Raw genomic sequence first — 484,556 nt, forward strand, 5'->3', positions numbered from 1 at the left:
AGCGAAAGCAGCCTGTATCATTAGAATGAGCTACAGTTTCCAAATATATGGCTTGAGTCTTTGTAGGCTTAAGAAGGCTTCCAGTTTGATTCATAAAATCTTAGAGCTAGAGGGAATCTTAGAGATCATCTCAGCAGAAAGGCAGACAAATGGTCCCAAGATAAAACTGACTGAAGCAAGCAGAACTTTATTGGGTTTGGTTTACTTCCCTTGTTCCTTTAGCAGACTGGGCCTCATGCTCCACTCAGGGCAGCACAGCACAGATTTGAATGAGAACGAGAATACAAACAGCTAGGACTTGTGTAGAACCTTATAGTTCTACAAGAGCCCTCTTGATTCTTTGAGATCCAAATCCTGTGTTGTTTCTAAACCAGATGTTAAAAAAGGGCCATAACCACCCCTCTGCCCCCTGACTCATGCCAGTCAGCTCTATACAAAGTCTTTGCCATCTCTTTTCACAGCAAATGCTGTCTTACCAGCTACTCAAGTCAAACACTTTGGACTTGTCCTTGATTCTACTCCTTTTCTTATGTTCCACACATAATTTTATTAGAAAATTCTGTTGGTTCTACCTTCAAAATATATCCAGAGTCCACATTGGGTGATATTTAGGAATTACTGGTCATTTTTTACATGATAATCATAATGAGTCCTTATCTTTCTGTGACACATAATGAAGGGTTTGCAGAAGAAATGACAAGCAATCTGGAATTTGCTTTAAAATAATCTGGTGGGTGAGGAATATCAAACAGGATTGACCATGTACTGATAATGTTGAAGCTGGGTGATGAGTACATGGGGTTCATTACACCAGTCACAACACTTCTGTATATGTTTCTTTTTTTCTTTTTCTTTTTCTTTTTTTTTTTGACTGCATTGGATCTTCATTGCTGTGCACGGGGTTTCTCTGGTTGCGGCAAGCAGGGGCTACTCTTCATTGCAGAGCACGGGCTTCTCATTGTGGTGGCTTCTCTTGTTGCGGAGCACGGGGTTTCTCTGGTTGCGGCAAGCAGGGGCTACTCTTCATTGCGGAGCACGGGCTTCTCATTGTGGTGGCTTCTCTTGTTGCAGAGCACGGGCTTCAGTAGTTGCAGCACATGGGCTCAGTAGTTGTGGGGCATGGGCTTAGTTGCTCCGCAGCATGTGGGATCTTCCCAGACCAGGGATTTATCTTTGGCTGTGTTGGGTCTTTGGTGCTGCGTGCGGGCTTTCTCTAGTTGCAGTGAGTGGGGGCTACTCTTTGTTGTGGTGCACGGGCTTCTCATTGCGGTGGCTTCTCTTGTAGCAGAGCACGGGCTCTAGGCGTGCAGACTTCAGTAGTTGTGGCTCACAGGCTCAGTAGTTGTGGCACACGCGTTTAGTTGCTCCACAGCATGTGGGATCTTCCCGGACCAGGGCTCAAACCCACGTCCCCTGCATTGGCAGGCATATTCTTAACCACTGCGCCACCAGGGCAGTCCCCTCTGTATCCCCTCTGTATATGTTTGACATTTTTCACAATAAACTTACAAAGGGACAAAAAAATGGTAAGGTGTCTGCCCTCCCCCAGCCCCCAAACAATATCAGACCACTTCTCATCACCTGCATTGCTACTACCCTGGTCTGAGCCACCAACAACTCTGGCCTACATTATAGATTATAGCATTAACCCCTGACTGGCTTCCTGGCTTCCATCCTTACCTCCTTACAGTCTCAACCCAGCAGCCAGAGGAACCCTGTTTAAAGTGTGTAAGTTAGGTCACTCCTCTGCTCAGAGGCCCCAGTGGCTCCCATCTCACTGAGACTAAAGTCCACTGTCATCACAAGGCCCCATGAGGCCCCTACAATCTGGCCTCTGACTTCTTCTCCTACTACTCTCCCCCTGGATCAATCTGTGCCAGCCACTCTGGCCTCCTGCTGTTTATTTTTTGTTTGTTTCATTTTTGTTTTGTTTTGTTTAGTGTTTTGTTTCTCCTGCTGTTTCTTGAACAAGAGAGGTACTCTCCTGTCTTAGCACCTTGCATGGACTCTATACAGCTAGCTTATATTATGAACTTTCAAATATATAGGAAAAGCCAAAAGAGTAGTACAGTGATCACCTGTATAGACGCTAGCTAGATTCAATAATAGTTAACGTTTTGTCACATTTGCTTTATTTCTCTGTGTAGACATGTACACACACATACACACACACCTATTTTTCGAACCCTTCGAAAGCCAGTTGAAGACATCATGACCTTGAGTTCCTGGTGCCAAGAAATGTCAAGTGCTGGCTCTCAGGGGCTCCACTCAAGGAGTTAATTTCCACGTTACCTTGGGTAACTGGACACCCAAGAGAGATGCTGTCTTTTCAGGGAGGACTTATCCATCCTAAATCAGGGAAATCCGCTCATCTGCCCCAGGTTGTTGGGCCTGGAAAATTCCCCAAACCCAAAGATCAATCCTAAAGGCCAAAGAGAGAATGAAAAATGAAAAGGTTTGATTTGCTCAGGCAGGAGTTTGTGGGCCAATTTTTTTTCTCTACCATTTTGATTTCTGAGGATGTGGTACTGTTTGGACAATAAATAACAATAATAAAGAATATTCCCAAGAGACAACAAATAGCCCTTATTAATAATAATAACAACAACAGAAAGAAGAAACTTCTCAAGAGCCAACAGCTTTTCAGCTTATTCCAGGGACTTTCGTAGGGATATGCTCATGTGTTTTTCTTAGCTTTTCTAGCAATGGTGAACATGTATAATTAGTGGTGTGCTGGTAAATCTTAAACATCTAGCTCTCTGGAAAAAATGTGTGTGTGTGTGTGTGTGTGCGTATCTACATAGGTTTATTGTACATTTTACTGATATAAAGGATGTATAGGGCTTCCCTGGTGGTGCAGTGGTTAAGAATCCGCCTGCCAATGCAGGGGACACAGGTTCGAGCCCTGGTCCGGGAAGATCCCACATGCCGCAGAGCAACTAAGCCCGTGCGCCACAACTACCGAGCCTGTGCTCTAGAGCCCGTGAGCCACAACTACTAAGCCTGCATGCCACAACTACTGAAGCCTGCATGCCTAGAGCCCATGCTCAGCAACAAGAGAAGCCACCGCAATGAGAAGCCTGCGCACCGCAGTGAAGAGTAGCCCCTGCTCACCACAACTAGAGAAATGCTGCGCGCAGCAACGAAGACCCAACGCAGCCAAAAATAAATAAATAATAAATAAATAAAAGGAAGTATAACACAATTTGCAAGTAAGAAAGTAGGCAAGACTCTTTACTGTGAATTCCATATAGCCAGTTGATTCTCACAGAATGTTTCCATTGATTTTTGCCAAACTCTTGTATCCATATCAACCTATCATCATGGTTGCAATTGACAAAGAAATGTAGTTCTGACAAGTGTTGATATTTTTGTTTGCATTAACAAATAAGACAAAAGTGAAACAACCAAGACATATGTTAGAACTTCACTCATTTGTCAATGACATGAACAACTTATTTGCTGAATCAAATAATACTTTTCAAATACTGAGAGAATGTTTCCGTATTTTTTTGTACAATTTACAGTGTAATGGCTACAAGACACAGCACGTTTCTAAGTTTTATCAGCATTTTAACATTTTTCTCCATTAGTTCCTTAACTCTAGACAATCAACAAAACAGTAATCAAGTCCTGATTTGTAGTGTTTACCAATTTCCATAGCCGATTTCAAGCTACCACCATGAACAGGCAGCTGGGAAGAAGTTAGCAGTAGCACACCATTATATAGCATTCTCACCATGAGGATACAGCAGGCGCAAATAACCTCAAGATTATAGATAATAGTAAAATGTAGTAAAATAATTAGGAAGTGATGAGTTTTTAGTATTTATTTATTACCTCTATTGAATATAAGTTACTTGTCAGTTTATATATTAACATTTAGAATTTTTTCTAATTGATATTTTTTTATTGGAGTATAATTGATTTAAAATGTTGTGTTTGGGCTTCCCTGGTGGCGCAGTGGTTGAGAGTCTGCCTGCCGATGCAGGGGACGCGGGTTCGTGCCCTGGTCTGGGAAGATCCCACATGCCGCGGAGCGGCTGGGCCCGTGAGCCATGGCCGCTGAGCCTGCGCGTCCGGAGCCTGTGCTCCACAACGGGAGAGGCCCCAACGGTGAGAGGCTCGCGTATCACACACACAAAAAATAATAAATAATAAATAAATAAATAAATAAAATGTTGTGTTTGGGCTTCCCTGGTGGCGCAGCGGTTGAGAGTCCGCCTGCCGGTGCAGGGGACACGGGTTCGTGCCCCGGTCCGGGAAGATCCCACATGCCGCGGAGCGGCTGGGCCCGTGAGCCATGGCCGCTGAGCCTGAGCATCCGGAGCCTGTGCTCCGCAACGGGAGAGGCCACAACAGTGAGAGGCCCAGGTACCACAAAAATAAATAAATAAATAAATAAATAAAATAAAATGTTGTGTTAGTTTCTGCTGTACAACGAAGTGAATCAGCTATATGTATACATATATCCCCTCCCTCTTGGACCTCCCTACACCGCCCCCATCCCACCCATCTAGGTCACCACAGAGCACCGAGCTGAGATCCCTGTGCTATTCAGCAGGTTCCCACTAGCTACCTATGTTACACATGGTAGTGTATACTTCCGTCAAACCTGATCTCCCAATTCATCCCACCCTCCCCTTCACCCCCTGTGTCCACATGTCTGTTTTCTATGTCTGCATCTCTATTCCTGCCCTGCAAATACGTTCATCTGTACCATTTTTCTAGATTCCACATACATGCGTTAATATGCGATATTCCTCTCTTTCTGACTTCATTCTGTATGACAGACTCTAGGTCCATCCATCCACATCTCTACAAATGACCCAATTTCCTTCCTTTTTATGGCCGAGTAATATTCCATTATATATATGTACCACATCTTCTTTATCCATTCATCAGTTGATGGACATTTAGGTTGCTTCCATGTCCTGGCTATTGTAAATAGTGCTGCAATGAACATTGGGGTACATGTGACTTTTTTTTTTAATTTATTTTTGGCTGCATTGGGTCTTTGTTGCTGCGCATGGACTTTCTCTAGTTGTGGCGAGCAGGGGCTACTCTTCGTTGTGGTGTACAGGCTTCTCATTGCGTGGCTTCTCTTGTTGCGGAGCACAGGCTCTAGGTGTGCAGGCTTCAGTAGTTGTGGCTTGCGGGCTCTAGAGCGCAGGCTCAGTAGTTGTGGCACACGGGCTTAGTTGCTCCGTGGCATGTGGGATCTTCCCAGACCAGGGCTCAAACCCATGTCCCCTGCATTGGCAGGCGGATTCTTAACCACTGTGCCACCAGGGAAGTCCACATGTGACGTTTTGAATTATGGTTTTCTCAGGGTATATGCCCAGTAGTGGGATTGCTGGGTCATATGGTAATTCTATTTTTAGTTTATTAAGGAACCTCCATACTGTTCTCCATAGTGGCTGTATCAATTTACATTTCCACCAGCAGTGCGAGAGGGTTCCCTTTTCTCCACACCCTCTCCAGCATTTATTGTTTGTAGATTTTTTAAATTGTGTCACTTCCTCTTCAAAGCTTTTTGTTCAAACACACTGCCTGTAGAATCAGGTCCAAATGCCTGGGCTACCCTTGCAAGCCCTCCCCAATGTGGTCCTAAGCTATTTTCTCAATAGGGGAAAACACGCTAGCTCCCGATTCCCAGGTTTCTATTCCCTGCAACTTCTTTGTTGGAGTCAGACTCACATAGTCACCTGCCACCCGGAGTCTCCTCTTGGACATCTCCTCAGCATGTCCCAAGTAGAATGCATCCTTTTCCTCTCCCTCCTGCCCCCACAGTGCTTCTATTCCTATAGTCAATGATTTTCTTTTTGGCCCTCAAATTTACCCTGTTCTTGTCTCTCTTCATATTATTTGGACACTTTTTTCTTACAGGAACATTTTTTTTTCATTCCATTCTCCTGCACTCCTCTCCCCTATCTGTTTTTTCTGGCGGACTCTCACCCATCCTTCCAGTCTCAGCTGAGATGTTGCTTCCTCTGGGAAACCTCTGGGAAGAGTAGGGGCCCACGGCCCACCATTTCCCTGTTCTTCTCATCATGGAATTTACCACACTGTATTATAATTGTCTATTTAATTGTCTGTCTTTTCCAGGAGACTGTGAGATCCTAAAGGCTAATCTTGCTCACTGCTGTATCCCCAGTATCTAGCCCAGTAACTGGCACATTGTGGGTGCTGAATGAATGAATGAATGAGAGGTATATCCTGCAGTTCCCCTACAAATCCTTCCCTCCATCTGTCTTGTATCCTTACTGCACACCTTGTACTTTTTCATTTTCAAAAAACAAAAGCCACTGTTTTTGCTTGTGCTTAAGGGGACAAGGTCAGAAAATGTCACCTTCTCAAATTGGAACTAATACAATCAACAATAAATAGATGAGATCAGCCATCTGCAAAATAATCCACTTTAAGTGTTGGTTTGTAAATGTGGTACCAATGAGACAAGGGTGCTTCTCAGGTCTCTATGGTGACCAGCATGTTGCCACAGGCTGGGAATCTGCCAAATATAAAGAAAGCAATAATGTCAATCAATTGTAACCTGATTGCTGGAGATAATGCTGTATAAGCAGGAGGGCCCTTGTCTACATGAGGTCTTGAAAAGAGTTGAGCCAAAGAGTGACCCATTTTCTGTGTTTGATTGTCATCAAGTGCTACATGCAGTCCTTTGCAGTTTACAAAGCACCTCTGTGTGTTACCTCAGTGAATCTCCATGATGACCCTGCCAAGTGGGCCTTATTCATCATTTTACAGATGACAAAAATAAAGTTCAGGGAGGTGAGTCAGCTTGCCCTAAATCACTCCCTACCACTAACGTCCACACCTTTACTAAGCCCTCAGGGACTGAGAGGTTTATGAACCCAAGGACAGAAATACCTCTAGGGCAGAGACAGAAAGTTCTTGCCTGACCAGGTGGTCAACCCACCCACTTGGGTTCAGTCTGATTCTGTGCTCAGTTAACAGCTGTTGGCTTTGAAGAGGTTTGGCTCAGGGCCTTGGGAGGTGGGTAGGAGTGGTGTGGGGGAGGATTGCTGCCAGGCCAGTCTTTTGTTCACTCAGCAAACATTTACTGGACAACTACTATGAACACAACAGTGCTAAGAGATTGGAATATAGTGGTGAATGAGACCACAGAACTCCTCCCCAAACTGACGGCCTAATTCCAGGAGCCTGACAAGTAAATGTTTATAAATATGGTGTGATGGACGCTTTGAGAAGGGAAACACAGGGTGCTCTGGGGACCCATAGAAAAGCCATCTACAGTGGTCTGGGGGAGGGTCTAGGAAGGCTTCCCAGGGGAATCGATGCCTGAGCTGACAACAGAAGGGACTTAGCAATAGAAAAAGGGGCTCGAGGAACCAGAGGATGGGAAGAAAAGAACTTTCCAGGGTTAGATAAGCAACAGGGACCTACTGTATACCACAGGGAACTAAACTCGATATTACGTAATAACGTATAATGGAAAAGACTCTGAAAAAGAATATATATATATATATATATTTATATATATAACTGAATCGCTGTGCTGTACACCTGAAACTTATACAATATTGTAAATCAACTATACTTCAATATAATTTTTTTTAAAAGAATAACTTTCCAGGGAGAGAGTGAAAAAGCTGGGGGGCAGGGTGTGGTGAGAGTTTGTGGCAATGAAAAGAAGGGAACAGATGTGGTGGGGGGGATTGTGAGAGGTGAGCCTGGAGAGAGAATCATAAAATCCAAAGTCATATAATAATAACCTCATAATAATAATGTATAATACAATATAAGAAGATCCACGATGTTATTAATTGTAATTATTAATCATTAGTTGATTCAATCAATAATAGTTTATATGACTGATACTGCTAAGTTTATAATCATAAGATCTCACTTGCAGTGCATGATTAAAGCACATCTTCTCAGGGCACGGAGCTCAGTGCGTTCCACACACTACTTTCTGTCAGTCTCACAACAAGCCTACCAGGTAGGTGCTGCTATTGTCCTACTTTACAAATGAGAAAACTGCAGGTCAGAGAGTTTAAGAAGTGTACTGAAAGTCACATTCGCTATTAGGTGGCTGGTCTGACATCAGGATCGAGGTTTAATATCGACTCCAGAAGGCATAAATTATGAATTTGGGATTAACGTATACACACTACTATATATAAAATAGATAAACAACAAGGATCTACTGTATAGCACAGAGAACTATACCCGATATTTTATAATATAACCTATAAGGGAAAAGAATCTGAGAAAGAATATATAATTATATGTGTGTATATATATATATGCATATATATATATACAAATATATATATCACTGTACTGTCTACCTGAAACTAACACAACATTGTAAATCAACTGTACGTCAATTAAAAACATGTATATAGGGGCTTCCCTGGTGGCGCAGTGGTTAAGAATCCGCCTGCCAATGCAGGGGACATGGGTTCGAGCCCTGGTCCGGGAGGATCCCACATGCCGCAGAGCAACTAAGCCCGTGTGCCACAACTACTGAGCCTGCGCTCTAGAGCCTGCGTGCCACAACTACTGAAGCCTGTGCGCCTAGAGCGCGTGCTCCGCAACAAGAGAAGCCACCGCCATGAGAAGCCCGCACACCACAATGAAGAGTAGCCCCCACTCTCTGCAACCAGAGAAAGCCAGTGCGCAGTAATGAAGACCCAATGCAGCCAAAAATAAATAAATAAATTTATAAAAAAGAAAAAAAAAGAAAAAAAAGAAAACATGTATATAGATTCCAGAGCCTATCCTGGAAAATGGCTTGCCTAATAGCACAGTGCCTCATCACACGTGTATAGGAATTTGGACTTAATCTTTTAATTAATTTATTTATTTATTTATTATTTTAGGCTGCATCAGGTCTTCGTTGCTATGCACGGGCTTTCTCTAGTTGCAGCGAGCGGGGGCTCGCCGAGGTGCAGTGGCTTCTCATTGTGGTGGCTTCTTTTGTTGCAGAGTATGGGTTCTAGGTGCGTGGGTTTCAGTAATTGTGACACGTGGGCTTAGAAGTTGTGGCTTGCAGGCTCTGTACTTGTGGCACACGGGCTTAGTTGCTCCGTGGCATGTGGGATCTTCCCGGACCAGGGCTCAAATCCGTGTCCCCTGCATTGGCAGGCGATTCTTAACCACTGCGCCACCAGGGAAGTCCTGGACTTAATCTTAAGAGAAAGTCATAGAAGAGTTTTGGGCAGAGAAGAGACACCCAGATTTTGTTTTCAAAAGCTCACCCTGGCTTCGGGGTGGAAGATGGACTGGAAGGGAGGTAATAGAGGCAGAGAGGGCAGGGGAAGGCTTTGCTTTCTACTTCCTCTCTCAAATGGTGGTGGCTTGGACTGGGGAAGTGGTGGTGGTGATGGAGAAAAGGCAGTGGATTCATGAGATATGTAGGAGGTAACATTGACAGGCCCTGGTGCCTGATGGGATGTGGGGAGTGAGGGCAAGAAAACTTTGAGGATGCCTCCTGGGGCTCTGGCTTAAGCAAATGGATAAATGGAGGAGCCATTCCTCAAGAAGAGGAGCACGAGAGGAGGAAGAGGTTTCAGGGAAGAAGACACCCATGCAGTTCACACTGCAGGGAGAGCACCAAGTGGTCCAAGAGGCAGCTGGAGAGATGGTTCTACAGCCCAGAGAAGAGGTGTGGATCAGGCATCAGGAAAAAGAAGGCATCAGCCATGGAGGGATGAGGTCTTCCAGGTGCACACAGTGAGCAAGGCAAGGGCAGATGTACCCCACCCGTTTGTAGGAGAACCAAGGGTAAAGGGCCTGCAGGGAACAGGGAAGAGTTGGCTTGCTCCTCTGGGAGGAGACAGCGGGCAGACCTGAGGTAGATTAGAGACTTCAACTTCTTGAACTGAAAGGACCTTTGGAAGGTATTTAGTTCAAACCTCTCTCTCAATTATAGATGCCTCCACAAAGAGGGACACTGGGCAGCCCCATTGCCAATTTGAGCACTCATGTATTTTGTAGCAAGGATGAGGGCTGGGGGGGGCTGGGTCTTCAGCCATGGGGAGGGCTACTGAGAGCCAATCCCACTCCCTCAACCCATCCCAGTCCCCCTTGGGATACAAGGCTCTCACCTGTGTGACAAGGGTTTGATCCAACTGTTTGAAGAGATAGTATAGCATAGTGGTTTAGCATACGGCCTTTTTTTAAAAAAATTGCTCAGTCTCTCTCTTTTTTGTTTTTTAAATTAATTAATTAATTTATTTTTGGCTGTGTTGGGTCTTCGTTGCTGCGTGCAGTCTTTTTCTAGTTGTGGCGAGCGGGGGCTACTCTTTGTTGTGGTGTGCGGGCTTCTCGTTGCGGTGACTTCTCTTATTGCGGAGCACGGGCTCTAGGTGTGCAGGCTTCAGTAGTTGTGGCACGTGGGCTCTGTAGTTGTGGCTTGCAGGCTCTAGAGCACAGGCTCAGTAGTTGTGGCACACGGGCTTAGTTGCTCCACGGCATGTGGGATCTTCCTGGACCAGAGCTTGAACCCGTGTCACCTGCACTGGCAGGCGGATTCTTAACCACTGTGCCACCAGGGAAGTCCCAGTCTCTTTTTTTAAAAATTTATTTTTATTATTTTTTAAATCTTTAATTCAAGTATAGTTGATTTACAGCATTGTGTTAGTTTCTGGTGTACAGCAAAGTGATTCAGTTATACATATATACATATTTTTTCATATTCTTTTCCATTATGGTTTATTACAGGATACTGAATATAATTCCCTGTGCTATACAGTAGGACCTTGTTGTTAAGCATATGGCCTTTACAGCAAGACTGCCTGCGTTCAAAACCTCCACCAACATTCACTAGTTGTGTGACGTTGGGCAAGTCAGTTTACCTTCTAACGCGATTCTCAGCTTTCCCATCTGTAAAAGGGGATAATAATTGTACCAACCTCATAGCGTTTGTTGTGAGGATAAAATGAACTAGAACAGGGACTTCCCTGGTGGCACAGTGGTTAAGAATCTGCCTGCCAATGCAGGGGACATGGGTTCAAGCCCTGGCCCAGGAAGATCCCACATGCCGTGGAACAACTAAGCCCATGAGCCACAACTACTGAGGCTGTGCACCACAACTACTGAAGCCCATGTGCCTAGAGCCTGTGCTCCACAACAAGAGAAGCCACTGCAATGAGAAGCCTGCTCACCACAACGAAGAGTAGCGCCCACTCACCACAGCTAGAGAAAGCCCATGCACAGTAACGAAGACCCAACACAGCCATAAATAAATAAATAAATTTATTTATTTTTTAAAAACTGAACTAGAACATTCCCTGGCAGGTAGTAAACTCTATTGAATGTTAGCTGATCCTGGCCAACAAGGATGTATCTGACCCATTACAGTTTCCAAATCCAAATTCTCCAGGGCCCAATTGCTCAATAAAAATGCTTAGGGCAGGACTTCCCTGGTGGTGCAGTGGTTAAGAATCTGCCTGCCAGTGCAAGGGACATGGGTTCGAACCCTGGTCCAGGAAGATCCCACATGCCGCAGAGCAACTAAACCCGTGTGCCACAACTACTGAGCCTGCGCTCTAGAGCCTGCAAGCCACAACTACTGAAGCCCATGTGCCTAGATCCCGTGCTCTGCAACAAGAGAAGCCACCGCAATGAAGCCCGCGCACCGCAATGAAGAGGGTAGCCCCCCGCTCCTCGCAACTAGAGAAAGCCCGCACACAGCAACGAAGACCCAACGCAGCCAAAAATAAATTAATTTTTTAAAATGTTTAAAAAAATGCTTAGGGCATTCGTATAGCAGGAACAACAACAAAAGTGTTTGAGGAAACAATATGATAGCTGATATTTCAAGAGACTCCATCAAAGGAGTCATCACAGGAAAAATCCGAACTTGATTGGACTTTCCCTTTTTACATTCTGTAATAAGTTCTACTCTGAATCACCTACTGATAGCAGTAGTATTGAGTGTAGATTTGGTGGGGGGGTGGTTTACAGGTAGAATCTACATCTTTTCAGTAGTTAGAGCCTCTGGATCATAGTCTCATATAATCCCATTTGAGCCTCTCCTCAAGCCTGCGAGGGAGGTGTCATTTATATCTTTCCTTGTAGAGCTAGAAAATAAGGCTCAGAGAGGTCAAGAACCTTGGCCCAAGTTCACACAATGAATAGGGATGGGGCTGGATGGAAACCCAGGCAGTCTGTTGCCTGAGCCTCCCATGAAGTGGAGGGTTGGTGTTTGTGGTTCTGGAGGGGGGTTCCTTGGCATGGGCCTATTGGTCCCATGTAAGGGGAATTCATGTTTTCATGCAAGGAGTAAGGGAGTAAGGAGGCCCTGGTGGTAGGCCCAAGGCCAGGGTGATTCAGGCAGAAGGCAAAGATGGCTCTTTAGGAAAGCCCCCTCCTTGGGGGCCATATGTTCACAATCAGTATGTGTACCACTGGGGTGGGAGGGGCGGGCTGTCCTGGTCAGTGGCCAAGCCAGATGTTTGTCATGTGACTCCCCACAGCGCGGAGCTCGCTACCCCTCACCATGTGGGAATTTGTGTGCCATAGCTCCAACCAGCTTCATCCCTTAATTCAGAAGGTTTCAAAGATCCTCTGGGCCAAGGCTGGCCCAAGGCAGAGCCAGGGAGGAAGAAGGTTGGCCTCCCATCCTCTCACAACTCCCTGTTGGGGCCCATTTCCTCGCACATGACTTTCTCTTCCTCACACTCTTTCTTTTTTTTTTTTTAACATCTTTATTGGGGTATAATTGCTTTACAATGGTGTGTTAGTTTCTGCTTTATAACAAAGTGAATCAGTTATACATATACATATGTTCCCATATCTCTTCCCTCTTGCATCTCCCTCCCTCCCACCCCTCCAGGTGGTCACAAAGCACTGAGCTGATCTCCCTGTGCTATGCGGCTGCTTCCCACTAGCTATCTACCTTACGTTTGGTAGTGTATATATGTCCATGCCTCTCTCTCGCTTTGTCACAGCTCACCCTTCCCCCTCCCCATATCCTCAAGTCCGTTCTCCAGTAGGTCTGTGTCTTTATTCCTGTCTTACCCCTAGGTTCTTCATGACATTTTTTTTCTTAAATTCCGTATATATGTGTTAGCATACGGTATTTGTCTTTCTCTTTCTGACTTACTTCACTCTGTATGACAGACTCTAGGTCTATCCACCTCATTACAAATAGCTCAATTTCATTTCTTTGTATGGCTGAGTAATATTCCATTGTATATATGTGCCACATCTTCTTTATCCCTTCATCCGATGATGGGCACTTAGGTTGTTTCCATCTCTGGGCTATTGTAAATAGAGCTGCAATGAACATTCCTCACACTCTTTCTATGCCCACATGCTCCCTGTCCTCCTGCAGCTTTCCCCACCATAGGACGTCTACTAAGGCCTGCCTGGCCATTGGCTCCATTTCACCCTGCCTGTTGTGAAGGATGAATCCCTTTGCCCCTCTTTTCCTCCTAACAAAGCCCCACTCATCCTTACAGTCCCATCCAATGTTGGTTGGCCCTCCTATGAAGCTTCTTCAGCTTCCCCAGAAAGGGAAGGGCAGAGGGGCAAGTGCTCAGGGAGCACATACTCTGTGCCAGCTGTAGCCCTGGGGGTTTTACATACCTCACCTCATTCAATCTTCACAGCAGCCCCATGAGGTTCTACAGGTAAAGGAACCCGGGTTTGGAGATGGAAAGCAACCTGCCCAAGGTCCCACAGCCGAGAAGGGCAGGGATCTAGCGCAATTTAACTCCCAAGTCCCTATGAACTTGAACTCTCTCCGGATTATACCGCACTGCCTGTCCCAGGACATGTTCCTCCTTGATCACATTCAACTCCTTTCTTTTTATCCTACCACATGTCCAATCCATCAGCAAATCCCATTGGCTCTACCTTCAAAGTATATCCAGAATCTACCACTTCACCATCTCCACAGGCACCACCCTGGTCTAAGCTCCCATCATCTTTCACCTGGATTACTACAGTGGTACCCTAAGTGCTCCTTTGCCCCCCCCCCCACAGTGCTCCTAACTGCTTCACCCTTGCCCTTCACCACCCTCCACCTCAAAACACACACGGTCTATTTATCACACAGAAGCTAGAGGGAGCCCATTAAAACACAAGTCAAATCATGTGTCTTCAACTCAAAATCCTGCCCTGGCTCTTGTTTCACTTACAGTGTCCGTCCTTATGTTGGCCTACATGGCCTGTGTGCTCTGTTTCTGCCTCTCTCCTAACCCTCTCTCCCTTGCACACTCTGCTCTGCCTATTCTGAACTCACTCCTGCTCCTCCGGATACACCAGACATGCTCTTGTTTCAGGGCCTTTGTATATACTGTTTCTTCTGCCTGGAACATTCTTGGAAATCTGCACAGCTTGCTGCCTCACTTCTTTCAAGTCTTCATTCAAATGATACCTTCTCAGTGAGACTTTCGCCATCACCCTGTTTAAAATTTTCCACCCCAGCCCTACCAATGCTTCCTGGCTTCCTGTTCCTACTTGCCTGTTTCATTTTTCTCCCTTGTTTGCACTTATCGCCAACTGTGATGGCTCATTTTATGTGTCAACTTGACTGGACCATGGGGTGCCCAGATATTTGGCTAAACATTATCTCTGGGTGTGTCTGTGAGGGTGTTTCTGTATGAGATTAACATTTGAAACCGGTAGACCTGAGAAAAGCAGATTGCCCTCTCCAATGTGAATGGGCCTCACCCAATCCATTGAAAGCCGGAATATGATAAAAGGTTGAGGAAGAAAGAAATCCTTTCTCTCTGCGTGAGGGATATCAGTTCCTTCCTGCCTTTGGACTTGGACTGGAACTTATACTATCAGTTCTCCTGGCTCAGGCCTTTGGACTTGGACTGGAACTATCTATACCATTGGCTATCCTGGGGCTCCAGCTTGCCCACTGCACGTCTTGGACTTCTCAAGCCTCCAAAATTGCGTGAGCCAATTCCTTATAGTAAATCTCTTTATGTATATATACACATCCTATTGGTTCTGTTTCTCTAGAGAACCCAGACAAATACACCAACCAACAGTATACTTTCATTATTTGAGAAAAAAATTGTTGGTCTCCCTCCACGCCAACGTAAACTTCATGAAGGCAGGGATTTATGTCCGTTTTGTTCACTGCTGTATCCTCAGCACAATGCCTGCGTACTTAATAAATATATGTTGAATGAATAATGGCCCTTATAATTGTACCTTGTTTGTGTGTCTTGTGTATGTGCCTGGGTGTGTGTGTGTGTGTGTCTCCCAGGAGTCTGTGACGTACTCCACCACAGAATGGCCTTTGCAGCCCTAATGCCAGGCAAAGTGTCCACCACCAAAAGTGCCCAGTACATATTGAATGAAATGCCTTGATATGATCCATCCAGAATGTTGAGCTTCCAGAACTAAACAGGTGCGGACAAAGAATATTGCCTGCCATTCCAGTAAACATCAAATGTTGCCGCCATCAAGCGGTCAGCCACTGCAGCCTCCCCCCACATGCATCCCTTCAAGGTGCACCCTGAGGGGAATTCAAATGGAGAAAAACAGAAAACATTCCTTTGCTTTGGATACTGACTGGCCTTAGTTAAGATGTCATATCTAAGGAAGAATTTCCATGACCCCAGACTCTTGCATCTACTCATACGTAGAAAAAGCACTAAAATAATTGAGATAGCTGATCCTCATGACTAGCAGTAACTTTTCCCAAGATGTATGCTTGACATTATGTATTTCCCAGGTAAAAAAAAAAGAAAATCCTGTGTATCCTGGCTCCTCCCCTACCTTTTTAGGAGTGGCTCCTGAGAGCTGTGTGAGAGGCTGACTCCCGGGCTACAGTCCTCAGTAAGGTCCCCTTCCCCCCCACCCCACGCCCCCAAACTTAACTTGAAACTGTTAGGTTGCGTGTTTTTCTTCGATGGGCACAGGACTGAGCCCTCCTCAGTACCCTCCTCAGTACCGAGTGCAGGAAGACTCCCTCTCTGTTTCCCCCACCCCGCCCCAAACCCCAACCTCGGCTCGGCCACCTCCGCCCGGCCTCCCTCCCTCCCTCCCTTGCCTCTTCCCTCCCTTCCCCCAGCCAAGCCCTCCGCGCCCGCCCGGGTACAGGCGATTATCTGGGGGTGGTAATTATTGCGAGTAAATTGGAAGTTGTTTTGCCCAGGGCTGTGTCTCACGCAGGTCGATTTGTATGCTTCTTGGGCACTTGTGACAATCCAGAAATGCCATAGCAACGGCCCCGGCGCCACCGGGCTCCGGGCGGCCGGCAGGGCCCGGGGTACAGCCGCACTCCCAAGCTGGCCTCCCGGAGCCTCGGTTTCCCCGTTGCTACCACCGGATGTTATACTAACCCGCACGCGGGCTGTCGTGGGGCAGAAACAAGATAATGGCTGGAACAGTTTGTACAACTGTAAATCGAGGGCCGGTTATGAGAACAATGATTATTCTTCTCTGTGGGATTGTCTCCTTTCCCATTTATTTCTCCCCGCCTTTCTGCGGCTCCCCCTGCCGCCTCGACCCCGCCCGGAGCCAGCGCCTGCCAGATTCCCCCGCCGCCGCAGGAGCGAGAGCCCTGCTGGCCCGCCTTTGTTCAGTGCAAAAATCACGGCCCCTGAACACCTTTTGGCGATGAGGCCCACAGAGACACTGCCAGCTCATCCCGCGGGGGCCAAGCCACTGATTAAATTGTATTCACTCTGCCTTTCGGTCATTCAGATGGGCTGGGACGAGGCCAGCTGGAATTAGTGACAAATTTGAAGCAGAGAATATTGACAAAGAAAGGACGTTTTACTGCCTGCAATGACACGCGATAATTCAAAAGAGGCTCCCTGAGTGTTTCCAAGGAGAGATTTAGTTAGGGAATAGATAAGACTTTTGCTAATTATTTGGATAGACGCAGACCTTAAAGTCCTTAAAATCAGTTTTGTTCCTTCCAGGGAGATGGAAAACAACCCTTCCTTCTCCAATCGCCTCCTCTGTATCTAAATCTGAGATCCTGACAAAGAGAAGGCTTTGAAAACAAGAAAGCACTGTTGAACTATTCATTCATTCCAAACATTTTTAAAGCACCTACTATGTGCCAGAACTATTTTGGGTATTGGACATCCAGATATGGAGCTAATGTTCTAGAGGAGGAACAGACAGTATGGAAGTAAGCAGAAAGGAGATAAGTTTAAATAGTAGTAAGGGCTCTAAAGGATATCAACAGGAAGGTCTTGAGGGAGAGGTGGCTGAGATTGAAATGATAAGGAGCCAGCCATACTAAGATTTTAGGGGAAGGTGTTCCTGGCAGAGGGAATAGCAAATGTAAAGACCCTCTGTGGAAATGGGCTTGGTAGTTCCCAGAAAGCCAATGTGGTTGAGGTGAAATGAACAAACAAGATGAGATTCGGACAGGCCAGGTCACTAGGGATTTGCAGGCCACAGTAAGAAGTTTGGATGGTATTTTCAGTGCATTGTGAACTCACTGAAAGGTCTTAAGCGAAGGCGTGATGTGATCTGGTTTATATTTTTAAAAAAGATTATTGGCTGCTGTTTGAAGAACGGATTAGATTTTCCTAATAAGAAAAATGGACTGGGAGACAGGAATAGGAGTACAGGGGCTGGTTAGGAAGCCATTGGTAAATGCCAGGTGGCTTAGGCTTGGGTGCTTGCAGTTGGGTGGGGAGAGGTGGAGAGCTTCAGGACGTATTCTGAAGACAGAGCACACTGGGCTTGGTGATGGATTAGGTGAGGGACAGAGAAGAGACAACGCTTCTAGTTTCTGGGTTTGGGACTTGAGCAAGTGAGTGGATGGTGGTGTCATACATAGAGATGGGGAAGACTGGAGCAGATGAGGTTTGAGGGTTGGGAATCAATACTTCTCTTTTGGATGTTTTCAGTGTGACATTTCAGGGACGCCTTGGTATAGGACTCTGGGGCTCAAGTGAGAGGTTTGGATCTAAGAAAGACATGTGGGAGTCCTTAATATTTAGCTAAGAGTTCTGGGAATTCTTGGTGACTTGTTCAAAGCTAACAATAGGCTAGAACAGAAATGGGAGATGGGGGTGGGGATAAATGCCTCCCTCCCTGCCTCCAAAACAATACCCTTGCCCTCCACTTGAATGCCCTTGACGTGTCTCAGTGAAGACTTACTCTCAGGGGAGATGCAAAATAAAACTATCAGGTATGCCTTTTTAATAGTCAGGAAGGTGAAGATCAGAAGGTTGGAAAACACTGTTAGCAAAGATGTGGGGAAACAGCACCCTCATATGTTGTTCATGCGAATGTAAGTTTGCCCATCCCTTATGGAGGGCAATTTAGCAGGTTCTATCAAAATGAGAAAGACACATACACTCTGACCCAACAATTCCACTTTTAGGAAATTATCCTACAGATATACTCACACATATTCACAGAAATGCATGTACCAGGATATTTATTGCCGCAATGTTTGTGATAGCAAAAGATTGGAAAAAATATCCATCAACGAGACTGGTCAAATAAGTTAAAATGCACTCTTACAATGGCATATACGCAGCCATTAAAACAAAGGAAGCTCTTGAGGTTTTTATTTACTATTTTTTAATTGCGATGAAATTCACATAACATTAACTTCACTCATTTTGAAGTGTAAAATTCAGTGTCTTTATGGTTTTTTTTTTAACGTCTTTATCAGAGTATAATTGCTTTACAATGTTGTGTTAGTTTCTGCTGTATAACAAAGTGAATCAGCTATAAGTATACATATATCCCCATGTCCCCTCCCTCTTGTGTCTCCCTCCCACCCTCCCTATCCCACCCCTCTAGGTGGTCACAAAGCACCAAGCTGATCTCCCTGTGCCATGCAGCTGCTTTCCACTAGCTAGCTATTTTACATTTGGTAGTGTATATATGTCCATGCCACTCTCTCACTTTGTCCCAGCTTCCCCTTCCCCCTCCCTGTGTCCTCAAGTCCATTCTCTATGTCTGTGTCTTTATTCCTGTCCTGCCCCTTGGTTCATCAGAACCTTTTTTTTTTTTTTTTTAGATTCCATATATATGTGTTAGCATACGGTATTTGTTTTTCTCTTTCTGACTTACTTCACTCCATATGACAGACTCTAGGTCCATCCACCTCATTACAAATAACTCAATTTCGTTTCTTTTTATGGCTAATATTCCATTGTATATATGTGCCACATCTTCTTTATCTATTCATCTGTCGATGGACACTTAGGTTGCTTCCATACCCTGGCTATTGTAAATAGTGCTGCAGTGAACATTGTGATACATGCCTCTTTTTGAATTATGGTTTTCTCAGGGTGTCTTTATGTTTTTATGTGAAACACTGTCCAAGATATATTGGTAAGTGCCTACCTCACTTACCTTCAGTTCCCACCTCTGCTGGTGATAGTGGGAGGGACTTTTTCCAATGGGTATCTTTGAAAAGCCTCCATGACCCAGGATGCTGAGAGGGTTTGTTGCTAGGGAAAGGTGGCAGTAATATATTAATCAGTGGTTCTCAGACTGCTGCACATTAGTGTCACCTGGGGAGATTTTTAAAATGCCCTTGCCCAGGCCCCACCTCTAGAGATTTTTTTTTTTTCTTGGTACGCGGGCCTCTCACTGTTGTGGCCTCTCCCGTTGTGGAGCACAGGCTCTGGACATGCAGGCTCAGCGGCCATAGCTCACGGGCCCAGCCGCTCTGCGGCATGTGGGATCTTCCCAGACTGGGGCACGAACCCGTTTCCCCTGCATCAGCAGGCGGACTCTCAACCACTGCGCCACCAGGGAAGCCCAAGATTTTTGATTTAATTAGTCAGGGGTGGGGCCTGGGCATGATTTTTTTAAATTGAGGTGTAATTAACACATGGTAAACTGCATAGGTCTTTTTTTAAAATTTATTTTAATTTATTTATTTTTGGCTGTGTTGGGTCTTCTTTCCTACGTGCGGGCTTTCTCTAGTTGCGGCGAGCGGGGTCTACTCTTCGTTGCGGTGCGCCAGCTTCTCATTGGGGTGGCTTCTCTTGATGTGGAGCACGGGCTCTAGGCGCAAGGGTTTCAGTAGTTGCAGCATGCAGCCTCAGTAGTTGTGGCACACGGGCTCTAGGGCACGTGGGCTTCAGTAGTTGTGACGTGTGGGCTCAGTAGTTGTGGCTCGCAGGTTCTAGAGTGCAGGCTCAGTAGTTGTGGCGCATGGGCTTAGTTGCTCTGTGGCATGTGGGATCTTCCCGGATCAGAGATCGAACCCATGTCCCCTGCATTGGCAGGCGGATTCTTAACCATTGCACCACCAGGGAAGTCCCCAATCATTTTATTGTTGATTTGTAGGAACTCTGTATATATTCTGGATACTAGTCCTTTGTCAGATACATGTATTGCAAATAATATCACTGTTTAAAAGATCCCCAGTGATTCTAACATGAATCTAGGGTTGAGAACTCCTGGTACACTAAAGATCAGCCCCAGAGGCTCCCTACTTTTATGGGTCTACAAATCTGCCCCCTGGCAACTATGCCTGAGGACTGGTTCTTCAATCTATGTGAACGTCCAGGTCTGTGAAGATTTTAGGAGTGAGGGGTGCCTTGTCAGTCTTCCTCCTGTGGATCTGTCTGGCTTCTTGGACAGGTCTATTCATCTGAATTGTTTTCTTATCCTCTGATATGAGACCTTGGGTAAGTGTTTTCTTGTCTCCACCCTAAAATTTTCCTCATGTGAAACTTGACCTTATTGCTTGACCCCTTCTTATCACCTTGAGATGGTGTGTGTCAAAGGGACAAAGATAAGTTTTCTCCTGAATGGAGCAAGCTATATCCCAGGCACAGAAGGAGTGTGAATTTATGTATCTCCTCTCAGCCATCATCCTCAGTCTGCCTACCTGCTCACTGATAGGGAGACTTACTTTCTAGTAGCCTTGGCAACCATTCACCAAGGGGCTGAGAGTTGATAGCCTGGTCCTGGTCTCTTTGAATCTGCTGTGTACTTGCTTCATGACCTTACATAATGCAATTAACCTCCCTGAGTTTTTATATCTGTGGCTGGTCAAGGAGAACTGTCATTTCTTGCTTGTTGTAGGGGAAATGGCTGGCATAAAGTAGGTGCTCACAAAGCCATTAGTTCCCTCAGAAGGGGAGCTGGGAAAGCTTGGCTCTAGGAGCAGTGCAGCTGGACTGTGAGAGGAGCTCTCTGCTTGGGGATTTGCCATGCCCTCAACATGCCCTGGTGTCATGTATCTGCCCCTTCCCTCTACACCTTCAGAGGCCTAGACTGGCCAATGTCCCTCCTGCTGTGTTATCCTCAGCCCTGCCCTTCTTGGCTAATTTGAACAAAGCATCCCACGAGGGCCCCTAGGCTCTTTAAGCTCAGAGCAGATGGCTGGGAAGCCAGTTCTTTGGGACATACAGTTCCTGACTCAGATCTGGGCAGGGGGCCAAGGCCTTCGAAGGGCTGGAGAAAAACGTAACCCTCATCGCCCACACGAGAGCTTGTAGTTTTTACTGTCTGTCTCTTTTAGTGCCAAAGAGGCAAGAAAAAGGATCACAGAGGTTACGATTAGGTCCCCCCCCCAACCCCGCCTGACACCTCCAGGAATCTCTTCTTGCACTTCCAGGGTGGAGCCTTGATTCCATCTTTTGGGAGAGGCGCCCATCCATGTAGGGAGGCTTTCTCTGCTGCTTCAGGGCGGGGTGAGGAAGCTGAAAAGGAACTCACAGGGAGCTCCCAGAAATGCCCTTGACCTGGGGAACAAGTGGGTACAGGACATCCAGAGAATCTACCAACCTGGCTAGAGCCCATCCATCTCACAGCCAAGCATGCATGACTTTGTCCCTGCCCAAGATTTGGGAAAGGAATAGAAAAGGAAAATCTTGTTCCTGGGTGTAACTCAGATTCCTTTACGCTATTTCCAGGCCCCTCTTGAAGCAGGTTCAAGAGGGAAACAGGGCAATGCTGGCAAGAGGAGTGGTTGGGATGGGCATGCTTGGACCTCCCCTCTTCCCTGGTTCCTGGTCCCTATTATTGTTTTGGATATATCAATCCCACCCACAGCCTCATTTGAGCTCACTAACATGGTACCCATTGCTCTCCTTTAGGATTGGTGAATTGACAATTCATCCATCCATCCCTCTAACAAATATTTACTTATCAGCTACTACGTGTAGGTACTTGCTAAGCTCTGTGAAGCTGTAACTGTGCAAAAGACAGATCTGTCCTTCACACAGCTCATGTGAACATGGGGAGCCAGAGAGGTAATCAGGCAGCCACATTCCAAGGACTAAATCTAAAGATAAAGGCAAGGTGTGTCACATTGCATCACAGAGGACCACTGTTGAGAAGGTCTCTGGAAGGAGGGAGACCTGAGAGCCAAGGAGTGGATTAGGGCATAGTGAGACAAAAAGGAAAGTCCAGACAGAGGAAACAGCACGTGAGAGGGCCTAGAGGCAAGATTTGAGTAAGTGGAGGTGGTTCAGTTTGAGACGATCATGGTGTGTGTGTGTGTGTGTGTGTGTGTGTAGGGGCTGTGAAGAAGTGAGACATAAGGCGGGAGAAGCAGTCAGGCGCCAGATCAGGGAGGCTTTGTAAGCCATGGTGAGAAGGCAGGATTTGATTTTGAGGGCAAAGAGGTGGCTTTGAAGGGTTTAGACTGGCCCATGACATGATCAGATTGGTGTTTTTGCAAGATCACTCTGGTTTCTGGGTGCAGAGACAATGAGCAACAGGCACAAATATAAAAGCTGGAAGAAAGTCAGGAGGCTATTGCAGTGAGCCAGGTTAGAGATAATGGTGGCATAGACCAGAATGGTGGCAGTGGAGATTGGCAGTGGCAGTTGGATTTGAGATATATTTTGGAGGTAGAGGCAACAGGACTTATTGGTAGATTGGAAAGAGGCCTCCCCGTTTCTGACTTGAACAATTGGGGGATTGGTAGTGCTGTTCATGGAGACAGGGAATATTGAGGGAACAGGTGTAGGGGAAGGTAGGAAATGAAGTCAGTGTCCTTTTGAGTTCGAGCTTCCAGGAAGACATGTCCTGTAGCCATCTGGCCATATAGGTCTGAAACTCAGGAGAGAGGATGAGGTTACAGACAGAATTGTGATGTGTTGGGAGTGGATGAGGTAGCCCAAAGAGAGTGGAGGATGCAGCACTGTCCTTCCTGTCAAAGGATTCCCTCCCCTTTGGTGCCTGCTTCAGCCCAAACCCTAGGTGACAGTTTAGAAAGCACTCATCAGACTTTGCAATATAGTGCAAAGACCCTGTGGATAATCCTAACTCCTGGCTCCCTCTTTCCTCTCAGTTCCTGTCATTTCCACAGCATCTCAGGCTGACTTGACTAGTTTCCAATAAGAATTTATCCAGCCCCGGGGCTTCCTTGGTGGCACAGTGGTTAAGAATCCACCTGCCAATGCAGGAGGCATGGGTTCAAGCCCTGGTCTGGGAAGATCCCACATGCCGCGGAGCAACTAAGCCTGTGTGCCACAACTACTGAGCCCGTGTGCCACAACTACTGAAGCCTGCGCGCCTAGATCCTGTGCTCCACAGCAAGAGAAGCCACTGCAGTGAGAAGCCCGCGCACCGCAATGAAGAGTAGACCGCGCTTGCCACAGCTAGAGAATGCCCGCGTGCAGCAACGAAGACCCAGTGCAGCCAAAAATGCAATATATAAAGTTAATTTAAAAAAAGAAAATAATTTATCCAGCCCTGGGGCCAGGCCAGCTGCCGTTCTTAGGAAATTTGGTTTCCGTCTCCCCCTGCTGGCAGAGCTGGAGATGACTCACCTCCTCCAAGCACCTTCCCTCCTGCTTTCCCTGGAACAGACGCCTCTCACCCACAAAAGAGGGAATTAAGACCTCAGTCTCAGTCCCCTTCTCCACCCGCCAACAAAACCTCCACCCACTTTAGAACCCTAGCTAGAAATAGGGGAGGAAAGCCTAATTAGGTATCTGGGAATCACAAATTAAATTCTTTCTGTTTCCAAATCACTTTCCTATTTTTTATGCCCCCAACCCACTCTTGATCTCCTTGCCCATGAAGACTTCATTTGGTTATTTTTACCTATCTCTAAAAAATACCCTCTCCCATTCTCAGTCCCCAAGAGCAGCATTTTGCTGACACCAAGTTGGCTTCCCTCCTCCTCATATGCAGGGAAGCCGAGGTCTGTGCTGGAAAGAGCACTTGGCTGGGAGTCAAGGAACTTAGCTTTGAATCCCATTTCTGCCACTGATTCAGGGTGTAACCTCAGACAAGCCACTCCCTTCTTTCCCAGTGGCAGTTCCCTCACCTGTGACATTGCACTGACTCCAGAAAACTGTTCCAACTTTAGCGTTCTAGACTTTGTTCCAATCACCCTATCCTTTTCAATTCTTCCCATGCATCAAGCTTTCTCCTGTCACAGGGTTTTTAGTAATGCTCTTCCCTCTTCCTGAAATGCTCTTGCCTTCCCTTTTTATTATTATTTTTGTTTAATTAACTCCTCTTTATCCTTCAGCTCTCAGCTCAAATACTACTTTCTCAGAGAACCCTTTCCCAGCCCTTCCAGACTGGGTCAGGTACCTCATCAGATGCTCTCAGAACTCCCTGGAGTTTTCCTGCCTACAAACCTCATCATGGTTTGTAATTTTCCATATACTTGCGTGATCATTGTTTCAAGTGTACCCACCCCCCAGCCCCCAATCAAAATTTAAACTCCTTGATAGCAAGAATCTGTCTGTTTTGCTCACCACTGTTCCCCAGCACCCATATCCTTGCCTGGCCATCTTGTAAAGGCGTAACACATATTTATTAAATAAATGAATAATAGAAGAATGAATCCTTTTCACCTATCAGCTGCTTTCTATATCTAACTAGCATTGTATTTAAGAGCAGAGTCAAAAGACAGGCTGCTTGTGTTTGGAACTCAGCTTTACCACTCACAAGCTGTGTAAACTTGTGTAACTTATTCAGTCTTTCTTGTGCCTCAGTTTCCTTATCTATAAAGGGATTTTAATAATGGTATACACTACCTAACAAGGTTGTTGTGAGGATTAAAAGAGTTAATATATGTAAAACGCATACAACAAGGCCTGGCACTCAAGTGCTCTATTAGTAATAGCTATTGTTCTTTTTTATTTTTTTAAATTTATTTATTTAATTAATTTATTTTTTGGCTGCGTTGGGTCTTAGTTGTTGTGTGCAGGCTTTCTCTAGTTGCGGCGAGTGGGGGCTAATCTTCGTTGCAGTGCGTGGGCTTCTCATTGCGGTGGCTTCATGTTGCGGAGCACAGGCTTCAGTAGTTGTGGCACGTGGGTCCAGTAGTTGTGGTGCACGGGCTTAGTTGCTCTGCAGCATGTGGGATCTTCCCAGACAAGGGCTCAAATCCGTGTCCCCTGCATTGGCAGGCAGATTCTTAACCACTGTGCCACCAAGGAAGTCCCAGTAGTAGCTATTGTTCGCATTCTGCCTCATCCATCTCTCCATTTACCTATTCTGAACTCTCCCACAAGCCCTCATTATCTTATTTCCGGTCTGTGAGTGTGGGTGACTCAGTGTAATCTGCAGATTAGAAAGCAAAGGTTTTTTTTAAATTTTTATTATGGAAATTTTCAAACACGCAGAGAAGTAGAGAGAAGAGGATAATGAACCTCTGTAACAAGCTTCAACAATTATCAACATTTTGCCAATCCATGTTTATCTGTCTCTCATTTTTCTCTCTACTGGAGTATTTTAATGTAAATCCCAGGTGTCATATCATTTTATCTGAGAATACTCCATTATGTATTTCTAGCAGATAAGGGCTTTAAAACATGCAACAATACCACCATCACACTTTAAAAATTAACAATAATTAGGGAAGGTTTAAAAAACTCCATTGCCTTGAGAGAAGCAGTGAGAATTCAAGCCCTTGCTTTGGGGGTAGATGTGAAATGAGGAACAGCCAAGAGAGTTAATAAAAGTAAAGTGCTTTGAACAGGGCCTGACACATAAATGGAATATAGTAGTAACTCATTTTTTTTTAAATTAATGCTTATGGAGTACTTATTTGTTTGAAAAGGAATACAAAAGAAAGAAGAGAAATAAGCATATATTTTTCATTCCCTGGTCTCTAAAGCAATTCAGTACACTTAATTTATTTAATCACTTCCCTGATGAATCATAGGAGGATGGCGGTCTGAACACACTATACTGATTTGTAACTGCAGTAACTGGGGCTATTGGCTACACAAGCATATCTCTGAAAAAGATAGCTCCAGGAGATTTGAGATGGGACCCTTGGCACTGGATTTGTTTTTTTTTTTTTTGAATTTTATTTAATTTATTTTCTTATACAGCAGGTTCTTATTAGTTATCTATTTTATACATATTACTGTATATATATGTCAATCCCAATCTCCCAATTCATCCCACCACCAGCCCCCCTGCCACTTTCCCCACTTGGTGTCCATATGTTTGTTCTCTACATCTGTGTCTCTATTTCTGCCCAGCAAACCGGTTCATCTGTACCATATTTCTAGGTTCCACATATATGCGTTAATATATGATATTTGTTTTTCTCTTTCTGACTTACTTAACTCTGTATGACAGTCTCTAGATCCATCCACGTACTACAAATGATCCAATTTCGTTCCTTTTTATGGCTGAGTAATATTCCATTGTATATATGTACCACATCTTTTTTTTTAAAGAATTAATTTTATTTATTTATTTATTATTTTTGATTGCGTTGGGTCTTGGTCGCTGCACATGGGCTTTCTGTAGTTGTGGCGAGCAGGGGCTACTCTTCGTTGCAGTGTGAGGGCTTCTCATTGCAGTGGCTTCTCTTGTTGCGGAGCACAGGCTTTAGGCACACGGGCTTCAGTAGTTGTGGCACACAGGCTCAGCAGTTGTGGCTCACGGGCTCTAGAGCGCTAGCTCAGTAGTTGTGGCACACGGGCTTAGTTGCTCCATGGCATGTGGAATCTTCGCAGACCAAGGTTCGAAGCCATGTCCCCTTCATTGGCAGGCCGATTCTTAACCACTGTGCCACCAGGGAAGTCCCTACCACATCTTCTTTATCCATTCGTCTGTCGATGGGCATTTAGGTTGCTTCCATGACCTGGCTATTGTAAATAGTGCTGCAGTGAACATTGGGGTGCATGTGTCCTTTTTTTTTTTTTTTTGCAGTACGCGGGCCCCTCACAGCTGTGGCCTCTCCCATTGTGGAACACAGCCTCCGGACGCGCAGGCTCAGCTGCCATGGCTCACGGGCCCAGCCGCTCCACGGCATGTGGGATCTTCCCGGACCGGGGCACAAACCCGTGTCCCCTGCATCGGCAGGCAGACTCTCAACCACTGTGCCACCAGGGAAGCCCCGCATGTGTCTTTTTGAGTTATGGTTTTCTCTGGGTATATGCCCAGTAGTGGGACTGCTGGGTCGTATGGTAGTTCTATTTTTAGTTTTTTAAGGAACCTCCATACTGTTCTCCATAGTGGCTGTATCAATTTACATTCCCACGAACAGTGCAAGAGGGTTCCCTTTTCTCTACACCCTCTCCAGCATTTGTTGTTTGTAGATTTTCTGATGATGCTCATTCTAACTGGTGTCAGGTGATACCTCATTGTAGTTTTGATTTGCATTTCTCTAAGAATTAGTGATGTTGAGCAGCTTTTCATGTGCATCTTGGCCATCTGTATGTCTTCTTTGGAGAAATGTCTATTTAGGTCTTCTGCCCATTTTTTTTTTTTTTTTTTTTTGCGGTACACGGACCTCTCACTGCTGTTGCCTCTCCCGTTGTGGAGCACAGGCTCCGGACGCGCAGGCTCAGTGGCCATGGCTCACAGGCCTAGCCGCTCCGCAGCATGCGGGATCTTCCTGGACTGGGGCACGAACCCATGTCCCCTGCATCGGCAGGCGGACTCTCAACCACTGCGCCACCAGGGAAGCCCCCATTCTGCCCATTTTTTGATTGGGTTGTTTGTTTTTTTTTAATATTGAGCTGCATGAGCTGTTTATATATTTTGGAGATTAATCCTTTGTCCATTGATTCATTTGCAAAAATTTTCTTCCATTCTGAGGGTTGTCTTTTCATCTTTTTTGTAGTTTCCTTTGCTTTGCAAAAGCTTTTAAGTTTCATTAGGTCTCATTTGTTTATTTTTGTTTTTATTTCCATTACTCTAGGAGGTGGATCAAAAAAGATTTTGCTGTGATTTATGTCAAAGAGTGTTCTTCCTATGTTTTCCTCTAAGAGTTTTATAGTGTCTGGTCTTACATTTATGTCTCTAATCCATTTTGAGTTTATTTTTGTGTATGGTGTTAGGGAGTGTTCTAATTTCATTCTTTTACATGTACCTGTCCAGTGTTCCCAGCACCACTTATTGAAGAGACTGTTTTTTCTCCACTGGTTTGTCATAGATTAGTTGACCATGTGTGCGTGGGTTTATCTCTGGGCTTTCTATCCTGTTCCATTGATCTATATCTCTGCTTTTGTGCCAGTACCATATTGTCTTTTTTTTCTTTAATTAACTAATTAATTTTATTTATTTATTTTTGGCTGTGTTGGGTCTTCTTCGTTGCTGCACGTGGGCTTTCTCTAGTTGCGGCGAATGGGGGCTACTCTTCATTGTGGTGCGCAGTCTTCTCATTGCGATGGCTTCTCTTGTTGCAGAGCATGGGCTCTAGGCCCGTGGGCTTCTGTAGTTGTGGCTCACGGGCTCAGTAGTTGTGGCTCGCAGGCTCTAGAGCACAGGCTCAGTAGTTGCGGCGCACGCGTTTAGTTGCTCCACAGCATGCAGGATCTTCCTGGACCAGGGCTCAAACCCGTGTCCCCTGCATTGGCCGGCAGATTCTTAACCACTGCGCCACCAGGGAAGCCCTACCATATTGTCTTTTTTTTTTTTTAAATAAATTTATTTATTTATTTGTTCATTTTTGGCTGTGTTGGGTCTTCGTTTCTGTGCGAGGGGCTTTCTCTAGTTGTGGCAAGCAGGGGCCACTCTTCATCACGGTGCGCGGGCCTCTCACTATCGCGGCCTCTCTTGTTGCGGAGCACAGGCTCCAGATGCGCAGGCTCAGTAGTTGTGGCTCACGGGCCTAGTTGCTCCGCGGCATGTGGGATCCTCCCAGACCAGGACACGAACACGTGTCCCCTGCATTGGCAGGCAGATTCTCAACCACTGCGCCACCAGGGAAGCCCCCATATTATATTGATTACTGTAGCTTTGTAGTATAGTCTGAAGTCAGGGAGTCTGATTCCTCCAGCTCCGTTTTGTTCCCTCAAGGCTGCTTTGGCTATTCGGGGTCTTTTGTGTCTCCATATAAATTTTAAGATTTTTTTTGTTCTAGTTCTGTAAAAAATGCCACTGGTAATTTGATAGGGATTGCATTGAATATGTAGATTGCTTTGGGTAGTATAGTCTTTTTCACAGTATTGATTCTTCCAATGCAAGAACATGGTATATCTCTCCATCTGTTTGTGTTATCTTTGATTTCTTTCATCAGTGTCTTATAGTTTTCTGAGTACAGGTCTTTTACCTCCTTAGGTAGGTTTATTCCTAGGTATTTTATCCTTTTTGTTGCAATCGTGAATGGGATTGTTTCCTTAATTTCTCTTTCTGATCTTTCGTTGTTAGTGTATAGGAATGCCAGAGATTTCTGTGCATTAATTTTGTATCCTGAAACTTTACCAAATTCATTGTTTAGCTCTAGTAGTTTTCTGGTGGCATCTTTAGGATTCTCTATGTATAGTGTCATGTCATCTGCAAACAGTGACAGTTTTACTTCTTCTTTTCCAAATTGTATTCCTTTTATTTTTTCTTCTCTGATTGCCATGGCTAGGACTTCCAAAACTATGTTGAATAATAGTGGCGAGAGTGGACATCCTTGTCTTGTTCCTGATCTTAGAGGAATTGCTTTCAGTTTTTCACCATAGAGAATGATGTTTGCTGTGGGTTTGTCGTATATGGCCTTTATTATGTTGAGGTAGGATCCCTCTATGCCCACTTTCCGGAGAGTTTTTATCATAAATAGGTGTTGAATTTTATCAAAAGCTTTTTCTGCATCTATTGAGATGATCATATGGTTTTTATTCTTCAGTATGAGTGGTAACTCTTATTTTGATCTTCTTTTCATTCTCTCCGTTTATCCACTCTAAATCCTCCCCAACCTCTCTGAATGTGTGTGACCATTTACAGAGGAGGACTAGGAGTCATGGGTGGCAAGTTTCCTAGGTCATTGGCACCCTGTGGTGGGAGCTGGCACTCCAGAAGGCACTGAGAAGGGCCCAAAGGAAGCAGCTACTGCAGGACTGAGGGGGAGGGAAGGAGAGCTGGAGGACTTTGTGTTTAAAGAGGGGGAGTCCTGTGGCTGTGTGAAAATGGCACTGAGAAAAATCCAGTAGCCTAAGGGCAGGTAAGCAGGAGGGCTGGTCCTTTTATCTAATGATCAGGGTGTTTGGAGATCACTGTCCCAGGGAAACAGACAGGGAGCAGCATGGCTCCTGAGGGCCTTCCTTTTAGCTTTTCTCCAAAGCCAACATAGGGGCAGTTGCCTAAGGCAGCAATCAGGGTTCTGCTTTGCTTCATCCTGGGTTCTCAACAATTCCAAGGGTATGAGTGATGATGGCAGACACTGAGCCAAAGCACAACTAGAGATGGCCTTCCTCAGACTCAAGATAAAGATTTTTGTGCTCGTATCTCTCTCTTCAATGGAATTCTCTCCACCAGCCCTTCTTCTCACCACCCTCATCCTTTGGGTACCCAGGGCACCTATACACTTGACTCCCCACCCCCCATCCCCAATTCAAACTTGCCTCCAGGAGAAGTGATTCAAACACTTCAGCAGGGTAAACAAGCTCCTTCACAAACTGGCTTCCAACTAACCCTGAAACCTCATTTCCCACCACTCCCCTCTTCTTTGCAGCAATAGGCAGTGTGACACTGTGAATGAGCACAGATTTGTGTTCACATAGACTAGGTATGGAATTCTGGCCCTACCATTTCCCAGCTTTGGAACCTTAGGCCAAGTCAATTTATTTCTCTGAGCCTCAATTTTCACATCTGAAAAATGGGGATAGTAGTGGTATACTAAAAGCCCTCTTAACAGAGGGCCTAAAGTCACATGAACATATGACTTAAAGTCATATAAACCAGGAAAGTAGACCACCTTCTTTAAGTTCCCTTTTTAACTCTGGTTGCTGGTAGCTTGTTAGCTCCGTATTCCTTACCAGGACCTCCTGTTTTAAGATAACTCACGCAAGTGGTTACTATGGTGCCTGGCCAGGGCGGGTGGTTTCAGTCGGTGTTTCCCTTAACACTAACGTTCTATGAAATTTACAAAAAGCTTAAAATCTTCTGGATATGTGATAGGCGTATGACTGGGTCAATAGGTGAGTTTTCAAATACTGAATGTTAATTAGTGCCTCGAGGAATCTTAATGTCCATGTTCTTGCCAGCATGTGAAAAAGGACAATTTTTGTTGGCTCACAAACCTATTTAGCATTGCCCAAGGAAGCCACTTAAACTCAGTCACCACGTTACCTGAAGCCCTGAGCTCTGCCTTTGAAAATACGACTGCATCTCAGTTGGAGCTTCTGAAGAAATGGTGGTGACCATACACAACAGCACTACTTATTTCTCAAATGAGACTTTTGGCTTGGTTCTTGAAGACTCTTCTTTACTGTGAGTTTAAATCACGAGGACTATGCCTCCTAGTGTGTATGAATTCAAAACACGCTCGGTACCAGACGTTGGCGATCAGGGAAGGGAGGATATTTGGGGATCTAGGCTGTGGAGGAGGTTTCTAAGGGCCACTAAAACGACCGAGATCATATCAGGCGGCCTACTCCACTCACAAGGATATCACACGCACACAAGAATTCGCCGCAGCGTGGTTTGGACTAGATTGAAAATGCAAGAGACGACAAGAGGACACAACCCAGCCCCCGCCACGGGCTCAGCTACCTTCTCTACACCCCGCCAAGCGCGCGTAGGCGCATGCGCGCGACCTTCGTGGGCGGGGCTCAGGCGGCGGCGCCGGAGCTCGTGCAGTGGATTGGCCGGCCGCTACACTGTCCGTTGGCCCTGCCCCGCCTCCACGCGCAAGGCTCATGCGCAGGGCGGGAAAGAGGGAAGTTCAATCCGCGGTCGAGATACACGGAGCCTGATCTGAGGGTCATGGAGGCGTCCCGAGGGTTTGCGGAAGCTGGGGCCTTAAGCCCAGAGCAGGCTGCCCGTTACCTGAGGTACATTTGGGTCGCTGGGCGGGTCTAGTTCACAGGCCCTGGCCGGGAGTGGGTGTGGGTGTGGGGTCCCTTGGACCCTCCCAGGGGCCCAAACTGTTGAGGTGGAGCCTTATGAGACGCGCGGCCGTGTTCTCGGAGGAGGCGTGGTTTCTAAAGCCTGGGGAGCCCCCGATGCCCCGGGTCAAGTAACTCCGGTATGAACTCCTTAAGAGCCAGAACTTCAATCGATCCAGGCTTCCTCGGGTCTGCAGCTTTCAAAATCACCATTTTTTTAAACATCTTTATTGGAGTATAATTGCTTTACAATGGAGTGTTACTTTCTGCTTTATAACAAAGTGAATCAGCTATACATATACATATATCCCCATATCTCCTCCCTCTTGCGTCTGCCTCCCACCCTCCCTATCCCACCCCTCTAGGCGGACACAGAGCACCGAGCTAATCTCCCTGTGCTATGCGGCTGCTTCCCACTAGGTATCTGTTTTACATTTGGTAGTGTATATATATCCATGCCACTCTCTCACTTTGTCACAGCTTACCCTTCCCCCTCCCCATGTCCTCAGGTCCATTCTCTACATCTGGGTCTTTATTCCAGCCCTCCCCCTAGGTTCTTCAGAATCTTTTTTTTTTTTAAGATTCCATATATATGTTAGCATACGGAATTTGTTTTTCTTTTTCTGACTTACTTTACTCTGTATGACAGACTCTAGGACCATCCACCTCACTACAAATAACTCAATTTCGTTTCTTTTTATGGCTGAGTAATATTCCATTGTATATATGTGCCACATCTTTATTCATTCATCTGTGGATGGACACTTAGGTTGCTTCCATGTCCTGGCTATTGTAAATAGAGCTGCAATGAACATTTTGGTACATGACTCTTTTTGAATTATGGTTTTCTCAGGGTATATGCCCAGTAGTGGGATTGCTGAGTCGTATGGTAGTTCTATTTTTAGTTTTTTAAGGAACCTCCATACTGTTCTCCATAGTGGCTGTATCACAAAATTACCATTTTGAAATCCATTTTCTTTTAATAAAGATTGGTAATGCCTTATGATATTATTCTTACTAAATTTAAATATTTTCTATTATTCTATTTTATGTTTATAATTTAATGTATACATTTTCAGTCAAGGTTCAACACTCATCTTTCTGTTTGGAACTAGCTTTTTAAAATTATTTAAATATATATTAATATATCAAAGATTTAAAATTCTTGTTATATATGGTAAAATATTTTCCTTTTGTAGTTTTTCAATGATTTTTGTGTATGCTGTGCTTTAATATACAAAAATAAACATTAATTTTAAGATACCCCCCTACAAAAGCCTTTCTTGGGTTTTTCCAGTCTACCAAGCCCCAGGCCTAGGGGATACAGAGAGGAGTAAAACACTGTCCCTGCCCCCAAACTGCTTATAATCTAGTGGTGGAAAGGGATAGGTAGACCATAATTGCTATATTGTTTGATAAGTGCTGTAAGAGGTACAATGTGCAAGGCATACTACAGGAGGGAATGGCCAACTACAAGGATCAGTGAGCTAAGGGAAGGGCTCACAAGAGGAGACATTGGTGTTGAGAAACTAATCATTCACCAGATGGCTAAGGGTGGAGGACATGGTGATGTGGGAATGAGCATTTAAAATTTTCTTTAAATTATTATAAAATCAACATAAAATTTACCATCTTAACCATTATTTTTTTTAAATTTATTTTTTCTGGAAGTGTTTTTATTTACAATGTTGTGTTAGTTTCTGGTATATAGCAAAGTGATTCATTTATACTTATATATAGTCTTTAAAATTAAAAAAAATCTTTTTAAATTGAAGTATAGTTGATTTACAGTATCGTGTTAGTTTCAGGTATACTTTTTCATATTCTTTTTCATTATGGTTTATTACAGGATATTGAATATAGTTCCCTGTGCTATACAGTAGGACCTTGTTGTTTATCCATTCTATATATAATAGTTCGCATCTGCTAATCCCAAACTCCAAAAATGCGGAATGCTTCACGAATTTGCGTGTCATCCTTGCACAGAGGCCATGCTAATCTTCTCTGTATTGTTCCAATTTTAGTATAAGTGCTGCCAAAGTGAGCACCTATTTTAACTCTTCTTAAGTGTACAGTTCAGTGGTATTAAATACATTAACATTGTTGTTCAACCATTACCATCATCCATCTCCAGAACTCTTTTCATCTTGCAAAACTAAAACTCTATACCTATTAGACAAGAATTCCTCATACTTCTCTCCCCCAGCCCCCGGCAACCACCATTCTACTTTCTCTGTCAATTTGACTTCTCTAGGGACCTTATATATAAGTACAATCATACAGTATTTGTCTTTTTGTGACTGGTTTATTTTTTTAATTTTTAAAATAAATTTATTTTTATTTTTGGCTGTGTTGGGTCTTTTTTGCTGTGCGCAGGCTTTCTCTAGTTGTGGCGAGCAGGGGCTACTCTTTCGTTGCGGTGATCTGTCTTCTCATTGTTGTGCCTTCTCTTTGTTGCAGAGCACTGGCTATAGGTGCGTGGGCTTCAGTAGTTGTGGCATGTGGGTCCAGTAGTTGTGGCTCATGGGCTCTAGAGCGCAGGCTCAGTAGTTGTGGCGCACGGGCTTAGTTTCTCCAAGGCATGTGGGATCTTCCCGGGCCAGGGATCGAACCCATATCCCCTGCATTGGCAGGCGGATTCTTAACCACTGCGCCACCAGGGAAGCCCACGACTGGTTTATTTTATGTAGCATAATGTCCTCAAGATTTATCCATGTTGTGCCATGTGACAGGATTTCCTTGCTTTTTAAGACTGAATAATGTTCCATTGTATGCATAAGGTCACATTTTGTTTATTCATTTATCTGTTGATGGATATTTGGGTTGCTTCCATCTCTTGACTATTGTGAATAGTGCTGCTGTGAATGTGGGTGTACAGATATCTCTTTGAGCTCCTGCTTTCAATTCTTTTGGGTATATATCCAGAAGTGGGATTGCTGGATCATATGGTAATTCTACTTTTAATTTTTTGAGGAACTGCCATACTGTCTTCTATGGCAGCAGCACCATTTTACACTCCCACCAACAGTGCCCAAGGGTTCCAATGTCTTCACATTCTCTTCAACACTTATTCTGTTGTTGTTGTTGTTGTTACTAGCCATCCTAACGATATTGAAATGGTATTTCATTGGGGTTTTGATTTGTACTTCTCTAATGGTTAGTGATGTTGAGCATCTTTTCATGTGCTTATTGACTATTTGTATATTTTCTTTGGAGAAATATCTATTCTAGTCCTTTGCCCATTTTTTAATTGGGTTGCTTGTTTCGTTGTTGTTGAGTTGTAATTCCTTATATACTCTGGATATTAACTTCTTACCAGATGTATGATTTGCAAATATTTTCTCCCATTCTGTAAGTTGCCTTTTCACTCTGTTGATTGTGTCCTTTGATGCACAGAAGTTTTAAATTTTGTTGTAGTACAAAGAAATCAATCGGAGCAGTGGAATAGTTCCATCTCCCTTTCCAAAAAAAAGAATGTTTTAAGGCTGTTAGAAGACAAAAGGTCTTACAGAGGAGTGAAACACATCTTTGGACTGAGTGAGTTACATGACTTCCTTAAAGAAGACTTGGGGAAAACAGAGGGAGGAAGTGTGTGGGGGGTAGAGTGCTGGCTTCAGAGTTGGGCCATTTGGGGTTCAAATTATGACTCTGGCACTTGTTAGCTGGGAGGCCTCAAGTAAGTCCCCTGACTTCTGAGCCTCAATTTTCTCATCTGGAAAATGGGGATAAGGCTTAAGACCTTTAGTCCCCCACCCCGTCCTTTCCCTGAGCAAGCAGCTTGTGCTTATTCCCCAGTGTTGCCTAATAGATACGCAGGAGACAGAGCTTTGGAGGAGTAGCTTTATTACTTTGCCAGGCAAAGGGGGACACAGCAGCCTCCTGCCTCGAAAACTATGTGTCCCCATCGCCCCCCCAGGAGGATTTGATGAGTTTTATAACAATGCTTCCCAAGGTGGGGTTGCTGACAAGATTAGGGTGTGTGTAGGGTCTCAGGTGGTTGTCTCCTAATCTTGATGAGCTTCTCTGGTCCTTTTAATCTTGCTTCAGGTGGTTTCTTGGCTGTTCCCCCCCCCCCCCATTGATTAGCAAATGTTTGAATCTGCCCTTTGGAATTCAGGGGAGGTCATGGCCGCTGGAGTCTTGCCTACAAGAAACAGGGGACAAAAAGGTGTCCGTGTCCAGGAGCCGCACGGGCCCTGCTTAGTTTCACGTCCCGCTTTTCTTTGATACTCCTCAGTCTTGAGGAGAACAGATATTGGATGAGAAAAGGGAACGATCGTTTTGGATAAAGATGTTAATTATAAACTCGGCAGGGGACTCAGTTTTAATCCCCACTTTGGTTTTATGTTTCCCCAGATCTTTTAGGGAACGGGTCAACAACCGCTCTGACTACTTCTGCTGAGATGGGGCATAGTCCTGCCTAAATTTTGGGGAATAGATACCAAATTAGAAATATTTGAGTTCCAAGTCCTGGATCTGAGTCTTATATGATTAAGATCTCAATCCCTTGTTCTGCCATTTTGATACAACAGACCAGGTTAGAGGCAAGAGGAGTGACAACTAGAACTTTAGTAGACAGAATAGATCTAATTTCCTTAGGAATTCAGGAGAATATGTCTGAAGCCAGTTGTTTCCAAACCATTCCCTGTAAGGGAGGAAACCCACCAAGGCAATCCCGAAGACCTGGAAGTAGGAAACTGACCACATATCTAGCAGTTAGAATTACTGAAAGAGTCAGCATATGAATCTATAGTTTTGTAGGTAAAAGGTATGAGAAAGGATAAGAAAACAGAACTTTCATTCTGGTTGTTGGAACAAATACTTAAGGTTTCCCAAAGGGTGAGACATCGATTTCCTGCAGGTCTGTTCCTCTGCTGTGGGCAGGCTGGGTTCATCGGTTTCAGATAATCTTTTTACTCTAGTGTGATGTATTCATGGTTTAACTCCATCCAGTTTTAAGGAGGTGTGAAAAGTAAGGAGGACATCTTGTATGGCCCCTTCCATTTTTCCTCCAGCTGTCACTCGGGTCCTTGTTTTTTCCAAACCTTCAGCAGCACCTGGTCTCCCGCTTTGAAGGGATGTAAGGGAACTTCCAGGCAAGGGGGAGACCTGTGGAACATAAACTTATGCATAGCAGTTAACAATTGACCAACCTGTTTTACATACTGTTTAACTTCTTTCTTCCTACATTAGAAATGTTTCTCTTTCTTTTTACTCTTAGGAGCTAAGAATGGTCTCCTGTATATAATTTCATAAAGGCTCAATCCTAGCCAGCTTCTAGGGGCCACCAGTATACAGAGGAGAGCAATTGGCAAGACCTTGTCCCATTTTAGATGGGTTTCCTGTGATTCATCTTCTTAGCTTTTCCTGTAGATTGGGGTCTCCATGCTGAGTGAAGTTTCCATTTTATACCTAAAGCTTTATTTGCTGTTTGTGTTATTTCTGCGACAAAAGCAGATCCATTGCTACTCTGAATAGTAGAGGAAAGGCAGTACCTAGAAATAATGTCCTTAAGAAGTGTTTTTGTCACTTCCAGATGCTTTTCCTATTCTGGCTGGAAAGGCCTCTACTCCACCTTGAACCAGGTGTAATCCTCTTAAATCTTTAACCAAAATCTCGTTGAAGAGGGTGGGGGAATTTTTAAATTCTTGTGGCATCCCAGAGTCTGATATAGCTCAGAAAATTCAAGTTTGCAACAATACAGGAATAAATGCATCTGGAATCACATCCACAGTGGTCACCTAGTTTTACCATAGTTACTCCATTTTGACTTTCAAATGCATTCCCCTCCTCAGCGTTAAAGGAGATGTACAATGCATGTCTGAAAGGCCACAAAATAGGCTGCTTTTTAAAGTTAAACCATGCATAGGCCAGAGTGACTTCCTCATACGTCAATCAGTGCAGATTTTTTTTCTTTCATTTCCCCTTTTGATTGCAAGTCTTTCAATAGAAGACGTTGATGATCAAAATATCTATCCCTCAGTGCCAGGGTGATTCAACTCTTCGCCCCAGGTATAGATCATGTCCTTAGGTGCTAGGCCTTCTTTATATTTGCCTAGTTAATCCTCATTGGGGAAACCTGATCAGAGTAAAACTGAACAAGCTCAGAGGTATGTTAAGGAGAAAACGCTTTATAGGCCATACATTTTATCATTTATGCCCAATTGTCACATAAGCATTGTACATGTGCTTTTAGCAGTAGACCTAAAGCAAACAGTGATACATCATGAATAATTACAGTCTGATAACTTTACTAGGTAATTTTTCTTTTCTCCTAAACATCAGGGCAAAAGTGTGACTAACACAATAACTTCCATAAATACAGACTTTAATTAACAGATCTAGAATTTTATATCTATTGAAACATAATCTTTTTCCCTAAAATTACCCTCATCTCCATTGAACACAGCCAAACCAAGACATTTGCTTTCAAAGTAAGTCTGTAATATTAAGTAACCAGTGATATTCCAGACCAAAGAAAAGAAAAAACAAAAAAACATTATAACCATATTCACTAGTTCACTCAGTAACCAATCCTTTTGTTAACATTTTATGAAGCCATCAGATTCTCCATTAAGATTTTTTTTTTCTTATCCAGCTCAGCAGTATGATGTGAAATTTATCAGAGATCTGTATTTGTCAAAAGGGGTCCTTCACATAAATCTTGATGATGAAGCACTTTGCAAAAGCAGAGTACAATAATAACTGTCTATAAATGACAGAAAGACTTTTAAAAAAAGGGCATAGTTAAACATCTGATTGCAATGTAATCGGTAAAGAAACTTGGTTACAATAACCGGGATTACATTTAATTTAACTGATTACATTTGATTTAACATAACAAATAATCCTAGTTAAATCTTTCTCTCTGAGATGACTCAGGGGCCCTCTGAAGCATCTCAAAGTTAGCTGGAGGTCAAAAGAACTTTTAGAAACTGCCAAACAATACTTATTTACTTAACCAAAGTGAAAAGATTTCAGCGCAAATACAGATCACTTAAAGGCAAAGGAACTCACAAGCTGTTATCAAAAGCAGTATTCCAAGAAAATGTTGAAGGGAGAAACCAAATCTGGTCTTGCCTTAGCCCACTCCCAACAAAATCCATTTATCCAATTAGATTTAATCCAATCTTAGAAAATTCTGATCTTGCACAACTGTAAAAACATGTGCTTTCTTATGGAGAGTATCTCAGGGTGGCACCAAATACCTTTAGTTTCTCTCTCTGCCAAGGTAAGCCAATATTCACTAACTAATGTTTCAGTATCTTATTTTATTTGTAAACGGCCTACTTATTCAATAAACTTCCATCATTTAACTTAACTCTAAATTTTTAAGCTACAAAGCAGCTGAAGAGATTATTCTTAAGTACACATTCCTAAAACAATTATTTCTAAAGAGTTTACCCAAAAGCTGTTATCTCACTTGCATTATTTAACATTGATGACTCTTAAGACATGTCTATATTAATCAAACCAACAAGCTTAAGCCACCTTCAATAGCAGATATCAATTCAGTACTGAATATTTCCCAGATCATGTGGTCCTAAAATTTATCTTGGCCAATTTTCTAGACATTTAGATTTAGTTTGTAAGAGCTTACTTTCTAGTCAATTAAACAGAGCTCATTTACAAGTTAACTTTTACATAAAGACCGAACCAGAGATCTCAGTTTTCCCCCTTCCACAAAAAACGCCTTCTTTCCCTGCCTTTTTCTTCAGTCTCAGGAACTAGAGATGGTCTAGGTAAGTGTTCCGGAGGGCCCTGGGGGAGAGAAATAACAATTCCTTTTCATGGGGGCATAGCTGAAGATCTCCTAATTTTGTAAAAATACCTTGGGGGGGCCGTTACAAGATGGAATAGAACTCTGGTCATCCATAAAAATGAAACAGGAGGGAAGGGGGCAGGGAACAACCTTTGAAAGAATGACATAGTCCAAGGGCATGACATAAACTGATTAGAACCAAATGGGTCCAAGATGGCAGGACAAGTGGACTTCCACTAGACCTTAAGCCTCAGTATACGCTCATTGTAACACATCAGTAAGCTAAATGACACACCCACAGGCGCCATGACAGTTCCAAGGCCAACCATAAGGATCAAAAAGTGGGCTGTGGGGCTTCCCTGGTGGCGCAGTGGTTGAGAGTATGCCTGCCGATGCAGGGGATGTGGGTTCGTGCCCTGGTCCGGGCGGATCCCTCATGCCGCGGAGTGGCTGATCCCGTGAGCCATGGCCGCTGAGCCTGCGCGTCAGGCTCCGCAACGGGAGAGGCCGCAACAGTGAGAGGCCCGCGTACCGCAAAAAAACCAAAAAACAAAAGTGGGCTGTGGCCCAATTCCTGGAAATCCCCACCCTTTCCCCAAAAAGCTGGAATATTCCTCCCACTCATTAGCCTATGAAATTACCCACCCCTATAAAAACTGACAACCCCATACCCTGGTGCCTTTCTCACCTTCTGAGGTGGCCCACACTCTGTGGAGTGTGTTTCTCTAAATAAATCCACTTCTTACCTATCATTTTGTCACTCACTGAATTCTTTCTGCGATGGGACATCAGGAACCTGAGCTTCTAATCAGCTCGGTGCTTTGTGACCACCTAGAGGGGTGGGATAGGGAGGATGGGAGGGAGACACAAGAGGGAGGAGATATGGGGATATATGCATATGTATAGCTGATTCACTTTGTTATACAGCAGAAACTAACACACCATTGTAAAGCAATTATACTCCAATAAAGATGTTAAAAGAATAAAATAAAGTAAAGTAAATCCATTACTTCTAAAAAAAAAAAAAGAGAACCTGAGCTTCATTAAGTCCTGAAGCCAGGTATGTGATCTCAGTTGGAAGACCGTGGGTTTTGGCCAGGTTCGAGTCCCGGCCTTGTGGGTTCGACTCCCAATCTGAGTTTTGGCTGGGTTTGAGTCCCAGCCATGTGAGTTTGAGTCCCAATCTGAGTTTTGGCTGGGTTTGAGTCCCGGCCGCGTGTTTTCAAGTCCCAGTCTGGGTTTTGGCTGGGTTTGAGTCCCGGCACGTGGGTTCAAGTCCCAATCTGAGGTGCACGGTTTCAACAAGGCTAGTCCAAAAGGGAAAATCCCAACCAACAATTTTGCCACAGGCAAAGCCCGACGCGATAGGGTACACTGGTGTTGTCACATGTGAGCCCTGTTATTCGTCTCAACCAGTCAATGCAAGTACTGAGACACATACATACAGACAACAGACATGGTCCCACAAACAAAAGATCAGACAAGATGTAGCCCATTTCCACTCCCAGACAGAGGACTCAAAATGGCTCGCAATGATCTGGTAGAATTTTCCCACCCTACACAAGCGAGAGTGGCTCACCCCAAAACAATACACACAAAAACACAAATGACAGATAGGCTATGGCCACACAGACAGAAACTCAGAGGAGGTATAGTTTAAAAATTCCACTTCCACTCCTGGACAAAGGCTTCCAAACAGATTGGCTCAGTTCTTGAAAGAGAACAAACCCAGAGTTGGCTCTCAGGGGGCCCAGAGTGGCTCAATTGCTGCAAGGGAGTGAGGCCAAAGTGGCTAGCCCAGATGGAGTGGAGAGAATTTCCAGCCTTTCCATTCCTGTGACAAAACAATTCTAGCTGAAGAATAGTATAATAATTTAGGCCACCATACAAAGGCCACCTCTCCTCACTTTTAAGAATATACATTGGCTAAACAGAATTAAAATAGATTCATAGCTATAGGTTGACAAATCTGCCAAAATCTTCCTTAGGGGACTGTCAGATGGAGAGGAAGAGGAAGCGCTTCCCATATTGAGTCGAATTAAACAGCTCTGTGCACAAAACTGAAAGCAAAACCAGAATTCTCGCCAGCCAAACGGAAGCTACACACACACACACACAAAACAAACAACCCGAGGTTCAAACTGGGTTCTAAGTCCCACTAAGCTGGTGGCCTTGGTCCAAGTTGCGCCTTACAAATGGGATCTTCCTAATGGAAAATCCCCAAACGGGAACCAGAGTTCCCCCAAACGGACCAGGTCGAGCGGCCTCGGTGTGCATGCTGGGGGACTTAGCAAAAATGCTGGCAGAGGTGTTGTGACATACCTAATCCTACTTTTCTCCTTCTCCAAAATGCTTTCTCAGAGCAGGAAGTCCGGGCTGATGTGGATAGAAGAGGGGGTGTCCTCAAGGCAAAGGTGGCCTTGGCAGTTGCTAGGGCAACCTCTCTCCCGTTCTCCACCTCCATCTTGGAGTTCCGACTACTGAGATGGCAGTCCGGGTATTATCGGGGCACAGCCCTATGGCAGGGCATCCCTAGTGATCTGGCCTCAGAGAAGTCCTCCAAACCTCTGCTCTCCCGAAGGAGGCTGGCGTGCAGAGAAACCTCCGAGCGTCTGATCAAGCCGAGGGTCCCCACGGGGCTGCCGGCCCACGAGTCAGATACCAGGCGAGACCCCCAAATTTTGTTGCCGAAAACCCGGCCTCTGTTCAGTGCCGAATAGAAATGTGGAGGCAGAGCTTTGGAGGAGTAGAAAGGGAGTAGCTTTATTACCTTGCCAGGCAAAGGGGGCCACAGCGGGCAGCGGGCTCCTGCCTCAAAAAACTATGTGCCCACCCCCCCCCGAGGATTTGATGAGGAGTTTTTTTTTTAATTAACTTATTTTTATTTATTTTATTTTTGGCTGCATTGGGTCTTTGTTGCTGCACGTGGACTTTTCTCTGGTTGTGGTGAGCGGGGGCTACTCTTCGTTGTGGTACACAGGCTTCTCATTGCAGTGGCCTCTCTAGTTGAGGAGCATGGGCTCTAGGCGTGCGGGCTTCAGTAGTAGTGGCACACGGGCTCAGTAGTTGTGGCTCCCGGGCTCTAGAGCGTAGGCTCGGTAGTTGTGGCACATGGGCTTAGCTGCGCCGCGGCATGTGGGATCTTCCCAGCCCAGGGTTCGAACCCATGTCCCCTGCATTGGCAGGTGGATTCCTAACCACTGTACCACCAGGGAAGCCCTGATGAGGAGTTTTATAACAATACTTCCCAAGGTGGGGTTGCTGACAAGATTAGGGTGTGTGTAGGGTCTCAGGTGGTCCTCTCCTAATCTTGATGAGCTTCTCTGGTCCTTTTAATCTTGCCTCAGGTGGTTTCTTGGCTGTTTCCCCCCATTGATTAGCAACTGTTTGAACCTGCCCTTTGGAACTCAGGGAAGGTCATGGTGGCTGGAGCCTTGCCTACAAGAAACAGGGGACAAAAAGGCCTCTGTGTCCAGGAGCCCCACAGGGCCCTGCTTGGTTTCACCAACACTGCCTCTCATGCTGGTACCTGTCTCACTCACTCCACATGCTCTCTTATGAGCATACTCAAATGGTCTCTTTCCCACCCGCCTAACCCGCTTCTCTCGCAATCATCTTCTACTCTCACAATCCCCACCTTTCTCACATTTCTGTCTCTCCTGACATTCCATCTCTCATGAGCCCTCAACTCCCCCAATCCCTATTTTATTTCTCCTAATCTGTCTCAATCTCTCTCATCCTCTTCCAAATCCCCCCAAACCAAAACCGCCTCGCACAAAGCATCGCCTTCTCTACATTCTCTCCCTTCTCTCTTGCTCATAATTCTACTCCTTGGCACAATCCTGCTCTCACAGTTTCTCTGTCTCTCTTTCTTCCTCCCTCTTTCCTCTCACTTTTTTGTCCCTCTCCTTCCCTGTTTCTTTGCCTCTCCTGTCCAAAAGATGAAAGTGAACTGAGACTTGCTGTCATACACTCTCTGCACGTTTCCCTTTTGCCACACCTTTACCTTCTGTCGCATACAGTGACTCTGTCACACACTCTGTGTCAGTCATGCTCTCCCTTGGTGATGCCCGCCCACCAGCTCCTCTCTTGCCTACCGCCCCCTTGTGCTCTCTGTACCCCCTGCTTGCTTCCACTCTGTGTTGTCCCTCTCCCCCTGTTGCCCCCTTTCTCTTCTTCTGGCATTCCCTCCCTCCCTCTCTCCCTCCCCTGCCTCTGTCTCTTTCTGTTGTCCATTATCTCTTTCTCTGTGTCACCCACCTCTGTCACCTGCTCTCCCTCTCTGGCACTCATAGTTCTCTCTTTCTCTCTCATTCTCTCCTTCTCTCCCATTATCTCTCTGTCCCCTACCCCCCCCCCCGTCACCCACCTGTTCACACTCTCAACTACCTGCTCACACTGTCGTCCATTCGTTCTCACCCCAGTTACTCTTTGTCTCTCTGTCAGCCTCCCCACTCTGTACCTCTGTACCCCCTTTCTTGTCACCCACCATCTGTCACCTACACTCTACCTCTATTACCCATTCTCTTTCTGTTACCCACTTTCTTTCTCTGTTACCCACTCCCTTATTCAGTCACCCATCCTCTTTTTTTCTCTGTCACTGTATCATTCTGGGTCCAATCAGGAGGTAGAAACCATGCAGTATATTAAAACAGGAATTTTAAAGTAAGAGTTATTAAATTGATAAATGAGTAACTATAAGAAATAAGGAAACTCCATATGGTGCCCTAGGGCTAAGGGAGAGTACCCAAGGAAGGACAAACTTGGAAGGAGGCCCTCTCCCCAAGGCTGAGGTTCAGACCTCCTTGGAGAAGGTATAGTTCAGCCCACTGGGTAGCAGAGAAGTGTGCTGGCTTGCCCAGGCTGGAGCTGGTCTGCACTCCCTGGGCTCATAGGAAGCAACCTTCTGGAGTGCAGGTGGGGAGCAGGCTAGCAGCAACCAATGGTGTAGGAGTGCAGAAGGAGTGGGACCTGGGGCACAGGCAGCTGCTGGGGAGGCTGGTTCCGATGTAGAGAGGGCTGCAAGAAGGTTATCGCCAGGCCAGGTGGAGACTTCAAGATCGTTGAAAGACTGCGTGTTCTGGGTGGGTGGCTGTGTGTCACTTGGTTGACCCCCTGTGCAGCGGCAGCTGGCAACTTCAGGAGAGCCCCCTCCTCCTGCAGTGTCCCTCAGGCGTCCTCTACTGAGAAAGCTTAACATCATGCTGGCTGTAGAGGAGAGATGCTTAAAGGAATTCTATCATTATCACAGAGCAGGTACTGAGGGATGAATTTGGAACTGAGAGGCAATAAATGATGACTGGCAGAGTTATCTGACCTCTACTTATCTGTCATCCAACCTCTCTCCCATGTCACTCACTGTGTCACCCTCTCTGTTACTCACTTGCTTGTACTCTATGTTGTCAACTCTCTCTTGCTATCACCCATCTGCTTTCTATTCTCTATGTCACCCACTTTCTTCTATCATTCTACTCCAACTGCTTTTGTCAAGGTCGACTTTCATAAATCTAATGGTCAGTTCATAATCTTCCTCTTCCTTGACTCACCAGTAGTACTTGACAGAATTGATCACTTCTCCACAAAATGCTAGACTCATTTGGCCACCAGGACCCCTCACTCTCCTGACTTTCTTCCTACCTCGCTTGTTGCTGCTTCTTAGATTCTGCTGATTTCTTCTCATATCCCCAATTGCTTTTGCTTTTTCTTCTAATGTACTTTATTTAAAAAAATTTTTTGAAAGTTTAGTTTTATTTATTTATTTATTTTAAAATTTATTTATTTATTTATTTTTGGCTGCGTTGGGTCTTCGTTGCCGTGTGTGGGCTTTCTTTAGTTGCGGCAAGCGGGGGCTACTTATTGTTGTGGTGAGCAGGTTTCTCATTGTGGTGCCTTCTCATGTTGCAGAGCACGGGCTCTAGGTGCTCGGGCTTCAGTAGTTGTGGTGCGTGGGCTCAGTAGTTGTGGCACACAGGCTTAGTTGCTCCGCAGCATGTGGGATCTTCCTGGACTAGGGCTCGAAACTGTGTCCCCCGCACTGGCAGGCTGATTCTTTTTTTTTTTTTTTTAAGGCACTGCTTAAACATTTTTTTAAAAAATTTTATTTATTTATTTATTTTTGGCTATGTTGGGTCTTTGTTGCTGCTCATGGGCTTTCACTAGTTGTGGCGAGCGGAGGCTACTCTTCGTTGTGGTGCATGGGCTTCTCATTGTGGTGGCTTCTCTTGTTGTGGAGCACGGGCACTAGGTGCGCAGGCTTTAGTAGTTGTGGCTTGTAGGCTCAGTAGTTGTGGCTTATGGGCTCTAGAGCGCAGGCTCAGTAGTTGTGGTGCACGGGCTTAGTTGCTCTGTGGCATGTGGGATCTTCCCAGACCAGGGCTTGAACCTGTGTCACCTGCATTGGCAGGTGGATTCTTAACCACGGTGCCACCAGGGAAGTCCCTTTTTATTTTTTAAAAAATATTTTTTTTATTTATTTGGCTGTGCCAGGTCTTAGTTGCAGTGTGTGGGATCGTGGGAACTTTGTTGCGGCGTGTGGGATCTTTAGTTGTGGCATGCAGGTCTTAGTTGCGTCATGTGGGATCTAGTTCCCTGACCAGAGATCGAACCCGGGCCCCCTGCATTGGGAGCTCGGAGTCTTAACCACTGGACCACCAGAGAAGTCCCTTATGTACTTTATTTTTATTTATTTATTTTTTAGATTTAATTAATTAATTTATTTGTTTTTGGGTTTTTTTTGGTTTTGGGGTCTTTTTTGGCTGCGTTGGGTCTTTGCTGCTGCGCGCGAGCTCTCCCCAGTTGCGGCAAGTGGGGGCCACTCCTCATTGAGGTGCGCAGACCTCTCCTTGCGGTGGCCTCTCGTTGTGGAGCACGGGCCCCAGGTGTGTGGGCTTCAGTAGTTGGGGCATGCGGGCTCAGTAGCTGTGGCTCACAGTCTCCAGAGTGCAGGCTCAGCAGCTGTGGCGCATGGGCCCAGTTGCTCTGTGGCATGTGAGATTCTCCCAGACCAGGGATCGAACCTGTGTCCCCTGCATTGGCAGGTGGATTCCCAACCACTGCGCCACCAGGGAAGTCCTCTATTTTAATTTTTAATTAATTAATTAATTAATTAATTTTTGGCTGTGTTGGGTCTTCGTTTCCGTGCAAGGGCTTTCTCTAGTTGTGGCGAGCGGGGGCCACTCTTCATCGTGGTGCGCGGACCTCTCGCTGTCGCGGGCTCTCTTGTTGTGGAGCACAAGCTCCAGGCGCGCAGGCTCAGTAGTTGTGGCTCACGGGCCTAGTTGCTTCGCGGCATGTGGGATCTTCCCAGACCAGGGCTTGAACCTGTGTCCCCTGCATTGGCAGGCAGATTCTCAACCACTGTGCCACCAGGGAAGCCCCTATTTTAATTTTTTAAAAAATATTTTTTTATTTTTGGCTGCATTGGGTCTTAGTTGCAGCACGTGGGCTCTCTAGTTGTGGTGCACGGGCTCAGTAGTTGTGGTGTGCGGGCTTAGTTGCCCCATGGCATGTGGGATCTTAGTTCCCTGACCAGGGATCGAACCCATGTCCTCTGCATTGGAAGGTGGATTCTTAACCACTCGACCAGCAGGGAAGTCCCTACTGTACTTTAAAGTAAATTCTCAGGCATCATAGTATTTCATCCTTAAATATTTCAGTGCGCGTCTCTAAAAAAGAACATATTCTTAGAAAACCACTGTACCATATCACGCTTAACAAAATAAATTAATTCTTTGATATCAGCTAATACACAGTTCATATTTGCATTTTTCAAATGGTCTTAAGTCTTTTAATAATTGATTTGTTTGAATCAGGATCCAAAGAAGTTCCACAAGCTGCATTTGGTTATATTTCATAAGTCTCTCTTTTTTATTTTAAGGTAACACTTTATTTTTTAAAAAGTTTTTATTGGCTTATAGTTGATTTACAATGTTGCGTTAGTTTCAGGTGTACAGCAAAGTGAATCAGTTATACATATATCCACTCTCTTTTGTTTTTTACAAATTATTTATTCATTTATTTGGCTGCTCCGGGTCTTAGTTGTGGCACTTGGGATCTTCATTGTGGCATGCGGGATCTTTAGTTGCAGAGTGCAGGATCTAGTTCCCTGACCAAGCATTGAACCGGGCCCCCTGCACTGGGAGTGTGGAATCTATTTTTTTTAATTAATTAATTTATTTGGCTGCATCAGGTCTTAGTTACTGCATGCGGGACCTTCATTGCGGCATGTGGGATCTTTCGTTGCAGCATGCAGGCTTGCTAGTTGTGGCACATGAGCTCTAGAGCACGTGGGCTCAGTAGTTGCAGTGTGCAGGCTTAGTTGCCCTGCGGTATGTGGGATCTTACTTCCCTGACCAGGGATTGAACCCACGTCCCCTGCATTGGAAGGCGGATTCTTAACCACTCAACCACCAGGGAAGTCCCAGGAGCACGGAGTCTTAACCACTGGACCATCAGGGAAGTCCCTCCACTCTTTTTTTTTTTTTTTTTTTTGCGGTACGCGGTCCTCTCACTGTTGTGGCCTCTCCCATTGTGGAGCACAGGCTCCGGACGTGCAGGCTCAGCGGCCATGGCTCATGGGCCCAGCCACTCTGCAGCATGTGGGATCTTCCCGGACCGGGGCACGAACCCGTGTCCCCTGCATCGGCAGGCAGACTCTCAACCACTGTGCCACAAGGGAAGCCCCCTCCACTCTTTTCTAGATTCTTTTCTTAAGCATCTTTTAATCTAGAAAAATCCCTCCCCACTTTTATTTCTATGCCAATGATTTGGATTAGTCTGTAGTGTCATTAGTTTGTTCTTCTATCTCCTGTAATTTAAATTTAAAGGCCTGATAAATGAATGGATAAAGAAAATGTGACACACACACAGACACACACAGACAGGAATATTATTCAGCCATAAAAAAGAGTGAATTTTTGCCATTTGTGACAACATAGATGGACCTTGGAGGCATTATGCTAAGTGAAATAAATCAGACAGAGAAAGACGAATACTGTATGATCTCACTTATATGTGGGGTCTAAAACAAAAACAAAACCAAGTTCATAGATAACAGAGAACAGATTGGTGGTTCCTGGATTTGAGGGGTGGGCAAAATGGATGCAGGGGGTCAAAAGGTACAAACTTCCAGTTATAAAATAAATAAACCCTGGGATGTAATGTACAGTGTGGTGACTATAGTTAATAATACTGTATTGCATATTTGAGAGTTGCTAAGAGAATAAATCTTAAAAATTCTCATCACAAGAAAAAAATCCGTAATTATGTATGGTGACAGATGGTAACTAGACTTATTGTGGTGATCATTTCACAGTATATACAAATATCAAGTCATTATGTTGTACACCTGAAACTAATATAATGCTGTATGTCGATTATACCTCAATAAAATTTTTTTTAAAAAACTATTCTAGAGCCAAACCAAAAAGATTTAAGGTTCAATATTTTTGACATGAATACTTCATAGGTGAGGTCGTGTACTTCCTATTGCATCATATCAGGAAGCATATAATGTCTGATTTTCCTACTTTTAGTAATTTTATGATTGATCAATGGGTTCAGGTAGTCATAGGCTGATTACTCCTTTGCAAAGTTGCATTTCCCCCCTTGTGATGAATAAATAATATGTCGGGGATACTTTAGCATCCTGTGGATACCCAGTTCCCCAGCAACCTTTCATCCATTGATAATCATTGCCCAAATCAGTTATTTCATTAGGGATTACAAGTGATGGTTTTCTAATTTCGCCATTGTTTCTGTATTCATTAGCTGGAATTCATCTGTTAATGTTGGAGTGTTGGAATGCCATGTCTTTTTTTAATTATACTCCTTCCTTTGGTGATCTTACTCAGGTTTTTGGTTTTAAATCCCATCTTTATGTTGAGAATTTTCACATTTTTGTCTTTTGTCCTGACCTCTTCTGAACTCCAGACTCCTGTATCTGGCTGCTTACTTGACATCTCTGCTTGATAATAGACATATCAAACTTAACTCATCCAAAAGCAAAGGGCAAAAACCAGGGGTTCTCAATAGGTACAGAAAAAGCATTTGACTAAATCTAGCATCCTGTAATAATAAAAGCACTCAACAAGCTAGGAATACAACATAACTTCCACAACGTGATCAAGGGTGTCTACAAAAACCTACAGCTAACATTATACTTAATGGTGAAAGACTGAAAGCTTTCCCCCCTTATATCAAGAACAAGATAAGGATGTCTGCTCTCGCCAGTTCTTTTTTTTTTTAATTGAAGTATAGTAAAATTACAATATTGTGTTAGTTTCAGGTGTATAGCATAGTGATTCAATATTTTTGCAGATTATACTCCATTATAGGTTATCACAAGATAATGGGTATAATTCCCTTTGCTATACAGTTTATATCCTTGTTGCTTATCTATTTTATATATAGTAGTTTACATCTGTTAATCCCATACCCCTAATTTGTCCCTCCCCAGTTCCCTCTCCCCTTTGGTAAACACAAATTTGTTTTCTGTATCTGTTTGTTTCTGTTTTGCATATATACTGATTTGTATTTTTTTTTAGATTCCACATATAAGTGATATCATACAGTATTTGTCTTTCTCTGTCTTATTTCACTAAGCATAATATTCTCTATGTCCATCCACATTGCTGCAAATGGCAGTATTTCATGCTTTTCTATGGTTAATAGTCCGGTGTGTATGTGTGTGTGTATACACACACACGAATATATGTGTGTGTGTATATATATATATACACACACACCCACACATACACGCATACATACACACATATATCTTCTTTCTTTTTTTTTTTTTTTTGGCGGTACGCGGGCCTCTCACTGTTGTGGCCTCTCCCGTTGCGGAGCGCAGGCTCCGGATGCGCAGGCTCAGGGGCCATGGCTCACGGGCCCAGCCGCTCTGCGGCATGTGGGATCTTCCCGGACCGGGGCACGAACCCGTGTCCCATGCATTGGCAGGCGGACTCTCAACCACTGCTCCACCAGGGAAGACCATACCATATCTTCTTGATCCAATAGTCTGTTGATGGGCAGTTGGGTTACTTCCGTGTCTTGGCTATTGTAAATAGTGCTGCTATGAGCACTGGGTTGCGTGTATCTTATTTTTTTTAATTTTTAAATGTTATTTTATTTATTTTTTTATACAGCAGGTTCTTATTAGTCATCAATTTTATACACATCACTGTATACATGTCAATCTCAATAGCCCAATTCATCACACCCCCACCCCCCTGCAGCTTTCCCCCCTTGGTGTCCGTACGTTTGTTCTCTACATCTGTGTCTCAATTTTTGCCTGCAAACGGGTTCATCTGTACCATTTTTCTAGGTTCCACATATATGCATTAATATACGATATTTGTTTTTCTCTTTCTAACTTACTTAACTCTGTATGACAGTCTCTAGATCCATCCACGTCTCAACAAATGACCCAATTTCGTTCCTTTTTATGGCCGAGTAATATTGCATTGTATATATGTACCACATCTTCTTTATCCATTCGTCTGTCGATGGGAATTTAGGTTGCTTCCATGACCTGGCTATTGTAAATAGTGCCGCAATGAACATTGGGGTGCATGTGTCTTTTTTAATTATGGTTTTCTCTGGGTATATGCCCAGTAGTGGGATTGCTGGGTCATATGGTAATTCTATTTTTAGTTTTTTAAGGAACCTCCATACTGTTCTCCATAGTGGCTGTATCAATTTACATTCCCACCAACAGTGCAAGAGGGTTCCCTTTTCTCCACACCCTCTCCAGCATTTGTTGTTTGTAGATTTTCTGATGATTCCCATTCTGACTGGTGTGAGGTGATACCTTATTGTAGTTTTGATTTGCATTTCTCTAATAATTAGTGATGCTGAGCAGCTTTTCATGTGCTTCTTGGCCATCTGTATGTCTTCTTTGGAGAAATGTCTATTTAGGTCTTCTGCCCATTTCTTGATTGGGTTGTTTGTTTTTTTAATATTGAGCTGTATGAGCTGTTTATATATTTTGGAGATTAATCCTTTGTCCATTGATTCGTTTGCAAATACTTTCTCCCATCCTGAGGGTTGTCTTTTCGTCTTCTTTATGGTTTCCTTTCCTGTGCAAAATCTTTTAAGTTTCATTAGGTCCCATTTGTTTATTTTTGTTTTTATTTCCATTACTCTAGGAGGTGGATCAAAAAAGGTCTTGCTGTGATTTATGTCAAAGAGTGTTCTTCCTATGTTTTCCTCTAAGAGTTTTATAGTGTCTGGTCTTACATTTAGGTCTCTAGTCCATTTTGAGTTTATTTTTGTGTGTGGTGTTAGGGAGTGTTCTAATTTCATTCTTTTACATGTAGCTGTCCAGTTTTCCCAGCACCACTTATTGAAGAGACTATCTTTTCTCCATTGTATATCCTTGCCTCCTTTATCATAGATTAGTTGACCATAGGTGCCTGGGTTTATCTCTGGGCTTTCTATCTTGTTCCATTGATCTGTGTTTCTGTCTTTGTGCCACTACCATATTGTCTTGATTACTGTAGCTTTGTAGTATAGTCTGAAGTCAGGGAGTCTGATTCCTCCAGCTCCGTTTTTCTTTCTCAAGATTGCTTTGGGTATTTGGTGTCTTTTGTGTCTCCATACAAATTTTAAGATTTTTTTGTTCTAGTTCTGTAAAAAATGCCATTGGTAATTTGATAAGGATTGCATGGAATCTGTAGATTGCTTTGGGTAGTATAGTCATTTTCACAATATTGATTCTTCCAATCCAAGAACATGGTATATCTCTCCATCTGTTGGTATCATCTTTAATTTCTTTCATCAGTGTCTTATAGTTTTCTGCATACAGGTCTTTTGTCTCCCTAGGTAGGTTTATTCCTAGGTATTTTATTCTTTTTGTTGCAGTGGTAAATGGGAGTGTTTCCTTAATTTCTGTTTCAGATTTTTCATCATTAGTGTATAGGAATGCAAGAGATTTCTGTGCATTAATTTTGTATCCTGCAACTTTACCAAATTCATTGATTACCTCTAGTAGTTTTCTGGTGGCATCTTTAGGATTCTCTATGTATAGTATCATGTCATCTGCAAACAGTGACCGTTTTACTTCTTCTTTTCCAATTTGTATTCCTTTTATTTCTTTTTCTTCTCTGATTGCCATGGCTGGGACTTCCGAAACTATGTTGAATAATAGTGGTGAGAGTGGACATCCTTGTCTTGTTCCTGATTGTAGAGGAAATACTTTCAGTTTTTCACCATTGAGAATGATGTTTGCTGTGGGTTTGTTGTATATGGCCTTTATTATGTTGAGGTAGGTTCCCTCTATGCCCACTTTCTGGAGCGTTTTTATCATAAATGGGTGTTGAATTTTGTCAGAAGCTTTTTCTGCATCTATTGAGATGATCATATGGTTTTTATTCTTCAATTTGTTAATATGGTGTATCACACTGATTGATTTGCATATATTGAAGAATCCTTGCATCTGTGGGATAAATCCCACTTGCTCATGGTATATGATCCTTTTAATGTGTTGTTGGATTCTGTTTGCTAGTATTTTGTTGAGGATTTTTGCATCTATATTCATGAGTGATTTTGTAATTTTCTTTTTTTGTAGTATCTTTGTCTGGTTTTGGTATCAGGGTGATGGTGGCCTCATAGAATGAGTTTGGGAGTGTTCCTTCCTCTGCAGTTGTTTGGAAGAGATTGAGAAGGATGGGTTTTAGCTCTTCTCTAAATGTTTGATAGAATTCACCTGTGAAACCATCTGGTCCTGGACTTTTGTTTGCTGGAAGAATTTTAATCGCAGTTTCAATCTCATTACTTGTGATTGGTCTGTTCATATTTTCTATTTCTTCCTGGTTCAGTCTTGGAAGGTTGTACCTTTCTAAGAATTTGTCCATTTCTTCCAGGTTTTCCAATTTTTTGACTTAGAGTTGCTTGTAGTAGTCTCTTAGGATGTAGTCTCTTGTATTTCTGTGGTGTCTGTTGTAACTTCTCCTTTTTCATTTCTAATTTTATTGATCTGAGTCCTCTCCCTCTTTTTCTTGATGAGTCTGGCTAATGGTTTATCAATTTTGTTTATCTTCTCAAAGAACCAGCTTTTAGTTTTATTGATCTTTGCTACTGATTTCTTTGTTTCTATTTCATTTATTTCTGCTCTGATCTTTATGATTTCTTTCCTTTTACTAACTTTGGGTTTTATTTGTTCTTTCTCTAGTTGCTTTAGGTGTAAAGTTAGGCTGTTTATTTGAGATTTTTCTTGTTTCTTGATGTAAGATTGTATTGCTATAAACTTCCCTCTTAGAACTGCTTTTGCTGCATCCCATAGGTTTTGGAGCATCGTGTTTTCATTGTCATTTGTTTCTAGGTATTTTTTGATTTCTTCTTTGATTTCTTCAGTGATCTCTTGGTTATTTAGTAACGTATTGTTTAGCCTCCATGTGTTTGTGTTTTTTACATTTTTTTCCCTGTAATTCATTTCTAATCTCATAGCTTTGTGGTCAGAAAAGATGCTTGATATGATTTCAGTTTTCTTAGATTTACTGAGGCTTGATTTGTGACCCAAGATGTGATCTATCATGGAGAATGTTCCATGCACACTTGAGAAGAAAATGTAATCTGTTTTTGGATGGAATGTCCTATAGATAATCTATCTGGTCTGTTGTGTCATTTAAAGCTTCTGTTTCCTTATTTATTTTCGTTTTGGGCGATCTGTCCATTGGTGTAATTGAGCTGTTAAAGTTCCCCAGTACTATTATGTTACTGTCGATTTCCTCTTTTTTTTTTTTTTTTTGCGGTACGTGGGCCTCTCACTGCTGTGGCCTCTCCTGTTGCGGAGCACAGGCTCTGGACGCGCAGGCTAAGTGGCCATGGCTCACGGGCCCAGCCGCTCTGCGGCATGTGGGATCCTCCTGGACCGGGGCACGAACCTGTGTCCCCTGCATCAGCAGGCGGACTCTCAACCACTGCGCCACCAGGGAAGCCCCGATTTCCTCTTTTATAGCTGTTAGCAGTTGCCTTACGTACTGAGGTTCTCCTATGTTGGGTGCATATATATTTATAATTGTTATATCTTTTTCTTGGATTGATCTCTTGATCATTATGTAGTGTCCTTCCTTGTCTCTTGTAACATTCTTTATTTTAAAGTCTATTTTATCTGATATGAGTATTGATACTCCGGCTTTCTTTTGATTTCCATTTGCATGGAATATCTTTTTCTATCCCCTCCCTTTCAGTCTGTATGTGTCCCTAGGTCTGAAGTGGGTCTCTTGTAGACAGCATATATATGGGTCTTGTTTTTGTATCCATTCAGTGAGCCTGTGTCTTTTGTTTGGAGCATTTAATCCATTTAAAGTAATTATCGATATGTATGTTCCTATGACCATTTTCTTAATTGTTTTGGGTTTGCTTTTTTAGGTCCTTTTCTTGTCTTGTGTTTCCCACTTAGAGAAGTTCCTTTAGCATTTGTTGTAGAGCTGGTTTGGTGGTGCTGAATTCTCTTAGCTTTTGCTTGTCTGTAAAGCTTTTGATTTCTCCATCAAATATGAATGAGATCCTTGCCGGGTAGAGTAACCTTGGTTGTAGGTTCTTCCCTTTCATCACTTTAAGTATATCATGCCACTCCCTTCTGGCTTGTAGAGTTTCTGCTGAGAAAGCAGCTGTTAACCTTATGGGAGTTCCCTTGTATGTTATTTGTGGTTTTTCCCTTGTTGCTTTCAATAATTTTTCTTTGTCTTTAATTTTTGCCAATTTGATTACTGTGTGTCTTGGCGTGTTTCTCCTTGGGTTTATCCTGTATGGGACTCGCTGTGCTTCTTGGACTTGGGTGGCTATTTCCCTTCCCATGTGAGGGAAGTTTTCAACTGTAATCTCTTCAAATATTTTCTCTGGTTCTTTCTCTCTTCTCCTTCTGGGACCACTATAATGCGAATGTTGTTGTGTTTAATGTTGTCCCAGAGGTCTCTTAGGCTGTCTTCATTTCTTTTCATTCTTTTTTCTTTATTCTGTTCCGCAGCAGTGAATTCCACCATTCTGTCTTCCAGGTCACTTATCCGTTCTTCTGCCTCCGTTATTCTGCTATTGATTCCTTCTAGCGTAGTTTTCATTTCAGTTAGTGTATTGTTCATCTCTGTTTGTTTGTTCTTTAATTTTTCAAGGTCTTTATTAAACATTTCTTGCATCTTCTTGATCTTTGCCTCCATTTTTTTTCCAAGGTCCTGGATCATCTTCACTATCATTATTCTGAATTCTTTTTCTGGAAGGTTGCCTATCTCCACTTCATTTAGTTGTGTTTCCGGGGTTTTATCTTGTTCCTTCATCTGGTACAAAGTCCTCTGCCTTTTCATTTTGTCTGTCTTTCTGTGAACGTGGTTTTCGTTCCACAGGCTGCAGGATTGTAGTTTTTCTTGCTTCTGCTGTCTGCCCTCTGGTGGACGAGGCTATCTAAGAGGCTTTTGCAAGTTTCCTGATGGGAGGGACTGTTGGTGGGTAGAGCTGACTGTTGCTCTGGTGGGCAGATCTCTGTAAAACTTTAATCCGCTTGATTGTTGATGGGTGGGGCTGGGTTCCCTCCCTGTTGGTTGGTTGGCCTGAGGCAACCCAACACTTGAGCCTACCTGGGCTCTTTGGTGGGGCTAATGGCAGACTCTGGGAGGGCTCACGCCAAGGAGTACTTCCAGGAACTTTTGCTGCCAGTGTCCTTGTTCCCACAGTCAGCCTCAGCCACCCCTCGCCTCTGCAGGAGACCCTCCAAAACTAGCAGGTAGGTCTGGTTCAGTCTCCCCTGGGGTCACTGCTCCTTCCCCTGGGTCCTGATGCGCACACTACTTTGTGTGTGCCCTCCAGGAGTGGAGTCTCTGTTTCCCCCAGTCCTGTCAAAGTTCTGCAATCAAATCCCGCTAGCCTTCAAAGTCTGATTCTCTAGGAATTCCTCCTCCCGTTGCCGGACCCCCAGGTTGGGAAGCCTGATGTGGGGCTCAGAACCTTCACTCCAGTGGGTGGACTTCTGTGGTGTAAGTGTTCTCCAGTCTGTAAGTCACCCACCCAACAGTTATGGGATTTGATTTTACTGTGATTGCGCCCCTCCTACCATCTCATTGTGGCTTCTCCTTTGTCTTTGGATGTGGGGTATCTTTTTTGGTGAGTTCCAGTGTCTTCCTGGTGATGATTGTCCAGCAGCTAGTTGTGATTCTGGTGTTCTCACAAGATGGAGTGAGAGCACATCCTTCTACTCCGCCATCTTGGTTCAGGGCCCTCGCGTGTATCTTTTGGAATTAGTGTTTTCGTTTTTTCCAGATACCCAGGAGTGGAATTGCTGGATCATATGGTATTTCTATTTTTAGTTTTGTAAGGAGCCTCCATACTGTTTCTCACAGTGGCTGCACCAATTTACATCCCCAGCAACAGTGTACAAGGGTTCCCTTTTCTCCACATTCTCTACAACATTTTTTATTTGTAGACTTTTTGAAGATAGCCATTCTAACAGGTGTGATGTGATACCTCATTGTGGTTTTGCATTTCTCTAATAATTAGTGATGTTGAGCATCTTTTCATATGCCTGTTAGCCATCTCTTTGTCTTCTTTGGAAAAATATCTATTCAGGTCTTCTGCCCATTTTTTGATTGGGTGCTCTCACCACTTCTATTCAACATTATAATTTGTTTTGATTCAACACTATAATAGAGGTTCAAGACAGGGCAATTAGGCAAGAAGAAGAAATAAAAGGTATGCAGATTGGAAAGAATGAAGTCAAACGATCTGTATTTGCAGATGACATGATCTTTTTTTAAATTTTTTTTGACATGATCTTTTATATAGAAAACCCTAATGAATCTACAAAAAAAAAAAAACTGTAGAGCTAATAAATGAGTTCAGTAAATGCCGCGGACCAGCTGGAGAAAGAGGATCTCACTGCCCAGGGTCAGAAGGGAAGGGGTAAGGATAGCACTGACGAATGGGGTCAGAAGGACCAAGACAACTGATGGTTGCAAGGCAAATTTTATTGTGCTACAGTTGTAGATTATATAGACTAGAAAAGGGAAGGTTGCCAGACGGTGGTTTACATTATCTAATGACTGTCTCGGCTCAAGGTTAACTTCGCTGGGAGAAAACCCATAAACCCAGAATCATCAAAAATAACCTGCATGTGCAGGGGGGAGACAGCTTTGCTTATCTCATTTTACATTCTTTCTGATCTCTGTCCCATGGAATGGAACAAGGAGGGTAACAAGTAGGGACAGTCCCTTCGAGCAGCGGCGGCATGCCTGGCACGTCTGCAGCCTGCTCTCATGGCTGACTGCTTCCCACAAGTAAAGTTTTAGGATGCAAAGATTAATATTCAAAATTCAGTTGTATTTATCTACACAGCAATGAAAGAAATTAAGAAAACAATTCCATTTACAATAGTATCACAAAGAATAAAATGTTTAGGAATAAATTTAATCAAGGAAGTGTAAGAGTTGTATACTGAAAACTACATTGTTGAAAGAGGTTCAAGAAAGCCTAATTAAATGGAACTATAGCTAGTGTTCATGGGTTGGAAGAGTTAATATTGTTAAGATGGCAGTACTCCCCAAAGTGATAGACAAATTCGAATGCAATATCAAGCAAAATCCTAGCTGGTTTTTTTTCCCCAGAAACCGACAAGCTAGTATAAAAGCCTTGTGTAAATGCAGAGGACCCAGAATATCCAAAACAATCTTGAAAAATAACAAGTTGGAGGACTCACTGTACCTGATATCAAAGCTTACTACAAAACTACAGTAGTCAGGACACTGTGGTACTTATATAAGTATATAAGTATAGGCATAGAGATCAATGGAATTGAACTGAGAGTCCAGATTCTTCTTTCCTGTAACAACATAAAGCACCCATACTTAAGGCATTTGCTAGGTGTAGGTGATTATGGTTGCTATTGTGTTTTGTTGTCTTGGTTTTTTGTCTGCTCAGCAAGCTTTCACATCCACCTCCTTCTGGTGGTAGAGCTTATCCTTTGGCCACTAGGGTGGGCAAGTAACATTCTTTAACATTTTGTTCTGAAAATAAGACATATATAGGAAAATGTATAAAATGTAAATATTCAATTTAATGAATTATTATTGTAACCACTACCTAGGTCATGGTTTGTTTTTAGATTATATTCTTGTCTTAATGGAAAGTCTTATCTACTTCCCCACTGAGGTGGCCTGAAGGTGAACTGAAGGCAGACTTGAGGGTTCAGGACTTTTTTCCAAACAACCCTAGGTTTATTCAGATTCTGGATTAATTGCTTGCTTGAAGCCCCTGAGTTTTGCACTCCAGTGCATTGGTTAACCAGATAACCTTGGGCTGGAAGATTGGGGGCTGGAGGCACCAAAGTTCATTTCTACCATAAAAGAACTTAAAAAAAATCTATTTATTTATTTATTTGGCTGCGCCAGGTCTTAGTTGCGGCTTGCCGGCTCCTTAGTTGCAGCACGTGGTCTCCTTAGTTGCGGCAGGCAGGCTCCTTAGTTGTGGCATGCAAACTCTTAGTTGTAGCCTGCATGTAGGATCTAGTTCCCTGACCAGGGATCAAACCCAGGCCCCCTGCATTGGGAGTGTGGAGTCTTATCCACTGAGCCACCAGGGAAGTCCCCATAAAAGAACTTAATATTGTTCCTGGAGAATTTTTCATTTTTAGTTAGACTTTATCTCAAAGGGCCAGTCAGGATGTTAGCCACCAAATACTCCCCCAAATAATGAAACTAGTTTTTTTTTTTTTTTTTTTTTTTTGCGGTACATGGGCCTCTCACTGTTGTGGCCTTTCCTGTTGCGGAGCACAGGCTCTGGACGCGCAGGCTCAGCGGCCATGGCTCACGGGCCCAGCTGCTCCGCGGCATGTGGGATCTTCCCGGACTGGGGCACGAACCCGTGTCCCCTGCATCGGCAGGCGGACTCTCAACCACTGCGCCACCAGGGAAGCCCATGAAACTAGTTTTCCTGATGAGGAGCATTAGCTGGTATGATCCATCTGGATGCCAAAGCACATCCTCTGTGCCAGAATAAACGATAATTTTGGTTTTGGCATAATTATTAATTAGCTGCTTTTTCTGGAGTAATTAGAAGCAGGTTCAGCTGCTTTCTAAGGGCATGTAAGATGATACTATCTTCCTATTTATTCTGGTAGGAGAGTATTTGCCCAATTCAACCAAAATTTTCAGGTCTTAAATTACAAAGGAGGTGGACTAGATCCATGTCTGCCTTTACTCACTTTAAAATAGGCCTTGCTCTTCCTGCCTGTTTATATTCTCTTTGTGACAGGATACAAAGGACCTGAAAGAGCACTGGGAACCTTGGATCTCTTTTGGGCCATATGGTTTGGTCCAGATAGTTCTTGTCTGGAATCCCAAGCCAGTGACACAGATAATAAATGCTACAGAAACCCTTACACTGTTTTAAGTGATAGGAGAAACAGAGTACTTATATGGACAGTGTTAAGACCCAAATCAGACCTTGTGGTGGGGTTCTATCCCGAGAGCCCTAGGCTTACCATTTTTGGGGTGGGGGCAGGCGAAAGCATTTGGAGAAGGGATACAACCAAAGTTGATGGTACTTTTTCTTTCTGAGATAAACCAGAAGTCATGAACTGGTAGCCCATGAGCCATGTTCACAGATAAGTTTTATTTGTCCTGCCCAGTGCTTTTAAAATGTATGCACTAGTTACCATTTAAAACTCAGGAGAATTCATGTAAAAATCAGAATTTCCAACTGTTTTTCAACCATCAGAAGATATTGGCAACTCTGGGTTCTTACTTCTGTGCTTCAATTACGATCTGGAGATGAATAGCAGCGTGCCCCCTTTACATGGGGCACTGCCCCAGTGTTGCTTTTCATACAGCAGCTTCACTTGTTTCTTTTACTTGCCTTATCCCTGTAAGTCTTTGCTTTATGACCTCTATACTTTGGGTGTATTTGGCAAGGACCAAACCTGAAGAGTTAAAATAGAATTCTGTAAGATTTGAGGCCCCCTGCTCTTCATCCCTGAGTTCCCCTCTTGAATGCTCTAATAGCCCTCTATACTTTTCCTTCATAGCTACAGTTTGTAGCTAGTTATTTATGTGATTCTTTGGTAAATGTCAGTCTCCTGTACTATGAGCTGCACAAAGGCAGAGACCTGTTTTGCTCTTAGGTATATCTCCAGCATTTAGCACAATGCTTGACATGTGGTAAATGCTTAATACATATTTGATGAACAACTGAATGTTTCTTAGCTTATTTTGGTTGGTCAAATGTCCTCCAACCACAGTGGTTACAGTTTCACCAGTGGAGGACCTATAAACATTGGGTGATTATCACAGGAGAATATTCTGAGCGAGAGCTTACTGGGGCATTACTGGGGATTGGTGCCTTCATGCTACCTGTGATTAGAGCTAATTCAGGACCAATTATGTCTCAGGATTTAAGCTTCTGCTGGGCCTTATGGCTAAGCTCAAGTTCCTCCATTAAGATCTGCTAATGTATGGTTAGTGGAAGAAGGTTTCAGAGAGTTGCAAACTCCTGGAAGGACAAAAGACTGCCCATTGTATATGAAAGATGCTTGCTTTCTCTTAACTTTCCGAGTATCTATCCCGATCTCACCATTCCATGCCTTCAGGGAACATTTACCAAATGCCTCCTGTGGACCAGCGCACACTGCTGGTTGCTAAGGATGCAATGATGAAGAAGACACATGTCCTTATAGTCTAGTGTGGAAGAAAGCAAACAGAAAATTTCATATGATAGATATAAATACAGAGGATGTGTCCCTAATCCAGGCTTTGTGTGTGTGTGGGGGGGGGGGAGAGAAAGAGAGAGAGAGGGAGAGAGGGAGAGAGGGAGAGGGAGGGAGGGGAGGGGGGAGTTGTCACTTCCTTGGTGACACAGTGGTTAAGAATCCACCTGCCAATACAGGGGACACGGGTTCGAGCCCTGGTCCAGGAAGATCCCACATGCCACGGATCAACTAAGCCTGTGTGCCACAACTACTGAGCCTGCACTCTAGAGCCCGCGTGCCACAACTACTGAGCCCATGTGCCACACTACTGAAGCCCGCGCGCCTAGAGCCCGTGCTCCGCAACAAGAGAAGCCACCACAATGAGAAGCCCGTGCACCGCAAAGAAGAGTAGCTCCCGCTCACGGCAACTAGAGAAAGCCTGCGCATAGCAACAAAGACCCAACACAGCCAAAAATAAATAAATAAAATAAATAAATTTACTTTAAAAAGTATATTATTAAAGGATGAGCGGGAATTAACTAAGCAGTGGGGAAGAAGCTGATGTACGTGGCATACTAGATAGTTTTATGTGTAAAGGTTCAGAAGCAAGAGGAAGCATGGCTGGCCCCTTCAGAGCAGTGTAGGAGTTTAGTATTGCTGGAACACAGTGGAGGTTGGGGGAGTGAAAGCAGATCTTTGGACCTTGATGGTAGGCCAGTGAAAAATATAATATGCAGGCAAGGTGGAATGGTGGATAGAGCAGTAGCTTTGGATTTTTCAGGCTTCAGTTAAAATTCTAGCTCTGCCACTTGCTTTGCTAGCTGGTTAACTTCAGACAATTCATTTGACCATGCCATGCTGAGTCTCAGTTTCCTCATATTATAAAATGGGGATATCTGGGCCTGGGTCAGTTGTTCTGTTCCTTTTCTTAGCCAAATTATTATATCTCCTTCAGATTGCTTTACTTCCCACCTACCCACATCCATCTCCTTAAACAAATGGCAGTTCCTCAAAAAGTTAAACACAGAATTTCCATATGAGCCAGCAATTCCACTCTTAGGTATATACCCAATAGAATTGAAAACAGGGACCCAAACAGATACTTGTACACCAGTGTTCGTTGCAGCAGTATTTATAAGAGCCAAAAGGTGGAAACAGCCCAAGTGTCCACCAACAGATGAATGGATAAACAAAATGTTTTTCCATGCAGTGGAGTATTCAGACTTAAAAAGGAGTAAAATTGTGATACATGCTACAATATGGATGAACCCTGAAAACATTATGCTAGGTGAAATAAGCCAGCCACAAAAGGACAAATATTGTATGATTCCACTTGTATAAGATACCTAGAATAGGCAACATAGAGACAGAAAGTATAGAGGTTACCAGGGGCTGGGGGCAGGGAGGGATGGAGAGTTATTGCTTAATCGGTACAGAGTTTATGTTTGGGGTGATGTAAAAGTTTTAGAAATAGATAGTGGTGATGGTTTTACATTATGAATGTAATTAATGCCATTGAAGTACAATTAAAATGGTTAAAATGGCAAATTTTATCTTACATAGATTTTACCACAATAAAAAAATTCCCCAGAAATTTATTCTCTCATAGTTCCTGAGTCCAGAAGTCTGAAATCAAGGTGTCAGCAGGGTTAGTTTCTTTTTGGAGGCTGTGAGAGAGAATCTGTTCCATGCCTCTCTTAGCTTCTGGTGGTGCTGGCGATCCTTGGAGTTCCTTGGCATGTAGATGCATTACTCCAGTCTCTGCCTCTGTCTTCTCATGGCATTCTCCACTCTGTCTGTCTCTCTGTGTGCAAATATACCTCTTATAAGGACACCATGTTGGATTAGGGCCCACCCTTATCCAGTATGACTTCATCTTAACTTGATTACATCTGCAAAATACTCTATTTTCCCAAATAAGGTCACATTCACATGTTCCAGGTCAACATGAAATTTGGGGGGATACTATTCAACCCAGTAGGAAGCCACTGCTGTGAATAAAATCTTCTGGGGTAAAGTACATAGAGTCAGAAGGGCAGAAGGGCAATGACAACAAAAAGATCCTTGGAAATATCAATGTTTATATGGGGACAGGCAGAGGGGGAGGAATCCAAGATGCAGACTGAGAAGGAATGGTTAGAGAGGTAGGAAGAAATCCAGGAGAGAGTGTTGTGTGCCACTGTACCCAAGGAGGAGGGAAAAGTTAACGAGGGGGATGATGGTTAGTGGGTTTTTTTGGCCACGCATTACTGGCATGCAGGATGTTACTTCCCCGACCAGGGATCAAACCCGCACCTCCTGCAGTGGAAGCGTGGAGTCTAAACCACTGGACCACCAGGGAAGTCCCATGGTGGTCAGTGGTTTTATTTATTTTTTATTTTAAAAAACATTTCTTTATTTATTATTTGGCTGTGCCAGGTCTTAGTTGCAGCACGCGGGATCTTCGTTGCGGTGTGCGGATCTTTAGTTGCGGCATGTGGGATCTAGTTCCCTGACCAGGGATTGAACCCGGGCCCCCTGTATTCGGAGCTCGGAATCTTAGCCACTGGACCACCAGGGAAGTCCCTCAGTGCTTTTAACTGCAGCAGAAAGGTCAAGAAAGGCCAAGAAGTGGCCACTGAGTTTGGCAATATGGAGGTCATTGGTGCCTTTGGTGAAAACAGTTGCATTAGGGTGCTTGGGTAAGAAGCCAAATTGCAGTGTGTTGAGTTATGACTCCCAGTTATGTGTGCCTTTGAACTGAGAGGCAGCAGTCTATGGGCAAAGCAGGCCCCGTTTTTTTTTGACCCACCACCCAGATTCTATTATTAACATTTCACTATATTTGTTTTTATCACATATCTACTGTACCAATCCATCTCATTTTTTGGATGCATTTCAAAGTAAGTTGCAGACATCAGGATATTTCCTCCTGCTTCAGCATACTTACCATTAACTAGATTTCAATATTTTAGGTTTTTTTTCTTTTGAAGTAAAGTTTACATACCAAGAAATGGACACACCTTAAGTGTACATTTATTGAGTTTTGACAAATGCATACACCTGTGTAACCCAAACCCCTGTCAAGGTATAGAACATTATCATCACCCCAGAAAGTTCCCTTATGCCCCTTCCCAGGCAATCCCCACTCCCACCTTCTACCTCCAGAGGCAACCACTGCTCTGATGTTTTCTACCACAGATTAGTTTTGCCTATTACAGAACTTCACGTAAGTAAAAAAAATCATACTGCTTCTACTTTTATACCTGGCTTCTTTGGCTCAGAATAATGTTTTTGAGATTCATACATGTATGAACTTATGCATGCTTTCATACATATGGTAGTTCATTCTTTTCTGTTATCGAGTAGTATTCTATTATTTGAATATACCACAGATCGATAATTCAAGCTGATGGACAGTTGGGCTGTTTCCATTTTTTGGCTATTAAGAGTAAAGCAAGGGGACTTCCCTGGCAGTCCAGTGGTTAAGACTTCGCTTTCCAAGGTACGGGGTGTGGGTTCAGTCCCTGGTCGGGGAGCTAAGATCCCACATGCCTTGGGGCCAAAAAAACCAAAACATGAAGCAGAAGCAATATTTTAACAAATGCAATAAAGACTTTAAAAATGGTCCACATCAAAAAAAATTTAAAAAAAAAAGAGGGCTTCCCTGGTGGCGCAGTGGTTAAGAATCTGCCTGCCAATGCAGGGGACATGGGTTCGATCCTTGGTCTGGGAAGATCCCACGTGCTGTGGAGCAACTAAGCCCGTGGGCCACAACTACTGAGCCTGTGCTCTAGAGCCCATGAGCCACAACTACTGGGCCCACGTGACACAACTACTGAAGCCCGTGGTCCTAGAGCCCATATGCTGCAAGAAGAGAAGCCACTGCGGTGAGAAGCCCATGCACTGCAATGAAGAGTTGACGGCAACGAAGACCCAATGCAGCCAAAAATAAATAAATTAAAAAAAATTTTTTTTTTAAAGAATAAAGCAGTGTAGGGGGGTTTTGTTTGTTTGTTTGTTTGTTTGTGGTACGCGGGCCTCTCACCGTTTTGGCCCTGCCCCCCCCCCCCGTGGAGCACAGGCTCCGGACGCGCAGGCTCAGCGGCCATGGCTTACGGGCCCAGCCGCTCCGCGGCATGTGGGATCTTCCCAGACTGGGGCACGAACCCGTGTCCCCTGCATCGGCAGGTGGACTCTCAACCACTGCGCCACCAGGGAAGCTCTGTTCATTTGTTTTTTATTCTTAGATGTCCATCTCACAAATGGGGCTAAGCAGGGGAAAGCTAACTATTAAATAGTTAGTAATACTTGCTATTTGACTGAAATGTGGACCATATTCTCTTCTAATTTATCCCAGAGGTTGCTATTTAATAATAAGTTTGTATTTATAAGTTATTATTATAAATTATTTTCCACTTTGGTTAAAATGATCACCCCTGGAAGTAAGGCCAAAAGGTGGCCATCTTCCCAGTCTAGTTCTGTGATGCAGGGGTGTGTGTGTGTGTGTGTGTGTGTGTGTGTGTGTGTGCGTGTTTTGGTTGCGTTGGGTCTTCATTGCTGCACGCGGGCTTTCTCTAGTTGTGGTGAGCGGGGGCTACTCTTCGTTGCGGTGCACGGGCTTCTCATTGCGGTGGCTTCTCTTGTGGAACATGGGCCTAGGCGTGTGGGCTTCAGTAGTTGCAGCACGCAGGCTCAGTAGTTGCAGCATGCAGGCTCTAGAGCGCAGGCTCAGTAGTTGTAGTGCACAGGCTTAGTTACTCTGTGGCATGTGGGATCTTCCTGGACCAGGGCTCGAACCCGTGTCCCCTGCATTGGCAGGCAGATTCTTTTTTTTTTTTTTTTTTTTGCGGTATGTGGGCCTCTCACTGTTGTGGCCTCTCCCGTTGCGGAGCACAGGCTCCGGACGCGCAGGCTCAGCAGCCATGGCTCACGGGCCCAGCCGCTCCGCGGCATGTGGGATCTTCCCAGACCGGGGCATGAACCCGCGTCCCCTGCATCGGCAGGCGGACTCTCAACCACTGCGCCACCAGGGAAGCCCGGCAGGCAGATTCTTAACCACTCTACCACCAGGGAAGTCCTAGTGATCCAGGTTTTGATGGACCAGTTTCCAATACTGGCATTCAGGTCATCTGCAGTGTTTTTTTTTAATATTTATTTATTTATTTGTTTGTTTGTGCCAGGTCTTAGTTGTGGCAGGTGGGCTCCTTAGTTGTGGCTCGTGGGCTCCTTAGTTGCGGCTAGCCGGCTCCTTAGTTGCAGCATGTGGGCTCCTTAGTGGAGGTAGGTGGGCTCATTAGTTTTGGCTCGCAGGCTCCTTAGCTGTGACTCACTGGCTCCTTAGTCACGGCACGCAGGCTCCTTAGTTGTGGCATGCAAACTCTTAGTTGCGGCATGCATGTGGGATGTAGTTCCCTGACCAGGGAACGAACCCGAGCCCCCTGCATTGGAAGTGTGGAGTCTTAACCACTGCGCTACCAGGGAAGTCCCCATCTGCAGTTTTTATGTCAGCCACACGTGTTTTATTGATTTTGATTGAGAATCAAAAGACTTAACCAATTGTGTATGATGTATCCACATGCGTCTTGAGAAGGGGACTGGATACATAGAGATGTGTCAGTGAGCTCCTTATGAGGGGGCTGGATCAGAATAGGGGAACTGAGTTCTTTTTAAAAAATTTTTATTGGGCTTCCCTGGTGGCGCAGTGGTTGAGAGTCCACCTGCCGATGCAGGGGACACTGGTTCGTGCCCCAGTCCGGTAATATCCTACATGCCGCGGAGCAGCTGGGCTCGTGAGCCATGGCCTCTGAGCCTGTGCGTCTGGAGCCTGTGCTCTGCAATGGGAGAGGTCACAACAGTGAGAGGCCCGCGTACCACACACACACACAAAATTATTGAAATATAGTTGATTTACAATGTTGTGTTAGTTTCAGGTGTACAGCAAGATGATTCAGATATATATATCTGAATTAGATTCTTTTCCATTATAGGTTATGGGAACTGAGTTCTTGTAGGAAGGACAGCGATAACTCTACTCACATGGACTGAGATTAGCAAGACCAGGCTCCTATACCACTACCAGAGGCCCTGTGGCTGGTGGTCAGGTTAGAAAAGAGCAACTTCTGGTTGCTTTGCAAGTGAAGCTGATAAAGTTTTATTGGGTTGGGGTCTTTGCATTTAGTCCCCTGTCTTGTCACATTCCAGAAGAACATCATAGGGAATGTTCCAAAGGGCCCTCCAGATTAGGGAAAACCTAGTGCCTGGCTCTGCAGTTTAAGCTTGTGTCTTTTCAGCTGCTGATTTGCAAACACTGCTTTGTTTAGCAGGGCTTAGCTTTCTGGCATATAGGTATAGCATGGCTAATTGGTTTCTCCTGGTAGGAAAACTTTGCAGCATCTAAGCCTGGCATTCCCTCTGTGGAGAGGAAATGCTTCGCAAGGTATCAGGCAAGGAATGGAAAGGTGGAAGATGGGATGGGATTGTTGAGATGTTAGTTGGCTGTGGTTGAAGATTTTTGCATCCGGGGAAACAAAGTACTTTTGGGCAGAGATGGTTTTAAATGGCCACTTGGGCAGGATTTCTTAAGGCAAAGATCTTTAGGATGGGTTAGGACCCAGGGAATTAGCCGCTGGGCAGTTCTGCCAATGCAAGGGTAGCTTTGCAGGTACAGGACTTGTAGCCTATGTTTAATGGTTGTGTCTTTTTCCTCCAGGAGTTGTTTGTATACAGTCTTTCCATATGTCCTTTAAAGCGTTCCTTAAAGGGAACCATATTCTAGGCATGTAATTTAGGGTACAATCATTAAAATGTAAAGGTTTTTGTTTTGTTGTCCCTTGCTATGGAATTAAAACTCTCTTTTGGGTTGACAGTTTTGCATCTGAATAGTTCTTTAACATGTAAGCATCTTTTTAAAACTATTAAATTTTGGAAAAAGTATTTGAGCCCATGAAGTATTAGCTGAGTTCTCCAGATCACTAGGGATCCTATGCATTATAGATGGACACGTGATTGCAGTGGTAGTAAAAATGACATGTTTTCCTTCCAAGCCCAGGATTGAAGGGTAAGTGGCTAAATCAAACTGTATTACAGAAAGCATTGTAGTCTTGTAAATAACGAGATATCCAGAGCAGTGCTATAAAAAGCAGATTTCATTTTTTTCCTCCGATTCCATTATAGGGAAAGAATACCATCCTAGGTCCAACTTTGTTGTTGGAGAAGACAGGGTGGAGGGGAAGAGCTGAGATGCAGTATTAGATCTGCTAACTAGAGTGTTCCAGGGACTGGGAAGGTAGTTTGGCTGACAGCAGGGGGGTTTGACCCAGCCAGAAAGTGGTGGTGTCCAACGAATACTGAAAATTCCAGTTGTGGTTCAGGCAGAAGGTTGACAAATGTGGGAGTTCCAGAGGATGGGTAGAAAGAACTCAGTAGTATGATTCTTGGGCTGGTGGTAAGAAGTCTAGGCAGGCAGTTGCCATTTTAGAGGTTGGTGCATGATTATGGGGACTCTGGCCAAAAACTAGGGTTCAGGGGCAGCACTTTTCTCTCTGGGGAGGAGGCCTGGCTGGAGTTAGAAGCCTAGGCCTCATAGGGGTTCAGGATACTGGGTAGATGACCGGTTTGGGAACTTGGAGACAATCTAACAGTAATAAAAAATGACATAGACCAAGGCAGAAGACCAGTTATCCAGGTGAAGACACCCTGGGGGTGGGAAGGGCCAGGACGAAAGGGAGAACACTGAATGGGTTCAGGGTCTGGCTCTCAGGTAGAGGAGCCTAGTGGTCACCACTATGGCATCACGTTCGAGATCGAGTAACGGGGAATGTAGCTTAATTCTAAAGCCCACCAGAGTAGGGGAGGTGGGCAGCTAACCTGCCAGGGTAGGAATGGCAGAGTTTTGTAGCCAGTGGGCTCTTTTCTTCGTTTCTTCATCTTTTCATTCACCTGACTTTTTTTTTTTTTTTGCTGTACGTGGGCCTCTCACTATTGTGGTGTCTACTGTTGCGGAGCACAGGCTCCAGACGTGCAGGCTCTGCGGCCATGGCTCACGGGCCTAGCCGCTCCGTGGCATGTGGGATCTTCCCGGACCGGGGCACGAACCCATGTCCCCTGCATTGGCAGGCGGACTCTCAACCACTGCACCACCAGGGAAGCCCTCAGTCACCTGACTTTAATGAGTGTCTGCTCTAAGACCTGATCCCTACCCCTGTTATCAAGGAGTTCACAGGCAGGTACACAAGCAGGCAGATACACAAATGGATAATTTTTTTAAACAAACTTTTAATTTTAGAGTAGTTTTAGATTTACAGGAATATCACAAAAATAGTACAGAGAGTTCCCATATACCCCACACCTAGTTTCCCCTATTGTTAACATCTTACATTCGTTTGGTACATTAATTACAGTTAATAAACCAATACTGATACATTATTATTAACTAAATCCATACTTTATTTGGATTTCCTTAGTTTTTACCTAATGTCCTTTTTCTGTTCCAGCATCCTATCTAAGACACCACATTACATTTAGTCATCTGTCTCTTTAGGTTCTTCTTGCCTGTGACAGTTTCTTAGACTTGCCGTGTTTTTGATGACCTTGACCGTTTTAAAGAGTACTGATCAGGCAGTTTGTAGACTGTTCCCCCAGCTGGGATTTGTCAATGTATTTTCTCATGATTAGACTGGGGTTTTTGGTTTGGGGCAGGGTTGGGGGGAAGACTACAGAGGTAAAGTACCCTTCTCATTAAATCGTACCAAGGGTACGTACTACCCACATGACTTATCACTGTTGATGTTGACTGTAATCACCTGGCTGGGGTACTGTTTGCCAGGTTTCTTCAGTTTATTTTATTTTTTTTGGTTTTTGGTGGGTTTTTTTTTTTTTGGCTGCACTGCATGGCTTGTGGGATCAAACCATGCCCCCTGCAGTGGAAGCTGGAATCCTAACCACTGGACCACCAGGGAATTCCCAGTTTCTTCACTTTAAAGTTACTCTTTCCCCCACTGCACCTTTCCATACTGTACTCTTTGTAAGGATGTTACTACATGCACTCCACAGCTAAGGAGCAGGAATTATGCTCCATCTTCTTGAGGGTGGAGTATCTACATAAATTATTTGAAATTCTTCTGTATGGGAGATTTGTCTTATCTCCTATATGTATTTATTCACTCATTTATATTAGTATGGACTCATGGATATTTATTTTATACTTTGGGTTATAATCCAGTACTACTTTATTTTGTTGCTCAAATTCTTCGAGCTATGACCATTGGGAGCTCTTTCATTTGGCTCCTGTGTCTCTTTGACATACTCCCATCATTGTGGTGTGTTGTTTGTTTTTTTTGTTTGTTTTGAGCACTTCCTTACTTTCTGACAGTACAAGATGCTCCAGGCTCATCTTACAAATTTTTTTTTGAATTTTATTTTACTTTTTATACAGCAGGTTCTTATTAGTTATCTATTTTATACATATTAGTGTATATATGTCAATCCTAATCTCCCAATTCATCCCACCACCACCACACCTGCCCCTGCCACTTCCCCCCACTTTGGTGTCCATACGTTTGTTCTCTACATCTGTCTCTCTTTCTGCCCTGCAAACCGGTTCATCTGTACCGTTTTTCTAGGTTCCACATATATGCGTTAATATACAATATTTGTTTTTCTCTTTCTGGCTTACTTCACTCTGTATGACAGTCTCTAGATCCATCCACGTCTCTACAAATGACCCAGTTTCGTTCTTTTTTATGGCTGAGTAATATTCCACTGTATATATGTACCACATCTTCTTTATCCATTCATCTGTCAGTGGGCATTTAAGTTGCTTCCATGAGCTGGCTATTGTAAATAGTGCTGCAGTGAGCATTGGGGTGCATGTGTCTTTTTGAATTATAGTTTTCTCTGGGTATATGCCCAGTAGTGGGATTGCTGGGTCATATGGTAATTCTATTTTTAGTTTTTTAAGGAACCTCCATACTGTTCTCCATAGTGGCTGTATCAATTTACATTCCCACCAACAGTGCAAGAGGGTTCCCTTTTCTCCACACCCTCTCCAGCATTTGTTGTTTGTAGATTTTCTGATGATGCCCATTCCAACTGGTGTGAGGTGATACCTCATTGTAGTTTTGATTTGCATTTCTCTAATAATTAGTGATGTTGAGCAGCTTTTCATGTGCATCTTGGCCATCTGTATGTCTTCTTTGGAGAAATGTCTATTTAGGTCTTCTGCCCAGTTTTTGATTGGGTTGTTTGTTTTTTTAATATTGAGCTGCGTGAGCTGTTTATATATTTTGGAGATTAATCCTTTGTCCATTGATTCATTTGCAAATATTTTCTCCCATTCTGAGCGTTGTCTTTTCATCTTTTTGTATGTAGTTTCCTTTGCTTTGCAAAAGCCTTTAAGTTTCATTAGGTCCCATTTGTTTATTTTTGTTTTTATTTCCATTACTCTAGGAGGTGGATCAAAAAAGATTTTGCTGTGATTTATGTCAAAGAGTGTTCTTCCTGTGTTTTCCTCTAAGAGTTTTATAGTGTCTGGTCTTACATTTAGGTCTCTAATCCATTTTGAGTTTATTTTTGTGTATGGTGTTAGGGAGTGTTCTAATTTCATTAGTTTACGTGTAGCTGTCCAGTTTTCCCAGCACGACTTATTGAAGAGGCTACCTTTTCTCCACTGTGTATTCTTGCCTCCTTTATCAAAGATATCAAAGATACAATAGCCAGGAGATGGATACAACCTACGTGTCCATCATCGGATGAATGGATAAAGAAGATGTGGCACATGTATATAATGGAATATTAGCCATAAAAAGAAACGAAATTGAGTTATTTGTAGTGAGGTGGATGGACCTAGAGTCTGTCATACAGAGTGAAGTAAGTCAGAAAGAGAAAGACAAATACCATATGCTAACACATATATATATGGAATCTAAGAAAAAAAAATGTCATGAAGAACCCAGGCTAAGACAGGAATAAAAACACAGACCTACTAGAGAATGGAATTGAGGATATGGGCGGGGGAAGGGTAAGCTGTGACAAAGTGAGAGAGTGGCATGGACATATATACACTACCAAATGTAAAATAGATAGCTAGTGGGAAGCAGCCGCATAGCACGGGGAGATCAGCTCGGTGCTTTGTGACCACCTAGAGGGGTGGGATAGGGAGGGTGGGAGGGAGGGAGATGTGAGGGGGAAGGGATATGGGAACATATGTGTGTATGTGACTGATTCACTTTGTTATGAAGCAGAAACTAGCACACCATTGTAAAGCAATTATACTCCAATAAAGATATTAAAAAAACCCCAATGCAGCCATAAATAAATCAATAAATAAATCAATAAATAGATTAATTTAAAAAAAAGAATGAGTTCATTGAGGTAAGCTTGGTGAAAGGAGAGGAGTGTACTCCAGAAAAGATGGGGTGAGCTTACGCTTTAGAGGTCATAACACTGTATAACGGGCATAAGGGGTTAAAATAAAATGTTTGAGGCAGGAGGTGGCAGAAGTTAAGGCAGGGAGGTCAGCAGTTCCTGGCTGTATCAGTCAGGGCTTGGAATGCCAAGCTAAGGAGCTTAAACTTCATTCTGTAGGCCATAGGAAGCCACTGAAGATTTTTTTTTTTTTTGGCTGCTTTGGGTCTTGCTGTGTATGGGCTTTCTCTAGTTGTGGCGAGCGGTGGCTACTTTTCGTTGTGGTGCTCGGGCTTCTCATAGTGGTGGCTTCTCTTGTTGCGGAGCACAGGCCCTAGAGCACACAGGCTTCAGCAGTTGCGGTGCATAGGCTCAGTAGTTGTGGCTCGTGGGTTGTAGAGCGCAGGCTCAGTAGTTGTGGCGCACGGGGTTAGTTGCTCTGTGGCATGTGGGATCTTCCCGGACCAGGGATCGAATCCGTGTCCCCTGCATTGGCAGGCGGATTCTTAACCACTGCGCCACCAGGGAAGTCCCAAGATTTTTTTTGTTGTTGTTAACAGCTTTGTTGAGGTATCATTCTCATACCATACATTTCACTGATTTATAATATACAATTTAATAATTTTTAGTATATTCACAGAGTTGTGCACCCATCACCACAGTTAGTTTTAGAACATTTTTATCACCCTGAAAGAAATTCCTTACCCTGTAGCCATCATACGTACCACCCCCAAGTCCATGAATCCCCCAGCACCCCCAGCCCCTGGCAACTACTAATCTACTTTTTCTGTGAATTTGTGTGTTCTGGACATTTCATATAAATGGAATCATAAAATGTGTGGCCTTTCGTGACTGGCTTTTTCTTTTGGATGTATAGTTGATATACAATATGTAAATTACAGATGTATGATATAGTGATTCACAATTTTCAAAGGTTATACTCCATTTATAGTTATTATAAAATATTGGCTATATTCCCTGTGTTGTACAATATATCATTGTAGCTTATTTTATACCTAATAGTTTGTACCTTTTAATCCCCTACCCCTATATTGTCCCTCCCCCATCCCTCTCCCCACTGGTAACCACTAGTGTGTTCTGCATCTGTGAGTGACTGGCTTATTATTTCATGCAGCTAAATGTTTCCACGACTGATTCATGCTGTAGCGTGAATCAGTATTTCATTCCTTTTTATGGCTGCATAATATTCCATTGTGTGGATATACCACATTTTAATCTATTCATCAGTTGATGGACATTTGTGTTATTTCCCCTTTTGGCTTTGTGAATAATATAATACTGCTATGAACATTCATGTACAAGATTTTCTGTGATCAAATGTTTTCATTTCTCTTGAGTATGTACCTGGGAGTAGAATTCCTAAATCACATGGTAACTCTATGTGTAACTTTTTGAGGAACCGACAGACTAATTTCCAAAGCAGCTGCACCATTTTACCTTCCTACCAATAGTGTTATAGAGTTCCAGTTTTTCCACATTGCTCTCAACACTTGGTATTTTCTCTCTGTTTGATTCTAGCCATCCTAATGGGCATGAAGTGGTATCATTGTGATTTTGGTTTGCATTTTCCCTGATGACTAATGATGTTGAGCATCTTTTCATATGGTTATTGGCTATTTGTATATCTTCTTTGGAGAAATGTCTAGTCAGATCCTTTGACCACCTTAATTGGGTTATTTGTCTCTTTTTTTTTTTGGCCATGCTGCGCAGCTTGTGGGATCCTAGTTCCCTGACCAGGGATCGAACTCGGGGCCACAGCACTGAAAGCACTGAGTCCTGGCCACTGGACCACCAGAGAAGTCCCTATTTGTCTTTTAATTATTGAGTTCTTAGAGTTCTTTATATATTCTAGGTACAAATCCTTTATCCAGGTACAAGATTTGCAAGTATTTTCTCTCATTCCTTGGGTTGTCTTTTCACTTTCTTCATGGTATCCTTTGAAGCACAAAAGCTTTTAGCTGTTTTTTAAAAAATATTTATTTATTTATTTGGCTGTACCAGGTCTTAGTTGTGGCATGCAGGCTCTTCAGTTGTGGCATGCATGTGGGATCTAGTTCCCCGACCAGGGATCAACCCGGGTCCCCTGCATTGGGAGCGTGGAGTCCTATCCACTGGACCACCAGGGAAGTCCCCAAGTTTTTAGCTTTTATGAAGCCTAATTTATTTTTCCCTTTGGTTGCTTGTGTGTTTGGCATCATATCTAAGAAACCATTGCCAAATCCAAGGTCATGGAGATTTATACTTATATTTTCTTCTAAGAGTTTTATAGTTTTAGCGCTTATATTTAGGTCTTTGATTCATTTTGAATTAATTTTTGTGTATGGTGTGAGGTTGGGGACTACTTTCATTCTTTTGCACATGGGTATTTAGTTGAAAAGACTATCCTTTTCTCAGTGAATTGTTATGGCACCCTTTCAAAATCTTATCAACTGTAAACCACTGAAGAATTTTAAGCAGAAGAGTGACGATTTCTTTTATGTTTTAAGACAATATCACTGGCTGCTATGTAGAGAATGTATTGGAGGGGCCAAGAGTGGATGTAGGGAGACCAGTGAGTAGGAAGTTGCAGTTATCCAATCCAGAGATGATGGTGACTTGGACCACAGTAGTAGTAGAGATGGGAGAGAAAGACACAGGTTATATTTGTTTTTGTTTGTTTGTTTTTTAACATCTTTATTGGAGTATAATTGCTTTACACTGGTGTGTTAGTTTCTGCTGTATAACAAAGTGAATCAGCTATACATATACATACATCCCCATATCTACTCCCTCTTGCATCTCCCTCCCACCCCTCTAGGTGGACACAAAGTACCGAGCTGATCTCCCTTTGCGATGCAGCTGCTTCCCACTAGCTATCTGTTTTACATTTGGTAGTATATATATGTCCATGCCACTCTCTCACTTCGTCCCAGCTTACCCTTCCCCCTCCCCGTGTCCTCAAGTCCATTCTCTATGTTTGCATCTTTATTCCTGTCCTGCCCCTAGGTTCTTCAGAACCATTTTTTTTCTTTTTTAGATTCCATATATATGTGTTAGCATATGGTATTTATTTTTCTCTGACTTACTTCACTCTGTATGACAGTCTCTAGGTCCATCCACCTTGCTACACGTAACTCAATCTCATTTCTTTTTATGGCTGAGTAATATTCCATTGTATATATGTGCCACATCTTTTTTTTTTTTTTTTTTTTTTGCGGTACGCGGGCCTCTCACTGTTGTGGCCTCTCCCGTTGCGGAGCACAGGCTCCGGACGCGCAGGCTCAGCAGCCATGGCTCACGGGCCTAGCCGCTCCTCGGCATGTGGGATCTTCCTGGACCGGGGCACGAACCTGTGTCCCCTGCATCGGCAGGTGGACTCTCAACTACTGCGCCACCAGGGAAGCCCTGCCACATCTTCTTTATCCATTCATCTGTCAATGGACACTTAGTTTGCTTCCATGTCCTGGCTATTGTAAATAGAGCTGCAGTGAACATTGTGGTACATGACTCTTTTTGAATTATGGTTTTCTCAGGGTATATGCCCAGTAGCGGGATTGCTGGGTCATATGGTAGTTCTATTTTTAGTTTTTTAAGGAACCTCCATACTGTTCTCCATAGTGGCTGTATCAATTTACATTCCCACCAACAGTACAAGAGGCTTCCCTTTTCTCCACACCCTCTCCAGCATTTATTGTTTGTAGATTTTTTGATGATGGCCATTCTGACTGGTGTGAGGTGATACCTCACTGTAGTTTTGATTTGCATTTCTCTAATGACTAGTGATGTTGAGCATCCTTTCATGTGTTTGTTGGCAATCTGTATATCTTCTTTGGAGAAATGTCTATTTAGGTCTTCGGCCCATTTTTGGATTGGGTTGCTTGTTTTTTTGATATTGAGCTGCATGAGCTGTTTGTATATTTTGGAGATTAATCCTTTGTCAGTTGCTTCATTTGCAAATATTTTCTCCCATTCTGAGGGCTGTCTTTTCATCTTGTTTTTAGTTTCCTTTGCTGTGCAAAAGCTTTTAAGTTTCATCAGGTCCCATTTATTTTTGTTTTTATTTCCATTTCTCTAGGAGAAGTGGGTCAGAAAGGATCTTGCTGTGATTTATGTTATGGAGTGTTCTGCCTATGTTTTCCTCTAAGAGTTTTATAGTGTCTGGCCTTATAGTTAAGTCTTTAATCTATTTTATTTTTGTGTACAGTGTTAGGGAGTGTTCTAATTTCATTATTTTACATGTAGTTGTCCAGTTTTCCCAGCACCACTTACTGAAGAGACTGTCTTTTCTCCATTGTATATTCTTGCCTCCTTTATCAAAGATAAGGTGACCATATGTGTGTGGGTTTATCTCTGAGCTTTCTATCCTGTTCCATTGATCTATATTTCTGTTTTGACACAGGTTATATTTGGAAAATAAAGTTAGTAGGGCTTGGGGGACTGTTGGCTAAGGGGTGAGGTGGTTAAAAAGAGGGAGAAGTCAAGGATGACTCATATCTGGTTTGGAGATCAAGGATGATCTTTCTATTTCTAGCTTATATGGCTAAGTGGATGGTAGTGTCATTTATTACCACACAAATGGGGAAGCATGTTTATTTATTTATGCATTCATGCATGCTGCACCAGGTCCCAGTTGTGGCACACAGGATCTTAGTTGTGGCATGCAGCCTTCTTGGTTGCAGCATGCAGACTCTTAGTTGTGGTATCCATGTGGGATCTAGTTCCCCAACCAGGGATCGAACCCGGACCCCCTGCATTGGGAGCACAAAGTCTTAGCCACTGGACCACCAGGGAAGTCCCGAGAAGCACGTTTTAAGAGGGGAAATAATAAGTTTAATTTGGGATTAATTGAATTGGAGGTGCATGTGAAACTTTCAAGTGGAGATGTCCAGAAGGTAATTGGAATATGGGTCTAGACTAGAGCTTGAGGGCAAGCCCTGGGTTGGAGAAAGTGCTTTAGGAGTTATGAGCACATAGGTGGGAGTGGAACCTCTGGGAGACGATGAGGAAAGAGTAAAAGGAGTGAGAAGAGGGCCCAGGACTGAGCCCTTGCGGAGGAAGAATAGGAGCCTAAGAAGGACACAGAGAAGAAAGGGCCAGCGATGGGGGAGGAAACCAGGTGGAATCTACAGGAATCTGGTGGAAGGAGGGAATTGTAAGGAGAGAGTAATCAATAGTGTGAATAGAGGTCCAGAAAAATAAGGTCCGAGAAGTGCCCATGTATCTTCCTGTTTCGATGCTCCCACAATATAGGTTGGTTGGTTTGTTACTGTATGTGCAATAACCTTTCCACATACATTTCCTACAACTAATGCGTGAAGTTGTTACTGGCAGTGTCTGGTGGATATTTGTGTCTTCTTAAGTGGTGCCAGCTTTCATTGGCATCTTCTGTGCTCATCTTTCCCATCCTGAATTGAGGATATTGAAAGCTCAACTGTGGCTTGGATTCCAAAATGGACTCTAAAGTGTTCTTAGACTAAATGTTCAATCCGTTTCCTTTCTTTCTAATCTTCTACCTATCAATTTCTCTATATATATATCTTTTTTTAAACTTTTTTTTTTTTTTTTTTACAGATACGTGAAAGAGGCCAAAGCAGCAACTAAGAATGGAGATCTGGAAGAAGCACTTAAACTTTTCAATTTGGCAAAGGACATTTTTCCCAATGAAAAGGTGATGAGCAGAATCCAAAAACTACAGGAAGCCTTGGAGGAGTTGGCAGAACATGGAGATGATGAATTCACGGATGTGTGCAACTCTGGCCTGCTGCTCTATCGAGAACTGCACAACCAACTATTTGAGTACCAGAAGGAAGGTGTAGCTTTCCTCTATAGCCTGTATAGGGATGGAAGGAGAGGTGGTATTCTGGCAGATGATATGGGATTAGGAAAGACTGTTCAAATCATCGCTTTCCTTTCTGGTATGTTTGATGCTTCACTTGTGAACCATGTGCTACTGATCATGCCAACCAGTCTCATCAGCACGTGGCTAAAAGAATTTGTCAAGTGGACCCCAGGAATGAGAGTCAAAACCTTTCACGGTCCTAGCAAGGATGAACGTACCAGAAACCTCAGTCGGATTCAGCAAAGGAATGGTGTCATTATCACCACATACCAAATGTTAATCAATAATTGGCAGCAACTTTCCAGCTTGAATGGCCAAGAGTTTGTGTGGGACTATGTCATCCTTGATGAAGCACATAAAATAAAAACCTCATCTACCAAGTCAGCAATATGTGCTCGTGCAATTCCTGCCAGTAATCGCATCCTCCTCACAGGAACCCCGATCCAGAATAATTTACAAGAACTGTGGTCCCTGTTTGATTTTGCTTGTCAAGGGTCCCTGCTAGGAACATTAAAAACTTTTAAAATGGAGTACGAAAATCCTATTACTAGAGCAAGAGAGAAGGATGCTACCCCAGGGGAAAAAGCCTTGGGATTTAAAATATCTGAAAACTTAATGGCAATCATAAAGCCCTATTTTCTTAGGAGGACTAAAGAAGAGGTACAGAAGAAAAAGTCAAGCAACCCAGAGGTCCAGCTTAGTGAAAAGAGTCCAGATGTTGGTGTCATATGTGAAATGCCTTCCCTTTCCAGAAAAAATGATTTAATTATTTGGATACGTCTTGTACCTTTACAGGAAGAAATATACAGGAAATTTGTGTCTCTAGATCATATCAAGGAGTTGTTAATGGAGACACGCTCACCTTTGGCTGAGCTAGGTGTCTTAAAGAAGCTCTGTGATCATCCTAGGCTGCTATCTGCACGGGCTTGTGGTTTGCTGAATCTAGGAGCTGTCAAATTCTCTGTTCAAGATGAAATTGAAGGGGAAGATTCCTCAGATGTGGACCATATTGATCAAATAAGTGATGATGCACTGATGGAAGAATCTGGAAAAATGATATTTCTAATGGACCTGCTTAACAGACTGCGAGACGAAGGGCATCAAACTCTGGTGTTTTGCCAGTCAAGACGAATTCTAAACATCATCGAACGCCTGTTAAAGAATAGGCACTTTAAGATATTGAGAATCGATGGAACAGTTACTCATCTTGTGGAACGAGAAAAAAGAATTAGCTTATTCCAGAAAAATAAAGATTACTCTGTTTTTCTGCTTACCACTCAAGTAGGTGGTGTTGGCTTAACACTAACCGCAGCAAGTAGAGTGGTCATCTTTGACCCTAGCTGGAATCCTGCAACTGATGCTCAAGCTGTGGATAGAGTTTACCGAATTGGACAAAAAGAAAATGTTGTAGTTTATAGGCTAATCACTTGTGGAACTGTAGAGGAAAAAATATACAGAAGACAGGTTTTCAAGGACTCATTAATAAGACAAACTACTGGTGATAAGAAGAACCCTTTCCGATATTTTAGTAAACAAGAATTGAGAGAGCTCTTTACAATTGAGGATTTTCAGAACTCTGCAACCCAGATGCAGCTTCAGTCTTTGCATGCTGCTCAGAGGAGATCTGATAAGAAACTAGATGAACATATTGACTTCCTGCACTCTTTGAGGATAGCTGGAATCTCAGACCATGATTTGATGTACACACATGACCTATCTGTTAAAGAAGAGCTTGATGTGATCGAAGACTCTCACTATATTCAGCAAAGGGTTCAGAAAGCTCAATTCCTTGTTGAATCCGAGTCTCAAAATACAGAGTTCTTAATGGAAAGACAAAAAGCTGGAAATGAGGGGATACGGCTGAGAGAACCTGTATTTCTTTCTCAAACAAAGAAGAAATGCCATGAATTAAATAAACCACAGCCTCGGCCTTCACCTCTTCTACCAACTTACCACACCCAGGAAGAAGAAATCAGTCACCAAATGGCAAGTGTAATCATTGAGGATCTGCCCGAAGAGAGTGAAAAACAAGATCTTGCCAGGAGAAAGATGAACGTTACCATCCCACAAGATGGTAGGCACCCGTGTGCAAGTACATTTGATGCTGATTTTGTAGCTACTTTACCCAAGGGGTGTGAAGATGTAGAAGAGATTTGGACTGACTCTGTATCAGGAATGGCTCTCCAAAAAGAGGCATCGCAAGAGGGGCCTATGCGGGAGGCACAGCAAGAAAGCCCTCAGGGAAGTTTCAATTTTTTACCTAGCAAGTCAGTCAGAGCTGATCTTGGGCCAAATCTAGATCAACTAGAGGAGGATGAGATTTTACATCACTGCAATCCCTGGCCTGCTAATCCCGAAATAAAGGAATATCAAAGGCCAGAATCAAATGTATCTGTTATTAAGATAGCTGATGATGACTTAGCAGCAGCCCACAGTGCACTACAGGATGCTCAAGTGAATGAGGCCAAGTTGGAAGAGGAACCTTTAGCATCTTCAGCACAGTATGCATGTGACTTCAATCTTTTCTTGGAAGATTCTGCAGACAATGGACAAAATTTTTCCAGTCAGTCTTTGGAGCATGTGGAGAAAGAAAATAGCTTGTGTGGCTCTGCAGCTAATTCCAGAGCAGAGTCTGTGCATAGCAAAGCATGTCTCAGTGTGGATCTTTCTGAGAAAGATGATGAGCCAGAAGAAGTAGTAGTTAATGTGAAAGTCAGAAGAAAAGCTAGATGTATCGATTCAGACGATGAAGTTGAACATGATACTTTTATTACAGATACTTCAGGCACAAACCCATTCAACACATCTCCCTTCCCGTTTTTATCTGTAAAACAATTTGATGCCTCAACTCCCAAAAATGACATCAGTCCACCTGGAAGGTTCTTTTCACCTAAAATATCTGATAGTTTAAATAAGTCTATAAACTCTAGAAGATCCCTGGCTTCTAGGAGGTCTCTTATTAATGTGGTTTTAGACCATGTGGAGGATATGGAGGAAAGACTTGACAATAGCAGTGAAGCAAAGGTTGCTGAAGATTACCTGGAGGAAGGAGCGGAGGAAAGCAGTGGTGAAGCCCCAGAGCATACAGAAGAAGATCCTTCCAGAGAAACACTGTCTTCAGAAAATAAGTCTAGCTGGTTAAGTACACCTAAGCCTGGTGCTCTGGCTCAGGAGACCTTTCCTGGTGACCCTGAGCCTTTGTCTGGTGGACAGTTGGTTGACTCTCCCCAGGATGAGGCACTGGAGGCTGCAGACGACTATGAGACTCTTGTCTTGCGTGGAAAAGAACTGAAAGAGTGTGGAAAAATACAGGAAGCCTTAGACTGCTTAGTTAAAGCACTTGACATAAAAAGCTCAGATTCTGAAGTCATGCTCATGACTTTAAGTTTGTATAAGCAACTTAATAAAACTTGAGAATATAACCTGTTTATTGTATTTTAAAGCAAAACTGAGTATAAGGTAATTTGTTCCCATAATTGGATTCTTTGGGAGCATGAAGCATTCAGGCTTAAGGTGAGAGAGGTCAAAAAGGGAGTTTTTGTTTCCAACTTTTTTTTGTAAATTTTGCCTTTACCACCTGCTCCTGCTTTCTCCTATACATATATTCTGGTATTCTGAGCACGAGGTTAATATTTCTTTACTCAAATATTCTTGTATTTTTCTTTTAGGCATACTCTATAAACGTAATAGAACTGTGTTATTTCTAGAGAAATTTTTGTAACATTACTCTGGCCATTTTAAATTTTATTCTGAAAATGATCAATTTTGTATATCACAGTTCAGATAATATTAAAGTTACTTTTCATTTACTTTCTTTCATTGAGATGATTGATATTGGCAAATGCATATAAAAATTCGTTTAGGCAGAAGTTTGTCATTAGTATTCCAGATCTAAGACCCACTTAACATGCTATTGTAGGCTCTCGGTTCACTATAGCCGAAGACTAGGATAAGCTACCTGGTGCTGAGCTTCTTTATCACAGGTACCCTACCCTGGAGTCCCTTTGCCTACCATTTGGCCATCCTTTACTCACCACCAGCTGCATTCTGACACATGCTAGCACATTGTATCTTTGGGTTGTAGACTGAAAAGGAGTTAGTTTGGTTCCCTCCCAGAAACATAAAGTGCAGCACAGCACTCTGTGCTCTGTCACTGGAGAATTTATCAAGTACTGACTATGTATTAGGTACTCTACACAGGTTTCTTGTTTAATCCTTTGAGGTCGAGGGTAGCATTTCCATTTTTTAGTTGAGGAAATGGCTCAGTGAGGCTGTGACCTGCCCAAGATCACGCAGTAAGGGGTGAAATGGATTGTTAACCGTGTGTTACCTAGTGAAAAGCCACTATAATAATTGACCTTTTTTTTTTTTAGCGCTTTAGTTGTTTTTCATTATTTATTTTGGCTGCACTGGATCTGTGTTGCTGTGCACAGGCTCTCTCTAGTTGCGGCGAGCAGTGGCTTCTCTTGTTGCAGAGCACGGGCTCTAGGCATGCGGGCTTCAGTAGTTGTGTGCACGGGCTTAGTTGCTCTGAAGCATGTGGCATCTTCCTGGACCAGGGCTGGAACCCATGTCCCCTGCATTGGCAGGCAGATTCTTAACCACTGCGCCACCAGGGAAGCCCCTAGGTTATTTATTGGTAGTACAAAATTTTGCTCTTACCGAAAGAAATTATTACAGTCGCCCCTCAGTATCCAAGGGGGATTGCTTCCAGGACGCCCTGCGGATACCAAACTCCACAGATGCTCAAGTCCCTTATATAAAATGGTGTAGTATTTACATATAACCTACACACATTCTCACATGTACTTTAAAATCATCTGTAGATTACTTATAATACCTAATACAACATAAATATAAATTGCGAATAGTTTGTAGATACAGTATAAGTGTTATGTGAATAGTTAGGCCTGTGCATGGCAAACTCAAGTTTTGCTTTTTGGAAGTTTCTGGAATTTTTAAATTAATTTTTGGCTGCGTTGGGTCTTCGTTGCTGCCCGTGGGCTTTCTTTAGTTGCAGCAAGTGGGGGCTACTCTTCGTTGCGGTGCATGGGCTTCTCGTTGTGGTGGCTTCTCTTGTTGCGGAGCACGGGCTCTAGGAGCATGGGCTTCAGTAGTTGTGGCTCACGGGCTGTAGAGCACAGGCTCAGTAGTTGTGGTGCACGAGCTTAGTTGCTCCGCGGCATGTGGGGTCCTCCCGGACCAGGGCTCGAACCCGTGTCCCCTGCATTGGCAGGCGGATTCTTAACCACAGCGCCACCAGGGAAGTCCAGCCCTGGAATTTTTAAAAAAATATTTTTGATCTGCAGTTGGTTGAATCTGTGAATGCAGAACTGTGGATACAGACGACTAATATTTTAGGGAGGGTGATATGATTGAATACATGTCATTATTGAAAAAAATCCCGGTGATAACACTGTATGATTCAGCAATTCATAGTCTGCATCTAACTCCAGCTCACTGTTTCCCTACATGGACTGAATGGCTGTGGCGCACGGGCTTAGTTGCTCCGCAGCATGTGGGATCTTCCTGGACCAGGGCTCAAACCTGTGTCCCCTGCATTGGCAGGTGGATTCTTAACCACTGCACCACCACGGAAGCCCCTAGAGATGGTTTCTAAATTAACTTATGGGATATACTGAGAATCAGATAAAGCAGTTCTCAGAGGGAAGGGACTAACAGGTTAAAAGGAGTCTGCTTGACTTATCTTTTTTTTTTTATAAACGTCAAGTTTTTTGTTTGGTAGGAGTTTATTAATTAATTAATTTTTTTTGGCTGTGTTGGGTCTTCATTTCTGTGCGAGGGCTTTCTCTAGTTGTGGCAAGCAGGGGCCACTCTTCATTGCGGTGCGCGGGCCTCTCACTATTGCAGCCTCTCTTGTTGCAGAGCACAGCCTCCAGATGCGCAGGCTCAGTAGTTGTGGCTCACAGGCCTAGTTGCTCCGCGGCATGTGGGATCCTCCCAGACCAGGGCTCGAACCCGTGTCCCCTGCATTAGCAGACAGATTCTCAACCACTGCGCCACCAGGGAAGCCCCTGCTTGACTTATCTAAAAGAACCACTGACTGAATACCTACTGCTGTGCACACCAACATTTACCCACCTGATTCTGCACCCACAAACCCATGATGACAGAGTTCATAAAATACGAGGATTATTCAACACCTTTTAAATAAATAAACAACGTATAAAACACATGTAGTCTTTCATACAATTTTATTTTCTCCCTTCAATCATTATAATATGATACCCGAATTTTGTCTTAACTGGAGGATCTGTAAACACAGGCTTATCCGGCACACTTACAGGCAAGGCGAATGCTGCTTCTTGAAATGGTCCCACCATGGACCCTCTGGTCATCCAACCCAAGTCGCCCTGAAAAACCCAAAAGATTTGTGATGTCAAGTGGCCCTGAAGAGGGCACAGTTCTACTGTAGCTTGAGAATTTCCCAACACAAATGCTAAGGTTCCTAGCTTTATTCATCTGGGCTGGAGAGAAGTAGGCTCGACAAGGACAAACAGGGCTGAACCCTGGGCTGAACATACAAACACTCACAATGTTGCTGGGTGTCTGTTAGTTGTGCAAGTTTGGTTATGCCTAGGTTTAGACAAAGGTGACCCGTATTCAACTGTTCACAAGTTGGACATTTCTGCTTTTTTAAGATCTTTAAACTAAGATACGGCTAAAATTAATGGCGAAACAGAAATAATCCCTGCTGCTGTGTGTCCTCCATGGGGACCGTGTTAAATGATGAGTGCACCATACCCCTTGCCTGGCTTTATCTTCACTATATTGTGTGGCCACTTCATTGAATTTCATTCCAGACTTTAACTTTTCCATGGCTTCCAAGATTTTTCCATGTTTTTCACACAGAATGTGTCTGACCTACAAGGAAAAAATATGTTCACGTAATACATGGAGACCCAAATGATTCCTTTCCTCACAGTACAGCAGTCATGTCAGGACTACCCCCCACTAGTGAAAAAAACACATTCGCTCATGGCAACGGAAAATCCTGGAAGTCTGCCCAGTTGGGCGATGGCCACAAACCCATTTCCCATATCAAGACAATATTTCAGAACCCAGATTTAGATGGAAAATGGGCACCTGGCTGTGGGAAGCTCCCAGCCTTTACCATGTACCTCAATGGTAACAGGAGGAGGAAACATGATAATGCTTGAGAGCTTAGGTCGAGTCAAATCCCCACTCTCCTGTTGATCTTAGGCATTTTTTTTTTAGGCTGTACCTCACAGCATGCAGGATCTTAGTTCCCCAGCCAGGGATTAACCACTGAACCACCAGAGAAGTCCCTTAGGCATGTTTTTAAACCTCTAATGTTTCCCCATTTGTGCACTGAGATAACAGTACCTGTATGTTCTCATAGGGTTGTGAAGATTGAGGTGATGCAGCTAGCACTCAATAAAGGTTAGCTATTATTTCATCAGAGTGGGGATGATATGAAAAAAACCCACCAGGAAATACTTTTCACCAAAAGAGGCCCAATGTATAAAGCCTCCCCACAATTTAACACTTTGAAAACGAATCATATGTTGAAGATTAAGAATACTCAAAAAAAAAAAAGGGCTTCCCTGGTGGCGCAGTGGTTGGGATTCCGCCTGCCGACGCAGGGGACGCGGGTTCGTGCCCCGGTCTGGGAAGATCCCATATGCCGCGGAGCGGCTGGGCCCGTGAGCCATGGCCGCTGAGCCTGCGCGTCTGGATGACTGTGCTCTGCAACTGGAGAGGCTACAACAGTGAAAGGCCCGCATACCGCAAAAAAAAAAAAAAAAAAAAAAGAATACTCAACCCGGGGACTTCCCTGGTGGTGCAATGGTTAAGAATCCGCCTGCCAATGCAGGGGACACTGGTTTGATCCCTGGTCAGGGAACTAAGATCCCGCATGCCGCGGGGTAACTAAGCCTGTGTACCACAACTACTGAGATTGCCCGCCTCAAGCAGAGCCCGTGTGCTGCAAAAACTACAGAGCGCACGCGCTCTGGAACCCCTGCACCACAACTACAGAGCCCACGCAACCTGGAGCTTGCTCGCCACAACTAGAGAAGAGAAAAACCGCACGCCACAACTAGAGAGAAGCCCGCGAGCTGCAACGAAAGATCCCGCGTGTCTCAACTAAGCCCCAACACAGCCAAAAATAAAATAAATAACAAATAACTCTTTTTAAAAAAGAATACTCAACCCTAGGGAAGTATTCAAATGTAACCTATGTTTACATAAAGCCATGTTTTAAAAAAATCACTATATCCTTAAAAATGATTTTGTCAAGATACCTGTTTTGTAGGATTTCCCATTTCTCTGTTCTATTCAAATAGAATCCGTTATTCATTTCTTACTGTCGTGTACTAGGGTGGGGGCTAAAGGTGTCTCCCTGTAGAGACAGACAAACCATGGCTGTCCTCAGGATTCAATTACTGAAACTGGGGGTGAGAGGATCCCTGACTGGAAGAGCGACACAGGAGATAGACACAGCAAAGGAAAGAATGTATCAAAAAGTAGGGCTCAGGGAGGCAAACTTCTATAGAATGTGTCCAGCACTGTCCACGGGAGACAGGGACAAACAGTCTGGACACTAGAGCGATACATGTTGGGGGACGAGGATGGCTTCTCAGACCTCATCTTGGCCTGGCTAAAACACCTTCTCAACTGCCTACGTCTTTCCGCTTCTACACTCACAAAGCAACCTTCTGGTTCAACGATTGGGAAAGTGCACACAGCATTCATGATCATAGAAAGGGGATCCCATCCACCACTTTATAAATGAATAAACAAGTATTCTGCTTTAGACAGTTTGATGGGTTAGACATAATGAGTCTGTAGTACCTGTGGAGTTTGCAAGTGTGACCGACCAACTGGCAACTGTATGAGACTCGTGTCTTAGGAGAGACCAAGTTCCAGAGAATGTGGGAGTGATGAGCATGGAAGTAGCAGCTGACGCTATGGGAGGTGACGGATCACCCTGGGAGGCTACACAGAATGAGAAGAGGAGGAAAGCAGACTCAAGACATCCGTGGAGAATATCAATGTATAAGCAATAAGCAAAGAAAGAAGCTCAACAAGCATGATAAAAACGAAGGGCCAGACAGGTAGAGAGAAAGGTGTGTTAAAAGAAACCAAGGCAAGAGAAAGTTTCAAGGAGGAAATGGTCAACAGGGTTAAATGCTTCAGAGTGATCAGGTTAGAAGTACAATCAATTTAGCAATGATTGACTGAGGACCTTAGCAAAAGCTGTTTCAGAAGAGTAGTAAGTGCAGAAGCCAGGCTTCAGCAACTGACTGAGGAAGTAACAGGAAGCAGGCCGGTAATGTGGGTGGGGTTTCCCCAACTAACTGAGTTAGAAAAGAAGGAGAAAGGGCTCTAGTCAAAGGGAAAGGGTCACAGTCACAGATATATTTTAAAGGTCCCTGGCTATATTTTCAGAATGAAGGGAAAGATGCAGTAAAGAGGGAAAGGTTGAAGACAGAGCAAAGAAAGAGGGTGGAGATAAATGAAGGAGCAAGGCTAGGCATTCAGAGCACTGCTGGAAAAATCAGTTAGCCTTAAAGGAAGAGAGGTAGGAGAGATGAGGGAGGTGTGGGTGAAGATAACTTTGTTGGAAGGGGGCTGGGAAGCCATGAGTTCGTGACTAAAGTTCTAGTTTCCATTTTCTTGTGACAATTATGACAATATTTCAGTTATCGAGTACTTAATACTCGCTAGGCACTGTGCTAAGCGCTTTACATGTGTGATCTCATGAAATCCTCACACCAACCCCACGAGACTGGATCAGATTTGCTCTCCTTTTCTTTGGCTGCATGTGTATGGGTGCATTTATATGATACAACTCCACTACAGCTCTTCTCATATAGCAATGAAATTTCTTTACCTAACTGCTCCCGACTAGACTGTGATAACAGGGACCATCTCTTATCTGCTTTTTTTTAAAATACCCAGAATTTAATACACTGCTTAGCACAGGGCAGATGTCACTAAATCTTTAATGAATGAATGAATCAAAGTATGGAACCCCATAAACTGACTGAAACGTGGTAACTGCCTTGTTACGTAGCACTAAGCTGTATAATTCTGTTTGCAGATTATATTCTCCCAGGGCAGACACCCCTCTGGCACTAGGTCAAGTACTTCAAGTAATTATCTGCAACCATCTCCCCTCATTTTCATGGTCAGGGCTCTGGCTTGTAGCTCACCAGCAGGGGAGCTATCTAATGAGACCCGTGCCTTTGCCTGTTCATCTCAGTTCTTCGTTTTGTCAAATATTATTTCGTCCTGAGAAATAATTCATTCACTTACTTGGGAAGACCTAACAACACATTTTAAGGAAAAATACTAGAGTATGAAGAAATTCTGGATGTCTGAGAAAACATTTGAGAAAATATTTAAAAGGAATTACTTTTCATAAATGAAAGTGATCTATTATTTTCCACTTTTGTGCTATCGTACATCAGTATTAGGTTAGCCTTAGAATGAGTTAAGCATACTGTCTTTTCCTTTTATGTGAACCAAAATAACAAATGTATATTATTTATATTTAACATGAAAAAAAGGAACAAGTAACTCACCTTTACTGCATTGCCACCACCTTTGGGACCCTGCGCCTTCTTGTCAGAACTATCACTCCCAGAGGCTGCTTTTCCTTTAGAGAAGAGATGACAGGTACTCATTTAAACTGCACCTTCACCGTGTTATGTACAGAAAAGTTCAACACAATAGGAGTTGATACTTCCATCATAGCACCAAGCTTCAAAAGGGAACTCTGTAGACACTTTACTACATCAAGCTAAATTAACCTGTGACTCACCTCTTAAAACAGGGAATTTGTGCCCTACATAAACCCTTCAAGGAAAATGGATACACAAGTGAGTGTGCTAATAGTTGAATGGGAGCGCCAAAAGCCTGGCCCAGATTCTCTGGACCCAATATGAAATCCTGCCTTCTAAGGGCAAACCCCTGAGCTCTTGTGAGATTTCTAATAAGCACTGCAACTATGTATCTGAATACTCACAATTCCAGTAAGTAAAATCTCCAAGAATATATTTTAAATAAAGATCAAATTTCCCACCACCCATATTTGGCTAAAGAACACATTGATGTCCAAACTCCTGGAGTCGACTACATTGCCTATTGATACCTTCCTAAGAAAAGATATCGATATTCAGATTAAGAACCACTGGCAGCATTCTACATTTTACTACTGTGTCATTTTGCTACTATGCCAACTTCTGTATTGATGGCAGCATACTTACTGTTAGAGGCTGATATTCCTAAGAACTATTGTTGGATTAAGTGTTCAGTTCAATAAACATTTCCTAAATAACTAAGTTCCAGGCACTGGGGATACAAAGATGAACAAGCCATGGTACCTTCCTTCAGGGAGCTCATATACTACTGGGGAAGATGGTTATGTAAAGTTATATAAAATAGATCTTTTCAGGAGAATGAGCTATGCTCTATAGACAGGGGGCTGTGGAAGCACAAAGGGACATTTTAGCCAGTCAGGGAAGCTTTCCTGGATGAGTAGGAGCTGACCAGGCAAAGAAAGGACATAGGTGAGGAGACATTCCAGGGTGAGGGAACAGTGTAGTATGTGCAGGTAACTATGGGTGAAGCCAAATCTGAGGTGGGAGTGCTGTGAGATGAGCCCAGGGAAGGTGGTTGAGGATTAGGGCATGAGGGCCTGTAGGCCCCATTAAGGAACTTGGAATTTATCCTAGAAGTAATAGGGAGCCATTGAAAAATTTTATTCAGGAGACTCCATCTTACTTGTCTTAGGATCTCCAAAGCCTAGCACACAACAGTTGTTCAATAAATGCTCAACCAAACTGAAAATCCAAAATGCTGACCACCAAATGCCTAAGAAAATGTTACTGCCAAAGGAGTTTTATTACACCAAACTCTTCAAGGGGTTTGCTGTATATTCACTCTAGAACAATGATACCTTCCAATTATTCCATCCTCTCCCCCACTAGATGCTGTCATCTTCTGACTGCCACCTCACTCCCTGATTGACTGACAACTCTGGCAACTTCAGGCTTCCTTTCCACCCTCACCACTGCCATCATCTTGGATGACCTCACCATCTATGCAGAGGAATCATCCAACAGTCTAATCTCACAGTTCTGGACCTCCTTCCCAAATGCCCATGCCTTTTACTCCAGGCCACCTGTTGCCAGGGGCACACGATGGAACTGTGCCACTCAGAACTAGTAGTTCAGTCTCTGGCTACAACTCTGTTCTTCCAGCTTTCTCATGCCTCATTCCCACAACACGGGCTCTTCAATTTCACAGAACCGCCCCCCCCCATTCAGTCCCTTTATCCTGCTATGTCCCCCTAGACTATCAGACTTCTCATTCCCTTCCCAGTCTAGATCCCATGCTTGATCATCTGAACTGCGTCCCCACTGGCACCCTTAATTCCCTTGTGCTGCTTTCCTTCTATTATCATTGTCCAACAAAACCTCAACCTTGGCTCAAGTCTACACCTAACTCTTTTCAGTCCTGTATTGTGCCACTTATATGGTACTAGGTAAATCATGACTAAGCAGATCATGTCCTCTACAAATTCATGGCCTTCAATCTTAGGCTCTCAGCCCTGAGGGAAATCCTTTTGTAAGTGTTTCATCCCCTTTCCCATCACCCCAACGACTATTCCAAACCTTTACCACTCTCAAGACTCCTACCCAGTCCCTGCCCCGCAGTCTTAAAAACTACATCCCCATGCTTTTTAATCAAAACCTTCCAGAGAAGTCCACACTGACTGTCTCCAACTTATCACTTCCTGGTCAGTCTTCTAGTAACTGGCCACCCGCTGCCTCCACCCCGGACCCCGAGGACCGCCGGTCTGCTCCCTCCCCCACGCTCCTCACCCAACCCCATTCTCCTTGGTTGCTCTGGCTGCTCTACCTTTCCCCCGTTTCCCAGATACGCTTTTTCCTTTTGGAGGCATCTCCGAAATTCGCCGTCGAGCTCTCAACTGCTTCGGTTACCGCACAAAGCCCCTTCAGGCCCCACCGGTATGTCCTAAACATATGCCTGAAAGTAACATCGCAATTGGCCATCCTTACTGTGGCTCCGGAAGCAGGCATATCTTGGGACAGGCCCGGTCCTTTGGCTCTAGGGCCAATGGGGGGCTGAAGAGTCTGACCAATAAGGAGCTTGAGCCGGGTAGAGGGGCGGAGTCAAAGGTTGGGGCCGGGGCGGGAAACCCAGCCTCTGCGCTTTTTGAACTTCTTCTACATGCCCTTATTTGCCCCCAGTCTCCCGCTTCCCTATCCACCTCCTCGATGCGTGCGTAGTGAAAGCCGCGGACCTCTGCAGTCTCTCCGCGCTGGCTGTAGCCAATCCCACGGGGCCGCCAGACAAAGGCAAAGCAGGAAGAGCAGTGGCGGCCGCCTCTCCCTCCTGCGCCCTCCTACACACGGGCCTACACTCCCTTACGGGTTTTCGTTTTTAAAGTTTATTTTGCAGCCTGTAGTTGACTGGGTTCAAAAGGTACTTTTTTTTTTTAACATCTTTATTGGAGTATAATTGCTTTACAATGGCGTGTTAGTTTCTGCTGTATAACAAAGTGAATCAGCTATACGTGTACATATATCCCCAAATAACTAGTGTAAAGCTCTCGGTAGAGACACGAGAAATGGCTTTAAGGAAGGTTACAGACCAAGCTATAGAATATGATTCTTTTTTTAAGAAAAGGCATCTCGTGTACTATATAATATTTGCTTATAGAGGACAGGAAGACTATCCAGCAAAACGTGACCAGTGGTGCCAGTGCAGTGTATGTTTCTGCACAGTTTCCAAAATTTCTGTAATGGTACAGCGTAATATAGTTAAAAGCATGGATTCTGGACCGCCTGGCTTCAAATCGCTGCTCCACCATTTGGTTACTAGCTCTGTGACCTTGAGGAAGTTACCTCACCTCTCTTTGGCTCAGTTTCATCTGTAGAATGGAATTGATGATAATAATACCTTCTAATAGGGTGTGAAGAGAATTAAACAAGTTCGTATTTGTAAAGCACATAAAACAACGACTAGCTTGTGGAGTGTTAGCATAAGGTGAATGAGTTTTGAATTTATGCCCTCAAACGTTTTACCCTTATCCACAACCCCTCTCCTCCCAATATAAGGTCAGGGCTTTTCCTCTACTCCATGAGATAGCTGTCCTAGCTTGCCCCTGCCAGCCAGAATGTATAGGTCCTCCGTCTCAGAGTTTAGTTTTTGGATACAGTCTTGTGGGACTTGGCATGCTTCATGCCCAGACTGGGAGATCAAGTATTTCTGAGACTGTGCCACCTCCAACTCATACATTACAAGCAGCCCCCTCATGTTGTACTGCTGTCATTTCTGAACACGTTACAGCTTAGGCACTCCTTGTTTTGGATTGGGAGTGATCAACTGTGGGGAACACATCCAGCGCTGAGGAGATCATTGCTCCCCCACTTCTGAGGTGGATCCCACCTGTGTATTGACTTTCAAAGTTCAGCTGGGAGATGGGGCGGGTTGACAATGACAGTATGGCCTCATGTTCATCAGTTCATCCACAGCCAGGAGGCCGAGGGGGCACCTTTACTTCTGGTTTTTCTTAGGGGACAGCCTTTCCTGCAACCACTGGCTATGGCAGTCTTGGAGTGGGAATGAAGCAAAGTTCAGACCCCAGTGAAGAGCCAGCATTAAATGGCTGACGTACCTGGCAAATGCTTGGTGCCTGGAACGTTGTGAGAGTTCTGTGCATTCCAGCAGATAACAACAACAACAGTAATAAACAAGCCTGTGTAAGTGGCTGAATGTGCCCAAAGCAGTGCCTAAAGGCCAGTAGTTCAAAGGAGAAAACGATGGGCATAGGTCCAGGGGTTTCGAGGTCAAAAGCACTTTAAGACTGATAAAATCATGTACGATCTCAAGTATGCAGTGTGCATCACAAACATCTTAAGTGTTAGCTTTGGGATGTGAGTTTATGGCTAACTTTCATTTTTTTTTTCTGTTTAAATTATATTCTGCTTATATGAATTGGCATATGTATATATATATATATATATATTTTATTCAAGAAAGAAGATAATGCTGTTTGTAAAACAAACAACAAAAAAGCTAGCCTCTATACAGGGTTAAGTCTGCACCAGTCTGTGGAGGCCAGCTGTGGAGGAGTCTGTGGGAGCAGAGTGACGAATGAACAGCAAGGCGGGCAGGGGGGCAGAGAGGAGAAAACTTCAGCCTCGAAACCATGGTAACGACTGCAGGAGTGTGCACAGTGAGTCAGAGCCAGGGATGGCTGCCAGTCGTATTTTCTATTAATTATCTCCTCAGACTGATTCTTCCACACATTTCTTAAATGAGGAAAATCAGGCAGGGAAGCTGGCAGCCCTCTTCCCAGGACACAAGTTCACAAACCTTGACCCAAACTCACTGTCCCGCCCCACCTGCTCCACAACCAAAGGGCTGCAGTTTCTTTCCCGTTTGAGATGCCAGCAGAGCTTATTCTGAAAGGGGGCCTTGATGCAACAAAACACAGAGCTCTAGTTGATTCCATTCAGAGGAGGTCAGTGTATGGGGAGCTCTGGGCCCCAGACTCTAGGGACAAAGGTAGAAAAAGGTCACCTTTGGAAACTGAAACCAGGAAAATTCAGTACATGGTAGATGAGAATAGCCACCTGCAAAAGTAGCCACCCATCAAGGCACATGGATGGAGGGATATTGCTGATGGGATGGATGTGTCTCCTGAGCACAGTCAGTGGGCAGAAAACTTTCTGTCCCTCTTCATGCTGTTGTAACGTGTCTGGCATGAGATAAGCTTTGAACAACTGTTTTTTAAAAAAATTTACTTATTTTGTTATTTATTTGGTTGCACCATGTCTTAGTTGTGGGCTCCTTAGATGCGGCTCACAGGCTCTTTAGTTGCAGCTCGAGGGCTTCTTAGTTGTGGCATGCGAACTCTTAGTTGCAGCATGCATGTGGGATCTAGTTCCCTGACCAGGGATTGAACCTGGGCCCCCTGCATTAGGAGCACAGAGTCTTAACCACTGTGCCACCAGGGAAGTCCCAACAACTGTTTTTTTTGTTGTTTTAATTTATTTATTTTTGGCTGCGTTGGGTCTTCGTTGCTGGGCACAGGCTTTCTCTGGTTGCGGCGAGCGGGGGCTACTCTTCATTGCGGTGCATGGGCTTCTCATTGCGGTGGCTTCTCTTGTTGTGGAGCACGGGCTCTAGGCGCGTGGGCTTCAGTAGTTGTGGCACACGGGCTCAGTAGTTGTGGCACATAGGCTTAGTTGCTCCGTGGCATGTGGGATCTTCCCAGACCAGGGCTCGAACCCATGTCCTCTGCATTGGCAGGCAGATTCTTAACCAGTGCACCACCAGGGAAGTCCAACAACTGTTTTTTTTTAATAAATTTATTTATTTATTTGTTTTTATATTTGGCTGTGTTGGGTCTTTATTGCTGTGCGCGGGCTTTCCCTAGTTGAGGCGAGCGGGGGCTACTCTTCGTTGCCGTGCGCGGGTTTCTCATTGTCCTGGCTTCTCTTGTTGTGGAACATGGGCTCTAGGCGCGCTGGCTGCAGTAGTTGTGGCTCGTGGGCTCAGTAGTTGTGGCTCGCAAGCTCTAGAGCGCAGACTCAGTAGTTGTGGCACCCGGGCTTAGTTGCTCCGGGGCATGTGGAATCTTCCCGGACCAGGGCTTGAACCCATGTCCCCTGCACTGGCAGGCAGATTCCCAACCACTGCGCCACCAGGGAAGCCCAACTGTTTTTTTAAAAAGGGCGTCAGAGAAGAATCCATCTAGGTTTGTCCAGCATTGTCTAAGCAAAAGAGCTGCAGTTTCTGGAGAACATTAATATTCCATTCCATTAATATAGTGAGGAGGATTTTTTTTGGAGGCAGTGTTCATTTGAGGCAATGGTGACACAAATAGCATATGTGGCATGAGATATCTTCATGATCTCTCTTAGTTTTCACAACAGTCTTATTGGCCGAGAATCATCAGTGCCGTTTCAGAGCTGAAGACACAGGCTCAGAGAAGTTAAGTAATGTGTTCAAGTTTTCACAGCTAAGGACTGTGGCACTGTTGGGCTCAGAACTTAGGGCTGTGTGACTTCTAAGCTTGTACCCTCTGCATGATGACACTGCTCCAGGCTTTGCCATCCTGTAAATGAAATTCAAGAACATCCAGTTCCCTTTGTTCTGAGTGCCTGTTCTCCAAGTCAGCTTCCCAGGGACCTCTGTGCCCAAGAGGTGCCAGGGCCAAGTTATGGCCCCACCATGAGACAGAAATAAACTCACCTCTGGTTTATGTGTCAGTGTATTGGTTCGGAGTAATCTAGAAGGTGATTGCCTCTGCCTATAGTGCTGTACCTCCCAAGCCCAGAAGCACAGAGGCGAGGAGAAGGAACACGGTGTGGGTGGGGGCCAGTGGGCAGAGCGAGGTAGCTGAGGCAGAGGTGGGACGGTTAGGAAGAGGTCTTCTGTGCCCTTGGGAACTGGTCTCCATGTCCAGTGGATTCTGCCTTCTAAACAGCTCTTTCTCCACACCCTTCATCATTTTATAGTGAACAATGAACACTTCGCTAGGATTCAGCAGTCATCTCTTGTACTGGCTCCTGCCCTCTTCCCTGCTGCTGCAGCCTTTTGCATGTTCTCCAGACTACTGGAACAGCCTCCACATTGGTGTCTCAGCCACCAGTCTCACCACCCCCTCTAAACTACCCTCCCCAGCAACTGATAGAGAGCTCTCAGAAACACAGATCTGACCCTCCCCCAATGAAGACCCTTCAGTGGCTCCCCACTATTTGAGAGGCTCCTTAGCCTGGAGGGCCAAGGGCCTTTCTGCTGACATCTGCAGTCTCATCTCGTGCTGGTCCCCACTGGGCTCCAGCCATGTCGAGTTACCATCTACAGGCCCTCAAGTATACAGTGCTCTCTTAAGACTCCATGCCTTTGCCCATACTGTTCTCTCTACCTGGAATACTCCTTCCCCATTTTTGATCTAGCTAACCCTTATTTACCTTTTAAGAGCAAGATCAGGTGTTACTTCTTCCTGGAAGCCTTCCCTGACCCTCTTCTCCACCTTCTTCCAGGCTGGGCTAGGCACTCCTCTGTGCTTCCAAAGCACCCTGTGCTTATGTCTGCCATTTGTATAATTTGGAGTAGTAGTCCATGACATAGATGGACCATAGTTTATTTATGCACTCATTGAAAAATATCTGGGTTGTTTTCAGTTTGAGGCTATTACAAATCAAGTGGCTATAAACATTTGTGTACAAGTTTTTGTGTGAATACAAGTTTTCATTTCTCTAGGATGATTTCCAAGAGTATAATTACTGAGTTGTATGGTAATTGCATTTTAGTTTTGTAAGAAACTACCAGAGTGTCTGTACCATTTCACATTCCTACCAGCCATGAATGGGTGATCCAGCTTCTCTACCTACTTGCCAGCATTTTGTATCATTACAATTTTTTATTTTAGTCATTTGGATAGATGTATACTGATATCTCATTGTGGTTATTTTTTTAAATTTTTTAATTTTTGACTGTATTGGGTCCTCACCACTGCGCACAAGATCCCTCCAGCCACGGCGAGCAGGGGCCACTCTTTGCTGCGGTGTGTGGGCCTCTCACTGCGGTGGCCTCTCTTGTTGTGGAGCACAGGCTCTAGGTGCGTGGGCTTCAGTAGTTGTGGCACATGGGCTCAGTAGTTGTGGCTCATGGGCTCTAGAGCACAGGCTCAGTAGTTGTGGCGTATGGGCTTAGTTGCTCCAGCATGTGGGATCCTCCCGGACAAGGACTCGAACCCGTGTCCCCTGCATCAGCAGGCAGACTCCCAACCACTGTGCCACCAGGGAAGTCCCTCATTGTGGTTTTAATGTGCATTTCTCTAGTGGCTAATGATGTTGAACATCTTTTCATGTGTTAATTTGATGTCTGTAATTCCTCTTCAGTGAAATAAATGTCATGTCTTTTACCCAGTTTCTGATTGGATTTTTTTTTGTTATTGAGTGTCAAGAGCTCTTTATATATTCTAAATATGAGTACTTTGTCAGATACGTGGTTTGCAAATATTTTCTCCCAGTCTCTAAGCTTGTCTTTTCATCCTCTTAAGAGGGTTTTTTGCAGGGCAAAAGTCCTTAATTTTTTTTCTTTTATGGATTTTGCTTTTAAAAAAAATAAATTTATTTATTTATTTATTTATTTGGCTGTGTTGGGTCTTTGTTTCTGTGCGAGGGCTTTCTCTAGTTGTGGAGAGCAGGGGCCACTCTTCATCATGGTGTGCGGGCCTCTCACTATCATGGCCTCTCTTGTCGCGGAGCACAGGCTCCAGACGCGCAGGCTCAGTAGTTGTGGCTCACAGGCCCAGTTGCTCCGCGGCATGTGGGATCTTCCCAGACCAGGGCTTGAACCTGTGTCCCCTGCATTGGCAGGCAGATTCTTAACCACTGCGCCACCAGGGAAGCCCTGGATTTTGCTTTTATAGTGTCATGTCTAAGAACTGTTTATGAAGCTGTAGGTCTCAAAGATTTTCTCCTATATTTTCTTCTAAAAGTTTTATAGCTTTATGTTTTATACTTAAATCTGTGATACATTTGAGTTAATTTTTGTGGAAGGTGTGAGGTCTAGATTGAAGTCCTTTTTTTTCTTTTGGCATATAGATGTCCAATTACTCCAGCAACATTTGTTGAAAAAGCTGTTCTTCATTAAATTACTTTTGTACTTTTGTTAAAAATCAGTTGAGTGTACTTGTGTGAATCTGTTCTGGATTCTCTATTCTGTTCCATTGATCTATGTGTCTATCCCTCCATCAGTATCACACAATGTCATGCAGCCTTCATTACTGTTGCTACGTACTAAGTCTTAAAATTGGGTAGAGCATTTTCTCCCACTTTATTCTTCTTTTTCAAAGTTGTTTTAGCTATTCTAGTTCTTTTTACCTTTCCATGTACATTTTAGAATAATTTTGTCTGTATCTACAAAAAATATGCTGAGATTTTGATAGGAATGGTGTTAAACCTGTAAAACATTTTGGGGAGAATTGACATCCTTACTCTGTTGAGTCCTCTAATTCATGAACACAGTATAACTCTCCATGTAGTTAGATCTTCTTTGAGTTCTTTCATCAATGTTTTGTAGTTTCAGCACACAAGTTCTGTACATGTTTTCTTAGATTTATACCTTTGCATTTTCTTTGAGCGATTTGTGCATGATACTGTAATATTAATTTTGACTTTCACATGTTCATTGTTGATATTTAGAGTTACAGTTGAGTTTTGTATGTTGATCTTGTATCCTGTGAACTTGCTAAACTCATTTATTCATTCTAGAAGGTTGGGTATTATGTTTGGTTTTTTGTTTTGTAGATTTCTTGTGATTTTCTATAGAGACCATCATGTCATCTCCAAATAGGGATAGTTTTTTTCTTCCTTTCCAATCTGTACGCCTTTTGTTTCATTTTCTTGTCTGTTGGACTTCCAGTACTATGTTGAATAAGAGTGGTAAGAGTAGACGTCCTTGCCTTGCTCCCAATCTTAGGGGAGAAAAGATTTGATATTTCACCATTAAATATGTATGTTAGTTGCAGGGTTTTTATTTATTTATTATTTATTTTGGCTGCACTGGGTCTTCATCGTGGCATGTGGGGTCTTTGTTGTGGTGCACGCACTTCTCTAGTTGCAGCACACAGGCTCTAGAGCGCGCAGGCTCAGTAGTTGCGGTGCACAGGCTTAGTTGCGGTATGTGGGATCTTAGTTCCCTGACCAGGGATCGAACCCAGGCCCCCTGCACTGGGAACGCTGAGTCTTAACCACTGGACCACCAGGGAAGTCCCCAGTTGTAGGGTTTTTATAGATGTTCTTTACCAACTTGAGGAAGTTCCCCTCTCTTCCTAGTTTTCTAAGGGTTTTAGAAATGAATGTGTGTTTAATTTTGTCAAATGCCTTTTTTGCATAAGTTGATATAATCATGTGATTTTTTTTCTTCTTTAGCCTGTTAACATGGTGGATTACACTGATTGATTTTCAAATATTGAACCAGCCTTGCATCCTTGGAATAAACCCTACTCGATTATGCTGTATAATTCTTTTTATATATTGCTGAATTCTATTTGCTAATATTTTGTTGTGGATTTTTATATCTATGTTCATGGAGGACATTGATCTGTAGTTTAATTTTTGTACTGTCTTTGGTTATCGTATCAGGGCCTGGCCTGACAAAATGAGTTGGGAAGTGCTCCCTCCTATTTTCTGGAAGAGATTATATAGGATTGGTGTTAATTCTTCTTTAGATATTTTGGTAGATCTGTCCAGTGAAACCACCAGACCTGAATATTTCTCTTTTTAAAAATATTTATTTATTTGGCCACGTGGGGTCTTAGTTGCGGCACGCGGGATCTTTGTTGCAGCATGTGGGATCTTTCATTGCGGTGAGCAGGCTCTTTGTTGCAGTGTGCTCTCTAGTTGTGGCGCACAGGCTCAGTAGTTGCTGCACGCGGGCTTAGTTGCCCCATGGCATGTGGGATCTTAGTTCCCTGACTAGGGATTGAACTCATGTCCCCTGCATTGGAAGGCAGATTCTTAACTACTGGACCACCAGGGAAGTCCACAGACCTGAATATTTCTTTTGGAAAAGTTTTTAATTACATACGCAATTTTCTTCAGAGGAATCGGTCCATTTCATCAAAATGTCGAAATTTATCTGTGTAGAGATATCCATAGGATTTGTCCCTGTTTCTTTTCTATTATTGATAATTTGTATCTTCTCTCTTTTTTCTAGTCTTGTTAGAAGTGTGCCAATTTTATTCATCTTTTCAAAGAACAAGATTTTTGTTTCATTGATTTTCTCTATTGTCTTTCTGTTTTCAATTTCACTGATTTTTGTTCCTATTTTTATTATTTCCTTCTTTTTGTTTGCTCTCCTTCTGGGACTCCCATAATATGTCTGTTAGCCTGCTTGCTTACCTTTTTGTTGGGTCCCTGAAGTCTTTGTTCCTTTAGCTTGTGTTCAGCTAGTATTGGACATAAGTTTCCTTGAACATCAGGAACTAGAGCAAGCAAACAAACAGCTTCTCTCCCAGTATTTGTGGTTTGGCTCTGTGCTGGGTCACCCTTTCAACACTTAGCCTGATCATTTACAGCTCTGCCTTAGCCTTCACTTACTGCTTACTATGAGCTTAGAGATCAGCCAGAGGTGAAAGCTTAGGATCTTTTCAGATCTTTTCTGAGCATGCATTCTGTCCTGGGCATACATCTGGCTTTCTAAGCTCTCCAGTATACACAGGTGCTTTCAAATGCCCCAATTTCCCAAAGAAACTCTATCCTAGGCCTTAGGTGGTCTATTGTATGTCTCAACCATAATCTTTTGCCCTGGAAAGATGCAGGTTTTCAAGCAATGCCTGCTACCTTTTCACTCTGAGCAAGTTCCAAGTTCAGTCCTTCAGGTAGCCCCCAGACAGCTTAGAAGAGACAAACAAAATAATTTGCAAGCAAGGTCTTCTCTATTCCCTCTGGAACCAGGGATGAGGTCTGCACGGTGGGAACATAGGTTGACATCTTCAAGACCACTACCCAGTCAGGGAAGAAGTGAGGCGAGGGCAAAGCCATGAAGCTTTCCTACTTACCATTTTAAAGTTACCTTTTTCTTTATTCAGCATTTGCTTGGTTGCTATAAACCTTTGACTATTTTCCAGGGTTCTGACAAAGTCGGTTCTGATCATTTCTGCTTGCTTTTCAAGGTTTCTGTGGAGGGATAGGCATTTGGATTTGCCTGCTCTGCCATTTTGCTCCCATCACTCCTCCAACCCTTTTATCATTATGTAATTTCCCTCTTTGTCCTCGGTAATTTTCTTTGCTCTAAAGTTTACTTATCTGCCCTCAAGTTCATTAATCTTTTCTTCTGCAGTATTTAATTTTCTATTAATTTCATCTAGAATATTTTTCCTCTCAGTTATTTATAAGAATTTTAATCTGGGTCTTTTAAAATATCATTTCTTTCTCTTCTTATTGTGCTTATTCTTTCCTCTGTCTTCTTGAATATATGGAAGATAGTTATAATCACAGTTTTAACATCCTTGTCTACTAAATAGATCATCTGATTCTGTTTCTGTTGATTGATTTTTCTTTTTTTATGGGTTGTATTTTCTTGCATCTTTACATATGGTTTATATTAGTCCTTTTTTTTTCTGGCTGCATTGTGTCTTCGTTGCTGTGTGTGGGCTTTCTCTAGTTGTGGTGAGCAGGGGGTACTCTTTGTTGCGGTGCGTGGGCTTCTCATTGCAGTGGCTTCTCTTGTTGCAGAGCATGGGCTCTAGGCACACGGCCTTCAGTAGTTGTGGCACATGGACCCTAGAGCACACGGGCTTCAGTAGTTGCGGCACACAGGCTCAGTAGTTGTGGCGCATGGGCTCTAGGGCGCACGGGCTTCAGTAGTTGTGGCACGTGGGCTCAGTAGTTATAGTGCACAGGCTTAGTTGCTCCGTGGCACGTGGGATCTTCCCACACCAGGGATCGAACCCATGTCCCCTGCATTGGCAGGCAGATTCTTAACCACCGTACCACCAGGAAAGTCCGTATATTAGTCTTTTTTAAAAAATCACAAATTACTACAAACTTAGTGCTTTACTTTTTTTTTAAAATTTTTATTCTTTGGCTGTGCCACGCGGCATGCAGGATCTTAGTTCCCTGACCAGGGATCAAACTTGTGCCCCCTGCAGTGGAAGCACAGAGTCTTACCCACTGGACCACCAGGGAAATCCCAAACTTAGTGCTTTAAAACAACAATACCTATTTATTATCTGACAGTTATGTAGGTCAGAAGTTGGGTGGTCTTGGCTGGATTCTCTAGTTAGGGTTTCACAAACTGAAAATCAAGATGTCAGCTGATCTGGGCTCTTATCTGGAGCCTCTGGCTAAGAATCTGCTTCCAAACTTATTCAGGTGACTGAAGGTCATTTCCTTGCCCCTGTAGGGCTATGGTCCCTGTTTTCTTGCTGGCTGACAGCCTTGGGCCACTCTCTGTTTCTTGAGCTACTTGTATTCCCTGATACTTGGCCCTCTCCATCTTCAAGTTAATGATGGTGTGTGGAATCCTTCTCACATTTAGAATCTCTCTCAGGTCCTCCTCTACTACCAGCCAGAGAAAACACTGCTTTTAAGATCTCAGTGTGATTAGACTGGGCCAACGAGGATAATCTCCCTTTTGATTAACTCAAAGTCTGCTGATTAGGGACCTTAATTACATCCCCCAAATCACTTTTGCCATGAAGCTTAGCATAATCATGGGTGTATTATCATATTTATAGTTCTTGGGATTAGGGCAGGAAGTCTTGGGGAGCCATTTTGGAATTCTGCTTTACACGATGTTAATATTTGATTGGATGCCAGACATTGAATTTTATGTTGTGTGTGCTAGATTTCTCTATTCCTTTAAAGATTCTTGAGCTAGGTTCTGGGATGCAGTTAAGTTACTTGGAAACAGTTTGATTCCTTTGAGGCTTATTTTTAAGTTTTGTTAAACGGGGCCCAGAATAGGCTTCAGTCTAGATCTAATTTGACCCCACTACTGAGGCAATAGCCTTCTGAGGACTCTAATCAATTCCCCATGAGTCAGGAGTTTTGCAGCTCTTCTTGGTGGGAACATGAACTGTTTATAGTCCTATGTGAGCGCCAGCAATTTCTGCTCCTACTCCTTTCAGGCAGTTTCCTCCAGACTGATCAGTATTCATCTGAATACTTGAGGAATACCTTCTGCAGATCTCTGAGGTTCTTTCTTTCTATGTGGTTTCCTCCTCTTTGGACTACTGTCCTGCGAACTCTAGCTGCCTTGGTCTTCTTGGACTCTCAGCTCCATTTACCCAACTCAGAAAGTCCACTGGATTCTAACTGGGTTCCCCCTCCCTGCACCAGAGCCTGGAAACTCTCACAGAGTAGTAGCTGGGGCAACTGTAGGGCTTACCTACTTTGTTCTCTGTCTCTCAGGGATCACTATCCTTCATTTTCTGATGTTCAGTGTCTTAAAAACCATAATCCATAGTTTCATATATTCTGTCTATTATTTTTTTAATTTTGGACAGGAGGATAAATCTGGTCCCTGTTACTCCATCTTGTCCAGAAAGAGAATTTCTGAACTTCATATAAATGGAAACGTATAGTAGGTATTCCTCTGTATCTGGCTTCTTTTGGTGAGTAGCAGCAGTTCGTTCTTTTTATTTATTTGTTTTAAAATTTATTTTATATTGGAGTCTAGTTGATTTACAATGTTGTGTTAGTTTCAGATGTACAGCAAAGTGATTTAGTTATACATATATCTATTATTTTTCAGATTCTTTTCCCATATAGGTTATTAAAGAGTACTGAGTAGAATTCCCTGTGCTATACAGTAGGTCCGTGTTGATTATCTATTTTATATGTAGTGTGTTTATGTTAATACCAACCTCCTAATTTGTTCCCCCCCCCCCAACATTTCCCCTTTGGTAACCATAAGTTTGTTTTCTAAGTTTGTTGAGTCTGTTTCTGTTTTGTAAAGAAGTTCATTTGTATCATTTTTTAGATTCCACATAGAAGTGATATCATATGGTATTTGTCTGTCTCTGTCTGACTTACTTCACTTGTATGATAATCTCTCAGTCTATCGATGGTGCTGCAAGTGGCATTATTTCATTCTTTTTTATGGCTGAGTAATATTCCATTGTATATATGTACCATGTCTTCTTTATCCATTCCTCTGTCAATGGATATTTAGGTTGCTTCTGTGACTTGGCTCTTGTAAACAGTGCTGAAATGAACATTAGGGTGCATGTATCTTTTCAAATTATGGTTTTCTCCAGATATATGCCCAGTAGTGGGATTGCTGGATCATATAGTAGCTCTATTTTTAGTTTTTTAAGGAACCTCAATACTGTTCTCCCTAGTGGCTGTACCAATTTACATTCCCACCAACAGTGTACGAGGGTTCCCTTTTCTCCACATCCTCTCCAGCATTTGCTGTTTGTAGATTTTTTCAATGATGGCCATTCTGACTGGTGTGAAGTGATACCTTATTGTGGTTTTGAATTGCATTTGTCTAATAATTAGTGATGTTGAGCATCTTTTCATGTGCTTTTTGGCCAACTGTATGTCTTCTTTGGAGAAATGTCTATTTAGATCTTCTGCCCATTTTTTTGATTGTGTTCTTTTTAAAATTACTGGTAATATTCCATCGTATGGACATTTTCTCTTTTTTAATGGCTGCATAGAGTTCCATCGTATGGACGTATCATAATTTATCTAACTGGTTTCCTATTGATTTGCATTTAGAGATTATTTCTGGTCTCTTGCTATGACAAACAGTGCTGCAAAGAACATCTTTTAAAAAAATTTTTATTGAAGTATAGTTAATTTACAATGTTGTGTCAAAGTGATTCATTTATACATATATATATGTATATATATTCCTTTTCATATTCTTTTCCATTATGGTTTATCATAGGATATTGAATTTAGTTCCCTGTGCTATGCATATAATAGTTTGCATCTGCTAATCCCAAACTCCCAATCCTTCCCTCCTCCACCACCCAACCCCGCTTGGCAACCACAAGTCTGTTGTCTATATCTGTGAGTCTGTTTCTGTTTTGTAGATATGTTCATTTGTGTCATATTTTAGATTCCACATATAAGTGATATCATATGGTATTTGTCTTTCTCTTTTCTGACTTACTTCGCTTAGTATGATAATGTCTAGGTCCATCCATGTTGCTGCAAATGGCATTATTTGCAATGAACATCTTGAATGTAGATTTTGCACAGATGTGAGATGTCTTTAGGATAGATTCCCGCACATGGGGCAAAGGATGTGTGTGTTTTGAACTTAGGTAGTAATTGTCAAATTTCCCTCCAAAGAGAGAAGACCAGCCAACATTCCCACTGACCATGTGTAAGGGCGCCTATTTCTCTACTAACCTTTTATTCTTAAAAGAACTGCCTTGATTACTTAATTAGCTAATAGTTTAACAAGATCGTCCTAGAAAACATTTTCCTCTGTATTCAGGCCATAGTACTGCCTCAGGAAGGGAAGTCACCATCTAGCAAGGGTCTCCGATTACTTCAGAAATAAACCCCCTTTGGATCCCATCCAAGGCCTCTGGCCTAATACTAAATTGGTTTTATAGGGAACAGTGCCATGGCAAGGTTCCAACGTGCTAGGCTTTGCTCTGCTGAAACATTTCTTAAGCAAAGTAAATTAATTACAGGCCTTTGCGGGGTTTAGCTCCTTTGGGACTAGGATTACATCCAAAACATTTCAAGATAGTAATTGTTTTTTAGCAGAGTTAGGCATGTTACTCTTTTGTAACCTCAACAAAATGCTTTTGTCTAAAAAGAATATGAAGTTCACATGTTCTAATGGGACATTTTGGTGTCTCAAAGTTTTGCCACTTCTAACTCCATGATATGAAAGTATGCTAGGTCTGCTATAAGAGCTTAGTATGAATCAGGTGGTAGTCAATGTTAATTGACTTAAAACAATACAAAAAGTGTTGTAGGATGTATCTGTATATGGGAGTAGGTTTACAGTGAGTATAGTGAGGGTGGCACCTGTCTGGGTATGAATCCTAATTTCGTCACCTACCAGCTGTAACATCACAGGTAAGTTACTTAATATTTCTGGCCTCGTCTGCAAAGCAGAGTAATACTAGTATCTTCCTCATAGGACATTAGGAGGATTACAAGAATTAATTTGAATAAAGCATTTAGAATGATGCTTAACACATGGTACACTCTCAACAAACATAAACAATTACTATGTTTGCATGAGCCAGTATTTTTTCTTTTTTGGCAAAATGTATTAATTAACATAATCAAAGCTCTGTGAGATGATGTCCTGGTAGATGGTAGGGTGTTTTACAGTGTAAGTTGCCTTCTCCTAGCAAAACCAATCATACCCTTAGGAGCTATTCCAAAAACAAAGAGAAGCAAGCCACACATACAGAGACACATTTAACAGCAACGAACAATTGTCCATAAAAGACATTTCATGCAGGGACTCAGAAAATCACCTCTGTGGTAGAAACTCCACTGTAACCTTTTATTCCAGATATTTGCCAGTGGAGTTTATTTACCCTCATTAGATATGTGAATGGGCTATTTGGAGGGGCAGGGCTAGGGCCACAGCTGGAAGCTGGAGGGAATTGGCTTGAAGCAGGAAAGTGTAAATAAACAGGTGTCAAAATTCAGGGATAGACTGAACAAGAGGGGCTAGAGGGGAAGTAGATTTTGAGTAAGGTTTACACATTTATCTCCCTTTAGACTGTGAGCAAGGTGAGGGCAGGGGCCCCATGTATGAATCATCTCTCTAGGCTGAAGGTGATTCAGTAAATATTTATTGATGGCACTAAATGGAATTAAAATTAAACAGGTGTCAAGGATTCCAAAGTGAACAGGAGAGAGCTGGCAGATTCCTAGAGTGTCTGGGAGCAGTGGCCCTGAATGCAGCAGAGACAGATGGATGCATGGAATTGGCAAGACACCGTTAGAAAAAAATAGGCAATAAAACATTGCAGAAAATTTGAAAAAACTATTTCTAATCATATCTCACTACTAACAATTACTGTCATTTTTGTTTATCCCCTTGTAGTGGTTGTGATACCGTATGTATATTACTTTTCATTCTTAATTCAGTCAACAAATGTTTACTGAGCACACGTGCAGGCGTGTTCTGTACATGGTTGTACATGGGTGTGATCATAATTTGCACATCATTTTGTAGCCCGCCTCTCCACTTACAGTAGCATAAGCCAGCATTTCCCTCATGTGTTTTGCTGAGCACAAGCTGCCCCATGACAAAAAGCTTCCATGATCAAGAAGGCTTGGGCACACTGCAATCTAGAGCTCTTCTCTTGACAGTTCACAGCTCAGTTTCCTTTCTTGGTTGTTGCTTCTCTACCAGGTACCTAAACACTGGACAGCCCCAGGGCTCATCCTGGGTCCTCTTCTTTATTTACTTTTGCTCCCTAGGTGAACTCATCCAGTCTCAAGGCTTTAACATCGATGTTTTAAGGACTCCCGAATTTCTCTCCAGCCCTGACCACTGCCCTGAACTGCTCATCTGTATATCCAGCTGTCCACTGGCATCACCCTTTGAATGTCTAATAGGCAACTCAGATTCAGTATATATAAAACATAACCATTCATTCCTCTGACCTTCCCAAATCTGCTCTTTCTCAAATCTTTACCATCCTAATAAATGGCACCACCATCCATACAGCTGCTGAAACCCCAAACCTAGGAGTCATTCTTTTTTCTAATAATCAATTTTTTAAAAATTGAAGTATAGTTAATTTATAATGTTGTGTTAGCTTCAGGTATACAGCAAAGTGATTTAGTTATATATATATAAATTATATATTTTATATATATATAAATTATATATTTTATATATATAAATTTATATATAATATATATTATATATATTATATATATAATATATATATATTATCTTCCAGATTCTTTTCCATTATAGGTTGTTATAACACATTGAATATAGTTCCCTGTGCTACAGTAGGACCTTGTTGTTTATCTATTTTATACATAGTAGTGTGTATATGTTAATTCCAAACTAGGAGTCATTCTTTTTTTTTTTTTTTTTTTGCGGTACGCGGGCCTCTCACTGTTGTGGCCTCTCCCTATGCGGAGCACAGGCTCCGAATGCGCAGGCTCAGCGGCCATGGCTTACGGGCCTAGCTGCTCCGCGGCATGTGGGATCTTCCCGGACCGGGGCACGAACCCGTGTCCCCTGCATCGGCAGGCGGACTCTCAGCCACTGCGCCACCAGGGAAGCCCAGGAGTCATTCTTGATTCCCCCCTTTCACTTGTCATCCACTTCCAAGTCACCAGACAGTCTGGTTGGTCCAATATTCAAAACATAACCAAAATCCTTCCACTTCTCCCCATCTCCATGGTTGCCTCCCTGGCCCAAGCTGCTGTCCTCTCTGCCTGGCTTGAAGCAGTAGTCTCCTTACTGGTCTCCTTACTGGCCTTCATTCTTGCTTCACTCCACTCTGTTCTCCACAGAGCAGCCAGAACAGTTCTGAAAAAAACAAAAAACAAAAAACAAATCATGTCAGCAACCCTCCTAAAACCCTCCAAGGGCTTTCCTTTGTTCTTGGAATAGAATCCCAATTCCTTAGCTTGGTCACTCTGCTTCACTCACTCTCTCCCAGTCATGTCGGCTTCTTTCTATTCCTGTAAAACAACAAACTCTCTCCCTCATCCGGGTCTTTGTGTTTGCTGTTCCCCTGCCCAGAAGACTCTCCCTTCAGGCTTCTTGATGTCACCCCAGAGGAACCTTCTGTGATCAACCCATCTAGAGTAGCCCTTCCCTCTCACTTCCCATCTCCCATATCACCCTGTCAATTCCCTGTACAGCACTTGTTGCAGTCTGAAGTAATTTGGCATATTTATTTGTATTTTGCCTCTTCTGATTGGAATATAAGCTTCATGAGGCCAGGGATCTTGTGTCTCTGTTCACTGCTGTATCCCCAACACCTAAGTGTCTGATATACCCAATAACTATTTGTCAAATGAATAAATGTATAATAAAGGCTCTGAGAAGTCCAGTTACTACTAAAGAAACCTTTTAAATCTGTATTAAAAAGACTATTAGTAATGTCTTATGTGTTTTGGGAAAAAAATACTTAAAGAAATGCTAGCAGAAGTATTTGTTTTCATGTTGCAGTGTAATGGAGTGAAAATAACAGAGGTTTCATATTCAGACATAGTACTCAAATCTTGGTTCTACCCCTCACTAGCTGTGTAATCTTTGGCAAGCTAATTTGCTTCTCTGAGTTTCAGTTTCTCCATATTTATTTTTTTAATATTTATTTATTTATTTGCCTGTGCTGGGTCTTAGTTGCAGCAGCGGGATCTTTAGTTGTGGCATACGGGATCTAGTTCCCTGACCAGGGATCAAACCCGGGCCCCCTGCATTGGGAGTGTGGAGTCCTAACCGCTGGACCACCAGGGAAGTCCCAGTTTCTCTATATTTAAATGAAAGTAACAATAAAAGACTTTGGAGGTGGCTGCATTAAACTAGATAAAGTAATGCACTTAGTATAGTATACATGTTAAGAAGTATCACTAAATAAATGTTAGTTTCCTTCCTTCCCATTATCATAATTATGATTTTTACTTAGTGGTGCTTAACAAAGTTTATTCAATGGTTTCCCTGTTGAGGGATACTTGAGTCACTTCCAGACTCGTTCATATAACATTTTCCTTCCTTTGCATAATTTTCCCAGCATAGATTCCCAGAAGTAGGATTACTGAATAAGAAGGTATGAGCATTTACAATTTCCTGATGCAATTGCCAGATTTTATTTTAAAGGGATCATGTTTATTCATAGCGTCAGCAGCCAGTAACTCCAGGCATCAATTTGGTACTCTTTCCAGCCTGACATATTGTGATTTCTTCCTCTTCCCCTCAATTTTTGCTACTATAATAGGCAAAAAAATTGCCATTCAGTTTTCAAAATTTTGTATGTCTTCTCTCATTAAGGAAGAGTAGACATTTCCCCATATGTTTGCCTCCTAATAGTATTCCCGTCTGTTTGTGCCTTCGCTCATTTTCCTCTCATGCAAGCGTATTCCTATCATGGTTGCAAAGACCCAGGCTGGTGGCTCTCAGACCTGCTCTGATGCATCCTGCGGAGCAGGGGTGAATAAGGGTTGGTGCTGTGGTCCACTTCCTTGGAAATTTGGCAGCTTCTTCTCTCCTGGGTTGCCGCCTCCCCCGTCTCTTTCCTAGACTCCTTTTGCTGCAGCCCTTCCCTTAAATTTGGTGCAACTCAGAATTGTATCCCAGGTCTTTAAAAAATGTTCTTGTTGTAAAATATAATACACAGACATGCATACAGAAAAGTAAAACAAATGTACAGTTTGTACACTTGTAAAAATTGTTACAAGTGAACACCAGTATGACCACTACCCAGGTCCAAAACTAGAACTTTGTCAGCACCCTAGAAGCCTCCCCTGTGTCCTCACCAATTACAATTTACTCTTCGTCTTATAAGGAGCCACTCTCTTAACTCTTATGATAGCAATTTCCTTGCTTTTTCACAAATAGTTTTATCATCTATCTGTGCATCCCTAAACAAGAGTGTAGTTTTGTTTATTTTTGCACTTTACATAAATGGAATCATACCGTATGTGTTCCTTTGTGCCTTGCTTCTTTTGCTCAACTTTATATCTGTATGCTCCATACACGTTGTTGCATGTGGCTATAGTTTAATTGTCATTGCTGTATAATATTCCACAGTTTATTCGTTCTCCTCTTGATGGACTTCTGGGTGGTTTCCAGTTTGGGCTGTTATGTGCAATGCTGCTATGTATCTTCTGTATATCTTTTGGGAAAGATAGGTACACATTTCTCGAGGATATATAGCTAGGAGTGGAATTGCTGGGTCTTGGGGGATGTGTACCTTCAACTTGAATAGATAAACTGTTTTAACTGAAGTGGTTGAATTCAGATCCCCACCAGCAGTGTATCAGAGTTTGTATTCCTACACATCTTCCTCAACACTAGTTATTGTCAGACTTAAAGATATTTTGCCATAAAATTTTAAAAAAACTATTGTATATAGAATGGGTAAACAACAAGGTTCTACTGTATAGCACAGGAAACTATATTCAATATCCCGTGATAAACCATAATGAAAAAGAATATATATGTATAACTGAGTCACTTTGCTGTACAGGAGAAATGAACACAACATTGTAAATCAACTGTACTTCAATAAAATTTAAAAAAGTATTTTTCCAGTCTGGTGGATGTGAAATGGTATGTCATTGTGTGTGTGTGTGTGTGTGTGTGTGTGTGTGTGTGTGTATTTTACAGCTATATTGAGATATAATTGATGTACACCAAACTGCACGTATTTAAAGTGACAATTTGATGAGTATACTCATCTGTGAACAGAACCACAATCAATATAATGATCATACCCATCACCTCCAGAAGTTCCCCTGCCCCTTGGTAATTCATCCTCCCTCTTCCCTCGTTCTTCATTTCTCTGATAGATGAGGTTAAGCACCTTTTCATGCTTATTGGATATTTGGAGTTCTTCTTTTATCATGAGACCATACAAGTCCCTTGCCCATTTTTCTACTGAGTTTTGTTTTTATTACTAATTTGTAGTTCTTTGTGTATTCTGAGTACCAGCCTTTTGTTGGTTATATGTGTTACAAATATCTCTTCTTCTACTGTGGCTCACCTTTTCACTCTTTAAATAGTTTCCTAGTTTTAAAGTAGTTGAATTTTATCAATTTTCCTTTATGGTTAGTGGTTTTATTTCTTATTTAAGAAATCTTTCTCGATTCTGAGGTTATGAAGATATTTTCATTCATTATCTTCCAAAAGCTTTATATTCTTGCTGTTCATATTTAGGTTTTTGTCTACTTGGAACCGATTTTTTAGTATGGTATGAGGCTTATTTTTTATCATGTGAAAAAAATAAAATAGAATGATAGGCTTTTCAATATTTATTGAGCCCCTATGGCAACAAGTAAAATGAAGAATAAAGACATACGAGAGGTATTTAGGTGGTAGAATCTGCAAAGCTTATTGGATGTAGGAGATAAGAAAAGACATCTAGGAAGGTGCCCAGGCCCCTGGCTCATGCAAATGAGTGGATGGTGACACAATTCACGGAGGGAAGAACCACTAGGAGAGGGGCAGTAGGTGTGACTGAGACAGCCCAGGGAAAGCTTGTAAAGGAGAAGGAGGAGAAAGCCTGGGATACAGGCCTGAGGACTCCAACTTAAAATAAGAGTGGAGGGAGAGGGACTTCCCTGGTGGTCCAGTGGCTAAGACTCCATGCTCCCAATGCAGGGGGCCCGGGTTCGATCCCTGGTCAGGGAACTAGATCCCACATGCTGCAACTAAAAAAAAAAGAGGATCCTGCATGCCACAATGAAGATCCCACGTGCCACAAGGAAGACCCGGCGCAGCCAAATAAATAAATAAATATTAAAAAAAAAAAAGAGCAGAGGGAGAAGCAAAGAAAATTGTGAAGGAGCGGTCAGATAAGTGAGTGGGGAAACCAGGAGAGTGCAATGTCAAGGGGGCCAAAAGAAGCAGCTTTTTTTTTTTTGGCGGTACGCGGGCCTCTCACTGCTGTGGCCTCTCCCGCTACGGAGCACAGGCTCCGGACGCGCAAGCTCAGCGGCCATGGCTCACGGGCCCAGCCGCTCCGCGGCATGTGGAATCTTCCCGGACCGGGGCACGAACCCGTGTCCCCTGCATCGGCAGGCGGACCCTCAACCACTGCGCCACCAGGGAAGCCCGAGAAGCTTTTTGAGAAGAAAAAAAGCTCAAGAGTACCAAGTGCTTCAGAGGTATAAGACAGGACTGAAAGCATCGCTGGATTTTTAAAATTTTTTTGGCTGCATTGGGTCTTCGTTGCTGCACGCGGGCTTTTCTCTAGTTGCGGCAAGCGGGGGCTACTCTTCGTTGCAGTGCACGGGCTTCTCATTGCGGTGGCTTCTCTTGTTGCGGAGCACGGCCTTTAGGTGCGCGGGCTTCAGCAGTTGTGGCACGTGGGCTCAGCAGTTGTGGCTTGCAGGCTCTAGAGCACAGCCTCAGTAGTTGTGGCGCACAGGCTTAGTTGCTCTGCAGCATGTGGGATCTTACCGGACCAGAGCTTGAACCTGTGTCTTCTGCACTGGCAGGCGGACGCTCAACCACTGTGCCACCAGGGAAGTACCGATTTTTTTTTTTTTGACATGGAGGTCCTTAGTGGTCCTCAGGATGGCGTGTGTACGTGGTGGAGGGAACTCAGATCAGAGAGAGTTGTGAGCGGGTGGCACATGAAGGACAGAGCTGGACAGTGCTGACAATTCTTTCATGATGTTAATTTTTTTTCTTGTTCAATACCTACTGGTCTTATATTTGTTATTTTGATATTGAGCACAGCCAGAGAATAGATAACTTTCCTTAGGAGAATTTGACTGAGGTATTATAATTTTAAAATATGTAAAAAAAGTGGCTTCTCATAAGTTGCAAATATTCACAAAATATTATTTTACACAGCAGTGCACAGTTGAGACTTTCACTCCTGAGAGATCAAAAATCCAAATTTGTTTTCATTATCAACCCTTGAAAGAAATAAATTAGTCATAAATGTAGTTAATATTAAAGATTTTCCTATTCTAACTGATTTTTTAAAAAATCAAAGTATAGTTGATTTACAATGTTGTGTTAGTTTCAGGTGTACAGCACAGTGATTCAGTTATGCATACATACATATATAGATTCTTTTTCAGATTTGTTTCCATTATAGGTTATTACAAGGTATTGAATGCAGTTCCCTGTACTATACAGTAGGACCTTGTTGTTTTATCTATTTTACATATAGTAGTGTGTATCTGCTAATCCCAAACTCCTAATTTGTCCCCTCTCCCTCTTTCCCCTTTGGTAGCCATAAGTTTGTATGTCTGAGTCTGTTTCTGTTTTGTAAATAAGTTCATTTGTATCATGATGTTAATTTTAATGAAAGGAGATGAGGCACAGGATGGTAGCTGGAAAGTGATGTGATGTCCAAGAAGAGTTATTTTTAGGATAGAGAGATGTGGCTGTTTCCATTCCAAACAGGAGTTAGGAGAAAGGAATCCCAGGTCACTGTTTGACCTCCACATTGCCTTGTTATTTCCAGAGAGAGTGACCCCTCCCCTCAAAAGGCCACACCATCTCAGCTGATAGCTCTGCTTCCTATTTCACTGAGAAACTTGAAGCAGCCAAAAATGAACTTCCTCAGGCTCCTATATCCACTCCTGTCCATGCAACCATGGCTGTGCCCAAATACTCTGCCTTCTGTCCTGTTACTATTGAAGAACTGTCCTCACGCCTATAAAAAGTCAACCAACCCTTCCTCCCGTGTTCAGGGTATTATTCACTCTCACCTTTTCTTTCTTTTTTAAAAACGTAATTGACCTATTGTTGATTTACAATGTAGCGTGAGTTTCAGCTGTACAGCAAAGTGATTCAGTTATACTTATATATACGTTCTTTTTTAGATTCTTTTCCATTATAGATTATTACAAGACTTAAAAAAAAATTTATTGGAGTATAGTTGCTTTTCAATATTGTGTTAGTTTATACTGCACAGCAAAGTGAATCAGCTATACATATACATATATCCCCTCTTTTTTGGATTTCCTTCCCTTTTAGGGAAGCAATTGTAAAGCAGTTATACTCCAATAAAAATGTTAAAAAAGAATCTGCCCACCAATGCAGGGGACACGGGTTCAAACCCTGGTCCAGGAAGATCCCACATGCCTCAGAGCAACTAAGCCCGTGCGCCACAACTACTGAGCCCATGCACCACAACTACTGAAGCACACACCTAGAGCCTGTACTCCGCAACAACAGAAGCCACCGCAATGAGAAGCCTGCACACTGCAATGAAGAGTAGCCCCTGCTCACCACAGTTAAAGAAAGCCCATGTGCAGCAACGAGGACCCAATGCAGCCATAAATAAATAAATTAATTAATTTTTTTTTAAAAAAAAGCCTGAGTAATATTCCATTGTATATATGTACTACATCTTCTTTATCCATTTCTCTGTTGATGGACATTTAGATTGTTTCCATGTCCTGACTATTGTAAATAGTGCTGCAGTGAACATTTGTCTTTTTTTTTTTTTAACATCTTTATTGGGGTATAATTGCTTTACAATGGTGTGTTAGTTTCTGCTTTATAACAAAGTGAATCAGTTATACATATACATGTGTTCCCATATGTCTTCCCTCTTGCGTCTCCCTCCCTCCCACCCTCCCTATCCCACCCCTCCAGGCTGTCACAAAGCACCGAGCCAATATCCCTGTGCCATGCGGCTGCTTCCCACTAGCTATCTACCTTACTACGTTTGTTAGTGTGTATATGTCCATGACTCTCTCTCGCCCTGTCACAGCTCACCCTTCCCCCTCCCCATAACCTCAAGTCCGTTCTCTAGTAGGTCTGCGTCTTTATTCCTGCCTTACCCCTAGGTTCTTCATGACATTTTTTTTCTTAAATTCTATATATATGTGTTAGCATACGGTATTTGTCTCTCTCTTTCTGACTTACTTCACTCTGTATGACAGACTCTAGGTCTATCCACCTCATTACAAGTAGCTCAATTTCGTTTCTTTTTATGGCTGAGTAACATTCCATTGTATACATGTGCCACATCTTCTTTATCCATTCATCCGATGATGGGCACTTAGGTTGTTTCCATCTCCGGGCTATTGTAAATAGAGCTTCAATGAACATTTTGGTACATGACTCTTTTTGAATTTTGGTTTTCTCAGGGTATATGCCCAGTAGTGGGATTGCTGGGTCATATGGTAGTTCTATTTGTAGTTTTTTAAGGAACTTCCATACTGTTCTCCATAGTGGCTGAACCAATTCACATTCCCACCAGCAGTGCAAGAGTGTTCCCTTTTCTCCACACCCTCTCCAGCATTTATTGTTTCTAGATTTTTTGATGATGGCCATTTTGACTGGTGTGAGATGATATCTCATTGTAGTTTTGATTTGCATTTCTCTAATGATTAATGATGTTGAGCATTCTTTCATGTGTTTGTTGGCAGTCTGTATATCTTCTTTGGAGAAATGTCTATTTAGGTCTTCTGCCCATTTTTGGATTGGGTTGTTTGTTTTTTTGTTATTGAGCTGCATGAGCTGCTTGTAAATTTTGGAGATTAATCCTTTGTCAGTTGCTTCATTTGCACATATTTTCTCCCATTCTGAGGGTTGTCTTTTGGTCTTGTTTATGGTTTCCTTTGCTGTACAAAAGCTTTTAAGCTTCATTAGGTTCCATTTGTTTATTTTTGTTTTATTTCCATTTCTCTAGGAGGTGGGTCAAAAATGATCTTGCTGTGATTTATGTCATGGAGTGTTCTGTCTATGTTTTCCTCTAAGAGTTTAATAGTGTCTGGCCTTAAATTTAGGTCTTTAATCCATTTTGAGTTTATTTTTTTGTGTATGGTGTTAGGGAGTGTTCTAATTTCATTATTTTACATGTAGCTGTCCAGTTTTCCCAGCACCAATTATTGAAGAGGCTGTCTTTTCTCCACTGTATATTCTTGCCTCCTTTATCAAAGATAAGATGACCATATGTGCGTGGGTTTATCTCTGGGCTTTCTATCCTGTTCCATTGATCTATATTTCTGTTTTGGTGCCAGTACCATACTGTCTTGATTACTGTAGCTTTGTAGTATGGTCTGAAGTCAGGGAGCCTGATTCCTTCAGCTCCGTTTTTCGTTCTCAAGATTGCTTTGGCTGTTCAGGGTCTTTTGTGTTTCCATGCAAATTATGAGATTTTTTGTTCTAGTTCTGTGAAAAATGCCATTGGGAGTTTGATAGGGATTGCACTGAATCTGTAGATTGCTTTGGGTAGTAGAGTCATTTTCACAATGTTGATTCTTCCAATCCAAGAACATGGTATATCTCTCCATCTATTTGTATCATCTTTAATTTCTTTTATCAGTGTCTTATAAATGTCTGCATACAGGTCTTTTGTCTCCTTAGGTAGGTTTATTCCTAGATATTTTATTCTTTTTGTTGCCATGGTAAATGGGAGTGTTTTCTTGATTTCACTTTCAGATTTTTCATCATGAGGGTATAGGAATGCCAGAGATTTCTGTGCATTAATTTTGTATCCTGCTACTTTACCAAATTCATTGATTAGCTCTAATCGTTTTCTGGTAGCAACTTTAGGATTCTCTATGTGTAGTATCATGTCGTCTGCAAACAGTGACAGCTTTGCTTCTTCTTTTCCGATTTGGATTCCTTTTATTTCATTTTCTTCTCTGATTGCTATGGCTAAAACTTCCAAAACTATGTTGAATAATAGTGCTGAGAGTGGGTAACCTTTTCTTGTTCCTGATCTTAGTGGAAATGGTTTCAGTTTTTCACCATTGAATACGATGTTGGCTGTGGGTTTGTCATATATGGCCTTTATTATGGTGAGGAAAGTTCCCTGTATGCCAACTGTCTGCAGGGTTTTTATCATAAATGGGTGTTGAATTTTGTGAAAAGCTTTCTCTGCATCTATTGAGATGATTATGTGGTTTTTCTCCTTCAATTTGTTAATATGGTGTATCACATTGATTGATTTGTGTATATTTAAGAATCCTTGCATTACTGGGATAAACTCCGCTTGATCATGGTGTATAATCCTTTTTTTTAAATTTTTTTAAATTTTTTATGATCCTTTTAATGTGCTGTTGGATTCTGTTTGCTAGTATTTTGTTGAGGGTTTTTCATCTATGTTCATCAGTGATATTGGCCTGTAGTTTTCATTCTTAGTGACATCTTTGTCTGGTTTTGGTATCAGGGTGATGGTGGCTTTGTAGAGTGAGTTTGGGAGTGTTCGTCCCTCTGCTATATTTTGGAAGAGTTTGAGAAGGATAGGTGTTAGCTCTTCTCTAAAAGTTTGATAGAATTCGCCTGTGAAGCCATCTGGTCCTGGGGTCTTGTTTGTTGGAAGATGTTGTTTTTTAAATAAATGTATTTATTTATTTTTGGCTGCGTTGGGTCTTTGTTGCTGCGCATGGGCTTTCCTCTAGTTGCAGTGAGCAGGGGGCTACTCTTCGTTGCGGCGCGCAGTCTTATCCCGGTGGCTTCTCTTGTTGTGGAGCACTGGCTCTAGGTACGCAGGCTCAGTAGTTGTGGCGTGGGCTGTAGAGTGCAGGCTCAGTATTTGTGGCACTCAGGCTCAGAGTTTCTGCAGCATGTGGTATCTTCCTGGACCAGGGCTTGAACCCGCGACCCCTGCATTGGCAGGCAGATTCTTAACCACTGTGCCACCGGGGAAGCCCTGTTGGAAGTTCTTGGGTTTTTTTTTCCCGTACGCTGGCCTCTCACTGTTGTGACCTCTCCCGTTGCGGAGCACAGGCTCCGGACGCGCAGGCTCAGTGGCCATGGCTCACAGGCCCAGCCTCTCCGTGGCATGTGGGATCTTCCCGGACCAGCGCACGAACTCATGTCCCCTGCATTGGCAGGTGGACTCTCAACCACTGCGCCACCAGGGAAGCCCCCTGTTGGAAGATTTTTAATCACATTTTCAGTGTTTGTGATTGGTCTGTTCATATTTTCTATTTCTTCCTGGTTCAGTCTCAGAAGGTTGTGCATTTCTAAGAATTTGTCCATTTCTTCCAGGTTGTCCATTTTATTGGCATAGAGTTGACTGTAGTAATCTCTCATGATCCTTTGTATTTCTGCAGTGTCAGTTGTTACTTCTCCTTTTTCATTTCTAATTCTATTGATTTGAGTCTTCTCCCTTCTTTATGATTTCTTTCCTTCTGCTAACTTTTGGGGGGTTTTTTTGTTCTTCTTTCTCTAAGCGCTTTAGGTGTAAGGTTCGGTTGTTCATTTTAGATGTTTCTTGTTTCTTAAGGTAGAATTGTATTGCTATAAACTTCCCTCTTAGAACTGCTTTTGCTGCATCCCATAGGTTTTGGGTCGTCGTGTTTTTATTGTCATTTGTTTCTAGGTACTTTTTATTTCCTCTTTGATTTCTTCAGTGATCTCTTGGTTATTAAGTAGTGTATTGTTTAGCCTCCATGTGTTTGTATTTTTTACAGTTTTTCCTGTAATTGATATGTAGTCTCATAGCGTTGTGGTCGGAAAAGATTCTTGATATGATTTCCATTTACTTAAATTTACCAAGGCTTGATTTGTAACCCAAGATATGATCTATCCTGGAAAACGTTCCACAAGCACTTGAGAAGAAAGTGTATTCTGTTGTTTTTGGATGGAATGTCCTATAAGTATCAATTAAGTCCATCTTGTTTAATGTATCATTTAAAGCTTGTGTTTCCTTATTTATTTTCATTTTGGATGATCTGTCCATGGGTGAAAGTGGGATGTTAAAGTCCCCTACTATGATTGTATTACTGTGAATTTCCCCTTCTATGGCTGTTAGTATTTGCCTTATGTATTGAGGTGCTCCTATGTTGGGTGCATAAATATTTACAATTATTATATCTTCTTCTTGTATTGATCCCTTGATCATTATGTAGTGTCCTTCTTTGTCTCTTCTAATAGTCTTTGCTTTAAAGTCTATTTTGTTTGATATGAGAATTGCTATTTCAGCTTTCTTTTGATTTCCATTTGCATGGAATATCTTTTTCTATCCCCTCACTTTTAGTGTGTATGCGTCCCTAGGCCTGAAATGGGTCTCTTGTAGACCGCATATATACGGGTCTTGTTTTTGTATCCATTCAGTCAGTCTATGTCTTTTGGTTGGAACATTTAATCCATTTACACTTACGGTAATTATTGATATGTATGTTCCTATTAACATTTTCTTAATTGTTTTGGATTTGTTATTGTAGGTCTTTTCCTTCTCTTGTGTTTCCTGCCTAGAGAAGTTCCTTTAGCATTTGTTGTAAAGCTGGTTTGGTGGTGCTGAATTCTCTTAGCTTTTGCTTGTCTGTAAAGGTTTTAATTTCTCCATCAAATCTGAATGAGATCCTTGCTGGGTAGAGTAATCTTGGTTGTAGGTTTTTCTCCTTCATCACTTTAAATATGTCCTGCCACTCCCTTCTGGCTTGGAGAGTTTCTGCTGAAAGATCATCTGTTAACCCTATGGGGATTCCCTCTTATGCTATTTGTTGTTTTTCACTTGCTGCTTTTAATATTTTTTCTTTGTATTTAATTTTTGATAGTTTGATTAATATGTGTCTTGGCATGTTTCTTCTTTGTTTTATCCTGTATGGGACTCTCTGTGCTTCCTGGACTTGACTATTTCCTTTCCCATATTAGGGAAGTTTTCAACTATAATCTCTTCAAATATTTTCTCTATCCCTTTCTTTTTCCCTTCTTCTTCTGGGACCCCTATAATTTGAATGTTGGTGCATTTAATGTTGTTCCAGAGGTCTCTGAGACTGTCCTCAATTCTTTTCATTTTTATAAAATTCTGCTCTGCAGTAGTTATTTCCACTATTTTATCTTCCAGGTCACTTATCCGTTCTTCTGCCTCAGTTATTATGCTATTGATCCCTTCTAGAGAATTTTAAATTTCATTTATTGTGTTGTTCATCCCTGTTTGCTCTTTAGTTCTTCTAGGTCCTTGTTAAACGTTTCTTGTATTTTCTCCATTCTATTTCCAAGATTTTGGATCATCTTTACTATCATTATTCTGAATTCTTTTTCAGGTAGACTGCCTATTTCCTCTTCATTTCTTAGGTCTGGTGGTTTTTTACCTTGCTCCTTCATCTGCTGTGTGTTTCTCTGTCTTCTCATTTTGCTTAACTTACTGTATTTGGGGTCTCCTTTTGTCACGCTGCAGGTTCGTAGTTCCTGTTGTTTTTGGTGTCTGCCCCCAGTGACTAAGGTTGGTTCAGTGGGTTGTGTAGGCTTCCTGATGGAGGGGACTAGTGCTTGTGTTCTGGTGGATGAGGCTGGATCTTGTCTTTCTGGTGGGCAGGTCCACGTCTGGTGGTGTGTTTTGGGGTGTCTGTGGCCTTATTATGATTTTAGGCTGCCTCTCTGCTCTTGGGTGGGGTTGTGATCCTGTCTTGCTAGTTGTTTGGCATAGGGTGTCCAGCACTGTAGCTTGCTGGTCTTTAGTGGAGCTGGTCTTGACGTTGAGATGGAGATCTCTGGGAGATTTCCACCATTTGATATTACATGGAGCTGGGAGGTCTCTTGTGGACCAATATCCTGAACTTGGCTCTCCCACCTCAGCGGCACAGCCCTGACACCTGGCTTGGGCACCAAGAGCCTGTCAACCACACGGCTCAGAATAAAAGGGAGAAAAAGAAAGAAAGAAAGAAAGAAGAAGATAAAATAAAATTAAATTAAAAAGTTATTAAAGTAAAAAATAATTATTAAAAAATATTTTAAGTAATAAAAGAAGAAAGAAAGAAAGAAGAGAGCAACCAAACCAAAAAACAAATCCACCAATGATAAGAAGACCTAACACCTGTACTAAAACAAGCAAACAAACAAAAATAGAGAGACAGAACCCTAGGACAAATGGTAAAAACAAAGCTATACAGGTAAAATCACACACAGAAGCATACACATACACACTCACAAAAAAAGAAAAAGGGAAAAAAAAATATATCGTTGCTCCCAAATTCTACCTCCTCAATTTGGGATGATTCGTTGTCTATTCAGGTATTCCACAGATTCAGGGTACATCAAGTTGATTGTGGAGATTTAAGCCGCTGCTCTTGAGGCTGCTGGGAGAGATTTTCCTTTCTCTTCTTTGTATGCACAGCTCCTGGGGTTCACCTTTGGATTTGGCCCTGCCGCTTTGTGTAGGTCGCCTGAGGGCATCTGTTCCTCGCTCAGACAGGACGGGGTTAAAGGAGCAGCTGATTCGGGGGCTCTGGCTGACTCAGGCCGGGGAGAGGGAGGGGTACCGAATGCGGGGCGTGCCTGCGGTGGCAGAGGCTGGGGTGAAGTTGCACCAGCCTGAGGCGCGCCATGTGTTCTGCTGGGGAAGCTGTCCCTGGATCACGGGACCCTGGCAGCGGCGGGCTGCACAGGCTCCCGGGAGGGGAGGTGTGGAGAGTAACCCGTGCTTGCACACTGGCTTCTTGGTGGCTGCAGTAGCAGCCTTAGCGTCTCATGCCCGTCTCTGGGGTCTGCGCTGATAGCCGCGGTTTGCGCCCGTCTCTGGAGCTCCTTTAAGCGGTGCTCTTAATCCCCTCTCCTTGCGCACCAGGAAACAAAGAGGCAAGAAAAAGTCTCTTGCCTCTTCAGCAGCTCCAGACATTTTCCCGGACTCCCTCCCGGCTACCTGTGGCGCACTAGACCCCTTCAGGCTGTGTTCACACAGCCAACCCCAGTCCTCTCCCTGGGATCTGACCTCCGAAGCCGGAGCCTCAGCTCCCAGACCCCGCCCGTCCCAGCGGGTGAGCAGACAAGCCTCTCAGGCTGGCGAGTGCTGGTCAGTACCGATCCTCTGTGCGGGAATGTCTCCGCTTTGCCCTCCGCACCCCTGTTGCTGTGCTCTCCTCCGTGCCTCCGAAGATTTCCCCCTCCGCCACCTGCAGTCTCTGCCCACGAAGGGGCTTCCAAATGTGTGGAAACTTTTCCATCTTCACAGCTCCCTCGCACTGGTGCGTGTTCCGTCCGTATTCTTTTGTCTCTGTTTTTTTCTTTTCTTTTGCCCTACCCAGGTACGTGAGGAGTTTCTTGCCTTTTGGGAGGTCTGAGGTCTTCTGCCAACATTCAGTAGGTGTTCTGTAGGGGTTGTTCCACGTGTAGATGTATTTCTGATGTATTTGTGGGGAGGAAGGTTATCTCCATTTCTTACTCTTCTGCCATCTTGAAGCTCCTCCTGTAGATGTATTCTTTTTATTTATTTATTTATTTATTTATTTATGGCTGCGTTAGATTCTCGTCACTGCATGTGGGCTTTCTCTTGTTTCGGCAAGCAGGGGCTACTCTTTGCGATGCACAGGCTTCTCATTGCTGTGGCTTTTCGTTGGGGAGCACGGGCTCTAGGCGTGCGGGCTCAGTTGCTCCGTGGCATGTGGGATCTTCCCGGACCAGGGCTCGAACCTGTGTCCCCTGCATTGGCAGGCGCACTCTCAACCACTGCGCCACCAGGGAAGTCCCTGTAGATGTATTCTTGATGCATTTGTGGAGAGAGAGATGAACTCCACGTCCTCCTACTCCTCCGCCATCTTGGTTTTTCCCTATTACAAGATATTGAATATAGTTCCCTGTGCTCTACAGTAGGTCCTTATTGACATCTATTTTGTATATAGTAGTATGTATCTGTTAATCCCAAACTCTTAATTTATCCCTCCTCCCTTTCCCCTTTGGTAACCATAAGTTTGTTTTCTATGTCTATGAGTCTATTTCTGTTTTGTGTCATATTACTTGATCTCTCAGCAGCACTCGATGCAGTTGGTCATTCCTTACTTCTTATAAAACCTTCCTTTTTGGCTTTCATGACACCACATTCTCTGGGTTTTCTCCTGCTGCTGCTCTGTCTCAATTTTCTTTGCTGATCTTCTTCTTCCATTCAGTTTCTAAGTATTCGAGGCTTCCCACAGCTCTGTCTTGATTCTCTCCGCTATCTACGTTCTCTCCCTATGTCAGCTCATTCAGTACCATGGCACCAAATATACCTATATGTTCATGGCTCCAAATTTATATCTCTTGCCCTGACTTCTCTCCTAAGCTCCAGCTTCACATAACCTGCTCTCTACTTGGTATTTCCACTTGTATAACTAATAAGGATCTCAAACTTCATGTGTTTAAAACACAAATTGTTCCCTTCAGCTCAAACATCACCTCCTGACAAATGCCTTCCCTGACCGCCTTATCCAAAATAGTTCTCCCCTATTACTTTCTATCATAACATCCTATTGTATTTCCTTAATAATCTAAAATCATCTCGCTTGTTTGTTTACCAGTGTGTTGTCTGTTCCCTCACACTAGAATGTAAGCTCCTTAAAGACAGGAACCTTGACTGTTTTGCTTACTATTATAGTCCCAGCTCCTAGACGAGTGCCTCTCATATAGTAGGTGCTCAGTTAATATTTGTTGACTGAATGTTCATTGAAAAGGAGATGTTGGAGATACAGGATAGAGGGGGGATGAGGAAGTGAGTGCACACAGGTGGGATTGTGGACTTGATGTTACTAAGGTAGAGGACTTCCCCTCTGATGGCTCCTAATTCCTCTGAGAAGCAGGTGGCAACATCACCTGCTGGAGAGGAAGCAGGGAGGGGAGACTAGTGGAGGGTTTTGACTCTGAGGAAAGTGGATGTTTGAAGTTGTGATGAATAGGAGAGCTGATTATGGAATGAGAGAGAGAGATTTTTTTTTTTTGAGTAGAGCCAAAGGCCCCTTTTCAGTAAGAGAACACCAGTTTGCATGACTGTGCGTGGTCTTCTCCAGCAGCCTGGGTGTGAGAACAGAGAATGTAGACAGTTGGATTGATCCAGGGGGGTTGTACCTCGTGGGTGGGAGGAAGGACAATGGAACTAAGGAAGTCGAGGATGTTTGCAAGAGAGTGGTCAAAATGATAGACCTGAACTAACTGGGGAAGAAGTTAAAAGAGAGGGAAGGGCTGTAATATAAGGGAAAAGTACACTGAGCTCCATGAGAGCAGGGATGATGTTTGTCATATTCAAAGCTGTATCTCCAGTACTTAATACAGTGTCTGGTGTGTTAGATGCCTACTAAATATTGGATGAATTAATGTGTTAAGTTATTGGAGGTCTCAATGAACTTGAACAGTGTCATGGAGTAATTGAATGAGAGAGTTGGAAAGCTAGGAGGTTGTGGAAGACTAAAGTTAAGATTTCAGTGATATAGCAATTCTGGAGGATGACAAGGTTCATTTGTGACCTTGAGAGTGGGTGACTGGAGCAGGAGAGGAGGCCATAAGAGGAGAGCAGGAAAGGAGGAAGAAGCCAGGGATTTGCAATGGGTCTTCCACAGGAAGGTTGAAGTGACCCCAGATTTTGGCAAGTCTACGGGTGGAGAGGAAGACTGAATGAAGGGGAGTGACTGAGAGGTTCAGCAATCATGGTCTAGAAGGTACAGTGGGGAGTAAGTAAGGGACCCACTCCACCTCCATATGCAGAAGTATTTGGGGAGGGAAGGAATCTCTGGGGAGAGGCCTATAGGAGAAGTGGAGTTCTTAGGGGAGAGTGAGATCTCAGTTAAGGAATGCATAAGGATGCTTTATGTTGGAGCTGTAGGGGTAATTATTAATCCCTAGAACTGAGGTTCCAGTGGACACAGTTGAAAATGATGGGGGGGAGGGGGGCAGTGGAAGGTTGGGTAGGAGAGAGGAAGCTTAGAGCACAGTGAAATCAGTATTGAGAGAAGAGGGATGACCAAGGGAATTCATATCCAGGGTGGTGACTCCCAAATAACAGGAATGTGTGGCCCATTGGTCCTGGTCCCCAGGGCTGCAGACTGAACTAGTCTCAGCAGTGGCCCCACTCGCCTGTAAGCTCCATGAGGGATGGGCATGGTGTCTGTGTCCGTCACTACTCTACCCTCAGCATCTAGCACCCTGCCAGGCAGGTAGAAGGAGCTTGTTATATTTTTGCTGACTGGATGAATAAAAGAAGTGGCTGGAGGAGCACGAAATGCCTGGCCCACTGCAGGTGCTTGATAGATGCTGGCACCATTTTATTCCTGGTATCTTATGATGGCTCTACTTATCCATTTGCATCTGTGACATGCCCTTGGAGAAGGTTTGTTAATGGGCGTGAATGAGGCTTGTGAAACACCAAAGGCCAATTAAGGCTACTGGTATATATCCCGACATGGTGACTACAATTTGAGGAAGGTATGAACCTCATCAAACAAACTGTAATCTTTCTGAGGTAAGGAGTAGGAACCAGAAAATAAGAATTTGTAAGTGTTTAACTTGTGCTGTGCTTGGGAGAAAGACACCTGTAATGGACACAAAACTGTGTTGCCCAGATCCCCCTTCAAGGGCAGATATTGCCCCAGCTGCTCGGAGTGCTGTCAGCCGAGAACCGTCTTTAGCTGTCAACTCCTTCGGAGATTGCCTCTGCTGCAGAGAGCCACCTCACCCAGGGACTGACTGAAGCAGGGCCCATGCGGGACAACTCTGATGGGTCACGTTAGTGCCTGAGCTCTCTGTTGAGTCAGCTGAGGCTTTGTGGCACCTGCGTTGCTGCCTTTTCCTTCTTCAGCCTAAGCTTATTTCCTTCCCTTCTCTCCCACAGATGTCGATCCCTCGGACATTTCCTAATAAACATCCCGTGCACCAAACTCCATTCCCGAGTCTGCTTCCCAGGGAACCCAACCCGCAACAAGGCTCAAATGCCTTCAGGAGCCTGGCACATGATATAAATGAATGAAGCTGGTTGGGCTTCATATAACAGGGAGTGGTGGGGAACTAGGTAAAGTGGAGAGTTTGTGCCCCATCTACATTTTGAAAAATTAAAAACCAGCATTGTGTACTCCTGGCAATGTATGAGAACTCAGTTCAGTTTGCAGGCCTCCTGTTTAGGACCTGTGCTTTAAAGGTGTACTCTCTCTTTGGTTGATATACCGGCCCCTGGCTTTGACATGCCTTTTGTGAGTTTGGTCAGTGTGGGTCAATCCCTCAAAGCTCCCCCAGCTCATGGTGGGGGGGCACAAGCAGCCCCAGACCCTGCCGGGGTCAACACCAGCCCCTGAACCACAGGGTCTCACCGAGGTACTGCTTGCTGTGAGGCCCACCTCGAGCCAGTCTCCTTCTCTGATCTTGGTCTTAAGTCTTGACACCTGCTATTGTCTGAGAGTAGCCCTGGCCCCTCTCCCTCCCCTTGTAAGCTTTCTAGGTTGTTTCAGGCTCTGTGGTGTCTTTTTGAAAGATCAGCCCAGTGGTGTCAGGGGACGTGAGCTAGCACGGGGCCTGGGGAGACAAGGATACTGGCTGCAAGGGCCTCAGCCTTAGAGGCCTGAGCCAGTTGGCACCAGAGAACAAAGCTCCTTTTGGATGGAACTTGACCCTTGAATATAGCTGTCACCACCTGCATGGTGGGACCATACCCTTCTTGAGGGATGGAAGTGATCTGGGCCACATCTGGTCTGTGTTTTTTGCTCCCAGCCCTGACTCACTCTGGTCTTCCCTGCTGGGTGGCTTCATTGAGCCAGAGAACAAAGAGGGAGTGCATGCCCTGAGCACAGTTGCTATGGCAACCTCCTATCCTTAGGAGCCTGGTGACCGGTGCCTACTTCACCAGAGCTGTGCCTGTCTGAGGCCCCTTGTTGCTTCTAGGAGCAGTTGAACTAGAATCCCTGAGACAAAGTCCTCAAAGACATATTCCCTGCCCCTATAACTTAGGTTCACAGCTCGGTGGGCCAGGTTTCTGCAAGACACTGTGTCCCGCGTATCTGTTTTGGGCTCTCAGGGGTTTGTGAGAATCAAAGCTCATGTTTGTGGGTCCCACACTTGTGTGGTCTGGAAAACATACTCACAAACTGGGCTTAGTGTCTGGATAAAGTCATCATTGCTACAATGAGAATCAGAGGGTGAAACAAAATGATTTTAACAGAAAAAGTTTATTTTAAGAAGACACAAACAGCTCTAGCTATATAAAGAATACAGTTCAATTGCTGGTAGCAAGCCAGTAAGGAATGCTTTTTCTTTTAAAGAAAAAAAAGAAAAAGAAAGAAAGACAAGAAAAACCCTTTGTAATATCACCCCACAGAGGGCTCCCTTCCATTTTGTGTTGGAATTCTAAAAAGACCGGGATGACAATCTCTCTTGCTGCTTCTTGATATTTTTATCCAGGGACACATTCTCATCACTTGAGGGAATTGCCTTATCTCTGCCTTCCAGTTTAGGATCTCGGTCTGCAAATTCCTGTCTCCCTTATTTTTCTTGAGTGCACCGTTGGCATTCAGTAAGCATTGAATGGTGAGCGCTAACATAACAAAAGTCCTTCTCCTGACTATGCAGAGCAGGCCTAGCCAATCCTCCTTCCTCATTTTGCTTTTGGCAAGTGTGGTACTTTTGCTGTTTTAGAGTCCAAGGTGCAAGCCTGGTTTCCTTCTTAAGGCTGGAAATCCTAAACAAAAGGCAGAAAGAAACTGTTTCATGGATGCTTTCAAATAAGGAAATCCTAAAGTTACTCGTGTCTTGAGTTTTTAAAATCTAGATTTCAGTAAGTGGGTAAATCCCTGGGCTCAAATGACAGAAAGCAAACTAAAGGTCCCAAGAAACAATGTTCTTAGATTTTAAAAAATCCTGCAGCCTGAGAGGTATGTCTTAAGTGACAGAGTTCATATGGAATTAAAGTCCTAGCTCTTTGTATGTTGGCCTGTCCAGAATTGCCCCAGAGGAGTTTCTTCAAATGGCTTCCAGGGAGAAGCCAGCACAAGCCAGTGGAAAGAAGGTTTCAAGAGACAAGAAAAGGGAAATGCCTCAGGAGCCCCACCATCCCTCCTCCTTGACCAGCCCCATCAGACCTGGAACTGGACCAGAGAATTGATGACAGAACTGGATGGTGTGTGTGTGTGTGTGTGTGTGTGTGTGTGTGTGTGTGTGAGAGATACACGAGTAAATGGGACCTTCATAGTCCAGGTGGAGAAACCATGCATACACACACAGGCACACACCTTGTCATTCAGCCGTATCCCCCAATATTTATACGAGCAAATGTGAAAATGTGAAACTGAGCTTTACACCCCCAAGTAGCATGAAAGGTAGAGATGGGAGTGAGATGAGAGAGATGTGAAGAAGCTTTAAGGAACCCTCTTAGGGGTTCAGAGAACAGGAGGTGGTGGTGTGCTGAATGACCGCTGGCTGTGGTGCTGCATGGGGCATCCCAAGGAGCTGATCCCCAAGGCTGGGGGTCTAGGAGGCAGGGGGTTAAGGTGGGGAAAAACTGTGGGCACAAAACACCTTCCATACCTCATTGATTTCATTGCTGGGGCTGAGTCTAGAACAGGTCCGAATCACATTAAAATGGACACATGGACATTTTGGGTTTTAAAACCAGCCATTGTAACCAAGAGAGCTAGTGATTCTCCTAGGAAATAATAGACTGAACTGGAATTTCATGGCCTGGGCCACCAGACTTTCCAGAGATGGCCCTGAACACATGATGGCAGTATAGGACAGAGTGGGACAGATGATCCAGGGCAGGGGTCCCCGACCACAGTTTGGGACAAACGAAATAAGAAACCTCAGATATCCATTCTTTCCTGCCAGCTCACCCCACACTCGAGGAAGCAGAGGCACATTGGATAACCAGTACAGGAGATCTAAAGAAAAGAATGAGGGTTTCTACACCGAGGTAGTTAGAGAGTGAGACACAGAGACAGAGACAGGTGAGAGAGTCCATCTATCGGAGAGTACTAGTTGGCAAATGCAGCCCCTTTCCACTCCCCTCTGCACAGGCCGGCCTGATAGCTCGGGAGATGGGAGGGCAGTGAGCCACATCACCCAGCACACAACTCAGTCATCATGTGGGTCACAGAAATGCCCGTCCCAGGGGTCAGCAAACTATTACAAGCAGGCAAAATCCAATCTGCAGCTTCGTATGGCCCAAGAGCTAAGAATAGTATTTACATTTTTGAAGTGTTGTCAAGCAAGCAAGCAAACAGTAACAAAGAAGAAGACCATGCTACAGAGACCATCTGTGGCCCACAAAGCCTAAAAGAGTTACTTTCTGGTCCTTTATAGAAAAACTTTGTCAAACCTTGGTCTAGATGATGAGGAAAATCCCACCAATCTCTGAGCGTTCCTGTAAAGGGAAACCAGGGGAGGTCCAGGAGAAGGACTGGAACAATGGGATAATTGGAAATACCACTCCATCTGACGAGCACTGCCTGCAACTCTACTAAACCAGACTAATGAGGTACACAGGAGCTATGGAAGGAAGCCTGAGAATAGCTAAAGAGAGAGTCATACTAAGGAGCATTAGGCAAAGAATGTTCTGGAAATGAAACTGCATGCAGAGCTCAGTACTGATTAGGAAATTTGGTTATCGTTTGATAAGATTGAGATAGAGTTTGAGCCCAGGGATTGTTAAAATATCAAGAAGTTTCTAGAATACAACTAAGTATCTCACGAACACCTAACAGTCTGAAACTATCTTGTAAAGTTTAAGAAGGGGAGGATAAAGTAGATTCTAGGAAAGCCTACATTGGTTTGCCCTAATTTAAATAAATGCCACTTACAAAAGTTCACACTGAAAAAAAAAAGTAGAGGCATTAGGGGACATTGACAAGAGGATTTTTCATTTTTCAAAAGAAGTCACCAGAAGACTCCCTTCCATAGGAAACTTCTCTACTAAAAAAATGAAATTTAATCTATAAAAATTCATTTTTCAAATAACTTTTAGGGAAAGCATCCACTGTATAGAGTAGGGCACATACATTGAAATTGGAGGGAAATGGAAGTTTCTAAACTGAAAGTCAGATTTGTCTTTGGATTCATCAGCTAAAGAACTCGAACATTTTCCTTAAAGCACATATATTGCTCGCTGAAATACCTGGGAAATTCATGTGTCATAAAAGTAGAAGCCAGCTGTGGCTCTTCCATAAATGCAGTGCTTTGGATGAAAAAACACTGGGCCCAGAGGCAGGAGAACTGGGATTGAGGCTGGGCCCTGCCACTGTGTGATCTTGTGTAAGTTTGTTTGTTTGTTTTTTTTTTTTTTTTGCGGTACGTGGGCCTCTCACTGCTGTGGCCTCTCCTGCTGCGGAGCACAGGCTCCGGACGTGCAGGCTCAGCGGCCATGGCTCACGGGTCCAGCCGCTCTGCTGCATGTGGGATCTTCCTGGACCGGGGCACGAACCCGCGTCCCCTGCATCGGCAGGCAGACTCCCAACCACTGTGCCACCAGGGAAGCCCTTGTGTAAGTTTTTTGACTTTCTGGGCCTCAGTTTCCTCCTCTGTAAAAGGAGAGGTTGGTCTCTTTCAGCTCTAACATTCCATGACTACAGATAAATATAGAAATAAGATCAATACAGCAATCTAGAAATAAGAAATAGTCCCCAAAGTAAGCTCTGGAGTCAGTAGAAAAAAGTAGCAATGAAATATAATAAAAAGAATAAAATTTTAACTACTAGCCAGAGTAAATATATCTCATTTAAAAATTAATGAAAAGATTTGTAATTTACAATTGATTCAGGAGAGGTAAGAACATACATGTTGCTGTTTCTTCACCATCACACATATAGAGGAGGAGATGAGTGTCAGGTGACTTGTACAATGAGCACGATGCTGCGTTTGCATGCAGAACATTTTATAAAATTGAACATTAAAAAGAGCTCAACACCACATAAGGAATACATTTTCATAAAGCTTGGAATTAGAGAGGAGTTAACTGGTTGTTCCAGTTCAGATTTTGTTTACAGATTTGTTGATATCAAATTCCACAAATATGCAAAATCTTAAAATCAAATCTATTTCTGCCAGAGCCCTCCTAGAGAACAGCCACCACAGGAAAGACAGACATTTAAGGGTTGGCAATACCAAATGAATGTAACACATTTTCCTCTTTCCTATTTGTGAATTACAAAATTGTTTTTAAACCAAAAACTGGCCAGATGTGCTGGCTAAGTCAAATAAAAGGTTTTGCAGGTTGAGCAAGTAATTGATTCTGATAATTTCTTAACAGCAAATAAAAATGTATCCGAGCAACATGACAATATAAATCACATGGCCAGAGACTGATCACATAATGTAACGAGAGTAGAAAAGATGGGAAAGGCTGGAATCGTTTGGAGAGTCGTGGCTACAGTGACTCAGGGGCTTGAGGAAGTAACGTCACTGGCGCACACACACACACACACACACACACACACACACACACACACACACACACACACACACACACACTATAGGGATGCTGCTGCTGGTCCTGGGACCACGCTTTGAGAACCACTGGCCTAGGTTTTGGGCTTTACTGAGCAAAAGTAGATACCTATTTCACATAACCCATTACTTATGCAAATTTCTTGTTTTGTTAAACTTACTAAAAGTGCCTTAAATGTGTGCCTATAACCATTTCCTACTGTATTCCTCTACAAATATTTCAGAGTATTCAAAAATTTGTTTATTTCATATCCTTGTTAAAATCCTCATCATTTTTGCTGCCCTTTGACAAATGTAGCTCTTTTGTACCTCTTTCCTAGTCATCCGTTTAAATCCCAAATAGTTTAGTCAAGTACAGCTGAAATACACGCAAAGGCTTTGGAGGGACTGGGTGCTCTGGAATAGATCTGGTCTCATTCTCACACCAAGGGGAAGTAGTAGCACGAAACACAGATAAGCGTTGGGGGGCAGCCGAGGCTGCATGCAGTAAATTTGCGCCTCGAGGAAGTTTAATAATCTGGTACCAGAGACACCAGACAGCTGACATTGATCTGACACTGATTGGACAGTTTCACCTTTCATAGACAGGACACATTTTCACAAACTCTTTAAATCCTTGTGTTCTTTACTCAAATAATAAGTAGTACTAATTCCATTTGTGTAAAAATGTTAAGGTATAATAATTATCTGGGCCTTCTCAGTGGCTTTAGTAGCCATTTCTGAGAGTCCCTTGGTAGTAACCATACTGAACAGCACTGAGAATCAGGAGAATTTAATCGACCATCAGCAATTTACTTAGTTCCAGGAGATTAAGGTTTTTTCTATATTCAGGAGTTAGTCATCAGGGAATTTGACCTTTCCATGGTGAAAAATACACGTCTGCAACTGATTGATGCCTAAAATTCTACAAGTAGAACGTCATTCCTTTGGCTTAAGGCTTTTTCCCTGTTAAAATGCAAGTGACCCTCCAAAGAGGTATTATTAAGCCTTATAATCTCAAAGTAAAGGAATTTATCCCTTTCCTGAGAGCATGCTTTCCTTAGCAAGGAGGAGGACAAACGAGGACGCACTCAGAGTTGGTGCTAAGAAGCAAGGTCGGGGGGAATGGAGCAGACAGAGGAGACGGAGGATTCCAATGACAGACCTCCAACTCATTCACTATTTTGCTGAAGGGCTGTCCCTGTCAGCATCCCTATTGAAATGGGTGCTAACTTGCCACTTGGAGTAGGTTACTTAGAAATCGGCCATGTTTTCTGATAATATTGAAGAGTCTTTGATGTGTAGGCATACAAAGGTTTAGAGCAATGGAAAAATAGATGGCAATAAAACATTTGGTGCAACAAATGGGGAGTTACCCCCCGAAATCGGAAGAACCATACATGTCCATAGAAAGAAGATAAACCAATATTACTTTATAGAGTGCAAATCGCAAGGCCGGGACGAGGGTAAGGCACTAACATGGCCCTGAGAGTGGGTGCCTCCTTAAATTTTGCACCCCAGGCACCTCACTCACCCCACTCTAGTCCTGGCCCTGGCAAATCATATTAAAGTGAAGCCTGGCCATTGTGTTACAGACTTGATGATAATGGAAGGTTCTCTGGAGGAACAGAGCACTGACTGTGAACTTGTTTTTTTAATAAGTAGTTTGTTGATGAGGAAGAGGGCAGGTGGCGTGGACATATCTGCTCAGACTGATGGGTCCAGCAGGATCACAATCTGACCCACGTTGTCGGAGAGTTAAAATGGGTGTCCGGTGACGTGCTTGTTGTGAGAGCCTTGCAGACTCTCCTCTGTCTCTGAACATTCAAAGTAATGATTCCAGATCAACTGGTCGATCTGTGGTCAGTAAGCTAATGCAAGCTATTTTGCTGCCTGCGGTCTTGCGTCCTTAAAGGGTGAGCTGTCGGCTAGGGATGCAGTTCAAAGAAATAGGGACTGAGGGGCAAGTTGGGGCCATGTGGGAGGCCCAGGTGAGAGACTGAGACAGGCAAAGGACAGGAGACAGCAGCGAAGCTTCCTGTTGTGCTGAGAACGACTTGCTCCCTACCCTCAATGTTTGAACCACAAATACATAATGAACACCCACCAAGGGCAAAGTGCTCTTAGCTACCGATTAACCTCCTCCCCTGGGGACGACTGCATCTACTCCTGCCTAGGCAGAAGTCAGTCCAGTAGAGCCACCTGCTGCTATTGGTTAGAATCAGAGGAAACAAAGGGACAGAAACAACTTGAATTGGAACCTGACTTCCTGGGGCCAACTTCATTTCACCTGTATCCCTTCTGTATTCCACCTTCAAAAATTGTTATCACTCTTCACACTAGTAATAGCGGCAACAGTCACTTCTCTGAAAGGCCTCCTGGAAGGGGCTTTCAGCCTCTCTTCTCCAGCCTTGGCAGAGTAGGTGCACGAGGCAGCAGACACTGTGGCTTGTGCCTGGGTGGAAGACAGAGTTGGTGCTATGATACCTAAGGGGAGGCGAGATGTTGAGTGTGAGGACTAGGAGAGTTGTCTGGTATTATGTTAATCAGAGATTGGTAGAAATTCTACAATTTGGTTGTTTGTTTGGGACTAGGTCCACCTGTTGCAAAATATTAAATGAATATTACCGGTCCTCAGTGTTACCTCTGACCACATCATCTCTGCCCCGAAGCCTCTTATGCTAATGGCAACACCACTGGGCATTGGAGGGCCATAGTGAAGATGTAGAAGACCTTCTAAAAAATTCCAGGCATACGGAGTATTGCAGGGGAAAGCAAGACTCAAGGTAATTGAAAGACATCAAGGTGTCTGGATATTAAGCTTTAGAATCTTTCTGGAAAACCACCAGAGGTGGCAAGGTGAGGGGAGAGGCAAAACCCACTAGAAGTACCAAACAAGAAGCTTCCAGAAAAGTTAGCGGAAGTAACAAGTCCTATACTGTGTGAGTCTCATACTCCGCTTTAGAGCTCATAATGGTTCTGGAGTAGAGGGCCCCGGCAGCCTTTCACTTTTGTTAGGCCAAAGCACAAACACTCCTTCATTTCCCCCCAGAGGAAAATGTTTCCATCCTTTGGGATTCTGAGTCCAGGGCAGACAAGTGTGTGGCATTCATATATAAATTAAGGCCAGGAATGAATCTTATTTTATTTCAGGCAAAACCTCTGAAATTTGGTCAGGACCCTTGAACTAAATAGTTGGTTCACTTTCAAAAGCAACTGGGCTTTCAAGAACTGTCTATTATTTGAGGTGGCTTCTGTCTAAATCAGGGGGAGGCGCTGGGCCTGACCTGTACTCAGAAGTCTAGAATTCAGAACTGTAGCGACCAAGGGCCCAGGCCTAGGGGTTCTATGTGAGAGGCCCAAGTCCCCTCAGCACTCAGTGTGGTTTTCCAGCTGCTCTTCCGCTGTGTGGGCAGTTGGGCTAAAGAGCTTGCTTCTTACTGAGAGCTGCCAAAATCAAGATCTGCTTGTCTCTGGGAGCAGTTTCCACATCCTCCAAGAGGTTGACCAATGAATCTGTTGGGTGGGGGGTGAAGGAGGAAGAGGTCAGGGGACTCTCTTTGTGAAGCAGGCTACAATTTCATTTGACTTTCCTTTTTCCCTCTTGGGAATTGTGGACAATTAATCCTCCATTATTAGTCAGCCAGTTTTCTTTGTTCAGTGCTATTTTTCCCCCCCAACCTCCCAGAAACCAGACATATGAAAATCAAATGAATCACAGCTCTTGCTTTGCTTAGAAAATTGAACTGACAAGGAAAGTTAGTGTCTATAAGCTTTGGCAGGGGGTGGGGAGAAGGGGTCACAATGACTGTCCTGGGACTCTGTCAGCATCCAGTATCCCATTTACCCCAGTCCTTACATTCTCCCCCAGAAGGTTAATTGAAAATTGGTCAAACAGCAGAAAGTAAATGGCAAAAAGTAGCCCTTTTTTTGGGTTATGGGCCATAGCAACTTGCAAGGCTGCCTTTCAGATTTTGGATCTATCCTTTTAGTCTATACGTTCTCGGTTTGGAAACAGAGGAAGATTTCCTTTAAACAAGACCAAACCAACCACAAACCACAATCTGAAGTGAATGGTGGTGGGCAAGTTACACTTACTTTCTCTCCTCCTTGGGACTTTGAGGATGCTGTTCCTTCAGCTAAAGACTTCCTGTAATGAATACTATAAGCAAATGAAGCGAGAGTTCTTCGAATGCAGCATGAGCTGGGCACAGACACTAGCTACCGTTGTTGGCAGACATTTGAAGGATCTCAAGGCGCACGTGTGAGTTACCTTGGATAGATCTGAGTGAACAAACGGCTGCCTTGTTTGTTGGCCAAGCTTGGTTCATCCAAAGCAACCCAGTCCTGACCTTTTCTAGCAAAGGGGGGTAGGGAGGGGGGGGTCTATATGTTTACTAAAACTCATCACCCTGATCTCCGTGTAGACAATCAAACTGAAAAAGGTGTGAAGTTCAGGACAGAGTCACATTCATATTTTGCACGACAAAAGCCATCCAATCAACCTCATGCCGAAACAAGTGCACACCTGCAAACCTCTTGTGGTGGAGAATTATACTGTGGCTGAAGAGGCATCAGGGTCCTTCTGTTTCTCCATGCAGGGCCATCAGGGCCTTGCTGGGAAAGTGAATAATCAGCAATGGCACCCTGTGTCCCCTGGGTTTGGCAGCCCCCAATCTGCTCTCTCACTGTGCCCCTCAGTGATAGGAGCCAGGGATGGAGCAGCCTGGTCATTGATTTAAAAGATGGCATATGTGCCCTTGCATCTGAGAATTTCTTCTGAGTGCATACCACTTGGGGGAAATAAGGAGAAAATCGGTAGTTAGTAATGGCAAGATTGTAAGTATGAGAACATAAAATGTCTGAAGATGATTAAAGTGCCTGATGATTTTAGTTCTGGATGTGGCCTCTCTCCTGTTGTCCAGAGTGTGAGTTAATGTAAAAGAAATGCAGGCTCTTTTGTTATTTCCATGGTTCCTTTTTAAAACCCTTTTTCTCTTCCCCCTTTTCTACTCAAGCTTAGTAACTCAACCTTGCTTGCTGAACCCAGGGCTTAGGTACTGGGGTTATCAGGGGTTTCGTAGTCTTTTGAAAATTGTGCAATAATTCGCCGAGCCAGTGGGTTAGTGGTCTTCAGCAGTTCTGCTGCTGAGGGGCGGGACCTTGGAGTTGCCTTGCTTCCCTTCTTCTGTAGCAAGGCCTTGAAATCATCATTTCTGCCAGCATCTAGGCTGGCACTGCCGCTTGACCCTGCAGAGGCAGCCAACTCACTGATAGGAGACTCAGCCGTGTTCCTTATTGGTGAGTGGGAGGTTGGTCTGCTGCCACCAGCAAAGGCCTCACCAGGCTCCTTCCAGCCAAGCAGCTTTCTTTTGGACCTAAATGAGAGAAAGTTTACTTTGAGTGAATTTGTGCGGCAGACATTTCCTAATGCTTCATATAACTTCACGAATGCCAGTGACACAATCTGGGAACTTCTATGCAACAGCCTTGTGAGCAGTCGTACTTACCAGCTTTCTTTCTCTCCACTAAGTCCTCAGAGTCCCTTGTCTGGCCCCCTGTCCCTACATTCCTTTCAATGCCCACAGCTAGAGTCACTTGGCCTATGCCTGCAGACTCAGTCCTGCCCAGGTTCTGGTACCAAGGAAGAATTTAAGGAGTCAAAGCTAGTAGCTCAATGACTCTGAATCAAGACAGCCCATGAGCTGATCCTGTTCTGAACTGGTGCTCCAACTCCAATAACTGGGCTCTTTCCTGTTTCCTCATCACGGAGCCCATGCTTTGTGCTTCTGTCCAATAACTGGGTCCCCGTCTGGTCCCCCTTTGCCTAAGCTCCTGCTTTGATGCTCGGCCTGGTGCCCCACTTCACTTCTTGATGAGATTTTTTGGTACAAGGAATTCTGTGAAGGGTTAAATGTCTCTGACTCTAGGCAGAGCTGTGAGAAAGCAGATGGAGCCACAATAGGCCCTGGGGTTGCTAGGAGACGAGGGGCCTCTCACTCTGCACCTGGTCCTCCCTTCCCCGCCTGCCTCTCTTCCATTTCACCCAAAGATGTCAATGAATTGGAGGTGGTGAGGCCCTGGACTGGGTTCACTACGTGGGTATCTGAACTTAGTCTCCAGTTCCATTCTAAGCATTCTGCTTAGAGGTAGCAGTTTTTCTTCTGGTATAAGAAGGAAAGGCAATTATAATAGGAATTTAGGAAATTTGTCCAGACCTGTGGATCACAGTAAATAAATCTTCAGTTGTTCGTGAAGCCACAAACACATCATCATCATCTTCCGCAATCCATTCGGCTGTTTTATCACTGATTACACTTTTTTCTTCAGTTCTTGGTTCCATCGAGCTCCCTAGGCATAAGAACCAGAAGGAATGACTTTGACCACAATTGTTAGGACAAAGCACATTCTCATATGTATTTCATGTGATGTTCAAAGCAGCTCCAGGAGGGCAGCAGGGCAGAGACTTGCTGTCTCCATTTTGCAGGGGAACAAAATGTTCCTAAGGTTAGTGATTTGGCCAACAAAACATGGAGGGGAGTGATGAAGATCAGCCTGGGTCCCTGTTCTCTCGTGCCTTTTCCATTACAACAGGTTGCCTGAGCATTCTCTCGTTTTAAATGCATCATTTTTAAAACTCAAGGAGCTGAGAGCAATCTAAAGCAATGACTCAACCAGTGGGTGGGAGTAGGACCTATCTGAATCTCAGAGGGAGCCTGTGGAGTTTGAGGAAGCAGATTCTAAAATTACCTGTGGCTTTGATTTGTTTGCTTGTTTTAGTTGCAATGATTTAACTTACGTTGAAAGTCCAAATCAGCTTAAGGAAGGCCATAAGATTTTGATGTTTGGTGTTAAGGGTTTCAAAAAGGATGAGAAACATGGATGAACCTAGAGGACATTATGCTAAGTGAAATAAGCCAGTCACCAAAAGACAAATACTGTATGATTCCACTTATATGAGGTCCCTAGAGGAGTCAAATTCATAGAGACAGAAAGTAGAAGAGTGGTTGCCAGGGGCTGGGGGGAGAGGGTGATGGGGAGTTATCGTTGACTGGGTACAGACTTCAGTTTTGCAAGATGAAGAGAGTTCTGGAGATGGATGGTAGTGATAGTTGCACAACATTGTGAATGTGCTTAACACCTACTGAACTGTACACTTAAAAATGGTTAAGATGGTAAATTTTACGTTATATGTATTTTACCACAATTAAAACAAAGAGAGACAAGAAAACCCCCCAAAAGGATGAGAAACATTTTCTAGCCTGGTCTTAAGGTTCCAGGAAGAGCAAGGCTCAAACCATCCAAGAAAATGAGCCCCCTTTCCTCTAGAAAACACTAAGAGAAGCTGCTGCTGGTAACATATTCCACTGCTTGAAGCCTTCCAGCCTGCCATAGCGCTTGAAACTCAGGATGGGAGGGTACTGAGTCCCGCGCATGAAGCTAAATTCATTGTGGCTGGTGAAAAGTGCCATACGGTGACGTGGAGAGACAGTGCCTAGGGCAGGAGATGCCTGCCTGAGGAGGAAGATAAGCTCCTAAGGTCCTAGGGTGCTAAGACCTAGTTTGATTTCATTCGCTCAGCACTGGCGGTTTCAGAGTAGTCTGGCCCAGGCTGGGCCTTGGAGATCCACCCCTGGGTTGGTCCCGATCCCAAGGGCAGTGAGACGGATTTAGAGTAACTCAAACCCTCAAGAGGTGTACCCTACTGATTTGGTCACCCTGGGATCAGGATCATTATCTGGGGGCATTTGCTTCTGCCCCTGGCACTCTGTCCTCACCCTCACCTCTCCTGGGATTGAAAGGAAAAGCCAGCAGACACTTTACTAACCCAGAGGGCTTGCCTCCCTTTCACTGTCAGCCTGTGGCGTGGAGGTTGTCCTTGTACCCGCCGATGGCAGGTGGTCGCTAGTTGGTAGACACTTGGCATCTTCCTCCAGGGTGATGATGGGGCTGAGAGGCAGCCTTGGTTCAGCCGTGTAGGCCTCCATTTGAGTTGCAGGTGAGGTGAGAGGCAGGTACAGCACGCTGGGCTTTTTTGGTACAGGAGGTGGAATCTTGCCTTTCTTTTTCTCAGCTTCTTCTTGGCTCTGGAGGCTAATTCTTTCAGGTAGGGCTCTCCCCTTGGGGCCCTCATACTCCGTACTTCCCTGGGGAGGTTGCTGTGTTCCTGAGAAGAAAGCACCAGAGGAACTGGAAAAAGGCGTGAAAACAAGAGATGAGGGTGCTGTTGACTCCCCCAGGGTTCTGCCCTCAGGGAAGCTGGAGGACTTTGGTTTCCGCACCACCGTGTATATATCTTGAGGGAGTGGCCTCATATGTTGAATTGAGGTCTTGGGGGTCATAGCCAAGGTAGGCGAAGTTAGTGGGTACTCTTCGGGGACAGACGGTGGCTTGTGGACCAAGCTTGGAGGCCTTCGGGCCAGTGGGGGCTTCTCGGCTATGGGAGGTTTTGCCTTTCTCTCTGGCAAGGTGAAGACTTCAGCTCCTGACTCCTCAGCATAGTCAGGGCTCTCAATATCATCTTCCGGTTCAGACTTGCTGACTGACCTCAGGCGAACAGAACGTAAGTCAGACTGAGTAACCATGGGCATGATTGGCTGGTTGGGGCTAGTTTTCTGGGCCAGCTTGGCCCCAAAATTTGTATCCGAGTGATGCCGGCTCACCTTGGTTTTGCTTCGGATGGAGATACTCATCCCAGACAGGTCCAGGTTGGTTGAAGAGGTCAACGGTAGGTCAAACGATAGCCGTGACTTGGACATTTTCTCCACTGGTGATGTTGGGGGTAGTGATGACTTCCTCTCAGGTACCACTGGACGCACCCGGACACTGCCACTTGGAGGGGGCAAGTGGCCCAGGGTCAAGGACATGGAGACAGTGGGTGTTGGTGTCTCTGACTGGCTGGAGTATCCACTGGAGGGTGACATCAGCCCAGTGGGCCTTCCTGGGGAGGATACCTCCCTGGCCTCCACCTCGATGGAAAGCTGGGAAGGCGTTGTGGCTCTGGAGGTGGAAGGGGAGGCAAGAGACTCTGAGCTGCCCTGAACTTGGGTGCACTCAATGACTGTGGTGCCAGTGGCAGTGCTGGAGCTGGACAAGGATTGGTAGGTGTCACCAGACTTCCAGTCAGTAAGATACCAGTGGTGGGCGAATTGTGTACCTTCTGGGTCTTTGAATGTTGGCACAGCTGGGTGACCCTGAGTATCTGGGTGGGATGAGTGATGTCCTTGGTGTTCCAAGGAGAGGCAAAGGCTCCTGGGCCTCTGGTCCTTGGGTAGCGCTGACCCACCGTCTGGCAAGAGGACTGGTTCATCTTTGACCAGTGAGACACTGCGAGTCGGTGGGGAAGGCTTCTTCTTGGCCTTCTTGAGTGAGATGCTCTTGGACCTCTGCCTTCTTTGCTGGGCCTCCTGTTGGGCGCTAAGGGAGGCAATGTTGTCGGCACTGTTACTGCCCTCAGAACTTGTACTGGCATAAGGCAGGGCACAGGCTTCACTGGCCTTCTGCTCCTCGTCATAGTCCACATCCGTGGTGCCTGTGTCTGTGGGTACAGACAGTGACCGCTCCCGGAACCTGCTGGCCCCACCTGGGCCTGTCTCCAGCCTTGAGGTATCACCAGTCAGGAGGCCAGTCTTGGAGGGTCGTTCTGATACGTGCCTTCGTTGAGTAGAATGCTCAGAGTAGCCAGCAGACCCACTGCATCCTGCTGGGGTATCACGAGTGACAAAGAAGGTAGCAGCCTCCTTAGGAACCAGAGGTGGCAATGTGTGCAGAGAGATCCAAGAATTCCCAGAGGAAGGACTTTTTCCATTTTCATTGTCTTGACTGCTCTGAGCAGTGGCACTTGGAGTCACGTAGGTAAAAGCATCTCCCTTCCAGGAAGGGGAGAATGTTGATTCTGTTGGTCCATTGCAAGAACTGGGGACGCTGTACACCATCCCCATGCTCTCCATGCCAGGGACTTTTGTGCCACCACGTGCCTGGAGAGGTTCTTCCGGATCACTAGAAGGATTTCTCAATACTGGCGAGGTGAGATTTGGTAACTGAGCTTCCTGACTGATGGCAACTCTTCCGTGAACACCTCCCGGAACTGAATGGCTGGGCTTGATGTCTGAGGTGGTAGAGCAGGCCACACTGCCTGTGGGGCTGTTGCTGTGACCTGGGGGAGGTAAACACAGAATGTTAGTGGTGCAGCCAGGGATCCCCCAGCAGCAGCTGTCACTAAAGAGACGGGAGCACCAAAGTTTTGCCAAGAAGCATTTGCCAACAGCTTGGTCAGAATTTCTTGGTTCTTCCTTTCCATAGATGAGGATACTGGGGACATTGGGTCCTTGCCCATCACCACACGGTGAGTCACAGGGTGCCCTTGAATTGTCCAGATGGCTTCCAAAGACTTTCCAGCTTTGAATATGCCTTTCAGAGCTGAAGTGGCACGTGGGACTACCATGGGTTTTTTCCAGGCTTTCACCCCAGGCTCATGAAACGACCACAGACCTCAGCGTTCACCTCCTCTGAGATGAGAGCAGAGGCTTTCGAACTGATAAAGGACAGCAGTGTGAACTTCAGCTCCAGCAGTGCATTGGGAGTATGCCACAGCTGGAAAGTTCAGAGTCTGGTTGCATTTTTGACACCTGTCACTGTTTAACTTGGCAATAGGAAAAAGTGAGAATAACCTACAGATGTGAGGAAACGATTCAGATGTTGAAAATCCCCAAAGATTTTCTCATATACACAACAATTATTGTATCATGATGATGTTATATGATGATGATGACAACGATGACGACTACTCTTATGATAATTTAGAATAACAGCCACCATTTGCTGAACACATACTATGTACCAGGCACATGGTAGGAAAATTACATACAATAACTCTGATCCTCAGGAACATTCCACCGGGTTGGAATCATCATCCCCAATTTACAGATGAAGAAGCTGAGGCTCAGAGAGGTTAGGGAACTTGGCTAAGGCCTCACAGTTAGTAAGTGGAGAGGCCAGAATTTGTATCCATATCTCTCTGGTCTGTGCTCTTTGGATGGCCTTCATTTAATGGCAGTGATGGTTTTGTGAAGATGGCACTTTTAGCGATGATTTCCCCTCTTAGGCATCTATCTGCCTAAATTCGAGATACATAGTTATATTCCACTTATAATGGGAAATATATACATAACGAATTTATTAGCCTGGGAGACCTGCTCTCCATATTTGGTTGCTGCCCTTGACAAAAGGTCCTTGGTTATCCTTAATTACTATATTGGCTTTTTCAGGACATCCAAAGTCCCTCCCCCCCAATCATTCCTGTTCCCTGTCACAGCAATACCACTTGGGTTGCAGAAATGGTGAGAGTGAGCAAGGGGAAGGGTTTGGGGGATCAGCTATGGTGGGGTCACCTTGGTCTCGCTGGGAATAGTTAGAGAATCCAATAATGGTCCGCCTCCGCCTCAGGGTGGACTTGGGGTTCACGGCTGTCTCTGTGTTAAACAACGAGTGTCGCAAACTTGCATGTTTATCAAACTGCTGCCCTGTAGCCAAAATAAAGACACTTGGGTGCATCCTGGTTTCTGTTTACAGTATGGCAGAAACTGGCCTGAGGTTGAGAGAAGGGATGATGGCAGTAGCGATGAGCATGAATAGCATCCAGGCAGGCGACCCTTCTTCCCCATCCCTCCCAACTTGGCCCCGGGCACCCGCAGCTCCAAAGCACGCATGCTAGCTTTCAGAGGTCCACCCGAGGTCACCTGTGAGTCTTAGGTGGCCGAGAGCCATGGTTTTCAACCCTGGCTACATATCGAAATAAACTGGGCAGCTTTTCAAACTCTAATAACTAGACCCCACCTCAGAACACTTAATACTCTGGGAATAGGGCCCAAATAGAAGCATTTTCTCAAACTCCCCAGGTGATTGATTGTTCAGATGTACAGCCCGGGGTGAGAACCACTGGAGTGGAGAGACATGTTGAGACTAGATATTGCTTGATTGCAATCTCTTCTCAGATCAAAGCCTTTATTCAGGCCGATGAAGACAGTGTCTCCAAGAAGCTGCGCCATCCCTCCCCACTATCCAGGAAGCAGTCTGATAGTCTGCCCTCCAGGCACCTGATCACATTTGATCAAAGTTCGCCCCTGCGTGGTGATTGAGATCTGTTTTTCTCAAAGCACCCGCTCAGTCTTTGCTCCTATGGAATTGCTAGGGCAGGGGCAGGACGGGGGCAGTGGGGTGAGGTTTGCTGCTCCCCTGCACTGTCTCTCATTCAGCGGCTGCCTAACCAAACCCTCCCCTCTCAGCCCCATGGCCACATAGGTACCCCCCTCCACAGAAAGTGGCTCTGTGGGCAAAACACAGGGCCAACCTCGTTGACAGCAAGGTAGAAGTTCAAAAACAAAGCACCCACCATCACTTTGTGAGTTTCTCCTCTCAGCCCTCACACCTCATAGTACATCTCCCTAGGCTCTGGGCTCTATTTCCTGTCTCTAATTTCCTGAGATGACACCAGTGGCGCTGGATTACCCCATATCCAGGGAGCGTCACCGCCTGTGGCCAGAGCTGTCCTCAACATCTTCATCAACTTTTTCCAGCACACCATGGGCTGGCACTGGCTCACAGGGTGCCTCTGGTCCCCTTGGGTTAGGAGGTCTTGATTTCATCAGGCCATTGGCCCTATCTCCTTCTGAAATGACTGACCCTCTTCCTCTTCCACTTACAGCCGGTGAAGTGTGGAGAATGAATTAATAATGGGCATGGTACAGGGTGCCACATGTCCCCAGAGACACAACCAGCTGAGCTGCGTACATTATTTTCCCCATCTCAAGGTAGTACTGCATCCCTCTTTGGTCTCACACAAGTGCAAGAGGCCCACCTCACTAGGAGACTGAGTGATGACTCAAAGTGCCACAAGGCCCTTGGTCTGTACTCTGGGTCTGATCCTCCCGTTTAGTGCTCGCTTCGGCAGCACATATACTGATCCTCCCGTTTACCACCAGCACTCTGAACCCCACACTTCCCCTGCAACTCCTATCTGTGTTCTCCAAACCCGGCTTCTGGCACAAGAAGTCTTCTTTCCCCAAACCAAACATAACTCATACACTCTAAGTTTCCACAGATGCTCCAAAGAGCACATGAATTCATAAGGTTTTAGAGTTTTCTGTTAAGAGAGTTTCCTTTGCCATCAAATGGTCTCAGTTAGTGTGGCAGCGCCAGTAGAGAGTGAAGAAAGAGCATGCCTCCATTCCCGGGCGAGAGCCATGACCTTGACAGTGCAGGGTGAGCCAGTAGCAAAGAAAGTCTCGCTCCCTCCCCCAGCACCCAGTGCATTTGGAGAGGATGATCTGTAGTTGGCATGGAGGGAAGCGAACAGAGGCGATGCTAAACAACTCTACCGGAGACATTGATGGGCACGATGTCAGAGTGCGTGGGACAAGGCTGAAGCCATCGCTTCTCCTCTAGGACAGGCAGAGGGAAGGGACTATTCCAGGCAGCTTGCTTGTCGGCTGTGGTAGGCAGGCTCAGGGAGGCCTCAGGGGCCCTCACACCCTGCATGGTAGTCTCATCCTCGCTCAGCTGCCATTTTGTGGGCTGTTGGGAAAGAAGGTGATGGGAAGGGTGTGCTCCCGACTGGAGACGAGCCGTGCCCACAGAATGGCTGTCTAGGCAGGGTGGTTGGAGGCTTCATCTGGGAGGCAGGAAAGTGTGGACAGGCTGCCAGGCCGGACGCCTGCCGTGCAGGTCCCATCTCGGCAGGGCCTCAGGATGGCTCTGCTGGTGAGCAGAGATGAGCAGCAGCTTCCAGTGGGTAATGTAAGCAGTTCCAGGTTCCCCGTCAATGGGTGCGGGGCGAGCTCTGCATGCTGGCTCTCCCAGGTGGGGGAGGAGGCAACTCACCATCAGTACAAACTCCAGACGCCTGGCAGACTGGGGCCTTGGGCTGGGAGTGGGCTCAGGGGCCTCATCAGCAGAGCGGAAGGTCTGCCCCAGAAGTCTGGCCTCCGAGTACTGTTCCTCATATTCTTCTGAAAAACAGCACAGTGGATACACACTCTAGGGAGCCACAGCCAAGCGGTGGGCCAGGGAAGGACCATGAGCTTGGGGCTCCTGCTCTAGCTGCCAGGTCTGACTCTCATTGTTTCTTTAGGATAGTTCCCGGCGTCTGAGCCATTTGGGAATGGAAAAATGCCTACTTCCTATGAGGAGAAAAGACAGTCAATGGATTTGAGTTGTGCTGGTTCGGGGACCAAGCCTTTGTCTCCATGGCCCCCACCTTAAGTGCTCAACTCAGGAAAGAGGCTCAGGATGCAGACGCCTTTTGCTACTCTCTGCTGCAAGATTCTCTCTTTGAAGTCCTGCATCTCTTCAGGTTTTCTGCAACCCTACCAGGGACATGACCTGTGTGAAGCACAAAGAAATTTGCGTTGGGAAGTCCAACATGGAATGCTCCCTTGGATGCTGAGAACTCTTACCTGAGCCTCTGAGGGCTCGGTTCCCTGCACCTTAGTCCCACTGTGGGGGGCATATCAGGTCCAGGAAGGAGAGGGAAGGTGGAGGTAGTGGCGGAGGAGAAAGGAGAAGTTCGGGGGCATCGTTGCGGAATAAGAAGGATGCAGAAGATTTGAATGGGTTTCATTTAAGTGATGAATTCAACGAGTGAAGGAAGTGAGACTAAAGAACAGTCAGGACTCTGCACATTTGAACAGAGATTTGAAGAATCATAGAAACTTGGGGTCAGGAGGGGCCTCGAGGGTTCTCTGGTCCAACATCCCATTCTGGGCTCCGGCTTCCTCAGCATCCCTTCCAGGTGTTTCTTCAGCCTCCACACACACCTGCCTGCAGAGGAGGGGAGAAGCCTTCCTCCCAAGGTGGCTCATTCCATCCAAGGACAGTTGGGGCTTTCAGGCGTGTCAGGAATGTTCTTCCTTATCTTGAGGTAAATTGGCCTCCCCCTAGGTTTCCACCCACGTGTCCTCATTCTGCCCATGGTGGCAACACAGAGCACACTGACTCTTTCTTTCTGCATAGCAGCTCCTCTCTTATCTGAACACAAGGCTCATGGTGTCCCTTAGAATCTTGCTTCTCTAAGCTTGCCACTGCCCTGGCAGGGAGGTGGGGTCATGGCCGTTGTTCAGTTGGGTGGCCCCTCCGCAGTTTTCTGTTCTCCGTAAAAGTTACCCTTTGTTGGTATGGATAAATGACAGCTAATAAGACCTCTTTTCACTTTTAATGTTCACTCAGCAAATATCCTCTTGGGGATCCAGCCCTGTGCCCGGTGCTTCTGGAAACCGGAGAGTAGTAAGAGATGTGATCCTTTACATTCAGAAGCCCAGTCTGGTTAGGTGGACAAAATATATACCTAGGACTAGTAGATGAATGAGTAAATGAATGAACAAATGAAAGAAAAATCAGTTCGGAACTATACAAGTCCTCTTGAGCTGGATGGTACAAAGGGCCTCGTATGAGTGCTTAGTGAGGGAATGATGCAAAGTGCAGAACTAGTGTTAAAGGTCTTTTTCGATGCGGCAAGAATAGAACTTGGAAGAAAGTGTAAGGATTGGAGTGGGGAAGAGGGAGTAAGGGCTTTTAGGCTTGGAAAAGATGCCCGAATGGGAGAGTGAGTGCCTGGAGGGTGTAAGGAGCTTGTGACTAGCACTGGGGTTTTACTTGTATTATTTTCTCGAGATCTAACTTACCTAAAGTGCACAGATCTTAAGTGTGCAGCTCAGTGAATTCTGACACATTCATGCCCCTTGTAACTGCCATCCAGATATTTGTAGCACCCCAGTAGTCTCTCTCATAGCACTGAGTTTTAATCCTATTGCCACTTACACTGGATAAATCCCTCTGGTCAATGTGTACGTTCTTCACATTGTAAGGTCCTATCGGGGACCACAACTGTTTTTTTCTTTTACATTAATTTTAATATTGTGTCTAAATCAGCCTATGTTCCAAAGGACACAGACTGGGAGTAGATGTTGCATCTTATCTGGGTCTCTCCAGCTGCAAGATACTCTTGCTAATCAGTTTATGGACACCCTATTTTTAATTCTCACAAAATCATGCCATGTGGGGAAGTGGAATCCCCATTTTAAAGATGACTGACTAATCTGAAGCTCAGAGAGGTTGGGTAATCTGCATAATGTCACACAGCTAGTTAGGTGTGGGATTCAAATTAGATTCTGACTGTCTGATTTCAAAGTCTCGGTTTTCTCATTCTGCCTGGTGCAGGCAATCTGACTGCTCAGGCATTATGGCTGGGCTGTTTCTCTGGGTTGTGTGGACCCAGCTTTGTGTACAAGGTGCTCATCAGTATACTTCAGAGACATGGGGTTGGGAATTGGGGATGAGGTGAGCTCTGAGTGCTGTGTATTGGGCTTACTTTGGTGAGGCAGGAGCGACCCAGGAGATATGTGGACAAGGTTATTGCAAGAGCAGAGTGAGTGAAGCCCAGAGTGGGAGACCCTACAGATGCCTCTTTTGTCTTTGGGCACCGGGATTCCAAAGACTTGGGTGATGTTGCAAGAGAAGGCCTGAGGGTATGCGGGCCCATATTGCGGGAGTCTCTCATCCAGCGCTCTTTGTAAATGACTTGACCCATGGCCCTGCCTCGGCCTCTGTCCCTTTTCCCCCAGAGACTACTGAACTGAAAAAAATGAGGGAGGGGGACCAGAGGGTGTAAACAGCCCATAGAATTAGGGCTTTTGGAGTCAGTAGTCTGGAAGGTGAAAGATGGAAAGTGTGTGTTTTGTTTCTCAATAGGTTTTCTACTATTCTCTCTCTTTATCTCGCGAGTCCCTGTCCTCTTTCTTCGTCGCCTCCCTCCAGACGCTATGCATCTGTCCCGTGGGCTCCGGCCGCAGCCCCCCTCCCTCTCAGTACCTTGCAACAGGCTCTGGAGATTGAGCTGCGCCTCGCGAAGCAGCTCCTCTACACTCGGGGGCCTGCCCGAGGAGAGGAACACGTTCACTGGCTGTCGCCATGACGACCTCGAGTGGGCAGTCGCTGTCGCATTTTCCCGACCCGAGTTAGCTGCAGCTAGGGAAGGAGAGAGGCAGTGAGAGGCGCCGCCGGCGAGGGGGGGGGCCGGGGGCGGCGCGCGGCGGCCAGTGGGCGCCCGCGGTTCCCCAAGACCCGCCCCGGCCGGGGGTGGGGGGGGGGGTGGCGCGGGCCACGCTTAAAAGGCGGGGACGCGCCAGCCGCAAGATTTTTCCTCGACAGATCGTGCTGCAGTCCGTTCTCTCCCTCGCCACCAGCCTCCGCCCGCCCGATCTTCGCCTCGCTGCCTCGCCGCCCGCCTCCTCCGCCCGGCGCCTCCTGGCTCCCGCCGCCGCCCGCCCTTTGCGCTCCCCGGGACGAGGTAACGCGCCCTGGGCCGAGCCGCCGGGCCCTTGCCCTGGTGGGTGTGGCTCGGCCTCCCGCGCGCCCCGCCGCGGCCCCCGGCTCCCCATCCCACCCCCGCCCGCAGCCCCAGGCCCCCTGGCTAGTCCTGATGTCCGAGGCGGCCGGGAATCTCAATAGCCTCCGCATGGCGAACGTGGCCCTGCGAGAAGAATTAAATGCCCTTCGTGGGGAGAATGCCAATCTGGGCCTTCAGCTCGGCAGAGCCCTGGCCGAGGTCAATTCCTTGCGGGGCAATGTCTCGAGCTACATGCGTTGGCCGGTGCCCGTGGTGCCCGTCCTTTCCGAGGAGAACTTTGAGTTCCCGCTCAGTGAGATTGACGCCGTTCCTGAGGGAGAACTGCCCTTCCTGTGCTGGCCTCCCCCGCGCGCCGAGCCCGAGTACGCCCCAGACGAACTGTTGATTAGCGTGATCCAGGATTGCGGCACCTCCGGCGGGCCCGCCGACCCACCCCCGCTGCCCAGCCCGCCCCCGCCGGCGCTGCCCCCACCCTCGGCCAAGGAGCTGCCCCCGCAGCCTCCTCTGCCGCCGCTGGAGCGGCCCGAGATAGAACCCTTCTCGGGCGACCCAGTCTACCTGGCTGAATTCCTGATGCAGCTAGAGACTTTCATAGCCGACCATGAGGATCATTTCCCCGGGGGCGCTGAGCGGGTGTCCTTTCTGATCTCCTTTTTCGCTGGTGAAGCCAAGGACTGGGCCGTCTCAGTCACCCAGGAAGGAAGCCCCCTGCATGCCAACTTCCCGCGCTTCCTGGATGAAATTCGTAAGGAATTCTGTGGCCCCATCCCCCCAAGTGTGGCAAAAAAAGCCATCCGCAAGCTCAAGCAGGGAGACTGTACCCTGGGCAGCTATGCAGATGCTTTTCAGTTCCTGGCTCAATTCTTGTCTTGGGATGACTGCCGCCTTCAAAACCAATTCCTCAAAGGCCTGTCAGAATTCTTCCGCAAGGAGCTCTTATGGTCAACTGAAATGGCCGACCTGGACGAGCTGATTCTCGAGTGCGTGGAGATAGAAAGAAAAGTGCGTGTCCCCAAGCCAATCCCACTCCCTGGGGTTCGCAATATTTTCTTCCCTTTTGCAGCAGACCGTAATCTTGAAGGTGAAGAGGGAGAAGAGTGCCACAGTGGGGATGAAGATGAAGAGGCATGCAGGCGCAAGCTCCAGGACAAGGACCAGGGGAGGCATGTGAGAGCTATTCAGCAAGAGACCAGGGGGGAGGAGAGGGGGAAGAGGGAGGAAGAGATGAGGAAGAAGGAGCTGAAACAAAAAGGGGAGGAGGACAAGGAGGAGGAAGAAGAAGAGGAGGAGGAAGAAGAGGAGGAGGAAGCAGAGGAGGAAGAGGAGGAGGGGATGAGGAAGAAGAGGAAGAAGGAGGAGGAAGATCAGAATAAGGATGAGAAAGACGATGAGCATGAGGGTGGCCGCCAGGAACCGGAGCAGGAGCTCGAGCAGGAGCCAGAACAGGAGCAAGAGACAGAGGATGAGACCCAAGATGATGACCTGGATGAGCTGATGGAGATAGAGCCCACCTATGCCAATGCTTCATCCCAGACTTCTGGCTACTATCATGAAAATTTCCTAGATGTGTCACCTCCCATCATACAGCCCAGCAGACGTAGGAACCAGAATCGAGTCCCACTTCTGGAGGGCCTTCCAGGTACCAATTCACCATTCTACAGTTCGCCGCCACTGATTCGCCGGGCAGGTCGCCTGGGGCAACGCCAAATACGACGCCGTCCCCCGGTGCTATTCCGCCTCACTCCGAGGCAGGGGGGCCACCGGGCTGCGCGGGGCCGCATTCGCGTGTGAGAGCCGGGGCGAGCTGCCCCCACCCCGGAACACACCCTTCCACTGCGTCCCCTGCCCCTGCTTTCGCTGCCACACCTGCCCCATTGACCGACCAGTACTTAAGGGAGTTCCAAACCTGCAGAACCCGAAGAAGACCTGGAGAACTCCAGACCTTCCTGCGACTGTGACCGGGGAGTGACACCAGGGAAAAGAGGGCTCAGCAGTAGCTGCCCTCTTGGTGTGCACACTGCTCCGTCCTGCCGCGAGCTAGAGAGCAGGTGTCTGGGCCTGTTCCTGTAAATGAACTGGTCACCCTCTTGTATTTCCCCTCTAGTTGTTCCCAGCCCTCACCTCTCCTGCGTTTATTCACGCTGTGTTCTATGGTTTAATCCTCTGACTAGCTAACCAGGACTTCACCCAGTGCCTCACTGCTCTGCCCCAGTGAGTGAAAGGACAGGCTCCACTGAACTCTTAAAGCCACTGAGGCCACTTACTAGGTATAATCAGTGGAGAGCAAATGCTATCAAGAAACGGTCCTGGAAGCCTACACTTGCTTCAGGTCACCCCTCCAGCAGGAGGGCCCTGAAGAACCCCCTCCCTCTAGCCCAGTGAGAGTATGCAAAACCACGTGTCCAGTGGACCACCCAGCTGAGACCTGACCTTGACTGACTGAGCAAGCTGGTTCCACCTTCCCACAGACTACAGGCTCAGGGCCTCAGGGCTCTCCAGATCTGGGACCCTCTCCTCTTACTACATTACCCTCCTGGGCATCCCCAGTGGACAGAGCCCAATGTTCCATGCCCTACCCTTTTCCTTGATGTTGCCTAGAGGGTAGGCAGTTGGGTGGGGGAGCCAGAGGAGGAGAAAGCAGCAGCAACAACTCAGTTTGACCTTGTAAGGAGTGACTCTTTCCTTAGGGACGGTGGTCTCCTCCCCCGGCCAGGCCTTGAACTGCAGTCTCCAGCCAAAGGTCTTGGCAGAAGATTTGCCATCCTTGGGGTTCCAGAGGTGGCCTAATTGGCCTTCCCTTCCCAGACTGCCAGAGAGAGAGGCCCAAGGCCTGCTCTTCAACTCCAACTTAAAGGACTCCTTATTTCTGAGAGTAGAGAGGAAGGTCCTCTCTACAGAGACTTCACCCACTGCAGCCTTGCAGTCGGGATGACCTTGTGTCTCTCACATTCGGGGCAAGCCATGGCCTGGCGCTGGGCATCGAGTAGGCGGTGAGGCCTAAGCGGTTGACTGCCTCCTAGTAACTCCTGGGGCTTCTGGGTCCTAACCTAGGGGCCCTCATAGAGACCTGCTGCTTGCCTTGGGTCCAGAAAACACTGCTTCTGCAGTGAAAAATACACAGTATGTCACTCTGGCCACAGAATGCCAGTCAGATCCACTGCTGGCCTGAACTGCCCTCCACACTGGGCTTCCTGCACAGGGCCTGGCAGCTGGGCAAGTGCAGCCGAAGTGTCTGAGGCCAAAGGGAGGAAAACATAGTAAATTAAGCCTCTGTTCCTCACCGGAGTCTGATAGGTAACCTCAGCCCAGCCTTAGGATTTTGAGCCCAGAGGCAAGAGGAAGGAGCTGGAGGAAGAGGAGTCATGGAGAAACCCAGTCCTCCGGCTGGTTTCTGGTGAGGTCTCTGTTCATCAGTGGGAGGTAAGAAGCCCTTTTGTTGCTCACACATTTCTCAGCCTGGGGATCGGTGGAGCCAAGTTCCTATAACCTGTTGCTATCTTTTAAAAAGGCTACTACCCCCCTCCTCCAAAGAGAAAAGTAATACATAATCATTATAGGAAAATTGGCAAATAGAGAAAACGATAAGAACCCCAAAGCCCCAAACATTCAGAATCCCACCACACAGACGCAAGCACTGTTAACACTTTCTTTCTAGTGTGTTCTCACTGCGTCTTTTTTTTTTTTTTTTTTTTTAGCGGTACGCGGGCCTCTCACTGTTGTGGCCCCTCCCGCTGCGGAGCACAGGCTCCGGACGCGCAGGCTCAGCAGCCATGGCTCACGGACCCAGCCGCTCCGCGGCACGTGGGATCCTCGCGGACCGGGACACGAACCCACGTCCCCCGCATCAGCAGGCGGACCCTCAACCACTGCGCCACCAGGGAAGCCCCCTCACTGCGTCTTTTCAAAGCCAAGACCATCCTGCGAGCTCTCGATCAGCAGGATTTAAAATGGCTGCCACCTATGCAGTCACACAGACTGAATCATTTATTTAAGCATTCTCCTAATGTGTTGGACATGTCAATTGCCTGGTTTCCCCCATCCCCACCAGTGCAGGAGTAAATAACCCTGTAAAGAAAAGTTTGTCTGTTTTTCAGCTATTTCCTCAGGAGAGAGTTCCAGAAGGGGAACCGCTGTTCTTCAAAGCCGTGGACCCTGTTTGCTGATGGTCGACACGCTGGCCCTGCTGCCCACGTGCCTGCCAGAGAAGTGCAAAGGACAGGTGCCTTGCACACCCATCTCCAGGGACCCCTCAGCACAGGCCCTGCCTGTTCCCATGGTGCTTCTCATCCTGAGCCCGTGTAGCTTCAGCCGGGGAAAGGGCAGATGAGCAGTGAGCTGGTTTCTGGCCCTCTGGTGGCAAGGGGGCTTGGGCTCCCTTTGACCCTCTTCCCCCCTTTTCCCAGATCTTCAATATTGTGATGTAACAGCCACAAGGGCTGTAAGAGGAACTATGGGCTTTGGGTGCTTTCTTGGGTTGAAAGAGGGGTGGGTGGGGATGGGGGGGATGCATGCAGGGGTATGAAGGCTGCCCACAGATTCCCAGAGACCCGGGAAGAAATCGTTTGAAACCAATGTGTTATTGTATATTGTTGCATTACTGTGTTGTGAAGATGAGAAATCGTTCTGTATGCTAAAGCTTTCTCCTCAATAAAAAAGATAGAGGGTGTGTAAAGACTGTGTCTCTCTGGGTTACTGAGCAAGCACAGAAGCCCACCTAGGAGGCATTAGGTACTTACCAGGCACTTCGCCTGGATCAACCCTAGCCTGAAGCCTTGACGTCCTTCGATGAGGAAACTAAGGGCCCTAGCCTACCGAGTTTGTGGATGGCAGAAGTTGTCAGGAGGGAAGTGGAGGGACTAGGTATCTTGAAGAACAGCATTAGTTCTCCACTAATATAAAGACATAAAGGTATGAGTGGTCTAGCCCTACCCTACCATCCTATAACAGTGCTTCCCCCCTGGCCCCCAAACACACACACCCCCGCACACACCCCCACACACAGGACTTTGGAGGGAGGGAGGGGGCCCACATCGGGGAAGGGGGAGGGCCCTTCCACTTCTTGGCACTAGATGGTGCTATGGGACACCAGTGAGAAAGCTGGTGAAGATTTTTAAATACATCCCTAGAGCAGTACACGCAGACACCCTCCAGCAAGATTTCACTGCTCCTCACAGATTGTGGGGGCAGAAGAAACTGAATCCCATTCTGGGATTTGCTCAAGTTTCCCAGCCATGAGTTGAAATTTCTTCCCCTGGAACAGTGGGTGAGAACGTTTATGGACTAATACCCCCTACCAGGTATAAGTGCCGTTCCAGGCACTACACATCCGTTATCTCATTTCATCTCACCCCCATCTTACAGATGAGGAAACTGGCTTAGAGAGGAGAAGTCACTGGCCCAAAGTTTACAGCTGCTAAGTGGCTCTATCACAGCACCGCAGCTGCCCATTCATCAGCTCCAGGGATGCTTCGCCCCTCTCTGCCTCCCCTCCAGTGGCCCTCCTGTTTCCCGGGTCTGCTCTGTCCTGCCCACCTGTCCTCTTGCCCTGCCACTGTACAGGCGTGCGGTGAGAAACAAAGCCAGGCATCAGAGTTGCACTTGCTTTGCCTCTTTATGGGGAGGGAGGGAGGGAGGAAGCCAGCTTGTTTCTGACTGTGTGCCAGACACTTTCACCACATTTCATTCCCACACTCAGTGAGGCAGGTAATGGTGTTTTCTTTTAGAGCTGAGGGACCTGAATTTCAGAGATATTAGGTTGCATGGGGGACTTGGGTCTTTGTGACTCCCAGACCCATACTCTCTCAACTCTGATACTCCATGCCCTTTCCCAGGAAAGCCCCCTGACGAGCTCAAGCCTCAACCTGACTGGATTCTGGGTCTTTGCCAAAGCAACCAGGTATGCATCAGGTGCCCTCTCTCTGGAGGCTCCAGAACCAGTCAGTTCTGCCCTGCAGGGAAGGGCCTGCAGAGCAAGCCAGGCCAGTGGTAGGGCTGAGTTTACTGCGATGAGTATGCATGAGTGTGTGGCTGACTGCCCCTTCTGGGGAGGAACCGGGCTGTGGGGCTGTGAGCAGCATCAGTGAGCACTAGGGTTCCCCTTTCTGCTTCAGGGGGTCAGATAAAGTCTCCAGCACCCCCTGGAGTTTCTCACGCCATTGCAGGTAGGGAATAGGTGATCCCAGATTGAGTGTGCGATGGCCCATCAGAGCCGGCGGGGGAAAGTAAGAGCAGGGTCAGCCTTGCCCACCCCTGCAGTGGGGAGCCCTATGAGTATAGGGGAAAAAACCCTGGATTCCATTCCGGCCCCACCACTGACTGGATTTGGGACCCTATGTGAGTCCCATTCCTGCTCAGAACACAGTTTCCTCATCTGCCTAGTCCCTGGGGCCCAGCACATGGCTGGATACACAGTAGGATCGCAACCCCAGTTTGGTACATAAACTAAGAAGTGAGTGAATAAATGGGCCGCTGGATGGAGACCTAGAGGTAGCTTGCCGAGGGCATCTGCAGATGGCATGAAGCTTGGAGGACCAGAGGATCCCCTCCAAAATGGAATCAGGAGCACCCCCGCAATCTCTCTAACTTGGAAGCATGTACTGAAATGACCTTTACTAGGTGCACTTGTGAGATCTTGCAGTTAAGTTCCGAAAACCATCTGCAGAAGCCCGAGTGGGGAAGATGTGGATGAGAAGAAACTTGTGAAAAAAAAATCTGAAAACCTGAGTTGATGGGGGCTCAGGATGAATCAGCAGACTGCCATGGCTGCCAGAAATGCTAATACCTTCTGGGGCTGCTGCAACAGAGTGAGTGCGAGACCCAGGAGATGGACAGGGCCCACCTGGGATCCTGGCTGCCCAATGGAAGGTGACCAGGTTGCATCTCACAGAAGCCCTTTTGCATGCCCAAAATAGGAAAATAGAGCAAAAGCCAGGAAGAAGGAAGGAAGGAAAGAGTGGGGGCAGTAGAAGGGTGACAAGGATGGCAAGAGTCATAAAAACTCTGTTCCCAAGGTATGGAGGAAGGCAGAGAAAAGCTTGCTGCCTGTGAAGCAGGCTTCACTGTTCCTCTCATTCATTTTGTGAGGAAACCGGCAGCTCAAGGTCACTTGCTCCATTTGCAGAGTTTTACTGTGAACTCCAGCGGTTAGACCTCCATAACTCTTAACCTCCACCCTACACTCACAACCCACGCTGGTAGAATCAGAATGTCCAGGAATTTCTATTTCTGAAAAGCTCCCTAGGCAATTCTACTGACCAGCTCAGCCCAGTGCAGAAAAGAGCATTGGGGACCAACTAGCCCGCATGATATTTAGCAGCCAGTTTGGTCCTGAGACTTCCCATAGAGTTCCCTGGAGCAGGAACCAGCCTGGAGATCCTGAACTAGCACACAGTAAGTAATCAAGAAATATTTGTGCAATGATCCCCCAGCATGTACCATGATCTGGTGTGAGCTCGCCCCTCCAGGACACCTGCTTAGATCGCACCTCCTGAGAGAGGTGTGCCATAGGATCAGTGCAGAAATCTGACTTTGAGAAACCAGGTCCTAAGCCTTAACCCTTGACCGCCAGAACTGACTCCCCTGGGGCCTTGGCCCCTCCCAGGGGATGAGGACAGGCATTAACAAGGCAAGAGATTACCCCCAAATGGGGATGGGGGCTCTACCTCCGGCTAGCACTTCCTGCATCCTGCCCAGACAAGGGAAAGCTCGGCAGACCACTTCTCCCCAGGGACTCCACAGACACAGAAACACAAAGCCCAGGGTTCTCGGTTGCCCTGGTAACAGCGGGACCTACTTGGAAGAAAATAGTCTCTGAAAGGCTTAGGAGGGTGGATATTTCCTTTGACAGAGGGCAGGCTCTGACCTGTTCTTCACGGCCCCTGTGCCCTTCCTGCCTGCCACACAGAGGGGTACAGCTGGGGCCCCTCACCTCGGCTACTCTCCCAGGAGGGCAGGGCCAGAAAATAAGGCCCTGGCTTTTTATTCTGCTCTTGCTGTGTACTGTTAATACGAGAAAGAGGCTAAAGTGGAAGGTGTTAGTCTGTGAATTCATGGCGACTGTCCTCTGGCCCAAGGAAGCTTTTCCCTCCACAACCAAACTTGAGGAGGGCAAGTGCCCCGAGGAATTGCCGGTTTGGTCCTACCTCCTCCTCACCACTTAGTGCAGACACGTGAGCCAGAAGGAGTGTCACAAGTTCCAGACTCCTCCCCACCCAGTTTAGCCCCCCCCATCTCTCCCCTGGACTGCTGAAGTAGCCTCCCTGCTGGTCTAACCAGCCTCCAGTCTCAACTCCTAATCAATCCACCTTCTACACGCCTGCTTGTGGTGTGGGTGGGCATGGTCCTTTGAACGCACAAATCTGCTCCTGTTGCTCCTATACAAAAACCCTTCAATAGCTTTCCTTCCTCTATTGGAAGACTTGTGGACTCGGTTCTGGCCTTCCTCACTAGCTGGTTATAAATAAACTACCTATGCCGTCTCATCTGCCCATGCCAACCTTCTTCCCTCTTCCATTCAGTCCAAACCCCAGACATCCTGAATTACTTTCTTCTTTCCTTACATCCCGGGCCCTTTTATGCCTCTGGCCCTTTGCGCACTCTATTCCCTCTGCTTTAAAAATTCATAAGCATTCCTGGCCCCACTCCAATTGGCGATCTCCTCCACTCCAAGACCACTTCCTCCACGATGCTGCCTTCACTCCCCAGACAAGCTCCTGCTTTTCTGAGTCCCCAGTCACTCCCCTGCCCCTGACCCCAATGCTCCATAAGGCTTGAGCAGAGGCTGGTTCATGACCCCAAATGAGCTTGGTGCTCATTTGTCCCCTTTGCACATGGGGGCTGCACTGGCAGTAGCCTTTGGGAGGAGGACTGGCTTCCTGAGATCTGGCTGAGGGCTGACGGTATGCAAGTGGAACTGGGAGCACCACCCCTCCCCACCCCTCCCCGCCATCAAGTTGGAGGTGTGGACAGTAGGAATAAGTTGGGAAGGAAAAGCAGGAGGGTGCAGAGCTTGTTGTCCATTCCCGACTAAGCCCCCTGTTGATGGTCCCTGTCTCCTCTTTGGGGGACCATCACTCCCAATCTGTGATGTGGTGGAGAGAGACATCTGCTGGGCTTGTGAATCCCACAGACCTGGCTTTGAACTCTGGCTCTGCCATTTCCTTGTGTGTACCCTTGGGTCAGTCATTTCACCTCTCTAAGCCCCAGTTTCCTTTTTCTAAAAATGGAGATAATAATAGTAGATATTAGTGAGATAATTGATATGAAATGACAACAACAATAAAAATAGCTAATACTTACTAGCACTTACTATTGGTTGGGCACTAAGCGCTTTACACTGATTAACTCATTGAATCATCACTACAACCCTATAAAAGTGTAGGTAGTGTTATTATTCCCCATTCTGAAGGTTAAGAAACAGCAGGGAAATTTTAACTTGCCCAATGTCACAGCACTAGCATGCTAATGCTTTCGAGCCCTCCAGTAAGCCAGGGAAAGTTCTGTGGAGCAGAAATGAGGCCAGTGGAGCAGGAGAGTGCCAAGATCCAGGGCTGGGGTCTCAATCCCTTTTAGATCATGGGTCCCTCTAGCAGTTTGGTGAAACCTCTGGACTCCTTCTCAGAATAATGTTTTCAGATGCATAAAATATAATGCATAGAATTAAAAAGGAAATGAATCATATTGAAATAGTTACAAAATACTTTTAAGAAATTATGATCTAGTTATGTTACTACTTTAATAATGCATTAAGTTACAAGACTGAGTGGCAAGTCTATAGATTAGAAGTTTTGAAGTGATGATGAGCATAAGTAACTTTCTTGAGATACAATAACTGTAATCTGATATGAAAATATTTGTGATTTCTATTGGGGATAAAGTCACAGATACTATTAATACTATTATGCTGGCTGCCTACATTCCTAGTTTGAGGAAATGCTAAATTTCTGTTAGAGGTTAGTGGAAAATGATCAAAAAATTTTCCCATCCAAGTTCACAGACCCCCTAAATTCTTTCCACCCCTTGGAGGTCCATAGAGCTGAAGATGAGAAGCCCTGCCCTCGGGTGTCAGAGAAAAGACAATAGCTGAACTGTAAGCTCCCAGGAGAAGCTGGGGGCTGGCAGAAAGACAAGTGTGTGGTTTCTCTTTCAAGAACTGTTTACAGAAATCATGAAGTCTGGCAGCTCCCTCTTCCTCTTGGTCCTGAGTCAGCAGCCCAGGGTGGGGCTGAGGCTGTCACACTTGGTTTGAGTTTCAAGCTCACCACACACTCCTCCCTAAGAGTTGATTTGTTGCCACTTCCTTACCAGTGAAATCTTGGTGGGTTTTGCTCCATTTTAAAATTTGGACTTGCTTGCACACACAGATTTCCCATTAGTCTGGAAATAATCTTTAAGCGAACATTTTATTGGCTCGAAGACATTTTCTGAGCTAATGGATGCTTCTGCCCTAGCACCCCAGCCAGGCTTAAGTTTTGCAGAGAGAAGGGGAAAGATCACCAACTGTGCCACGCACCCCAGAACACCAGTCAAAATCGGCAATTTCCCAAAATCCCAAATGCTTTTTCCTGACTTCCTGACTTTGCCACCTGTCAGCTGAATCCCTGCCAAGCAGGGCAGCACAGTCTGGGTGCCATGGCCAAGGAGACAAATGGTCAGAACAGCAGTAGGCCTCTGCTCTTCTAAATTGCCTCTGCTCCCATTCAAGACTCAAAGAGCACTGTTCATCAAGACTAGGCCCCAGGCCTACTCACAATGCCTTGCTTGGGGGTCCCAGCTGGCCAGGGTCCGCTGCCTTCTGCTCTTCTCCAGGCCCCCATATTTACTCAGAAATGAGCAATACTTGGCTGATGGCTAATGTGCTAAAAGGGCTGCACGCTTAATTTTCAAAGTGAGAGGATGAGATTGTGATAGCTTTATGAGCTATAGCCAGGGGCTAATAAAGAGTCTGGTTCGCAATGAGTCTGCCTCAGTTAGTCGAGGGAACAGAATAGTATGCTTTGGGGGTTCAGATTGAGAGCTCCACATGCTGGAGTGTGAATAAGACCTATTTTCTTGACTATAAAAGAAATATATGTATGTTCTTAGGTTGGCCAATGCTCCCAAACATAGGCAGAAGGAGACTGAGGACCAAATGAGAATTCCAAAGAACTTTGATTAGCTAGATTGATCAAGAATAAAAGAGAGAAGACCTCAATTACTTAAATCAGAAATTTAAAAGGGGACATTACAATTAATCTTACAGAAATTAAAAAGATTATAAAGGAATACTATGAACAATTGTGTGACAGTAAGGTATACAACTTAGATAGAATGCATAAAGTCTTAGAAAGACACAAACTATTGAAAAGACACAAAGAAGAAACAAAAACTCCAAATAAATCTAAGTAAAGAGATTGAATTAGTAATCAAAACTACTCATAAAGAGAAGCCCAGGGCTTCCCTGGTGGCGCAGTGGTTAAGAATCTGCCTGCCAATGCAGGGGACACGGGTTTGATCCCTGGTCGGGGAATATCCCACATGCCGCAGAGCAACAAGCCGATGAGCCACAGCTACTGAGCCTGCGCTCTAGAGCCCACGAGCCACAACTACTGAAGCCCGTGTGCCTAGAGCCCGTGCTCTGCAAACAACAGAAGCCACCTCAATGAGAAGCCCATGCACAGCAATGAAGAGTAGCCCTCCTTGCTCGCTGCAGCTAGAGAAATCCCGCGTGCAGCAACGAAGACCTAATGCGGCCAAAAATAAATAAATTAATTTAAAAAAAGATTGACTTAAAAAAAAAGAAAAGCCCAGACACAGATGGCTTCTTTGATGAATTCTATCAAATAATTAAAGAAGAATTAATGTCAGTTCTTCACAAACTCTTTCAAAATATAGAAGAAGGGGTAACACTTTTCAACTCATTCTATGAGGCCCGTATTACCCTGATACCAAAACTAGACAAAAAGCATCACAAGAAAAGAAAACTACAGACCGATATCTCTTATGATTATGGACACAAAAATCCTCAACAATATACGAGCAAACCAAATCCAGCAACATATAGAAAGGATCATATACCATGGCCAAGTAGGATTTATCCAAGGAATGCACAGTTGTTTTAACACCTGAAAATCAATTTATGAAATAGAGTATATCAATAGAATGAAAAACAAAAACATAATTATTGCAATAGACACAGTAAAAGGATTTAACAAAATACAACACCCTTTCATGATTAAAAAAGAAAAAACCTCTCAACAAACTAGAAATAGAAAGGAACTTCATCAACCTAACAAAGGGCATCTGTGAAAAACCCACAAGAACATGACAATAGCAAAACGCTAGAAGCTTTCCCTCTAAGATCAGGAATGGACAAGGGTGTCCCCTCTCGCCACTTCTATTCAACATTGTACTGGAGGTTCTAGCCATGGGTAAGAAAAAGAAATAAAAGGCACTGGAAAGATTGGAAAGGAAGAAGTAAACTATATTTACAGATGACATGATCTTGTATTATATATAGAAATCCTAAGGAATCTGCTAAAAAAAACTATTTAAATTAATAGATGATTTCAACAAAGTTGTAGGATATGAAATCAATATAGAAATTGTATTGTAATACACTTGTAATGAACAATCTGAAATAAAACTAAGAAAATAACTCCATTTACAATATCATCAAAAGAATAAAACACTTAGAATAAATTAAACAAAAGTGGTGCCAGACTTGTACATTGAAAACTTACAAGACATGTTCAAAGAAAGTAAAGAAGATTGAAGCAAATGGAAAGACATCCTATGTTCATGGATCAAAATACTTAATATTGTTAAGATGGCAGTACTCTCCAAAATGATCTATAGATTCCAAGCAATCCCGATAAGAAGCCCTGCTGGATTCTTTGTATTAATAGACATTGACAAGCTGATCCTAAAATTCATATGGAAATTCCAGGGACCCAGAATGGCCAAAGCAAACTTAAAAAAGAATGAAGTTGGAGAACTCACACTTCCCACCAATTTCAAAACTTTATACAAAGCTACAGTAATTAAAATAATGTTCTGGGACTTCCCTGGTGGCGCAGTGGTTAAGAATCCGCCTGCCAATGCAGGGGACATGGTTTCAAGCCCTGGTCCAGGAAGATCCCACATGCCGCAGAGCAACTAAGCCCATGCACCACGACTACTGAAGCCCGCATGCCTAGAGCCTGTGCTCTGCAACAAAAGAAGTCACTGCAATGAGAAGCCTGCACACTGCAACGAAGAGTAGCCCCCGCTCGCTGCAACTAGAGAAAGCCCACGCACAGCAACCAAGACCCAAGACAGCCAATAAATTAAAAAAAATTAAATTTATATAAAAAAATAATGTGCTGGGCTTCCCTGGTGGCACAGTGGTTGAGAGTCCGCCTGCCGTTGCAGGGGACACGGGTTCGTGTCCCGGTCCGGGAGGATCCCACGTGCTGCTGAGTAGCTGGGCCCGTGAGCCGTGGCCGCTGGGCCTGCACGTCCGGAGCCTGTGCTCTGCAACAGGAGAGGCCGCAACAGTGAGAGGCCTGCGTACCGCAAAAAAAAAAAAAAAAAAAAAAAAAAAGTGCTGATAGCATAAAGATAGGCATATAGATCAATGGAACAGAACTGAGAATCCAGAAATAAACTCATACTCAAGGCCAGTTGATTTTTGACAAGAGTGCCAAATTCATTCAATGTGGAAAGAACAGTCTTTTCAACAAGTGGTTCTAGGACAACTGGATTTCCATATGTAGAAGAACAAAATTGGAATTCATTCTCACACTCATACAGAATTAAATTCAAATTGGATCAAAGACTTACACATAACAGCTAAAATTATAACACTGAGAAGGAAACATAGGTGTAAATCTTTGAGACCTTGGATTATGCAATAGTTGCTTAGATGTGACACAAATTGCACAAACAACAAAAGAAAAAATAGATAAACTGGAATTCATCAAAATTAAAAAAATTTGTGTTACAAATAACACCATCAAGAAAGTAAAAAGCCTACAGAATGCCAGAAAATATTTGCAAATCATATGTCTAATAAGAGACTTGTATCCAGAATATATAAACGTCTCTTACAAATCAATAATAAAAGACAAATAAACCAATTCAAAAATGGGCAAAAGGTCTGAATAGACATTTCTCCAAGGAAGATATACAAATGGCCAATGAACACATAAAAAGATGCTCAACATCATTATTCATTAGGGGAATGAAGATAAAAAACACAATGAGATCCCACTCCACACCCACTAGGGTGGCTAGACTCAAAAAGTCAGACAAATGTTGATGAGGATGTAGAGAAACTGGTACTCTCACACATTGCTGGTGGGAACGTAACATGGTGCAGCTGCTTTGGAAAATGGTAAGTTCCTCAAAATGTTAAATATGGAGTTGTCATACAACCCAGCCCTTCCACTACTAGGCATACACCCAAGAGAAATGAAAACACGCGTCCACACAAAAACTTGTACATGAATATTCATAGCCACATTATTTACAATAGCCAAAAGTGGAAACAACCCATGTGCATCAACTGGTGAATGGATAAATAAATAAACAAAACGTGGTATAGCCATGCAATGGAATGTTATTCAGCCACAAAAAGGAATGAAGTAATGAGACATACTACAACATCAATGAACATTGAAAGCATTATGCCACGTGAAAGAAGCCAGACACAATAGGCCACGTAGTGAATGATTCCATTTATATGACATGTCCAGAATAGGCAAATCCATGGAGACAGAAAGTAGATTAGTGTTTGCCTAGGGCTGGGGAGGGGGTTCAGGGTTTCAGGGTTCAGGTGTTGAAAATGTTCTAAGATTGTGGTCATGGCTGCACAACTCTTTAAATATATTAAAACCCATGGAATTGTACATTTTAAAATGGGTGAACTATATGGTATATACATGCATTACGTCTCAATAAAGCTGTTGTATACATGAAAAATAACCTTGGTAAGTCAGAAATGTACCACAATATCATACTCAAGTATTAAAACAAAGGCCACAAGATGAGATCAGGGTAGTTTATGTGATAAACTGCAGAAATTCCAGTACGTCTTATTAGATTCCATTGTCACCATGTATCAACAGATATGCTACCATTTAAACGTAAACAGGTTACCGAGGTACAAAGAAATACTCTGTAGAATCAAGCACTATACTCAGATCTTAGTAAACTCTAACTGGAGTGTCCTTGTTCTAGGTTTTAAACCAAAGTTTAAAAGAGGAAAGTGGAGCTGAGAGTAGCATACATGTTTGAAGTTTCAAGCTTACTACACACCTACCCCAATAATTTGACCTAGATCTTAATCTTGAAGTCAGCTATCCTGGCCCTATGCCAGGATTTTACAGCCCAATCAGGAGTCCCCTGATACCTAGATATATGTAGGTGACAAGATGGAGATATAGACCCGCCGGCTAGCTGGAATTATTCCTTTAGAGATGGAGATTTAATTGAAGCTCTCACCAAATATTCAGACTTTTACACAGCAATCATCAAGGTCTTAGAGCTCCCAAGGCCATGCTGACTCTCAGCTGGAATCTTTCTCCCTTCCTGAGGATGAATTCATTGCCCAGCCCTCATGCCCACCTCCCAGCCATCCTTCATGCTATTATTGAGGTTCCTTAGTTGGACCAGACTCTGGCTCACATCTCTTCCCTTTTAACCTTGAGGGACCTCGTGTTTTGCTCTGATGTGACCTGATGAGCCCAGAACTGCTGTCCTGTCCCTGAGTGGAGACAGGGACCCACATGTGGCAGCCCTATATCTTGAATGTTCTGGAGCAGTCTTCAACTCTGCCCATTGGTTATCTATGATCCAATACATTTTTATCATCTAGTCGAATGTAGTTAATATTTTGATTCCAAAGGTATATTACATTTAACCACATGCAAACATTTGTGATTAGAGAAAGAAATCACCCATAATTTTACCTTGTTCATGTGCATACCCATTTTTACATAAGTATAATCACAGTAAAGAGAAAATTTTGTACCATATGGTTTTACTTATCAAATCATAGGAATTTTACGATCCTGTTTTTTACTTAGAGTCACTGTCATGCTGAAGGAGCAGACAGAAGCCCTAGGCTCCATTATTTCCAACAATAACAGCAGTTGTTAACATTTATAAATACAGCCCCTTACCATGTCCCAGACATTGCTCTAGGCACTTTGCAAACTTAATCTTCACAATAACTTTGTAAGGCAGGTACTATTATAGCCCCATTTTACAGATGAAGAAACTGAGACACTGAGAGGTTAGATGCTTTGTCCAAAGTCATATACTAGTAACCCAGGCTGCCTGGTGCCAGTTTGTGCTCATAACTCATCCACTGAGTCTCGAACTTTAGTGAGAATCAGAATGCCATGGAGGGCCTGTTAAAACACAGACTGCTGGGCCCCGCTCCCAGACTTTCTAATCGAGTAGGTCTGGGGTAGAGTCCAAGATTCTGCGTTTCTCGCAAGTTCCCAAGGGATGCTGATCCTGCTGCTGCGAGGATCACATTTGAGAACCACTGCCTCCCGACAGCAGCACGCAGCTTAGAGATACCTGAATCCCCAAACCAGTTATTACAGTGGTCAGGGAGGGGGGCATCACTTGTCATCTGCCTTCTCTTCTCCTTCCTTCATCCTTCCCTCTGCAGGACACCCACCGAGGAGCACCACGTCACAAGGGGGTTGCCTGAAGAGAGGGCTTATTATGCCAGTCTCAGACTCAATTAGCTAAATGCAATCCCATCCATTAAAAAGACTGATAAATCGGCCCCTGGCTGTCAGGCTGCCCTGGCCACTGCTGAATTAATGCCTGTGCTGTCACTTGTCTGGTGCCTGCAGCCAATAGATCTCACAGGTTAATAAGATTAACTGAAGATTAACTCAGCCAGACTGCCTGAAGCCTCTCATGTCCCCCCCAAACTGGGGAGGCTCAGGCTTGTCCTTGGTGCAAAAAAGCTCTGATCCCCTCCAAAGAGAGCAGCTTTCCAGAAGAGGAAGGGCCATTTTGTGTTGCAACCACTAAGTCAAATTTCACTTTGTGATTTGCAGGATTGAGATGGGCTCATCCGGAAATTGATTGGTAGGTGTGGGGAACAAACTGGTTTAGCATTAATGAGGAGGAAGAGATTTGTCCATTTGATCCCAAAACAAATCACTTGAAATTTTGGGCAGCTGTGTCACCAGGGAAAGAGGGTGGGACCTGGGGCTGGACAGAGCTGGCTCTGAGCCTACCTCATCACCACCTAGCTGTGTCTCCTCTCTGAACCCAGGATTCCTCACTAATAAAATGCACCCATAATATTTCCACCCTGTCTGTATTCCAAAGCCATGAAAGGATCCTAGGAGACAAAGTCTGGAGCAATGTTTTGGATCCTGGGAAGTACCTAAACTAAAGGCTGGCCCATCGGTGGCCCTCAAGGGTCACTGCCTGAGGAGACAAATCAGGAATAGAGATCAGAGCTCAGAATGATAGAGCAGCCAGGCATCTGAGTTCAAAAATGAGGTTTTCCTCTTTGAAACTGCCCCCTAATATCTGCCTAGGGCCTTGCCCTTCATGAAGGTCACCTGCAAGGCAGTCCTCTTATAGCGGACACTGTGATGTGCTGCCCAGATCTCACCTCAGGGACAAACAACTTAGTCTCCTAAGTGTCAGCAGAGCTGCCATAGGTAGCATTGCACTGCCAGCCCTCTTTGGGGATCGCTTGTCAAATGTTGCACCTCCTTCCTGGGGTGGCTCCTTCATCCCAAGTCAGGCCAACTCTGAGGGGCCGGCTCAGAGACAGAGCCTCCTGCTTAGATTGACCGAGTGAGGCTGTTGTCAGGACTGCGGTACAGTTTACTTTATCCCCTCTGCACGATCCTGCTTCCCTACCCACTTTCCACAGCTGTCGATCACAAGATCCTCCCTACTAAACTTCCCGCACGCTCATCTCCCTCTCAGAGTCCACTTTCTGGGACACCCAACCTCGCTTGGCAGAGAGAGCACCTTGCATTTTGAAAGGTGCGTAGAGGCGTGCTCCTACCGGCCCTGTTGGAGACTAGCTTTCCCTCTCCCTTTTCCTGTTAATGACCTCTAGGCAATCTCTCTCTTCAAAAAAAATTGTCAAATTTAGTTTCTTTCTCTTATGCCTTTCTTTTTTCCCCCTTTTACAAAAGCAAAATGTGTTTGTCACAGTGAAAAATCAGAACATACAAACAAACTGAAAGAGGAAAAGAATACACATCATCCTACACACTGCTGATACCTTGGGTGTATCCTTCCTGAAATTTTCCTATGCCAAACAAATTAAGGGATCATACTGTAAATATTGCTTTGTGGTTTGTTTGCTTAAACTCTCTCTCTCACTCCCACAATAAATCTTTTCTGCCAGCCTTATTCAGCTACCCTGTGAGACTGGGGAGCTAAAGACCCAGAAGCCTGTGGGCAGCCAGAGACCCAAGTCCAGCCCCTCACATAATAGAGATGTGGAAACTGGGGCCAAGAAAGAGGAAAGGTGTCTTCTCAGGTCTCACATTGCGTTAGTGTGACAGGGGCTCCTCCCCACCACCCAAGGCCATCCATATCACTTCCTGAGCTTGTTTTCCAGATGTCTGAGTTGCCCAACCAGGTTCAAACCAGGAGAGGAGCAGGAAACAGGACTTGCATAAAAGAAAGGCAAGAAAACATGGACAGCATATCAGTGTTTGTGCCTGGGTCTGGGCCACTTTGCAGGCTTCAGAGCCCAGCCCTCAATCAGGAGGCCAAGGTTCCGCTCAGTACTCTAAGCAGAGTACTCAGAGCACCCCTCACGGCCACTGTCGTCCTGCTTCTGCTCAGTACTCTGCAGCCCTGCCTCCCATCTATTCCCAGCATGATGGCCAGAAGAGTCATTCTCAAAGTCAAGGGATAAGGAGATGGATTCTTAGATATGACACCAAAAGCACAAGCAACAGAAGAAAAAAATAAGATAAATTGGGCTTCATTAAAATTAAACATTTTTATGCTTCAAAGGACACCATCAAGAAAGTGAAAAGACAACTCACAAAACTTGAGAAAATATTTGCCAATCATCTACCTAAGGAACTTGTATCTAGAATATATAAAGAACTCTTACAACTCAATAATAAAATGATAAATAGTAATGTAATGCAAAAATGGGTAGACATTTCTCCAAAGAACATATACAAATGGCCAGTAAGTACATGAAAAGATGCTTGACATCTTTAGTCATCAGAGAAATGCAAACCGAAACCACAATGATATCCCACTTCACACTCACTAAGATGGCTAGAATCAGATAATCACAAGTGTTGGCAAGGATGTGGAGGAGTTGGCCCCAAATACACTGCTGGTGGGAATGTAAAATTGTGTAGCCACTATGGAAAACAGGCTGCAGTTTCTCAAATGATTAAACATAGAGTTAATACATGACCCAGCCATTCCATTTGTAGTTATCACCCAAGAAAATTGAAAACATATGTTCACACAAAATCTTGTACACGAATGCTTGTAGCAATACTATGCATAATAGCCAAAAGGTGGAAACAAGCCAAATGTCCATTAACGGATGAATGGATAAACAAAATGTGCTATATCCACACAATGGAACATTATTTGGCAATAAAAAGGAACGAAGCTCTGGTACATGCTATAACGTGGATGAAACTTGTCAACATTATGCTAAGTGAAATAAGCTAGTCACAAAAGGTCACACGTTGTATGATTCCATTCATATGACATGTCCAGACTAGGCAAATCCAAGAGACAGAAAGTAAATTAGTGACTACCAGTGGTCGGGGGTGGGTGTTGGCGGACGTGGGAAGTGACTGCTAATGGGTAAAGGGTTGCAAACGTTCTGGAATTAGACAGTGGTAATGGTTGCACATATACGGGAATATACTAAGAACCATTGAATTGTGTGCTTTAAATGGGTGAATTGCAAAAAGATACATGTACCCCAGTGCTCACAATAGCCAAGACGTGGAAGTAACTTAAATGTCCATTGACGGATGAATGGATAAAGATGTGGTATATATACATACAATGGAATATTACTCAGCCATAAAAAAGAATGAAATAATACCATTTGCAGCAACATGGATGAACGTAGATAGAGATTATCATACTAAGTGAAGTAAGTCAGACAAAGACAAATATCATATGATATCACTTATATGTGCAATCTAAAAAATGATACAAATGAACTTATTTACAAAACAGAAATAGACTCACAGACATAGAAAACAGACTTATGGTTACCAAAGGGGAAAGGGTGGGGGAGGGATAAATTAGGAGTTTGGAATTAACAGATACAAACTACTATGTGTAAAATAGATAAACAACAAGAACCTACTGTATAGCACAGGGAACTATATTCAATGTCTTGTAATAAACTATAATGGAAAAGAATCTAGAAAAGAATATATATATATATATATGTATATATATAACTGAATCACTTTGCTGTATACCTGAAACTAACACAACATTGTAAATCAACTATACTTCAATTTAAATAAATAAGCAAGTCAATAAATAAATAAATAAATGGGTGAATTATATGGCATGTGAATTACATCTCAATAAACCTGTTACTAAAGAAAAATGTAAATTATATTCTATTGTTCCTCACCACACCCTCCCATTGCTTCTCATCCCATTAGATGAAAATGCAAAGTCCTTACCATGATGTGGCCTCTGGCCCCCTCTCTGGCCTCATTGCTTACCACTCTCCTTGCTTGCTCTTTTTTGGTCACTGCTGCCTTCTTGCTGCTTCTCAAACATGCCAGGCCCATTCCCACTTCAAGGCCTTGGCACTGGCTGCTCCCTCTGCCTGGAACACTCTTCTACCAGATAGTCACATGGTTTGCTTCCTTCTTTCATTTGGGTCTTTGCTCAAATATCACCTCCTCAGGTAGACCTTCTCTGATCCTGCAATTCTATGGTACCCAGATCCTAGTCGCCCTGGCCACATCTCTGCTTGCTTTCCTTCATAGGGCTTCCACCATTTGAAACTTTTCTGGTTTATTGATTTCATTGTTTCCTGTCTATTTGCCTTTCACTGGATGGTAAACTCCCTGAGGCCAGGGACTTTGTCTGTCTTGGTCACCAGCCTATCCACAGTGCCTGGCACATAGTAGGTGCTGGGTAAATGCATGTTGAGTGAATAAACGAGTGACTCTCACTCCAGCCAACTGTCCTTGCAAATATCTGCTCCTGATGCTGAGGGGGACTGAGTGTGAGTATGTGGAGGATCAGTGCAGCCCTTCCTCACTGCTAACATGCTACCTTGGAACTGCTACTGCTGCTATAACTCTTTTTTTATTTTTGGCCGCACAGCGCAGCTAGTGGGATCTTAGTTCTCAGACCAGGGATCAAACCCGCACCCTCGACAGTGGAAGTGCGTAGTCCTAACCACTGGACCGCCACGGAATTCCCTGTGAAAGTCTTGTCATTAGGTTGTTGCATGGTTTCTCTTTTTCTTTTTCTTTTTTTTTTTTGCGGTACGCGGGCCTCTCACTGTTGTGGTCTCTCCCGTTGCGGAGCACGGGCTCTGGACGCGCAGGCTCAGCGGCCATGGCTCACGGGCCCAGCCGCTCCACGGCATGTGGGATCTTCCCAGACCGGGGCACGAACCCGTGTCCCCTGCATCGGCAGGCGGACTCTCAACCACTGCACCACCAGGGAAGCCCTCCCTGTGATTCTTTAATTTAGCTTTCGATGGCGCTTACCACCTGCTGTCAGCTGCTACCCAATCCTGGTCCCAGCACCTGGCAGCAGTCCTGGCTGCTGTGGACTGTGGTTGCCTGGTGATCTCTGTCTTTTCCACTGGTTGGGAGCTCCTTGAAGAGAGGGGCCGTGGGTGTCATTCCTGGAATGTCACCTGTACCTTAGAACTATCTGGGGAATTTAAAAATACTAATCCCTGGGCTCCACCCTCAGGGATTTTGATTTACTTGGTCTGGAGTAAGGCTCCAACATGGGCTATTTTAAAAAACTCTCCAGATGATTCTTTTTTTAACCTTTATTCAGTTCCTATTGTATGTCAGGCATTAGGTAAGCCCCGTACATGTATTATCTCTAATTCCTACAACAAGCTTTCATTTAAAAAATGAGATTGAGAGGCTCTGTAAATCACCCAGCCAGTAAAGAGTAGCCCTACACTTAAATTCAGGTCTCTCTGACAGTTAATTTTCCAACCCAGCTTGCAGAAATAGATATGATTTCTTAATCATATATATCCCCAGTGATTCCAGTGGGCAGTGGCTTTGCTAACACCGAGCTGAATGTAAATAGTGCTTGGGGCTGCTGAGGCAGTTGACAGAGTCATAAGGCAGTTTTCTGGGGGGTTCTTCTAGCCCTGGAAGCAGTGAGAGATGAGAACTCTGTGGTTCTTAATCCCAGCTCTGTGACTTCCCAGCTGTGTGACCATGGGCATGTCACTAGCCCTCTGAGAGCCTCTGTTTTATCTTTTATAAAATGGGAAAAATAGCATCTACCTTACAGTGAGGATTAAATGGGAATGGGGATGTTTAATTTCTGGCAAATTTTATTCCCCTACTCAAAACTGCACAAGACCTGGTGTGTGTGTGTGTGCACGCGCGTGTGTGTGTGCGCATCTGCGTGTGAGGGCCCTCACTGGGTCTCCGGAGTGCAGATGGACCCCCTTTGTGCTCCCTGCTGAGCACTGACTGTGGTGTGCTGGGGTGAGGGTGTACCCGCCTGGTCCTGGGCTGGTGATCCTCCAGGCAGGCTCTGAAGGCTTTGTCTTGGGCTGGGTGAGGGGCTCTTTCTTAGGCCCTTGTTATTCAGCTGGGCTCCAGCCCATGCTGACAGCTACATAACACCAAGCAAACCAACATACAACAGGCTGGTGATAATCTCACAACAGTAGCCTATTCAAGGCTAGAAAGAGAAGAGGGCGAAGGGCCTCAGCACTATTCATTTAATACTAAGTGGCAATTTCAAAAGCAGCAACAGATTTTGCTATGTATTAAGAAAAGCCTTGGTGCATAAAAGCTTAGCGGGATGGAGCCCGCTTTTTCTAATGGGCCCAGGACACCTCACAGCAGCCTCCTAACCTCCTCCACTGCCAAGGTTCACAGTGCATTGCCCAACTTTGTAGGGAAGGAAGCAGAAAACTTGACCGAGGCTGGGCCCTCTGATTGGCCTCCTTTCCTGAACCTTGGAGTCTCAGGTGCTCCCACCCCTCTCCTTGTTGGCTTGAGACCCTCAATCTCTCTTCTTCCCATCCCAAAGGCCAGTGTTTCCTGAGTCTGAGGAGCCCTTTGGAATATCTGAAAGGGAGAGGGAATCAAGAAGCGAGAGTAGGGCCCCTCTGAGGAGGGACCGATTTGCCATTCCTTCTGTGCAGGGCCCTCTGGCTCCCCACGCTGCCCAGCATCTTGCCTGGGGCTGCCTGTATTGGTACACAACTTACTGCAACGTTTCCCCCCAACGCGTCCTTGGACCCCTTGAAGGCAAAAAGCAAATGTAATTTGTCTATGCTCTTCTCAGGACCTGACACAGAGTAGGTGCTCCATAAATAATTTTGAACTGAATGAATGAATGAATGAGGGCATAAGATAATACCTGGTTTCATGTTTCAGCTGATTAGTCCCTTGACTTTGCAGCAAAGGCCACAAGCGGTGACTAAGATTCCAATCCCAGCTCTGCACTTACTGTGTGACTTTTGACAAGTCACTCCACAGACCTAAGACTCAGTCTCCTTATTTGCAAAACTGAGGTAATAATAATGCCTGGCAGGGTTGTGGCAAGGATTGAATGTGAGAGTCAACTTAGCTCAGTGCCCAGCACATAGTTAGGACCCAATCAAGAGTAGCTACTGTGATTTTTCTTCAACTCTCCTGCCTTCCCCTTATTCCAGGAAGTTGTGGCGTTCCTCTGGCAGCAGAGTGGAGGGCTCGCTTGCACACGCAGTTCTGGACCTCTGGTCAGGACATCCTCTTCCCGGGTAGCTTCCTTTCCCACGTATCCTTTATGACCTCAGCCTGCATCACCACAGGCGGGTCCCCCGCGAGCGGCCCCCAGTCCCCCTGCACAAGCCCACCCAGGTGGGATGGCTTGATCCTCAACTGGCCCTCCTCCTCCTCCTCTTCTAGGCAGAACCAGGCGACAAGGAGATGAGCTCACAAATTGTTTTCCGCTCTTCTGAAAACTCTCAGTCCCAAAACATTGCACATAACCTCCTCGGCCAAGTTACTTTCCTAATCCCAGTTGCCATAACAACGTGACTTAATGAAGGAGCAATTTTTTTCTTAAAATAATTTGACCCGTTTCCATATCAACTGAGGTTTATTTTGGTTGCACGCTCAGCAAGGGCTTGGTAGCCAGCACCTGGCAGCACCTTCTGCACCCTGGAAGGGACCTGGATTTCCAGGGGGGGCATTTGAGAAGTGGCATGGGGATGGCGGTGGTCACTGGTGCTGAGGAGGCCAGGCTCTCAGTGAAGAGAGCAAAAACCAGAGTGTGGGCACCTCAGAAGTTCCTCCTTGGGGTTTTCGGGGTAGGAGGATGGAGGAAGCAAGCCTATTCAGCATCCTGTCCAAAGTCTAAGGCCTATAGAGACAAATTCCCTGGTGTTGGGCCTCCCTCACGGGACCATAGGCTAAGAAGGAGCCCCAGGACTGGACCTCTGCCTTGCGCAGCTTGCAGAAGTGGGTGACAGGGGCGGGCAGGGCTGCACAATGTGCCTGGTACATGATTCTATCTGTGCCTAAGCTGGCTGTATGTGGCTAGATTTCTTCAGCAATATACTCATTCAACACACATTACTAAGTACCCGCTAGGTGCCCGGCACTGTGCAAGGAACCTGGGGACACAACAAGACACAGCCCTGCCCTCAGGGAGCTCCGATCTGGTGAGGAGCTAGGTCACTCTCAGAGGCTGCCCCCTAGGTCAGTGCTTCTCAAACTTTTCATGCATATGAATCCCATGAAGATGTTGTTAAAATGAAGGTTTGAATCAGTAGGTGGGAAGAGGGTGTGTGCTGAGATGCTGTATTCCTAACTAGGTCCCAGGTGCCGCTATTGCTGCTGGTCCTCATATCACACTCTGATTAAGAAGAAGTTGGTAGAGAAAAGACACCTGGGCCAGAGGGAGGCATTTCGCCCCTCTGTTCCTGCATCCTCCAGGGGATGTTCAGTCCTGTGAGTTTCAGCTGCATCTCCCACGGGGGTGAGATGACTTTCTCACTGAGTGGAAATTATGCTTTGCACTCTGAGGGGCAAATCTAACTTCTCTAAATATGTGGGTTTTTTAATAAACAAGAAAAAAATGGGACAACCTCAACCTTCTCAATCGAGATCCTGTTTGAATGCACACTTTGGAGCAATGTGTTGTAGGGGAACCAGCATCAGTCAGGAGTCAAATCCCAGCTCTGTCTCTTCCGAAGCCCCATGGCCTTGGGCAAGTCTCTCCACCTCTCCATGCCTCATTTTCCTCATCTACAAAATGGGGATCATAAGCATACCTGGCTTATCCTCATGGGGATGTTTTAAAGATGAAATGGATTAATATTTGCAAAGTACCAGACACAAAGTAGGTGCCAAAAAAATAGTTCATTCATTCAACAAATACATTGGGTCCTTCTCTGTACTGGGTGGGCACACAGGCATTCGGGGATACAGTGATGACCAGGATGGGCACAGTCCCTGACCTCTTGGACTTTGCTTTGAAGCAAAGGATGGTTTGAGGAGACTATGCACTATGGGTAAGGTCAGGATGTGCCAGGGTGTCCGGAGGGATGCTAGGGAGCTCTTCAAGGAGCTGTTTGCCTTGTGGAAAGACAGTCCATTGGCTGTCTTTGGCTTTGAGGTTGGGGTGCATGAACGGATGGGCAAGTGCCGAACAAAGGGCACCCGCTACTGTGGCCGCCAGCAGAGCTCAGCAATGCGCCATGGTGTGCAAGTTCCCACCCACCTTGAGGAATCAAGAGGACCTGTTAGTCTGACCTCCTAAATCCCTCTTGAATCGCTTCCTTCCTCTACTCACTGGCACCTCCCCAAATCAAAGCCCTATTACTTCTCACCTAAACAGTGGCAGGAACCTCCTGCCTGTCCTCCCTGCCTGGGGTCTTGCCCTCCATGGGGTCACCAGAGTCATCTTCTAGTCGCACATGTCAGATCACCTCATGCCTCTGCCTCAAAACCTCCGGGATAAAAAGCCAGTTCCTCAGCCTGGCTGGCAAGGCCTCCTCCACCCCTCTCCACTACACACGTGCCACTTCCTTTAGAAGCGCCATCCTCCGGCATTCCTTTGTGCTGACACGCCTCTTTCCCCTACCCCTGCCCTCTTTGCCACCCAGTAGAAGTCTACCCATCCTCCTAGAATCTCTGTTAAGTTTTCCCAACTTCTCTTGACCACATTTGTGGCTCCTTCCCCAAGGCCCTGTCTGTTGGTACACAATGAGTCTGCAATGTCTAGGTCGGTGGGTCCAAGTCCCACCCTAGGTAGTGAGTGGAAGAGAGCAGAGACAGCCCTGTGAGCAAGAGCCATAACACCATCCAGCATTGCAATCCTAGCATCCATCTTTTCTGGGTCTAGTGTTCATGAACACAAACGCTGACATGACAGGGCCCCTGCTGAGGAGAGCAGCAGGCTTGAATGGGGTCTGAGGTGAACTGGGGAGGGGGGGGGACCCACGCCCATCCACAAGGGGGCAGCACTTAGTTCTTGCTGACGGGTTCATTGTGGTCAGATCTTACAATTTTTAAAAAAGTGAATTGGTCCCTAGGGTCTCCAGAACCTTTTTTTTTTTTTTCCCTTAGATTCCATGAAGAACCTAGGGGCGGGACAGGAATAAAGTTGCAGACCTACTAGAGAATGGCCGTGAGGACACGGGGAGGGGGAAGGGTAAGCTGGTATGAGGTGAGAGAGTGGCACGGACATATATACACTACCAAATGTAAACTAGATAGCTAGTGGAAAGCAGCCGCATAGCACAGGGAGATCAGCTCGGTGCTTTGTGACCACCTAGAGGGGAGGGATAGGGAGGGTTGGAGGGAGACACAAGAGGGTGGAGATAAGGGGATATATGTATACGTATAGCTGATTCACTTTGTTATACAGCAGAAACTAACACAGCATTGTAAGGCAATAATACTCCAATAAAGATGTTAAAATAAAAAGTGAATTGGCAACTGACTTAAATTATTTTTTAAAACTATGTACAACAACAACAACAAGCTGGTCTTCAGCCACATTTGGTCTGTCAGCCTATCATTTTGCAAACTCAGAACCTGTTATTTTTTTGTGGAATGAAAGAATGAATGAATGAACGAATCAATTTTTCTGGATTTTAAAGTTTGGGGAGAGTTTGTGCCTAATCAGTTTGGTTGCTATTTGGTTTGCTTTTTTGGTCTTAGGACATAAATGTCAAAATCAAAAGTCAAGTTTGTACGTTTCTCGCTTTCAAAATGAAGCCCAACCTCTTTTTATTTGGCAGCTCTAACGGTATCATTTCCTGTACAGACTGCAGGCCTTGTGAGCAGGGCTCTAACCTCAATTGTGGTGACATCCCCTCTTTGAGATGTGGGTCGCCCCAGAAGGAAGGGAGGGACACAGAGGCCACAGAACCTGTTTCTGCTGTGGTTGGTTTGCTTAGTTTGGTAACCTCTTAAAAACAAACTGCAGAGAATGGCAACGGCTCAGCTCTCTCCAACTTCCCCCCAGCTTAGCCCCAAATGGGAGAGGTTGGAGGAGATACTGAGGACCTGAATTACAGGCACCAAGGACTCAAATTCCTTTTAGGCCCTGACTCACTGTCCCTAGGACTCCTACAACTGGCTGTGGACGGCAGGGTGGGACTTGCTCAGAGGCCTGCGCAGGGTTGGGGGGGGGTAGCCACTTGCACTTTCCCTGTGGCTGGGAGAACAGACTTTGAGCTTCCCCTCTTCGCCATTTAGGACCAAGGCACTCAATCCCCCAGCTGCCAGAGATGTTGGCTGATGGCTCACAGTTGAGTCCCTATCCAAGGTAATGCTCCTTCCCTGGGGGGAGGGCAGCCTACATCCAAAGACTAGTCAATAGATGGGGGCAAGGGTGGTGGGAGGAGAAAGGCCCAGCCGCCAGCCTCAGTTGGGACCCTCTGAAGGGACCATCCCAGCTCAGAGCTCCTCACGGGGTCAGCTAAGGTCTCCAGTGTGACTGTGTTTTGCAGTTCAACTCCTGCCTTTGACCAATCCTGCTTCCCTTACTTCTTCACAGGTGCTGTTCTAGAAGCCAGTCCCAGAAACCTGAACAAAAATCTCAGAATCTGTTTCCCAGAGAAGCCAGCCTATGACAGCCCCTTGCCTTGGCCTCTTTTCTCCCACTGTCCTTTTTCCACTGATGACTGCAATTACTCCAAATGCTTCCATGACCATCTTGAAGGATGACCCCCCCGCCCAAATCTTTCCTGTTGCCATGGCCACTCTCCCAGTCTGCCCATTTGCATTTCCCAGAGCTGGGTGGACAACTTCACCTGGATGTCCATTTTTTTAGTCCCAAATTTAATATGTTTAAAACAAAACCCTCTCCCACCACCCCGATCAAACTTTCCTCCTGACTTCTCTATTTCTGTTAATGCTACAACCATCTCTGGAATCCCAGGCTGGAAACCTCAGCATCATCTTGTGCAGTCTCCTGCTTAGAAACCTTTAGCATCCTCCTGGTGCCTGCAGAGCACAAGCCCGTGCTGCCTCTTCTGGCATCCAGGCCTTCCCTGTTGACCCCAATCAGCCTGATTTCCTGCCAACTCTAGAACCCAGTAGTTCTTAACACATTTATGGCTTGGACCGTTTTGGGAGTCTGATGACACCTATGGACTCCTTCTTGGAATGTTTCTATAAGCATAAAATAAGATACATAGGATTACAAGGGAAGCCAACCATATTTAAAGATGGTTATAAATATATATGTTTTAAAATTTGTGATATAGTAATAGACATTTCATTATTAGCACATTGAGTAACATGATCTAGTGGCAGGTCCAGTAACGACCACACTTTTGAAGTAGCCATGAGTGTAATGTTATTTCAAAATACCTGCAGCAATGGTAATGAGATAGAAAAATCTCTGCAGTTCTAACTGGAGACAAAGTCGCAGGTAGTGCTAATATGACTTCAGTGTGCTGCTGCATTCATTAGGGAAGGAAAGGCGAAATTTCAGTTAGAGGTTAGTGAAGACAAAGTTGTCATTTTTTTCCCCATCCAAGTACATGGACTCCTGGTCAGGCACCTCTGTGCTCTGGGAGTCAATGCTGTAGCTCAAGTTGGAGATTCATCACACTTCCCTGAACAAATTTCACACATGCCATCCTGCTTGATGCTGGGAAACTAGCACTTGGGCCGTGGGTCGAGTTGGCCTCACTCTCCATGTGGACTCTCTGGCACAGGCTGGCCAGGGCTTGGGGCCCTCAGCAGAGTGGTTCACTGCCTGCCAGTGGTACACACTCAATTTGGGCAGCTCCTGGGGGATGTCTTCCCTGGCTTTTCTCCCCTGAGGTCCCAGGCCGGGTCTGAGTGATTTTACATGTCTCCACTGGCCCAGGCAAGATTACCCAGGCACTAGGATCATGGGGTAGCTCACAGCCATCAGGCCAACACATAGTTGTGGAGCATCTAGTTAAAAAAGTCACCTTCAAGGTGCCATTCAGAACGGTGGAGAGGCTACCACTCTGCTGGGGCCCTTCTCCTGAGCCTCAGTGGCTGGGACTCACCCAGTTCTCAGGCTTACAATGTGCACCCTATCCTTATCTTGCTGTCAGATGCTACTTGTCCTGCAATGCACAGGACAGTCCTATACAATGAATTGTCTTAACCAAAATGACAATCATGCCCTCGGTGGAAACACTGAGTAGGCACTCTATAAATGTCTGCTTAGTGCTCCCGTGGTCCTCATCAGCCTGGGGCGCCAGCATCCAAGGCGTGGCTAGTCAATGGGCATTTCTCTTGACTCCTCCCATCCCCCTCCCACCTGAAATCCCTGTGACTTTTACAGCTAGAGCTGGGATTGGGTAGCAGATATGTAGGATGGCGAGAGGGCTTTTCCTACTGTGGTCACCACAGCTGTCAGTTCCAAATTGGAGCTTTCTCAGGCCTGGATCTTTGCTGGATCAAGAGGATCTGGGCTTGACAGCTGTCACTAGGCAGAGAAAAGCTGGCAGGCAGCTGCTTTCAGTTTCTTCCAAGTGCCTAGTGGCCTGGGACCCCTGTGGCTCTGCCCCTGGGAAGGAAGGCCCGTCCTGGGCCATCTCTGCCTTGCAACTTGACCTAGGGAGTGGGCACTCTCACCCAGGTCAGGAGAAGGTGCCAACTCCTACTGTGCTCTTGTGGGTAAATCATTTCCAGGCAGGAGCTGCCACGAGTCACCCTGTTCCCAGGCCAAACTACTGCAGGAAATGCCTGCAGCCATGATTGGTGGAGAAGTGGTTGCTTCTATTAGTTTGACCTGTATTCTGATGAAAGGGATAAAACACTTTATATATTAGGTTGAACCGTACAAAATTGCTGGTGTTCAACTGTTTTGGGGCAATTTCTTAGGGTTCAACCTAATACATTTTCTCATTTATTCCTTACCATAATCCCAGATAGGTATTTTTAGCTCCATTTTACAGAGCAGAGTCCTAAGTCTTGGAGAGGAAAAATGACTTTTGACTAAGGTTACATAGATAGGAAAAAGCAGGCTTGAGACTTGAACCCAACCCCCATGCTCTTGATTCTCAAAGTAGGATGATTCACCCCAGAAGACCCTACAAGCAATAATGTGAGGAGAGACAAGGTTGTGAGACCATTCTCCAAGCCTACCCTCAGGAATCCTTGGGCTGGTTGTACTCAGGAATTTTTCTTAGTTACTGGAGTTTAGTGTCAGCCTAGGTGCCTGGAGTAGAAGGCACTAAAGTGATGATGTGAGAGATTTTAGTTTGAGGGCTTTGGGAGCAAGTAGTACAGCAAAGACAAAATCTAGAGCATGTTCATCCATCCATCCATCCATCCATGGGAACTCTACTGGTTAGCTCCCATGTATGCACCGGGCTCTGCATTAGGTGCTGAGCTACTGACATTCAGGGATGAGTCTTAATTAGCAGGGTTCCACCCTTTGGCCAGCTGGGGGAGGGAGCTGGCACAGTGGAACTGGGGTGAGGGCACCATGTGCATATGGCACTTTGTGAAGCTGCTCTGTCTTCCTAGTCCTTTTCCTCTGGCCCAGGCTCGACTTGTTGGGAGACTCCAGCTTAGGTGACCAGGCAGAAAGCAGTTGGGTTTCTTCTGATCCCTCTGAGAGTCTGATCCCTCTGAGAGTTTCTAGGCTGCAGGGCTGGAGGAGGCAGCAGCAGGAGTGAAAGAGGAATGCTGGGCCTCCGCCCCCGCAAGGCAGCCGCGGGCAAACTGGGTGTGAGATAGGTGAAGAAGAGCTCCCTCCCAGCTGCCACAGGACGACATTCCTTTCTCCTGCTCCAGAGTCCACTGTGAGACCTTGGCCCAGCCCGCCAGCATGGGTTGGTTCTTGTGGCTGGCCAGGAGGGGAAGGGTAGGCTGGGGTAGGGCTGATTTGGAAATCAGTCAGGCAGTGGGCATGGGGCCACCACCGTTGCCCAGGGACAGCATGCTGCCCTGCAGGGGATAATCACATTTCTCAGCTTCCTGCCAACCCGGGGGCAAGCTCTCAAGCCTGCTGGGAAGTCCAAATGCTTCCCAAACCTGGCCTGGCTCAGGCCAGGCCAAAGCTGGCTTCCCCATCCTCAGGGCCCTCCAGCCACCTGCCTCGTCGCGCACTGCCAGCACCCATCCAGGCGCCAACCCCCAACCTCAAACCCCACTGCAAATACCCTCACAGTATGCAATCGTGCTCATGCTCACCATTCCAGGTGCTAGGCTGGGCTGCCATGGCTGTCACCACTGACACCAAGGACCGCAGCAGCTCTGGGGGCCACTGGGTTAAGATCTCACAGTTGAGTAAGCCACAGTGTGGGCTCCTCACACCACACCCTCCTCAACCCCAGTGCCAGGGCTTTCCTCAGAGCCCCATTGCCACACCACTCTGTTTTTGAAAAAAGGAAATGGAGCATTGGGTACAACGCTCATTAAGTACAATGAGAAGCTGTGAACAGAAGTACCTCTGGAAGCAAAGAAAGGGGAACCTGTGACAGGCCCCAGATTATCACTTCCTGAGTACTCGAGGTCCTTTCCTTATCTCTGTGGCCAGCAGAGCTAGAGCCCATGAGGGGTAAGGAGCTGGGCTTTTTGTACTTGCGTTGGCTATTCTGCCCTGCACCAGGCCAGCGTGCAGCGAGTTTATGGGGGTCCACACACAAAGGACCTGAGAGGCCCCAGGAATTGTCCCAAGTTGTGACGCTGAGGTTTTCATTCTCAGCTTCTGCCCTTCTAATCCATTCCTACCCACCACAGAGACACACAACTCAGGTGACATTTTGGCCTCTGCCTGCTAGACTTCCACTCTCCAGTACCACAGCCACCAGCCATGTACGGCTCTTGAGCACTTGAAATTGGCTAGTCTGAATTGTAATGTGCTATAAGTGTAAAATTCACACCGGATTTTAAAACTGAGTATGAAAATAAGAGTGTTAAATGTCTTATTAATAATTTTTTTAATTGGAATTTTTTTATATTGAGTTGTGTGAGTTCTTTATATATTTTGGATATTAACCCCTTATTAGATACATGATTTGCAAATATTTTCTCCCATTCTGAAAGTTGCCTTTTCATTCTGTTGATGGTTTCCTTTACCAAGAAAAGTGTTTTAGTGTGATATAGTCCAATATGTTTATTTCTGCTTTCGTAGTCTATTTTTTTTTAATTTTTGAACTTTATTTTATTTACTTTTTTATACAGCAGGTTCTTATTAGCTATCCATTTTATACATATTAGTGTATATATGTCAATCCCAATCTCCCATTCATCACACCACCACCCCCCACCACTTTCCCCCCTTGGTGTCCATACGTTTGTTCTCTACATCTGTGTCTCTATTTCTGCCCTGCAAACTGGTTCATCTGTACCATTTTTCTAGGTTCCACATATATGCATTAATATACAATATTTGTTTTCCTCTTTCTGACTTACTTCACTCTGTATGACAGTCCCTAGATCCATCCACGTCTCTACAAATGAGCCAATTTCGTTCCTTTTTATGGCTAAGTAATATTCCATTGTATATACATACCACATCTTCTTTATCCATTCGTCTGTTGATGGGCATTTAGGTTGATTCCATGACCTGGCTATTGTGAATAGTGCCACAATTAACATTGGGGTGCATGTGTCTTTTTGAATTAAGGTTTTCTCTGGGTATATGTCCAGTAGTGGGATTGCTGGGTCATATGGTAATTCTATTTTTAGTTTTTTAAGGAACCTCCATACTGTTCTCCATAGTGGCTGTATCAATTTACATTCCCACCAACAGTGCAAGACGGTTCCCTTTTCTCCACACCCTCTCCAGCATTTGTTGTTTGTAGATTTTCTGATGATGACCATTCTAACTGGTGTAAGGTGATACCTCATTGTAGTTTTGATTTGCATTTCTCTAATAATTAGTGATGTTGAGCAGCTTTTCATGTGCTTCTTGGCCATCTGTATCTCTTCTATGGATAAATGTCTATTTCGGTCTTCTGCCCATTTTTTGATTGGGTTGTTTGTTTTTTAATATTGAGCTGCATGCGCTGTTTATATATTTTGGAGATTAATCCTTTGTCCGTTGATTCGTTTGCAAATATTTTCTCCCATTCTGAGGTTTGTCTTTTCGTCTTGTTTGTAGTTTCCTTCGCTTTGCAAAAGCTTTCAAGTTTCATTAGGTCCCATTTGTTTATTTTTGTTTTTATTTCCATTACTCTAGGAGGTGGATCAAAAAAGATCTTGCTGTGATTTATGTCAAAGAGTGTTCTTCCTATGTTTTCCTTTAAGAGTTTTATAGTGTCTGGTCTTACATTTAGGTCTCTAATCCATTTTGAGTTTATTTTTGTGTATGGTGTTAGGGAGTGTTCTAATTTCATTCTTTTACACGTAGCTGTCCAGTTTTCCCAGCACCACTTTTTGAAGAGACTGTCTTTTCTCCATTGTATATCCTTGCCTCCTTTGTCATAGATTAGTTGACCATAGGTGCGTGGGTTTATCTCTGGGCTTTCTATCCTGTTACATTGATCTATATTTCTGTTTTTGTGCCACTACCATACTGTCTTGATTACTGTAGCTTTGTAGTGTTGTCTGAAGTCCGGGAGCCTGATTCCTCCAGGTCCGTTTTTCTTTCTCAAGATTGCTTTGGCTATTTGGGGTCTTTTGTGTTTCCATACAAATTGTGAAATTTTTTGTTTTAGTTCTCTGAAAAATGCCATTGGGAGTTTGATAGGGATTGCACTGAATCTGTAGATTGCTTTGGGTAGTATAGTCATTTTCACAATGTTGATTCTTCCAATCCAAGAAAATGGTATATCTCTCCAACTGTTTGTATCATCTTTAATTTCTTTCATCAGTGTCTTATCATTTTCTGCATACAGGTCTTTTGTCTCCCTAGGTAGGTTTATTCCTAGGTATTTTATTCTTTTTGTTGCAATAGTAAATGTGAGTGTTTCCTTAATTTCTCTTTCAGATTTTTAATCATTAGTGTATAGGAATGCAAGAGATTTCTGTGCATTAATTTTGTATCCTGCAACTTCACCAAATTCATTGATTAGCTCTACTAGTTTTCTGGTGGCATCTTTAGGATTCTCTATGTATAGTATTGTGTCATCTGCAAACAGTGGCCGTTTTACTTCTACTTTTCCCATTTGTATTCCTTTTATTTCTTTTTCTTCCCTGATTGCCATGGCTAGGACTTCCAAAACTATGTTGAATAATAGTGGCGAGAGTGGACATCCTTTTCTTGTTCCTGATTTTAGAGGAAATGCTTTCAGTTTTTCACCATTGAGAATGATGGCTGCTGTGGGTTTGTCGTATATGGCCTTTATTATGTTGAGGTAGGCTCCCTCTATGCCCACTTTCTGGAGAGTTTTTATCATAAATGGGTGTTGAATTTTGTCAAAAGCTTTTTCTGCATCCATTGAGATGATCATATGGTTTTTATTCTTCAATTTGTTAATATGGTGTATCACATTGATTGATTGTCATATATTGAAGAATCCTTGCACCCCTGGGATAAATCCCACTTGATCATGGTATATGATCCTTTTAATGTGTTGTTGGATTCTGTTTTCTAGTCTTTTGTTGAGGATTTTTGCTTCTATATTCCTCAGGGATACTGGTCTGTAATTTTCTTTTTTTGTAGTATCTTTGTCTGGTTTTGGTATCAGGGTGATGGTGGCCTCATAAAATGAGTTTGGGAGTGTTCCTTCTTCTGCAATTTTTTGGAAGAGTTTGAGAAGGATGGGTGTTAGCTCTTCTCTAAACGTTTGATAGAATTCACCTGTGAAGCCATCTAGTCCTGGGCTTTTGTTTGTTGGAAGATTTTTAATCACAGTTTCAATTTCAGTGCTTGTGATTGGTCTGCTCATATTTTCTATTTCTTCCTGGTTCAGTCTTGGAAGGTTTAACCTTTCTAAGAATATGTCCATTTCTTCCAGGTTGTCCATTTTTTGGCATAGAGTTGCTTGTAGTAGTCTCTCAGGATGCTTTGTATTTCTGCAGTGTCTGTTGTAACTTCTTTTTCATTTCTAGTTTTATTGATTTGAGTCCTCTCCCTCTTTTTTTTGATGAGTCTGGCTAAAGGTTATCAATTTTGTTTAACTTCTCAAAGAACCAACTTTTAGTTTTATTGATGTTTGCTATTGTTTTCTTTGCTTCTATTTCATTTATTTCTGCTCTGATCTTTATGATTTCTTTCCTTCTACTAACTTTGGGTTTTGTTTGTTCTTCTTTTTCTAGTTCTTTTAGGTGTAAAGTTAGATTGTTTATTTGAGATTTTTCTTGTTTCTTGAGGTAGGATTGTATTGCTATAATCTTCCCTCTTAGAACTGCTTTAGCTGCATCCCATAGGTTTTGGATCATTGTGTTTTCATTGTCATTTGTCTCTAGGTAGTTTTTGATTTCTTCTTTGATTTTTTCAGTGATCTCTTGGTTATTTAGTAACGTATTGTTTAGCCTCCATGTGTTTGTGTTTTTTATGTTTTTTCCCCTGTAATTGATTTCTAATCTCATAGCGTTGTGCTCACAGAAGATGCTGGATATGATTTCAATTTTCTTAAATTTACTGAGGCTTGATTTGTGACCCAAGATGTGATCTCTCCCGGAGAATGTTCCGTGTGCACTTGAGAAGAAAGTGTAATCTGCCGTTTTTGGATGGAATGTCTTATAAATATCAATTAAATCTATCTGGTCTATTGTGTCATTTAAAGCTTGTGTTTCCTTATTAATTTTCTGTTTGGATGATCTGTCCATTGGTGTAAGTGAGGTGTTAAAGTCCCCCACTATTACTGTGTTACTGTCGATTTCCTCTTTTATAGCTGTTAGCAGTTGCCTAATGTATTGAAGTGCTCCTATGTTGGGTGCATATATATTTATAATTGTTATATCTTCTTCTTGGATTGATCCCTTGATCACTATGTAGTGTCCTTCCTCGTCTCTTGTAACGTTCCTTAAAGTCTATTTTATCTGATATGAGTATTGTTACTCCAGCTTTCTTTGGATTTCCATCTACATGGAATATCTTTTCCCATCCCCTCACTTTCAGTCTGTATGTGTCCCTAGGTTTGAAGTGGGTCTCTTGTAGACAGCATATATATGGGTCTGGTTTTTTTATCCATTCAGCGAGCCTGTGTCTTTTGGTTGGAGCATTTAATCCATTCACATTTAAGGTAATTATCGATATGTATGTTCCTATGACCATTTTCTTACTTGTTATGGGTTTGTTTTGTAGGTCCTTTTCTTCTCTTGTGTTTCCCACTTAGCGAAGTTCCTTTAGTGTTTGTTGTAGAGCTGGTTTGCTGGTGCTGAATTCTCTTAGATTTTACTTGTCTGTACAGCTTTTGATTTCTCCATCCAATCTGAATGAGATGCTTGCCAGGTAGAGTAATCTTGGTTGTAGGTTCTTCCCTTTCATCACTTTAAATATATCATGCCACTCCCTTCTGGCTTGTAGAGTTTCTGCTGAGAAATCAGCTGTTATCCTTATGGGAATTCCCTTGTATGTTATTTGTCATTTTTCCCTTGTTGCTTTCAATAATTTTTTTTGTCTTTAATTTTTGTCAATTTGATTTCTATGTGTCTCAGTGTGTTTCTCCTTGGGTTTATCCTGCCTGGAACTCTCTGAGATTCCTGGACTTGGGTGGCTATTTCCTTTCCCACGTTAGGGAAGTTTTTGACTATAATCTCTTCAAATATTTTCTCGGGTCCTTTCTCTCTCTCTCCTCCTTCTGGGACCCCTATAATGTGAATGTTGTTGTGTTTAATGTTGTCCCAGAGGTCTCTTAGGCTGTCTTCATTTCTTTTCATTCTTTTTTCTTTATTCTATTCCGCAGCAGTGAATTCCACCATTCTGTCTTCCAGGTCACTTATCCGTTCTTCTACCTCAGTTATTCTGCTATTGATTCCTTCTAGTGTACTTTTCATTTCAGTTACTGTATTGTTCATCTTTGTTTGTTTTTGTTCTTTAATTCTTCTAGGTGTTTGTTCTTTAATTCTTCTAGGTCTTTGTGAAACATTTCTTGCATCTTCTCAGTCTTTGCCTCCGTTCTTTTTCCAAGGTCCTGGATCATCTTCACTATCATTATTCTGAATTCTTTTTCTCAAAGGTTGCCTATCTCCACTTCATTTAGTTGTTTTTCTGGGGTTTCATCTTGTTCCTTCATCTGGTACAAAGTCCTCTGCCTTTTCATTTTGTCTATCTTTCTGTGAATGTTGTTTTCCTTCCACAGGCTGCAGAATTGTAGTTCTTCTTGCTTCTGCTGTCTGCCCTCTGGTGGATCTGTCTTATTAATAATTTTTAATATTGATTTCATGTTGAAAAATATTTTTGATAATTGGAGTCAATGAAGTATATTCTCAAGATTAATTTCATCTCTTTCTTTTTATTTTATTTTCAGTATGGAAATGAGTTGAAACAAGATATATATTGGAGAAAACTGACTATGTCAAAAATCGTTTCTAGAATCTCTCTTTTTTTTTTTTTTTTTACTTTTTAAATGTGGCTACTGGAAATGGGGGATACTGGTGTAGAAAGTGGCAAATTGGTGAATGAAATAAAATAGTCCAAGAGAGGTTCATGTGTATATGAGTGTTTAGAGTATCATAAAAGTGACATCTCAAATCAGCAGGGAGAAAACGTGGCTACTACCAGGAAAGTCAAAATTCCATAGGTGGCTTGCATTTGTGCTTCACATTCTGTTTCTATTGGATGGTGCTGTGCTGGGCTTCCTATTTTACTTAAATGTCAATCAACAGGGTTCCACACACCACAGGGTGTCCATACAATGGGATGCCATGCAGTCATTGAGAAGAATGAAGTAGATATCTATGAGTAGAAATGGGAAAACTTCAAACATTGTAAATGAACTCACTTCAATGAAAATAAGTCAGTAAGAAGATGTGGTACATATATACAATGGAATACTACTCAGCCATTAAAAATAATGAAATAATGACATTTGCAGCAACATGGATGGACCTAGAGATTATCATACTAAGTGAAGTAAGTCAGACAAAGACAAATATCATATGATAGCACTTACATGTGGAGTATAAAAAATGATATAAATGAACTTATTTAGAAAACAAAAATAGACTCACAGACATAGAAAACAGACTTATGGTTACCAAAGGGGAAGGGAGGGGGAGGGATAAATTAGGAGTTTGGGATTAGCAGATATAAACTACTATATATAAAATAGATAAACAACAGGGTCCTACTGTATAGCACAGGGAACTATATTCAGTATCTTGTAATAAACTATAATGGAAAAAAGATGAAAAAGAATATATATGTGAATAATTGAATCATTTTACTGTACACCAGAAACTAACACAACATTGGAAATGAACTATACTTCAATTAAAAAAAAAACTTTTTTTTTAAAACTACCAAAAATTAAATTAAAAAAAGCAATGGGAAAATTTCAGAGAGTTATTGTTAATTTTAAGGGAAAAAGGATAAGGAATGGGCCAGCATGTATAATATGATCTCATTTGTGCATCTAGAAAGCACACATAAGTTTGTATATGAACGATACAATATATTGTATAATTTTATATTGTATAATATACAATATATAATTGTATATTGTATAATATACCGTATTGTAAACAAGTCTGCCAAGGACACACAAGGACTGTTATCATCAATGGCCTCCTGGAGGCGTGAGGAGGGCTTTGAGAGGGAGGGAGAAGGACTCTGACTCGGATTTTTCACTTTAAACCCTTCAGTGCTATTTGAAGTTTTAACAACAAATGTGATGTTTTTACAGTAATGAACCCATTGCATATATTTAAATTTTATATGTTGGAAAATAATTTATTATAATAGTTTATATAATAGTATAAAAGTATTAACATTTTTCAACCCCCAAATCAGAGGTTCTATTATTCTTTTCATAGCTTTATTTCTACTTGCAAACACCCCTCTTGCCTTACTCTTTCTTGTTCGTCCTTTTCTGCCCTTGTCTTTCCTCACCTTCTCTTTTCTCTCACCTTCAAAATCCTGTGCGTGGGGAGCCATTCCACTTCTGTTGGCTCTTTGCTCAGCTTGAACCTGAGGTCCCCTCTGTCTTTCCATAGAAAAGGAAGGCATCATGCTGGATAAAGCTCAGCTACCCACAGCATTATCAAAGACGGCCAGGAGACTTCCCCTGTGGTCCAGTGGTAAAGAATCCACCTTACAATGCAGGGGACACGGGTTCGACCCCTGGTCAGGGAACTAAGATCCCACGTGCCGCGGAGCAACTAAGCCTGCGCACCACAACTACTGAGCTTGTGCGCCTCAACTAGAGCCCGCATGCCACAAACTATAGAGCCCACGTGCTCTGGAACCTGTGCACCACAACTAGAGAAGAGAAAACCCGCACGCCACAACTAGAGAGAAGCCCGTGTGCCACAACGAAGAGCCCACGTGCCGCAACTACGACCCGACACAGCCAAAAATAAATAAAATTTATAAATAAATAAATAATAAATAAGTCTTAAAAAACAACAACAACAACAAAAAAAGACAAAGACCGCCAGGTCAGCCCCATCCGCTGTGGAGAGAAAAACCTACCCAGTGGAGATACACCCTACCATTTCTCCCTAGGAGTTTGCCACATTCATGTTAAGATGAGACTGCTTAGAAAAGAGAAAAATAACAACTTAGGGAAACGTGTGTGTGGTTTTTTCCTTCCTAGTTCAGGGATGGGTGGAGGCAGGGTAAAAGCAGTGGGCTTTGGAGAGGCTTGGTCCAAGTTTGGGAAACCAATTTCATGTGCCATCTGCAGTTAAAAATCACTAAGAGGTTCAAGTGTTTTGAAAAGAGAACTATAGAAGTTGGAGAAAGGAAAAAAGCTCTCTAGCTACTGGGAAACAGGTATAACAAAAGATTTGTTTGCTCCAAGGCAGATGGAACCTCAGTCCTTAGTGTTTAATTGAGAGAGGAAAAAAGACAAGAGGTCTCAGCAACTGTCAAGCAGATAATAGCTTCTGAAGGGTGGGCCTGCAAGGATTGAGAAATAAAAGCCCTGTTGATGTGTAGAGGGGACAATTGGTGTGGGAAAATACCAAATTTTCTTTTAACAATCATTCTCAGTGCAAATGAAATAAATTGCTTCAATAAAGAAGGGCCTTGAATGTCTATTGGGACTTTTTGTTTTTCATGGAGAGACCTGCCCCTCCCCTCCCCCTCCCCCACCCCCCAAAGTTAAGGACCTGGCAGTGCTGTAAGTAGCAAAAGCACTGGACTGGGAGTCAGGACATAACTCTGGTCCTGAATTTGCAAAATATGACAACAAATAATTGGTGTGAAATTCCTTTGAAAACTATAAAGTGTGGTTCACTATTGTTATGAAACTCAAACTTGTCTTTGGCCCTTCCTGTCTCTCCCTCCCCTTTCAGGCCTCTTCTCTCCCAGCCTCTTGGAACAAAAAATACTGAGCCAGAGGTTTGAAAGGAATCCAGTTGAAAGAACATATGCTGGTCCCTGAGGAGATCACCTAGACTGAAGATTTTTTTCAGCATCCTAAATCAATGGAAACTATGTTGTTTTTAAAGTAACATTCCATTTGAAATTTGGAAGCAAAGGATTTCCCTTTAAGGGGAAATATGCATTCATTGTAAAGCCGGAATGCCGTATATTTGTCTTTATTATCTACCTCAAAGCAAAATTTTAAATACTAAACGATTAAGATCAAGTCCAGCAAACCGATTTGACTGGAATTGCACCGTTCTACAGAAGGGAGAAGAGAAGAAACGCAACCTCCACATGGAATCCCTCAGCAGCCTTGGGACTGACTCTGTGGCTCCAGTGGCTCCAGTCCTTGGGACACAGCTAGCTAAGATACCTCCTTGCCTCTTCCCCGCTCCCAAATGTCAGTCCATCATCCAGTTCTGTTGCTTCTACCTTCAAAATAGATCCAGAATCTGACCCTTTCTCACCGTCACTGCCACCACCCTAGTCCACGCTACCACGGCTGGCAGAAGCCTCCTAAGTGGCCTCCAGCCCCTTCTCTAGCCCTCTCACTCTACAAAACAGCCAGAGCCATCATTTAGAAAGAACAGCTCTACCTCTGTGTGAACTTTGGATGGGTAATTCTTTGGCTACTGTCTGCCATCTGCCTTGGGCTGAAAGCTCCATGCTAGCAGGGACCTTGTCTGTTTTGCTCACGTCTGTATCCCCAGGACTGGCTTTGTGCCTGGCATGTAGTGGACACTTACTGGTTGAATGTAGGGATAAATTTTAACAACTAACACTTGTACGAGCTTTAAAGGTAAACATCTCATTTGATGTTTGCTTGAAATAACCCTGTATCATAGATATTATTGTTCTCACTTTACAGATGAGGCAATTGGGGCTCAGAGCATTGCCCAAGCTGACAGAATTAATGCAGAGAATATTGAAACCCAGGCCTCTGGGGGTCAAAACCTATGCCTTTCTGGCTACACGCCCTCTGGAGAGCTACAGTGGTATGGAGGGCAAGGAGTCTAGAGGCACTTTGATGTTTCTTGGCAGTATAAGAGGCCACCTTGCTCAGGCCTTTAGTGCCCAGGGGCAGGCACTGTGGGGATTCCCTGCCGCCCAGTGGGGCAGAGTGAATTCTAATGAGCTCTTCCTGGCTGACTTAGAGAGCTACTATAACTACAGTGACCTTATTTTCTGAATCTCAAATCAGGATCCTTGGTCTGACAAACAGAACCCAATACTTGAAACTGGGACTTTTCTGGAAAATCTAGGGCACAGAGTTGCTATACTTGAAACGCATGACAGCTGCATAATGGGCACTTCTCAGCTAATTCTGACCCAGCCATCTTGGTCCATCACATCTCAAGAAGATTCCTTAAAAGTACCTGTTTTCTGGGCCTCGTGTTTCTATACACCAAATTCTTTCCACCCACTCTTTTTGTTTAATTACTTCCCTACTCTCTCTTATCTTTTCTGTTAACCACTTTCTCCCTGGTCTGCCTCAAAGAGCTTCTAGGTCCTGCTTGCTGATGGATGCCATGAATGGCTGAAAGAAATAATAAGCAAAAGCCCTTGGGGACTATGGCAACAGGGGCCATGGCAACAGGGCCAAGCACTGAGGACTGCCCTTCCTACCCCTCCTAGTTTCTGTTTTAGACCAAGTGCTGCTGATAAGACCTGATGGTTCCATTGTGTCACCCGATCAGGGCAATGCTGCTTGCAGGAGGCATTGTGGCAAAATTTCAGTTCTGGGAAGAGCTTTGCAATACTCTTGCTTCCCTGCACCCATGCTGCAATGGTGGGCTTATGGTAAAGGCTCTTGACAAATCAGGACTGGATCTAATATTTGCCCTAAGCCTTCATCACACTCAGTTTGAGTACACACAGAATCCTTAGATGGGCGGGCAGGCAGACTCCACCATTTGGGTGACAATAGCAAAAATTAGGTGGCCATCCTCTTGGGTCAGGAAGCCAAGAATCATGATGTTATTACCCAAGCAGTCCACGCCAAGGATTTATACTGGAGTCTGGGACAGAAGGGGGTTCTCAGTGAATCAGGGTGCGAGGTCCCTTCCCGTAGAGGATATTGGTCTCTCTGATGTACTGGGTGCTCCTGGACAAAAGGATCAGCTCCAGAGAGGCTGTGAACCTATCTGAGCCTCAGTTTCCTCATCTGCAAAAAAGGAGCAGAGGGAATCTTTGCTCTACTTCTATTTTCTTCTTTTTTGAAGATGATGAACTATTTTAAGCATACAGAAAAGTATTAGGAACAAACACATTTCCTAGTATTTACCCCAGAACCTTTTCCTTAAAGAAATAAAATATTCAGTTGAAGCCGCTTGTGTCCTTCCCCAGTCGCACATTCATCCCACCAGAGGCAGCCATCCTCCTGAATGGACAGCCTATGATTCACATGCATGTTTTAAAATATACTCTGCATATGCTCGTAAACAATGACAATATATAGTATTGTTTTGCATGTCCTTAAACTTTGTACAAATTATATTGAACCGTATATATCTTTCTGCAATTTGCTTTCTTTGCTCAACATTAGATTTGTGAGAAATAGCACATTGATGTTGGTTCAGACATTTTTATGCTGTGTAGTATTCCACCGTTTGAATTTACAGTGATTTTATTTATCTATCTGTACTCCTGTTGTTTCTCAAGTTTTTGCTCTTTTAAACAATGCTGTCATGAACATCCATGGTATATGTGCCAGTGTCCACCTGCGTGAGAGTTTCTCTAGAATATACGCCTAGGCATGCAATAATTGAGGTAAAGGGTGGAAGTGTAAATTTTCAAGCCTTATATGAGGGCAATATTCTTTTTTTTATTTTTTAAAAATTTTTGGCTGCGTTGGGTCTTCGTTGCTGTGCGTGGGCTTTCTCTAGTTGTGGTGAGTTAGGGCTACTCTTATTGCAGAGCACAGGCTCTAGGCACGCGGGCTTCAGTGGTTGCAGCATGCAGCCTCAGTAGTTGTGGCTCGCAGGCTCAGTAGTTGTGGCTCGCGGGCTTAGTTGCTCCACAGCATGTGGGATCCTCCTGGACCAGGGATCGAACCCATGTCCCCTGCACTGGCAGGTGGATTCCTAACCACTGTGCTGCCAGGGAAGTCCCTGGCAGGCGGATTCTTTTTTTTATTTTGTTTTTTTTTATTATTTATTTATTTTTAACGTTTTTATTGGAGTATAATTGCTCTACAATGGTGTGTTAGCCTCTGCTCTACAACAAAGTGAATCAGCGATACATATACATATATCCTTATATCTCTTCCCTCTTGCGCCTCCCTCCCACACCCCCATCCCACCCCTCTAGGTGGTCACAAAGCACCGAGCTGATCCCCCTGTGCTCGGGGATTACCGAGCTGATCCCCCTGTGCTATGTAGCTATCTACTTTACATTTGGTAGTGTATATATGTTCATGCCACTCTCTCACTTTGTCCCAGCTTACCCTTTCCCCTCCCCGTGTCCTCAGGTCCATTCTCTATGTATGCGTCTTTATTCCTGTCCTGCCCCTAGGTTCTTCAGAACCATTTTTTTTTTTAGATTCCATATATATGTGTTATCATACGGTATTTGTTTTTCTCTTTCTGACTTACTTCACACTGTGTGACAGACTCTAGGTCCATCCACCTCACTACAAATAACTCAATTTCGTTTCTTTTTATGGCTGAGTAATATTCCATTGTATATATGTGCCACATCTCCTTTATCCATTCATCTGTCGATGGACACTCAGGTTGCTTCCATGTCCTGGCGATTGTAAATAGAGCTGGCAAGTGGATTCTTAACCACTGCGCCACCAGGGAAGTCCCAAGTGCAATATTCCGATATTTATCCAAAGTAACTATTCATACTCTATTTGATCCAGTAACTGCACTTTCATAAAGCTAGACTAGGGAAGTAGTCATACATGTACACACAGATTTATGTACAAGAACACTCATTGCCCCGTTATCAGCCATTGTGTGAAACTGGAAACATTCTCAACATCCATCAGTGCAGAGTGGGGCAGATGAACAACTTATGGAACCCCCACCCTAGAGAATGCCTGGACTCTGGAAGAAAGCAATGTTAAGCAGTCCCTTTCTCACCTACTGCCTTGACTCCTGGACTGAAGAAATAATGTTGCTCACAGCACAGGGCCAGGTACCCAGGAGGTGACTTGTAACTGCTGGTGTATTAGATAGAGATACCCTCACTTCTGCCATGTGGAGACCTGGCCAGAGTCCCATGTCTGCAGGGAAGGTGCCTTTCCTGGCAATCAATTTCAATAAAAATAGGGAAATCATCCAAGGAATAAATTAGAACTCAGGTTGTGGAACTATCAGAGGGAGACAGAATTCATAAGTGTTTGAAAGGAACATTTGCAAATTGATGAGGTGCCTTGCTTAGTCTCAAAGCTAAATGGCCAGCAGAAAGAAAAGGCAGAAAAGGCTTTTTCCTTTGGTAATGGACATCAATAAGAGGAAATGCTTGTGGTGCCTGGCGGTATTTGACTTGAGACATTCAAGCATATCTCTAGAACTGCAAGCACACTCTCATTTACTGGGAGCTTAATAGATAAAGCCAGAAGGTTTAACTTTTAAAAATGACTTTAATAATCACAATAGATAATACCTCTTGAACACCTTTAAGTACCAGGCACTGCATTCTTTGTCTAGACTAGTTTTCCTAATGACACAACAAGATAGATATATTATGATATATATATATATATATATATATATATATATATATATATTACCATGTTATTGGTAAGGACAGGGAGAGGTCAAGGAACCTGCCCAAAGCTGCAGCGTTAGTGATAGTCAGGATTTGAACTCAGGTCTATCTGGTGACAAAGCCTGCATTCTTCTCCTTATAACATGCTGCACCTTTACATTGGAGACAGAAGTATATCAGAAATCCAGGTAATTCATTTGCTAAGTGTGGCCTTAGAGAGGGCTCCCACAATGCTTTGCGTGCCTGCCTCACCCATAGCCCCTTCTGAACAAAGTGTACAGAAGTGATTCCTTGATTCTGGATTATTATTTACTCATTCAATCAATATTTTGTTGAGTGGCTACTCTGTGCCAGGCACTGTTCTTTTGGTCATGACTGAATGAACTGGGGAACCTGTGCCTGAGTCAAGGGTAGCCATCTGCCAGCTGGCTCCGAGGGCGCCCAGTGGCCTGTGAGTGTTCTGCAGTGAGGACCCAGACAGACAGGTGTTCCAGAAAGCAGAATGACCAACTGACCCGATGAGACTCCTTCCCTAGGTAATGTGATGTGAGACATACAGACAGAAGAGCACATGCAGTGGGGGAGACCCAGAAGCCAGGAGATGCCCATAGAGACAGCAGTAAGCAGAAGCCACGGGAAGTGGGTAAAGCAAGACCACAGGGAGCAGCAGGAGAAGCAATGGCAGAGAGCAGCTGAGTGGGAGAAGTGGTAGGCACTTTGCTTTCTTGTAAAGCACTGCTGAGGCATCAGTTGTGAAGAGTAGTGGCTGCCGGAGACGACTTCCTGTCCTTCACTTACACATGAATCCTTACAGTCACGCCCTGCCACCCAGGAAACCAAGACACACCCTTGTTCTTGCAACCAACTAACCTGAAGTGTCTGGGAACCCAGACCGCGCATGAGCTGTGCTTCCTAAGGCCTGGGCTTGCATTTCTGAACCTGGGTCTTGAGTTCTACATTCAGTCCTTTTGGGGTGTGTGTGTGAATTAGGGAACAGTGGGTGAAAATACGTTTTGCTGGAGGCCCCGCTCTCCAGCAGAATGCCATCCAGGCTTCCTGGTCCTGGCTGGTGATGCACATAAGCAGGTCCAGAAGAGGTTCTGTGTGAAGCTGGAAGAGGGTGGCAAGAACCAAAAGGGTCTCTTTGGGCAGTCCAGGACCTGCACCACATGGGTTTGTGGATCATGGGTAATTCCTGGGTGCCACTAGATACCTAAGGTCTTGGGGACACAATTTTGTGGGTTAAATGCACCATCGGGCTGTTATGAGAGTCTCAACCATACCCATGGGGAACAAGTGGGCCATCTGTGCCTTCCCTGACTACACTCCCACCCCACCACTTCAGGTTTTCATCCTCTTCCTCTGGCACAGATGAAAAAATTTTGTTACCCACTGTGATGGGGAGAGAGGGTATGGAGGGACAGGACTCTCATGGCTAATGGGAGGGTCAACTGGAACAACTTCTTTGGAGGACAGTTTGGCATTATCTGTCAAAAGTGTAAAATGCACATTCCTTTTATCCAACAATGCCACTTCTAGGAATTTACACTAGAGACAAAGTACACACGAAGACACATGAACAAAGATATACATTGTAGTACTATGTGCAATAGCAAACTACTGGCAATAACCCCGTCAGTAGAAGATAGGTTAAACAGTGGTTCAGCCACACGATGGCATACTCTGCAGCCATTAAGAAGAATCATGTAGCTGAAATATGTGCTGATATGGAATGTTGTCTCTTCCTCTGCCCCCTCCCTCCCTCCTTCCCCCCCCCACAGACACAGACACACACACACACACACACACACACACACACACACACACTCTCACACATAGAAGTGATCTATGTATACCCATAGATCACTTCTGGAAGGACACACAAGCAACTTGGTCTCTGTGGTTGCCTCTTGAGAGGAGAGCTATTAAAGTGGGGGCGGAGGTTAGGGGTAGGCAGGAGAATCACTTTTTCGCTAAATACTCCTTTTTACTGTTGAATTTCTTTTGCCACATGCATATATTACTGCATATATTACTTCAAAGACATGAAAGAAAAAGCAAAATTAATTGAAGAATTCTTTATCAATAGGGTGTTGGTTAAATAAGTTGCAGCATACTCTTACTAAGGAATGCTATATAGCCATTCAGAAGAAGAGATTCTGCCATAGAAAAATGTCCACAGACAGATTAGGTTAAAAACATCAAGGCTCTGTACAAGATGTATAAGGGAATCTCACTTATATAAAAAGATATGTATACACATACACGGACATATTCATAGGAAAAGATCTGGAATGAGTCACGACATGCAAATAACAGATGTAGTCTCTGAAAGTGACTGGGATTGACTAGGGGAAGGGGGAGGAGAGGTTAGAGGGGAACTTATGTTTTTTTCTCTAAATGCTTGTTGATTTACTTGTGATTTTTTTGGCATAATGACTGTATTTTATCTCATAATAAAAATATATAAATGGTAAATAAATGATGAGGAAAACAAGAAGTCTGATCTTAGAGGAATCTGCATTCTAAAGTTTGGTTTCCTCACATGCTCCTCTGTTCCAAAGCTGCCCAGTGACCTCACAGCAGGAAGGTCCAGCACCTCAGTCTGGCACTGGAGGCCTCCAGGTCTGGATCACCTCCCCTTTTCTTCCACTGCCCCTGCACTTTCCTCTGTGCAGCTCAATTGGCCTCCTCACTCCTCACCAGGCCCAAGCAGGTGTCCATCTTTCTTCCCTATTCAATTTGCTTCCCTCATGCTCCACAGCTGGCTCTGCTGCCCTTCCCCACCCCCACTCCCTATTGACCTTCTGCTCATGCTTCATGGCCCATCTCAAGCAAGTCTTCTGGAACCCTTTCGCCCATTAGTAACTGAGCACCACAGGGACTCATTTAGAGCTTGGGAAACTGCCTTGTGACGTTATTTGGCCATCTTGTATTGTTATGGAAGCTTTATGGAAACATTTAACTAAAATATGGATATCATGTTCTTGTTTACAAAGCACTTACACGACTATCACTTCATTGGAGCCTCCCGTCCATTCTATGAAGGAGGCAAGGCAGGTATTATGATTATTATTCTCATTTTATTGATGAGGAAACTGAGGGGCAGGGAGGCTTCTTCTTCAAGGTAACATACATAGAAAGTGGCCAAGAGGGAGCTACGTCTGCTGGACTCACCAAGAACACCTGCTTTTGTTTTCCCAGCCAGAGTATAAGTCCCTGGAGGTACATTTTCAATGTTTCTGTGCACACTAAAGCGACAGAGGGAAAGCCAGCAGTGTTCTTATGAGAAGCTTACCAAAGGAGACTGACAGTCAACCAAAGGGCATGTGGTGGGGACCTGCTGAGGGCTTAGGCCAGTGCTGCATGCTGAGGGACACCAGAACCATAGTACCTGTCCTCAAGGAGCTTACCATCTTCCACTGAGGCCAAACATGCTGAACAATTAGAATACAACCAAGTATGAAATAAATGTGATTTGAGGTGGTACACCGATGAACTTTTTTCTTTACATAGCCTAGCAAACCTGCAGCTTTGGGCAAGTAAAATCTTTTAAAAGAGAGTCAATTTTTAAAAAATTAGAAAATAGTACAGATAGCAAACAAAATTTGTGACAGAGGTACATGGATGGTTGAAATTTGGGAAACTGCCATAGCCCATTAGGATAAGAGATGGGCCAGGGACATAAAGTGGGAGCTCTGCCTGAGTGAAGCTCAGAAACTCAGCAGGGAGTTGGGAGAAGCCAACCTGGCTGGGACTGAGGGCACTGAGACTTGAAAGCTCTTTTTCAAATTTTAAGCCAGGCTAGATTCCAGAGGCTTCTGCTAACCAGTCTGGGAAGTGTGGGCTAGATCAGGAGTCATTTCAGTTCTGTGTGTGGGAGGAACAGTGAAAGCGGTGTTTTGAAAGACCAGTCTGGTGGATTCATACTGGATTTAGTATGGACTGAAGTGAGCCTGACAAGTGGCCCAGGTCTGCACTTGCTGGGTGCCCCTCAGAATATGCCACCAAGATGTTAATGCCATGAGAGTCAGGCCTTGAAGCTAAAGTTGTTTCTTTCATGGAGACCCATATGGGAGTTGTGATTTGTCATGTATTATTTGAGGTGTTAAGAAAAATTATCTGCAGCTTGACACAGGGCAAAAAATATTACTGAGTGCCCTTTCAAGAACATAGGAGAGTATCATCTATGTGGTTGTTTGACTATTCACTATTTAAAAAATTTTTTTAGTTGAAGTATAGTTGGTTTACAATGTTGTGTTAGTTTCAGGTGTACGGCAAAGTGATTTGGTTATACATATATATCTGTATCTATCTATCTATCTATCTATATAGTCTTTCTTCCCCATTCTTTTCCATTATAGGTTATTACAAGGTATTGAATATAATTCCCTGTCCTGTACAGTAAATCCTTGTTGTTTGACTATTCACTATTAATTAAGGCCCACTCTGTAAAGTTAAATGCTAGCTTGTAAAAGATTGATAAGTTGCAAATGATTTTTGCCTGGTAGAAATGAAAATTATTTCTGTCTAGTAGGAAAGATAGCCCCAAGAGTTAAAGTTTTATTATCCTGTATAACTAACCAGTTTTGTATCCAGCTTTTTGATCTTATTCCAGCCTTCTTTTGAAGTCCCTCAAATCTTTTGGTCTCTCATACATTTTTTTTACTATTTTTTTAATGTGGTAAAATATATATAACACGAAATTTGCCATTTAAATCATTTTAAGTATATAGTTCAGTGGCACTAATTATATTCACGATGTTGTACAACCATCACCACTATCCATTTCCAAAATTTTTCATCACCCCAAACAGAAACGTTGAGCAGTAATTTCCCTTCCCCCCTCTTCCCAACCCCTGGTAACTTCCAGCCTACTTTCTGTCCCTATGAATTTGCCTATTCTAGATATTTCATATAAATGGAATCATACAATATTTCTTTTGTGTTTGGCTTCTTTCACGTAGCGTAATGTCTTCAAGGTTCATCCATACTGTGGTATGGATTAGAACTTCACTCCCTTTTATGGATGGATAATATTCCAATGTATGGATATACCATATTTTGTTTATTCATTCATCCATTGATGGACATTTGGGTTGTGAATAATGGACATTTTGGCTATTGTGAATAATGCTGCTATGAACATTAACATACAAGTATCTGTTCAAGTCCCTATTTTCAATTCTTTTGGTCATATACCTAGAAGTGGAATTGCTGGTTCATATGGTACTTCTATATTTAACTTTGAGGAACTGCCAAACTCTCATATCTTTTTTAAAAACAGCTTTACCACAATGTTGGTTCCTTCATCAACAAGTTCAATACATTTTTGATATGTGATCACTATATATTTCAATGAGAGTCATGTTTTTAGTTCTTTGAAAGTTACACTTTGATAAGGGCAATTTATCTACCTTGCTAATCTTTAAAGCGTAAAATTGACTCCTGCACCCCACTTCAGCCCCTATTGCCTATTGCAAGCTCCCTACAAGGAAGTCAAGGAAATGAGTAGAAATGAGGGCTCCCTTGCCATGAGGCCAGCATGGTGTTTTGGTAGTTATAACAAGAGGGGAAACTTTTTTTTTTTTTTTTTTGCGGTACGCGGGCCTCTCACTGTTGTGGCCTCTCCCGTCACGGAGCACAGGCTCCGGACGCGCAGGCTCAGCGGCCATGGCTCACGGGCCTAGCCGCTCCGGGGCATGTGGGATCCTCTCGGACCAGGGCACGAACCCGTGTCCCCTGCATCAGCAGGCGGACTCCCAACCACTGCGCCACCAGGGAAGCCCCAAGAGGGGAAACTTTAATTATGATCCCGTAATAGTGATGGCAAATGAAATCACGCAGGGCTAGGCATGGACACAGAGCGTGTACATCTTTATTTTCACTGGGAACGTACGGAGACTTTTCTCCTTCGGAACATAGAGCAACTGTTGGTTCTCTACAGTGTGACAGCTTCGGCTAGGAAAACTCTAGAGAAAAGTTTTGCTTTAGGTGAGCTCTGGGATCAGAGAGGCCACAGAAATGAATCCACTGGGAGAGATTCTAGTATTCTTTGGGGGCAGCTTCAAACTTTGCCCTCATCATCATTTGACAGAAAGTCTTTAAGGTAGGGAATGAAGAGAAGAAAGAAACTCAGCCTGCAGTTTGAGGAGGAGGGTGGGCACAAAGGTAGGGAGAGGGCACAGACTTGGGTGGGTCGGGGAGCAAGGAACAGCAACCCTGCCCAAGACACAGCTTCTCAATGGGGATTTTTAGTTGCTCCTGAGCGGTCTTTTATTCAAACTATACAATCTCCCCCATAGAACATCTCTCCTAGAGTATTAATCACACATAGAATCAGAGGTATTCTTGCTTTCATACATTTTTAATGTTTCAAACCAAGAAAGTTTTGCCTTTTTGAGTAAGGCTGAAATAAAAGAAAAATCACATATTTTTCCCCCTCACAGCTCAAAAGGAACGAATTGGATTTTGATCACAATTTTCTCACTTTTGAGACAAGATATGGAAGAACAGATGAGTGTAATGGAAGAATTTCACAGGTGGTTAAGAATGTGTAGGAAAAAGAAAACCAGAATAAAAAAGAATGTCACTGTTATAAATATGATCAGAATATATCTATATCTGAAAGCATACCAGGCAAGTTAAGAAAATAAAGGTAAAAGTCTACTTTCCTCTGACACCCTTATTTTACTCCCTCACAGGGCTGTGACAAGATGGAACATACGTAATAAGCAGTTTGCAAAGGACTGCACGTGGCTTGGAGAGGGGCTGGGTGTTTAGGCTCACCCGCTTGGGGGATCTAAGTGGCAGTGAGTTCTAGAGAAAATCCCTGGATCTCAATTTTCACATGTGAAGAGTGAAGACAAGAATTCATGCCTTAGAGGGTTGTCAGAAGGGTGGTAAGATAAGGCTTCCAAGAGAAGCAATAACGAGATGCTGTGGCAGCGTGGTCTGTAGGACACATTGTAGCCCCTACACACATTGTTCTGGAATAGTTCTTTTTCCATATCTGTCACCCCAATTATACCAGAAGTTCCCTGTGACTTGTTTGCCTCTGTATCCTCCTTGCCTCTAAGGACGTTGCCTTGAACCTCATACTCAGCCATTCATTTTTTAACAAACATTTACTAGGCTCTTCCAGCCACCAACTCTTGACAGCTACATTCTGCCCTTCAAACCACTGCTCTATTCTCCCTGCCCTCCCAGCACTGAAGTCCCAGGGGGCAAGACAAAGCTCTTTTCATGGACACAGCGATGTCCCCCCACAGACTCCCCCAGGACTGAGCACTGTTGGCTGACAGTCCTCTTCGAGGATTGCCCAGCCGCCTCCTCAGACCAGTGCTGCATCGCCCAAGACCGTGCTCCTTCCCTGGGACCAGCCTGCATCTAATAACTGGTCCATATGGGCTGGTGTCAACGCCTGGGCCCCTCACCCTAACTCAGAACAACTCTGAAGGGCCAACCCAGTTCCAGAGCTCCTCACAGGGTCAGCTGAGGCTGTTATGAGCTGTCCCAGCCCAACCTTCTCCCTCGAACCAATCCTGCTTCCTTCTCTTAGATCCCAGGTGTTGATCCCAAAGGCACCCAGTAAACTTCTTACATGCAGCCTGCATCCGTCCCCCAGAGGCAGCTCCTGGGCCAGCTTTGTGGCCTGTGTAGGCTCTGGCTCAGCACCTGGGAAGTCTCAATTCCAAGTGATCCCAGGAGGTGTAACAGTCCCCAAGGCCCAATCACTGTGCCCAGGCCTTACTCACAGTTACATTTTTATTCCTTTCTCTCTCTCTCTCTTTCTTATAAAATGCATTTGGAACCAATAGGGTGGAAGATATCAGCCTGGAAGCACATAATTATAGCCATGGGAGAGACTATGATAGAGAAATAGATGAACCTAGTGCTTAGCTGAAGAAAAGCTCCCTAGAGGAGGTACCATTTAAACTGAGTTTTGAAGGCTGAGTTAGGGTTTGATGGGTGGACAAGGGATGTGGGAGAGGCACTCCAGACACAGGGTACAGCATGTGCAAAGGCTGGCAGGCGTGAAAGGGTGTGGGGTATGGGAGGGAGAGGAGTAAGGAACAACAAATTCTGGGACACTAGTGGGTGTAGACTGTGCAGGGCGCTACGGGTCACACTGAGGAACCTGGTGCTGAACGAATGCCACCTTCCAGTGTTGCCTAAGCTTCAGCCATTTAGGAACCACTTTGACAAGTTTTGCCATATCTGCGCACTGCTGGTTCTATTTACTATTCACTTCATCTTTTTCTCGCCATGAATTTTTTTTTTTACTTAAAGAAATATATATTAAAAAAATTTTATATGGCACCCAAGAACCAAAACAAAAAAGAGGATCTTTTGCCAGAAATAGAAAGTAACTGTAAAAATAAATACAATGGGAACAGAACAGAGTAATTAAATTCTATGTAGATATCATTGCCTGTCTTTGTCTTTGAGCCTGAGGCCTGCTCTAGCTCTGTTCCGAAAGAAGATTAGCAAGCATTACACAGGGTGAAGAATAGGATCACACTGAGACTTTCTCCTTGATGTAATCAGAAAGCTGGAAAGAGAATGAAGCGGGAATCATTTTCTCACCATGTAATTTAATGTTTTTTAAAGATGCACCGTGTACCATTAAGATCACCTTGGCGTCCCCCTCCCTAGCGCTCGGCTGGCTATGAGAACAGTTGGTAGACAATAAAGTGCCCTACAAATGTGGTTGTTATTACCACTTGATCGCTTTGTCCATTGGCTCTGGGGCAGTCATTCTGGTGGAGCTGCCCTTTCATTGGCTTAGTGAAGGTTTCCAAACGAGTGCCTGTGGCGACCATCATTCTCCATATTGTGTGAGAGAAAGCAGAAAGGGTGGGGCTGGGAGAGGGGCAGGACCCTGGGCATCCCAGGTTCTTAGAACTGTGAGGGCCTTAACAGAGCACCCTATCTTCCCACTTTACAGGTGGGGAAACTGGGACCAGAGGAGAGACACAATTTGTCTAAGGCCACGGAGGGTGTTAGTGTTAGTGGTCTAGTGGGCAGACATGGAAGAAAGAATCGTATAGCCTATTGTTTGAGATCCTGGTCCTAGTAGCTGCTATCTGTGAGGCAGAAGAGAACAGAATGTGGAAGCAGAGATAGGGGGAAGTCAGCCCATCAGGCCTGAGAGCACGGGGGCACCATCAAAAGACCTCCTGGGCTGGGCTCCACAGCTAGGGGCAGAGGTTGAGGTGGGCCTGGGGCCTGCATAGTGGGCAGTGTGGACACAGCCTGCAAGGGGCTCAAGCATTTGCAAAAGATACCCAAAGAAATGAGGGAGAACTGCCCCAAAGGGCAGTACCGACACAGCCAGAGGTGTCCCGGGACGGGGCAAAGCCACCAGGCTTTCTTTTTTTTGAATTTTATTTTATTTTATTTATTTTTGTATACAGCAGGTTCTTATTAGTTACCTATTTTATGCATATTAGTGTATATATGTCAATCCAAATCTCCCAATTCATCCCACCACCAGCCCCCTGCCACTTTCCCCCCTTGGTGTCCATATGTTTGTTCTCTACATCTGCGTCTCTATTTCTGCCCTGCAAACTGGTTCGTCTGTACCATTTTCCTAGGTTCCACATATATGCGTTAATATATGATATTTGTTCTTCTCTTTCTGACTTCCTTCACTCTGTATGACAGCCTCTAGATCCATCCACGTCTCTACAAATGACCCAATTTCGTTCCTTTTTATGGCTGCGTAATATTGCATTGTATATATGTACCACATCTTCTTTATCCATTCGTCTGTCAATGGGCATTTAGGTTGCTTCCATGCCCTGGCTATTGTAAATAGTGCCACAATGAACATTGGGGTGCATGTGTCTTTTTTAATTATGGTTTTCTCTGGGTATATGCCCAGTAGTGGGATTGCTGGGTCATATGGTAATTCTATTTTTAGTTTTTTAAGGAACCTCCATACTGTTCACCATCGGGCTTTGGAGTTTGACAGGCCTGGGCTCAATCCCGGTTCTGTCACTTTCTAGCTGTGTCTGACTTTGGGTAAAGTCACTGAACTGCTCTGAGCCCATCCACTCTCTGGAGATGATGTGGGTACTATTAGCACCTACCTCCTAGGAATGCTGTGAGGATCGCACAAGGCAGTGTATGCAAAGTATCATATACAGGGTCCAGCACATTACTCAGCATTACTCCCTTTCCCCCTTCTATGGCCACAACCAGACCCCTGACAAGACATTTTCTTCTCTCCTGGCTCCCTCCCTTAGCCCAGCCCACCCCTTGCAGCTGTCCTCTGATCTATTCTTGTGCTCACCTGCTGTCCCACTTATTGGGCTATGGGGTTCATAAGCAGTCTTTCAGGTATTTGCAGATAAGAAAGCTGAGGGGGCACACTGCAGGGGTTGGGACGGGGACCTCTCTCACCGAAAGACAGAGGGGATGGTGGGTGCTCTGGGGTAAGTGGCCTGCACCCGCTGGAGGGAAAGGCTGGCTGTGGCTTCGCAGAGAACAAAGAAAAGGCTCTAGGCTCCTGTGGCGGCGTTAGAAGGCAGTGCCTTAAGCAAGTCCCTCCATTATAAACTACAAGGCGGAAGGTTAAATATAGCCCTTTCCAGCTGTCTAGGACATAGATTTATGAAATGTCAGAGTTGCGTTAGAGTGAGAAACGATCTTATCTCTGCTCTGTTTTTAGAGAGTAGAAAGGAGGCAATAGAGAAGAGAAATAAATCTGGACTTGCACCAGTGGGCGGTGGGCGGCCACTGGAAGATTTTTAGCAGCCGGGGCTGTTTTATAAGGTCTCACTCTGGTTGCTGAGTGGAGAATGGGTTGGAGAGGGGCAAGAGTGGAAGCAGGGAGCCCAGCAGCAGGGAGGGAGATGGGAGTGCTGGACCAGAGGAATGGGAGGAGAGAACCCAGTGCAGGATGGGGCCGGCCCTGCAGGCCAGGTGCCCCTGGTGCTTTCCTCCCTCCACCCCTCCCTCCTTGGAAGAAGAAGACCAGCTCTCACTTGCCCTTGTCTCCTCTAGGGCTCGCTCTGTTACTTCCCAAAGACACCCAGACTCCTTACTCCTTTGTAAGGCAGCCCATGGAGAGTCTGCTAGAGAGTTCCTCCTTGTCCACAGGTCACACAACTCTGTCTCCTGAGCCCCCCTCAGCCCCCATCTATTCCCTTCACCCTGTGACAGACCCTCAAAGACCTGAAGACCAAAGACCACTTTCCTCTGCTTCTTCTCCATGCCAAACAGCACGTAGTCCTCACAGTATTCAGTTCTCAGTGCCATCACTCTGCTTTTCAAACTCCTTTAGCTCACAAACTCCTTTTGAGCCTACCACAGAGGACCAGCCCTTGTTCCTGCCAGCTACCTCTGCGGCCGTAACTAGAGCTTCCAGTACATTGTCAAGGGCAGGCAACATCTTCTTCACACAAACCAAAGAGGGGTCCCCTGGTGTGGCTCAGGACCCTGAACTTGATTCCACCCTACTGCCAGGAGGTCTGGCTTGAACTACGCTTAGAAAGCACTTGGCCCCTTGGCAGTAACCTGTGTTGACAGATGACCAGTGATAGGCACCCCTTTCCTGCCCCCTCCCATCCGCATCCTTTGGTAGTGCAAAAAACCCAGCATTTTAGCAGGACTCCAGGAGGTGGGTAAAGCCCCGAGATTGAAAAGGCATTTTCCACAATGCAAGGGTCAAGGCTTCAGAGAGCATGTTAAGTCGATTTATAGAAAATGAGAGATAGTATTTCTGACACATACACTTATAATTCTTCAGTCACTTTTCTTATCCCTCTAGAATCCCAGATTATCAGGGTTGGGATGTGATCACATCCACCCTCTCCTCCTCCAGAGCCACCCAAATTTGAATTCCTTTTATAGCCCCTCTGCCAAGCGGTTACCTGCCCCTCCTCGCATGCCTCTAGCACTAAAGGAACCCATCTTCCCCCCGAGAGGCCCAGGCTGCCTCAGGACAGCTCTGAGTGCACGACCCTCCCCCTCAGCGAGCCCTGATTCCTCCCCACGCCCCCTCTGCTGAGCATGCAACCCTGCTCCTCCTCCGACTCACCTCCCCGGCTCCAGAAGAGGGTGATAGCCTCGGCTCTCTCCATCCTAGCGGTATGGACGACCAAGACTCCACATCCAGCAACTCCTCATGCAAGGGAGAAGCGTGTGGTGAGCCCACACTGAGGGCAGGGAGCCGAGGGGCTCCACACTGTTCTGAACCCCGTCCCCAGGCTCCTCAGCGGACACCCAGGGACTCTTCCTGAACCCCGTTTCCCAGCACCCTGGCTGGGTCAGTTTGGCCCTATCGGTCACATGCTCTGTTGCCCGTAAAGTTGTTCCCAGGCTGCCCAGCCCAGGGAAAGCGAAGCAGGATTCAAAGGGTTTCCTCTCTCTCCTTTTCCACTCCCCGCTGCCCCCACTTGCCTGCCCACAGCCACAGTGGTCCAGTCCGTCCCGTCACAGCGAGACCTGTCTGTGAGTTGGTCTTGTCTTTCTCTAGGAAAGGTTCTCGGCCAAAAGCCCGAATCAGAGCCACACAGAGGGCTGACCTCCCGCTCGGCTGCTGTCCTACAGTGAGGGGAAATGAGCAGGAACTGGCTGTCTGAGTCAGCGCCCCTGGTCTATTGTCACCGTGCGGGCCCCTTCCTTCCCAGAGGAGAAACGTGCAGAGAGATAGGCCTTGTTTTTTGCAAGCCTCTCTTGCACACACACACTTTCTCTCTTGGCCTGGAACAAGGCTGTGCACTATGGCCGAACCCAATTCAATTCAGTTTCCCCAACTCCTAGCGAGTGCCTACTCTGGCAGAGGATCACGCCTCCAGCACATAAGGGTCATGTCCCAGCATCCTCGCCACAGACAGAGGAGCTAATGATTATGAGCCCCAGTAACTGGGGAGGAAACTGAGGCTCCAAGAGGGAAAGGGGCTTTCACAAGGTCCGACAGCCAGAGAATAGTGAGACTCAGAGTCCAACTTTGCTCTCCATAGCATCAAGTGGAGAACCCTGCTGCCCTTCTTCACTGCTTCTCCCACCTCCACCCTGCCAGCATTCTAGAATCAGCGTTGCAAATTCTAGCAAAGCCTATTTCCCAGGACACAAAGTAGGAGACAATGGCTGGCTTTAAAACATATCTTGTTCACATTTGTTTCTGTGTGCTTAGAAAGACAAGGTCCTGGGAAATGAGCCATGCGTGCCAGAAGCTCATTGCAGAGGGACTCCATGACCATACCTGGCAAAAAGAGCACAGGCGGACGGACGGCGCCCTGTCCCAGTAACCGGCTTTTAACTGGAAGAGAGGCATCATGGGTTCTTGCTCACAGAGTGAAGACCTAGCCGGAGCTTTGTTCTCTTTCCCATTTTTGCCAGAGGTGCAAAGAGACAGGGAAGCAGCTTGAGGGAGGGAGTTGGGGGCCTCCACTGGAGAAGCCACCTTGTTGCCTCAAGTACAAGGACGCTGAGCCCCTCTTGTGCTGACAAAACTCTCAACTCCTCGAAGGCAGGGCTGTGGGTCTCTGGAGGCCCCACCCTCAGAACATATTTGTGTGGCTTGGGACAAAAACCCATCTAAAAAGACTGACATGAAATGTCCAGGCAAGGACGATGGGTTATGCCCCCAAGGTTGGGAGAAGGTTAGCTTCTAGGAGCAAGGACCTATTGACATCATCAACTGCATTCAAGAATTTAAGTAGGCTGAGGACTAAGCAGTGAACATGCACTGTTGCAACACCAAAAGGGTAGCTTGGCAAGGCCAGCTCCCAGAGGCCAGACGAAAACAGGTTAGGGAGGGAAAAGGCAGGGAAGGGGAGACCCCTCAGGGAGTCTGGCTGTGGTTAGAGAGGAAAGAGAGCCATAGTTAGAGGGAGAGGCAGAGCTACGGCTGGGAGTTAGATGTTTGTCAAGATGGGAGAGATGCTGTGTGTGTGTGTGTGTGTGTGTGTGTGTGTGTGTGTTTTATATATAGATATATATGTTCGTTTATTATTTTTGTGTCAAGATTGCTGGGTTTTTAAAATAAATTTATTTATTTTTATTTTATTTATTTTTGGCTGCATTCGGTCCTCATTGCTGCGTGCGGGCTTTCTCTAGTTGCGGCGAGGGGAGCTACCCTTCGTTGCGTTGCATGGGCTTCTCATTGCGGTGGCTTCTCTTATTGTGGAGCATGGGCTCCAGGCACGCGGGCTTCAGTAGTTGTGGCACGTGGGCTCAGTAGTTGTGGCTCACGGGCTCTAGAGAGAAGGCTAAGTAGTTGTGGCGCATGGGCTTAGCTGCTCCGTGGCATGTGGGATCTTCCCAGACCAGGGCTCGAACCCATGTCCCCTGCATTGACAGGCGTATTGTTTTTTTTTTTTGTTTTTTTTTGTTTTTTTTTGTGGTACACGGGCCTCTCACTGTTGTGGCCTCTCCCGTTGTGGACGCGCAGTCTCAGTGGCCATGGCTCACAGTCCCAGCCGCTCCGCGGCATGTGGGATCTTCCCGGACCGGGGCACGAACCCGTGTCCCCTGCATCAGCAGGCGGACTCTCAACCACTGCGCCACCAGGGAAGCCCGGCAGGCGTATTCTTAACCACCGCGCCGCCAGGGAAGCCCATGCTGTGTGTTTTTAAGTCGAGGAGCTTCCATCAAAATTGCCTCTCATCCTACCCTCCACACCCCCTGAAGGCTGGACTTCATCTCAGACCAATTAAACCAGAATTTCTCAGGGGTGGTGCCCAGGAGTTGATAGTGTTTTAAATCTCCCCAGGCTGAGAATCATCACACTAGTTCTTGGTAGAGACTGAAGTCCAGTCTTAGCCCAGTTAGTAGGTAGAGGGGAAAGTGGCCTGACTCTCTTAGCTCCCCTATGTTGGCAGCTTAGCAGAGTAGTTAAGAAGACAGACTTGGGAGCCCTACTGCCTGGACTTGAATCCCAGTCTCACTTGTGTGCCCTTGGACAAGTTACTTACCCTCTCTGAGCCTCAGTTTCTAATCTATAGATTAGTTATATAATCTACAGTTTCTAAACTATACATCCCCTTAAAAGATAATAAAAGTACCTATACCATCAGGTTGTCGTGTGGATCAAATGAGTTAATGTCTGCAAAGTGCTCAGGATGCTGCCTAGTTTGATAGAAACTATGCTGGGGCTGGCCCGTGTCTTCTACTGTCTCTCCTGGAAGTCCACCTAAGGCTCAGGAGAGCCTCCCTTCAAAAATGTTGGTGGTCCTGCCCTCGGCTTCTTCTCCCATCAGCTATCATCCCTGGCCTGCCTTGCACAGGCTGGATTCTGTCATCCCCCTCGGCAGCTGCTTCTCACCTGGGCTCCTCTAGGCTGGAGCTGGCTGCTGTTGCTGTGATAGGAACCACCACCATGCATGAGCAGAGCCACATTGTTTGGAGTGGGAAGACTCCACAGCTAGAGTCTCGGCCGATATCTGCCTTTTGTTTCTCAACTCATGTTTCTGAGTTCCTCTGGCTGGAATCAGAGCAAACTATTGTCCCTGGGTGGAGAAATGATCGGTGTGTGTCAGTTTCCACAACACAGACTTCATTTTGGGGGCGTTGGAGGCCTGATGATGGTGGGGGAAGGGGCTGTCTTCATCCTCAGAACAAGCAGTGTGACCTTGGGCTCTCTGGATCAGGACTCTGGCTTGGGCGGCCACTGAAAGAGATCTCAAACTTTCCCCTTTTGCCCTTTACCTTGTGTAGACATCTCCTGTCCCCCAAGCCAGGCCCTGAAGCATCCAAAGAAGCTGGTGACAGAACCAAAGTTTGGGGTAGATGTCCAGGAGGACAGCCATGGTACAGAGGCAGGGGTAGTCAAGAGTCTGGAAAAGGAGATGGGGTAAGCATCTGTGTTCCGCAACAAAAGTAAGGGCAGAAGTGAGAGGAGCTAAGCCACGAAAGTCAGAAACCCCAGAAGCCAGGCCCCCAAGCCAAGTCCCCAAAGCAAGAGCAAGGTTTCAGGCTGCTGGGTGGGTAAGAATATTTCAAAGGAGCAGTATGCTAGACATGGTATGTGCCTTTTACCTCCTGTGTGGCACAGGAGAGGGGCACATCTTCTCCAAGGCAAGCCTAAAGGGGCTAACCAGCAAACCGTGCCCCCCTGCCCCACCCCCAACCTCCAGGTCTACAAATTCCACAAAAGGAATTCACAGAGGTGGCTCTGTGCCACCTTCTCCAATGCCAGAAACGAGAGGCAGAGAACACACTCCACTCAGATGGCAGGGAGCAATTGGGAGCCTCATCCCGCTTCTGGGACCCCACAGCCCTCCATGTGTGCTCTTGGAGAATTTGACAGGAGACTGTTAAATAGAAAATCTGCTGCTGGGAGAGATGAAGGTTTCATCAAAGACCATTTACTCGACAGAGATGCAGATGGCACTTAGGAGGCCATGTCAGCCCAGATTGTTTGGAAGCAATACCCAGGGCTGATGCAGAGCTGACCTGTCAGCATGCAGGACCCCCTTCCAGGGACATCTTTCCTTGTCATCTCAAGCATCGTTTTTGCCTCTTCTCCATGCCAGAGCCTTGTCTGTTTTCTCCCAGTTTGGTCACATGGCCAATGTGGCACAGCGTGTCTCCACCAGAGTGATGAGGAAATCCGAGGCCACAAGGACATCTCTTGGGCACTGGTAACAGCGGTGGGTGGGGGGAGCGGGGGTGGAGAGCAGCTGGACTGTGACCCACATCAATCTCATCTCTGTAGCTAGGTAACTGTGGGCACAGCACCGCACTTGTGTGGGTCTATAAAATGAAAGGTTTGTGGGAGATAAGTGGTTTCCAAAAGCATATCTCACCTTTTAAAATACCTGGGTCCCACCATGATAGACAAAATGTCTACTTTTGCCATGGAAGACTTTTTAACATTGACATGCAAAAATCATAATATATACACACTGTGCTCCCCCAGGACTCCCTCCACACCCCTCTTGGCACCTGTTGAGAAGCTCAGGATCAGGTGATCCCTAGAGTCCCCTCCTACTCTGACAGTTTTAGGCAGTAATGATGGCAGCACACCCATGCTCCTTGCTTACCATGTGCCAGGGGCTTTGCACGCAAGCACCTGGTTTCATCCTCACAACCACTCTATGAGGTAGACACTATGAATCCTACCAGACCAAGGAGGCAACGGAGACTCCGAGAGCCTAGGTCACTTGCCTAAAGGCCTACAGCTAGTACGTGGCCAAGTCTGGCTGAGAATCCAAGCAGCTGTGGAACTCTTCGCCATGTTCTGTATCAGTGATTCTAATCTCTCCACGAATTTTAAGCATTTTAGAGGAGAAGAATCTACAACATTGCCCCAGTTATTCCCCAACCATAGGTAAAACCAGAAAGCTTCACTTGCTTAATCAAATTTCAATGGCATCCTGCAATCAGAGAAGATACCTGAAACTACCCAGCAGCACAGGCCCAGCCTGGCTTTGTTGTCAAGTGAGGTGGGACAGTGGCAAACAGTACCTATTACTTTTGTTTCCAAGTCTTTGTATCTCTACCATGATGAGGCTTTACACTGTGTGGCATTTTTACACCTCACACAAAAAGCCCTTTAAAACATCCTGTGCCATTTTCTCCTCACCACAGCCCTGTAAAGTGGTGGTGGTGATTATCATTATCCTCTCGTGACAGATGAAGAAACTGAGGCTACAGGAGTAAAATAACTTCCTCCAAAGACCCTAAGCAAGGGTCAGAGCTTGGATTCGAACCTGAGGTTTCCCACACTAAATCCACACATTTCCACATTCCCTGTGGCTGCTTCTCTCCATAAAAAGAGACACCAACTTTTGCATTTATGTCTTTCAAGTATATTTGCTGGCTCAGGGATGTGATATGATTTGGTCTCTCAGTTTGACAGAATGATTTGTCAGGGTACCTGTTCTATATGTAAATGGTTTCTATTTTTCTTTGCACAAACATTATAACAACATTAATGGAAGTCTAAGGGAAAAGAAAAATTCACCAATAAGCCTGCCACCCACAATAAATCTAGTTTTGCTTTTTCCACAAATTCCCTTCCAGCCCTCGCTCATGTGTAGACATGCTTTTTTGCAGGGTTTGTAAAGCTCAGCCTAGATAAAATTTGGTATCGTGCCTTTTGTATGTTATACTTTACTAAGAGCATTGTCTGTGTTGCTAAACTATCTTCATAATTAGCTCTTTAGTGGCTCCACCTCACTTCAGTGAGGTTGGCTGCATCAGGTTCACTTAGCCATTCCCCTATTATTTGACAGTAGGGTGGTCACTGTACTTTTTTTATACCCGTTTTTTGCTTCCTTCTAGTTCTGGCCCAAGGAATGTGGGGGTATCACGATTGGCCTCAAGCCCTGGGTCCATGCCTCTACCTTCAACATGTCTCTCAGCTGTGGGAGGTGAGGAGCACCAGGAAATATTTTGTTTGGTGGCCTAGGGTTTCAGCTTCCTCCATACCTTCCAATGGGCTCATTAAGTTGGCTTAGGAATTATGCCTTTGGGAAGAAGGTCCCCAGGGGGATAGACACCACTTGATTCCCTTATAAGTCTCTGCCACTTCAGCATCCATCATACTGAAATCGAGGATTGTGAGAGTTCCATGAGCTTGTGACTATGAAAGGGCCAGGTCAACTATGAAAACGCCTGGCAAACGCAATGAGATGATTTCATTGTGTTTAGGTACAGAGGAGAGAATGGTGGACTCATTTTCATCCTGAAGCACAGATCACCTTGCTTACAGTGCCGGCGTGGCTGCTTGGTGAGGTGGAGGGGGGTTGGAAAGAAGCATGATACCAGTTGTCTCTGCTTCGGAAGCCCCTCTCAACACCTGGTTTGGGCTTAAATTCAAGAATCCCCCACTTTCTCACTATCTCAGGAATCCTCAGCTCTAGCTTCTGGACCCAACATGGAGCCTCAAATGAGTTCAATTATTCCAACAACACAAACGTGTCATCAGACACACATAGTGTGGGACTTCTACAAGGCTGGGAATTGCAGTCCTTGTTGCTGTAGAGATCTGCTAGCCCTAACAGCACAGAACCATAGAACCCTCCTTTCACCATACCTGGTCCCCAGGGTTACTAACTCCTGTCATAGATGCAAAGATGCTGAAAAGTACATGGCATGGCACAATGGGCACAAGCTTGATAGTCAGACGGACTTGGCCTCAAATCCTGGCTCTGCAACTTCCTTGTCATCAGACCATGAGGGAGCTCACTCCCTGCGTCTCAGTTTTCTCCTCTGTAAAATGGCATCAACAGTCCCTGCCTGACCAGCACAGACAAGACTACCCATGAGCAGAGGTTACCCCCAGCAGGTACAGGTCAGGGGCATTCTGGGAGAGAAGGGGAGAAGGGGGCAGATGGGAAGCGAGGGGTACATGGAGAAGGAGGGGAGTGGGGGTGGTGGGGGGAGGGAGCAGTGAAAATTGGTGTGGATCATTTACCGGGAGAGATTCATCAAGTCCAAGACTGTGACTTGGTCATCTCACCTCCAGGCAAACCATTTTTGAAAACTGTTTCACAGAACAAATAGGAGCTATACTAATGGGAAGTTGAATGCAATATGTGCTAATTATTAAAATAAATAAAACGTTTCTCTATCGTTTTCCAAAAAACAATTCCCCCACCCCCCAAAAAAACCCACTCCCTGCCTGGAGGTTGTTCTGAGGGTTAAGTAAAGTTGTGGATGAAATGTGCTGGCATTTATATACAGGATGGATAAACAACAAGGTCCTACTGTAGAGCACAGAGAACTATATTCAGTATCCTATGATAAACCATCATGGAAAAGAATATTAAAAAAGAATGCATATATATGTATAACTGAATCACTTTGCTGTACAGCAGTAATTAACACAACATTGTAAATCAACCATACTTCAATTTTAAAAAGTGCTGGCAGGGCTTCCCTGGTGGCGCAGTGGTTGAGAGTCCGCCTGCCGATGCAGGGGACGTGGGTTCGTGCCCCGGTCCGGGAGGATCCCACATGCCGCGGAGCGGCTGGGCCCGTGAGCCATGGCCGCTGAGCCTGCGCGTCCGGAGCCTGTGCTCCGCAACGGGAGAGGCCACAACAGTGAGAGGCCTGCGTACCGCAAAAAAAAAAAAAAAAAAAAAAGTGCTGGCATACAGTAGGTGTGTGATATTGGTTCCCTGTCTCTTCTCTGTGGGATACTGGTTCACATAGATGGTTCATATGTGCACAGGTATGCACATGCTGTGTAGTTAGGGTGGCACTACCATGTATCTTCCCTCACCCCATACAGATTCACAGGGCAACAGGGCTACACTTACTCAAGAGGTGAAAGGGGGTGTGAAAGTTGATGAGAAATCAATTCCAACTCACGAGCCTGGTAGACAAGTCTTTCCAGGGTCAAAGCAACCTATGCTCCATGGTCATGTTGGGCTTCCACACACTGTGACTACCCTGCCCCCACCCTCCACCTCCACCTGCTTTGTAGCTGCACTGGTTGCTCCCCACGGTCCCCCACACATGCCAAGCTCACTCTGCTTCCATTCTCAGGGAAAGACCCATGGTGTTCCCCCATCTGCAATCATAATCACTTGTTTCATTTGAAAAGCAATCCCAACTTTCTAAAAGCTTCCTAGCATCTCACACCACATCTTCCCAAGCCCCCTTGGCAGGGGTGGGGTGGGGTGTGTGTGTGCTAAGGATCACCTTTAAGGATTTACAGCTTTTATAGCTGAAGGATGGAGGTAACAGAGGTGAATGACTTGCCTAAGATCACCCTGCTGGTTCACAGGCAAGAGAGATGAGAACCCAAGCCTTCCAAGGCCCGGTCAACAGCCTCCACCCTCCGGTAAACAAATTTTAGCCCTTGCCTTAGAAAAGCTCACATTTTACTAGGGCAGATAAGCATGTAATAACAACCATAAAAATGACAATGCCTGAAGGAAACCAATCTGAAAAGGCTACATACTGCATGATTCCAACTATATGACATTCTGGAAAAGTCAAAGCTATGTTAATATTATAGTGATCAGTGGTTGCTAGAATGATTGGTGGTGGTGGTGGTGGAGGGGAGATGGAGGTGGAGCACGGAGCATTTTTAGGGCAGTGAAAATACTCTGTATGATACCATAACGATGGATACATGTCATTATACATTTGTCCAAACCCATAGAATGTACAACACCAAGAGTGAACCGTAACGTAAACTATGGACTTGGGTGATTATGATGTGTCAGTGTAGGTTCATCTATTATAACAAATGTACCACTCTGGTGGGGGACGCTGATCATGCAGGAGACTATGCATGTGCGGGGGTAGGGGGGATATGGGAAATCGCTATACCTTCTCTTTAATTTTTCTGTGAACCTAAAACTGCTCTTAAAAATAAAAGCCTTTATTTTTTAAGAGACAGATGAAAAGCACATTGAAAAAAAAAAGACAATGCCAGCAACGATAAAACTATGTACAAGTTCCCAAATTAGTACAGAGGAGGGAAAGATGAACTCTGTTAATTAATTTTGTATGGAGGAAGGAGGTCGGTCAGGTAAGGCTTTAAAGAAGAGGTGACACCCAATCAGGGTTTTGAAGGATGACTAGGAAATTGCCAAGAGAAGATAGGTGGTTAGAGGCAGGGGTCCAGACAGAGGAAAGTGCACTTGTGAAAGCAGGGACGTGTTGAATGGGCATGTTGTATTTGGGAAACCACAAGTTATTCAAGATGGCTGGATCATCAAGTTCAACAGGAAGTGACAGGAGGTAAGGCCAGAGAAGTAGGTGGGGTCCAATCATGGAAGGTCTCTAAGTTGTGCTAAGGAACATATAATTTACCCTAGAAACTGGTGCTTCCCAAACCTTAGGCAATCCTGTTTTACATTCTCAAATTTTTCAATGCACCTATACTACTATTTACTTAGCCATTTTATTAAAAAAGGTTCACTTTAAAAACACTTAATCTTGCCCTAATAAAAAATATATGAGAAATCACAGGTTGGATTTGCTAGTTATATTTTTTCCTAATACACATGAAAATATATCCAGAACTCTGAAAGGTGAAAAAAAGTTTTGTCTATACCACCTGCAAATGATTCTCTGAGCCACCTGGGACATGCAGGGTACATGTTGGGTGCAATCCTGATCTCCCTTCTGCAAATTAGCAAGGCTTGGCTTCATAGCAGGGGAGTGCAGGGGAAGCTCATTCTGGGGGCTGTGCTATGCACGGCCAGGAGAAGGGCAAATATGGAGGCAGGGAGCCTAGTTCTGGAACGGGCCAGAGATAACAAAGGCCTGGACTCAGACATTGACACTGGGATAAGAGGAGGGGCTGCCAGGTCTCAGAGGAAGACTCAACAATAAAGATTTGTTGAATGAACGGATGGATGGGTGGGTGGATGAGTGAAAAGTGTAAGTGTGAGGTGAGGGAGAAAGAGAAGATGACTCCCAGGTTTCTAGTTTGGGTTCCTGGAGAGATGGTGGTGTCACCAAGAGAAAATGGAAAAGAGAAAGGGGGGCTTCTCTGCAGGGGCAGAGGGCGGTACAAGAAGATGTGCTCAGCTGAGTGTGAGGTCCTCGTGTGATATTCAGGTGGAGATGGAGCAGTTGACTATGTTAGTTTGAGCTGGAGGTAGATATTTGGAGGCCAAGCCTCTGGAGGTGGTCTCTGGGTGTGGCCTCGACCGCCAGGGGAGAGGGTGCAGAGTAGGAGGAGACACAGGCTGAGACAGCGCTCTGAGGAAAGGAATTTGCAGTAAGGGTGGGCAATGGAAGTGGTACTTTCTTTCTCCACAAAGCCTTTCCTCATGACCTCAGGACAAACTGCCTCCCATGGCCAGGGCCTTGCTTCCTTCCTTAGGCCACTAGCCAACTTTCTCCTGTGCTTCCCTCCTCTCCTTGACCAGTCTGTGGGCAGCCTGGGGCTAGGAGGCTAACCAGGCTTTCTCTAGTTAGCCCAGTGGGCATGAATGTTCAACCAAGGCTTCTGGGACTGCCTAGGGATGCTGAGGGTGAAGGTACAGTGCTGGGGGAAGGCAAGAGCCAGGAGGTGAAGCGGGGCGGGAGGTAGAGTGAGGGGTGGGGGGAGAAGTGGTCATGAGACCACCTCCTCAGGCAGCCAGAAGCTACTCCCATAGCTACTGCCTCCAGGATGATCCTGGATTGGAGCTGCCACTGAAGATGCAGAGCAATTTTTAAGAGATGAAATGGCAGCCAGTAACTGTCCCAAGCTGTAGCACAAGCAGTTATGTGGGAAGTTACCCTCAAGCTCCTGTACTGGCCTGTACAAGGCATCTCCATTTAATACCAGCAGGTCCTGAGCCTCCAGCTCTGTGGCAGAGAAGCAGGAGGTGGCGGTTGGGCCATTCACTTAGCGGCGTCCTTAGAAGAGTGTGTCCCCAGAAGATTCCAAAGAAACTTCAATGCCCAGAACCTTTGCCGTTGGCTCATTCCACCACAGGGTCCCCAGTTCAGCCCATCCAGGAGGCCAAACCAGGACCTGCTCTGACAGGTGGGCCCCCGTGGCAGTCACCCTGCCTGGCAGCACATCCCAAGTCACTTGTTTTGTAGCTTCCCTCCTCACTACACCCTGCAAGACTCCCGTTTTAGGGCTGCCCCTAGGACTGGCTGGCCCTGGACAACTCCCCTCAACCAGACGGCCAGCTGAGTCCCCAGGAAAAGGCAGAGGCAACCCTCTGGGCCTGAGCATGGCAGATTTTCAGCAAGACACCTATCTATTTGTTGCTTTCTTATGGTAAACTTGAATTAAATTTAGCGAAAACTTTTTCTTCCTTCCAGCTGGCCTGAATGGTAGTTGAGGGCCTCCCCAACAGGTACAGATGAAAACCACTGGCTTCTCTGTGAGGAGGGATACTGAGAAGGGAGAGGAGGGGGCACCGTCAAGACAGAGGGAGGAGGGCAGGGAAGGTACCCCTGACCCTAGTGCGTGCGGCCTGATCTGAAGCAGCAGTGGAAGGTGCTTCCCAGTGACCAAGGGAAAAGCAGGAGGGAAAAGAGTTGGTGGGGGGTGAACGGGACAAGAGAAGTTGCGTCCACGTTGCTCTTGCACTGCCTGGGATGGCGGGCTAGGAAAAGTTGTCTCCAGATCCTGTGTCCCTGATTTCCACACTGTTAGCATCCAGGAGGGGGTTGTTGGGGGGAGCTATGCCAGCACCCTTGAGTCTTTGTTTGGAGAGGGCCCAGGGGCGAAGCAGGTCACGCCCAGGGTAGGAAGGCAACAAGCTCAAAGCTGGCATGGGCTCCTCTCGCCCGTGTGGTGAGGAGAGCTCCCTGCCGGGGCTGGGGCAGAAGGTGGGGGCAGGGCATTACACAGCAAGAAACAGATTCATCTGGATCATTCCGTGCATGCAGCATAGGAGCTAGAGCCAGGAGAGGTGTAGGTGTACAGTGCGGGGGTGGGGGCCGCTGGGGGAGATGAAGGTTTGAATAACAAAGGAGGCTCATAAAGGATAAGCCATGCATGGTTCCAGGTCTCTGCCTACTGATGCAGACAGAAAGCACAGTCCTAGCAATAAACTTCAGTCCACAGCACGTTGCTCACTTCCCTGACGCTCCAGCTACCCTCCAGAGGCTACATGGGGTTGCATGACGAAGAGGCCGGCCCCTACCAGCTCGGGGAGCTCTGACTTATGCAATTCAGGCTGGCGCGGGAGCAAGGGAGCTGGGAGTTCACCGGCATCTCCCTCGGGCTCTCTCGCCGCCCCCTGCCAGCCCCTGAAAGTCACGCCAAGGGTCAGGGGCCCCCGCGCGGCTGCAGCTGGGGAGGCCCTGGTTGGAGGGGCCCCGGAAAAAGGAGGGAAGGGAAGAGAGTACCTGTTGCTGAATGCATCCTGCTTTGGCTCTTACTCCTCGGTTGCTTGTGGTGAGAGTTGCCCATCATTCTCTTCTGGACTGGCAGCCGCCCCGTGGCTGCCGCCGCCGCCTCCTCCTCCTCCTCCTTTTCCTCCTCCTCCTCCTCCTCCCCCTCCTCCCCCCTCCTCCTCCTCCTCTGCCTGTGCTCCTCCCCAGGTGCTTACATCACCTCAGCTTTGCTTCTCACACACATGGCTCATCAAAATCCCACTTGTGCCCCTGGCACACAATTGTCCAGATCTGACGCTCTCACTTGGACTAGAGCCTGCTAGGAGCTTCTCTCAGCCTCCCTCTATCTCTCTCCCTCTCTCCCTCCCTCTCTCCCTCCCTTCCTCTCTCTCTCTCCCCCTCCCTCCCCCCCCCCCCTTTCTTGGTGCTCCACTCAGGTTGAGCAGCCCAGGTTCCAGGAGAACCCTAGTGAGCCTCGAGTTTGGCCCCCGCCACATCTGTCTCTGCAGACGGGGCCAGCACGGGAGCCCTCGGGGACCCGTCTCGCCAGCCCTCACCGTCCCTGGCTGCTTCTGTTCCTAGTGCTGTCATTTCTGCTGCCGCTAGCTTGCGGCTCTGTCTGCAGAAGCTTGCAGGAGCGAGGGGCCAATAACAGAGCCTAATCTGGGAGTGTGACAGGGACCAGTGAAGGAATGTGCTACCCAGGAATTCTAAGTGACACAGTTCCCTGCTCCACTGGGGGACGGATCCAGTTCTGTAAGTGACAGCTGCCAATGGACTCTGGGCTCCAGTCTTGACTGAGGAAATCTGGGCAGAGCACGAGGCTGCCAGGCTGCAGACTGGGAACGAACACAGCCAGATGCCTCTCGCATGCCCAGTGTGGCCACTAGGTGTACCTGCCTCCTTGTCAGACACACCTGAAGTCTCACTCCACTCTCCCCTCCTTCGCCTGCCTTGTCTTCCCAGGGGAGGGTAGCGCTGGCAGCCCAGAGATTCACAGACAGGAGCCGGGACCCTTGGCAGCCAATGAGAAGGCTCCTTCCATGAGTCCCACTGTAAATCCTCTTCTTCTCTTTCTGTCCTCTCTCTCTCTCTCTCTCTCTCTCTCTCTCTCTCTATCTCTCTCCCTCTCTCTCTCTCTCTGTCACACACACACACACACACACACACACACACACACACACACGAAGCTGTTCCCTGCAAGCGTTGCAGCCCTGTGGGATAAATGACATGGGGCAGGTTGTGCTGGCTTAGCAGCTCATTCCAGCCACAATAGCCTGGCAGCGAGGAAGGGCCATGACTCCTGGAATCAACTCTGCCAGAGCCAGACAGCCTTGAGTGACTTCACTTACTTAGCAGAGTTGTCATACTGCCCAACGCTGATGTCATCAGACTCATGCTCACAGAGACAGGGAGCCTGTCTGTCACAATCACGGCCACAGAGCACTGTGGATGCAGGTCCAACTACAGCCTCAGCCTGGCAGACTTGGGGCTCTGTGCCACCCAGAAAGCAGAGCTTTCTGACTTTGGGGCAAGAGGTCTAAAGTGGGATCCATCTGTCCGTCCATCCATCCATCCATCCACCCATTCACTCTCCCATTCAGTCATTTAGTCATTTTTTCAACAGTTTCCAGGGATCTGCTCTGGCCAGGCAGGCCTTGTGCTAAGTGTTGGGGACACAGCGGTGTAAGTCACCATGTAGGAGGGGTGACTGACATATCCACAGACCATGACAGTACAGTGTGATCACTGCTATACCAGGGAAAGGATCACATGCTGGGGGAACACCAAAGAGAAACTTCTTTGGTCTGGAAAGGTTGGAGATACCTTCCCAGAGGAGGTAACTCTTGCAGTGGGTCGAGAAGGATGAAGAAGAATTGGCCAGACCCAGAAAGGGAAAGGGTAGATTGTTAAATATTTGGAATAGTACCTGTGCTAGGAACATCTCCTGCCAGGCCCCCAGATGTCAAGGGTCTGTTCAGGTTTCTTCAATAATTCCACACACATCCCTTCAGCTCCACCTCTGTGCCAGAACAAGGCTACAGAGGGAGGCAGACACTGCTGGGGAGATAGATAATTATACTGAGAAGTCACAGGATGGTGTGATCCTTGCTTGGGCTTTGCAGCTCACTGTTGAATGTGTCAGGAGGCCTCCAAGGGGACCTACTGGAGGTCAGAAAAGAGGTCTTGGGAAATAGAGGTCCCAGAGCAAGTGTGAAGGACCAAGGGTGAAGCATCTTGAGAAAACAGATTTATGAGAAAAACCTTAAAGATTTATGAACATAGGAAAAACCTTGAAAGTGAGGTTTGGGGACAGTTTGGTCCCTGCCCTCTTGTCCACTTGTGGTGTGTCCTAGATATGAGTCTTGGTAGGTCCAAGGTTGTAAACATGGACTGAAAAAAGCTTAGAGAGGCTGGAAGAGACAGAACCCTGATGTCTTGAGATAGTCCTAAAATGCACAGGAACACCCTGAGAGTCAAAGCAGAATCGAACTCAACTGGGCTGTGCACTTGGGCCACCAGATGATATTCCCAGGGGCCAGGTGAGGAAGATTGAATAGGAACAGGCATGTTTTGGAAGTGTTTGGGGACTAAGGGGATGGAGGGGGCTGCTGAGGAATGAGTGAATGATAAACTGAGCACACTTGTGTACTCACTACCCAGGTCAACAAGCTGAGCCTGACCAGGACTACAAAAGCCCTCCTACAATCAGTTTTTAAACCATTATTGCAGATCTCCTCACAATAGCCCTGTCAGGTAGATATCAGTTCAATCCACTTTACAGATACCTAAACGGAGGCTAAGTGAGGGGAGGGAGCTTGACTGAGGTCTCCACTGGCCTCTTCCACTGGGCCTATACACCTGCTCAAGTTGCCCCCAGAGGAGAAAAGCCAACAGAACAGAACAACAGACACAGAACCCCTCCTTTCTCCTTGTGTCCCTTGACCTTATCATTCCTCTCCCTCCTTTTCTTGTCTGAGCTTCTCATAAGGGGAGTCTACAGCCCGTGTCCCACGTCCTCACCTCCTCCCCTCTGCAGCCCTGGCCCCTCCTCATCCCTCACCCAGTAACCAATGTCCCCATGGCCACATCCAGGATGCTTCAGCATCTTTTGTCATTGGGTCTCCCTGCTCTGTTTGCCACTGGGAGTCACGTGCTCCTTCTTGACTAAATGAACCCAACTAGTACACGGGGCAGCCAGTATTTGAACCCCTGTCTGGCTATCTCCAAATTCAGCACCTTCTCCACCATACCCCTCTTTATCATCTAACGGGGATGGGAAATGCCTTTAGACATGTTTACCACTTTCCTCTTCTTCCCCTATCCATTTACTGAATCCTGTAAGCTATTCCTTGGAACTGTCTCATATCCAAGCACTTCTCAGTGTCACCTCCAGTTCTCTCACCCTGGTCCCAGCCACCATTATCCCTCTCCCCCAGAAAACTGCAGTGAGCATCCTCTTCACTGGGTTCCCTGCTTCCATCCCTGCATCTCATAATCTATTCTGCACACAACAGCCAGAATGAGCTTTTACAAACGTAAACCAAATCATATCAGTCCACTGCTTGGAGCCTTCCAGTGATCTGTTGTCTAAAGCGTCAAGTCCATGCTCTCTAGCCAACACTCAGAACCCTCCCAGCTGACCTCTTCGACTTCTCTCTCTCTCGTTCCCTGAAACAAACCCCTCTGCCCATGCAACCTGTGGGCTACTCGTTATATTCTTTACCTTGTCCTTGTGATTTACCACTCCATGGTGCAGCAACCCGGGAAAGGTTTTGTAGTCAGAGAAATCTGGATTCATATCCCCACTCTGCCATTTCTACCTGTGTGATCTTGCAAAGTTACTTAACCTCCCTGCCCTCGATTTTCCGTATCTGTATAATGGAGGATGAAAACATCTAACTTGCAGGCTATTGAGAGATATCTGTTAGCTAATGGGCATCAGGCACGTAGTAGGTGCTTGCTAAAAAGTGCTTCTCATCCCCTTCTCACTGTCTCTCCTTATTGTTCCCAAATCCTACAGCCCCTCAAGCTTCAGCTCAATCCCCACCATCCCATGAAAGCCCTCTCCCCACCCACCCTCAGTCTGCAGGGCTCACTCCCTCCTCAGTACCTTCAGCCCCGGCTGTATGAGCCACTCACTTGTCCCTAAACATAGATGTCCTGAAATTGTTAGAAATCTTGCATGTGCTCATGAACCTTCTCTGCCCAGGCAGCTTGTGAGTTCCTTGGGGGATGGGCTGGAATTTGCATCTTCGAGTATGCCCTGTGCAGGGCCTGGCACAGAGGATGTCTCAGTGTTTGCCAGTGAATCAGCAAAGACCAAGCTACCCTGACCAGGCAGACCTTCCTTCCTCCTCTTCCTCCACATCTTCTTTGCTCCCTGACAATCCCTCAAAAGGCTCCACATGCTTGGTCCTCGTGTCCCTACCAACCCAAGAGTCTTCTGAAAATGTTCTCATCCCTTTTTACTTATCAGGGTGGACCTCCAGGCTGTGTGTGGTGCTAGTGGCAGCTGTTCTGCTGGGTCCACTGATATGAGATCACTGCTCATAGAACGGTGCCAGGAAGATCAGCTACCCATTGCGCCGAGTAGCGTGCTGGGGATGGGATGCAGTGGCTTTAGGAAGGGGTTAGGCCCGTTATGATGTTTTCATGTGGAGTTTTAGAGGGGAAAGGGCTTCAGCACACACATAAGCCAAGCCAGGCCAGGAGCAGCCGTGTCTATGGAGGAAAGGCCGGGTCCTCACCCGACTTGGAGTCTTAGAGACACCAGGAGAGGTGACAGAGAAGTCTGAGGCTTGAAATAAGCAAGTCTGGGGTCCATTTCCCCAAAGTGAAAGCGTTTAAGGCTCATTGTTGCCACCTCATCAGTCACATCCAGCTGTACTCGGGGCTGGGGGAAGAGTGGACGGGGCAGTAGTATCTCCAGACTGTCCCCGGGAGCCCAGGAGCTGGAACTAGAGCCAGCATGTGGCTTGAGTCATGCTCTCACTCACTCCTCGCAACCACCCTGTGACCTGTGTGCAGTATTAGGCCCGGATCTGCAGATGAGGAAGTAGAGCTTGGGGAGGGAGGTGGAGCTGCTAAGTGACATGGTCAGAACTAAAAGCCAAGTTAGACCAACTCCAAACCTGGTCCTTCCCTCCTCTGGCCTGGCTGCCATGACCCTCACAAACACTATCCGGCTGTGGGCAAACCTCCAGGTGCAAGTTCCGCAAGGAGAAGTGGATTCTAATACCCGGCTCCAACTCTGGCTCTGGCAGGCCGTAGCCGACGAGAAGCTGGCCCCTGGCAGTTCACTCAGTGCCCCATCCTGGGGACACTTTCCCACTGCACATCAGTCACAGCCCCTCAAGCCTGAAGCACTAACTTCTCTTCCAGCCCCAAATAAGAGCTGCCTGTTTTCTACTTCTTCTGCCAGGAATGCTTTTCCTTCCACTTCCAACTCTGCTTGTGTAAAGTCATATTCATCTCTCAAGACCCAGCCTCCTCCTCCATGAAGCTTACTTTCAGCCTTGCAGACAGAAGCAAACTCACCTCCACGTGGCCATATCCTCTTTATTTATTATTAAAAATTTTTCCCCAAACTCATCAAGTTGTATACATTAACTATGTACAGTTTTTGTATGTCAATCATACCTCAATACAGTGGTTAAGAAAACATATCCTGGGCTTCCCTGGCGGCACAGTGGTTGAGAGTCCGCCTGCCGAAGCAGGGGACATGGGTTCGTGCCCCGGTCCGGGAAGATCCCACATGCCGCGGAGCGGCTGGGCCCGTGAGCCATGGCCGCTGAGCCTGCGCGTCTGGAGCCTGTGCTCCGCAGCGGGAGAGGCCACAGCAGTGAGAGGCCCGCGTACCGCAAAAAATAAAATTAAAAAAAAAAATATCCTCTTCACAAATGTCAGGCCCATAGCACATGCCTCCTCGTCCTGCTTCAAGCCTTTCCTGATCTTCCCAAATGTAAACTGCCTCTTCCTTGTGTTTACAATACAATGTTCCCCAAAGTGTGGTATACATTTTGCTGTGGCAAATGCTAGTGAGACAATGGTACGAGAGAGGGAATTTTCAGTATATGTGAAAGATCTTTTTAAAGTTTAATAGTCATGTATTCATTCTAATGCATATTAAATTCTAATAATATTCAGAGGAAAACTCTAGTGCAGAAAATGTGTAATTTCCTGAGCACTCAAGGCTGAATTAAGTGAGTTGGTTTAAAGAAAAATAATTCAGTATCTTTAAAGTATATTGAATTACTTACACCTTCCTCCCAGGGCTGTTGTGAGAAGATCTGCAGTGATGGCCAAAAACTGCTTTGAGGAGGGCTTCTTTAGTCCTGGTCAGGCTCAACTTCTTGACCTGGGTAGTGGGTACATTGGTGTATTCACTTTGTCATCATTCATCAATGTGAGCACTTTTTGATGTGTGCATTTTTTGGTGTGTATGTTAATTATCCATAACATTTATTTTTGGAAAAGCAGCTGACAAATTTTTAAAAACAGTCTCTTGCTCAAGAGGAGCTGAATACTTTGTGTTTGGGGCCCAAGTGACTAGAGAGGTGGTGCCGTTAACATCCAAGGAAGGGAGGGCACGGCTGTATAGAAAGTGGGTTTAGGGAAAGCAGGAGGCTGTGGATTTGTGATTTGGGGCATGTTTTCTTCTTTGTCCCCTGTCCCAGTGAGAAAGCCAGAGCACCTTCTGAGAGCTGGTACTGATGAGTCGCAGGCCAAGGGGGTGGAACCAGCCTGGATCATAAACGAGCATACATCCCAGAGGCTGAGCAAAGAGGCCGGCACAGGGGACAGAGTGTTGGCTGGATGCTTCATAACCTTGGGTGGGTTCTGGGCCTCTCTGCACCCCATTTAGTTCCCACTTGGGCGGTGAAATAAATGGACCTAACTGTTCCCTGAGGGTCCTGTCAGCTCAGACATTCAGAAAGGTGTTGCCGCACTGAAATTTTCAACAACAAATGGTTGCACTGAAATTTGTCAACGAATGCGTTCTTGAATCATCTGAGCACTCATTCTGTTCTAGGCAACGTTCTGGTCATAGGGGATGCAAGATTGAGAGGCCCCAGCTGCTGCCCTCAGGGGGCTCCCAGGCCTCGGTTTTTCCAATATACTTGCTCCTGGGGATAGACCAGCACCAAGTTCCAGAGTAGGAGGGTCTCTAGAGACTTGCAAGGGAAACCCTAGCTGGGGTTGGAAATGCATGAGGCCGGGAAGGGCAGAGAAATGTGTGAAGTATGCTGGGGGAAGCAATAGGGGGTGGTGGAGAGCTGGAGTGTACATGCTGCCCATCCCTGACTCTGGGCCCTAAGCACTCAACCTCCAAACTGCAAAACCTCTATGCTAGCCCAGCCCAACCTATCTGTGGTCCACAGGCTGCCAACAGCTTGCCAGTGTGCTTCCCACCAGCTGTGGTCTCCCAGTCCTCTTGAGCCCATACCCCAGCATCTGTATATTGACGTATAAATGATATTCATGTAATACTGTGCTAATCGATCTTATAAATTGTAAAACATAGACAAATATGGAAATTCAGATGTGACTAAAATGAATGTTAATAGGAATGTTAAGATTCTCTTCCTGCACCCCGATGGATTATGCACCCACTTTGGTAGCCACAGGTCTAGTGAACCACCATCTGCCTTACAGCCAGGTGATGGAAGAAGGCAAAAGGAGGGGATATAAGCATGTGTTGTGCTCTACTATCTTTCAGGCTTTGTTCTCAGTGCTCTGCATGCCTTAGTTATTCATTCATTCAATAGATTTCATTGACCCTATTATACCTAGGCCCTGTGCTGGGCACTGGGGGACAGAGAGATGGACAGGACACACACAAGGAGTTTACAATCCGGTCAGAGGAGACAGACAATAATCAAAGACACACACACACACACACACACACACACACACACACAAAATAATCAAAGACACAAATAACCAAGGTAGGACTAGCTTGTGAAAAGTGCTATGAAGAAATCAACATGGCAATATGACAGTGAGTGATGGGGGTGGGGTGGGGAGCTAGTTTGGATAAGTCATCAGGGAAGGTCTCTCTGAGCTAAGAAATGAGGATGTCCAGGAGCCAGCAGAGGAAACAGAAAGTGCCAAGTCCATGAGGTGAAAAGGATCTTAATGTTTTTGAGAAATGGAAAGGAGGCCAGCACATCTAGGGTGGAGGAGGTGGTGGGGAGAGTTGTGGATTTTATTTTAAGTACAATGGGAAACCGTTAGAGTTTTAAACAAGGGTGTGATAAGATCTGATTTAAAAATTTAAAAGGCCACCATGTCTGCTATGTGGACTATGGACTGAAAGGGGGTTCGAGTAGAAATGCGAAGCGAGGAGGCTACCATACTTGTCCAGGCAAGAGACGATGGACCAGGATCAGGGCAATGGAAACAGCGAGAAGCAGGCAAGCATAAGATATATTTAAACCTTGTGACAACCTTACAATAATGCCCTTGAAAGGCCAGTATTATCATCCCCACTCCCCTTATGAGGGAACTGAGGCCAAGAGAAGTTAACTTGTCCAAGATCACACAGCTTGTAAGTGACAAAAGCAGGATTCACCCAGGTCTGCCTGGCTACATTTCCATCCTACTCAGAATTCTAATTATGTTTCCTGCTCCAGGGACTCATTCACCAAGACAATACAGGGTCTTCCTGATTCAATCCTGAAAATTACTGGGCATCCTGAACAAAGAAAAGGGGATTGAAGACTATTTGACCCAGCACTCAGCCAAGGTTATATAAGTGATTAAAACAGTCCATTTGTCCCATTTTCTTAAACATGCTGAGTTCACCAGAGCTCAAAGTAAGGGAAAACCCATTCTTTCTTTTGGAGGGGGAGTGGACAGGAGGAGGGTGGTGATGGTGTATTTGGAAAGAGAAAAATTAAAAGCTGCCAATTTGTGCCTTCAAGGAAAGCCCAGGGGCGCAGGCCAAGCCAGGGGAAGTGACTTGCCAAATCCCTCACAGCCCCCAAAGTTACCCGTGTGAAAAAGAAGGCGGAATTGTTCCTGCCAAAGACATGAAGTCCTTTACAGAGCACTTTGTTAGCAAAGCCTAGCATCCCTGTCACTATGCAAAGCACGCTGGAATGTTGCCATGGCAACAGGCAGCTGGGTGCCTGAATCAGCTCAAGGGCTGCCTCAACAGAGAGGCCCAAGCCCCGTGGGGGTATCTCCCAGAGGCAGGGGGTGGAGAGGTGCGAGCCGGTTTTGTGTATGTTGATGAAGATCCCTGAGCTCACTTCCAGGTTACCAGGGTCCAAAGCCTGTGTCTTGGGGAAATACTTCTGGTTGGCAGATTTGCCTAACTTCCCTAAAACACAGCACCCCAGGTTGTCATGACCTGACCCTTTTCCCTGGCTCTCTCCTGGCAGTGGGGTGGAGAGAAGAACAGAGAGCCACAGTGACATGGGAATAGAATGGGTGGTGCCATTCTCCAAGTTAGGTGGCTCTGGAAGAGGGGCAGGTGCAGGGAAGGGGGAGAGAGCTCAGCTTGGCCACTGGGCATGTGCAGTGCCTCTGGGCGCAGCTGTCCGGGAGGCGGTGGAGATGTGCAGTCTGGAGCTCGGAGGAGGTCAGGGGTATATGGAGCAGTCACTACCTCTCAGGGGTATATGAAGCCAAAGATAGATGAGCCAGTCCAGTTTGAGTGGGGAGAATGGGAAGAGAAGGGAGCACTGACGTTTACGTTTTGTGTCCTTTTTGTGTCTCTCCCTGGCTCTGCACTAGTCCAACTTTTCGGGAAACCCCTGCAATGCAGACCAGTGCCCTCCTGCAACTGGGCGGACAAAGATGACATGGGCTCGTGTGCATAGGGCCTTAGCAATCCAGGCAGGCAGCTGGCACCCTTGACATGAGGATCTTCTGGAAGAGGGACTTGATAATCCCAACAGGTCATGAAGAATTAAGGGGCAGGAAGAGAAAGCCTTTAAGTATTGAGAAGCTGTCAAGCCCGTGGTGGCAGAAACAAATTTTCCAAAATTCTGATTTTCACTTGAAAGTTCAAATTTTATCTTTGGTAACAGGCACTGTCAGCTGTTTTCCTTGAAGTGACAGGCTCACTCCATTCATTTTTGAGAAAATGTCTGCCAAGTACCCAAGTCTGAATAACCATAGTTTGTCTGTCAGTCGTCCTTTCAAGTAAAAATGATATTCCATGAAAAAAGAGGCCTGTTGAGCTCACACCTCAAACAATCGCACAAGTGCTTTTCCGCGAGACGAACATCATCCTTCGGCATCGGCACAAGTGCTCTATGTGTTCTTCCTGTTCTGTCACACAGAATATTAAAAAGATCTGAACTCAAGGGTCAAGATTTAATCAAATTAACAATTTTTACTGCTTTATCAAAGCCTGCTTTATCAAAAAAAAAAAACTGAGAGTGTGTGGTGGTGAAGTATTCAATGACCGCTAGTACAGTTTGGTGCCACTGCCTTGATTCATACTAAGGTGCCAGCAGTTTTGCCTTTGGTGCAAACGTCAGCCTCGTGAAAAAGGCAAATAATGTCTTAGTACAATATTATCTTGAAAATAGCTCTGATCTTGCACACCTCCTGAAAGGGCCCTGGTAACTCCTAGGGGTCTGTGGCCCACACTTTAAGAACTGCTGGTTTAGAGAAATTCTTGCCCAGGTCCATGGGGGCAACTTAAGAAAGGTTTATTGCAGTACTATTTGTGGTCATAACAGGTTGGCAGGACCAAGATGTCCAATCTTAGAGGAACGGAGAAGTAAAATGTGACAGATGTATGCTGTGTCAGAAGTAATAAACTAGATGTGCACATAGCAGCATAGGGAGACTTCAAAAACTGAGTGTTGAGGGAAAAAAGAATATGATCTATGGATCAACACCACTTATGTAAATTAAAAGCACATATATACATAAAACACTATGTATTTTTCAAAGACATCCATACAGGTACACCTCATTTTATTGTACTTCTCTTTATTGTGCTTCGCAGATGGCGTGGTTTTTTTTACAAACTGAAGGTTTGTGGCAACCCTGCATTGTCAGATAATGGTTAGCATTTTTAAGTCATAAAGTATTTTAAAATTAAGGTATGTACATCTTTTTTTTAGACACAATGCTATTGCACACTTGATAGACTAAGTATAGTGTAAATAGCTTTTGTGTGCACTGGGAAACTGAAAAAAAATTGTGTGACTCGCTTCATAGCGATATTAGCTTGATTGCAGTGGTCTGGAACTGGACCCACAACATCTACGAGGTATGCGTGTATTTCCAAGAACACATACCAACCGACTAGAGAGGGGATGGGCGTGGGGATTAGAGGTGAAAGGGAAAAATAAAATAAAACTGCACAAAAATTTAAAGGACCTTGCATGGATAGATAATAGTATGCAGAGCAATATATTTAACTGTGCCCTTGAGTGCAAATAAGGACAGAACGAATGGGAGGCAGAAAACAGTCTACTCTTTCAAGAGCTCTGATGGTGAAAAGCAGGGGGGATTGCTGGAGAGAGGTCCCGAGAAAGAAGTGGATTGGATATCTGCATTTTGCCTTCTATCAATCTACCCAACATGCACTAGCTTGGGTTACCACTGGCCTCCTGGTTTCTAAAGTTCACAGAATAAGGCCAGAATAAGATAGGGGAGGGCATGGAAGGAGCTTCTACTTGCTGGCTCCTATTTTCTCTGGGAAGTAGGAGATGAGATCATTTCTAGGAGATGGTATGTAGTTGGGGCTTGAAGAGCCAGGGAAGGGACTTTCCTGGTGGTCCAGTGGTTAAGAATCCGCCTTCCAATGCAGGGGACGCGGGTTCGATCCCTGGTCAGAGAACTAAGATCCCACATGCCGCAGGGGCAGTGCCACAACTAGAGACCCCATGTGCTGCAATGAAAGATCCCACATGCTGCAATGAAAGATCCCGCATGCTGAAACGAGGATCCCCATGTGCCGCAACTAAGACACGATGCAGCCAAATAAAAAATAAAATTAAATAAATAAAACAAAACAAAATAAAATAAAAAGAGCCATGGAAGATGTGAAGCAGCTGCCATAGAGACTAGAGAGAAATAAAAGTATGTCTAGGCAGCATCGAAGGCCCAGCTGGAGACTGAGGAACCTCTGAGATAGATGGGAGGAAAACTGCCTTGATTTTTCATTCATTTATTTAGTCAGTCAATTAGTTAACAAATAGTTATTAAACGTCTGTTATGTGCCAAGAAGATTGCAAAGTACTTGGGATACCATAAGGAGTAAAATAGGCATAGTCCCTATCCTCATGGACCTGCCAGCCTAGGGGTGTATGTGTGTGTGTGTGAGGTGGGGAGAGGTGGGTGTTAAGTGAGCACATAAATACAAATATAATTAAACCATGATAACTGCAAGGAAGGAAGAAGGTACAGGATGTTGAGAGTGTATACTGGTGAGGCTGGATGCAGTTCGGGAGACCTGCTGATAAATAGAGATCTCAATCCTCATTTTCAACAGCTTCACAGTACCTCACTGTAGGGCCACGCCATAACTGACTTAGCCAGTCCCCTATTTAGGGCATTTAGAATTTTTTCCTTTTCTCTCTACATCATAGCCAACACTTTTTTTGTTGTTGTTTTTTTTGCGGTATGCGGGCCTCTCACTGCTGTGGCCTCTCCCGTTGCGGAGCACAGGCTCCGGACATGCAGGTCCAGCGGCCATGGCTCACGGGCCCAGCCGCTCCGCGGCACGTGGGATCCTCCTGGATCGGGGCACGAAACCGTGTCCCCTGCATTGGCAGGCAGACTCTCAACCACTGCGCCACCAGGGAAGCCCCATAACCAACATTTTGATGTACATCTTTGTATAAGAATCCTTGGGCACTTGTTTATTACCTTAGCATGCATTTCTAAAAGTAGAATTGCCAGGCCAAAGGGTATACACGTGTTAAGGCTTTTGAAAGATACTGCCTAAATGCCCTGCAGAAAGGCTGTACCGATTTGCCTTGGAAAAAGTCTGTTTCAAAAAATAAAAGATTAACAGTAGTCAGATCTAAGTGGTAAAAATTCTGTAAAGATTGTTTTATTTTCTACATTTATATTTCTCCTCATTTCTCCAGCTTCTAACCACTCTTGTGTGTATGTGTGTTACTCATTTTAGGATGTTTTTTGAATCGTTAATGCATATGCACTGCATAAATATTAAGAGAGTACAAAAGTGAATTCAGAGAAAAGTGAGTCTCCTTGAGCCCTAGCCCAGTTTCTTGGACATCCTGCCAGAGATGTTCTGTGCATATACAAGAAATTAGATGGTAGCATCATACTACACACATTTTTGGCACCTTACACTTTTCATTTAACACAAAGAGCCACCTCATTTTTTAAGGTTGCATAGTATTCCATGGTTATTCAGGCCATTTCTACTCTTTTCCCATTATATATTTTTTTTACTTATTTAACAACGATAATAACAAAGGTGGAAAAGGAAGAAAAAAAGAGCATCTACTGAGGTTAGAATATGTCTCCATTTGTTCAAGTTACATGCTGGGTGACAGGAATAAAAAGGTAAGAACTTTTTGTTAGAGTTTCCAGAAAAAAAAGCAGATTGTTTTTTAGTCTCAAGGTTTGGAACACTTGTGCTTTCACTAAGCAATTGATTTGCTTTTATCTGTGAATCTTATAACTGATCATGCATCCCCTTCCTGTTATCTGCCATGAAAGCTTAAAGCCAAATTTCGAGATTCGTGTTTATCAAGAAGGGACTTCTTCACCAGTTACCCTTGTTTTCCCCTTGCCTCATCTTTCTCTCGTACATCTGATTTAGGCTCTTTCCAAGTACTGGGTGTATCTTCATAAGCTACCTTAAATCCTTTTTGGAATAAGTCAAGGTATAAATCATTTTTTACAAAAATTGAGCTAATGCTTGGGTCTCTCTCCAATGCAGTCCTCAAGAGGAATGGGCAAGATGTGAGCAGAAGATGTTTCAAGAAAACAAAAACCTAATGTAAGGTCAATCGATTTCTGGGCTACATGCGTCAAAGCTGAGGTCTTCAGCTTCCAAACACGCAAAGCAATTTAGAGCTCGAGTTCCCATGGCAACTGTGTCGGAGAAGATGCAGGAGCCTGTCCTGGCGGTTGCTGGGGGAGCCTGGCCTGGTGGTTGCTGGGGGAGCTCTGGCTGCTGGCCGCATGACTTCACTCAGGCCCGAGTGTTTAGATGCTCAGAGACTGTCCGTTAACGGGGAGCACTAGATTTGAACCTAATTGAAAATGTAGTTACTGAGAAGAGGTGAAAAGCATACACTGGAGATGGGGTGAGAGCAAGGTAGCCCTCCAACACTTGAAGTTAGTTCTCACTTTTCTTTTCCTCCCTCTCCCCACTGAGAAGGAGGTTAGGAAGCAGGAGATAGAAGCTTGGTGGGAGGGATCCACACCACGCTGTCCTTTGTCAAAGGGGCTGAAAGAGTGACTGGGGTATAGACCTCATTAGCATATTTAAAGCCTCAGCCTAATTGATTGCTTTGGCCTCCATTGAAGAAAGGTTGTGTTCACCGCAGGGGGAGGGGCTGCTCGGAGGCTGGAAGAGGGAAGCCCAGAAGAAGTAGAATGGGGCAAGGTCGGTGAACGTTCCCCTCACCACTAGAGGAGAATATAGATGAGTATTCATCTGATCTGGGAAGAGGGAAGACTTTCTAAGCATAAAAGTCACAAAGGAAAACGGCCACACATTTGGCAGCATCATTTAAAAAAAAACGTTAGCACATCCCAAAGCACAATAAGTCAAAAATCAAAGTACCAAAGTGGGAAATAAAAATATATTTGCAGCACAGGGCAAAAAAAGGTTAATATCTATGTTACATAAAGAGATTTAAGCAATAAGTTCTTTGCCAATAAGTAAAACATTTTACTTTTATAATCAGGAAAATCAACTCTATTTAAGACAAGGTTGGGGGGTGGGACCAGAACATGTCATTCTCTGAGAGGGAAGCTATTAAGAATCTCAGAACATGGATCAGCTCAGACAACTGCAAAAGTGGCCCAGAGAAGAGAGAGTTTGAAAATGTCCTGCTTATTGCACTGGGGAGGTGGGAGTGGGGGTCTCCTAAAGCTTATTGAACCCAACTAAAAGCAGCCAATTTAGAACAACCTACCAAACGGTACTAGAACTTGTCATTGACATGTGCAAGTAGGATAACTCTGCTTCCTATACAGAGTACAGAGAGGAGCATGGCAGAGAACGGGTTATGTAGTCTCCTTGGAAAGAGGGCTACGCTGTATCCCCAGCACCCAGAGCAGACCTGGCCCAGAGTGAGAAGGTGCTCAGTGAGGCCTTGCTGAAGATTCTGTAAGCCTCTCTTCGTGATGACCAAGTCCTTAGATGGAGTCCCTGCCCCCAAGCCACCTTCAAGGGACTCACAGGGGAAGCAGACATATTCTGTGTTTCTCTAGATGGTAAGACTGTTCATTTCTCCCACAAACATTGCTTGACACCTACTATGTGCTGGGCATGAGATGGGAGTGGAGGAGTGGACCCCCAGATGAGAAGATTATTACAGAAAGTTCCCAGTTTGGGGAAGGTAATATGCAACTTGTGAAAGAAGTGGCTTTTGAGATGGGCTTTGAAGGTAGGGTAGGAGTTCAGGAGGCAGATGTAGTCAGGGAGAGCATGAGAATTGAAGTGAAGGCAAAGACATGTGAGTGGGCGAGATGATCTCTCAGGCCCTTTTCAGCTCTGCCAGTCTGTGGTTCTGAACTTCAGCCTCATCCTAAGCAATAATATCTCTATGACACCATGGATTTGATATGCTGCTTATACTTTTCTCTAGTGTATAGAAAAATAAATACATAAGCATTCAAATAAAAGGAAAAGTTCATCCGTACCTCTGGAAGGCATTTCAATTCATGAAAGTGGAGGAGATTCCAAGTTTTGGGAAATTGTACCAAAGGTAATAAAGAGCCACTGAAGGCTCTATCTCCAGAATTGAGAAGATTGGATGGGGAGAGAATGAAGGCAGGCAAACTAGTCAGGAGGCTCTTGCAAGAATCTAGTGAGAGGGGGTGCGGCCCTCAACTCCGAAGAAATGGCCCAGAAGCCTGGGGTCGGCGGGGAGAAGTGACCGACTAAAGAACAGGTTCCTAATTCCCAGTTCGCTGCACTCAATTCCTAATGAGGCAGGGCTCACATTCAATTCTGGCCATTATGTTCTTCCCAACATGGAGGAGTATTGTTTTTCATTTCCCTTCCCCAATTTGGGACACATTGTTATGGCTGTTTAAACAAAGTGCCAATCGGACTGGGCAATGGCAGGAAATGTTTCCCCACAGGAAAGGTTCACATCAGATCCCTGCTGCCTTTTGCAAGTAGAAATCAAGCCGCCTCCTACAGAGGCCAAGAGGGCCAGACCGCAGCGGCACCTTCAACAGGTGTTAATAAGAGAGAAAATTATCCTTTTCAGTTAGCAACCCGGGAAAGGGGTGTCTGCAGAGGGGCTGCGGGGGGCAAGGCAGTGACATGTCCCCAGCTCTGCTGCCTGAGCAGCATGGAGGGAAAGCCCAGAGAGATGGGTGGCTCCAGTGAGGCCACCAACTGCCTTTTCCATTGCAACCTGGAGGGGGGCTTTCATTCCTTACACACAGGAAAATGTCAAGCTTGGAAACCACCAGGGCATCAGCCCAAGTTGGAGAGGCAGATGAGAGCGTCCTGTGCCCCTGGAGGAATGGGAGAGGGACACAGGGGAATGTGGAGTGGAGAGGCAGAAGTGGGGAGGACCAGAGAGTAGTCAGGTCCCTGCCCTATCCCCTCCTGTGCCTCCAAGCACACCTCCTTAAGTTGAGACTCCTAGCTTTATTCCAGAAGTTGTGTGGCCTCCCAGACAACTCCCAGGATGGTTGGCTTGGAGGCCTCCTGGCACCTCTGTGACCTAACTAAGGACTGCTTCTCTCCCTTCCAGTCTCCAAGCCTTTCAGTGCCTCACCTTGCACATAAGCAAGCTCACTCTCATCCCTCCTTGGCACCAGGCACTGGGGACATAACGTGGGGCGCCCAGTCAGGCATGCCTCAGAGGCCCGAGGGCCCAGCTTTCTCAGAGGATGACAGGCACGCGTGTTGCTCCTTGTCCCATCACACTGGGAGCACCAGGAGGGCAGGGGCCCAGTTGGGCTCAGCCACCAGTCAGCACCTGGCCCGGATGTAGTGGGCATGTGATTCATATTTGTTTAATTTCTTGAAGAAATTCTAAGCAACAAGGGAAAATGAGTCCACGCTGGCCAAACTTACTTTCCAAGCAAGAGTCAAGAGGCTTTATGTCTGATTTTTTTCAAGCTGCTGGGATAAATACTGTATTAAGTGCAGTGGGAACCAAGAGGGGGCTTTGCCTAGAGGTATCTGGGACGGCTTCCAGAGAAGGTGCCATTGAGGCAAGCTTTGAGGAATAAATGAGGTTTTCATAGGTGGAAATGAACACTGTGGTTAGGTGTAGGGAACAGTAGCATGACCAAAGGTGTGTAGATAACAGATTGGGATGCACGGTTGGAGGCCTGCAATTAGAAGACTTTGTTGGAAGCAAGTGGTAGGAGATGATATTGGAAAGGTTGCCTGTACCCATCCTGTGGAGGGTCTTAAATTCCAGCTGGAGGAATGGATCAGGAACGCATTGTGGAGAAGGAAATCTTAACTAAGGTTGACCTGGCAGTGACGTGGGAGAAGCAAGAGAGAGGTGGGTCAGGTAGGAGGTGATCCTGTGGCATGACATTATCTGGGATGTGCAGTCGCTGTGGGAAATGCTGATGTTGACCTAGGGGAAGAGGTTCTCTCATATATTACTGGTGGAACTGTAAATTGGCACAGCCATCTTAAAGAGCAGTTTTGTAATATCTAGACATACTCCTCAACCCAGCAATCTGACTTCTAGGTACATACAGTTGAATTTCTACATGTGCGTGGGGAAATATGCACAAGAACGTTCACTGCAGCGTAGTTCGCAGTGGTAAAAAATAGAAACAACCTAAGTTTCTATCATCAGGGATTAGAGAAATAGATTTTATTATTCATATGATGGTACACCATGTAGCAGTTACCATGAACAACCTACATCTATATGTGTAAAAAGAACAGAGACCAAAAATACAGTGCTGAGTGAAAAAAGCAAATTTTAGAGAGCTATTTCATAAAGAATATCACTTATGACAAATTTTAAAGTACAAAAACTAACACTAAACACCATATATGGACACATAAACATGGCCTGGATACGTAATGTTATCATGGTTAAGGCAATGAAGGATGGGACTGAGAGGACAGCACAGGGAGTTGAGTGGGATCTGTAATGTGTCATCTCGCTAGAAAAAAATTTCAGGCAAACGTGATGCAAATGTTAACATTTGTTCATTTTGGTGGAAGGTACATGAGCATTTGCTACATTATCCTCTGACTTTTTGAAATATTCTTTAAGTAAAAGAGAAAAAAGGAAAGGAGGGGAGGGATGAAAGAGACAGAGCTGGCCACTACTACATCCAACCAACTAGAAGCCCACAGACCCGTACTGAAGAACAACACAGCCATGATCAGGAAAAATAACAGGAAAAATGATCCCACAGTTCCTAATAAAAGCCAAATCACAGAGCCTGGGTTCAGTGCCACCCTTGCCCGTATCCAGCTTCGCTGGCTTTCAGTCAAAAAACCAATAAATAAATGTTAAACGAAAATGACCCAAGGTGGAGAACAATGATTTGGAACTTATTGCCAGGCCCGGATGCAAAGGCACTTGGAGAGCAAAATTTACACATATGTTCCTCACATGAGAATCAGCTCCTCCCTGCAGGATGTCTGAGCTCCATAGCCAAGGTGGCAGGTCCAGCCTTTGCAGGGGCCAGGAGGGGGTCTTCCGGAGGGGAAGGAGAAGAGGAGAGCTTTCAGGTCATCAGACCCAGAGAAGGATGGTGAAATCAAAGGGAATGTGATCTCGCTAGAACTAGAACGTAAGCTCCAGCAGAATTTACTCGTGTTCACTGCTGCGTCCCCAGTGCCTAGAAGAGTGCCTGGCACAGAGTAGGTGCTCACTGACTATCTGCTGAGTGAGTGAAAAGGAGCGCTGAGTGGCACAGGGTGGAAGGGAGAAGCCTTGAGTGTCCCCAGCTCTGCGTCATTTTGATTGCTCAAATGACCGGATTTCAGATGCGCCAAAGCAGGTGCTCACAGTGTTTCTAGGGAATGTATACTGTTGCCTGAGGTAGGAGCTGGGGACTGGGTTTGAGGTGTCGGCAGAAGGAAGGGTGATAGAGCTACAGAGAAGTGAGACTCCAGGAAGAGGAAAAAGCCAGGAGGCTCAGGCAGGAAATGTCCCTAAAAAATGTATGGGGAGGGGGCTCTTAGAAGCAAAATGGACACCAGAGAGAATAAGGAAGGGAGGAGGGTCTTACTCCTATTGGGCACTGCTAGCTCATAAGGGCACCTTTGCACAAATTTGAGAAAGGTGTCTTCTCCTGCTGGACACACAATTTGGAGAGCAGTGATGCCTCGGGGAGGATTAGGGTAAATGGCCCCCAGATGCAGAGCTTGGCTATTGGAGCTTGGGCTGGATTTCAGTCCCAACTTGCTTGGGCGCCCTTGCACAGGGCACAACTTGAAGAACCATATGCAGTGGTCCTGATCCCCGTATCAGCCCTCTGGCCAACCAGGTTGTTTCTAGTCTCCCATCATTCTGCAATCCACTGCCACCTGCTGAGGGCACTGTCACCACCCTGGCTGCTATCCCTGTTTCACAGCTCCTGCCAGGCCACCTTGCCCTGGAACACAGCAGTTTCTTCCCTGGCAGGAAGGTAGGTGGAGCCAACGGACGAAAATCAGTTCTTGGGTGAATTTTGAATATTATTCTACAAGCAAGGACTCTATGTTCTATTATCAGCAACATCTCACCTGCTTCATTTAGGGAGATACATGCTTCTCTACCCTCCCAACAGATGTCGAGTAAAGTCCAAGAAGCCAGAGGCTACAAACAAGCTGCTGTACCCCCTGGTGTTGCCTAAAGGCAATGTTGATGACATTTCTCCTGTCACTCTGAAGGAGAAATAAAAGGCTCCCCCACTGGCATCCACATGTGAGTTTTTGAGTCTGCTGGAACATCTGCATTGGAAACAATGGGGATAGAGCATCAGCACTCTCCCCAAGATCGCAGTGGGATCATGTCACCCCTTTTCAAGCAAGAGAATACAGACTCGTAATTCTGAGAAAGTGGTAGCCATCAGACGGGAACTCTGTCACTCTGCCCCTCCCACCAACAAAGTTATCTGCATCTGCTTTTCGTGAGTTCCTTTCTCCCCTGAAAGATGATAGGTCCTTCATCTTTTCTCAAGTCTGCCCCTGCCCACCTCTATCCTGGATCACATCCCATCCTATTAACTACCTTTCCTTTAACACAAGTGGTGGAAAGTGACTTAATCTGTGTGCCTCCACTTCCTCATCTGTATTATGGGAAGAAAACAGTATCTACCCTATGGAGTTGTTGTGAGGATTGAGGGAGTTAATCCACATAAAGTGTTTAGCTTAGTGCCTGCCATGTAGTAGGGACTCGATAAGTGTTGCTTATTATTATTATCATTATCTTGAGTGTGAAGGGCACAGTGAACGGCAATGAAGTGTCAATGGCACTGAACCAGTCTGGACAAGTCTGGGTTGGATAGCTCAGGTTTTGTTTCAGGATGGAAGCCCTACAAAAGAAGGCTCCTGGTCACTGCCAGGCTGGATCCCAGAGCCTTCAGGGTGCATTCTTCTGCATGGCGGAGTTGGCAATCCTTTCCTCCTGACACTCTTGGCTTCCCAGCTTGCCTCCTCTTCACCCTACTTCGACTTGCTCTCCCGATCTGAAATGACTGGGCAACCCCAAGGGCTGCTAGCACTAGGAGCTGGCCTCAGGTGCCATGTTGCATTCAGGCACCAGGCACGCCTTCTCTGTGCCCAGCCCAGCACACTGGACCTCACAATGGTTGGGAGAAATCTACTAATGGTTCTCATCCTGAGACACTTGGGGCTCCCTGGAACCCGATTTGGTGAGACAACTAATGAACTAAAAAACTTACAGTCAGGGCCAGGCTCAATATAGGCAGAGAGGATTTGGAGAGCAAGAGAAAAGCCGAGCAGTGCCTCCTCTGTCATTCAGTGGCTGTTGCCATTAGAAAGCTTCAGTCCATGGCCAAAGCCATTGTTCCCAGTGAGAATGCAAAGCCTGAGAATGGGAACACAGTGAATCAGTCTCGAATGTTGACGGCTTTAGTAGAACAGTTTACTGAGCAAAGTCTCTGCAAAACTGAGAAATACAATGGGTGCAAGCTCCCTTCTCCCCATGCTCGGTCTGCCAACACCTACTGAGAAATAAATACTCAAATACAAGTAAGGGAAGCATAATGGGGGAGACCCCTTGGGGGAAGCATGAGGGCAACTAGGCTCTTGGATACGGTTTCAGGATGGTGGGCAAAAAGGATGATGAAGTGAGGTATGTGTGTGTAAGAGGGAGGGAACTAAGGGGACAGCCATGTTTCAACTTCACCACCTTCAGGGTGAACAACAGCTGTAGTGTATGCACATGACATTACATTCTGAATTAAACAATCCTGGGATTTTAATACCAGCTCTGCCACTTATTAGCTGTGTGACTTTAGATAAGTCACTTAACCTCTCTGAACCTCTGTTTTCCCATCTGTACAACCCTGATAATAATAACAACAATAACAATACTAAATTGGTAATGTTGTTTGGGGGCTTCAATGTGTATAAGAGAAACTAGCCAAGTGCCAGGCACAGAGGAAGTCATTTATTTGTTACACCTAAATTTTGTTCTGAGCCAGCATTAGGGGCTTTGCCAGCAACGTAAAGATACCGAGAAGCAGAAACACAGGGCAAAGGTGACCCCTGAACCCCCCTCTCTGTAGTGTCTGTCCTTGAAATGTCCCCAGAGAAGAGAGCATAATCCTCAGCTCAGGATTTGGGAGCCAGAATCCAGGTGGCATGGCCCATTTATCAGTGCCACCAGACTCTCAGCTTTAATAAGCTTTCTGCATTCATAACCACAGGAAGAGGAGGAAATGGGCCAGATTCCTTAGTGATCATGAGTACTGCCAGCTCACTTTTATATTGGCAAAGTGCATCGAGATCACTCTGATTAGTTCATTCTCACATCAGCCCTCAGGGGGCACGGGAGTATTTTTCTTTTTGTTTAAAGATGTGGGAATTGGGAAGCACAAGATTTCTGCCATTTCCAACACCTGGCCTGATCAAAGCCCTCTTCTGGGTATGCGGAGTTGCCTTATTGCTGTTAGAATTTTAGGGATGGCTTTTTAGGGTCTCGAGCCATTCGATACTTTTCCAGGAAGATAGGCTGCCTGGTGTTGTCTAAGCGACTCTTTTACCTATCAGATGGGGCTGTGGGGAGGCCTAGGAGGAAAGAAACTCCAAACCTTAAAAGGTTAGGAATGCAGAGCCCAGGGAGATAGGGGGAACGGACCAATGAAAGCACTCAGCAACATCCAAGGACCAATGGAGGGTGAGCCCCTCTGTTTCCATGAGGCAGCCTTGATTTTCATTGGCTGTGATCAAGAAACCGTCTTCCTGAACTGGGGAAAGGGGAGGAGGGGTCTGCAGCTCTGTTTAGGTACTTATACCTGTCCATGGAGGGGGCTTAAGAAAGCTGGGGGCGCTCCCACTCAGGCCTTTGGCATCCGTAAGTTCTAAGTCATATTAAAAAAAAAAACAACCAAAAAAACCTACGGCAGTTTTTAGCAGACTTTTGCTTTTGCCAGGTCTGCACAAATGCAAATTGTGCAGGCCATAGGCATGTGGTCTGTACATGATATAAAAAGGCACACATGGTCATCTTAAACCCCTGAGTGAAGGAAAAGCTATTTATATGTCAGTCCCTGCCTGCCCCAAGCCTGTCTCAGTCAGCAAGGATGATCAAAGACTTTCTGCCCGCTCAACTTGGCCCAGCTCTGGAATCAATGTGAACCCAGCCTGACAGGGCGCTAGGGGGTTCCCTCCTCAGCAAGCGGTATGAGGGGACACTGCAAATAGCATTTGCTGCCCTGGGCGCTGCATCTGAGGCTGGGAGTGAGCTAAGCCCCAGAGGCCATAGGGGTCTCCCACCTCCCACTGCCCCTGAACCCCCACCTTGAAGGGCTGGTTTTCCTGACCAGCCATTGTGCCTGGGGCCACTGTCCTCAATCTCTCCATCAGCCTCACCTCCCAGGGGACCTGGCATCCGGTCCTGAGCCTCAGCTGGCTGCTGGGGAGCCAATTGGCAGGTTTGGTTCCTGCCAGTCCCTCCCTTTCCTCAATGTTAAAACTGTACTTAGACCCCATGCCTTGTATGGGCTTGTGGGATGGGTGACTAGATTCCCACCGAATGCCAAGGCCTGCTATTGCACCCTGCTGCCCCCACTCCCTAGATATTGCACTCTGTATCACATCTGCCTTGAGTTTCCCCCACATCCTTTAGACATTATACTCAGACTGCTTCTCATGCCCTGGCTGGGCTATTTCTTAATTTTAGCACCTACCGTGTGCTAGAAGCTGGGAAGGTTGCTGGGTTCTAGCTGTCCCCGGCCCCTCTGTCCAGAGCCAGCTTGGACCCTGACAGCCCCATACCCCGACGTGGGAGTTTCTAGCCTGCTGTACAGCCAGGGCCACCCCAGTTAGGAAGTTTCCACGAGCCACTGATTTATGCTCTTATCTTTATTATTTCCTCCATTCTTCTTACTTTGGGTCTTTTTTTCTTCTATGTTCTTGGAGTAAGAACTTAGATTATGGATCTGGGGCCTTTCCCCTTTTCTAAGGTAAGCATTTAGTGCCACAGGTTTCCCTCTAAGCACTGCTTTAGATGCATCCTACAAATTTTGATATATTGTATTTTACTTTTCATTCAGTTCAATGTTCTGTGGGGGCACAAGCCACGCTGAGGTGGGAGGTGGGAGGGGCACACTGACAAGGATACTGGTTGATGCTCACACTAAAGAGGGCTTGAGTCCTTGTTTAGGGAGCAGCACCTTCCCTTCCACTCAATGGGGGGAAGAGTTCCAAAACTAGGTGGAACCAGGATTCAGTCTGCTGTCCTAAATCCTGGTCTCTAGCTGTGTCGGATGGGCCCCAAGCATGTGAGAATCCAAAGAGCTACAACGTCCTCCACTGCTACCACGTTGGCCCCAGATATCTGCTTCTGGTTCTTCTTTGGATTCATGATTGGCTCTCGTGTCAATGCTGGCTCTCTGTGCCAGTCTGCCTTAAGTGCCAGTCTGCCGGGCCCAAGATTGACCTGTGTCCCCTCAGCTCCAGCCTTTTGTCTTCCATGACCACAGCACTGGTGATGCCCGTCTGGAAATGGCTCTCCACAAACCTCCCAATTAGCCTGGGAGGCCCTTAAGGATGGGGTCTGGGCCTCATTCATCTCTGTATCTCCATCACCACCCACAGAGTGTGTGACACAAAGGAGGGCCTGTAAGTGTTGGCAGAACAAATACCTGCACTCAGCTTCGAGTGTAGGACTAAACTGGCTTCCTCATGGCTTGGTCAGCTTATTTTGTCCTTGCAGAATCTCCACTCCTTTCGAAGAAAGATCTGACCTAAAACTTGGATTTCCACTTGTGATCACGAAGTGAATTTTTGCTCACGCTGAGTTGAGTGGGGAAGGACAAGGGCTTAGGTACACAGGCCCCAGATGAGACGGAGAGTAAATATTTGCCAACATAATCAACTGTGCGTTGTCCAAGAGGGACAGCGACCACGTTGGTCAAAAGGAAGCCTCAGGGAGTCTTAATGCACAGCAGCCTCTGAGGAAAGGGGCCCCCAAGTAAAGAGTGCTGAAATGTGCACAGGGGCTCTAAAGAAGTCGTTTCTGAGGGAGCAATGTGTAAGAGAAAGCATACAGGTTTGAGGCCAGAGTGCCTAGGATCAAATCCCAGCTTTGCCATCTACTGGGTGACTTTGGCAATTTCAAAAGGAAACTTCATTGCCTATTTCCTCGCACGTAAAATGGGGATAGTAATATTATCTGCTTCAAGTTAGCACAAAGGTTACAAATAATACATAGAAGCTATCTTGTAACCTGGAACATTCTCAATAAATGGCATATATTAGTAATATGATTAATAATGTTTGGTACATGATTGATCCTGACACACAAAGTTGAACCTGGTTAAATTTGCAGAGACTTCAAGCAGGGTCTTCAGGGTGGAATTATGTGTGTAGGCAGGTTATATCTTCTGGGAAATTCACTTTAGGATAGTAAATGAGGTGACAGTGAACTGACTGTTTATTAGGTCTGATGGGGATTAGGTCTGATGAGGCAGAGAACACTGGAGTAGGGACCTGCACCTTGCAGTTGCATGTGTGCATGCTCACCTCCCCCAAGCCAACTGTGGGCACCCCAGTGGCAGCACCCAGCCCAACCCTCCTCTCTCTGCCCCACCACCCTACGTACCTAGCCCAGGCCTGGCACAGAGCAGATGCATGAGGGGAGAGGGCAACCAGAGAATTCTGGACAGAAGCTACCCGACTTGGGTCTGTGAGAGCTCTGAATTACATGTCTTCACCTGGTTCGTTCATCCATCCATTTGAGACAGGAAGGGGACAGGGCACAACCTTTAAAAGAATGACATAGCCCGAGGACACGACATAAACTGATTAGAACCAAATAGGTCCAAGATGGCGGATGAGTCGACTTCCACTAGACCTTGAGCCTCAGTATACGCTCATTGTAACACATCGGCAAGCTAAATGACACACCCACAGGTGCCATGACAGTTCAAGGCCATGGGCCGTGGCCCAATTCCTGGAAATCCCCACCCCTTCCCCAAATAGCTGGAATACTCCTCCTACTCATTAGCCTATGAAATTACCAACCCCTATAAAAACTGACAACCCCATACCCTCTTGCCTCTCTTAGCTCCCAAGATGGCCCACATTCTGTCTATGGAGTATGTTTCAAACCTTCTTTCACTTTACTATGGCTTGCTCTTGAATTCTTTTCTGCATGAAGCCAAGAACCCACACTTTGCAGCCGTCCCAGGGACTGGCCTGAGACCTGGGACGTGACCTTCCTCTCTGGCCCCAGCTCTCTTTCCTGCAACACATTCACTTATTCAATAAAGCACCTACCATGCACGAGGCACATAGTAGGTCCACACCAACCCAGGCCTAAGGCTCCCTGCTCACTCTACAAAGTCCTTGCAGCTCCTTCTTTGGGTTCAGGAACTGTCTTCTTCGCCGGACATCCTGCTCAGCTTTGATTTTCAGCTTCTTCACAAGATTCTGCTTCTTAAATCCTACCTCTTGGCTCCTCCCATTACGGCCTACAAATAGGTGTGGTGTATAGTTCCTAACCCCCCTCCAGCTCCAGGACACCCCACCCTGGCCTGGCCCTAACATCCCAGGCTCCTACTGGCCTGAAAAAGGGGTCAGGATTGAGGACCAACTCAAAGACAAAGAGAAGAGAGCAACTGAGCCCTGCTCTCAGGGAGGATGTGGATGGGGGTGGAGTAGGGCAGAGAAACAGTGAGGCCAGGAAGTCAGCTGAGGACAGTCCTCTCCTAGACCCCTACTGGGGGTGAACTGGGACAGCCAATCTCTCACAGAGGCAGCACACTGGGCCGGCTGCCCCGCCGCATCCCCACAGGAGGTTGAAGCCCCATGAGTGGAGTTTCAGGCTTTTGTTTCAAAGACTAGCTCACACCTGACCCTGTGGGTTGAAACCATCCTAGATGTTTTTCTGTTGAAATCACAGGGACTAGGAATCAGACAGACTGGGAGGGGAGAGTAGAACACCCAGGGGCAAGGCCCGAGGGTGTGGCTTCATCCATGATGCCTGCAAGGCCTTTGTCCCCAAGCAAAGCCTCCAGTGTCCACCCCAGGCCAGTATTCCTGCTCTTACCTGAAAGAAAGCTCTTGGGCTCTGTGGCAGCTGTTTCTGTCAGGGCTGGCAAGTCTCATAGAGGAGCCCAGAACTGAGGTGTGAAGGGGAAAGAGAAGGCAAGCAGCATCCTGCGTGGGCAGCTTCTGAGAGAAGCCCTCACCATGCCCTTCTTGAACTCCTTTTGTTTTCCATCCCACCCCCACCCCTAGCCTGCTGAGAATCACTAGCTGAAGGCCAGGATCAGATGAGTAAATAAGCCAGACACTAAATGTTTCCACCCAGAAAGGGAAAGAGGGACGTGACATGAACCCCTCCTCCCATTTTTTCTTCTCCAACTTCTTGGATATTATTTTGTGCTGTCTCCTGTTTGAAAGCCAATTTTTAAAGTCAGGTGGATGTACTTCTGCATAACCCAGAATAGGGCTACTTGCAGAGGGGAAGGGTAGGGCATCTGGCCCTAGTGTTTCTTCCCTGCTCCCTCTGCTCTCCACGTTAAAGTCATATCAGAGGCCGTAAAGGAGTGGCCAGTAGACATGTTCTTTTTATTTCCATCCAGCTATTCTTTTATTTTATTTTTTTAAACATCTTTATTGGAGTATAATTGCTTTACAATGGTGTGTTAGCTTCTGCTGTATCACAAAGTGAATCAGCTATACGTATACATATATCCCCATATCCCCTCCCACTTGCGTCTCCCTCCCTCGTCTCCCTCCCAGCCTCCCTAACCCACCCCTCTAGGTGGTCACAAAGCATGGAGGTGATCTCCCTGTGCTATGTGGCTGCTTCCCACTAGCTATCTATTTTACATTTGGTAGTGTATATATCTCCATGCCACTCTCACTTCATCCCAGCTTCCCCTTTCCCTTCCCCGTGTCCTCAAGTCCATTCTCTACATTTGCATCTTTATTCCTGCAGTAGACATGTTTTGATGGTGTAGCTTACACATTTGAAATCATTGTCAACATTGAAAAGTGACAATATTTTACAGTAAAAAATATTAATTTCTGGCATCTCGAAAAACTGGAAAATGTGACAGCACTGGGCCAGTAATTCCAGATGACAACGAGTAGCAGAGCTTAGAAGCAGCAGTCCCCTTGGGGCACAGACTGTCCAGTTTCCCACATTCCTCATACTTCCCTCTGGTGCTCCAGGCATGGAGGGCCACTTACTATGTTCATGCTAGTCTTTGTTTGTACATTACCTGCTTCACACACTTATATTAACTTCCTGGGCCCTCTCAGCACTTCAGTTGAGATCTCTGATTTACTTTCAGCTACTTATTATTTCCAAAACACACCTCCATGTTTGCTTTATTCTACCGTTGGCATGGAATGCCACCCCATAGCCTACCTAGAAAATGTCTACCCATCCTTTACAACCCAACTGAAGCCTCATCTCCCCTGTGAAGCCTTCCCTAATTCATGCAAGCAGAGCTGGGGATCTCGTCGTCTGGATTCTTGCATCGAGGCCAATGCTCCACCATTATCATTTACCCATTGGATGATAATTATGCATTTATATGTCTGTTTCTGCTGCTAAACTGTGTGCTACTAAACTAGGTCTTCCTTATCTTTGAATCACCATCTCCTAGCAAGGGGCCTGGCACATAGGAGACACCCAAATGCTTGTTGAATAAATGATGGAATGACTGACTGAAGGGATGAAAAGGGAGTTGTAAAGTGCTCACTCAGGATAGATAGTGACTATCCCTTGATGGGGACCAGAAGCCAGTTGGAAGGTACCAGAGCGATTTTAGTTTCCCTGAAGTCAATCTCATTAGGCACCAAGTGCTTGGCACAGAGCCTGTCACACTCTAAGTGCTCACGGATTAAAAGAATGGAGCACATATGACCAAGGAGAGTGATACTTAAACTTTAGTTTGGAGTTGGAGTGCTCCAGGGGCCACCTCACATCACTCTGGTTTAGAATCCTGCCTCCAGCACATCCTAGCTCTGGGACCCTAGACAAATGACTTAACCTCTCTAAGGTTCAACATCCAAACCAGAAAAAAAAGAGAAAATAATAATAATACTTCATCACAGAGTAGGTATGATGTATAAACAAGGTATCTCTAGGTCAAGTGACATGTTGCAGACAGTTAATAAGTGTTGGGCCCTTTGTTGGTCTAGGTTAGTAAGGAGTATGTGTGTGTGTGAGAGTGAGTAGGTATGTTAAATTACATGTGGAACTGTACAGATGTGATCTGTTTTCCTATCCAGCTCCGATTCCTTGGGATACTTCCAGGGAAGATTAGGACACATCCTCTAAAAGGAAGAGTCCTATTACAGGATGGTTAACAAGACCTCCAAAGAGAGAGCTAAGTCCAGTTCCTCCATCAAAGGCTGCTCACAGGCACAGCAGAGCTCTGCCCCACCCCAATCCCCATCCCCTAGTGCTCACAACGCCCATAGGTGCTGCACTCCCTTAACCCATTTTGGCTGCCATTTTGGATGTTTCCTCATCTCTATAATGAAAATGATAAGAATTGCTTGGAGGACTGGGTGGGACCATTAATGAGACTGGACATCTGAAGCACTTAACTTGGTGTTAGTGTACAGAGCAGATGTTCAGTAAACCTTAGGCCCTTTCCCTTCCGTGGGGCCACAGGACTGCAGGCTAACAAATAAATAATGGCAGAGGGAGGGACACTGAGGACATGTCATGTTGTGTACTGAAGGGGGTGTACATGAATGTGACAAGGACAGGAGGAATTTTAATAGGGCCATGATGAGATGAGGCCAAGGGATTGAGAATGAGTGAAAAAGATGCATGTGTGTGTCCTGATTACCCACAACAACTCCACACAGGACCCAGCCCACTGATATAACCAGCTCCTACTCAACTAAAATGGGCCAGATTGTGGTTAATGGACCTTTCTGAGATTTCCCACAGATACCACATGGGGATTACTGATTGGAAGTGTACCTGCCACTGAACTTGACTAAATTCGAAGTTGGAGACTTTTTTTTGAAAGCTTCAAAAGGCATTTCATAGTGGCAGTATTTGTAAACACTGAAAAATGAGAAGAAATCTAAGTGTCTAACAACTGGAGAATGGATAAATAAATTGTGGTACAGCCATTATATTGAATAGTATACAGCAATAAAAATGAATAAATTGTAACTCTTGTATCAGCATGGATAAATCTCAAAAGCATAATGTCTTTATGCCATCTTACATAAAGCTGTATTTTAAATGAAAGCTCTAAGATAAAAGTTGCCTGAAACATGCATGTTTGGAAACAATCAGCTAAATTTAGGTGTGAATGAAAATGGAACCTAATCAGTCCCAGTTGCCATTACAATCTTTTTCTGTAGGTGGGGAATTTTGAAGTGTGTCCATATTTCATTGGAGATCAAAGAAGCCTAACTAAAAGAATTGTGTTTATTACATTACAGGTTGCCTGGTTACTAAAGGAGGGGAGGCTGGCTTACATGAGCACCTCTGAAAATGGACCCTTATCTTTATATTTGTTATACAGGGCTGACTCATATGATAACTTCTTTTTGAAAGGGCTATTTTATGTTGAAGATTTATGAGTTTGGAGGAACTAAGGTGATTGGCAGTGGAAAGAATCAGAACGTGTGGAATTCCTTAAAAATTTATTGACTTAAATAACTTTGTGTTACACATAATAAAAAAAAACCCTTTAAAAAAAATAAAAAAAAAATAAAGGTGCAGAAGAATATGCATGAACAGTATGATGCTATTTATACAAAGTTTAAAAACATGCAAAAAAACAATATATATATTTTTATGGATGCATATGTATGTGGTGGAAGCATGCATGGGAATTAGAAAGCCAATTTGGGATACTGGCTTCCTCCAGGCCAGGATGGGGTGGGGCTCACAGCTGGATCTGTAATGAGCTGTTTCTTAGAAAAGATCTCAAGCAAATGTGGCAAAATGTTAAGATTTGACATTTTCCTGTCTACTTTGCTGTATGTTTGAAAGAGTTTATAATTTTGAAAATATGGAGCAAAAAAGTGTTTCGGGCTGCCCCTGCCTCATCCTTTTACACACGTTTCTTTGCTGAGGGCCTGCTACAGACCACAGATCATTAAAACCTTCACACAACCTTCACCTCATTTTACAAAGGAGGCACTTAAGGCTCAGACAGGTAAAATGACTTGTCCAAAGACAAGAAGTATGATTAGGTCTTAGGCTCCCAGACCTCATTCTCATACCCTGCATCTGGAAGTATAAGTCCTATGCTGCCAAAGCAAACTGGGATTCTTTGAGCTTTCTGGTGGTTTGGATTCTTAAACGGGATTGATTAGCATTTCTCAACCCTCCACCTTGTGGCAGAAGGCAACCCAGGTCCAGCATCTCCCAGCTGTCCACCCAGTGACAGAAGGTAGCCTAGGTAAGCCTTTCTTTCCCTGATGGCACTAGTAGAGATTGAGTGGGAACTCTGTTGGCACTGGGCTGCCCAGAGAGTTGGTTGGGTGAGGCACTCTCTGCTTTGCAATCTGGTATCTCTCACTGCTTACCAAGAAGAACTTGGTAAGAGGCCTGGGGAAGCACCTTCTGCCACCACTGGGGGCACCAGTAGGGATCAAGTGGGAGGTCCACAGACATCTGGCCTGGCGAAGAGCTTTCTTCCTTCACAGGCCTGGTGTCTCCCACCCTCACATAACAGTATCAGTCCTGGAGAAGTGCATTCTACTCCCATGTGAAGCATTCTACTCCCGTGTAAAGAAGTGCATTCTACTCCCATTCTACTGTTCACCAGTAGGGTGAACAAAAAGACCAGAATAGTAGTGCAAGGGCTCTAAAAACTAGATTGTTATTGGAACCACAGCCCACAGAATTAGGCCAGGACCTGCCCATTAAACCTAAACAGAATTACTTCCTGTTAAAATACAAGATTGAAATAGGATCTAGAGTCTCCTAACATAATATCCAAAATGTCCGGGACACATTAAAAAAAAAATCACTCATCATACCAAGAACCCGGAAAATCACAATATGAATGAGAAAAGACAATCAGCACATGCTAACACCAAGATGAATCAGATGTTGGCATTATTAAGCAAGGATTTTAAAGCAGCCATCATAAAGTGCTTCAACAAATACTACTGAAAAAATTTTAAAAATAGAAAATTTCAACCAAAGTAATAGAAGATACAAAAAGAACCCAACGTAAACTATAGAACTTAAAAATACAATAACAAAATCTCACTCACTGGCTAGGCTCAGTAGAAGCAATAATATGACAGAGGAAAGGATCCGTGAACTTGGAGATAGAACAACAGAAATTATACAATCTGAACAGCAGAGAGAAAATAGACTAAAAAATATAAGCAGAGCATCAGAGACCTGTGGGACAATAACAAAAGATCTAAGATTAATATCATCAGAGCCCCAGAAGGAGAGTAGAAATAAAGGGTGAAAACTCCCCAGATTTGGTCTAAGACATATGCCTACAGATTCAAGAAGGTGAGCAAACCCAGATGGGATAAACCCAAAGAAATTCACACCAAGACAAGCCATAAGTAAACTTCTGAAAACTAAATATAGAGAAAAAATCTTGAAATCAGTCAGAGAAAAACAATCTATTACCCATAGTGCAAAAACAATGCAACTGACAGTAGAGTTTTCATCAGAAACCATGGAGTTCAGAAAAAAGTAGAACATTTTTCAAGTGCCGAAAGAAAAGAGCTGTCAACCTAGAATCCTATATCCAATGAAAATATCTTTCAGGAATGGAGGGGAAATCAAGACATTCTCAGAGAAAGGAAAACTAAGAGAATTTGTCATCAGGAGAACTACCCTGAAAGAATAGCTAAAGGAAATTCTTTAAATAAGGAATTTTGGAACATCAGGAAGGAAGGAAGCACAGAATAAGCAAAAATATGGGTAAATACAATAGATTTAAGATTCTCTTAAATTTTCTAAATTACGTTTTATGGTTAAAACAAAAATTATAATACTGTCTGACGTAGTTCTAAATGTATCTAGAGGAAATATTTAAGACAATTATAAATGGATGCTAAAAAGGACATAAAGGGAGGTAAGGTTTCTACACTTCAATTGAACTGGTAAAATGACAACATTAGCAACTGTGATAAGGTCTATATCTACATCTATATCTTATGAGATATCTATCTATCTATCTATCTATATCTATTTCTCTATCTACCTATCTATAAATACCTTCAGCAATGTTACACAAAGAGATACACTCAAAGACATTTAGATACATCAGAATGGAATTCTAAAAAATGTTCAAGTAACCCACATGAAGACAGGAAAAGGAACATAGAAAACAAAAGGGAAAGTGGCAGACTTAAGCTCTAACATATTAATAATTACATTAAATGTAAATGGTCTACATACTAAAACTAAAAGCTAGAGATTAGCAGAGTGGACCAAAAGGCATTACCCAACTATATGTTGTCCACAAGAAACTTGCTTCAAACATAACAATATAGGTAGGTTGAAAGTAAGAAGATGGAAAAAGATATGTCATGCAAACATTAACTTAAAAGGCAAGAGAGACTATATTGATATCAGATAAAGTAGACTTGAAAGCAAAGAAAATTACTTTCTTTGCTTTCAAGTCTACATAGTGAAAAAGAAAGACATTATATAATGATGAAAGGATCAACTCATTAGGAAGTCAGCAATCCTAAATATGGATGCATCAAGCAACAGAGCTGCAAAATACAAGAATCAAAAACTAAAAGAGGTGAAAGGAGAAATAGATGAATCCACAATTATAGCTGGGACTTCAACACTCCACTTGCAATAATTGATAGACCTACTAGACATAAAATCAGAAGAACTCAACAATACAATCAATCCATAGGATTTAATTGACATACATGAAAAACTCCACCCAACAGGAGCAGAATACATATTTTTTTTCAAGCATTCATTGAACATTCACTAAGGTAAACCATATCCTAGACTATGTATAAACAGACCTCAGTAAGTTAAAAATATTTGAAATCATATTGAGTGTATTCTATGACTGTAATGGAATCACACTACAAGTCAATAAAAAAAGACAACAAGAAAATCTCCAAATACTTGGACGTTAAACAACACACTTCTAAAAAAATCCATGGGTCAAAGAGGATGTCCCAAAAGAAATTAACAAATACATTGAACTGGACTTCCCTGGTGGCGCAGTGGTTAAGAATCCACCTGCCAGTGCAGGAGACACAGGTTCGAGCTCTGGTCCGGGAAGATCCCACATGCCATGGAGCAACTAAGCCCATGCATCACAACTACTGAGCCTGCGCTCTAGATCCCGTGAGCCACAACTCCTGAAGCCTGCATGCCTAGAGCCTGTGCTCCGCAACAAGAGAAGCCACTGCAATGAGAAGCCCACACACTGCAATGAAGAGTAGCCCCTGTTCTCCACAACTAGAGAAAGCCCGTGGGCAGCAGTGAAGACCCAACGCAGCCAAAAATAAATAAGTAAATAAATAAATAAATTTATAAAAAAATACATTGAACTGAATGAAAAGTAAAATACAACATATCAAAATTTGTAGGATGCATCTAAAGCAGTGCTTAGAGGGTAATTTGTGGCATTAAATGCTTACCTTAGAAAAGGGGAAAGGCCCCAGATCCATAATCTAAGTTCTTACTCCAAGAACATAGAAGAAAAAAATAGACCCAAAGTAAGAAGAATGAAGGAAATAATAAAGATAAGAGCATAAATCAATGAAATTGAAAAATGAGAAAGCAATTGATCAAAATCAATGAAACGAAAAGCTGGTTCTTAAAAAAATCAGTAAAATTGATAAACCTCTAGGAAGAATAACAAAAGTAAGAAAGAGAAGGCACAAATTACCAATATCAGGTATGAAACAGGGACATTGGTACAGATCTTGAAACCATTAGAAGAATAATAAACAAATATTATAAAACAACTGTACACTCATAAACTCAACAACTTAGAAGAAATGGATCAATACCTCAAAATCACAAACTACTAAAGCTCAATCAAAAAATGGATCATCTGAATAGTCCTATAATGATTTAAAATATTGCATTCAAAATTTACAAAGTTTCCAAAAAAGAAATCTCCAGGTCCAGGTGGTTTCACTGAAGAATTCAACCAAGCATTTAAAGAAAATTTAACACCAATTTTACACAATCTCTTATAGAAAACAGAAAAGGAGGGAACACTCCTCTAAATCACTTATGAGTTCAGTATTACCCCAATACCAAACTAGACAAAGACAGTATGAAAATGAAACCTACAGACCAATATCCTTCATGAATTGACACATGACACAAAAATGCTTAACAAAATATTAGCAATAGAAATCAGCAATATAGAAAAAGAATTAAATGCCATGACAAAGTGGATATTTTATTCCAATGGGGGTTTACTCCAGGAATGCAAGAGTTGTTCAATATTTGAAAAATCAGTGTAATCTACCATATCAACAGGCTAAAGAAGAAGAATCGTATGATCGGATCAACTGAAGCAAAATCATCTGGCAAAATCCAACACCCATTCATGATATAAATGCTCAGAAAACCAGGAAGAGAGGTGGAACTTCCTCAACTTAGTAAAGAACACCTCCAAAAAAAATCTGCAGCTAACATTAAACTTAATGGTGAAAGACTGACTGTTTTCCCCTGGAGATCAGGAACAAGGCAAGGATGTCTATTCTTACCACTCTTACTCAACACAGAAAGGACAATTGCATTTCTATATACTAGCATTGACCATGTCGGAACCAAATTAAAAACACATAATATCACTTACAATAGTTCCAAAGAAAAAGAAATACTTATGTATTAAACTTGTACAGGATCTCTATGCTGAAAATTACTAAATAGATCAGGAAAGAAATTAAAGACCTAAGTAAATGGAGAGAAAATACTGTATCATGGATTGGAAGACTCAACATAGTAAAGATGTCAATTCTTCCCAAACTGAAGGTATAGGTTTAACGCAATTCCTATCAAAATCCCACAGATTCTTTTGTAGATATAGACAAACTTATTCTAAAATTTATGTGGAGGGCTTCCCTGGTGGCGCAGTGGTTGAGAGTCCGCCTGCCGATGCAGGGGACATGGGTTCGTGCCCCGGTCTGGGAAGATCCCACATGCCGCGGAGTGGCTGGGCCCGTGAGCCATGGCCGCTGAGCCTGCGCGTCCGGAGCCTGTGCTCCGCAATGGGAGAGGCCACAACAGTGAGAGGCCCGCGTACAGAAAAAAAAAAAAAAATTATAATAAAATAAATAAATATAATATAATTATATTAAATAAATAAAATTTATGTGAAAAGGCACTAGGCCCTAGAATAGCTAAAAATATCTTGAAAGAGAAGAGTGAAATGGGAGGACTCACGCTACTCATACTATATAGCTACATTAATCAAGACTGAGTGGTATTGGTGGAGGGACAGATATACAGATCAATGAAATGGAATAGAGAACCCAGAAATAGACCCACAAAATACGCCCAATTGATTTTTGACAAAAATGAAAAAGCAATTCAATGGAGGAAGAATAACCTTTTCAAAAAATGGTACTGAAGGAATTGACCTCCCCAGGGGGGAAAAAGGAATCTCTAAATGGATGATGAGTTAAATGTAAATATAAACTATAAAACTTTCAGAGAAAAAAGAGAAAATCTTTGGTATCAAGGGCTAGGTAAAGAGTTCTTGGATTTGACATCTCAAGGACAAGCCATAAAAGGAAAAATTGATAAATTGAATCTTGTCAAAATTAAAATGTATGCTCTGCAAAAGCCCATGTGAAAAGGACAAAAAGACAAGCTCCAGAGTGGGAGAAAGTATTTGCAAACCATATATCCAAGAAACCACATATCTAGATGCTAGAATACATAAAGCAGTCTCAAAACTCAACAGTAAAAAAGAACAATCCAATTAGAAGACGGACAGAAGCCATGAACAGACATTTCACTGAAGAGTATATATAGATGGCAAGTAAACTATGAGAAGGATGTTCAACATCATTAGCCATTAGTGAAATGTAAGTTAAGATCACAGTGAGATATCACACCTATCAGAGTGGCTTAAAAAAAAAAATGACCACACCAAATCCTGGTACAGCCACTAGGCGGAACATTCTTTGACATAAATCGTAGCAGTATTTTTTTGGATCTATCTCATAAAGTAAAGAAAATAGAAGCAAAAGAAAACAAATGGGACCTAATTAAACTTAAAAGCTTTTGCACAGCAAAGGAAACGACTGACAAAACAAAAAGACAACTTACTGAGTGGGAGAAAATATTTGCAAATGATATGGCCGATAAGGGGTTAATATCCAAAATATATAAACAGCTCGTACAACTCAATATCAAAAAACCAAACAACCTGATTAAAAAATGTGAAGACCTGAATAGACATTTTCCCAAGAAGACATACAGATGGCCAACAGGCACTTAAAAAAGATGCTCAACATTGTTAATCATCAGAGAAATGCAAACGAGATATCACCTCACACCTGTCAGAGTGTTTATCATCAAAAAGAACACAAATAACAAATGTTGGTGAGGATGTGGAGAAAAGGGAACCCTCACACACTGTTGGTGGGAATGTAGATTGGTGCACCCATTAAAGAAAATAGTATGGAGGTTTCTCAAAAGTCTAAACATATAATTACCATATGACCCAGCAATTCCACTCTTAGCTATTTATCCAAAAAAAGGGAAAACACTAAATTGAAAAGTACATGTACCCCAATGTTCATAGCAGCATTATTTATGATAGCCAAGATATGGAAGCAACCTAAGTGTCCATCAACAGATGAACGGATAAAGAAGATGTTGTGTATACACACACGCACACACACACACACACACACACACAATGGAATAGTACTCGGCCATAAAAAAGAATGAAAATTTGCCATTTGCAACAACATAGATGGACTTGGAAAGCATTATGCTAAGCGAGATAAATCAGACAGAGAAAGGGACAAATACTGCATGATATCACTTATATGTAGAATCTAAAAACACTATTGAATATAACAAAACAGAAACAGATAACAAAAAAGAAACAGACACACAGATATAGAGAACAAAGTAGTAGTTACTAGTGGGGAGAAGGAAGTGGAGAGGGACAGGATAGGGGATTAAGAGGTACAAACTACTACATATAAAATAAATAACCTACAAGGATATATAGTACAACACAGGGAATATAGCCAATAATAACTATAAATGGAATGCAATCTTTAAAAATTGTGAATCACTATATTGTACACCTGAAACTTATATAATATTGTACATCAACTATACCTCAATAAAAAAAATCCTCATGGAAAAAAAATTAAGCATGCAATTACTATACAACTTGGCAACTGCACTCTTGGGCATTTATCCCAGAGAAATGAAAACTTATGTTCACAGACAAACTTGTTACATGAATGCTCATAGCAGTTTTATTCATACAGCCCCAAACTGGAAACAGCACTGATGTCTTTCAACAGGTGAATGGTTAAATGAACTGGTACATTCATACTATGGAATACTACTCAGCAATAAAAAGGAGCGAACTATTGATAGATGCAACAACTTGCAAGGATCTCAAGAAAGTGATGCTGAATGAAATAAGCCAGTTTCGAAAGGTTACATATGATATGAATTCATTTATATAACATTTAAAAAATAACAAAACCATATAGATGGAGAATAGCGTCTTTGTTGCCAGGGGTTAGCGATGGGGGGAGTGGGGAGTGGGTGGGTGTGAATATCAAGAGGTGGCACCAGGGAGATCTTTGTGGTGACCGAACAGTTCTGTACCTCGATTTTGGGGATGGTTACACACGTGATAAAATTGCATACACACACAATACGTACACACACTCACAGAGTGCATGTAAAACGTGAAATCTGAATAAGCTCTGTGGATTGCACCAATATCAATTTTGACATTGTACTACAGTCATATAAGATGTCAACATCAGGGAAAACAGGATGAAGGGTCACAGGACCCTCTGCACATTTTTTTTTTGCAATTTGCTGTGAATTTATAATTATTTCCAAATAAAATTTTTAAAAGGGGGGTTGGTATATTTACTTGATGTATTATTTCCTAAGATATCAGAGCTGGGGTTTTTTGGGAGAGGTTCATACTCAGTTTCTCAGAAAGCAGGTAAGGGATGGAAACCAGCATTTGCTGGGAACGTGCTCTGGGCCAGACAACTCACCTACATGACTGACTGTAGTTAAATCTCAAGACAACCCTGGCAAGGTTGGTATTTTTTTCTCATTTCACAGATGAAGAAAATAAGTCTTAAAGAGACTCAGAGCTTATCCAAGTTAGTGGCTAATAATTCCTAATTGAAGCTAATAATTATTAGGTGCTTTGTGTGCTAAGTGCTATCATGAATTATTTCATTTAATAACTCAAAATAATTATGTAAGGCAGGTACTACTATTACTCCCATTTAACAGATGAGGGACCTGAAGCTCAGCAAGGTTAAATGACCTACTCAAGATCATATAGTATGGAAGAGGTAGAATCAGGATCCAAGACAGGCGTGTATGATGCTCTTTTCCTCAACCCCAAGGCACTTCCCAAAGTAAAGTGGGGTAAGAAATTCAGATTCCAAGGCAGAGATGAGCCTTCCTCGGTGCCCTCAATAAGTCCCATGAGTCTCTTACCCCAGTCCCTAGAACGCTTTATTGCATACATACCTCCACATGCCTGCCTCTCCCTCCAGCTGCTAAATTATGGAAGCTCCTTGAGAGACAGAACCATGGTTTACTCATGTTCGTGACTCTAGAATAGAGGCACAACTGATGTCTGGTGCATGGATGAAAGAAGTTAGAGGTCACTTTAAATCCTGTGACCAATTCTCTCTTAACTAAGGGGGCTGCACCTGGGAGTATCTGAGAGCCCACCTTCATCTATCCCAGGTGGGCTGGGTAGATGTGTGGACCCAGTTCTCTTTGAGCCCACATCACAGCCACTGGTGTGCTGGAGCCAGTTTGCCCTGGCTCACCATAGCCGATTGTTAAAGTTTCAGAATTTTGCAAATCAATTGTTAAACTGTTCATAGCTTGAAATCAGCCACGGCAGGAATATCTACGCCACAAAAATTGGCAAATGCTACAAAGCAGGGCACCCCCCCCCCCCACAAACACCAGAACTGGTTGTTAAAACATTTACCGGCACACTCCTGATCCAAGACATTTGGCTGCGGCACTTAGGTGCATGTAAATAAAGAACTCCCAGGTGGAAGGGGCAAAAATGAGCCTTCTGGGGTCCTGCGAATGTTCTTTATCTTGATTTGGCTTATGGTTACACACAGATGTATACACAGGTAAAAATCCATTGAGCTGCACATTTACAACTAGCGAACTGTATGCAATTTACTCAATAAAAAGGAACTCCCAGACAATGCAAAGCGCTGTGGATTGATCCTGAGTGCCCCCCTGCAGAGATCCCACTCATCAAGCTGCACGGACGCTCCCCAGCCATACTGATCTGCATGCGTCATGGATGATGAGGCAGCCCAGTTCAGTGCATTATCTATTGCGCAGGAGGGGGCAAAGGTGGTCCAAACAGCTGCTGGCATCAGGAATCCGAGTCCCGTCACGTCTTTTCTTCGTCACGGCTGCTGTCGTCTCTCACCTACGTTATTCCTGGCTCTGTGGCTAGGGATGGTGCTGTTTGCTGACGGGCAGCATGACTCACTACCCAGCAGATCATTTTTCTAATTAAGTGGAGAGAGATGGACGGATATTTTTCCATACTTGGGCAGAAGCCTCATTTGCTTGGATCATTTTACTGGAATTACTTAGCTTTACATTGAAGGGGTGATTTTCTCCACTTTAAACAAATAGTTCACAAAACCTGCTCCCCTTAGACAATCAATTTGTGGAGAAGATGGAGAGGAAACGAAGTGCTTCTCCAAAATGCACCCTCAGAGAGAAAACAACGTTCACTGAACTTCTTCCATGAAGTTGCCCTTGATGGGAAGGCCCAGCTCCCCATTTTATCTTTAGGATGTTGGCTGGCATTTAACCTTCCTGACACAATTCCTGTCCTCCTCTGCTTTCCCTGCCCCTCTCCCCTCAGCCACCCAGCTGAACAACTTGCTTGCCGCAGCAGTTTTATTCTGTGAAAGAATGACAGGAGCTTGCAGGCAGAGCCCGGGGTCCAGGAAGTGGGCACAGCATGTGAGAGGGCAGGGGGCCTACCTGTGGGAACAGGTGGTGTAGCTCGGTGACAGCCCTTCATGGGGAGGCAGGAGCAACCACGGTGGGATTTGAAGGGTGGACGAGGATAAATTTGCAGAGCGTCACCATCATAGCCTCAAGAAACCACACAGTCTAGTCCCCATCTCCCTTCTAGGCTCAGAAATAGCGCCTCAGATAAGCCCAGCTCAAGCCCAAGTGTCCAGAGTGCATTGTAGACAGATATTGCTATGAGGAGTTGTTTTTAACTGGAGTAGTGGTAGCTCCTGGAAGTCCCACTCAGCCCCCTCAGCTGAAGTCACGGAACTCACCAGTCCACTCAGCCCCTCCAGTTTCTCCCTCCAGCAGGGCGAGCAGGCCCAGGCACCGGTTCTACTGCTCTTTCACTGTATTCACGGGGCCCTTGTGCAACCTGCCAGTTATGAGTCCAGTCCTGAATCCCAAGCCTACTTGTAAAGGGTTACACTTCCTGCCTGGCTTTTGCCAGGCTCTTTTTCCTAGGGACTACTTCCTATAACACACACACACACACACACACACACACACACACACACGTGTGCACACAAGCCTGTCTCTGCCATGCCTAAGCCTTCCACACCCAAAGACCACCCAAGAACCAGTATTCCCAACCCCACCCCTTCCTCAACAGCCTAGTGGCTGAGAACCCAGCATGCCTCCTGCCCAAATTATGACAACTTGCTTAAGTCACAAAGAACAAAGTCCTCAGATGCTCTTGGAAAATCCAACCGATCCTTGGCCCACGTATGATGCTGAGGCCCAACCAGCGGCCCAGCTTTACCCCTAATGTCCAGAGAAGGGCTAGACCACCCCTTCTGTCTGGGAGGGGTTAGGCTGAACTTCTGTGTCCCTGCTGGTTCCTGACCTCCAAAGTCCTTCCCAGTGGTTGAGGTCATGTCTGGGGCCCAGCCCCAAGTTTCTTTCAAGAGGGACTGCTGTCAGGTGAGATATACCCACTCTAGTGCCAACAATGTCAGCACTTATCATGCCCTCATCAGGTCACCTGAGTGCACTAGAAGCTGGTGCCTGTTTCCCTCTCAAAGGGGCTGGGAGTTGGGTGAGGGAAGGGAGGAGGAGAGACGTAGAGAAGGAGTTCAGGTGGGAGGGTCAGCTGCCATGTTGGGTTGCTGGTTCCCCCAACACCAGCAGTGGCCGTTAGTCATTTAACAGATGTTTGCTGAACAAACCCATAAAGAAATGCATGGATGAATCCTAAAATATAGGAGAAAAGCATTCTTAAGCTCACAGAAATCTCAGGCTCTCTTTGAATCTCTATCACTGGCCCAGTTTACCTTCTCTACCTCTTTCTTTGTGTTTTCCCCCTTTCAGTTAAGTAGCATTAAGTCCTTTTCTCTGAAGTGTAAACTGAAGTCTTTAAAAACTAAGAGCCTTGCTTGTAGTCATCCACAAAGTGGAAAACAAGCCCTAGAAGAACTTGCATGGCTCCTGGCCACCACGGCCACCACACGTGCAACTCGAGCCGACCGAATGCCACTTGCCTCATGGGAGAGGTTATATACCAGCGTGTCATGGACAGACAGACTGATGGCTGGGGCTGGAAATGTTCCCATCTGCCTTTCTCATGGGGTTTCTGGCACCCCTCTGGCCTCAATTCCTCCAGCAGCAGCAGCACACTCAACACTTCACATTCCCAAACTGCTACTCATCAGAATTTGGGTAGGCAACTCATGAGGGTGCTGGTGGGCCAGCCTGCATGGACCGGGCCTCTGTCTGAGCTTACAGACTCCCAAACATAGAGCCCCTGGTGGAGTCAATCAGAGGGCTGTGGTCAAAGCCCACGCATCTTCTTCCTGCCTCAGTTATGAAGGTTCTTGGAGGCCCTGGGGGTTCCCCCTCCCACCTCCCACCAGGTCCATGTCAGACACTCCCGGACCTCAGTGACAGGGCAAAGGTTAAAATGTCCAAACTACATACCTAGTCATTCCAGCAACTTGTCCGGTCGTCCTCCAGATCGTGTGCTTGGGAGCTGGAGGAGGGACAAGATGAGAGGACAAGGCTGCTGGGGAAAGCCCTGGGCTCCGTAACCTCCTGGCCATATGAACTGAATTTCCAGACTAAAGCTGGAGGAGGGACAAGCAAAGGAGAGAAAGGAAAAGAGGCAGGACCAAAGCTAACCCCTTCTTTTTTCCTCCTAAACTCAATCCAGATTTGCCTTCTGAAGGCTGCTTGAAACTGATCCCTGCGGCTCTGACTCGGCCTTTCTTAAAGACATAGTCTCCACTATGGGGGGGGGGGTGCGGTGGGAATCTCACCTGGCCCAAATATGTCCCAGGACAAAAGATAGGGGGAAGGCAACACAAGTGCAAAACCCCAAATGCCCCGCACCTCCACTCTTGAGCCAGACCCACAGCTGGAGGTTCCCTCAGAGCAGCCAACTTAAGACCTCTGCTGGGTGACTCAAGAGACTCTGCTAGAGCCACTGGGCTGGTCTGCTGAAGTCTGCAGGTGGGTGTGGGAAAAAGAGCACTGGAGCAGGAGTCCCACCTCTCACTACTTCCTGTGTCACCATGAGCAAGTCACTCTCCCTCTGGGCCATGGTTTCCTTTCGTGACACATGAAAAGCTAATAGTGGCAGCCCTGCCGTGCTCCCAGCTTGCTGCTGTCTCCTGTTACAGCAGAAGGCAGCACCCTTAGGGTCCTGGCGTCTGACTCCCAGCAGGCTGTGCTGTTCCAGCTGCCAGATATTTACAAGGATCAGAGTTGGGATTTTCTGCTGGGTTGGGTGGGGGTGGAATCTGGGTGAGAGCTAGCGAGTGGGTAGATGGGGAGCCATTTTGTGTGTGTGCCAGGGGAGGAGGAGGAGGAACAGCCTGTCTCCCGTGTCGTTTACAAGGTGTTAACAACCTGTCAGGATCTGCCATTCGAGGGCACAGAAAGAGGTTGTGAGCACATCCTGATGTTCCCCTTGTCCCCATATTTATCATTTCCTCTGCAGAAAAACCACCTAGGCCATCAGCCTGGCAGGGCCTGGGGCCAGGCTCTGGGCCTGGTGGCTCTTTCTTACTGCAGGCGCCAGCTCCCCTTCTTCCCACCTCTTCTCCACCCCTGGGCTTCTGTTCTTTTTATCCTGTCTGCAGAGCGGGGCACCGTCTCCAAGCTCCCTCCTCCTTTCTCACCCGAAACAGCAGCACACAGCCTCATTTCCTTTTGAGGCCATGGTTCTCAGCTGTCTCCACATAAGAATCTCCTGAGGAGCTTTGGAAAAAAAGGCTGCTACTCAAGCCTCACCCCTGGAGTCAGATTCCGTTAGTCTAGGGCGCCCTGGGCACCACCAGTGTAAAAGCTCTAGAGGTGATTCTAATGTGCTGTCAGAGGCGTGAGCCATGGGTTTGAGGGTTCCTGCTGCTTAATACATCAGGGAATCAGAGGAAGGGTGACCAGATAACAGGTATGGGGAAAAAGAAAGGGTTGGTATCTCCCAAAGTTCTTCCAGAAGCAGTTCTTCCCTCCATGCATATCACTCTCTCAGGAGAAAATAATGCCAACGGCTCACACCATCATGCCAGACACAGTGTCAAAGGCTTTGTTACCTCACTGAATCCTCATGACCACTGTAGGCGGTATCATTATTATTCTTATTTTGCAGTTGAAGAAACTGAAGCATTGAGAGGTGAAGCAATTGGTCCAAGAGTGGGATTTGAGCTCAGGCATGCAGCTGTCAGCCATTATGCCACATCCCCCTGGCTGCCAACCATCAAATCTGGTACTGCTCTCAAGACACTCCCCTCCTCCCTGGAAGGGCCTTCATCCCATACCTTAGGTCTGGAGATGCATTGGGGCTGAAAAAATGGTGTCACCTCATATGCATTCAGCTGTCCTTTGTCATAGGGAGGTCATTTGTATTTGAGGAAACTGCATTTGAGGTCTGGCACTCACCTTCCAGGAAGACAGACAGCTGCAGTGGTTACAAAATAAACTCTGGTCAAACAGACCTGGACGCACAGCCCAGCCTGGCCACTTACTTAATGGTGACTGTACATGAGGCTCTCCTCCTCGCTAGCCCTGGTCTCCTCGTGTGTCAAGTGGGATAATCACACCAAGTTCCTGGGTCACGGGACTGCAATGAAAGTACATGGGCGAAGTGCCTGGCACAGAGGGGTGCTTGGTGTGCCCACTTCCCAACTCTCCAGTGTGCCCTCTATCGGAGGAGCCTTCTAGGGCACGCAGCAAAGCCTTTTGGCAGTCTATGGACCCTTTCTCAGAAAAAAAAAAAGCATTAAATAAACTACTTAGGATTTAAATTTAAATACATTAAATAAACTACTTAGGATTACAAAGGAAACTGGTTACTGAAGTGCAATTTACACTCTGGTCATATGTGCTTCTTGATGAACAGATTCAATGTAACAACATCTAGCAGTAGGTCTAATACAAAATTTTGAGGCAGTAATAAGGAGAAATGAGTTTTTGAGATACCTGCAACAACTGTGATGTGATATGAAAAAAAGCTGTGACTCTACCGGTGACAGTCCCAGATGCTGCTAATACCACTGTGGTTTACTGCACTGGAGACAGATCTGCTCACTCCTCTACTCAATAGCTATGTGATCTGGGCCAACCTACTTAGCCTCTCTGTGCCTGTCTCCTCATCTGTAAAACAGGGTTGCTGTGAGGATGCAATCAGTGGATGAGTACATGTAAAGTGCTTAGATCCAGGCCTAGGACGCAGCAGGTGCTCTTTAAGTGTTAGCTCTTATTGTTATATACAAATGGGCTTCCACAGATCAGGGTGCAGAGTTCATTAACTCAAACCCCAGGGCAAAGCCCTACCTGCAGCTAAGTTCCCCTACTATGCAAAGATGACTCCAACACCACACACAATGCTGTGCCATTTGTATTCTTCTGGGACCTGGGATCTTTAAATATCCCCTTTAAAACACTGCCAAGGCCAGGTCTTCTGAGGCCAAGAAACAAGCCCCTTTTCAGGGACTGCCTGCCCTTGGGCTTTGCCTCAGGACAGCCTCCAAGGCCTCTTCCCGTAGCCCCACTTGCCCTCCAACCCCCCTCCCCCGTACCTCCGCTGCCCAAGGCGCTGCAGTTACAGGCTCTGCCATGGCTTCAGGTTTCCCACTTGAGTCTAGAATTCGCCTCCAAACCTCTAACAAGCTAAAGGGTAATCTGGAAACCAGAAGCACTCCCTAACTTATTGCAGTCGTCATGGGTCAGGGAGGGGGTCTGGGTAGATCGAAGCCATCCCTTCAGTGTACAGATGTGGCAACTGAGACCCAGAAAGAAGCAAAGACTTGCTGAAGGCCACGTGGCAGTTTGCTGGCAGTGCTGGGCCTGTGACCCAAGATTCCTCTTATTCCGTCCTCCTAGATTGGAGCAAAATCTCCATCGTCTTTGACCTCTCCCTTCTTTTTTCTCTCCATCATCTGGTCAGTTGCCACTTCCTGTCAGTTTCATTTCCTCCTAAATATGGTACCAATCCATTAGCCCCTCTTCATGCCCCTGCCCTGGGTCAGGCCCTCTCTCCCTCCACTCCTCACCTGCCTCCCCATCCCTAGTCCACTCTGCTGCTTGAGCCTTCTTACTCTGTGCCTCTCCTCCCGTCGCATGCCATGGATGTCAAGAGCTCGGAGGAAGCTTATGGTTCACGAGCCCAACTCCTCACACACCACCCCACTCCACATCCTGCCATGTCAGAGAGGAAGACGCCGAGGCCACAGGGGAATGGGGCCTGCCAAGGTCTGACAGCAAGCAAGAGGGAGAGCTGGCACCCAAACCCAGGTCAAAGGGTCGTGGAATCTGAGTTCTAGAAAGAATTGACTTTAGTGCTATTCCCATGACATCACCCACCTCTCAGAATTACACCCCAAATCCTATTGTTTCAGGTAACAACTGGAAACGTTGTTTTGGTCAGGACCATAATTGCTACTTCCCCTTCTACGTGCTAATGTAGACAATACTCCATCTCTTTCTTCCACTTCTCCCCAGAGCTCCTAAGGTAGGCCTCCAGCAGCCACCAGCCCAAATTGCCTCCTGATCTGTCCCAAGCATGGTTAGGCCCTGCCTGTTCACCAACCATTTTCACAAATATTTCTACTGGCCTGGGTTCAAAATCAGTTTGCCAGTCTCACGTTTGTGGACTTCCCTGTTGCCCTGAATCTCCTAGAATATACTAGACTGTGTCTGCCTCTCCTCTGCTGCCCCAGCACCTGGCACCACGCCTAGCATAGAATGGAGATTCAATCTCTGAGAAATGAATGAATGAATGAATGAATGAATGAAGATGCTGATTGCAAGGGGGAAAAAGAAGAATAAGACACAGACAACCCTGACCTCCAGGAGCTTAGAGTTCACTTATGAACATAAGATATAGTAAGTAATAGAAATATGTGAATAGAGAACCAGGTTGCCATGTTTGACTTTCCCTGCAGGCCAAGCAGGAGCCTGGGGCACTGCAATGAGGCTGCAATGCAAAAGCAGTAGGGTGCGAGGGTGCAGCAGAGCAAGTCACGGAGGTAGCACCTTGGATCCAAGTGGACATCAAGTTAAGCAGCAGGCTGTAACAGGGCTGGGGGGAGTGGGGAAAACCAGGTAAGGTTTCCAGGAACCAGACACACCATGGTAGTAAAAGCATGTTCAGAGTGGAGAAGAGAGATTCTGGAAATATTTTTTCAAGGCCTGGTGTGAAGCTGCAGAGGATTATTGGTAAACTGGAGGGGAGTGGGACCAGAGACAGGAGGAAGCCTGGAGATAGATGAGAAGTGTCTGAATGAGAATAGAAGCAGTGAGAAAGGAAAGACAAAGCCAGGCAAAAATGGCTAAGGAGGGACTTCCCTGGTGGCGCAGTGGTTAAGAATACTCCTGCCAATGCAGGGGACACGGGTTTGAGCCTTGGTCCGGGAAGATCCCACATGCCGTGGAGCAACTAAGCCTGTGCTCCACAACTACTGAGCCTGTGCTCTAGAGCCCGCGAGCCACAACTACTGAGCCCACATGCCACAGCTGCTGAAGCCCGCGTGCCTAGAGCCCACATTCTACACAAGAGAAGCCACCACAATGAGAAGCCTGCGCACCACAACGAAGAGTAGCCCCCACCCACCGCAACTGGAGAAAGCCCGCGTGCAGCAACAAAGACCCAACGCAGCCAAAAATAAATAAATAAATTTTTTTAAATGTGAATTTTAAAACAAATAAAAATAAAATTTAAAAAAATTGGCTAAGGAACCAATTCCATCTGGTGACTGAAGCTGATGCTATCACCACTGAAATGGGCAACACACTGAGGGGTGGGAGGGGTGCAAGTGTACCTTGAAGTCTTCTCATCCTTAAACTTCATGCATTCACTCATCAAACATTTACTCAACACCCAGAACAGCTCTTGACTCCGTGTGTGTGTGTGTGTGTGTGTGTGTGTGTTTGTGTGTGTCTACATATTCTAACCTCTAGGGAATGCTGGAGGCCTCTCCTAACCCTTCACCTTCAGGGAGGACAAGGGAAGGCAAAAGAGACTTCTAGATCTTTGCTACTCAAAGTGTGGTCCGTGGACCAGCTGCATCACTATTACTTGGGAACTTGTTAGAAAATGAAGAATTTCAGGTTCCACCCCAGACCTTCTGAAATAGAATCTGCACTTTACTTCTTAAACTTTAATATACAAACCATCTCCTAGAGAGCTTGTTGTCTATGCCACTGGCCCATGGATCCCACACTGAACAGAAAGGAACTATGACACAATAAGGGGTCAGTGTGCTGGGGATGAAGCGTTTAATGGGAGGGACCAAGAGAAACTGAGTAAGCCAGGGTTCTGGGTTTATTTGTGGGCCCCCCTTCAGGCAGGTAGGGAAGTAAGTTCCCAAGCAGCCCCTTCCCAGGGCCCCCAGAAAGCTGCTCAGAGCTGTCTCTGGTCTGGATCAAAGGAGGCCTGGTGGCCCCCATGTAATCTAGCCCAACTCTAGCCCAACTCCAGGCAGGGTGAGAAGGCCCCACAGTGGTTCTGGTCCAAAGCGCTGCCTCAGAAAGAAAAGTTCTCTGAAGAGTATGGTCTTTGAGGACTTAACATGATGGTCTATACCTGGCTAAAGAATCGGAGTTTTGGGGTCCCAGCCAACATCTCTTCCCATCAGAGACACAACTAATGGAGGGTAAGCGAGAACTGCCTCCAGCTCATGCTTTCACTGGGAACATAAGGCTCACATGACAGTCATCTGTGACGGTGTGTTGTATGAGCTCAGGTGTGTGTATTATAATGAGGGCATAACAAATCTTCAAGGAACTACATCAGGTAGGTGAAGGATGGGTGATTTTTATTTTCTTCTGTATACATTTCTGTTTTGCCCACAATTAACTGTGTTAGTTTAATAATATGAAATTAACAAAGGCTTTATTTCAAAAACCAATTGAATACAAAGAAAAACCGTGGCGATACACAAATAAGTGCTGGTTTTTGTGGCATAGATAACTCATTGTATGAGGATTCGAGGGAGATTTCCAAGGTTTAAGACAGAGCAAGGGCGGTGCTTTGTGACCACCTCCAGGGGTGAGATAGGGAGGGTGGGAGGGAGGGAGACGCAAGAGGGAAGAGATATGGGAACATACCTATATGTATAACTGATTCACTTTGTTATAAAGCAGAAACTAACACATCATTGTAAAGCAATTCTACTCCAATAAAGATATTAAAAAAACAAAACAAACCAAACAAACAAACAAAAGACAGAGCAAGGGGTTGGGAAAGGGGTGCCTAAGATCGCCAAGTCTTTATTCTGAAGATGGGCCCACTCAAAAGTCAAAACCCGAATATCTTGAACTGCAAAGCTGTCCAGGCCCTAACCTGGGTAACTGGATTCATTTTTAGAATCAGAGAATCTCAGAACCTGAAGAATCTGAGAGATTAGAGGGCCAACCCTATCCTTTTTTTTTTTTTCTTACAGGAACGAGTTGAGGCACAGATTGGTGAGGACATCGTGAGCTCTGTACCTTGGCACAGGTTCTTCTCTGCCTGTATCACCCTCCCTTCTGGCCCTGGGTGCCTAGCTAACACCCACTCTTCCTCAAGACTTGGTTCAAACACCACTTACTCTTGTGGGTTAGGTGTTCTCTGTGCTCACAAAATGCCTAATGTATTCCTTTATCATTTATTTGACAAACTACTGAGCACCTACTGTGTGTCATGCACTGTTCTAGGCATCTGGGACACATCAGTGACCCAAAATTCCCTGCTCTTGTGTGTAGCGATTAAGACGTAGCATTTCTTTATTCAGCAACTATTTATGGGTCACCTATGTGTGGGGTCCTGTGTGAGGCATAAGCTGTTTTAAGGTCGGGATAATTGTTCACAGCTTTGGCCTCCTCCCTTCCCCCCATGGTCAGTGCCTTGTGGACACAGTGAATGTTTTCTGAATGAATGAATAATGAAATGGCCGAGGTCACACTCGAGATGGAGCTGGTACTGAAACCCTGGTCCCCTGATAGCTAGAGCTCTTCCCCACCCCACCCCCCGCCCTCTGCTGCATCAGCCCAAATCTTTTAAACCATCACCTCGGGTGGGAAAGGTCAAGAAGGGACAAGATTAAGGGCTGGGTCACCTAGGCAGATCTATTTTGGAAAAGGGGGACCCACCCTATCAGGACCTTCTCTGGGGAGAGTGGGGAAGTCGCCAACTTCTCATTTCCCTGCTCAAAAGCTTGGGGCAAGCAAGAAGAGGCCCTCTCCAGTATGGCCCTGTTGGCCCCATTGCTCTGTACAGGGACTGATCTTTTCTTTTTTTAAACATCTTTATTGGAGTATAATTGCTTTATATTGTTGTGTTAGTTTCTGCTGTGTAACAAAGTGAATCAGCTATACGTATACATATATCCCCATATCCCCTCCCTCTTGTGTCTCCCTCCCACCCTCCCTATCCCACCCCTCTAGGTGGTCACAAAGCACCGAGCTGATCTCCCTGTGCTATGCGGCTGCTTCCCACTAGCTATCTGTTTTACATTTGGTAGTGTATATATGTCCATGCCACTCTCTCACTTTGTCCCAGCTTACCCTTCCCCCTCCCCGTGTCCTCAAGTCCATTCTCTACGTCTGTGTCTTTATTCCTGTCCTGCCCCTAAGTTCTTCATAACCATTTTTTTCTTTTTTAGATTCCATATCTATGTGTTAGCATATGGTATTTGTTTTTCTCTTTCTGACTTACTTCACTCTGTGTGACAGACTCTAGGTCCATCCACCTCACTACAAATAACTCAATTTCGTTTCTTTTTATGGCTGAGTAATATTCCATTGTATATATGTGCCACATCTTCTTTACCCATTCATCTGTCGATGGACACTTAGGTTGTTTCCATGTCCTGGCTATTGTAAATAGTGCTGCAATGAACACTGGGGTGCATGTGTCTTTTTGAATTATGGTTTTCTCAGGGTATATAGCCCAGTAGTGGGATTGCTGGGTGTATGGTAATTCTATTTTTAGTTTTTTAAGGAACCTCCATACTGTTCTCCATAGTGGCTGTATCAATTTACATTCCCACCAACAGTGCAAGAGGGTAGGGACTGATCATTTTGAGGTACATTTCACTTCTGTGTTAAAAACAAGCGTTTTCGTTAAAAAGAATATTATGAAATAGACCCTCAAAACATTAAAATATTTACATTCTGGCCCTCTACAGAAAAAGTTTGCTGACCATGCTCTAAACTTTGAGAATACACCTGTGAGATCTTGTGATTTTTCTCTTAGGTTCCAAATAAAGTTTATTTAAAATTAGGTTTTTCTTTCAAACCTGTAGCACATTCTCAATCTTCTGTAACAAGGTCAGAACTGGAAAAAGAATGCCAACAATAAAGTGACTATTTTAATAATCTATTAAAATACATCAGATATAACTTTATTTTGCAATATCAGGAAAATAAATATATTAATTGTTTCACACACACACACACACACACACACACACACACACACACACACACACACACACACACACACACAAAACAAAGCCACCACTGGGGCTGCAGAGACCTCCCCCCACACACACACCCCGCCTCCGGGGCGGGATCTTTCCCTCTGAGCCAAACGCGGTGCCTGCCTTTGGCAGCTGGAGCGGCTGCACTGCAGCGCCCTCTGCCGGACGCGGGGCGGCTCTGCCGCTCAGCCGGGCGGGGGAGGAAGGCCGGCGGGGGCCGGGCCGCTTTCGAGGAGCCTCATGTTCCGGAGGAGCTGAGGGACCGTGACTCATCCCTCTGGCTGTGCCCGCACAGGCCGCCCCCGCAGGCTCGCCGCCTCTGCCAGCGCCTAGTGACGCACCAAGACGCGCGGAGGTGCTCTGCGCACGAAAAGCAGCCCCGGGCGGCCTCGCGACAGTGGCACCTGCTCCGCCGGCCCGGGCCCCGCCCTGCCTGAACCCCCAACTTGGGGAAGCTTCCGGCCCTGGAAGCCCCACTCATCTCCACTCTCACTGAGTCTTCATCGCCAACCTCGAATAGGGGTTGTTTTGTTACACGGCCTTAACAGAATAGGAAACTGAGGGCGACAGAAACGTGAAGTGAGGGCCAGGGTCATGCAGCAGCTAAGACGCAGAGGAGAGACTAGATGAACCAGTTATCTCTGACCCCAAAGTTCAAGGTGCGCTTTACCCAGCATCAAGCTGCATTGTCCTCCTAACTGCCCCCCAACCCCACTTACAGACATACACAGGAAGGGAAGGTTGGGACATATCATAAGGACTTTGAAAGTCAAGCACTATAGTAAACATTTGCCATTTTGGAAATAAAGGAAAAGCTGTAAATGGCATTTAAGAAGAAAGTCAGGTGGACGTTAAGCCTTGATTCTGTCAAGATGTTTTATTAGGGAGCAGAGGACATGATTAGAGCTTTGAGTTCGGAAGATGCACCAGAGGAAAACAGATCAGAAGTGGCCCCTGAGGTAGTCCAGTAGTGCTCAGTAGGGCCTAAATCAGAGTCATGAAAGTGGGAAAAAAAAAGTACAGATCCAAAAGACATTGGGGTGGGAAAAGGCTTAATGATAGATTGGATTTTCAAAAGTGAGGTTAGTAAACTCCACATAGCACTTTGTACCTCTCCTAAGGTATTACTGCACTTGATTTTGCCTTCTTTATTAGAGTGATGTTTTGTCGGCCTTGTTAGATGTTAAGATTCAGAGAGTGGTGCTGGTAGCTCAGGCCCCACCCCTGCCTTGGAGAACATGACCTTGTGGGGGAGAATAAAGATGTCTGGGGGCAGTGTCCATCCTGTCAGCTGAATGGAACATAGGTGAGGGCAGAGCTGCTTGCCCAGACAGCATCTGCACATGGGAAAGAACCCCTAAACCAGCCCCTACTTCCTCCTTAGGAAAAGTTTGGAGGGCTCCAGCTAAACTCCAAGGCTGGCTCATACTATTAAATATCCTTCTTGGGCTTACAGTTTGCTGAAACACCTGAGCAGGTAGGTTGAGCTGTTCTAGCAGCCCCACCCAAAGCCAGGCATCAAGATCTGTGCAACTGGCTGTGAGTACCTGCTACCAGATAGTAACACTGAAGGGGCACACCTCTGGGCAGGCAGTGTGGCCCTTTTGTGATAGAATACACCATTTTTATACAAGGGTAAACTATCCAGTCATCAGAACACCCACCAAGACAGAAACCCCATGGGACTTGGGAGTGTTTTCTGGGAGTGAACCCAAAGGTAGTCAGATCTGCTTCCAAACCCACACTATGGTCCATCCAGAACATCAGGCCCAATAGGCCCAGATGCCAACCCAACCCGTCTTCCAATATATACTGTATATAGATGAACATGGTGAATGAGAGCACCTTGCTGGGAACAGGTGGTTCCCTAGTTCCTCAGAACCCCACTCCATAGACACCAGCATGGAAGAGGGGGCCACTCCTAATTCCTGGTACTTTCCATCCTTCACTATTCATACTTGCTGTTATCCTGGGCTCTCCTGGATAAAAAATCATGAACCCACTGTCTCCTAATGTTACCATGTGTTGCTTGTCTCCTTCACCTACTCCCCACTTCCTTCCTTGAAGTCCAACAAAGTATGTTATCAAGCCAGAGTTTGGGGGGGTTGTTTCTTTTTGATCAGGAAAAGGAGTTGCCCCCACTTTGGGAGTACCAATGAACAACAGCCCTAGTGCCTAGAGTCCATGTTTCCAATAGATATTTACCTTTGGAGCCTAAGCGTAGGCTTTCACAAATACACAGAAACAAGTGTGTGTGTGTGTTTGTGTAGGAGGGGCTTATGTGTGTTCTTTAGCCTCTAAGCATTTTTCACGTGGGCTCCAATATTCTTCATGAAGGAGGAAAAGTTGTGTGGGGAAAAGTAGAAAACATGTCAATTCTCCCTAAATTAATCTATAAACTAATTGCTGTTCCAATCAAATCTCCACAGGAATTTTTCATAGAACTTGACAAATTGATTTGAACATCCATATGAAAGAGAATATGTACAAGAAGAGCTAAAACAGTTTTGGAGGAAAAAGGACAATGAATGATGATTCATTATATAAGGTATCAAGTCTATAATAATTAATAGGGTGTGGCTTTGGCACAGAAATAGACAAGTAAATGAATAAAAGAGAACAGAGAGCTCCCTAGCCAACTCATGTAATAAGATATTAAATAAATAATATGTCATTTATAAGTCTGTGGTGAAAGGATGAACTATTCAATAGAACAACTGGTTTTCCATTTGAAAAAAACTAAATTAGATTTCTGCCTCATAGTACATGCCTGCACACAGGCACACAGGCACACAGATACACAGACATTCCAGATAGCTCAAACAACTAAATATGAAAAAATAAAACATACCTATAACCACAATGAGAAGCACGTAGGCATATATATTTGTGACTCTGGTGTAGAGAAATCCTTTTTAAACAACACACATACACAACACAAAAGCCATGAAGGAATGCTTGATAAATTTGAATCTACATCAGAACATTTCTTAGATGAAAGACACCATCAATAAAGTTAAAAGACAAATGATAAATTGGGGAAAATATTATTTGCTATATATATTATATAAAAATTAATCTCCATATATAATTTCCATAAATCAATAAAAAAGGCAGACAACTCAAAAGATATATAGCAAAGTATATGGTCACTCAATTCAAAAGGAGAGTTACAAATGGTTAATAGACATTTGGGAAAATTCACAACCTCTAGTAATCAAGGAAAGGCAAATGAAAAGAACCATCAGATACCATCTTTCACCCATTACACTGATAACTAAAAGTTTGATTCTATCAAGTGTTGGCATGGAGCTGAGCAAAACTGATACTCTCATACACTGCTGGGTGGAGGACAGGCATCACAGGTAGGAATTTGGTAATACCTATTAGTATGTAAAATGCACATCCCCTATTACCCAGCAACTCTACTTCTTCACATCTATCCCAAAAAAGCTCTTGCACGTGTACACAAATGTTTATTGAATGGATTCTTATTGAAATATCAGCTGTCAAAATTTAGAAACAACCTGAGTTCATCAAATGGGTAAGTAGTTAAATAAACCCTTATAAATGTCATACTCTGCAAAATTGTGTAACATTTTAAAAGAGTAAGTTAGGACTTCTGCTTCTGGGAAGATGGAGTAGATAAACTTTTGTCCCCCGATTCCCTCACTAAGTAAAACTAAAAACTAAGTACAACTGAAACTCTTGAACATTATAAATAAAAGAGACACAAGAAGACTCTGAAAGGTGGAGAGAAGGGACACCAGAGAGACCTCAGGACTCGAGGAATGACACGGTGGTAAGTTCCCTGGATTTGTTTTGCCTCATGTATCTCAGAGTTGGAGCTTAAAAAGCTTGCAACATGGAAACACCAATGGGTGCAGACAAAAAACAAAAACAAAAATATCTATGTCTCTAACCAAAGGACCAGAAAAGGCGGTATACCAGCCAGATAGAAAATTTTAGACACTAACTGCTCTAGTACAGCCAAACATCACAGGAGAAGAAAAATGTGGCCCCAACCCTCAACCCCACCTGCAAAGAAAGGGTTGAAAACACAGACTTTCACCCTTGCTGAACTGTAACCAGGGGTAACCTCCATACTGGGGTGATGTTGAAGAAGGCTGAGTGGGGAGCTGGGATGCACCTACTAGACAGAAAATCAGCAAGGATACAGAACTCAACAACACCCTCAACCAATGGTTTCTAATTTAACATTTATAGAACACTCCATTCAACAAAGAAGACTACACATTCTTTTCAAGTGCCCATGGAACAAGCTATGTTATACCATACCCTGTGCCATAAAACAAGCATTAACAAATTAAGAAAAAAACAATTGAAATAAAATGAAATGTATTTTGTGACTGCAATGGAATCAAACTAGAAATCAATAATAACAGAAAGATAACAGGAAATATCTAAACACTTGAAAACCAAACAGCACACTTCTAAATAATCCATACGTCAAAGATGAAATCTCAAGAAGAATTAAAAAAATACATTGAACAGAATAAAAATGAAAATACAACACAGCAAAATTTCTGGGATGCAACTAAAGCAGTGTGTAAATGGAAATTTATAGAAAAGAGGAAAAGTGTCAAATCAATAATCTATGTTTCTACCTCAAGAAACTAGAAAAAAAGCACAAGATAAAGCCAGAAGAAAGGAAATTAGGAGCAGAAATCAATAAAATTGAAAACAGGAAAACAATTAGAGAAAATCAATGAAACAAAGATCAGCAAAACTGACAAACTCCAGTAAGACCTACAGAGAGAGGAAAAAAAAAAGAGAAAACACAAGTTATTAATATCAGGAACGAAATGAATATCACTACAGACCCTTCAGACATCAAAAGGATAATAAAGGAATAAACACTAAGAACAACTCTATACACTTAGAGAATTGTGATGAAACTGACCAATTCCTTGAAAAACACAAATGCCCAAAACTCACTCAGTAGGAAATAGATGATTTGAATAGCCCTATCACTATTAAGAAAATTGAATTCATAATTTTAAAACTCCCAAAAAAGAAATACCCAGGTCCCATGGTTTCACTGGAGAATTCTACCAAATGTTTAAAGAATTAACACCAATTCTACACAATCTCTTCCAGAAAATAGAAGAGGAGAAAATGCTTCCCAAATAATTTTATGAAGCTAGTATTATCTTGATGCCAAAACCAGATGACAGTCGCACACAAAAACAAAAACTACAGACAAATATCCCTCATGAAAATAGAAGTAAAACTCCTCAACACAACATTAGTATTTAGAATTCAGTAAGAATTATACACCATTATCAAGTGGAGTCTATTCCAGAGATGCAAGACAGTTTCAATATCTGAAAATAAGTCAATGCAATCCACCATTTTAATAGACTAAAGAAGAACAATCACACAATTATATCAATCAATGCAGAAAAAGCACTTAACAAAATCCAACACCCATTATGATAAAAAGAAAAAATAAAAACCCTCTCAGAAATAGGAAAAGAAAGGAATTTCCTCAACTTGAAAAAGAGCATCTACAAAACACTTAACAGCTAACACTAAACTTAATGGTGAAAGATAATGCTTTCCTCCTCAGATTGGGAACAAGGCAAGAATGTCTGCCCTCACCACTCGAATTCAACATAATGCTGGAAGTTCTAGCCAGTACAATCAGGCAAGAAAAGGAAACAAAAGGCATACAGATTGAAAAGGAAGAAATAAAACTGTCCCTATTTGGAAATAATCTGACAGTATATGTAGAAAGCCCCAAGGAACTACAAAACAGTTCCTAGAAGTAATATGTGAGTTTGGCAAGGTTGCAGGATACAAGATACGCATACAGAAATAAATCATATTTCTACATACCAGCAATGAACAAATGGATGCCAAAATTTAAAAATACAATACCATTTACAGTTTCTCAAAATAAAATGTTTAAGTGTAAATATAACAAGACACGTATAGGACTTGTATGCTAAAAACTACAAAATGCTGATGAAAGAATTCAAAGAGACCTAAATAAATTGAGAAATATACTGTGTTCATGGATTAGAAGACTCAACATAGTAAAGATGTCAATTCTCCCCAAATTTATATACAGGTTTGGTGCAATTCCTATCAAAATTCCCAAAAAATCAACTTAAAATGCATCACAAACTAACCTTATTTTGGTAATCATTTTGAAACATATATATGTGCACCAAATCATGTTGTACACCTTAAACTTACACAATATTATATGTCAATTATATTTCAATAAAGCTGAAAAAATGCATCACAAACTTAACTGTAAAACTATAAAATTTTTACAGAAAGGAAAATATCCGAAATCTAGAGCTAGGAATACAGGCTAGATTTTATACATGACAATCAAACAATGACATGAACAGATAATTCATTGAAAAGGCTATATGGATGGCAAATAAGCACATAAAAAGATGTTCTATCACTTGCTATTAGGGACATGCAAATTAAAACCACAATAAAATATACTACATACCTATTAGAATGGCTAAAAATTTTAAAAAATGACCGCACCAAATGTTGGAGAAGACGCCAAGAAATTGGATCCCTCATACATTGCTGATGGGAATGTAAAATGGTACGGCTATTCTGGAAAACAGTTTGGCAAGTTACTTTAAAAGCTAAACTTGCAACTACCATATGACCCAGCAATTGTACCCTTGGACATGTATCCCAGAGAAATGAAAACTTCTGTTCACATAAAAACCTGTTACATGATTGTTCATAGCAGCTTTATGTATAATAGCCCCAAACTGGAAATAATCCATACGTCCTTCAACAGGCGAATGGATAAACTATTTGTGGTACATCCAAGCCATGGAAAACTACTCAGCAATTAAAAAAAACAGACCGTTGATACCCACAACAACCTGGATGAATCTCCAGATAATTATATTGACTTAAAACCGAACAATCCCTAAAGGTTACATACTGGATGATTTTATTTACATAACATTATCAAAATGACCTAATTTTAGAAATGGAGAACAGATTAGCGGTTGCCAGGGGTTAAGGAGGAGGTGGGGGGTGGGGAGAAAACTGAGTGTAGCTATGAAAGGGCAACTTGAAGGATCCTTGTGGTGATGAAAATGTTCTGTATCTTGACTGTATCAGTGTTACTATCCTGCTGGTGATATTGTCCTATAGTTTTGCAAGAGGTTGTCATTGAGGAAAACTGGGTGAAGGGTATATGGGATCTATTATTTCTTAAACTGCATGTGAATCTTCAATTACCTCAAAATGAAAAGTTTGATTGAAAAAGAGTGAGTTAGATCCATGTGTCCTGACATGGTAAGGTTTCCAAGATACATTGTTAACTGAAAAAAAGCAAGTTACAGATCAATATATACCGTGTAATACCATTTATTTTTAAATACCCACATACAACCAAACTATGTATACATAGAAAGAGATTAGGAAGAGAGCACTCTTTGCTGATAACAGTGGTTGTTACCTCTGGGGAGCAGACCTGGGGAGGGAAGAGGATTTTAACTGTAGCTGGACTGTTTGATTTTTTTCACAATGAGAATATCTTCATATACCACTTGTATAGTAAAAACATTATCCTGGACACAGCTACAGAATACTAGGAATTCAAACCTGTTTTGCTTGTCCTGATCTGACCTATCCCTGTTTCACCACCACTGTGGCCAGAGGGCCCAGCTCACATCCCCCTGCCCTTGAGCCTCAAGGAAGTGCCTCCTGGGCCCACCTTATTTGGAAACAGGCCCATTAGCACTACTATTGAGGTATGGATGTACCACCCGGAAGGGCCAATGTCCCCATGACTGTGAATCTATCCACTGCTGCTGACTTAAAAATACGCAAAGCTCAGCCCATGCTAATCAATGCAACAGCAGTTTCCATAAGGTTCGAGTTGACAAACTGTCATGCAAGTTTCGATGCTGAGGGCACCAAAGGCCTCCCCACCCTCTGACTTGAAATACCGCAGCAGCAGTCGAGCCTCTTTGGAGAAAACTGAGAGCAGCAGGCATGAATAACAATTGAACACCTACCCCCAGCTGTGCCTGGCTGAGAGCAGACTCACCGTAGGGGGGCCTCTGAGAGTGCTTCATTCATTGACAAGATATTTATTGAGCACCTACTGTATACTATTCTAGGCAGTGATAATAGCAATGAATCAAACAAAGTCCCTGCCCTCATGGAACTCCCATTCTAGTGGGGGAGCAGGTGATAGGCAAGATAAATAAATTATATGTTATGTGGTATTAAGTGCTATACGAAAGCATAGCATGAATGGATGTAAGGTGTTGGGTGCTGGGGGCTGAAATTTTAGAAATGGTGGCCAGAGAAGGCTTCACTGAGAAGGTAACATTTCAGTGGAGGGCTGGAGGAAGTGAGGGAGCCAGCTACGAAGCTATGCAGAGGTTGTGCACATTTTCCATTTGCCCCTCCAGATCTTGTCCACCCTTTTCCACCCAGCTTCGTGCCTTGGTAGGCTGACCTGTATAGACTGCATCGACAGGTTCCCTCGCCCTCTGGCTTCGGGTTAGGTTTGACCAATGGGAGGCACCTGCAAGGAGATCAGAAGGAAAGAGAAAGTGAGATTTTTTTCATCAGCTCTCTCTGTGCAGGTTCATCACGGGTTGGCTGCATCCCTCCACCAAAGACCACAATTCCTGTCAGGTGGCCTTCTCCATACAACAACCTTTCTCCAGTTCCCATAACCACTCTCTCCTAGGATCCTGACTGATACACTAGGGTAAAGCATTCCAGGCAGAAGGAAGAGCAGGCACAAAGCACGAATGCACCTGGAAAGCTTAAAGAATGATCAGGAGACGAGTGTGGCTGGGATGAAGGAGGTGACGGAAGGATTTGTAGGAGATCATGTCAGGGAGGTAAGGGGGGTGGCAGATTCTGAGGGCCTCGCAGGCTACCCTAAAGACTTTTAATATGAGTGAGATGGGGAACAATTAGAGGATGTTGAGTAAAAGACTGACATAGACTATGTTTTAACAGCATCATTTTAGGAGACTAGTGACAGGCAAGAGAGGATGATGGCTTGGACTAGGTGGTAGCAATGGAGGTGGTGAGACGTGGTCGGATTTGAAATAGATTTTGAAGGTGATGCCGAAAAATCCTGTTCACTAAAATGACCAGAGCGAAAGCCCAAACCCAAGATCAGAGACTTGTCACCTCTTAACACTGAATATCACTGAAAATTCTGTCACTCCACAAGATTTCAGAAGTCCCTGTATGCGGCTCGATAATCCTAATCCATTACCACTTGTGTAGGACACACAACTCTAGGCCAAAGGCCCAGCCCCAAAGGTTCCCAGAGTGTACCTGACTCCAGAACAATTCCATAAAACTATCATCACAGACTTTCTAGCCAACCTACCCCACCCTAAAGCCACAACTCTATGGGGGTTGTGCTGCGTGCCATTGTGCCCCCAATTGGGTCCAGCCTCTGCCTCCACTGGCTCCTCCGTGAGTTGGCCTAACCATGTCACATCAGAATTCTGGGAAACACTGTCCACACCTGCCCTGTTCCTACCTCCTGTCCCCTGCTCACCATCACTCACAGGCTGGCAGCAGATGGATGGCATCCATCAACCACTGAGCAGATAGGGATGGGTCCCAGGGATAGTCAGAACACAGTGTGGGCAACATCTCAAAGGTACCATGATTTTGATAAGGATTTTAAATTTTGCCTGGCAGCCATCAACCCAGATCACTGGCAGATCATTGGGAAGAAAGAGAAAATAGAAAACTCGGCTCCACAGGCTAAAAGCCCCCAGCCTGAAGTATCTTCTGGGAAGAAAAGCACCCTGGCATTTTTTGAGTGCACACTGTTGATGCTCAGGACAAGGCCTATTGCTTCATATTCGTGAACACTCAGCAAAGGCACCCAGCTGCAAACTGGAAAACAGCACATGATTCTGAGGACTCATTCCAGAGCCAGGAAAAACTGATGGTATTTTGTTTATGGTCAGAGAAATCAACCCAGAGATCAGCCCCACAGCCAAAGTCAGCAAGACCAGGGAGAAAATTGCTGCCAATCGGGGAGGGGATGAACTGCACTGGAATCCTGGATCCAGGACTTTGAACCTATGTGCCCTTGGGTAAGATTCTTAACCCTCCAAGGACCTCAATTTTCTAACCTGTAAAATAGAGACGATACCTACCTCATAGAGTTGCATTAAGGATCAAAAGAGCTTGTGTGCGTAAAATGTGTCTAGTGTGGCCTCTGGGATACTAGCTGCTCACTACATGTTGTTTTTCTTCTCGTGTCCCCTTATCTTTGGCAAGAGCCAGGCCAGTGGTATGGTGCAACTATGGAGTTCCAGTGGCCCCCGTTGCCCTTAGGAAGATCTCTCTGAGGAATTCTCTGGCTCTTTTATGCCAATGCTGTTTTTTGCTCTTTACTAAATGGGCATCCTGGGCAGCTGGCATTTGATCCCAGCAGGACGTGATTCCATGCACAGATGGTCACTGAAGGGCATTAATGCCTATTAATTAACCGTACATTCAGCTGACCTGCCTAGGCAGCTGCTTTCATTTCCAGAGTCCCAAATCTTTTCTTATTCCGTTCCAGGTTGTTTGAATTTCTATGTATGGAAAGCTGTTGAAGCAGACCGTGGCTCTCTCCTCTCCTCTTTCATCCTCTCAGCCTCTCCTCTCTTCTCCATTCAGCTCCCTCTGCCTGCCCACACCTTGGCTCTCCATCTTTTTCCTTCTCTCCCTTAGCTCTTTCACTAACCCTCATCCGAAGACAGTGCTTATGGAGAGAGCAGTTAAAAGTGGCTCAAGTGGATGCATTGTCAGGCTTGGGGGAAACCACTGTACTTTCTCTTTGCCCTGTCCTACCAGCCCATCCCCAAGCCCACTTTCCCGTCCCTTCACACTAGGCTGGGTAATGGGATGACAAAGCAAAACATGGCTGCCGCCCTCAGGGAACTCTCAATCTAGTGGGAGAGACAGAAGCCCCACAGTGTTATGAAGAGCTGGAGAGGGAGGTACAGAGATGGGAAAGTGTGCTTGCCTCTGAGGGGTGGGGGAAAGCTTTACAAAAGAGCGGAGGCTTGAACTCAGCCTTGAAGCCTGAATTTATTTTTCCAAATGGAGAGGGGGTCAAAGGGTATCCCAGGGGAGGAGGTGGCATCGGTGAAAGAAGGACAGTGTGTGTTTGGCGCTCTGTGTGGCCAGATGGTAAGGTCTAGGAGATGAGCACCAACAATCCTTGAAGGAGAATCTGGAGCCAGCTTGCTGGGCAGCGTGACTGAGGGGGTTAGGGTGTGAGGGTGGACCTTGTGAATGTTGAGAAGGGACGTGATGAAAGCCAGGTTTTACGAAGATAATTCTGGAAGGCAGAGAGACCAGAAGAAAAACGGAGGCCAGTTAGGAGGCTGCTGCAATGGTCGTGGCATGAGCAGAGGCCCTGAACTAGGGTGCTAACCTTGGGAATGGAAACGAAGGGGCAGAGGTGCCCCCAGGGCCTACTTCTCCAGCTTCAGCCTCTGTTCTGAATTCATTCTTCACCTTTTCCCCAATATCTTCTCCCTTGATGATCTTAACGGATGCTGGGTCTCAACCCTAACACCCACTTCAAAGTGGATTTATCCCAAATCTATATCTTGAGGTTGACTTCTAACGTGCACCTGGGATCAAATAGTGGTTGTTTTCTGAACATTCTCAAAATACCATCTCATCATCTCATCATGTTCAAAACTGCCATCAGGGTGCCTGCAGCTCAGCCCTAAGCCAGCCCGAGGAAACTGTGGACCTAGGCTACCTTACAGGCTTCTGGGGCCTAACTCAGCCACTGAAGGATTATTTTACACCTTTCTGGGACAAATTTGATTTCCCAGTTCTAAACCACCAATTCCATGTGGACTTGGAGGACTCAACACGTTCATACCTTGGGGATGGCCTTCCTTCCCTCATGTCCTGTCAAGTCCCTCAGCAGTGGTCCTCAGCCAGGGGTGGGTCCTCCCAGCCCCTGGAAGTATTTGGGAATGTGTAGAGGCATTTCTCGCTGTCACAATGACTCCAGGGTGCTAAGTGGGCCAGAAGTCAGGATGTTGAACATCCTGCAATGCACAGGACCATCCCACACTGCAAAGAATCGTCTCACCCCACGTGCCAATAGTACTCTCACTGAGAAACACTGTGACCACGAGCTCAGTTGAGGGCAGGAATTCTGTCTATTTTGTTCTCTACTGTGTTCAGCAGAGTGCACAGCACATGAGGGTGTGCAATGAGTGTTTGTTAAATTAATAAATTGACTCACCCCTTCATATAAGCAACACCTACTGAGCATTGCCCTGGTGCTGGGGATAGAAAAACAAACAAGACTTGGGCAGTGCCTTTGTCCCTTAGCCAGCCTTAGCTGGGAAGGGTAAAGATGATCCTGAGATGGATGCTAAAAGTCAAGAACACGTCACCTTCCAGAACTACCACGGGGTCCCTTCCTAGCGAGCAGAACGTACTGCCAGTTAAATGATGAATTGAAACTCATTCATTCATTCAACCAGCACTTGAATAGCACGTGAACTTTTTGAAGTACCTTCTCACACATGATCTTGCTGGAGTTGGCCTGGGAGGAGGGGAGGGTTAAGGCGGGGGCTGGAAGCAGAGTGGAGGCCTGAGAGGTTCCTGCCCAGCTCGGGCTGGAACAGACAGGCCCAATCAGACAGTCTCTTGGGACTGGGGGGCGGGTCTGGTGTAAATGGAAATGTGTGCCACATGGCCTGAATTGCAGAGGCCGGCCTCAGGCTCCCACAGCCCCCAAACACTTCCAGATGGATTTATTTATAACTCCCAAAGCAGAGGCAGCACTCCGTTCCTTTTCCTCACTCTCCTCCCCACTCCTGGAGCAAGGCTTGGCCGCCCCTTTCCACTCCGGAAACCAGCAGGAGATGGGAATGTGCTGTACTGCTCAGCCCAAGTTCATGGTCACTGCCTGTCCCCTAGGTGGCAACAGCAGCTCACTGTGTGGGTGCCGGCTAAGCTGGCCATACTCCTGCCGGCCCCCCTGCCTCCCCCCACCGAACCCCCCGCCCCCCCCGCCCCCCACCCCCCCGCCTCTGTGGGCTCTCTGCTAAATGGGTGGTGTGAACTGGTCATGTTCGCTCTGGTAAGTTTCTATTCCAGACTTGCCTCCAGTTTGTAAAGCCAGTCACGCCCATTTCTTCTCATTCTCTGTCTCTGGTAGATTCTGAGCTCCCTCCCCTCCACCTTCTCCCATAGGATACTGCTTCTCACTGTACAGGCTGCCAGAGGCTTTGGACTCAGATGTTTTCCAAATCAGGAAACTGAAGCTCAGAGAGGTTGAGTGACTTGCCCAAGGTCACACAGCATGTTAACTAGCAGAGCCAGACATCTAAAGCCCTAAGCTCTGTCTCTGATGCTAGTGCCTCCTGGACCTCAAGTTTCCTCATGTGTGAAGTGGAACAAATGCGTGGCAGGTGGTCTGGTTGGAAGTGTGGGCTCTGGAACGCTCTGTATCGAGTGTGTGCTGGTTCTGTCATTTACTGGCTGGATGACCTTCGATGAGTCACTCTTCCTCTCTGTAACTCAATTTCTTTATCTTTGAAAGATTAAAGAGAGAATGGGGGGCTTCCCCGGTGGCGGTGGCGCAGTGGTTGAGAATCTGCCTGCCAATGCAGGGGACATGGGTTCGAGCCCTGGTCTGGGAAGATCCCACAAGCCACGGAGCAGCTGGGCCCGTGAGCCACAATTACTGAGCCTGCGCGTCTGGAGCCTGTGCTCCACAACAAGAGAGGCCGCGATAGTGAGAGGCCCGTGCACCACGATGAAGAGTGGCCCCCGCTTGCCACAACTAGAGAAAGCCCTCGCACAGAAATGAAGACCCAACACAGCCATAAATAAAAATTAATTAATTAATTTAAAAAAAAGAGAGAATGGACTGAAATGGTTTAGCACAGTGTCTGGCCCATAGTAAGCCCACAATAAATAATAACCAATATGATAGCTTATTGCTCAGTTGCATCATTAGAAAGCTCACAGCTCCCATCTCTTAAAATATGGACCAGGCCCCATACAAACATCGCCTCGTGACTCCTCACACTATACAGAAAGAAGTAAACTTGGGTTTGGAGAGATTAATGACTTGCCTAAGGCCACCCTTGTAGGAATAGAGGAGGGGCTTGAACCCGGTTCTAGGTGAGTCCAAGGTTACGGATTCCATGTTTCTTATAGTCCTATAAACTCCTATAGAGTCTGAAGGATAAAAGCCCCCATATGAATCCTTTGCCCTGCCTCTCCCACACGACCCCTGCCCTATCTTGCCTCCTTTAGGACTGGCCCAGGAGCTCCTTCTGTCTGAGCATTTCGGTGGCCCTAAGCAGGGCCTGTGAGCACATCAGACCTAGAGGAACCTGGGGCTGAAGCCTTCCCGCTTCCCTCCTCTCCTAGCCACAGCTGGAACTGGTGGTGGCTGGAGGGGGCAGGGTGGCAAAGAAGGCAGATGAAGCCTCCAGGGTCAAGCTTCTAGATGCACCATATCTGTTTCCTGTACAACCTCTTTGCCCTCAAAGTTACTCAGAACCAAAGTCTGGTGAACCCACCTCTCTGCCTCCACGGGTCCAGACAAATTTTCCTGCAGCTGTTTAGCAACACATGACACCAGATTTCTGCCCCAGCGGGAGTCTACGGTATTCTCACATTCCTTTCTGCTTGCTGCTGCGCAATGAAACATGCATCATTTCTGCATGTTTTCCCATCCCACACCACACATCAGTACCACCAGTGATGGCATGAGGGAATAGCACAATCTCTGTGCACATATGGGCAAGGAAATAAGCAGATGCTTCTCTCAGTTGAACGTGACTCACCAAAGGGGCTCCAAATGCCATGAACAATTAGGTTCAATCTAGCTGTATGTCCCTCAGCTTTTCAGTGAGCTGCCCAGGAAGCTCAGAATTCCTGATAGCCCAAGAATAAGTGCAGAGTTACTTCATAAATGCCCAGCACAGAAAGGACATTTAGTAACTGCTTAATCTCTATCCAAACAAAGTAACTCTCAAAGTTTGTGGACAAACATTACCAGAGAGTCCCAGGGGCAGCTCCTCTCTGCTTCCAGCATTGACGTTTAGGAAAGATTCCTCATCAAGCACAGGCATTGGCCCTTACCCCAGAAACGACCAGATCTCCAGCCCCAGCCCTACTGCATAGGCTCTCTGAGCCTCGGTTTCCTCCTCTGTTGTTCTGAGGCATCTAGCATGAGTCAGGTACATTGATACTTTCTCAACAGACAGTACGTTTATAAAGCTTTACCTTGGAGTAAAAGTGAAGTTTTACACATTCTAGAGTCATCTGGAGGATGATTCAGGAAAGTCTTTATTCTCTCAATACTTATTGAGCATCTACTAGGTACAGAGATGCATGGGAGAAACAAAATAAATTCAAAATAAAGTTTCTTTCCTCCAAGAGACTCTAATACAGCTGGACATTTAGATAAGTGTGGAATATTTCAGAATTTCTGAATGCCTTGAGGAGCCAGGCAACTACTATAAATGAGTGAAGGAGGCTGGAGTAATATAATAATAATAATAATAATAATAGGGAGTGGTGGGAACTGTGGCGAACTGGAGAGCAAGAGCTCCATCTAACAGGGAAGGCATCACCCCAATCCAGCTAACTACTAACCTGTGAGAATGCAGAGCCAGTATTACTAGACTTCTCTGTTTTTCAAAGAAGCCAGAAATCCAGATTGAATGGAAAGATTACTAATTGTGACTTGTTAACAAATAATTTAGAAAAGAAACAAACCACAAGCAGACTAAACCAAACATATCTGTGGGCATTATTCGGCCCACCAGCCACCGGTTTATGACCTGTCCATTATGGTAGATGATACACTGTCAAAATAAGTGTTACTGACAATAAGTTCTGGAGGTGCTCAGAGGAGGACGTGAGTCCCTTGGGTTGGTATAATCTGGAAAACTTTCCTCAAGGTGGTCAGATTCAGACCAGGCCCCAAAGTGTGGGTATGAGTCTGATAGGCAGAAGGAAAGGGCACGAGGCTTTTGGCAAGAATAGATGGGGGAACCAAGAAGGTTGTAGTCAGAGCTCAGAGGTAGTGAAGGGGTGCATCTGGCTGTTATGAAGGCTTCTTGGGGGAACGGCAACCTCTGGCCTTTGGTTGGTCTCAGTGGACGAGGTTTCTTGTGACCAGAATCGGGAATCTCAGAGTGGAGGAAACAAGGGAAGACAGGGAACTACTACTTAGAGGGTCTGATTCTGAAAAGCCAGTCAGAGAGTAATATTAAACACAGACAGACAGATGCCTCATCAGCAGGCATGGGGAAAGGCCATTTTAGTAAGCCCAAGGCCTTTTCTAGAATACAGCAATGTAAAAATCTGTGAGAAGCACAAATAAATAATGCAGGATCCTGGCTAGTGACTAGAAACAGGTCCAGAAGGTGGGAATGGATAAACCACAGTACGATGAGACGTACCATGTAGGAAAGGGGGCTCTGGCCCCATACAAGCACTGGAGAAAGGAAAAAATGAACAGGAGCTTTGAAATAGCCAGCAATCCACAAAAATCCTGGAAACTATTTATAAAACACTTTAGTAAGAGCCAAGGTAAAATATATGTCCAGGATTAAAAGTCCCAGGGATTAGAAACCATTCTCCCACAGGGCTCTCTGGCAGCTGGGATAGTAATGGAAGGAAAGAAGGCACTTTACCCAAAGTGGAGGGCATGGAGACGTGTGGCATGCAGGTGTCAGGGAGAATAATATCGGCCTTCTATCGGATTATGTAACCCCTAAAACAAGAGGCAAGGTGGTTAAGGGTCATAGAAAAAGAATAAGTGTGGTAGGCAAAGTTATGGCCCCCCCCAAAGATGTCCGTGTCCTAAATCACCAGAACCTGTGAATATGTTAGGTTAAATAGCAAAGTTCGGAAATAAGGTTTGCAGATGGAATTAAGGTTGCTAATCAGCTGACCTCAATATGGGGAGACTCTCTTGCATGTAGTAGGTGGGCATAATGTAATCACAAAGGTCCTTATAAAGTGAAAGAGGGGGGCATGTGAGGCAGAGTTAGAGAAGGAGATGTGACAACAGAAGCAAGGTCAGAGAGATGGGATATGAGAAAGACTCAACCGGCCGTTACTGGTTTTGAGGATGGAGGAAGGGGACAAAAACCAAGGAATGCAGGCAGTGTCTAGAAGCTGGAAAAGGCAAGTAAACAGATCCTCCCCTAGAAGCGCCAGAGGGAATGCAGCCCTGCCAACACCTTGATTTTACTCCAATGAGACCCATTTCAGAGGTCTAACCTCCAGAACTGTAAGACAATATATTTCTGTTGCTTTAAGCCACTAAATTTGTGGTAATTTGTTACAGGGGCAATAGGAAACTAATACAACTAGCTTTGAACTCAGATGTAGGGTTTAATCCTGACTCCACTATACAGCAATTACTTGACCTTGGTCCAGTCATTTAACCTCTCTGAGCCCTAATATCCTCATCTCATCCTCAGAAATGATGTCCATAATACTTACACTTCGCAGAGTTGAGGTGAAGAGCAACTGAGATGATGAACATAAAAAAGCTAGCGCAGCTTGGCACAGAGAAGGTGCCCGGCAATGTTCTTTTCTTTCCATCAATGCATTTGATGAAATAGTAATTGATACCTAGGATGAATGGTGTTCTGGTAAATGTTTAACCACTGGCTTTTTAAAAAATGCATGCATGTATATACATATATATATATATATGTATTTACTTATTATGTAAGAAGTGAAACACACAATTTATGAATAACAATGAAATAATTATTGCAAATTCCATATAGCCAATTGATTTTCATACAATGAGTTCATTAATTTTGCTGAACTCTTACATCCATAGCCATCCTACAGCTGGAAAAGAAGAGTGAGTGTAGTTCCTACATGAATGGTGGTTGATACTTTCATTTATGTTAATGAGTAAGAAGAAAGTGAAATGGTGAAGAAGTGTTGGAACTTGACAGATTCATCAATGATTCAAACAACTCCTTTGCTGAATCAGATAGTAGTTTCCATGTACTGGAAGCATATTTCTTCAATTTTTGGGGTGTTATTCATGAAGATGGACATCATTTCTGAGGATGAGATGAGGATATCAGGGCTATAAATATGAAACACTCTTAAGTTTAATGTACATTATTTTTTTCTCTTGAAATACAGAATTTTATTCAGAAACTGTTTAAAGTAGCAAAAAACCCTGTCAAGACAGACCAGGTGGAAAATGGCTTCCCAATAAAATGGAATTTTAGGGCAACAAAAGTCTAAAAGGCCACAAAAGAGAAACAGCACCACTGTTATTTGAACAATGGCTAGTTACTTGCATTTTTTGGAATTGTTAATCACTGAATCTGGGTTTTCCTCTGAATTCCACACAGAGCATGCACTACACAACAATTTTATCATAAAATACCTGCTTGCTACACACATTTTAGGACAAGCTACCACCAGAAACAAATCAATACAAATACATCAGGGGCAGAACAATCTCAGTAGTGGGTAACACATTTTGCAGAATTCTGCCGAACAAAGGAACTGAATAGGCTGTGGGCAAAGCAAATGAGGGAGTTAAGGAATGAAATATTTTAAATATTAATAATTAACTCAGACATGGTACTGTATTTTCTGCAAAAGAAAATTAACATTTAGTAACACGCTAACATTTTTATCTCCGAAGAGATTAGTGCACTGGCAAAGTATTCCGATAACAGTGGAGGGCTGGGGACAGCAGGTACCGAAAACACCCAGCCTTGCAGATCCCAAGGTAGCAGTGGCCTTCCTTCACTGATCACTCCCTTTGCCAGAGGTCCAGAAAGAACCTGCAGCATGATCACCTGCCTGTTGAACTTCCACTCTAAGCAGCAAACTTTAAGGAGCCAAAGAGGAGTCCCCAGTGGGCAAGGGGAGCAGAGAAGAGAAACATGTTAAATGTAAACTTAAAAGACAGTAAAATGGGACACAACCCCCATTCAAATCCCAGAGATGCGGGCAAGTCCCCAAAAGTAGTTGTTAGATTTAAAAACTGGACACACCTCATTTCAAACAACAACAACAACAACAACAAAACACAGTACATAGAAATATCAGGGATAACTGGAAAAATCACCAGAGAAATGTTCTATGAAAATCAAGCTCTTCGACTCAACACGTCTCAGGGCTGAAACACACCCTCTATTCATCCAGGCAACAATGCCTCTTGCTTCTTATCAGGGATGCAACTGGTCAAGGACACTAAATGGCTTTACAAAGCAACTTTTCAAACTTTCCTTTTGGGCCAAGGTCTGCGCCTATAAGGATCAGGCAGCCCCGTGAGGGCTGGGAACAGCAGCTCCCAAAGGTTCCAGGTTCTGGCCCTTCCTTCCCAGACACAATGTCAAACACACAGAAGCTCCTGTCATGTTACATTTTACATTTTGAAATATGGAAGCATCTTTTAAATACTCTTAAGGCATTTATTTATTAAAACGTTCTCTGTCAAGATTTCACATTAGCTTAAAATTCAAACCAGTCTTTACACATCTCTACTGAGGTCTCCCCCTTCTCCAGCCATCAGTGCTACCAGCATCCACTCAGTGAGCCCCATGGTCAGCCTCTTTGTTCCCTGGGTGAACCAACTAGATGTTAATACTGCTCTGCTACAAGGTAAAAGCTCCTAACTCAAACTTATTGGAAAAGGAGTGAAACTTCTGCAAAGTGCACTTTAAGAAGAGGTACTTTTTGCTTATGAAAAGAAACCAGTGAGTCCTCTAAGAATAATAAAAGGGAATATTTTACAGTTAAGCACATGATTTGGAGTGAAGAATTCGGATGATGCTCAGCTGGTCCAGGCTGTTAATACTCTTCTTGTTCCTCCTGCAGGCCCCCTTCATCAGGTATCACGAAGCCTTCATCTGTGGCATAGAGAATGTCCACAATCCTCTGCAATACAGGGTTGTTTTCCCCCTCGTTCTCCTGGCAAATCAATTCAATGTTCCTTAGCTTTCCAAAGTAGAAATCTCTCTCTTTCTCCAAGTCTTCGACGGTAAGTTTCAATACGTTGACCTGCTGCATCAATTCGGCTGCTTCGTCATCCCAGGTCCCCACACCAGGATTCTTCCGCACCTCGCCCGGGGCCAGCCTTAGGGGTTGCAGTAGTTCTGTGTGTTGCAATGGGCCTCTGTGGAGCTGCACTGCTAGAGCTGAGAGGTTTCTTCGGTTTGTTCAGAGCTGGAGCAACAAGGGAGGGGGCCACCGCAGTTTCTTGACCTTGTCTGGCAGCTACAGGGTCATAGTATTTCCCGTCATAGTTTGCATCAAAAAACTTCTTGAACCACTGAACGAATTCAAAATTGTCCTGAAACTTTCCTTTTACTAATTTGTCCACAGGAATTATTTTGTCAACACCCATCCTCTTAAAACCTGCTTGTAGTATTTTGAAGTTCTAGATGTATTCGTGTTCTAGCTTAGCTTGGAATTTCACTTTCTTCAAGGCGATGGAGCCAGGGAACAGCATGTCCATAAACTGACAATAGGCAGCCCCTGAGCACAACTGTTCAATCTTTGTCAGATTCAACTGCAGAGACTCATTGATCCAGGCCAGCCTGTCACGTCGACTGAGGCTATCACTGGTGACCGACGTTGAGTACACATTCACTGCCATCTTCCGGCTCCGGTTCCATCTTCGTCTCGTTCAAACCGCCTGACCTAATGTACATTATTAACATTTTCTCCATCACTTTCTCAAGGCTAGAGTACAATGAACAAAACAAGAATCTTTCCCCTTATGTTGACATCTTACATCATTATAAAACGTGTCAAAACTGAGAAATTAACATTAATAACTAAAGTATAAAGCTTATTTGGATTTCACCGATTTTTCCACAAAAGTCTTCTCTCTGTTCTAGGATCCAATCCAGGATCCCATATTGCATTTATTCGGTCACTTATTTGGTAGAATATCCCTCATGTTGGCTTGTTTTCTGTTTTCTCCTATAATTTAATTTTTAACAATAGCTGCGTTTAATAATTGGCTCACAGGTTTCCTAAATATTGAACAATTGGCTCTCATGAGCCACAAGCCCAAGCCAGCTCTAGCACACCACTACCTAGGAAGCTCTAAGCAAAACCGACAATTCATTTGTTTTTTCCATCAATTCCACTAATATTTATTGAGCGCCCTCTAGGGGCTAGTGCTGGAGGTGTGGAGATAACGGAAACGTGCAGTCCTTGCCACTGAGAAAATTACAGGTTAAGGGACGTGGCTGAGCAGTAGCAGATAGCACCCCTAGAGCAATCAGGGCTATGATGGGAGGGAATAGGAGGTGCTGGAGCACTCAGAGGTGGGAGGGACCAACCCTGCCTGGAGAGGTCAAGGAAAGCTTCACAAAAGGAGTAAAGGATGAGCAAGAGCTCCCCAGGTGGGACGCAAGGAGATAAGACGACTGTGTGAGCTGAGTCTTTTTTTTAAAAATAAATTTATTTATTTTTGGCTGCGTTGGGTCTTCGTTGGTGCAAGCAGGCTTTCTCTAGTTGCAGCGAGCCAGGGCTGCTCTTCGTTGCGGTGTGCGGGCTTCTCATTGCGGTGGCTTCTCTTGTTGCAGAGAACGGGCTCTAGGCGCGTGGGCCTCAGTAGTTGTGGCACGTGGCTCAGTAGTTGTGGCTGACGGGCTTAGTTGCTCCGTAGCATGTGGGATCTTCCCGGACCAGGGCTTGAACCTGTGTCCCCTGCATTGGCAGGCAGATTCTTAACCACTGTGCCACCAGGGAAGTCTGTGAGCTGAGTCTTGATGTGTGAGTGAGAATGAGCCAGTCAGTTGAGGAAGCAGAAGGAAAGCAGTCACCATTTATTCTTTCATTCTATAAGCATTTATTAGGCATCAATTCTGTACCAGGCTCTGGAGATGCCCAAATATGTAATGAATAAGGGCATTCAAGTGTGACAAGGGTTGTGATGGTGGAGACGGTGCCTGGGCTGACTTGAAGATGAGGTGGTGTGTGCACATGTGAAGGTGGTACCATGAAGGCGCATGGACATAAGGGCACTGGCCAGACATCTCCTCCCTGGGAGTGCAGAAGAACCTAAGAGTAAGCTCTCAGGCTTCTACCATCACTTCACCTAACGCAACCAACAGCTTTTGCCAGAGGACGACTAATGCCAGAACCTTTCAATTCAGGTACAATATGTTCACACCCCCCTCTTTCCAGCCCCTCACACCCAGAGCCCCGTGTACAGACCTCTGGGAGCTACACTTAGCAACTGACTCCTGCCTTGGGCAGATGGCATATAAATGCTCTCGGGATGAGGTAGTGTTGACCAACTCAAGCAAGGGCTCTTGACCTGGGATCAAGAACCCCCAGAAGAGCTCCTATGTCCCTTTCTCAACCCCCCTAGAGATATATCTCAGCCACTCTATACATCATTATACTGCTTTATTTTCTTCATAGCATTTATTACTATCTGAAATTAAGTCTTTTCTTGCTTTTGCCTGTCTCCTCCCACTAGAATCTCAGTTCCTCAAACATAGAATCCTTGTCTGTCTTGTCATCAATATATCCCCAGCTCACAGCTCAGGGTCTGGCCCATGGGGGGTATTCATGAAATATTTGTGGAGTGGACAAGTGAACGAATGAATGGGTGGATGCATGCTATTATTCAGATTTGAGGGTTGCATTCCTAATCCTCTGTGGCCCAAATTATTTCCCTCAATTTAAAATCCGTTGCCTGTCTTTGGTGCTGTGAACTAAAATGTTGCCTGGATGTTGCAGCCATCAAGCCACCACATTACAGCTGCCCCTAAGGAAACTCAGGATAGAAAAAGGATGCCTGCCATCTAGCAGTCAACTGCTGCAGCCACCCCCGATGGTGTACCCTGAGGAGACTCAGGATGAGAAAGCACAGGATACTGGCCCCAGATAGCAGAGGTGCATATCAAAGGAATGATTTCAGTGAGCCCAGACTCTTGTATCTTCCCATACATAGAAAGCGCTAAATTCCTTAACTTGAGATATCTGGTTTTCTTTCATTGACAGTAAGCTTTTGATGTTCCGACTACCTGGTCTTTTGTTGCAAAAACTCCCGTATATCCTGGCTCACCCCCTTGGCTCTTAGGAACAGTTTCCCAGCATTATCTGAGATGCTGTGTCCCAGGCTAGAAGTCCTCAGAATGTCTGCTGAATAAAACATAGCTCTCAACTTTTAGGTTATGTGTTTTTTTCCAGTCAACAGTGCCTTGACTCTAAACTTGAACCTTACATGGAGGAAGAAAACTGACATGCATGAAATTCAGAGTGCTCCTCTTGGAATTGTTGTGAGAATGTGAAAGATAATGACAACTAATATTTGTTGTGTTTACTAAGTACCAGTTCCCATTCCAAGCACTTCAGATGCATTCAATAAATATTTGTCGAGTCTCTACCAGGTGCCAGGCACTGTTTAGGCCTTAGGGGTACAGCAGTGAATAAAAGACAAAGTAATCTCTACTTTTAGGGAGATTAACCTTAGGGACCTTAACCATTAGCTCATTTAATCTGAAAACAACCTTGAGATGCAGACCTTGTGATCAGTCCCATTTTAAAGATGAGGAAACTGAAGCACAAGGTTAGATCACACAGCAGAGCCAGGCAGTCTGGGCCCCGAGCCTGTGTTCTTAACCAATAGGCTCCCCTGCCTCCTGAAGAGCTATTATATAGCGAAGTGCTTGGCAAACTTTGAATGACTTTGACAAATTTGAGTTCCTATTTTTCTTGGTGGGAGCATGGTGTGGGGAGGGGGCAGGAAAGAGACTGGGCCAGGGAGCTCAGAGGATGCGTGGAGAGCAGTGATCCCGGAGGTGCCTTTGGTACTACTTAGGCCAGGAGAGCACTAGCTGTGTCTCTGGAGTCCCCACTGGCCTCTTGCGGGGGCTGTCAGACTTAGCAGACTCACATGGAGTAAGGCTGCATGAAAGAGGCTGCAAGGCCTCCTCACCAGCATGTACTTAGCTCTTTGTGGATTTTTTTTTTTTTTTTTTTGGCTAGAGTCCTGTCCTGGTTCCCCTTCTACTGATTTGTTGCCCTTATGGGGGCCCTGCCCCACCCCCCCTGCATAGTCCTCCCATTCAGCCTCTCAGCCCAAGAAGACAAAGGAAAGTTTGGCCAACCCCCACTGGGCTTTTCTGGTTTTCTGTTTCCATTGGAACAAAGAACTGCTCACCAAGTGCTCTCTGATCTTTGGAATGAGAAAGGAAAATAGTTTATCACATGGAGTACCCCACACACACCACCCCCATCACTCACTGGTCTCAGCCTCTCAGGACACCCAGATTCCTGGCAAGGCTAGGCAGGGAAGGCGCCTCCCTTCTGCTCAGCCTTCAGGGAGCCGGCAGGAGAGTGATGACTTCCATCTGGGCTGGCCTGCTTTCCACTCCTTGGGCTCCACCTGTGTCCTAGATGGAGCAGAAGGAAGAAGGAAGCATCCTCCCTCCTGCCTCTCCCACAGCTCCAACCACACAGATGAGCCTCCTAGACCTTGGTCAACAGATTTCCAAGTGATTCCTGCAGAAGGATGAGAGGTTGCTTGGGACCTTGGGCAAATTCCTTAATCCCTCCAAGACTCAGTGTTCACTGAAAAATGGGTCGAAGAATGCCTGCTTCATAATGTTATTGCAAGGATTAAAATTTTAAGTGAGAAATGTTTGAAAAATGCTAGGCCCCAACTAGACTAGGTAGAAGAATTTAGTTTGGTCTAGGAGAGGAGATGGCATTGCTCCAGAGATGGGCCTACCTGAGTGGTAGGTGTGGTAGAAACTTTTGCTCTGGAAAGTGGAGTAGGACGTCCTCCCAACTGCTGGGCTCTGCCAGACTTCTCCCTTGCACCAGGCCTTTGGGTCAGAGCCAGATACCCTTTGCAGAGCACCGCTGGCTTGATCGAATGTGGCTGACGGCAGCCACCCCATCCCCCATCATTATGTAACCAGCTATATACCATGGTGTCTTTATAGATGTGGGTTGAAAAGAAGATGGCACATTGGAAGAGGTCAAGAAAGCAAAAGGGAATGGCAGGGGTGAGGACCTCTGCCCTTGTGTCCATGGGGCCTGAGTTGCAAACCCAGATGGCCAGGCCCTCACTTTACCCCTTAGAGATGATCACAGATCCCTCACTTTATCAAAGAGCAAACTGAGGATCATAGAGCAGAAGGGACTTGCCCAAGGTCACCCTGGCTAGACCTGCTAACTTCTATGGACTAGTGGGCTCTCTGTTTCCCCTATACAACCTGCTCCTGTGAATCCAGGTCACATGGTCCAGAGATGGCCCAGAGCAGTCTCACTGATCCCCTCAGTCTACCTGTTTATTCAGTAAGTCCTCATTGAGTGCCTACTATGCACCAGGCACCTAGATTAGAAGGCAATGTCTGATTTGGGGGAAAATGAAACAATGAAGGGACTTGGGGGGGCAGCAGAGTTGGGGATGGTGCTTTATAAGAGGATGGTCAAAGAAGGATTTATTGAGAAGGTGACATTTGAGCAGAGATCTGAAAGAAGTGAGGGAGTGAGGCCCGCAGATATCTGGAGGAAAAGAATTCCAGGCAGAGGGACTTCCCTGGTGGCGCAGTGGTTAAGAACCTGCCTGCCGATGCAGGGGACAAGGGTTTGAGCCCTGGTCTGGGAAGATCCCACATGCCGTGGAGCAACTAAGCCTGTGCACCACAACTATCGAGCCTGTTCTCTAGAGCCTGTGAGCCACAACTACTGAGCCTGCGTGCCACAACTACGGAAGCCTGCGCTCTAGAGCCTGTGCTCCTCAACAAGAGAAGCCACCACAACGAGAAGCCCATGCACTGCAACGAAGAGTAGCCCCTGCTCACCATAACTAGACCCACGTGCAGCAATGAAGACCCAACGTGGCCATAAATTAATTAATTAATTAATTTTTAAAAAATGAAAAAAAAAAAAAGAATTCCAGGCAGAGAGAACAGCAAATGCAAAGACCCTGAAGCTGTCTGGGAACAGCAAGGAGGCCAGAGTGGCTGGAGCAGAGTGAGTGAGGGAGATAGTGGTAAGACATGAGGTCAGACAGGTCGTGGGGGGACAGATCACTCAGGACCTTGTGGGCCATTGTAAGAACTTAGGCTTTTAGTCTGAAATAGAGACCCATTAGAGGGTTTTGAGCAGAGGCAGGACATGACCTGACTTATGTTTCATCAGGATCACTCTGACTGCTGTGTCGAGAGTCGATGTAGAGGATCCAATAACTTTATCTAACAGGCAGACCTGGTAGGAAGCTGTTGCTAATATCTAGGCGACAGATGATGGTGGCACAGACCATGATAGTGGTAACAAGTGGTTCAATTCTGGATACTACGAAGGTGGAAATAACATGATATGCTAATAGAACGGAGATGGGAAAGGAGAGAAAGAGAGAAGAATGACTTTGGGGTTTGGGTCCTGAGCAACTGGAAAGTTGGGGATGCCATTAGCTGAGATGGGCAAAACTGTAGGAGCAGCAGGTTTGCGGGGAACAGTCTGGACTTTGGCTTTGAACGTGGTAAGTTTGAGATGCCTATGTGACACCCATGTGGATGCCTGTGAAAGCCAGACCAGGAACAGCATGTCCTCCCTCCATCCCTCACTCATACACTCGCTAGTTCAGCAAGGATGAGGCGAGCAAGCCCAGGCACTGGGGATGCGGCTCCCTGGCTGGCTTCCCTGTCGTCAGTCTCTTCCCCATCCTGTCCACATGACACATGCGGGCTCCAGTGGGGGCCTTCCAAAGCCAAGGTCAGATCTGTCACTCTCCTGCTCTAAGCCCTCAGCTGGTCCCCACTGCCTCCAGAGTAAAAAATTATCCGTCCTGTTCCTGCCACTCCCAGCCCCCCATTCCTTACATACCTGTCACAGAGCGACTCACCAGGGCCTGAGCAGGCCATCCAGAGCCATAACTCCAAGGGTCTGCTCAGGGGCTGCCCCAGGCTAGGAGAGGCCTGCCCCCTCCTCAGCTTGCTTTACTTGATTTCTTCCTCCAGGACCTGGCCAAGCCATCTCCTCTCACCTGAAGCCTGCCTTTCTCAGCTTTTACACACACAGAGGGAGCCTCACCCAGGGAGCCCTGAGCCTTTACACATTTGAGAGTCACTGTTTGCTCTCCTGTCTCTCCCCTCACTGTGCTAGTTGCTCCTCGAGGGCAGGGATTATTTATTTATTCATCTCTGTAACCCCAGGATAGCCCTTGCCAAGGTACCCAATAAAGTTTTATTGAATGAATGAATGGTCTAATATGCGACAATAGAGAGGCTAAGGGATCAGAGGGAGAATTCATTTGGCTGAAGGAGGGAGGTCAGAGAAAGTGTCACAGAGATGCTAGTTAAGCTGGGTTTGGAAGATCAGGAAAGATTTAGCCAGGCCAAAAGAATTCTCAGTGATGTGCAACTAAATTTCACTTCTCACAATGGTCACAAACTGGCAGCCAGGAGGCTGAATATGGCTTACAGATGCTTTTAGTCTGGTCATTATTTTTTTTTTAACCATGTGAGGAGACAGGCATTATGTTTGGTCACGCCACAACTCTCAGCCCTGTTAACTGCCAAGGGTGGCATGGTGAGTGTGGCCCTGCATGCATATGAGTTTGCCTCCCTGGCTCAGGGAACCCCCAAAATGCTCACTGTCCAAAATTCCTACTGCTAAGGGGAGGACAAACTTGGCTCATTCAAACTAAGCCCCAAGCCATGGAAGCCACATGGCCATGCCAGGCCTGACCAGCTGGTTACTAGCCATGGGGATGAAGACCCAAATGCTCAGCAACTACCAGACCATCGTCTCGACCTCAAAGTCCCCTAGGTGTGTGAGAGCTCTCCTCACAATGGTAGGAGAGGATGCAGGGCTTGGGCAGTGTGTAGGAAGCAGCTGCAGAGCCCAGGCCAGGGCTTGTCTTACCCTGACGCCCAATTACTCGAAAGGTAGAGAAAAGCAACCACAGAGTCCCCTCAGTGGCTCCCATCTCAGAAGGAGATGGCATTTCAGCAAGAAGCCTCACTGTGTGATGATGACAAGGCTGAACACGAGGCGTGGGTATGGGTCTGCAACCAAGACTCCAGCCTTATCTCCTTTACCCGCTAGTCAGAGAGAGCTGGGTTTCTAGGACACCCACGGCAGCTGAGTGTGCCAACAATGGCACAACTGTGCTGCCAGACACAGGCCCAGTGGGCTATGCGGAAATTAAGGTGAGAGCAGTTGGCTCCACGCCCATGTAGCTGACAATGGGGCTCTCCAGCCTTTCCTGTGTTTGCTCCTGTCACTGCCAGAACATCCTGGTTTCAACCTGCAAGCCACAAATCCACACACAACAGCTATAGCCAAGTTTCCCAGTCATGTCAGAAACATGTACATAACACACAGTACAGCCACGGTCATACCATCCACCACATCACATCTCCCCATGTGCATGGTCTTTAGCCTGAGCTGCAGCCGAGCCCCACCTAGCCGCCTCTCCTGCCCTTCAGCGGCTGTGATGTCTTATACTTCCCCAAGCAGGTGTGCCCACCTCTCCTTGCACACGCAACGGTCTTACGTGTCTCACCCAACGCCTTGCTGACATGAGTTGGGTGCAGTCATGCAAAGGAAACCAACAATACTAAAAAAATAATTTAAAACTGTTTCTCTAGGGCTTTACATGTGTTCCATAAAGTTTCTTTGGTAGCAGATGCAAACTCATATATAGAATGGATAAACAACAAGGTCCTACTGTATAGCACAGGGAACTATCTTCAATATCCTGTGATAAACCATCATGGAAAAGAATAAGAATAGATATATATGTATAACTGAATCACACTGCTGATTTCTAGTTTCACTAGAAACTAACACAACACTGTAAATCTTCACTTCACACTTCAATAAAATAAATTTTTTAAAAATTTCTTTGGAAAGTTTACTTTCTCCATTCTATTTGCCTTTGAAAAACAGTACTAGGGATTCACCTCCCTGAGTTCAGAAGCTGCCAAGCACGAAAGGGCAGAAACAGGGAAGCAACACCACACAGTCAATCCCTTTCACTCCAGGAAGCTCCCTAGAATTATCCCAGACACATGAAACAGCTTAGTCAGAAGCACTGTCTGTCTTCTCCCCTCTGCCTTTCTCATCCTCCCTGTCCTCATCAGAAATGCCTATAACTGCTACATACAGTGTGACTTCACCATGTGTGTCCCCTGACTGAATAACCCCTCTATGCCTTCCACATTGAGTTCGGGGGCAGCCGGGCTATACATACCCCAAGTCAGTGGGCCATCAGAGGTTCCACTTTTACTCAGTGATTGTGCCCAGTGATGGACACATATACCTGCACCAGCCCTTTGCCCAGCTCCCAGTACCTTTCACCCAGGTGCTGCCCAAACATGTGGGGCTCAGCTGCTGTCTGGGCTGAGCGAGTGTCTTCCAGCAGCCGCTATGTTGGTCTGGCATCCCCCTGGTGAGCCGAGCCTTGCCAGCCTGTGGCCAGGCAGGTTTGCAGCTATGTGGCCCTAGGGACCAGCTAATGCAAAGGAGCCCAGTGGTGAGAATGCTGTCCCTGACCTTCCTTGCCCACCCTGCACTTCTCTGTGGAGTCTCAATGTGGACCAGGCCACCGAGAGCCAGGCGGAGATCGAGAGCCTGGCTTGCTAGCACACACTCCACATTCAGCACTTTGTCCTGGAAAGGATCCTGCCAGGCAACTTAAGCTAAATTCATACTTTGTGCCTGCAACCGATGCCCCCTGTGTATGTATGCCCAGCTGGCTGCCAATGAGCTTGCTGTGCTTGGTCCTTTCTAGATTGTAAATGGGCCCCACTGGTGCTGGGTTATGTGAAGACAATCACTTTCGATGGAATAACATCTCCCCCTGCAGCTGACTGACAAAATCAGAATACTAAGGGCACACACCATTGTTCTTTGGTGGCCTGTTTTGGGAGGGCAGAGCCAGTCAGGCCTGGCTGCTGTGTATGAGATGACATTAGAAACCACTTAAGCAAAGCACTTGCAATTTTCATTTCAAAGCAGGTCAAGCAGAATCCTGGCCTTGCCAGAGTTGAAAGGTGCATAAACACCACCTCATCCAAGGGTCACAAATGTAAATGCCTTTAGGCACCAAGCAGCTAATGAAAATGAGCGAGGAGGGGAGGTGTAAGAAAATGAGGGAGGGGGTGTGGAACTGGAGCCCAGTTGCCTTACAAAAAGGCATTTAAATTCATTTTAATGTGCCAACCAGCAAAGCAGGCCTGCAGGCCCTTAGGGCCAAAGACCTGTAAGTTTGGGAGTGCTGCTGGAGACAGGAAGCCCAGAGAGAGGAAAGGACTTATTCAAGGTCATGCAACTAGTCAGTGACAGAGGTCCCTGAACAGCTATTTGGCAAAATGAGCCTTTATCACATTCATTCCTTCAGCAAACAAGTCCTGATCACCACGAGGTCCTAGGCTTCCTCCTGTGCCATCAGGGTCCCAGAAGTGAACCACACATGCTCTCTATCTTCAAGACAGTCTCAGTCCAGTAGGGAAGTGTCAAGAACTAAGACCGGAAATTGAGATTGACAGCAGAGAGCATGGGACCTTGAATGTCAAGCCGAGGCATTTGGATTTTATGCTGGAACCAGCAGAGAAGCCTTGGGAAAGTCTGAGCAGGTCTCAGAAAGCTGTTCTATAGGAAGATTCATCCATCAATGGTAACAAGATGGACTGGGGCCAGGCCAGTGGGGTGGGAGGTGTAATTGGAGACACACAGAGTGGCTGAAGAAACCAAGAGTCTATGTCTAAGGTAATGAGATTGAGGGTCACTAAGAAGACAGGGGAAAGGATGAATGTGTAAGACACTGCAAATCAACAGGGTGGGGCTTCCAGAGGCAAGAGTGTGTGTGTGGGGTGGGGGGAGCTGGGGTGAAGGAGATGGGTTGGCAAAAGGCGAGAATAGGGAAGAATCAAGATGACTCCAAGATGGGGTGGATTGCTGGAATGCCAACAGACAGGAAGAAACCCGGGAATCGGGTAGGGGGAGAGTGGGTGGGTGAGGATTCCCAAATGTTTCTCTGTGACAGCAGCCTCAAGACCAATAGGAAGAATCTGGTATTATCTGTTTTACATTATTGGAGCCTCTCCTTCCTCAGTATGGAAAATTGAGCCAGGGCCTCTTGACCTCTCGACTCTTCCATGTGCCCGGAAGTGACCCCTGGGGAAATCCCACTCGGTGCTTCTGGGTGAAATGGTCCAACGATTTAACAAATACTAATCAAATAAATAACTAAAATACATTCTCCACCCCCGGCCTCTTTCTGTCCCCCACTCCAAAACAGCTCTGTGGGAAAGTCAATTTGGGAATTTCCCACATGTGTCTATGACTGCAACCCCAGAGCAGTGGTCTAAGTCAGCTACAACCTTCAAAATTCTGTATTTGCTTCTTATATCAAAGGCAGCCTGCTGGCTGGGAGAGCCCTGGTGATGTTGTAAAATATTTCCCCATGTCACCTCAGGGGCTACCTGGAACTTCTGTACTAGCTTCCAAAGGTGTGGGCTACCAGGTCGAGAGAGGCCTGCCAGGCATGTGACTGAAACATATGACCCACTCACCCCCCACCCCCCACAGGGATGTTCATTTGCCTTCCGTTCCCTCTCAAGTTGCCCTTTCCTCTTCCCTCTGGAAGAGGGTGCAGCATCAGTGAACAAGCCAGAACCGCTGTGGGGTTCCAAAAATAGATGAAGACTTCCAGTCCAAGTTTTGGCTACAGAAAGGGGACTTGAAAAGCTGCAGATGAAACTGAAGCTGAAGGATGCATAGGGCTCTGGAAAGAGTAGGGGCTTTGGAGTCCAACTTTGGTTCAGATCTCAGCTTGGCCTCATTCCAGATGCATGGTCTGGTCAGTTTTTTTCATGCAAAAAATTGTTATTATGATACCTCCCTTTCAGGGTTACTGTGAGAATTAAATGTGATGATGCATGCACAGTTCCTGGTACATAGTAAATGCTCAATACAAATTAATTTCATCTTCCATATCTTCTGCTTTTGAAGACAAGGTCCTTAAAAAATAAGGACCAGGTGTTATACCAAAATACCACCTAGTGAGACGGGTCAGTGGAGAGGAGAGCTGAGGAGAAGGGAAAGGGTGCCAATATCTCATTTTACCAAGTGGAGATTCAAAAGGTGCAGATGATAATTGATGGAACAAAAACATAAAAGTGTTAGTATACTGCATAAATTACTAGATTAACCAATAAAAGAATAAAAATGGTGATATAGCCATATAATGGTGATAAATCCTCAACTAGCTTAGCAGGAAGTCAACAGATAATCTCCCAAAATTGGTAAATGAAGGAATAAAAGAAGTGTTTTATTTAGAGAAATGAGGGGTAAATACAGGAAGAAAAGAACAAAAGTTGGTTGCCTTCCAGAAAGGGGACTGGGTGGGGTTCCTTCAGGGATCTGTTGTTTCTTTCCATGGGAGTGTTCCACTTTGATTACAAAAACCCAACCAGGAATAAGATGGAAAGTCTGGACCAGCACCTACGCCCACCACCTTAACGGATGGCCCACAGCATCACAGCTGCCATATGCTTCACCTTTAGCACCCTTCCCTGCATGTTGTGCATGTCCCTCATTTGAGGTAGACCAAAGCCTTAAAAGGGGGCAGAAACTTGATTAGGCCAGTTGCTCAAAGAAGCTCCCTTGCAGGAGAGCAGAGATGGCAGTCAGAGTGGCATGGGGCACAGGCCAACTTGAGAAGTCCTTTACAGAACACATTCTCCACTGGGAAGGGTCTACCTGTCCTGCCCCTGGATCCCCAATTTGATGATCAGTTCACACTAGCTGACCATAGATAGCATCCCGAAGTGCCAGGATATGGCACATGTGGCTACGCGAGCAACTCTACCCACCCATAGCCCTGCTTGCAAGGAGAAAGATCTACGCCAACTTCCAGCCCAGAAGGAGCCCACCACTCTCCATCCCACTGCCTGAAACTTCTGCCTGGAAGCTGCCTTGAGGCTCTTTTCTTAAAAATTCATTCATCCAGAATTGACTGATGCCCAGCAGGAATGCGAAGACCACTTCAAGGGAGAGTAAATTAAACCTTTTTCACTTTCAGGCAGAGGGAGAATTAGAAAAGTGCTGAGGGAAAATTTTGCCTGTGTGACAGTTTTGCCTGGGGCCAGGCCAGGACCGGACTACCCTAAAACACACATATGAGCACATGCACACACACACACAGCCAGGGAATACACACTCACACAGAAACACCTCCTATGATCTCTGATAAACCCTTTTCCCTTTATCAAGTCTGCCATGGTGGCTCTGGGTAGTTCGTTTCTCCTTCCATTTTTTCATTTACCAGTTTTATTGAGATACAATTCATATACCATGCAATTCAAACAATTAAAGTAGACAATTCAATGGCTTTTAGTATATTCACAGAGTTGTGTATCCATCACTACAGTCAACTTTAGATCATTTTCATCATCCCCCGAAAGAAACCCCATACCCATTAATTCCCTATTCCCCCTTCCCCACAGTCCCTAGCAAACACTTAATCTATTTTCTGTCTCTATAGGATTTGCCTACATAATCATACAATATGTAGGATTTTGTATCTTGCTTCTTTCACTCAGAATACTGTTTGCAAGTTTCATCCATGTTGTAGCATGTATAAATCTTCATTCCTTTCGATGGCTGAATAATATTCCACCGTATGGATCTGGATATACATTTGTTTATTCACTCACACACTGAAGAACACTGAGTTGTTTCCATCTGTTGGCTATTATGAATAATGCTCCCATGAACTTTGTACAAGCTTTTGTGTGGACATGTGTTTCCATTTCTCTTGGGTATAAACCTAGAAGTGGAATTGCTGGGTCATATGGTAACCTGGGTAATATATTTAACCTACTGAGGAACTGCCAGACTGTTTTCCAAAGTGGCTGTGCCATTTTACATTCCACTAGTAGTGCATGAGGGTTCCAGTTGCTCCACATCCTTGCAAACACTTGCTATTTTCCATATTTTTGATTATAGCTATCCTATTAGGTGTGAAGTGGCATCTTATGGTCTCAATTTGCATTTCCCTCATGACTGATAACGCTGAGTATCTTTTCATATGCTTGTTGGGCATTTGTATATCTTCTTTGGAAAGCTGTTTATTCAGATCCTTTGTCTATTTTTAAATTGGGTTATTTGTCCTTTTGAAATTGAGTTAAGAATTCTTTATATATTCTGTATACAAGTTCCTTATCAGATACATGATTTACAAAAATTTTCTCTCATTCTGTGGGTTGTCTCTTCACTTTCTTGATGGTGTCCTTTGAAATGAAAAAGTTTTTCACTTTCGATTAAGTTCAATTTATCTATTTTTTTTTGTCACTTGTGCCTTTGGTACCATATCTAAGCAACCACTGCTTAATCCAAGGTCATGAAGATTCACACCTATACTTTCTTCTAAGAGTTTTAGCTCTTACATTTAGGTCTTTGATCCATTTTGAGTTAATTTTTGTATATGGTGTGAGGTTAGGGGTCCAATTTCACTTGCTTTTGCATGAGGACTCTCATTCCTTTTTATTTCCAAGGGCAGCACCTTAACTGAGAACTGGGTCTAGGCAAAATCATGACTCATAATAATTACCAATGTCACTGATTAGGTCTCTACTAGATACTCACATATGCTATCCCTTATTTTTACAGCAACTCTTCAACGTAGACCTTTGTACTATTCTCATCTTACATTTGATCAAAGTTGTCCCTCTTTCCACAATTGGCAAGAGGCAGGGCCAGGATTTGCATCAGGCCTGTCTGCCTCCAAAGCCTAGATTCAAAGTGCTGCACCAGGCTGCAGAAGTAAGCATGGTAATAGTGCTTGAGATATGCTGGTTGAATGACTCGATAAGGACAGGTTGTTGACAACAGCTGATGTTGCACAGGAAGTGATCCCGGGATAGGCTAAACGATGCCTGGACCAGGAGCAACTTAGCAGAAAAATGAGCAGTAACTTCGGCATTAAGTACTGAATGCACCAAAAGCTTCTGGTCTGATGTAGGTGTGCCATTTCACTCTTCCATGACTGAGTAAAATCTCTAGCTTGGAATCTCTTTCTTCTAGTCCCATGCAGAGTGAGGTTAAAGACCTATAGTAGTTTGTTGGGCCTGGAAATACATGAGGATTACCTGAGAAGCTGTTCTGAGCAAAGTCCTGGCACCAAATGAGGGCCCCATAGATGGGATTGAGTATAAAGTACCCAAGGGCAGGGGCTGGCAGGGCCAAGGGAGGGATCTGACCAAGATTCCCATGTAAAGGAGAGCACTGTAATCAGGGCCTGAGAATGCATGGACACCTGAGAATTGGCTAGTAAGGGAAAACCTAAAAGAAAAGTTTAAGAGATGTCTAATGACTTCTTAGTTTATTTTCTAATAGTAATAATAATAATAGCAGCTTAAATTAAGGCTTCTTATGTGCCAGGTACCATGCTAACTGCTTTACATGTATTAACTCATCTCATCCACATGAGAACCTCATAATAGAGATACTGTCATTATGTCTATTTTACACACGAGAAAACTGAGGCAAAAAGAGGTTAGGTAACTTGCCCATGGTCACACAGAGAGTAAGTAGCAAAGGTGGAATCTGAATTTAGGCCACCTGGCTCCAGAGTCTGTGCAGTTATGCTATTAGGCTGTATAAGTACAAGTGGAATGTAAATAAGGGAGGTGGGAGAAAAAAGCACAGTCACCTTCTTCTAGAAAGTTATATTATGATTTCAGAAATTTTCCACTATCCTCCTAGTGAGGTGTCTGGAGCACTTTGAAAAGTTTTTAAAGGTTTACCAATAAAAAATGGTGCCACGATTAGGACTGTGGTTTTACCTCATTGGAAAAGGTCAAGAAAGAGAGATCCATTAATCCAAAAGTTTCCAATTTCACCTAGTATGGGACACATATTCTGGGAGGACAAACATTAGTTAAGGTTTATAAAAGAACTTACTGTGTATAAGACAATGTTCTGAGAGCTTTCATGAACTGTTAAATTTAATAATCACAATAATCCTTTGAAGTAGGTACTATTATTGTCCCCCATTTTACAGATGAGAAGATGAGACACAGCTTTTTCAAGGTTACACAGATTATTAGTGGCAAAACTGAGATTTATATCTGGGAAGTCCATCCTTCCATCTGGGGCACCTGTTATGCTAAACCAATCTTGCCAAAGTCTATAAGGGAGGCTGTTACCAAAGAAGCCAGACTATAACGTTATCCTGCTGTCCTCAATCCCTTTTTTGTTTTGCAACTTGTTTTAAGCCTACTTTTAAAAGTTCCTTGTGTTGACTTCAGCAGTTTAGAAGTTTTCATAAGCACCAACATATCCTGGCCCAAGCCACCCAGATACCACTGTCACACAGTTGTACTACTCTTTTCTACTGGTTTATCATAGAGAAAAAACAATGCCCTATGATTTTCCAGAAGGAAAAGTGTATCTCAAGTGTCTCCCTTATCTTCCTGCCCCTGCTTCTGTAATATATTAGAAAGACAACAGGCTTTAGGGTAGACAGATCTGGATTCAAATCCTGCTTTCTCTGCTTCCAGGCTGGGAGGCCTTGGGCAGGTTGCTTTGCCTCGGTCTGTTCCTCTATGATATAAGGATAATCATAGCAGCTATTTTAGCCCCCAACCCCACCTCCCTCCTCCTCCAACGTCATACATATACTGAGTTCCTGCACTGTCCCAGGCACTTGGAGGCAGGGGAGAGAGGAAACGGAATAAGACAGGAAAGCATATTTAGGGCATGACAAGAAGTCCAATGTGACTGAAGTATTGTATAGAGAAGGTAAGGAGGACTGAGACCAGAGCAAGACTCTTGAATGCCTCAGACAAATGGGTTAAACTATATTTGAGAGGCAATGGAGCCTTTGAAGGTCTTCATACAAGGAATGATGCAATCACGATGAACGTTTGTCGAGTACTTATTCCAGGTTAGGCATGATTCTTCACTAAATCCTCACAACAGGACTATGAGTAGGTACTACTATTTTGCATATTTTGCAGGTGTGGAAACAAAGACTCAGAAAGATGGACTCACTTGCCCAAGATCTCGCATAGCTTATAAATGGCAGGCCTGGGACTAAATCTATACAGCTGGATCCCGGAGCCCTAGGAGGCTCTGTTATTTTGAGGTAACTCAATCAATCAGGGTTGTACACAGTAGACTGGAGGGGAGGGCAGAAAACAGAAACCATTTAGGAGGTCATTATAGTCATCCAAGGGAGGATACAAGTGAAATGGAGGCAGTAGCACAGACGCTGAAAATAGTCTTCTAGAACTGGGCAAATGAGTTAATGTGGGAGGTGGGGGGGTGGTTAATCTAGCCCAGAAGTGGGAGGGGCAGGAAGAGGCTTGTCCCCCCATGTTCTTAAAAATTAAGAATAATTGTCAACAGCTTTAAACAGGACAGTTTAATATCTGGATTTCAGTCTTCTCTTAATGAACCAGAGGATTTGGCAGCACTGGGCTGGCACTCCCACAGGGCACCAGTGGCCTGGGGCCCAGCAGTAGCTTCCCTCTTGAGACAGAGAACCATGCCCCAAGGCCCTCTGGGCCCTGCTTCTCCACCTTACCTGGCTGGCCAACGGGGGCCCTGGAGCCCCTAAGCCCTGAATTTTGTTAGACTGCAAACCCAGATGCTGGGGGGAATGAATTTGGTGGGGAGGGGCTCGTTTAGGAGAGGAGAGAAACACTGTCTCTGTAAATAAAGAAAATTCAGTGCCAAGAGAAGGAGGAGATAAAGCAGCTAGGGGAAGGGGGGCAGGGAGTAGGCTTTGAGATGACAACTGGCATGACAGGAAGGGACAAAGGTCAAGGGGGGGTGAGGACATCATGGGGTCCAGGCTTTTTAAAGAAGAAATTGGAGGCATTTACTGATGGAGAGGGGGGAAGACAGAGAGAGAGAGAAAGAAAGGCAGGAGTGGGGGAGGCAATGTCTAAAATCCAAAGGTTCTGGCAAAAGCTTAGAGGCCATCCTGCAGATGTGCTGGGAAGCTGTGGGAGGAGGGAGGTTGTGCTCAGAACAGAGAATTAAAGAGTGAGATATCTTGATAAAAATAAAAATACATCCATGAATGATGAAAAGAGTAAATTAGAGGAGTTCAGAAGGATAGGAAACGGAGAGGCCAGTGTGCTGCCATGGCCATGGTCTCAAAGCAGTCAATTCCTCAGTGTGCCTGAACTCCCTTTGCAAAAGGCAAATGGAGGAGTGTCCCCAGGGAACAGATATGTTGGTATCTGCACCTCCAGCCATGTGACACTGCATCCAGGGTTTGAGGTTGCCAGATTTGGGAACAAAGGAGCAGTGGCTGCCCAGAATCAAGACACACACAGGCTGAATAAGGAGGAAGAGAAGTAAAAGCTGCTATGGCTACCTCTTCTCTTTGGGGTCCTGCACTTCTTTGAAACTCACCATTCCCTTGATAAAGTGGTCAGGATGAGTAGGCCAACAAGAGAAACAACTGGAGAGAGGGTGTCAATTTAGAAGAAGACATCTTTCTTAGTGGCACAGCCTTACTGCACTTTCCATTGAGGTAAGAGTTTCCCAGCCTGGCTGGTATTCAGAATTCTATGCCTCAAAAGGAGAAAGCAAGTCAGAGAGAGAAGGGAAATGATCTTTCCCAAATGGTCGGTGTGGAAGGGGTCATGAAAGCAGTTAAAAGTCACAGCACTGTCACAATCTGCTTTTGTACATTTTTGGACCAAGGCTGTATGTTTCTAGAGACCAAATGACGAGCTATTTTGTCCTCTTGCAAACATTTAGCCAAGATAGATTTTCCAGTAAAAAATTACGATGGGTGTTTCCCTGGTGGCGCAGTGGTTGAGAGTCCGCCTGCCGATACAGGGGACGCAGGTTCGTGCCCCGGTCCGGGAGGATCCCACGTGCCGCGGAGCGGCTGGGCCCATGGGCCATGGCTGCTGAGCCTGCGTGTCCGGAGCCTGTGCTCCGCAACGGGAGAGGCCACAGCAGTGGGAGGTCCGCGTACGGGAAAAAAAAAAAAATTACAATGAAATTTCCAAACCATAGCTGTATCAGCAGCAGAGCAGGCCCTATATAACCATAAGTATTTCCCAGGGATGAGATTATTTCTGCTGCTCCAGGGATCAGAATGCTGTACACATATACTGCTGTTTCCCCCTCTGATTAATGCCTGATTCTGTAGGACAGCTACTCTGCAAAACATCAGCACTTAGGTGATAAACCTCAAACTATTTATTTGGTTTATTTTTGAAATGTCTTACATTGTAACCCCATTTCACTTTTCGTATGCTTTCTTTCCCTCTGAATAAAATCTTGGGTTTGAGCTAATTGAGTTCTAGCGGAGAAGGAGCCCCCACCAATTTTTTTTCCACTGGAAAAATGTTAAGTAGGGATGTGGGACTTCCAGAATGGCTCTATGGGAAGCTGGTGTGACTCCCCTGTGAAACAACCATTTCACTGGTGAAAATTATTTTTAAAAACAACCATATAAAGTCTCTGGAGATTTGCCCTCAGGGCATACTGCAAGTAGAGAAACATTTATTCAAGAAAATTTACTAAATCTTGGTAAGAACAGTGAGAGTCTGTGGCATTTGAGTCATGACGTCTTCCAATTCCATACCCCACCCCCACCCCCGCCAGCTCCATCTTACAGAAACACTGTTCTCGACAAGTGTGGCCAAGAAAACAGGGTTCCCTTTCCTCCCGGCTCCTAGTCTAGGGGCTATAGTTTCACCCCAGGAACATCTCTTGTCTCCCCTAGCTCAGTATTGCAAAAGCTCTATTCTGGATGGCCAAGAGGACTGGGCTGCCCTCTCCCACCCGGCCCCAACTCATAGGGTGGAAGAAGCTCTACCTCAGGCTCAGAAGTCCAAGAATATTGGGCCCTCAATCATCTCACCTCAGCTTGCTCATAGGTTGGAGGATCCACACTAGGAGAGGCAAGCTAAGACCAGGGGCTACCATCTCCTCTCCAGCACCAGTTCACAGAGCAGGGAGTATCACATCAGGGGAGGGGGGCACAGTCCCCACTCCCAGCCTCTGTGCAGTGGCCCAGAGTTTCCACCCAGGGTTGTAGGCAGACCATAAAGATGGAGAGCGCAACAGCACAGCTCTACCCTAAGGGGACTATTTAGAACAGAGCATGGAGGAGTTCATGCCTAAGGGCACTGTCAAAAACAATGGAAATTTTGGTGACAAAAAGTTAAGAGGGGGCTGGTAGCTTGATGAAACTAGTAGCAACAAGAAAAATGGCATGCCAGCCAAAAGGTTACCAGGGGAAAAAACAGCCAAGAAGATCCCCTCACGCGATAATACTCATCTTTATGGATCTGGAAGGCTGTACACATGCACTAGGCTGCACCTACTGCAGAAGCAATCAGAGAAGGACATGGGACAGACTTGAAAACACTCCCCAAGCCACACACAGATAAAGCAGCAAAGGGTAGAAGTCTTATTGGCTCAAGGAACTTATGTACAACCTTTGACCAGGCACTGACTGAGCAAGAAGTCATACTTAAAATTAAATCACAACTATCCCTAGTGGTCTGGAAGACTGTGCCCTCTCAGGAACGACTGGAGAGAGAAATTTTAAGTTACTACTTCCTGGTTGAATGTGAGGCAAAACTGTAAACTCCCTGAACTGTCAAAGCAGTCTCCAAGCCATACACACACATCCAATTATAAAGATAGATCAATAGAGATTTTGCTATCTGAAAAACAACAAAAAGAATAAGGAGGATGGAGAGGGGAAATAAGAGGAGGGGAAGAAGAAAAATGAACAGAGCCTCAGAGAAATGCAGGATACCATTAAGCGCACCAACATATATATAATGGGAGTACCAGAAGGAGAGGTGACAAAGAAAGGAACAGACAAAATATTCAAGGACATACTGGCTGAAAAAAATCCAAATTTGATGAAAAATATTTATATACACATTCAGAGGCTCAGTGAACTCCAAGTGGGATAAAGACAAATAGATCCATAGCCAGACACATCATAGTTGTTGAAATGTTGAAAGACAGAAAATCTGGAATGCAGAAAGAGAAAACTATCAGACACAAGGAAACACTAATAAGCGTAACAGTTAACTTCTCATCAGAAACAATGGAGGGGGAGCAGTGGTTAAGAATCCACCTGCGAATACAGGGGACAAGGGTTTGATCCCTGGTCCAGGAAGATCCCACATGCCATGGAACAACTAAACCCGTGTGCCACAACTACTGAGCCCACATGCCACAACTACTGAAGCCTGCATGCCTAGAGCCCGTGCTCCACGACAAGAGAAGCCACTGCACCACAATGAAGAGTAGACCCTGCTCAACACAGCTAGAGAAAGTCCGTGTGCAGCAACGAAGACCCAATGCAGCCAAAAAAAAAAAAAAAAGAAAAAAAAAAGAAAAAGAAACAGTGGAGGCCAGAAAGAAGTGGGATGGCATATTCAAAGTGCTGAAACAGTGGGGACCTTCAAGATGGTGGAGGAGTAAGAAGTGGAGATCACCACCCTCCCCACAAATACATCAAAAATACATCTACATGTGGAACAACTCCTACAGAACACGTACTGAGTGCTGGCAGAAGACCTCAGACTTCCCCAAAGGCAAGTAACTCCACATGTACCTGGGTAGGGCAAAAGAAAAAAGAAAAAACAGAGACAAAAGAATAGGGACAGGACCTGCACCTCTGGGAGGGAGCTGTGAAAGAGGAGAAGTTTCCACACACTAGGAAGCCCCTTCGCCAGCGGAGACGAGGGGGATGATGAGAGGGGGGGAAACTTCAGAGCCATGGAGGAGAGTGCAGCAACAGGGGTGCAGAGGGCAAAGTAGAGAGATTCCACACAGAGGATTGGTGCAGACCAACACTGACCAGCCTGAGAGGCTTGTCTGCTCACCCACCAGGGTGGGTGGGGACTGGGAACTGAGGCTCAGGCTTCGGAGGTCAGATCCCAGGGAGAGGACTGGGGTTGGCTGCATAAACACAGCCTGAAGGGGGCTAGTGTGCCACAGCTAGCTGGGAGGGAGTCCAGGAAAATGTCTGGAACTGCCTAAGAGGCAAGAGACCATTATTTCAAGGTGCGCGAGGAGCGGGGATTCAGTGCACCGCCTAAATGAGCTTCAGACATGGGTGCGAGCCATGGCTATCAGTGCGGACACCAGAGACAGGCATGAAACACTAACTCTGATGCTGCAGCTACCAAGAATCCTGTGTGCAAGCACAGGCCACTACCCACACCTCCCCTCTGGGGAGCCTGTGCAGCCTGCCACCACCAGGGTCCCGTGATCCAGGGAAAACTTCCCTAGGAGAACACATGGCACACCTCAGGCTATTGCAATGTCATGCCAGCCTGTCACCGCAGGCTTGCCCCGCATCCCGTACCCCTCCCTCCCCCAGGCCTGAGTGAGCCAAAGCAACCGAATCAGTTGCTACTGTAACCCCGTCCTGTCTGGGTAGGGAAAAGACGCCCTCAGGTGACCTACACGTAGAGGCGGGGCCAAATCCAAAGCTGAACCCCAGGAGCTGCACGAACAAAGAAGAGAAAGGGAAATCTCTCTGTGCAGCCTCAGGAACAGTGGATTAAATCTCCACAATCAACTTGATGTACCCTGCATCTGTGGAATACCTGAAGAGACAACAAATCATTCCAAATTGAGGCGGTGGACTTTGGGAGCAATTGTAGACTTGGGGTTTGCATTCTGCATCTAATTTGTTTCTGGTTTTATGTTAATCTTAGTTTAGTACTTAGAGCTTATTATCATTGGTAGATTTGCTTACTGATTTCGTTGCCCTCTTCCTTTAAATGTGTGTGTGTGTGTGTGTGTGTATAAGTTTTCCTTTTTATCTTTTTGTGAGTGTATATGTGTACGCTTCCTTGAGTGATTTTCTCTGTATAGCTTTGCTTTTGCCATTGGTCCTAGGGTTCTGTCTGTCCTTTTTTCTTTTTTTTAGTATAGTTTTCAGTGCTTGTTATCATTGGTGGATTAGTTTTTTGGTGTGGCTGCTCTCTTCTTTCTTTCTTTCTTTTAATTACTTTTAATTTTTGTAATTTAAAAATTTTTTATTTTAATAACTTTTTATTTATTTTATTTTATTTTATTTATTTCTTTCTTTTTTTCCCTCCCTTTTCTTCTGAGCTGTGTGGCTGACAGGGTCTTGGTGCTCCAGCCGGGTGTCAGACCTGAGCCTCTGAGGTAGAGGGCCAAGTTCAGGACATTGGTCCAACAGACCTCCCGGCCCCATGAAATATAAAACAGCGAAAAGTCTCCCAGAGATCTCCATCTCAACACTAAGACCAAGCTACACTCAACGACCAGCAAGCTATGGTGCTGGAAACCCTATGTCAAACAACTAGCAAGACAGGAACACAACCCAACCCATTAGCAGAGAGGCTGCCTAAAATCATAATAAGGTCACAGACACCCCAAAACACACCAATGGATGCGGTCCTGCCCACCAGAAAAACAAGACCCAGCCTCAGCCACCAGAACACAGGCACCAGTCCCCTCCACCAGCAAAACTACACAACCCACCGAACCAAACTTACCCACTGGGGTCAGAAACCAAAAACAACGGGAACTATGAACCCACAGCCTGCAAAAAGGAGACCACAAACACAGTAAGTTAAGCAAAATGAGAAGACAAAGAAAAACACAGCAGATGAAGGAGCAAGGTAAAAACCCACCTGACCAAAAAACTGAAGAAGAAATAGGAAGTCTACCTGAAAAATACTTCAGAGTAATGAAAGTAAAGATGATACAAAATCTTGGAAATAGAATGGAGAAAATACAAGAAACGTTTAACAAGGAACTAGAAGAACTAAAGAGCAAACAAACAATGATGAACAACACAATAAATGAAACTAAAAACTCTCTGGAAGGAAACAAGAGCAGAATAACTGAGGCAGAAGAACGGAGAAATGACCTGGAAGATAAAATAGTGGAAATAATTACCACAGGGCAAAATAAAGAAAAAAGAATGAAAAGAATTGAGGACAGTCTCAGAGATTTCTGGGACAACATTAAACGCACCAACATTCGAAGTATAGGGGCCCCAGAGAAGAAGAGAAAAAAAAAAGGGACTGAGAAAATATTTGAAGGGATTATAGTTGAAAACTTCTCTAATATGGGAAAGGATATAGTCAATCAAGTTCAGGAAGCACAGACAGTCCAACACAGGAAAAATCCAAGGAGAAACATGCCAAGACACATATTGATCAAACTATCAAAAATTAAATACAAAGAAAAAATATTAAAAGCAGCAAGAGAAAAAAAAATAACATACAAAGCGATCTCCATAAGGTTAACAGTGGATCTTTCAGCAGAAACTCTGCAAGCCAGAAGGGATGGCAGGACATATTTAAAGTGATGAAAGGGAAAAACCTACAACCAAGATTACTCTACCCAGCAAGGATTTTATTGAGATTTGACGGAGAAATTAAAACCTTTACAGACAAACAAAAGCTAAGAGAATTCAGCACCAAAAATCCAGCTCTACAACAAATGCTAAAAGAAGTTCTCCAGGCAAGAAACACAAGAGAAGGAAAAGACCTACAATAAAAAACCCAAAACAATTAAGAAAATGGAAACAGGAACATACATATTGATAATTACCTTAAATGTAACTGGATTAAATGCTCCAACCAAAAGACATAGACTGGATGAATGGATACAAAAACAAGACCCGTATATATGCTGTCTACAACAAACCTACTTCAGATCTAGGGACACATACAGACTGAAAGTGAGAGGATGGAAAAAGATATTCCATGCAACGGGAAATCAAAAGAAAGCTGGAGTAACAATTCTCATAACAGACAAAATAGACTTTAAAACAAAGACTATTACAAGAGACAAAGAAGGACGCTACATAATGACCAAGGGATCAATCCAAGAAGAAGATATAACAATTGTAAATATTTATGCACCCAACATAGGAGCACCTCAATACGTAAGGCAAATGCTAACAGCCATGAAAGGGGAAATGGACAGTAACACAATAATAGTGGGGGAATTTAACACCCCACTTTCACCAAAGGACAGATCATCCGAAATGAAAATAAATAAGGAAACACAAGCTTTAAATGATACATTAAACGAGACGGGCTTGATATTTATAGGACATTCCATCCAAAAACAACAGAATACACTTTCTTGTCAATGCTCATGGAACATTCTCCAGGATAGATGATATCTTGGGTCACAAGTCAAGCCCTGGTAAACTTAAGAAAATTGAAATCGCATCAAGTATCTTTTCCAACCACAACGCTATGAGACTAGATATCAATTACAGGCAAAAATCCGTAAAAAATACAAACACATGGAGGCTAAACAATACACAACTAAATAACAAAGAGAGCACTGAAGATATCAAAGAGGAAATAAAAAAATACCTAGAAACAAATGACAATGGAGACACGAAGACCCAAAACCTATGGGATGCAGCAAAGGCAGTTCTAAGAGGGAAGTTTAAAACAATACAATCCTACCTCAAGAAACAAGAAACATCTCAAATAAACAATTTAACCTTACACCTAAAGCAGTTAGAGAAAGAAGAATAAAAATCTCCCAAAGTTAGCAGAAATAAAGAAATCATAAAGATCAGATCAGAAATAAATGAAAAAGAAATGAAGGAAGTGATAGCAAAGATCAATAAAACTAAAAGCTGGTTCTTTGAGAAGATAAACAAAATTGATAAACCATTAGCCAGACTCATCAAGAAAAAAAGGGAGAAGACTCAAATCAGTAGAATTAGAAATGAAAAAGGAGAAGTAAAAACTGACACTGCAGAAATACAAAGGTCCATGAGAGATTACTACAAGCAACTGTATGCAAATAAAATGGACAACCTGGAAGAAATGGACAAATTCTAACAAAAGCACACCTTCCGAGACTGAACCAGGAAGAAATAGAAAAAAAATAAACAGACCAATCACAAGCACTGAAATTGAGACTGTGATTAAAAATCTTCCAACAAACAAAAGGCCAGGACCAGATGGCTTCACAGGCGAATTCTATCCAACATCTAGAGAAGAGCTAACACCTATCCTTCTCAAACTCTTCCAAAATACAGCAGAGGGAGGAACACTCCAAAACTCATTCTATGAGGCCACCATCACTCTGATACCAAAAGCAGACAAAGATGTCACAAAGAAAGAAAACTACAGGCCAATGTAACTCAGGAAGATAGATGAAAAAATCCTCAACAAAATACTGGCAAACAGAATCCAACAGCACATTAAAAGGATCACACACCATGATCAACTGGGGTTTATCCCAGAAGTGTAAGGATGCTTCAATATATGCAAATCAATCAATGTATTAAACCATATTAACAAATTGAAGGAGAAAAATCATATGATCATCTCAATAGATGCAGAAAAAGCTTTCGACAAAATTCAATACCCATTTATGATTAAAAAAACCCTCCAGAAAGTAGGCATAGAGGGAACTTGCCTGAACATAATAAAGCCCATATATGACAAACCCCCAGCCAACATCATTCTCAATGGTGAAAAATTAAAACCATTTCCACTAAGATCAGGAAGAACACAAGGTTGCCCACTCTCACCACTATTATTCAACATGGTTTTGGAAGTTTTAACCAGAGCAATCAGAGAAGAAAAAGAAATTAAAGGAATCCAAATCAGAAAAGAAGAATTAAAACTGTCACTGTTTGCAGATGACATGATACTATACATAGAGAATCCTAAAGATGCTACCAGAAAACTACTAGAGCTAATCAATGAATTTGGTAAAGTTGCAGGATACAAAATTAACACACAGAAATCTTTTGCATTCCTATACACTAATGATGAAAAATCTTAAAGAGAAATTAAGGAAATACTCCCATTTACCACTGAAACAAAAATAATAAAATACCTAGGAATAAACCTACCTAGGGAGACAAAAGACCTGTATGAAGAAAACTATAAGACACTGATGAAAGAAATTAAAAATGATACAAACAGATGGAGAGATATACCATGTTCTTGGATTGGAGGAATCAACATTGTGAAAATGACTATACTACCCAAAGCAATCTACAGATTCAGTGCAATCCCTATCAAATTCCTAATGGCATTTTTCACAGAACTAGAACAAAAACTTTCACAATTTGTATGGAAACTTGAGAAAGAGAAATGGAGCTGGAGGAATCAGGCTTCTGGACTTCAGACTATACTACAAAGCTACAGTAATCAAGACAGTATGGTACTGGCACAAAAACAGAAATATAGATCAATGGAACAGGATAGAAAGTCCAGAGATAAACCCACGCACATATGGTCACTTTATCTTTGATAAAGGAGGCAAGAATATACAATGGAGAATGGACAGCTTCTTCAATAATTGGTGCTGGGAAAACTGGACAGCTACATGTAAAGGAATGAAATTAGAACACTCCCTAATACCATACACAAAAATAAAATCAAAATGGATTAAAGACCTAAATGTAAGGCCAGACACTATAAAATTCTTAGAGGAAAACATAGGCAGAACACTCTATGACATAAATCACAGCAAGATCCTTTTTGACCCACCTCCTAGAGAAATGGAAATAAAAATACACAAATGGGACCTAATGAAACTTAAAAGCTTTTGCACAGCAAAGGAAACCGTAAACAAGACAAAAAGACAACCCTCAGAATGGCAGAAAATATTTGCCAACGAAGCAATGGACAAAGGATTAATCTCCAAAATATACAAGCAACTTATGTAGCTGTATATCCAAAATACAAACTACCCAATCCAAAAATGGGCAGAAGACCCTAATAGACATTTCTCCAAAGAAGATATACAGATTGCCAGCAAACACATGAAAGGATGCTCAACAACACTAACCATTAGAAAAATGCAAATCAAAACTACAATGAGGTATCACCTCACACCGAATGGCCATCATCAAAAAATCTACAAACAATAAATGCTGGAGAGGGTGTGCAGAAAAGGAAACACTCTTGCACTGTTGGTGGGAATGTAAATTGATACAGCCACTACAGAGAACAGTATGGAGGGTCCTTAAAAAACTAAAAATAGAAATACCATATGACCCAGTAATCCCATTACTGGGCATATATCCTGAGAAAACCATAATTCAAAGAGTCATGTACCACAATGTTCATTGCAGCTCTATTTACAATATCCAGGACATGGAACTAAGCTAAGTGTCTGCTGACAGATGAATGCATAAAGGAGATGTGGCAGATATATACAATGGAATGTTACTCGGCATAAAAAAGAAACGAAATTGAGTTATTTGCAGTGAGGTGGATGTACCTAGAGTCTGTCATACAGAGTGAAGTAAGTCAGAAAGAAAGACGAAAACAAATACCGTATGCTAACACATATATATGGAATCTAAAAAATAAAAAAGGTTCTGAAGAACCTAGGGGCAGGACAGGAATAAAGACGCAGACATAGAGAATGGACTTGAGGACACTGGGAGGGGGAAGGGTAAGCTGGGACGAAGTGAGAGAGTGGCATGTACATATATACACTACCAAATGTAAAACAGCTAGTGGGAAGCAGCCCTATAGCACAGGGAGATCAGCTCAGTGCTTTTTGTCCACCTAAAGTGGTGGGATAGTGAGGGTGGGAGGGAGACGCAAGAGGAGGAGATATGGGGATATATATATATATACATATAGTTGATTCACTTTGTTATACAGCAGCAACTAACACAACATTGTAAAGCAATTATACTCCAATCAAGTTGTTAAAAATACATAAGTAAATAAGGAATAAGGAAGGAAAGAATGGGGGGAAGGGGGAGGGAAAGAATAAAGGAACAAAAGAAAGAAAGAAAGAAAGGGAGGAAGGAAAGGAAGAAAAAAAAGAAAAGAAATGAAAAGCATCCAGGTTGGAAAGGAAAAAGTGAAACTATCTGTATTTGCAGATTGCGTGATTTCGTATGCAGAAAATCCTAAGGAAACCACTAAAAAGCTATTAGAACTAATAAATTCAACAAGGTTGTAGGATACAAGATCAAATCACAGTTATCTTCTTTTTCAGATGCCCAATCTCACATCAGGGACAACCACCTTTTCTTGAGTATCTTCGAAAATTTCCAGGCATAGATAGAGGGACATATTGTATTGATATTTCTGTATCAGCACATATAGAAATACCTCATTCTTTTTTTTCCTCCCTGGAGAATATTCTACTATAATCATGTACCAAACTTTATTTATGGCACTTTCAATGAAAGACTTTTAGATAGTTTCCTAGTGTTTACTATTACAAACAGTATTGCAATGAATATTTTTAGGCATATGTGTATTTCTATACTGTGTATTACTAGAAATGGAATTGTTACCTCAAAGGTCATGTGCATTTGTAATTTTGATAGCTATTGCAAAATAGTCCTCCAAACGAAAGAGCTGTACCAATTTACATGCCTACTGACAGCACATTTGAGCACTGCTTCCCCCCCCCCATCTCATCAACACAGAACTATCAAAGCTCTTGATGTTGGTTAACCTGATAAAACTTGATACTTTACTGCTTAACTTTGCCTGTGAGAAAAGTTAAGCATCTTTTCCAATGTTTCATTTTCTCTCTTTTTCTTTAAACTTTGCTTCCCTTTTCCTTTCTTGGCATGTTGGCCTTTGATTTAGAAGAATTCTTAGTGCACTAGGTAAATTAGCCTTTTGTTGTTATACATATGCTAGTCCAGATTTGTTCGCTTGTAAAAGTCCCTCCTTCCCTGCTTATTTTATCATTTATTTTTTGACATTATTTGTGGTATATTTTGACTTGTAGAAAATGTTGTTATATTTTCTCAAATGATTACTATTTTTTTCTTTAAGTTTGATGGGCTTTATGTGTTTCCTAGAAAGGCTGCTTTCACACCAAGATTATAAAAGTAAATTCTCCCATGGATACTTCCAATTATTTTCATGTTTTTACTTTTTAACATTTCAATATTTGAACCATCTGGAATTTATTTTTGTGTAAATTGGGATTTAACTTTATTTTTTTCAAATGGGTGACCAGTTGCTCCATCATAATTTATTAAATAACCATCCCATATGGCTCTGAAAAGTTACTTACTTCACTTACTAAATCTCCTCATGGATTGGGGTCTGTCTTGGGACTCGTATTTTCCATTATTCTGAAGGCTCATTCATGTACCAGAACCAAACTGTTTTACAACAGATATCAATATCTGGTACTGCTACTAATACTTTATTTCAGAGAAAAAAAGTCTGCTCTCAGGCTTGTACAACAGATATAAAATTGACCATGTGAACCATAAGGCAACCTACTCAGAAACAGAAAGTGCAGCCTGTTAATCACTTGGAACTTTCTGACAATCAGCCTGGCTCACATTTTTAACATTCACTTTACTGGATAAAAGGTCCTCACTGAGGCACAAAAACTTGGACCTAGGAAGGCTAAAGAAGCCAGCAACTCTACCTTCTCCTCTGACAAATGTTCTCATTTCCAGAGAGGCTGTGACTTCTCGGAGTTCCCACATTGCCACAGTGACCCTCAGATCATGGGAGTACAGGCACAAGTCTGCCTCTGACCAGGAAGCAGGGCACAGGGGTACATACTGTGGTCTGATGAAATATTCAGATTGCTTAAAAATGTACCTGGCCAGTAATGGTTACTTCAGCTCTAGGAAGTGGTGGAGCAAACCCATACCCAGGTTGCTGCTGCTAGAGGAGAAATTGAGATAGCCCTGACCCAGTTGATAGAAGATCAATAAAGAGAAAAACAAATACCGTATGCTAACACGTATATATGGAATCTAAAAAAAAAAAAAGGTTCTGAAGAACCTAGGGGCAGGACAGGAATAAAGACTCAGACGTAGAGAATGGACTTGAGGACACGGGGAGTGGGAGGGGTAAGCTGGGATGAAGTGAGAGAGTGGCATGGACATATATACACTACCAAATGTAAAACAGATAGCTAGCTGGAAGCAGCCACATAGTACAGGGAGATCAGCTCGATGCTTTGTGTCCACCTAAAGGGGTAGGATAGGGAGGGTGGGAGGGAGATGCAAGAGGGAGGAGATATGTATATGTATAGCTGATTCACTTTGTTATAAAGCAGAAACTAACACACCATCGTAAAGCAATTATATTCCAATAAAGATGTTAAACAAACAAACAAACTCCAAAAGATACATGTACCCCTTGATAGCAGCACTGTTCACAATAGCCAAAACATGGCAACAACCTAAATGTCCATTGACAGATGAATGGGTAAAGATGTACATATATACAATGGAATACTACTCAGTCATAAAAAAGAACAAAATAAGGCCATTTGCAGGAACATGGATGCAACATGAGATTATCATACTAAGTGAAGCAAGTCAGAAAGAGAGAGACAAATATCATATGATATCACTTATATATGGAACCAAAATAAGGCACAAATGCACCTATCTACAAAACAAAAACAGACTCGTAGACATAGAGAACAGACTTGTGGTTGCCAAGGGGGAGAGGGGAGGGAGAGGGATGGACTGGGAGTTTGGGGTTGGTAGATGCAAACTATTACATTTAGAATGGATAAACTATAAGGTCCTAATGTATAGCACAGGGAACTATATTCAGTAACCTGTAATAAACCATAATGGAAAAGAATATAAAAAATAATGTGTATGTATGTATAACTGAGTCACTTTGCTGTACAGTAGAGACTGGCACAATGTAAATCAACTATACTTCAATAAAAAAAATTTTTTTTAGTCTACTGTATACACTAGCATGAGCCATCTGAAAATGAAATTCAGAAAATACTTCCATTTACAAGTACATCAAAAAGAATAAAGTACTTGGGAATAACCTTAACAAAAGAAGTTTAAAAATTCATAGTCTGAAAACTACAAAACATTGTTAAAATAAATCAAAGAAGATATAACTAAATGGGAAGACAGACCATGTTCATAATTTCAGAAGAGTTAATATTGTTACATGGTAATACTCCCCAAATTAATCTGTAGAATCAATGCAATCTCTATGAAAATCACAACTGTCTTTTCTTTCTTTTCTTTTCTTTTCTTTTTGGCATGAGTTGACAAGGTGATCCTACAATCCATATGGGAATGAAAAGAACCCAGAATAGCAAAAACTTTCTTGAAAAAGAGCAGCAAAGTTGAAGGATTCACAATTCCCAATATCAAAACCTACTACAAAGCTACAATAATCAAAACAGTGTGGTACTAGCACAAGAATAGACACATAGGTCAACTGAATAGAGCTAATAGATCATACATAAGCCCCAAATTTATGGTCAATTGATTTTGGACAAAAATGCCAAGATAATTCAATGGGGAAAGAGTGTTTTTTTCAACAACTGGTGCTAGGACAACTGGATAGCCACATGCAAAAAAAAAATGAAGTTGGACACCTATCTGATACCAGACACAGAAAATTAACTCAAAGATTATAAACTAAATGTAAAAGCTAAAAGTTTAAAACACAGAAGTAGATCTTCAGGATATTGGGTTAATCTATTTTTTTCTTACATACAACACTAAAACCACAAGTGAAAGAAGAGAAGAATGACAAGTTGAACTTCATCAAAATTGAAAACTTTGTATTTCAAGGAACACCATCAAGAAAATGTAAAAATAACCTACATTACATAAATATTCATAGCAGCATTATTTATAGTATCCAAAAAGTGGGAAAAATCCAAATGTCCATCAGCTGGTAAATGCATTAATGAAATGTTGTATATCTGTATAATAAAACATTACTTGGCAATAAAGCAAAATGAAGTGGCAGGCTCAACTTCAAGTGTGACAGTGTGAGAACCTCTGTGAACACACTCCCCAGCAAAATTGGTGAAAAAATTTTTTAAAAATCATTGATTTCTGGTTTCCAGTCTGGCATGTAACTCTATCCTAACAGCAAACAAAAAGATGAGCAAACTGAAAATCAACTCTTCTTTGATCCATCAGAGAACTGAGGTCACAGGGAAAACTTCTGCCCCCCAAATTAGAGACACAGACAAGCAGACACAGAGAATCAGAACTTAAAGGAGCAGAAACCAGTACTGGGGTAGGAAAATCTGAACTGTACAGTAGTATCCCCAAGACCCCCAGTGGATGCCTGAAACCGAGGATAGTACCAAACCTTATATATACTATGTTTTTTCCTATGCATACATACCCATGATAAAGTTTAATTTATAATTAGGCACAGTAAGAGATTAATAACAATAACTAATAATAAAATAGAACAATTACAACAATATGCTGTAATAAAAGTTATGTGAATGTGGTCTCTCTCTGTCTCTCAAAATATCTTATTGTACAAATTTAATGCCTTTTCCATCTTAACTAAGCACTCATCATGCACTGTAGCTGTAACTTTTGAAGTTTGAGGTACAACAGCAAAACTAGCACAGATTTCTTTATCCTTCATCACAATTTCATGGATAGGAGATTCATTCTTACTGTAGATCTTAGCAACCTCAGCATACGATTGTTTTTCTTTCCTTATTAAGTTGAGAAGAGAACTTTCATCTTTCCCTTAAAGGAATCACTTTATGGCTCCTCTTTGGCATGTCCGAATTGCCAGCATCACTACTCTTGCACTTTGGGGTCACTATTAAGTAAAATAAGGGTTACTTGAACACAAACACTGCGATCTGCGATGGTTGATCTGATAACCAAGATGGCTACTAAGTGACTAATGGGCAAGATACACTGGACAAAGGGATGATTCACGTCCTGGGTGGGACTGAGAAGGCCATCGTGAGATTTCATCGTGCTACTCAGAATGGTGCACAATTTAAAACTTATGAATTGTTTATTTCTGGAATTTTCCACTTAATATTTTTATTTTACTGCAGTTTACTGTGGGTAAATGAAATCACAGAAAGTGAAACCGCAGATGCGGGGGAACTATTATAATTGACGAATTGCTGGAGGTTCAGTGTGGATAAGTCTGCAAGTTAAGAATTCCAGGGGAAACCAGTCATATGGAGGGCTTCACACTTTTGTGAGTTTTACCTCCAGGAGCTCTACCACATTCTCACAGTGAAGATCAGAGAAAAATCCCCTAGTGCTTTCAGCAGGGGGAGGAGAAATGGAAACATTTTGAAATATGCTAAACCATTCTATTCTTCTTAATAAGGTCTTCCCTCAGGAGAAGCTATTTTACCAGAGCCTAACCTGCTGGGATTTTATTAGAGCCTAATGGACCTAGGGGAAAGGAAATACCCAACTCCAGCTCCATAATGATTAAGGGTTCAATTCTCCAAGAAGTTCACAGTCCAGGGGCACAAGCTCACTAAAAAACTGATACTTAATCATAGGACTACATAACACTTCCCCTCCCCCCACACCTTACCACTACTTTACTAAAGACCTATTTACCACAGTTCCTTTTACCTAGTACATCATGTCCACCTTACAACAAAAAATTGCAGGACATACTAAAAGGTGAAAAACACTGACTGAAGAGAAAAAGCAAGCATCAGAACCAGATTCAGATATGGCAGGGATGTTGGAATTATCAGACTGTGAATTTCAAACGACTATGATTAGTATGCTAAAAAGTTCTAATGGAAAAATTAGACAACATGCAAGAACAAATAGGTAATGTAAGCAGAGAGTTGTAAATTCTAAGAAAGAACCAAACAGAAATGCTAGAGACCAAAAACACTGTAACAAAAATGAAGAATGCTTTTGATAAGCTCATTAGTAGACTGGACAGGGCAAGGAAAGAATCTCTGAGCTTGAAGATATATCAACAGAAACTTCCAAAACTGAAAAGCAAAGAGAAAAAAGACTGAAAAAAAATCAGAACAGAATATCCAATGGTTGTGGGACAACCACAAAAGGTGTAACATACGTGTAATGGAAATACCAGAAGGAGAAGAAAGATAGAAAGGAACAGAAGCAATATTTGAAGCAATAATGTCTGAGAGTTTCTCCCAAATAAATGTCAGACACCAAACCACAGATCCAGAAAGCTAAGCAAACACCAAGCAGGATAAATTCTCCCCCAAACCTACAGCTAGGTATATCATATTCAAATTTCAGGAAATCAAAGATAAAGAAAATAATCTTGACCTCCCAGTTTGTCAAATAATGGGATAATTCCCCTTTATTCCTGGAAGGGACATTGGATTAGAAGGAAAAAACACAAGAACTGGAAAATGGCATTAAAAGCGAATACCAAGCAGGCTTATGGGAGTAAGATCTGGATTCCCTCTTAACTACATTTGGAGGAGCTTGTCTGTTGTACTTTGAGATGGTTCTTATTTGGTTTCCTGCTGATCTTCAGGCTGGAAGAAATTTTGTTGAATTAGGGGGAAGAAATCCAAATGACAACCATGGAAAAATCAGTCCCAGTAGGAACCATACTCCATTAGCATGGGTTTGACAAGTGCCTCATATTGAACGTGAAGATAAACCAGAGTTCACTGTCCCAACAGTGTCTTAAAGGTGAATGCTTTCATATGAACAATGATGTTTACCACATAATCATATATATTTATGTATCCATAACATATAAATATATATGTATATTTGAAATAAAATATGGTACAGTGAAAAAGAAAAATATCTTGAAAAAAGTCAGAGGGGAAAAAAAACACCTTACCTTTAGAGGAGCAAAGATAAGAATTACACCTGACTTCTCAGAAACCATGCAAGGAAGAAAGGAGTGGAGTGAAATATTTTAAATGTTGGGAGAAAAAAACTACTGAACTAGAATTCTGTATCTGTGAAATTATCATTCAAAATGGAGAAGGAAAAACTCCTTAGAAAAACAAAACTTGAGGGAATTTGTTGCCAGTAGACCTGCCTTGCAAGAAGTTCTTTAGGAAGAAGGAAAATGATATAGGTCAAAAACTTAGATTTACTTAAAGAAAGAAGAGCATCATAGAATAAATAAGTAAGGTAAAATAAAAACTTATATTTTTCTTATTCTTGATTGATCTAACAGATAGCAGTTTGTTCAAAATAACAATGGCAACAATGTATTCAATTATGTATATATATTCATGTATAAATGAAATGAATAACAGAAATGAGACAGGGACAGAAGAGAAGAATTAGAATTTTGTTATTATAAGGTACTTGCATGAAGTAGTATAGTGTTATTTGAAAGTGGACTTGGATCAGTTGTTAATGTCTATTACAAACTCTAGGACAAACACTAAAAAGTAAAAAATAAAAAAGTTTGATATTCTATGATATGCTAAGAAAGGAAAATGGAATCACCTAAAATGCACAACTGCAACCACAAAAGACTGGAAAAGAGTAGAAGCTAAAAATAGAAACAAGGAAGAAGGGGAGCAAATAGAAAACAGTAACAAATATATTAGCTATTTCTCCAGCTATATCAATAATAACTTTTAACACCACTAATTAAAAGATAGAGATTGTCAGAATGGATGAAAAACAAGACTCAAATATATGTGAGGCAAAAACTGACAGAATAGCAAGGGAAAATAGATGAATCCACCACTATGGTTAGGGACTTCAACATCCCTCTATTAGAAAAGGACAGATCCAGCAGCCAGAAAATAAGTTAAGGACATAGTTGAACTCAACAGCACCATCAATCAACTGGATAAAATTGAAATCTATAGACTACAGATTACTTCACCCAATTACAGCAGATTACACAGTCTTCTCAAGTTCACATGGAACATTTGTCAAGATAGACTGCACTCTGGACCATAAAACACATGTTAAGTTTAAAAAAGTAAAAATCATATAATGTCTGCTCTCAGACCACAATGAAACTGTTATAGAAATCAATAACAGAAAGATTGCTGGAAAATCCCAAAATACGTGGAGATTAAACAACACACTTCTAAATAACACAAAGGTCAAAGAAGAAATCTCAAGACAAATTTTAAAATATCTGGAGTTAAACGAAAATGAATACACAACATATCAAATGTGTGGAATGCAGCAAAAGCAGTGCTTAGAGGGAAATTGATAGCATTGAATGCCTATATTAGAAGAGAATCTAAAATCAATAATCTAAGCTTCCACCTTAGGAAACTAGAAAAAGAAGAGCAAATTAAATCCAAAGCAGAAGAAAATAAAAATAAGAAAATTAGAGCAGAAATCAATGAAACTGAAAATGAGAAATCAATGGAGAAAATTAGCAAAACCAAAAGTGGCTCTTTGAAAAGATCAGTAAAATCGGTAAGCCTCTAGCCAAGCTAACTAAGAAAAAAAAAAGAATGAAGACACAAATTACTAATATCAGAAAGGAAAGGTGACATAACTACAGATCTCATGGGCATCAAAAAGATAATAAATGAATGCCATTGAAAACTCTATGCCCACAAATTTGATAACCTAGATGAAACAGACCAATTTCTTGAAAGACAGAGTCTGCCAAAACTCACACAAGAAGAAATAGATAATCTGAATAGGCCTATACCTATTAAAGAAATTGAATCAATAATTAATAGCCTTCCAAAACAGAAAGCATCAGGCCTAGATGGATTCACTGGTGAGTTCTATCAAACATTTAAGGAAAAAATTATACCAATTCTCTACAATCTCTTCCAGAAGATAGAAGGAGACGAAATACTTCTTAACTCATTCTTTGAAGCCAGCACTACCTTAATACCAAAACCAGACAAAGATATTATAAAAAAAGAAAGCTACAGACCGATAGCTCTCATGAACATAGATGTAAAAATTCTCAACAAAATATTAGCTAATTGAATACAACAATGTATAAAAAAGGATTATATATTACAACCAACTGGATTTGTCTCAGTTATGCAAGGCTGGTACAACATTTAAAAATCAATTAATGTAATCCATCACATGAATAGGTCAAAGAAAAACTATATGATCATGTCAACAGATGCAGAAAAGCATTTGACAAAATCCATCACCCATTCATGATAAGCGCTCTCATCAAATTAGGTATACAGGGGAACATCCTCAGCATGATAAAGAACACCTACTAAAAGCTAACATCATACTTAATGGTGAGAAATTCAAAGTTTTTGCAATAAGATAAGGAACAAGGCAAGGATGAACCCTCTTACCAATACTTTTCAACACTGTAGTAGAAGTTTTAGTTAATGCAATAAGACAAGAAAAGGAAATAAAAGGTATACAGATTGGGTGGGAAATAAATTAAATAATATAAATAAATTACATTAATATTTAAATCTCTCTTTGTACACAAATGGACATGATTTTGTCTATGTAGAAAATCTGAAAGACTCAACAACAACAACACCAAAACCCTCCTGGAATTAATAAACAATTATAGCAAGGTTGCAGAATACAAGCTTAACATACAAAGGTCAATTGCTGTCCTATATAGTAAACAATGAGCAAGTGAAATTTGAAATTAAAAACACAATACCTTTTACATTAACACCCCTCAAAATGAAATAATTAGGTATAAATCTAACAACAGATGTACAATATCTTTATGAGGAAAAACTACAAAACTCTGATGGATGAAATAAAATAACTAAATAAATGGAGAGATATTCCATGTTCATAGAGAGGAAGGCTCAATATGTCAAGGTGTTAGTTCTTCCCAATTTGATGTATAGATTCAATGCAATCCCAATCAAGATACCAGCAAGTTAATTTGAAGGTATCAACAAACTGATTCTTAATTTATACAGAGAATAGATTAAGATTAAGAATAGCCAATACAACATCAAAGGGAAAGAACAAAATTGAAGGACTGACATTACCCTATTCGAAGACTAACTATAAAGCTACAATAATCAAGACAGTGGTATTGGTGAGAGAACAGACAAATAGATCAATGGAACAGATTAGAGAGCCCAGAAATAGGCCCACATAAATATAGTTAACTGATCTTTGGCAAAGGAGCAAAGGCAATAAAATGGAACAAAGACAGTCTTTTCAACAAATGGTGCTGGAACAACTGGACATCCACATGCATAAAAATGAATCTAGATACAGACCTTACACCTTCACAAAAATTAACTCAAAATGGATCATAGACCTAAATGTAAAACACAAAATTATCAAACTGCTAGCAAGTAACATAGGAGAAAATCTAGATGACCTTTGGTATGGCAATGATGTGTAGATAAAACACCAAGGGCACAGTTCATAAAAGAAATCATTGATAAGCTGGATTTCATTAAAATTAAAATTTTCTGCTCTGCAAAAGACAATGTAAATAGAATGAGGAGACAAGCCACTGACTGGGAGAAAAGAGTTGCAAAAAGACTGTTATCCAAAATATACAAAGAATTCTTAAAACTTAACAAGAAAACAAACAAATTGATTAAAAAATGGGTCGGGCTTCCCTGGTGGCGCAGTGGTTGAGAGTCCGCCTGCCGATGCAGGGGACATGGGTTCGTGCCCCGGTCTGGGAGTATCCCACATGCCACGGAGCAGCTGGGCCCATGAGCCATGGCCGCTGAGCCTGCACGTCCGGAGCCTGTGCTCTGCAACAGGAGAGGCCACAACAGTGAGAGGCCCACATACCGCAAAAAAAAAAAAAAAAAAAAAAGGGTCAAAGACCTTAAGAGATACCTCACCAAAAAAGATATACAGATGGCAAATAAGCATATGAACAGATGCTCTACCTCATATGTCATAAGGGAAATGCAAGTTAAAACAACAAGATACCACTACACACCAATGAGAATGGTCAAAATCCAGAACACGGACAACACCAAACGCTGATGAGGACATGGAGCAACAGGAACTCTCATTCACTGATGGTGGAAATGCAACATCATACAACCAACTTTGAAAGACAGTTTGGTGGTTTCTTACAAAATTAAACATGCTCTTACCATAAAACCCAACAATCACGCTTCTTGGTATTTACCCAAAGAGGTAAAAAACTTAACGTTCATTCACAAACCTGCATATGGGTGTTTATAGTGGCTTTATTCATAACTGCCAAAACTTGGAAACAACCAAGATGTCCTTCAACAGGTGAATGGATAAGTACACTGAGGTACAACTGGACAAGGAAATACTCAGCACTACAAAGAAATGAACTACTGAGCATTAAAAATACATGAAGGAGAACTGGACCTGGGATCTCTACAAAGGTCAGGTGTTGAGGCTTCCGGGAAGATGGCGGAAGGGTAAGACACGGAGATCACCTTCCTCCCCACAGATACACCAGAAATACATCTACACGTGGAACAACTCCTACAGAACACCTACTGAACGCTGGCAGAAGACCTCAGACCTCCCAAAAGGCAGGAAACTCCCCACGTACCTGGGTAGGGCAAAAGAAAAAAGAATAAACAGAGACAAAAGGATAGGGACGGCACCTGCACCAGTGGGAGGGAGCTGTGAAGGAGGAAAGGTTTCCACACACTAGGAAGCCCCTTCGTGGGTGGAGACTGCAGTTAGCGGGGGGGAAAGCTTCGGAGCCACGGAGGAGAGCACAGCAACAGGGGTGCGGAGAGCAAAGCGGAGAGATTCCCGCACAGAGGATCGGTGCCGACCAGCACTCACCAGCCCGAGAGGCTTGTATGCTCACCCGCCGGGGCGGGCGGGGCTGGGAACTGAGGCTCAGACTTCGGTCGGAGCGCAGGGAGAGGACTGGTGTTGGCAGCGTGAACACAGCCTGCAGGGGGTTAGTGCGCCACGGCTAGCCGGGAGGGAGCCCGGGAAAAAGTCTGGTCCTGCCAAAGAGGCAAGAGACTTTTTCTTCCCTCTTTGTTTCCTGGTGCGCGAGGAGAGGGGATTAAGAGCGCTGCTTAAAGGAGCTCCAGAGACGGGCGTGAGCCGCGGCTAAAAGCGCGGACCGCAGAGACGTGCATGAGACGCTAAGGCTGCTGCTGCTGCCACCAAGAATCCTGTGTGCAAGCACAGGTCACTATCCACACACCCCTTCCGGGGAGCCTGTACAGCCCGCCACTGCCAGGGTCCCGGGATCCAGGGACAACTTCCCCGGGAGAACGCACGGCACGCCTCAGGCTGGTGCAACATCCCACCGGCCTCTGCTGCCACAGGCTCGCCCCCCACTCCGTACCCCTCCCTCCCCCCGGCCTGAGTAAGCCAGTGTCCCTGAAGCAGCTGCTCCTTTAAACCCATCCTGTCTGAGCGAAGAACAGACGCCCTCCAGCGACCTACACGCAGAGGTGGGGCCAAATCCAAAGCTGAGCCCCAGGAGCTGTGAGAACAAAGAAGAGAAAGGGAAATCTCTCCCAGAAGCCTCAGAGGCAGTGGATTAAAGCTCCACAATCAACTTGATGTACCCTGCATTTGTGGAATACATGAATAGACAACCAATCATCCCAAATTGAGGAGGTGGACTTTCAGAGCAAGATTTATGATTTTTGCCCCTTTTCCTCTTTTTGTGAGTGTGTATGTGCATGCTTCTGTGTGAGATTTTGTCTCTATAGCTTTGCTTCCACCATTTGTCCTAGGGTTCTATCCGTCCGGTTTTTGTTTGTTTGTTTGTTTTTTAAATTTTTTTCTTAATAATTATGTTTTATTTTAATAACTTTATTTTATCTTACTTTATTTTATTTTACTTTATCTTCTTTCTTTCTTTCTTTTTTTCCTTCCTTCCCTCCTTCCTTCCTTCCTCCCTCCCTCCCTCCTTTCTTTCTTTCTTTCTTTCTACTTCTACTAATTCTTTCTTTCTACTTTTTCTCCCTTTTATTCTGAGCCGTGTGGACGAAAGGCTCTTGGTGCTGCAGCCAGGAGTCAGTGCTGTGCCGCTGAGGTGGGAGAGCCAACTTCAGGACACTGGTCCTCAAGAGACCTCCCAGCTCCACATAATATCAAACTATATAATTTACTCCTAAGATTAAATCCCAGAGATCCCAGAGATCTCCATCTCAACACCAGCACCCAGCTGCACTCAATGACCAACAAGCTACAGTGCTGGACACCCTATGCCAAACAACTAGCAAGACAGGAATACAACCCCACCCAGTAGCAGAGAGACTGCCTAAAATCATAATAAGTCCACAGACACCCCCAAACACACCAACAGACGTGGACTTGCCCACCAGAAAGACAAGATCCAGCCTCATCCACCAGAACACAGGCACTAGTCCCCTCCACCAGGAAGCCTACACAACCCACTGAACCAACCTTAGCCACTGGGGACAGACACCAAAAACAATGGGAACTATGAACCAGCAGCCTGCAAAAAGGAGATGCCAAACACAGTAAGAAAAGCAAAATGAGAAGACAGAAAAACACACAGCAGTTGAAGAAGCAAGATAAAAACCCACCACACCTAACAAATGAAAAGGAAATAGGCTGTCTACCTGAAAAATAATTCAGAATAATGATAGTAAAGATGATCCAAAATATTGGAAATAGAATAGGGGGAAAGCAAGAAACATTTAACAAGGACCTTAGAAGAACTAAAGATGAAACAAGCAATGATGAACAACACAATAAATGAAATTAAAAATACTCTAGATGAGATCAGTAGCACAATAACAGAGGCAGAAGAACGGATAAGTGACCTGGAAGATAAAATAGTGGAAATAACTACTGCAGAGCAGAATAAAGAAAAAAGAATGAAAAGAACTGAGGACAGTCTCAGAGACCTCTGGGACAACATTAAATGCACCAACATTCGAATTATACAGGTTCCAGAAGAAGAAGAGAAAAAGAAAGGGAATGAGAAATTATTTGAAGAGATTATAGTTGAAAACTTCCCTAATAAGGGAGAAGAAATAGTTAATCAAGTCCAGGAAGCACAGAGAGTCCCATAAAGGATAAATCCAAGGAGAAATATGCCAAGACACATATTAATCAAAGTGTCAAAAATTAAATACAAAGAAAACATATTAAAGGCAGCAAGGGAAAAACAACAAATAACACACAAGGGAATCCCCATAAGGTTAACTGCCGATCTTTCAGCAGAAACTCTGCAAGCCAGGAGGTACTGGCAGGACATATTTAAAGTGATGAAGGAGAAAAACCTGCAACCAAGATTACTCTACCCAGCAAGGATCTCATTCAGATTTGATGGAGAAATTAAAACCTTTACAGACAAGCAAAAGCTGAGTGAGTTCAGCACCACCAAATGAGATTTACAAATGCTAAAGGATCTTCTCTAGGAAAGAAACACAAGAAAAGTAAAAGACCTACAATAACGAACCCCAAACAATTAAGAAACTGGGAATAGGAACATACATATCGACAATTACCTTAAATGTAAATGGATTAAAGGCACCCACAAAAGACACAGACTGGCTGAAGGGATACAAACACAAGACCCATATATATTGTCTACAAGAGACCCACTTCAGACCTAGAGACACATACAGACTAAAAGTGAGGGGATGGAAAAAGATATTCAATGCAAATGGAAACCAAAAGAAAGCTGGAGTAGCAATTCTCATATCAGACAATATAGACTTTAAAATAAAGACTATTAGAAGAAACAAAGAAAGACACTACATAATGATCAAGGGATCGATCCAAGAAGAAGATATAACAATTGTAAATATTTATGCACCCAACATAGGAGCACCTCAATACATAAGGCAAAAACTAACAGCCATAAAAGGGGAAATCGAGAGTAACATATTCATAGTAGGGGACTTTAACCCCCACTTGCACCAATGGACAGATCATCCAAAATGAAAATAAATAAGGAAACACAAGCTTTAAATGATACATTAAACAAGACGAACTTAATTGATATTTATAGGACATTCCATCCAAAAACAACAGAATACACATTTTTCTGAAGTGCTCATGGAACATTCTCCAGGATAGACCATATCTTGGGTCACAAATCAAGCCTTGGTAAATTTCAGAAAATCGAAATTGTATCAAGTATCTTTTCCAACCACAATGCTATGAGACTAGATATCAATTACAGGAAAAGGTCTGTAAAAAATGCAAAGACATGGAAGCTAAACAACGTATCACTTAATAATGAAATGATCACTGAAGAAATCAAAGAGGAAATAAAAAAAACCTAGAAACAAATGACAATGGAGACAGGACGACGCAAAACCTATGGGATGCAGCAAAAGCAGTTCTAAGAGGGAACTTTATAGCAATACAATCCTACCTTAAGAAACAGGAAACATCTCGAATAAACAAACTAACCTTGCACCCCAAGCAATTAGAGAAAGAAGAAGAAAAAAAACCCAAAGTTAGCAGAAGGAAAGATATCATAAAAATCAGTCAGAAATAAATGAAGAAGAAATGAATGAAACGATAGCAAAGATCAATAAGAGTAAAAGTTGGTTCTTTGAGAAGATAAACAAAATTGATAAACCATTAGCCAGACTCATCAAGAAAAAAAGGGAGAAGACTCAAATCAATAGAATTAGAAATGAAAAAGAAGTAACAACTGACACTGCAGAAATACAAAAGATCATGAGAGATTACTACAAGCAACTCTATGCCAATAAAATGGACAACCTGGAAGAAATGGACAAATTCTTAGAAATGCACAACCTGCCAAGACTGAATCAGGAAGAAATAGAAAATATGAACAGACCAATCACAAGCACTGAAATTGAAACTGTGATTAAAAATCTTCCAACAATCAAAAGCCCAGGACCAGATGGTTTCACGGGCGAATTCTATCAAACATTTAGAGAAGAGCTATCACCTATCCTTCTCAAACTCTTCCAAAATACAGCAGAGGGAGGAACACTCCCAAACTCATTCTACGAGGCCACCATCACCTTGATACCAAAACCAGACAAGGATGTCACAAAGAAAGAAAACTACAGGCCAATATCACTGATGAACATAGATACAAAATCCTCAACAAAATACTAGCAAACAGAATCCAACAGCACATTAAAAGGATCATACACCATGATCAACTGGGGTTTATTCCAGGAATGCAAGGATTTTTCAATATACGCAAATCAATCAATGTGATACACCATATTAACAAATTGAAGGAGAAATACCATATGATCATCTCAATAGATGCAGAGAAAGCTTTCGACAAAATTCAACACCCATTTATGATAAAAGCCCTGCAGAAAGTAGGCATAGAGGGAACTTTCCTCAACATAATAAAGCCCATATATGACAAACACACAGGCAACATCGGTCTCAATGGTGAAAAACTGAAAGCATTTCCACTAAGATCAGGAACAAGACAAGGTTGCCCACTCTCACCACTCTTATTCAACATAGTTTTGGAAGTTTTAGCAACAGAAATCAGAGAAGAAAAAGAAATAAAAGGAATCCAAATTGGAAAAGAAGAAGTAAAGCTGTCACTTTTTGCAGATGACATGACACTATGCCTAGAGAATCCTAAAGATGCTACCAGAAAACTTGTAGAGCTAATCAATGAATTTGGTAAAGTAGCAGGATTCAAATTTAATGCACAGAAATCTCTGGCATTCCTATACATTAATGATGAAAAATCTGAAAGTGAAATCAAGAAAACACTCCCATTTACCACTGCAACAAAAAGAATAAAATATCTAGGAATAAACCTACCTAAGGAGACAAAAGACATGTATGCAGACAATTATAAGACACTGATGAAAGATATTAAAGATGATACAAATAGATGGAGAGATATAGCATGTTCTTGGATTGGAAGAATCAACATTGTGAAAATGATTCTACTACTCAAAGCAATCTACAGATTCAATGCAATCCCTATCAAACTACCACTGGCATTTTTCACAGAACTAGAACAAAAGATTTCACAATTTGTATGGAAACACAAAAGACCCCGAATAGCCAAAGCAATCTTGAGAACGAAAAACGGAGCTGGAGGAATCAGGCTCCCTGACTTCAGACTATACTACAAAGCTACAGTAATCAAGACAGTATGGTACTGGCACAAAAACAGAAAGATAGATCAATGGAACAGGATAGAAAACCCAGAGGTAAACCCACGCACATATGGTCACCTTATCTTTGATAAAGGAGGCAGGAATATACAGTGGAGAAAGGACAGCCTCTTCAAGAAGTGGTGCTGAGAAAACTGGACAGCTACATGTAAAAGTATGAGAATAGATCACTCCCTAACACCATACACAAAAATAAACTCAAAATGGATTAAAGACCTAAATGTAAGGCCAGACACTATCAAACTCTTAGAGGAAAACATAGGCAGAACACTCTATGTCATAAATCACAGCAAGATCCTTTTTGACCCACTTCCTAGAGAAATGGAAATAAAAACAAAAATAAACAAATGGGACCTAATGAAACTTCAAAGCTTTTGCACAGCAAAGGAAACCATAAACAAGACAAAAAGACAGCCCTCAGAATGGGAGAAAATATTTGCAAATGAAGCAACTGACAGAGAATTAATCTCCAAAATTTATAAGCAGCTCATGCAGCTCAATAACAAAAAAAACAAACAAGTCAATCCAAAAATGGGCAGAAGACCTAAATAGACATTTATCCAAAGAAGATATACAGACTTCCAACAAACACATGAAAGAATGCTCAACATCATTAATCATTAGAGAAATGCAAATCAAAACTACAATAAGACATCATCTCACACCAGTCAGAATGGCCATCATCAAAAAATGTAGAAACAATAAATGCTGGAGAGGGTGTGGAGAAAAGGGAACACTCTTGCACTGCTGGTAGGAATGTGAATTGGTACAGCCACTCTGGAGAACAGTATGGAGGTTCCTTGAAAAACTAAAAATAGAACTACCATATGACCCAGCAATTCCACTACTGGGCATATACCCTAAGAAAACCATAATTCAAAAAGAGTCATGTACCAAAATGTTCATTGCAGCTCTATTTACAATAGCCCGGAGATGGAAACAACCTAAGTGTCCATCATCACATGAATGGATAAAGAAGATGTGGCACATATATACAATGGAATATTACTCAGCCATAAAAAGAAACGAAATTGAGCTATTTGTAATGAGGTGGATAGACCTAGAGTCTGTCATACAGAGTGAAGTAAGTCAGAAAGAGAAAGACAAATACTGTAAGCTAACACATATATATGGAATTTAAGGAAAAAAATGTCATGAAGAACCTAGGGGTATGACAGGAATAAAGACACAGACCTACTAGAGAACGGACTTGAGGATATTGGGAGTGGGAAAGGTAAGCTGTGACAAAGCGAGAGAGAGGCATGGACATACATACCATACTAAACATAAGGTGGACAGCTAGTGGGAAGCAGCCACATAGCACAGGGAGATCATCTCGGTGCTTTGTGACCGCCTGGAGGGGTCGGATAGGGAGGGTGGGAGGGAGGGAGACGCAAGAAGGAAGAGATATGGGAATATATGTATATGTATAACTGATTCACTTTGTTATGAAGCAGAAAGTAACACACCACTGTAAAGCAATTATACTCCAATAAAAAAATTCATGAAGGAACCTTAAATGCATATTACAAAGTGAAAGAAGCCAATCTGAAAAGGCTACATATTGTATAATTCCAACTATATGCCATTCTGGAGAAGGCAAAACTATGGAGACAGTAAAAAGATCAGTGGTTGCCAAGGGGCTGGGGCAGAGGGTTAGAGAGAGGATGCATAGGTAGAGAACAGGATTTTTATAGCAGTGAAAATACTCTGTATGATGCTAGAGTGATGGATTCATGTCACTATACATTTGTCCAAACCCATAGACTATACAGCAAGAGTGAATCCTAATGTAAACTATGGATTGGATGATTATGATGTGTCAATATAGGTTCATCAATTGTAACAAATGTATAACTCTGGCGGGGGCTGTTGATAATGGGGGAGGCTATGCATGTGTGGGTGCAGAGGGTATATGAGAAACCTCTGTATCTTACTCTCAATTTTGCCATGACCTTAAAACTGCTCTAAAAATAAAGTCTACTAAAAAAAAAATAAAGTCGCCAGACATGGTCTTCAAGGTATACAGCAAATGAAAAATATTTATTCAAGAAAATCTGCTAAATTTCTATAAGAAGAGTGAGACCCTGGGGTACTTGAAACAAGATTCACTCACTCCTCCCTCCCAGCGCATCAAGATAGAAACTCCACTCCATAGTGTTGCAGCCAGGAACACAGGGCTCCCTCTTCCTCAGCTCCTGGTTGAAGGGTTATCTTCCCGGGAAGAGCAAGACATCCACATTTCTTAATTATGAGCCCAGCTACCTGTTGGTGAGGCTAATTTCCAGGTCAGTGAGTCTGACAGGTGGGGCCTCCCTTCTTCCACTTACGGGATAGAGGCTCTAAGTAGGGTGCAGCACCACTGAGAATACTAGGGCCATGATCATTCTTTGACCTGGCTTGTGGGACAGGGGTACCACGTCAAGAGAGGTGAGCCAAGGAGATCTGGAACGCTGCCTTTCCCTCCACTGAGCACTCGGCTCCTAAAGTGGGGGTGTCATTCAGAAGTGTGCCATTGTCTCTCACTGCAGCACTAGTGCTGTGGCTCGGAGACTGCCCTGGGGGAGAATCAGGCCACAGAACAAAGACCTCTGAATCCCTCCCCAAAGGAATGAACTTTATTTGCAACAGAGTGTGGAGAAGTTCAAGCATAAGTGCACTCTCAAAAACAGTGGAGGTTGTGGTAAAGGGTAATTGTTAGGAGAATGATAGATTCATTAGAGATATAGGCTAAGACTAGCTAGCTAGACAGGCTAGCTTACTAGAGAGAAATGAGGACAAAAGCAGCTGGGAAAAGCCCTCCTGGATCATAACAAATCACAAACTGTGATCTAGGAAACTATCCCTTCAAAGGAGCCCAGATTTGATTGGATCAATTTGTGGAACAATTTATGCCATACAGGATTGTTGAAAACAACAGAACAATCAGCTGACAATTAGTGGAACTTAACAGCTGGGAGTGGTCAGTAGAAGAGACAAAGAGAGCCCTGCCAAAACCCAGAATGTCTGTGGGCATCCTAGGGCTATGCACTCTGGGGAAAATCATAGGCTTCGTACTAGGAGTGTAGGGGCAGTAGCCTTCACTAAAATAATCCAGTCAGTGACTAAACAATTAAACAAGCAAATATCTTAAATAAGCCCTGGGGCGGGGGTGGGGAGACCAGTACCCAGAATTGCTACAACAGGATATCTAAAATATCCAGTTTACAGCAAAAAGTATGAGATATGTAAGGAAACAGGAAAGAATGATCCACACACCAGAAAAAAAATCAAGCAACAGAAACTACCTGTGACAATAAGCAGATGTCAGATTTAATAGGCAAAGACTTCAAAGGAGCCATTATATAGATGTTCAAAGAAAACAAAATTATGAATGAAGAAGTAAAAAAAAAATCTGACAATAATGTCATATTAATAAAGTGTATCTGTAAAGAGAGAGAAATTATTGAAAATAACCAAATGGAAATTTTGGAGTTGAAAAGTACAATAACTCAAATAAAAAATAAAAGAGAGAGAGATCTAGTTTGCTATATCAAAGTACTGAAACCAAGCAGGACCCTGTGGGGCTTCTGGGCACAGAATCCTTTCTGTCCCCTATTTCTTGTTTGTAGGGAACAGACTCCAGCCTCCATGACCTTTCCTGAGTTCCAAAGGGCAGATTCGAACAGTTGCTAATCAAGGGAGGAACAGCCAAGAAACCACCTCTGGCAGGGAACCAGAGAAGCTCATCAAGAAGATCACCAGAGACCAGATTAGAGGACTGCAGGCCCTGCACACACCCTAATCTTGTCAGCAACCCTGCTCTTGCACTAATACTATAAAACTCCTCATCAAATCCTCTTGGGTTGGGACATATAGTATTTTGGGGCAGAAGTCTGCTGTGTCCTCCTTTGCAATAAAACTATTCTTTTCTACTTCACCCAAAACTCTGTCTCTGAGATTCGATTCAGCACTGGTGAACAGAGGCTGAGATTTTGGCATCAGTACCATAAACTGGATGGCTTAAAAAAAACAAATTTATTGTCTCACATTTCTGTAGGCTAGAAGTCTGAATTCAAGATATTGGCAGGGCCATGCTCCCCCTGAAGCCTCCAGACTTCCTTGCCTTTTCCAGTTTCTGGTAGTTCTAGGCATTCCTTGGCATGTGGCAGCATTACTCCAATTTCTGCCTCCATTTTCACATGGCTGTGTTCCCTCTTTGTATCTGTGTCCAAATTTCTCTCTTCTTATAAGGATACTGATGCTGAAAGCTCAGCCTCTGTGCACCGGTGCTGAATCGAATCTTGGAGACGGAGTTTGGGGTGAAGTAGAAAAGAATAGCTTTATTGCTTTGTCAGACAAAGGGGGACACAGAGGGCTCCTGCCCCCCAAAACTATATGGCCCAACCTGGGAGGCTTTGATGAGGAGTTTTATAGCAGTGGTTCAAGGTGGGGTTGTTGATAAGGATTAGAGTGTGTGCAGGGCCTTTAATCTGGCCTCAGGTGGTCTCTTGATTAGCTTCCTGAGGTTATCTTCTGTAATCTCTCGAATGAAGAATGCTAAGATCTTGCTTTGTTGAGGGTTTTAGTTCTGTAAAGAGCTCAAGGCTATTGTTACATGTATCCCTTGAGGTGGAACCAGGACCCTGCTCCAAGGCTGCACTATTGTTTCTTGGCTGCTTCTCCCTTGTCTTTGCATCCCCTCCTTTCCCTGATTAGCAACTGTCTGAAAGGCTTCCATGACTAGGAGCCCCACAGGGTCCGGCTTGGTTTCAATGCCAGTTATATTGGATGAATGGTCCACCTTTCTTCAGTATGACTGCATCTTAACTAATTATATCTGTAATAACTCCACCCCAAATAACTCACATTTTGAGATACTGGGGATTAGGACTCCAACATATCTCTTTACAGGACATAATTCAACACATAACAACTGGTAACTGTAATTATGCAATTATAAAAGACAGTAAAAATGCTCATTTCTTCTCCTTTCTTAACTGATTTAAAAACCAATTATATAAAACAATATGTATATAATATATTGTATTGTTGTGGATGTAACATATAGACAAGTAATATATTTACCAGAGAGGAAGTGGGTAGAGTCAAGGCTATATTGGACTAAGGAAAAGACTCAAGATAGAAACTCTAATCCACAGGAACAAACGAAGGAAATCAGAAATGTATTAATTTTAAGGTTACAAATAAATTTTAGCAAGTAAGCGAATTTGTAAATATGGAATCCATGAATAATAACAATCAACTGTATATAGGAGTAACATTTATAATAGGAGTAACATTTCTACATGTCACTGGAACTAAGTTAGTATAAATCTGAAGCTGATTCTGATAAATTTATGTATGTTAAGCCTGAGAGCAACAACTAATAACTCAAAATAGTAGTGTAAAAATCATTTAAAAATTAAAATGCTGCATTAGAAAATATGCACTTAATATGAAGGAATGCAGTAAAAGAGGAATGGAGGATAAAGACGTGAAACAAGAAATGAAAAATTAAAATGGCAAATGTAAACAAAACTATATTGATAATAATATTAAATGTAGGGAGACCTTCAAGATGGCTGAGGAGGAAGACGTGGAGATCACCTTCCTCTCCACAAATACATCAGAAATACATCTACATGTGGAACAACTCCTACAGAACACATACTGAATGCTGGCAGAAGACCTCAGATTTCCCAAAAGGCAAGAAACTCCCCAGGCACCTGGCCGTGTGGCTGACAGGGTCTCTGTGCTCTGGCTGGGTGTCAGGCCTGCGCCTCTCAGGCAGGAGAGCTGAGTTCAGGACATTGGTCGACCAGAGACCTCCTGGTCCCACGTAATATCAAATGGCGAAAGCACTCCCAGAGATCTCCATCTCAACACTAAGACCAACTCCACTCGACAACCAGCAAGCTACAGTGCTGGACACCCTGTGGCAAACAACTAGCAGGACAGGAACACAACCTCACCCACTAGCAGAGACACTGCCTAAAATCAAAATACGGTCAAAGACACACCAACAGATGCGGTCCTGCCACCGGAAAGACAAGATCCAGCCTCATCCACCAGAACACAGGTACTAGTCCCCTCCAGCAGGTAGCCTACACAACCCACTGAACCAACCTTAGCCACTGGGGGCAGACACGAAAAACAGCAGGAACTACGAACTTGCAGCCTGCGAAAAGGAGACCCCAAACACAGTAAGTTAAGCAAAATGAGAAGACAGAGAAACACACAGCAGATGAAGGAGCAAGGTAAAAAACCACCAAACCAAAAAAATAAAGAGGAAATAGGCAGTCTACCTGAAGAAGAATTCAGATTAATGATAGTAAAGATGATCCAAAATCTTGGAAATAGAATGGAGAAAATATAAGAAACAGTTAACAAGGACCTAGAAGAACTAAAGAGCAAACTAACAATGATGAACAACACGTAAATGGAATTAAAAATTCTCTAGAAGGAATCAATAGCAGAATAATGGAGGCAGAAGAACGGATAAGTGACCTGGAAGATAAAATAGTGGAAATAACTACCGCAGAGCAGAATAAAGAAAAAAGAATGAAACGAATTGAGGACAGACTCAGAGACTTCTGGGAGAATATTAAACACACCAACATTCGAAGTATAGGGGTCCCAGAAGAAGAAGAGATAAAGAAAGGGTCTGAGAAAACATTTGAAGAGATCATAGTTGAAAACTTCCCTTATATGGGAAAAGAAATAATCAAATCCAGGAAGTGCAGAGAGTCCCATACAGGATAAATCCAAGGACAAACAAGCCAAAACACATATTAATCAAGCTATCAAAAATTAAATACAAAGAAAAAATATTAAAAGCAGCAAGGGAAAAACAACAAAAAACATACAATGGAATCCCCATAAAGTTAACAGCTGATCTTTCAGCAGAAACTCTGCAAGCCAGAAGAGAGTGGGAAGACATATTTAAAGTGTTGACAGGGAAAAACCTAAAACCAAGAATACTCTACCCAGGAAGGATCTCATTCAGATGCGACAGAGAAATTAAAACCTTTAGAGACAAGAAAAAGCTAAGAGAATTCAGCACACCAAACCAGCTTTAAAACAAATGCTAAAGGAACTTCTCTATGTAAGAAACACCGAGAAGGAAAAGACCTACAATAACAAACCCAAAGCAATTAAGAAAATGGTAATAGGAACATACATATTGATAACTATCTTAAATGTAAATGGATTAAATGCTCCAGCCAAAAGACGTAGACTGGCTGAATGGATACAAAAACAAGACCCGTGTAGATGCTTTGACAAGAGACCCACTTCAGACATAGGGACACATACAGATGGAATGTGAGTGGCTGGAAAAAGATATTCCATGCAAATGGAAATCAAGAGAAAGCTGCAGTAACAATTCTCATATCAGATAAAATAGACTCTAAAATAAAGACTATTACAAGAGACAACGAAGGACACTACATGATGATCAAGGGATCAATCCAAGAAGAAGATATAACAATTGTAAATATTTATGCACCCAACAAAGGAGCACCTCAATACATAAGGCAAATGCTAACAACGATAGAAGGCGAAATTCACAGTAACACAATCATAGTAGGGGACTTTAACACCCCACTTTCAGCAATGGACAGATCATCCAAAATGAAAATAAATAAGGAAACACAAGCTTTAAATGATACATTTAACAAGATGGACTTAATTGATATTTATAGGACATTCCATCCAAAAACAACAGAATACACTTTCTTCTCAAGTGCTCATGGAACATTCTCCAGGGTAGATCATCTCTTGGGGACAAATCAAGCCTTGGTAAATTTAAGAAAATTGAAATCATATTAAGTATCTTTTCAGACCACAACACTATGAGACTAGATATCAACTACAGGAAAAAAATCTGTAAAAAATACAAACACATGGAGGCTAAACAACACACTAATAAATAACCAAGGGATCACTGAAGAAATCAAAGAGGAAATTAAAAAATACCTAGAAACAAATGACAATGAAAACATGACAACCCAAAACCTATGGGATGCAATAAAGGCAGCTTTAAGAGAGAAGTTTAAAGCAATACAATCCTACCTCAAGAAACAAGAAACATCTCAAATAAATAACCTACCTTACACCTAAAGCAGTTAGAGAAAGAAGAACAAAAAACCCCAAAGTTAGCAGAAGGAAACAAATCATAAAGATCAGATCAGAAAAAAATGAAAAACAAATGAAGGAAACGATAGCAAAGATTAATAAAAGTAAAAGCTGGTTCTTTAAGAATATAAACAAAATTGATAAACCATTAGCCAGACTCATCAAGAAAAAAAGGGAGAAGACTCAAATCAATAGAATTAGAAATGAAAAAGGAGAAGTAACAACTGACAGTGCAGAAATACAAAGGATCATGAGAGATTACTACAAGGAACTATACGCTAATAAAATGGACAACCTGGAAGAAATGGACAAATTCTAACAAAAGCACAACCTTCCGAGACTGAACCAGAAAGAAATAGAAAATATAAACAGACCAATCACAAGCACTGAAATTGAGACTGTGATTTAAAATCTTCCAAAAAACAAAAGCCCAGGACCAGATGCCTTCACAGGCGAATTCTATCAAACATTTAGAGAAGAGCTAACACCTTCTCAAACTCTTCCAAAATACAGCAGAGGGAGGAACACTCCCAAACTCGTTCTATGAGGCCAGCATCACCCTGATACCAAAAGCAGACAAAGATGTCACAAAGAAAGAAAACTATAGGCGAATATCACTCACGAACATAGATGCAAAAATCCTCAACAAAATACTAGCAAACAGAATCCAACAGCACAGTAAAAGGATCATACATCATGATCAAGTGGGGTTTATCCCAGGGATGCAAATTCTTCAATATACGCAAATGAAACATTGTGACAAACCACATTAACAAATTGAAGGAGAAAAACCCTATGATCATCTCAATAGATGCAGAGAAAGCTTTCAACAAAATTCAATACCCATTTATGATAAAAACCCTGCAGAAAGTAGGCATAGAGGGAACTTAGCTCAACATAATAAAGGCCATATATGACAAACACACAGGCAACATCGGTCTCAATGGTGAAAAACTGAAACCATTTCCTGTAAGATCAGGATCAAGACAAGGTTGTCCAGCCTCATGACTGTTATTCAACATAGTTTTGGAAGTTTTAGCAACAGAAATCAGAGAAGAAAAAGAAATAAAAGGAATCCAAATTGGAAAAGAAGAAGTAAAGCTGTCACTTTTTGCAGATGACATGACACTATGCCTAGAGAATCCTAAAGATGCTACCAGAAAACTTGTAGAGCTAATCAATGAATTTGGTAAAGTAGCAGGATTCAAAATTAATGCACAGAAATCTCTTGCATTCCTATACACTGTTGATGAAAAATCTGAAGGAGAAATTAAGGAATCACCCCCATTTACCACTGCAACAAAAAGAGTAAAATACCTAGGAATAAACCTACCTAGGGAGACAAAAGACCTGTATGCAGAAAATGATAAGACACTGATGAAAGAAATTAAAGATGATATAAACAGATGGAGAGATATACCATGTTCTTGGATTGGAAGAATCAACATTGTGAAAATGACTATACTACCCAAAGCAATCTATAGATTCAATGCAATCCCTATCAAACTCCCAATGGCATTTTTCACAGAACTAAAACAAAAAAATTCACCATTTGTATGGAAACACAGAAGACCCCAAATAGCCAAAGCAATCTTGAGAAAGAAAAACGGAGCTGGAGGAATCAGGCTCCCAGACTTCAGACTATACTACAAAGCTACAGTGATAAAGAGAGTATGTTACTGGCACAAAAACAGAAATATAGATCAACAGAACAGGACAGAAAGCCCAGAGATAAACCCATGCACATATGGTCACCTTATTTATGATAAAGGAGGCAAGAATATACAATGGAGAAAAGACAGCCTCTTCAACAAGTGGTGCTGGGAAAACTGGACAGCTACCTGTAAAAGAATGAAATTAGAACACTCCCTAACACCATACACAAAAATAAACTCAAAATGGATTAAACACCTAAATGTAAGGCCAGACACTATCAAACTCTTAGAGGAAAACATAGGCAGAACACTCTATGTCATAAATCACAGCAAGATCCTTTTTGACCCATCTCCTAGAGAAATGGAAATAAAAACAAAAATAAACAAATGGGACCTAATGAAACTTCAAAGCTTTTGCACAGCAAAGGAAACCATAAACAAGACCAAAAGACAACCCTCAGAATGGGAGAAAATATTTGCAAACGAAGCAACTGACAAAGGATTAATCTCCAAAATTTACAAGCAGCTCATGTAGCTCAATATCAAAACAACAAACAACCCAATCCAAAAATGGACAGAAGACCTAAATAGACATTTCTCCAAAGAAGATATACAGATTGCTAACAAACACATAAAAGGATGCTCAACATCACTAATCATTAGAGAAATGCAAATCAAAACTACAATGAGCTATCACCTCACACCGGTCAGAACAGCCATCATCAAAAAATCTACAAATAATAAATGCTGGAGAGGGTGTGGAGAAAAGGGAACCCTCTTTCACTGTTGGTGGGAATGTAAATTGATACACCCACTATGGAGAACAGTATGGAGGTTCCTTAAAAAACTAAAAATAGAACTACCATACGACCCAGCAATCCCACTTCTGGGCATATACCTTGAGAAAACCATAATTCAAAAAGAGTCTTGTACTGCAATGTTCATTTCAGCTCTATTTACAATAGCCAGGACATGGAAGCAACCTAAGTGTCCATCGACAGATGAATGGATAAAGAAGATGTGGCACATATATACAATGGAATATTACTCAGCCATAAGAAGAAATGAAATTGAGTTATGTGTAGTGAGGTGAATGGACCTAGAGTATGTCATACAGAGTGAAGTAAGTCAGAAAGAGAAAAAGAAATACCATATGCTAACACATACATATGGAATCTTAAAAAAAAATAAAAAGGTTCTGAAGAACCTAGGGGCAGGACAGGAATATAGACGCAGACGTAGAGAATGGACTTGAGGACACAGGAAAGGGGAAGGGTAAGCTGGGACGAAGTGAGAGAGTGGCATAGACATATATACACTACCAAATGTAAAATAGATAGCTAGTGGGAAGCAGCTGCATAGCACAGGGAGATCAGCTCCGTGCTTTGTGACTACCTAGAGGGGTGGGATAGGGAGGGGTGGAGGGAGAAGCAAGAGGGAGGCCATATGGTGATATACGTATATGTTTAGTTGATTCAATTTGTTATAAAGCGGAAACTAACATACCATTGTAAACCAGTTATACTCCAATAAAGATGTTAAGAAAATATTAAATGTAAATGAATTAAACAATCCAGTCAAAATGTAGAAATTGTCACACTGGATTAAAAAACCAGTATAACAGTGTAACCATATGCTATGACATTTTAAATTCAAAGATGCTAATATTTTAAAAGTGAAAGGAGCAACAAAAATACAAGAAGCAAAAACTGCAAAAACATGAAGGGAAAATAGACAATTCAACAATAACATTGGAGACTTCAATTCTCCACTTTTAATAATGGATAGAACTAGGCAGAATATCAGCTTTGCACCCTAAGCAATAGAAAAATAAGAGGAAACTAAACCCAAAAGTAGCAGTAGGAAGGAGAAATAAAGGTAAGTGCAGAGATAAATGAAGTAGACAATAGAAAAATAATAGAATTAATTGCGTCAAAAGCTGGTTCTTTGAAAAGATCAAGAAAATTGACAAACTTTAGCTAGACTGACCAAGAGAAAACAGAGAAGACTCAAATTTCTAAAATCAGATATGATAGTGGGGACATTACCACCAAACTTATAGAAATAAAAAGGATTATAAGATAATACTATGAACAGTTGTACATAGTATTCTTTTGTACAGTTGTTACAAATTAGATAACCTAGATATAATGGACAAATTCCTAGAAACAGACAAACTACCAAAACTGACTCAGGAAGAAATAGAAAATCTGAATGGATTTATAACAAGTAAAGACATTAAATCAATAATCAAAAATCTCCCAGTAAAGAAAAGTCCAGACCAGATTGTTAGACTGGTGAGTTCCACTAAACATCTAAGGAAGAATTAACACCAATCCTTCTCAAACTCATCAAAAAATTAAAGAGGAGAGGACTTCCTAACTCATTCTACAAGGCCAGCATTAGCCTGAGTCCAAAGCTAAACACATCACAAGAAAAGAAAACCACAGACAAAAATCTCTTATATAAATGCAAAAATCCTCAAGAAAATACTAGCAAACCAAATCCAGCAGCATACTGAAAGGATTATATACCATGACCAAGTGGGATTTATCCCAGGAACGTGACGGTGGCTCTGCATATGAAAATCCCTATCATCATAAAACACCACATTAATAGAATGAAGGAAAGAGGCCACATGATAATCTCAAATAATGCAGAAAAAAAATTGACAAAATTCAACACATTTTCATGATAAAAACGCCCAACAAATGAAGAATAAGAGAGAACTTTCAAAACACGATAAGGGGTATATATGAAAAACTCAGAGTTAACATAATACTCAGTGGTGAAAGACAAGGACGTTCTCTCTTGCCACTTCTATTCAAAGTCATACTGGCAGTTCTTGCTGGAGCATTCAGGCAAAAAAGAAAAGAAAAGAAAAGAAAAATTCATTGAAATAGGAAAGGAAGAAGTAAAACTATTTTTATTCTCAGATGACATGATTTTATACATGCAAACTCCTAAAAAAAACCCAAAAAAACTATTAGAGCTAACAAGTGAATTCAGCAAAGTTGCAGGGCACAAGGCCAACATATCCAAATCAGTTTAATTTCTATACATTGGCAATGAACAATCCAAAAATAAAATTAAGAAAACAATTTCATTTATCAAAATGAATAGCATCAAAAAGAATAAAATACTTTGGAATAAATTTAACCAAGGACATGCAAGATTTGTACACTGAAAATTACAAAACACTGATGAAAGAAATCATAGAAGCACAAATAAATGGAAATACATTCTGTGTTCATGGACTGAAAGATTTAATATTAAGATATCAATACTACCCAATGTGATCTACAAATTCAACACAATCCCTATTAAAATCTCAATAGCCTTTTTTGCATAAATGGAAGAGCTAACTCTAAAACTCATAAGGACTTCCAGGGGACCCCAAATAGCCAAATCGCTCTTGACAAAAAACAGCAAAGTTGGAGGGCTCACTTCTGGATTTCTAATCATACTAGAAAGCTACACTAATCAACACCATATTACACTGGCATGAAGATAGACATATAGTCAAGTGGAATACAATTGACAGCCCAATAATAAGCCCAAACATCTATGGACAACTGGTTTCAACAAGGTTGTCAACACCACTCAATGTGATAAGAATAGTCTTTTCCACAAATGGTCCTGGAACAACTGTATAGCCACAAGCAAAAGAATAAAGTTGGACTCCTACCTCACACCATGTACAAAAATTAACTCAAAATGGATTAAAGACCAAAATATAAGAGCTAAAATTATAAAGTTATTACAAGAAAACATAGAGGTACATCTCCATATCATGGATTTGGCAATGGATTCTTAGATATGACACCAAAAGCATAAGCAACAAAAGAAATAATCAATAAACTGGACTTGATAAAAAAATTTTGTGCATCAAAAGTCACTATCAAGAGAGTGAAAGGACAACTCACAGAATGGGGGAAAATATTTGCAAATCATATATCTGGTAAGGGTTTAGTATCCAGAATATATAAAGAACAATTACAACTCAGCAATAAAAAGACAAATCACCCAATTTTAAATGAGCAAAGGATTTGAATATATATTTCTCCAAAGAAAATATACAAATGGCCAACAAACACATGAAAAGATGCTTAACATCATGACTCATTAGGGATATGCAAACCAAAAGTACAGTGCCCACTGGGATGGTTATAATCAAAACAACACTCAGTAACATGTATTGATAAGGATGTGAAGAAATGGTTCAGCCACTTTGGAAAACAGTTTGGCAGTTCCTTGAAAGATTAAACACAGAGTTACCACATGACCCAGAAATTCCACTCCTAGGTTTGAAGAGAATTGACAACATATATCCACACAAAAGCTTGCCAATTCAAAGGTCTGTCAACTGATGGATGGATAAACAAAGTATGGTATATCCATAAAGTTGAATATCTTTCGGCAAAAATAAAGGAATGAAATACTAATACATCCTACCACATGGATGAATCTCAAAAATCTTATGCTAAGTGAAAGAAGCCATTTACAAAAGAAGACATATTGTATAATATCATTTATTTGAAATGTCCAGAACAGGCAAGTCCATACAGGCAGAAAGCAGAGTAGTCATTGCCTAGTACTGGGGAGTGGAGGAGTAGGAGAGGGCTAGGGATTGGCAGTGATGGCTAAAAGGGTACAATATTTATTTTGAGGGTGATGAAAGTATTCTAAAATTGTTTGTGGTAATGGTTGCACAACTCTTTAAATATAGTAAGAACCTTTGAATTGTACACTTTAAATGGGAGAACTTTATGGTATATAAATTACATCTCAATAAAACTGTTAAAAATAATTAAAACCAGGCTACATTTTTGGTATAAATATATTCCAGAAATATACTAGCCCTGACTCTTATACTTGTACAAGCAACAAATATTTGTGGATTAAAATTGTTTAGGGTAAGTGGCTCCTCTCTGGGGGCTACCCTTGGCCAACTTCCCAGTCTTAAAGAGGTGAACAGAGCTGTGGCTGCATAGCTGTAGAATAGTGGGCAGGTGAGAGCCCAGATGGGCAGGGGCTCCATTTCCACCCTCTTCCTGATCCTTTGGCACCTTCTAGACTCCTCCATTCTGGAATGGAAGCCTCCTGTTTTCTTTTCCATCCTTGATCAACTTATTCCCCAAGGAGGCACACTCTGGTCTGGTGCTTGCCTAACTCTTGCATTTCCCCTTTCATTTCCTTTGTACAGCCCCTGGATTTGATATTTGTAATTAATTTATGACTCCAAGCCTTCAGACTCTGCAGTTGAGAGAAGTTAGGAGACCTGGGCTCAAATTTCACCTTCCTAGCCCTGTGCCCTTGGCAGTCACTTAAACTCAGTTTCCGCAAAGTGAAAACAACAACTCCTACTTTATAAAGTTGTTTTGAAGACTCAATGAGATACTATATTTGAAAGCATCTGCTGAATTGAATCCAACATCCTGTCCCATGTCAAGTGAAACCATTCAGTTTACCACTTAAGAGCAACTAGCTTCCTTTAGACAGAAATTAGGAAACAGAGAAAGAGGCAGAGGGCAGAGAGCAGAGAAAGAGCTGGATTATATTCCCAGGCACATGCCTATGGATAGCACAAGCAGGAATGTTCCTATCTAACTCCTCGCTCTGTAGTTTGGGGACAGCCCAATGCGCAATCTCATAAAAAATAATGGGCCCTCCCCCTGCCCCCAGTTGGCTCGATTGCTGCCCAGCAATGGCCTATTTCAGCCACATAAATGATGGATGAAGTGAGCCAGCAACCATCATTCCCTGTGTGGCCTTCTCCCAGCCCAGGACCTTTATTGTTTCTAGCAATGTGATGAGCTGGGAAGGAAGACTTTTGTGAGGAAACTATTACCAGGCCATCAGGATTGGCCACTACTTCCGGCTTGGGATAGCCAAGGGTCCAGCTAAATCTATTTGGCTACTTGGGGGCTCAGATCAAGGTGTGATGGGAAGGGGGTGTTCAACTTCTCAATTACACTGAGACTCTGGGATTAGCAGTGATTTGCAGTTCTCTGAGCTCTCTGGGGATATCCTCAGGGAGCTTTCTGGCCCTAAGCCTGCTGCTGGGGCCTGGAATGCAGCCTACCCTCACTCCCCACCCCCAGCACATAAACATTCATGATCCACTATAGAAACCCTAGTGCCTGTTCAAGATCAGCTCGAATGTCACCTCAAGCAGGAAGTTTTCTCTGGAGCCCCTTCCCCCGCTACTGCCAGATGTGAGCCTCCCACCTCTCCATCTCCTCATTGTTCCTCTCCTAAAGCATTCATCACATTCTGTCATGTGTAATGGTTATTTATGTGTTTGTCTTATCCCTCCTTCTCTACTATAGTCAGGGATTGGGGACAGTTCATCTCTGTACCCCCCACAGTGCCTGCCATGGAGTAAGAGTTCATTTAGTCAGTCAACAAATAGTTACCAACCACCTACTCTGGGTACTTGCTGAGTGCTCAGGAAGTAGACACCCTGGGCCTATTGGAACACTGCTACCACCTCAAGTTCCCCTTAGCTGAGACTTGTCTCCAAGGCACTCCTTTCCCACCTTACCCTGGGGTGCAGCAGGCAGGGGGTTCTCTCAAAAGAGGGGAAGTAACTGGCCCTCCTCCCTTCCTCCAGGGAGCTACAAAAGATGCAGATGTTGGGAGCATGTGCTTGCTCCGAAATGACTGTGTGTGGCTCAGCCCAGCGCTCCTCAACCCCAGCCCATACCAGGACCCCTTGGAGGGTTGTACCGTGGGGCAACCAATGAGGTACAGAGTGCCAAATAGAGCTCCCTCCTAATCCCAAGATTTCCACCCTTTCCCACCAGCCCCATGCTTCCCCCTCCAGGGGTTACTGAACATTTGCCCCGCACATGGTCTGGGGAGAATGCATACAATGAATTACATGCCAAGAGAGTTTCTGCTTTCTGGAAACCTCCAGGCTAAGAAAGTGTAAGGCTTCTATTCTAAGGCCTCATCTGGTGATTTAGGAGGGCAGGGGAGCCCATTCTTTTGCCCCCTTATCCCCATCAGAGGCCTGCAGAGGTGAGCTATGGTTGGCTTCCAGATTGAGCCAGGAGGAAAGCAGGACTATATGCTGGGTACAAAGACCCTAACTCACCTCAGCAACATGGAAAGAATTTTTTTTGAATTTTATTTATTTATTGTGGTATACAGCAGGTTCTTATTAGTTACCTATTTTATACATATTAGTGTATATATGTCAATCCCAATCTCCCAGTTCATCACACCACCACCACCACCCACCACTTTCCCCCCTTGGTGTCCATACGTTTGTTCTCTACATCTGTGTCTCTATTTCTGCCTTGCAAACCGGTTCATCTGTACCATTTTTCTAGGTTCCACATATAGGCGTTAATATATGATATTTGTTTTTCTCTTTCTGATTTACTTCACTCTGTATGACAGTCTCTAGGTCCATCCACGTCTCTACAAATGACCCAATTTTGTTTCTTTTTATGGCTGAGTAATATTCCATTGTATATATGTACCACATCTTCTTTATCCGTTCATCTGTCAATGGGCACTTAGGTTGCTTCCATGACCTGGCTATTGTAAATAGTGTTACAATGAACACCGAGGTGCATATGTCTTTTTTTTTTTTTTTTGGCTGTGTTGGGTCTTCGTTGCTATGCACGGGCTTTCTCTAGTTGCGGCGAGCAGGGGCTGCTCTTCCTTGCGGTGCACGGGCTTCTCATTGTGGTGGTTTCTCTTGTTGCAGAGCACGGGCTCTAGAGGGCAGGCTCAGTAGTTGTGCTACACGGGCTTAGTTGCTCCGTGGCATGTGGGATCTTCCCAGGCCAGGGATCGAACCCGTGTCCCCTGCATTGGCAGGTGGATTCTTAACCACTGCGCCACCAGGGAAGCCCCATGTGTCTCTTTGAATTATGGTTTCCTCTGGGTATATGCCCAGTAGTGGGATTGCTGGGTCATATGGTAATTCTATTTTTAGTTTTTTTTTTTTTAACATCTTTATTGGAGTATAATTGCTTTACAGTGTTGTGTTAGTTTCTGCTTTATAACAAAGTGAATCAGCTATACATATACATATGTCCCCATATCTCTTCCCTCTTGCGTCTCCCTCCCTCCCACCCTCCCTATCCCACCCCTCCAGGTGGTCACAAAGCACCTGAGCTGATCTCCCTGTGCTATGCGGCTGCTTCCCACTAGCTATCTATTTTACATTTGGTAGTGTATATATGTCCATGTCACTCTCTCACTTCATCCCACCTTACCCTTCTCCCTCCCCGTGTCCTCAAGTCCATTCTCTACGTCTGCCTTTATTCTTGGGAATCTTATCTTTGAATGGAGTGTAGGGTAGTACCCAGTGCACTGGATTAGGAGTCAGGACTGGATTCACATCCCAGCTTAACTATTTATTAACTGTGAGCAGATTATCTCTCCTTTCTGAGCTTCAGTTTCCTCATCTGTAAAATGGGGTTAATAACCCACTTAGAATCCTGCAGCACTCCAGTCATCAGCCAGGACCCTGCTAGAATGTAATTTAGGGCATGAGAAAACAAAAAAGAGAGATTGTAATTCTTTTATACTGTTCTTTAAAAAAAATTGCTATCTAGAAAAGATTGTCACAGAAATGTCCTATAATGACAGGAACCTTAAGAGATCTTCTTGTCCAACCATCTCATTATATTGATGGAAAAACTGAGGCCCAGAGAGAGTAAGGTCTGCCTCAGGTCACCCAAACAATACAGTGCCAGAGGAGTATCCCTTTAACAAGCACCACAAAAGTTGGCTTTCATGAAGAACTGACTTCCGAGGGTCTGCCGGCCCCTAAAAGCCAAAGCCACTGCTCCTGAGAGTTTTCTAATCTAAGAAGAGCTCATCACCAATAGACTTATGTTCATTCCCTCAACTTAGGTTGTGAAGAAAGATTAAAGGTGGCCAACAAGAAGAAATTTGGGGGACAATGGAAATGTTCATTATCTTGATCTTGGTGATGAGTTTATGGGTGCATACATATATCAAAACTCATCAATGGGGCTTCCCTGGTGGCACAGTGGTTGAGAGTCTGCCTGCCGATGCAGGGGACACGGGTTCGTGCCCCGGTCCGGGAAGATCCCACATGCCACGGAGCAGCTGGGCCCGTGAGCCATGGCCACTGAGCCTGCGCGTCCGGAGCCTGTGCTCTGCAATGGGAGAGGCCACAACAGTGAGAGGCCCGTGTACCGCAAAAAAAAAAAACACAAAAAACCAAAAAATTCATCAACGTTTAAATATGTGTAATTTATTGGCAGTCAAGTGTACCTCAGTAACACTGTAAAAAAAGAGTGGAGGGACCCAAATGTTGAGCTGAGGAAGAGCTTAGCAGGGCCTGAGTATTGCTAACATGGCCTCAAAGTAGCTTTGTTTTTCAAGACCAGCATTGCTTCCACCCCATTTCATGGAGGCGCCACAGGCAGCTTTCTTGGAAGTTGTCATATCTGGGCCTCCTGAAGCCCTGAGGCTCCTTACTGCTGCTCGGCTGCTGCAGAGCATGGGACCCACCAGGCATGGTTCTCAGACTGCATCCTGCTCTTTGGCTTACCCCAGGGTGACACGGCAACCAGTCAGGGATAGGCACAGAACTAACTTTTCTGACTTCTTTCTCCCTAGAGATTCACGGGAAACTTGCAGCTGGAATTGAATGAAAATTCAAAAAGTTCAGGAGTTGATGAAACTGGTTAAGTCATTCGAAAGATTTCTATCACTCCCTCTATAGCCATCTCACTTCCACCCCCTGTCATCTTCCCTCACCTCACAGATTCCTGAGAGGACATATATATAGTACCTAAGATTAGCTTTCAAGCTGCAGAATTGGCTTTTTCTTTCTTTGCTTCCCCAGTTCGACAAATGCTTTTTGAGAATTTATCAATACTATGTGCAAGGCTGGGCCCTGTGGGAAACAAAGATGCCTAAGCCATTCCTCTGCCCTCCACGTAAACTCTCAGTCTGGGACACAGTGGGCAAAACATGATGCATGCTGTGAAGGCTGTGCAAGGGCTGGAGCATTGCAAAAAGAGAGGGTGCTCGTTTCTACCCAGGGCCCTGGGGGAGCTTTCATGGGGTGGTACCACAGAGCTGAGCCCTAAAGGACGGGTCATTGCCCATATGAAATGGCATTTGGATGGTGTTTTACATTTTACAAAGTGCTTTTCGTATAATTCTGTCTCATCATCACAACCATTTAAAAAGGTACATGGGCTGTAGCATTAGGCCCATTTTAGAGACAAGGAAACTGAAGCTCACAGGGGATGAGTCTGGGAGGTATGGCATTCAACCCAGGGCTACAGATCTAACCCTTCTTACTACTCCATGAAGCTGCTTAATAGGCAGAGGCAGGAGGAGCAAGGAAGCCAGAAAACCAGGAGTCTTTGGGCCATGATGGGTATTTTGGTTAATAGGAAAATTAGGATTGTGTAAGGAAGTGGTGGATCACAAGACTGGAAATGATGCTTGGGACCCACTTGTTGGCAGCTTTTAGTGCCAGGCTAAGGGTCTGTGTATGTATCACCTATGTTTTATAAGAATAAGGGTAGATGTTAACTAGGTTTATTGTGGTGATCATTTTGCAAAATATACAAATACTGAATCATTATGCTGTGCCTCTAAAATCAATACAATGTTATATGTCAATTATATCTCAATTAAAAAAAGAATAGGAGAATATGAAAACAATGTATATATAACTGAGTCACTTTGCTGTATAGTAGAAATTAACAAAACATTTTAAATCAACTACACTTCAATAAAATAAAATAAAAAAAAAGAATAGGGTTAGAATTAGTACTTGGAAGGGAGGTGGGGACCAAACCAGTGATGTATGTAAGGAGCTTCCTTTGCTTTGCTTTTAGGCGCCCAACAAAATAAACAAACAACATTAGGGTGACCCCAGTCCCACTCCTTCAGCCATGAGTAAATTTCCAGAGAAGGTACAAGGAGACACTCATCCAGGTTAAATAACAAAAGCCATTTCCTTCAGAGCAGCTTGCTTTCAAGCTCCCATGGAGGGGGCAGTAAGGTCAGGGAGCAGAAGGCAATGAGAGAGGGTAGGAAGATAAAGGGAGGGCCAGGAAGGGAAGTCAGGCTCCAGGCCACATCCTGACAGCCAGCCGGGCCCAGCCTGAGGCTCTCCAGAGATGCTCTGGCCAGTTTCCCACTAGGACAAATTCAACTTTAATCAATCTGTTTTCCCCTCCAGCTCATTGTTGTTGCAGGCAGAAGAGAAAGCCCTTGTGTTGAGACCTTTTGCTAGTTATCCCAGCAGCAGAGGCAGCAGCATGCACCGGGCAGGAAAGGGCAGGCCCCCACGGAGGCAGTGCAAAGCTCACGTGAGTCAGGGAACCTGGGGCAAATTACTGAGCTTCTCTGAGCCTCAGTTTCCTCAAGTATCAAAGGATACCTGCTGAGCTGGCAGGAGAATTCAAAGAGCTCAATCAGATGGAAGCCCAATGCAGTGCCCGGCTCCCAGGAGGGACTCAATAGATGCTAGCTTCCCCAGTTCCTTCCTATTGCGCCTAGAACGGCTGCCAGGGGATGCCCGCGACACAACAAAGCAAGATGTCATCTCACGAGCAGAAGCGTCCAAGCCTAGTGTAGATTTCTCTAGGCCAAACAACGTTTAGGAATGCGTCCCATGTCATGTTTCAGGAGGATAAGCGCTGGGATCGTGCATATTAAGGAAGGAAAAGATTTGAAAAATCCTCTTTCCGGAGGGTCCAGGGGTTGGGAGGGAAACTATTAAGTGGAAGAGATTCGACCAAAGCAGAGTAACCTGAGGTTTAGTCACCAGCACTTCTGCCTTGAATTTCAGCAAGGAAAGCATTAGATGAAGCTAATGAGGAAACAAAATATAGTCAATGGCCTAGTTCTCCGTGCTCATGGAAGAGAATATTAGTAGATCTAATAGATCTAATTGATTAGTAAACCTATTCTAGGTTTGTCTCACTGTCACCAGAGATCCAGAAACAGAAAGGTCTCCAGAACCAAATGCTGGTAAATCCTGTCATACAGCCCTCCTGGCAACTGTCTGCACATAAGGCTCTTTTTAGAGAGGCAGGTCACTCTAAGGCAGTGTGTCCCGATCTCCAGTCACCTGTAGGCCACCTTCTCAATTTTTATCACAGCCACAAACCACCTGAGCTATTACTTAACTCATAATTTTCCTTTAAAGTTCTCACTCTTTCACTTAAAGAAACTGTGTATCGCTCATGTAAATGGAAAACCACTACCATGTGCCCTAAATTAAAGAAAACCATGAAAACAAATGCACTGCTATTAAAATAAAAATACTTATTCCCGTCCCATCTAAAAGCCTGAGCTGTACCCCCACTCCCAGGGCAACATGGGCCCACCTTGGGAAGCTGACTCTAAAGAACAAGATCGCTGCCTTGAGGATGAAGCCTACTCCAAGACGGACCTGGCAGCCAAGCTCCTGCCCCAACAGAACACCAGGCTGTAGTGGGAAGGCTCTGATGAACAGCTGGTTTGGAACATGGTGTCTTTGGGTCTTGCCCTGGAATCTCCTCTCAGATTATGGTAAGTCAAATGGTACTTACCACCTAGGAACAGGCAGAGAGCTGGGCCAGAAGGCAGGCAGGTAAGGGAGCAGCCGCAGTGCCCTGGCTCTTGATGGTTCAGACTGCATCCCTTTCGGATCCAAAACTTGCACTCAGGAAACTTGTCTATTTAATATGTTGCTAATTGAACGAAGATCCCGTGTGCCACAACTAAGACATGGTGCAGCCAAATAAATAAATAAATATTTTTAAAATGTTGCCAACTGTATTTTTTTGGCAATGATTTCCTCCTTGCTCTCCTGGATTATTTTATAAACTTCCTGTTGAGAATACCAGATGTCTCAGGAGCTCAAAGAGAAGGATGCGGGTCTGGTCCTCAGGTGAGCTAACAACCAGCACGCCCGAGGCCACGTGGGGTAGTGTGGACAGTGGAGTCAGTGAGAGGATTCCAGGAGGAAGATGAAACTGAAGAAATGCATCCCTTCTCCACCTGGAAATCCTCCTACTACAGTTCTTGCTTGCTAAGAACTTGGAGGGGCTTCCTTTTTGTTCTTTTGTTTTTCATGAGGGTCACCAGCTCTTTACATTCATTCAGAGATCAGACAGCAAAGGAAGCTCCTGGACAACATCTTTAGTGACAAATTTGGGCATTTTGATAGCTACCCTCTCATAGATCTATTTTCTATTCCTCATCTTATCCTAATGAACAACAGGCAGGTTTTAAAGAAGGCACAGAACTGCTTGATAGACAAATAAAAACAAGCTTTTTGCATGGAGAGAGGGGCAGATTTATCTACTCTTTTGACCAGAAAATGAGTTCAAAGAAATTTGCCACCTCCTGCCTTTTCTCTTCTTCTCCATTCCCTGAGTCTTTTCCTCTCCAGGATGGCTGGCTGGCTGTCGCAGTAGGGTGGGACTATATGGGCCAGAGATGATAGAAAACAGAGAATCAGAGATGTCTAGAGTTGGGGAAGGCCAGGTCTACAACCATGGGCAGAGAGTAGAGGAAGACTGCAGGACTGGTTGGCTGCCGGCTTGCAGCCTTCGAAGTGTGTGGAGAGACCAGAGGTAACTGATTATACACCAAAGACTTCTTTAAGGTAATCCTAACATACAAAACAATAGGCATGTCCAACTTCCTAGTGTGCCTGGAAATCAAAGTTAAATGCACAGCCTCATAGGCAAGCCAAAAACTTACCTGTCCAGCACATGAAAAGATGCTCAGCATGAGTAGCCATTAGGGAAATGCAATTCCAAATCACAGTGAGGTACCACTTTGTACCCATTAGGGTGGCCATCATTTTTTTAAAAGGTAAAAATAGCAAGTGTTGGTGAAGATGTGGAGGAATGGGAACCCTTGTGGTACATCACTGGTGGCAATGTGAGGTGATGCAGCCACTGTTTAAAACCGTATGGGGGGCCCTCAAAAATACCCCAAAGAATTGAAAGCAGGGACTCAAATAGATATTTGTACAGCCGTGTTCAAGGCAGCATTATTCACGATAGCCAAGAGGTGGAAGCAACTCAAGTATCCAGCAATGGATAAACACAATGTGGTATACACATTCAGTGGAATAAGATTCAGCCCTTAAAAGGAAGGAAATTCTGACACATGCTACGACACGGATGAACCCTGAAGATATTATGCTACGTGAAATAAGTCAGACGCAAAAGGACAAATGTTGTATGGTTCCATTTATATGAGGTACATAGAAGAATCAAATTCATAGAGTCAGACAGTAGAATAGTGGTTTATAAGGGGTTGGGGGAGGAGGAAATGGGGTGTTACTGTTTAATGGGTACAGAGTTTCAGTTCTGGAAGATAAAAATGTTCTGGAGACAGATGCACAACAATGTGAATGTACTTAATGCCACTGAACTGTACATTTAAAAATGCTTAAAATGGTACATTTTATGTTATGTATGTTTTATCACATGCACAAAAAGAACGTGCCTGCCTAGTACTAAAGGCAAATGAAGAGAAGGGACATGGAGTGATCCCAGCCCACTAAGGCTCTCACCCCTGCTAATAACCCACCGAGGGGGCAGGGGATGTATCACTCCAGGTGCTCACTGGAAAGGGGACCTGAAGCAAGGATGAAAGCGAGGGGCCCCTCTGCATGTCTGCAGGAGGCAGGCAGTATTGCAGTAGACAGGGAAGGAGGTAAGATAAGGAGAAACAAGGAAATACGGAGTCAGGAGGACTGTGCACGGGGAGGGGAGAGGAAGAGCTGCTGGGCAGCAGGAGGCCATGGTGGGTGCTACCTACAGACAAGTATTTATTCTTCCCAGTGGGAAACTCTGGGGCTTCCAGCAGCTCCCCTTAATCCAAACAAACCCCAACAAGAGGGAAGCCATCCACCCCCTTCGCCTATTCCATGAGTGGCTGTTTAAGTGCAGGCTCTGTGCTAAGGGCTGGTGGTGTCAAGAAGGAAACAGATGAAACGTGCTCTCAGGGAACTCACAGACTTGTAATAAGGAAAACAGGCAAATACACTACTAACTAGAACCCAAGGGAAAAGGTCCCAGAGGCCCTAGAACAAATCCGAGCAAACGTTGTGGAACGGATAGAAGGGAGAAATGCTGTCCCGCTGAATAGGCTGAGGGGACCTCGTGAAGGAGGTGGCCTTTAAGTTGGGCATTGAGAGCTGGGCAGATGGGGTCTGTGATTTTGTTTTGTTTATTTGTTCTTCTTGAGAAATAAGCTCTATGCTCATCATTTATAATATCCCAGATTGACTTTCCTCAACCTTTTTCTTACACAGCAGAGCTTATGTCAGCTTTATATCTAAAACCTTTGAACAAATTAGTTTACATAGGCTCTCAGCGCAGGTAAGACTTGGACATGTGACCACAAAGGTACCGATTACCATATCAAATATGGATCGTCCAAATATACTTAGACACACAGAGTTGGAAATTGGCAATTTGCAAATGGAATTTGACACCACACCAGTGTCTGTGAGATGTCAAATATACAAATAAAACTGAAAACATTGTATCCACTATCTATATATTTTTTCAACATGATGCCAGGTGTACAGTCATTTGGAGATTTTATATATATATATATATATATATATATATATATATATATATATAAACATATTCAGTCTGTGGGGCTAATATGTGGCATTGGAATGTTGAACATTGTAAAAGATGAATTGTTGAAGTCTTTGAATACCAAGCTCAGGAGTTTGGACTCAACTTGAATGCCACCATCAAAATGAGCATTTACCCCTCTCCCCATCACACTACAGGCTGCGCTCAATATCAGGATATGCCAGAAATCAGTAGGCTGTGGCTGATGCCAACCCTGAAGAAATGGCCATATAGCTTAGTGTGGGAATGACAAACAGAGCTGTGCAAGTCAGGTCACAGGGATGGGGAGCTTAAAAGCCACAAGAAGGACCCACCACGTCACAGGTAGGAGCAGAGCTGCGGCACAGATGCTCACCCAGGCCCTTAGGAAGCTGTAAGGCATGTGCCACTGCTGGGCATTTATAGTGGCAGGAATCCCTGGGGGCAGAAGCACACAAGGACTTCTCCCTATAGCAGCCATCGGCTGCTGATGCAAACTCCAGCTGGAACTGGGGCAAAAAGTCCAGCTCTCCTCCAGTTTTTAACCCCGTCCCCCAGTCCTCCACCCTCAGGCTCACTAACTCCTCTGCTTTTTTTTCAGTCCCACTGCACCAGCAGGCAAAATACCATGGCAACCTGCCCTGAACAGGGAGCTGGGAATGCTCTGTACTGCTGGCCAGGTTGGGTCTAGCTGGGCATTGGGACCAGCCACTGCTGCAGCTCCTTAGCCTTGCCTTCTTGCCTTCCCCCGCAGGCTTCCTCTTCCTCTGGAAGCTAGCCTTTGCCTCTCGCCTAGGCCAGCTGGGCAGCCAGCAGGTACCTGGCATACATCCCTGGCTGGACAAACTAGTGGCTACACCTACTGGCCAAAGGATTCCAGGTGGAAAAAAATACTCTGATGGATGGAGCAGAGGTCTGCAGAAATCCAAGAAACAGATAATCCAGATCCACCACTTGCAATGCAAAAGCACATGCTCAGGTGGCCGCACTCTCTACCCCTACAGGCGGCCTGGCCCTCCCGGCTGCCTGGGGCCTCCTGCTGCTGGCCTGCAGGCACTGGTGTGATCTGGAGAGGCCAGAGGTCACACAGCAGGCCCCGGGGAAGTGTGCTGCCCCCTCCCCACCCCCAGGCCTGCTATGTGGCGTCCCAGGGAAAGGAAATACAGTCCCCCACCCCTGGTCTCTGCTTCCTGCTCTCCGCTCCCTGTGTGTGGCTTGGTGTGTGGAAGGGGCAGGGGGGATTTTGACTTTCTGATGAGCTTGTGTGTTCAGGCTGTGGGATCTTGGCCTTTCCGCTTGCAGGCAGGGCTGAGTGACTCCTGCTTTACCCAAGTGGCAGACGGGGTGGAGAGTAGGCCAAGTCAGAGGGCAAGTTGGAGATTTGATGTGTGGCAGTGATTGTCTGAGCAGATGGCAAGGAACAGCCACCTCTGGGTTGGGGTGGGGGAGCTCAGTTATTGCCTGGTGAAGTGGCCTGGAGTTTTTCATCCCTATCTGTGAGCCAATCAAGTCTGGGACAAAGCGACTCACTCCTCCACCGCAATATCTCCAGCCAGGGAAGTTCAGAGGTGCTAAGCTACTGGGTGGTGCCCAGACTGTACAGGTCCCTAGAGCCTGTTTGGGTTCATCCTGGCCCAAATCTCTGGCCTGTGTCTTTCCCACCCTTCATCACCTAACGTATTCCTCTCCAGCCTTCCTAACTCTTCTCTGACCTCCTCTCCTCCAGGAAACCTACCCCAAAGTCCTTCTCAGTCAAGCCCAGCCCAGGGTCCTCTCTCTCAGCACCCTGAATGACCTCTGTCACGGGGGCTCTGACAGAACAGTACTAACATTTTATTTGATCATGTGAAGGCATTTTAAAAACTGCTATTTACTATAACCAAGATTTCATAAATAAGAGGATGTTTTAACTTCAAAAAGTTGGAATGACAATTTCAGAATTTAAAAACCTGAACACATTTGGCTTTATGAAAAATTACAGCAACATTTTTCACTTTTTTAGCTCAGAAGAGTGAAAACCTTATGAAGGATGAGCACCAGGTTGCGTCTGGGAACTACAGGCCTAGACACCAAGTAGATAAATAAAAGCCTGTCTTGGAGGACATGTGAGCACTTCCTCCACATTTGGATGGCACTCTGAAGTTTACCAAGCCACCTGTACATGCTCACTACCCCCTGCCTTGGAGGTATCATTTCCATTTTACACATGAGGAAAACTGAGGCTCAGAAAAATGAAATCACTTACCCAAAGCCACACAGGTAAGGAAGACCCCCAATCCATAATCTCCTAGGCTTCAACACAGTGGTATCTGCAATTCAACTTAACAAGCATTTATTGAGAACAGACTCCTACCAAGTACAGTATTGTTCTGTCAGATGCAGAATTGAAGACAGCGTGTCCCACGTCCTCACAGAGCTCACAGGGAAGCAGGGACACTACAGATAACTGGGATTACATCACCACCTCTCAAGGTTGTTGTGACAAGGAATGACATGACTTATGAAGGCCCCTAGCATGAGGCCAGGCATCTAGTAGGCATTCAATAAATATTAGTTTCCTCACTTCCTTTCCTTCTTCAAAGCATCAGGGAGGGATGTGGAAAACAGCCCAGCTGCCAACAAGTGCCCATGCCTCCCAGCCCCAGTGCAGTCTGCTTTGGAGCCCAGGAAAAGTGCTGGGGAGTTGTGTCCCTTAACATTTAGTACGGTTCATCCCAGTCTTTGTGGTTTGTTTCTGGGAGCTAAGGATAGGTGCATCTGAGGGATGAGGTTAGGAAAGGAGGCCCATGGCCCAAGAAAGCTTCTCAGTGGGCCAAGAGTCAAGGAGCAGCTTGAGTGAGAAGAGGGAGAGGTCTGGTGGGTGGTGAGGGGCAGGAATCCTTCACTCCTGGTGTGTGAGAAGGCTGAGCATGGGGCGGGAGAGAGCAGATGAAGAGGCCATTGTTTAATTTTGCCAGAATGGAAGGGAAGGAGGAGCCAGAGCAGAAAACAAGGGGAGTGAGGGAGGTTGGGTGCCCAGTTAAAGGGTCTGAGGCTGAGGATGGAGGTTTGCCAAGTCCTCGAGTCTCCAGTGAGCATTCCTGTCGAGACCAGCTACCACACGGGAAAATCCTTGGCAACCTCTCCACTGACAATGCAAATAGAAAAGAAAGGCCGATGGTGAGTCAGGCCCTGTGCTGGGCCCTTGATCACACGTGCAATTTCTATGGAGTCTCACAACTCTGGAGCAGGACGCGGTACTAGCCCCATTTTACCAATGAAGAAACTGAGGCTCAGAGAGATCAGGAAACTTGCCCAAGCTCACGCAGCTAGCAAGTGATAGAATGGGAGTGAATGCTTTAAAATCCACACTCTTCTACAAAATCCACACTCTGCTCCAATCAAATTATTTTACTTATCCAGTTATCCAGTTAGCAGAAAAGCTATAAGTGACTTTTGAGAAAGACCTGAGAAATGGAAATATGTTGTGAAGATTATTTGAAGAGTCCAGATGTGAAACAATATGGGCTTCAACCAAGGCAGCAGTAATAGAGCTGGAAAGGACAAGACAGATGTGAATGTGAAGCCAGATGATGGCTGCTTTTCAGTCTGTTTGGCGGGCTCATCGTTTTCTACCTACCTCTTGGCATTCACCAAGGTTTGCTCCTAGTGTCCACACTCTGTACTGCTTCCCTCTATGATCCTGTTCACAACCACAGCTGGGCACCTCTATATGTGGTCTTCAACCGCCAGCGTTCTGGTAAACCAGTTGGGACAGGAGTGGGGGAGGGGACACCAATATGTAGCATTTGCCAACTTCCTTCCTTGCTATAAACACTTTCATCATAACCAATTAGAAGTAAGCAATGGTTTGGGCTTCCCTGGTGGTGCAGTGGTTGAGAGTCTGCCTGCCGATGCAGGGGACACGGGTTCGTGCCCCGGTCCGGGAAGATCCCACATGCCGCGGAGCGGCTGGGCCCGTGAGCCATGGCCGCTGAGGCCTGCGCGTCCGGAGCCTGTGCTCTGCAACGGGAGAGGCCACAACAGTGAGGGGCCCACGTACCGAAAAGAAAAAAAAAAAGAAGTAAGCAATGGTTTGATGACCAGCTTGCAAAATTCCTCAATATTTAAACAACAGTTCTTGCAGCTCCAGAACACCACTGAATCCACCCAGCCCTCTCCTATAAACTCTAGGTCCACATAGCTGAATAGCCTGCTGCTTACTTGACCCCTACTCTTGGATGTTTCAGTGGCACCTAAAAATTAACATGCCCGAAACTGAATGCATGATCATTCCCCACAAAACCGCATCTTCTTCTGGGTTCTCCAGAATATAACCATCTATCTACCTGGATGTGCAAGACAGAATGCTAGGAGCCTTTCTGGACATCTCTTTCTCTATCTCTTTGATCCTCACACTCAATCTGTCACCAGATTCTATTGAGTTTCCTTCCTCAATAGCTCTGGAATCCTTCCGTGGCCCCAAGGTTACCACCCAAGTCCAAGCCACCATTCCAGATCTCTCTCCCAGACTATGGCAGTTGTCCCTTGACTGGTCTCCTCCAAAGCAATCTCCACACTGAAGCCAGAGTTGCCAGAGGGACCGGTTCATAATGCAGATGTGAACATGTCACCGCCTGCTTGGAAATGTTCAAGGGCAAGACTGAAAGAGGCCTGCAGGCCTTGCCTGTGTGAGGGCTTCAGGCCTCCCTCACATGTGCGCCTGTCACTCCGCCAAGTCACTTGAATACGCTATGTTCCCTCCCACCACAGGGTCTTTGCACGAGTTCTTTCTTCTGTTTGGAATGCTGTTCCTTCCCTTATTTGCCTAATTAACTCCTATTCATCCTTCATATTTCATCTCATCTCCCTCAGAGAAGCTTTCTCTGACTTGCCTGACTTGGTCAAATCCCCTATAATGTAGGCTTCCCTAGTATGTATACATTTGTCTATGTGGTTATTTGGCTGTTATCTGCCTCCTCCATGGGACTGTGAACTCCATGAGGGCAGAGACTGGGTCTGGTTTTGTGGATCATTCTACCTCGAGTTCCTAGCACAAATTAGATCCTCAGTAATTCCCGAGAAAAGCGGGAATTAGCGAATTCATAAGCGAATGAATGACTCCACAGAAGAGTCAGCAGAAAACCCCAGAGGGAGGCTACCTGAGTTTGGATCCCAGCTCTGCCACTTACCAGTTGTGCAGCCCTGGTCAAGTTACTTATCTCTCCTGTGCCTCAGTTTCCGCCTCTGGAAAACTGAGATGATAAAAGCAGTCGTTATGAGAATTAAATAAGCAAATATTTGTAAAGCACTTAAACAGTGCTGGGCACATGATAAGGTATATAAGTGTATAAGGTGTTCACTTAAATAAATAAACAAACAAGTTCTCCTGTCTCATTGGCTCAATGGCAAGCAAGAATGCATTTGTTTTCCAGAGAGTTCCAAGACTCCAGACCTCAAGTTTGGCTGTAGCAAGCCATCAACTTCAGCCTCTGTGGGCAGAGAAGAAAAGCCGAGGTCTGTGGAGCCCAACTGACCTGACTTGACTCCTCCCTCCCTCTCCTCTTACCTCGAATCCATCAGGAAGTGCTGTCAGCTCTACCTGAGACACAAACCCCAAATCTGTCTTCCTTGGTTCTCTCACCCTCAGCTAAGTCACCATTGTGATATCCCCACTTCCACTCTTGTTCCCTTAGAAGCCATTCTTCACACAGTGGCCAGGTTGAGCCAAAGAGAACACCAATCAGATCTCATCACTCTCCGGCTCAAAGCCCTCCGCAGGCTCCTCATCACTCCTAGAGTGAAATCCAAACTCCTCCCCACAGCTCCCAGGGCACTCCACCACACAGTCCTGCCTACCTCCTCAGTCTCACCTCTCAGCCTGCTCCAGCCGTAGTCAGCCATGCTCAATGGTTTCTCAAAGCACTGTGCTCTCTGTTGATTCTGGCCATTTGCGATGCTATGCCTTCTAGTTGGATCACATTTTTCCTACCATAGCTTTCACTCGGCTGATGCCTGCTCCTCCTCTGGATCCAGCCCAGGCATCACTTCCTCTGGAAAGCCTTTGCTGCCTCCCCACCTCCTGCCCATGGCTGTAATGGATGCCCTCCTCTGTACTCCCATAGCATCAATTTCTTCTCCATCACAGTAAGTGCCACCCTGTTCTATCCCTGCCTGCTTGCTTGTCTGTAACACACACCCCCACGGCTGCTGAAGCTGCTGAAGGCAGCGACCTGCTCTTGTTCACAGCTGCATGTCCAGCATCCAGCACAGGGCTTGTCAGAGAGCAGGTTGTTCAATACATTTTTGTTGAGCAAATCCTGACTTCCCCATTCCCTATGTAAGTGCCCTTGGGTAAATTCTCTCTGAGCCTGTTTCCCCAACTGTAAAATGGGAGGACCGTACTTTGCCAAGCTGTCATGAGGATTAAATGAGATAACATATGTAAAGCACACAACACAGAGTAAGCACTCAATAAATGGCCGCTATTGTTGGATAACAACTGGTCAGGAGAAAGAAAAACAAGGCTCTCCTCCCTGCTATCCCATATCCACACCCATCCTGCTTTGCTGCCCACCCCCACCGGCCCATCCTGTCTTCAATCTCTTGAATAAAGCTAGAAAACCTGACCCAGCAAAAATAATCCCCTTCAGTAAACTCTTGGGAGAGAACTATCTTCTGTATCCACAACACACCCTTGGCTCAGTCTCCAGTGGACCAGCCCCAGGTTGGAGGTCTGGCTTTGCTTTTCACCCCATCCAGATATTTACAGTGTAAACCTTGGATGATGGGGAGGGGCACACAGACTGTGCCAAGAAACCTCAGGAAGGAACTCACACTGGGTCTCCACACAGTAATGCACACTGTTCTGGAATGGGAATGGGACATGAAAATGCTTTGTCGGCTGTGAGATAGAAGAAAGGGATCTTCTCTTCAGTGAGGTGGACATGCAGAGGCTGTGTAGCTCTCTCCCAGCTCTGACTGTAGTCTGCTCTATCTAGCAGAGAAAAGACCCAAGTTCTAGTTCGAGCTCCATCTTAACATTTCTGTCTTTATGGTGAAAGAAGGGAATCGTCTTGGATGCCCCATCTCCCACTTCTAAACTGCAGCTGAACTGGAACCTCCAATTGGTGACCCCCAACTGTCTCAGTGTTGACATTCAATTCCAATAAATATGTATTGGTTACCTAATGCCTCTTTGACTCAAACTCAGAAAGTTGTCTTCTGATACATGTCACATGTACATTTTATACAATCAATATGTACCTACTATTTTGCTCTTTTTCACTTAGCATTATTTTGTACAAATATTTTCTCGTAACAGCAGAGTTCAGAAAGTATCAAATTTGGTGAGCATATCATAGCCAAATGTACTAAAACGAAAACTCACAGTCTGCTTAGTCAAATCCCTATAATTGGCTGTTTGGGTTGTTTCTATTTGTTGCTATAATAAATAGCACTTTGTACAATTTACTTTTGGAAATTTCCTCTTCTGGATTTTTTTCTCTGGATGTGAATTCACTTTCAGAACTACTTCAGAAAACATACATGAAAATCAAAGATCCAAAGGCAGGAATGATTTCTTCCATGGAGAAGCAGGCCTATCCATTCACTCCCCCTCAGGCCTTGAAGTAGAGCCACAGGTAGAAACTACTCACGTGGCAGTAACAGAATGGGACAGTACCACACTCCACCAGACTCTTCCTTTAAGCTGAGGGAAGCCGAGCTGAGAGAGCCTACATAATCAGTCTGACCTTCCAATTGAGAGTCAAGGGCACTTAGGTGCAATCGTGCGAGCACAGGGAAGATGGCTCTTTCTGGAAACCTCTTGGTCTCAGGCCTTCCACATCTCAGAATCTAACTCAAACTCGGAGCAGGCTACTTATTTCTCTAAACTAGTCTTTATTGAGTTCTTTGGTAGATATTGCAAGGTGCCTATCTAACAGCCATTCCTGCCACCTTCATGCTTGCTAACAGAACTTCAATTTGTTCACGTAGCTGGTACAGATCCTTTCCCTGATATGAAAGGATCTTTGCCAGTTCCAGTCCCAGGTTTGAATTATAAGTGTTCTAAACCAGTTATTGGTCTAAGAGTGAGCACACGACACAGTTCTGGCTAATGAGATGTAAGGGGTAGTCTCCTGGGAAAGTCTCCTCATTCCAAATAACAGGACAAAATCCCCTGAGGAGAAGCGCTTTGCTCCTTACTCCTTCTTCCTGATAGAGTGCAAATGTGGTACTCAGAGATGCAGCAGTCATTTTGTGACCATGAGGCAACAAGTATGAGGGTGAAAGCCAATTCACCATGGATGGTGGAGCAGGCAAACATTGCCTCTAAACTTTTTGTTATGTGGAAAAAATAAACCTCTATTTGTTTAAGCCACTACAGGTTGGGTTTTCTGTAACCTGCATCCCAAAGCGTACCCAACTGTACCTACCATGCACCTAGCACTTTGCTAAGCACCAATGAGGTTACAAAAGAAATGGAAAACACACTTCTTTACCTCAGAAAGTTGAGTCTACTTAGGGAGACACACACATACACACACCCCACAAATAGCACTATATGAAATATAAGCAAGTGACCAAATGGAAAAGGCTGAGGAAACTGTTTTAGTCAAGGTATATAGGAAAGAGCCAGAGCTAGAAATAAGCACAGTATATCTGAGGAACAGTAAAGACCTACGTGGGTTCTAGAAGGGAAATGGAAGATATGGGCAGATCTTAGGCTGAGGCTATATTCCAAGGACTGAGAACTGATCATTCAGGAGTTTGGCCATGCTCTGATACTCACTGCAGAACCAATCTGGCAGAAATTCATGGCAAAAGTTATCCTGGAGGAAGATTCACTGGATGGTGAGGTGTAGGCTGAGGCTGTGACACTCAAATGGGTGATGACAGCTTAAAGGGACACAGTGCAAGAGATACTCTGAAGGGAGAATTAACAGGACTTGGTCAGTGATTGAGCATGAAAAGGGGAGAGACAGAGAGACAGAGAGAAAGAGAGAGAACATGAGAGCTCTCAAAAGAGACCAGGAAGTTAAAGAAAGGAGATGAGGCTTTTGACTTTGATCTGTCGAGATGACAGCTGATAAGGCAGATTAATGTGTCTATTAGACAATTCCCAAAGCAGAAGCCCCAAATTGGGGTGTGGGAGCAGAAGAGGCAGCAGAAAAAGCAACATGATTTGGTCAAGACCAGTGTTCCCCCAACTTCAGTCTTCTGTATACTACTTTTATGACTTCTGCCACATGCTTAACACCTATACTGCTATCTTAATATTTTTCTTTAAATAAACTTCCTTTTTTAAAACTTCGGCATGGTTCTAAGCAATAATACCCTTGAAAGCACTGATTTTTATGTGAAAATTATATTTTTCTAAAACACATTAAAAGAAATCCATGGCTACCAAAGTTAAAAAATGTTCAGCCATATACCACCTGAAATTATTTCATACGCCACCAGTGGCCTACCCACCATCCTTGGGAAAACACTAGCTCAGACACAAGTCATCAGGGACCTGTTTCATGAGGGTGGGGCATTTCTAAGAGCCTAATCTCTGTGCCATGGGCCTCTTGAATCCATCCCTTTCCCCCACATCAGCAATTTGCATTCTTTTCTCAGAAAAAAATCTCTATCCATCTGGGTCAAGCTGTACGGGAGAGAAAGATGGAGAGGCGAGGTCCTGACTGCCAGGGTACCTGGAGAGAAGCAGCTTACACACCAGGCATCTCGGGCTGACCAGGTGAAGGCTCTCCTCTATAGCAGTCTGGTCACAGAGGGGCCTCAAATCCCCTCATCAGGGCTCTAAGGAAAGATTCCTATAACTTGAGCTAACCAACAAACTCAGAAAGAGGCTAAGTTGCTGCCTTCCTCCTCCCTTTCTTCCCCTCACTCCACCCCCACTCCCATAGCCCCCTTCCAAATCTGAGCTGGGCTTAGCATAAGAGGAGCATGACTCATAGAAACCAAAGACTGAGCTGGAGAGGTCAGGCTGCCAGGATTCCTCCCCAGCTGACGATGAGCAGACCTAGCAGCTCGGTCCTCAGCTCACGGCAGACTCAGGAGTCTGAAGGCTTTGGGCCTTTAGAAACCACAGGGTGACAAACATTCCCGAAGGGAAGGTCAGAAGACCAGAAAATGGCAAAGAGCTGGGATGAAGGAAAGAAGACTGTGTTCAGTCAACTGCAGTGGGGTTAAAATCCTGCCTCCCCTAATGTCTTGTCCAAAACTCTATTAGGCCCTAAGTGCCTGCCTTCATAGTAAAATAAGAAGAAGAAGAAGAAGAAGAAGAAGAAATGTTTATAGAGAAATAACTATGCACCACGTACTGTGCTGAGTGCTTTTCATGTATTATTTCATTTTCACAAAGACCTTATGAGGCAAGTACTCTTATAGAACTCATTTAAGAAATAAGGAAACTGGAATCAGAGAGGTGAAATAAATTGCCCAAGATCTCCCTGTAAGTGTGACAGCCTGGATTTAAGCCTAGGCATCTGGTTCCAGAGCCCAAATTCTTAACCATTCTGCTTGTCTTACTCACAACACCTTCTGAAGAATGTTGACATTAGATACCATTGGCTGGACCAGACATAGGTCTCCAAATCAGGGCAGAAAACCCATAGGTTGGCCAGAAGCCTAGATGGTGGCCTGAACTATCTGCCAAACATGGAAGATAGTGACTAATAGAATCACTCAGATCGTCGCTCCTGTGGAATCTGGACATGAGACATGGAGAGGAGGTTCCTCAGTCAGTAATGGGGGCAGAAGCAGACACAAAGAGATAGAGACAGAGTTAGACAGAGAGAGACAGAGAGATATGAGGCAGAAGTCATGAGGCAGTGTAAGAGCCTTGAGTGAAGCAGAAGCTATGAAATAGAGTGAAAATAGAGGGACATTATTGGTGGCAGCAAGAACAGGAGCTTCTTAATCGAAGAGCAGGGGAATTACAAGTCAGTCATTTTAACTTCTCTTTTGCCAATATCCTCCCCTTCTGACACCATTGTCCATCTATCATATCCATCTTGCAAATCTCCAAGGCTCAAAGCAATCCACTTATCTACCTTCTCTGCTCCTACCCCAGGACCACTAAGCACTGCTTGGAGAAAACACCCCAACCTTGCAGATGGGAAGCATGATAAATTCATGGTCTCGACCTCACTGGGCACTCATTATGTCTGGGCAACCTTTCTTTGAGCCCCTGTTGGGTTCTCTCTTCCTTCCATTCTCTCCAGTGGCTCTCTGAGCACCATGGCCTCCACTTGCATCCACAAGCTTCTAGTCCTGCCACATCCCACTCACCCAACTTCACAGAAAAAGAGAAGCCACAGGCAGTAATGTTCCATAAGGAAATCTGCAGGCTCACTCACCACATCCATGCTTTCCTCCTTCCCTCTCTGACTCCTCCTGCCTGAGACTGACCTTCTCACCTGTGCTCTGCATTCCATCTCCTCCCACCATCTCAGGGACCTCAATCCTCAATCACTCCTTTTCCCACCTGTATCTCCCATCATTCCCTCTCTACTATCGGCCTCCTCCCTCTCAGCACTGAAGTATACCCTCCCTTCCCCCATAGCCCTCAGTTATCTGCTAGCACTTCCTTTTCACAGATAAACTTATGGAAAGAGCTGTCTACACTTGCTACCTCCATTTCCTCACTCAGACTCTTCAACTCAATGTTGTCTGACATCCAGTCCTACCGCTCCACTGAAACTTGTCACCAACCACCTTCTCGCAGCAAAATCCCATTGTGGTTTCTCAGATCTTCTCTTATATCGTCCTCTCCAAAGTATCGCCACCATTGGCCACAGCCACCATCTTTTTTTTTTTTAATTCATTTATTTATTTATATTTTTGGCTGTGTTGGGTCTTCGTTTCTGTGCGAGGGCTTTCTCTAGTTGCGGCGAGAGGGGGCCGCTCTTCATCGCCGTGCGCGGGCCTCTCACTGTCGTGGCCTCTCTTGTTGCGGAGCACAGGCTCCAGACGCGCAGGCTCAGTAGTTGTGGCTCACGGGCCCAGTCGCTCCGTGGCATGTGGGATCTTCCCAGACCAGGGCTTGAACCCGTGTCCCCTGCATTGGCAGGCAGATTCTCAACCACTGCGCCACCAGGGAAGCCCCCACAGCCACCATCTTGAAACATTCTTTTATCTTGGCTTCTGTGATGCTGTGCCCTCCTCCTCGCTTTTCTCCTGCTTCTCTGACTGCTGCTCAGCCTCTTCATTGGTCTCTTTTACCTCTGTCCACCCCACAAATGTTGAGGGTGCTCAGGGCTCACTGCTAAGCCTTCTTTTCTTCCCTACGAATTCTCCCTGCACAATCTCCCAAGGTTTCAATGAGCTGATGGCTCTCAAATATATATATTTCTAGCCCGATATTTCTAGAAATATATATTTATAGCTCCTGAGCCTCAGACTCATATAGCCAATTTCCACTTGAGTGTCTCACAGGCAACCTAGAGTTGGCACGCTCAGAACTCATCATCATTCCTATGAAGCCTATTCCTCCTCCCTGTTGCCTGTAATAATAGTTAATATTTACTGAACATTTTTATGCTCCAGACATACTTCAAAGCATTTTATGCACTATTTCACTTAATCATTATAAGGAAGGTAATATTAATATCCTCATTTTACAGGTAAGGAAACTGAAGGACAGAGAGGTTAAGGAACTTGTCCAAGGTCACACAGCTAATCGGTGGCAGAACCACTGCTCTTAACCATCACACTATACTCTTATCACTGCTATCCAGTTGTCCTGACTTCCCTTTACTGTCCATATCTGTTTATTCAGATAATCTGCCTACCTTCTAAATGTGCCTCAGATCCATCCATCTCTCTCCAGTTCCATGACAACTATCGTAACCAGGTCACTATGATTTCTCACCTGGACTCCCAGCTTCCAGTGTCACCTCTTCCCAATCCATCTTCCATGCTGGTTCCACAGTAAGGTTTCTGAAAGGCAAGTCTGACCCAAATGGCAAACCGTTCCATAGCTCCCCACTGCCCTTGGGATAATAGCATCCATGGTCCTTCATGATCTACCCTCTGCCTGTGTCTCTAAGCTCGGATCTTCCCGCTCCCCTCTACTTCCAAACTTCCTTCCTTCCACGTGCTTTCACCTGGCTCACATCTACTTATCCTTCAGTTCTCTGTTCAGCTGAGTGACTGCTCCTCTAGGAAACTTACCTTGACTCCCGAAGTCTAGCTCAGGTGCCATTCCTTTATTACCTTATACTCATCCTTGTCAGAGCACTTCTAGTGCCCTAATTATTTTCTTCTCCTACTAGACTGTAAATTCTGTGAGATCAGGACATTGTCTTGCTCACTTCTGTACCCCACCTAAGCTTAGCACAGTTTGGTGAATGCCATGCATACATAAGCCATGCCCGATCTCTCTCTTCCCTCTCCTTTCTCCAGGCCACACTCAGTGGTGTGCAGAATCACCCTTAGGAGGCTGAGACCCGGGGCCAGCTGCCTGACATAGATCCTGTGCTCAAAGGCCAAAGACGCGTTTCCTGGGCTATCAGGCCAGATCTTCCTTCCCAGAAGTAGGGCCAAGAGCCAGTGTCCTCCCTTCACTCCATTTCCTGGACTTGCTTTGCATTACGAATTTCATTTATCCTTTGGCTTTTAGAACTAGAGTCTAGCTAAGTCTTAGTTACTGATTCTTTTAATAGCCTTGTGAGATCGATGGGAATGCAAAGGAAATAACAATGATGACTCACGCAGCCTATGTCTCCTCCCTGTCCCACTCTGCACAAAATCCAGTCCCACCACTGGCAACTCGTGTCAGTCCAGAGGAGGAAGCTGCAGTGCCTTGATTATCTGAGGAATCATGCATGGGAGGAGAAGAGACCTCATGTGAGATGCCAGTCAGACTTTATGGTCAAATGCCCTGTTAGGCTTTGAGCCCATGGAACACAGACAGAAGGAAACGGGTAGAAAAGAATGGGAACTTCCAAGGAGAAAGGTGCTCTGGCTGGGAAATGGTGCAGAATGGAGCAGGTTGCCTTAAAAGTATCATGTAAAAGGAAACAGGGATAGCTGAAACTCAGGTGGGCTTCCTTAAGCCTGCTCATGCAATCCCTTTCTTCCAGAACTTTCTCAGATAGAAGCAAGTCATGTCATGTTATATCACAGTGGGCAAGTGGGCTGTGATGGTCACTAGTGCTGCTCTCCAAATATTCCCAGCTCTTTGCCTTTGGGGTACAAGGTAAGATAGCACTTTTAGTCCATTATGGTAGGTCCATATGATGAGTTCTGCCCAATGGCACAGAAGTAAAATATGTCACTTCCAGGCTGAAACATTTCATCATAGATGTGTAGCAAGAGCATGGAATTGGCCTCTGTTGTTAGGAGCCACTAAGATCCTGCGTTGTCTGTTACTGCAGCACAACCTAGCTCATTCTGACTGATACATAACCTAAATCTTCCCTTTGGGGTTTGTCATTATCAGGGAAGGGAAACCACAACAACAGGACTGAAAAGAAAGACAGTTATTTATCAAAATGACCACAAAAAATACTTAGCATATTGGTAATATGTTATTAGCAATGTTCTAAATCATTATTTGAGTGGTGGGTTCTTGCATGTTTGTTATATTATTAAACTGATAAATTGAGGGTGAAATACCTTACCACAAGTGTGATGATCTTGGAATACAACCAGAAAATTTTCCCAGAAAATTTTGGGCAACCAGCATCTGCATTGAGTCCATCAGTACCCATTTGCATCACTGATGCAAACTCCCACCCTCAGGCCCTGGAAACACTGAGCTGTGAAGTGATCCTCAGTCAGAACCGACTCTGCCCAGAACCAACTGGTCAGTGGCCAAGACTCATTCTTTTTATTTCCAGTTTTCCACCCCTCCCTCTCCCTCTAATAAGCTACCCAGGTGACAGGATGTGCACTTAGATAGCAATTATCCTTAGCCACAGATTGCTACTTTGGACTACGAACATTTGGTTTAATAAATGTGCAACCAGTACAGGTTTTCACATTTCCCAAGGCTGGAAACCATTTTGACAGGGTAAAAGGTCCTTCCAACCACTAAGGCCACTCATTGCTGCTGACCTCTTCCAAGAAGCAAAACAGGAGGAGGCCCCGAGAGGGTGCTGCTATTGTTTTTGTTTTCTAATTAAAAACCATTAGCAAAACGTTCATTCCTATCAGAAAAGAAAATATTGGCAAGGACATGTTAGAGACCCTGAAGGACCCCCAGGACTACTGATATAGGAGGTCCAGAAAGAGATGCCTCAGTGGTGTGCATGGTTAGGATGTGTGTGTGTTTGTGAATATGTGGGTGTGCATGTGTGTGTAGGCATGTGTGTCCATTACCAAAGAGCTCTCCTGAAAAACAAAAACAGTCCTGCCAGTTAAATCTTTACAAAACAGCTGGAGGTGCACCCTAAAAGAACTCCAAGCTAAGGCTCCTCTCAGTTATCATGAGGTATGTCTTGACAAACTCAAGGATTCTGAGGTTCAATGTCAGTTAAGAATGGACACCATCTATCTACCCACATGTTCAAGCCAAAAACCTAGCAGTCATCCTTGACTCTCTTATACTCCTACTTTCCACATCCAATCCATCAGAAAATCTTGTCTGCTTTACTCCAAAATATACCTCAAATCCCTCCACTTCTCCCAACCTTTACTTCCATCAGTGTGGGTCAAGTCACTATCACCTCTGACCCAGACCAAGCCTCCTCAATGGTCTCTCTGTTTCCACCCTTGCTTCCCCACGGTCCATTCTCTACACAGCACTTAGGGGAATCTTTTAAAAATATAAATCACATCTTATGCCCCTTTTTCCTGTCACAGCAATTATGGAGGCACGTATTCAAAATGGAACTTCCAGATAATTCCCTGACGGTCCAGTAGTTAGAACTCTGTGCTTTCACTGACAAGGGCAAGGGTTCAATACCTGGTTTGGGAACTAAGATTCCGCAAGCCGTGCGGCGTGGCCAAAATAAACAAAAAGCCAAAATGGAACCTCCACCAGCCTGGATCACTGTGACTATGATGAACAGAGCCCTCTCCCCTGGATCCACCTTGCATAGTTCCCATAAGTGAGGATTTTATACTGTCTGTTACTTCATCATAACTTAGCCTATCCTGACTGATACATTGAAGTCATGTATATTTCTGGGGAAAGCATTATGGCTTCATCTGATTCCTAAAGAAATCTGGGACCCCAAAGGTTCTCTCAATAATTGTCCTCGAAGGACAGGGGAGCTGGCTGAGTGGGCACAATGCTCAGAGGGTACCATGAACAGACTTGGTTACATATACCTCAGGCAGGGGCATCACATGGATTAAGTAAGTCAAGCAGGCAGATTGCTCAGCAGTCAGGCAATCTGTACCTAGACCAGGATAGAGGACAGGACCTTGGTCCAGTTGGGGTGGGCTGGTGGGCCAGGACTGGAGTACAAAGTAGGGTGACTGCGCAGAATTTGGGAGTAGGAATCAACATGGTAGGGGTGGCAGGGTTGGGGGAAGGAGAGGAGGGGAAGAGGAAACAACTTAGAGGCAACATGGATCTCCAAGGGCCACTCTTGGAGGTACCCGATCTTACAACAAATTGGCAGCAAGAATGCCCAAGGACCAATGCAGGACCCCAGTTGTTGTTACAGGTTCTCCAGCTCCTGGGTCTGCTGAAGCTGATGGGATATTCCCTGCATCACCCAGGACTGGCTCAGGGGCTGGTATGGTGAACCAAGTTGGCCACAGTGAACCTGCCTGGGAGCAGCTGGGGGAAGCAGAGGCGGGAGAAATGAGAAAAGGCTTGTACCATCAAAATAACGGCTGACAGTTATCTAGTGCTTTTCACATGCCAGGCACTGTGGCAAGTACATCACAGGCATGCTCTCTCCATAATCCTTACACAAACCCCATAAAGTTAGGACTATTTTATCTCCACTTAGAGACATTAAGTAACTTGCCTATGATCATGCAGCTAGTAAATGTCAGAGCCCTGATTTGAAACTAGGATGTCTCCTCCACAACCTATGCCTTTAACCACTTTATTTTGTCTTCCTCCTACTCCTTGAATTTATGTACGTATTTATTTTCTTTTCTCCTAGTTTCTCATTCCACCCCAATTCCTGCCACTTGTTCAATTCCTTCTTCTCACACTCCTCTACTTGACATGACAAAAAAATTGAGTACACCTTGACTTGTCATCATTGCTAATTTTCTGGTCATTTAATTTCTGGCTCAATATCTCAGCATTTCAGCTTTCCATATATTGACAACTGACAGAGGACCCTTATCTACAACCACAGAGTCCACTGGACACCTCTGGGACCAGTATATGAAAGCAGAGAAGCAGGAAGTCTTCTGGACAGGATGACTGTCACTGGTAAATGAGGCAGTACAGCTCTCTGTACATGGACAGCAAATCGGAGTCAAGGAATCAGGAACTTGGGAGGTCTAAACGCTCCTGGAGGGGGCTTGTGGAGATGAAAGTTTGTAGAAAGGAGGCCAAGGATTCCTTGGGAGTGTAGGCTTTGAGGTTTGGGAAACACGTGGTGTGGTGGTGGGGGCAGTCGGGGGAGAAGTCGTAGCATTGATTTTCTCTGATTATTTGAAAATATTTGGGACGGACCTTTCTACTGAGTCAGCTCTAAAGTCAGAGAAAAGAAAGAGCAGCGGGTTGTTCTTAGAGTAATGGGATTCTGATCTGGCTTTGCCACTTACTGGCTGCCCAGCATCGGGCAAGCCATGATAACTTCCCTGGTACTCAGTTTCTTCATCTGCAAAATGAGGACAAGAGTTTTATACTTTCCTCATAAGGATGATTTAGAGTGAGGATCAAATAACAATGATGTCTGCAAGGGACCTCAAACTCAATAACACTGATCCCCCCTTCCCTGAAGCTGCCCACGCTCCAGTGTTCTTTATCTTGATGCAGACCACCCCTCCCAACACTGTCACCTAGGCCAGAAATCCTGTTGCCTCCCTAACTGAATGCTGTCTCTAAAACCTCCTAATTTACTTTTGCACATGTGAATCTGTCCACTTCCTCTCCAGAGTCACCATTGCCACCCTCGGCAAAACCCCATCACTTCTCTCTCGGACTACAGTAGTACCCCCCTCACTGGCTCTGCTCTTTGCCCAACCCCCTCCAGTCCGTCCTCTGCACAGCATCCAGAGGGAGCATTTTGAAATCAAAACCAGATCATGTTACTTCTCTGCTTCAGTGGCTTCATGTTGTTCTCAGGATAAAATCTTAGGACTTCTTCCAAACAGCCCACAAGATCCCGTGGGACTGGTCATCTTCATGCAGCTCTCCCTCATCTAATGCTGCTCTTTCTCTTATTCCCTTGTGCCTCAGCATCCTCACTCCCTTACAGTTCCTTGAACGCACCATGCTCCCTCCTGCCACAGAGCCTTCAGACACGGTGTTCTTGCTGCCTGGAAAACTCTTTCCAAACCCCCTCCAGCTCCAGGCACCTTCCCAATCATTTATTTATCCAGGAAAGATTTCCTTGCTCTCCCGATACTAGGTCAATTCTTTCTGTTAGTCACTTTCAATTTATTTTGGTGATTATTTGATTAATGTATGCCTCTTCCACTAGATCCTTAGGGCCCTGAAGGCAAGGGCTATGGCTGTCTTTGCTCACTATGGTGTCCCCAAGCACCTGACATGGTGCCTTGCATGTGGCAGGTGCTCAGTCAATATTTGTTGAGGGAGTAAATGAATGTGGACATCCTTGACAAATAGTAAAGAGCTGTGCAAAAATTAATCAGTCTTGCAGAAATGGACCAACTGATCTTAAAATTAATGTGGAAATCCAAGGGACCTGGAAGAGCCAAAACAATCTTGAAAATGAAAAACAAAGCTGGAGGAATAACACTTCCCAATTTCAAAATTTACTACAAAGATATAGTAATCAAAAGTGTGTTACTGGCATAAGGACACACACATAGATCAATGGAATAGAATTTACAGTCCAGAAATACACCTGTACATCTACGGTCAATTGGTTTCTGACAAGAGTGCCAATGCCATTCAATGAGGAAAGAATAGTCTCTTCAACAAAAGATCCTGGGACAACTGGATATCCACATGCAAAAGAATGAAATTGGACAATTACCTCCTCACACCATATACAAAAACTAACTCAAAATGGATCAAAGACCTAAATGTAAGAGCCCATCTATAAAACTCTTAGAAGGAAATATAAATGTAAATCTGAATACCTTTGGATTAGACAATAATTTCTTATATGTGACATCAAAAGGATGAGCAACTAAAGAAAAAATAGATAAATTGCATGTCACCAAACTTTTAAAACAATTTTGCATAAACAGACACTATCAAGAAAATTTAAAAGGCAACGCACAGAATGGGAGAAAATATTTATAAATCATATGTCAGATAAGGGATTAATACCCAGAAGAGATAACTACAACTCCAAAACAAAATAACAAACAACCCAATTCAAAAATGGGCAAAAGCCGTGAATAGACATTTCTCCAAAAAGTTATACAATGGCCACTAAGCACATGAAAAGGTGCTCAACATCATTAGTCATTAGGGAAATGCAAATCAAAACCATGATGAGATATCAATCACACCCACTAGGATGGCTACAATAAAAAATAACCATGGAAAATAACAAGGATGTGGAGAAATTGGATGTAGGGAAATAGCAAGGATGTACAGAAATTAGAACCCTGGTACATTGCTGGTGGAAATGTAAAATGGTGTATCCTTTGTGAAAAACAGTATGGCAGGTCCTTCAAATGCTAAACATAGAGTTACCACAAGACCCAGCAATTCCACTCCTAGGTTCATCCCCAAGAGAAATGAAAGTACGTGTTTATGCAAAATTTTGAACATGAATATTCACAGTAGCATTATTCATGATAACGAAAAGATAGAAATAACCCAAATGTCCTTCAACGTGAGTATATAAACAAACTGTGGTATAGCCATACAATAGCCATACAATGCATTGTTCTGCCATAAAAAGGAATGAAGCACGGATACATGCTATGACACAGATGAGCCTTGAAAACATCAAGCTAAGTGATAGAAGCCAGACACAAAAGGTCACATGTTGTATGATTCCATTTATATGAAATGTCCAGAATAGATAAATCTATAAAAACAGAAAGTAGATTAGTGGTTACCAGGAGCTGGAGGCGGGCGGGGATAGGGAATTGGGAGGTGACAGCTAAGGGAAGAATGGTTTCTTTGGGGGGTAATGAAAATGTTCTAAAATTGATTGTGGTGGTGGTTGTACAACTCCGTGAATATACTGAAAGTCACTGAATTGTACACTTTAAATGGGGGAATCATATGGTATGTGAATTATATCTCAATAAAGCTGTTATTCAAAAAAAGGTGTTAACAGGGAAGGTGAGTTCTAAAGGTCAAAAATGAGCCAGTCACACTAAGACTTGCAGGATGAGTGTTCCAGCCAGAAGGAACAGCAAGCGCAAGGATCCTGAGGCATGAATGAGTTCGGTGAGGAACAGTAATGAGGCCAGTGCAGCTGGCCAGGGTGGTCAGGGTGAAAGTGGTGGGAGCCGAGGTCAGAGAGGATGGCAGGACAGATAGCCTTGCAGCTCATGGTAAGGAATGTGGAATCTATTCCGAGTATGATGAAGAGCCACAAGAGGTTTTGGAGCCAGAGAGTGACATATTTCACTGGCCCAAGCAAGTCACATGGCCACACCTAACCAGAAGGGGCTGAGGAGGTGCAGTCCTGCCATGTACCCAGAAGAAGGAGAGCCAGAACTATCTGGAGAGTAGCACTAATGAAAACCACCCACGTATGTGTTCACATACACATGCAAACTTGAATGTAGTTTCCAGGTGGTCAAGTCTCTCCTCCAAGTCAATTCCTAGAGCAGGATTAAGACCCCACACTGGGTTGGTTCTCCAGCTTTGCCTCAGGGAATGGATTCTTAACCTGGGGTCCACAGACCCCCAAGAGTTACATGAAGAGAGTTCAGGAGGTCTGTGAAAAAATTACCTCTTTATTTCCACTACCCTCTAATTGAAATGATGAGTGTAGACAACATACCACAGAAGTGTGAGCAGTATCCGTGACTTTATCAGTAGTAGAAATCACAGAGCTTTGCATATCATGCTACAGTTGCTGCAGGAATCTTGAAATTTCACTTACACTCATTCAAAATTACATTAATTATGAGACCTGCTGTTAGATCTTGTCATTTAAAATGTGTTCAAAGAAGCACATATATTACCATATCGTAATTTTAAAAAATATTTTATAACTGTATTTCAGTACAATTGTTTTCCTTTGTAAGTCTATCTATTTTATCTAATGCATTTAAAAATAATATTCTGAAAAAAGATTAAGAACTGCAACGAGTCCTAGAGGGTGACTCTCACATTAGGTCCCTGCCCTGTTTTCCTCTCAACTTGCCCTGTGTTGCCTCCCTGGTAGGTCTGCCAAGCCTCACATTCAAGTCTTAATCTATGACAGTACAGGAAATTAAATGAAGCAGAAAACTTGAAAGCAAGTTCTTGTTTTTTGGTAATAGTGTGAATTTCTTTGTTTTTTTTTTTAATCGAAGTATAGTTGATTTACAACGTTTCAGGTGTACAACAAAGTGATTCAGATATATATATATATATATATATATATATATATATTCTTTTTCAGATTCTTTTCCATTATAGGTTATTACAAGATATTGAATATAGTTCCCTGTGCTATACAGTATGTTCTTTTTTTTTTTTACATCTTTATTGGAGTATAATTGCTTTACAATGGTGTGTTAGTTTCTGCTTTATAACAAAATGAATCAGTTATACATATACATATGTTCCCATATCTCTTCCCTTTTGCGTCTCCCTCCCTCCCACCCTCCCTATCCCATCCCTCTAGGTGGTCACAAAGCACCCAGTTGATCTCCCTGTGCTATGCGGCTGTTTCCCACTAGCAATCTATTTTACGTTTGGTAGTGTATATATGTCCATGCCACTCTCTCCTTTGTCACAGCTTCCCCTTCCCCTTCCCCATATCCTCAAGTCCATTCTCTAGTAGGTCTGTGTCTTTATTCCTGTCTTACCCCTAGGTTCTTCATGACCTTTTTTTTTCTTTTATTAGATTCCATATATATGTGTTAGCATATGGTATTTGTCTTTCTCTTTCTGACTTACTTCAGTCTGTATGACAGACTCTAGGTCCATCCACCTCACTACAAATAGCTCAATTTCATTTCTTTTTATGGCTGTGTAATATTCCATTGTATATATGTGCCACATCTTCTTTATCCATTCATCTGATGATGGACACTTAGGTTGTTTCCATCTCCGGGCTATTGTAAATAGAGCTGCAATGGACATTTTGGTACATGACTCTTTTTGAATTTTGGTTTTCTCAGGGTATATGCCCAATAGTGGGATTGCTGGGTCATATGGTAGTTCTATTTGTAGTTTTTTAAGGAACCTCCATACTGTTCTCCATAGTGGCTGTACCAATTCACATTCCCACCAGCAGTGCAAGAGTGTTCCCTTTTCTCCACACCCTCCCCAGCATTTATTGTTTCTAGATTTTTTGATGATGGCCATTCTGACCGGTGTGAGATGATATCTCATTGTAGTTTTGATTTGCGTTTCTCTAATGAAAGAATACAGTACGTTCTTGTTGTTTATCTATTTTATATACAGTAGTGTGTATCTGTTAAACCCAAATTCCCAGTGGAAGCAAGTTGTGAAAACAACTTCTAGGTACTAGAGGAGTAGACTTGGGTGCTACTGAATGCTGTCTCCAGTAAACAGCCCAGGCATGGTTATGCATCACTGCATGGCAGAAATATCAGCCTGACAAAGCCAAGCACAGTTTTCTGCTGGCTTGCTGCAGTTGATCCTTTTACCTTTCTGGGCCTCAGTTTCCCCATCTGGCTATGAAAGGTTTGGACTGGATGGTCTTCTTATGGCCTGTCCCTGTGACATCCTGAGTTTATATGCTTCTGCACTGTCTGCTTCCATGATATCCCCAGAAGGAAGCCCAGTAGCACTAGGCACCCCCTGACCTTGGCACTGAGTTTGAGGGGCTTCCCACGGATTCCCTACAATGTGGTAGAGGAGAAAAGGTGCCTTCCCTAGCCCCCCCAAATGCTATCCATAGCCTTACCTCATTGCCTTTGCTCATACAGCTCCTTCTGTCCCTCCTTGTGCCTGTCAAGGACACAATCCAAAGCCAGGCATCATGACAAAGCTATCACTGGCTACTCTCTGAGGTCCCTTGGCACCAGGGCATGGTGCACCTTTTATGGTTATCTTCTTATACATATGTCTGCTGTCCCCAACTACAGTGTAAACTCTTCTAGACAGGACCAGGTTTTCATTCTTTTCAGCATCCTCTGGGCCCAGCTTTTTTTTTTTTTTGTAGTACGCGGGCCTCTCACTGTTGTGGCCTCTCCCTTTGCGGAGCACAGGCTCCGGACGCACAGGCTCAGCGGCCATGGCTCACGGGCCCAGCCGCCCCGCGGCATGTGGGATCTTCCTGGACTGGGGCATGAACCCGTGTCCCCTGCATCGGCAGGTGGACTCTCAACCACTGCACCACTAGGGAAGCCCCGGGCCCAGCTTTTATCAGTGGGCATCAAATGGAGATAAAGGCTTGTGTCACTACTCAATATAGTCCTGTGGTTGAGTGGGTGCTAAGGAATCAATTCCCCTGGGGTCATATCCTGGCTCTATGACTTACTAACTAGGTCATTTCTTTACAAGTGACAACATCTTTGTGCCTTGGTTTCTTCATCTATAAGACTGGGGAAATAGTGCCTACTTCATGCAAAGTAAAGATTAGGGAGCAAATACAAGTAGGGTGCTGGACACTTACTCAAAATCATTCTTTATAATGTTTGTGTAAAAATATTTACTATGTGCCAAGCTTGTAAGCTTCATGACAGGCCTATGAAGTAGGTATTATTATAAGGATCCCCAATTTACAGCTTGGGAAACTAATGCAAAGAGATGTCAGGCTACTTACCTAGGGTCATAAAGAAAGCAAATGGCAGAGTGAGGGCTCAGAGTGAGACCACCCCAGGAGGGTGGTCTCAGGGTCCCTGCACTTAACCACTATGCTAACTATGTTGCCTCTCAACAGCTAGCATTATCATCTTTCTTCTGCCAGCACAGACCAATTATACGTGCAAAGAGATCTAGGTCAACTGGTAGGCTGCCTTCCTCTAGCTCACTTTCTGCTGTCCCTGGGTGCTTTTGATCTGCAAGGCACACATCTTTGTTTCTTCTTCCCTCTGGTTGACTTTCACAGTCAGACGCCGTTGAGTCCTCCCCTCTGATCCTGCCCTTGTATGCCCATCTGTGTTGCCCAGTTTTATATAGCTATGTATATATACATATGTAATTGAATACATACACACATGTAACATATATATGTTATATATATATTTATATATACACACACATATGTAACTGAATCACTGTGCTGTACACCTGAAACTAACACACTATTGTAAACCTCAATAATAAAATAAAATAAAATTAAATTAAAATGTCTGGACATGACCACTGAGATTCTAACTTAATTCACCCCAGAGGTGAGGTCCAGACATTGGTATATATATTTTTAAGTCCCCAAGGTGATTCTAATGAGAAGCCAAGGTTGAGACTGCTCTAAACCAGTGCTTCTCATGCTTGACTGCACACGAAAACCCTCTGGAGCAGGTTTAAAACACTCATACACACACATGCACACACATCCGATGCCTGGGCTTCAACTCCCAGAGATTTTGATTTAATTGGTCTGGAGTGGGGCCCAGGCATCAGTGTTTTTTTCAAAATGTGCCAGATGATTCTAAAGCACAGCAAAGGGACTTCTCTGGTGGTCCAGCAGTTAAGACTTTGCCTTCTAATGCAGGGGATATGAAGACTTTGCCTTCCAATGCAGGGGGTACGGGTTCGATCCCTGGTCAGGAAGCTAAGATCCCACATGGCTCGGGGCCAAAAAACCAAAACATAAATCAGAAGCAATATTGTAACAAATTCAATAAAGACTTTTTAAAAATGGTCCACTTCAAAAAAAATTCTTAAAAAAAATTCTTAAAAAAAATAAAGCAATATCTATTACATGACAGAGGATAATTGAAAAGAAATAAATCATAGTTTATCTACCTTGTGAGCTCCACGAGGACAAAGAATTTTGTCTGTCTTGTTCACTGCTGTATCTCTAGCATCAAAAACAGTGCCTGGTACATAGTAGATGCTCAATTAATGTTTATTGAATGAATGAATGGTTTACTGGTCTTCATAACCTTCCCACTTGCCCCCATGGGCAAGTCTGTTATAATGCCTCTGGATCTATTTTTTTTTCATTTCTTAAATAGGAGTAATAACTCACAGGGCTGTCATGAGGACTGTATGAGACAACATACGTAAAAGTGCTTCATAAATTAGAAAGAAATGTAAAAATGCTAGCTAATTTCACAGGAAAAAAATTCAATATCCTGTTTTCTCTTCCTGTCTCACCCCCCGAATTTTAATTCTCTTTTTAGTCCTACCAAATATAGTTCTGCTGAATCTCCTGGGTCCCACTAGAAAGTCCCCCAACTGATCTTACCCCAACCTAGGCTCTTCCCTGATGGTGGTAGAAATACTTTCCCTCCCTACTCCTCACTTTCAGTACAGTCCACTCCCCATTCACTGTGACTGAGAACATGCATAAGGGTTCCAATTCTGGATTCTCAACTTACTCCACAACTCTTAATCAAATTATTTCCTCTTCTCTGAGCCTGTTTCTTCATCCAGAAAAATGGGGATAATAATGGTAACTATCATGGAATCGTTGTGAGGAATAAATGAGTTGATGATTCACATATTGCCAGGCACATAGTAAGCTCTTAACAATAATAATAAACGCCATGGCTATTTTTGTCCAAAGGTTCTTTCATTTTAAAAAAGACGGGATCACCTCAGTGCAAAAGTAAGGTGCGGTAATCTAGCTGTGACATCTGTCACTTTCTGACATCTGGAACTGATATGATTAGCCAAATAGAAGTGCAAAAACATGCTACTAGCTCTCCCTGTTTGTTAGCCAGCAAAGATGTATATAGCGCTTACTGGATACCAAGGCACTGGGGGAACACAACCCCCACCCTTGAGGAGTCTGGTGGGAGACCTAAACGCTTAAGAAAAAGATCATAGCCTAGGCACCACTGTCGATTTGGCAGCGGTACATCCTGATTGTAGGCTTCACAGTGTTGGTAATGGCAGAAACTACAAAACAGGTAAGGGTAAGCATTAATACAGCAGATTTATTAGATAATATGGAAAGGTTTAAAGAAATACAAACAAGTTTTGGTTTCTTTGATGAGTTATGGGGAGTTCTTTATATATTCTGGATGTTAACCCCTTAGCAGATATATGATTTACATGATATAAACATTCTTAAATGATACACTAATTTGAAAAGGGCTATTAAAGGATGGATGCATTACAATAACTTCTTCTTACAAAACAGAAATGAAACATTCATAAGGAAAAATATTAGAAGAATATACATCAGAATGTAGCCAATTATTATATCTGGTTGATACCAAGAAGGATTTTTGTTTTATTGCTTTTTTCTTTGTGCTTTCTATACTTCCAAGTTTTCTGCATCAAATATGTATTATTTTTATAATTAGGTAAGTTATCATTAAAGTTATTATTATTATTGGTATTAAAGGTAGAGTCCTAGAAAAAAAAGAAAAGAAATACAAACACCTATCTCCTACTAGGCCACTTAGTCATTCAACAAACATTTGCAGTGTGCCTACTTCCAAACTAGATGCTGGGGAAAAAGGGATGAGTCAGCCACTGTCTTTGTTCTCAAGGATGACAATACATAACAATTTGGGGGTGGGTTTTTGTTTACAAAGTCTTTTCCATATGGGATTTCATTTGATCCTCCTGACAAAGAGAAAAAAGGCTCAACACTGAAATTACCCCATTAGCAAATACTGAAATTGGGCATTATCCCTTGGCAAAATGAGCAAAATTAGCCAGGTTCATAACCAGGGCTTCTTTCTACCTCTAAACGCCTGTCCCTAGCCCACAAACACCTAATATAACTCTGATGTCCCTTGGGATGGAGGAAACCGTTCAAACTCATCTGAACTTATCAGGATCTGAAGGCTGCAGTAGTTCTACCTTATTTCCAAAGCCCCATAACCTTTAAAACAGGCTTTCACTCTTCTCGGGAGAGAATGCTAACTTCTAGCTTACAGTTCATCTTGGGGCCAGGAATGGCCAGGCTGTTCTTCCAAGTTTCACAGAAGAGGGTCATGTTACTTTCAAGAGGTGGTAAAAGAAAGGAAATAAAAATGAACTCAAGAAGGTTCAGTACATAGTTGGCAGTCTCTGCCTCAACGATCTTCTCCCAAGCTGGGCCACATGGAGGAACCAAGGGTCTCAAAAGTGAACAAAGCACAGCAGGAGTATAGCAGAGAGAGTCGGAGGAGGCTGTAAAGATGAGGGAATGTCTGGATGGATGGATGAATAGCAGTTTTCAGGAAGACAAGAGAGAAAAAGGCTATGGAAGCTTTCCTTGCCTCTGTGCTCTATGCTTTTCACCTAAGACCCAGCAGTCTGCAGTGAGGTTATCTCCCTCCACACTGTCCTCCCAACTAAATATCAAGACTCAAGGGCAAAAGGTAGGTCTTATGAATTCAGTGTCGCCAATACCTGGCACAGGGCCTGGCACAATCTTAATACAATGAGCTAGGTAGGAATTAGCCCTTGAAGCCAGCTCTAAATCACCAGATTAGAGATAAACTGCTTTCCTTTATTAAAGAATAAGAAAATTAAAGGCAAAAGATAGCTCAGTTCTGCCTAAACTCACCATTTCAAAGCACATTTAAACAGAACACAGCCAAGTTTTAAAACAGATGTTGAAGAAATGCTGTCTATATTTTCCCATCTAGAACCTAGAAGCAACAAGCCCTCACAACGAACAATTAGCCCTAGTTGTTCATCATAGATAATAGATGTTTAGCCTGGAGCCTCAGGCAGGAGCAGCACAGCCCCCGCTAACAGCAGACAGCAGCCCATGCATCTGGAGGGTAGACGTTTTGTCACCATAAAGAGAAGCTCTGCCAGGCAGAAGGCAGCATGGGTGGAGCTGGCAGCAGATGGGGTGAGTTAAAGAGGATGGGGGTTAGGAGGGGGAGTCTATACATTTCTTAAGAACAAGGTCTAGCTCTTATATACATCTGTATGCCTGGTGCCTGGCCTGGCCCCGGGCACCATAGGACCACCTGTACTCTTCTGCAAGTTGTATTCCTACAAGGGCACCCTGCCAAGGGGTCTCAAGTTGGGGACAAAATTCAGCCAAGCCCAATGCCCTGTCTGACTGCATGTGGACTTTAATGATTATGTCAAAATTGGTCCACCCAGAGGATGCTCTATTTTTAAATAGTTATGACCAAAACAAGTGACTATTTCTAACTGCTATGCTCAAAGAATGTGCCTTTGTCTAACGGTTCCACCAAAAGGAGTGGGTTTTCCTCATTGCTCTATCCAGAGGAGGTACCTTTTTTGCCATCCCTCTTCTTGGAGGGGACACCTATTTGCCATATATACTACCAGCTCCCACTGGCATCTAACAGGAGTTCAATACATGCTAACTGGAATGGAAGGAGTCCTCACCTTCACTGGATCTTCCTCCCCCCACCTCCTCCCCACGTGCAGCAGATAGTTTTGAAACTACAGGCAAAAAATGTAAAGCCTCTGTGCGAGTCACTAACATTTGTTTCCTAAATCTACCATTTTCATTAATTTGGAATTATGGGGGAAAAGATTTCACTGTGCTATTTCACAATGGGGAGTAAACTTATGTAACGCATTATTCCAAGAGGTAAAACAGGTTAGAAATTGGAATACAGTGAGACTTAGCTATCCAGAAGCCTCAAGACATGAGTCTCTCCTAAGAGCAAAGTTTCCTGGGAGCTGGACTCTTCCCAAACTTTTTCATAAACTTTTTGTTTAATTTGCACCATTCTGAGTGCAACTCTTCCTCAAAACACACTTCTCAGCCTTCTTAACCAGATTCCTCTGAAGATGCTGCTGCCTCTTCTTGATGCCTTGTTTGTTATCCTCCGCATCAGCTGTTGCTGGGGACACAAACTAGAAGGGTTGCCTTTAGTATCTCTTCCCTCTGATCACAGCAGGGAGAGGGGATACTAAAAGTGGCCTCCCAAAGTTTTCTCCTCTCCCTTGTCACCCTTGTCCCAGCATTTCTCAGGAGCTGATGATAGGGTCACCTAAGTGGATGCCTCAGGACTCCAAAATAGCCACAGGAGAGGTTCTGTGCTCGAAGTCAGTGCAACCACCGACCCTGGAGATGCCTTTAGACCAGTCCTCTTCCTTTCTCTGGGCAGCTGCTGGCCTAGATTCACATTCTAAAACTCTATTTCTATTGGTATCATGGAGAGGATAAAAAGAGAAATACTTTTTCTTCTAAACTGCATTTGTTGAAGTATAACAGATATGGGTTTAAAAATACTGAACACAACAACCTAAACAGTTGTTCTCACTATTATGCACTGTCATTAACGTAATAATCTACCTGCATGAAACGGTGTGCCACGTAAGAGAACTGAGGAAAGCACTAAGTCCAATCTAGATGTTGATTCAGAGGCAACCATTTCAACTTCTATTTATGATTTCTGGCATAGCCTAATTTGGAACACTAACTATTACAAAGTGGAAGTTTCCTTCCTCTTCCCTGTACTCCAACAACCCTGTGCATACTGGAATCTTAATATTCTTTTGCAAAGACAGGTAAGTTGAGGTTGATTTGATGTAGGGATCCAACCCAGTAACGTCAACAGTGATATTAAATAACTACAACATAAGAAAACAAAAGTACTGTTCTCGTCTAAAATGTCAGTGGTTGTTGATGACGTGTTATAACCAAAAAATGTAAAATAAAAGCATGAGAGAGGCATGGACATATATACACTACCAAACGTAAGGTAGATAGCTAGTGGGAAGCAGCCGCATAGCACAGGGAGATCAGCTCAGTGCTTTGTGACCGCCTGGAGGGGTGGGATAGGGAGGGTGAGACGGAGGGAGAGATATGGGAACATATGTATATGTATAACTGATTCACTTTGTTATAAAGCAGAAACTAACACACCATTGTAAAGCAATTTTACTCCAATAAAGATGTAAAACAAAACAAAACAAAACAAAAAGACATTTAACTTTACCTTAACATATATTTATTCTTTTTATTAATAAAATTAATGGCTTCATCTTTCTAATTTCCTCTGTTCTCTTATAAAATTTAAAAAGTGTATTATCCAGTTTTAAAAAAATAATATACTTTATCATACAGAAGACCAGTTGGCCTACAAGGCCATGCCCTAGAATGGTGCTGTCCAATATGGAAGCCACTGTCCACATAGCGCTATGGAGCATTTGAAAGGTAGTTAGACCAAACTGAGATGTGCTGTAAGTGTAAAATTCACATTGAATTTTGAAGACCTAGTACAAAAGAGAAAATAATGTAAAATACCTCATTAATCATTTTAATATCGATTGCATACTGAAATGATACTATTTTGGATATACTGGGTTAAATAAAATGCATTATTAAAAAAATTTTTAAGTGTATTATCTAACTTGGTATTATTACTGCTATGAGCTCATCCATGAGGTCATATTTTGTCACTTACTTTAATCTAAGCCTGTATTATAGTTCATGTTCATTATCCACAAATACATTATAATTTTTCAAACTCTGGACGGTCTCTTCCAGCTTTAACCGTCTATACCACAACAGTGGTTCTCACCCACGCCTGCACATTAGAATCACCTGGGGGTCTTTTAAAAATCCTGGTTCCTGGGCCTCATCCCCCAGAAATTCTGGTTTTATTGGTATGGGGTGGGGCCACAGCATTAGTAATGTTTTTAAGCTCTCCAAGTAATTCAGATTTGCAGCCAGGGTCTATATTTTTTACTCTAATTTTAAAAATAAAAAATGCAACCAGACAAGCAGAGTGAAGGATTCTACTCAGGGAGATGACTGAATTGCTTGGTGGTCTGGGCATGCTGTAGACACTACCAAGGTGTGCCCATGACCTTGAGGCTGCCTGGTTGTAAGATTAGGGCTTACTGGCTCCAAATCCATGCTGGTGAGAGACAGACCCTCAGGCAAGCTGCCAAATGCGTCACTGAAGCATCCTTAGGCCCCAGAAGTTTTGTGAGAAGGTGCTTCTTCACCCATAAACCAAGCTGGTTCTGTAAAACTGGTGAGCCAAGCCAGAAGCCATGAAGCCATCCCAAGGGAAGAGGTGACCAGAGAGCCGGCAGGACATTTGGACAAGGGCTCTGCCCCAAGGCAGGGGATGCTGCCTAGCTGTGCGACCTGGGTCCATCCTCTGCTGCTTCATTAAAGCCCCTCCTTGGCGTCCCAACCTGGCGGGTCCTCGTGGTCAGCCAGCACCACATATTCTGTGACAATAAACATCTCAGATCTACCAGAACTCTCGGTGGTGCCTCGGCTTCAGTTCCAAAGAATTTGCCCCCTTGGTTGGTGAGGCAGTGAACAGATGTCAGTGGGGGAGAATGAAGGGAGGAGTCAAAGGAAAGGAAAATCCTCGGATTGGGAGAGATGAACCCACAGCCGTGGCTCCTCCGTGGGCACACAGGCAGGCATTCTTTACATATTCTGCAAAACGGAAGAATGGCTGCAATTCGGAGCTGTTAAGGAAACATTATAACTTCATCTTGACAGTATCCCCATCCAGGGATTTCAAAAGGTTTTGTGGAATTTCATCATCTTAGTATTTAGTGATCATAAGCAGGATTGTGGCATATGGGCCCGGCATTTTCCATACATTATTCTGGATCCTCACGACAACCTTCTGAACTGGGGAGCATTAACCCCCTTTTAAAGATGAGGGAGTATGGTTCTGAGACACCCAAATCAGCTTATAAGTGTTGGGCAAGTCAGAATTAAACCCACAGGTGCTGCTTCCAAATCCCAAGATCCTTTTCCTTAATATGTCATTCATTGTTTGGTTTTTCTGTTTATTAAAAGTAATACATGTTCATTTAGGAAATTTTGAAAAATACACAAAGGTACAAGAAAAGAAAAAACACCCGCTCCCATAATCTCATAAAGAAACCACTGCTATCTTTGTTATCGTTTGCTATCATTGTTATCACCCTGAGATAACAACGAATGTTAACATTTTGGCACATACCCCTCCAGCTTCTTTTTTATGTATGTGCTTTATTTTGGATAATATCATACATGCAATTTAATACCCTGATTTTTCACTTAGCATTATTTCACACATTTCCACATATCCTCATATATTTGTTTCGAGCACGATTTTTCTTAGTTGCCTAGATTTGTACCACACATAGACCTGTCAACATTTATAGAACTACACCCATATTACTGAATAAGTTGTTTTCATTTGGGGGTTAGTATAAATAACCAAAAGATGCAGTGAGGATCTGCAAACATTTTCCCCACAATATCTGATCATTTCTTTAGCATAAGGTCTTGGAAATGGAATTACTGGGTCAAGGGGGGAAAAGAGCATACAACAACACCACTGGAATTGCTGACAGCTGTGATGCATGGCCTCCTGCTAGAGCGGAGAGCGCCCAAGGCTTTCTGGTAAAGTAGACCTCACTCCCCTCAGGGCCTGATGGTTGGGAAGGACAATATGAGTTTGACTACTTCACAGATACTGGGAATCAGACTATAAATTGCCAGGCAGTTAATTACACTGTTCTCAGAAGCAAATGATTCCACTTAAAAACAGCTGAATCATTTTTAAAACTCATCTCCTCTTTGAGTCCGTTTTCCAAGGGAAAAAAATATTTTTCTGATTTTCCCCTAGATGAATTACAGACCATTCTTAAGAATCTATGCTATTTAGAAAGAAAAACTAAAATAAAATAAAACATACAGTCAAACCTCAAATGTCCCCACTCACAAAAAGGCAGGGGCATGAATAATATATTTCGCTCTGGAATGCAACTGGATCCACACAGCCCGGGACATACAGGCAGGTAGATTCTTGCTTTCTCTCCCTCTTTCTATCTCACTGTGGCGTGGAGTGCCTCCTGGCCTGGACATCTTAGGGAGACCTAGGACTTGGCTCTGCAAAGCAGGGAGGAGCCAAGGTCGCCCAGGTCTCATCTGCCCAAGGATAATGAAAACCTGAACGTAGATCAAGAAAATCTGCAGTTCCTATTATAGCTTCATTTGGACCTTCTTAAGGCTCTCCAGTATCCAGCTCCTTGGTGAGCAAACAGGATGTTAGAGCTCCCCCACCCGACCTCCACCCTGAGGGCTCACTCTGAGTCAGGAGGTGCCTTGCACCCTCTCCTCCTGAATCACTTGAGTTAGTTCCTCCGCCACACTAGCCCTCTCACATATCCAGGGCTTAGCACAGGCTACCTTCTGAGCCAGGAATTCCCTCCCCCTTCTTCTTCAATTGTCCAGCTCCAGATCATCCTTCAGAACTCAGACACCACATCCTCCCCGAAGCTTTTCCAAGCCTCTGAGCTGAACTAGGTGAGCTTCTTCTGCCTTCCGATGACCCCCACCCCCCGCCCCAGGCTTGCCTCCACGGCAGTACGATGATTCCAGGCTCTCCCCGCTGGACCATGGGGCTGCATTCTAGCTTGGCTCTATATCCTCAGAGGCTAGCACAGGGCCAGGCCCAGAGTCAGGTGCTCAATAAATGTGTGGTGGTTAGAAAGAAGGGAGGAACTGAACTTAATAGGTATTTATTAAGTGCCAAGCACTATTTTAGGGACTGGAGATAGGCAGTAAAAAGAGATAAAATCTCTGCCCTAAGGATGTTTACTTTCTATTGAGCCGTTTACATTTTAGAAAGAGAGAGAGGGAGGGAGGGCAGGAAGGGAGGAGGGATGGACAGAGATTGCTCAAATCTCCCAAGTTAAGGACTGAGCCTAATGGTTTGTACACAATTAGACCCACTGCCTCACATACAAAGCATCTTGGTGCAAGCCTACTTGTGCAAACACAATCCACACATCTCCTATTTGTGGCATTATTAATGTAGCCTTGTCCATTAAGTTTTTGCCATCCTATGGAGGTTCCTCAAAACATTAAAAATAGAACTACCATACAATCTAGCAATTCCACTTCTGTGTATTTCTCCAAAGAAAATGAAAACGCTAATTCGAAAAAATACATGCACCCCTGTGTTCACTGCAGCATTATTCACAATAGCCAAGATATAGAAGCAACCTAAGTGCCATCAAAAGATGAATGGGTAAAGAAGATGTGGTGTATAGATACAATGGAATATTACTCAGCCATAAAAAAGAATGAAACCTTGCCATTTGTGACACAGATGGACCTAGAGGGTTTTATGCTTAGTAAAATAAGTCATACAGAGGAAGACAAATACCATATGATTATACTTATATGTGGAATCTAAAAAACAAAACAAGTGCACAAACATAACAAAACAGAAACAGCATCATAGATATAGAGAAAAAACAGGTGGTTGCCAGAGGGGAGGGGGTGGGAGGGATGAGTGAAATAAGTGAGGGAGATTAAGAGGTACAAACTTCCAGTTACAAAATAAAGGAGTATTGTGCGGATAAAGTGTAGAGTGTGGGAAATATGGTCAATAATAATGTAATATCTTAGTGTGATGACAGATGGTAACTAGACTTATCATGGTGCTCAATTTGTAAGGTATAGAAATATGGAATCACTATATTGTGCACCAGGAACTAACATAGTGCTGTAGGTCAGTTATACTTCCAAAAACATACAAATAAACTCACAGAAAAAGAGATCAGATTTGTGGTTACCAGAGAGGTTGGGGCGAGGGGAGGGGGAACTGGCTGAAGGTGGTCAAAAGGTACAAACTTCCAGTTATACGATAAGTAAGTACTAGAGTTGTAAGGTACAACATGATAAATATAATGAACACTGCTGTGTGTTATTTATGAAAGTTGTTAAGAGAGTACATCCTAAGAGCTCTCATCGCAAGGAAAAAATTTTTTTTCTTTTTCTTTAATTTTGTATCTATACGAGATGATGGACGTTCACTAAACTTATTGTGATAATCATTACATGATGTATGTAAGTCAAATCATCATCCTGTACACCTAAAATTATGCAGTGCTGTATGTCAATTATATTTCAATAAAACTGAAATAAAGTAAATAAATAAAGTGAGAAAAAGACATTGCCATCCTGTGTACTCTAACTTGAAAACTTCAGTGAGAGCTTATCTGAGTGAAATCATGGAATTCTTTGGAGCAGGGAAGAGCTGAAAGCTTGAACCTGGAAGGTTAAGCCAGTGCTTCCCAACAGAGGGTAGAAGACTCTAGAAGGCCATCTAGATAACTCTGGAGGAGTTATCACAAGAACTCCACGAGTCTGCAGATCTACCAAGCATTGTTCATCTACTGAATAAGCACTATTTTACCTATGTATGAAGAGAAGGTCATCAATTTTAAACCTACAAATTCATGTAAAAGCATTGCTGAATTCACAGTAGCACTCTATCATTGTTTGGGTTTTTTGTTTTTTTGTTTTTTGTTTTTTTTACCATAGGGAATTCTAAAAGTCCAAATTCCATCCTTGGACCGTGGACCAGACTAAATGGAAAATCCTATGGGGTGTGAACTGGGGTCCATATTCTGGTTATCTTCTTTCCCCCACCTAGAGAAGAAGACCGGATGCCCAGGCACCCTGTGCTGATGTGCTGGGAAACAAGATGGCATCAACCCCTGCAGACTGGGAGCTCTTCGAATGAACAGACTGGGTCTTATTTACCTGTGGGTCTCTAAAACCCAGCACAAGGGTTGGGGGCAGGGAGGAGACAGGACCCAAAGTTGTGCCCTTTCTTCAAAGTTAGAAAGTAATGATCTGAGGAAAAGGTGATCTGAGTCCCTCAGAAAGGGTACATAGATCAGCAAAGCTAGTAAGCCTGTTAAGCTACTTAAGCTTTGAAGAATAATAAATCCATACTTTGGAAACACGTATGTTAAACACATTTTTGGTAATAATTTTACTTTCTCATTCCCCTTGGCTTTTAATAAAAGTGCCTTTGGAAATGCCAACCAGGCTCTGCTGTAATAACAGAAAATAGTCAGGATGTGGGTGTGCGATAAGATGTGTCCACAGTTGGATTAAAAGCTATTAGGGAGAATAGCAACTATAAAGATGACAGAAGGATTGTGAGGGAAAGATCCAATGGAAAGATGACCTTCAGAAGACTGTCAGTGTCACTAGCCCAGCCACCCCTTCCCAACTAAAGATTATTTTTCCAAGGCTATTTCTACTGAAAGCTTAAAGGAGACTCTTTTAACAAGGGAGCCTCTTGCCTCACATCTATTCTCTACATGATGCAAGGTTGACCTTCCTTCCTCCTCTCCACCTCCATCTCACCCCCCAAGTCCCAACTGCAGAAACCCCAGGAGGCCTGTTCTCTAGAGAACCCCTCAGTTCCCAAAGGTAGCAGTAGTTACTCCTTATCCTGAACAAGTTCCAGCTAGAAAAAACGCCACAGCAGTGACTCTCAATGAACAACTGACTTTGAACTTAGCATCCCTGAAGAGGGCAGAGCACTGGCTTAGATGGCAGAAGCCCTGGCTTCTAGATCAAGGCCTCATGCCACTGACCTGCTGTGTGACTTAGCCAGTGCCACATTCCGCAAGAGGCAGATTAAGTCCATGCTTAGGGCACCAACAACAGGAGTACAAAAGAGAGAGAGAATAAAAGAATCTAATAAAAAGCCATTTTAATTTCAACATACAGGTAGAACTTCGAGTAATCTTTTAAAATAAAATTTTATTTGAAGGTTTAATATTGTTTCATTTGGAATTAGGTATGGAGAGGCACTATAATCTTTCCAGCACTTAGGGCTACTAAAGGTCTTGATCCAGCTGGGTGCCTTTGGACAAGTCCCTTCCTTTTTCTGGGCCTCAGTAGTCAAGTATTATGGTGCCCATAATGGTTAATGACCAAATTTTTGGTGTCACAAAGTACAAACTGACTCCACCCAAGCCAGAGAAGCACAGGGACAAATGATACAAATTCACTGCCCTCCTCCTGACACCTAATCAACTCCATAAAGATCAAAATTGAGCCCAAGAGCTATAATTTAAATCCTCTCCTATTACTCTACTATTCCGTCATCCTGACGCTTTTATCGCTTTAGCTGTTGATGTATCTAAAAAAGGAGAAGATTAAATTTCTTGTTTCTAAAGCAGAGGAAATTCTAGTGGACATTTCGGTGTCCAAATTTCCAGCGAAGATGTTTTCAACACATGGAAATACCATGAAGCAGACCAGGAATTTCATGGTATTTAAAAGAAAATGGGCTTGCTCCCCCTCCCCACTCTGTCAAGCCAACTGTCTCAACAGTTTCTGGGGCTGACATGTAGGACAGAGACAAAGCTGAGCCCTGGTAGAGTGCCTGTTCCAAGTCCTCCAAGCTCCTCCTGCTCCATCCAGCTCAAGCAGGCCCCTCCTCAGTAGCCATGACAGTCAGGTTCAGGGTCTACCATACCTCATCCATTGATAACTGGCTGCAGTCTAGAGGTGCAGTTTCCATTCTTCATTTCCATATAGACTTACAACAGTTTCCCCTCACACTGGAATTATGATTTAGACATAGATAAACCAGCTGTCCTTTATGATTTGGAGCCAGAGTTGCCACAAAGTTGGAAAATCAAGAGGCAGGAATTTCACATAAAGGTGAAGAGGGAGTTTCCACCATCTACCCAACTGGCTGTATTCAAGCCAAAATCACTGCAAGAAGGAACAGAGCATCTTTCCCACAGCAAGTTCATGGGCTAGTGTAACATGATAGCTCCCCAGTGTTATTAAACATACCTAGCAGTTGTCTAGTGCTTCAGTGACTTCCTTGCTTGCACAGGAGATATTATACCCCCAGGCCAATGGCCTGATTGCTTTTGTAATTATCATTTAAGCACCTACAAACATTAAATAGATGTTTGAGGGAGAAATTGGAAAGCTTGGATTGACTCAGCATATGGTGGCAGGAATGGAGCTATTTCCCACTGGCTTTGACCATGCCATTCTTGAGATGAAGAGTACAGAATCCAGGACACGAATGCAATAAAGCAGGTCACATTCAAAGCCAGATGCGAGGAAAAACGCAAGTTATAGGCAGGGTTATGCCAAGGGTGCGGCAACAGCTACAGATCCACAACCAGAGGAGCCTGGTGCAGTCCTGTAACACACCCTCTCCTTTTTCCAACCCCCATCCCCCACCCCAGAACAGTTACAAGAGCTTCTGGGGCAGTCTCAAAGGGGTTCAAGTTACCGAAGAACAGCCTTCAGTGGAGAAGAGGGTGTTGCCAGGCAACCAGCCCAGCCCAGTCCCACCCTTGTAACCTTGAAGATGGTGGGGACACGACCCCTGATTGTGGAGAGGAACACCTTGGACTCCTTTAGCATCAACTTTCTCCTCCTCTGTCTTTCTCCCTCTCCTCTCCCTGTCCTCCCCCTGCTGCCTCCCTGCCCGGCCCAGACTGCAGTCTGGTCTCTGCAAGCCTGAAGTCTATGGGGCAGTCTGACTTGTCATTACTCAGTCCGGAGGTGGCAGCTAAGCTGTCCCCACAGGAGGCTACAAACTGCTGGCCTGTCAGGCGTCATTCACTCTGGCCATGTTGCTTCCAAACCTCCCTTCCCAGTTCTTTCCTGCCCTCATGACCAAAGAAACAGCTAGAGCAAGAATCTGGGGGAAATCCAGCCAGATAGAGGATATACAGGGTAAAATGCTGACTGGGAGTGCCCACCACCAGCAAAATGGTCAGTAATGGAGTAGGACCTAGGAGGAAAAGACACAGGGAAGAAAAGAGCAAGCCTTGACAATGGTGGGGGGAAAAAAAGCATTTTTAATTGGGTTCAAAATATAATATGCAACCTGCTTGAACACCTTGTTGAAGCTTATGCCTGAGCGACACGGGGGTGGCCAGGTGGTGTACTGATTATGCGCCCCAGCTCCCTTTGCATTTGGCACTTGTGCTCAGATCATTGCTGAGAGGGCCTAATTTAAGTGCTACACAATCAAAACTCCTGAAGAGAAAAGTGTGCAGTGGGAACCTCAAGGGGAGTCTAGGGTAGGGCATTAGACCAGAAAATGGAAAACCAGAACTTCTTGCCAAATTAAGGTAGCTGTGTTCCATTTACGCAGCAGGCACCTCAGTACCTGAACCTGCAGATAGGTACACTCTCAAAGGCAAGTAGCCACACCAAAGATGAGAGATAGCCACTCTCCCAGCTCTTGCAAATTTCAAAGAAGCCAGCCCAATGCAATTTATCCTAAGAATTGCTCCCTTCCTTTAAGAGCTCTCCACTGCATGAAGCCATCTCTTTCCCAAGGCAACTTGGTGAAGCCATTCCTTCCCTCACATGGAAAGGACAGAAAGGCACAAATTGGAAAATTAGAGCCTCCTCACTGTCCTTAACTTACCCTGCTGCACTCAGTAGGTGGCTCTCTGCAAGCTGTGTGGGGATTTGGAAAATGACTCCCCAAGCTGACTTATCAAATTTCTCCTAGGCTAATCCTGGTAGTCAGTGGGACCTCAGAAAAAAAAATCAACAATGACCTTCCTACCCTCTCTGTTAACTGAGAACTAATCAGACCTAAGGCCCCAGCTTTCCTGCTCCCCTGCCATGCAGAGATTTCTGGTCCCATGTCTACATTCCATCTGGCAGTCAACTGTGTCTTCCACCTTCCTTTCCCCACAGGACCCAGTTCATTTTCTCCACAAGTGACCTCCACCATCAACATCAGAGGTCAGAGAGTTTGGGGAAGAGGGGTGCCAGGGCCTACGACACCTATTCCGTGGAAGGCGTAGGAGGGAGTTGAGGTCTGCAATGGAGAGGGGCTGACTCAGACACTTCTTTCCCAAGGCAGCTGGAGGCCTGCAATCACAAGTCAGTCAGTAGCCATATTCTGCCTCCATCTGAAACTTCCTGTCCACACTGCTCTTCCTCTCCCCTAACTTTCTGGTGGCACCAATTGGCCCTGGTACCTGGCATGCCCCAGCTGAGGTCAACATTTCCAGCACATTCAATCCCCTTGCTTTCTCCAAAAGTCCCACACTCTAAAGGATCACAGCATTTCCATGGAGAGAGGATCCCCCATGCAAAGTGTTGGGGTCCAAAGTAGCAAAGCACAAGGGCTCGCGTTGCCCTCCTGCCCTCTCACGAGTCCTGCGTGCTCAGCCAGAGCACCACTGGGTTTCTCAGGCATGGCTGATTTCTAAAGGAATCACAGAACTGATGACAGTTGCTTCAAACGGTTCTCCCAAGCAAGTCTGTGCAGCCGGACTCTAGGGGTGAGGGGTCAGAGAAGCCGGCTGGGAGGCGGAGAGTCTCTCCTCCCCACCACACCCTCCGGCCTCTCCTGGAGCACCAGCTCCGAACTCGCGGGGAGAAGCGGGCGGGTGGGCTCTCAGACACTTCTTCGAGCGAGAGCCGCGATCACACTCCAGCGCGAAGTTGCACAGGTTTAAAGTCGGTATGCACTGCCGCCAGGGCTCCTGCCGCCGCGTAGGTGGCCGGCGGCTCCGGCGCGCTTTCCTAAGTGACTGAGCTCCTAGACTGGAGCAAAGACGCCAGCGGCGCGGCCATTTGGTTCCCGACGCCGCGAAGGCTAGGACGCCTCGGGCCTGGGGGCGGCGCCGAAGCGGGTCCGGACCCAGCAGCTCCCGGGGACCCCCGCAGGTCCCCCTGCCTTCTTCCCCAAGATCCCCAGAAGGCGGCCGCCAACCCCAGAGCCGGGAACCCCGAGGGCATATGGCCACTCGGGACGGCGCGACCGGATCCAGGAGCAGGAAGTTCCAGCTGGAGTGCGGCGGGCGTGGAATCTGGGAAACGGGATCCCCTAGTTCCCTGAGGGGAAGGGAGGGGAGGGCCGAGGAGGGGCGGGGAGGACGGGGGAGGGGTGGGCGCAGAGCGGGCGCGGGCTGGCGCCCCCAGAGGCGGGGTGCACGCGGGGCCGCGGGCCGCCCGGGCGCGGCTTACCTAGCTCTTCCTCGTCGTCCTCCGGGCCGAGCAGGCGGCAGGGAAGGCGGCGGCGGAGGTGCACGGTGCGGCGGAACAGGCTGTCGGTACGGCGCCCCAGGGCCAGCAGGTGCCCCTCGAGGTTCTCGAGCAGAGCCAACGAGTGGCCGCAGAGGTCGGCGAGCTGCCGGAGCAGGCTGAGCGCGGCCAGGTGGCTCACGTCGCGGAGCTCGGTCAGCGGCTGCGGCGGGTTGCGCGGGCACAGGCGCTGGGGTACCACTGTGCGCCTGTAGAACGGCATCCCGGGCGCGGGCGCGGGGGACCAGCCTGGCGGCGCGGCCGGCTCGCCCCGAGCGGCACCCCTGGCCCAAGCGCCCCTGAGGGGCGGCCCCAGCTCCGGGTGTAGCAGGCCCCTGGGCGCGGGCCGGCGAGCGGGCGGGCGCCAAAGACACAGGGCGGGCGCCAAAGACGCCGGGCCGGTGGGCGGGATGACGGGTTCCCAGCCTGGAGCGCCGTCTCCCCCCGGGGCTGCACACTCGCCGGAGCCACCAGTCCCTCTGACTCTGGTTCGCTGGGCTCCTCCTCCTCCCCGCCTTTCTCCACCTCCTCCTCCCTCGCTCTGCTACTTCGGGATCCCCCCACCCACCTTTTTTTTTTTTCTTTTGCGGTCAGAGACTCACAGATTAATGCTTGATCCGGGAGAGGAGGCAAAGGGAAGTAGGAGTAAAAAGATCGAGCTGGAGCGTGAAAGAAGGAATGTCTGCGTGAGTGGGGTGTGTATGTGTGATGTTCGTTCGGTACAGTATGTGTGCCCGCGTCCTCCTGTGCAGCTCCAGTCCCAGTACTGATGGTTAAAGTTTTCCACTTTGGTGTGTGTTTTGTTTTTTCGTCGTTGTTGTTGTTGTTTTCATTTAAACTCTTTCTTCGTAAATAATAGAAATTCAAGGGCACCCGTGCCCACACCAGCTAGTAACCATCGGAGACCCGTCGAATAGTCTGACCTCATTCATCTAGATTCCGTTTCAGAAGCATGTACTCAGTGCCACGCACGGGCTATACGACTAGACTGTGAGTACAGCCTTCTAGCGCCCAGGAACTTGGAAATGAGGGGGAAAGAACCAAATATCTTACTCAACTGCTCAGTAGGGCAGTGTCTCTGGGGAGTCCTGGACTACTGTAAAGGATCTGGAATGAATGAATGAATGAAAACAAACCCATTCTCTGGAACAACAGATTCAGTTCAGATAGAGGGCCACCGGTCTATATTTTAAGCCAAAAGGGAGCCCAGGGCCCTCTCCTCTTGGCAAGGCCTACTGGCTGAGATGGACTCTGTCTCTGGCCATAATGGGCTCCTGGGATGTCCACTGAAGTACAGGAGCTGGGGTGCGCTTTCAGTACTGGCAACACTGTGGTCAAATCCTGATTTCTCTTCATTGTAGAAGGTAGAAGACGGGATTACTGGCATCCTCAGAAAAGCAGAGTGCCCGAGTGCACATATGTCCCTGTGCCCTTGGGGAGTTTCCACTCAGAACACTTATTTTCGACACACCGAGTTCCCATCTGATTCTCCTCTCACTTCTTTGACTTTGGTGTGGTTCCACTTCTTCCTTTTGGTAATTCTCTCCTCACCTTTCCTCCTAAAAATGTTCCCATCCTTATAATCCCTTATAGTCTTGGTAAAACACCTTGAACAGAATATGTGTGTCTGCACTAATGATCCTGAGCGTGGCCTGTTTTCATTCATTCCTTCAGAGAATTGTCTCTTAAGCAGTTCAAGGTGCTACAACTAGTTAAGAGTAATCTCAGATTTCCCCAGCAGTCCAGTGGTTAAGACTCCGTGCTTCCACTGAAGAGGGCATGGGTTGGATCCCTGGTCGGAGAGCTAAGATCCTGCATGCCGTGCTGCCAAAAAAAATAAAGAGTAATCTGATTACCCTTTTCAGTAAATAGCTATCCCTGGTGCAGTAATTTGGAACACGAATACTAGAAAAGTTGGGTTCTAATTCAAAGAAGAATAAACAAATGGGCAAAAGACAGCCCCTTTTCTGAACTGTAAAATCAAGTTGCGGAATGAGGACCTGAAATTCTCTATTTGGCAAACTCAAACCTGAGCCAAGAGAGTGACTGACTGGCAGGAAGTAGGGACTTGGCTGTACTCTCCAGGGATGGTTTTCCTTGACCTATGGGCTGTTTAGACTGATCTCCGTTCCGGAGAAAAAGAAATGAAGTACCAGCAGATTGAAGGAGACTGTGTGGACAGAGCTTCACTGCCAGAGGGTGACAGGCCTGGCTCAGGCCTGGTGTCTGAGCCGCCCTCACTACTCTGATTCTTGAAGCTGATGAATCTTTCAGGGCTCTCTAATAACAAGCTCAACTCCATGCAAATCAGCTTTAGCCCCACGCCCTTCCCCCAGCTGTGTCCGCTCACTCCAGCCTCTTCAGTGCACTGGCCCTGGCTTTCATCAAGGAAACATCAAGGACTTGCAAAGGGGCCACCTCAGAACAGAGCCCCTCCTCCCTTCCCAGGGCCAGACCCACACTGCACGTCCCATGGAAGAAGTCAAGGGAATATGTATAAATTTCCACGTTCCTTCATATCTCCGGTCTCTTCCCAACAGGAAAGGTGAGACCTCGAGGTGGGCCTGGATGTAGAGAGCCTCTGAGGAAGGAGCACAGGGGCCTGGCTCCAGTCTGTGGAGGGAGGGTTGGGGTTCTAGAAGTGCCACACTTCGGCCAAGCTGTCCGGGGCAGGCAAGCAGCTAAGGTGAAGGGTTCTGCCCCATGCTCCCACATCACCCCCCAGCACAGCATTCTCACAATCATCCTTGCTTAACAGTAATGATATTTATTTTGTCATGATATTGTCTCTCCCTCTAGACTGTTAGCTCCATGAGGGCAGGAACCATGTCTGTCTTGCTCACTGCTGTGCTCCCAGTGCCAAGCCTAACAACTGGCACCCAGGTGGTACTCAGAAAATATATGTTGATGATGAGTAAATGAAGCTGGACTAGAAGCAGAGCCTGATATGAAGAGCCTTACTAAAGGATTTAACTTGGCCCAACAGGCAATAGAGAATCATTGTGGATTCTGGAGCAAAACGCTGCCTGACACAGGAAAAGGGCAAGGATGCTACGCCCCACCTGCGCCCACGTCTCCAGGGCCAAATAGCCAGAAAGTACTTGAATGAAACATTTGCTTTGATTTGTCTAAAATCTTGGCACTGCACATTCTGAGAGGCCCCTAACAACCAAGCCAGATCTGAAAATGCTGGGTGCTTTCTACCCACCCACCAGCTCCCAGACTCCAGGCCTGTAGTAATTCACCCGTCACTGCTCCAAGTTGCAATCTGAGCCCAAGCAAGGCCCACCTGTGGAATCGGATCTAGGTCTGGCCTAGAAGCAGAGACTAAGAAAGAGTGGCCAGACAGGTAGGAGGGAAATGGGAGAGCTGACCACTCATGACCAGCAAGGCATTCCCACCTTCTGTCCTGCCTAACTACCCACTGCTAAGAACCTAGAATTTCAATGAAAACTGAATCTGAAAGAATAACATAGGATATGCCATTTTCTCTTCCTCCAAGCTGACAGATTCCACAGCTGCAAAATGAAAATTTATGAGCAAACTTCATACAACCTACCCAGCTTCCCAGTGCAGCCCTCCGTCTAATTTCACCATGAGGAACAAGAAAGCTGTGCCCCCTGTTGCTACCTCTCAAATATACCCAAATAGTAACATCTTGGTGGCTAAGCAGAGATGCCAGTTTTCTCCTTGACATTCCTCTATAGTCAATCGTTTCATCTACACTGTAAGAATATGCATTCCACCCCACACCCTCTTGCCAGGAGACTCCATGAAGATGCTTTCCTTACGAATGAAAAAAATATTAGTAGGCTGCCCTGGTGGCGCAGTGGTTGAGAGTCCGCCTGCCGATGCAGGAGACACGGGTTCGTGCCCCGGTCCAGGAAGATCCCACATGCCGCGGAGCGGCTGGGCCCGTGAGCCATGGCCGCTGAGCCTGCACGTCCGGAGCCTGTGCTCTGCAAAGGGAGAGGCCACAACAGTGAGAGGCCCGCGTACCACCAAAAAAAAAAAAAGCCAGTAAGGGGACAAAAAGGCTGCTCCTCAATCCCAACTCTAACATTCTGTTGTTCCCTGGTTTTAAGTGTCTGTACCAAGAGAAATTAATGAGAATTGGCAAATACTAGATTGACTCTTTTTTAAACCGTCTATTACCCTTTTTGGTATTAAGGCTTGGCTCTGCAGTTAAGAACACCAGTAAAAACTCTCTCTCCTCACACAGGCCCAAAGAAAGTAGCCCAAAGAAAGCAAACTGGCAGCTTTTGGCTTTTCAATCAGAATAGAGCCCACATTCAATCAACAAGCCAGACAAAACCCATGCTAATTAACGCCACACTTTGAAAAGAGGGGGAGTGGAGCAGTGCTACAAGATTTGAGAGGAGAGAGGATGCTTGTGCCCTTGAGGTAGCCCGGGCTGCGGAGAGGGAAGGGGTGTACCCCAGAGCTGGGCCTCCAGGGGTGGACGGGAAACTTACACAGCCATCAATCACCTCCTAGGGCAATAGGCGTGTAAGCCTAAGACGGCTCAAGGTCCTCAAATAAATTCCTTTCAGCCCAGACTCAATGCTTCACACACACGATGCAGGGCAAACCCTTCAAGAATTCCATGAGGAAATAAACCTTTATTTCAAAAATAAACTTTGATGTTGCTTGAACTTTGGCCCTGACGCTGAGCCCAGGCTGAAACTGCGAGAAAAGACTTGCAGACTTGAGGTATTTTGAAAGAAACTGCGGGAGATTTCAGCAGAATGTGACCAGATTCTTTTTCAGTCCCTTACCCTCATATCATATGTGGATGCCCCCCTCACCACCAGTCCTCCACCCCCAACCCCACCATCATGTTTTTCCTCCCTCCCTACGTTGTTAGGACACGACTGTAATTAGGAACATTCAAATGTTGCATTCACTGGGTAATTTTATATTAACATGCCTGCTTTACTCAGGAGACATCATATTAGGCCACTCCCTTGCTATCCTACTTTTGACCTAATGACCACCCTTCCCCTGCAAACTCCTATCTCCCCACAAAATCCTAAAGCAGTAAGTAAAAGTCCTTCATTTCCCCAGGATGGGCTATGTCTGCCACATGATTACTTGTCTTCTATGTATTTAATATTAAGGCTAGATTTAGGTAATGACCATGTCCATCTCTACAACATTAAATTGGGAATTGTTATACAGGTCAGGGCTTTGGATTAATGAGGGGAAAATACTGAACCTGAATAACTAACGTTTCAGCTTTATCAAGCATCCAAATATAGTTAGACATGTGGTCAGCCTTCTCTCTGTAGTGGGAAGTTATGCAGCACAGCACAGAGGTAACAGCCAAATGCAGGCTTTGGAGATCCACTGATCTGAGGTCAAACCCCTGGCTCCATTGCCGGCTGTGTCTTGGGCAGATTAGTTAAATTCTCTGTGCCTCGGTTTTCTCATCCATAAAATGAACAAGGCCAATATCCAACTGATGTGCATGAGTATGGCTGTGCTGATCGTCTGCAAGTGTCCATTCTGATCAGGGCCTACCCCTACTGGTTGTTAAATGTTTTGACTACCACCCCTAAAAATGGGGTGATCTTGGTACTTAGCTTGTGGGATCAGATTACATGAGATAATGTACATAAAGTACTTAGCACTGTGCTTGGTGCCTAGCAGACATTCAAATGTTATTAGCGGTATAGACAGTAGTTTCCTGATTATAAATAGGAAGGGACAGCCTAAAAATATAACATAATACAGGGGTTTTTCAACAACAATGGCTTTAATTTCTAAGTAAATTCAATTTCAAATAACATTTCCAGTATACAGAAACATGAAATTTCAACCCAAATATAACATGGAAAGGCAATGAATCAGGCAAGTTTCTCTGGTTTACTATTGATGGAGTTTATGGGATGGTCACATGTTTCACAGACTTACCTCTATGACTACCTGTTTATACCTTTTGTGCCTGAGCTCAGCCACAACCCAGTGGAAGCAGTATCAAGCTTGTCATTTTTTATGGTGCTGTTTCTCTGAGAAACAGCTTTACCAGCCAGTTCGAAATCCTCCATGGGCTAAACCTATACCTTCTATTGATATATATGTCTCCTCAATTGAGATCAAGAATCCATTAGCCCATGGAATCTCCAGCTGCTTTAAATCTAGAAAATGCATTGTCATATTAAAAAAAAAAAGGAAGAGACTTTTCTCCCTTCTCCATCCTGGGTCAACATAGCCTCACATCCTTGCTTCAGAGTTTCTGTAGTTATAAATATTATTATAATCAGGAATAGTCTAAATCTTGTCTCTTACCAAATTGCCTTTTAATTTATCAAAGGCTTCCTGATATTCAGGTGTCTCACGCTCATTATCAAGCCTTTTCTCAGCCCGTAAATGAGTAAGGGATTTATTGGATTAAACTGGATTACAAATTTATGGCAATAACCAGTGCTAGCCCTCATCTGTTTCTTTTTGTATGGGTTGCTCCACTTCCCAATCATCTCAGCTGGATCTTAAGTAAGTAGGAATCTGTTATTGCTAACTCTGTAACCCAGAGTCATCACCTTGAGCAATCAAAAGGAACATTTGCTCACCTTCTTAGTATGCCCAGTTCCTGGAGTTACCTAAGAGAACAGTCTCCAAACATCCCAGATGAGTTTCCATATTTACATTAAAAATGGCTGTCTCATCACTATATGCAATTGCAAGATCATTCATTCAAACAATACAGTATTGTCCACCACTGAAATACAGTTAAAGCATTACTTATGCCAACGGGAAATAAAGTCCATTTTTAGTCACTATCAAAGCACATCAGCTGAATATTGGTCTCGTCCATTTTATGGATAAGGAAACTGAGGCACAGAGAGTTTAAATAACCTGTCCAAGAAACACTAGCAAAGTTGGTCTTGGCCTTGTGCATCCTAGGTTATTTTGGCTGAAAGCAATAAAAGCCCTAACTCAAAATCACTTAAACAATAAGGACATTTATCATCTCATAAAACAAGAAATCCAGATAAAGGGCAGGCACTAAGTTGGGTTAATTCAGATGCTTGATGACATCATCCAAGAGCCAGGTTTTCTCCATCTCTCTGTTCTGCTATCCTCAGCATGTTGGCTTTATCCCCAGGCTAGATGCCATTTAGGGGCAATATGCTTCTTTATTTACATCCAGAGGAAAAGAATAAGGAAAGCACTCTCCCAACCATGGAATTCAGTCTTTCCCTTCATTTTCATTGGACCTGTGAAATATGTCCCCACCTCCAAACAAATATCTGTCACCAGAATTATGTACTTATCTGCATTTTCCAATCGGCACACCTCTGGAGTTAGGTGTTGCGTGACTACCAGTACAACAGCAAGGTTCTGTTAGTAGGAGGAAGGGTCAATGACGGAGTGCAGCAGGGACACTAAGGCAAGTCTCTCCCTGGGAGTCACGGGACTCCTGGGATAGCCAACTTTAGCCTAAGTTTTCCCCAACAGCTCAAGAATTCCTGAGAATCATGGACCAATGATCCTCCCAGCTGCCTCCAGTTCCCTCCACATATTCTCTCACAGGTATTTTCCCTAGTCAATTTCTCACACATCTAATCCTGTCTTGGTATCTGCTTCTCAGAGGACTTGGGCTAAAGCCATCACCAGTCAACCAATTCAATAACCTCATCTCCATCTTTATCATACTCCACCTCTCAGCAGCATTTGACACTGATGACCACACTCACCTTCTTGAAACTCCATTCTACCTTGACTTTCACAGGGCTACATATCCTGATTCTTCCCTGGCTCTCTGATAGCTTCACCTCCCAATCCAAGTTTCTGTTCTAGTCTTATAGGGAGACAAATTCCATGGTTCTCTCATGTTTCTGCATGCCTTGCAAGCAGAGGAACTGACTGCCTTTATTCCAAACTATCTTTTAAAGAGTATTTGTATAGTGAACGGCCTTGGAGGATACAGAAAGTATCCAGATCAAGTGTGCTTATAGTCCAGTATAATAATGTCTCTCTCTGGAATAAAGGGCAACCATGCTTACTGTCTATTATAAAAGATTCAGATTCCCTAAGCTTAGGGTTCCTCTCCTGTAATGCTACCCACTGCATATTCAGGTGACACCTGGACATCTTTGCATTGCTCCATGGGAATTGGGGCTCCAAGAATCAGCATAAGGAAATGCTGATGCTCTGGCTACTGCTGTTACTCTCATAAAGTCTTTTGTCTCTGACCCAGGAGTCTCATGTCTTCTGCTGGCATACATGAAACTATGGCAGGCTAACTTGTTAGTGTGCAAGGAAGGTAAAATCTCAGACCCTTCACAGTTTTTTTAACACCTTATCTCACACTACACTCTACTTAATCAACTCATCATTCACAGAGGTCAAGAGTAAAATGGTTCCTCCTCCAGACTCCATATTACTATATGCAGGAGTGAAGAGAGGATTCCAGAATTCTTCAGGTTCCTAGTAAGAAACCTATGACTGTGTATTGGAGAAAGGGAAATAATCAGACTCTGAGGGCACTAGCTCTGAACTGACACTAATTCCTGGTGACCCAAAACATCACTATGGTCCATCAGTGATGGTAAACTAGGGGTCATACTAGGGGCTGGTGGAGGTCAGGTGATTGATGGAGTTTTTAGATCAAGTTCATCTCACAGGGGGCCCACTGGGTTCCCAAACCCACTCCATTTTCAGAATGCATTCTTAGAATCAAAATATTCCACAGCTGGCAGAATCTCTACGCTAGTTCCCTGGTGTTTGGAATGAGGACAATTATGGTAGAAAAGGCTGACTGGAAGCCAGTATAAATGTCTCTATCTACAAAAACAGTAAACCAAAAGCAATACTGCATTCCTGGGAGGATGGCAGAGATTAATGCCACCATTAAGAATGTGAAAGATTCAGGGGTGGTGATTCCCACCACATCCCAATTCAACTCATCTATTTGGCCTGTGCAAAAGACAATTAGATCTTAGAGAATGATGGTGAAGTTAATCAGATGGTAACCCCAATTGCAGCTGCTTTTCCAAATGTGGTTTTGTTGCTTGAACAAATTAACACTTCCCCTGGTATCTGGTATGCAGCTATTGATCTGGTAAATATTTTTTTCTTCTATGCCTGTTAGTACTAGACCACCAGAAACAGTTTGCTTTCAGCTGTCAAGGCTGAAAATACACCTTCACTGTCCTACCTTAGGGGTAAATCAACTCTCCAGTCCTACCTCCACAGGAGACTTTATTGCCTTTCCCTTCCAGAGGATATTTTGCTGGTCTCTAACATTGATGATACTGTGCTGACTAGACCTGGTGAGCAGGAAGTAGCAACTACTCTAAAGAAATTGGTAAGACATTCGGGTAGTGGAGGATGGGAAACAAATCCCACAAACATTCAGAGGCCTTCCACCTCAGTGAAATTTCTAAGGGCCCAGTAGTTTGGGGATGTCAAGACATCCCTTTTAAGGTAAAGGCTAAGTTACTGTATCTGGCCCCTACTACCACCAAAAGAGGCACAAAATCCTAGTGTATTTTGGAAGCAACATATACTTCATTTGAGTGTGCTACTCTAGCTCATTTATCAAGTGGCCCCCAAAACTGCTAGTTTTGAGTGACACCCAGAACAAGAGATGGCTCTGCAACAGGTCCAGGCTGCAATGCAAGCTGCTCTGCCACTTGGTCCATAGGATCCAGCAGATCTGACGGTGTGTCAAGTGGCAGTGGCAGAAAAAGATATTGTTTGGAATTTTTGGCAGGCTCCTGTAGATGAATCACAGTGCAGATCCTTAGGATTTGGGACCAAAGTCTTACCATCCTCTGAAGATAACTACCCTCATTTTGAGAAATAGTTTTTGTCTTGCTACTGGGCCCTCGTAGAGACGGAGTTCTTAACCATGGGTCACCATGTTACAATGCAGCTTGAGCTGCCCATAATGAACTGGGCATTATCTGACCTGCAAAGCCATGAAGTTTGCACAGTTAGCACTCCATTATCAAATGGAAGTGATATATATGATTGGGTTTGAGATCAGAAGTGATATATATGAATATCTGAAGGTATGGATGAGGAAAAGGCTCAACTGCCCATGGCCCCTACACCTTCTACATTACCTTCTCACTCTCAGCCCATACCTATGGTCTTATTGAAAGTTACCAACAACCATATGGCTGAGGAAGAAAAAACTTGGGCCTTGTTTACAGATGGTTTTTTACAATATGCAGGCACCACCAGAATGTGGTACAGCACTACACTCTTTCTGGGAGATCCCTGAAGGACAGTGATAAGTGGAAATGCTCCCTGTAGACAGAACTTTGAACAGTGCACCTGGATGTTCATTTTGCCTGGAAAGTAGAAAAGGCCAGAGGTAGAGTCTATACAGATTCCTGGGCTGTGGCCAATGGTTTGGTTGGATGATCAGGAACTTGGAAGGAACACGACTGAAAATTGGTGACAAGGAGATCTGGGGAAGGGGTATGTGGATAGACTGAATTAGCAAAGAATGTAAAGATATCTGTGTCTCACGTGAATTCTCATCAAAGGATGACCTCAGCAGAGGACGATTTAATAATCAAGTGGCTATGATGCCTGTTCTAGGGATACCAGTTACCCTCTTTCTCCAGCTACTCCTGTCATTACTCAGTGGGCTCGTGAAAAAGTGACCATGGTGGAAGATTATACATGGGCTGAGAAACATAGACTGCTGAGTGCCCAACTCCCAGCAACAGAGACCAACACTGAATCCCTCATATGACACAATTTCCCAGGGTGATCAGCCAACTACCTAGTGGCAGATTGATTGCATTGGGTCACTTCCATAATGGGGGCAGCGTTTTGTTCTTTCTGGAATAGACACATACTATGGGTATGGATTTGCCTTCTTTGCATGCAATGCTTATACCAAAACTACCATCCAGAGACGTACAGAATACCTTACTCACATGGTATCCCACACAGCATTGCTTCTGATCAAGGAATTCACCTCACAGAACTGAAATATGGCAATGGGCCTGTGCTCATGTAACTCACTGGTCTTACCACTTCGCCATCATTCTGAAGCAACTGGCTTGATAGAATGTTGGAATGGCATTTTGAAGACTCATGTTACAGTGCCAGCTAGGTGGTAATACTTTACAGAGCTGGGGAAATGTTCTCCAGGATGCTGTATATGCTCTGAATCAGTATCCAATATATCGTACTATTTCTACCGTCGTCAGGATTCACAGGTCCAGGAATCAAAGGGTAGAAATAGGACTGACTCTACTCACAATTACCCCTAGTGAGCCACCAGCGAAAATCTTACTTCCCATCCCTGCGACCTTAGATTCTGCTAATTTAGAGTTCTTCATTCCAAAAGGAGGAAAGCTTCCACCAGGAGACACAACGACTCCATTGAATTGGAAGTTAAGACCAAATTTGTTGGTCAGTTTTATTTGTCATCTTTGCTAGGTTATGGTTCCCAGCTATTCAATCAAACATTAAGCATTTATTTGAAGGTATTTTGTAGATTTGATTAAAGTCTATAATCAGTTGACTTTATGTAAGGGATTTTACCCTGGATTCTCTAGGTGCACCTGACTGAATCCATTGGGAGGCCATAAAAGCAGGGCTGAGATTTCCCTGGGAGAGAGACGTTCCACCTACGGACCATAACTTTGACCCATATGACAACAGAGTTCCAGCCTGCTCATGATCTTCCCTTCCTGACTGCCTGCAGACAAGAGTTTTCATCAGTGTCCATGGGTTTGAGTCTGCCTGCAATCTTCCCTTTTTGACAGCCTGCCCTATAGATTTAAAATTTTCTTAACCAGTCCTTGCAACCACATAAACTAAACCAACTATATATATTATATATATAATTTATTTTTATTTACATTTATATACAGGCCATCACCTCTCACTCCCCAGGGCTTCAACATTACTATTCATCTTGAAACCATCGGGAATAATTTCATCATGGCTCTTATCTGTTTATGTCAGTTACCCTAAGTCACGCTAAGACTCCCAAGTTATCTGTCTCTTTGAGTGGCCTCACTCAGCTCTGTATATTGCTTTTATGATTCCATCTCCCTCCTCTCCCCAGCTTCTGAAATCCTCCCACTAGGCTTTGTGGAGTTTGTGAACAGTCATCATCCCCTATATCTGCAACTGCTTCTCTGTATAGTCCCTTCATCTTGCTTAACTGAAATCAAACTCTCCCCTAAGGTCTTTACTCTCCTGGAAATCCTCTTAAATGGTATGTTCTTCTCTCATACACCCCTAGCACCACAAGACCTGGAGATGTCCTCCTCACTGTAGCTTCCAGAACACTTTCCCTCCCTCCTCAGTAACAACTCCCAGGTTTGAATCTCTTATCATCAGATTAAATCACCAATTATCTGTCCTCAGGAAAGTCAACTGCTGACCCCGGATGACTCACCTTTATTACTTGAAGATTTTAGTACCTGGATCACTGTTACTCTCTCTAGCACTATTACTGTCAAAATTTTTGATATTTAAATATCTACACTGATGGCCTTTTTAATAGCCTGGTCTCTTGGTTCCTTGACCGTCTCTCCTCTAATTATCTTGATTGCCACCCTACTTTAGCCACTAACACACATGACCCTAACATTGACCGTATCATTACTAAAAATTACTATTCCTTTCTTTTCTCAATTTGCAGCATCCTCACTATTCAACTAACACTTTCTTCTTTCTAATTCATTCCTTACTGCTCCCCACCCTAACAATACTTTGGCCCCACTCACTAAACTGACTACTCCCACTTTCCTTCATGTCCTCACTTCCCTTTCTACCCAGCTTAAACTTCATGGTCAGTTATTATATTAATTCATCTGCATGTGCTCTCAATTAATGATTTGAGACCTTTTCTAATATAATGTTTAATTCTATGAATTTCCTGCTGATCAGTTTTTGCTACATCCCACAAATTCCAGTGTTTTATTTTTATTTAATTAAAATATTATTAAATCTCCTTTGAGAATTTTCTTTGACACCTCGGGTATTGAGAAGTATATTTTTCAAGTTCCAAAAAATTTGGGGATTTTCTAGATATCATTCTGGTAGTGATTTCTAGTTTCATTCCAACACAGTCTGATTTTTATGATTTCTACTATTTTTAATTTGTCAAGTGTTGTTTATGTCCCAGTATATGGTCTAACTTCATGACTGTTCTTTCCATGTGCACTTAAGATTTGTAATGTGCTGTTGTTGGATGGTACATTCTCTAAGTGTCAATTGGCTTTAGTTAGTTCATAGTGTTCTTCATGTTATCTATATCCTTACTGATTTTCTGCCTACTTCTTCTGTCAATTATTGGTAGAGGGCTGTTGGAGTCTCCAACTATAATTATGGATTCGTCTATTTCTCCTTTAATATTTTTTAACGTTTCTATTGGAGTATAATTGCTTTACAATGGTGTGTTAGTTTCTGCTTTATAACAAAGTGAATCAGTTGTACATATACATATATCCCCATATCTCTTCCCTCTTGCTTCTCCCTCTCTCCCACCCTCCCTATCCCACCCTTCTACCTGATCACAAAGGACCGAGATGATCTCCCTGTGCTGTGCGACTGCTTCCCACTAGCTACGTATTTTACATTTGGTAGTGTATATACGTCCATGTATACACTACGACTCTCTTACCTTGTCGCAGCTTACGCATCTCCCTACCCATGTCCTCAAGTCCATTCTCTAGTAGGTCTGCATCATTATTCCCATCGTGCCCCTAGGTTCTACATGACCATTTTTTTTTTAGATTCCATATATATGTGTTAGCATACAATATTTGTTTTTCTCTTTCTGCCTTACTTCACTCTGTATGACAGACTCTAGGTCCATCCACCTCACTACAAATAACTCAATTTCGTTTCTTTTTATGGCTGAGTAATATTCCATTGTATATATGTACCAAATCTTCTTTATCCATTCATCTGTTAAGGGACACTTAGGTTACTTCCATGTCTTAGCTATTGTAAATAGAGCTGCAGTGAACATTGTGGTACATGACTCTTTTTGAATTATGGTTTTCGCAGGATATATACTCAGTAGTGGGATTGCTGGATCATATGGTAGTCCTATTTTTAGTTTTATAAGGAACCTCCATACTGTTCTCCATAGTGGCTGTATCAATTTACATTCCCACCAACAGTGCAAGAGTGTTCCCTTTTCTCCACACCCTCTCCAGCATTTATTGTTTGTAGATTTTTTGATGATGGCCATTCTGACCAGTGTGAGATGATATCTCATTGTAGTTTTGATTTGCATTTCTCTAATGATTAATGATGTTGAGCATTCTTTCATGTGTTTGTTGGCAATCTGTATATCTTCTTTGGAGAAATGTCTATTTAGGTCTTCTGCCCATTTTTGGATTGGGTTTCTTGTTTTTCTGATATTGAGCTGCTGGTAAATTTTGGAGATTAATCCTTTGTCAGTTGCTTCATTTGCAAATATTTTCTCCCATTCTGAGGGTTGTCTTTTCATCTTGTTTATGGTTTCCTTTGCTGTGCAAAAGCTTTGAAGTTTCATTAGGTCCCATTTGTTTATTTTTGTTTTTATTTCCATTTCTCTAGGAGATGGGTCAAAAAGGATCTTGCTGTGAGTTATGTCATAGAGTGTTCTGCCTATGTTTTCCCCTAAGGGTTTGATAGTGTCTTGCCTTACATTTAGGTCTTTAATCCATTTGGAGTTTATTTTTGTTTATGGTGTTAGGGAGTGTTCTAATTTCATTCTTTTACAGGTAGCTGTCCAGTTTTCCCAGTACCACTTATTCAAGAGGCTGTCTTTTCTCCATTGTATATTCTTGCCTCCTTCATCAAAGATAAGGTGACCATATCTGGGTGGGTTTATCTCTGGACTTTCTATCCTGTTCCATTGATCTATATTTCTGTTTCTGTGCCAGTACCATAGTGTCTTGATTACTGTAGCTTTGTAGTATAGTCTGAAGTCTGGGAGCCTGATTCCTGCAGCTCCGTTTTTCTTTCTCAAGATTACTTTGGCTATTCAGGGTTTTTGTGTTTCCACACAAATTGTGAAATTTTTTTTCTAATTCTGTGAAAAATGCCAGTGGTAGTTTGATAGGGATTGCATTGAATCTGTAGATTGCTTTGGGTAGTAGAATCATTTTCAAAATGTTAATTCTTCCAATCCAAGAACATGGTATATCCCTCCATCTATTTGTATCACCTTTAATTTCTTTCATCAGTGTCTTATAATTTTCTGCATACATGCCTTTTGTCTCCTTAGGTAGGTTTATTCCTAGATATTTTATTCTTTTTGTTGTAATGGTAAATGGGAGTGTTTTCTTGACTTCACTTTCAGATTTTTCATCATTAGCATATAGGAATTCAAGAGCTTTCTGTGCATTAATTTTGTATCCTGCTACTTTACCAAATTCATTGATTAGCTCTAGTAGTTTTCTGGTAGCATCTTTAGGATTCTCTATGTATAGTATCATGTCATCTGCAAACAGTGACAGCTTTACTTCTACTTTTCCAACTTGGATTCCTTTTATTTCTTTTCTTCTCTGATTACTGTGGCTAAAACTTCCAAAACTATGTTGAATAATAGTGGTGAGAGTGGGCAACCTTGTCTTGTTCCTGATCTTCGTGGAAATGTTTTCACTTTTTCACCATTGAGAACGATGTTGGCTGTGGGTTTGTCATATATGGCCTTTATTATGTTGAGGTAAGTTTGCTCTATGCCTACTTTCTGCAGGGTTTTATCATAAATAAGTGTTGAATTTTGTCGAAAGCTTTTTCGGCATCTATTGAGAAGATCATGTGGTTTTTCTCCTTCAATTTGTTAATACGGTGTATCACATTGATTGATTTGCCTATATTTAGGAATCCTTGCACTCCTGGATAAACCCCACTTGATCATGGTGTATGATCCTTTTAATGAGCTGATGGATTCTGTTTGCTACTATTTTGTTGAGGATTTTTGCATCTATGTTTATCAGTGATATTCGTCGGTAGTTTTCTCTTTTGTGACATCTTTGTCTGGTTTTGGTATCTGCGTAATGGTGGCCTCGTAGAATGAGATTGGGAGTGTTCCTCCCTCTGCTATATTTTGGAAGAGTTTGAGAAGGATAAGTGTTAGCTCTTATCTAAATGTTTAATAGAATTTGCCTATGAAGCCATCTGGTGTTGGGCTCTTGTTTGTTGGAAGATTTTTAATCACAGTTTCAATTTCAGTGCTTGTGATTGGTCTGTTCATATTTTCTGTTTCTTCCTGGTTCAGTCTCGGAAGGTTGTGTATTTCTAAGAATTTATCCATTTCTTCCAGGTTGTCCATTTTATTGATATATAGTTGTTTGCAGTAATCTCTCATGATCCTTTATATTTTCTGCAATATCAGTTGTTACTTCCCCTCTTTCATTTCTAATTCTATTGTTGAGTCTTCACCCTTTTTTTCTTGATGAGTCTGGCTAATGGTTTCTCAATTTTGTTTATCTTCTCAAAGAACCAGGTTTTATTTTTATTGATCTTTGCTCTCGTTTCCTTCATTTCTTTTTTGTTTATTTCTGATCTGATCTTTATGATTTCTTTCCTTCTGCTACCTTTGGGGTTTTTTTTTCTTCTTTCTCTAATTGCTTTAGGTGTAAGGTTTGGTTGTTTTTTTGAGATGTTTCTTGTTTCTTAAGGTAGGATTGTATTGCTATAAATTCCCTCTTAGAACTGCTTTTGCTGCATCCCATAGGTTTTGGGTCATCATGTTTTCATTGTCATTTGTTTCTAGGTATTTTTAATTTCCTCATTGATTTCTTCAGTAATCTCTTGGTTATTAAGTAGTGTATTGTTTAGCCTCCATGTATTTGTATTTTCTACAGATTTTTGTCTGTAATTGACATCTAGTCTCAGCGTTGTGGTCAGAAAAGATACTTGATACAATTTCAATTTTCTTAAATTTACCAAGGCTTGACTTGTGACCCAAGGTATGATCTATCCTGGAGAATGTTCCATGAGCAATTGAGAATAAAGTGTATTCTGTTGTTTTTGGATGCAATGTCCTATAAATAGCAATTAAGTCCATCTTGTTTAATGTATCATTTAAAGCTTGTGTTTCCTTATTTATTTTCATTTTGTATGAACTGTCCATTGGTGAAAGTGCTGTGTTAAAAGTCCCCTACTATGATTGTGTATATGTATAACTGATTCACTCTGCTATACACCTGGAAGACAACATTGTAAATCAACTATATTCCAATAAAAATCAATTTAAAAAAACAGTTTAAAATGGCAAAAATTAAAGGGAGAATCTTCAAAGCATCAAGGGAAAAGCAACTAGTTACACCCAAGGGAACTCCCATAAGGCTATCAGCTGACTTTTCAGCAGAAACTCCACAGGTCAGAAACGTGTGGCACAATACATTTAAAGTGATGAAAGGAACAAATCTACAACCAACAATACTCTATATGGCAGGGCTATCATTCAGATTTGAAAGCAAGATTAAGACTTTTACAGACAAGCAAAAGCTAAAAGAGATCAGCACCATGAAACTGGCTTTACAGGCAATGCTAAAGGGACTTCTCTAAGCAGAAAAGAGAAGGCCACAACTTAGAAATATGAAAATTACAAAAGGAAAAAATCTCAATGGTAAAGGCAAATATAAAGTAAAGGTAGTAGATCAATTATAAAACTAGTAGAAGTTTAAAAGAAAAAAAGTAGTACAATTATCCATATCTGCATTAAGCAGTTAAGGGATACATAAAACAGAAAGATGTAAAATATGATGTCAAAAACATTGAACATGGGGGGATAAAAATGCACATTTGTTAAACGAACTTAAGAGATCAATGACTTAACATAATCATGTATATATATAGGTTACTATATATAAGACTTATGGTAAGCACAAACCAAAAAAATCTATATAGATACACAAGAAAGGAGATAAGAATCCAAACATAGCACTGAAGACAGTCATTAAATCACAAAGGAAGAAAGCAAAAGAAGAAGAAAGGAACAAAAAGAACTATAAAACAACCCTAAAACAATTAACAAAATGGCACTAGGTACATACCTGTCAATAATTACTTTAAATGGAAATGAACTAGATGCTCCAATAAAAAAAAAGGCTGAATGGATACAAAAACAAGAACCATATGTGTGCTGCCTACAAGATAATCACTTCAGATCCAAAGACACACACAAACCAAAAGTGAGGGTTCAAAAAGATATTCCATGCAAATGGAAATGAAAAGAAAGCTGGGGTTTCCATGCTCATATCAGATAATATAGACTGTAAAAAGAAGACTGTAACAAGAGAAAACAAAGGAGATTAATTACTTAATGATCAAGGGATCAATCCAGAAAAAAATATATAACAATTGTAAATATATATGCACCCAACATAGGAGCAACTAAGTACATAAAGCAAATATTAGCAAAAACAAACAGACAAACTGACAGTAACACAATAACAGTAGGGGACTTTAACACCCCGCTTACACAAAGGACAGATCATACAGACAGAAAATCAAAAAGGGAACACTGATGTTAAGTGACACATTAGATAATATTGACTTAATAGATATACATAGAACATTTCAACCAAAGCATCAGAATACATTCTGTTCAACTACACATGAAACATTATCCAGGATAGATCACATGCTAGGCCACAAAAAAAGTCTCACTAAATTTAAGAAGACTGAAATCGTATCAAGCATCTCTTCTTACCACAACACTGTGAAACCAGAAATCAACTACAAGAAAAAAACTGAAAAAACCCACAAACATGTGGAGGGTAAACAACTTGTTACTAAACAACCAATGGGTCACTAAAGAAATCAAAGATGGAATCAAGAAGTACCTAGAGACAAATGAAAACAAAAACACAATGATCCAAAAATCTGTGGGATGCATCAAAAGCAGTTCTAAGAGGGAAGTTTATAGCCATATAAGTCTACCTCAAGAAACAAGAAAAATGTCAAGCATATAACCTGACCTTGCACTTAAAGGAACCAGAAAAAGAGGAACAAACAAAACCCATCGTTGGTAGAAGGATAGAAATCATAAAGATTCAGAGCAGAAATAAATGAAGTAGAGACTAAGCAAAAAGAAAAGAAAAGAAAAGAAAAGATCAATGAAATTAAGAGTTAGTTCTTTGACAAATTCTTAGAAAGGTATAAGCTTCCAAGACTGAACCAGGAAGAAAGAGAAAATATGAGCAGACCAGTCACAAGTAATGAAATTGAAACTGTGATTAAAAATCTTCCAACAAACAAAAGTCCAGGACCAGATGGCTTCACAGGTGAATTCTATCAAACATTTAGAGAAGAGCTAACAACCATCCTTCTCAAACTCTTGCAAAAATTTGAAGGGGAAGGAAGACTCCCAAACTCATTCTATGAGGCCACAATCACCTTGATACTTAAACCGGACAAAGATAGTACAAAAAAAGAAAATTACAGACCAATATCACTGATGAATATAGATGCAAAAATCCTCAACAACATGCTAACAAACAGAATCCAACAACACATTAAAAGGATCATACACCATGATCAACTGGGATTTATCCCAAGGATGCAAGGATTCTTCAATATATGCAAATTAATCAATGTGATACACCATATTAACAAATTGAAGAATAAAAACTATATGATCATCTATATAGATGCAGAAAAAGCTTTTGACAAAATTCAACATCTATTTATGATAAAAACTCTCCAGAAAGTGGTCATAGAGGGAAGCTACCTCAACATAATAAAGGCCCTATATGACAAACCCACAGCAAACATCATTCTCAATGGTGAAAAACTGAAAGCATTTCCTCTAAGATCAGGAACAAGGCAAGGATGTCCACTCTCACCACTATGATTCAACATAGTTTTGGAAGTCCCAGCCACAGCAATCAGAGAAGAAAGAGAAATAAAAGGAATACAACTTGGAAAAGAAGAAGTAAAACGGTCACTGTTTGCAGATGTCATGATACTATAGATGGAGAATCCTAAAGATGCCACCAGAAAAATACTAGAGCTAATCAATGAATGTGGTAAAGTTGCAGGATACAAAATTAATGCACAGAAATCTCTTGCATTCCTATACACTAACAACAAAAGATCAAAAAGAGAAATTAAGGAAACAATCCCATTCACTATTACAACATAAAGAATAAAATACCTAAGAATAAACCTACCGAAGGAGGTAAAAGACCTGTACTCTGAAAACTATAAGACACTGATGAGAGAAATCAAAGATGACACAAACAGATGGAGAGATATACCATGTCCTTGGATTGGAAGAATCAATATTGTGAAAATGAATATACTATCCAAAGCAATCTACAGATTCAACGCAATCGCTATCAAATTACCAGTGGCAATTTTTACAGAACCAGAACAAAAAATCTTAAAATTTGTATGGAGACACAAAAGGCCCTGAATAGCCAAAGCAGTCCTGAGGGAAAAAAATGGAGCTGGAGAAATCAGACTCCCTGACTTCAAACTATAATACAAAGCTACAGTAATCAAGACAATATGGTACTGGCACAGAAACAGAAATACAGATCAATGGAACAGGATAGAAAGCCCAGAGATAAACCCACACACCTATGGTCAACTAATCTATGAAAAAGTTGGCAAAGGTATAAATTGGGGAAAAGACAGTCTCTTCAATAAGTGGTGCTGGAAAAACTGGACAGCTACATGTAAAAGAATGAAATTAGAACACTCCCTAACACCATAATCAAAAACTCAAAATGGAGTAGAGACCTAAGTGTAAGACCGGACACTATAAAACTCTTAGAGGAGAACATAGGAAGAACATTCTTTGGCATAAATGACAGCAAGTTCTTTTTTGACCTACCTCCTAGAGTAATGGAAATAAAAATAAACAGATGGAACCTAATGAAACTTAAAAGCTTTTGCAAAGCAAAGGAAACTACAAACAAGATGAAAATTCAACCCTCAGAATGGGAGAAAATATTTGCAAATGAAGCAACTGACAAAGGATTAATCTCCAAAATTTACAAGCAGCTCATGTAGCTCAATATCAAAACAATAAACAACCCAATCCAAAAATGGGCAGAAGACGTAAACAGACATTTCTCCAAAGAAGATATACAGATTGCCAAGAAACACATAAAAGGATGCTCAACATCACTAATCATTAGAGAAATGCAAATCAAAACTACAATGAGGTATCACCTCACACTGGTCAGAACGGCCATCATCAAAATATCTACAAATCATAAATGCTGGAGAGGGTGTAGAGAAAAGGGAACCCTCTTGCACTGTTGGTGGGAATGTAAATTGATACAGCCATTATGGAGAACAGTATGGAGGTTCCTTAAAAAACTAAAAATAGAATTAATATATGAGCCAGAAATCCCATTCCTGGGCATATACCCAGAGGAAACCATAATTCAAAAAGACACATGCGGCCCAATATTCATTGGGGCACTATTTACAATAGTGAGGTCATGGAAGCAACCTAAATGCCCATCCACAGACGAATGGATAAAGAAGATATGGTACATATATACAATGGAATATTACTCAGCCATAAAAAGGAACGAAATTGGGTCATTTGTAGAGACATGGATGGATCTAGAGACTGTCATACAGAGTGAAGTAAATCAGAAAGAGAAAAACAAATATCGCATATTAATGCATATATGTGGAACCTGGAAAAATGGTACAGATGAACAGGTTTGCAGGGCAGAAATAGAGTCACAGATGTAGAGAACAAACGTATGGACACCAAGGGGGGGAAGTGGCGGGGGTGGTGGTGCTGGTGAGATGAATTGGGAGATTGGAATTGACATATATACACTAATATGTATAAAATAGATAACTAGTAAGAACCTGCTGTATAAAAAATAAATAAAATTAAATATAAAAATTCAGAAAAAACGTTAGTTCTTTGAAAAGATAAACAAAATAAATAAACCTTTAGCCAGATTCATCAAGTAAAAAGGGAGAGGCCCCAAATCAATATAATCACAAGTAAAAAATGAGAAGTTACAACCAACACCACAGAAATACAAAGGATCATGAGAGATTACTGCGACCAACTACATGCCAATAAAATGGACACCTGAAGAAATGGACAAATTCCTAGAAATGTACAATCTCCCAAGACTGAACCAGGAAGAAATAGAAAATATGAACAGACCAACTACCAGTAATGAAATTGAATCCGTAATTTTTAAAAACTCCCAACAAACAAAAGTCCAGGACCAGACGGTTTCACGGGTGAATTCTACCAAACATTTGTAGGAGAGTTAACACCTATCCTTCACAAACTATTCCAAAAAAAATTGCAGTGGACAGAACATTTCCAAACTCATTCTATGAGGCCAGCATCACCCTGATACTGAAACCAGACAAAGATACCACCAAAAAAGAAAATCACACACCAATATCATTGATGAACATACATGCAAAACTACTCAACAAAATGTTAGAAACAAAATTCGACAATACATTTAAAAGGCTCAAACATTATGGTCAAGTAGTATTTACAATAGGGATGCTAGGATGGTTCAATCATCAATCAATCAATTTTATACAACACATTAACAAATTAAAGAGTAAAAAACATATGATTATCTCAATAGATGAAGAAAAAGCTTTCAACAAAATTCAACATCCACTTATGAAAAAACTCTCAACAAAGTGGTTATAAAAGAAACATACCTCAGCATAATAAAAGCCATATATGATAAGCCCACAGCTATCATCATACTCAATGGTGAAAAGCATTTCCTCTAAGATCAAGAGCAAGACAAGGAAGTCCACTGTCACCACTTTTATTCAACATGGTGTTAAAAGTTCTAGCCACAAGAAAGAGAAAAACAAATACCATATACTAACACATATATATGGAATCTAAAAAAAAATAGTTCTGAAGAACCTAGGGGCAGGACAGGAATAAAGACACAGATGTAGATAATAGACCTGAGGACATGGGGAAGGGAAGGATAAGCTGGGATGAAGTGAGAGAGTGGCATGGACTTATGTATACTACCAAATGTAAAATAGATAGCTAGTGGGAAGCAGCTGCAAAGCACAGGGCCATCAGCTCAGCACTTTGTGACCACCTAGAGGGGTGGGATAGGGAGGGTGGGGGGGAGGCACAAGAGGGAGGAGATATGGGGATATATGTATATGTATAGCTGATTCACTTTGTTATAAAGCAGAAACTAACACACCATTGTAAAGCAATTATACTCCAATAAAGATGTTAAAACAAAATTCTAGCCACAGCAATCAGGCAAGGAAAAGAAATAAAAACAATCCAGATTGGAAAGGAAGAAGTAAAACTGTCACTGTTTGAAGATGATATGATGCTACATATAAAAAAATCCTAAGGACACCATAAAAAAATTACTAGAACTCATCAATGAATTCAGTTAAGTTGCAGGATACAACATTAATATACATAAATCCATCACATTTATATACACTAAGAGCAAACTATCAGAAAGTAAATTAAGAAAACAATCTCATTTACAATCACATCAAAAAGAATAAAACATCCAGGAACAAATCTACTTAAGGATGTAAAAGATCTGTACTTGAAAAACTGTAAGTCATTGATGAAAGAAATTGAAGACAACACAAACAAATGGAAAGATATATCCTGCTCATGGATTGGAATAATTAACATTGTTAACATGACCATACTACCCAAGGCAATCTACAGATTCAGTACAATCCCTATCAAAATACCAATGACATTTTTCACACAACAAGAACAAATAATTCTAAAATTTGCATAGAAACAGAAAAGACCCCGAATAGCCAAAACAATCTTGAGAAAGAAGAACAAAGCGAGAGGTACCACACTTCCTGATTTCAAACTGTACAATAAAGCTACAACAATCAAAACAGTATGGTACTGGCACAAGAACAGATACATAGATCAATGGAACAGAATAGAGAGTCCAGAAATGATTCCACACATATTTGGTCAATTAATCTATGACAAAGGAGGCAAGAATATACAATGGAGAAAAGACCACTTCTTCAGTAAATGTTGGGAAAACTTGACAGCTACATGCAAAAGAATCACATTGGAGTACTTTCTCACTCCATATAAAAAATAAACTCAAAATGGGTTAAAGGCTTAAATGTAAGACCTGAAATCATAAAACTTCTAGCAGAAAACATAGGTAGTATGCCCTTTGACATTGGTCCTAGCAATATTTTTTTGTATATGTCTCCTTAGGCAAGGGAAACAAAAGTAAAAATAAACAAATGAGACTACATCAAACTAAAAATCTTTTGTACAGTGAAACAAACTACCAACGAAACTAAAAGGTTGCCTACTGAGTGGAAGAAAACATTTACAAATGATATATCTGATAAGGGGTTAATATCCAAAATATACAAAGAACTCATACAACTAAAAAAACTCCCAAACAACCCTATTGGAAAATGGGCATAGGACCTGAACAGACATTTTTCCAAAGAGGACATACAGGTGGCCAACAGGCACATGAAAAAACGGTCAACATCACTAATCATCAGGGAAAAGCAAATCAAAACCACAGTGCGATATCACCTCACACCAGTCAGAATGACTATTATCAAAAATACAAGTAACCAGTATTGGCAAGGATGTGGACAAAAAAGAAACCTCACGCACTGTTGCTGGGAATGTAAACTGTTGCAGCCACTATGAAACACAGTGTGGAGATTTCTTTAAAAATTAAAAATAGAACTACCATATAATTCAGCAGTTCCACTCCTAGCTATTTATCCAAAGAAAACAGAAATCTAATTCCAAAAGATATATTAACCCCTATGTTCACTGCAACATTATTTACAAGAGCCAAGATACTGAAACAACTTAAGTGCCCATTGATAGATAAATAGATAAGAAGAGTTGTATATACATATGATAGACTATTACTCAGCCATAAAAAAGTATGAAATCTTGCCATTTGTGACAACATGGATTGACCTGGAGGGTTTTATGTTAAGTGAAATAAATGAGACAGAGAAAGAAAAATACCATATGATTTAACTCATATGGTGGAATCTAAAAACCAAAACAAATGAAGAGACATAACAAAACAGAGTCATATATACTGAGAACAAACAGGTGGTTTCCAGAGGGGAAAGGGGTGGGAGGATGAAAGAAATAAGTGAGGGAGATTAAGAGGTACAAACTTCCAGTTACAAAATAAATGAGTCATGGTTATGAAATGTACAGTGTGGGGAATATAGTCAATAAATATGTAATATATTTGTATTGTGACAGATAGTAGAGTTATTGTGGCAATCATTTTGAAATGTATAGAAATATTGAATCACTGTATTGTGCACCAGGAACTAACATAGTGTTGTAGGTCTAATATACTTCAAAAACAAACAAACAAACAAACAAGCTCATAGAAAAAGAGATCAGATTTGTGATTATCAGAGGCAGGAGTGGGAGCATAAGGGATGGGATTAAGGTAGTCAAGACTTACAAACTTCCAGATGTAAGATAAATAAGTACAAGGGATGTAATATACAACATGATTAATATAATTAACACTGCTGAATGTTATATATGAGAGTTAAGAGAGTAAATCCGGAGTTCTCATCACAAGATAAAAGTTTTTCTATTTATTTTATTTGGTATCTATATGAGATGATGGAAGTTTACTAAACTTATTGTGGTAATCATTACAGGATGTATGTAAGCCAAATCATTATGCTTATACATATATATATATATAACTTATACAGTGCTGTATGTCAATTATATCTCAATAAAGCTGGAAGAAGGAAAAATGGATCATATATCTAAATGTAAAACATAAATCTATAATATTTTTAGGAGAAAATTTCATGACTTGTGGATAGATGAATTCTTAGGCATGACATGAAAAGCATGAACAATAAGAAATCATAAGGGGAAAAAGGTGTTAAATTTGATCTCATCATAATGTAAAACATTTATTCTGAGAAAGAGCTTATCAAGAGAATAAAAAGATGAATATATATCACAAGTAAGTAAATATTTGTAAATTATACATCCAACTGAGATCCAGAGCATGCAGAATATATGAAGAACTTTCAAAACTCAACAAAAAGAAAATTAACAGCTCAATTAAAAAGCAGGGAAAGGACTTGAACAGACAATTCAACAAAGAGGATCTAAGAATGGGAAAGCCCAGAGATAAACCCACGCACATATGGTCACCTTATCTTTGATAAAGGAGGCAGGAATGTACAGTGGAGAAAGGACAGCCTCTTCAATAAGTGGTGCTGGGAAAACTGGACAGGTACATGTAAAAGAATGAGATTAGATCACTCCCTAACACCATACAAAAAAATAAGCTCAAAGTGGATTAAAGACCTAAATGTAAGGCCAGAAACTATCAAATTCTTAAAGGAAAACATAGGCAGAACACTCTATGACATAAATCACAGCAGGATCCTTTTTGACCCACCTCTTAGAGAAATGGAAACAAAAACAAACAAATGGGACCTAATGAAACTGCAAAGCTTTTGCACAGCAAAGGAAACATTGACCAAAAACAAGACCAAAAGACAACCCTCAAAATGGGAGAAAATATTTGAAAATGAAGCAACTGACAAAGGATTAATCTCCAAAATTTATAAGCAATGCATGCAGCTCAATAACAAAAAAACAAACAACCCAATCCACAAATGGGCAGAAGACCTAAATAGACATTTCTCCAAAGAAGATATACAGACTTCCAACAAACACATGAAAGAATGCTCAACATCATTAATCATTAGAGAAATGCAAATCAAAACTACAATGAGATATCATCTCACACCAGTCAGAATGGCCATCATCAAAAAATGTAGAAACAATAAATGCTGGAGAAGGTGTGGAGAAAAGGGAACACTCTTGCACTGCTGGTGAGAATGTGAATTGGTACAGCCACTATGGAGAAGAGTATGGAGGTTCCTTAAAAAAACTACAAATAGAACTACCATATGACCCAGCAATCCCACTGCTGGGCATATACCCTGAGAAAACCATAATTCAAAAAGAGTCATGTGCCAAAATGTTCATTGCAGCTCTATTTACAATACCCAGGAGATGGAAACAACCTAAGTGTCCATCATCAGATGAATGGATAAAGAAGATGTGGCACATATATACCATGGCATATTACTCAGCCATAAAAAGAAACGAAATTGGGCTATTTCTAATGAGGTGGATGGACATAGAGTCTGTCATATAGAGTGAAGTAAGTGAGAAAGAGAAAGACAAATACCGTATGCTAAAACATATATATGGAATTTAGGGAAAAAAGTGTCATGAAGAGCCAAGAGGTAAGACAGGAATAAAGACAAAGACCTAAGAGAATGGACTTGAGGATATGGGGAGGGTTAAGAGTAAGCTGTGACAAAGAGAGAGAGTGGAATGGACATATATACGCTACCAAACATAAAATAGATAGCTACTGGGAAGCAGTCGCATAGTACAGGGAGATCAGCCCGGTGCTTTGTGATCACCTAGAGGGGTGGGATAGGGAGGGTGGGAGGGAGGGGGACGCAAGAGAGAAGAGATATGGGAACATATACATATGTATAACTGATTCACCTTGTTATAAAGCAGAAACTAACACACCATTGTAATACAATTATACTCCAATAAAGATGTAAAAAAAAAAAGAATGGCAAATAAACACATGAAATAATGTTTAACATCACTATCCGTTAGCAAAATGCAAATTAAAATCACAATTAGATACTTCTATACACCTATTACAATAGCTGAAATAAAACACACTGACAGGACCTGCCCACCAGAAAGACAAGATCCAGCCTCATCCACCAGAACACAGGCACTAGTCCCTCCAAAAGGAAGCCTACACAACCAACTGAACAAACTTAGCCACTGGGGACAGACACCAAAAACAACGGGAACTACAAACCTGCTGCCTGCAAAAAGGAGACTCCAAACACAGTAAGATAAGCAAATTGAGAAGACAGAAAAACACACCGCAGATGAAGGAGCAAGATAAAAACGCACCAGACCTAACAAATGAAGAGGAAATAGGCAGTCTACCTGAAAAAGAATTCAGAATAATGATAGTAAAGATGATCCAAAATCTTGGAAATAGAATAGAGGAAATGCAAGAAACATTTAACAAGGACCTAGAAGAACTAAAGATGAAACAAGCAATGATGAACAATAAATAAATGAAATTAAAAATACTCTAGATGGGATCAATAGCAGAATAACTGAGGCAGAAGAACGGATAAGTGACCTGGATGATAAAATAGTGGAAATAACTACTGCAGAGCAGAATAAAGAAAAAAGAATGAAAAGAACTGAGGACAGTCTCAGAGACGGCTGGGACAACATTAAACGCACCAACATTTGAATTACACGGGTTCCAGAAGAAGAAGAGAAAAACAAAGGCTGAGTAAATATTTGAAGAGATTACAGTTGAAAACTTCCCTAATATGGGAAAGGAAATAGTTAATCAAGTCCAGGAAGCACAGAGAGTCCCATAAACGATAAATCCAAGGAGAAATATGCCAAGACACATATTAATCAAAGTGTCAAAAATTAAATACAAAGAAAACATATTAAAAGCAGCAAGAGAAAAACAACAAATAACACACAAGGGAATCCCCATAAGGTTAACTGCCAATCTTTCAGCAGAAACTCTGCAAGCCAGAAGGGACTAGCAGGACATATTTAAAATCATGAAGGAGAAAAACCTACAACCAAGATTACTCTACCCAGCAACGATCTCATTCAGATTTGATGGAGAAATTAAAATCTTCACAGACAAGCAAAAGCTGAGAGAGTTCAGCACCACCAAACGAGCTTTACAACAAATGCTAAAGGAACTTCTCTAGACAAGAAACACAAGAGAAGGGAAAGACCTACAATAACAAACCCAAAACAATTTAGAAAATGGGAAAAGGAACATACATATCGATAATTACCTTATATGTAAAAGGACTAAATGCTCCCACCAAAAGACACAGATTAGCTGAATGGATACAAAAACAAGTCCCATATATGTGCTGTCTACAAGAGACCCACTTCAGACCTAGAGACACATACAGACTGAAAGTAAGGGGATGGAAAAAGATATTCCATGCAAATGGAAACCAAAAGAAAGCTGGAGTAGCGATTCTCACATAAGACAAAATAGACTTTAAAATAAAGACTATTGGAAGAGACAAAGAGGAACACTACATAATGATCAAGGGATCGATCCAAGAAGAAGATATAACAAGTGTAAATATTTATGCACCCAACATAGGAGCACCTCAATACATAAGGCAAATACTAACAGCCATAAAAGGGGAAATTGACAGTAACTCATTCATAGCAGGGGATTTTAACATCCCACTTTCACCAATGGACAGATCATCCAAAATGAAAATAAATAAGGAAACACAGCTTTAAATGATACATTAAACAAGATGGACTTAATTGATATTTATAGGACACTCCATCCAAAAACAACAGAATACACATTTTTGTCAAGTGCTCATGGAACACTATCCAGGATAGATCGTATCTTGGGCAACAAATCAAGCCTTGGTAAACTTAAGAAAATTGAAATTGTATCAAGTATCTTTTCCGACCACAATGCTATAAGACTAGATATCAGTTACAGGAAAAGATCTGTAAAAAATACAAACACATGGAGGCTAAACAATACATTACTGAAAAATGAAGTGATCACTGAAGAAATCAAAGAGGAAATTTAAAAAATACCTAGAAACAAATAACAATGGAGACACAACGACCCAAAACCTATGGGATGCAGCAAAAGCAGTTCTAAGCGTGAAGTTTAGAGCAATACAGGCCCACCTTAAGAAACAGGAATCATCTCGAATAAACAACCTAAGCTTGCAACTATGGCAATTAGAGAAAGAAGAACAAAAAATCCCCAATGTTAGCAGAAGGAAATAAATCATAAAAATCAGATCAGAAATAAATGAAAAAGAAATGAAGGAAACGATAGCAAAGACCAATAAAACTAAAAGCTGGTTCTTTGAGAAGATAAACAGAATTGATAAACCATTAGCCAGACACATCAAGAAAAAAAGGGAGAAGACTCAAATCAATAGAATTAGAAATGAAAAAGGAGAAGTAACAACTGACACTGCAGAAATACAATAAATCACGAGAGATTACTACAAGCAACTCTATGCCAAAAAAAATGGACAACCTGGAAGAAATGGACAAATTCTTAGAAATGTGCAACCTGCCAAGACTGAATCAGGAAGAAATAGAAAATATGAACAGACCAATCAGAAGCATTGAAATTGAAACTGTGATTAAAATTCTTCCAACAAACAATAGCCCAGGACCAGATAGCTTCACAGGCGAATTCTGTCAAACATTTAGAGAAGAGCTAACACCTATCCGTCTCAAACTCTCCCAAAATATAGCAGAGGGAGGAACACTCCCAAATTCATTCTAAGAGGCCACCATCACCTTGATACCAAAACCAGACAAGGATGTCACAAAAAAAGAAAACTACAGGCCAATATCACTGATGAACATAGATGCAAAAATCCTCAACAAAATACTAGCAGACAGAATCCAACAGCACACTAAAAGGATCATACACCATGATCAAGTGGGGTTTATTCCAGGAATGCAAGGATTCTTCAATATACGCAAATCAAACAATGTGATAAACCATATTAACAAATTGAAGGAGAATAACCATATGATCATCTCAATAGATGCAGTGAAAGCTTTTGACAAAATTCAACACCAATTTATGATAAAAACCCTACAGAAAGTACGCATAGAGAGAACTTTCCTCAACATAATAAAGGCCAGATATGACAAACCCACAGCCAACATCATCCTCAGTGGCGAAAAACTGAAAGCATTTCCACTAAGATCAGGAGCAAGATAAGGTTCCCCACTCTCACCACTCTTATTCAACATAGTTTTGGAAGCTTTAGCCACAGCAATCAGAGAAGAAAAGGAATCCAAACCAGAAAAGAAGAAGTAAAGCTGTAACTGTTTGCAGTTGACATGATACTATACATAGAGAATCCTAAAGATGCTACCAGAAAACTGGTAGAGCTAATCAATGAATTTGGTAAAGTAGCAGGATACAAAATTAATGCACAGAAATCTCTGGCATTCCTATACACTAGTGATGAAAAATCTGAAAGTAAAATCAAGAAAACACTCCCATTTACCATTGCAACAAAAAGAATAATATATCTAGGAATAAACCTACCTAAGGAGACAAAAGACATGTATGCAGAAAATTATAAGACACTGATGAAAGAAATTAAAGATGATACAAATAGATGGAGGGATATACCATGTTCTTGGATTGGAAGAATCAACATTGTGAAAATGATTCTACTACCCAAAGCAATCTACAGATTCAATGTAATCCCTATCAAACTACCACTGGCATTTTTCACAGAACTAGAGCAAAAAATTTCACAATTTGTATGGAAACACAAAAGACCCCGAATAGCCAAAGCAATCTTGAGAACGAAAAACGGAGCTGGAGGAATCAGGCTCCCTGACTTCAGACTATACTACAAAGCTACAGTAATCAAGACAGTATGGTACTGGCACAAAAACAGAAAGATAGATCAATGGAACAGGATAGAAAGCCCAGAGATAAACCCACACACATATGGTCACCTTATCTTTGATAAAGGAGGCAGGAATGTACAGTGGAGAAAGGACAGCCTCTTCAATAAGTGGTGCTGGGAAAACTGGACAGGTACATGTAAAAGTATGAGATTAGATCACTCCCTAACACCATACACAAAAATAATCTCAAAATGGATTAAAGACCTAAATGTAAGGCCAGAAACTATCAAACTCTTAGAGGAAAACATAGGCAGAACACTCTATGACATAAATAACAGCAAGATCCTTTTTGACCCACCTCCTAGAGAAATGGAAATAAAAACAAAAATAAACAAATGGAACCTAATCAAACTTCAAAGCTTTTGCACAACAAAGGAAACCATAAACAAGAGCAAAAGACAACCCTCAGAATGGGAGAAAATATTTGCAAATGAAGCAACTGACCAAGGATTAAATTCCAATATTTACAAGCAGCTCATGCAGCTCAATACCAAATAAAGAAACAACCCAAACGAAAAATAGGCAGAAGACCTAAATAGACATTTCTCCAAAGAAGATATACAGACTGCCAATAAACATATGAAAGTATGCTCAACATCATGAATCATTAGAGAAATTCAAATCAAAACTACAATGAGATATCATCTCACACCAGTCAGAATGGCCATCATCAAAAAATGTAGAAACAATAAATGCTGGAGAGGGTGTGGAGAAAAGGGAACACTCGTGCACTGCTGGTGGGAATGTGAATTGGTACAGCCACTATGGAGAACAGTATGGAGGTTCCTTAAAAATATACAAATAAAAGAACCATATGACCCAGCAATCCCACTACTGGGCATATACCCTGAGAAAACCATAATTCAAAAAGAGACATGTGCCAAAATGTTCATTGCAGCTCTATTTACAATAGCCCAGAGATGGAAACAACCTAAGTGTCCATCATCGCATGAATGGATAAAGAAGATGTGGCACATATATACCATGGAATATTACTCAGCCATAAAAAGAAACGAAATTGAGCTATTTGTAATGAGGTGGATAGACCTAGAGTCTGTCATACAGAGTGAAGTAAGTCAGAAAGAGAAAGACAAATACCGTTTGCTAACACATATATATGGAATTTAAGGGGAAAAATGTCATGAAGAACCTAGGGGTAAGACAGGAATAAAGACACAGACCTACTAGAGAACGGACTTGAAGATATGGGGAGGGGGAAGTTTGAGCTGTGACAAAGCGAGAGAGAGGCATGGACATATATACACTACCAAACGTAAGGTAGATAACTAGTGGGAAGCAGCCACATAGCACAGGGAGATCAGCTCGGTGCTTTGTGACCGCCTGGAGGAGTGGGATAGGGAGGGTGGGATGGAGGGAGACGCAAGAGGGAAGAGATATGGGAACTTATGTATATGTATAACTGGTTCACTTTGTTATAAAGCAGAAACTAACACACCATTGTAAAGCAATTATACCCCAGTAAAGCAGTTAAAAAAAAACAAAAAACACTGACAATACCAAATGCTGGAGAGAATTTGAAGCAAATGGATGGCTCATATATTGATGAGGTAATGCAGAATGGTACAGTCACTCTGGAAAACAATTTGCCGATTTCTTTAAAAGGTAAATATGCACTTACCACATGAAGCATCAGTCACACTCCTGTGTACTTGTCCTAAAGAAATGAAAACTTGGGTTTACAAAAGAAACGTGTTCATGAATGTTCATAGAAATCTTATTCATAATCTCTAAAAACTGAAAACAACCAAGATATTTTCAACAGATGAATGGATTAAACAGCCTCTGGTACATCCATGAGGAAGATACAATTGATATATGCACAGATTGTGTGAACCACAAATGCATTATGCTAAATGAAAGAAGCCAGTCTCAAAAGGTATGATTACGTTTTTTCAACATTATGGAAAAGGTAAAACTCTAAGGACAGGAAACAGGTCACTGGTTATCAGAGTTCTGGGATGGGGGACATGGTTTCACTACAAAGGGCAAAATGAGGGATATTCTGGGGGTAATGAAACTGTTCTATACCCTGACTGTGGTGATGGTTACATGAATTTATTTACATGTTAAAATTTATGGTACTTAAAACCAAAAAAATATTTAATTTCACTATAATAATTTCAAATATATTATTTTTAAATGTTAATGAGTCACATTTAGAGAATTAGGAAACATAACAGCATTCAAAATAATACCAGGCATCTCAAGAGTGACATAGGAAGTTAAAACAGTCACTCAATGCCTTTAAAAATTCTTGGCCAAATTTTCAGCCTGAAATTATAAAATGAGCTATCAAATAAGTATAAGATAAAGACAAACTTTGCTCGTGCAAAATCTCAAAAGAAATCATCTCCCATGTATCTTTTCTCAGGCAGTTCCTGAGATAGCCTAATTTACTTCTGATTTAATTTGAGTCCTCTTTTTATTCATGTCTAGCTGAAGGTTTGTCATTTTTATCTTTTCAAAAAATCAGCTCTTAGTTTCATTGATCTTTTCTATTGTTCTTCTGGTCTCTATTTCACTTATTTCCTCTCTGATCTTTATTATTCCCATCCTTCTGCTAATTTGGGGCTTAATTTGTTCTCCTTTTTCTAGTTACTTGAGGTGTAATGTTAAATTTTTTGGAGATTGTTCTAATTTCTTAATGTATGCATCTATCACTGTAAAATTCCCTCTCAGAATTGTTTTTGTAGCATCCCATAGTTCTATTTTTATTTTCATTTGTTTCGAGATATTTTTAAATTTCCCTTTTGATTTATTCTTTGACCCATCCTTTGTTTAGAAGTGTGTTGTTTCATTTCCACATATTTGTAGATTTTTCAGCTCTCTTCTTGCTGATTTCTATTTTCATAACATTATGGTTGGATAAGGTACTTAGTATGATTTAAATCTTCTTAAGTTTGCTAAGACTCGTTTTGGAGCCTATTATGTGAACTATCCTGGAAAATGTTCTGTGTCCACTTGAGAAGAATGTGTATTCTGCTGCTATTAGATGGAATGTGCTAGATATGTCTGTTAGGTTCGTTTGGTCTAGAGCATGGTTCAATTTCAACGTTTCTTTATTGATTTTGTGTCTCTGTGATCTACCCATTGCTGAAAGTGGGGTACTGAAGTCACATACTATTATTGTATTGTTGCCTATTTATCCCTTCAGATCTGTTAGTATTTGCTCAATATATTTAGGTGTTCCAATGCTGTATGCATGTACATTTACAATTGTCATATCATCTTGATGAATTGACCCCTTTTATCATTATTTAATGACCTTCTTTTTCTCTCATACCATTTCTGGTTTAAGGTCTATTTTGTCTAAGTATAGCTACTCTCACTTTTTTTGGTTTCCACTTGCATGGAATATCTTTTTCAAGCCCTTCATTTTGAGACTGTGTGTGTCATTAAAGCTGAAGTGAGTCTCTTGTAGGCAGCATATAGTTGAGTTTTGGTTTTTTTATCCATCCAGACAATTCTGGCCCTTTTGATTGGTGATTTCAATCCATTCAATTACTGATACTTAGGGAATTACCTATGCCATTTTAATGATTGTTTTCCGGTTGTTTAGTATTTCCTTTGTTCCCTTTTCCCTCTGTTTCTGCCTACTTTTATAAATGGTAATTTTCTGTGATGTTATGCTCTGTTTTCCCCTTTTTAAATGTTTTGTGAACCTACTTTAGATTTTTGCTTTGTGGTTACCATGATGCTTACATAAAACGTCTCATACATAAAGCAGCCCACTTTATGCTAATAGCCAGTTATCTTTGATTGCTTACAAAGGATGAACCCTTTTATCATCTCTTTAATATTTTTGATATCATGATTGAACTCTTTTAAAATTGTGTATCCATTAACAAATTATATTATAGGTTTTTCTACATCTTTATTGGAGTATAATTGCTTTGCAATGGTGTGTTAGTTTCTGCTTTATAACAAAGTGAACCAGTTATACATATACATATGTTCCCATATCTCTTCCCTCTTGCGTCGCCCTCCCTCCCACCCTCCCTATCCCACCCCTCTAGGCGGTCACAAAGCACCGAGCTGATCTCCCTGTGCTATGTGGCTGCTTCCCACTAGCTATCTATTTTATGTTTGGTAGTGTATATATGTCCATGCCTCTCTCTCGCTTTGTCACAGCTTACCCTTCCCCCTCCCCATATCCTCAAGTCCATTCTCTAGTAGGTCTGTGTCTTTATTCCTGTCTTACCCCGAGGTTCTTCATGACACTTTTTCCCCTTAATATCCATATATATGTGTTAGCAAACGGTATTTGTCTCTCTCTTTCTGACTTACTTCACTCTGTATGACAGACTCTAGGTCTACCCATTTCATTACAAATAGATCAATTTCGTTTCTTTTTATGGCTGAGTAATATTCCATTGTATATATGTGCCACACCTTCTTTATCCATTCATGCGATGATGGACACTTAGGTTGTTTCCATCTCTGGGCTATTGTAAATAGAGCTGCAATGAACAATTTGGTACATGACTCTTTTTGAATTATGGTTTTCTCAGGGTATATGCCCAGTAGTGGGATTGCTGGGTCATATGGTAGTTCTATTTGTAGTTTTTAAGGAACCTCCATACTGTTCTCCACAGTGGCTGTATCAATTTACAATCCCACCAACAGTGCAAGAGGGTTCCCTTTTGTCAACACCTCCCGCATTTACTGTTTCTAGATTTTTTGTTGATGGCCTTTCTGACTGGCATGAGAAGATATCTTATTGTAGTTTTGACTGGCATTTCTCTAATGATTCATGATGTTGAGCATTCTTTCATGTGTTTGTTGGAAATCTGTATATCTTCTTTGGATAAATGTCTATTTAGGTCTTCTGCCCATTTTTTGATTGGATTGTTTGCTTTTTTGTTATTGAGCTGAATGAGCTTCTCATAAGATTTGGAGATTAATCCTTTGTCAGTTGCTTCATTTGCAAATATTTTCTCCCATTCTGAGGGTTGTCTTTTGCTCTTGTTTATGGTTTCCTTTGCTGTGCAAAAGCTTTGAAGTTTCATTAGGTCCCAATTGTTTATTTTTGTTTTTATTTCCATTTCTCTAGGAGGTGGGTCAAAAAGGATCTTGCTGTTATTTATGTCATAGAGTGTTCTGCCTATGTTTTCCTCTAAGAGTTTGATAGTTTCTGGCCTTACATTTAGGTCTTTAATCCACTTTGAGCTTATTTTTTTGTATGGTGTTAGGGAGTGATCTAATCTCATACTTTTACATGTACCTGTCCAGCTTTCCCAGCACCACTTATTGAAGAGGCTGTCCTTTCTCCACTGTATATTCCTGCCTCCTTTATCAAAGATAAGGTGACCATATGTGTGTGGGTTTATCTCTGGGCTTTCTATCCTGTTCCATTGATCTATCTTTCTGTTTTTGTGCCAGTACCATACTGTCTTGATTACTGTAGCTTTGTAGTATAGTCTGAAGTCAGGGAGCCTGCCTCCTCCAGCTCCGTTTTTTGTTCTCAAGATTGCTTTGGCTATTCGGGGTCTTTTGTGTTTCCACACAAATTGTGAAATTTTTTGCTCTAGTTCTGTGAAAAATGCCAGTGGTAGTTTGATAGGGATTGCATTGAATCTGTAGATTGCTTTGGGTAGTAGAATCATTTTCACAATGTTGATTCTTCCAATCCAAGAACATGGTATATCTCTCCATCTATTTGTATCATCTTTAATTTCTTTCATCAGTGTCTTATGATTTTCTGCATACATGTCTTTTGTCTCCTTAGGTAGGTTTATTCCTAGATATTTTATTCTTTTTGTTGCAATGGTAAATGGGAGTGTTTTCTTGACTTCATTTTCAGATTTTTCATCATTAATGTTTAGGAATACCAGAGATTTCTGTGCATTAATTTTGTATCCTGCTACTTTACCAAATTCATTGATTAGCTCTACCAGTTTTCTGGTAGCATCTGTAGCATTCTCTATGTATCGTATCATGTCATCTGAAAACAGTGACAGCTTTACTTCATCTTTACCAATTTGGATTCCTTTTATTTCCTTTTCTTCTCTGATTGCTGTGGCTAAAACTTCCAAAACTATGTTGAATAAGAGTGGTGAGAGTGGGCAAACTTGTCTTGTTCCTGATCTTAGTGGAAATGCTTTCAGTTTTTCACCATTGAGGATGATGTTGGCTGTGGGTTTGTCATATCTGGCCTTTATTATGTTGAGGACAGTTCCCTATATGCCTACTTTCTGCAGGGTTTTTATCATAAATAGGTGTTGAATTTTGTCAAAAGCTTTCTCTGCATCTATTGAGATGATCATATGGTTTTTCTCCTTCAATTTCTTAATATGGTGTATCTCGTTGTTTGATTTGCATATATTGAAGAACCCTTGCATTCCTGGAATAAACCCCACTTGATCATGGTGTACGATCCTTTTAATGTGCTGTTGGATTCTGTTTGCTAGTATTTTGTTGAGAATATTTGCGTCTATGTTCATTAGTGAAATTGGCCTGCAGTTTTCTTTTTTTGTGACATCTTTGTCTGGTTTTGGTATCAAGGTGATGGTGTCCTCGTAGAATGAGTTTGGGAGTGTTCCTCCTTCTGCTATATTTTGGAAGAGTTTGAGACGGATAGGTGTTAGCTCTTCTCTAAATGTTTGACAGAATTCGCCTGTGAAGCTATCTTTTCCTGGGCTATTGTTTGTTGGAAAAATTTTAATCACAGTTTCAATTTCAATGCCTCTGATTGGTCTGTTCATATTTTCTATTTCTTCCTGATCAGCCTTGGCAGGTTGTATATTTCTAAGAATTTGTCCATTTCTTCCAGGTTGTCCATTTTATTGGCATAGAGTTGCTTGTAGTAATCTCTCAGGATCTTTTATATTTCTGCAGTGTCAGTTGTTACTTCTCCTTTTTCAGTTCTAATTTTGTTGATTTGAGTCTTCTCCCTGTGTTTCTTGATGAGTCTGGTGAATCGTTTATCAATTTTTCTTGTCTTCTCAAAGAACCAGCTTTTAGTTTTATTGATCTTTGCTATCGTTTCCTTCATTTCTTTTTCATTTATTTCTCATCTGATTTTTATGATTTCTTTCCTTCTGCTAACTGAGGTTTTTTTTGTTCTTCTTTCTCTAATTCCTTTAGGTGCAAGGTTAGTTTGTTTATTTGAGATGTTTCCTGTTTCTTAAGGTAGGATTGTATTGCTATAAACTTCCATCTTAGAACTGCTTTTGCTGTGTCCCATAAGTTTTGAGTCATCTTGTCTCCATTGTCATTTGTTTCTAGGTATTTTTTTATTTCCTCTTTGATTTCTTCAGTGTTCACTTCGTTATTAAGTAGTGTATTGTTTAGCCTCCATGTGTTTGTATTTTTTACAGATCTTTTCCTGTAATTGATATCTAGTCTCATAGCGTTGTGGTCGGAAAAGATACTTGATACAATTTCAATTTTCTTAAATTTACCAAGGCTTGATTTGTGAACCAAGATATGATCTATCCTGGATAATGTTCCATGAGCACTTGAGAAAAGTGTCTGTTCTGTTGTTTTTGGATGGAATGTCCCGTAAATATCAATTAAGTCCATCTTGTTTAATGTATCAGTTAAAGCTTGTGTTTCCTTATTTATTTTCATTTTGGATGATTTGTCCATTGGTGAAAGTGGGGTGTTAAAGTCCCCTACTATGAATGTGTTATGCTCGATTTCCCCTTTTATGGCTGTTAATATTTGCCTTATGTATTGAGGTGCTCCTATGTTGGGTGCATAAATATTTACACTTGTTATATCTTCTTCTTGGATCGATCCCTTGATCATTATGTAGTGTCCTTCTTTGTCTCTTCTAATAGTCTTTATTTTAAAGTCTATTTTGTCTTATATGAGAACTGCTACTCCAGTTTTCTTTTGGTTTCCATTTGCATGGAATATCTTTTTCCATCCCCTTACTTTCAGTCTGTATGTGTCACTAGGTCTGAAGTGGGTCTCTTGTAGACAGCATATATATGGGATTTGTTTTTGTATCCATTCAGCCTATCTGTGTCTTTTGGTGGGAGCATTGAGTCCATTTACATTTAAGGTAATTACCGATATGTATGTTCCTATTCCCATTTTCTTAATTGTTTTGGGTTCGTTATTGTAGGTCTTTTCCTTCTCTTGTGTTTCTTGCCTAGAGAAGTTCCTTTAGCATTTGTTGTAAAGCTCGTTTGGTGGTGCTGAACTCTCTCAGCTTTTGCTTGTCTGTAAACGTTTTAGTTTCTCCATCAAATCTGAATGAGATCCTTGCTGGGTAGAGTAATCCTGGTTGCTGGTTTTTCTCCTTCATCACTTTAAATATGTCCTGCCAGTCCCTAATGGCTTGCAGAATTTCTGCTGATAGACCTGCTGTTAACCTTATGGGGATTCCCTTGTGTGTTATTTGTTGTTTTTCCCTTCTGTGCTTCCTGGACCTGATTAACTATTTCCTTTCCCATATTAGGGAAGTTGTCGACTATAATCTCTTCAAATATTTTCTCAGTCCCTTTCTTTTTCTCTTCTTCTTCTGGAACCCCTATAATTTGAATGTTGGTGTGTTTAATGTTGTCCCAGCAGTCTCTGAGACTGTCCTCAGTTCTTTTCATTCTTTTTTCTTTATTCTCCTCTGCAGTAGTTATTTCCACTATTTTATCATCCAGGTCACTTATCCGTTCTTCTGCCTCAGTTATTCTGCTATTGATCCCATCTAGAGTATTTTTAATTTCATTTATTGTGTTGTTCATCATGGCTTGTTTCATCTTTAGTTCTTCTAGGTCCTTGTTAAATGTTTCTTGCATTTCCTCTACTCTATTTCCAAGATTTTGGATATCTTTACTATCATTATTCTCAATTCTTTTTCAGGTAGACTGCCTATTTCTTCTTCATTTTTTAGGTCTGGTGAGTTTTTATCTTGTTCTTCATCTGCTGTGTGTTTTTCTGTCTTCTCATTTTGCTTATCCTACTGTGTTTGAGGTCTCCTTTTTGTAGGCTGCAGGTTCGTAGTTCACATTGTTTTTGGTGTCTGTCCTCAGTGGCTAAAGTTGGTTCAGTGGGTTGTGTAAACTTCCTGGTGGAGGGGACTAGTGACTGTGTTCTGGTGGATGAGCCTGGATCTTGCCTTTCTGGTGGGCAGGTCCACATCTGGTTGTGTGTTTTGGGGTATCTGTGGACTTATTATTATTTTAGGCAGCGTCTCTGCTAATGGGTGGGGTTGTGTTGCTGTCTTGCTAGTTGTTTGGCATAGGGTTGCAGCTCTGTAGCTTGCTGTTCATTGAGTGAAGCTGGGTGCTGGTGTTGAGATGAAGATCTCTGGGAGATTTTCGCCATTTGATATTATGTGGAGCTGGGAGGTCTCTTGTGGACCAGTGTCCTGAAATTGTCTCTCCCACCTCAGAGGCACAGCACTGACTCCTGGCTGCAGCACCAAGAGCCTTTCATCCATATGGCTCAGAACAAAAGGGAGAAAAAGTAGAAAGAAAGAAAGAAAGAAAGAAAGAAAGAAAGAAAGAAAGAAAGAAAGAAAGGAAGGAAGGAAGAAAGAGAGGAAGAAAGCAGGGAGGAGGGAGGAAGGAAGGAAGGAAGGAGAGAAGGAAGGAAAGAAATAAAGAAAGAAGATAAAGTAAAATAAAGTAAGATAAAATTAAGTTATTAAAATAAAAAATAATTATTAAGAAAAAAAATTTTTTTAAAAAAAAAAAAAAAGGACAGATAGAACCCTAGGACAAATGGTCGAAACAAAGCTATACAGACAAAATCTCACACAGAAGCATACACATACACACTCACAAAAAAGGAAAAGTGGAAAAAATCATAAATCTTGCTCTCAAAGTCCACCTCCTCAATTTGGGATGATTTGTTGTCTATTCATGTATTCCACAGTTGCAGGGTACATCAAGTTGATTGTGGAGCTTTAATCCGCTGTTTCTGAGGCTGCTGGGAGAGATTTCCTTTTCTCTTCTTGGTTCTCACAGCTCCTGGGGCTCAGCTTTGGATTTGGCCGTGCCTCTGCGTGTAGGTCGCTGGAGGGCGTCTGTTCTTCGCTGAGAAAACCATAATTCAAAAAGAGTCATGTGCCAAAATGTTCATTGCAGCTCTATTTACAATAGCTCAGAGATGGAAACAACCTAAGTGTCCATCAACAGATGAATGGATAAAGAAGATGTGGCACATATATACAATGGAACATTACTCAGCTATAAAAAGAAATAAAATTGAGCTATTTGTAATGAGGTGGATATACCTAGAGTCTGTCATACAGAGTGAAGTAAGTCAGAAAGAGAGAGACAAATACCATATGCTAACACATATATATGGAATTTAAGGAAAAAATGTCATGAAGAACCTAGGTGTAAAACAGGAATAAAGACCCAGACCTACTAGAGAATGGACTTGAGGGTATGGGGAGGGGGAAGGGTAAGGTGTGACAAAGCGAGAGAGAGGCATGGACATATATACACTACCAAATGTAAGGTAGATAGCTAGTGGGAAGCAGCCGCATAACACAGGGAGATCAGCTCGGTGCTTTGTGACCACCTGGAGGGGTGGGATAGGGAGGGTGGGAGGGAGGGAGACGCAAGAGGGAAGAGATATGGGGACATATGTATATATATATAACTGATTCATTTTGTTGTAATGCAGAAACTAACACACCATTGTAAAGAAATTATACTCCAAGAAACATGTTAAAAAAAATTAGAAAAAGAAAGGACGGGGTTAAAGGAGCAGCTGCTTCGGGGACTCTGGCTCACTCAGGCCATGGGGAGGGAGGGGTACGGAGTGTGGGGCGAGCCTGTGGCAGCAGAGGCCGGCGTGACGTTGCACCAGCCTGAGGCATGCCGTGTGTTCTCCCAGGGACGTTGTCCCTGGGTCCCGGGACCCTGGCAGTGGCGGGCTGCACAGGCTCCCTGGAAGGGGGGTGTGGATAGTGACCTGTGCTCGCACACAGGCTTCTTGGTGGTAGCAGCAGCAGCCTTAGCGTCTCATGCCCATCTCTGGGGTCCGCGCTTTTAGCCGCGTCTCGCGCCCGTCTCTGGAGCTCCTTTAAGCAGTGCTCTTAATCCCCTTTCCTCGCGCACCAGGAAACAAAGAGGGAAGAAAAAGTCTCAGGCCGCCACCCCCAGTCCTCTCCCTGCGCTCCGACCGAAGCCTGAGCCTCAACTCCCAGCCCCGCCCGCCCTGGCGGGTGAGCAGACAAGCCTCTCGGGCTGGTGAGTGTCGGTCGGCACAGATCCTCTGTGCGGGAATCTCTCGCTTTGCCCTCCACACCACTGTTACTGTGCTCTCCTCCACGGATTCCAAGCTTTCCCCCTCCGCCAACTGCAGTCTCCACCCGTGAAGGGGCTTCCTAGTTTGTGGAAACATTTCCTCCTTCACAGCTCCCTCCCACTGGTGAAAGTCCTGTCCCTATCCTTTTGTCTCTGTTTATTCTTTTTTCTTTTGCCCTACCCAGGTACGTGGGGAGTTTCTTGCCTTTTGGGAGGTCTGAGGTCTTCTGCCAGCGTTCAGTAAGTGTTCTGTAGAAGTTGTTCCACGTGTAGATGTATTTCTGGTGTATCTGTGGGGAGGAAGGTGATCTCCGCGTCTTACTCTGCCATCTTCCTCTCGTCTGTATTATAGTTTTTAAGAAACTTTTTATTTTATATTGGAGTATAGTTGATTAACAATATTGTGTTAGACAACTAGAGCACCTGCTGGCCACTGGTGGGGGGCCCTGATGCCCAAGGCGACGGGAGCAACCCCATAGTGATCTGGTAGGACGTAGGGGACAGAGGGGGGAGGAGAAGTGGAGGCCAGACAGGATTCGTGTCCCTGAGGCTGGGGAGATCAGGAGAGGCAGGCAAGAGGGACCCTCCGGGAGGAGTGAAAGAGGAGTGGAGGGCAATCACCCTGCCCACTCGGGCCCAGGGATCCTCCTGAACTCCCAGGCAGATCCCCTGCCTTCCAAGGGCCCCCCTCCCCCAGTCACATTGCTCCTGGAGGCATAGGAAGGAGGCCAAAGGGAGTTCAGGAGAGGCAGGCAGGAGGGGTCCTCCAGGAGGAGTGGGAGAAGAGCAGAGGGTGTTTGCCCCACCCACTCTGGCCCAGGGAGCATGCTGAGCTCCCAGGTGAAGTCCCCCACCCTCTGAGACTGGGGTAGGGGACACGCCTGGGCCCCTTCTGTTCCTTGAGCCTAAGCCCCAACCCCCAAAGCCTCCAGGGCCTTTTCCAGCCCTGAGGGTCCTAAGCATAGGCCCCACCCACCACCCAAACCTTGCCCTTGCTTAGGCCCCATCCTACACAGCCAAGGCCTTTTCCCCATTTTTTTCTTTCTTTTTCTTTCCTTTTTTCTTTCTCTTTTCCCTCCTCTTTTTTACTATTGTGGTACTGTTGTACCTCTGTTTGTTGATTCATCTATATTTTTATTTTTATATTCCTTCTAACATATCTGTTAGTTTTCTAGTCTAATTTTATTTTTTATTTTGCTATTATTGTTCTCTCTCTTTTTTTGCCACCCCACAAAGCTTGTGGGATCTTGATTCCTGAGATGGGGGTCCAGCCGAAGCTCCTGCAGTGGGAGCTTCGTGTTGGAAGCACTGGACTAACAAAGAACCTCACTCCCTGAGAATATTCATGGGGGTGAGGTTTCACAGAGGTCCTCATCTTAGCACCAAGACCCAGCTCTACCCAACAGCCTACAAACTCCACTGTTGGAAGCCTTAGGCCAAACAACCAGTATGACAGGAACACAATCCCACTCATAAATAAAAAAAATGAGATGGCAAAAAAATATGTCACAGATGAAGGAGCAAGGTAAAAACCTACAAGACCAAATAAATGAATAGGAAATAGGCAATCTACCCAAAAAAGAATTCAGAATAATGATAGTTAAAGATGATCCAGAATCTCGGAAGAAGAATGGAGGCATGGATTGAGCAAATACAAGAAATGTTTAACAAAGATCTAGAAGAACTAAAGAACAAACAAACAGAGATGAACAACACAATAACTGAAATGAATAATACACTAGAAGGAATCAATAACAGAATAACTGAGGCAGAAGAACAAATAAGTGAGCTGGAAGACAGAATGGTAGAAATAACTGCCAAGGAGAAGAATAAAGAAAAAAGAATGAAAAGATTTGAAGAAAATCTCAGAGAACGCTGAGATAACACTAAACCCACCAACATTCGAATTATAGGGGTCCCAGGAGAAGAAGAGAAAAAGAAAGGCTTGGAGAAAATATTTGAAGTGATTAGAGTCAAAAACTTCCCTAACGTGGGAAGGGAAATAGTCACCCAAACCCATGAAGCACAGAGAGTACCATACAGGATAAACCAAGACACATATTAATCAAACTAACAAAAATTAAATTCAAAGAAAAAATATTAAAAGCAGCAAAGGAAAAGCAAAAAATCATGTACAAAGGAATCCCCATAAGTTTATCAGCTGATTTTTCAGCAGAAACTCTGCAGGCCAGAAGGGAGAGGCAGGATATACTTAAAGTGATGAAAGAGAAAAACCTACAACCAAGATTACTCTACTCAACAAAGATCTCATTCAGATTTGACAGAGAAATCAAAAGCTTTTCAGGTAAGCAAAAGCTAAGTGAATTCAGCACCACCAAACCAGCTTTACAACAAATTCTAAAGAAACTTCTCTGGTGGGAAACACAAGAGAAGAAAAAGACACACAAAAACAAACCCAAAACAATTAAGAAAATTTTAATAGGAACATATATCTCGATAATAACCTTGAATGTAAATGTATTAAATGCCCCAACCAAAAGACACAGACTGGCTGAATGGATACAAAAACAAGACCCATATATATGCTGTCTACAAGAGACCCACTTCAGACCTAGGGACACATACAGACTGAAGGTGAGGGGATGGAAAAAGATATTCCATGCAAAGGGAAATCAAAACAAAGCTGGCATAGCAATACTCGTATATGATAAACTAGACTTTAAAATAAAGACTTCTACAAGAGACAAAGAAGGACACTACATAATGATCAAAGAATCAATCCAAGAAGAAGACATAAAAATTATAAATGTTTATTCACCCAACATAGGAGCACCTCAATACATAAGGCAAATTCTAACAACCATGAAAGGAGAAATTGACAGTAACACAATAATAGTAGGGGACTTTAACACACCACTTACACCATGAACAGATCATCCAAACAGAAAATAAATAAGAAAACACAAGCTTTAAATGACACAATAGGCCAGATAGATTTAATTGATATTTATAGATCATTCCACCCAAAAGTGGCAGAATACACTTTCTTCTCAAGTGCACAAGGAACATTCTCCAGGATAGATCACATCTTGTGTCACAAATCAAGCCTCAGAAAATTTAAGAAAATTGAAATCGTATCAAGCATCTTTTCCGACCACAACACTATGAAACTGGAAATCAATGACAGGAAAAAAACTGTAAAAAACACAAATACATGGAGACTAAACAGTCTGCTACTGAATAACCAAGAGTGCACTGAAGAAATCAAAGTAGAAATTTAAAAATACATAGAAACAAATGACAATGAAAACATGATGACCCAAAACCTATGGGACACAGCAAAAGCAGTGCTAAGAGGGAAGTTTATAGCAATTCAGTCTCACCTCAAGGAACAAGAAAAATCTCAAATAAACAATCTAACCGTACACTTAAAACAACTAGAGAAGGCAGAACACAGAAAACCCAAAGTCAAAAGGAAAGAAATCATAATAATTAGAACAGAAATAAATGAAATAGAAATGAAGAAAACAGTAGAAAAGATGAATAAAACTAAAAGCTGGTTCTTTGAGAAGATAAACAAAATTGATAAACCCTTAACTAGAGTCATCAAGAAAAAAAGGGAGAGGATGCAAATCAATAAAATTAGAAAGGAAAAAGAAGAAATCACAACTGACACTGCAGAAATACAAAGGATTATAAGAGACTACTACAAACAACTATATGTCAATAAAATGGACAACCATGAAGAAATGGACAAATTCTTGGAAAGGTACAATTTTCCAAGACTGAACCAGGATGAATTAGAAAATATAAACAGACCTATCACAAGAATGAAATTGAGACCATAATTTTAAATCTTCAAACAAATGAAAGTCCAGGACCTGAGGGCTTCACAGGAAATTCTATCAAACATTTAGAGAAGAGCTAAGATTGATCCTTCTCAAACTCTTCCAAAAAATTACAGAGGGACAAACACTCCCAAATTCATTCTATGAAGCCACCCTCACCCTGATACCCAAACCAGAAAAAGACATCACACACACAAAAAAAATTAGAGACCAATAACACTGATGAAAATAGATGCAAAAATCCTGAACAAAATACTAGCAAACAGAATCCAACAACATATTAAAAGGATCATACACCATGATCAGGTGGGATTTATCCCATGGATGCCAGGATTCTTCAATATATGCAAATCAATCAAAGTGATACACCACATTAACAAATTAAGGAACAAAAATCATATGATATCTCAATAGATGCAGAAAAAGCTTTTGACAAAATTCAATACACATTTATGATAAAAACTCTCCAGAAAATGGGCATAGAGGGAATCTACCTCAACATAATAAAGGCTGTATATGACAAACCACAGCAAGCATCATATACAATGGTGAAAACTGAAATTATTTCCATTAAGATCAGGAACAAGACAAGGATGTCCACTCTCACCACTCTTATTCAACATAGTTTTGGAAGTCCTAGCCATGGCAATCAGAGAAGAAAAAGAAATAAAAGGATTACAAATTGGAAAAGAAGTAAAACTGTCACTGTTTGCAGATAACATGATACTATACATAGAAAATTCTAAAGATGCCACCAGAAAACTACTAGAACTAACCAATAAATTCGGTAAGGTTGCAGGATACAAAATTAATGCACAGAAATCCCTGGCATTCCCATACACCAACAACGAAAATTCAGAAAGAAAAATTCAGGAAACGACCCCATTTACCATCGCACCAAAAAGAATAAAATACCTAGGAATAAACCTGCCTATGGAGGCAAAAGACTTGTATGCAGAAAATTATAAAACACTGATGAAATAAATCAAAGATGACATAAACAGATGGAGAAATACACCATGTTCTTGGATTGGAAGAATCAATATTGTGAAAATGACTATACTACCCAAAGCAATCTACAGATTCAATGCAATCCCTATCAAACTACCAATAGCATTTTTCACAGAATTAGAACAAAAAATTTTACAAATAGCCAAAGCAATCTTGAGAAAGAAATACAGAGTTGGAGGAATCAGGCTCTCCGAATTCAAGCCATACCACAAAGCTACAGTGATCAAGACAGTATAGTACTGGCACAGAAACAGAAATATAGATCAATGGTACAAGATAGAAAGCCCAGAGGTAAACCCATGCACAAATGGTCACCTAATTTATGACAAGGAATGCAAGAGCATACAATGGAGAAAGAACAGCCTCTTCAATAAGTGGTGCTGGGAAAATTGGACAGCTACATATAAAAGAATGAAATTAGAACACTACCTAACACCATACACAAAAGTAAACTCCAAATGGATTAAAGACCAAAATGTAAGACCAGACACTATAAAACTCTTAGAATAAAACATAGGAAAAACACTCTTTGACATAAACCACAACAGGATCTTTTGTGACCCACCTCCTAGAGTAATGGAAATGAAAACAAAAATAAAAGTGGGACTTAATTAAACTTAAAAGCTTTTGCACAGTGAAGGAAACCATAAACAAGACAAAAAGACAACCTCAGAATGGGAGAATATATTTGCAAATGAAACAGCAGACAAAGGATTAATCTCCAAAATATACAAACAGTCCATGGAGCTCAATATCAAAAAAACAAACAATCCAATTAAAACATGGGCAGAAGACCTAAATAGACATTTCACCAAGGAAGACATACAGATGGCCAAGTGGCACATGAAAAGGTGCTCAACATCACTAATTATTAGAGAAATGCAAATCAGAACTACAGTGAGGTATCACCTCATGCCAGTCAGAATGGCTATGATCAAAAAATCTACAAACAATAAATGCTGGAAAGGGTTTGGTGAAAAGGGAACCCTCCTGCACTGTTGGTGGGAATGTAAATTGATACAACCACTATGGAAAACAGTATGGAGGTTCCTTAAAAAACTAAAAACAAAACTACCATATGACCCAGCAATCCCACTCCTGGGCATATACCCTGAGAAAACCCTAATTCAAAAAGAGACATATGCCACAATGTTCATTGCAACACTATTTACAATAACCAGGACATGGAACCAACCTAAAAGTCCATAAACAGATGAATGGATAAAGAAGATGTGGTATATATATACAATGGAATATTACTCAGCCATAAAAAGAAAATAAATTGAGTTATTTGTAGTGAGGTGGATGCACCTAGAGTCTGTCATACAGAGTGAAGTAAGTCAGAAAGAGAAATTCAAATACTGTATTCCAATGCGTATATATGGAATCTTAAAAAAATGGTACTGATGAACGTAGTTGCAGGGCAGGAATAAAGATGTATACATAGAGAATGGACTTGAGGAATAAAGATGTAGACATAGAGAATGGACTTGAGGACATGGACTTAAGGACATGGGAGGGGGAAGCTGGGGCAAAGTGAGAGTAGCATCAACATATATACACTACTGAATGTAAAATAATTAGCTAGTGGGAAGCAGCCGCATAGCACAGGGAGATCAGCTCGGTGCTTTGCAATGACCTAGAGGGGTGGGATAGGGAAGATGGGAGGGAAGCTCAAGAGGGAGGGAATATGGGGACATATGTATGCATATGGCTGATTCACTTTGGTGTACAACAGAACCTAACAGAGTGAAGCAATTATACTCCAATAAAGATCTATTTAAAAATTTTAAAGGAAATAAACCAAACAACAACAACAAAAAACAATGTTTTGTTAGTTTCAAGTGTACAACAAAGAGATTCAGTTATACATATATGTGTATCTATTCTTTTTCAAATTCTTTTCCCATTTAGGTTGGTACATAATGTTGAGCACAGTTCCACATGCTATACAGTAGGTCCTTGTTGGTTATCCACTTTAAATATAGCAGTGTGTACATGTCAATCCCAAACTCCCTAATTATCCCTCCTCCCACCCTTCACCCTTGGTAACCATACGTTCTCTAAGTCTGTGAGTCAGTTTCTGTTTTGTAAATAAGTTCATTTGTATCATTTTTTTAGATTCTGCAAATAAGTGATATCATACGATATTTGTCTTTGTCTGACTTACTTCACTCAATATGACAATCTCTAGGTCCATCCATGTTGCTGCAAATGGCATTATTTCATTCTTTTTTATGGCTGAGTAGTATTCCAGTGTATGTATGTACCACATCTTCTTTATCCATCTGTCAATGGACATTTAGTTTGCTTCCATGTCTTGGCTATTGTAAATAGTGCTGCAATGAACATTGGGGTTCATGTATCCTTTTGGACCATGTTTTTCTCTGGATATATCCCCAGGAGTAGGATTGCAGGATCATATGGTAGCTCTATTTTTAATTTTTAAAGAAACCTCCATACTGTTCTCCCCAGTGGCTGTACCAATTTACATTCCCACCAACAGTGCAGGAGGGTTTCCTTTTCTCCACACCCTCTCCAGCATTTATTTAGTTATAGTTATTTTAAATACTTTGTCCTTTAACCTTTATACTAGAGTTAAGTGATTAACACACCACCATAGTACAGTATCAGAGTAGTCTGAATTTGACTGTATACTTACCTTTACCAGTGTGTTATATATTTTCATATGTTTCCATGTTTTTAATTAGCATCCTTTCATTTCAGCGTTTCTTATAATGCAGGTCTAGTGGTGACGAACTCCCTCACCTATTGTTTGCTTAGCAAAATCTTTATCTCTCCTTCATTTCTGAAAGACAACTTTGCCAGGTAAAGTATTCTTGGTTGGCAGATTGTTTGTTTTGCTTTCAGCACTCTGAATATATTATGGTATTATCTGCTGGCCTGCAAGGTTTCTTCCCTTATATGTGAAGAATTTTCTCCTCTTGCTGATTTTAAGTTTTTTCTTTGATTTTAGACATTTTTATTACAATATGTCTTGAAGAAGATTGCTTTGGGTTGAAATTTTGGCACGACCCATTATTTTCATGAACTTGGATATCCAAATCTCTCCCCAGATTTGGGAAGTTCTTGGCTGTTATTACTTTAAATAAGCTTTTTCATTCTTTCTTCTCTGTTCCCCTTCTGGGACTCCCATAATGCATAGGATGTTTCGTTTAGTGCTACCCTGTAATTCAGGTAGGTTTTATTCACTCTTTTTTCCTCTTTTTTCTTTTTGCAACTCTGAATGGATGTTTCAAATGACCTATCTTCTAGTTCAGTATTTTTTTCTTATGTTTTGTTAAATCTGCTGTTGTCTATTAAAATTTTCAGTTTAGTCATTGTATTCTTTAACTCTAGTATTCGGGGTCATTTTTATGGTTTCTATGTCTTTTGTTGAACTTCTCATTTTGTTCATGCTTTGCTTTCATAATTTCAGTGTTTTGTCTTTTAGTCTTTGTACTAGCTTATTTAAGTGGTCAATCCTCAGCCTTTACTATATATTTGCCTTTACCTGTGGGATTTTTTTCATTCCTGTAGATACTTACTTCTTGTTATATAGCCTTTTCTTTTCCACTTAGAGAAGACCCTTTAACATTTTTTTAGGGTTGGTTTAGTATTGATGAACACTTAGTTTTTGCTTGGATGAGAAATTCTTTATCTCTCCTTCAATTCTAAATGATAAATTTGCTGGGTAAAGTATCCTAGGTTGCAGGTTTTTCCATTTCAGTGCTTTAAATATATCATGCCACTCCCTTCTGACCTGCAAAGTTTCTGCAGAAAAATCAGCTGATAGCTTTATGGAGGTTCACTTGTATATGACTCTTGTTTTTATTTTGCTGTCTTTAGAATTCTCTCTTTTATCTTTAACTTTTGCCATTTTAATTATGATATGTCTTGGTGTGGGTCTCTTTGTGTTCCTCCTGTTTGGGATCCTCTGTGTTCTTGTATCTGGATATCTGTTTCCTTCTTCAGGCTTGGGAAGTTTTTGGCTATAATTTCATTAAATACATTTTCAAACCCCTTCTTTCTCTCTTCTCTCTCTGGGATCCCTATAAAGTGAATGTTGGTATGCTTGATGTTATCTCAAAGATCCCTTAAACTGTTTTGACTTTTAATTTTTTTTCTTTTTGCTATTCTGATTGAATGGTTTCCATTATTCTATCTTCCAGATCACTTATGCTTTCTTCTGTATCACCTAGTTTGCTGTTCATTCCCCCTAGTGTGTTTTTCATTTTAGTTATTTTATTCTTCGGTTCTGACTGGTTCTTTTTTATATTTTCTTATTCTTTGTTAAGATGTGTTTATCTATTCTTTTCCATAATTCAGTTTCTTATTCTTATTACTAATGCTTTGGACTCTTTGTCTAGTAAATTGTTTATTTCTGTTTCATTAATTTTTTTCAGGGTTTTCTCTTGCTCTTTAAATTGAGGCAAGTTCCTCTGTCTTCGCATTTTGCTTATCTTTGTCTGTCTCTGAAATTAGGTGAAACAGTTGCCTATGATGATCTTGAAGGGGTGTTCTTATGTAGGAGTATCCCTATACAGTCTGTGTGTGCCTAGTGGCTTTGGTGGGAGAGCTGGATTTGAAGTGAACACAAGTCAAGTCTTTCCTCAGGGTGCTGGCAGCTGCTGTCACCTTGGTAGACGGTAGGGCTGGAGATAGAAGGGCTGGAACTGGGTGTGAGATGGGGCTTCCCTTCAGTGGCTGTCACCACCCTACTGGGGGTGGGGGCTACCCCCAAGTTGCTGGAGCAGAAGCCCTGAGGGTCGGGTCCAACCTGGCTCAGTTCCCTTTAAATGTATGCTCTTTCCTGTCCCAGCACCAGCGCCCTTAGCCCCAGAGGGGAGCAGTGCTAGAGTAAGAGGGGCTGGTGTGGGTATTCAGCAAGGGTCGAGGTGTATGCTGTGGTGGTCTGGCTGCTGTCAGAGATCTGCTCTGCCTCTGATGTACTGCCTATACAATTACCTGTAATGGCGTCCCACTTCCTGCTCAGCTGCCTCTTAGGGTTTGAGCTATCACAGCATCTCATTGTTGGTCATGGTTGCCCATGCTCCAGTGTGGAGCTGCAATGCAAGGCAAATCATGCTGGAACGTTTGTTGGGCTCAGATTGGGGTACATGCTGGAGTGGTCAAGGAAAATGAGTCAGCCAGATATATGGTTTCTATCTGCCCTTTCCACTCTGCTTAGAGAGCAAGCAGGCATTTGTGTGCTCCTCTTGAGCAGAGTCCAGGATTATTCTAAATTCTTTGTCAGACAGCTCATAGATCTCCATTTCTTTAGGGTCAACTGTCATAGTTTTATTAGTTTCCTTTGGTTGTGTCATGTTTCCTTGATTATTTACAATCCTTGTGGCCTTATGTTGGTGTCTGTGCATTTGAAGAAGTAGAGATCTCTTTTGGTCTTTACAGACTGACTTGGGCTCTTCACCAATCAGCTCATCCAGAGATTCTGCGGGGGTCATCTAGTGTTGTCTATAAGTAGGTTATCCCCTGGAGTCCTTGGGTGGGCAGGTCTGGTGCCTGGGTCAGCAGGTGGGACATTCTGTTGCTTAGTTCCATGGGGCTATGTGAGAACTTTCTTCTTAGTTAATGTAGGTATTTGACACTGTATACTTTCCTCTTAGTACTACTTTTGCTGCATCTCATATGTCTTGGTATTGGTATTTGTTTTCATTTTCATTTTCCCCAAGATATTTTATAGTTTCCCTAGATTTCTTCTTTGATCCAATGGTTGTTCCAAGAGTATGTTGTTCAATTTCCAGATATTCATGAATTTTTCCATTTTCTTTTGTTACTGATTTTTAGTTTCATTCCATTGTGGTTGGAAAAGATACTTGGTATGATTTCAATCTTCTTAAATTTGTTAAGACATGTTTTGTGGCCTAACATGTGATCTGTCCTGGAGAATGTTCCATGCACTTTAGAAGAATGTGTATTCTGCTGCTGTTGGGTAGAATGTTCTGTATATATCTGTTAAGTACATTTGGTTTATACTGTTGTTCAAGTCTGCTTTTTCCTTATTGATTTTATATCTGAATAATCTGTCCATTATTGTAAGTGGGAGTATTAAAGTCTTCTACTATTATTGTGTTGCTGTCTATTTCTCCCTTTGGATCTGTCAATGTTTGCTATATATACTTGGGTGCTCTGATGTTGTGTGAGTATATATTTATAATTGGTTTATCTTCCTGTTGAATTGACATTCTTATCATTATGTAATGACCTTCTTTGTGTCCTATGACAGTTTTTTTAACTTAATGTGCTTTTGTCTGTTATAAGTAGGGCCACCCATGCACTCTTTTGGTTACAATTTGCATGAAATATCTTCTTCCATCACTTAAATTTCAGTCTATGTGTGACCTTAAATGTAAAGTGAGTCTCTTGTGGACAGTATACAGTTGTTGTTTTTTTAATCCACTTAACCATTGTATATGTTTTTAAAAAATTTTTATTGAAGTATAGCTGATTTACAATATTGTGTTCATTTCAGGTGTACAGCACAGTGATTCAGTTACATATATATATATGTGTATGTGTGTGTGTGTGTATACACACAAATTTTTCTTCAGATTATCTTCGCTTACAGGTTATTACAAAATATTGAGTATAGTTCTCTGTGCTATACAGTAGGTCCTTGTCAGTTATCTATTTTATACACAGTAGTGTGTGTATGTTAATCCCAAACTCCTAATTTATCCCTCCCCTCACCTTTCTCCTTTGGTAACCATAAGTTTGTTTTGAAGTCTGTCAGTCTGTTTCTGTTTTGTAAATAAGTTCATTTGTATCATTTTTTTAGATTCCACAAACATGTGATATCATATGATATTTGTCTTTCTCTGCCTGACTTACTTCACTTAGTATGATAATCTCTAGGTCCATCCATGTTGTTGCAAATGGCATTATTTCATTCTTTTTTATGGCTGAGTAGTATTCCATTGTATGTATGTACCACATCTTCTTTATCCATCTGTCGATGGACATTTAGGTTGTTTCCATATCTTGGCTATTGTAAATAGTGCTGTGATGAACATTGGGGTGCACCTATCTTTTCAAATTATGGTTTTCTCTGGATTTATGCCCAGGAGTGTGATTGCTGGATCATATGGTAACTCTATTTTAGTTTTTTAAGGAATCTCCATATTGTTCTTCATAATGGGTGTACCAATTTACATTCCTACCAACAGTGTAGGAGGGTTCTTTTTTCTCCACACCCTCTCCAGCGTTTATTATTTGTAGGCTTTTTGGTGATGGCCATTCTGACTGTTGTGAGGTGCTACTTCATTTTCATTTTGATTTGCATTTCTCTAATAATTAGCAATGTTAAGCATCTTTTCATGTGCACTGTATATGTTTTAATTAGTGACCTTAATCCATTTACATTTAAAACAATTATTGATAGGTAAGGACTTACTATTTATCTTCAGTGAAATAGATGGGAAGTCTACTAAGTTCTTACTTGATCTGTATAAGCAGAAGAGTTCTAGGTCAAGTGAACAATTTTAACTTGAATCATAAAAACAAAGTCACAGCCCCTCAATCAATTCCCAGATTTGAGCCAGTTTATAGATTCAGAATCCCTTAAATGAAGGGGAGGCTGGGTCCCCTTAAGGAAAGGCCTAGGTACACTGCCGAAAATTTATAGTGTTAATCTTTCTCCCAGCCTTCCCCAAAGGGATCTATGGCCTTTTACCAGGGTGACTTGCACATTGGGGCAAAGGAAATATCCAGACCTTTGGGGAATGACTTAACATGGCCTCTGAGCTGATACTAATTCCAGGAGATCCAAAATGTCACTGTATTCTACCAGTCAGAGTAGGGGCTTATGGACATCAGGTGATCAATGGAATTTCAGCTCAGGTCTATCTCACAGTGGGTCCGGTGGGTCCCCAAACCCATCCTGTGGTTCATATTTTCCCAGTTCTGGAATACATAATTGGAATAGTCATTTTCAGTAGCTGGTAGAATCCCTATATTGGTTCTTTGACCTGTGGAATGAAGTTATTATGATAGGAAATGCCAAGTGGAAGCCATTAGAACTACTTCTACTTAGGAAAATAGTAAACCAAAAGCAATACTGAATTTCTTGAGGGATTGCAGAGATTATTGCCACCATCAAGGACTTGACGGATGCAGGGGTGGGTGATTTCCACCACATACCAATTCAACTTGTCTATTTAGCCTGTGAAGAAAACAGATGGATCCTGGAGAATCACAGTGGATTATCATATGCTTAATCAGGTGATGACTCCAATTGCAGCTGCTGTACCAGATATGATTTCACAGCTTGAGCAAATTAACACATCCTCTGGTATCTGGTATGCAGCTATTGATCTGGAAAAAGCTTTTTAAAAATCCATACCTATTAAAAGACCACCAGAAGCAGTCTGTTTTCAGCTAGCAAGGCCAGAAATACACCTTTACTGTACTACCTAAGAGGTAAATCAACTCTCTAGCCCATGTCATAATTTAGTTTGAAGGAGTCTTGATCACCTTTCTCTTCCACGAGACATCACAGTGGTCTGTTACATTGATGATGTTATGTTGATTGGACCTAGTGACCTGGAAATAACAACTACTCTAGACTTATTGATAAGACATTTACATGTCAGATGGTGGGAAATAAACCTGACAAAAATCAGGGGGCTTCTACCTCAGTGAAATTTCTAGGGATCCAGTGGTATGGGGCATGTCGAGATATTCCCTTCAAGGTGAAGGGTAAGTTGTTGCATCTGGCCTCTCCTATAACCAAAATAAATAAATAAATAGGCACAATGTCTAGTGGGCCTCTTTGGATTTTAGAGGCAACATTTTCTGCATTTGGGTATGGTACTCTGACCCACTTACTGAGCCATCTGAAAAGGTGTTAGTTTTGAATGGGGCCATAACAAGAGATGGCTCTGCAACAGGTCTAGGCTGCCATGCAAGCTGCTGTGCTGCTTGGACCATAGGATCCAGCAGATCCAATAGTCCTTGAAATGTCAGTCGCAGATAGCAATGCTGTTTGGAGCTTTTGGCAGCCCCCCATAGGTGAATCAGAGCACAGGCCCTTAGGATTTTGGAGCAAAGCCCTGCTATCCTCTGTGGATAACTACTCTCTTTTTGAGAAACAGATTTGGCTTGCTAATGGGCAGCCTTAGTAGAGATGGAATGCTCAACTATGGGCCACAAAGTTACTCTGCAACCTGAGATGCCCATCATGAACTGAGTGTTTGACCCACTAAGCCATAAAGTTGGGCACACACAGCAGTACTCCATTATCAAATAAAAGTGGTGTATATTAGATAGGGCTCAAGCAAGCTTTAAAGGCTCATAAGTTACATGAAGAAGTGGCACAAACGCCCATGGTTCCCACTCCTGCTACACTACCATCTCTCTCTAAGCCTGTACCTAGGACCTCATGGGAAGTACCCTATAATCAGTTGACAGAGGAGAGAAGACCTGGGCCTGGTTGACAGATGGTTCTACATGATATGCAGGCACCAGCCGAAAGTGGACAGCTGCAGCACTAGAGCCATTTTTTGGGGACATCTCTGAAGGACGGTTGTGAAGGGAAATCTTCCCAATGGGTAAAATGTCGAGCAATACACCTGGTTGTTCACTTTGCTTGGAAGGAGAAATAGCCATACATGCGATTATATACTGATTCATAGGCTGTGGTCAATGGTTTGCCCGGATGGTCAGGGACTTGGAAGGAACATTATTGGAAAACTGATGACAAGAATATTTGGGGAAGAGGTATATGATAGACCTCTCTGGCAAAAATCTTGAAGATATTTGTATTCCATGTGAGTACTCACCAAAGTGTGACTCCAGCAGAGGAGGGTTTTAATAACCAAGTGGATAGAATGGCCTGTTCTGTGCCTTGTCAGTCTCTTTCTGCATCCACTCCTGTCATTGTCCAATGTCTTCATGAACAAAGTGGCCTTGGTGGCTGGGATGGAGGTTATGCATAGGCTAAGTAGCATGAACTTCCATTTACCGAGTGACCTGGCTACAGCCACTGCTGAGTGCCCAATTTGCCAGCAGCAGAAACCAACACTGAGTCCTGATATGACACTATTTACCATGGTGATCAGCCAGTTACCCTGTGGCAGATTGGTTACATTGGTCAACTTCCATCATGGAAGGGGCAGAATTTTGTTCTTAGTGGAATAGACATTACTCTGGATATGGATTTGCCTTCCCTGCGTGCAATGCTTCTGCCAAAACTACCATCCATGGGCTTACAGAATGCTTTATTCACCATCATAGTATTCCTCACAGCATTGCTTCTGATCAAGGGACTCATTTCACAGCAAATGAAGTGTGGCAATTAGCCCATGCCCGTGGAATTCACTGCTCTTACCATATTCCCCATCATCCTGAGGCAGTTGGCTTGATGGAACAATGGAATGACTTTTGAAGTTAAAGTGCCAGTTAGGTGGCAATACTTTGCTGGGCTGTGGCAAGATTCTTCAGGATTCTGCATATGCTCTGAATCAGCACCCAATATATGATGCTATTTCATGGAATCAAGGGTGGAGAATCAAGGGGTGGAGATGGGAGTGGCACCACCTGCTATTACCCTTAATGACCTACTACCCTTAATGACCTATTCCTGCACCTTTATGCTCTCTGCTGGCCTAGAGGTTTTAGCTCCAAAGGGAGGAATGTTTCCACCAGGAGACCCAACAATGGTTCCACTGAACTGGAAGTTAAGACTGACACCTGGCCACTTATCAACAGGTAAAGAAAGAAGGGACTTACTGTGTTGTCTAGGGTGATTGATCCTAACCACCAAGGGGAAATGGGACTGCTATCCCATAATGGAAGTAGGAAGAGGATGCCTGGAATACAGGATATCCCTTAGGGTGTCTCTTAGTATTACCATCCCCTGTGATTAAGTGAACAGAAAACTACAATAATCCAGTTCTGGCAGGACTACTAATGTCCCAGACCCTTTAGGAATGAAGGTTTGGGTCCCCCAAGTAAAGAACTACAACCAGCCAAAGTGCTGGCTGAGTGAAACGGGAATATGGAATGGGTAGTGAAAGAGGGTAGTTATAAATACCAGCTATAAGCACATGACCAGTTACAGAAATAAGGACTGTAATTGTCATGAGTGTTTTGTTATGAATATGTTTCTGTGTGTATACACACACACACACACACACACACACACACACACACATATATATATATATAATGGTTAAATTTATGTGTCAACTTGATAGGGCCATGAGGTGCCCAGATACTTGGCCAAACATAATGAGATTAACATTAAATCAGTAGACTGAGTATAGCAGGTTTCCCTCCTTAATGTGTGTGGGCCCCATCCCATCAGTTGAAAGCCTGAATAGAACAGAAATTTCTCCCTGAGGAAGGGAGAATTCTTCCTGGCTGACTGCTTTTGAACTGGGACATTGTTTTCTTCCCTGCCTTTGGATTTGAACTGAAATATCAGCTCTTCCTAGGTCTAGAACCTATCAGTCTTCAGATAGGAATGACAACTTTGGTTCTCCTTGTTCTCAGGCCTGTGGACTCAGATTAAAACTAAACCATTGGCTCTTCTGGGTCTCCAGCTTGCCAAGTCACTCTGCGTATTATGGGACTGGTTCGCCTCCATAACTGTGTGTGTTATTTCCTTATAATAAATCTCTCTATATATTGGGTTGGCCAAAAAGTTTGTTTGGGTTTTTCCATAAGATGTTATGGATGTCGTTTTTTCTTCCCTCTCTTTTTCCCTTGTCATATAACATAAGATATATTGACTTTACAACATAATATTTAAGTATTATTGTTAACTTTATTCTTTTTCCAGTTTTATTGAGATGTAATTGACATATAACATTGTATAAGTTTAATGTCTACAACATAGTGACTTGATATATGTATATATTGTGAAATGATTTCCACAATAAGTTTAGTTAACATCCATCACCTCACATAGCTACAATTTTTTTCTTGTGATGAGAACTTTTAAGATCTACTCTCTTAGCAACTTTCAAATATACATATAACAATAGATGTCATGTTATATATTACATCATCAGAACTTATTTTTCTTATAATTGGAAAGGTGTACCACCTCCCACCCCTAAATATTGCTAGCTTATATCATAGTATTTAAGTTACAGGATATAAAGGAGAAGAGTGCACATAACCCAAGTATTTTGCTTCCTTTTCTGGGGAAAGTGTTAGTGCATTTTTGGTTGTATGCAGATTGGTTGTATCATGTTAGGCAGAACTATGACCTTGTTCTTGTCCTTATTTGGAGATTAAGGAGATTTATATGGGTGCCAAGTTGACAAGGGCTGGACATATGATGGTCCATTTTGTGTGTCAACTTGGCTAGGCCACAGTGCTCAAATATTTGGTCAAACATCACATATCTCAGTGAAGGTTTTTTTTTTTAGATGTGATTAACATTTAAATCAGTGGACTTTGAGTAAAGCAGGTTATCTTCCATAATGTGAGTGGGTCTCATCCAGTCAGTGGAAGGTCTTAAGAGAACAAGGCTGAGGTCTCCAAGTAAGAGGGAAATCTGCCTCTAGACTGCCTTCAGACAGTCTGCTGCAGCATCAACTATTTCCTGGGTCTCCAGCCTGCAGACCTGCAATCACATTGGCCAATTCATTAAAAATTATTTTTCTTCCTCTCTCTCTCCCCCCTCACCCCCGCCTTCCCTCTCTTTTCTCTTTCTCTCTCTCTCTCTCTCTCTCTCTCTCTCTCTCTCTCTCTTCATATACACATATGTCCTATTGGTTCTGTTTCTTTGGAGAACAGAATACACAGTATATTAATATACTATAAGGGGAGTATTCAGTGGATGAGTTGCCTGATTACATCAGCCACTTCACCTGGGATATTCCACTTGGTACTTATAGGAAGAGTAGAGAGTTCCATTTCTCAGGGTAAATAAGGTTTACAGCAACTTACATCCAGTCCATCTGGCTAACAGTTTCCTTGGAATAACCTACTGTATATCTGTATCACGTACAGCTGTATGTGATTGTTCAATAGTGAGCTGTGAATCCTGTATCAACCCAAACATGCTCTTTCACTCTGCAGCATTCAAAGCAAAGACACCACCCCTAAATTAGTAACAATACACAGTCTGCTCTAATGAAGGTTCTTCAGGAAGCTGATGATACTGATCCATAAAATGAAAACTCCTTCACACTATATCCCCTGTTTTCAGTAGATTTTTGTTTTTGCCTTCCCTCTACCTGGACTACTTGCTTAGTGACCAGAGGTCGTAGACAACCAGAGGCCTGTTGGTCTTCTTAATAAAAATTTTCCATTTGGGGGCATCTCTGAGGCTAGCATCATAGCTCAAACTGATGAAAATCTGAGGTTGGCCCAGTGTCAGGGTCTACCCCAGCACTCTCTTTTACTTTCACTTTAATTATTACAGATAACAATAACCAAAGAATCATATGTGTAGTGTGTTTCCTTTTGTATCTAGTTAGCCAACTCTTTGCAAATTGAGTCTATCATTTCTAGATTCCATTGGTAAGTGTTATCTTTAGTAACCAGTAACAGTGCAGCTACAGTGTCCTGCTTTGCGTGAATAGAAAGCCATCCAGGGAGGTTTAGAACCAAGATGACGGAGTAGAAGGACGTGCTCTCACTCCCTCTTGTGAGAACACCAGAATCACAACGAGCTGCTGGACAATCATCGACAGGAAGACACTGGAACTCACCAAAAAAGATACCCCACATCCAAAGACAAAGGAGAAGCCACAATGAGATGGTAGGAGGGATGCAATCACAGTAAAATCAAATCCCATAACTGCTGGGTGGGTGATTCACAGACTGGTGAACACTTATACCACAGAAGTCCACCAACTGTAGTGAAGGTTCTGAGCCCCACGTCAGGCTTCCCAACCTGGGGATCCAGCAACAGAAGGAGGAATTCCTAGAGAATCAGACTTTGAAGCCTAGTGGGATTTGATTGCAGGACTTTGACAGGACTGGGGGAAACAGAGACTCCACTCCTGGAGGGCACACACAAAGTAGGGTGTGCATCAGGACCCAGGGTAAGGAGCAGTGACCCCATAGGAGACTGAACCAGACCTATCTACTAGTGGTGGAGGGTCTCCTGCCACAGCAGGGGGTGACTGTGGCTTACTGTGGGGACAGGGACGCTGGCAGCAGAGGTTCTGGGAAGTGAGCCCTCCCAGAATCTGCCATTAACCCCACCAAAGAGCCCAGGTAGGCTCCACTGTTGGGCTGCCTCAGGCCAAAGAACAAACAGGAAGGTAAACCAGCCCCACCCATCAGCAGTCAAGCGGATTAAAGTTTTACTGAGCTCTGCCCACCAGAGCAACAGTCAGTTCTACCCACCACCAGTCCCTCCCATCAGGAAATTTGCACAAGCCACTTAGATAGCCTTATCCACCAGAGGGCAGACAGCTGAAGCAAGAAGAACCACAATCCTGCAGCATGTGGAACAAAAACCACATTCACAGAAAGATAGAAAAGATGAAAATGCAGAGGGCTATGTACCAGATGAAGGAACAAGATAAAACCCTAGAAAAACAACTATATGAGGGGGAGACAGGCAACCTTCCAGAAAAAGAATTCAGAATAATGATAGTGAAGATGATCCAGGACCTCAGAGAAAGAATGGAATCCAAAGGTTGAGAAGATGCAAGAAATGTTTAAAAAAGGCCTAGAAGAATTAAAGAACAAACAAACAGAGATGAACAATACAATAACTGAAATGAAAACTACACTAGAAGGAATCAATAGTAGAATAACTGAGGCAGAAGAACGGATAAGTGACCTGGAAGACACAATGATGGAATTCACTGCTGCAGAACGAAATAAAGAAAAAAGAATGAAACCAAATGAAGACAGCCTAAGAGACCTCTGGGACAACATTAAACACAACAACATTCACATTTTAGGGGGCCCAGAAGGAGAAGAGAGAGAGAAAGGACCAGAGAAAATATTTGAAGTTATTATAGTCAAAAACGTCCCTAACATGGGAATGGAAATAGACACCCAAGTCTAGGAAGTGCAGAGAGTTTCATACAAGATAAACCCAAGGAGAAACACATCTAGACACACAGTAAACAAACTGGCAAAAAATAAAGACAAAGAAAAATTATTGAAAGCAACAAAGGAAAAATGACAAATAACATACAAAGGAACTCCCATAAGGTTAACAGCTGATTTATCAGCAGAAACTCTACAAGCCAGAAGCGGGGGGCGTGATATACTTAGAGTGATGAAAGGGAAGAACCTACAACCAAGATTACTCTACCCAGTAAGGATCTGATTCAGATTCAATGGAGAAATCAAAAGCTTTACAGACAAGCAAAAGCTAAGAGAATTCAGGACCACCAAACCAGGTCTACAACAAAAGCTAAAAGAACTTCTCTAAGTGGGACACACAAGAGAAGAAAGGGACTTACAAAAACAAACCCCAAATCATTAAGAAAACAGTTATAGGAACATACATATCGATAATTACCTTAAACGTGAATGGATTAAATGCTCCAACCAAGAGACACAGGCTTGCTGAATGGATACAAAAACAAGACCCATATATATGCTGTCTACAAGAGACCCACTTCAGACCTAGGGACACACACAGACTGAAAGTGAGGGGATGGAAAAAGATATTCCATGCAAATGGAAATCAAAAGAAAGCTGGAGTAGCAATACTTTTATCAGATAAAAGAGACTTTAAAATAAAGAATGTTACAAGAAACAAGGAAGGACACTACATAATGATCAAGGGATCAATCCAAGAAGAAGCTATAACAATTATAAATATATATGCACCCAACATAGGAGCACTTCAATACATAAGGCAAGTGGTAACAGCTATGAAAGAGGAAATTGACAGTAACACAATAATAGTGGGGGACTTTAACACCTCACTTACACCAATGGACAGATCATCCAAAATGAAAATAAATAAGGAAACACAAGCTTAACTGATACAGTAGACCAGATATACTTAATTGATATTTATAGGACATTCCATCCAAAAACAGCAGATTACACTTTCTTCTCAAGTGTGCACAGAAAATTCTCCAGGATAGATCACATCTTGGATGACAAATCAAGCCTCAGTAAATTTAAGAAAATTGAAATGATATCAAGCATCTTTTCTGACCACAACGCTATGAGATTAGAAATGAATTACAGGGGGAAAAATGTAAAAAACACAAACACATGGAGGCTAAACAATACGTTACTAAATAACCAAGAGGTCACTGAAGAAATCAAAGAGGAAATCAAAAAATACCTAGAGACAAATGACAATGAAAACACGACGATCCAAAACCTATGGGATGCAGCAAAAGCAGTTCTAAGAGGGAACGTTATAGCTATACAAGCCTACCTCAAGAAACAAGAAAAATCTCAAATAAACAATCTAACGTTACACTTAAAGGAACTAGAGAAAGAAGAACAAACAAAATGCGAAGTTAACAGAAGGTAAGAAATCATAAAGATCAGAGCAGCAATAAATGAAATAGAAACAAAGAAAACAATAGCAAAGATCAATAGAACTAAAGCTGGTTCTTTGAGAAGATAAACAGAATTGATAAACCTTTAGCCAGATACATCAAGAAAAAGAGGGAGAGGACTCAAATCAATAAAATTAGAAGTGAAAAAGGAGACGTTACAACAGACACCGCAGAAATACAAAGCATCCTAAGAGACTACTACAAGCAACTCTATGCCAATAAAATGGACAACCTGGGAGAAATGGACAAACTCTTATAAAGGTATAACTTTCTAAGACGGACCCAGGAAGAAACAGAAAACATGAACAGACCAATCACAAGTAATGAAATTGAAACTGTGATTAAAAATCTTCCAACATACAAAAGCCCAGAACCAGATAGCTTCACAGGTGAATTCTATCAAACATTTAGAAAACAGCTAACAGCCATCTTTCTCAAACTCTTCCAAATACTGCAGAGGAGGGAACACTCCCAAACTCTTTCTATGAGGCCACCATCACGCTGATACCAAAACCAGACAAAGATACTACAAAAAAAGAAAATAACAGACCAATATCACTGATGAATATAGATGCAAAAATCCTCAACAAAATACTAGCAAACAGAATCCAACAACACATTAAAAGGATCATACACCATGATCAAGTGGGATTTACCCCACAGCTTCCAGGATTCTTCAATATATGCAAATCAACAAATGTGATACATCATATTAACAAATTGAAGAATAAAAACCATATGATCATCTATATAGATGCAGAAAAAGCTTTTGACAAAATTCAACACCAATTTATGATAAAAACTCTCCAGAAAGTGGGCATAGAGGGAATCTACCTCAACATAATAAAGGCCATATACAACAAAACCCACAGCAAACATCATTCTCAAGGGAGAAAAACTGAAAGCATTTCCTCTAAGACAAGGAACAAGACAAGGATGTCCACTCTCACCACTCTTATTCAACATAGTTCTGGAAGTCGTAGCCATGGCAATCAGAAAAGAAAAAGAAATAAAAAGAGTACAAATTGGAAAAGAAGAAGTAAAACTGTCACTGTTTACAGATGACATGATACTATACATAGAGAATCCTAAAGATGCCACCAGAATACTCCTAGAGTTAATCAATGAATTTGGTAAAGTTGCAGGATACAAAATTAATGCACAGAAATCTCTTGCATTTCTATACACTAATGGTGAAAAATCTGAAAGAGAAATTAAGGAAACACTCTCATTTACCATTGAAACAAAAAGAATAAAATACCTAGGAGTAAACCTACCTGCTGAGACAAAAGACATGTATGCAGAAAACTATAAAACACTGATGAAAGAAATTAAAGATGATACCAACAGATGGAGAGATATACCATGTTCTTGGATTGGAAGAATCAATATGCTGAAAATGAGTATACTACCCAAAGCAATCTACAGATTCAATGCAATCCCTGTCAAATTACCAATGTCATTTTTTATGGAACTAGAACAATAAATCTTAAAATTTGTATGGAGACACAAAAGACCCCGAATAGCCAAAGCAGTCTTGAGGGGAAAAAAACGGAGCTGGAGGAATCAGGCTCCCTGACTTCAGACTATACTACAAAGCTACAGTAATCAAGACAATACGGTACTGGCACAAAAACAGAAACATAGATCAATGGAACAAGATAGAAAGCCCAGAGATAAACCCATGCACCTATGGTCAACTAATCTATGACAAAGGAGGCAAGGATATACAATGGAGAAAAGACAGTCTCTTCAATAACTGGTGCTGGGAAAACTGGAGAGCTACATGTAAAAGAATGAAATTAGAACACTCCCTAACACCATACAAAATAATAAACTCAAAATGGAATAGAGACCTAAATGTAAGGCCGGACACTATAAAACTCTTAGAGGAAAACATAGGCAGAACACTCTTTGACATAAATCACAGCAAGATCTTTTTGATCCACCTCCTAGAGTAATGGAAGTATAAACAAACATAAACAAATGGGACCTAATGAAACTTCAATGCTTTTGCACAGCAAAGGAAACCATAAAGAAGATGAAAAGACAACTCTCAGAATGGGAGAAAATATTTGCAAAAGAATCAATGGACAAATGATTAATCTCGAAAATATATAAACAGTTCATGCAGCTCAATATTAAAAAAAAAAACAACTGAATCAAAAAATGGGCAGAAGACCTAAATAGACATTTCTCCAAAGAAGACATGCAGAGGGCCGAGAAGCACATGAAAAGCTGCTCAACATCACTAATTATTAGAGAAATGCAAATCAAAACTACAATGAGGTATCACTGCACACCAGTTAGAGTGGGCATCATCAGAAAATCTACAAACAGCAAATGCTGGAGATGGTGTGGGGAAAAGGGAACCCTCTTGCAGTGTTGGTGGGAATGTAAATTGATACAGCCACTATGGAGAACAGTATGGAGGTTTCTTAAGAAACCAAGAATAGAATTACCATATGATCCAGCAATCCCACTACTGGGCATATACCCAGAGAAAACCATAATTCAGAAAGACACATGTACCCCAATGTACATTGCAGCACTATTTACAATAGCCAGGTCATGGAAGCAACCTAAATACCCATCGACAGATGAATGGATAAAGGAGATGTGGTACATACATACAATGAAATATTACTCAGCCATGAAAAGGAACGAAATTGGGTAATTTGTTGAGACGTGGATGGATCTAGAGACTGTCATACAAAGTGAAGTAAGTCAGAAAGAGAAAAACAAATATCGTATATTAATGCATATATGTGGAACCTAGAAAAATGGTACAGATGAACTGGTTTGCAGGGCAGAAATAGAGAGACAGATGTAGAGAACAAACGTATGGACACCAAAGGGGGAAAGCTGGGTGGTGGTGGGTGGTGGTGGTGGTGTGATGAATTGGGCAATTGGGATTGATATGTATACACTGATGTGTATAAAATTGATGACTAGTAAGAACCTGCTGTATAAAAAAAAAGAAAACCATCCAGGAATCAAAGGCTCCTCGTTCTCCTGCCATTTCATTCTTTTCCTTCCCAAACCATGTGTTTCAGTGAGTCAGACTTATTTTAGCAAATCTCACTTTTTCTGACACCAACTGCAATGACTTCTGACACTGGCAACGTGGTGTTAGGCCAGACTTCACAGGTAAAGGGCACAGTCATCTGCAAGACTGTCCTCACTTCAGACACCAGCCACAAGTTTGAAGATTCTCAGGCCACCTTTACTTCTGACCACCTGGCTCCAAATTCAGGGGTTCCTGCTATCCCTTCAGGTTTGATCATTTGCTGGATGACTCACAGAATACAGGAAAACACTACATCTATGATTACAGTTATATTTTAACAAAAGGATAAAGATCAGAACCAGCCAAAGGGAGAGATGCATAGGGTAGGGTATGGGAGGGTACCAAATACTAAGTTTCTGTCTTACTCAAGGATGTGTTACCTTCTCAGCACATCAATGTGTGACAGTACACAGAATGCTGCCAATTAGGGAATCTCACCTGAGTTTTGGTGTCCAGAGTTTTTATTGGGGTTTCATTATGTAAGCATAATAGATTGAATCACATGGTTTAACTCAGTCTCCAAACCTTCCCTTCTCTGGTAATTGGGCTGATTTAACATGGCTCAAAGCCCCAACTCTCTAGTCATGTGGTTGGTTTTTCTGGCATGTCCAGGCCCCATTCTGAGCCATCTCACTAGCATACGCTATCTAGGGGCCCACCATGAGTCACCTCATTAGCATAAACTGTGAGGTGTGGCCCATGGTGCCCACCATGAATAACAAAGACACTACTATCTCTTGGGAAATTACAAGGGTTTAGAGGTTATCTCCTAGGAACTGAGGACAAAGCTCAGTCAAATTTACTTATTACACACTAAGTATATAGAAAAATGCACATCATAAAGAATTCACCTTATTGAGATATTTCCAATTCTCTGGAATTTAGAAAAGCCTCTATCAATGGGCGAATAGGGAAAGATATAGTACTACAAACAACTAAATGTATGCACAAATTCAACAACTTAGGTGAAATGGACCGATTCTTTTAAAGCCACAAATTACCAAAACTCAACCAATATGAAGTAGATAATTTGAATAGTCCTTTAAAGAAATTGAATTCATAGTTAATTACCTTCTTAAAAAAGATATCTCCAGGCCCAGATGGTTTCACTGGCAAATTCCACTATACATTTAAAGAAGATTTAACATCAATTCTACAATACCTCTTCCCCCAAATAGAATAGAATAGGAAGGAACACTCCCCAACTCATTTTATGAGACCCGCATTAACCTGATAACAAAACGATTCAACGACAGTGCAAAAAGAATTAAGCAAGAAAGAAACTATAGACCAATAACTCTCATGAACATAATTGCAAAAACCATCAGAAGTACTAGTAAATTGATACTAAATTAGTAAACTGATAGGGGCTTCCCTGGTGGCGCAGTGGTTGAGAGTCACCTGCCAATGCAGGGGACACGGGTTCGTGCCCCGTTCCGGGAAGATCCCACATGCTGCGGAGCGGCTAGGCCCGTGAGCCATGGCCCCTGAGCCTGCGTGTCCGGAGCCTGTGCTCCGCAACAGGAGAGGCCACAACAGTGAGAGGCCCGCATACCAAAAAAAAAAAATTAGTAAACTGATAAAAATTAGTACAATTAGTAAATTAGTAAATTGATATAGCAATGTCTAAAAAGAAAAATATAGCTCATGTGTAGTTTATCCCAGGAAGTGTCAATTGATGTAGAAGAAGCCTTTGACAAAATTCAACATCATTTAAGATAAAAGCTCTCAGCAAACTAAGAATAGAGCCGAACTTTGTCAGCCTGATAAAGGGCATCTATAAAAAACCTACATCTAAGATCATACTTAATGGTAAACAAACTAAATGCTTTCTCCCAAAGTTCTGGAACTAGACAAAGATGTTCACTCTTCTTTTTTTCTTTTGGCTGTGCCACGCAGCTTGTGGGATCTTAGTTCCCCAACCAGGGATTGAACTTGGGCCTCAGCAGTGAAAGTGCCAAGTCCTACCACTGGACCACCAGGCAATTCCCAAGGATGTCCACTCTTGTCACTCCTATTTGAAATGGTACTAGAAGAACAATTGTCTTGGTGTGGGTGTTTGGGTTAATTTTGTTTGGGACCCTCTGTTAGTCCTGTACCTGGATATCTGCTTCCTTCTTCAGGTTTGAGAATTTTTCAGCCATAATTTCTTCAAATACATTTTTTATTTCCTTCTATCTCTCTTCTCCTTCTGGGACATCTATAATGCGAATGTTGGCATGCTTAATGTTATCCCAGAGATCTCTTAAACTGCTTTCATTTTTTAAATTTTGTTTTTCTTTTTGTTGTTCTGATTGGGTGATTTCCATTATTCTGTCTTCCAGATCACTTATGCATTCCTCTGTATCACTTAATCTGCTATTCAGTCCTTCTGTATGTTTTTTATTTCAGTTATTGAATTAATTGTATCTTTTCTTATATTTTCTTATTCTTTGTTAAATTTTTCACTGTGTTCACCTATTCTTTTCCCTAATTCAGTTAACATTTTTATTACCAATTTTTTTAATTCTTTATCTGATAAATTGTTTATTTCTGTTTCATTATTTTTGAGAGTTTTTCTCTTGCTCTTTCAATTGGGAGCAGTTCCTCTGCCTTTTCATTTTGTTTAATTTTCTCTGTCTCTATGAATTTAGGTGAAACAGTTGCCTATTGTGGTCTTGAAGGGGTGTTCTTATGTGGGAGCATCCCTATATGGACCACATGTGCTCAATGCCTTTGGTGAGAGAGCTGCATTTGATGTGGACAAAAGTCACATCTTTCCTCAGGGTGTGCTGGCAACTATCACATTGGTAGGGAGATGGGGCTGGAGATAGAGGGGTTAGAGCTGGAGCTGGGTGTGAGGCAGGACTTCTCCTCTTCTCAGTGGCCATCACTGCCCTATTGGGGGTATAATCTGATCTCAAGTTCCTGGAGCAGAAGCCCTGAGAGTCAGACCTGAACTGGCTCTGTTCCCTTTAAGTGTGTGTTTTTCCCTCTCCCAGCACCAGGATCCTTGCCCCAGAGTGGGTAGTGCTGAAGCAACGGGGGCTCTTACGTGCTCTCAGCTCATGTTGGCTTCAGACAGAGGTCTGATCTGTCTCCTATATACTGCCTATACAGGCACCCACAATTGTTTCCCTTGCTCTGCTCAGACACAGCCTGGGGTGCAAGTCCCCTTTGTCCCTCACAGCCAATCACTGCTCCCAAACTCTGCCTCTTCCACCTTGTTGTGGAGCCACACTACAGTGCAGGTGAGGACCTCATGGACTCTCAGCATGTATCAGTGCATGAGCTGTAGTGGAACAGCTGCCGTCAGAGTTCTGGGCTGCTTTTGATGTGCTGCTTGAATAAGTGTCAACAATGGCCACTGCCACTGCAGGCTCCTACCTGGGACCAGGTTGCCTCTCCATCCCATGGTTGACTTTTCTCCCCAGTCATGGCAGCTCTAGATCCAGTACACGGGGCTGGAGTGTTCACTCAGCTCAGGCTGGGGCATTTGCCAAGGCAATCGCAGGAAACCCAGTAGCCCCTCCTAGGGGGGCTGCTCTAGAGGACTAGAACAGTCCTCTCTCTGCCCTCTCCACCCTGCCTTGGGGGCAAGCCAGCACACATGCTCCTTATGAGTTGAGTTCAGGCTTCCCACAGCTCTACTATTAGTCCTAGCAGTCCTCCAACCAGCTAAGGGAGCTTGTTTTCCCTGTGTACAACCTCAGGACTGGGGTACCCAATCTGTGGCTCTCATTGCTCACTCCCCAGGGTGGGTCTCCATCCATGTATTACCCCTTTTCCTCTTAGTCCCCTGCCGGGGATGCAGGCCCTGACTTGATTGCTTTTCTTCCCTGCCTATATGATATGTGGGGATTTTTATAACAGTCTTGGTTGTACAGGAGTCTTTCTGCCAGTTTCCAGTTAGTTTAAAGTGAGAATTGTTCCACATGTGGATGTATTTTTGATATGTTTTTGTGTGGGGGTGTGAGTTCTGTGTCCTCCTGCTCTGCCATTTTGATTGCTCCCCCAACAATTCTTTCTTCAAATGTTCTTCCTGCCCCTTTTCTTTCTCCTTTCCTTATGGATTTCCTAGTATGTGTATGTTGGTGTGTTTTATGGTGTTCCACAGGTCTCAGGCTCTGTTCTTTTTGTGTGTGTGTCTTTTTCTTTCTCTCTGCTCTTTAGACTGGATAATTTTATTTAACCAACCTTCAAGTTCAGTGATTGTTTAATCTACCTACTCAAAACTACTATTGAAGCCCTCTAGTGAGTTTTTTTTCAGTTATTGCACTTTCAGTTCCAAAATTGTGCTTTAACTCCTTTTTATAATTTTTGGTTCTTTATTGATATTATTTATTTGTTCATACATTGTTCTCCTGGTTTTATTTAGCTCTTTGAGCATTTTTCTTTTTGTTCAAGTAAGGATCTTATTTATTTTTAGGAAGATTGGCTGAATTTTTTTTTTTTTTTTTTACTTTCCAGGTAGGAGTTTTAGTGTTTTGTAGACATAAAATAATTTAGGACCAAGCTGTCATTATGAATTAAATTTATTACCCTATTTATTTCACCTAAGCGTATTGTAGCATCAAGCAGTAATAACTTCCCCACAATCCCGTCAGCACCTAGAGTCCTGTTCCTCTTCCTTATGTAAGACTCAACAATATCTGCACAGAATTACCGACAATGCCTTCTCTCCCAAAGCCAGATTTAAAGAACAGCATTAGATTACATGATAAAATTTACTTTGGAATCTATCATCCTGTTAATCCCATGAATGAATGGTAGGATACGTTTTTCTTGATGATGGTCCTTAAGGTAAGCCTTCTTTTTTTTTTAACATCTTTATTGGAGTATAATTTCTTTACAGTGGTGTGTTAGTTCCTGCTTTATAACAAAGTGAATCAAAGTGAATTATACATACACATATGACTCCATATCTCTTCCATCTTGCATCTCCCTCCCTCCCACCCTCCCAATCCCACCCCTCCAGGTGGTCACAAAGCACCGAGCTAATCTTCCTGTGCTATGCACCAGCTTCCCAATAGCTACCTATTTTACGTTTGGTAGTATATATATGTCCATGCCACGCTCTCACTTTCTCCCAGCATACCCTTCCCCCTCCCCTATCCTCAAGTCCATGCTCTAGTAGGTCTCTGTCTTTATTCCTGTCTTGCTCCTAGATTCTTCTTGATGATATTTTTTTTCTTTAGATTCCATATATACGTGTTAGGATGTGGTATTTGTTTTTCTCTTTCTGACTTACTTCACTCTGTATGACAGACTCTAGGTCCATCCACCTCACTAAAAATAACTCAATTTCATATATTTTTATTGCTGAGTAATATTCCATTGTATATATGTGCCACATCTTCTTTACCATTCATCTGTTGATGGACACTTAGGTTGCTTCCATGTCCTGGCTATTGTAAATAGAGCTGCAATGAACACTGTGGTACATGACTCTTTTTGAATTATGGTTTTCTCAGGGTATATGCCCAGTAGTGGGATTGCTGGGTCATACGGTAGTTCTATTTTTACTTTTTTAAGGAACCTCCGTACTGTTCTCCATAGTGGCTGAATCAGTTTATATTCCCACCATCAGTGCAAGCATGTTCCATTTTCTCCACACCCCCTCCAGCATTTTTTGTTTCTAGATTTTTTGATGATGGCTATTCTGACCAGTGTGAGATGATATCTCATTGTAGTTTTGATTTGAATATCTCTAATGATTAATGATGTTGAGCATTCTTTCATTTGTTTGTTGGCAATCTGTATATCTTCTTTGGAGAAATGTCTGTTTAGGTCTTGGGCCCATTTCTGGATTGCTTTGTTTGTTTTTTTCATATTGAGCTGCATCAGCTGCTTGTAAATTTTGGAGATTAATCCTCTGCCAGTTGCTTCATTTGCAAATATTTTCTCCCATTCTGAGGGTTGTCTTTTCTTCTTGTTTATGGTTTCCTTTGCTGTGCAAAAGCTTTTAAGTTTCATTAGGTCCCATTTGTTTATTTTTGTTTTTATTTCCATTTCTCTAGGAGGTGGGTCAAAAAGAATCTTGCCGTGATTTATGTCATAGAGTCTTCTGCCTATGTTTTCCTCTAAGAGTTTGATAGTGTCTGGCCTTACTTTTAGGTCTTTAATACATTTTGAGTTTATTTTTGTTTATGGTGTTAGGGAGTGTTCTAATTTCATTCTTTTACATGTAGCTGTCCAGTTTTCCCAGCACCACTTATTGAAGAGGCTGTCTTTTCCCCACTGTATATTCTTGCCTCCTTTATCAAAGATAGGGTTACCATATGTGCATGGGTTTATCTCTGGGCTTTCTATCCGGATCCATTGATCTATATTTGTTTTTGTGCCAGTACCATACTGTCTTGATTACTGTATCTTTGTAGTATAGTCTGAAGTTCAGGAGCCTGATTCCTCCAGCTCCATTTTTCTTTCTCAAGGTTGCTTTGGCTATTCGGGGTCTTTTGTGTTTCCATACAAATTGTGAAATTTTTTGTTCTAGTTCTGTGAAAAAGGAGAGTGGTAGTTTGATAAGGATTGCATTGCATCTGTAGATTGCTTTGGGTAGTAGAGTCATTTTCACAATGTTGATTCTTCCAATCCAAGAACATGTCATATCTCTCCATCTGTTTGTATCATCTTTAATTTCTTTCATCAGTGTCTTAGAGTTTTCTGCATACAGGTCTTTTGTCTCCTTAGGTAGGTTTATTCCTAGATATTTTATTCTTTTTGTTGCAATGGAAAATGGGAGTGCTTTCTTAATTTCACTTTCAGATTTTTCATCATTAGTGTATAGGAATGCCATAGATTTCTGTGCATTAATTTTCTATCCTGCTACTTTACCAAATTCATTGATTAGCTCTAGTAATTTTCTGGTAGCATCTTTGGGATTTTCTATGTATAGTGTCACGTCATCTTCAAACAGTGACAGCTTTACTTCTCCTTTGCCGACTTGGCTTCCGTTTATTTCTTTTTCTTCTCTGATTGCTGTGGCTCAAACTTCCAAAACTATGTTGAATAATAGTGGTGAGAGTGGGCAACCTTGTCTTGATCCTGCTCTTAGTGGAAATGGTTTGAGTTTTTCAGCATTAAGGACAATGTTGGCTGTGGGTTTGTCATATATGGCCTTTATTATGTTGAGGTAAGTTCCCTCTATGCCTACTTTCTGAAGGGTGTTGAATTTTGTCGAAAGCTTTCTCTGCATCTATTGAAATGACCATATGGATTTTCTCCTTCAATTTGTTAATATGGTGTATCATATTGATTGATCTGCGTATATTGAAGAATCCTGCATTCCTGGGATAAACCCCACTTGATCATGGTGTATGATCCTTTTAATGTGCTGTTGGATTCTGTTTGCTAGTATTTTGTTGAGGATTTTTGCATCTATGTTCATTAGTGATATTGGCCTGTAGTTTTCTTTCTTTGTGACATCTTTGTCTGGTTTTGGTATCAGGGTGATTGTGGCCTCATAGAATGAGTTTGGGAGTGTTCCTCCCTCTGCTATATTTTGGAAGAGTTTGAGAAGGATCAATGTTAGCTCTTCTCTAAATGTTTGATAGAATTCACCTGTGAAGCCATCAGGTCCAGGGCTTTTGTTTGTTAGAAGATTTTTAATCACAGTTTCAATTACAGTGCTTATGATTGGTCTGTTCATATTTTCTATTTCTTCCTGGTTCAGTCTCGGAACGTTGAGCATTTCTAAGAATTTGTCCATTTTTTCCAGTTTGTCCCTTTTATTGGCATATAGTTGCTTGTAGTAATCTCTCATGGTCGTTTTTAATTCTGCAGTGTCAGTTGTTACTTCTTTTTCATTTCATATCTATAGATTTGAGTCTTCTCCCTTTTTTTCTTGATGAGTCTGGCTAATGGTTTATCGATTTTGTTTATCTTCTCAAAGAACCAGCTTTTAGTTTTATTGATCTTTGCTATCATTTCCTTCATTTTTTATTTATTTTTGATCTGATCTTTATGATTTCTTTCCTTCTGGTAACTTTGGGGGTTTTTTTGTTCTTCTTTCTCTAATTGCTTTAGGTGTATGGTTAGGTTGTTTATTTGAGATGTTTCTTGTTTCTTAAGGTAGGATTGTATTGCTATAAAGTTTCCTCTTAGAACTGATTTTGCTGCACCCCATAGGTTTTGCGTCGTTGTGTTTTCATTGTCATTTGTTTCTAGGTATTTTTTGATTTCCTCCTTGATTTCTTTAGTGATCTCTTGGTTATTAAGTAGTGTATTGTTTAGCCTCCATGTGTTTGTATTTTTTACAGATTTTTACCTGTAATTGATATCTAGTCTCATAGCATTGTAGTTGAAATCATAATAAAACAATTGATACAATTTCAATTTTCTTAATTTTACTAAGGCTTGATTTGTGACCCAAAATATGATCTGTCCTGGAGAATGTTACATGACCCCTTGAGAAGAATGTGTAGTCTGTTGTTTTTGGATGGAATGTCCTATAAATATCAATTAAGTCCATCTTGTTTAATGTATCATTTAAAGCTTGTGTTTCCTTATTTATTTTCATTTTGGATGATTTGTCCATTGGTGAAAGTGGGGTGTAAATGTCCCTTAATATTACTGTGTTACTGTCGGTTTCCCCTTTTATGGCTTTTAGTGTTTGCCTTATGTATTGTGGTGCTCCTATATTGGGTGCCTATATATTTACAATTGTTATATTTTCTCCTTGGATTGATCCCTTGATCATTATGTAGTGTCATTTTTTGTCTCTTGTAATAGTCTTTGTTTTAAAGTTGATTTTGTCTGATGTGAGAATTGCTTCTCCAGCTTTCTTTTAATTTCCATTTGCATGGAATATCTTTTTCCATCCCCTCACTTTCTGTCTGTATGTGTCCCTAGGTCTGAAGTGGGTCTCTGCTAGACACCATATATACAGGTCTTGTTTTTGTATCCATTCGGCCAGTCTATGTTTTGCTTGGAGCATTTAATCCATTTACATTTAAGGTAATTATCGACATGTATGTTCCTATTACCATTTTCTTAATTGTTTTGGGTTTGTTATTGTAGGTCTTTTCCTTCTATTGTGTTTTCTGCCTAGAGAACTTCCTTTAGCATTTGTTGTAAAGCTGATTTGGTGGTGCTAAACTCTCTCAGCTGTTGCTTGTCTCTAAAGGTTTTAATTTCTCCATGAACTCTGAATGAGATCCTTCCTGTTTAGAGTAATCTTGGTTGTAGGTTTTTCTCCTTCATCACTTTAAATATTTCCTGCCACTCCCTTCTGGCTTGCAGAGTTTCTGCTGAAAGATCAGTTCTTCACCTTATCGTGATTCACTTGTGTGTTATTTGTTGTTTTTCCCTTGCTGCTTTTAATATGTTTTCTTTGTATTTAATTTGATAGTTTGGTTAATATGTGTCTTGGCGTGTTTCTCCTTGGATTTTTCCTGTATGGGACTCTCTGTGCTTCCTGGACTTGATAAACTATTTCCTTTCCCATATTAGGGAAATTTTCAACTATAATCTCTTCAAATACTTTCTCAGTCCCTTTCTGTTTCTCTTCTTCTTCTGGGACCCCTATAATTCGAATGTTGGTGCATTTAATATTGTCCCAGAGGTCTCTGAGAATGTCCTCAATCCTTTTCCTTCTTTTTTCTTTATTCTACTCTGCAGTAGTTATTTCCACTATTTTATCTTCCAGGTAACTTATTCGTTCTTCTGCTGCACTTATTCTGCTATTGATCCCTCCTAGAGAATTTTTAATTTCATTTATTGTGATGTTCATGATGGTTTGTTTGCTCTTTAGTTCTTCAAGGTCCTTGTTAAACTTTTCTCCATTCTATTTCCAAGATTTTGGTTCATTTTTACTATCATTATTCTGAATTCTTTTTCAGGTAGACTGCCTATTTCCTCTTCATTTGTTAGGTCTGGTGGCTGTTTGCCTTGCTCCTTCATCTGCTGTGAGTTTCTCTGTCTTCTCATTTTGCTTAACTTACTGTGTTTGTGGTCTCCTTTTTGCAGGCTGCAGGTTTGTAGTTCCCATTGTTTTTGGTGTCTGTCCCCAGTAGCTAAGGTTGGTTCCATGGATTTTGTAGGCTTCCTGGTGGAGGGGACTAGTGTCTGTGTTCTGGTGGCTGAGGCTGGATCTTGTGTTTCTGGTGGGCAGGTCCATGTCTGGTGGTGTATTTTGGGGTGTCTGTGGCCTTATTATTATTTTAGGCAGCGTCTCTGCTAATAGATGGTGTTGTGTTCCTGTCTTGCTAGTTGTTTCACATAGGGTGTCCAGCACTGTAACTGGCTGGTCGTTGAGTGAAGCTGGGTCTTGCCATTGAGATTGAGATCTCTGGGAGATTTTTGCTGTTTGATATTACGTGGAGCTGGGAGGCCTCTTTTGGACCAGTGTCCTGAACTTGTCTGTCCCATGTCAGAGGCACAGCTCTGACACCTGGCTGGAGCACCTAGAGTCTGTCATCCACATGGCTCAGAATAAAAGGGAGAAAGGAAAAAAAGAAAGAAAGAAGATAAAATAAAATAAAGTTATAAAAATAAAAGTAGTTACTAAAATTTTTTTTTTAAGTAATAAAAGGAAAAGTAAGAAAGAAAGGACAGAGCAACCAAACCAAAAACCAAATCCACCAATGATAACAAGCACTAAAAAGTATACTAAGAAAACAAACAAAAACGGACAGACAGAACGCTAGGACAAATGGTAAAAGCAAAGCTATACAGGCAAAGTCACACACAGAAGCATACACATACACATTCACAAAAAGAGAAAAAGGGGAAAAATATATATATATCGTTGTTTGCAAAGGGTCCACCTACTCAATATGGGATGAATCATTGTCTATTCAGCTATTCCACAGATGCAGGATACATCAAGTTGATTGTGGAGATTTAATCTGCTGCTCCTGAGGCTGCTGGGAGAAATTTCCCTTTCTGTTTGTTCTCACAGCTCCTGGGGTTGAGCTTTGGATTTGGACGTGCCTCTGCGTGTAGGTCACCTGAGGGCGTCTGTTCTTCACTCAGACAGGACGCGGTTAAAGGAGCAGCTTATTCGTGGGCTCTGGGTCACTCAGGCCGGGGGGAGGGAGGGGTACGGAGTGCGGGGCAAGCCTGCGGCAGCAGAGGCCGGCGTGACGTTGCACCAGCCTGAGGCATGTCGTGTGTTCTCCCAGGGAAGTTTTCCCTGGATCACGGGACCGTGGCAGTGGCGGGCTGCACAGGCTCCCAGGAGGGGAGGTATGGAGAGTGACCTGTGCTTGCACACAGGCTTCTTGGTGACTGCAGCAGCAGCCTTAGCATCTCATGCCTGTCTCTGGGGTCTACGCTGATAGCCGCAACTTGCGCCCATCTCTGGAGCTCCTTTAAGCAGGGCTCTTAATACCCTCTCTTCGTGCACCAGGAAACAAAGAGGGAAGATAAAGTCTTTTGCTTCTTCGGCAGCTCCAGACTTTTTCCCGGACTCCCTCCAGGCTAGCTGTGGTGCACTAACCCCTTCAGGCTGTGTTCACGCCGCCAGTCCTCTCCCTGCGATCCGACCGAAGCCTGAGCCTCAGCTTCCAGCCCCCGCCTGCCCGGGCGGGCGAGCAGACAAGCCTCTCGGGCTGGTGAGTGCTGGTCGGCACCGATCATCTATGCGGGAATCTCTACGCTTTGCCCTCCACAACCCTGCTGCTGGGCTCTCCTCCGTGGCTCTGAAGCTTCCCCCCTCCGCCAACAGCAGTCTCCACCCACGAACGGGCTTCCTAGTGTTTGGAAACCTTTCCTCCTTCACAGCTCCCTCCCACTGGTGCAGGTCCCATCCCTATTCTTTTGTCTGTTTTTTCTTTTGCCCTACCCAGGTACGTGGGGAGTTTCTTGCTTTTTGAGAAGTCTGAGGTCTTCTGACAGCGTTCAGTAGGTGTTCTATAGGAGTTGTTCTACATGTACATGTATTTCTGATGTATTTGTGTTGAGGAAGGTGATCTCCACGTGTTACTCTTCCACGGTCTTGAAGATCCTCTCTCTTTGGGCATATTTAAGACAATTGATTTAAAATGTCTGTCTAGTAGATCCAAAGTCTGTGCTTCTTCAAGGACAGTTTCTGTTGATTTCTTCTATGAATTAGCCATAATATTTTCTTATTTCTTTGCATACTTAATATTTTTATTGAAAACTAGACATTTTGAATATTATAATGTGGTAACGTCATAAATCATATTCTTTCCCTTCTGACGGTTTTCCCCCCTTGATGTTTTATATCGCTGCTTGTTTATTTAATGACTTCTAAACTATTTTTGTAAAGTCTGTATTCTTTGTCATGTGTGCTGTCTGATTCTGTAGCTTGTGGTAAGCTAGTGTTTTGACAGAGATATCCTTGAATGCCAGGAAGGAGGGATGGAGGGAAGGGGGGAGAGAAGAGGCAAAAGACAAGGAGAAGGAGGAGAAGAAAAAGGGGAAGGGGAAGAAGAAGGAGGAGGATGAAGAGAGAAGGAAGGAAGGAAGGAAGGAAGGAAGGAAGAAAAGGAAGAAGAAAAAGAAACAACAACAGCAACAAAAACTCTCATTGGCTCTGTTCTGCGGCACTCCTTCAATGCTTAACGAGGCCTTTTAAAACTCTCTTATCTGCTTGTGTTGAGCCTATAGATCAACCAGAGGTAAAAGCTTAGGGTATTCTCAGGACTTTTCTAGGGATGCATTCTGACCCAGACATGCACACTGCTTTCTGAATTCCCCAGTAAACTTGAGTGCTTTTGAATGCCCTAACATCCCTCTGTCCCCAGCTTTTCCCCCCTGACTTTCAGCACGCTATCAAAGGCCTCGACCATATTCTGTTGCCCCAGGTAGCTGTGGATACCCTGAGCTAGTTCTGAATAAGGTATATCAGTCCTTCAGTTAGCCCCTATATAGACCAGGACAAACAGAATTCTTTGAGAATTAGTCTGCTCTTCTCACTTGGGAGCCAAGGATAAGCGTCCCATACTGAAAATGTGGGCTGCAGTCTTCAAATTGCCACCGAGCTAGGGAGGGGCACAGGGTGAGGACAACTAGAAATGCTACAAAGGTTTCCTACCACATTTAAGTTGCCTTTTTATTGTTTTACATTTGTTTGCCTGCTGTAAACTTTGACTGTTGTAAAGAATTCTGACAAAGTAGACTCTTGTACTTCCTGCTTGATTTTTTGATGTTCCTGTAGAGGGACTGGCCCTTGGAGGTATCTACTTCACCATTTTTGCTGATGTCATTCATGCCAACTATTTTTTCATAAAGGTGCAAAATAAATTCAATTTAGAAAGCATAGTCTCTTCACAAATGGTATTGCAATTTTTGGGTATCTGTATGCAAAAAGAAAAAAGAGCCTGAACCTAAATATTGCACCTCATTCAAAATTCAACTCATAATACATCATGGATCAGAACGTAAAACATATGAATATACATTTTTTAGAAGAAAACATAAAGGAAAATCATCATGACCTGAGGTTAGGTAAAGAATTCTTAGAAATAACACCAAAAGGCTAG

The 484,556-nt window shown here is 43.5% G+C and overlaps 4 protein-coding genes, 1 long non-coding RNA gene, 2 other non-coding genes and 2 pseudogenes across 13 annotated transcripts; 3 read left to right on the forward strand and 6 right to left on the reverse strand.

Annotated features, from left to right (window-relative positions):
* Nucleotides 1-31,956: 31,956 nt before the first annotated feature.
* Nucleotides 31,957-82,561, forward strand: ERCC6L (ERCC excision repair 6 like, spindle assembly checkpoint helicase). Its single transcript, XM_067724672.1, has 2 exons — nt 31,957-32,099; nt 78,539-82,561. Exons 1-2 carry the CDS (start codon nt 32,032-32,034, stop codon nt 82,218-82,220), a joined length of 3,750 nt encoding a protein of 1,249 aa, XP_067580773.1. The 5' UTR covers nt 31,957-32,031; the 3' UTR covers nt 82,221-82,561.
* Nucleotides 34,095-34,201, reverse strand: LOC137217714 (U6 spliceosomal RNA). The gene has a single exon (XR_010940216.1). It is a non-coding gene; the product is annotated as a U6 spliceosomal RNA (small nuclear RNA).
* On the reverse strand, nt 35,790-42,380 carry LOC137217624 (uncharacterized). Its single transcript, XR_010940149.1, has 3 exons — nt 42,238-42,380; nt 40,662-40,746; nt 35,790-39,914 (listed from the first exon to the last, which is right to left on the reverse strand). It is a non-coding gene; the product is annotated as an uncharacterized lncRNA (long non-coding RNA).
* A 2,443-nt stretch (nt 82,562-85,004) lies between the features above and the next one.
* PIN4 (peptidylprolyl cis/trans isomerase, NIMA-interacting 4) lies at nt 85,005-91,879 on the reverse strand. Its single transcript, XM_067724674.1, has 4 exons — nt 91,722-91,879; nt 89,381-89,454; nt 85,572-85,691; nt 85,005-85,180 (listed from the first exon to the last, which is right to left on the reverse strand). Exons 1-4 carry the CDS (start codon nt 91,762-91,764, stop codon nt 85,022-85,024), a joined length of 396 nt encoding a protein of 131 aa, XP_067580775.1. The 5' UTR covers nt 91,765-91,879; the 3' UTR covers nt 85,005-85,021.
* Nucleotides 91,880-94,776: 2,897 nt separating this feature from the next.
* On the reverse strand, nt 94,777-94,849 carry TRNAR-CCU (transfer RNA arginine (anticodon CCU)). The gene has a single exon. It is a non-coding gene; the product is annotated as a tRNA-Arg (tRNA).
* Nucleotides 94,850-127,791: 32,942 nt separating this feature from the next.
* NHSL2 (NHS like 2) lies at nt 127,792-404,674 on the reverse strand. 6 transcript variants are annotated; one of them, XM_067722882.1, is made up of 9 exons: nt 403,970-404,671; nt 280,374-280,442; nt 148,920-149,075; nt 145,935-146,062; nt 145,433-145,628; nt 143,447-143,578; nt 139,885-142,212; nt 138,275-138,407; nt 127,792-137,434 (listed from the first exon to the last, which is right to left on the reverse strand). In XM_067722882.1, the coding sequence occupies exons 1-9, from the start codon at nt 404,247-404,249 to the stop codon at nt 137,110-137,112; spliced, it is 3,747 nt and encodes a 1,248-aa protein (XP_067578983.1). In that variant the 5' UTR covers nt 404,250-404,671; the 3' UTR covers nt 127,792-137,109. The 6 variants fall into 6 exon arrangements, with proteins under 6 accessions (XP_067578983.1, XP_067578984.1, XP_067578987.1 ...); XM_067722883.1 differs by lacking the exons at nt 145,433-145,628; nt 145,935-146,062; XM_067722885.1 differs by lacking the exons at nt 127,792-137,434; nt 138,275-138,407 and having other exon boundaries at nt 139,880-142,212; nt 403,970-404,674.
* On the forward strand, nt 149,404-154,129 carry RTL5 (retrotransposon Gag like 5). 2 transcript variants are annotated; one of them, XM_067722889.1, is made up of 2 exons: nt 149,404-152,877; nt 153,153-154,129. In XM_067722889.1, the coding sequence occupies exon 1, from the start codon at nt 149,530-149,532 to the stop codon at nt 151,246-151,248; it is 1,719 nt and encodes a 572-aa protein (XP_067578990.1). In that variant the 5' UTR covers nt 149,404-149,529; the 3' UTR covers nt 151,249-152,877; nt 153,153-154,129. The 2 variants fall into 2 exon arrangements, with proteins under 2 accessions (XP_067578990.1, XP_067578991.1); XM_067722890.1 differs by having other exon boundaries at nt 153,552-154,129.
* Nucleotides 290,096-292,586, reverse strand: LOC137216431 (microtubule-associated protein RP/EB family member 1 pseudogene; annotated as a pseudogene).
* A 54,662-nt stretch (nt 404,675-459,336) lies between the features above and the next one.
* LOC137216648 (uncharacterized) lies at nt 459,337-462,350 on the forward strand (annotated as a pseudogene).
* Nucleotides 462,351-484,556: the final 22,206 nt, after the last annotated feature.

Source organism: Pseudorca crassidens, chromosome X, assembly GCF_039906515.1.
Source record: "Pseudorca crassidens isolate mPseCra1 chromosome X, mPseCra1.hap1, whole genome shotgun sequence".
In the NCBI taxonomy this organism is placed as follows: Eukaryota; Metazoa; Chordata; class Mammalia; order Artiodactyla; family Delphinidae; genus Pseudorca; species Pseudorca crassidens.

What these genes read in the sequence shown, in the direction of transcription:
- PIN4 (XM_067724674.1), bottom strand. Translation starts at nt 91,764, where the DNA reads ATGCCTCCAAAAGGAAAAAGCGTATCTGGGAAACGGGGGAAAG. An exon ending in ATCTGGGAAACGGGGGAAAG is followed by an intron (nt 89,455 to 91,721) that starts GTAGAGCAGCCA and finishes TCTTCTCTAAAG; the next exon opens with GAAAAGCAGCCTCTGGGAGT. An exon ending in GTGGTGGCAATGCAGTAAAG is followed by an intron (nt 85,692 to 89,380) that starts GTGAGTTACTTG and finishes TTTTCCTTGTAG; the next exon opens with GTCAGACACATTCTGTGTGA.
- ERCC6L (XM_067724672.1), top strand. Translation starts at nt 32,032, where the DNA reads ATGGAGGCGTCCCGAGGGTTTGCGGAAGCTGGGGCCTTAAGCCCAGAG. An exon ending in CAGGCTGCCCGTTACCTGAG is followed by an intron (nt 32,100 to 78,538) that starts GTACATTTGGGT and finishes TTTTTTTTACAG; the next exon opens with ATACGTGAAAGAGGCCAAAG.
- RTL5 (XM_067722889.1), top strand. Translation starts at nt 149,530, where the DNA reads ATGTCCGAGGCGGCCGGGAATCTCAATAGCCTCCGCATGGCGAACGTG.
- NHSL2 (XM_067722882.1), bottom strand. Translation starts at nt 404,249, where the DNA reads ATGCCGTTCTACAGGCGCACAGTGGTACCCCAGCGCCTGTGCCCGCGC. An exon ending in CGTGCCCATCAATGTCTCCG is followed by an intron (nt 143,579 to 145,432) that starts GTAGAGTTGTTT and finishes TTTTGGCTACAG; the next exon opens with GGCAGCAGTTTGATAAACAT. An exon ending in AAGGGAGGCAAGCCCTCTGG is followed by an intron (nt 138,408 to 139,884) that starts GTTAGTAAAGTG and finishes TCTTATGCCTAG; the next exon opens with GGAGCTCGATGGAACCAAGA.